This window comes from Sceloporus occidentalis, unplaced genomic scaffold (assembly GCF_023333645.1).
Source record: "Sceloporus occidentalis isolate IW3139 unplaced genomic scaffold, rSceOcc1.0.p SCAF_3, whole genome shotgun sequence".
NCBI classification, from domain to species: Eukaryota; Metazoa; Chordata; class Lepidosauria; order Squamata; family Phrynosomatidae; genus Sceloporus; species Sceloporus occidentalis.
The window spans coordinates 206640432-207217147 of record NW_028316983.1 but is presented as its reverse complement, the minus strand read 5'-3'; the positions used below and the strand labels follow the sequence as shown (position 1 = coordinate 207217147).

The 576716-nt window shown below is 40.9% G+C and overlaps 5 protein-coding genes across 14 annotated transcripts; 4 read left to right on the top strand and 1 right to left on the bottom strand.

The window, feature by feature from the left end:
- Nucleotides 1-156659: 156659 nt before the first annotated feature.
- On the bottom strand, nt 156660-169025 carry XKR9 (XK related 9). 3 transcript variants are annotated; one of them, XM_089518900.1, is made up of 5 exons: nt 168763-169025; nt 168450-168532; nt 166427-166931; nt 158687-158910; nt 156660-157288 (listed from the first exon to the last, which is right to left on the bottom strand). In XM_089518900.1, exons 3-5 carry the CDS (start codon nt 166711-166713, stop codon nt 156660-156662), a joined length of 1140 nt encoding a protein of 379 aa, XP_089375026.1. In that variant the 5' UTR covers nt 166714-166931; nt 168450-168532; nt 168763-169025. The 3 variants fall into 3 exon arrangements, with proteins under 3 accessions (XP_089375026.1, XP_089375027.1, XP_089375028.1); XM_089518901.1 differs by lacking the exons at nt 166427-166931; nt 168450-168532; XM_089518902.1 differs by lacking the exons at nt 166427-166931; nt 168450-168532; nt 168763-169025 and adding an exon at nt 162909-163001.
- A 4002-nt stretch (nt 169026-173027) lies between these two features.
- Nucleotides 173028-188523, top strand: LACTB2 (lactamase beta 2). The gene is made up of 7 exons (XM_089517441.1): nt 173028-173387; nt 175621-175784; nt 177966-178092; nt 180084-180262; nt 181958-182106; nt 185068-185149; nt 188262-188523. The coding sequence occupies exons 1-7, from the start codon at nt 173266-173268 to the stop codon at nt 188303-188305; spliced, it is 867 nt and encodes a 288-aa protein (XP_089373567.1). The 5' UTR covers nt 173028-173265; the 3' UTR covers nt 188306-188523.
- A 2566-nt stretch (nt 188524-191089) lies between these two features.
- On the top strand, nt 191090-212642 carry TRAM1 (translocation associated membrane protein 1). Its single transcript, XM_089517439.1, has 11 exons — nt 191090-191351; nt 197741-197804; nt 199652-199776; nt 199944-200060; nt 202749-202807; nt 203135-203219; nt 205127-205197; nt 208891-208995; nt 209720-209863; nt 210675-210832; nt 212443-212642. The coding sequence occupies exons 1-11, from the start codon at nt 191229-191231 to the stop codon at nt 212514-212516; spliced, it is 1125 nt and encodes a 374-aa protein (XP_089373565.1). The 5' UTR covers nt 191090-191228; the 3' UTR covers nt 212517-212642.
- Nucleotides 212643-283304: 70662 nt separating this feature from the next.
- NCOA2 (nuclear receptor coactivator 2) lies at nt 283305-479541 on the top strand. Of its 8 annotated transcripts, XM_089517433.1 has the most exons (24): nt 283305-283455; nt 295950-296026; nt 329048-329190; nt 391420-391524; nt 398108-398280; nt 430808-430911; nt 434414-434591; nt 437140-437328; nt 439854-439955; nt 440050-440190; nt 443132-443279; nt 446761-448027; nt 452851-453061; nt 454560-454766; nt 455389-455604; nt 456406-456535; nt 459297-459462; nt 463961-464242; nt 469110-469199; nt 471680-471908; nt 473118-473295; nt 474583-474781; nt 475427-475516; nt 475970-479541. In XM_089517433.1, the coding sequence occupies exons 4-24, from the start codon at nt 391439-391441 to the stop codon at nt 475979-475981; spliced, it is 4398 nt and encodes a 1465-aa protein (XP_089373559.1). In that variant the 5' UTR covers nt 283305-283455; nt 295950-296026; nt 329048-329190; nt 391420-391438; the 3' UTR covers nt 475982-479541. The 8 variants fall into 8 exon arrangements, with proteins under 8 accessions (XP_089373559.1, XP_089373563.1, XP_089373561.1 ...); XM_089517437.1 differs by lacking the exon at nt 329048-329190 and having other exon boundaries at nt 463964-464242; nt 469110-469187; XM_089517435.1 differs by lacking the exon at nt 329048-329190 and having other exon boundaries at nt 463964-464242.
- A 19756-nt stretch (nt 479542-499297) lies between these two features.
- Nucleotides 499298-511515, top strand: LOC149317404 (PR domain zinc finger protein 14-like). Its single transcript, XM_089518375.1, has 7 exons — nt 499298-499784; nt 503613-503666; nt 503788-503945; nt 505257-505527; nt 507645-507847; nt 510787-510888; nt 511273-511515. The coding sequence occupies exons 1-7, from the start codon at nt 499298-499300 to the stop codon at nt 511513-511515; spliced, it is 1518 nt and encodes a 505-aa protein (XP_089374501.1).
- The last annotated feature ends 65201 nt before the right edge of the window (nt 511516-576716 follow it).

Genomic DNA, 576716 nt, shown 5'->3' with positions numbered 1-576716 from the left:
TGGGGTAAGCAAAAAACCCTTGGAAGGGGAGAAAATTCCTACCCAGTCCCAAAGCAACCAGAAGAAATCTCACACTTCTGTAGAGGCAGGAGGGTGGGATAGTGTTCCAAGAGAGGGAGAGCGCAGAGCGTGTAGGCCTTAAATAGGCTAAGCACCTTCCCCACAACTCTCCAAATGTGGTGCCAGCATGCCATGTTTCTTTTTAAACTGCTGGTCTCTCCACGATCCAGGGGTGGGGGTGGGGGCATTCTGTGCAGCAGGGGATAACATAATCTGCTCAAATGTGCTTTGGGTTGGACTGCTAGGTGGCAAGGATTCTTTCCCTAATTATAAAATAGGCTTCCCCCATTGGACAGAATACTGGAGCATTAAGAATTTTACAGTTTTTCACCAGTATTCAAATGTATTCTGGAGAATTTTTCAGTGTCAAAATATACATCTGGGGTTTTTTTTGTTGTTGTTGTTGTTTTTGTTTGGTTTTTTTTTTTTTTTTTGCTTATTGTTTTTGTTTTGCATAAAAATGTTTTGCTTATTGTTTTATGTTTTGCATAAAATGCAAAAAAATGTGTTTTGTTTTTTTTTCAAGAGTGGTTTGAGATGCTCAAAATGGTCAGCATGGTGTATGAGTTTGAGTATCGAACTATGAAAAACCACTTGGTGATGCTGGGCAAGTGACATACTCTCAGCCTCAGAAGAAGACAGAGGCAAACCCCCTCTGAACAATTCTTGCCCAGAAAACCTCATGATAGGTTCTAAGGCTGGCACAAGTCAGAAATAATTTGAAGGTACATAACAACACTGTGCATTAACATTTGTTTTTTTCTCCTGCAGTGAAGCAAAAACTACAGTGTTGGTTGGCGATTTGCATCCCTAATAAGCAGCACGCTTATTTAAACACTGTGTGACATATTTCCCATTAAACATGCCTTAAATTGTGTGGCTAATATGGAGGCCTCTACTGAACACCACAATTGTAAACTATTTATTTATATATTATTTAGTTAGTAACTTATAAATCACTGTGAAACAAAACAAAACAAAAAAAAAACCTGTTTCAAAGTAACCATCAGATAAATAGACAGACCAGAGCTTGGAAAGTGGCTTTCCCAAAAGGCTGTTAGTTATGTTTTAAATGAACTCCCCTTAACTTTTAGTTATCTGTACAAAAAAAAAAAAAAACAAACCACCATCTGAATGCTATACAGTGCCTGTAATCCAAAACACACTTGCCTCCTGACTGCCTTAAAATCACACCAACACCCATAACAGAGCACAAGGCTGAAGCATGAGGCACAGGACATGCCAAAATATGAACCGTGTAACATTCCTTTCCACCATTTAGTGGGGCTCTGCTTCTATAATGAGAAAAGTCACTAAAACATTACGTTGCACTGTGAAAGGTATGTAGTTTAAGGTTTTTAGGTTTCAAAACATAATGTAATAATGCATTTAAAACATCATTGTTGGGAAAACAAATCTGGTGCAACTAGGTATTTGGAATGTGTTACTTTTAAATTCTGAGCTAGGCATAGATAAATTTGTTGATAATTGTTATTAGCTGATTTTGACTTAGAGCAGCCCTGTAAATGAGAAATGTTCAAGAAAGCCTGTCAGCAGCAGCCCTGCTCAGGTCTTGCAAACTCTGGGGCTGCAGCTTCCTTGATTGAGTCTATCTACCTGTAATGCAGTCTTCCTCTTTTCCTACTGCCTTCTACATTACCAGGCATTATTGTTTTTTCTAATGAGTAATTAATCAAATTAAACACTTAAGTCAACAAACAGAAAGAAGCACAACCATAAGAGCAATTACAGAGGGAGGAAATAATAATGTAAATGGAGTCTGAAAGAAGGCAGTCATTCAACAGCATCCATTAATTTTTAAGCACAAAAGCCTGAGAGTTTTTAAAATCTATCTAAAATGGGAAAGATATCAGTATACATTCCAGGTATGGATAAGTGTTGTGGAGGAGAGCCTTCTCTCACTATCTCCTCTCTGGTGAAGCCACACTCCAAGCTGATGGGATACTCAGAGAAGGGCTTCAGCTGGCAACCTGACCTTGGAAGTGGTATGTTAAAAGAAACAATCCTACTTGCTGCCTTAAAAAAGAAAAGCAACAAGTACTAATTTCTTAAATGATATTTTAAAATTCAGCCATATAACGATGCTTTTAAGATTCAAAGTATTCTATAGTGTTACCATATTACCTGACATGTTCTTTGGAATCATTTGGGGGATTTGCAACAATGTTGTGTATTTTTAGTTGAGTTTCCTAAAAAGAAAAATATCATATTACTAATGAATAATGTATCATGTTTTTTAAAAATTAAAACAATATCGATGAGTAACTTTTCTAAAAATTAAAACTTACAAATTTGTTTTTAAAAAATAATATTTCCAAGCTCTGGATCCAGCACTGTAATTAACATAACACACTGACACTAACTCATACAACAAGTTGGATTTTATTTTTCCTTAGTTCCTCCCTTCCTTTGCCTTCTGGGTGTAGAGATATCTAATTCCATGGTTCTCTGAAGCAGAGCTGACCCAATATATTTTGCAGCCAAGTTATTTTGTGATCTGTGCAAAAAATCCTACAAGCACCTCTCCCTTTGAGTAAAAATACATTATTATCATTATCATTATAAGTATTATTATTATTGAAAGAATTTAATAATTTCTTTGTTATATCATTTTTATTGTTTGTTCATGAAAAATAAAGAGGGGGAAATTGTTATTATTATGCATTTTCCCAAAATTGGGACACACAGTGGCTTTCAAATTAAAAGAAGAATACAATTAAAAACATGCAAAAGTGAACATTAAAATAGAATTAATATAGTATTAAAACACATTACTCATTAAAAGTTGTGTAAATAATTATTTATAATGCATTTGTGCCAATCTGATGCTATGACAATTGTTTGAGAAGGTTAATGTTGTTTTGCTGGTTGACTAAATCCCACCATTCCACTTAGACAGTAGCTAGGACTGGAATGATCATATAAAAGCATATCATTATTGCCAAGGAAGACACCAAAATGCACATTTAGTGTTAAATACAACTCAACATATGGCTTTGGGATTGTTGTTTTTAAGCTCAATGTGTATTGCTTCAGTCTGTACAAGGAAGAAATCAGATTAACTACTTCTTCACCCAAAACCTCTGCCTGCATGAAAATGAGGACTGTGAATGGATGAAATTTAGCCTAGGCCTCTCTCAGATATACAGTTTTCTGTGTCCTGGGTGTGTGTTATATACAAGTGTTCAACCATGCTAACTCCTACTAGAATTATGACGTACCTCTGGATAGGAATGGATGGAGAGAGAAAGAGGGAGAGAGAGAGAGAGAACTTACTATTTGGATAAACTTTAGCCACCATTAGCTGTACACCTGAAAGTTCCTTTGTGGCATCTGTGTATCTGAGGTTGGATCATCACAGACACTGAGCCAATATCAGGCAGATGACTGCAAAAGTCTCCTTCTAGGGCACATGTGAGCTTGCAAGCCAAGAGTCAGGCAGATGACTTCAGCATAGGACTAAGAAAGTCCATTGTGACATCTGGGGCGAGGGAGGGGGGAATGAGGGCAGTGCAGCTGGAGATTTGGAGAACAGGAAGGGATTTTTTTTAATGAGGCCAGAGAATAAAATAAAAGGGAGGTAAAATATGCAGGATCATCAGCAATGAGGTTCCACAGCACTTTTAGAAAACTAAGCTGCTCCACATCAGTCAATATGGAATTACGCCATATTCATATAGTAGTTCTTGAACCTAAGAGCCAGCATGGTGTAGTGGTTTGATGTTGGATTATGACACTGGAGACCAGGATTTGAATCCCAACAATGTTTTCAAGCTTTAATTTGATTTAGCTGAAAAGTGTCCGGAAAGTCAGTTTGAACCTAATGGCGCCCATAGAACTGGAGAGATTTGGGGGGAATGAACCTCCATTTCTACTGGACCTGAGAATGAAGACTATTGGCAGTATTCAGAAATGTTGTTTATAGAACTGGCCACAGAGAGAGGGGAAACAATTCCAAAAGAAAGAAAGTATGCAGGCCAAGGTTGGCAGCTCTGGGCAAACATAAAGCAACCTGTGCTCCTTCATAGTCATGTTTTTCTCCTTTGAGCATAGTTTGAAGGAGAGCCAATGATGCTTGGCATAGACACCTTTCTCTTCACACTTGTCTGGAGAGGCTGATAGGCAGCTCAGTGCATCACAGAGTTTATTAGTGGCATGCTGTGGAGCTGATGGACTTTCAGCTATGTGGTTTCACCTGTTGTTCTGGCTTGCAAAGCTCATATGTAAGAGCAGCAGGGATGTGACAGCTCTGAGGAAGCACCAGCAGCTGCAAACTAGCTAAGAATGAAGGGGCAGATTCCTTTCCCTCCAACCAACTCCACCCCCCAGTCTCCCTAGCAATCTCTGGCACAGAGCCTACATTACAAGGCTGTGCAGTGGAGCCAAGTGGTTGACCTCACACCTATTTCTGTTCATCAGTTTCCCTTTATTTTCCAGTTTCTCATGCGACTGTTAGTTTTGAGGGAGAGACACGGGTTATGTGGTTTCATTAGTTGCATAACAGGGAGATATTCAATAAGATAAGCTTTTGTCATCACTGTATCTCCACAACTGGTATAGGAGAGAAGGCTTCCTGACACACTTTTAAATAATAAAATATGGAACAAATGGATACTGGGGTGATTCTGCGAAACTCTACTTTGTGAAGTCGAAGGCTTTCATGGCCGGCATCCATAGTTTTTTGTGGGTTTTTTGGGCTATGTGGCCATGTTCTAGCAGAGTTTCTTCCTGACGTTTCACCATGCCCATAGCCACAGATGCTGGCAAAATGTCAGGAAGAAACTCTGCTAGAACATGGCCACATGGCCCAAAAAACCCACAAAAAACTAAACTCTACTTTATTGGACTAAAGCATTCTAGAATCCATAGCTAGTGGCCCTTGCTTGCTGGGAAATTATGGGCCACCAGGGTTCCTTTCTTAATAAGCCCTTGGTCTAATCCAAGGTCGTTCCTCTTATCTTTTTACATTTCCCCTCTTTCTTTCTTTTTTCTCCCACAATGTGGGTGTGGCTGGAAGGTTGTTTACATTGAATTCTGCATGTGTAGTAGCCCTAGCAAAATGGAACAATTGATTTTAACAAGATCCAAATCCCTATGGGGAAAACTTCTCAGAAGTCAAATGTTGTGTTCTTCACATGGGTGTGTGTAGCCTGTCAAATCATGGCAACCCCATGACTTTCAAAGAGTTTTCTTATGCACCTCTATTCAGAAGTGGCTTTGCCAGTTCTTTTCTCTGAAATGCCACCTATAGGACCTGGCCATCTCCCTTCCAAGTGCTAAGCAGAGCTTTTTTAAATTAGAAGATGTCATAAGGGTGAAGCAGTCTCTTTACTCCAAGTTTTCCAGCTCCTTCCACACTCCTCAGATTCGGGAGACAGGGTCACTTTTGCATTAGACAATTATAGTGCTATGTTCTACTCTAACTGCCATGGCAACATCTTATGGAAACCTGTGGTTTGTAGTTTGACGAGGCACTAGAGTTCTCTGCCTGAGAATTCCTAAACTACAAATCCCAGGATTCCATTGGTTGTCACCATGGTGGTTAAAGGGAAATCAGTGAGAAATAGCTGTGTAGTGTGAAGGGGCCCAGAGTGTGGAACCTTGTTGATGACTTATGCTGGCAGAAGTCTCATTTATGTTGGTGTTAAGTCCTATTTTTTTACTGAGCTGTAATGGAAATTGGGGAACAGCAGCAAAAGTTATCTCCATCAGGAAATAAAGCTGCCTTGATGTTTCCTGTCCAGCTCAGGGGACAGCAGAGAATCTTTATCTCATTGTCAAGACAAGTTTCATTGCTGTCCCACCTGTTGTCCCTCTCCCTCAGCCCCTTTTTCTCTGCCTTCATGTGAGCTCCTCTGTCACCACCTCCTCTTGTAGCAGTGTCGTTACATTAGCTAATGGAATCTTGGCCTTTGGTACACATATTTTACATCAGCAAAGGAACACATGAGAACCAGCATAGTGTAGTGATTTGCATGTGGACAAGGATTCTGGGGAATAGTTTCGACTTTCCACTCAGCCACAGAAACCAATTGGGTGAGTTTGGGTAAGTCACATTCTCTCATTCTCAGAAGAAAGGAAAGGCAAACCCCCTCTAAACAAATCTTGCTGAGAAAACCCCATGATAGATTCACCTTAGGGTCACAATAAGTAAGAAATTACTTGAAGGCATACAACAATAAACAAACACATATATTTCATTGACCATTTATAGACTCTGAGAGTATGCCAAAGAGGTGTATAGAAATAAAGAAAAACTGTCAATCAATCAATACTGTGGGTTTTTGTGGAGTTTTGGGGGGCTATGAGGCCATGAGAAGTTATTCCTGACTTTTCACCAGCAGCTGTGGCTGGCATCTTCAGAGAATGCTGGCATGGAAGAGATTGGGGTATATATACTGTGTGATCCTTGGTTGAGAGGAAGCGATTTGCATGTTAATCTGTGTAATGTTCTGCTGCTGAATGGCAAGGCCTTGCGGTGTCTATTTAATTAGTGATCTATTGTCTGCTGGAAAACCCCTGACCCTGGGTGGTTTTCATTTGCATTTGTAGGATCTTGGTTTGGGGTTTCTTTCAGGACTGGTAGCCAAACTTTGCTGCTTTATAAACGGGCCCTATTGGGCACCGTCCTGACGCGCCTTGCCCCTCGCATGTAACGAGGGTGTCAAAATGGTGGCATCCTATACAGATGGGCACTGCCATTTTGACGTGACGGACGCTTAGTGTCTGCACATTGCGACACAGTTGTGATGCCGCAAGCGTGCCATAGATGCCTTGTGGCGTCATAACTGCGTCGCAAGAAGTAGCCGCTTTTTGCGGGTTCTTTTTGCTGCACAGAGGAGCCGCGCAGTTTGTCTGCTGCGGCTCCTCCACGCAGCAAACAAGGGCGGCGGCAGACCGCCCTTTGGGGCGGTCTGTAACGCACCTTTGTTTAAGGGTTTCTTCTTTCCTGTTAAAGTTGTCCAGGTGTTTATGGATTTCAGTGGCTTCCCTGTGTCAATACTGTCCTTTGTGAGAATACCTTCCGTATGGCTTCTATCATGTCACAGGAAAGCAAATTTGGATTTAATGTAATCTGACTGGAGCTGTTAGCCAAGAGAATGGGCTTCTCTCCCAAGAAGCCAACAGAGGGCTTCTCTCCCAGGAAGAATATTGTATAAAGGCTGAGCCTAATGTGTCTCACTCCATGACTAGATGTAGAGCATTTGTTCCAAATATTGCTTGCCTTTCCCCTCTCCATTCCTTCTTCTTTTGTGTCTGTTACACAATACGTCTGTGGGAAAGGCCTATCAACTTTTAATGCCAATTAAGTTCTTCAACATTGTTGGCAGTTTATGAATAAATAAAAATTATGGTAATAATAGTAGTAGTAGTATTGATATCATCACCTTCTAAAAGTTGGTGAATTTTCTGCTAAGTGGACAGTCATCTAAGTTTTTAAAAACTGTGAGAGTATATAATCTGTTTAAAAGTTCTTTCTATTAAAATTTTACTATGATATTTAGTATTATTATCAGTGCATTGATAAGTCTGTAATTCTCTTCATACTTTCTTGTGAGTAAGCCCCAATGAATCCAATGTGACTTACTTCCAAATAAACATCCACAGAATTGTACTGTAAATCTAATAATACCAGCATTTATGCTTTATCTAGATCTAATAAATCTAACCACTATTTATGACCCTTTTATCATCATCTGGCAGCAAAACTGTCCCACCCCAGTACAAATTCAAAGCAGCCAGTGCAAGCAATATGTTCCCCATGCCATAGCCACACTATATTTTCCTATGCAAATCCCTATAGTCTATATACAAATGAAGACATAAACCAACATGTCTCCTATGAAAAACGACGTTTGCTTGAATGGCTAAAATATATGGTTCAGTGCTGCTGTGTCAAAGCATGAAAAATATTTCTATGAGCCATTTCCTTGAAAATAGCAAAAGTATTTTCAATACAAATTAGGACAATTCACCATCCATAAACATCATTTGCTTCTTTGACACTATAATCCTAATCCCATTATTACTGAGATAATTGCTTCAGTATCAGTGGATCTTAATTCCACTTCAGTGTCCCAACTCAGCAACAGCATTCCCCATTTGGAAACAGTTATCTGTGGGACAATCTGCTGTAGTAGGAGCATAAAAAGCCTACAGCATGGATGCATTACCAGCAAGTGGCTTCCATGTATGCTACTATCCGCCTGTCAAAAGGAAGGATGGGGAGGGAGAGATTACTCAGATTCTGTCTCTACAAGGTATCTCTCTATTTTACATGAGAGAACTTTATCTTTGTATTGCTTAATTTTTTTTTAACCTGTGTTCATAGCCTTAGGGGCCCAGGTAGGCTGGAAGGCAATATATAAACACTTTAAATGAATAAAGTTTGCTTTTGAGATGGTATATTAGTATACTACTATTATTGCCATAATTTCTCAGACATTAACTAGGATTGTTTTAGTAAATGGGAGTTAAATAAACACTTGTATTTTATTTAATTTCTTTATTCATTTCATTTCTTGAAATATTGCAAATATAACCAACTTTCACAGAATCAAAAAACATAGTTGGAAGAGACCACAAGGGCCATCCAGTGCAACTCCCTGCCTTGCAGGAAGACACAGTCAATACACTCCCAACAGAGGGTCATCCAGTCTTTGTTTAAAAACCTCTTTATTACTGATTTTTAATTCATGCACCTTCTTTTAACCCATGTGTGAGCTACTTTGGTCTCTTTTAAGAAAGGTGAGATGATAGATGATAGATAGATAGATAGATAGATAGATAGATAGATAGATAGATAGATAGATTAAATAGAATAAAAAAAAGTAAAGCTGACATGACCTCAGTTTTGTTTTTTTGGGTTTTTTTTTTTTTTTTTTTTTTTTTTTTTTTTTTTTTTGAAAGGAATTATAGTTAGGACATTCCATTTTTCTGGAATGTCAAGTTAAAGACAAAATTTTACAAAGCTCCATACAGGTTTAAGCTTACTGGGAACGCCAATCAAGAAAGTAGTCTGAATTACTGTAAACTTAAATCTAGTTAAGGAAGCATTTCACTAACCAAGTCTTAATCTTAAGGGTGCTAAAAGTACTCTCTGAACAACACATTTACAGAACTGAGTCAGCAAACACATTACGCTACTGTGGTTTGACTTAAATAGATACAGTCCTTTTGGCAACAGTGAGGCTCTCCTGGCTCTCATTCATAAACCCCACCTTTACTTGCTTGTTGTGTCCAGCCAGAATTACATAACATATAATAATGCCAGGTTAAGACAGTTTAGAGGTAACTAATTATTTCAAAGAGATGTCAGTCATCTTTTCAGGGCCTATTAATAAGGAAGTTCCAAGTCAATGTATTATACAGGATTTTTAGATAATTACATACAGATCGGGTACTTCTGGGAATCACATGATGATTGTTATGCAAAGAATGTTTTATGAAACAAAAGATGAGGATTGTAAGGCCCTCCTAATGTTGCTGAATTGCTTTACATATAGATGAGGGAAGTGATGATAAATTGTAACTCTAAAGTGAGAGCTGCTTGCAAGGGTTTGGTTCAAACCTTGTTCAAATGATAAGGTGTCATTATTTTGAGGAGGGATGAAATGGCAAGATATACTTTGTATTCTTTTTTAAAAGGTTGGGTTGCATTGCAGGTGCCATTAAAGAGAACACAGAAAGGCATCAGGATGGAAAATTCTGTTTGATCACCCTACTGTGACAATCTCACTATAGGATTGTGGCAATTTCATCTCAGATTTGCCACATTCTTTCGAAGATGACCAAGTGTAAGCTTTGGTTATGTTGAATAAATAATTTATGTTTATTAAATACTATTTAATGTGTATGGATCTTCTCTTTTATTTTAATAGCTATAAACCAATTAGTCATAATAAATACACTCAATACATCTGTCTCTCTGTCTTCATCCAAATGTCATTCCATCATTTTTACCAGACTTCCCAAGCTCAATTTCGATCCATCAATAACCATCCATAAATAAATTCACATTATTCAACATCTGTCAATCTAGCTTCATACACTCTTCTCAGCCTTATTGTTGTTGTTAGTTCCTATCAAGCTGACATCAATTTATGGTGACCCTATGAAAGAGAGAGCTGGTGTGGTGCAGTGGTTTCAGCATTTGACCATGACTCTGGAGACCAGAGTTCAAATCTCCATTCAGCCATGGAAACCCATTGGGTGACCTTGGGCAAACCACACTCTTTTTCTGTCTCAGGGGAAGGTAAAGACAAACCCCCTCTGAACAAATGTTGACAAGAAAATCCTGTGATAGGTTCACCTTAGGGTTACTGTAAACTGGAAATGACTTGAAGGCACACAACAACAATGAGAAATCTCCAAGATCTCTCAACAGCTCTGCTCAGGTCTTGCAAATTCAGGACATTGGCCTCCTTCACTGAATCTATCTGCCTGTAATGCAGTTTTCCTCTTTCACTACTGCCTTCTACCTTACCAAGCATTATTGTTCTTTTGTAAGCCAGATAGAGGTAAAATGGATTATTAAATCATGCTATAAGTTCCTTTTTCAAAATATGAACAGGTCAGAAATATCTATTTAGTAAAATGTCTTGGAAGAAATAACTATAGAAGACCAAAAAAATGTGCAGACTTGGAACCGAAGCACCCTGTATAAAGAAATGGTAGTGTAGTACTTTTGGCAGAAGAACAGTGTGTGAGGTCTTCTGGCACTTGCTAATCAAGGCTAGTTATGGGTAGATCACAGATCAGCTTGATTGCTTCCTGAGAAAAATAAAAAGGTTAAAAAAACCCACCAGAGAATACATTTGCATTAATATGTATTATACTCAGTGCCAAGAAGTTGTTCTTGCAGTAAGACAATCGCAAAGTGGAAAAAAGAGGTGATTCTTTTGGTAAAATTGAGAAATATTACATGCAGGGTGGCCAGATGTCATAACCGCAAAAGAGGACAAGGCACTGCAAAATGTAGGACATTTAAGAAAAACGTAGAGCATTGCAAAATACAAGTTAAAAACACTAGCATAAATGTAAATTCATGCTTCTTAGACTTGTTCAAAGTGAAATTCCTCCGGAAAAGAAGGCTGAATTGTAGGATGTGGCCTGGAGGAGGAGGACATGTGGTCACCCTGCTAGCATGTAGCTTAATACTGAATACAAATAAGGTCATGAGAAAAAAAAAAACAGTATATTGCTGCTTTCTCCCAAACTCAGCGCCCTACAGAGTGTGACACTATGGCTCCCATCATCCCTAGTCAGTGTGGGCAACAGATTGTCTGTGAAAGATGAGGATTTTACATGAAGGGCACTAAGGCGGCCAAGACTGGTTGATTGCAAACCTGATGAGAGGCCAAAGTACCTAAGAATTTGAGTAATAAAGGCCCTCATAAAGATTTCATCATATGTTAGGCAGGCTGGAGGGAAGAAAACCACAAGGAAATAAAAACAAACACATGTACATCATTGCTCATATCTTTACCTCCCCTTTCTCTTTCATACCTTTCTATTCCAGGGAAATAGTAGGGCTAAAGATACAGTGCTGTGAGGGTAAAGTTGGTTCCTTCCTGGATCCAGTTTCTTAAGTCATCACAGAGGTACAAAAACAAGCAACTTGAATGAAGAATGTATAGTTGGAAACCTCCCACAAATAAGTTTTGGAATACAGGTACTGCCAACCAAAAAATTGGGGCTCAGCCAAAACAAAACAAAGAATATTTCTTTTGCATGTTTATTCTGAAAAAGGCTTCCATGTGTTAATCAAGCAATCATTTGTAAACATGTACCAATACCACTCGTACAGCACACCCCATTTTTAATCAGTTTTCCCATTTAATAGACATGCTAGGATTTTTAAAATGGTTGTCTTTGCTGTTGTAGTTGTTAGCATGGATGCTTATGTCGTTTCCCTCTTCCGGACTCCCTCTGCGCTTAGCTACAATCTTCTAATAGCTGGGAGAAAATAGTTTTGCCAACATGGATCTATTTTATTATCCTCTGTCTGAATCTGAATATTTGGTGAATGAAAAATAAAGACCCATTAGCTTTACAAAAGGCCACCTCCTGGAAGAGATGGCTAGAACTGTTTGTTGTCATGGAGCAATACAGCTGCCTGCATGTTTGGATCCTCTTTTGGCATATGGCTATGGAAACTTTCATGATGACTGTCTACTCTTCTGAATTTTTTACCATACTACTGACTTGTATATATGCATGCACACATGCAATTTTTATGCAGATCTGCACCTTCTTTCGATATCTTTTTGGTGATGCATAAGTGGCTGTCTCAGAGCCAGCATGATGTTGTGGTCTGAGCCTTAGACCTTTATCACACTCATTTTTCGGAGTATTAAGGGCACTGGAAGAGGACTCTCATGTGCACGTGCGACAGGCCAGAAACAGATTTTACCACATGTCAAAGTGTCCCCCCAAAGGCCCCATTCCATTCCGTTGCGCCTAGCCATCCTCCTTCAGTGCTGACAGGCACCATTTTGCTCAGTCGGAAGATTTCCGACCAGAACATTTCACATGCCTCAGCACTGAAGGAGGACAGCTAGGCAGAATGGAACAGAACGGGGCCTTTTGGGGGACACTTTGACATGCGGTAAAATCCGTTTCTGGCCTGTTGCACACGCACATGAGTGTCCTCTTCCAGTGCTCTTAACGCTCCAAAAAATGAGTGCGATAAAGTTCTAAGTCTACGATTCTGAACACCAGGATTCAAATACCCGCTCAGCCCTGGAAATAGTGGCATCACTGGGGTTGGTGTCACCCAGTGCAGTAACTCATGATGTAACTCCCATGGATTGCCTGGAACTCTTATGGACTGTCTGGGATGGAGGTGCAGATACAAAGAAAAGTCTCACCCTGGAGAACCTAGTATTCTGCCACTGCCATCCCATTCAGCTGAGAGAGCAAAAACAGAACACACCCTCTGAGCAAGGAGAGATTTTTAATTATAAAAGATCACCCTCAAGAAAAGAGAATGTCACAGCAAACAGTACCCCCCCCCAGCAGTGGCATCACTAGAGGTGTGCAGGCGGTGTGTACTGCACCAGGTGACACCCCAGAAGAGGGGTGACACCCAGCCAAGCACACACATCTTGCTGTGCACCACTTTTCTTGAGAGTAAAATGGCATGCAGCAGGGAGGGAGAGTGTCCAGAGAACTCTCCCTGCTTGCTGCATGCCATTTCATTCTCAAGTAAACTGGCATGTGGCAGGGAGGGCGAATGCTCTGGGCAACCTCCCTGCCTGTAACGTGCCATTTTACTCCCAAGTAAACCAGTGCACAGTAGAGAGGGAGGGTGTTCCCTTCTTGCTGCGTGCCAGGTTACTCAGGAGTAAAATGGTGCACAGCCGCAAGGTGAGGGATGTGCACTTTTTGGTCTGCCCTTGCAAGTCCTCCCCTCCACACCAGGTGACACCCAATGCAGGAATGCCACTGCCTCTCAGGGGACAACAGCAGAATCAAACAGATTGGGAGGGGAGGCTGTGGGAGGAGAGTGGCACCAAGGATGTAGCCAATGGGGGGGGTTCTTGGGGTCCGGACCCCCCCTTCCATTAGAAAAATGAATGGTGTGTGCTGCTGCGCCGCTGCACCCAAGCCCCATTATAATGGTGGCACTTAGCCTGGACCCCCCCTTCCTAAAATCCTAGCTACGTCCCTGGTGGCACACCAAGAAAAGTCTCCTCTTTATTTCTCGGAGAGGGGCCTTGGGACACCTCACTGCTGCCTGTGTCCACCCCCCGAGGGTATCACTCAGTGTGGTCCATACCTCCTGCATTCCCTAGTGATGCCCCTGCATTGAAACCCACTGAGTGGCCTTGAGCAAGTCATATGCTCTCAATAAGAGGATGGCAAAAGCAAACCCCCTCTGAACAAATCTTAGCAAGAAAATGTTAAGGAAAATGCAACATGGGATATACAGTGAAAGAAATAAAACATGTATGTGAAAGTCACAATGACTAAGCAAGAGCAATTAAGAAGCCACACAGGTGAAAAAGCTAATGTAATTTAGAAGACTTGAATGTCAAGGACAGAATTATAGAATGTACAATTGAAAACACCTGAGATTCATTAAGTGTACAAGGTGAAATAATGAAATTCTTAAGTATGGGTTGAACTATGAGAACCAATCAAAATGAATGTACACGCCCACTGGGTGGAAACTGACTAGTGGGTGGTGATTAACAATGGCTATAATAGTTGCTATGTTTGCCAATGTATTTTGTGGGTAGTTTGGAGATATAGTTGGAGTATTGGAGATTGTGATTTATAGGGCATATAGTATTTTGTATATAGTAGAATAGAGTAGATCTTTTATATAAGACTACTGTGTTGTCTGGTGTCTTGAGTGAAGATACAAGAGCCAGCAGAATCCTGGAGAAGTTTAGAGACATCTCAGGAAGAAGAGTGAGAAGGCTTGGAGAGTTTGTCAGGGTCTTCAGCCTATTCTCTGAAACTGTGCTGCTTAAGAAGAAAAGCATTAACCACTGACCAAAGCTGGTCAGCACCGCTGCATAACAAGGTGGTGAGTTAGAGCCAGAGGTGAAGAGCTACAACTCCCATCATCCCTGACAGAAAATGCTATGAAAAGTTTGCCTTAGGGTCACCATAAGTCAGTACATACTTGAAGGCACACAACAACAAGCCATGGGGGCATATGGGCTTTGGAAAAACTTGTGATCGTTAGAAACAAGGCTGCATGAGACTACCTGAGCCAGCATGGTGTAGTGGTTTTAGTATTGAACTAGAGACAGCCACTTATGCATCTTGAGGGGGAGAGAGGCAGGACAGCAACAACAGGCCTCACCTGGGAAGACAAAGAGCCCTCCTTCCGACCACCATCTTGAGGGAAGAGAGGCAGGCCAGCAACAACAAGCCTCGCCTGAAAGAAAAAGAGCCCTCCTTCCAACCACCATCTTGAGAGGGAGAGAGGCCTATGTGAGAGAGCAGATCAACTGGACTTTCTCCCTTCCCTACTGTCATTCCCTTCTCCTTTTGACCATCCATTAAGAACTCAAGCCCTTCCTCCAGTCCATCTGCCTTGGTCCAGGTCTTGGAGGTAGAGAAGAACTGCTGGACCTGATCCCCTTCCCCACCACCTCTCCCTTCTCCTTTTGTGTCATGTCTTTTTAGATTGTAAGCCTGCGGGCAGGGAACAGTCTAACCAAAAGATTCTATGTACAGCGCTGTGTAAATTTACAGCGCTTTATAAATAAAGGTTAATAATAATAATAATAATAATAATAATAATAATAATAATAATAGGGGGCCCGGTACAGATTATAAGAAAGGGGCAGCCAGAGGCTGTCCCTTTCTCCTCTAGATCATTGCCACAGCAACCACATGGCCATGACCACAATCTGCTGCAAAAAGAAGCTCCGAAATGGAGCACCTTCCCGCAATGCCGCCAAGGTGCCATTTGCTCCCTGGGGCAACTCAGTGACGTGTCTTGTGTGCCATGCCATTTGGACGTGTCGCACAAGACACATCATTGGTATGAGCGCTTTCTAAACACGTGCACACCAAAATGGAGGCGCCCATACGTACTAGGGTTTGGGAGCGTGTGGTTGCTGCGCACTCCCAAACCCTAGTATTGGCAGCACCACGCCGCCTTTGGCCCATTTGTACTGGGCCTAAGACTCCTGGAGAGTCTTGTTTGGGCAAATCACTCTCTCTCTCGGCCTTAAAGGAAGGCAATAGCAAACCTCTTTGGAATCAATCTTGCCAAGAAAACTTTATGATAAGTTAACCATAAGTCAAAGCTGACATGAAAACTAACAAGGCTACCTGCATTGTCCCGTTCACAGAAGTGGAAATAAAATGCTTCTGTTAAATACAAATGTATGGCATACCTTAGCCTCTTTAAAATACTTAAGGACACAATATATTTCGCCATACCATCCTTGCCTCTTTCTGGTCTGGCTGTGCAACATTTGGTTGCTTATAGGGAAATGAATGAACTTTCTGTCTTTAATATGGATGTTTGAGGGAGTGGTAATGTGGACTGTTGTTTTTTTTTTTAAATTGCACTTACTGACCTAGATTCCTGTTGCGTATCTGAAGCATCATGTGTGCACATGCCTAATCAATTTGGTTAAGACTTTACATCATGCTGTTTCATCACTCACTTAAACTCAGTGAATTATTTCCCAGCCAGATTTAATTTTCAGATGTATGCAGCCATCCATTTGATGTCACTACAAAGGAAACATTTGTCTTTCATCCATCTTTTCTTGCCATACATAGAAAAATGATTTAAAACCCCTCTTTTGTTATATTAATTATTTTGAGAATAATTTGGATAAGGCCTTCAAACTCCCAAGGTTATGCCAGCATGGAATAATCAGTTACTCAAAGCTGCATCTGTATGAACAAAATTGTCTTTTATGCTACTGTACTACTAAAGGCTGTCTCTGTCACTTGGGACACACTTTGTTTGTCTAATTTCAACTTCTGAGGCACCTTTCTGGGTGCCAATATCTTTCTCAAAGCTTCTTCTCTGGACTACTCACACACACATGATTTGTAGGGCAATTTGAGTTTCAGCCTTTGTATAGGAAACAAAAATATTTAAATATAAAAGCCAAGCCTGTTAGGGTCTAGCTTTAAATCAGCAGAAAACATGTCCCTGTTTAATTATACTTCCCTAAGAACTGAGACTGACTCAAAAACAACATGAGTAGCTTGTCTTTTAAACAAAAGTATACTAATGGCTTTAATCTAACTACGGCGGGTTACAGACCGGCCGTTTGGGGCGGCCTGCACCTGCCCCTTTGCCCGCTGTATCGGGGCCTCAGCTGCCAGACCAGCAGCCTCTGAGCCCCCGATCCACTGCTTTGCAGGCCACGGGGAAGCGGCAAAAGGCCGCTTCCCCACGGCCTGGAAAGGGGTGTCCTTGGGGCTTCAAGCCCCAAGGACACCCGGCGACAGCGGGGAGGGGGAGAAAGGGGCCACTTGGTGACGCAAACCCCAGAAGGAGCTCCGTTTTGGAGCTCCTTCTTGCACCGCGGAAAGGATGCTCAAGGCACCCTCCCGTGGCGCAAAGACGTCACGTCCGCACTGCCTTGTTTGGAAGCGGCGCGGTCGTGACGTCATAATGGCGGCGGCCGTATGGAACGGCCGCCGCCATTTTGTATGGACTGGGTCCGTACTAGGGTTAGGGGCATCAGGAAGTGACGCCCCTTTCTAACCCTAATACAGACCCAGTCCGTATTTTCAGGCCCATCTGTAACAGGCCATAAAGGCTATATCCTGATACAACTAGTGAATAGTTTACATTAAGAAGGAATATTTATCTCACCATCTTTCCAAAGAAATTGATGGAAAATGAAGATGGAGGACCCAACAAGGCAGGAGATAATCTGTGAAAGTGTGAGTACTTGCCAAAATAGGGAGTGACCTAAGTCACATGGTGAGTTTGAATGAGAGGAGGGAGAGAGAGGGTTTGCATGCAGGAAAAAACTATATATATATAAGGAGGTAGAAAGAGAATACAAAAACCTTCCAACACCACCTTTTTCCCCACAATTGGGATATACACAATCAACTAAAACCTGCAGTGCACAGTAGGGAGGCCAGATGAGCATCTCTATCCAAAGAGGGAGACATGTGGATGGCTGGAGCTTAAATCCCTTTTGTTCATCTATCATTACCCCACATCCTAGCAACACTGCCCCATGATGCACTACTTCTCCTGGCCCCATTTCTTACAGGCCAGTAAATGTGTCCCTTCCCTGCAGCCATAGTGGCTGATCCAAGTATGGGGATGGATTAGCTCCACAACAGTTTGGAAATAGTTTTTTATGGATTTTTCAGGCTATGTGGCCATGTTCTAGAAAAGTTTATTCCTGACGTCAGGAATAAACTCTTCTAGAACATGGCCACATAGCCCAAAAAACCCCACAAAAAACTATGGATGATGGCCTAGGAAGCCTTCAGCTTCACAGAGTTTGGAAACTCACTTTGAAGAAGAGTCAGTATTTAGACTATCCTAACTAAGATAAATCTGTTCAGTCAATGGAACCTGTAGACATAAATTACTTACCACTCAACAAGAGATTTCAGTGAATCTATTTCAGTTAGAAACACCAACAGGAGGATTGGGAATAATTTAGCCATCCAGATATATTGGGCTGCCGTTCCTGCTATTTCTTATCACTGCAATGCTGACTAGGGTTGTTGGGATATGCATTCCAAAAACATGTGGTGGGCCATATGATTTCCACCTGTAACATGCTGAGGCCATCCATAACTGAGTAGTGGCAGGTTGATGCTCTGAAGATATACCATTATATTAATTTATTCTTATTAAAAATAAATTTCTAAGCTCTATATAATACTGTTGTGTGGTCACCATCTAGAACAAGAACAGGGGAAATGAAAAAAAGGTAAAAATGTGTTCACAAAACTGATCATTCTTGCAGGTCTTTATTTTACATCTACTGTATTCCACCCTCGATTTACCTTTTTGGCAATCATAACCATAGGGGCACTTTAGAACATCTGCAGGCAATTTTTATAGGCACTAGTGATTCATAAACTTTGATTTCAAAGACATTTCCTACAACTGCTTGAGCTCTCTGGGACCACATGAGTTTCCCCACAAAAATCTTTGGTTTGTTTCCAGAGTTTATTTCATGATTTCTGTTGTCTCAGGGATAAAGTGGTTTTGTTACAGCTCAATCATTGTGAGCTATTAAATCAAGCAAGCAGCTCAAACAATTCCCTAGTTTGGACAGTCTTCTTAAGCTTCTCCACACACACACACACACACACCTCCTTCATGAGTCCTTTTGAAACAGATGCTACATACTTTTGGGGTCCATTTTGGCTTGATTTTAGATTCAGGCTGTACATTACTATTACAGCATTTCATTCATGACATCTACTGAGCGGAGGTAGGTAGGAGGTAACTGATAATGCAGAGCAACATCGTCTCAATTTCCTTTCCTCTGAATCAAAACTGGTGTCCATCCCAACCCATTTCCAGATGCTAATGCTAAAGTACATTACTTTTCCCAGCTTAACACCTCATTTGTTCCTGTGTAACCATTACACCATCAAGTCCTATTGCTTTGCTGCATCCACCTTAACCCAATGGATTATATTACAATTTCTAGTGGATGGAACATCATACAAGATTCAGAGCCACAATATTCAGGGATATAGCTGGCTACTCTACATCTTTAACTGTCTCCATGTGTTCACTGCCCACACTTTGAGTTGTCTGTCTTGTCAACTGCAATCCTATGCACAGTCAACTGGGAGTAAGTAAAGAAGGGACTAACTTCTGAGTAAATGTGCATAGAATCAAATAAATGCCTTGAGAGAGTTTAACAGAAGAGATAGGTTATCTGAAACTTGGTAGCCATTGCAGCATAAAAAGGAGGAAGGGAGAGGGAGAAACAAAAAGAATATGGCAGCACCTTTAAAACAAATTGTTTTTCTATTTTAGCATGACCTTTCGTGGATATAAACCCACTTTTCAGAAACAGTACAGGCTAATATTAAAGCCATAGGTTATAAAGCAAACTTGTACAGTTGTGCGATTGGGATAGAATGTAATAGGATCCAGAAACATGCAAATCATGTCCCTTGTCCTAAATTTTCAAAGGGCTGGTTGAAGTGATAGACATTTTTCAGATTTTGCAGTGGTCAGTTAGTGTTGGTGTGTGAAAGCAATAAATCTGCTCACCAGAAGAGAATTTCCCTGGGTTCAAATTTCTCTGGGAAAATTATTTTTGTTATATGTACAGAAGTGAGACTTTTGAATTAATATATTGAGCACCATATACATAGGTAGCCATTGACAACTTATGCTAACTAAGTTTGACATCTGTCCTCCAATAACTCATTCAAACATATGAAAATATATATTGAATTAAATTCTGATTTTTCTCTGTCTTATTTCTAAAATATCTGTGCTGTCAATAGTACCACAGTTTATTGTTTTACATCAGTTAGTTGGTGTACATTATTGTTTATGTGCTTGGTCGTGTTTTATAAAGTTACAAAACTACAAAAAAAAAATCCCCACATTTTCAAAGAAGAAAAATGCATCATCTTGTAATATAGTGGTGGGATTCTTGTAGCACTCCAGATGTTGTTAGACTGCAAGCCTGAGAAACATGAGCCAGCATAGCCAGTGGTGGGGTATGCTGGGAGTTGTAGATATACTCCAACAATATATGAAGGAAAGCACAATTCTAATTCCTGCTGTACCATATTAAATGCTTTATAAAGGCATACAAAGACAGTAGTTGGAACATGTAAACAGATGCAGAGGCAGTAAGTTGACTTACTGAGTCAAACTAATACTCAGCACTGAGCCCAGTAATGTCTCTTTTGACTGACAGTATTTCTCCAGGATGAGAAGACTTTCCAGCCTTATTTTCTGAGATCATGTAAACAGGAGTGTCAATACCAGGGACTGAACCTTTAGTATGCCAAGCATGTTAAAACTGGTTACATCAGGCTTGTACACAGTCATATGCAGAATCATGTATACACCAGACAAAAGCTCTTCTTCATAACCATTTGATGAAAGGTTAGTGCTCTCTCTGTTTTCAAGCACATTTCACATTTTAATGCTAAAATATTTATTCTACCAAAACCACAAATATGAAGATATATTCTATATATTGAATTTCCAGGTCTATGAAGGATGAGATTAATCTCTGGCATCCTTGACAGAGGGGCGGTACAGACGGACACTTTGTGGCAGCCTGACCGCAAACTAGGGATTCAGTAGGGCGGAATATTCACATGGTCCCAAACTCTACTGTACACCGCCGGTGCTATCTTGACATGCCCCGTTTACATGGAGTGTCATAATGCCATACCACACCAGTTATGGTGCCTCTTCTGCGGTGCAAAAAGAAGCCCGTACGCAGGCATGTGGCTGTTGCGGCCTGCTTCAGTGGCAGAAAGGGGCGGCATCTCACCATCCCTTCTTGCCCATCTGTCGAGCCCCAGAGTCAACATTTCTGGCCAGATCTACTACTTGAGCATTTTAAATAGTGTGGGTTGACGTTTGCAGTCCCTCGGTCTTATGAAGCTCGCAGTCCCTATTAAAAATGGCTTAGAGCAGCAGCAGAGGTGGCACTAAATAATCCATTGATAATCTAATCCACTAAAGGCAAGCCCGTGAATGTGAAGAGCCAACTGATTTAGGTCCCTATAACATTAATGCTTGCAGTGTATAGAAGTACACTATCTATCTATCTATCTATCTATCTATCTATTCTTTCATGTAGAAGAAATACAGTCTGATCATACCATACACAAGCGAAGATTTACCACAATGGATACCATACTATTCTATCTGAGATCAAAAAAAGAAAAATATCTGCACCACATAAGAATGTAAGTAGCACCTCCTGCTAAATTATTAGCACATATGGCTGTTGCTTTTTTGACATATGTCTGCACCTACGTCTACAACTGGAATAAGCAATGAGGGCGAACCAAAGTTCTTCCTGGCTTCTAGAACAAACAAACAAAAAAGGACAAGTTTTTTGTTCAATAGCAGGGATGAACATTTGGTTAGTGACTGTATAGTGAGGGATCCATGGATTACATATGAATTATAGGTCTATGCCAGCTGCAACAAGAGTTAAGCATTGCTTGTTGAGTTGTTGGTGGAGAAAGATAAGAGGAATTCCAAGATCAAGCATACTAAAAAGATGGGATTTAAAACCGGACCTCAAGAATGTGACTAAGTGGTCTGGGACTAATTGATGTATTCATAATTCATACCCAGTTGAGTGTGGTTAAGGGTTCAGTAACACACACTAGTAAAGAGGACCTGCAACCTTAGCTGGAAGGAATTCGGAACATGCCTTGGTGAAATATATGCTTTGTCAGCAACAGTTATAAAGTGAATTACTGGACTTTAGGGAATTAAACCACAATGGAAACCATTTGCAGAAGGTAACAGTTTCTTAGGTAGAAGAAGACACAGAAGCATAACAATAGTTCAATGCCAGTGTTAATTTTTCTTTGACTTACAAGACAGGCAAATTTCAGTTCTATGGTAGGTTGATGGCACCCACTGCATCATCATCATCATCACCATCAGAGCTAGAAATTTCCATCATGTCATTGCTGTAATAGGAAATTGCCCAGGTAATTAGTTCTGTGTTTCTGGAGACAAGAACAAAATTAAAATATTATAAATTCAAGGAAGATTCCGGATGAACCCATATATTACATTACTTTTCATACATAGAACTAACATTGAATGGAGCAAGGTATTGGTCCCATGTGTGCACACATGCATGCACACATTGTGAACATGGATCCCTTGGGCTACATCACAAGCTCAACTTGTAGAGGATACAGGCTCTACACTTACAATCCTCAAACAAGTCCCAGAATCCCCCTGTCAGCATGCCACTGACCATGCTGGTTAGGAGTTCCTGGGAATGGTAGTTCAACAAGCTCTCTGAAAAAGGAACATTGCACTAAGGGCAGAACAATGCTACTAAATCATTGTTTGACCTTCATTCCAGAAATATAGAAGAAGAGTAAAAATGTGGAGCAGTGGGAGAAAGGAAATTGTAGAATATATCATAGAATCATAGCTTTGGAAGGGAACACAGAGACTTTCTAAATCAACCACTGCTCATAAGCAAACTCAGAATGCAGTTATGGCACCCTTGACAAATGGGCATTCCATTTCAAATACAGTATCTCCAGCAAAGCAAAGTCCATCCCCTTCAAATCTTCCAGTACAGTCTGTTCTGCTCCTGAATAACTCTCCCTCTTAGTAGCAGAAAGAGTCAGCAGTTGTCCCAAAAGAGTGTGTTGTGTGCTCACCCTTCAAGTCATCTGTTGATTTATAGTGACCTTATGAATTTCATAGGATTTGATTAGGCAAGAAATATTCTGGGGTATTTTTGCTAGTTCCTTCATCTGAAATATAGCCTACAGCACCTGGTATTTGTTGGTGGTCTCCCATCCAAGTACTAATCAGGGCTGACCCTGCTTACCTTCCATGACCAGACAGGATCTGGTGCCTTTAGGCTCAAAATACTAGCAAATTGTTATTTGTCCATTGCATTATTGTTGTATTTTTATTGCCAGCGAGAAAAGGTGCTTGAGGGATTTTCTGCCTCAGGTGTCAAACAACTAGAACACCTTTGCTTGACTTGAATGGATGAAGGGGGGTTGAATACTATTTGCAGCTCTGTCTCAACAAAATATCTTGAAAAGCCCTGGGGAACAAAGTGTTACATTTGAGAAAACAAAAACTAAACTGACATGACTGGAAGTCAAAACTAATATGATGAGGAGAAACATTGGCCTGTTACAGACAGGCCAAAATAAAGCTGCTTCGAGTCACTTTGGAGGTATGGTATTTCAATGATGCATGCATCCTAAGAGTCCAAAAGCCGCACCAAAGCCACGCTCCAGTCCTAAGGATTGGAGTGCAGCTTTGGTGTAGCTTCCAGACTCTTAGAATTCATGCATCATTGAAATACCATACCTCCAAAGTGACTCGAAGCAGCTTTATTTTGGCCTGTCTGTAACAGACCATTGTGTTCATTCATTTATTGCCTTTTTATATTAACCACAACCAAATTTTCTTCTAAAACAATAAAATTAAAAATGCTTCTAAATCAATAAAATACAATATCAAAGCAACATCAAACAAGTAACAAGCAAAAACACATATAGAGTTCAAAATCAAATTAGCAAAAGATGAGCAGAAGACAGAATAAACCCAAACTAAAACCAGAGAGTGTCAAATATCTAAAACACACACTAGAACATATGTGGGGAAAGAATAAAAAATTAAAAGAAGTTTACCTGTTTCTGAAAAGACAGCAACAAAGACACCAGGTAAGTGGCAACAGAATTCCACCTTTAGGATGTCACCATCAAAAAGGCCCTTGCCCTAATGGCCCACCCACTTTATCTCATTGTGTGGAAAAACTTGAGTAAGGCGCTCAGATGAAAATCTTGATAACTGGGCAGGCAAATATGTAAGGAGGTACTACTTTAAGAAACCTGGTCTCAAACTATTTAAGGCATTAAGGGTTAAATCATCATTTTGAATTGTTCTTCCTCATCTGTCATCTTGAACTGCTAGTTACCCACTTGCAAGAAGTGAGGCTCTATGAAATTATAGGTTAGAAGATGTGACTTTGGCTCCTTCTCTACTATTCTTCTCTACTATTTCTTGTACAACAACTGTGGAAAAAGGGCACCCCTGAGGCTGCTATTTTTCTAATCCTGATTCCTCCCAAACTCCCCTTTTTTGGCACTCCTCCTTGTTCCTTGAATGATTATTCACCTTGTAGATAAGTGATAGGCTTTTCCACCTACGTGTGGGGAATTTAAGAGATAATGGAGGATTATTATTATTAATATAGTTTATTTTATAGCGCTGTAAATGTACACAGTGCAGTACATACAAATGATCAAATAAATAAAAATGAAACCTGCCAATCGTATACAATCTACAAAATACTTATAAAACAATAGGTAATAATATAAAATAGAATTAGTTAAAATAAGCAGGCAAACAAACCAACCGACGGGTTCTGGCAAAATATATATATATGGAAATAACAGCACCCTGGAGCAAAAAAACAATATAGTATCTTAAAGGGTATAAATACCCCATTGAAAAATCTATAAATGCTAAGGGTGAATATTTATATTTATATTATTTTTTCCCAGAACCCTTAGGTTGGTTTGGTTGGTTTTTATCTTGGGTTTTTTTGGTTATAGGGACTTTGGTTGGTTTAAAATAAGCAGGCAACAGTTAAAAACAACAACATCAACTGTCCAATCAAAAATCAGATAGATAATCACACAATGCCTGGGAACGCTTCCCTGAACAGGATAGTCTTCAACTCAGATTTAAAAGTGGTCAAAGAAGTGATGACCCTTTTATATTCTTGATTTTACTTGGTTTTGTGCAGTTTAAATAAAGTTAATAATAATAATAATGACCCATGTTCGTGGGGAAAGAAGGTTCCAGGAGTGAGGAGCAGCAAGTGAGAAGGGACGAGGCAGTGGAGATCTTAGGCTGGGACAGCAGACCTTCACTACTGAAATGGAGGGTAAGAATGGGAGTGTACAGAGAAAGAAGTTCAGATAAATAAAGAGGGGCCAGCCCATGCAGGGCTTTAAAGGTCAACAACAGAAGCTTATACTGAATATGGAAGGGAAAGGGGAGCCAGTGAAGGGATGATGATAATAAAGGAGAAATATGGTTGAAGTGGTGAGTGGATGTAATGATGCGTGCTGCTTGAATGCTGAATGGAAATTAGAGGATGAAGATGAGAGAGAGGAAGAAGCGTTATAAAATTACAAAGCAGAAGTTGAGCAACAACCAGTCCCACCCATCTACCCCACACACCCCACACAGAGGCCTCAATCCAACAGCCACTCAGCATAGCATAAATATCTGCATATGAGCCTACACCACACTGCACAATGCAAAAGCACTCTAGTATCTTCCAGCTCAGCATACCACATTTTCACATAACGTCACACTCCATCATCCATTCTCTGCTTAAGTAAGGACAATTTAGACATCAAGAAATTCTTTCTAAGAGCCTTATTATTTGATATGCTGGGTGCCATTGTTTGACTTTGGACACTTGCACTTTGCAGTTGCTCCTCTTGTCATAGGAAAGTGGATCCAAATGAGAAACATTTGTTGTTTCATCTCAGGGGTGATGTAAAAGTTTACAGTGATCAATGTGAATTTAGTCATGCAGTTGCTACCTGTTCAAAAATGGTGCTGCTGATTTTTTTCTCCTTTACATTTACATTTCTGTCTGTAATGTCTTACTGATAACTTTGATGCAGGGATGCTAGTACCTTCTCTCCCCGCCCCCCGCCCCCCACTCCTGCCCCCAGCATGAAATGTTACTTCCACAGATGGATTGTGATAAACCAAAGAGATCCAGTTAGGAACTGAAGCTACAGAAATATGAGCTCTTTTGAAAAAGAGGGAACCAATCTCTGGCACACAGTAAGTGAAAAAGAATTTCCATTCGAAGAGCAAGGGATGAGGTGTCAGGCTACACACACACAATTTTGTGTTTCTCTGTAGAACGCTTATTCTATGATCAGACAAAATAGCAAAACTGTTACAGCTGTTATAAAAGGGAAGAGAGAAGTCAAATTAGTGAATCAAACAGAATTCCAGAACATCAACAAGGCCTTTATAACATCTAATTGTTGTCCTCCCTGTGTTTTTCAACAAGCTTTTGTATTTTGGATTAAAATCCTCACTATCCCAACAAAGATGAAATGATGAAACATCTTGGGAGATGATGTGCAAAATATCTGGAGAGCATCAGGTTGGAGGAAATTGTTGACGTATAAGAACAGTGGGAAGCAAATGCTGGCAGGAAAGTGTTGAGCCCTCCAGACAGCCGGGCAAACAGCTATGCCATACCTGAAACAGAAATGGAAGGTACCATATTTCAGCAGCAGCCACTGTTAAGAGACAATACTGAGGCCCCTGGGCACCTTGTACAGGGTCTTGCATGGCTGTTGGGAGTGTGAGAAAAGGAAGTGACACACTTTCTTGCTCACATGGACCTGTTACAGACTGCCAAAATAAAGCTGCTTCAGGTTTCTTTGGAGGTATGCTATTTAAATGATGCATGGGTCCTAAGAGTCCGGAGGTCGCGCCAAAGCCTCACTCCATTCCTAAGCACTGAGTGCAGCTTTGGTGCAGCTTCCGGATTCTTAGGATGCATGCATCATTTAAACAGCATACTTCCAAAGAGACCCGAAGCAGCTTTATTTTGGCAGTCTGTAACAGGCCCTAGTTCCACCATGTTAGCAGTTTCTGGGTGCTCCAGGTGTCTGCGTCATCTAAACACCACACCCCTGGAGCAGCCAGAAGCTGCCCCCATCTCCCTGTCTGTTTCAGGCCTAAATAGGCAATGATGGATCTTTTTTACATTTTAAAGGAACTTGTGTAGCTTTAATATGAGTGAGTAGAGGGTTCTGAAACAATCCTTTTGTTTTCATTTCAGGAATTTAATTGTGCAACCACATGGTAAACTTTATTTTGTTTTGTTTTCTATTGTTTCTTAGTAAAAACATACAACAGTGAAATAGTACTGGTATTCTCAGAACTGTCTCAGTTAAGAATTCCAGTTGCAGAATAATATCTGCAATACTAAATACATTATATGAATATATGCATATATTAATAAAAACAATTTTAAAAATCCCTACCCAAAACCAAGAGTTTTTAGAATGGCATCTTTCAGTCTGCTTTGGTCTTACCTTACATTTCACAGTTGTTTCCGTGTAAATATGTATTATAGCCTCCTCCAATTTGTTTTGGACTACTGCTCCCACTAGTCCCAACCTACAAAACAAATGCTCAAGAATTATGAGGACTTAGTCCAATAGGTAGTTACAGTGTACACCTAAATGAGGGGGGGTCTTCTCAGTTTGTGCCAAAAAGACTAAATATGTGGGCATCAGTCAGACAGTGTCACTAGCAAGAAATTGTTCCAAGGAGAGTTCAGAGGCAGTGCTAGAATGGACAAATAGAAAGATCTGGGAGAGCTCCAAGCAGAACCAGCAAAGTTCAAGGTGGGGTACCCTGGCTGGAGTAGCCAGTGGCATCCTAGTCCAAGGTTTTACCCAGAGGGGGCGGGGCTTCAGGGGTGGGTGGAGTTCCAGGGGGCAGGGCTAAAGGGGTGCACCCTCTCCCTTTCTTGGCTGGTGTCACTTTATTCATGAGTAAAGCAGTGCCAGGCAGAGAGGTGGGGTGCACTGGATACGCAGGATGATGGACCAAAATCAACTGGAGTTGCTCTGATTGTGCTGCACAGCTGTTTGCCTCTGTGTTAGCCAAAGATGAGGCCTGGATGTATCCACTTTCCTGTCTGAGGGAGGTACAACACTGCCATGCAACTCACTCCATTCAGCTGATGAAGAGCTCTTACCTTATTGGTCTCATAATTCATCTCCCTTTGGTACATGGATAAGCTGCAATACCTCCCGTGACCATTATGAGGGTGACAGTACACAGAGGGTAGATCCAACTGCTAACTCAGAATGTAAGCTTTCTAGGTGGCATTGACACTCATTTTTTTGTCCTGAGGAGATGTGGATCGCCATACTGATGCATACCGGGATTGTTGTTTCCATTATGTTTTGGGTTTGCAAATCTCTCTGAGTCATTTTAACCCTTGTGTTATTCACACAAACCATTGTTTTGGGATAAAATGGAGCCTTCTCCATTCCCTTGAATGACATACAGCAACCCAGATTGATTTGGAAGAATATTCAGACTGCTGCAGATGCAGATCGATGCAGATCTTTCAGGAAAACTTGAGGGGGAAACAGGCATCGAATATCCCAGTTTAAATAGGGGGTTTTTTTTAGTCCCCCGCCCCCAAAGTGCACAGAGTGCATTTGGGATGAGTGTGAACACCAAGAAAATAACCCAGATTCATTCTGGATTATTTCTGTAGTGTGATTACAAGATTTCTTGTAATCTACCACTGTTTAATATATTAAACTTTAGTGCTCACTTCCTGAATCTCATGGTATTTTAGATATGCAAAAGCTATAGATTATGCTGACTGGGATGAGCAGGAAGTATGTGCAAAAAATGCTCAAGACTGACTGCAAATGTTCCCATAAACCTGGTCTCAATACATCTCCTTTGATCTGCACTGAAAAAGGAATATTTACACTTGATCATTTATGTGTTTAAGAAGAAGTGTAATGCCACTGATTTCAGCAGGATTTATTCTCAAGTAAGCATGCATTGGTTTGCTCTCTTCAGCAAGCTTTTCCATCTGTGCCGATGAAGCCCACTTGAGTTCATATTTAAAACAAACAAATTGTGTCAAATTATTCCCAGAGTCTGTTCCAGCAATGTGTCTCGATGCAGAAGTGTGATTTAAGGCCAGAATCTCAGAGCTGTCATTCTTCAGCAACACAGTGTTTTGTGTAAAGAACAATACTACACTGGCAAAGAAACACAGCCTTCACATAACAAGTCTCTTGTGTTTCCTGTATTTACGACAGACTGTCACATTTTACCTGAAGTTGGCAGTCCCAAAGTGAAAGAGACTAGAAACAAAGAGACAAAAAGGTTAGTCACTCTCTCTCCCCCTCCACCCTACCTTTTAAAAAAAAGAGGGGGGAAGGGAGCACTGTAATCATTACTTTCATACAAACTACCTTTCAAGTCTCATGGAGAGCTCAAGGGATGGTGTGATTTTAAACATCAGACATCTTTCCACTTGTCTTCATTTTCAATGACAGCAGCAGTGTCTAATGGTGTGAAATTTCTGGCACTTAGAATACTTTGATATGTACTTTCCCAGGCTTCAAAAGAACAGGGAGACAATGGCGGCATGACTTCAGGGGGAGCAGTGCTAGCCAAGAGCTTGAGGTAGCTCATCTTCTTTCTGTGTCTTTGGCAGGAGTTGAAATGTTTTGCAAGGTGAAAGAGATGTATAAGGGAGAAAGAGACTTGTTAGTGGTTTCTGAGGCTGCAGGTTTGGTGCCTCCGGCAACTTTCTGGTCTCCACAAGTTTGCTGTTATTGCTATGGGTAAATCAGAGGGCAGACCTTCATCAAAGACTGAAGACTTATGTTAAACTATAAAAGGCGCAGAAAGAAGCAAGTAATTAAACAGATCCTTTTAAAGCTACCTGGATTTCTTGGAGACTACAGTCAATAGTTTAAGGAAAAGGGTGTTGTTCTCTGAAGGATAATAATGTCTAGGGTGATGTTTACATGTGTAGTATATCCTGGGCAATTTATTCATTGATTTTGGTCAACTAATGTTTCATTTTCCCAAATTTAGTAACTGTGGCATTATCATGACCAAGTCAGGAGCTGCCTCCTGATGAAACCAGGCACAAAGAAGTTCTTTTCACATGAATAGCACTTGCAGTGTCATCCTCACAAATCAGTTCAATTGGTCTATATGGGATTTGATATCCAGATGAAAACTCATAGTGTTGCAATCTTAAACACACAGTCGGAGGTAGTAGTCTGGAGGAAGTCTAAACTTCTCAGGATTGAGTCCAAAATGTGGCATGGTGTTTTTAATCTGACTCCACAGACAGAATTGTTTTGTACACATGAGCCAAATGAATTGCTCTAATCATGATCAGGAATGCATTTTTCTTCATACATAAGTGGCTTGAGATTCAAAGTGTCATAATGATTGCAGGCTTTCCTTTCCCCTGAAATGTACTACTTTCTTCTCTCACTTCAGCTAAATGTTTATGCTGTGTTCCCTTTTTGAGCAGAGTTTTAACTGGGACATACACTTTAATGGGGATGACATGGATTGTTATAGAGACCTAGAAGAGGTTGGCTTGGACTATATGGTGTTTAATGTGTGATATGTGATTTATGAATACAGTGCACTCAGTGCCCATAACCATATATGTGCAAAGACAGCAGATCTGTATTCTAGCATTCCTGTAAAGACTTGAGAATGATGCCCATGAAGATGAAGATAAAGATTATCTTTATTTACATCCTGCCCAATATGATTTTTAATCATATTGAAAACAAAATCCAGATTGTAGTTGCCTAGAGTTACACATTTGTAACTGATTCATATTCATGATTCCTACATATTCAACAGTGTATAGAATACATAAGGATCATAAAAGTACCCCAATCCTGACTTACTGGTCTGCAGCCACTGCAAGTGATGGAGTTAAACAATACATATTATTATTATTATTAAGATGATTCCATTTTATTCTTACAATGAAAACATGTGAAGTAAATTGGGCTGAGAAAGTGTGGTTGGTTCAAATCATCCAATCTGCTTCATGGGGAAATCCTATCAAGGACCTCTCCAAAAGACAAGTTCTTTCATTTCTTGAAGTCTCTATTACACTAAGATTGCTAATTAAATAGGCACACATACCCTCCCACATATCTTCCTCCCACCTTGAGGCCTTGCCCTTTAACAACAGACCAACACACAGATTAACATGTAAATTACTTCTTCTCAACCAAGGGTCACACAAGTATATATTTCCCACATACCGTACTTCCATGCCATCACCCTCTGAAGATGCCAGCCACAGATGCTGGCAAAATGTCAGGAATAAATTCTTCCAGAATGTGGACACATGGCCTGGAAAACCCACAGAAAACTATGCACACCAGCCATGAAAGTCTTCGACTTCACATTACTGAAGATGATTTTTCAAGGACCTCCTAAATCTTAGAGGCAGCATTGATTGGAATCCAAATTTCTATGGTCTAGGAATTTTCTGTCTACTGCTACATACCACAATAAGAATTATACCTAAGATACAAGTGTCAAAATTGTGGCTTCATTGTGACTCCAGTCAGAGTTTGAAAGGGTTACTCTTGTGGATCACCATTCCAAGAATCTTCCAGCCAGCATGACCAATGGCTCCAATGAAAGTTGTAAACCACAAATTTAACTTTTCCAAGCTTTTTCTCCAGTCAGTTTAGTCATAATTTGATGACACCTGCAAAATGGTACCATATTCTGGGCAAGTCATTACCAGAGCAGTATTGATAAAAACTGGAGGAGGTTCAGAGAACATCAACCAAAATAATCATAGCCCTGGTGGAATTGATTTATGATTGTAGATGAAAGGCTGTGTCTCTAAACCAATAGGAGGTAAATTATGCTAGGATATATAATTTTTCCTTGGCAAAGTGACAGCTGACAGTATTAAAGCCTGTGAGGCTAACTGCATTTTCTCATGAGTAGGTCCCTGTGATGACACTGGCTTTTTAATTAATGTGTTTGAGACTGATGCTAAACTCTACACTAAAAAGAAAAAGAAGATAGCATTTTATTACATTTAACTTGCACTAGATTCAAGAAAGCACAGAAATGGGGGGACAAGAAAAGATGATGTGGGTACAGATACAGAGACAGGCTTATCGATATTTATGAAAATTTGCAATGTATTTTGAACCCTTTATTGAATTTAGAACAGCAGTCTTCCAGATGTTGTTGAACTACAACTTCTACCATTCTTCTCTATTAGCTATGCTGTCTAGGCCTGTTGAGAGCTGTAGTTTATCAGCATCTGGAGATATACATTCTCTAGTTCTCATCTAAGGTTGCCAGGTAAGATATGGGATATACTCTTCTCCACCTGCCCACTCTCTATAAGGGAGGCAATAGCTAATTTAGGGAAGAGACATCTGTGGCTGAAAGCTGGGGTTGAGAAGGTGCAGAAGGACAGGTACCTCCCTGCTGCTTGATGAGGTTTTATGATACATCCTCCTGCTTCCTGATCTATTAAGGACAAAAATTACAGGAGCTTCATCTCATATCCAAGCTAGTAACCTTATTTCCATCCCCGATGAACAGCAACCCTTCTCAACCTCATCCTCTTGAAATAAGTTTCTTTTTCCATAATTACCAGCCAACAATGGACATCATGACTGGGCACCAAGGTAGGTGAAGGTTGGCTAATACTGTAATCAGATTTAATTACACAGAATTATACAGATATGGAGAATTAGCAAAACTGAACAATATTGCATATCCTATTTCATTCTTATATGATTTTTTCCCTGTGACACAGGTCTCATCTCCACTGCAGAAATAATGGAGTTTATAGTGCTTTAACTGCCACAGCTCAGTGCTATGGAATACTGGGATCTGCAGTTTGCTGAAGCATCAGAGCTTTCTGACAGAGAATGCTGAATAGGTCACAAAACTACAAACCCCAGAATTCCATAGCACTGAGCCATGGCAATTAAATCAGTGTCAAACTGCATGATTTCTGCAGTGCAGATTAGACCATAAAGAGAAAATTAGACTAAAATGAAATACGAAATGCAACACAAGAGTTTAGAAGCAAGCAATTACTTAAAGCTAGTTCCCCTTTTCATAGAATCATAGATGTTTATCACACTATACTCTTAAAGTGCTACTATTCCACTTTGACTGCTCTAGCTGCCTCCTGTTGCATTCTGGTATTGGCAGTTTTAAGGAGGGGTATTTAGAATTCTCAGGCAGAGAACTTCTCTGCCTGAGAATTCTAAATACCCCTCCTTAAAACTGCAAATCCCACAATGCAACAGGAGGCAGCTAGAGGAGTCAAAGTGGAATAGTAGCACTTTAAGAGTATAGTGTGATAAACATCACAGAGTTGGAACAGACCGCAAGGGCCATTCAGTCGAACCCCCTGCCATGCAGGAAATCTAAATCAAAGCATACCCAACAGAAATAGCTTGCGCTCAACAGGAAGGAGAGAAGAGGAGAAGAGAGGGCAAAGTCCTGCCCTTCCTAAACTAAGTACCGTCACCCCTCCTAATGCGCAGATCTAGGATCTGTGGTCTTGAATAATCATGGAGGGGCAACCTCCATTGTTTCCAATGGAGCATGCCCCTGGGGCACACACCTCAATTTCTCAAAACGTATTACTTTAAACTAATTAAAACACAGGACTTATTTTGTCCTTTTAAAAATCTTTCTCCTTGTATGGGACTCTGAATCCCATTCAGGCTGAAACCTTATTTCCAACTGCACCCCTGGCATTTCCATCTACACTCTTGGCAGTTCTAAGACACACTCCCTAGGGTCAGTGGACCTCTCTTGTTCCTTTAAAATCTTTCTACCTAACATGGGAGTCTGAATCCCATTAAGGTACATATCTATTTATAACTGCACTCCTGGCAGTTCTAACTGTTCTCCTAGCATTTCTTAACCCACTCATACCCCATCAATGGCTCCTCTTCCTTTTTATAGCCGCTTGTCAGGCAGTCCACCACCTTTTTCCCAGCATGACTCCGAATGGCTGTTCTGATCATTTCATTTTCCCAGTGTCTCTTCACAGTATGAAAATACAAATACTGTTTATTTACATTATAATTTGGAAACAGCAACTAGTGATCTTGCTGTTGAAAAGGGGGAAGAATGAGCTACAAGAAAATGAATCTCTGAAATGATTGATCAAGCAATATCAAAATTTTCTCCTGAAATGCATACTTTAAAGCAGGGGTAGGCAACCTTATTGAGCCGGGGGCCGGGTTGCTGTCCCTCAGACAACTGGGGGGGCCGAAGCCAAAAAATAAATAATTAAATAATTTTTTTAAAAAATTAAATATATAAATAAACCAGGACAAATGTACGACAAAATTTTCAAATGGAAGACACTTTTTTAAAAAAAAATGGAGGACACGTGAAAAAATTTGCTGATTTTTTTAAAAATGTTAATATAAATGCATGTTTCTGAGGCTTCTATAGACAATTGCCCCCCAAAGGCCCCAGCGGCAATCAGCAGCAGGACCCGGCTGGGGCCGGTCCCAAGACCTCATCGGGCCGCATCCAGCCCACGGGCCGCAGGTTGCCTACCCCTGCTTTAAAGGGTCTGATCCCTGAAACTAAAGTTCATTCCTACCCTACACTCTTCCCACATTAATCTTCCCTTTTATTTAACCTATCCTTCATGTCAAATGATTCACTGGTGAACACTCTTTGTATGTATAGTTTACATTGAAGAGAGAAAGGTCCCTCTGAATTCTCTGTTCTGATTAAGACCACTGAAATGGTGAATGAATGACACACAGCAGCTTTGATAGCTGCAATTGGATTTATACATTGTAAACATTTTAAAATTATTAGCAGTCTTCTGGTACCTTCCTCAGTCTGGACAACTGGTATGTCTCCTTTCTTTCTCTTGCTAACTTAACATGTGATACTACAACATTCTTCCCTCCCCCAATTTCTTTTAAGTTTGAGTTTGACATCTTGCAGAAACATTTATACCTCTTGCATTTCCTACCCATTTCAAAGCTGTGGTTTCAGTTTCTCCTGTTTTTTATTGATGGACCTGTCATTAGTACATAAAAGATGTGATGACAAATAGATGCCTATGGTAGTATAACCTAAGAGGTGACTATGACTTGGTCTATTTCATGTTCTCATTGCTTTTCTTTGTGTGTTAATAAAATCAAAGTGACTGCTTTCCTAGTCATCTTTTCACATCATAGTACACCCAACTCAGCATTACTTTTTTTTAATTGCCTCATTTTAACACTTTTTATTCATTTCTTACTTTTTTATTATAAACAATAAATAGAATTATAAACAATAAATAATAATATTATAAATAAGAAATAAATTTTAATAAACGATGTGTGTGGGAATTGTCATTTAAGTCTGTAGAAACACATCTTACCTATAACAGGTATCACACCATTGCTGTGATATTTTTCTATCTGCATTACTAAAATTCATTAACATACAAAAATAGACTGAAAGGCTTTTCCCATACCATTCCATTGCATAAATTTATTTGCCCAGAAAATGATTTACATCTGCAAAAGTTTAAATCAAATGTTTGAAAACTGCAGAATCATGGAACTGTGAAAAACTTATGACACAATCCTATGTGTATCAGCTCAGCAGAGAGTCTCCTTCTGAGTTCAGTGCAGACTATACCCATGTAAGTGCTTATAAAATGGCAGGATATTTAGGAATAAATTTTCGTTTTGAACTCATTGGGATTTATCTCTGTGTAGTCATACATAGGATTGCAACCTTAGAACCCTATCTTGTTTAGAGGCTGGATTATGTAAATCTTCAGATGTTGGGCTGCAAAACACAGCAACTCTAGAAAGCATAGCCAATGGTGAAGAATACTGGTGATGCTGGGAGCTGCTCCTGAACAACATATGGAATGCTACCTAACACCCACTTTGATCTAATCTAATGTCTGTCACACAAGATAAATCTGTCTGCATGCACAAGGCATGTAACATGCTATGGTATAAATGCAATTGCTTTCCCCTTTGAATGAATTTTGCTGAATATTAAGTCAATAAGGCAGCACTTTGGAAAATTCCACTGATACCATAGCTGGAACTAGTGATTGGATTTGTACCTCAGATCAGTTAAGGCAATCCAGACTGGAGCATGACAGAGTTAAAGAACATGTGCATGGTGAACCCTGCAGAGGAGCCAAACTATATGAGGAAAGCAAAATAACAGTGGTAGAAACAGAAACTTCCCAAGGCCAGCAGCTAAGCTGAACTAGGATCATGGGAGATTTCTTCCCAATTCCAAATTCAGAGCCTCTGTGTTAGCAGTAAGGAGATGTCTACTGTGTTGCAAGACCATGTATCCTATTGGCAAGCTAGATGTCAGTATTCTCTATAACAGTACTGAATGCTCTGTGACAGGAAGTATAAGAACATAACTAAGGTACAATGAGAGACTCGGGAAACAAAGAGAAGCTGGGAGCTGGGCCATGTTCATGCTTCATTTAGGCTATTGACAGGCTCCTTCCCAAATGCCTACCCAATGGTTTGTACCACAGTTCCCCATTTCCATCCTAAATTTAAGAACAAATATTTGGCTGACTAATGTGAGGGGGTGTAAAACACAGTACAGTGCTTTGGAACTTGAAATATGGTATGTATGCTCAAGACATCTAGGATTGGAACTAACATTAGGCAAAGTGAGGCAGCAGATGTTAACGGGCTGCATTGCCATTCTCTGGGCTGTTCCTCCTGAATTTCTAGGCTTTTCCCTTTCTTGAAGAATAGAATTGTACATGCTGCATAAGCTTTCTTGAGTCCCCTAAACTAGCCTCCTACTTCAGAAGCAGTGGTGTATACTTTTCTCAGGATACTGCCTTATCAAGACCAGTGGTTCATCTAGTTCAATATTATTAACCCTGTCAGTGGTTTCATGGCAACATTCCTTTTCTAACCATTCCTGAAGATCCCTTGTACATAGCCAGGTGTGCCCTCCATCCAATGACTAACCAAGCTCAGTTGACAATCTGATGAGATCTGATGTGTCCATGATGGTATGACATTGAAGAAATATTATTCAAGTGTCCATCCAGCTGGCTTCTGAATGTGGAATGAGTATCAGGCAGGAAATGTCTTGGGTTGGCCCAAGTATACCATTCCTTATTCCAAATTCTTACTTTAACTAGATTCCTTCACCAGTTCAGATTAAGTTTCCGTTCAGAGGAAATCTGCTCCCTTGAGATGATTCAGGGATGCTAGAGGGAGCAATAATTCCATGATGATTTTGCATTTGAAATAAAAGATTAAGTTCAGTTCTCAGTTCAAGGTGGCAGATGAGGGAGAAATACATAAAGTTATAACACAGTGTTAAACCATCCTTTATTATAGAATCATAGAGTCTTAGATGTAAAAAGGATCACAAGTGTCAGCTAGTCTAATGCCCTGCCCTGGGGCACTCCTGTGAGATCGTAAGCCACCTCCATTCAAAGCCCTTTAAAAAAGGAGAGATCACACACACACACACACACTCTCCAAGGCAGTCTGTTTTATTCTCCAATAGTTTTCAGTCAAGAGGTTCTTTTGAATGTTTAGGTGGAACCCATTTTCTTATCATTTGAATCCATTGGTTCATGTTCTGTTCCCTAAAGCAGCCTTGATCCACTGAAGATTTTCAACCTGGCAAAATCGTGGGTAACTCATCCCTGAAACATCCCTCAAATGTGGAGGAAGCGTGCCTGTATGAATGCCTGGCACACCCTCAATTGTCATGGAATCATTGCTCCCTCTAGTGTCCCTGAATCAGCTCAAAGGGAGCAGATTTCCTCCGAACGCAAAGTTTCCGTTCAGAGGAAATCTGCTCCCCTTGAGATGATTCAGGGATGCTAGAGGGAGCGATGATTCCATGACAATTGAGGAAGTGCGCCAGACGTTCATACACATGCACTTCCTCCACATATGAGGGACATTTCAGGGATGAGTTACCAGTGATGCTGCCAGGTTTGAAAATCTCCATCTTCTACATGATATCCTTTCACATGTTTAAAGATGGTTATGATATTGCCTCTTAATCTTATCTCACTAATAAAAACATACCCTGCTCCTTAAGCCATTCCTCATTGGGCTTGATATCCAGCCCTTTTACCATCTTGGTCATCCTCCTCTGGACATAGTCAATCTTGCCAATATTCTTCTTAAACTGTTGTTCTCTGGAATCTGATTAAAGCAGAAGAGAGTGATACTATTGCTCCCCTCAGTCTGAACACTATACTTCTGTTGATGCAGCCTAGAACTGCAGTGACTTTTTTGGCCATCACATCACACTGCTGGTTCTCATTTAGCTTTATTTTTCCCATATATTATTGTTAATCAGGGTGTAAGCCATCCTTATTTCTGCAAGTCATTTTCCTTGCTTAAATATAGTACCTCACATTTATCTCCTAATTTGCTGTCATTTACAAAGTTGATAAACATGCCTTCTATTCCATCATCCAAGTCATTTATAAAGATGTTTATAACACAGAGTCCAGGACAGAACCTGTGGTACTCTACTAGATACTTCTCTCCAGGTGCAGGAGTATCTATTGCTGGGCACTATTTATAAATAGCGTGAATATTTGAAACCCAGAATGTTATTCTATGCCCCATACTTTGATTCTGATAGACCAAAAGAATTTTTACATTGCTGAATCTCCACTTTCCTGTCTCTGTAAGCTTTTCTCCAGTTCACATATAAAACAAGTTTCAGACTTGTTTAACTACCATGGTAGACTTGTTTAACTACCATGGTAGCCTGTAAAGGAACCTTGGGAATTGCATTTCTGTTAATGAAATAGACTTCTAATAAGGACCTTCATAAAAATTACAATTCCTAACATTCCTTAATGGAAGTCATGATTTTTAAGTTTATCTTTATCTGTGTAGATGTATATTTTGAATAAAAGAATATGGAACACTTGCTTTTTACCTTAAACTTCCACAATCCCCCAGACAGCATGGTCAATGGTCATTATGACCGGGAGTTTTAGTAACTTTTCTGAGAGCTAGTAAATATACAATTGACTTTGTGATGGATTGAGCATATTAAATACATTTCCAGAAACTACAAAAGAGAGTTTTTCTTACTCTCCCTCCATCACCCTTTCAGCAAACATATAAGGTTTTGACTATCTGTTAAATTATGGTTAAGAACACTATGAAGTTATAAAGGTGAATTTTTTATTTGCTTCCCATGTGGGGGTAAGTGCTGGGTGGGGAGACATACTAAGATATATATTTTTATAGATCCTACAGTGACACAGCAACTGGACCATATGGCATCATTATTCAGCCGACACAAATTTGACACTTGAACAATTTATTATATTTTGCTTTGCTTCTGGTGCCTGAATGGCTTTGTAACTGTCTCTTCATAAGGCCTATCACAGATGTTGATGTATTTTCCCTCCTTTGCAGTCCAGGTTTTACTGTGGAAACTGATACAACTTCACTATAGAATTTCTAGATGAATTATTCACGCCTTGCATGCTTTCTGCACACCAAGGCTTAGAAGAAATCTATCCTATTCAATAAATGGTTCCTTTAATCCTCTTGAACAACAGAATCTCTTCATATTTTTTAGCCATTTTCCATTGTCACCTTTGTGATCTTTAAGTTTTAGGCAACATATTTACATACAATAACTACTCAACATTACTCCCCACAAATTTTTGCCTTAAAGCACTCCAAAAAGAGTGTTGAAACCGATACTGCCAAGGGACAATAAATACTCCAGATGGGCCAAATTCTCCTCCTTTTGATTTGAGCTTGCTGTTGTAATTCAAAATCCAGCAGGCCATGGTTGATTTATAAGGTAATTCCTGAAATATCTCAATTGATGTTTTGGATAAACGTGCTGCCCTTAATTCCAGTACCATGTGTGCACATGAATTCTTAATTGAAAAGGAACTTTTGGTCTTGACAGAGGAATCAGGTGAACATATTACTGCTCCCTATGGACAGTAGGTTAGAGGAGAGAGATAAATAAAATGAATTATGTTGCATATTCCTGGAATACCTAGGGAAATAATGATACACAAGTTTGATGATGCTGGCTATGATACATAAGTCTTAAAGCCACAAATTCATAGCTCTCAAATAGTGCTGATGCAAGGGCCTTGGAAAGGTCCTGGGATTGTATCAGTGTTTTAGAATGTGCAATGATCAAATTTGGCTCCACGGTGATATTGTCAAAAATGATGGGATTGTGGCCTTCCTCCATCAAAATTGTGCATCATATTCATCCCAGTCCTTGCAAGGAGCTGTTTTCTATTCATTATCTCCAGCTTGGGGTAGTCAGGACCTCAGGATCTGAATCCTCTTGGTGTCCTCACTAGAGTAGAATTATCAAATCAGTAGGATTTAAACAAGACTGGATTCACCATTTAACAATGGACTACTAATAGGATTCAAAATATTGTCTAATGACAATGTCCCAAATGGCATTGTCCCAAAGAACCTTTGCCCTGTCCTCAATCATCTTCAGTCACTGTGTGTCATCATAAATTGGAAAGTCACCATTTGCCTCTTTCTATCCCAACTGGGAGGCATTTGCAAAACCTGCCTGGATTGCTATTTCCTACCTCCCCTTCCCCATGCCCTGAATCTGGGAAAGCTACATTTTGGAACTACAATTTCCAGGATCCCACAGCAAAAATAGGCATTCTGGACACTAAATAGTTCCCAAACATGACCTTTCTAACTTCTTTCCATGCCTAACGATATGATGAATCATGTATACAAATGAATACTGCACATGGGATATTTCCCAATCTGATCCAGCAGCTAGTATTTGCAAGTGATATTTGCTACCAATAAAGGTTAATTGTATGAAAGCAATTAGCATCCTCATTTTTAAATGTGTAAAATTATTATGCTATGTATTATGCTATGTATTATGCTATGTACTTTGGATTTTGTACTCTGTATTCTTTATTTTTTATTTTTTGTACAATTATTTTATTGTTATTTTATCACTGTGATGTATTTGATGGTGTATTTTGTATTGATGATTCCTTTGTTTTGTAATCCGCCTTGATTCCGCAAGGAAAAGGCGGAATATAAATTAATATTATTATTATTATTATTATTATTATTATTATTATCATCCTGCCCTTGTGAGGCCTCTGAAGAGGACTCCAATGCACAGAGCAGAAGAAATAACTTCACACATACACACAGTGAAAATCATCTCCTCTAAACTGCTATTAGCCTATTGGTGCCAACAATTCTCTGACAGCAGGAAGGCAAAGGAGAAGAAAAGCACATCCTTCCAGGGTGATATACATCCAACTCTCTTCACATCTTCTGCCGAACAAACAAGAACTTCAGTGTGGATCCAGCAGGTGCATTCATACTGCCCCTATCTTTGTTCTGTATGTTAATGGAACGTAGGTGTCAAAGGAGCTTCTGGTTTTTCCCATTCAATTTCTTGCAGCCAAGTTCTGTCTCCCCCGCCCAAGACAATTTGGCCCAGTATTTGTCTGTGACTCCTACTCCTATCTCACTCCTGTAGGTGATCTGCCCACTTAGGAAACATCCATAGCCATTTGAGGGTTTAAGATTTCTCTCTGGTATGATTTTTTTTCCAGTCTTTACACTGTGAGAGGGGGGTGTTTTGCTCACCTTATGCAGCTTAGTGATGTTCATTCTCAGTCATGACCATGGATAGCCAGAGGCTTTCATGTCAGTGGTATGGTCAATTCACACCGGGTTTTATGCCAGACATTAAACGAGCTTTCCAAGTACTGTGTCTGATTCTGAAAATAAGTTCAGTATCACGGACAGCAACTTTAAGCCCAGAGATGATTTACCATATCATAAACAATGAAGGATCCAGCCATCCCTGGTAGGGCGCCTACTATGGGGCATGATCTCCCTGTTGAAATTAGGCAGGTTCTCAATACTGCTGCTTCCACTGTCAACAAATTGCTTTCTGTTGCATTTTCCAGCTTGTTTTCCTGGTTATTAACATTGCTAACATAGGCCTGTTACAGACTGCCAAAATAAAGCTGCTTCGGGTCTCTTTGGAGGTATGCTATTTAAATGATGCATGGGTCCTAAGAGTCCGGAGGTCGCGCCAAAGCCACACTCCATTCCTAAGCACTGGAGTGCAGCTTTGGTGCAGCTTCCAGATTCTTGGGATGCATGCATCATTTAAACAGTATACCGCCAAAGAGACCCGAAGCAGCTTTATTTTGGCAGTCTGTAACAGGCCATAGTTTTTAATAAATTGTTATTCATCCGTTTGTCTTTGGTTTTATTAATTTATTATTTTAGCATTTGATTTTACTGTATCTAATTTTATTTTAAACTGCTTTGTGATCTTCTTTAATGATAGGTGGTTTATTATGTTCTTAAATAGGCTTCATAAATAAATAAGGAATGAAGGTTATTTTGTCAAATCCCTAACTTCTATCAACTGACAATTTAGGCAAAAACATAATGGTAGACTATGCCAAGTAACCAGAATTAATTAATTAATTAATTAATAATGATGATGATGACGATGACGACTGCACTCATCCTTCCACATTTGCAGCTTTGAGTTTTGTGGATTTGATCATTCAGGGATTTTATTAATATGTTTTCTCTAGGAATATGTAGGTATTCCAGTGCAACTCTGGTCAACTTTAACCAAAAGTCACACTGTAGGACCTAGAGATTCCTAGACAAAACACTCCACTAAACATTTGTAGCTCCTCCAGCGAAATTATATGGTCAATGTCTAGTAGATGCTGACCACAGAGTTGAACTGGAGAACCTAGAGATTCCTAGAGAAGTGTTCTCTCAGGTAAAAACATAGGATTTTTGGTTTGTTAGTTAGTTAGTTAGTTAGTTAGTTAGTTAGTTAGTTTGTTATTTGCATTTTTTCCACATTCACAGAGGTCCTGTGCCCCTAACCCCAGCAGATGTGGAGGGAAGAGTGTATATTCTACTTTTTCCCCAGTCTGAATCAAGGTAGCTTACAAAATTTAAAACAGATATAGCTTTTTAAAAATCATGATGCAAAAGTTTAAAAAAATTAATTAAACTATCATTAAAATTGAGGACAGTTAAAACAAATGATTAAAATGAACACAACTACAACAGCACATGAAAAGCCCTTTCTCCATAGCAAACAGTCCAAAATGGTCTGTGCTTGCTTATGAAACGACAGCGTGGAGGGCATCAGTTTAATCTCACTAGGGAGGGAGTTCCAGAATCTGGGAGCAGCCGCCTAGAAGGCCCTCTTTCATGTTCTCACCAGAAGTATATCTGAGGGTGGTAGGACAGAGAGAAGGGCTGAGCATTTTCCTGAATTCTTAACATAATTCTGCCTGTCTGAGTCTTTATATTTTACCTGGCTCTAGTTGGTGGATCTCAAGGCTCTATGGGGGTGTGGAACAAAGTAGATCCCAGAAGCCCCAAGAGTCTGCTTACAAAAATTGTTCCTTGTTTTTTTTTTTTGTTTGTTTGTTTTTTGTTTTGTTTTGTTTTTTTTTGTTTTTTTGGTTAGGTGGCATTGTCTGCATAGCATTAAATCTTATATTTGAATTCCAAGAACCTCCCTGCTCCCAACCACTGCTGCTATGTTCAATAAATATGTGAGAAGGGTGAAATCAGTGAAGATATGGGATAGAGCAAGAATTAGATCAACATCCATCAAGTAACCACATAACTAAATCTTCAGATGTTAACATTGGGTTTACATTCATATCTTGGAATGCTTTCCTTTTCTTTCCTTTTCTAATGAGGTTCCACATGTTACAATTCCAACCTTCCACCCACACACTAATATTCAAATATGGTATTCACAGACTACGTGGCCTTTCCCCAAGTACTACATTAGCTTGAGACCAGAGTTTCCATGTATTATTAATAATAGTAAGGGTGTCCTGAGAAAGTTTCCCAAACAGCACATGAAACTCAGATATACATGTCATGTCTTACAATCAAAAGTCTTTTGTTCTTTAAATGTGAGCCAAGCCAGCAGTTTTTTAAAACTTATTTTGATAATATTTTAAAATGTTTGTTTTTCCATATTCATTCATCCAGATACAGACAGCCGGGAGGGGGGGGAGGAGAAATCATATACTGTGGGGTGATCCAAAGTAACTAAGTTCAAGAAAATGTTTTTCACTGTCTCTACTGAGTTGTTGAGATTAAATGTTCCAGGAGCTGAGAAACAACACTGTCTTTTAAGTGGCAAAAGAACTAGAACAGTAACTTTAAAACAAACAGGACCTCTCACTCACATATTTGCTCCTAAAGTTTTACTATGTGGTTTTCTAATTACAAAATATGTTTTATGTTTTGATTAAACTTGTGAACACAACTGAAGTTCCTTCTGCTTTCTGATTCATTTTTAAAATGCAGGCTATTTTCAGACATTTAAATTAGCTACTTCTCCCACTTGATCTCAGAGTTGTTTCACCCATCTTTACATGAACAAGATTCATACATGATTATGTGATAATGTACTACATATAAATTTAGAACTTGAATCTCATCTCATATCACATCACTTCAAAGTACAAATTTGACTGTAGCCAAATTTACACATCCAGCTGTCATTCATCAAATACAGTTTATGATTGCCAAAAATTAAACACTGTCCAAGTACCTGTGACCAGACCTAAAGAGTGGTTGCTGATTATAAGAATGGATGCCCTTGATTTTGCTAGAATTGGCCACGTGATGAAATACAGTCACTCAACTATAATAGTGGTTTGGCCAGAATCCTAGTGGTGTCTTACCCATGTATAATTTTCCTATAGAAACAGTGTGATATTTTTCTCTGATGTGGAACATCCACATTCAGTTCAAGGTAGCAGAAATAAGTTACAGATGTGTATGCATGTGCAGATGTACATGGATCATAGAATCATGGAACTGGAAGAGGCCACAAGGGCCATTCAATCCAAACCCCTGTCATGCAGGAAGATATAATCAAAGCACATTTGGTTCCACACGTGGCTGTGCATTCAGTTCCATAACATTTCTATTCAACTGAAAGGTTTTGTAGTATAATCAATATGTAACTTTGCATGTAGAGCAAAATCCCATGCATGATCTTTGCCATTTCTTTTAAGAAAATAACTGCAAGCTGCAATTCTATACAACAGTAATGGAGCTAATTCTCACTAAAATCAATTGGATTTACAGTTTTGAAGGGGGTGAATAGTGGCCCAGCAACTCTGGCCCCTTCCATTCTTCTATCTTCTTATCAACCTGGATGATCAAAAGCATCTGCCTACATAAGAAAAAGGTTGCATATGCTTTTCCCTTTGGGAATATGCGTCACCATATGTTCTAAGTGCAGGGTTCAGAATGAAAGAGTAAGCCACAATGCATGTATTCCAGTGGGCCTTTTTTCCAAGCCTTACTGCTTTAGTTTGGAAAACCTAAAGAAAACCCACAATCACTGTCTCTCATGAATATATATATATATATATGGCAGGGTGCTATACATATATGGTTTTATATGAGTCCTGTGCAAGCCCAGAGAAAACAAAGAGACTGAAACAAAACAAGGTCTTGCTCTTGTTTAAGTAAGGTAGAGCAGCAGAATGGGGAGAAATCAAAATGCTGTATATAGCTGTGATAAACATCAGCAGTCAAATGGCTGGATGGATCTCCCTGTATTAGAGACACAGTGTAATAGTAAGTCACATTTGGCAAATGCTGAGTTAACACATCATAAAAATCCAAAACCTTGAATGTGCACTCTGCCCTTCAGTGTGTGCATTTGGCGAGCATGCAGGGGAAGCTTGTAACGGGCCACTTAGTAAATGTTTTCTACCTAAAAGCTTGTTCAGAAAATGAAACCACACATCTTAAACTATAACCCAAGAGGGGCAGAGCTGGGCAGTTGTTGCTTTTAAAAAACCCAAATATTTCTTTGGAAATGAAATAAAGAAATAGCCATTGGGATTTGCATATTCAGACCTATTCCTGCTGCCGTCAGTCTTTCTGCCTCAGAGCTTTTTTGAAAACTGGAAGAGTGGGAAAGTGACTTTTTTTAGTTTACAGTGGCCACACTGGCTGAGGGATTCTTAGAGTGGCAATCCAAAACAACACCTTTTTAATGAGGGCTTGTTTTCACTTGCCAGGAAGCATTGGATTTCCTCCAGAACATTCTGGCCCCAGCCATGTTATCAACTCTAGTCACCTTGTTCTTCAGAGTGACTCGTGCCTGCAGTAGTGCTGCCAAGTGGTTTGCAAGGAACAAGAGTGAAGGCCAATGCCTTTGTCACTGCAAAGACACCTGAAAATTCACAGCAAAAGGTGTGTTATTTAAATGCGGCTTAAGGGATGAATCAGTGCAAATGTTATGAAGAAGTTCACACCAGATTCGGAGTTTTGGCCCTCTGTCATGTAAACAGGACTCAGTGAGCCTGGGGGGAAATCAGGGTAATTTGTCCAGGGAAACAAGTCCTGAGACAAGTATATTGAGGCTGATCTAAATACTTACTGATTTATCTGTGAGTCTGTACATTCATGAGAACAGAGGAAGAGCCATATTGAGATAATAATAATAATAATAAAAGCTTTATTTCTAGCCCGCCTTTCCAGAGTTCAAGGCGGGTTACAGTGGTGAATTTTACAATCCAACAACACACAAATTACAATAAAATTAATGACAAAATCACAAATACACAGTATAAAAATGACTATAACAATAACAATTCCAAGCTAGCCGGATGTAATATCAATATAACAACAGTTAAAACAACGGTGAGGGGGAGAGGAATCATAACAGGGCTATTGGGGGTATGCCTGTTGGAAAAGATGTGTTTTCAGCCTTCTTTTAAATTGGTCTAGGGAGTGGGTCGAGCGGAGCTCATCGGGGAGCGAGTTCCAGAGCTTAGGGGCCGAGGTGGAGAAGGCCCTTTGTGTAGTGATGGCTCGTCTCGCATCTGGAACTCTTAGAAGATGTCTTCCACCCGATCTGAGAGTGCGGGGCGGATTATATGGAGAGAGGCGGTCCTCTAAGTACCCTGGGCCCAAGCCATTTAGGGCTTTATAGGTAACAACCAACACCTTGTATTGGTTGTTGGAAGCGAATAGGCAGCCAGTGTAGATCTTTGAGTACCGGTGTTATATGGCTGGCCCTGGAAGATCCAGTGACCAGTCTTGCTGCCATATTCTGAACCAATTGCAGCTTCCGGGTTTGGTACAAGGGTTGCCCCATGTAAAGCGCATTACAAAAATCCAAACGAGAGGTTACCAGAGCATGTACCACTGTTTCAAGGTCCCCCCGGCCCAGGAAGGGTTGCAGCCGGCGTATCAACCGAAGCTGATAACAGGCGCTCCTGACCGTTGCATCCACCTGAGATGTAAGGTGGAGCGACGAGTCCAGGAGCACCCTCAGACTGCGAACTGAGTCCTTCAGGGGAAGCGTAATCCCGTCTAGGACAGGTGGACAAATCTCCAAACCCGGACCCGGGGAACCTATCACAAGTACTTCCGTTTTCTCTGGATTCAGTCTGAGTCTGTTTTCCCTCATCCAGCCCATTACTAACTCCAGACAGGCATCTAGAGGAGAGATGCCATCCCTGGTCACTGCATCAGTCGGAGACACAGAGAAATATATTTGAGTGTCATCAGCATATTGATAACACCACGCCCCGTGTCTCCGGATGATCTCTCCCAGCGGTTTCATGTAAATGTTGAATAGCATGGGAGACAGAATGGCTCCTTGAGGGACACCAGATGTAAGTGCCCAGCTGCACCATCTGGAATCTACTCGAGAGGTAGGAACGGAACCACTGGAGCGCAGTGCCCCCGATTCCTAACTCTCTCAGGCGATCCAGAAGGATACCATGGTCGATGGTATTGAAAGCCGCTGAGATGTCCAAGAGCACAAACAGGGACACGCTACCCCTGTCCATGCCCAGACAAAGATCATCGACCAAGTCGACCATGGCAGTCTCAACCCCATAGCCTGCCCGGAACCCAGTTTGAAATGGGTCTAGATAATCAGTATCGTCCAAGATCGATTGAAGCTGGAGTGCAACCGCCCTCTCGATCACCTTCCCCAGAAATGGCAATAGCGAGACAGGCCGGTAATTATTATGCATCAGGGGGTCAAGGGAGGGCTTTTTGATAAGCGGTTTCACAATGGCCAGTTTTAAGCTGGTTGGAAATTGCCCATCCCTGAGTGATGTATTGATAATTTGGTGTAACAAGGTGGTTACACCCACACACCCCTGAGCCGCTAGCCATGAGGGACAGGGATCAAGAGAGCAAGTTGTCTTCCTAACACTTCTAAGGATCTTGTCCACATCCTCAGTACTTACAGACTCAAAATGATCCAGTATAATTGAGTCCACGGAAGCTCTGGAGGCCTCTACTCTGGTTTCTGTCCCAATAATGGCGTCGAGATCAGCTCTTATCCGAGAGGTTTTATCTGCGAAGAAGTTGTTAAATCGGTCACAGCAGGCCTTGGATGGTTCCAAAATAGGGTTCAGAGAGGAGGGAAGCTGTGTGAGCTCCCTCACTACTCTGAACAGCTCTGCTGGACGTGACTCCACGGACGTGATACGCACAGCATAGAACGAGTTCTTTGCTGTGTCTATCGCCACTCCATAGTCCTTCAAAAGAGAGGCCAGGAGTGCCTTGTCGGCTAAGTGCTGGTGTCTCCGCCATTTGCGCTCTAGTCGTCGCAGGACCCGCTTCCTTGCCCAGAGATCTTCCGTGTACCAGGGCTGTTTTTTGGAAGCAGGCCTGAGAGGACGCTTGGGAGCGATACTGTGTATAGCCCTGGAGAGATCGGTGTCCCAGATGGTAGTCAGGGCATCAACAGAATCGTCGTCACATCCAACCATATACCCCTCTAGGGCTTCTTGGAACCTTTTGGGTTCCATCAGCCTTCGAGGGTGGACCATTCTAATAGGTCTGCCACCCCCAGGAGGGATCTGGGTAGATGCCTTAATTTTAGCCTCCACCAGGAAATGGTCCGTCCATGACAGGGCGGAAATATTTGTTACTTCCGCCCACGGACTTTCCATGTCCGTACAGAAGACCATATTGAGTGTATTACCAGCAGAATGTGTCAGACCCATGACCAATTGAGACAGGCCCATGGCAGTCATGGAATCCATGAACTCCCGAGCCGCACCAGATGGAGTATGGCTGGCCATGAAGGGGATGTTGAGGTCCCCCAGGACAAGAAGCCTGGGGGACTCCAACAACAGATCCGAGACCAGCTGTGTCAGCTCGGCCAGGGAGTCTGTTAGCGCATGGGGTGGCCGGTAGACCAACAGAATCCCCAAACTGTCTCTGGCCTTCAGGGTCAGGTAAATACACTTGATAAAAGAGGTTTGTTGGACATGGTTCCTGGTTAAAGGAAGAGTGTTCTTATGAATCAAGGCAACTCCTCCCCCCCCCCCGCCCACCTAACCTGGACTGGTCCTTAACTGAGAACCCGGTAGGGAGGGCCTGTGCCCACACAGCTTCACCTCCAGGCCCAAGCCAGGTCTCAGTAATGCAAGCCAGGTCGCAGTTCTTATCCTCTAACAGATCGTGTATAATGTGGGACTTGTTCTTCACAGACCTGGCATTGCACAGAAGCAGAGACAGGGTACGGTTGGATTGACCCTCAGGCCTCTCTGGTTAGGAAGGTGGAAGGAAGGTGAGATAGATACTACACATCGATCTCGTCTTCCCCTGTAACGCTTCTCCACTTTCCTACCGCCATACCTCCCCCTGCCCCACACTACTCCAATAGGGGCCCCGCTCGTACCCACCATCACCTCCTCCCCAACCATAACATGCCCCCTATCCATAACCAATGGCTTATCTAGTCCAGCATTTTGTTCCTACAGTAGCCAACCAAATGGCAAAACAAGGATAAATACACCATCCTGTTAATGTCCAGACAGGTCCTTTATCATGAGGGAGAAGTAGTTAACTGTGTTCATGGAGTAGAAAGAATCCAGTTGGAGTCACACCAATGAAGCAACATGTCAAGAAAATCATCAATTGTTAGGTGATGACCTCTGTCATCTCCAGTCTCACTATATATCCTATCCTTAAATTGGAGGCTAGCATCTCCTTAAAAGGGGGGGGGGGAGCTTGTGGCCCTTCAGTAGTAGCTGAATTACAGCTGTTATCATGGCTGACAACTGGCTAAACTGACTACAACTGATGAAAGGTGAAGACTAACAACTGGAAAGACATAGTCTCCGCACCTCTGGTCTTTAGTATGAATTATATCTGATATTCTAATTGTACTAACAAATGTGGTGACTATCAGGAAACACTTTATATATCATATTGTGGCTTAGTAGACATGATTAGAACTGCAGACATGTGTAGGAAGAGCCCTAATCTCCATAAGCATATAAACAAGTTAAGTTTAAACCACTGCTGAATATCCCTTGATGTCTGGTAGTTTTTTGGATTAAGCCCCACAAAAAGCAGATATTTTAAATAATTTATATTTCATCATAATTTCCCACTTCCTATTACTGTTTAGGTTTTTCCCTGAACAACTTTAAAGAATGTCCAAAGAATCTTGGCAAATTCTTCTCCCTCCTCCACAAAGTGGAGAATTTCAAAAACAAGTACAATTTTCATATAGAAAGCCTTTGTTTATAGAATATATACGGTTTTCACCTTAATTTATTATGGTATACACTTAATTCATTATGGTATCATTTATTTTCCAGATTTTAAGTGGAAGGACTATGACTTCTAAGCTGAAGTACTGGAAAATGTTTATTTTTTTTAAAAAAAAATGAGTGTTAGAGAAACTCTGAGGAGAAAATTCCCAATGGATGAGAAACCTTGTAGTTCAGGACTTAGGGGCTGTACAGCCCCCTGCCCCCTTTTAGTGCCAGATTAGGACCACAGAAGCCGCAGCCTAATCTTGCCTTCCCATGACACAAAAAGAAGCCCCAAAAAGCAGCTCCTTTCTGCGCCATGGAAAGAACTCCATAGCCTCCAGCATTGCAGCTTTTTGGTGCACCTTTGGCACTGTGTCATCTAGATGCAGCACCAGAGGAGGGCTGTGATGCCGCCTGTCATGTGGTCATGTGGATGCCACTCTCCGACTCTGCCCCCAGGCCAGCCTTAATGGCCGGTCCATACACCCTCTTACTGCAGTAAAAAAAAGTGCATGTGGTGGGGTGTGGTGCTCATAAAACAGCATTTTCTGTACAGAAAATGATATTTCTATGTAGAAAATAACATTTCTAAGCAGAATGTTTTTCTGTGCAGAAATATTTTCTCTTGCAGAAAATTTGTTTTCTGCACAATATTAATGATGAACACAAAATAATCACTGAAAACACATTGAGGAATACTGGTAATGGCAATTCAATCACATCTGGTGGTCTGCATGATTTTTATAATTTACATACAGTAATCATTTTCATTTACATAAAACCCAGCATTAATAAATGGGTATGATATTCTGTAAACATATGGTTGAGAGGCAGTGCTGAGAACTGCAGAGTAGGCACAAGTCACAGCAACTGTTGTATATCAGGCATGAATTTGCTACAAGGAGCCTCTGCCTTATCTAAGGGGTGTGTGTGTGTGGCTGGTTGGCTGGCTGGCTCGATATATGAGCAAAAGATGGCTGAGATGTGCCAGCTTCCCACAGTGCTCTAACCTGGCACCCGATACAACTGACGAAAGTTATTGCTATGGCAAGGAACCACATCCTCTTGGAGAGAAAAAAAAAGCACTGGGTAAGGAGGGAATACAGCAGGTCTTAGACACAATGAGAGCCAGCACCATTGGGAGAGTCACACACTACTACTTCCTCATTATTGGACTGGTGCTGGCACTGGCACTGCTGCTGTTGTAGCCACAGCTCCTTCTGTGAAGAGCAGCTGCAGGGGCAGCAGAGGGTGGCAGAGCCCACGGCACCAGCCAAACCTAGTTCCCTTCTTCTCAGCTTCTGCGTGTCCTCAGTGACAATGCAGCCCCTTATTGCCTGTGCCCAGGGTGAACCATTCCCATGGCCCAGCCTTTGAAACACCACTATTTATTCCAGGATATGTATCAGTCCTCCAGCAGTGTTCTCATTACTGCTCCCATGACTTCACATTGCAAGCAGTAGTGATTGCAAGACCAGTATACGTCTTACGATTTGTACACCAGGAGCTATGCTTTTAGCTTATGACTAAAATATATCTAGTTTAGGCAGTCCTCTTCTTCAGTATACAGTCCCCCCCCCCCCACATTTGTGGCTTTGACATTTGCAGATTTGATTATTCACAGATTTGAGTCATACATTCTCCCTAGAAATCTCTAGATCCTCCAGCACAACTTCTGCCAGAAAGCACACTGAAAGATCTAGCAATTACCAAAGAGAATTTGTAAGTCCTCCAGCACAATTCTATGGTCAACTTCGGGCAGATATTAACTACAGAGTTGCCCTGGAGGACCTAGAGATTCCTAGAGAAGTGTTCTTATTTGCAGTTTTTCCACTTTCACGGGGGTCCTGTGCCCCAAACCCCAGTGAATGTGGAAGGATCACTGTATTATCTGAATCACATATAGAGGGACGTATTGATTGTTTTCATATCAGTGCTACACACACACACACACACACACACACACTTGAGAATAATCAGGGGACATGGCTTCACAAATTTACTTTTACTCATTTACTTCAGAAGAGAATTTGAACTCCAAATCTTTTTCAAATATTTTGACATGCTGCCCCATCCAGGAATTGGATGTGTTGGATTCCAATTTCTATTGTCCATGGCCAAAGGGCTGGGGATAATGGAGGTTATAGTCAACATATTCACAGGGGACTGGTCTGGACAAGGACTCCTTACTAGTTCCTGGTGGATTTTTGCTACATGCTTTACAGCAAGAATCATTTTTCCTTGTAAACGCAGTTATTTCAAACTTGTATTTGTGACCTTTTATTCCAAAGAATACATTGGCGAATCACAGCAACTACTACCAGTCCACAGGCAATGTCATCAGTGATGAAAAAAACCTTCCCTGACACATAAGATGCTTTCCAGGAACATGTCTACAAAGTCTTGGAAGGCCTGGTTATACAATTACAAGATATATAACTGCTAGTTGAAAGGGCCTCAATAAACGATTGGAGGTTTTTCTTAATTGAAATATACTACTGGGGTATGATAACCAGAACAGCATTTTGTCCTAAAAGAAGACCTGTGCTTAATATCAAACTGTATTTGGCAGGGAGTCTAGGATTTACAAATCTCCGGTGCCATGCCTGTTTAAACAGCCATTTGTTTAGGGACAATTTGAAGGCCATGATTGAGGAAGCAAAAGTGGCTCCAGATGTTTTGTTCACTCCCATCCAGGTGTGGATGGCTTGGTCTGTCTTGCTGTGAAGGTTTTCCTCTACCTCAGAAATCAGCACCTGGACAAGATTACATGTGGAAGGTTAAATTTGCTACAAAGAATGCTGATTTCTGTCTGATCCTTTAATTGCATGAGGACACATCACTTAATGCTGGTCTGAAAAGAACACCTTGTTTTGGCCTTTTGGTGTTGTGTTTATCCACTAGAAATGATCACAAAGTGAAGGATTCTGAAGCCAATCAGCTAAGAAATGAACACTGAAGCACACGAAGAGGCATCTAGGAAACAGTTTGCTCTTGGCCCGGGGAGCGTTGTGTGTGGAAGTTCTTCTGGCTAACTTGTTAAAAGAAAAATTCTTCCAGTAAAAATACAGACTTTTGTATTTTTGATCTTGTAAACAGATGGCTGCATGTGACCAAAAGTAGTTTTTATTCAGAAGTTGGCAGGTATTACTTTAACAGAAAATTCCTGTCTACAAAGGCAACCTTTAAAAGAAAAAAGAACACACACACACACACAGAGACACACTCATAACACATGCATACAAAGAAGATTAAAAGATGGTTGCACAATAGCCTTACAAGTAATGATGCCGTATTAAAGTGCCTTTAAAGCAGAAGTGCTTTGAAAATGGACTGTTAGTTTTATAGAAGTGTGTATCAAAATCTTACTTGAAGCCTTTATACAACATGTTGGCAGAATTAGAACCAGAACCATAAGAAGACATGGATAGCTATAGATATAGATAATGGTTTGGACCAAACTTAGTCAGAGGAGACCAATTGCAATCAATTATAACTGAATAACTTAATTCCCATTGGTTTTGATGGGTCTACTTTTAGTACGAATTAATTTGGTTGTGATCCAAAGTCTTTATTTGAAAAAACCTAATCATAAAATTGTAGTGCCCTTTTTTCACATACATTTCTTTTGCCTAACTTGATTGCAATAACTAATATATTACAAAATTAGAGAATGACATCCAGTATAGTGTAGTTTGGGCACTAGACTACAACTCTGGGAACCAGGGTTCAACTCCCTGCTCAGCTATGGAACACAATGGGTTATAGCCACAGAGAAAAGCAAAGGCAACCCTCTTCTAAAGAAATCTTGCCAAGAAAACCAGATGGTAGTTTCACCTTAGAGTCACCATGAGTCAGTAGCATCTTGAAGGCACATAACAACAAGCAAACAAATAATAATAATGTTGAATGAGAGACACACACACATCCAAGGTCTCTCAACAACTCTGCAAAGATCTTGCAAATTCAGGACCGTGGTTTCCTTGACAGTTTATCCACCTGTAGTGCAGTCTTCCACTTTCCCTACTGCCTTCTACCTCCTCTGAGCAAATTTGGTCAAGAAACCCAGATTACCTTAGGGTCACCATAAGTCAGAAACAACTTGAAAAAACATGACAATAAATTAGATAATGATGATAACTTAATGAAACACCACTCCTTTAGACAACATAGCATTGTACTTTTAAGTTACTTCTATTATTATGGGAATAGCTGCAATAAATGGTGAAGAAGATGATTATGATAATGATGATGATGATGGCTCTGACACATTTAAGCAGGCTATATCTCCCAGAATCCCCCAGCTATGCTGGCTCATGCTGTATTATGAGTACTAAAGTTTCAAGGTCTATGGGTAGACAATATATGTCATACCCCAGGCTGGTACAAAATTAAAATTGCTTTAAATTTAAAATTACTTTGAAAAACAGGGAAGCCGGAGAGTATAGTAGTTACAATAACTACTGTGGTAACTACTCTGAGAGGTCTTAGAAGTATAACTTACCATGCTAGCTGTGGCTGAGAGCTCCAGTTCAAAAATAATGTTTCCAAGTTCTGAGTTCAAATGCTGGCTCACACTATACCTCCTTGTTGCTGCTGCTGCTTCATGGTGTATTATAACTACTGGTGCAATGAGATTTATGGGTTGAGAATGTGTTTTACACCTCAGACCAATTATGGCATTCAGATGTTTTAGAAATAATTTTAAATGTACTTTTTAAAATCAGGGTTTTTTTAAAACTAGAAGCTAAGTAATTACTTCTAAAAATTACAGCTATTATGACGACTGCTTTGGCTAACCTTGGAGCTATAACTACAATAATGTTTAGACATTACTTTGCAAGATCTTTTGTTGCTTTGTGTTCTTCATTGTGATTAAAAACCACCTATATTGTCTAGCATATGTACATCTCATGTACATCTCATGCAAATCTGTGTTGTCCTTTTGGCAAAGTGTTTAAAAAAAACCTAGCCACCATAGATCAAGGTAGCACAAGCCTGGTGTATGTTTCACTTTGGGAAGGAATCTTCCCAAAGTGAATCTTAATATTGCAATGTTGTAAGGTAAGGGGTTATTACAATTTAGGTTTAAAGTTGGTCTTTAAAGTACTGCTACATTCCTTTGTTTCCTCCCCTCCATTACTCCTTTTTACGCTGCAAGAGATTAACATGGCTACTGTTTTTGAAAACTATTAGAATTTCAGTGTGGAAATGCCACTTCTACCCCTACCCTAGATGCAAGTGGAGGACTTGTGCTCAGAAATATGAGAAATAGCAGGGGATCTCTCAAGAGAATGAATCAAATTAGTAAAGCAAAAGCTGAACAACAACCAGTCTCACAACCACACAGAGGTTCTAGCACAGAAAAAGAGGTAAGCTTGGTGTCCATAACCAAATGCATATCTAACTGAGGTGAGAGAAGGAAGAGAAGATGGGCTTCAAGCTAGAGAAGTGAAAGAGTGAATGTAGTAAAATCAAACAAGAATTCTGCAAACTGGTAATATAGGCATGTAAAGCCTGCTAACTATCAGCATCTGAGGAAGTACAGTTGACCCTCTGTTTTTGTGGGGGATCCATTGCGGACTCCCCCTCCCACATGCAAAAACAGAGACTCACATGTATTCAAGCCCCATAGGCTTGAATGGGGCCCCATTGAGGATAACAGAGGTCGCCCCTCCATCCACATCAAGAATGCGGATTCTAAGTCCATGAGAAAGGGGGGGGCAACTGTAGACCAAGGTCTAATCTGCACAACAGAAATAATGCAGTTTGATACCACTTTAACTGCCATGGCTCAATCCTATGGAATTCTTAAATATGTAGTCCTGTGAGATATTTAGTCTTCTCTGTCAGAGAGCTCTGATGCAACCAAATCCTAGAATTCCATAGCATTGAGCCATGGCAATTAAAGTGGTGTCAAACTACATACTTTCTGCAGTGCAGATCCAAGGCTACAAAATCTTTTTTTTAATGGAATTAAACTAGTACAGTATTAAAATATATCACTCATTAAAAGAATACAATATAATTTAAATGTTAAATCTTCTTTAGAACAGTACCTAATAAAACTATATACAGACCCTTAAAAACCTTTAATTCCACCATAGAGCATTAAGAGCCCAACCTCAACCATCTGTAAAGACCTGGTAGCATAAAAATATTTTGCAGCCTGTTAATTAACTGGATGGTAGTTAGCATGTAGTAAAAGTTGTGACAACCAGTTCATACCAACAAGATACACCTTTAAGTTGCAACATGAGTGTCTTCTTGAGCTTGCTTCAAAAGTGGTGCTGTTTTAATACATTCTAAAACAAAACATGACAACAAACAGTACACCAAATCAACAATAAATACAGGTAATAACCCAGGTAAGGCCCTGAAAGTTATAGATAAAAGGTGTGTTCAGGAATCCTGAAAGACATCTTTTCATAAAAATTTAGCTAAAATTGTGGGATGTCTAGAGACTAATCTTGCTGGATGTATTCAATAAATGAGTGCCAAATCCTATGAAAGGTCAATCCAGAATGTAAGCCTCTCGCTCTGTTGTTAATATCTGCCATTTTCTCCATTAACCACAAGTCCCAGAGTCTAGTCCACCATCCTGCAATATTCAACTTTCCAGTTTTCAAGTTCCTGGCTATCCTAAGCCTGGCAACAGCCAGAAGCAAACTAATAAGTTCTTTATGCTGCAGGCCTTTGTTTTCATTCATAAAAATGGAGAACAGGAGCAGGAGTGGGGATAATTGTAGACTTTGTTTAGTGATCTTGGAGATCAGTTGTAAAATTGCTGTCCAATACTCATGCACTAAGGGACAATCCAGCCCCATATGTACAAAGGTTCCCCTACCTTCACAATCCCTCCCACATTTTGGATTAGCATTGGTAGACATATGAGCCAATTTGACTGGGGTGAGGTACCATTGATGGACCAACTTGGTAGTATTCTCTTTAATGACAATGGACCTAGTTTTAAATGGTAAATGAGTCCATATATTTTCCCAGGTCTTACTATCAATTGAAAGGGAAAGTTCTGCTTCTCATCCTGCCTTATGAAGGGTTGGGTTCCCAAATGTTTCTTCTAGCAGACAATTATATATGCATGCTATTTGGCCTTTAGAATATATAGCCGGAGAGACGCACATTCCCGGGGTCAATCTTATACTACAACTTCTTTCACACAGTCTTAATGGTGCGACAAGATCCATTTACATACCGACTAATATGGCTGTGTCTCTGAATTCTGCCAGCATGAATTTCAGAGTGAGATGAGCTGAGGCAGAAATGTGGCTTTTTAAGGTGAGCACTAGGAGAGGATGCTAATTTTTGGTGGGGGCTTCTTCTCGGAAATTTTAATCTGATACATCTGTATTTAGTTGAACTGGAAATACTGTAACCCATCCCAAGCTTTCAGAGCAAGGCAGTTTTTATTTTTTTCAAAAAAACTAAATAAAGACATTAAAAGCAAAGAGGCTTGCATACCTTCTGGTAAAGGTAACCTCAGATTTGCTACTATTCTATTTTTGCAGTGAGGGAACACTGTGTTTTTACTCTGTTCCTTTGTTGTTTCTATTTTTAAGGCTGGTAGTCATAATCATGCATAGAATATCCCCCCCCCCCACCACCACCACCACCACCACCACCACACACACACACAAGAATAGTGTATTTTAAATATTTGTATTCATTGCAGACAGGGAGTCTGTGGAATCAGTGTTTCAGCCAATTAAGCTTTAATCAGGACAGAATGTTAAAATATACTAATTGCTACTAACCCACTGGCATGTTCTGTCTTCCTTGGTAGGTCACTGTGTGTGCCTTCTTTACACACTGACTACAACTCCATATTGTGAAGCAGAACAAACAAGTTCCTGCCTCTTAACAGCACAGATTCTGGGACAGTAAATATAAACACTGGTTCTTACAAGACTACCTTCTGTAGATATGTGAAGTCATCATTCAAACTGACATTTACAACTCAAACTTATAATGTATATATCAACTCAGAACTAAATCTCATTACATTCAGTGTGGTATACCTGATCCACAGCACCTCAGAAACTCTTTGGTTGAGGTGCTGCCAGTATGGAACAATAGATTTTTGGGTTGCTGTGATGATAAAGTAGAGAAAAAGAGAGCCATGTACACAGCCTTTAGCACATTTGAGGAATAGTGGATACTATAATATGTGTATTAATACATTATTAATCTACCATATTTTAAAATGTAGTGCAGCTCCTTCTATACCTGTTTCCCATATGGGATTTGTAGGGAAAGGGGAAGATTACTTAATGCACATGACTTCCTACAACCACCATGTCACTGAGGTTTAGGAAGATCTAAGCCATCATCCCAATATCATGTCCCATTAAGAAGGAGAAGCCACTCCCCCACTTTGCCTCTTTGAGATGGGCAGGTGCCAAACCTTATCCCCTGACTTTTCAAAGGAAGAAACCTCACTTATTCCTCCTTCCTCTCCCTGTTCCCAACTGGGTTGGGTAAGAAGGACCAGCCTCAGCATGTCTCAACTGCACCCACTCACGCCAACCCACCCAGCATTCAAAAATCACCCCTTTAGACCACCCCCATAGTATGGATACCTTATACTATGATCCTTAGTCTGGAAAAAAAAGTCATAACATTTCTGGAAGGGTGTGGTAATCACTTGCTGATTTCTGCCTTCCAAAATGCCTATTAGCGTAAAGTTTTTATTAGGCCAACCAAAAAGCATACAAAAATATGGCAACTTTTAAAAGATTTCCAGATAGCTCTGTCAGGCAAGATGCAAGGTAGCTGCATAATGTCTGGCAGACTTTTGTGAAGGGCTACTTTATAGCAGCATCTAGATGAACCCTAGTTATGTCATTCTTTGCAGCAATCTTAGCGTGTAGACAGTTTTGGATTTTTGGAACATTGTGGATTTTGGAATTCCAGATAAGGGAGACTCATCGTGTATAATCCACAAAAAGTTGCAATATATCTTGCCCTACTAGAAATGACTCTGTTACCATGTAACCTGTGTGTCTGTTGGTCACTATATTTCCTGGTGCTCTTAACTGTTAATGAACACTTTTCAGGCTCCAGATGAACCATAAGGTTTTTTAAAATGGACTTAGACTGGACAGTACTTCAAAAGGGGGACATCTTTCAACAGAAGACTGTCTTCTGACAACTCTTCAAACATAGGACATATCCCTGATAACATTAAGTATATGATCATCCTAGACATATGATTATAATAAATGTGTAAATCAGCTCCCATAAATTTTCATCGTACATCTCTATCTGGGATGGTAATTCTTCTTCACCACCTGTATAACTTCAGAAGAGAAAGGAATGAGAGAAGAAAGGGGACACCTGCCTAGTCAGACAAATCAACTTTGGTGATCCATGAGGCGACAGATGTTGTCAACAGATCATGTCACATCCTAGGTTTTCATATATTTTAATCCATCTTCATACAGTGGATGTCTTCCTCTTGAGGAATCTTCTGGCATAATAGTTTTACTGAGGACAAGTTGCATATGAAATCTCTGGTGGTACGCAGCTAAGCTTTTGAAGAAGAGTAATACTGTGAGTGACTGTTCTAACCATGGGTAGTTTTTCAAGCAGACTGATGAAAATGATTAAAGCAAGACTGAGATTAATGGGTAGAAGCCTTTTTGGTTACCCTTGTTGATGTTTTGTCTGTAGCCACCCTTGATAAATGAATGCTCTTGAATGAAAAATAGTATTTAGTTTTTCTGAAGTATTTCACTAGCTTCTGAGAAGTTCTGGTTTGATGCTTCAGCTGTACACCAGGTGTTTTCAGTCACTGAGCAGAAGAAATACAGAAATGTCTTTTCCCTCTAGAGAGCTGTTGAGTAGTAGAGGCATATTGATATGATTGGTGTCTGTTGGAAAGCCTTATCCATCAGACTGGCAAGAGAGCATCCCTTGTCATTCTAATGTGTACAGAAGAATATAGTTTTGAAGGGTCAGAATTTCTGGTGAAAATTATTAGTTCAAGAATTTTTTTTCTCTTTTAGTGATATGGTAAACAAGTAACAAATATCAAGTAACAAAACAATCATCTCGCTAAATTGGAGTATTCTGAGACTGCAGCTCTGTAATACTTCTAAAGCCCAGTTAGGCTCTTGTTTTCAGGCTGAAAGAAAGAGAGGGAAGGAGGAGCAGTATTCACCATTCTTTTCCTCTTATTTTTCTTAGTCACCACCCCCCAATTGCAATAAAATGTGTAAGCTGCAATATAATAATGTAATAAATAAACAGCTGTCTGGGGAAAACACTTATACCATCTACTGGACTTGTCTAAAGATCAAAGTAGACCATAAGGGGAAATGCATATTGCTCACAATTAATCTGTTTTTCCTTCCATGACAGGAACTTAACAAATAATGTAACTTGCCCATCAGACTTGAAAATTACACTCATGTTTACTGTCCAATGAACAGTCACAAAGCAAAACACACTGAATACAAGATATGTAGGTGAGGAAGACCAACACTTGGGGAAGCACCTCAGGCAAAAAAAAAAAAGGCCATAATAAACATATTAAGGTGTGGTACAGCCCGCCCAAAAAGGGCGGCCTGCCGGCACCTGTTTTTCTGTCATAGGGAAGCCTCAGCGGCCAAACGGCAAGGTTTCCCGCTGGCGGAAAAAGAATCCACAAAAATTAGGTTGTTTTCATGCCGCAGCAGCGGCGTAACAAGTGAGCCACTGACGCACTCCTTATGTAAGTGCTGTGTGGTGTCTGCATGTAAACAGGGTGCTGCCATTGTTATGCCCTCGTCACGTGCGAGGGTTGCAGGACGTATGGATGCTCCACCCCCCAGGCAACCCTCGCATGTGACGAGGGCGCCGCAAAGGGAGGTATGTACCGACCCTACGTTTGTCCCCTAATGTTCTCCCATGTTGGGAGCATGGGGGAGAATAATATTTATTCATAGTACCAGCAGGAGTGAATACTCCAATCACTTACTCTATGGTTCCAATTGCCACTCCTCTCTCTTTTCCTTTTCTTCCATGTTGAAGTTCTGATATCAAAAAGTCAGCAACTAAGAAAAGATTTGCGGTGGAGAAGAGGGATCTAGAATGGGATTCTTCACCACCACCATCATATGGAACTCTTGTCTCTCACCTCAGGAGATTTCCAATCCTATTAACCCAAAGAAACCCAAAGGATTATAACTGTTTTGTTAATATAATTTGGAGATGACAGTGACCAATCTATCCCATTTGATAATTTTGCTAATTATAAAGATTCATTGCTCTCCTCAGCACTGAAATTATATGTAAATTTTTGATAGCATTGTGAACAGCATGAGTCAGTGTAGTTTTAGCAGCTGCAATGATTCTTGTTTCCTGAAGTTTGGAGAGACAAAGCTGTTTTTCAATTTTATATTTCAATTTTTAAAAAAAAACAGTAAGTGAGTTTCTTTAGTTGTACATCTTGGCGGGTTACAAACCGCCACTTATGATGCGCTCCGTGCGTGCTAGGGTTAGGAAGGGGCGTGTTAGGGTTAGGAAGAGTCACCCCTTCCGGTTGGCCCAGGCACCAACATGCGCGGAGCACGTCGTAAATGGTGGCGCCCATCCGCATGGGCGCCGCCATTTTGACGTCTTGGATGCATAGCATCCAGACGTGTCATGGCGGAAGTGACACCGCGAGGGCGCGCTTCACCCCTCGCAGCGCCACTTCCGCGTTTTGAAAAGGAACGCCATTTCAGCGCTCCTTTTTCGCTGCACCGGGAAGCCTCGCGGTCTGGCCACTGGGGCTTCCCTCTGCAGTGAATGGCAATGGCGGGAAAACGGCCACTTGAGGGCGGTCTGTAACCTGCCCTTGTTTCCTTTTCTCCAGTTAATTTGTCCTATAAAAGTAATTGAGTGAAATCTGGAAAGGAAACGCTCCAAAATATGAATCTTTCATTTGGACTGGAAAGGCCATCATTTTTCATGGAAGAGTTACTTTTTTGAACTACATAGTGGCTGACAGATTCTGGAAGTTATAGGTCAAAAATGTTACCTTCCCAAACTTTTAGTAATGAGCTGTTTTGTATACAGAAGACCCTAGGTTCAAAGCCTGACATCACTAGCATTAGAAGGATATGGCAGCAGGTTAAAAAATTGCCTTCATAACCAGAAAAAATAATGGCATCTATTGATTACCTCTATCAGAGAATCTGGACAGCTATCACCAACCAAGAGCAATATAGAAAAAATAGATGTGTTAGTCTGTGTAAGTATACAGAGTGATTTTACAGCACCTTTGAGACCAAGAGACAAAAGTTTGTAGCATAAGCTTTCATCAACTCAATGAGGCACCTGTGGATAGAAACGTATACTAATGAATGGATGTGGGGAGTGTGAATAGTAATAGAAATACAAAATATGTTGGTATAGTGATGGTGTGAAAAGTTCAGTTTCATTAATAGTTGTAAACAGTAATTAGGAGACAAAGGTGCAAACCAAGTTGACTCCACATATAAATAGTGGAGGACATTTTTGCTCTGGTGTGTTGATATGGGCTCAGGAACAGGAAAGAAATGCAATACAGTGAGCACAAGAACCTGCTAGAGGCTGGGATATCAACTGAGGTGGTACTATATGTAGTATGCAGGGAAATCGTTGTCTCTATTAAAACCATTGTTAATGGCCTGAAGTTTGTGGATATATACTAGTTCAGCTGTTTCTCTTTCCAATCTCCCTTCAAAGACTATTTTGTTCAAGGATTACCATTTGGAGGTCTGAAATGAAATGTTCAAGAAGATCAAAGTGTTCTAAAGCCAATTTTTGGATTTTCTAATTTCTGGTTTATGTCCATTTATCCTTGGTTGTGGAGGCTATCCTATGCGTAACACAGAGCTAGACTGATAAATATCTAGGTAGGGGCTCAGGCAGTTTTCTGTAAATTAAGCAATCTGAGGCTTCCACCACTTGATTGCTAGAAAGATCATGATACAGGTTTCAGCTCCTTTATGAAACTAAGTGTACCTTCAGAATATCCTGTTTAGAGGAACATGTCAGGGGATTTACTTGTTTTACATCTTTTTAGTGATGATTCCTCTTTGGCAACTAGATGTTTAGTGCAATGTTGTGATTCCAGAACACCCCAGAACTTGAAAAGAGTTACTTTACAGGAGTATAACACACTGAATCCATAGCTGCAAAGCGTGATGGTCAATAAATCTGCTCCTACAGGGATGGTAAATCCACTCTTGATTTTACATGATGCCTCCCACAACTGTTCTGAGTTGTACTGAAACTCTCTCAGTGTGGAACTCCTCTTGGGATAAGGTTCACCACTGGTAAAGCACCTGCAACTCAGAGCAGCTGCAGAAGTAGTGGTAATGGAATTAAGAGTGGATTCACACTTGTGGACATCCATTAGCCACCCATGCTGCAAAGGGTAGCAAATACATTTATTTATACTGTGCTCTTACTACCAGAGAGTGATCCTATTGGAATTTCTGCTTCACAAGCCAGGAAGTCTTGGCCAGCTTCAGGTCATATGGTGATGATTCATTTGGTGTTTCACCTTAGGAGATGGCCCAAGATCACATTAAATTCTGTGACCAAGTGAAGAGGTGAACTTTGGTTTCCCCATTCCAAGTTTAACAGGGTTCTCTCAGATAAGTTGTAACTGTAAAATTAGTTTGAAGGCTGAAACATAGTAGAAGAAAATCTAGTGGGAGGTGGGGGAGAGGTTGAAACTAGTGAAAATAAAAAATGCAACAATTCATGTGAACAATTGGCATGATTAGACTGTAAATTAGAGTAATCAGCATACTAAGTATAAACTGCATATTGTTCAGAATATGGCAACCGTAACTGAGGTATATCTGTAGTGATTCTGGTACAAATAGCTAGTCCCAGTTAAAATACACTTGAATTAACTGCTGAACATCCAATCAACTTTTAAATAAATCCCATTTATTCAGTCACTCAACTTTAGCTGGGACTAGCAATTTGATTTATGCCACTGAGTGATGAGTCTAGAAATTGTAGTGCAAAATAATCAATTTTCCAAGCCTTTTGTGTGTGTGTGTGTGTGTGAGAGAGAGAGAGAGAGAGAGAGAGAATCTATAACTAAGCACAGCATCTTTATTCACTTTTTCTTTTTCTAAAAAGCATGTTGCTACATAAATTGCATTTTATACATGGAAGCCAGATTGCATTCTAGGAAGACCATGTTTGATGGAGGGCTTTGATCATGCTGATCAAACCCAGACCACCTATCAGGCTTCTTTAGTGCCACTATCCTTCATGTACATTCTCAATATTTTTGTCATAATAGCTACCAGTCATTCAGTTTTGGGGGAAAATATGAGAATTGTAGCAATTAAAGATAAGCTAGAATCCTGATCACATTCTTTATTTGGAAAGTTGCTTGTGTGCACATGGGTACATACATGCACCCATGTCTATGTGGGGGGGGCGTGTTTGTGGATATATGTATAGACAGGACTTTGAGGAGGATTTCGTCAAGACTTTACTTAAATTCTAATTCAAATTATGATAGTTTGCAGGCTAACAGATCTCATATACCATGCAAATTGGAAAGGACATATGTTACTGATTGGTTTAGACCTGTGTTTCTCAAACTTGAACATGAAAACCAAGAAGGTAAAAAGGCATATGATTCCACCAAAAGAGGAATCCACCAAAATTGAAAAATTATAATGATAGATCAGATTGTAGCTCTTGAGAAAAAGCACCTGTGTTTTTGCATTTCAGAATTATACTTTAACTGCCATGGCAATGTCCTATGGAATCCTGTAGTTTGAAGTTTGATGAGGCACTACAGCTCTCTGGCTGAGAATTCTATATACTTCTCCGTAAAATGTAAGTCCCAGGATTCCATAGGATGGAACCAGGGCAGTTAAATGGAACCAGAATCCTATATTTGTATAGTGTGAAAGGAGCCCTAGCCTGTATTGTCCTGTTTGACTTACACTACAGTACTAGGCTCTACATTTTTGTAGTCTCCTAGATCTTTTTTCTTCTTGGTAGGGTCATCTTCCAGACAACAGGCAGACCCTTACTTCTTCAAATATCCTGTACTGTAAATCTAGACATGATGTCTCTCCCTAAAGGAGGAATCATAGGAACCACAACTGATTCTCATGTGAAGAAAACCAGCTCCCCTTTCAAAGGTGAACTGAAGAAAAAGCTACAAAGGGCTGGTTAAACGCATGATATCACCTAAGGCAATGACATTATATCTCCTCCATTCTATATGCAGGTAGGCTGGAAACTAAACTTGAGATCAGTTGGATGCTTCAGTGGAGGTGAGGCACAATGTCTGCACACACAGTTCTGTGCTAAAATGCTATCCTATAATATAGAGAAGCCAAGATCACATTACATATTTACTCAAAAGTCATTTTTGTTCACTGCTGTCTTTCACTTTCTAGGAGTGTCCCTTTCATTAGTAGCTTCATTCTCACCTCTTCTTTTATACCAGCTAATGTGTTGCTTCTGATTCACTTGTTCTGGATGCAGAACTCCTAAATTATTCTTAATCTGATGGCTCCTGAGAATGGTAAAGGGGGACCTCAATTCCTCATTTCCTCTTTTCTGTCAGAACATTATATTGAACAACTGCACTCTTAAAAATGAAAATAAAATGTACTGATGAGCAATAGCTCTGGTTATAAAGATGACATTGGTAACAGAAGTCACAATTTTTTGGTCTAAATCTGATAGGCACTCTAGTGGAGCAGAAGTCTGTAACCAGGGAGAACAGATGCTTATTCTCTATCACCACTTTTTCCTTAGCTGTGCAACAGCAATCAGGGAATTCCTCGTCGCAGTTCTATTCCCCCAACATATTTAGCTACAGTGCTGTGCCTAGGTGCACTGCAGCCAGAGATTACATCAGTATATCTCTAGATGAGGATCTCTGTTGTTGGAGGCATGAAGACCCTAGTCTACGTAATGAGTAAAATAATAAGTAAACATTATTTGTTACATGGGGAAAATGATATACTTTTGCAAGAACATTGTTATGCCTTGTTACCACCACAAACACCTACTCACACATAAAAATTCATTACAAGTAGTGTTGTACTATGTATTACTTCCTACTTCTGACAGCTGGTCCAGAGTGTCATAGCTACCTAGACTATTGACAGGGCCTATTATTGCCATTGCCAACTTGTCTGTTTCAAGCACAATTCAAAGTGTTACTTATGATTTATAAAGCCCAGTATGATTGGCCAAGCTATTCAAAAGATGCATTGTCCCACACAAAGCTATCTTTATGTTAATAGGGGAAGGCCTTTTGCTCAAATCCACCTTCATGAGAGGCAGAGAGGTAGGTACCCACTGTCTACTCTCAGACTTTGGGACTCCCTGCAGAGGAAGCTTAGGCTGGGTTTCTCGTTGTTCTTCACAAGTTGGCAAAGACATTTTCATTCAGGAAAGCCTTTGGCTTGAGAACTACTGAAGGGAGTGCTTGGGTTCTAGCTCTATGGCGGGTTACACACCGCCATTAAAGTACGGAGTCAGTCCGTACTAGGGTTAGGAAGGTGCAGTGCTTCTGCACCCCCCTAACCCTAGTATGGACTGAGTCCGTACAAAATGGCGGCTCCCGTTCCACAAGGGGGCCGCCATGATGATGTCACGACCACGCCGCCTCTATACGGGGCGGCGCGGACGTGACGTCGTCGGTCAGCGCCAGGGCGCTTAGTGCGCCCTTTCCGCGGACCAGGAAGGAGCTCCGTTTCGGAGCTCCTTCCTGGTTTGCGGCGCCGCTTTGCCTCGCTGGGCGCAGCCTTCAGACGGCTGCACCCAGTGAAGCAAGGGAGAAAGGGGTCAAGTGGCCCCTTTCTCCTTCTCCCCACCGCCGCGGGGTGTCCTTGGGGCTTGAAGCCCCAAGGACACTCCTTTTCAGGCTGCAAGGAAGCGGCGTTTTGCCGCTTCCCCGCAGCCTGAAAAGCGGCGGATCAGGGCCTCAGCGACTGCTGTTCTGGCAGCTGAGGCCCCAATACACCAGGGAAAGGGGCGGGTACAGCCCGCCCCAAATGGGCGGTCTGTAACCCGCCTATGTTTCTTATCGGGTTTTCACTTTGCTTTAAAATGGCTTTTATTTCATATTTTAAATCCATATTTTTTTAAAAAAATCTACATTTCAGTGTTGTTAACTACTCTGAGTACCTTCTTTCGTGGCTAACAAGACATCCACCAAGTAGATGCAATGGTTTGAGGGCTGGACTAGGACTCTGGGGAACTACGAGTCCCTGATCAGGCATTGAAACCATTGGGTGATCTTGGGCAAGTATCTCAACTTTAGAGAAAGGTAATGGTAAACCACCTCTCAATAAATTTTGCCCAGAAAGCCATGTAAGAAAATTATCACACAGTGGAATTGACCCGAAATCAAATAACTGCAATAGCAAGACATTAATTATTTAACTGTAAGTAATTAGTGCAACTAATTCATTGCAAATCTGAGAAAGGAAGTGCTAGATATAGCAGTATAGATAATTCAGCCATGAAACCTACTGGGTGACCTTTGGTAAGTCACATTCTCTCAGCCTCAGGGGAAAGCAATGACAGACAAATCCTGCCAAGAAAATCCCAGGATAGGTTTGTCTTAAGGTACCGGAAGTTGGAAATGACTTAAATGCACACAGCAACAGCAACAACAACACAACAACAAATAGTCCTGGTATTTCAGCTCAATTATTCTTTCCATCTACTCCCTCTCATTAAACTTCTCTGACAGCTACAGATCTTGAATTTCAGCCCCTCTGTTAAGATCAAGAATCTGCATACTTTCTGAAACTGTCTGTCTTACTTAAAGAAAGTGTTGAGGGTGAGGGAAGAGGTAGTTATCTGTACTAAACAGAGGCAGAATGATGGTGAGATCAAGACTGATGTTCATTTTTGTAAAGATATTGTGTGGAACTAACAGTTCTGATACAACAATAAATATGAAAAGAAAGGGAGACATAATTCAAACGATCTGTGTGGCTGATAACTGCTTTACTGAGAATGGCAGTCTAATAATAACCATATATCACACAGCCACAAGCTAAAGGTTTTTCATAGTACAGATCAAAAATGCGCCTTCAGGCAACTTCACATCTCTTAATACTGTTAGTACAATAGTACAGTCACTTGCGGGATGTTGATGTTAGACTTCCTGGCAACGCTGAATGGATTTGTTTAATCACTAGTGCTTATATATTTAGTTTCAGCTCACTTCTTACTCCCTTTCTTCAGTTCCAGTCACCACCATCATCTTCACATTAGAGGTTGTGTAATATAGAGGCCAAGAAATCAAGCTGAGAGGCTGTTCAGTTCCCTGAACAACAAACCTGCTAGCAACCTATTATTTCCCAGTTACTGTTTGCAGAATAGATACAGGACTGTTATTATGAGACAATAAATGTATGTGAAGCACCTTAGATGCTGGAGCTAGAACTAGCATATAAAGTAAATGAGATGGCAGGTAGGGGTACTCTCCCAAGGTCTCTTCTGTTCATGTGAAGGAGGGGAAGCACTTCTAAATCTTTATACTAGGTACCAAGCAAGGACTGCCCAGGACATCTTACTGCCTTAAGCAGAACAACAATTGATAGTCCTGCTGTTAAAGTCATTGTCCGTAGGACCAAATCAACCATGTTATTTTGGCACTTGAGGTTGAAAATCACACACTCTTTGACTCTCTCACACACGCCCCTCTTTATCCTTCCCTGGCAATAAACATACAACAACAACAACCATCACCATCTTCTGCTTCTTCATGTCACCAAAAACCTGTTTCTGAAGCATCCAGTGTGTGTGAAATATTTACTCTTTTAGACTAGAGTTCCCAGAATCCCTCCACCAAGGCCATGCCAGATGACTAAGGAATTCTGGGAACTGTCATACAGAAGAGTAACATTTCCAAGTTCTAAACAGAGGGATCTTGTAGCACCTTGAGACTAGTCTCAAAAGTGCTACAAGATTCCTTTGCATACTGATATTACGGATTAACATGGCTATGAACTTTATTGCACACCTTTTTTTCCCCCATTATGGGAACTGGAAGGGGACTCTCGGGGCCGTGCATGACCTGCAAAAAACAGATTTTATCGCCCAGCGAATCATCCTCAAAAGGGCCCCATTCTGTCCCTTGGCACCAAGCCATCCCCGTTCAGTGCTGAGGGGCGTTAAATGTTCTGGTCAGAAATCTTCCAACTGAGGAAAATGGCGCCCCTCAGCACTGAATGGGGACAGCTTGGTGCTGGGGGATGGAACGGGGCCCTTTTGAGGATGATTCACTGTGCAATAAAATCCGTTTTTTGCAGGTCACACACGGCCCTGAGAGTCCCCTTCCAGTTCCCATAATGGGGGGGGGGGGGGGAGGGGGAAGTGTGTGGTAAAGTTCTATGTCTAAGATCTGGACATTCACCTCACACTATCTAATGGCACAACTGGCCCTGATACCAGAGAAATTTGATACAGCTTGAGAAAATCCTCATTTTACTTTTGACTTTCCTGGAAACTTTTACTTCCATCCCAAAGCCTCTGCATAGTACGTATGGCCCATTACAAACGGGCCATTTTGTGCATGCGGAGCACGCACTAGGGTTAGAAAGGGGCGGTGCTTCCGCACCCCCCTAACCATAGTGAGTGCTCCACACGCACAAAATGGCGGCAGCCATCACGACCGCGCCACCTCTATACGGGGCGGCACGGAAGTGACGTCCTCGCTCCACGCCAGGGCACTTAGTGCGCCCTTAGCGCGGAGCAGGAAGGAGCTCCGTTTCGGAGCTCCTTCCTGGTTTGGTCCGCTGGGCGCAGCCTTCACACGGCTGCGCCCAGTGGACCAAAGGAGAAAGGGGCCAAGCGGCCCCTTTCTCCTCCTCTCTGCCGCTGCGGGGTGTCCTTGGGGGCTTGAAGCCCCAGGGACACCCCTTTTCAGGCTGTGGGGAAGCGGCGTTTTGCCGCTTCCCCGCAGCCTGAAAAGCGGCGGATCGGGGCCTCAGGGGCTGCCGTTCTGGCCGCTGAGGCCCCGATACACTGGAGAAAGGGGCGGGTACAGCCCGCCCCAAATGGGCGGTCTGTAACCCGCCTATGATTCTAAAACCTTATTCAGTCATTTATTGTCTCATGCAGTCCAGCCCATAAGAACACAACATACTATGAGAATCCTGCTGGGTCAGACCCAAGGCCTGTTTGCTAGTCCAGCATTCTGGCTCCCACACGACCAAGGCCAACCAGGATATGTACACAGCATCTATTCCTCTGCTTGCATTCTCCAGCAAGTGATATTCAGATCAGAACAGAACCCGGAAAACTAACTGTTATGGACTTACAGTTCCTAGAACCTCCTGGGCAGCATGGTATTCTTGGAATTATAGTCCAAAAAAGTAACTGATTTGAAGGCACACTACATATGATACCATTGTGACCAGTAGTCATGAATAAACCTGCAGAGGGAGGACAAATAGGGGAGAATGAAGACATGCCTGTTGGTCCTGAGCCTTCTGTCATGTCCCTGTTTCCTCACCTTGCCACATGCATGTAGTGGAGGTCTGCAGGATACATCCTGGTCTGCGGGATACATCCTCTCAAGTGGACTAAGAGGGGCTCATTCCATAATTTGAACCCTGGTGGTACAGAAGTCTTCATCATGTGGAAAGACACTGTAAGTACAGTATAGAATATTCTGCAGATATTTTCTACCATTATGGGGTGAGGGAGCCATGCAATACAACCATGACGGAGAGCCCATCCCTGCTTGTCTGTTCATTGTGCAACTAAAAGAATTAATAACCGGGACTACCCAGAGTTCAGAAATAGGACAGAACTCTTTGCAATACCTTGTGACCATTAAGTGTGTGTGTGAATGGATGTACTATTGGCTAAATTCTTTCTTTCTCTCCCCACTCCATTGTATGGTTACAGCCATATTTAAGAACTAATTTCTTTTTAGGCAAAGTTTGAAGACCTGAGCATTTTTTTTGTCAGGATATTTCTGAACTATATCTGCACAAAGAACACTGGGTTTTGAAGTTCCATGGAGGGAAACTTCCAACAAGCAGTCCTCAATATTCTCACCAAATGCCATTTGGAGAAAACAATGCCTATTAAACTAGTGTGTGTTTACATGCCCACACATTAGTGTTAATGGGGTCAAAAAATTAAAATGTCTGTGCAAATGTGGTCTGGATGTAACTTACACACCTGCCTTACCTATTACCATGTAATGCTCTCATCCTGTTCATCCAAGGCTCCACGATATACTAATTCCCTCCCCCCCCCCCCAAATCTTTCTTTTATTTTTCTAAACCTCAGGTTGTGCATCAGGATTGAATTAGAGGGTTAAGTACATTAAGTACTGCTGTTTAGTGTGCATAATTCATTCCGAATGCGTAGAATTCGTGTTTTCTTTTGGCTGCAAAATTTGGCATGTACTACAGAAAACTGGACCCTAGCTGTTGAAATACCTCAAACCTCATGAACCAAGCCTGCAAATTAGGGTGGCCACCCATTCATAATTTGTAATGATTGTTCATATTGGAGCTTGTCCACATTTGAGGTGGGGTAAAGCAGAACATGATGTCTGTGTTTTGTTCTCCTGATGTGTGAACTGCCTATAATTGGCCAAATTATAAGATGTAAAAAAAAATTACTGCTAGAGATTTGTGAATGATACATGGAAAGAATTCGGACTGTGCAGCTCCTACAGATGAACAAAATGGTTTTATTTATGTTCTTTACTGGTATTCCTCAAAGTGACTGGCATAACCATAGGCCCACCTACCACTGGGACCCAGTGACAATCCAGGGAGCATCCTGACTTCTCCTCTTCACTATTGCTGCCTGTTCACCTGCCGTCTATAAGTATGTAAGCAATGAGAAAAGTATGTCCTCCAACTACCCCAAATTGACAGAGACAGTCCCAATTAATTCTTTGGTCCCACTTTTTCAGCTGCTTTAAAAACATCCCAGTTTCTCTCTCTCTCTCTCTCTCTCTCTCTCTTTGTCCTCAGCTTACTTCAAATGCTGCCAACTGAATTCAAAGTACAAAGTAGTTTGCACCCAATTAACTCAGTAGGAGGGAGAAGATAAGAGAGGAGGGAGTAGTATCTTGCCATTCTCAGGAGACTCAGTCAAAAGCAAACTGCTACAGCCTCTCCACACTTGGCCACATGTGTCCCAGTCTTCATCTGTGAACTGTTGGAGGGTATGGAAAAGTGAAGAAAGGAAGGGGGGAGTAGTAACATCCATGTGGTTTATCCCTGTGGCATCACTTCAAAGGTTCAAAGTGTGCAGACCACACCAGGTGACACCCAGTTGGCCGGGCCCTCCTTCCCCTTCAGTGCAGGTGACATGCACACTTGCTGGCTGCTCTTTCTCCAGGCATGTACTCCCTTCCTGCACTGGGTGACACCATAGTTTGTAATGCACTGGTTTATTTCTCTCTGCTTCTGGGAGGTCATCAAGGCCAGCATGAACTTCTCCCTCTGAGAGGGCATCAGGATTCTGGTTAGCCAACTGCCAAATGGCTCCCATCCAAGCTGAGAGTCCCGCAATAAGAGTCCCTTATACCTGCTCCTGTGCATCACCCTTGTAACCTGATTGTTCTGGTTCTCATGCTCTGCACAAACAAGGGTAATGAGGTGAAGGAAGACAAGTATATTCCATTACCTATGGCGTATTACAGAGCGCCTAAAAGTGGCGGTCTGCCGGCGCCACCGGTTGCTACGTCCGAGAACTGCAGCGGCCAAACCACGCGATTCCCAGGCGCAGCCAAAAAGAAGCGCCAAAATGGCGCTTCTTTTTGTGTCCCAGAAGTGGCGCTGCAAGGCGCTAGTCACGCACTTGCAGTCTCACTTCCGCCGCATGACGTCTGGACGCTATGCATCCGCGACGTCAACATGGCGCCCCCGTGTGGAACAGGCACCACCATTTTGTGCGTGCTCCGCGCGTACTAGAGTTAGGGGCATCAGGCAGTGATGCCCCTTCCTAACCCTAGTACGTGTGGAGTGCGTACTTTATGCCCGTCTGGAACGGGCCTCTGTCTTCATGGTGCCTGGCAAATACAGCTGTGACTTCCTGGGTCCTTGTCCCTAAGCCTCGCATTTTTGTGGATTGTCTCCAGTTTTGGGAGGCTCAAGCTCTGCAAAAGAGGAAAGGACTCTGTGCAAATCTCCAGCTCAGTGAGTGCAGCAGCAGCAGCTTGACTGACTAGTTGCTATAACTTGCAAAGGCTGTCTACGGAGGTCTATGTATTTATTTATTTTGGGCCTGAACAGATAGGCCAAAATAAAGCTGCTCCAGGTCACTCTGGAGATATGCTGTTTAAATGATGCATGCATCCTAAGAGGCTGGAAGCCATGCCAAAGCCTTGCTCGAGACCTAAGGACTGGAGTGCAACTTTGATGCAGCTTCTGGCCTCTTGAGATGTCTGCATACCCCCAAAGTGACCCAAAGCAGCTTTATTTTGACATGTCGGTTCAGGCCCCTAGTTAGCTTTCTCCCCAGTCCTTCTGGCACTAGGGCTCACCTCCTTTCTGTTCTGCATTCACCTTCTGACTAGAAGCAAGCTGGCAAGGGGCTACCCCTAGGTTTCAAGTTTTGGCCTGAAAATCTCAGTTCCTGGGATGATCCTGAACTGATAACTCTATAGGAAAATGAACTGATGTTAGTAATATTGAGAAAGGAAGGTAGGATTGAGAGACGGGAACAGTGAGGCAGTCCCAACTCCCACCCAAAGTCTTCCAAAACCTGGAAGTGTTCCCAGTTTTTTGACCTAGAAGCAGTGGCAAGAAAAAAAAATATAGACATTCAGCAGCAGCAGTTGTGCAGATAAGAAGTAGAGATGAACTCAGGAGAGACATCTTAGATAGTGACTCCCTAGAACTTGAAACTGACATATGTGCTCAGAATTACTTCTCTGTCAACAACCAGTGTAGCCCAATTTAGACCCATTACAAACGGGCCTTTGCAGGGCCCCGTCACGTGCTAGGGGTTGGCCAAGGACCTAGCCTCACCCCTAGCACGTGACGGGGGCATAAAAATGGCGGCACCCTATACACACAGGCGCCGCCATTTTTATGTGCCAGATGCATAGTGTCCACACGTTGCACCCCAAATATGATGGCGCGAGTGTGCGAGTAGCGCCTCATGGCATCCCATCCAGGGTGCAAGAAGAAGCGCCGTTTTGGGGGTTCTTTTTGCTCCGCAAGGGAGCCACGCGGTTTGGCTGCTGCGGCTCCCTTGTGGAATCACCAGAAGCGGCGCAAGACCGCCCGTTTTGGGCGGTCTGTAACACGCCTTTCTTTGTGCCTCTAAAGTGGCTATCCTAATGGGTACCTATCCCAGCTTTCTGCTTTTCCTTTTTTTAAAACAATGCACCCGTTAAATTAAATATGGATATAGCTAGTCACCCAGTCACCCTCAACCTGTTGATTTGATAAGCGAAGTATTTACAGCCTCCCACTAGAGTTCTCTGCAGATTTATGTTAGCAGTAGTCCTGCAGGTGAAAATGGAAACCACATTTGAAGAAAGAAGGCTTTGGGGAGGGATTGGGCCATGGGGACAACAGCAAACTGGCAACATGGATGACAATAAAGAGCAGAACAGAAACACATTCAACCCTGAAAGATTTGTAAAGTGACACAGAAACAGCAGGCAGACTTAGTTTATCATCTGGTCTGGAGATCTTAAGCAGGAGACATCTGCATTCAGCTTTCTCCTTTAAATCCTTTTCCACAGAAGCAAAACATAACACACGGAATGAACAAAGTGCTGGCAACTGATTAACATCTGTTGGTTTGATTAAGATCATATAGATGGTGGATTTTCAGGATCCAATAATTCTCTGACTTTTCTTTGCAACAAAGAAAGACTTTGTGTAGCAGGGCTTGCCCTGCCTGTAAAGACTCATATGCTTTGCATTCGCCTTTCACACCTGGAGCAGGGGGAAGCTAGGCTGCCCCAATTGCTAGTGTAAATTCCCTTTTATGTTAAACCAATAAAATATATTAACAGACATTCCAGCTACTGTCGTTATTGCATAATAATGGAGTAGAAATTGTAGGCCAGCAAGCTACAGATTATGGGAGACTTCAATGTAGCACTGCTTTAATTGTGAGCTGGGGAGAAGCAACGAGGACTTTTCTTGTGGCTGAGGAGGGATGTTATCTTATTTTATTGAACATCATGTGACTAATCCTCTTCTTGAAGAACGAATCATGGAATCTTGAAATACTGTTATAGTAAAATGAAAGAGCAAAACAGCATTATGTTTTCTCATTGTTACAGCTGTACTTAGAATAAATTATGGCCTAAATCAAAATGTTTGTCCACCCGGAGTAAGACCATTAAATCAATGAAACTTACTTAAGTGTTCACTAACCAAGTTCTCATTGATTCATACACTAGGTAGAATTAACAATTAGATTTAGGCCCTTGTATGTTAAAAGCCCATTATAGATCCTCTTTACACAGCATATCATTGAACTGTGGAACTTACTGCCACAAGATGTGGTGATGGTCACCAATTTTAATAGTTTTAGAAAGGAATTAGAAAAAAAATATATGGAAGGTTAATTATGGATACTAGTCCAGCATGGCCAGGATCCAGCTGTGAGAATATGCTCAGGCAACTCCTGGTTACATGAGCAATTGCAACTTTAAAGACTGCACAAGAAGTTATTCAATATCTCTTGGTGCAAATAATTATTTATTTGAATGGCACAATGGGCCAGCTTACATGCCATTCAGGTGCTCACCCTTATTAGTTGAGCTAAAACAAGAGAGAAAACATGAGAATGAGAAAAGGGAAGAGAACTAGAAAGAAAGAAAAGAAGCAGACAGAGCAGCAGGGAATAAAAATGTGTTAGAGCAGAAAATACTTACGGTGGAACAAGCTTATATTATGACAGTCCTTTAACAGACCGCTCCTTTTAACAGATCCTTCCTGCTTCTTCCTCAGTCTCATATTCTTTGTAATTATGCCAGCAGGGCTTTTCACTCTACCAGCATTACATTAGATCTCAGTCTATGTCATTTAATAATTGTTGCTAGAGAAGAAGAGAGTGTGGTGTAATGGTTTGAGTGATGGGCTATGTTTCTGGAGACCAAGGTTTAATCACCACTCAGCCATGGAAACCCACTGGATGGCCATAGGCAAGTTAAACTGTCTCAGTCTCAGAGGAAGGCAAAAGCCAACCCCCTCTGAAGAAATCTTGCCAAGTAAAGCCCATGATAATATCATCATAAATTGTAGAGATGGGGTCACCTTAAATCAGAAATAAATTTAAGGAACACACAACAAGAGACGAAGAACAGGAAGATGCTGTTTCATTTATGTCCTGCTAGTAGCCTTCCTTTAGGCATCTGACAGGCCATTGTAGCTGAACTAGCTAAACTTCAAATAGCTAAATCTTTGATCTGATTCAACATGGTTTTTATTATGCACTGTCATTTTTTAAATCTATATGACACATGGGCATTCCCCCCCCCCCCATCCAACAGATTTCAAGGCAATAAACAGAAAATATATTCTAAAGCATTTTAAAAAATGAAACTGAAGCATTAACAATAAAATTAGGACATAACCATACCACAGCTTGTGACATTCCTCAAATTAAGATGTCTGGGAAAGTTAATGTGTCTTAAGTTGGTACTGAAGACAGTATAATAGAGACTACCAAATGCTACCACCACTCTTCAAAACAGCCATTTAAGAATCAAGGCAACACCACCAAAAATCCCTCTGCCTTTTTTTGTTTGTTTGTTCCATGTTTAAATAGAAAGTGGTCACTAAACATATGGGAAAAGAGACTCTTTCAGGTATTTCCCAAATGACAATTTGGGAAGAATTAGTTTTTAAAAGATAACAGCCCTGCACTTCCTTTGGTGGCTTTCGATAGCCAGCAAATTATCTGGAACTCAGGATTTTATCAAATGTGGGTTTTTAACCACAATTTTAGGATCTTTGGCAATACCTATTGCATGATGTCACCTCCAAACCATTGTTGCTGTGCTTCTGAAGTGTTGCTAGAGTGCATATTTTCATTGACCGGGAAAACCTGTCAATAAGTAGCTAATTGCATTACCATGTCATTACTCCCAGGTGCAATAAGTGACAGCTTGTGTGAGTCCCAATATTGAGCAGTCAAGTGGTGTCAGTCTCCTCCTTTCCCTCTCTTCCCCTCACCTTCACTATTCCCAATCAGCCTGTTTTCCTTTCTTTCTTTTTTTCTTTTTCTTTTACTGAGTCATATTGCCATAATTCTAGAATTGTATTACAAATTAAAAATGTAATAAACTAAAAAAGCATGCTGGGTAGGGCATAGGGAAGGAAGGTGAGGTTAAGGAAAGATGTGGAAGAGAGAGAGCAGGACTGTCAATGGCACAAAAAGCCCCCACCTCAGTAAAGATGAGAGGTGTGAAAATAAAAGCTCCATAACCAGTATGTTTCTGTTCTTTTTAAATAGTATAATTGTGGCAAGACTGAGATTTGTGTGATAAAGTCCTCAAATAATTGCTTCATTTCTTTTAATTGCAGACATTTTGCAAGGGGAATGTGAATGCTAATTGACAACTCCATGGACATGGAAACATTTGATTGGGAAAAAAAATAGGTGACAACACGTTTCAATTTGTTTGTTTGTTTTACTACAAAGCAAGCAATGTGCAAATCAATTTAAAAAAAAAAAAGTAGGAGTGATTTTTGTCTCCAATAACACATTGTCAGGCTCCACCGTTCTTCTTATGACCTATAGTGGTTTCTGCCAGATGGTACTGTTCAAACACAATTGGACACAGTCTTTATAGTAATTGCACAGCCTGATTATTCCTAATATTTTTTTATTCTGAAGGGTTTCCTTTCGTTGTTGTTTCAGACTTCTAAATTCAAATGACATCTGTTTTGTACAACAACATATCACTCTCAAAGAGAGCCAAGACAGTCTATGAAAGACACTGTATATCTACAAAATATTCAAGGATAGCATTGACATGTTTTACCTCAACACCAGCTACAGTTTTCCTGATGCAAAAGCATGAAAATGTCTTGAGAAATTCAGTGTCCCCTGGCTTCACAAAGGATGGAAATATCATGGATTTGAAAGGAAGTACTGCATACTTTTGTGCTGCAAACGGATGTTAAATTTCCTGTACTTTGAGAATTTCCTAGTTGCCATATGGCCAGAAGAAGGAGGTGCCAGGCTGCAAGAAATACCTCTCCATACCATCTGCACTAAGAACAAAACCAGCAAAATACAGGCGTATAACTAACATCCTCTTTTTTTTTCTCCTGTATGGTTTTTAACATCTTGCATGGTGAAGAAGGCAGTGGAGCTTCAAAATCTTGCAACATGTATATTGTACATTTTGGTTGGCCCAATAAAGATACCACTGTCTGGCGGACTTTTTTATGTTATTGTATATCTACAATTATTGTTCTAAATTTTGTTCCAATCCAGAGCAGTAGGTTGAGACCCAAAGAGGACATTCATGTGTGAATCAAGAGACCCACAAGAGTACCCATCCTTGAACAGACAAGGCTCTCCTCAGTTTCAAAACTAGGGCGGGTTACAAACCGCCATTTTGTACGTATTCACTACGTATTAGGGTTAGGAAGCCACTGCCATATTGACGTAGCGGACGCTGTGCGTCCGCACGTCGCGCAGCGCTTATGACGTCACGAGTGCACCATTGGCGCCTCGCGGCGTCATAACTGCGCCCCAGGAAGAAGCTCCATTTTGGAGCTTCTTTTTTGCTCCACGTGGGAGTCGCATGGTTTGGCTGCTGCAGCTCCCTCATGGAGCAAACAGCAGCGCCGGCAGACCACCACAAAGCGGTGGTCTGTAATGCACCTAGCTTACCTGTTTAGCACTAAAACTGGCCAAGAAAAATCTACAGAGAAAAATCCAGATTAAGCTCCATTCCTTACTTCAGATATGGGGGACATATTTTCTGCCCCAGAACAAATGACAGCTTGTGGCTCCCATGCCACTAGGGTGATGAAGACATTCCAGGTTTGGACTACTATTAAAGGAGCTATCCAAGATCCTGGAGTAATTTAGGAAGATGGAGAGATTGGAGAACAGCTTATGAATGGTTGCATCCTTTAGTTCCTTTTTAAAAGTTTGATTTGTTCATTTTTTAAAAAATCATCTCTATGTTGTTCTAAACATTTTTAACCCATTGTGCATCACCTTGAGAGCCTTTTGACATTACTTATATAGCCTAGAAGCTGCATAGCTGAGAGGGTGCATCTGTTTATATGCACTCCTTACACCTAGTCAAAACTGGTCAGAATTGCTTCATTTATGAAAAACAAGAGTACCTAAGTAAGGATGAAGTGGCTCTTGGACTCTGGAACATGTCTAGAGGAGAGGTGTTCAGAATGTCAGGAAGGTAAACACTTCTCCTCTGAACATGTTCCAGGGTCCAAGAGCCACTTCATTCATTCTTACTTACAGTTATCATCTGTGAAATACTAGAGAATATGGACCCATTGGCCTATTTAGCTCAGTATCATCAACTATATTGCTAAGAGTTGTCAACTGAGAGTGGTTTCCTGGAGTTTTAGGTAGGAATCTTTCCTAGCCCTACCTAGAGATCCCTGGTATTATCAGGCCTGCCCCTGCTTAACTTCTGAAATCAAGCTAGATTGGATGAATTTGGAAGGTCTGGAGGGTATACTAATTGCATACACATACACTAGAAGTTCTAAGGGCTATTCTAATTCATGTAAAGCCAAGTGCTTTTGCCAATGTCATCATATTACATGTTCAGTTGTACAGAAGAGAGGGCAAAAAGGCATGGTGTGCAGGCTGTTCCTTGTTTTTTGTTTCTTGTGCTGCCCTTGGGCCACCTTGAGAGCTTGTGTCTGAAGTGATATTTGAACTGAAAACTTCTGATCTCTCTGCATAGCATTACATTTGTAGCCTCTATACTACACCCACTCGCTAATTTTCCCAAGTACAACTAGAACTGCTAGTAATCTTAAACAGACACAAAATCAGAGGTATCTAGGCCACCATTAGCAAAAATGGGGAAAAAAATAAACCTGGAGTCCTGATGGTAGCACTTATTTCTGTAATATAAACAGCGATGGGAAGTACTGCTTGGCAGAAAAATGGGAAAGTATTTATTTCTTCATGTATTTTATATGTATATTGCTATCATTTTGTAGAATGCACGCCATAGGCAGGTTTCTTTTTGTCTATTTTATTGATTGTAGGTACAGCGCTATGTAAATCTACAGTACTATATAAAGTATAATATAAAAGTATAATAATATTTATGTATTTATTTATTTATTTATTTATTTATTTATTTATTATCCCACCTTTCTCCAATATGAAATCCAAAGTGAGTTACAATATAGTAATAGCAATAGCAAATACATTTCTATACCACTTATCAGTGAACTAGCACTCTCTAAGTGGTTTACAATGTGTAAGCCAATATATGATTTAAATTTTAAAAAAATTGAAACTAAATCTAGTACAAAGAGTATCAGCATGGTGTGATGGTCTGAGTGTTGGATTAGGACTCTGGTAGACCAAGGTTCAAATCCCTGCTTGGGAATGGAAAACCACTGGATGACTTTGGTCAAGGTACACTCTCTCAGCCTCAGAAGAAGACAATGGTAAATCCCCTCTGCACAAATTTTGCCAACAAAGTCCCATGATAGGGTCACCTTGAGGTCAACATAAGTCAGAAAAGACTTGAAAGCACCCAACAATAGTACAAATGTTTAAAAAACATTAAGTAGACCATCATTTTTTTAAAAAAAAAGCATAAAGCAATTTAAAATGGATATAAAAAGATAAAATTATGGTGCAGTATTCCCCATTAAAAGACCCTTCTGTCACAACAAGTAAAAGACCAAAGGCTTGCTTAAATGAAAACATCTTTACCTTCCAGCAAAAAGGCATTAGAGGAAGATTAGCTGGTTTCCCAAGAGGAGTATAGGTGTACCTTTTGTGTACCTTAGCAAAAATAAATGTTTGAAAAGAAGCTGTTCAAAAGCCATGTCAAATGCACAACTGCAATGCACAACACTACTATCTGCATAACTCTGCTTCTGCCACTGTCAGCAGAAGAGGGAAATTATCACATGAGGCAAGAAAGAGGGAATTAAAGCAAAATAGACTTGTATATGGCAGTTGTGGCTGAGCTGTAGTTAGTCCTCCATCCATGACTATGATGCACCTTTTCATTGACGGGTTTTCCCCATCAATTGCAGCCAATATCACTGCTGTAGCATTAGTTTTGTGTGTAATAATATCTGGGCTTCAGTCTTGGCACTGGGCAGTCACATGGTGTCAGTTTCCTCCTCTCCCTTACACCATCCTGCTGTTCCCAAACCACCTATTTACTTCATTTTTCAAAACTTGTTTTTCTTCCCCCCAGCACATTGCCATAATGCCTAAATTGTGTAAAAAAAAGAGGAAAAATTAAAATTTTAAAAATGAAAGGCATGCTGGTAAAGCAATAGAGTAGGGAAGTAGCGTTAAAGAGCATGCTGGGAAAGAGAATCCCAAATTGTCAATGGCTGCTACAGTTATTGCAGACACGTGTGATAGGGACTGCTCCCAATCCGGTATGTATGTGTTTTCTTTCATTAACACAATCATGGAGAGAATGGGGGCTTGTGGGATAATCTCCAATATGTGTTGCCCCATGGGGAATAATTCACCTAGCATTAGTATTGAATTGACAGGGTTCAAGTCATGGCATGGCTTCATAGTACCACCATCTAAATAGACAGATGCTAGAACCAAAGGCTACTCCTTCCCTTTTTCCCCCCTATTTTTTCCTATGATTCCCAAAGTCCTCTCATGCAGCAGATCCAAAGCTCTGACTAGAAAAGTTTTATTGCCCTAGTGGAAGGAATTCCTAATAAGGAGCATATGATTAGAGTTTTGTTTTGTTTTGTTTTTAAAACGAATGTAGTGAACCAAATTCCACACCATACAGAAGCAGGTTACTCTCCTGTGCAGATAAAGCTTTGGTCTAGAAGGAACAAACAAGACCTCAACTGAGCTCTCTCTAGACTTTTAGAGAATGAAAATGGAGAATTTAACAAGGGTACTGTTGAAAACAAACCATCAGGCACTGATGAAGCTGACAAGGTAAAGTAAGGGTCATCTCCAATTCAATCTGCATCACTTTAAACACTTTCCAAGGCAACCATGGTATTGAGCCAGAAAATTGCCTGAGCAAAGGGCTTAGTATGTGAACAATTTGAGGGTAATCAACACAGCCCTTCCCAATGCCACAAGCTAAAAGTCAGAGTTAGTAAAAGTTACTTTTGTGGACTTTGGCTCCCAGAATTCTTCAGCCAGCATGGTTAGTGGCCATTCTGGCTGGTGGAATATCAGAAATGTAGGGCAAAAATATAACTTTTCCAAAATCTGAGCAAAATCCTCAAAACTACTTTGTGCACAGTACAGATACTGTCAAATCATAGAACTTGGTAAGACAGGTTTAGCTAAGAAATCTCCCAAATGGGAAAAATGTGTCCTGATGTAGCGGTATTTTCTACTGTAATCACTGCTGCTTCTTTTTTATTCTGTCCATTTTTGCTAATGAAACAATGTTTGGAGCTATTTCCCCTCCATTTCCAAAGTATTTTGCTTCTCCCCAAAAGGTGTGTGTGTTTGTGATGTGGCCTGTGCTAGTAGTGGGTTTGCATAGCTCCCTTCCCCATTCGGTTCCCAGATGTGTTTCATATCTGCAATGCCCCGTTGTAATCAGGAAGAATATTATCTTCTTATGAAATTGTCCTTCAGTTGCCAAATTTCTACTGCTGCAATAACTTCAAACTTCATTTCAGTATTTAGACATACAGTTTAGGCATCCAAAGAAAAGGAGCAAGCAATGTGGCTAAGGGAAGAATACAGGAAATGTGCAGGTTCTAGGTAGGAATGATTTTCAATGTCTCATTCTCAGCAGTACAAAAAAATTTGAAGATATGATGGGAGGAGGAGGGGGGCTGGGAGACTTACATCTTCACATGTGGACTTATGATTGCAGAAAATACAGCTGAGCAGTTTCACAACATCTGTGTTCAGCAAGGGGGTACATAGGTGAGCCAACAAAGTCGTCATGTATCAGGACTAATGCGCAATGGGACCTGATGCACATAAGAGCAATACACATCAGAATCAATGCACAATGGGACCCAAGACATAACAGGACCCAAGCATAATTATTATTATTATTATTAACCTTTATTTATGAAGCGCTGTAAATTTACACAGCGCTGTACATGCAATCTTTTTAGTTAGATGGATCCCTGCCCTCGGGCAATGGCACCGTACAGACGGGCCCTACAGGGCGCCGTCGTTATGTGTGAGGGGCAGTGCTTCCAGACGCGACTCGCCCCTCACACATGACGAGGGTGTCAAAATGGCAGCACTCTGTACATACGGGCACCGCCATTTTGACGTGATGGACGCCTAGCGTCTGCACGTCCCGACGTCATTGTGACACAGAAAGAATCCGCTTTTTGTGGGTTCTTTTTGCTGCGAGAGGGAGCCGCATGGTTTGTCCGCTGCAGCTCCCTTGCGCAGCAAACCTAAGTGGTCTGTATCCCGCCAATGTCTCATTATGCATTTTCACAGTTCACCAATATGGTTCCTTAATGCTTCTGCTATGTACCTAAATATGTCTAAAGTTATGCAACAGAGTTTGTGATAGAGAATTTCAGGCAATAATTTGCCCCCAATTAAAATCATGTTCTTATTAAATCCAGATCCCGTTCCTAAATCCTATAGCCATGGATGGTTTAGACAATATATGAAGACATGTTGCCACTTAACTATCTAGTGGGAGCTAGAATGAAAGATATTTCAAAGAAATTTAGGGTACAAATTGATTCCTGAATTCCTAGCTCTGGTTCATTGTGATCACTGCTCAAAGGACTCCATAGGGGTGGTTAGAGACTCAAGGATGGAAATTGAAAGTCCACAGTGGTATGTTCCATAATGAAGAAGTTTGCAATATATTAAAAAGTTTATAACTTCAGTATATGAAGTGTTAGATTCAAGATTGAACTCATGGGTATTTTGGCAGATACTCAGTTCAACAAAGTTACTGTGCAGACAAACTATAAGTTTGAGTCCATATACTTACATTACACCTATCTAGACTTCCACTAAGAATTTACACAGCATTTTATCTCAGTTATTGCAGTGTATGAATGGGCTGTAAAATTTCCAACAAATATTTATGTTTAACAAAGTGTCCAGTGGTGCACATAAATTGGGTTGAAAGGTAGGAATACAGAATAGTCAATCTAGATCCCATATACAAGGCATCTTGAAATGTCCCTTTGGTCTGCCCATGATTTGATTTGGCTGTGATTCAGACTAAAGTCCCAGTCTGCTCTATTAAACTAAAATATAAATTAAAATATATGTTCCTGAGGGCATGTATATATTTATGCACAGCACATAAAACCATGTAACATGAATGCACACACTTGAAATTACATGTGTATGGAGACTCAAAGCTGCAGCCATATATCCACTTACCAGGAAGTAAGCCACATTCAACTTTTATTGGATTACTTCAGAGTAGGTGTACCAAGGATTGTACTGAAATTCTCTTTGTATGATATATTTATTATCATCCTTCCAAATATGCCTGCAGGGAGGAGAGGCAAAAAAGTTGGACTTATGCTGAAAAAAAGGTTGGAAAATATAGCTATTACATTTTAATGCAATCACAGAAAAAAATTACTTGAATATGTATCTTGTTTTTTTATAATAATATAATAGTTGTTGCTATAGACAATCAAACCTCAAATTATGATGACAAGGTTTTCTTGGAAAGTTTATTCAGAGGAAGTTTGTCATTGTCTTCCTTTAAGGCTAAGAGAATATACCTTGTCCAAGGTCCACCCAATGGGTTTCCATAGCTGCATGGGGAGGGGGATTTGGTGCAGTTAATGCAGTTTGACACCGCTTTTACCAAAGCTCTCTGACAAAGAAGACTAAATATCTCACAGACAACAAATCCCAGAATTTCATAGCATTTAGCTATGATAATTAATGATACAGCCTTTGAATCTTAGTGCCATCACTCAAACCACCAGATCACACTGGCTGTTATAATATAATATTTCCCGTTGACAAGGTTGTCAAGTCATGTCCAACCATGGGGGCACTGCTCATCTCCATCACTAAGCCGAAGAGCCAGCATTGTCAGACACTGCCCTGTGATCATGTGGCCAGCATGATGCACAGAATGCTGTTTACCTTCCCACCGCAGTGGCACCTATGTATCTACTTGCATTTGCATGCTTTCAAACTGCTAGTTTGGCAGAAGCTGGGACTAGTGATGGGAGCTCACTCCATCATGCAGCATAGTATAATATACATCCATTAATATTTTTCTGACAAAAGTTACACTAAGGCTGGAGTCAAGCTGGTGCCTTTCACTGGCACAATGATCTATCAATAAAGCCTAAGATACCAATACCAGGAAAGATTCTGGAGCAGATCATTAAAAAGAGAGTCTGTAAACATCTAGAAAGCAATGCCACAATCACAAAAAGTCAACACGGGTTTCAGAGAAAGAAGTCATGCCAGACAAATCTAATCTCTTTCTTTGATAAAGTTACCAGCTTGTTAGATGAAGGGAATGCTGTGGATATAATATATCTTGATTTCAGTAAGGCCTTTGACAAAGTTCCCCATGACATTCTTGCAAACAAGTTTGTAAAATGTGGGCTAGACAAGGCAACTGTTATATGGATTTGTGGTTGGTTGACCGGACGAACCCAAAGGGTGCTCAACAAGCTCCTTTTCATCCTGGAGAAAAGTGACCAGTGGGGTCCCACAGGGCTCTGTCCTGGGGTCAGTACTGTTCAACATCTTTATCAATGACTTGGATGACAGAATTGGGGGCATACTTATCAAATTTGCAGATGACACCAAATTAGGAGGAATAGCTAATACTCCAGAGGACAGGATCAAAATTCAAAATGACCTGAATAGACTAGAAAGCTGGGCCACAGCTAACAAAATGAAATTCAACACAGAGAAATGTAAGGTACTGCACTTAGGGCAGAAAAATAAAATGCGCAGATGGGGGACACCTGGCTGAAAGAGACTATATGTGAAAGGGATCTAGGAGTCCAAGTAGACCACAAGTTGGACATGAGTCAACAGTGCGATGCGGCAGCTAAAAAGGCCAATGCAATTTTAGGCTGCATCAATAAAAGTATAGTGTCTAGATCAAGAGAAGTAATAGTGCCACTCTATTCTGTTCTGGTCAGGCCCCACCTGGAATATTGTGTCCAGTTCTGGGCACCACAATTCAAAAATGGCATTGAGAAACTGGAGCATGTCCAAAGGAGGGTGACTAAAATGGTGAAAGGTCTGGAAACCATGCCCTATGAGGAACGACTGACAGTAAGGGCTGTTCGACAGTGGAACACACTTCCTCGGAGTGTAGTGGAGTCTCCCTCCTTGGAGGTCTTCAAACGGAGGCTGGATGGCCATCTGTCGGGGATTAGGGATGTAAAGAATATTCTCCAAAATTCGAAAATTAGTAGAAATATGTCTAATTTGAAAATTTTGAAAGCATTTTATAGAGAAGAAATTCTGATCACTTCTCGATCATGAGTAAGAATTTTGATTTTTAATCATTTCCAAATGAAGTGAAGAGACTAAACTTTCAGCTGACAATGGCCGGGATTTGGGCTATTTTGCGTAAGAAAAGCTACCATATCCATGAATGAGAGAGTGTGACTTACCCAATGTCACCCTGTGGATTTACATGGCTGAGCTGGGATCAGGACTCTAGCCTCCCAGTTCACCATAGAAATTCACTGGCTGACCTTGGGCAATTGACATGCTCTCGGCTTCAACTCCAACTCCTAGGTATTCCTTCATGGTAGAAGATGGGGGTGGTTGGATGACCCCATGGAATCCCTTCAAATGCTAGGTTTTATCCATCATGGCTCAATTCCTGGCATGCACCCCACCCTGCCCCTTCTTCTCTTTTGTGAGGGTCACATTCTCTCAGCCTCAAAGGCAGGGCATGACCAACTCTCTCTCTCTGTACCTCTCCCATGGTGATGCTAAGGTCATGCAATAATAATAATAATAATAATAATAATTGGCAAGGAGAGTGCAGAATATCCATGAATGAGAGAGTGTGACTTACCCAATGTCACCCTGTGGATTTACATGGCTGAGCTGGGATTAGAACTCTAGCCTCCCAATTCACCATAGTAATTCACTGGCTGACCTTGGGCAAGTCACTTGCTCTCAGCTTCAACTCCAACTCCTAGGTATTCCTTCATGGTAGGTTTTATCTGTGGCAGAATTCATGCCATCGCACCCCACTCCGCTCCTTCTTGAGGATTCCTGCTTGGCATTGCCACTTGGCACCCCACCCCTCCCCTTCTCATCTGTGAGGGTCACACTGTCTCAGCTTCAGGGGCATCCCATGGCAAAACTCCTCTTTATGCCAAGAAAACCCTCGGTTTGTCCCATCTTCCAGTGCCATCCTGATGTTGAACAGGGGTCAGACTACATGTCCTCTAGGATCCCATGTTTTCCTATATATTACTTCATAGCAGAAGGGGATTGGACTGGATGGTCCTGGAGAGTCCCCTCAACTCTACCATTTCTTGTTGGGGCTTCAATCACAGTTTATTTGTTGAGACTGGGCTTTTTTTCCCCTTTTGTGTGTGTGCCTGCAGGTTTTTTTAAGCATGGGAATGTTCTTTAAACATCTGCCAAACTTCCTTTTGACATGGTAATTGAGTTTGAAATGCAAAGTAATTAGCGTAATTATTTGACTTGTCTTTTATTGTCATTCGAGAAATCTGTGAAAAATATTTCGCTAGCTGCTGAAAGGGAGAGAAGAAATCACCTTTTGAAAGGGGGATTTGTGGAACAAATATTTATTTTAAAAATTCTCATCAAGTTCTCAATGAACGAGAAGAAAAACATGGGTTTCTCAAATCACTATTGGGGATGCTTTGACTTGGATTTCCTGCATGGCAGGGGGTTGGACTGGATGGCCCTTGCAGTCTCTTCCAACTCTATGATTCTATGATTCTATACTTTCTAAAATGTTGTATAATGATATAGTTCATCCCTGTCACCAGAGAAAAGTGACCTGCCAGCTTTGGAGTAGTTGGCAAACCAGCAAAGTTACTTCCTCTCCTGAGAGAGACGGCTTTCACTGCCCTTTCGCTGCAGCCATTTTACTCCTGCCACTGTACAGTACCATATACAATACTGTCAATTATATCTATGCCAGCCAACAGGATTACAACCTAAGGCAGAAATCTTATGCAGACTTACTTGGGAGTGAATCCTAATGGATTTATTGGATCAACTTCCATTGAGCCTGAATCTGATGGGCAACAATCCGCTATTCACATATTTGAGAATAGCTAGGAAATTAAAATTTGAGAATATATTGGGATGAATACATAGCATTTCAAATAAACATATAATATTATATTGCCAGGCTCAATAAAATGTGCTTTTATTTCAGATCATTATGAACAGCACTGGTCTTACATCAGTATGGTGTAGTGCTTTGTGCACTGGACTATGACTTTGGAGACCAGGATTCGAATCTTGGCTAAGGCATGTAAACCCACTGGATGACCTTGAGAATACAATGGCAACCCTTCTCAACCCTTTAGATCAGCCATAACTATATCCCTCAGTTGATGTATATAAACGTTTAGCAAAGTGAGGCACACTAATTCAAGGGCCCATCCTCCTGGGATCACATGCCTACTTTTTTGCAGCAGGTTTTATAGCACATACCTTCTAACTAGGTATTTTGCTGAGGATGGCTTCTCTCTAGATTCTCTAGATAAATCATGCCAAGAAACCCCTGTGATAGGTTTGCCTTGGGCTCCTCATAAGCTGGAAACTATGTGAAGGCAGACAATAATAAAAAAAAAATACTCAAACAATTCAGCTGTAAATGGTATTTGAAACTAAAAGCTGAAAACAAGCACAGACCATCATTTGTCAAATCAGTCTTTTAAAAGCTGCTGTACTATTCAGAGGAAAAGGCAATTTAAAAATTAGTAATCAGCCATTCACACCCACAGAAAACTGATTAATCCTGAACAAGATTTTCAGTCCTAACAATTTTGATGGGCAGTAGCTCTCCAAAGCCTTAAATGAAGGTGTTTGCCAGTGGAGATGTCAAAGTCCATTTTGAATTGGAGACGCCTGGTAATGAACATCAAAAGGATGCAGAAAGTCTTATTTTGATAAATGATGGCCAAAAACTGCAAAATGAGGCCAAAATCCTTCCCTAATCCTAAATACAAATATCATGCTCAGCTCTCTAAGTACTGCTCTTTATATTGCAAGCCATGCATGAGGGAGGTATTAACATGCTGGGATAAAGTCAAAGTTTATAGACGTACTCCCCACCAAAAAATAAAAATAAAAAAAAATTGAAAAGAAAAGCTGATAGGGTAGTATTTGAAAAGCCAACAATTCATTGAGTTTCTCCTTGCTGGGCTCAAGAGAATGGAATGCTGACAAATGGCTGAGAAAAAAAAATGGAAGGTATGGAGTAATGGTAGTATGGATTGTCCTGGAAGAAGACATGGCTGGCTGATTAGCTGTCTGGAACTCTAGGAACACTGCAGTACTTCATTGTAGGCTCCATATGTTCTCCTTCAAGCAATTTCATAATTTCTGTATCTCACCCTTTCAGAAAAGTAGCAATACATTTTGCCTGAAATTTCTGCTGCAGTATTATTTTACCTTCTGTAATAAGGTGATACTTCCAAAATTCTGCAACCAAGACACCTGAAATTTGTTATGAGTAACAATGGGACTCTAGAATTATTTTGTATTTAATTACATTAATTAATTTTCATTTAATTAGTTAAGTTTGCCATATATACTTGACTAGACATTGACCTCATGCCTAAGTTGAGGGCACATTTTAGGGCAAAAATTATGGATTTTGATATGATCCGTGGATAAATCAAGGGTAAAACATAGGGATCTAAATTTAATAAAGGATGGCAGAAAGGAAACAATGCCAAAGAACTTGCAATATTCCGTAAGGTATAACTAAAGCCAGGATGGATGAGAAAAGAGAAGTGAGTCACTGCTTCCAGAAGTGGCGTCACTAACGGATGCGATGGTGTTGTCCACACTGTGTGACACCCCCAAAAGGAGGGGTAACACCCAGTCAGACCCTCCCCACATCCTCCCCTCCATGCCATCCCTATGTGTATTCCCACCCCCTGCACTGTCCACACACTCTCCTGCATGTGTTCCCACCCCATGTGCCATCTCTGCATTCCCCCTATACATGGTCTCCCAACATACCATCCCCACGCTTCCTCATGTATTCTCTCACTCACCCTATGTCATCCCACTCTCCCCATGCATGTGCCCACCCTCTGTGCCATCCCCATGCTCCCTGCAGTTCTCCCACCCCTGTGCTCCCTGCTCATGCTCCTCTTACCCCTCACACTTTCCCAGTGCTCCCCTCACACACTGTCCCACCCCCCCCCCATGTGCCATCCTGTCCTTTTCCACATCAGGAAAAGGGTGGATTGCCACGGGGGGAGGGAGTGCACATCAGTCCCGGAAGCCCTGTCCTGTGGAAGCCCCACCCCCTGCAGTGGATAACACCTGGTGCAGGGATGCCTCTGGCTTCCAGGACAGATTGTGGTTTTGCCTTTCACCAGGGAATGGCTCCTTTTAAAAAATAAAAGTACAGTACTTATATTGACTCATAGGTAAGCCGACTCAGGTTTCTTGGGCCAATTTTTTGACAAAATCTTCTAAATTTATACATGAGTATATACTGTACTTTAGCTTAGTTTGATTTAGTTTAGTTGATAGATTGCAATACTGCCTTCAGACATTAGGTGACAGATTTCCCTATCCTTGTGGGGGATGGAAGAACTAAAAGATTTCTAAGCCTGAAAAAGCTGGCTAATACTGCTAGTTTATAATAATGGAGACTGGCTTCTCTTTGGCATGATGTAGAGCAGAATATTTCAGCATTCCCTTTCAAGATGTCATAGATATAGGATATGTGCTCTATCTTTTGGGAAAGCCTCTCTCCTAGCTTAGTGTGCACCAGAAATGTTAGATCACGGCTCCTTGGCCACATTTTGTATTGGCTGGTGCTGATGTAGTTCACAATGCCTGAAAAGCACCATATTGGGCAATGCTGTTTTAGATCAGCCATAACTATATCCCTCAGTTGATATATATAAACGTTTAGCAAAGTGAGGCACACTAATTCAAGGGCTCATCCTCTTGGGATCACATGCCTACTTTTTTGCAGAAGGTTTTATAGCACATACCCTCTAACTAGGCATTTTGCTGAGGATGGCTTCTCTCTAGATTTTGCACAGTAGCTTCAAAGCACAAAGTTCAGTAGAAAGTTCATTACCTGGCTCAGGATGAGTAGAAAGAGTGAAAAGGTAACCCACACTGTTGAATCTTGTATTTCAACATTAACCAACATATTTTTAAATATATATATATATATTTAAAAGAAAAGAGAAAGCAGGAAAGGCTGAGAAATGGGGGGAGCCTCAAAGAAAATTTAAAAAGAGAGAGAAAATTGATGCAGCCTGAGGCTGGATTCCTTCTTTCAAGAGAAGACATTAAAAAGAAACCTCGACAAAGTCTTCAGCTATCAGGTTAGGGATATAAAATTCATCTGTGCTGCTTTTGATGTGGAGGCTTGACATGCATTTTGGAATCGGGTCTAATTTAATAATGGAGATTGTCTTCATGATTCACATGCTGCCACTACCACCATGCCTGCCTCCTCGCCCTCTCATGTCGAGCCTTGTCAATGCAAAAGAGGATAGGGCCTGTACTGTATGTCAGCTCATCAGCTATTGACAGTGGAAAAGGCTGATTAAAAGCCTCTGGGGCTTGCTATGTTGCTGATCTCACAGAGTGCTCATAAACTTATGCATCTTTGGAAAACTATCATGTGTTTTTAACTTCCTGAAGAATTCTTGTAAAATATAACTTAACCACATTACCCTTTGTCCTGTGCTTTTATTCCACTAATGGACAAATTGGGAGGAGGCTGAGAACAAATGTGCTATTAATTACCCAGATGGCTTTTTAATAGAACCTTGGATTATTGCTCAGCCACGAAACATTGTCCAGAAATTTCTTAATAATGCCGGTGAGTGCTGCATTCTTTCCAAGAGAATAAAGCTGCCATTGACCAAGAGGGCTAGGCTATGTCAGGTTAGTTTAAGAGATAGCAGACAAAGAGCAAGTATTGTATAGGTGGAATGACAAGCCATATCCTAGCTGTCCAGCTTCTCCTGCAATGACAGATTTTCTAATTCACTGCAGATTCTCAGAAAAGTGGGTGGTCAGCTCTAGGGAAAACTAACAGTGCTTCTATTGATAGTGGGTGGGAGAGACATAATTTTGAATTAACCTGGATTGATTTAATGCAGCACAAAGTCTTAGTATAAGGATAAAATTAGTATTAATGCATTAAACGTTAGGTCAGAATGTTAAGTCTCATTGTTGAAAGACCTACACACTCTAAGTCAAAGCTTAATGCAAGCAGGTAATTTACATTAAATTAATTACTGGTGCATTTGTAATTCCAAAGAAAACAAAACAAAATCTACTTTTTTAACTGTAAAGTAATATAGTAGTTGGATAAAGAAATACTAACAAAATGTGAGTAGAGGAGTTTCAGTGTCTTTCATTGTGCTTATTTAGGGTTGTTATTTTTGTAGACTTCTCATCATGATGGCTAAGACTCATCAGTTGGTTTTTTTCTCCCCAATTTTCCTGCAACATTCCACCCAGGAAGGAAGTTGCCATATTTTCCAGATAGGCTACCTTACTATTCATGAATTATAAAGTCTATGAAAAAGCATCATTGTCACTGTATTGTGTATTCAAATCATGATGATGCATTTTATTTTATTTTATTTCATTTCATTGAAATAAATAAATAAATAAATAAATAAATAAATAAATAAATAAATGGTTATGTCAGCACCCCTGAGCCTGCATAACCAATTAGGAAACCGTTCCAGCTGTTCCACCCTGGCTATAGGGAATTTATTTGGTATCTATGCTGATGCCAGGCAACCTTTTGTTCACTGAGACATTATAGTGAATCTCCTGTCCTTATCTCTGTATTCTGATTTTAACTGAACTTGTACTTCTTTCTTTTTTAAAAAAATGTTGAATTATTATGAACTACCCTTTGACAAAGTGTAGTTCTAAAATGAAATAAAATAAAATAGCGCATACTCCAGTGTTTCATTGCAGGTTGGAAGTTTTATTCTGTTCTCTAGCTATGTTTTTGCAATAAACTGAAGTAAGGGATTCATATTACAATGTAATAATTCTTTCCTAGAATCATAGCATCATAGAATCATAGAGTTGGAAGAGACCACAAGGGTCATCCAGTCCAACCCCCCTGCCATGCAGGAACTCTCAATCAAAACATCCCCAACAGATGGCCATCCAGCCTCTGCTTAAAGACCTCCAAGGAAGGAGACTCCACCACTCTCCAAGGGAGTGTGTTCCATTGTTGAACAGCCCTTACTGTCAGGAAGTTCCTCCTAATGTTCAGGTGGAATCTCTTTTCCTGTAGCTTGCTTCCATTGTTCTGGGTCCTGTTCTCTGGAGCAGCAGAAAATAAGCTTGCTCTCTCCTGAATATGAAATCCCTTCAAATATTTAAACAGGGCTATCATATCACCTCTTAACCTTCTCTTCTCTAGACTAAACATCCCCAGCTCCCTTAGTCGTTCCTCATAGGGCATGGTTTCCAGGCTCTTCACCATTTTAGTTGCCCTCCTTTGGACACGTTCCAGTTTTTCAACATCCTTTTTGAATTGTGGTGCCCAGAATTGGACACAATATTACAGGTGGGGTCTGACCAAAGCAGAATAGAGTGACACTATTACTTCCCTTGATCTAGACACTATACTTTTATTGATGCAGCCTAAAATTGCATTGACCTTTTTAGCTGCCGCATCACACTGTTGACTCATGTTCAACTTGTGGTCTACTTGGACTCCTAGAAAAAATGTTAGTTATTTCATTGTAAGAAAGGGAGAAGGTCAGTGCTTACTTATTGTTCTTAGAAGTAACTTTCCAAGCTCTTTTCCAGATGTTTAACTGCAGCCTCCATCCTTCTGCACCATTACCTATGCTACTTCAAACTGATGGGACTTACATTATCCTACCACCCCACATTTTCCCTCCATCCTTGGACTGGTGAGATACGAATAATCATTTGATTTTGGGATGTCTTTCCAGAGACCATAGATTTACTTCATAAGTAAAAATCAATTGACACTTGCAACAAGCCATGGACCATGCTATCCTTAGGAAGGTGGAAATTATACAGCTTGTGAGCACAAGATCAGGGAATTCTAGGAAACAGAAATGCTTTTGATACCACATGCAGAGTAGCATAATAGACAATTAATTAATTAATTAATTAATTACTCAGGAAGGAATAAATAACATTTTAAAAAAATAACAGCCATTAGAAATACATTATATTCCTCCACTATGAAGGCAAAAAGCAATGTATCAGATTAATTTAGAGAAAGTCTCAGTTGTTTCCATGTTTTCTGCTACTTTCTAAATAAATAAATATATTATTATTATTATTATTATTATTATTATTATTATTTGTATCCTGCCTCTCCCTGTATTGGATTGAGGCGGGTAACAACAAACCAAAACAATAAAATCAAACATGACTATCAATCTCCCTCCCACCATAAAATACCATTAAAAACAATTCCCAGTAAAATGGTTAATAAAATAAAACGAGATCAAAGTCCAGTGGGTACCGCTAAACAAATGAAGAGGAAATTCTGAGGAGATCAGTTTGGGGAAGGCTTGCCAGATGAGATCCATTTTTATTGCCTTCTTAATAGCCTCCAAAGATGTTATATGGTGGATCTCATCTGGCAGGTCATTCCAGATTTTTGGAGCGGCAACAGAGAACGTCCTCTGGGAAGTCATCTTCAGTCTAGTTCTCTCTAACTGCAGTAGGTTCTTCGAAGAGGACCTGACAGTGCAGGAAGGATTGGATGGGAGGAGGTATTCCCTCAGGTAAGCTGGGCCCAAGCCAAGTAGGGCTTTGTAGGTAATAACCAACACCTTATACTGTGCCCAGAAGCTAATGGGCAGCCAGTGTAGGGGTTTTAAGATAGGTATAATAGAATCAAATTTGGAACTCCCTATCACCAATCTGGCTGCCATATTTTGGACCAATTGCAGCTTCCGAACATGGCATAAGGGTTGCCCCATGTAGAGCGATTGCAGAAATCGAGATAAGAAGTTACCAGTGAATGTACAACCGTTTCTAGGTTTTCCCATTCCAAGAAGGGTCGTAGATGGTGAATCAGTCGAAGCTGATAACGAGCGCTCCTGGCTGTCGCATCTACCTGAGATGACAGCTGAAGCAACAAATCCAGGAGCATCCCCAAGCTCCGAACACAGTCCTTTAGGGGAAGTGTGACCGCATCCAGAACTGGAGAGCTTATCACCATACCCGGATTGGTATTGCCTATAGCGAGTACCTCCGTTTTATTTGGATTCAATTTAAGTCTATTTTCCCTCATCCAATCCATTATAGACTTCTAGAGAATATTTCCTGAGATGTAGATGAAAGATCTTTTAATCATGTGATGTCTAAGAAGAATGCTAAAACATACCTGAAAACAGAGATAGGTGCTAACATTAAAAGCAATTAAGTTATCAATTAATTTTGAAATGTTCTGATGTAAAAGAACAACTTAATAAAATTTATTTTTACATAATTGAGTTAAGTTAAAATTTCAGCATTAACTTAATTCCATAATTAAGTTATTAATTCAGTATAAGACACTAAAAAGTCAACAAATTTTATATTTCCCTATTGCTTCTTCATGCAACATGCTTTTCTCTTGTTTTTTTGCAAAACTGCGTCTTAACTTTTGTTGTACTTGAGAAGTCTTCAAGAGTCATTCCTGTGACATGAATTGTGATAAGTGTTTGCAATTTCAGTAATTAATCCTCCCCATGCCCACCCTATTTCTAAATATAATAAAGGATCCATATTACTGAAACTAGACATTTATTTATCTATAAAACCTGGAAGACTTCAGAATGTTGTAGAAACACTTGAAATCCAGTTGTGTTCCTTAGCCCCTAGGTCATCCCAAGCACCGGGTGGGTGCCCGGTTTGGATAATCTGACTACATCGGGTGGTTTGATTGCACAGATTCTGACCTTATGCTTTGTGCCAACCCTACCAATTGTTTGCAAATAAAGTTGTGGCCTTACTTCCAACATGTTGTACTGTGGTTATTTGACAGCAACATCTGAGGCAACAGGGTATTTAGTTAAGGTTAAAATTCTGTTCAGTTTACATTAAGGTTAAAATTCTGTTCAGTTTTTAAAAAAGTGTTCATATGAAAAAGAGTATGATAACAGAATTATGGATGGCATTTTTCTTTTTCTTTTTGATAAGGCTTTTAGTGAAGGTAGTTTACCATAAACAAAATATTTTTTTCTCCTTCTGACATGATTTAAATTTTGAAAAGCTTATGAAAAATAAACTGAATTCTTTAAAACTAGCTAGCTTTCTTATAGGGATGTCATTCTTCACTAAGATTTTTCTGGAAGGAAGCAATGAGTAAATTTAGCAATTTTCCTCCTGTTGCAAGAAAGAGTTTGAAAACCATGCCATTTTTGAAACCTGTTCACAACCCAAATGATTATTCTATTCAAAATTCTCATGTGTTTGTTTTGGACAGATAACAGCATTTTCTGTGCAGCAAACAGCTTTTTCTGAGTAGGAAATTATATTTCTGTGTAGAAATATTTTCTGTGGAGAAAATGACATTTTCTGCACAAAGCAACCATGCACAAAATTTGCACAGAATAAGTCACAAACTGAGAAGATTCTTTTCAGTCTAGGCTTTTCCTCATCATGCTTTTATGACACTAAAAAAAAAACCCTAGCTATTGACTATTTTCTGATTTTTTAAAAAATATTCTTTCCATCCCTACTTCAGTTTGTCTGAAAGTCTTCAATATCAGAAGTTGTTTCAGATATTTGCAGGGCATTTGCAGTAAGGTTTCTATTGATCCACAGTAATCCAGTTTGGCATCTTACCTGAACATACATGCACAGTCCATATATTACTATTCTCAAGGGATGGGTAAACATATCTGAACAAGAGAAAAGCTGCAGATATTTTGATCTGAAAGTCATATAGGGAATACAAACAACTGCAAGGCTTGTGGTAATGTTAAGTGGTCTGAATGACACATTTTTAACAAGTATATTTTTCTCAGATAACCTAGAATCAGAAGGATTCTCAAATATAATCCAGTCCAACTGCCAGCCAATTCATGAAATCCCCTGTATAGAATCACAGAACTGGATGAGAGCTCAAAGATCATCAAGTTCCGGGATAAGCAACATTGAGGCTCATGGACCAGAGGCAGTCTATACATATGTTTGTGGGCTTTGGGCTCCTACATTTTCTGCAGGGGGAAAAAAGAAGTAAATAAAAGAGCTGATCAGAGCTTTGAAACTGACCTGGAGGCAATTAAACAACAATAAATTTGGGAAGAAAATGTTTAAGCTTATTTCTTCACCTTAGAGAAAATCAGAGTCCCTGCACTACAATTTTGCTTGAAAAATCCTTCCCTCCTTCCCCATGAACCCAAATGAAATCTATTTTCATGCCAAATAAGATGTCCCCTTGTGAGAATATCTTTGTGTTGAGTGAAGATGGAAGTTTGAAGACAGATGCATGTGAACGGGATTGTGCGTGCAGCATAAGTCTGCCTACTTATGGAGTGAAAAGTTTATTCTTGGACTACGTCTTCCAAAATCTCATGATGAGTGGGTAATTCTGAGAACTGTAGTCCCGAAGGTAACTTTCTGAAGCTCTGCTTGACTTTGGCCTCTTTGTCACTAGCATACAACACATGGAAATTTGCCTAGAAGGGGATTTGATGTTTCAGTATAAACAAAGTCTCCCAGCCCTGCTGTTTAGGAAGTAGTCTCAATTCAACAATTGCCCAACATACCTTTAACTCACTAGCTGTAAGCACAGTGGTGTCAATCACAGCTGGATCCATAATGTGAAAGTAAGCCCACATGCATGCTAAACTAGAATACTGTTGTCTTAAATGTAATGAAGTTGCATTCTATAAAACAGCTGCTTTTCAGTAGCCTATTTCCATACAAATACTTTTTAAAAGAATGAAACCAGAAGCTGAAGTGTTTAAGAGCAATAAATTGTAAACAATATTTGGCCTTAATCTAAAGTAGACCCCAAAATGAATGGCAACACGGTAAAACAACACTTAGAGAAATTATGTAACTTTTGCTGACTCAATGGAATATACATAGGAGTCTGCTTATTAATTCCCATTTGTTTCAATGACTCTACTCTGTTTGGGACTAACAACTGGAAATAAACCAAAATAAAATTACAATTTTACTATGAACTATATTTTTGCCTTTGTTGGTTAAAAAAGGGGGAAATTGAAATTAATCACTGCTTAAATGTATTTGACAGCCTGAGTTCACCTGGAATACTTGGCTCACCTTAAAGTCAATGAAACATCCATCATTTTAAAATTTTCATCCTTTAATCTAAACAAGTCATACATTGGACTGTTAACTAATTGACTGCCTTGTTTCCCAACACTAATACACATTCATTGCTTAAAATTAAAACACAGTATTTCACAAGTTACCTTGAGTATGTTTATGGAAGGGCTCTCTTAAATCTGTGAGGTAGAATAATGATGTAATTGTTTGGGAATGATGCTTAATACTTCACCTAAATAAAGTCATGGAGAAAGGTTTTCTTCAATAGTGCCATCAGACATCTGCTCTTATTATTTCATTGTTTCTCCATTCAGTTATCTCAAGGTGGCTTACAAACATTAAAACAAACTGAAAACACTTACAAAAATATAGGTAACCCAAAGAGATTTCTTAAGAGGTGGTAAGAGATCTGTTTTTAGTTTGTACACACAAAACAATGCAGCTAATTTGTTAAACTTGTTAAAATCTCACACCCTTTCTTGTTCAAGCCATGTAGGGCTGATTCTCATTGGCCTTTATGCCAGATTACCAATCAAATCCAAGGAATGGCGTTCCTATTGGAAACCGAATTAACTCTAGAACAGTTCTAGAGTAACCCGCAATCGTTCCCACTTAAAATCGAATCGTAAAGCGGGTTTTTATTTGATCCGTGTTATTGTCATTTAACGCGGGTTAAAAAAATTGAAGGGTCGAAACTACATTTTTTCCTTGATTCGGGACAGGAATCGGAGTATGTAAATAGGAACGATCTTACTCTGAAATCGGGTTAACTGGATGGGAGGAGCGGAGCGCGATGGGCTGGCCTGGGGTGTCACCCTCTTTGGTCTCTTTCTGCATCGCCAGCACCATTTTCTTCCATTCGCATAGACTTCCCCCCCAGTGGATTGCAACCTCCCCTCTGTTTGAGGAGAACCACTGAACACCATTTGTAACAGAGAAAGGCTGGATGCACAGCGATCTGGGGGGAAATAGAGCCTTTCCTTCTCTCTTTCCCAAACGGAATCTGGGGAGACATAGGAAACCCTGGATATGTTTGTGTGTGTGTGTATTCCAATTTATCTCTATCCCTGGAGACTTCTGCCCTCTCCTCTTTTGTATTGTGTCCGCCTTTCTATCCTGGACGTCTCTTGCTCTTGCTTTATTCGGCTTTCACTCTCTCCTCTCTCTTAGGTCTGCAGCCTCTTGCCTCTGGGATCATTCCCTTTCCCCCTTTTTTGTGTCTCTATCCAACTTAAACCCACTGCCTTCTCCTCCTTGATCCGATTTGGCAAACACACACACTTTCCCATAGGCTCTTTCCAGAAGAACTATGGGCTGGCTCCCAAGACAGCCCTGGGTGCAATCTTCCCCAAAGATTCTCTCCCCATGGGGCGGCCAAAGCAAATCTGGGGAACCGAGGCTCTTTCCAGAGGAACTATGGGATGGCTCCCAAGACAGCCCTGGGTGCAATCTTCCCCAAAGATTCTCTCCCCATGGGGCGGCCAAAGTGAATCTGGGGAACCGAGGCTCTTTCCAGAGGAACTATGGGATGGTTGTGTTTGTTGTGTTTGTGAGACATTTATCCTCCACTGCCAGAGAGTGCTGGTGCCATAATAAACTACCATTCCCAGAATTCCCTAGCACTGAGTTATGGCAGTTAATATGGGGAGACACAGAAGAGGACGAATAAGCACCTCCTGATTGGCTCTTTTTTAAAAAACCACCGCAAAATTTATAATGAATTAAAAATGGCCAGGTAGTGGGAATGCAGGTACAGGCTACATCGGTGTATGTTACTCCAAATTAATGTGACGTCATGATGATGTCGCTTTGATTGACAGCCGTAAAAGGCGAGTGCAAACAAAATAAAGCTAAAACCGATTCATTCTTGAATAGGAACGAAAGCGGATCATTTACAGCGATTCAGTTGGTACATGAGAACGAAGAAAAAAAAGCGATTTGGAACGCGGGATAACACCTGTGTTATTTTGAATCGGATTTAACAGAACCGGTGTATTTTAAATCGTTGTAAATCGTAAGTGAGAACAACCCCGTAGTTACTTATATTTTTGTCCATTCAGATGATATACATCTGCAACTTTTGTTTCAAATCTATCTACTGTACTGCTGTACTGATGACTTCAAGAGCTGCCAAGTTGAACCAGAAGCCTTCTGAGTACAACTTGAATTGTAAAAACTGTGAAAAATGCAAAAATATATGTGTACATTACATAGTTTTAGCAGTTTGATATCACTGCAACCTATAGGTTTTGATACAACAGAACACTTGGATTCACTAGTGTGGCAAGATGCATAGAGCTGTGCTTTAGAGAGCTCTACTTCTGTACAGCACCAGCCCTAGTGCCTTGTGGGGTTGAAATTTGCCCTGCCACGCTGGGTTCTGATGGTAAACCTTCTTAACAGAAACCAGCATAATAGCACTATTCAGCATTCGTGGTTTAGATCTTTGATATCTGATACAATCTTCTGCCTGTATGTGCCCTTTCTTCTGAAGCTCAGAAGAAAGTTGCTAGAAATAAGTATTTTTGTGCTGCCCCCCTATTTTGGAATGCCCTTCCCATTGGCATTCACCTGGTACCAATGTCTCCTTCTATTGTTAGGTTCAGACTTCTTTGTTTTTCCATGCTGTGTAATCCCTCTAACAGCTTGAACTCCTGTTTTATTCCTTCTTTGTCTTTATCTTCTCTCATGTGGATAGATAGATAGATAGATAGATAGATAGATAGATAGATAGATAGAGTTGGTTCTCCGTATTCACAGATGCTTTATTCACTGATTGAAAATATTTTAAAAATATATAAATTACAAGAAGCAAAGTTTGATTTTGCCTTTTTATATAAGGGATACCATTTTACGATCTATTGTATTTAATGAGACTTGAACATCCACAAATTTTGGTATCCACAAGGGATTCTGGAACCAAACCCACTGTAGTTCTTTAGCATTTTATCATGCATTGCTGATTTTATAATTGTTTTTGTATTTTTACTGTATTGTTTTTTGTGATGTGTTTCTAGAGTTTTATCATTTTATTGGATTATTATCCAGTTTTAAAATTGCCTAGAAAACCTGTTTTATGAGCATCATATGAAGAAATGAACATATATTCACTATATATACCAAAAATGAAGTCCATAGGTGAGGGACAAAAATATTTCCCACTAGCTACCAGTTCAGAAGATTCAGTATTAAGCTAGGCTGCTGCTGCACTGCAAAATTAATGCAGTTTGATACTGCTTTAACTGTCATGGCTCCATCCTATGGAATAATGGAATCTCTAGTTTATTTTGACACCAAAGCACTCTGTTAGAAGAGGCTAAATGTTTTTTTTTTAAAAAAAACTAATAATCCCAGAATTCCATAGCATTGATCCATGGCAGTTAAAGGGGTGTCAAACTACAATAATTCTACAGTGTAGATGCAGCCCTAGACTCCTCATGAAGGAGTATTGTTATCAGTCAAAGTTTACACCTGTTATTTGAATCTTATTCTAGGTAGGATGAAAGAGTAGTATCACAGATTCATATCCTCCACCCTTAGTGTGTTAAACGCAGAACAGAAGGGAGGGAGTCCCTCCATCTTCCACCATAGCTTTGTGTCATTAACATTCCAAGAAGGATTTTGTTTATTCAGTTTGCCTTATTCAGGTCTTCAACTTTTGGCACCAGGCAATATTCTTTAGACTAAACCATGTGTTTCTCCCTTTGGGCCAGTGATCATATTTAACAATGTGAGATGGGGTATCACTTACTTGTAAAACACAGATTTATTATTTTTTTCACACTTACGTAACAGCCCTATTCAGCATGATATAGATGAGGCAAGGGAAGGAAGCAGAGCTTGCCTTGAGGAAATACACTCTTGTGATCAGAATGCTCTTTCAGATACTGTTTCAAATGTGTCTCAAACATGGGCAGGGGCTTCCAGCATGTTCTGTGGAGATGACTGGCTTTCATCGAAAAGTATTGTTGTTTAAATGTCTAATATAATTGTGACATATAGTACTAAACAGTCTTTGCATAGTTTGAAAAGGTGATTTTTGGACTACAACTCCCAAAATCCTCTGACTGTGTTCACTGGGGAATTCTCAGACTTGTCCAAAAAAAGGAGAGCCCCTTCCCACACAAGCTCTGATCTTTCTCATCCCCCATATATCCACCTGCTGTCTTGATTTGACAGGGTAAGTCCCAAAAGTAGTCCTCTTCCAACCCACTTTTTAAACTGCTTTTAAAATGTCCCAGTTTCTCTCTCTTTTGTACATTTTCCCCTTTGTTCACAGCTTACTCCAATTGCTACAAACTGAGGTCAAAAGTGCAAAAGGAGTTTGCACTCAGTTAACTCAACAGGTGAGGGGAGGAGAAGAAGGGGGAATATTGAATTAATGAATAGATTATTTAGGCCACAGACCAGAATATGGCAGAATCTTGCTCTTCCCAGTAGGCTCAAGTGAAAACAAATTGCTGCAGCTTATATATTCTTCCTCATTAATTCCTCTTGCCATCTTGACCATGCTCTGCTACTGACTGACCACATGTGTCTCAGTTTTCATTTGTGAAATATTGGACGGTATAGTCCTGTTTTGTTGTACTGAACTCATTCATACAATACAGGTTTTTTTCCTCCATATCAGCAGTTCCAGCCATCTGCAGTTACATACTCATTTGGGACAAATGCAGTGTGAAGGTGTTCACTCCCAGGTTCCCATGAGTAGCACACTTTCTATTCCTGAAAAGACACTGCTTTTTGACAAAGAGGTGTTATTGTGTGTTTGTCTTTGTTACCTTGCTGAGGAATCAATCATTTAACAGCCTCCAGGTCCATGTGACTCAGAGCAATGTCCACCAAGCCCAGTGCTACCTATTCTCAAGGGTTCCCCAGGACCAAAGGGAGACTTATTTTACAGCTCTGCTCTCTAGAGATGCCAAGGATTACACCTGAAAAGAAATTTCTCCATAAACATGACTGAACTAGAAAGATACGGTCTCTTTCTAGACAGTCCTTTCACATATGAATCATCTTAATCAGTTGAGATCTCCAGTCATAAAATGTTCCAGAGTGCAAGTTTACATCACACTTTAATAGAAAGTTTCTACTATACCCAAAACAACCCAGGGTAAAAGCAAAAAAAACTTGGTAAAAATTGTCCCCATATTCCCACCCTCCCATATACAGGAAAGTGTGTGGGACATTCTAGATTGAAGATATTTAGGAAAACATGAGATGCAGTCCTTGTTGTGCTCAAAAACAAGGTTGAGGTCCAAGCTGTATTCCCCTTAATCTATAATTCCACCACCATCTCAAAAAGGTCAGTGTTATTTCAATAATTTATTTTTTAAAACAAAATATTAATATTCTTAATATATATAATACATATCATATTTCTATATATGAATATATTCCTACATACTATTACATTCTATTACATTTTAACAAGTTATTTTATATTTCCTCTCAGTGCCCCCCTTCCCCAGAGCCATTTCCATCGTTATATTCCATCCAGAATTTCAGTTCATATTGTGGAGGTAATCTTCCATCTTCTTTTCTCAATAAATTCTTTCCAAATCCCCTCAAAATCGTTTCTTTTCCATAGTCCTTTTTTTACTTTCAGTTTACATGTCAATTTATCATTAATTGCTAATTCCCATACCTCTTTATACCAGTCCTCCACTTCTACTTTTATTTTCATTTTCCAACATCTTGCTATTATTAATGTCGTTGCTGTAAGCAATCTTCTTACCAAATCTTTTTCTTTTTTTCCCCATTTCTCTAAGTTATATAATGATAACAAAACTATACTCGGTCTTCTATCTATATTTATATTCATAACATTTTTTATTTCTAATATCACTTTTTCCCAAAAATTTTGTACATATTTACATTGCCACTACATATGCTTGTATGACCCTACAGATATGCCATTGGCAATAATCTTTGAAAACTCCTGGAGAACAGGAGTAGTCCCAGCAGACTGGAGGAGGGCAAACGCTGTCCCCATCTTCAAAAAGGGGAAAAAAGAGGATCCCAACAATTATCATCCAGTTAGTCTGACATCAGTACCAGGAAATATTCCAGAGCAGATCATTAAGCAGAGAGTCTGTGAACATCTAGAAGGCAATGCCATAATCACAAAAAGTCAACACGGGTTTCAGAGAAAGAAGTCATGCCAGACAAATCTAATCTCTTTCTTTGATAAAATTACTAGCTTGGTAGATGAAGGGAATGCTGTGGATATAGTATGTCTTGATTTCAGTAAGGCCTTTGACAAAGTTTCCCATGACATTCTTGCAAATAAGCTTGTAAAATGTGGGCTAGACAAGGCAACTGTTACATGGATTTGTAATTGGTTGACTGGCCAAACCCAAAGGGTGCTCAACAATGGCTCCTTTTCATCCTGGAGAGAGGTGACCAGTGGGGTCCCACAGGGCTCAGTCCTGGGCCCAGTGCTATTCAACATCTTTATCAATGACCTGGATGACAGAATTGGGAGCATACTTGTCAAATTTGCAGATGACACCAAATTAGGGGGAATAGCTAATACCCCAGAGGACAGGATCAAGATTCAAAATGACCTGAATAGACTAGAAAGCTGGGCCAAAGCTAACAAAATGAAATTCAACACAGAGAAATGTAAGGTACTGCACTTAGGGTGGAAAAATAAAATGCACAGATATAGGATGGGGGACACCTGGCTGAATGAGACTATATGTGAAAGGGATCTAGGAGTCCAAGTAGACCACAAGTTGAACATGAGTCAACAATGCGATGCGGCGGCTAAAAAGGCCAATGCAATTTTAGGCTGCATCAATAAAAGTATAGTGTCTAGATCAAGAGAAGTAATAGTGCCACTCTATTCTGTTCTGGTCAGGCCCCACCTGGAATATTGTGTCCAGTTCTGGGCACCACAATTCAAAAGGGACATTGAGAAACTGGAGCATGTCCAAAGGAGGGCGACTAAAATGGTGAAGGGTCTGGAAACCATGTCCTATGAGGAACGACTTAGGGAGCTGAGGATGTTTAGCCTGGAGAAAAGAAGATTAAGAGGTGATATGATAGCCCTGTTTAAATATTTGAAAGGGTGTCACATCGAGGAGGGAACAAGCTTGTTTTCTGCTGCTCCAGAGAACAGGTAGAGGAAGGAATTCAGGACTAGAATATTCCAGGGGCACCATGGAATATTCCAGCAAGTAAAGACAAGCCCCTAAACAGTTAATCTCAAATCTTAAACCCATTGAATCAACAAGAATTTGGAAAAATCAACAGTTATGTAAACTCTGTTGATGCAGTGCCTGTTCCCTAACTGGGTCTAACCATTAGATTTAGATGAAATTATTTTATAGTGAAGAAATCATTTTAGATTTTTAATTAAGAAGCATATTGCAGAATTTTAATTCACACAGCTGCAGTACTGCCCTCTAGGTGAACATAACTGCCTTCCAGAAGGCTTCTATAGGATACAGACCACAATCTATTTTAGATTTATTCTGTTCAGGGCTGTGGAACTTCCTTATAAAAAGTGTCTCTGTGGAATAACCAACAACAACAACAACAAAACCCACCACCCACAGTTATTTGGGATGACTGCACTTGCTCAGCCTTTTGCACTATATTCATTATTATTGAAACTATACTTTTTTGTAGGATTTTCTCAGTTTAAAGTCTAAATATTTAATTTTTCACATATGATATTTTGATAACACTTGTGGGTTGTTGTTTTTTGACAGGATAATTAAATAAAAGGTATATGCTGCCTGTGAATATAAGTGACTCAGTTGTGTCTATCTGCAATGTTGATGCTTTTTGGAGAGAAACACGAGATTGTTTTTCCGTTCCCCCATCTCCCTTGAAGGCAGTGACAGAAAGCAAGTTAAATGATGGATGTCCACTTTAAAGTACTCAGTATATAGGGTTTCGTCTCAGGCTCATACCTTGACTCTCTGTGAACCCAAAGCAAATGCTAGGAAATCAAGCAGAAAATGAACCTTTAAAAGAACACAGGAGGGTTCCATAAAAATGAAAGAGGCAATATATTTTGAACTATCCTTTTAAAAAAAAAATTGAAGCAGGGCTGAAACTAAAGGTTCTGATTCTATGTGACATGGGCGAGATCTGTGTTTGGCCAACTTTCTTTTTCTCCCCAAAGCAGCTGCAGAGCCAGAGTGAGTTGGGTAAGGACCACGGCACATATAATAGAGGAGAGGTTAACACTTTCTCCTTGCCCACTTCCCCAATTAAGTCAGCATTCCAGAAATCCAATTAGCCACAGGAGAGGAAACATACACTAGTTATCTTCTCCTTGTGATATGGTCCAGATGTAAATCATATTAGAAGTGAAAAGCATTAGTGCATGTAAAACATAACCAGGGAATGGGCATGATAGGCAGACAGAAAACTAGGTGGACTTAAGTATCTTGTCTGCTCCTGCTTTTTCTAGGTGACTAGTGGCTTTTTCAGATTGCATTACTTCTTCCTTCTTCAAGGAAACCAGTTACCAGTTACTGTTTCCATTTGTAAGAGGAATGTAGCTACATACAGATGCTCTTCATAATGCCTGTCCACATGCTGCCTTGCATACAAGCCAGCTTTAGGAGCTTCTGTAACCACATCTAGAGCTTCTTCTCCTTTGCTAACCCTGAAACAATAAATGTAAGTTTTTCCTTTTTAGCTTGCTGCAAGCCTCCAGAATAATTCCTTCTGTTTGATATGCCATAATTGCAACACTTCTCCATGATACTCTACTGTCATAAATACTATAGAAAAACTATAGAGATATAGAGCCTGAACAGACAGGCCAAAATAAAGCTGCTTCAGGTCACTTTAGAGGTATGCTGTTTAAATGATGCATGCATCTAAGAGTCCGGAAACTGCGCCAAAGCCATGCTCCAGTCCTAAGGACTGGAGTACAGCTTTGGCACAGCTTCTGGCCTTTTAAGATGCATGTGTCATTTAAACAGTATATCTCCAAAGTGAATCAAAGCAGCTTTATTTTAGCCTATCTATTTGGGCCCATAGCCTGTGCTTGGGACCTGCACTCCTGTGCACTTGTGCACCAGCGCAACTCCATCAGCACCAGAGCAGTGTTCCTTTAAGAGGGGAGGCATCGGTGGGAGCGGCGCCTCATAAGCTGGCCTGCCAGCTCTCAGAGAGGACTCTGTGCTTGGGACCTGCACTCCTGTGCACTTGTGCACCAGTGCAACTCCATCAGTGTCCCTTGTAGTAGTGCACCAGAACAACATTATAATTGTGCAGTGGTATAATTGTGCTGGGTTGATTGATACAGGGCAAGCATAAGATAGCGGGAGGAATGAGCCTGCTACAGCTTTTCTTCCATGTTCTAATCCTGTCGCTATTAAACAGAAAGATGTCATATTGTGATAATGATCTTGTAGGGGAGGTGGGGTGTCATGATAATTTGGCTTTAGTTTACGGAGCTCCAATCGAGGTAGTGTGGGGCAAGGGGAGATATAGTGGTAGGAGGGTGGAATTACAACATAAGGGAAGGCAGGTTCGATACTTAACACCTATCCTCCCTTCCATCCACCCTGCTAACCCAAAAGAACCGAGGGTCAATCCAACCATACCACAGACCTTGTCTCTGCTCCTGTGCAACGCCAGGTCAATCAAGAACAAGACCCACATTATCCAAGATCTCTTGGAAGATAAGAACTGTGACCTGGCTTGCATTACAGAGACCTGGCTGGGGGCCGAGAGTAATGCGGTGTGGGTACAGGCTCTCCCAGCCGGGTACACTGTTAAGGAGCAGACCAGGGCATGTGGGGGGGGGGGAGGTGTTGCCATTGTCCATAAAAACACGCTTACCTTAACCAGGAACCCCATCCAGAAAACGGACTTCATTGAGTGTATTTACCTGACCCTGAAGGCTAAGGACAATTTGGGGATTTTGTTGGTCTATCGTCCACCCCGTGGGCTAACAGACTCCCTAGCCGAGCTAACACAGATGGTCTCGGAACTGGTGTTGGAGTCTCCCAGACTTCTTGTTCTGAGGGACCTCAACATCCCTTTCGAGGCCAGCTCACAAGATCTGACAGGTGCAGCGCGGAAGTTCATGGGTTCCATGATGGCCATGGGCCTGTCCCAGTTAGTCTCGGGTCCAACGCATTGCGCAGGTAATACACTCGATGTTGTCTTTAGTACAGATTGGGATAGTCCGTGGGCAGAGGTATGTAGTACCTCTGCTCTATCATGGACGGACCATTTCCTGGTCGAGGTCCGACTTAAGGCAACTACCCAAATCCCCCCCGGGGGTGGAGAACCTATTAGGATGGTTCACCCTCGAAAGCTTATGGAACCCAAAAGGTTCCAAGAAGCCTTAGAGGGGTTTGTGGTTGGATCTGGCGGCGATTCTGTTGATGCCCTGACCAACATCAGGGATAACGAGCTCTCCAGGGCTATACACAGTATTGCTCCTAAGCGACCTTTCCGGCCCGCTTCGAATAAAAAACCATGGTACACAGATCTCCGGGAAATAAAGCGGGCCGTGCAACGACTAGAGCACAGTTGGAGGAGACATCAGCGTTTGTCTGACAAGACACTCCATCAGGCTCTTTTGAAGTCTTATGGAGTGGCAATAGGTGCAGCAAAGAATTCTTTCTATGCTGCGCGTATTGCGTCTGCAGAGTCACGTCCAGGAGATCTGTTCAGGGTGGTCAGGGAGCTGACTCAGCTTCCCCCCACTCTGAACCCTATTTTAGAACCAACTAAGGCCTGCTCTGACTATTTTAACAACTTCTTCGCAGATAAAATCTCTCATATAAGGGCTGATCTCGATGCTGGTATTTCATCAGAAATAACAAGAGAGGTGTCCAGAGCTTCTGTGGACTCTGTTATACTGGATCACTTTGAGTTTGTACATACCGATGAAGTGGACAAGATTCTTGGAAGTGTTAGGAAGACGACATGCTCTCTCGATCCCTGTCCTTCTTGGCTGACTGCCCAGGGTGAGAATGCTGTAACATTGTTGTTACAATGTATAATCAATGCATCCTTCAGGGAGGGAAAATTTCCATCAAGTTTAAAGCTAGCAACAGTTAAACCATTGCTAAAAAAAACCTCCCTAGACCCCCTGGTAAGGAATAACTACAGACCAGTCTCATTGTTGCCATTTCTGGGTAAGGTGATCGAGAGAGCGGTCGCCTTCCAACTCCAAGCAGTCTTGGATGAAACCGATTCTCTGGACCCATTTCAAACTGGCTTCAGAGCAGGATATGGAGTTGAGACTGCCATGGTCACCTTAGTCGATGATCTCCGTCTTGGCATCGACAGGGGAAGTGTGACCTGGTTGGTGCTTTTGGACAGCTCAGTGGCTTTCAATACCATAGACCATGGTATCGTACAGCGCTGTGTAAATTTACAGCGCTTTATAAATAAAGTTTACTAATAATAATAATAATAATAATAATAATAATAATAATAATAAGCTCCTTGCTGTGTCTCTACTCCTTGGCAAACATACATTTGCTTCTGCCTAATGTGTGAAATCGCCTCTGTTACGTTAACCAATTGCTATGCAATTTTGCAAATTTGCAAGTAGTTTATTATCTTGTGCAATCTTCTGGACTGCAGCCATGAACTACCTCACAATCTGTCCTGCTGTGTGGAGAAGACCAAAGAGCAGAGCCAAACTCCTGTCCAGAGACAGCCACACAATCCCAGAGAATGAGAATGAGAAACTGAGGACTGAACCAGGAGTGTACTTATGCAGTGTCAGTCACATCTGTAGTTACAAACACAACTTTATATGTACAGAACAAGCTGATATTTTGCTTAGGAAAAAAATTCTCACTAAAGAAAGCAGCAGCAAAGCCAGGTTTTTTGTCTCTCTGCAGCTAGGAAATACCTGGCCAACATGCTCTTAGCATCCTTTCTTTTTTGGTTTCCCTTCCCTCTCTCTGCCCCCTCCCCACCCCCTGTCTGGGGGACATATTTTTGTAATTGCTTGTCCTCAGGTACAAAGATGCTTGCAGGAAGTCATTAATCTTTCACGAGCCTGTTCTGCCATTTCTTAATTCCAAACAATAAAAAAAGCACTGAGGGGCACGCATACTCATGTCAATGGTACGCTTCAAGGGAAAGGAAGTTTTAGGGCAAGAAAAATCTGATCAAACGATAGGGAAGAGATAATGAAATGGTTTTTATCAAAGAGGGTAAAGTAACAATGGAAAAAGGAAATGAAAGGGAATAGAGAAAAGACACCTTGGATTTGTTCTTTTTTTTTTAATGTTAAAATTCAAATCCAGATCCAAAAACATAAGAAACATAAAGTGTGGAGGGGAGTTAGAAACATAAAGTGGGGGGGGGGAGTTGCACCAGTATTTTGCTCTGTACTCTCTTACACATGCAGTCTCTCTCTCTCTCACACACACACACACACACACACACACAGTCGGAGAACCTTACCCCTTAGATTTTTAAAAGGCCCTTGTTTGCTGTAGTAAGCAGGTGTGACAGCACTAAAGGGAGAGAAGATATCCAGCTGGAGTTGCCTATCAGCCAGCTGCTCATGGTAGCCTGCTCAGAGAAGTACCACCTGTTACTAAACTCCGAGGCGAAGGAGAAAGAACAATAGGCACATCACAAAACCCAGCTCACTCTTTTGCTGTCATTAATGCTTTGGAGCCTGTGAGCTCAAAATCCAACATCAGTTTCAAAAGAACAAGTTCATGCAGTTTGCCTGATCTGAAGGGAGAACAAAGATCTAGAGGAACAATCCAACCTCTCATGGTTACAGGGCTTTATGGTGAGCAAAGATTAGGACCAGTAAAGGAATCAGAAGGAGGGGAGAAATAAATACATATGTGTCATGTCCCTTCATATACAGTATGACATAGTAAGTCAAATCTGATGTGGACAACTTTCAATGCCATCAGTGATTACATCCCTCTGAAGTGAATGTTGGAAGTTGGGTCTGGGCATGACTTTTTTGTGGTGATTCCAACAGTTTTCATAATGATGTGGTGGTAAATTTATCCTTAGCCCTGTGTCATCATGGCTTTGGAGCCATGCAAGCTTCCATCTCACCCTTCATTCTTTTTAACATGAGTTGTATCATTCAGGGGAGTTGGGGGACATTGTCGTCAGAGTGTGGTTAAATGACACATAGTTCTGTGTTTTCTCTTTAGAGCCAAGTGAAGTTGTAGGGATGAATGAAACAGTGCTAGTCTACATTTATATACAGGCTGAGAGCTAACAGGCCCAAAACTCAATCCAAAACAAGATGATAGCACTGTTAGTGGGTAAATCTTGAGAGTGGGTGGGGCATATTCTATTGAAAATAAAGTACAACCTACAACCACATGTACAAAGACCTATGTACCCATGGGGTCAAAAGCAGCAGAGACAAGACAGCTAGAATTGTATCCTCGTATAGTCAAAAGCACACTAAGAATCATCTAGTCCAACCTAACCCACCCCCAGCAAAATCTACAGTGAATGCATGCCTAACATCTGTCTTAAAATCTCCAGCAAAGTAGAGTTATCTACATTCTGAAATAATTTGTTCCACTGTCAAACAGTTCTTACGGTCAGGAAATTTTTCCTATTGTTTATCCAGAAATCTCCTTTTTTGTAATTTGCATCAATTTAATCCCACCCTCTGGAGCAGCAGAAAACAGGGTTGCTCCATCTTCCATGTGAAAGCCCTTCTTACACTTGAGGAATGTAACTGTGTTTAATGTAATCACCAGGGGGCTGTCCCTTGTAACACCACCCTTGTAATATCACCCAGGCCTGCCTCCTGTGGGTCACAGATTTTGGCCTTGAAATCTCAGGACCTGAGCTGGTCTTAACTTGGCAACCCCAACCAATGGAGCTTTTTGTTCCTCCAGCATTAACATTGGCTTTCAGCCCAGCCTTATGTTGAACCTTATTTGTGTTCACTGTCTACCATTTTGTTTCCAGGTCCAATTCAAATGGCTGGATATTTGTTTCTCTGCCGTTAAAAATTCTGCACAGCTTGGGACTTTGGGGGCTGATGCAATGTTTCCTCTTATATGTACCTCTCTGAAACTCTTGTCCTAGGAAGGTTAGGCTGCCTCTTTCCTTGGCTCCTTCCAGAGGCGAGTGAAGATTCTTTTTTGTTTATTTCAACAGGACTTTGGGAAATGACTGCTCATGGGGGAAAGGTTTTTTAAAATAATGTGCTGTATTGTCTGGTTTTGTGGCTATGTTTCAAAACAGGTTTTCATTCTATCAATAGTTTCATTATGCTTGAGACCCTGCATCAGAAGATTATGTATATCATGTGATTAATTCTCTGGGGTTATATCTCCAATGCCACCCAAAAAAGCCCATCTTGTAAGTATTGCAGCCCCTCCCAACACAGCCATTTCTGTGTTGAGAGGAGTGAGAGAATCAGTAGGGGAAAGTCTTGTTATTTCCCTGTGGCTGGATGCACTGTTGTGGGTATCTGCCGATACCTCTGGGAGTCATTGCAAGCTGCGTTCGGATGACATCCTTGCAACCAGTTACTACAAAATAGCTGGACACATCCCCACAGATACTTCTGTACTCTTACAAAATGGAATGGCCATGTTGGAGTGCCTACTTTCACAGTGGTTTTAGGGCGGACTTTGATCATTGTGTGGTTGGAACAAAATTCTGGCTTTCACAACAACTCAAAAAGTGGGTTGTGATGACATATGTCTGACAGACCTCATCATAATTCAGTAACAAGATGGCAACCAATGTTTTATATTTTATATGTTTTAGTGAAATGAACTTTTATCAATACCTGTTTTAAATTTTGTAAGTCACCTTCTGTTCCAGGGCTGGCTGAAAGACAGGTCAACAACACTAATGATCATTATTCTACATCAGCTACTTTGTAAAATATACTTAACTTAGTAACCTCTACTGGCCCAGTCCACTAGTCCCAAACTCAATGGAAACATCATTCACAAATTCTCCAGTCATCAACAGAATGGGCTTCTTTCTCCCCATTTAACTGGTGCCTGGTAAAATAAGTTGGGAGGAAAGATGAGTTATAGTTGTGGCAGTAGTGTCACAATTGTGACTAGGTAGTTCTTGTGAATATGGAACCGTTATAAACATTAAATCTAGGTAACTGTTCTGTATTCAAAATCATTACTTGGCCACATTACTTGGCCACAATTTTGACACCACTGCTTCCACCCCAACCTACTTTACTAGGAATCAGCTACATGGGTAAAAGAAGATCCTTTCTCCTGACAATGAGAGCATGGGCAAATGGCATTCCCATTAAGTTGCAGGCAGGAGTTGGGCCAGAAAAGGTTACCTAAAGCGCTTTACAGAGCGCCCAAAAACGGCTCTCTTTCGGCGCCGTTGGTTGCTGCGTCCAGGAACCACAGCAGACAAACCGTGCGATTCCCAGACGCAGCAAGAAAAAGCTGCAAAATGCAGCTTCTTCTTGCGGCGTGGAAATGGCACCGCAAGTGCGCAATTGCGCACTCATGGCGTCACTTCTGCTATGTGATGTGTGGGCGTTAGGCATCCGTGACGTCAAGATGGCGGCACCCGTGTTGAACGGGCACCGCCATTTTGTACGCACTGAGCACGTACTAGGGTTAGGGGCATCTGGAAAGGATGCCCCTTTCTAACCCTAGTTCGTGCGTGGCAGGTACTTTTCACCCGTGAGGAACGGGCCTAAGTTAAGTATATTTAACTAAGTAGCTGATGTAGAATGCTGGCTAAGAATAAGAATATACATACTCTTCTTTAAAATTCCTTACAGCAAAGCTGGATGAAGTGTGTCCCTGGTTGGGTTTGCTTCCAAGACTACCCATTTTTCCACGAGCAGTGATATGCCTTTACTGAAGGTTACAGGGACCTTCAGTATGGGTTGAGTGGATTTCTCATTTCTATTTTGTTGTTGTTGTTGTCTGGCATTTTTGGCAGTTTGTGCACAGAGAAAGAACATAGGTTCCCAAACCTACCCAAGTTTCTCAGCCCAGCCTACAGAAACTCTTTCTTGAGGTCTCTCTCAATCTGAGGTTTGGAGAGAGAGCTTTTTCATTATCGACAGCAGAAATGTATCTAGGTGAGTGGGGAGAACAGACAATAAAGCCTTTGTTCCCTAAATAAGAATTTTGCCTCCACAATTAACTTTTTCCCCAGTCCCAAATTTCTGGCATTGTACAGAATGCCAGAAACTTACAGTCATTCACTTCTAGAACTCTTACATTTGCAGTGTGTTGCATTCCCTTGGCAATTCTTCCTGCACCTTTTCTTTGGGTTTCTAAATATTCAATTGCTGTTTTAAATTACTGTGATACTAGAAAGTTGGAGACTAAAAGAAAATTTCATGGAAGGGGCAGAATTTTTATTTGGAAAAGGCAGTGCCTCATTTTGTCCACCTTTACATCCCTAAGTGACCGCCTTCGCAGTGTGATAACACTCTCTTCTGGGAAACTCACTTATGTATCTTTTCATACTAAATTAAAACTATTCTATCAGATATTTTAAGCATGTGAGTATTGTGATATTAAGGACTTTATTTTTGTCCTTGTGGTGCAGTTTCTAGCTTTTGTGTCTGATGGTGCTTTTAGCCTTTGCTCTCTGTACTATATTTTTCCTTGTTTTGTTAGTATGTGAAATATTCTTGCTGTGCTGAATTTTACTGTTTTAGTGTATTTCAGTGTATATTTATAGTTTGAATATTGGAATTGTATGATGCTTACTACAGTCCATTTTACAATAATAAATATTTTATTATTGCAAACAGTTATTAGTATCTTTTTTGAAAACTACATCCATTTGCTGATGCAGATGGTTCATTAAGAGGCTATTATGTCACATTTTAAAAATAATGACATCCATGAACAGGAGCAACCTGCCAAGATCTACAAAAGAAGAACCTGTAAAATTCATTCATTTAGGGGAAGATGAGAGAGAGAAACAGAACCTGGAAAGAAAAGCAATTTTCTGGAGTTTGGTGCAGAGTGGGAGAAGTTCTCATAGAGTGTAAGCTGGAATACTTGGAATACTCAGCTTTTCTGTACTTGTGATAAAAGGTGCCTTGGCACATCAAGAGATCCCACTGAAAAAAATGTTGTAATATTTTGCTATGAGATTTTGTGCTGTGAGATTATACATAACTTGTGGCTTTTGAGAGGGCAGTATTTGAGCAAAACAAATCTTTGTTTTGCACAAACACCAACATGTCACACAAAATCAAAATTTTCACAGAAACATGTATTTTTAAAAAATGTTATGCAAAGTTTTTGTCAGTGCAAAAGTTTTCTACAGAAAAATCCCAAATGATTTTTTTAAAAAGCAAAATCTTTTATAATTTCACCCAGCAGAGAGAAAACTGTAGGAATTGTCTTTGTGAGAGGGTCTGAAATAAATGAAGATTTACATACTTAGGCTGGTGGTAGAAGGCATTAGGCATTTGGGGATTGGGGACTGTCATTATGCTGATGACACTCAGCTTTATTTCTCTTTGTCATTAAAGTTTCCTGGAGCTGTAGAGATGCTGGAGCAGTACCTGGATGGTGTAATGGGCTGGATGAGAGTGAATAAATTCAAGTTGGATCCTAATAAGATGGAAGCTCTGTGGACTGGAGGTTCTCAAGTCTGGGAATTAGGTAGGTTTACTTACCCTTAATGGGGTAGCACTCCCCTGAAGGAGCATTGTTGGACTGCTACAAAACAATGAATTAATTTGTCAAATAAAGTCATATTTTATAATGCAGTAAGATTAGAGACTGGAAAAGCAGCCATACTGGCCGAAAGTTTTGAGAGCTATTGTCCAAAAATGTAACTTTTCCATGCTCTGATTGAGAAACTGGGCAGTTAGTCCTTTTCTCGTGGCTTACAATTTTTTTCTTGCTGTTACAGAAGCTAAGATTTCACTCAGTATGACACAAGTCAGTTATGTCCAAACAGACTGTCTTTTTGTGTTTTGTAGAAGTCATCAGAACTTCCTTAAAATAGCAATGTCTGCCAAGAGCTATCCAGCTTTGAACACAGTTTTGGCTTTCTTGAGAGTTACTGGCATGCTTTAAATCTTGTATCTGAAACAGGCCTGGCTCTGATTGGAGGGGTGGGAAAGGACACAATAAACCCATACTCTAATAAAAAGAAACAAATAAGGTCTACAGTTTTACACACACCTATTTGGTAATCAGTCCAACTGAATGACTTTCACATACATATGCATAGAGCTACTACACACACACACACACACACACACACACTGTTAAAATCATGTGTTGTTTATTAGCAACAACCCATAAAACAAAATAAATGGTTTTATTCTATACATGCATGCAACCTGATCTAAATCTTGTCTGAATTCATTGTCTTCATATTGAAATATATAGCCAGAGAAACACAGCACAAAATACACTAGCTGCTGAAATGTGAGTGAGTTGTACCCAGTAGCATTATTGTGGATGGGACGTAGGAGGAGGAGGAGGAGGCCACTGTTGCAAAGGAGAAGGGCGAGTATGCCTATCCAGGCTTCACTGTGGCAGTGACCCCTTTCCCAAGAGAACGCTGCCCCGGCAGCAAAGGACAATGGGCATACCCTTTTGCCTCCATCTGCATCCCCATTAGACCCCCCTGGAAGCCTGCCCCCCAATCACACACACACCAGGTGACATCTAGGTTGGAATGCTACTGGGCACTAGTGGATTATGTCCATCCAGCCCTGGGGTCCAAAATATTTCAACATCCCACTGTCTCTACAGTCGTGCAAACTTTCAGTCACTTTCAGTGACTTTTTATAGTTTGATCCTACCAAGAGGGGAGGGAGCATAGCTCTTGCATAACCTATTCCATAATCCCATGTGTTAATGGCTGCATAAGCTGTTTTCACAGGCCATTTCACAAACTGTTCCAGATGTAAGTGCACTAGTGTGCAAGTCATTATGACTTCATTACGCTAGCTGTCAATTAATGCTAGTTGTTCCAACAACAGTTCACAAGGGCTAACAGAACAGTGCTAGTCTTGTACCTTTTCTGCTTGCACACTATTGGATACAACGCAATAACCCACCCCCTCCCACTCTGAAAAAGTGGAGCCCTCGCCTCACATAAACTTGGAAAATGGAATAAAGAAAGTCAAAAGTAAACTACAAGACTTCACACTGGCAGAAAGTCAAACTAGATTGTTACTATATCCAAAGATGGACATGTTTTCCTCACCTACATGTCTTCCAGTTAGCATGCTTTGTTTTATGACTGGTCATTAAAGGGTAAACATGAATATAATTTGTAAATCTGAATACTGAGACACATCTCTTTGAGGAAATCCCACTGTTGGAAGTAGAGCACATCTTTCTTATTTTATGAATAAGAAGAAAAGACGACATGGGTTGGAATCCTCTTGGTGACTAATGCATATGTTCCCTTGGATAGATGGTTGGGCATTTTTGTCCAATGTATGAGGACCAAATTCAGTTCAAGGTTATGGAAGAAGAGTTGTGCATGCAGTGCCATTGTGCATGGATGTGAATGCATATTATGCATAAATGTATATGGATGCACATTGATGAACACTGCAAATGGATATATCCCTTTTATCATAGAATCATAGAATCATAGAATTGGAAGAGACTGCAAGGGTCATCCAGTCCAACCCCCTGCCATGCAGGAAATCTAAATCAAAGCATCCCCGACAGATGGCCATCCAGCCTCTGTTTAAAGACCTCTAAGGAAGGAGACTCTACTACACTCCGAGGGAGTGTGTTCCACTGTTGAAGATTCTGCATTTAATTGCCATTCAACACAAAGCTTGTGTAGCAGAATTAATGCATGGTGCAACATGCAGAGATTTATGAACATCCATTGTACAGTCAGCCCTCGCCTTATGCGGGGATCCGTTCTGGATACCTCTGCGTAAGGCTAATTCCGCCTATGCTCAAGCCCCATTGGAAACAATGGGGCTTGTGCACGGCGGCACGGCAGTGCAGCGGAGAGCAACGGGCGCACGCACCCATTCAATTGAATGGGACATGCCGACCCTTCTGCCCCGTGCGTGCGCTGCAGCTTGAGTGCATAAGCTCAAGTATGCATAAAGCGTGCCCGCGTATGATGCGGGCACGCTGTATAATGAAACATGGGATTTGTGTGCCTATTGTCTGATGGCTCAGAGACAGAGGAGGGAATTTCAACAGCTACAAAGTACAGTTCTTCTAAACAGCTTTTAAACATGCCAGATGTCCTTATCTCCTTTTACTTGGCCACCCTATTTTGATCTGGCTATTTAGGCTCGGTACAGACAGGCCTATGGGGTGCCCTCGTCACATGCTAGGGGTTGGCCGATGGCGCTCCACCCCACACTTTCCTCAACCCTAGCACGTGACGAGGGCATCAAAATGGCAGTGTCCTGTACAGATGGGTGCCGCCATTTTGATGTGATGGATGCTTAGCATCTGCACGTCACGGCACCATAATGACATTGCGAGTGCACCATTGGCGCATTGCGGCATCATTATGGCACCGCAAAAAGAACCTGCTTTTTGCGGGTTCTTTTTGCTGCGTGAGGAAGCCCCGCGGTTTGTCCGCTGCAGCTTCCTTGCGCAGCAAAACAAGGCGCCAGCAGACCGCCCTTTTTGGGTGGTCTGTACCGGACCTTAAAGACCATTTTGGAGTCAGAGAGTTTTGAAATGCTTAGCAGCTGTCCATTGAAAATACTGGAATATTACTAGCCAAATAAGTTTCCCTTTCTGCAGCATTCAAATTAGTAAGAAAAGAGCTGTTTACTTTTATTTGACTAATAAAAAGTCAAAAAGTTTAAAAGTTTGTTATCCCCATATTCAAATTCCACTTAAGTCTGAACTGGCTTGGATTATACTCATCCCCATGGAGTGCAAGGGCAGCAGAGAGGAGAAAAATCCACCCTGTCTTCTCCAAGATGGGATCCAGTCTGAGATGATGATTTGAGTTTTGCTTGCTGGTTCCAATTAGATAATGTACATTCAGAGGGATTACAAGCAAGAACTGAAATCCCAGGAAGAGTCCCATTTATTTTCTTTTTCCTGGTATCCGCCTGCAAGGCCTCCCCATAAGGAAGCACATGAGGCAAAGTACTCTCATACATCCAAGATCCTCTATTAAAGAGGGTTTTGTGATCTTAAGTAAAGATGTTGTTCTGGCACATCATGATAGGGAAAGGTGAAATGTGTCCAGCACAAGCCAGGGTAATCCATTCCAGACATACGTGTAATGGGGGGAGGGAACAGGTGCAAACAATTGAGCCAGCTGTCAGTAAGCTCTAGTGATTGCTTTTGATAGCTTAATCGTTAGTTGATCCATGTGCAACACTGGCAACATCACTGTCATAGTTGACTGCCTCCTACACATCTGCAACCTTTTCTAGGTGCTTCTTGATAGGTGTAGGAGTCCACAAAGTCCTGACATCATGGAAAGTTCAATTAGGCATGATTGCTGCCATTTCTGTTTTCCTGCTATGAAACACCGAAAGCTGACAAATGTCAATAACTGCTAATAACTCACTAGCCACTACTGTTTGCCACCTGCCATGCAAGCCATCTATGCACTCCAGTAAACGTCCATTGTAACTAGGAAGCTTGAGAATCCCTCTGTTGATAAAAAAAATCATTGTCCTATTTAACCATTTACCATTCATGATTTCAGTGTGAACGTGTCTTTTGCTGTTAGAAAGGTCAACCTGCTTCATTCACTGAATTTGAAGTGGTCTCACACGACATTTTTCTCCACTCATAATCTACTATACTACTGCTTCTTCCATCATTTTTCCCTTCTTGCAGAAAACCTGTAAGGAGAAAGAGAGACTTGGATGATGGAATAGAGGGTATGCTTATGAAATTTGGAGATGACAGCAAATTAAGAGAGTAGTTAATACCTCAGAAGACAGGGTCAGAATTCAAAATTACCGTAACAGATTAGAGAGTTGGGCCAAAACTAACAAAATTAATTTCAGCAGGGAGAAATGCAAGGTCCTACACTGAGACAGAAAAAATGGAAGGCTCAGGTACAGGATGAGTGACACCTGGCTTGGCAACAGTACATGGGAAACGGATCTAGGAATCTTAGTAGACCACAGACTGAAGATGAGTCAACAGTGTGATGCAGCAGCTAAAAAAGCCAATATGATCTCAGGATGCATCAGTTGGAGTATCATCTTTAGACCAAAGGAAGGATAGTAGCAATCTATTCTGCCTTGGTCAGACAAGAGCAATATTGACAAGATGGAGCATGTCCAGAAGAGAGTAACCAAAATGGTAAAAGGTCTGGAAACTATGCCTTGTGAGGAGTGACTTAGGGAGCTAGGTATGTTTAGCCTGGAGAAGGTAAAGAGGTGATATGATAGCCTTGTTTAAATATTTGAAGGGGTGTCATATTGAGGACGGAGCAAGCTTCTTTTATGCTGCTCCTTTGACTAGGACACAGAACAATGAATTCAAACTGGAGGGAAAGAGATTTCAATTAAAAATAGGAAGAATGTCTTGGTGATAAGAGCTGTTCAGCAGGGAATATACTTCCTTGGAGTGTAATGGAGTTTCCTTTTTGGAGGTTTGGAAACAGAGGCTGGAGGGCCATGTCAGGAATGCTTTAATTGCATCTTCCTGCATGGCAGCAAGTTGGATTGGATGGCTCTTGTGGGCTCTTCCAACACTATGGTTCTATGATTCTATGACTATTTGCACCATGTCTTCTAATTACTTGAGGGAGAAATCTTATCTCTGGAAACACACTTTATCGAGATCATAATATCAGTTCACGAAGAGGTTGTTTTCCTTAAGCAATAAAGTCCACCAAAGCCAAGTTGTGCTGTTGTTAGTAGTCACTTTCTTCTGTCAGCTGAAGGCCAATAGATGGAAACTGTTACACAACCTCCACACCCCAGGAGAGCCAAGTAGCTTTTGGTATTATTGAGTCTAAAGTGTAAAGATGACACAATATTCAGGTACAGAATGCAACCTTTTCTAATCATTCTGGTTTTTATTACACTTGGATGATACCTCGATGAAAATTTTGCAAGATAGTTCAAATTGTTTCAGAGGCCAGATCTATGTCAAAAACATCCACTTGAAATATGTGCTAAATATATTTATGTATTTACAGTACTTTCATTAAGCATTCCAAAGTTTGCCCTATACAGTCAAGCATTCCACCTAAGAAAATGCTCACATGACCTACTACATCTTCTGATGTTAAGAAAGCCTTTTATTAAATAAGGAGCTATACTATAAAAGTAAAGCATATAGTGGAAAGTGACAACTGAAACTCTGCCGTAAGAACTCAGCAAGATGATAATGCCCACTTGAACTATATGCTCTAATTGTTATCTGCAGCTTAATGGGGGGGGGGGGGGGGGGGAGGGGGGATAGTAGTTTCCCAGATCCTGAAAAATATTTTTTCTACATATATTTTGGTTTTCAAACCCTTTTTTTCAGAATCAAGCACGAAATCATTTAGCAAATCAAGTAATAGTCATCAGGAGAGTCATTTGTCTGTTCATGTCTGTATGTGGTTTTCTGGTTTTATTGTTATGTGTCTTCAAGTAGGTTCATACTTGACTTTTATCTTTCCATATCATGGGGAGTTTCTTGACAAAATTTATTCAGATTTGGTTTGCCATTGCCTTGCTCTCATTTGCTTCATATACTAAAGATGGAAATGATTTTTATTATTATTCATTACCAAACTGAAAATGGGGTTCCCAACAGATGGGAAACACCATCAGGAAGAATAATAACAGTGAGGATCTTATGCAATTTTCTCCTGGCGTTCAAATATTCTGAAGTATCACAGAGGAATAATTCTGCATAGAAAAGTATGTGGAGATTTTTTGCCCCCAACAAATTGTGCATGAAAACCTGGCCATGCTGTTTCCTCTGTTTTCTGAGCAGAAAGCACTGTTTTCCATTCAGAAAACTATTTTTTGTGCAGAAAACAAGTTTTTTTACCCCCAAAAAAACCCATATGTTTTTCTATGCAGAATAATTGATCCACAGCACTTTAGGATACTTGGATATGGGGAGAATACTGCAAAGAAATAGTTGTTTTCTCCCACAGCATAGAGAAAACTACTGTACTTATTTGTTCCTACATACAAGGTCAAAACTGTAGGGGATTCACATCCCTACCACACACCCAAACATGAATGCATATTGACACACAATCATCTTTCACAAGTGTAATACCATGCATGGAGGATGCTGCTTGGTCTTCACAGCAGAGTTTGGAAAAAATTATGGTGGGAACTACAAAAAGTGGCCATTCTGGAAGGGTTATTGATGAAGTCATCGCCCAAAAAGGCAGCATTTCCCAGATCAGCTATTGACCATCCAGTAACAGCCTGTTTGAGACCTAATGCTATGCCGTTCCTTCTTAGAATGATTTCCATTAGTGGTCATTCTCTCTAGTCATTATGTGATCCAAATATACTTTAAAACCCTCCCCTCTTGGTACTCTTATCTTTATTCCTTTATTTTGTGCCTAGAAGCTATTCTGGTAGAGGCCCGCCTATTCTATTCAATTTTGTTTTTAATAGTCTTCTGTGGCTTTCAAAATGCTTGATAACAATGATAAATAATATTATGAAATAATAAATGCCACATTGGTTTTTTGTAGCAAAACAACAAAGTGTCATGTGGCATCTTTAAGACTAACAAATTTATTATTGCCTAAAAAATGTTATATTATGTTTCCTTTCTTTTCCACTTGGAGTATGCAGCAGTTCTTGTGATAATCTGTTTACTTCTACATTCAGAAGCATTTCCACGCAGTAGCAGCTGCCCTGCTGGAGAAATCATGGATTCAGTTAAATTCTGCCCAAGCATCTAGAGGCCTTTAGGCATGTGCTATAAATTTAAAGTTCTAATTATAGCCATGAGCAGCAGGAATTACAGTCATGAAAAGCAGGAACAAATGGGAGAATTGCTCACCAACTGAAAGAGATCAATTTTGCCTTCCCCTCCCCTCAGGCATATCCTCTCTTGAGGGTCTCTTGACGGGTACATCTACCACCCCCTAACAAAATGAACCCTCCTGCCGTCTCCCAGTGACTCAACTTATAACCCTTCTTAACCTGAGAAGGGGAAGGCCTTTGATACATAACATCTATTTGCCACAGTTATCTATCTTGTGAAAAAAGTAAATACAAAAATGACATCAAGAAGCCCCTACCCTTCTCTGGTTATAATTATTCACAGTAGAGGCTATGTTCTCTATCACAGATGTAAAAAAACAACAACAGACATTTAGACTGATAGGGGAAGGCAGTCTAAACTGGATTGTTTCTGATTCAGCAGTCTTGAGTTTGTTAGACAAGTTCGATGTCAGCTTTACTTAAACTTTTATGATCCAAAATGGTTATAGTCTGGCTAGGCCAATGTTGGGTGGGGGAGAAGCAATGTGGTTTCCAGAGACCATGAAGGTTAATCTAAATTATCCTGGAGATTAGCTCTGAGACAGTGCACGGTTCCACAAACATCACTGCTGGTGTCCTGAGTAGTGATCTGATATGCTTTGCTTTTGTTAGCATTTGCAGGGAGACTAATCCCAGAAAACTGGGGTGAGGTGAAGACATCATTTTATAGGTGGAGTTGTCAGTCTCCCATGGTGAGTTATGGGGCTCAACTGACAGTGGAACAGTAGCATGCAAGTTACAGGTCAAGCTGCTTTAAATGGGATCTCTCCCCCCACCCCGACTGCCCAGTCTGAAATGCAAAGTCTCAAAACTGCAGCTTCTAAAAGATAAAGCAATAGGAATTCACTTTCTGAAAATTATAGCTCTTCCTCTTTTCATTGATTATCATAATGATTATTCCACTAGCCTGAAATGAATTGACAGACAAGAAACATTCATGATACGGAAAAAAGAAAATAGGTGTTGCAAAGTGGCATTCAGGATTTCCAACCTCTCTCTTCAATAAACACTTTTAAAACAGAGAAGAAATCTGCATGACAGTTCTCACTCAGACAAAACAAGTTATTAATCTTCATGAATATGAATTGCATGAGTTAAATCTCCTAGTCTAATCAACAATAATTTGGGACTGTATCCAGTGCTGTATCAAGTGCATATTTGCTTGCTCATCTCTGCTCTCTGCTGCAACATCTCTGTCAAGCACCCTGAAAACTTGTTCCAGAAGCCTGAAAACCCTCCAGAGTATGTTTTTGATACTAAAGAGCACTGTTAGAGTTAGCAAGTGTTGCATGCTTATAATCACTAATAACTAGTCTGAATGTTTGCAGATTTCCTTTTTGTTTACTTTTCCACATCCACTTTCTTGCTGTATCACTCTAACCTGCAGGCATTTTCTTCCCTTTCTCTCTCTCTCTCTCCTGCATTAGGCCATGTATTTGATTATGCACAAGTTATTGTAAGTAAAGCTATTTGTCTATGTTTTAAAAAGAAGACTAAGCTTATTTCTCTCTCTGTTGCACCCTGTGAATGAGTGGGTATGGGACTGATTGTTGTTCAGCTTATATTCTGTTGTCTTGACTACTCTGCTTGAGAGATCCACTGCTATTTTTGACATTTTCCATCAAAATCCCAATGCTTGTGAATATCCCAAACCATTATGCACATTACATTGGATTTAGGTCTTAGATTTATTATTATTATTATTATTATTATTATTATTAGTGCTTTCTGAGAAAACTGCCAAGGTATACATTCATTCAGAAAAAAAGGAGGGAATGGCTCTGGTCAAAAGTGTCTATTCCATTGCACATGTGGCACTCCTAAGCAGACCTTCCCATTCACGTCAAAGGAAGGTGCTATCCCACAGAGACCTGGTGTAGGCACGCCATTCCTCACTCTATTACAGTGAATGAGTGAGAATATGGGAATGAGAGACATAAAGGGGATTCTTGCCAGTATTAGAGAAGAGTAGAAATTTTAGAAAGTCTTCAGTGGAAATTCCAGCCTTTTGGTTTAGAGATTCTGGAAGCCACAATTTCTTGCTCCAGCCCTCAAAGCTACTTTTCCCCTAATGCTTCAGTCAATCTTACTCTTTTTGTAATGGCACTCTGTGCCAAAAAACAACCAAAACAAAAAACAAAAAAAAGCCAAGTTCTTGCAAAATAGCAATAGCAATACCAGCTTCATTTATATACCACTTCATACCACACTGAGCAGCCTCTAAGCAGTTTACAACTGTAAGCTAATTGGCCCCATCAAGCTGGGTACTCATTTTAGTGACCTTACAAGGGTGCCAGGCTGAGTCGACCCTGAGTCCCTAGCTGGGACTGAACTCACAACCTTGTGGTTTATGAGTGAGGGGCTGCAGTACTGGCATTTAACCACTGCACCACCAGGGCTCCTTGCAAAATGAAATGAACTGAGATGGTTGTGATATGTAAGTAAATTTATGGCTTTGTATGGTTATACAAAGCCCTATTCTGCTGCATTATTGTGACATGTAGATAAGAGGTTTCTGAAGATTACACCAGTGGAGCACAAGGTCAGGGATGTCCTTCCAACCTGGTAAGGGTTTGAGTATGGTCTCTAAGGCAGACAGTGTGTTGCCATCCAGTGACCACTTTAGATAAATATAGGATGCCTTAACATCAGAAGGCTGGTGACCAGGTTACAAATTGTCTATAGAGACTCTTGAGATTCTTGTGGCCTATGTTCCTTGGGGGCCTGTCTGCATCAGTGAAATCACCAGTTCTTGGGAGATGGTATTTGTTCACCTCCTTAATGCATGCTAATCACAGAATTTGTAACCTCAAATATATAAAGGAGTCATGCCTCATCTGTTATTATGGGACTTGTTTTATAATCTGAATGAGCCGGTTTTGTCTGTACTGTTATGCTTTAACTCTGAATGAGCTTCCTTGGAAAGACTTGAGCCCTGAAAGGGAGTATAGGAATACCAGTAATGAGAAAATAAATATTGAGCTTTCAGGCAGGGACTGACAACAAATTTATTATTATTATTATTATTATTATTATTATTATTATTATTTTATGTTTCCCTGCCTCTCCCAGTAGATTGGAGTGGGGTTACAGACTAAGTAAAATCACAAGGTATGTATCTAAAAATTCAATTAAAACCGCTAAAAATGATTAAAAAATCAATTCATTCATATCATATCAGGGGGGTATGCTCGACCAAAAAGCTCAGTTTCAACTGCTTTTCTAAATGTTTCTAATGAGGCCATCAGACGGATCTCCTCAGGAAGGCTGTTCCATAGTCTCAGAGCCATTGTTGAGAATGCTCTTTGGGAAGTGATAGCATATTTGGAGGTTGCTATTTCCAATAAGTTCTTACCCAATGTTCTAAGAGTGCGGGGCAGATTGTATAGGGAGATGCAGTCTCGTAAGTAACTCAGGCCCAAGCCATGTAGGGCGTTATAGGTAATAATAACCAACACCTTGTACTGTGCCTGGAAGCAAATAGGGAGCCAGTGAAGATCTTTTAGAATAGGTGTAATATGGTCAAACCTGGATGAGCCGGTGACCAATCTGGCTGCCATATTTTGTACTAACTGAAGCTTCTGAGCTTGGTATAAGGGTAGCCCCATGTAAAGCGATTACAGTAAATTGCTGCTGGTGCTTTCTGCCCTCAGGTGTCTCTCTCTCCACACTCCCATAGCCTAGGTTGCACATTTCTCTCTTGTCTCCAGCAGCAGCTGGTGACTTTCGTGGCAGTAAGCTGCTGAATCTGCTCCAGCTTTAGTACAAAAGTCAAAGGAGCTTTCCAATGTGCTGAAACCTATCCTCTTGGAAAGCTCATGTTATATCTACACAGGATCCCCTGTTCCAATGACAAAGAAGCCACCAGCAGCCACTCTTGAGGCTATTCACTGAACACCATCATAATCTGTTGCTGAGTACAGGGAGGCATCACCCTTACTGGTAAGTGTCATAAGAAATCAATGTTCTGGCTTTGTTACTTCACGAGTGCAGAGATTCTGCGCTGTTGAGCAACACACAACATGGGTGTAGGCCATATTATCATTGACCTGTTCTTGTTGCTGCTACCCACTCTGTGGGACAGTACCAAGATAATAAAGGAGCCCTGGTGGCGCAGTGGTTAAATGCCTGTACTGCAGCCATTCACTCAAAACCACAAGGTTGCGAGTTCAAGACCAGCAAAAGGGCCCAAGCTCGACTCAGGCTTGCATCCTTCCGAGGTCGCTAAAATGAGTACCCAGACTGTTGGGGGCAAATTAGCTTACTTGCTAATTAGCTTACTTGCTGTTCACCGCTATGATCTTTGGAATAGCGGTATATAAATAAAACAAATTAATTATTATTAATAGCTGTGCTTCCTCCTCCGCTGCCTTGTGATGCCCTGCAGCAAAGTCTTTGGCTCCCTGTCCCACATCCCAAAACCCAAACAAGATATGACATTACCAGCATCTTGGCTTCTATAATTTGTATAGTCAGTTATTTACATAAATTCCACTTCCTCTTCAATGAGTTCAAGATGCATACATGGGTTTTTCTCCCTTCTTACAGACAGACAGACTGTTCAATGGTAACTGAGTTTGCATAACCCTTTGGGAGCAGGTCTTCCAGATCCTAGTCCACCATCATAGTCCACTAAACCACTTTGTCCTTTGTGCACTTTTTCCCCTGTGCAAAGAGCAGGAAGGGAGGAGAGCTGCAAATTATCAGGATCACAGCAGATGGAGAAGGGAATTTTGTCCTTTCATCTTCTGCTGCAGCCATAATGAAATGCATCCTTTGATGCTATTTGAAGTGCACATACTATTTGAAATACATATGTATGGTAATATTTGAAGCATAGTATGAGAAAGAATTCTGAAGAAACTTGTTGCAAATAACTGATTAATTGTAAAATGTTAATTGTCCAATTTATTTTTCCACTAAGGAAATCAAGGGCATGGAAAATATGGCCTGAGAGGTGCATAGGGACACAGAGGTCTCTTTCACAGACCCACATGCCCTCTGACAACCACCTCAAGTTCTCACATCTTCCAAAAATATTTGGAAAGAAATTCCTTCACTAAACAGTCAAAAATTGCCAGTTACTAATTGAAACCCTCTAGCACCAAATCCTCTGAAGTTATGACTGGAGGTAGACTGGGCAGAATTTTCAGCTTGTTTTGGAGGGAGGGGAGGGGAGGTGGTGTGGCATGCCATATATACAGGAAGAGAATTGGCTGCTACAGACAATTATTGTATATCCTCCAATTGTCCAAATGTAGCAAGGACACTCCCAATTCATCATCTGTCATCCCACTTTTTCAGCTGCTTTAAATATGTCCCACTTTTTCATTCCTCCTCCCACTTTCCCCATTTACACTTGCCTTACTTCCACTGCTGCAAACTCAGTTCAAAGTACAAAAGTAGTTTCCACTCAATTAATCATGGGGACAAAAAAGGAAGATGCAGATACTTATGTTTCCTTGTAGATTCAGGCAAAAACAAATTGCTTTAGCTCAGTGGTTCTCAAACAGTGGGGCAGGATCCCTGGGGGAGAGCGTAAGAATTACACAGGAAGGAGTGCGAGACTTGGAGGCCCTGACCCCAGCTCCTCCTCTTTCCAAACTTGTTTGTGTAAAATTTACACGTGCTGGGTTAAATAATGCATTTACTTAAATAAAACATTTCTAATTTGAACAGTGTTGTTTTCTTATAAAATGTGAAAATATTATTATACAGTGGACCTTTGTTATATGCTGGGGTTTGGTTCCAAGATCCCCTGTAGATAACAAAATCCGTGGATGCTCAAGTCCCATTAAAAATAATGACATAACAAAATGATGTCCCTTATGAAAAATGAAAAAATCAAGGTTTGATACTTGAAATTTATCCTTTTTTTGAATATTTTCAAACTATGGATGCTTAATCCGTGTATTAAAAAAATCAGTGTATAAGAAGGGCTGACTGTACATGAACACATAAATGAAAATATGCACACTAAATAAACAAAATATTTTTATTCATATACTACATTGAGGGGGGGCACGACTCTGCATGGCAGTGTAAAGGGGGATCCCAAGGATTAAAAGTTTGAGTTCCACTCCCTTAGCTTCTCCTATCTTGTGTGTTCCTCCTCATTCATAACTTTTGCCTTGACCACAGCCTGATGCTCTTTGGCCACTTGTCCCAGTTTTCATCTGTGAAATATTGGATGATATGTCATTGTTGCTGTTGCTGTCATAGTCACTATCATCATTGTGCCTTCAAATCCTTTCTGACTTATGGCAATCCTAAGACAAGATTCATTTAATAGTGGTTTGGCTTTGTCTTCCTCTGAGGCTAAGAGAGTATGACTTGCCCAAGATCACCCATGTCTGAGTGGGAGTTTGAACCCTCCCTATAGTCCAGCATTCAAACCACTACATCACAGTTTCCCACTTCTGAACTGAGGAAGAACTAAATAACTGTAACTTTTCAGTTACTCTGATTGATTGATTTTTATTTATTTATTTATTTTTATTTATTTTTAGTGTGGTTTCACAAATGAGGAATGTCACTTGGTCCAGGTATTGGTTCATGATTGCCTTCTGCTGTTTCCTTGTGATCTGTTTTAGGTGTGATCTATTGTAGTGACAATGAAGTAGACAAAAGGCACATGGACAACAGGCTAGCAGCTTGTAGTATTCAGATGTGAACTGAAAGTAACGATTTCAGTACCTGATTGAGATAAGGAAACATAACGTTTCAAACTCATGGTCTGTTTTAGGCCCAGGGGAGGCCTTTTCAAAACCATGAGCTAAAACACATTTTAATTGCAACTGTAATTTAAGTAACAACTTTTTTGACCTTGGAACAATACCTGTAACTACTTACTTTTTAAAAGTACCTTCCCCAGCTGTTGTACAAGGAGATTCAAAACAAGATAAGAAAGCATTATGAAGCCAGATGCTGCAATCTTGAGTTTTATGTTTCTTTTGCCTTTGGGGGGTTGCTTGTTGTGGTTGCTTTATTATGATTTTTATTCTTAAAAATACATTTTGTGAAACGTACTTGTCCCATAAAAGCAGAGGTGACAACTGCCCAGGGTCTAGGACCACACACATCCTCACCAGAAGCAGGTGAGCTCCCTGTCAAGCTTCCACCTGCACTCTAAGGGACATGTGGGACGATTTCACCATATTATTGGCCTTCTGGCTTGTTTTAAGGTTTGTTTGAACCAGGAAGTAAACCAGAAATCACCTATGCTTTACCTCATGGTTATGAAAAAGTCTCCCCTGGACCTAAAACAGACATTGGGGATTATAAGATGAGGGACGACCCATCCCTGTCCCTTCATGTTCATGTCCTTCCTGAACGATCATGGGAAGTACTTTCAGACAGGATTCACATCCAGGAAGCACTAATGACAGTGAATGACAACTGCCCAGTGATCACATGAAAGACTTCCAGATTAAGTCACACAGATCCTGTAATCATCCCACCATTAACCTGTCATGAAAGCAACATTGACCAGCATTTTGCATTAACAGCCGTATTAATGCAATACCAATTTAATGACAGGTTAATGGTGGGATCAGCACTACGATTTGAAAGTCCTTCATGCAATCACAGTCACTGATGGGTTAAGGATGAGATAAGAATGGGGGAACGATCCCATCCCTATGCCACCCCATGAGAAAATCTCCCATGAGTTTAAAACATATCAAAATTACCTTCTATGTCCATTAAAAGCCATAGGGAGCATTTTAATATTAATAATAATAATATTTATTATTTATAAACCGCTTTTCCAAAATTTGATCAAAGTGGTGTACAACACAAAACAAAAATGTGAGAAAATAAAACAAATCAATAACACATATCATCAATTAAAATTATATAAAAAAGTTTACAAATATTAAAACCCAGAAAAACAAACTAGCCGGATCACCCAATTGCATATCAAGGGGAGAACAGAATGAAATCAAGACACATGGGGGAAAGCTTGTCGAAAAAGAAAGGTCTTAAGATTCTTCTTAAACATGTTTTTTATATATATATATAGATCTTGTAGATGTAGATCTTGTAAAATAGGTGTTATATGGCTAGTCCTGGGGCATCCAGTAACCAACCTTGCTGCCATATTCTGTACTAACTGAAGCTTCCGGGTTTGGTACAAGGGTTGCCCCATGTAGAGCGCATTACAGAAATCCAACCAAGAGGTTACCAGAGCATGTACAACCGTTTCAAGGTCCCTCCGGCCCAGGTAGGGTCGCAGCTGGCATATCAGCCGAAGCTGGTAACAGGCGCCTCTAACCGTTGCATCCACCTGAGATGTCAGGCGGAGATACGAGTCCAGAAGCACCGCGAGACTGCGAACTGAGTACTTCAGGGGAAGCATGACTCCATTCAGGACAGGTGGACAAATTTCCTTCCCCGGGCCAGGGGAACCAATCACGAGTACTTCCGTTTTCTCTGGATTCAGACTGAGTCTGTTTTCCCCCCCCCTTTTGAGGGGGGGAGGGTTAAAAAAAACCAGAAATGGGATAAATACCCCTGGAGACCTAATGAAAAGGCCTTGAGGGAATGCAGTTTCACCACCCTCACACTAAATGAAGTGCAGAATATAAACATTTAAAAATAAATAAAAGCAAAAGCAGTGAAATATGACAGAAAGTGTGTGCTCTTGGTATTTTGTCTTATTCTTGGTGTCCAGGTTGTGTCCCACTTATGATGACCCTAAAATGAACTTACCATGGGTTTTTCTTGGCAAAATTTGTTCAGAGGGAATTTCCCTTTACCTTTGTCTTTCTCTGAGGCTGAGAGCGTGGGACTTGCACAAAGGCACCAAGTGGGGCTCCATGGCTGGGCAGGGATTTCAACCCTGGTCTCCAGGCTCCTAGGCCAGCATCCAAACCCACAACATCATGCTGGCTCTCTAAGTTACATACACTTAAAATGGAAATCCACTGCTCTGAGCCAAGTTTAAAATGCTGCATGTGGTGATTTGGAGATTTGAATATCTGTGCTTGAACCAGGAATGCCTGTGAGCAGTAATTCTATCACAATAGTCTTTGATTCATGCTTCTTCAACAACATCAGACTGGTTCCAAGTCACACAGATTGCAAGTGTATATAAAATGTTATATTTCATGTGCATGGGTTACATAGTCATCATCCCTTTATTTGGGGAGGAAAATAATGGTCTTATCAATTCTTCCATGGTGAGGAAATGTGGTATACAGACTATACAAGTTAAGGTATTGCTACTGGTAGATGTGGTGTGATTTCAGATGTTCCAACTGCAGGAGCATAAAAATTATTTCACTGTGGAATTTGCCCTGTGGTTTGTATTCTTGCCATTTCAACCTCTACTTCAACACTATCTGTATTTGGTTAGAAATCAACCCCACATCTCCACCCCCAGCCTGTTGCAATGTTGATGACCCTCCTTTGAAGCGGTAGTTATTTATAGCCAAGTAGGTGAAACATGGGTCTGATCCACTCTATTAATTTTCTTATGTTTGTTAACTGTTCCCTAAATACTGGAAAACAAACCTCATTCACAGAATTATTGTCTATAACATGGTTCATTTGATGTGGTGTGTGCTTGTCCATTTGTTTTATTTGGATACTTAAAGATCAAAAGGCACCTTATCCCATCAGTGATGAAGCTTTATGAACTTAGCTTCTTATAATAATAAATACTTTGTTAAAAGCATCACGTAGTGCTGGCTATCTGCTTTTTCAAATTTAAGTGAACGGTGGCTACGATGAACAATAAAACCAGGTTTTTCAAAACAAAACAAAACATCAGGGTAAATGCAACCTGTCTTGTCAAGGTCATTGTAGAATGCACTAAACAATATAACCCATTGCTAAAAGCTGACACGGTTTGTTCAAGCTTGGTATAGTATAAAAGAAAGCTAGGAATGTTCAGAGCTATGTTTGACCTTTAGGATGGCATCCTGCGTGGATATAAAATGCTGAGTTAGAAAACTGTCAGATAAAATATAGAGATGAGATAATAGTCGAAGAGATAATGTTAAATGGGTTCCCAGTATGCTAAAACGATCAGGTTTCTTTGAAATGGCATGTGACCTCACTGGGGTATCAGTTTCTTTTGTGCACAGAGTGTTTGTTTTTGGGCATAAAATGCATGCAGACGTAGTGCCATCTTCTGGCAACCCCTTGAAGGACAGGAGCCTGGCAGACTGTTTTGAGACTGGGTGGTGGCTTTGTTTTGCCCAAGTTTATTTCAAAGGGATAGTCCTGTTAATCTGTTTATGATATTTTTAAGACTAGCTGGTGTGTTTTATCATTTCATTTACATAGAAGGTCTCCCCCCCCCCCTTTTCTTTTCTTTTTTTTCCTTTTCTTTTCTTTTTTACAATGGAATCTGACTTATCACATCTTGTTTGTTCTTTAGGTGAAATATGCAATGCCAGGTGTAATAGTTTATGGACTGCACTCCAGAAGACAGAAGGCAAAAGAAGGTCAATCCTGTCTGGAGAATTGGTGCTTTGATGTTACAGTTTACCTTTACATAGATAGCTATCGAAGTTGGAAATCAACAATTAAGTCAAACATATCTGTGGTCCTGATAGCCAACCACAAAAAGAGGCAAGCTAGCTTTATCACCACCTCCATCCTTACTTCATTGGATTCAACAGTCCCTCACAAATGTTTCTCCAATAGTTTTAAGACCATACTAATCCAGGTGGAATGAAGAGGCAGTTTGCAGGAAAAAAAGAGGCCATGATCTCTTTCCCCCTAACTTATTGAAGGTTTGTCCATCCAGTATTCTCTCCAAGCCCTACCTTCTTACCACAGCACCATACTCTCCAGCTGTCTGAGTATGGCAGGGACAATCCCAATTAATCCTCTGTTGTCTCACTTTTTAATCTACTTTTTAAATGTGCCAGTTTCTCTCTCCACCTCCCACTTTCCATCTTTGTTCTCAGCCTACTTCAGTTGCTGCAAACTGAGTTCAAAATTCATAAGTACAATATAGCTTAAAATCATAAATGCATAGCATTTTTTGCTATTCAACATTAACCAGGTACCAACTGCAGTGAATGTTCTGGAAAGCTCTAATTGGGATTCATGAATAATCTTCATATGAAAGGTCTCTGCACTGCTAAAGTTAATCATCTAAGAAGATCATATGGGGAGATAAGGGGCAATAAATAGCCTGGTATTCTGTGTCCCATTGAAGCATTAATCAGTTCAAACCTGACTCTGCTTAGCTTCCAAAACCAGACAAAAATAAATGTGTTCAGGATGGTATAGTAGCACAGGTGGCATCATTGCTAAACACACAACTTTGTTGAAGACTTTCCTCAGGGACAGAATATCCAACTAGACTGAAGTAGAAAGGGTGTAAGAGCCTGGGCAAACAATAGGATCCTTCCCTTCCCCAGGACTCCCTCAAACATCTCTACGGGAAATGTGGGGCTGTTGGGTCATGGAGGAAGGTAGAATTGCTAATTATCATCCTACCAGAAGGAAAACTAAACAATATTAGCCAATATCCTTCATTGTCAGAGGTAGCTACGACTACAGAGCTCCATTGTTGCAGCTACTTCTCCTGATGCCATCCCACAAAAAAACTAACTTTTAAGCCAGGCAGTACCTCAAAGAAGGGTCTCCAAGGTGCAACAGATTCAGGCACTAGGAAATGACAACTCCATGCTGTCCCAGTTGTGGGGCACAATGAAACAGGCAATAGCAGAGACCTCATCAAGGTCCTGTTGCCGCTGTGTCTCAACATGCTCTACAACTAGATGGGTGTCATCCTTTCCCAGTAGCCCAATCTGAAGCCCTTTGGTTGGGATACTGCCTAGCTGTGGAGTCCCATTGGTCATTAACAACCATAAACCAGAATCCCAAGAGTTATGGGGTCATAAGTCCAGCTTATGATGTGATAAATATTGAACAAAAAAACAGCCAAATTTTTTCTTTCTCATGCACACTACACAGTTATCAACAATTATTCAGCTTTAATGTAATGAGAACATCCTATGAAATTGTGAAGTTAGTTGTTTAAGGAAATTTAGGAATCTCAGCCAGAGAGGTCAAGTACCTCCTCAAACTACAATCCCCAGGATTCCATAGGATGAAACCACGGCAGTTAAAGGGGAAACATAGTGCTATAACTGTGTAGTATAAAATGGCCACTCACCTCTCTCTCTCTTTTGGCAGAATGATGAAAAGTGAGAAAATACTTGAATTTATCATAGCGTGTGATTTTCATCACCCACGTATCTTGCATTGAATGTGCTTTGTTTTATGACTGGTCACCAGAAGGTAAACACAGATTTAAGTTGCAGTTCTGGTTGCTGAGGCATAAGTGTCTGAAGAAATGTCATTGGGGAAAGGAAATCTATGGAAGGAGGTTGACCATAATACACATTTCCCTTGATGCTGTGATTCTTCTAATTCTTCCATGTAAGCTAGATCTCATTGAGTTCTTCCAGTTCTCTAGCAGAGGAGAAGGATGGTACTGCCAGGCCCTACTCTCTTTTTTTGGCTGACTTTTAAGGATTCCCTGCATGTTCATAAATTCTGGTTAATGGTTTCCAAATTCTTCCATGACACCCAATTCCACATATCCTGGGGAAAACCCATGTGGCCATATATCATATCAACCACATAACTGTTGGTGCAAAATAAGAGGGGCCCTTACCTGACTGCCCTCTTTCATTCTTTCCATTAAAACTACAATGACTATGGATTTACTACATCACCAGTAAAATTCACTTTGTTTTCAGGGACAGACATCTTAAGAATGGAACCACAATGACAGGGGGGAACCACTCTTGGTCATGATTTATGTAACATTTTGCTGGTCTCATCACATACAGGCGGTTGGCAGTGAAATAAAAATCCTAACCACAGAACATTTGAATCTAGCCAGAGCTGGATTGTAGCTCTCCGGGAAATAAATTCTCTGGGTTTATTTTTGTTTTTTGTTTTCTTCCTGAAAACTGCCTTAAGTCAGAATTTCCCTTTATCACTGTAGTACTCAAGATAATTTTTCGCAGACTCAGGAACATCTTAACTATGTAGTAGTCTCTCCGTCCAACCACCCACAGTGATGCCTACATGCCCTCCTATGCACTTTGGGGAAACTTTATCTTTATTGTTTAGAGCATACGTATAAACTGTGGATAGAAAAACAACATATACCCCCAAATGCTGAGATTTTTACATCAAGGGGGAAAATATTCTTCTTGTTGGCATCATACCAACCAACTTAGCTGCAGAAAATGATGTAAAGCTGGTGATTAAAATAACATCAGGTCTCTGGAACAGTGTGGGCAACTTGTGTGCCATGGACACATGGAGACCCCTTGCTTCTACATGTCTCAGGTTTGTCCTGAGCCCCAATAAAGTGTTGTTTGGGACATTCCTTTCCTGAAAGTCTCGGCCATGTGGTGATTCCCCCTTATATATGTGATTATTCTGCCCACTGTTATTGGTTTTTAATAGTTATGTAATTTTAATCTTACATTGTTTAATCTCTTTTTAAGGGGGGTATTTTGTATATATGGATGTACTATTTTAATTGTTGCAAGCCACTTTGATTGTTCTAACAAAATGTGGAGTATAAATAAAAGTATTATTATTATTATTATTATTATTATTATTATTATTATGTTTGATGTTGCTCAAAACATTCTCCCCAAGTGCTCTCAATACTCCCAAACCTGCACCTCCAAAACTGGAACCAGTTATCACTGGTATCTGAATCAAATGGATACATGATAGCATGTCTTTAAATGGGCTTTAAAGACATATTTGTGTAGAATTGTCTTTTCTGTTAAGAAATGATCGTGCTATTGGTTTGTTTTGGTGCCCATATAATTTAATTTTTCCCTTAATTGTATGACTATTCCTTTGAGTCTTATGTTCTTGTTATTAATTATGCTGGTTTCATCACTATTTTGTAGTTAAGTCCACCATAAAATATGAGAAAACTCCTTGGTCCCATCATTATTTTAACTGTGCGTAGAATGTTGTATTTTATAGACATCTTGGGGTCATTCACACTTACTTTTTTGAACGATGAGATTCGTATCTCCATTCTGATCCAGAACCAATTCAGAATTGGTTCAGTGTTCCCACTACATTTACAGTGATCATATCTCTCTGTGCCATTTTAATCATGTTGCCATTCACATTTGCCACCGTATCAATTTAGAATGGAGGCACCTCCATTTCCAGGAACGATGTAGTGCGATCCTAACAGATTCGGTTTTTGGTAGTGTACTTACACTACGGAAGATGCGGACCATTGCAGTTCTTAAAAAAAGAACCACTAACTGGTCCAGTGCCAAATGCAGTGGTTTAAGTGTGCTTTTCAGGTACCCCCACCCCCCAGAAAACTGCATTGATTGTGGTCAGGGTGAGTGTGAACATCATGGAAATAAACCATTATATATTCTGTAATATGAATCACCCCCTTGTGAGGGTTTGAATCTACAAGGTGACCTAAAAATATCTTGAATAAATGCATACTCTACATTAAAGCACAACAGGATAAAGAACAGGTAGGTATTCACTTGAGTACAGTACTAACTTAGATGAGTCATAGTCAAAGGACTCATTCAGAGATCTTTTTTTAGCAGAACAATGTGAATAACCTCACTCACACATTCTGGGTTTATAATTCACACCATGGAATTGCATCTCTCTGCAAACTATATCTCTCTGCACCTCTACGCATGTGTTACTCACACATGCAGGCACTCTTCCCTTGTCCCTGCACTCACCAGCACCCCTCAGCTGGGCAAGGGCTCCTTCTCTAACCACTCAAGGGGTCAGCATCCATTTTTCTCTCCCTCCTCCTCTGTCTTTTCCTCTTTTGTCCCCTCCTGGTTTCAGTGGTGACTGTTCCACTAGGGAAGGTATGGTGCTTTCTCAATCACTTCTGCGCAAGGATCACATCGCCCCCATCCTGCATCACAGAGTTGGGTCGTGAAAATGATGCTCCTGCTCCCCTTGGTGTGCAATGTTAGGCACTCTTTCTCTCAAAGCCCCTCCATGTTCTGGTTCACCTCTGTCAATAGTCAGGTGAGAGAGGGGGGCTGAAGTGGTCCTGAGGATGATGGGGATGGTTATTTTCTGGAAGTAATGGGAGGACAGAAGTGAAGGGGAACCCAGGGCATTCCAGGGGCTGTTGATGATGCAAATGTATTTGAAACACATTCAAGGCATGCAGAGTTTAATCCCAAATTATCCTGGGCCTATTCACATTGATTATTGACACTGCCAATGGTGCAATTTTAAAAAAACCAGAAAACCCCCGATATCAATTATCCCAGGGAAGGCCAGTTTTTTGACAGCTCCCCCCCCCCCCAAACTTAATTGCGTGCATTCGGAATGCATGTGAACAACAGAGAGTTGACCCAGATTCTTCCTGGATTATTTTCACCATCTGAATAGGCCCTAAAATGCATCTTATGTTCCCGAACTGCTTTTTTCCCATCTTGAGGAGGGGTATCTATTTACTCTGCCCTGTCCTGCAAGGCTCCTGTTTTTCAATATGTGCTGAGCTGGTATGAACTGAGCCAAAAGCTGGGTTGGGTGGGTGCTTGTTCGCAAGCAAAAACATACCATTGCCACCGCCACCAGAAAAATATGAAAATGACCAAATTTAGCAACTAGTGTCTGCATGTTCAGGTGTCCCAAAACACCCAAGATTAGGGCTTTCAACGTGTAGGTTCATAGCTACATTTTGCTACTCAAGCCTTACTCCATTTCCTCTCAGGGAACTCATTCATCATTGATGCTGACATCTTTCTGGCCCTTACTGCAGCTGCCAGAGAGTTTTTGTCATTTTGTAATAAATCTTGTAGAAGTGCATACATGCTTTGAGCAATGAAGAGGCTTCACTGTTTTAAAATAAGTAGCTGTGAGTGCCAAAGTGACATGCAGAACTATAATGGGGGGTGGGTAGGTTATAAGATGGAGAGAAAGACTATGGATAGTTTCCAAGTTCCACGTAAGGACGGGTGCTTATTTTTTCCACTTAAGGAACACAGATCCCAAAGTTTTCCTTCCCCTTTTGAGCTCCTATACAGCTGCTACTAAAGGACGTGGTTTTTTTTAAAAAAGATTATCCCAAGTATTTGAATTCCATTTTGTCTGACTTTCCTCACCATCTTATATACATTGAAGAGTTTATTAATTCACATTTGGAGTATCTCCTCTTTTTGCCAATAAAATTTTACAAGCAACTCTTGAGAAACAAACAGTTCTATTTATGGGCTTTTTTTTTTTTTTTTTTTTTAAACCTTTTGAAATAAATATTCCATCAAAGAGACTTTTATGTTTCACAGTGGCAAGTCTCAAATGACTTGCCTGATATCATGTTCAAAACTTGTGGCATGGTCCATTTTTACAGTAGATTTAGTCTTATCACAGTTACTAATCAGATTAGTACTGCTTTCATGTTTGACAAACTTTTAAAAGTTGGGTGTTTTTAAGGAAGTTAGATATACAGTAACTGCTAAGAAACCTGTGGTGCTGAGCTTTGGTTTTTCTAAATGACATGTTTTGTTAACTCTTTTGTCTCTGAAATCAACTTGTTAAAAACAGTTGGTTAGGTAATGTTGATAGGCAGAACCTCTGCAAAGAATAAGAGGTCTCTCACCCATCTAGGCCTGGTCCTATCCTTAAGCAGGGCAAGGCAGTTGCCTCAGCAGCTTTTGGATAATATAAAAGAATAACAAATTGTTAATAATTTAATTGATTATTTCACTGCCAAGAATAGAGAGATGTGCTTTTGAAATTTTGTGCCAAAATAATGAGTGGTTTGAATACTATGTGCCTGGATTTGGTTAAATAGTACGAAGCTTCTACTGCTCTGCCTCATGCAGCAAAATGTCTTGGATCAGATCGTACTACCATCATACCATATATTCTAACAGAAAACCTGAGGTAAGGTATGATAAAATATGATTGATTGACCCTCATGAAGAAAGCTACAGTGATGAGCTTGCAAAACCTAAGCAGGGCTGTTGAGAACAGAATTGCTTGGAGGTCTCTGAAAAGGACAGGCTGCATGCTTGCAACTATAGTGCTTCAAGGTGTCATCTGTGAACTCATAGTCATAACCAACACATTAAACTGTGCCCAGAAATGCACTGGCAGCCAGTGAAGCTGTTGCAACAAGGAAGTTGTGTGCTCCTTATAGCCAGTTTTAGGGCCGGTACACACATCTAGGAAGCGGCATCCTAGTGGTAATAGTAGGGCTCGGGAGCGTGCACCAACCGCACACTCCCGAGCCCTATGATATGTGGGCGCCGCCATGATTGCGTGGCCCTGCCCACACGGGGGAGATGTGGGAGCCTGAGCACCCCAACTGCTCTGGGCAGAAGAGCTGTCATAGGGCTGCATCGCAGCCTTTATGACGGCGCAAAAAAGGAGCCGCATGCCTGTGCAGCAGCATGCGGATTCTGCAGCACAGACGCAGGGCAAAGATGAGTGGCACAGAGCTGTCCATCTGTACTGCCCCTCAGTTAGCAATCTGGCTGCAACTCTTTGGACCAGATGAAGTTGGCAAACACTGTTCAAAGGCAGTGCCACAAACAGAGCATGTTACAATAATCCAAATGAGATATAACTAAAGGTGTACATCACCAAGGACAGATTTGATGTCTCTACGAACAGGTGCAGCTGGTGCACAAGCCTTAATTGTGCACAGGCATTCCTGGCCACCACTGAGAACTGAGCTTCTAGGCTCTGGGCTGAATCCAGTACACATAAGCTGTGAATCTGCATCTTCACAGGGAGTGTAACCCAGTCCAGCATAGGCTATTCCCCGGTGTGCCTTTCAACTGACCAGGAACATGTCTGTCTTGTCTTGATTAAGGGTGCATACAGACTAATTGAAGACTCCCGTATTTTTTTCCTGTATTATCTGATTTCATACTCAACTAAAATAAACCAATCTGGGAGATGATATAAAAAGTATCTGTATCATGAGCTGACAGAAAATACTCTGTGATAAATGTAATGTGTATGGATCCTCAGAGAGTGGTGGAGTCTCTTTCCTTGCTGTTGCCTTCCTCTGAGGCTGAGGAAGTTTGTCTTGCCTGTGGTCACCCATGCTGAGGTGCATTCGTCCGCAGTGTGCTAGTTCAGCACTCAAACCACTACACTATGTTGGCCTATATATTTCCTAAATTAATTTTAATTGGGAAATCAGAATGATAGAGGAAAAGAAAGGAAATGCAACAAATGAATGGAGCTGTTTTACTAATCTCTTTTGGACTTCTTAATTTTGCCACCTGACATGTTGTCCTTGGCATTCTTCCCTGCAGTGTAGGAGAGTCCTCTCTAACCAGGTTCACTTCAGATGTTTCAGCCTGCAATTGCCTTGCCTTGGTTTTCCATGGCTGAGCAGGGATGTGAGCCTTGGTCTCCAGAATCATACTACACCATGCTAGCTGTCTTTGCAATACTTCTTATATCACCCTTCTGGCAGGGAGGGAGGGAGAGAGGGAGATTAGACAAACAGTGTCCCATCTGTTCAAATAGGAAGGCCAACCCTGGTGAAAGGTGCCAGGTTTAGTGGGACTGTACAGAGAGAGTCTGAGAGGTACTGGCTCTACTCATAGCCCAGCAGCAGCCTTTTGGGTCCTGCCCCCAAAAGGCCAAACGGACGCTGCCAGTACTGTGTGTTGTTCCCGCTGCGGCTCCTTTGGGACTTGGTTTGTTTGACCCTGCGCAGCCCAGAGGACGTCGCCGGCCCGGACCATCTCAGCACCATGGGAAGCCCAGGAACAGCTGGGGGAAGGCGAGGAGGGGTGTGCCGGTGGGAGCGGCACATCATAAAGCCGGCTCGCCAGTGCCCTCTTCGTCCCGCCCCCCAACAAAGGCCAAGCAGACGCTGCCAGTGCTGTGTGTTGCTGCCGTTGCGGCTCCTTTGGGACTTGGTTTGTTCTGACCCTGCGCAGCTGTGCAGCCCAGAGGACGTCGCTGGCCCGGACCATCTCAGTGCCGCTGCTGCAGATCTGCGCAGCTGCGTAGTAAGGGTGGGGGGTTGTGGCTCTTGTCAGCTGAGTTCCATCTACAGGGGAATGATGTTATTTTTTGTCTCCCTCTGTCTTGGGGTTTTGTCTGTGTTAGTGGGGTTGAAAGTAGATATGGGATGTGGAAAGCTTGGTGTGGTGGTGGATGATTATGATAATGCTATGGGAGCTCCTATTGAAGTTGTGTGGGGCAAGGGGAGGTATGGCGGTAGGAGAGTGGAGGTACAACGGAAAGGAAGGCGAGATCAATGCGTAATATCTATCTCACCTTCCATCCACTCTCCTAACCAAAGAGATCTGAGGGTCAGTCCAACCGTACCACAAACCCTGTCTCTGCTTCTGTGCAATGCCAGGTCCATAAAGAACAAGACCCACATAATTTATGATCTCCTAGAGCAGTGATGGTGAACCTTTTACGGACTGAGTGCCGAAACTGCAACCCAGACCTCACTTATTTATTGCAAAGTACAACGTCACTCTGGCTTTCTAGTAAGAAACTCTGGCAAACTCTGTGCTAGGGAGACAGCATGTGTGCCCACAGAGAGGGCTCTGAGTGCCACCTCTGGCACGTGTGCCATAGGTTCGCCATCACTGTCCTAGAGGATAAGAACTGTGACCTGGCTTGTATCACTGAGACCTGGCTGGGGCCTGAGAGTGAAGCAGTGTGGGCACAGGCCCTTCCAGCCGGGTACTCAGTCAAGGACCAGATCAGGTTAGGTGGGCAGGGGGGCGGTGTGGCCTTGATCCATAAGAACATCTTATCCTTAACCAGGAAACAGTTCCAGAAAACGGACTTCATTGAGTGTTTTTACCTGACCCTGAAGGCCAGAGACAGCCTGGGGATTCTGTTGGTCTACCGGCCACCCCGTGCGCTAACAGACTCCCTGGCCGAGCTGACACAACTGGTCTCAGAGCTGGTGTTGGAGTCCCCGAGGCTTCTTGTCCTGGGGGACCTCAACATCCCCTCCGAGGCCAGTCATGTTCCAACAGGTGCGGCTCGGGAGTTCATGGCTACCATGACTGCCATGGGCCTGTCTCAACTGGTCTCGGGGCCCACCCATTGTGCTGGTAATACCCTCAATGTCGTCTTCAGTAAGGACATGGATACTCCGTGGGCAGAGGTATCTAATATCTCTGCCCTGTCATGGATGGACCATTTCCTGGTTGAGGTTCGACTCAAGGCTTCTACCTATTGTCCTCCCAGGGGTGGAGGACCTATTAGGCTGGTCCACCCTCAAAGGCTGATGGAACCCAAAAGGTTCCAAGAAGCCCTAGAGGGGTATATGGTTGGAACTGACGGCGACTCTGTTGATGCCCTGACTAACATCTGGGATACTGATCTCTCCAGGGCTATACACAGTATCGCTCCCAATCATCCTTTCCGGCCTGCTTCCAAAAAACAACCCTGGTATACGGAAGATCTCAGGGAAAGGAAGTGGGCTATGCAACGACTAAGCGCAACTGGCAAAGACATCAGCACTTAGCCGACAAGGCACTCCTAGAGTCTCTTTTAAAGGCCTACAGAGTGGCAATAAGTGCAGCTAAACATTCATTTTATGCTGCACGTATTGCGTCTGCGGGGTCGCATCCGGCAGAACTGTTCAGGGTAGTGAGGGAGCTAACTCATCTGCCCCCACCCCTGAACCCTATTTTAGAGCCAACAAAAGCCTGCTGTGACAAATTTAACAACTTCTTCGTGGATAAAATCTCTCAGATAAGGGCTGATCTCGACACCAGTGTTTATTCAGAACCAAGAAGAGAGGTGTCCAGAGCTTCCGTGGACTCTGTTAAACTGGATCATTTTGAGTTTGTTAGTACCGAGGAAGTGGACAAGATCCATGGAAGCATTAGGAAGACGACATGCTCTCTTGATCCCTGCCCCTCATGGCTAGCAGCTCGGGGGGGGGGGGGGGGGTCTGCGGTGACAACCTTGTTGCACCGCATAATTAATACATCTCTAAGAGAGGGACAGTTTCCATCTTCACTGAAATTAGCAGTTGTAAAACCTCTGCTGAAAAAACCCTCCTTAGACCCCCGATTCATAATAACTATCGGCCTGTATCACTGCTGCCTTTTTTGGGGAAGGTGATCGAGAGAGCGGTTGCCTTCCAACTCCAGGCACTCTTGGATGAAACGAATTTTCTAGACCCATTTCAAACTGGCTTCCGGGCGGGCTATGGAGTTGAGACTGCCATGGTTGCCTTAGTCGATGATCTCCTTCTGGGCATGGACAGGGGAAGCGTGTCCCTGTTAGTGCTTTTGGACATCTCAGCAGCTTTCGATACCACTGACCATGGTATCCTTCTGGAACGCCTGAGGGAGTTAGACATCGGGGGCACTGCGCTCCAGTGGTTCTGTTCCTACCTCTCGGGCAGATTCCAGATGGTGCAGCTGGGGGATGTTTGCTCCGACAAGAGGGTGCTTACATCTGGTGTCCCTCAAGGAGCTATTCTGTCCCCCATGCTAGTCAACATTTACATGAAACCTCTGGGAGAGATCATCCAGAGTCACGGGGCACGGTGTTATCAGTACGCTGATGACACCCAAATATACTTCTCTGTGTCTCCAACTGATGCAGTGACTAGGGATGGCATCTCTCCTCTAAATGCCTGCTTGGAGTCGGTAATGGGCTGGATGAGGGGAAACAAACTCAGCCTGAATCCAGAGAAAACGGAAGTAATGGTGATAGGTTCATCAGGTCTGGGTAGTGGAATTTGTCCACCTGTCCTGAAAGGGGTCACGCTCCCCCTGAAGGACTCAGTTCGCAGTCTGAGGGTGCTTCTGGACTCGTCGCTCCAATTGACATCTCAACTGGATGCGACGGTCAGAAGCGCTTGTTATCAGCTTCGGCTGATACGCCAGCTGCGACCCTACCTGGATCGAAGGGACCTTGAAACTGTAGTACACGCTCTGGTAACCTCTCGATTGGATTTCTGTAATGCGCTCTACATGGGGCAACCCTTGTACCAAACCCGGAAGCTGCAGATAGTGCAAAACATGGCAGCGAGATTGGTCGCTGGTGGTTCCAGGTCAGACCATATAACACCTATTTTGAAAAATCTCCATTGGCTGCCTATTTGCTTCCGGGCACAATACAAGGTGTTGGCTTTTACCTATAAAGCCCTAAATGGCTTGGGTCCAGGGTACTTGGAGGACCGCCTCTCCCCATATAATCCACCCCGCACACTCAGGTCTGCAGGGAAAAACTTGCTGGAGGTCCCAACTGCGCGTTATGTGAGGACCTCGCAACGGGCCTTTTCAATCTCGGCCCCGAGAATATGGAATAATCTCCCTGATGAGCTCCGCTCCACCACATCTTTGGACTTGTTTAAGAAGAATCTCAAGACCTTCTTCTTTTCCCAAGCTTTCCCCCCATGAGATGTGACTTTGGTTTTCCCCCTCTATTTGGTAACGACTCTGGCTATGTTTTTCTGGATTCCCCTACTCAGCTACTCGAGTATTAGTTTTATATGCTGTTTTATATTTTGTTTTATCTGCTTTATTGATTATTGTAATTTTATCTGGATTTGTATGCCGCTTTGATCTGAATTGGAAAAGCGGGATAGAAATAAACTTTTATTTATTTATTATTATAGTCACTTTGGGAAGGAGAAGAATGGACATTGCAAGATGTGAAGTGAGGATTTAAGAGAGCTGTCTCCACTGACCCAACTTCTGGCACATGCTTCCCCCCAAATGGTTTATAGCAAACTAGAGAGGAAAGCGCTTCACAGATGTAACTGGAAGGGATCAGAAATTACTTTTGTTTGCCAGCTGTCACCAAGGCAACTGTGCTTTACAATCCACAATGGGCTTCTTCCCATAAGTGCAGACAAGTGGCCCATCTCAATTTGGGGCAGGGGATAAGTTAGACATTGAACATCAATTGCTTGCAAGCCAGTTACACAGAAATTAAAAGCAACACCAGCATGAACAAAGCCATGTTTCTTCTCATCCCCTTCTTTTTAACAAGGGGAAAGAAGAAACATGGTTTTGTTCATATTGGTTCCTACTTCTTTTTAACGAGTAACTTGTACAACAACTCCAGACATGCAAAATTCTGTTTGTTTGATTTCCACAGCCCATGTCAATAAAGTTCCATTCATGTGTGTGTGTGTGTGTGTGTATGGACTCAAAGGTAACTACACCAGTCTGTCTTAACAAAACTATACACCCATACACTCATACACAAAGCTGGATTCTTGGGCCACAAGAAATATGATATGAGACATCTATGCTACAACTTTTTTGTAGAAAAGGATTAAAACAGCTGGGGGGGGGGGCCTCTGGTTTAATTGCAGTGGTGCATTCACCTTCCCATTGCACTGTTTACCTGATATTATCCCTCAGCATTGAAATTATAATGAACCCTATATATAATGGCAAGGATTGTGACAGAAGTCAGCTAGCTAGGTATTCCCCAGAAACTTAACTACAACTTTGATTGGGTCATGTATTTCAGGGTGGGCAACTCCCTGGTTTCAGGGAGAAGCACTGAGCCCCTTTCAACACATCAGAGACTGCCATTGTAGTTCCCACTGAAATATGACAGCAACTGTGATGGCTTTCTATGGTACAGGAAGGAACAGCCCTAAACTTAACTGTGAGCTCTTTTTTTTTTTTTTTTTTAGACTGTGCTAAGGAGGAAATGGCAGTGTGGTGCCTGTCTTCTATGATTCCACGTGGTTCTTGCAGGTTCACCATTGGATATTATCATATGGGGCAAAACTGGAAGTTTAAAGTGGGGCCAATGCAGGGTCATCAAGGGCTTAGGGATAAATTTGCAGCTGCTTATCATATGACATTGCATGCAATCAGAAGAGAATCCAGGGAGAATGTGAGGTCAATCAGGAAATAAGTACGGTAAATTTGTAAAACTACCAGATTTACATTTCCATTTTGCTTGCAAATTGACTCCTCTCACGTAATGGCTGCTGTGTGAAATGCAAGGCTTCAGATGTGTCCAGTTTCCTGATTTCCCAAGGTGCCTCGCTGTCCCTGGGAGAGAGTGCTTAAAGGTATATACACACACTTCCCTTGCCAAGCTTCTCTCCTCCTCTTTGCTGGCTCTAATGAAGGGAAGAGCTCGTGGGAGAAGGCAGAGAGAAAGCGTTTTGCAAGGCTTCCTGGACAGGAGGGAGAAATGGAAGACATGTCTTGGAGAAGGAGTGCATGGAAACAGGCAAGTTTATGAACCCACCCACCCCCTCTCTCGTGTGTGTGTCTTTGTGTGTGGTTTTAGGAGCTTGCAAAGGGCAGCCTCATTCTGCCTTTCTCTGAAACACCTTTTGGGGTTTCTGTGGCAGAGGACCCCCCATAGCCCCTCCCTGGAGCATGTGTGTGCACTTGTGGAAATGACACTTTGGAGCATGCTCAGAGAAGATATTTCTAAGCATGCAATGAGGATTTGTCTCCTTTTGATAGCCAAATCCACAATGGACCCACTTTAATGTGCTTTTAACCCCTTGTTGTGCTCTGTGTGTGATAACCAATAGCAAATGGACTTGTTTTTCTGGGATGCCACCACTTTAACCATTTTTGGGATGGAAGTACATAGGACCGACGTATGATAAAGTCCACTGTGGCATGAAACCTGGCCAGTTAGGATTAGCTGGGTTGGCCAGGGTGGTGGAATCTCCTAGACAGGCCAGATGTTCTCAATGAGTTTCACTAGAGGAGCATGAAACTATTCCTCTGGCACTTAGCCTACATTCAGGTACTGGCTCTTCCCACATGTCACACAGCAGTTAATTGTGTTTTGCTTCAACTGTGAATTATATGCCTGTAACTTTCGTAGTTCTGAATGAGAACAGATCCAACAAAGTGGATGATAGTAGAGTCTCTCTATTTTCTGGACATCTTCAAAAAGAGGGTAGATAGCTACCTGCTGGAGATGCTCTAGCTGGAGTTCCTACATTTTGGGGGGGCTTGGTCTATGGGGACCTTTCCAACTCTGATTTCATGAGTCTACGAGCCTGTCTTAAAGAACCTTGGAGCGGAGGCAACTTGGACAAGTATGCCCAGCTTGGAGCAGGGCGCCTTGCTTCACTGCTTGGTGGTATGGGAACACAGTGGCTTTCATCCATATGGAATCCTATTTTTGTTGCTCCATGTTGCTTCTAGCAGGCAGGCAGGTTCATGGGTCAGCATAGACAGGCCAGGAGATGTGGGTCAAACCTCTATAGAGTTTTAACCAATAGAGTTGCTGCTTGTTATTTTACAGCATACTGATGTGTGAATAAGTGAGTGATGCCCCATTCCCTTTTTATCTACCCACTGTTCTGCAAGCTGCCTGAGGAAAAATCTTCATGCAGCTACAATGGCTTGCAAGTCATGTACGTTCTGATATATTACATGTAAGAGGTTGGTTTTGTTCCTTATAACACATGTTTACTAATATTGTTGTACCAGAGTATTCAGTCAGGTTGTGCATCTCCAGCTCCAGGTAAGTGATATGTCCCTTGTAATGCCTTCCCTGCACTGGGACACTACATAGCAGCCCTTAGGCTAAGATCTCATGAAGCATAAGAGAGAGAGAGAGGGCTTTTTCAGGTGGAAATGAGGAAGGCTCATTTCTTTGGGGAGGCAGAAAACCTAGAATCAAAATGAAGACACTTTTCGATAAGACCACTAGAGGAGGTCTGTCATTACCTAATTTCAGTTTATATTATGATACTGTTTGCCTTGAATGGTTATGGAACTGGTTTAATTTGAAAGATCAACAAAATTTAGTATTAGAAGGTTATGGCCTGTGCTTTGGCTGGCATGCCTGTCTGTTCTATGGAAAACACCAGGTAAACAAAGTTTTTTTGAACCATTTCATAAGGAGATCGCTCTTCAAAGTTTGGCAAAAAATATAAAGCTAGTATATGCCCTCAGATTCCATTATGGGCTTCTACAAATGAAGCATTGTTCAAAGGTTCCAAATTACCGAATGGGTGCTGGTTAGCTTATAAAGACTTAACAGTAAAAGACACAACTACCTCTAAGCTTAGATTTGTAACGCAAACAGAGATGGAGGACCAGGGAAATTATATGGGCTGGTTTCTTTACAGGCAATTTCTGAATAGATATAACTATGATAATAAAGACCCAGGCATTGGTCTCAGTAATACAGAATTTCACAAACTATTACAATCCAGGAAAAATTATACAATTTCAAACCTTTACAATATCCTTTTAAAATGGGATACAGAACAAGAAGTGGTTAAGTGGACTCAAGATCTAGGCCAAAGCATCCCTCTGGACCAATGGAAGAAAAATTGGACCACGAGGTATAACTATACAATTTGTTCTGATCCTAAGGAAAATCTCTTTAAGATGCAGACAAGATGGCATTTAACTCCTGCCAGAATTGGGATAATCTACAAAACTCCTAATAATAAATGTTGGAAATGTGGGACTTCGATTGTCTCTTATATCCATCTCTGGTGGAATTGTAAGGTCTCAGAAAAATATTGGTTGAAGATCCATGAAACAATGAAGGAAATTTTGAAATCCAATTTAAATTTTGATCCTAAGTTTTTTTTTACTGAGCATGATCTTAGAAAAAAATAATGGAAAATTATATTATATGTCTACAACAGTTCGATTAGTATTTGTGAAGTATTGGAAAAGGAAAGAACCTCTGGATTTCCAGAACCACTTAGAATCCAACACTACGGACTGCCCAATTAGCCAGGCAGGCCTGTCTTGCATGAGCCAGGTGCTGAAAAATTCCTTGAACATAAGAAAAGTTTTGCTGAATCAGAGCAAATGCCTATATAGTCAAGCATTCTGATTCCACAGTGACCAACCTAATGCCTCTGGAAAGCCCACAAAAAAGGCTTATGTGAAATAGTATCCTTTTCTCCATGCTTCCCAGCACTTTTTATTCAGAGGCATGCCACTTCTGATCTTGGATATAATATATAGCCATCATGACTAGTAGCCACTGATAGCCTTATCCTCCACAAATTGTCTAATCCCTTTTAAAGCATGTTGGCAGCCATCACCGCATATTGTGATAGTGAATTCCATACTTTAGCTATGCACTTTGAAGAACAAAGATTTATCTGTTCAGAAACTTCTTTTATCTGTACTGAAACTGCCATTATTCGAATTGTTGGATAACTTTGGCTTCTATTATCACATGATAGATAGCAAACCCTCTTCCCATCCACTTTTTCATACCATACCTACTAATATACTCTTCTGTCATATCCTCCTTTATTGGCCTTTTGAGTAGTGTATTGCACAGGCTTCTATTTTAGGTATCATGGTGAAAGCAGAAAAATGGGAAGTGAGTACAGCATCTGATGGGATCACTATATATTTGATGATTCTGTCTGAGGTGGTATACAGAAAACATGAGTAACCTTTTATCACATCATTATCAGAAATAATCACATATAATTATCAGAATAGTGATAATTATAACAAAGGCCCACAAACTCATTTAAAGTAATTTTCCACTGACATCAGTGAGATTTACCTCCAATGTGTGCATATCTACAAGCCCCTGTGGTGACATGGTTTGAGTATTGGGCTCTGGAGACCAGGATTCAAATCCCCACTCATCCATGGAAATCCACTGGATGACCTTGGGCAAGTCACACTCTCTCAGCCTCAGAGGAAAGCAATGACAAACCCTGTCTGAAGAAAGTTTGTCACGAAAAACCTGTGATAGGTTTAGGGGCACCATAAGTCAGAAACTACTTGAAGGCACACCACCACAACAACAACATAGGTCTAAGATTGTCCTCAAAAGTACACAGCTCAAGGAATGACTTAAACACACAACAGTGAATATATATTCCCTAGTTTCTGATATTTGTTTGAAAGGATTTCAAGGTAAACTGAGTTTTAAAATAAATACTCTTTCTTAAATATTTCTGTAGATGTTACTAAATGGATTCTATGTTAAGTGAAAAACCTTATTCAGGAAAAACGCAGTAGATGTGAAGTGTTACCACTGTATACTTTCCAATTTTAGCTGTCTATTGTATCTGCAGATTTGAAAAGGCTAACACAATGTTCTACATATCATTCAGGGAACTGTTTTTCACACAATATGCCCTAGCTGACTGTTATGTCCAGTGTTATATAACTGTACAAGTAAGGATGAAAGCAAGGTCAGTTCTACTGGCAATTTAGGTAAACATTCATGTTGTAGAAAGGACAGCAGATTATTCTTAATAACGTAGTTTTCTGAATAAATAATAATTCCCTTTCAATCTAGATTTATACTGGTCTGAGATAATGAAATATCACTTCCTGGAGTCCTATATTACAATTCCACACCAAGGTAATAAATATCTCTCTGTATCTAAACAGCAATAGAAATAGGTGGAGAAAAACTTAATATAATCTTCAGCTGCACCATGCTGCCATTTTCCTTTTCTGTCTGTTGATTTGATCTTTAGGTTTATTACAGTGGTGGATATGTGCAAAGTGTAATAAAATACAAATGCTAATTAGAAGCTCTGTTTACAAATGAAATACTTTCTGTACATACAGAGAGAGAGAGATGTAAATCTTTATTTTATCCCCACATCCAGGGATGAATAATTATGGTAGTGATCTCCATGCTGTGGGAGAAAATGAACATTCTTCCATGGCTTTCTCCCCATATTTGAACATCCAGGAGACCTGTAGCGTGCAAACTGGTGAAGGCTCCTAAACCTTTAATAGTTGTGAAGAAGATGGAATGTCAGCCACCAAGTAACAAACATATACTGTCCCAATTTGGCAGGCCAGCCCTGATTAACCCTCTGCCATTCCACTTTTATAGATGCTTTTAAAATGCCCCAGTCCTGCTCTCCTCTTCCCACTTTCTCCCTTGGTTCTTAGCTTATTTCAGCTGCTGCTAACAAGTTCCAAATGCAAAAGTAGACTGTATTCAACTCAGCAAAGGAGAAAAGAGAAGGTGGTGTGGAGCCTTGTCATTCCTTGTAGGCTCAGGCAAAATCAAACTGTATATGTAGCCTCTCGTAACTAGTGTGTTGTTCTTTCCAATGAGATCATTAAGAACTTTAGACATCTTGACCACACTCTGATGTTATTGGCCACATGTGACCCAGTTTTCACTTGTGAGATGCTGAAGGGTATGCAGAAAGCACCTGCTGAAATTCCCTCTTCTATAAAACCATTAAAGGTAAAGAACCCTCCCCAGTTATCAATGGTGGCAGTTAAGAAGGATTTATTTGCTGCCACCATCTCCATAGTATACACTTTCCAATGAGATCTAGCCCATGTTAGGTGGGACTCACTCCAAGTCTTCTGTTGTTGTCATTCTACTCCCCATCCCATTTGTTTCATCACCACCTGCTCCCTCATAAACCAGGGTGCTCACTTGTCTCCACTGTGGGAGGGGATGCTTAGGAGTAATCATGGCCATTTCCCTGTAACAATGATTATCCAAGGCTTTGACAGGATCACCTGCCAAGGCAACAGGAAACTTCAGAAGAACCATCAGGAATCCATCCGGACCTATAAGCTTCTTGGGACAGATCATCTTAATCACCAACATTCCACCCTGCACTAGATCCAGAGTGTATCTTGCAGCAGCTAGTGGCACCAGATGCTAATTGGGACAGACCCATGGTCATCACAGATGATATGAAGTCCTGAGCTGCTCCACATCTATGTGGAGAGCAGTCTCTACATAAATGTTGAAGTTCCTCAGTACAATTAGCCAAGGGGACTCCAACACCAAAGCTGAGACCAACTCAGTCAGCTCAGGAAGGCAGACTGTTGAGCAGTGGAGTGGGCAGCACACCAACAGAATCCCTATTCTGTCCTGGCCATCCACCTTTAAGTAGATGCACTTGTATGCAGAAAACTGTGAGTCAAGGAGGCAGAATCCTGATAGATCACTGCAATTCTGCCTCCCCACCCCCCACCCCCAGTCTTGCCTGCTGCCCCATGGAAAAGCCAGGTGGAAAAAGCTGGGAGAGATTCTCTCTCTCTCTCTCTCTCTCACACACACACACACACACACAGAGAGAGAGAGAGAGAGAGCTTTGTCTAGCCAGGTCTCTGTAATACAAGCCAGGTTGACACGTTTGTTCAGGATCAAGTGCTGAATCAAAATTGTTTTTCCATTTACTGATCTGACATTAAGCAGCAGCATATTTTGCCTGGGGAGCCTGTTGCCAAGACTCCCCAGGCTGTTTGAGGAGGGGGACAGTTTAGGGTCAACCAGCACTCTCTGGTTCTCCCCTCTTCTCTGTTGATAACTCTGTCTCCCCACATCATATCTTTATCTATTAGTGCTCCAATCCTCCTCCCAAGTTCTCTGCAAACTCCATGCTTACTGCCACAAGCAGGGCAGCTAAAGGCACTCCCCAGCAAAGTAATTGGCCCTTGCCCTCCCACCAAAGGGACAATCCCACTGGTGGCAACCCCTCTACGCAGTCAGCCCCTTATATCCCTTTCAAGCAGGGCAGCAGGTGATGCTCACAAGCAGCTGTTTCAGTCCTGGGAAAACTTGGAGCCTGCCTCTATATGTATCTAGATCAGTGATAGCAAACCTTTTAGAGACCAAGCGCCCAAACTCAAAGGTGTTCGCACACCAGAGGGACAGGACATCTGAGGGGTGGGACATCCACTTAAGCTCAGTACTTAAAGTGAAATTTTCTTCCACTTAATCACGTTTGCTTTTTACTGCATCTTATCCTCACTTTCTGTGTCATGCCTAATTGCCTACAAATTACTTAGTAAATAATTTGTACCGAATAGTGGATTTCCATTTTCATGCCAAAAGAAGTAATGAAGAAGGAGAAGGCTGTGCACTTGGATTTACCATCCAAGTCTTATGGAGTAGAAAAGATATACATACAGCATTCATAACAAGCAAACAGCAGAACTCAACACTCCAAAGGTTCAAAGTGAACTTTAGTCCTGAAGTGATCACCCTTTAGTACTTAGTCTTCATAAATTTCCCCCCATTTATGGAGTGTTTTTGATGGCGGACAATTCTTTGCTGAAAGTTAAGTGCTCTTTTATATGAACATATAAAGCAGGCTTTTGGTTTGAATGAGTACATTATTTTGACAAATGTTTATTGGAAAGCCAATTACAGCTTCATAAATCAGGGCTCTCCGTGCCACATCGGGTAAGCTCACCAGTGCCACCAGATGTCACAGCTGAGAGCAGGAGGGTAATTAAAATAATTTGGTGGAATCCTGTCCCTCATCCACAGCACTGACAGTAGTCAAAACAGGAAGAAATTGTTTATTATCTTTCATTTAACTTATTAAAATACTTGTTGCAAGATGTCATGGCCATCCTGGAGTGGGGAGAAAAATAACATTTGCTTTCAATTTGCAGTCAGATTAAAATGACAAGGTCAAGTACAATCCACAGGCTGAATGGCAGCTGAATTTTAAGTGCTGCCCCCCCCCCCCCCCCGCAAAAAAAAAAAACCGGTGGAAGGGTTAGTACATGTACAATAGACTGAAATCTTAGATATTTCTATCATTTTATTTTTGAGATGACCGGTTGTTATATGAAATAAAACAATTAATAATATGTACATCTTCCCAGCAGACAATGGATAATTAATTAAATAGACACCCTGAGGCCTTGCCCTTCAACAACAGACCAACACACAGATTCACATGTAAATCACTTCCTCTCAACCAAGGGTAACACAGTATATATACACCATTCTTTTCCATGCCAGCATTCTCTGAAGATGCCAGCTACAGATGCTGGTGAAACTTCAGGAATAAACTCTTCCAGAACACAGCCACATAGCCCAAAAACCCCACAAAAAAAAAAGATGTACATCTCCTTGTTACTGCATGACCTCTGATATATGAAGGCTCATATAGAATTTTCAAGGGACACTAGAAGGACACTATACAGCTGTAGCCTTAGGGATTGTTCTTCTAGGAAATGCCATCCTTATTTTTCTTACATTGATTCTGAAGTTTCCCATTCTTGTTTCTTACAAAGGAGCCCTCCTGTGGTGAAATCAAAGCATAACATGAAAGAAGGGCTGTCCTGCAAGATAGAAGACTGAAGCTGCATCCACACAGCAGAAATAATCCGTTTTGACACCACTTCAGAGATTAGTACATTGGCTTTTATTCCCATGCTGGGCACGGTATGTAAATGCACAGGAATGGATTCTATTGCACAGCTCTGTCCCCGGGCAGTATTCATCCCATACCCGACCTTGGCTTCTCCCGGACCTTTTAAAGAATCCTGTTCTTTAAAAGGTCCGAAGAAGCCCGAGTCAAGTATGGGATCAGTGCCCAGGAATGGAGCTGTGTGATAGAATCCATCCTTGTGTGATTACATCCCACTCCTAGTGTGGGAATAAAAACTGGTGCACTAATCTCCTTCAACTGTCATGGCTCCATTCTATCGAATTCTGGAAATTGTCATTTGTTGTGGCACCAGAGCACCTGGGCATAAAATGGTCTGGGGGGCAAAAGGATAGCAAAATGCCCCCATTTGCAAAACAGATTGATCCCTTGGTCCTAAAATAGTCTGGGGGCCATGTGTGGCCCGCAGTACACTTTGCAAATTCCCACTCTAAAGTAAGCAGAGGGAGCTGATGTGGATTGTGGTCCTGATTTGGAAACAATGGGGCTTTGCATTTTGCTATTAAATGTATCCAGTTAGCATCTGTCTATTTTAGAAATAAATACCACTATAGATAGTAAATGACAATCCCATGATGTCTTGTTTTGCTTTGTTGTTGTCTTTAATATGGAAAGAAAATTAAAGCAACAACAGTTTGTTTCATGAGATTTATTGCATCAGGAATCCCCTTATTCTGCAGTTTTCATTCCTTTCATTTTGTGGTCCATCAACTACATCTTGTGTATAATAAATACTAGGATGAAAAATTGCATAATAAACAATAAGAAAAATAATACCTAATACTAGGGTGAGGGCCACTGCAGTGATCACAAATGACAAGTGTAATTTCCCATTAAAAGTTGATTTCCAGAACAAGCTTGCACTCAATATAGATAAGGTTATAAGTATTCGAATGACATAATAGACAGACATTGGAATTTTTGTCTTTTCTCCCTTAATATTAAAAAAGGTAAAAATAAGAATAATTCCCACAATAATCCTGTAGATGATTTCTGCTGTTCTGGATTTACAAAAGGTAGTGTGTTGCTTATGTACCCAAATTATACTCCCAAACCAGAGAAACACAAGGAGAACGATGGAAATTTTGATGCTCAGTATTGCTACCAACACAATGCTAAGTATCCAAGAAGTTAAAGTCAACAGCTTATAAAAAAAATACATCAATTTGGAAGATGTTCTGACAAATTTATTTTTATCCAGCAAGGATTTTCGTAAAGCAATCTGATAATCCACAGTTGCACAAGAAATGCTGATGGAAGAGACAGTGATGGAAACATCTAAAGAAAAGAGAGGGAAATGTTAGCACTATTAGAAAAATTGTTGAAGATTTGTATATCAACTGTACTTCACCTACAAAAAAAGGTGTGATAGGCAAATTTACTGTAAACAGCACTATTCCATAGATACGTGGCATTGTATTGGAAACTGGGCTACCCAGCTGTGCTATTAATCCAGTCTGTTCTTTGCAATAGAGTTATGTTAGGCATCCAAAATAAAATGAAGATACAAATGATTATTCTATGGGAATATATTCTACAGGTAGATGATTTCATTAGTGCTGTATGGAACTACTAACTGTTTGATTGTTACAAAGTACAATGGGCCCTTGATATCCGCTGAGGTCTGGTTCCAGGATCCCCATGGATACCAAAATTCATGGATGCCCAAGTCCTATTATATACGAAGGCATAGTAAAATGATGTCCCTTATATAAAATGGTAAATCAAGATTTTCTTTTTGGAATTTATATACTTTTAATATATTTTCAAGCCATGGATGCTTGAATCCATGGATGAAAAAAGTGTGTGAATATGGAGTGCCGACTGTAATGAAACATTTTAGAGCTATGTACTCTAGTTTACGTCTTCACCTCCTGAAACATATTCCCCACTCCCTGCCCTCTTAATGTTTTCTAGGTTCCATGTGCCATGCAGACAAAAAAATTCCAGCTGTTCAGCCCCACCAAATCCCTTGCCTCACAGGACCTTGGAGGGAACTGCTGCTTAGCAACTGGGAACTGCCAGCAAGCAGAGGATGCTTCCATTACAGGCTGACCCCTTTCCATCTGCTCTCAGCTCTCTGTGCCTCAAGAGGATTTTGGTGGGAGCTGCTGCCTGATACAACACCAGAGAAGAACAAGCACAAGGGCAGAAAATGCTCTCTGGATAATCCTTGTTCCATATGGGCAGCATGTGATCTCTGTTCCTATACTAGATTTTAATGTCATTTCTCACTCATCTATCCACAATGGGTAAGACACTTTGAAAGGCTCCAGCAGCTATACAATAGCATCTTAGCATTCAAAGTAAATAGATAAACTCACATAAATAAATATTTTGTTCAGAATGGTGCAGCTAGGTTACTAATTGCACCTGGCCATTCTGAACACGCATCACGCCAGGATGGGCCTTCTTACGAATGGGTGTGCATTTTTGGAATTCATTCCATTAAAAACTCACCTTGGAACATGCATTACTATCATTCTGATGCCAGGCAAAGACCTGGAAAAGAAATTCTCAGGCTTTATGTAGGATTCTTTTGATGTTATAATTTATTTTATTTTCCATTTTATCATGTTTTTGTAAAGCACTGGAAGCATTGCTGCAGGGCAGTATTCCAGTTTTCACACACACACACACACACACACACACCTTTTGATTATAAATCAGACTTACACTGACTGAAGATACGATTGTCGGATGCCATAAGGATATAGATCTGAAGAATAAGTTGGGGTGTGCTTTCCAGGTATGTCTTAAATAGCCGAAGCATACTGATATCTGCCATTGCATCAATGGCTCTTTTATGAAGGAGGCTGGTAGGAACATCAATTGACATGTCTCTTGAACTCTTTGGTTTAAATGCAGCCTGATAGCCATGTTTTAGTGCAAACCAATACCTACAAGGAAATCACATTGAATCATACATTGTGATTTAGATTAAATCTCAAAACAAATATATATAACAAGTTCCACTTTTTAAAATGAAAAGCAGCCATGGCAGACAACAACATTTGGAGGGGTACTGTCTGGTGAAACAGGCATGGTTCCCCCACTCTGTCACTTTATCTAAACAACCTCATTGGCCAGTAGGCAGGTCAACAACAACATTCCCTGTTAGTATACCCTAAGGCTTGGGATTTTAAGATATTGTGTAATGGGAGAATAATCAGGCAATGTTGTAATCATTTTGGCTATTTATTTATATAAATCAATCATTAATATAGTTTTCCATTTCTCTTGAGTAGGACCATTATCTCACATAGATTTTACGTGGTCTGGATACATTCTTGTGCATAGACATTTCAGAGTCTAAGTTTACTTCATTTATAAGGAACTTTGTTTAGACTTACAAAGAGCATAATACTCACAGTACCTGAATGATTGTAAGGAATGTGATCTTACCGCATATAATGCACACATAGGCATAATAGAACTCAAATTATTATATAGGCTTTACAGCATCTAATATACTGTATTGTGTACTGTATCTTCTTCTTGTGTGCCTTCAAGACATTTTTGACTTATGGTGACCCTAAGGCAAACAATCAAGGGGTTTTCTTGGCAACATTTGTTCAGAAGGCATTTGTCTTTGCCTTCCTCTGAGGCTGAGATTTGTGTGAGGTCACCCAGTGAGTTTTCATGACTGAGCAGGGATTCAAACCCTGGTCTCCAGAGCATTTCCAATGCTCAAACCACTTCACCACACTAGCTCTTGTTATCTATCTTATCATATATGAAATATATAGCCAAGTCAATGTAGACAGCACACATTGCAGAAGTGGATGTTTACTTATGCAGCATTGGATAGAATCAAACGTTTCATTTAATATTGAAAAAATCTGAGGTAATTTAAAATAACAACAACGATGCAAAAAAAATCACTTAGTCTTAGAATCATTCTTAAAGTCTACACACATCCAGCCAATAACAGTAATTGTATCTGCTGGGGGGGGGGGGGTCTGCATAGCACAGCAAACACCCAGTAGTATAAATTCTGCAACAACTCCAGTTGTTGGCAATAGCAGACTGAACTGATCTGATTAAGTGTGGAGAGTTTTACATCTGCTGTAGTCAGTGCAGAAAACACTTGTAATACAAGGTGCTTGAGAGATGTTTGTTTTGAAAATATGCCTTCTCATTCTATGTAGTGCATTGTATTCAAATGTGTTAAAATGTTTAATAGGCTGCCATATGGTTTAAATAATGTTTTGTTTTAAATAGATTATATTTGTATGATGCAAAATAAATAAATAGTGCAGAGTCATTGTAGTTTAAAATTTGCATTATAATTTTCAGCACACATGAATTTCTAGTGAAGAAATAAATTTCATTATTAGAACAGAGGAGAGTATAAAATTATTGGAAATATATTAAAGTGGTGAAGTGGTTGAGCATTGGACTATGGCTGGAGATCAGGGTTTGATTTCTTACTGGGCCATGGGTGACTTTGGGAAAGTCACATCCTCTCAGCCCCTGAAAACCCAATGACAGGGTTGCCATAAGTCAAAAATTATTTGAAAGCAAACAACAACAACAACAACAACATTTCCTACAGCTTTATATTTTCACCCATCTCCATTCTTCCAAATGTGTCTTTAAGGCTGCAGTCTAAAAATATGCATGATTCAGCTCTGATTCCAGTTCATTACTTTAGAAAGCAGCCTGTTTCATCCCAGAATGATTCTAAGCCAAGGTCTCCTCCTTCTACCCATCCTGGGCATTTTCACAGAAACAAAACTTTAAAAATGCATTTTTGCCTATACCTGTCTGAAATTCAAATCTTACACAAAGTTTTTGGGTTCAACTTTTGGTAGCTTTGGAACAAAGTCCATTCCATTATAGGAATACTGGTCCAAAATAGCCTGGTCTGGCTAGGACAGTGGGCAACATCTAAACCAGTCCACAGCTCTAAAACTGCCATTCTCTGTCCATTTGCTGTTCAGTTCAATGGGACCTCCTTCTAAGTAGACAGACATGAATCAGATTGGACTATTACACTGCTAAATAAATTCACAAAAATTAAATCTAAACAAAATATCTCCAAAAGTATTTCATATTATCTTTTCGTTCTTTTTTTCCCTGTACTTTTGCTTCTTAGAACATTCTCTCTCTTCTTGTGGGAGAGAAAAAAAATATTCTCACTGTGAAATCACAGCATATTTGCTCTGGCAAGGGATTAGACCTAAAAGGCAAGATTTCTGAACTTCATGAGTAAAAGAGCTATATCATTTCAATAGAATATTAACCCAAGACCCAAGTTCACTGTTTGGACATCATTCCTGACACATAAAACTTGCTCCAGAGCCATATTATGAACATATGCAAAGATTAATCCATTAGCTCTGTGAACATGAAATGTTTCACAGAAAAGAAAATGCAAACAGGCACTGAGTGGAAAAGGGAAGAATATTCTTCTTAAAGCATTCTTTATAAACCTCAGTATTCTGCTGTTTCTCAAGATGACAGGGCACTCACTCACTCCTCTTCAATTTGTTATTTATAAAAGGTCTGCTTACAAGAACACATCCCAAGAAATACAGATCCCCCCTCCCATTTTGTGGGAACTTCTGAATGATGTTTTGATGTTCACATGACAGCAGTTTTGTGGTGAGCTCCAATATGCACTGCAGATGCTTCTGCTATTACTCTGGCCATTAGGGTAAGTTTACGCAGAGATATATTTCCATGGAACAGTGATGGTGGGCTCCATGTCTCTGGTTCACTTTATAATGATGTAGTCGAGCACTTGATGGTGCAAGCATATTCATATCTGCTCAGAAGTAAGTCCCACTGGCCTACTGAGGCTTACTCCCAGGTAAAGATATATAGCTTTGCAAACTAAAAATATTGGTGAGGCTGAAAGTGTGTGACTTGTCCAAAGTCACATAATGGGTTTCATGGCCAAGTGAGGAATCAAACCCTGGTCTCCAGAGCTGTAGTCCAACACTTAAACCACTGTGCCATATTGGCTCTTACCCATAAAGTACTGTCATATATATTTTCAGTGTGTTAGAGGTAGCATCTTTAGAATGCCACTAGCTGCTAGCGTGTATTTCTGTCTAAGAGCGTTCCAGCAAATACCAGAATAGTTGAAGTCACCCATCACTACTACCTCTCTCCTTTCTGAGTGTGTAGTCATCTGTTCTAGAAAGGCATCATCCAATTCTTTTGACTTGGGGGTCTGTAGTAGACTCCCACAACAACATCCCTGTTATTTCCCTCCCCTTTCATTTTTATCCAGATGCTCTCCACCTGACTTCCAGAATATAAGTCCTGGAACTCTTCACAGGTGTAAACATCCCTGACATATAGTGCTATTCCTCCTCCTTTGTTCGTGATGTAAGTGATGCGCAGCGTATAGACATTGCTGTGCGCCACTTACATCATGAGTGCACCAATGCCGCACTCAGGACATCCACACAATGTCCGAAGAAGAACCCAGTTTTTCTGGGTTCTTTTTGGGGTGGAGGGTCGCTGCGCAATTTGGCTTCTGTGGCATCCCTTCAGAGGAAAACCAGCCGCCTCCAGCCCACCCTTTCGGGGCAGTTTGTTTTGTGCCTAAAAGACCTAGAGATGAGCCCTGGTCCTTTAAGAGGGTTTGCAGTACATACAGAAACCATACACTTAACAACTTCCAATTTAATATGTAAATATAAGAAATTAAATATTTAGAAAGAACTATGCTTTACTGTTGTGCTGGCACATACTTATCTCTCTGAATTCCCAACAGCCAGCAGCATTCTCAGCAATGGAGAACACAAAACATCTGGTTCTTGCATCCCAGACCTAGGCAAATGTGTAGTCCAGTATTTTTTAGGAAACTTGTTGGAATAAATTATTACTATTACTACTAATTACTATTACTAAATAAACTATTACTCACTCACTCACTCACCCCTCTCTCTCATACACACACACCAATCCTGTTGTTCTCCAAGTTGTGTGTAAGACCAAATGGGCTGCATTACATACTAGTGCCAGGTTTACAGCTGACAAACTTGACAAGGTTTTAGATGGCCTTTGGACTTCTGGCACATTTTCTCACTAGGTAAGGGGCTGACTGCAAATCACTTTACGTAAGGAGAAACTGTGTGGTTGCATTTGGCCTGCACTAAATCCACGGTGATTCAAAAATAATGATGCAAAACAAAATAAGAACAGTTTTATTTTTGCACATTCTTTTTTAATTACCCTGTACATTTGCTTTTGAGCCTTGTATTAACAAGGTCTGAACTCAACCACTCAAATAACACCATTGTAGTGTTCCTAGAGACACATGTGCATATTATAAGACTTATTTATTAAACAGATGTTAAACATACAGTTAAAGATTACTTGATTACAGAAGCTTGTGGTTACTGAATTCGAAAGCTTAGTTGTCCAAATTGCTACAGTGTTGTTATTTCCTTAGTTCTCAAAACTGTCTTCTCACAGTCCTGGCTGTCCTGATTGACTAAAAATAGAAACTCCTTTCCTTTGTTTCATCTGTCCCTTCACTCTTGATTATCTCTTCTCTAACTAATTCCAGTTCCTATGCATGACTTCTATCTCTCACTGACTCTCTCACTGAGTCTACATAACGTCTGTTTCTGACTCCTATTTCTCACTACCTGTCATACTACCAGCTTTTTAAAAATTGATTCAAACACCCATCTCATCCTCAGTCACCTCCACCTTTCCATGCTCTCTCCTCCTCCCAACAGATTCTTTACATTATTACATATATTATACATCACATGCATAACCATACTTATAGGGTTGCCAGATCTCAGGACCTGGCCCAGCAATTCCAATTTTCATTAGTCATCTTCAGGCAGCAGGTGAAGGTACAAATTCTCCAGTTTTGAGAGAGGAAAGGGTTATGTGCAATCTTCAACTCAGGTAGGACTGCTGCATCTTACTACAACTAGAAAGGCTTGATTGATCCATTGCTGCAACCTCCTTCCCCAGGGAAATCTACATATTTACTTATTCAATTTCCTCCTTCCCTCTCAATCATTGTGGTGCCAAGGCTCATTCTCCACTCTGCTCTGGATCCACTCTACGGCTAGGAGCCAGTAGGCTACATTAAAGGTTCATTACCACATCTCTCTAATTCTCTAGAGAGAACCTGGAAGCAGTCCCTTTAGTTAAGATTTCTATCTTAATTTACAAATAGACAAATATGTTCTCTCTGTGTCTCTTTTTGTGGGTTTTTGAATAACAAGCTGTGAGCAACTGTGGCTGGCACTTAATTCATAACACTTAATGACATCACCAGGGACTGTCACTTGGTCTCAGGTTTTGGTCTGGAAAACTCAGGGCCTATGAAGATTCTGAACTGGAAGCCTTAACGTTGTGTTTGTTGTTAACTGTAGGTTTACATAGCTGAACGGGGATTCGAACCCTGTTCTCGAAAGTCATAGTCTGATGCGCAAACCACTATACCATACTGGTTTGGCAACCCTAATACTTTATATTAATTTCTGTAATAAATACAGCATTTTTTCAAGAAGTCCAGAATATCAGTTACCCCTCCAGATTTGGTATAATTTGATTTTTTTTATAAGCATGCCTTCTACTCCATCATTCAGGTTGTTATAAAAATGTTGAACAATAGCAGCCCCAGGACAAATCTCTGTGTGCCCCCCACCCACCCACCCTATCTCTTTCCCTGGCCGGAAGCACTCTTTGAGTTCAGTCTGTTGATGAGCAAAACTATCATATGGAATCTTGTCAAAAGTCTTATTCAAATCAAGACATACTACATCTACAGCATTCCCCTGATGTACTATGCCTGTAACACTGTCAAAAAAGAAAACATAAATGAAGATAAACTGGTCTGACTTATTTTTAAAATTTTAAAGAGCATATTGACGCTTAATAATTACAGCATTCCTTTCTAAGTGATCATGGACTGATTAATGATCTGTTCCAAAATCTTTCCTGGTATTAATATCAGGTTCACAGGTCAGTAGTTACCTGGATCCTCTATTTTTCCCTTTCGAAGATGGGAACAGCTTCTACCTCCTCCAGTCTGCTCAGGTCTCTCCTGTTCTCCATGAATTCCCAAATATTACTGACAGAGTCCCCGAGATTACAGCTGCATGCTCTTGAATTATGGTTAACCATTTCAGGTTATTTTCCTTGAGAGAAAAGACTCTTTTTGTACCAGTTTCAACCCCCCAAAAAAGCAAAAAACCTGGCACTAAAACAATCCCAGATACCATAAAATGGCTTGAAAATGCTTTTCATCCTCTCCCTTTTGGAGGTGCATTTGGCCAGTTTTCAAGGAAGACATTTGGCCTTTAAAATAACAGGGTGGGGGTAACCCCCTAAGATCCAGGGGAGCTGGTGCAATCTTCCAACTATTGGATCTTGCCCCTGAGCATACTTACTGGGGAGGTAAATCCCACTGAATTCACAGGTACAGGAATGCATTGTGTATATATATCTGAAATTCTAAACTTATACTCCATGCATCTGATGAAGTGAATTATAACACGGAGAGTTCAAATGTCTCCAACTCATATTTTTCTTCTTCCAAACTTGGATGCCTTCATAGTAAATAGGGGCCAGGTACACACCGCCAGGAAGCAGTGTCCTGGCGGCGATAGTAGGGCTTGGGAGTGCGCACCAACCACAAGCTCCCAAGCACTATGATGTGTGGGCGGCACCATTATTGAGCAGCACCACCCACACGGGGGGCATATAGATGATGTGTGGGCGTCTGAGTGCCCACGCGTCCTTTAGAGGAAGCGGTGCATAGGGCTGCGTTGCAACCCTTACAACACTGCACAAAAAAAACCGCTCTAGGCAGCTTCTTTTTTTGCTGCGCAGCGTTTCCCCATAGTTTGGTTGCTGCGGCAAGGCTTTGCAACAAAGAGGGACGGCGTTTCAATGCCAGTGTGTAATGTATCTAAGATTTCAGTTATTTTCACTTTTTAAAGACTAAGTTCATCACATTTTTATAAATAAATAAATAAATCTTATTATGAATCGATCTGTATAATGGTTGATTATCTCACTTCTGTAGATCTGGGATAAATGCAGGTTTCATTGGTATTAGATATCATTTCTAGGTTTTCTAAAACCTCTGTCCTTCTGCTCAACTTTCATTTGTTTGTCTCACTCCAACTCCTACCCTACCTTCTAGGGCATTAGATCTTTTCTTGGCTTGTTCCCATCTCTGGCCACTACACTCTTCTTCTCTAGATCCTTGGTTCTTCTTCCTGTTCTTCCTGGCTCATTGCTTTCTAGCTAACCTGCCAATAGCAGCCAGAGACCTCTTCTACTTGCCTTGTCCCTATGCCAATAGGCATCATCAACCAATCACACTTCAAAACTTTACAATCACCACCATTAACCATGAAAAATCATTTAGTGCATCAGTTCACATATAGATTCTGCGTTCTGTATTCCAAATCTGCTTACCTTGTAAGTATACCACCATGTACAAAATGTAGTAGAAATAAAATCCAATTCAATTTCTTGTCATTGTCTTCTTTAAACCAAGTATAACTGAAAAATTGGACAACTATTGAGGAAAGAAATCCTGTGGCCAGTACTAAGGCACACCATAAATACTGTCCCTCACACCAGTATGTTTTTGCAATCCAAAGATCTGCTCCAACATCAGCTACGTAAACCACAGTCCCAAAAACCATCATAGCAAAATCTCGCTTAGTAAATCTCATTGTCTTGCTTTCATCATTGACCATTTCATTTCAAGCAAAAAGTTTTCTTTTAAAATCCCATTTCTCAGTATAGTTCTTCCCTGTGAAGCAGGAACTCTGGAATTAGAATCCAAATCCAATCTAAAACACAGTTGTTTATTATGCATGTCGAGTCACTGCTAACAAGTCATTTGAGCAAGTATCCATATATATATGTGTGTATATTGAAAAGTGTTGAAAAGGTTAGTTCTTCCTGGTGAGTCCTGAAAAAAAATGTAATTAAGTACTTTAGATGAGCATTACACCACTTATTTGCAACATAAATAAAGAAATATGTATCACTGCTATGTATGTTTACTTGTTCATTGATGGGTTTTTTCCAATCTTACTCTACACAGCATTGCAGCTTTAATCTATGAACTGGCTATATTGATCAGTTGAAAATCTTTTAAATGGAATAACAAGGCATTCCAGATATTTGCTACAGTATATGGTATACACAAACACCATTGAAAAACAATGCTTTCAGCCATATTCAAAAGTATTCTATAGTTCATTGTGTAGACCTATGCACATTTACTGGAAAGCAAATCCTAGGAGTTTATCACACTGGGGCTGATTTTGACATTAAAGAGAGATTAAAGAACATTTAAAGCATCCCGCAAATGAAGCAGAAATGTCGAGTAACTGCACAAATGATTCACACAAATTTGCACAAATAAAGTGATATCGGAAATGCATTGTTGCTGAAACTCCAAAAGTAAAAAGATGTCCATTAATGCTTCTTTGTGACCACTTTAATGGCAGATTTTGTGCGACGTCATGTGAAATCGTTACACATAATTACATAATTTTTCTAGGATGTTCATGGTATAGACTCCCTATCTCCTTCCTGTGATAAACTCCCTAGTGTGTTCAGTGGAGCTTATTCTTAGTTTAATGAGATGAAGTGGCAGGCTTTATGTTGTATAAAATTCTAATAGATAAACGCTAGCCTTACTATTATCATAATGAAGTAATTGCTTCAGACAGAAGATGCTGAGGAGTAGCAGACATTTCCAGGACTTCTGCTCTGTTAGAGTGCTGTGTAGGCCCCACAATCTGTCCTAGATCTAGCCTGCTGCCGCTCAGGTGTGTTGGAGAATAAAGTGCATGGAATGAGGATGGACCATGAGGTTCCATTTTGTTTTCTGCCTCAAGCACTAAATTGTTCTTGGGCTGACAAGTACAGACTTTTGTGTTAGCAACTCTTTGAATCTATCAGGATTAAAGACCTTCCAAAGAGATCTTCCCACTTCTGTCAGCCCTCTTTTCTGACACTTTCATGTGTTGTACAACTATGTTCTAAAACAGTACTACTCAAAATGGTTGACCACGGACTGATGCCATCAGTTGCCAGTCCCTGAAGAGTCTCCAGGGAAAAAAGAAATAACAGTAGCCAGTGGGCACAAATATGTTTCCAGTCCCTGGCACATTGGGGGCAGGGATTCCTGATCCTCCACATCATGTAGCTTAAGAAGCACGTTTTAAAACATAGGATAAAAGAACCTCATAACAGTCTCTCTGCCATTGTGTATGTGCATGTTGTTAATGTAGTTAAGTCAGATAGAAAGTGTGAAACAGTCATTTTGCAACTAGATTTGTTTTGTTTTATTTATTTATATTCCACATAAATATTACAGAAATGTGGGCGATGAAGCCAATGTTTTGGAAAAGCCTTTATAGAGGATTTAAAAGCTCATATCTACAATAATCTCTTTAATAGCACAAGGAGTACTTACTGTGAACCAACACAAAGAAGTATATTCTCTACTACTCCATACAGGAAAGCAACTTTCTTCTGAGATCTGCGGAAACATACTTGCTAAACAAGATGACAAAGAAGCACAGCTATTATATAGTACCACATAGTTTAATTAATCATGATGTATCTATTCCAAAATCTGCAGTAATACTTTTCTTTCCCCTCTGTTAAACCCACTGAGTTCATGGGGAGGAAACCCACATTTCCAATAAACCTGTAGGTCAAGACTGTAAATCTAAAACAATCCTTAAATCATATAAGTAGCACCAGCACTTTCATTTATAAAATACCTTAAAACTTGTGAGTTCCGTAAAAATGCAAACCAAAAATCCATAATCAAAGAGGTCCTGAAAGTCAGGGTTTCGCTCAGCTGTAATGTAATCTTCTGTAATCAACAAACAGGAAAGTTAGAGGGTGTGGGACAAAAGTAAACTGAAACTCTTGTCTCCTGTGGAGCACGTGATCTGATTTATACCTTTGAGCTGTGACGTTGTTTTGCCTGAATCACCTATTCATTTTTTTGCATGATCTGATTTGATTTTAATTTCAATTATCGATGATTTCAAAATCCTTGTTATTGTAATGCCTTTACTGTGTGTATATGTACCCTCAAGTTCCTTTTGATTTAAGACAATCCCATCAATTTCTTAGGATTTTTATAGGCAAAGAATACCCTGGGTGGTTTTGCCAGTTCCTTTCTCTGAAATGTAAAGTACCTGATATTTGCTGGCTGTCTCCCATCCAAGTACTAACCAGAGACAATCCAAAAGGACACAAAAATGTGTTCAGAGTTTCAAGACCTGTGATAACATTCTTCAGCTGTCATTAGAACAGCTAAATCTGAGCTTCCATAACATTAGATGTTGGGAAGTATGAAACTGGTAATGTATTTAAGGCCTGCATAAAGCCTTTGATTGCATAGATCATGAAATGCTATGGAACACTCTTAAAGACATGGGAGTGCCAACACATCTTATAATATTGATGAGGAATCTGTACTCAGGACAAGTGGCAGCGATTAGAACAGAACACAGAGAAACAGAATGGTTCCCAATTGGCAAAGAGGTCAGACAAGGATGCATCCTCTCACCTATCTTTTCAACTTGTATGCAAAACATATTATACAAAAAGCAGGCGTAGATACAGAAGGGGTGAAAATAGGAGGATGGAACATCAGCAATCTAAGATATGCAGATGACACCATACTATTAGCAGAAAACATTGGAGACCTAGAGCAACTACTGAGAAACGTCAAGAAAGTGCAAAGGCAGGCTTGCTGATGAACATAAAGAAAACAAAAATAATGGCCACGAAGGATCTTCACATGTTCGGTCTAGACAACGAGGAAATAGAAATAGTAAAAGAGTTCCTATACCTAGTATCAAACATAGATCAGAACGGAGACTGCAGTCAAGAAATTAGAAGAAAAAACTGGCCCCATACAGACAGGCCAAAATAAAGCTGCTTTGGGTCACTTTGCTGTTTAAATGATGCATGCGTCCTAAGAGTCTGGAAGAGTTTGGCATGGCTTCCGGACACTTAGGACATATGCATCATTTCAATAGCATGCCTCCAAAGTGACCCAAAGCAGCTTTATTTTGGCCTGTCTGTACGGGGCCCTAAGAATGGGGAAGGAAGCAATGAAAGAACTAGAAAAGGTCCTAAAGAGCAAAGATATACGACTAAGCACGAAAGTCAGAGTCGTATATGCAATTGTATTCCCCATTACCATGTATGGATGCGAGATCTGGACAATTAAGAAAATGGACAAAAAGAAAATAAATTAATTTGAGATGTGATGCTGGAGAAGAATGCTGAGGATACCATGGAACAAAAAAAGAACAATGGGTCATAGAGCAGATCAAGCCTGAAATTTCCCTGGAGGCAAAGATAACTAAACTGAGGCTGTCGTACTTTGGTCACATCATGAGAAGACACCTCTCATTAGAAAGACAATAATGTTGGGAAAAGTAGAAGGATTTAGGAAGAGAGGAAGACCACATGTTAGATGGACGGACTCAATTAAGGAGGTCATGGGTATGAATCTGCAGAAACTAGGAAGAGTAGTGGAGGAAAGGGGGTCTTGGAGATGTTTCATCCAGGGGGTTGCTATAAATCGAGATCGATTCGAGGGTGGTTAACAACAACAACATTTGGTTTGTTAGTTACATATATATCTTGCCTTTCTTCCACAGACTTTAAGACACAGGCTATATAGTCCTCCTTTCCATTTCTATTTTCACAATAGGCATATTAGCACAGGGTGACCACATGTTATAACCACAAAGGAGGACAAGTCATCACAAACAGTATATCCTCATTTTGGTGACAGTCGTGGGATAGTTAGAAACTGCTCCCACCATACTTCTAAGGCTGCATCCTTAGAAAAAAGAAAAGAATGTAATCTCAACCCCAAATGACCACTATTGAGTTTACACACACACACACACACACACACGGATTATGACTCCTAGTATCCCCCCAACCATTTTGGCAATGCTGGTTTGGAGATTCTATGAACTGTACTCCAAAAAAAGTAACTTTATGAAAAAGTTTAAGCTTCAGAAATATATCAGGGAGTAGATTACTGTTTGCTGTGCGGGAGAGTCAACACCTCTTAAAAGAAGTGGATGCAATCAGCTGTAAAGTTGAGGATACTTCAGGCACCTTGATCTCATTGAGAGTCAAGAAAACTCATAATTGTATATGTAAATAGGCTCAGCAGGCTGCACCCTCTATTTGTAAATGTCAACTGCATCTGGTGTTTTGAGCTACAAAGTATGCATCAATTTGGTTCTGATGAAATATTTGGAAAACATCTGCAGAGGTTGCTACTGCCATCTAAAGACCAACTATGTTTTCACAGATTTTACAAATGGTTATTTCAAGGTACAGTGGGCCCTTGTTATCTGCTGGGGTTTGGTTCCAGGACCACCATGGATACCAAAATCTGTGGATGCTCAAGTCCCATTAAATACTATGGCTAGGAAAATGGTGTCCCTTCTATAAAATAGCAAAATCAAGGTTTGCTATTTGGAATTTATATCTTTTTGGAATATTTGCAAGCCTTGGAGGTTCGAATCTGTAGATATGGAGGGCTGACTGTATATAAAAGCCTGGTTGAGCCAGTGTGGCCTAGTGGGTTGAGTGCTGGACTGTAAAACTGGAGACCAGGGTTCGATTCCTGTTCGGTCATGGAACCCCACTGGGTGACCTTGGGCAAGTCACACACTCTCAGCCTCAAGGGAAAGCAATGGCAACCCTCTTCTGAACAAAACTTGCCAAGAAAACGTTAGAGTTGCCATAAGTCGGAAATGACTTGAAGACCCACAACAGAGAGAGAGATGCACTCATAGCAGAACTTTGAACTTTGGTGAATATAGCTCCCAGAATCCCCCAGCCAGTAATGCCTAAGAGCCAAGTTGGCTAGGGGAATTCTGGGAGCTGGAGTATGACAAAAAAATTAATTTCTCCAACCTCTGGGCCCAGTGTCAAGTGTCAATATTTTTGGTGCTTGCTTATTGCTCTAGTGGACAAACCTTTCATTGAAATAAAGCCGAGGCTGCATCTGCAGTGAAGAAATAAAGCAACGAAGCAATTAAACTGTTGTGGCTCAGTGCTATGGAATGATGGGTTTTGTAGTGTGTTGTGGCACTAGAGCTCTCTGACAGAGAAGGCTACATAACTCACAAAACTACAAATCCCAGGAGTCCATAGCATTGAGCCAGGGCAGTTTAAGCAGTTTCAGACTGGATTATTTCTGTAGTGTGTTTTGGACTTGAGCTGTGTTTACACTTGAGAACTAGAACTAATTCCTCAGGTGCAAAACACACTGCAGAAATAACCCAGTTTGAGACCGCTTTAACTGCTCTGGCTCAGTGCTAGGGAATCCTGGGAACATATAGCCTTCTCTGCCAGACAGCTTTGGAGCCCCAATAATCTACAGTTCCCAGGATTCCGTAGCACTGAGCCAGGGCAGTTAAAGCGGTCTCGGATTGGATTATTTCTGCAGTGTGTTTTGGACCTCAGTGATTGTAGCTGCTTGTACACTGCAGAAATAATGCAGTTCAAAACCATGGCTCAGTGCTAAGGAATCCTGGGATTTGTAGTTTGCTGTGGCACCAGAGCTCCCTGACAGAGAAAGCCAAATGTCTCAGAAGACTACAAATCCCAGGATTCCATAGCATGGAGCCGTAGCGGTTATTCCTACAGCGTGGATGCACCTTGAGATTGTAGAGCGCCACACTACACTCTTATAGTGCTGCTATTCCACTTTAACTGCTCTGGCTGCCTCCTGTTGCGTTCTGGGCTTTGTAGTCCAGCGAGGCCTAAGAGCTCTTTGGCTGACGATTCTAAATGCCCGTCCTTAAACTTCAAATCCCAGCATGCAACAGGAGGCAGCCAGAGCAGTTAAAAATGGAATAGCAGCACTATAAGAGTGTAGTAGTGCGGTATATAATCTTATGACAGTGAGGAGGCGGGGCCTGAGTTTCCTCAGAGGCCCAACTTGTAAACAAGGTGAAAGGCGAGGAACGCCTCCAATGAGCAAAGCCCTATAGACGGGTATAGACTGACGTACAGTCGCCAACTTCCGGGCCGCCTTTGGAGAAACGCTCCGTTGCTTTTTGTGGGGGGGAACCCTGCATTTTGCTTTCTCCCATTATCGCCTGAGGGGGAAAGCGCGCGCGAAGGAAGCTCCGGAGGAGGGGTTCTCTTCAGTTTCGTAGCTCTATGCGGCGGCCATTTTGTCCTGCTCCTCCTCCTCCTCCTCCTTTGGAGCAGAGGCGAGGAAGATGCTGTCGGTGCTGCCGCAAGTGGAGCGGCTGTCGGCGAGGGTGGTGCGGGTGCTGGGCTGCAACCCGGGGCCCATGACCCTCCAGGGGACCAACACCTACTTGGTGGGGACCGGGCCCAGGTATGGGGGGAAGAAAGGAGCCCAGGAAGAAGGCTGCGTCCGCACTGCGGATCTAACCCGGGTTGAAAGCGCTTTAACTGCCACGGCTCCACCTGGCGCCGTGGCAGTTAAAGCGCTTTCAACCCGGGTTAGATTCGCAGTGCGGGCGCAGCCAGAGCTTCCTTCCCTCCCTTCCACCTTCCTCGCCCCTTGCTGCCACACTGCAGGAATAACCCACTTTGAGACCGCTTTAACTGCCCTGGCTCAGTGCTAGGGAATCCTGGGAGCTGTAGTCTTGTGTGTGAGACCCTGAGCCTTCTCTGTCAGAGAGAGCTCTGGTGCCACAATAAACTGCACATTCCCAGGATTCCCCAGCACTGAGCCAGGGCAGTCAAAGCGGTCTCAAACTGGATTATTTCCTCAGTGTGTGTGTGTGTGTTTTGGATCTCAGTGCTAAGGAATTTGGACTTTGACTCTGGAGACCAGGGTTCAAATCCTGACTTGGCCATAGAAACGCGCTGGAAGACCTTGGGCAAGTCACACTCTCGGCTTTGGGGGATCTATAGAAAGAGAACTGAGAGAGAGAGACTTGTCCCAAAATCATCGGAGTTTTATGGCTGGGTTGAGAATCGAACCCTGATCTTCAGAGTCATAGTCCAACTCTTAAACCACTACTCTCCCCTTACAACGCTTATAAGGCCCCTGCTTTCCTCCCTACATACACTTGTCCCTCCATATTCACTAGAGTTAGGGGCACAAGACCTCCATGAATATGGAAAAACCACAAATAACAAAAACACCATGTTTTTACCTGAGAGGACACCTGTCCAGGGATCTCTAGGTCCTCCAGTGCAACTCTGTGGTCAACGTCCGACAGACACTGACCATAAAACTGCGCTGGAGGAGCTACTAATTCCTAGTAGAATATTCTCTAGGAATCTCTAGGTCTTTCAGTGCAACTTTTAGTTAAAGTTGACCATAGAGTTGCACTGGAGAGGCTAGATATTCCTAGAGAAAACACATTAATCAAATCCATGAATAATCAAAGCCACAAATGTGGAGGAATGAGTGTGTTTTTTATTTACAGACATACAGTGGGTCCTTCATATCTGCTGAGGTTTGGTTCCAGGACCCCCATGGCTACCAAAATCCGTGGATGCTCAAGTCCCGCTAAATAAAAATGGCCCAAATTATTATTTGTATTCTGTTCTCTGGTTCACATGACTGTGTACTGTATATACTCATGTATAAGACTAGAAATTTTAGTCAAAAAAATCGACCCCAAAATCCTGAGCCGGCTTATCCATGGGTCAATGTAAATACTGTAATTCTTATTTAAAAAGGAACCATGCCCTGGTGAAAAGCAAGAGCATAATCTATCATGGAAGCATTGATCCCCCTCTATTCTCCCATCCATCCAGCCTTTAGTATGAGCACAAACAGCTGTACCTGCTAAAGTTTTGCAAGTTGTTTGGCATGTTTTACCCTTGACTTATCCACGGGTCATAGCAAAATCCATAATTTTGGCCCCCAAACCTACCCTTGACTTATACATGAGGTTGACTTATAGTCAAGTATATACGGTAGTCCTAATTCTTAATTCTTGTGCTGTAATATACACATGGGGGAACTTTGGCTCTCCAGGTGTTTCACAACCTATACAATTCCTTACTATTAGTCTTGCTAGGTGAACCTGATGGGAGTTGTAAGCCAAATCATCTAGAAAGCTGAAGGTTCCCATCCTGTGTTCAATGAGTCCTTTCTCTGAGGTACATTATATACAGTCAGCCCTCCATATCCATGGATTTTTTTATCCACAGATTCAAACATCCACGGTTTGAAAATATTTTAAAAATGTATAAATTCCAAAAAGCAAACCTTCATTTTGCCATTTTATATAAGGGACGTCATTTAACTATGCCATTGTATTTAATGGGACTTGAGCATCCAAGGATTTTGTTGTCCAAGGGGGAGTCCTGGAAACAAATCCTAGCAGATACCAAGGGCCCACTGTATATGTCATGATATCAAATAGATATTAAAAGAGGAGAGTAAATAAAATGCGGTGCACGTGATGTGGCTTTTAATACAACTCTCCTTGTATAGAGAGATTATGATATTCTGGAAATGTATTCCTTGTCATGTGAGGCTTTAACTCCAAAGACTGAAGGTCGTTTTTAGTGTGTGTGTTTTTTTAACTAACGGTACCTTGACTTTTGTAGTTATGCATGGGGTTGTGTTGTCTTTATTATAGGAGGATACTTATTGATACAGGAGAACCCTCTGTCCCTGAATATATTAGCTGTTTGAAGCAAACTCTTAATGAATTCAGCATCTCGATCCAGGAAATTTTGGTAACTCATTGGCACCACGATCACACTGGAGGCATACCTGATATTTGTAAAAACTTTCCCACTAGTAAGTATTCATTATCTTTTTAAAATTTGTAATATCTGTACATTGTCTTTTTAGATTATTTATCAAGAAACCGTTTGGTGCTACATTAATTTAATCAGAAAGTGTTTTGACAATCTTGCATAGCAGAAAAGTACAGAAGGAATACTATTTAAACTGTTGGCCGTACTATGCCCAACATATGCTGGCACAGTCTTTAATTCTGGCAACCACCTTTAAATAGAGCTTGTCTTCTGCTCCAGAAGCCAACCTTGCATACAGCTGAACAAAAATAAAACCAAGCAGTTATAGCGGAGATAGGAGTTGGCAAGGACAGATATTTTTGGTTAGCAGGGACAATGGCCTCACTTCCCTGCCTGTTTAGCTGCAATCCTTGCAGTTGTTGAAGAAAAATGGAGTTTCCCATCAAGTATATCTTCTTGATCTACGAATCTTTTGATGCCTTGGTCTTCAGGGAAGAGTTAAAACATTGGGCTTACAAAAAGAACTAGAGCTGATATACCTGAAAAACTTCTAGAACTGGTTTGTCGATATAGATCAACACAGCTATCCACATTTTTAGCCTCTCCTTGGAGGGATGTCTGTGGGGATTTGCCACAATGAGGGCATAAAATTTGCCATTGCAACACTGTCAGCAAGGTAAAATCTCCAAGTAGTATGGGACCAGTTGATGTGTTGTACTTTTTTATACAGGTATCCCTTGGCTGCATCCACACTGCAGAAATATGCGAGTTTGGCACCACTTTAACTGCCTGGCTCAATGCTATGGAATTCTAGGAATGGTATTTCTCCAGAGTGAGAATAATTAAATAATTATTTCTACTTTTAATTAAATAATTATTTCTACTTATTCAAACTGAGCGTTACTACTTTAACAGAAAATTTGGTACTCCTGGGAGAAATAACATGGAAAGAATAGAGATAGCCTCATAAACCAGTTCAACACAGAAAGCATTTTGAAACTTATAAAGGCCACACAAAGTCTTCTTCCTAAATGCATCCATGGATGACTTCTTCATTCACCAGCCTCCACTTTTCTTACAATTTCCATTTTGGTGACCAGACATCTAAATCAATGCTATTTTGACATGTGGATGGTTGCTGATGAAGCAGGCTTTTCTTCTCCTTCCTTTCATCTCTGATTTCATCTCTCCAGCCCTCCTTTACCACTCTCCTAATACCAATGCTGCTTAAAAAGAAGCTTCCATTTAAGCAGATGGCGAGGAAGGAAAGTAAGGCTGGACAGGCATAAAAGAATTTGTAAAAAGAAGAATCCTTGTCAGAGGCATACAATATGCCTGCATATTGTTATTATGAATTAATGATGCTTAAATATGAAAGCTTGTTTAATTGTGTTTTAACTATTTTTAATCAGGTTTTTAGCTTTATCTTGTTTTAACCTTGCTGTAAGCTGCAAGGTCCCATATGAAGAGAAAGGCATCATATAGATAAATAAATAACTTCTGTCTTTGTGCACCTGCTGTCAAGTGAAAAGATCTAAACATTTTTCTTTGTGACCCTAGCAACTTTTGTTTTACAAAAAAAAGAAAAAACCCAAAATCGTGTGGCTATGTACATACCACTGAGCCCCTGAAACAGTGATTCATTTTGTTTCTGTCTGACTTATAAACAGATGTACACTAGATCTGTATTTTACGCCAGACATTTTTGTTGCTGTTTGAGAGTCATGAATAAAAAGTGACATATTTAAGCAAAAGCAAAATTTAAACATATGTAAACAAGAGACAAATGAAGAAAAATACATGTACATATATAGCTAAAACAACTAAAACTAATACATTATAGAAAAAACACTGAACACTTACTGAGGCACAAAAGGGCTCTGCCCCCCACCCCCGCCGGCAATCCAGGCTATAATGAAGGGGGGGGAAGCAATAAGACAAAATATTATTCTACCATTACATTTCCAATTAGATAATCATACTACTAAAATTACTAGTAGCTATAGGCAGAAATTAGTGCACTGTAAGATTTCTTATTTCTCATAAAGCCCATAAATCATTTTCAGACTTTTAAAAAAATCTTCAGTTGAGTTGTCCTTTAAAACCCACATCAGTTTGGCAACTTGGGCTAACTCAGGAGCCTTAACTATTTATTCTTCCACAATTGGTGCTTCAGTCCATTTCCAAATTTGTGAAATGTATTCTTCATTTTTACTACTAGCTTCTGAGTACTGCATCCGTAAACTTCCACGTAACCCCCATTGTGAAGAAGTAATAGGAGAAGGAAAGCAAAAATATGCATACCTGAGGGATGGAGATATCTTAAAGACAGAGGGAGCAACCCTCAGGTAAATGTTCATTTTTGCATGTATGCTACTGTATCTAGGTTTTCTTTCTCAACTGCATGATTTTTAACATTAGCTTTTTTGTATTTTATTCTTATAAAACTATATGAGATCATGCATTAATTTGAAACTACCAGAGCTCAGGGAGTTGAGAGCTCTTGATGATATGTTGTCTTTATGCTGCCCAGTTCACACAAGTTAGAGTGGACAGAAAGTATGGACAGAATTGTTTTTCATTTTGTATCTGTGTCTTTCTGTTACCTTCTACCACACATTTTTAGACTCTGGAGTGTTTTTTCACAGCTGAGGCTGGTGTGTCCTCATCGGCTATTTCTTAAAACACCAGGCCATAGTAATCTATTCTTTTATGGCTTAGTTATATCTTGTTTCTGTTACCATAATGTACTCTGCATTCAACTGCCTTCTGAAACTATCACCTAGCCGAGAAGGTAGCCTCACTGCTATCCAGGAGTAGCGATAGACAGAGCTTGGAAAAGTTACCATGTGGGCATATTCATTGGGGATTGTCATTTTTAAAAAGTAACATTTCCAGGTTCTGGTTTTAAAGGAGTATTTACAAAACCTTTATTGGCTCTTAATATGTTGTCTGACCACACTTCAAAGTTAGGACCTTTTAAAGCCCTAAATAGCTTAATGTAGAGAGATCTTGTAGAACCTTAGAGACTAACTGAAATAAAGAAGTTGGCAGCATGAGCTTTCATAGACTAAAGTCTGCTTCCTTAGATGCAGGCTTCCTCAGAAGTACTCTTTAGTCTACAAAAGCTCGTGTTGCCGACTTCTTTCTTGCAGTTAGTCTCAAAGGTGCTACACGATCTCTCTACATGCTGATTCTACAGACTAACATGGCTATATCTTTGAATTCTTTTTTTTATTTATATACCGCTATTCCAAAGATCATAGCAGTGAACAGCAACTAAGCTAATTAGCAAGTAAGCTAATTTGCCCCCAACAGTCTGGGTACTCATTTTAGCGACCTCGGAAGGATGCAAGCCTGAGTCGAGCTTGGGCCCTTTTGCTGGTCTTGAACTCGCAACCTTGTGGTTTTGAGTGAATGGCTGCAGTACAGGCATTTAACCACTGCGCCACCAGGGCTAAATGGCTTAAAATCCCCTTGCCTGAAGGAGCACTTCCTCCCATACATCTCTGAAACGGTAACAGTAATGGGTTAAACAAATCTCCTTGGAAAAGTTCTAAAGGTCCTCAGATCTTTTGAAGACCCTCTTTGGTTTTGCCAGCATCAGAAATGCATTTGACAAAGATGAAAGAGAATCTTCTTGGTAGCTACACCAGGCCTTTAGAACTTTTCCAAGGAGATTTGTTTAACCCATCACTGTTACCCTTTCAGAGATGCATGATTACTCTCTTAGGGGCAAAACAGATGGTCAAAAAGAGCTGGCTTCCTGGCGGACTAGGGGCGTGGTGTTCAGATAGCAGCACACCCTGACTCTGCCAGGAAGCCACACGGCCAACCACACGTACAGCAGATACACAGTGTTTTGATGGTGCAGCGTTTACACATGCTGCACCAAAGAAACCCTGAAAAAACACTGCGACAAAGGCGCCCCTTCCCTGGCGCAAAAAGGAGCTGCTTTATGCCCCTCCTTTTTGCACTGGGAAAAGGCTGGGTTGGGGGCATGGCATGCGGTTGCCACAGCCTCAACCTGGCAAGCGAAGGGGCGGCCAGAAGCCACTTCTTCGGGGTGGTCTGTTTCGCCCCTTACTCAGACAGACTTTTGGCTTACTGATTTTATCTGTGCTGTGGATTTTTTAAAAATCTACTAAAAATAATTTTAATTCATATAGTTACCAGCTCTTAATGGTCAAAAATAGAGTCCAGTTAATGTTTTATGCTTTAACAATATTGTTATAGCTTTTGCTAGCTCCCTCATGCTTTACTGTAGAAGAGTAGTATTAGGTAGAAAGTGTAATGAAAAAATAAAGTTTCTCCTTCTTTGCCTTTTTTTCTTCTTCAGAGTTTTATATACACCTGGGCATACAGATGATCACATGGTTTTACATCTCCTAGAAGAAAATGCAATATTTTCTGGTGACTGTATTTTAGGGGAAGGAACAGCAGTGTTTGAAGACCTTTATGATTACATGAAATCATTGGAAAAGCTACTGGAAATGAAAGCTGATTTAATATATCCTGGTTAGTGGTACCTTTGACTTGAATAACTGCCACATTAGTTCTCATCCTCCCCATTACAACTTTCACTGCCAGAACTGCTGTTCAAAATCCTTTATATCTTGCTGTGCATATCTAGAGCCTGGTGATCCCTCTGTAAATCATTGTCCTTTCATGGCAGGGGTAGGAGAGGGCTCCTGTGTATCTGAATCTTGCTTACAAGATGCTTTTGTGATATTTTCTTATTCATAGCAGGCTTCAGCCTAGACTTGCACTGCATTTTATTTTATTTTATTTTATTTTATTTAAAAGAGCCTTGAGTAGAGTTGGGATGCACCCTTGATAAATAGTTTGGGGGGAAAATTACTTGTTTGGACTACAACTCTCAGAGTTCTCCAGCAGAGGAATTCTGTAAGATTGGGGGGGGGGGGGGAGATATCTTTCCAAGCTCTGTTCATTGATGGGCCCTTTGTTCTACTCCAAATTATTAAATACCCTAATATCTATAGCAAATCATTAAGCAGATATTTGAAAGGGATTGGTAAAAAGGCATGGAATTTTAGTCATTTCTCTGTGCATTCTTACTGAATGCAACAGACCAGCTTGGATTGTTCTGATAACTTTTTGAAGACTTTGTGAACAAATGCCTTGAAAAGTATTCCTCCATTAGATTCTCTTTAATACATGTGTAGTAATTTATTTGGGATGACAGAAATCCATGCTGGATGTGTCTAAGGCCCAGTACAGACAGGCCAAAATAAAGCTGCTTCAAGTCACTTTGGAGGTATGCTGTTTAAAGGATGCATGCATCCTAAGAGTCCGGAAGCTGTGCCAAAGCCACACTCCAGTCCTAAGGACTAGAGCGCAGCTTTGGCGCAGCTTTTGGACTTTTAGGATGCATGCATCCTTTAAACACCATACCTCCAAAGTGACTAAAAGCAGCTTTATTTTGGCCTGTCTGTATGGGCCCTAAGTCTGCTCAACCTTTCCTCCCAGACTGTTGTGAAGACAAAAATGGCATGATGCTGGCAAGTAATTTTTGATAGGTTCAGTGGATGAAGGGACAAACCTTACACAGTAATATGCAAAATCCTTGAAAGCAGGGACAGTTTTGCATGGAGGTGAAGTGAGTAACTCTCTTTATACTGGTGATTTACCTACTGACTCAAGTTCTAGACTGACACACTTCCCAGGTTCTGATTCTCCACTCTATCCTTCTAAACAAGGAAATTGTAATATGGAGAGTGAAGCATTCAGTTCATCCATATCCCTCTAATGCATACTTCGCAAAGCCACTTTTCATTGAAAACAAAAAGTTGTTGCAGCTCCTTTACATTTACTTGTGTCTAGTGTAGTTTCCTCTTAAAATACACCAGCTGATGTAGGCTGTATTTCAGAGGAAGGCAACAACACAATATCTCTGAGTATTCATAAGAAATTCTTATGAAATTCATGGGGCTGCCATAAACCTGAAGGCTTTGTATGTACTAATAGTGACCACTAAGTTGTGAAACTTCTTTTTCCCACTAGAGGGCTTCCAATTCTGCACAACAAATGTATTTCTGTCCAGAGCTTAATGCTCAACAGCAATACACAACAGAAGGTATAAAATTAAGATGATTACTAACATCCTGATAAACAACATCAGTGTTTGGAACCACCACATCTTCTTTTCACCTGGTATCTTTATTGTATAAACAACATTTTTCCCCATTATAGGACACGGTCCAGTAATAAAAGAAGCGAGAACCAAAATACAAGAATACATTTCTCACAGAAATGCACGCGAACAGCAAATCCTAAGTGTCTTAAAAGAGAATACTGGAAAATCTCTCACTGCAGGGGAACTTGTAAAAATTGTATATAAGGTAACTAACATCTGGTTTTGAATTTAAGAATGCATCTTCAGTAGAAGCAGTGGCAATACAATTAATGGTTTACAACAAACAGAGTTTCTGTGGCAGGAAATGTGGTGTATGATGTGTGTTTTCACTAGAGCAAAGCACACCACCAGTTCTTCATCATCCCAATTGTTTTGCTATGGTGGGATTTAAGGGTCTCACTAGGTCTTTGCAGAGTCAAAATTTTTAGAGAAAAATCTTAAAGTAAAAGTAAACTTTTAACTAAGTTTTTTTAAACTACATGGGACAAAACTCAAAGCTTACAGAAGCTTCAGACATGCAAAATGTCTTTTAATTGGGGTGTGTTGTATTTTTCTCATTTTAACAGCCTTTTAAAACAGTTTTGATTGTTTAAATACTATTTGTGAGAGAGTTTTACTTTTGTATTATCCATTGTTTTAATTGTACTTTGTTTTAATTCATATTGCAATTCACTGTGGGTCCCATATTGAGAGAAAGGCAGGATAATGGATGGATGGATGGACCACTCAGATACATGGAGTGCATAGTAATAAAATATATATTAAATAATAAAATATGTATTTAATAGTCGAGTTTAACAGAAGAGTTATATAAAAGAGATGACAACATGAAGGATACATGGAACAAAGAGCCATATGAAGGTGAACCCCAAATTCTAAAAAGCGAGGTGGAATCTGCAATAAGCGAAATGGCAAAAAAACCAAATCACTAGGAACAGGTAATATTCCATTTGAACTGCTGCAGTCCACATTGACAGTCAACTCTAGTGCTAACCGGAAAACAAAATGATGGCCAACAGATTGGAAGTAATCCATATACATCCCCATCCACAAAAAAGGAAATAAAAAAGACTGCAGCAACTATAGGACCGTAGCACTTATTTCCCATGCAAGCAAATTTTTGCTCAATATTCTGCAACACAGACTTCAACCGTACATGGAGAGAGAAATCCCAGAGGTCCAAGCAGGGTTCAGGAAAGGAAGAGGCACTAGGGACCACATTGCAATCATATAATGGATAATGGAGCACACCAGAGAATTCCATAATAAAATCAGCATGTGCTTTACAGACTATGGGGTGAAACAAATCACCCCAAAGGGGCAGCTTGAAGCCTCACCTGACAAATCCGGATTGGGGCCACAGACCAAGGCCCCAATCTGCCTTTTTGCTAGCCCAAAAAGAATTGGCAAACAGTCATTCATTTTTGCTCCTGCTTTTTGGTCCTGCTGCAACCGGAAGCGTGCTTTAAGACGCTCTGGCGGTGTGCAGTGTCTAAATGCCAAGCCGCCGGAGCACCCGGAAGCCAGCCCATATGTAGGCAGACAGGCATCTAATGGGAGTTCATCATATGTACACCACGTTCCCAAGCTGGCTGGAAGCCGGCTTTTTATGCTGGTTTGTTCCACCCTATAATAAAGCCTTTGATTGCATAGATCATGAAAAGCTATGGAATGGCCTTAAAGACATTGGAGTGCCAACACATCTGATAGTCCTGATAAGGAATCTGTACTCGGGACAAGAGGCTACTGTCAGAACAGAACACGGAGAAGCAGAATGGTTCCCAGTATGCAAAGGGGACAGACAAAGCTGTGTCCTTTTGCTCTATCTGTTCAACTTGTATGCAGAACATATTATAAGAAAAACAAACCTAGACATAGAAGAAGAAGAAGTGAAAATAGGAGGAAGGAATATCAACAGTCTAAGATACGCAAATGATACCATAGTACTAACAGAAAACCTCACAGAACACCTACTAAGGAAGATCAAGGAAGAAAGTAGGCAGGCCTACTGGTGAACATAAAGACAACAAAAATAATGACCACGGAGAATCTACACAAATTTAACCTAGACAATGAGGAAACAGAAATAGTAAAAGAATTCTCATACCTGGGATCAAATATTGATAAGAACAGGGATTTTAGCCAGGAAATCAGAAGAAGATTAAGAATTGGGAGAGCAGTTGTGAAAGAACTAGAAAAGATCCTAAAATGCAAAGATAGACAACTGAGCACAAAAGTTAGCATCTTACAAGCCATCGTATTCCCTATTACTATGGATGGATGTGGGAACTGGATAGTTAAGAAACAAGATGGGAAGAAAATCAATTTATTTGAGATGGGGTGCTGGAGAAGAGTGCTGAGGATCCTGTGGACAGCCAAAAGGACAAAAAAAATAGGTCGTAGAGCAGATCAAGCTGGAAAGCTCCCTGGAATCCAAGATGACAAAACTGAGGCAGTCATACCTTGGACACATCATGAGAAGGGAGGACTCATTGGAAAAAACAATAATGCTAGGAAAGTTGGAGGGAAGTATAAAGAGAGGAAGGCCACATGCTACAAAGATGGACTCTATTAAGGTTACGGGTATGCGTTTGCAGGAATTAAACAGAGCAGTGAAGGACAGAGGGTCTTGAAAATGTCTCATGCATAGGGTCGCTATGGGTCGAGATCGACTTGAGGGCAGTTAACAACAACAAATTTAATAGTAGGGCATTACAAAGTGAGTAATACATAATACCAATAACTAGCATAATTAAATTAGGGATTTGCCCTAGTTTCCCTGCAGCACTAACTGCTTCTGAAGCTAGGAGGCGTCTTTAAACAGCAATTCATAATTCTGCTTAGATATCAATTGTTCAGAGAGAAAGTGTCAAAGATTTCACTGGACTAACATACTGTGTGAGCCTAAGTAGATCGTTTTGTTCCTGCTAATGCATATAGGAATAGGTACTGCAGTAAAATGTCACTTTTGAAGCCAGAGAGTTGAAAATCCCCAAGAGTGCTTTAATTTGTTCTGACTAAAGTATTCTTCTTTTTCTTGGCATTACTATAGTTGTGTAACATTTTTAATGTGCTAATTGATATTATATTAATGTAATGGCTTGTACATACAAAATGTTGACATTCAAAATACATAATATGTCTATTTTGATTTCCTTAAATATAGGACACACCTGAACATTTACATAAAGTTGCAGAAATAAATCTAACACATCACTTGAAGAAACTAGAAAAGGAAGGGAAAGTGTGTAAGTAGCTTTGACCTTAACAATTGCATTCTAAAAGTGTGTGTGTATAGATGTTGATCCAGATGTTGATTCAGAGAGTAAGTCATACACTCCTTCTCACAGACGGGGTAGCAACAGAAATGTGGTTTTGTGTTCACAGGTAGCCACTTAAATTTCAGAGAATCGTGGCTTATTGTAGCCAAATCTGGCTTTTCCTTTAGTCCAGATAAACAAAAAGTATAGTCAACAAAAATGGAATTCTAGGCTTTTTACAAGCCAGGATAGCAAAAAGTACATTTTTAATTAATTTACAGCAATTGGATTGTTAGCAAACAGAAGCAAGAATAATGTCTTAAATTCTACATAAAATGCTGTACTGGTACTGCAATGCTAGTATCAGGAATGGAGAGTTCTCCTCCCTCTCCCCTGTGGTCCTTAGTCCCACTAAAAAGCGAGCTTGAAAAGGATCCCGGCCTTCCAGGACATTTTGGGGGCTGTATGGGAAGGTTGTAGTGGGAAGGAAAAAAATACCCTACTAATTCTGACAGAACCAGTTTTATCAGCAGATATTTATTTTTATTTTTAAAAAGGTATGTGATAGGGTTACCTTAGGATCACTACAAATCAGAAGTGACGTGAAGATACACAACAATAAATAGTATTTATAGCTTGCATTTATAGCTTGCCCGGTTATCACAGTATCTCAGGACAGCCTACAGATAAAACCAGTACAAGCAAATTAAAAAACTTTTAAAAATACAAATAATTTAATAGACCAAGGGGCTGTGCAAACAGTTTCTTGGGGTGTATGGGAGGGTTGCAATGGGAAGACAAAAAAATGCCCTACTAATTCTGATAGAACCTGACTTACTGTTTTATCAGCAGGTATTTGTTTTTATTTTTAAAAAGGTATGTGATAGGGTTACCTAGGATCACCAGAAGTTAGAAATGACTTGAAGACACACAACAACAATAAACAGTATTTATAGCTTGCCTAGTTATCACAGTATCTCAGGACAGCATACAAGTGAAATCAGTACAAGCAAATTAAAATGACGTTTAAAAATACAAATAATTTAAATAGAGCAATGGGCTGTGCAAACCGCTCCTGAAGGGGCAGCCTGCTGCTGCCTTCATCTTTCCCAGATCAGGGCCACAGCAATTGCATGCCACAGTCCCAATCTGGCCTTTCCAGGGTGCAAAAAGAAGCTGAAAAACACGGCTTCTTTTTGTGCTCTGGAAAGGGTGTAATAGCCACAACTTTAAGGTGCTCTTTTGGCACTGCATCATGTAAATGCAGCACCAGAGGAGCGCCATGATGCCATGCACTCTGTGGAGCAGTGCGTGGTGTCATGCCGCCATGGGGGCATCGGGACATGCATCGTATGGATGCCACACCCTGACTTCGCCCCCAGGCCGGCCTTAATCGCCAGTCTGCACAGCCCCCAAAACATATTAAACAAGTTGACAGGTTAAAATCAAATTAAACTGTTTAGAACCATGGGCATAAACATTTTTGAATAAATCTGGCCCTAAAGGCTCTAGTTAACAACTATATTTTTACTCAGGTGAAACCTGTGTTGGCACTAGTCAAGCCTCTACAGCAGGGGTAGGCAATCTTTTTGAGCCGGGGGCCGGGTTGCTGTCCCTCAGACAACTGGGGGGCCGAAGCCAAAAAATAAATAATTAAATAATTTTTTAAAAAATCAAATATATAAATAAACCAGGACAAATGTAGGACAAAATTTTCAAATGGAAGACACTTTTTTAAAAACAATGGAGGACACGCGAAAAAAATTGCTGATTTTTTAAAAAATGTTAATATAAATGTATGTTTCTGAGGCTTCTATAGCCAATTGCCCCCCAAAGGCCCCGGCGGCAATCGGTGGCAGGACCGGGCTGGGGCCGGTCCCAAGTTCTCGCCGGGCCGCAGGTTGCCTACCCCTGCTCTACAGGGAGGGCGTTCCACAACTGCAGTGCCACCTCTGACAAGGCCTTCTCCTACATACTCACAGTGTATTAATCTCATTGGTGGATACAGAGGAGGGCCCCTCCAGCAGACCTCAATTCTTGGGCAGTCACTCATAGAAACAAATACTCTTGTTTAACAACTCCCAAAGATGGGAAGAACCATGTAAGAGTACAAAGCTACATGCACAGTAAGTCAGGATTCTCCTGAAATTTCATTTTGAGCAAATATAGCCATGTGTAGGCTATATGCTTAAGGAACCTGTATTGGACATTAATAATGCAATCTTGTCTACTAAAAAATAAACCCCTTTTATTTTATTAGGGCTTTCTCCCAGGTAAATGGATAAAGGATTGCAACCAAATTGGCAGGACAAGTCCAAGTGCCATGCCATTTATGCATGATAGCATGCATGGTTATCACTAGTTTAAATCTGTTTTAATGTACACTTTTTTGTATGGTTTTAACTGTATTGCTTTTTAAAATTGTAAGTCACCTTGAATCCCAATTCTGAGGAAAGGCAGGGTACAAATAAATATCATCATCATCATCAATGTATTAAACCTGTGAAACTAAAAGGTATACTTTGAGAGAAAGAAACAGTCTCTACCCCATTTCTTCTTTAACCACAGGACACTGCAGCCAGGAGTTGGTCCCTACCTACAAGATATACATACATTTTCAAATATTCAGTGGGTTCCTTGATACAGCTACAAAATTTTAAGCTTTTTGAAGTGGCACCCTGATCTTAGTTTTAAATCAATGGCAGTTTTCACAAAAATATTCTTCCACACTTTAGCATCTATTCAGGAATAATCTTTTTGCTTAAATAGGTAAGCACAATCTTCATAACAGAAAAATTATCACAGAGTAAACAGGAGAAAGGACTAAAATTACCAGACAAAATTTGATCACTTTGAGGGGTTATTTCCAATTAAATGAGTATAAAATGCAGTCTCAATCACATATATTATACTATATTAATAACATAGAATTATAGGATTATAGAAAATACCTGAGTTATGAATATTAGGCTTCATGTCATTAAAAAAGAAATTTAAATAAAGATCACTTGTCAAAATAGCATTTCTCTCAAAAGCAAATGGATGTTAAATATTTTCACATACTTGCTTGTTTAGTCGTCTTTTTCTTCTTCTGTTACAGCATATGAAAATTCTCCCAACTTCAGGTGGAAAAGCAGTTTATAATTATGACTGTAAGCGAAGTGTGATGTTGGCATTTATATTATTCTTTATCTTTTGTGAAATTAAAACCAATGAAATTGTGTAATGTCAAGACTGTAATTTTTAATGGAAAAGATGCTTGAATATTCCAGTATAGTCTTCCAAAAGAGCAATTCTATCAAATCCAACAAAGTCATTCTGCCCTCCATCAGAATTGATCAAATAAAGCGTTTAGATATGAACTATTGTGTGTGCTCTTTTTTTCAAGTAGCTGCATTCCATGGGTAATCATAAACAGAAAAATCATCTATCCAAGTGCTTTATTAACCTAATTATAGGTAACCAGTAATATTTCTTTCTCACATATAGAAAACACCTACATTTTCATGAGTCAGATGGCTTAATAAGATCATGGTTAGGGAAGTACTACTTAATATACTTAAGGGAATTGATAATCTAGAGGATTCCGATGAACACATTTAAACCATGTGCTAATCCATGAGGCATCAGCTACTAGTTCTCAGCAAGTTTTTCAGGAAAGAAAGAAATAGTTGTACGTAACAGGCAGAAATGTGGTACCAAACCCTGGCACACTGCGGAATGCTAGTCCCATACATTAAATAGTTTGAGATAACCTTAAACCATCTTTGCTTAAACCATACAAAAGAAAAACTAACTGATAAAAATAAATTAAATGATATATTAAAGGCACTTTAGCCCTGAACAAGCTAAAGATCTAGGGACTATACAGATTACCCCTTTCCTGGCCAGATCAAGTCCGAGGCAACCTCATGCCGCGGCCCTGATCTGGCCTCTGGAGGGCACAGAAAAGAGTCGCAAAAAGCAGTTCCTTTTTGCGCCCTCTAAAAGGCGCCATAGCCACAGCGATGCAGCAGCGGAGGTGCGTCATGATTCCATGTACCGTCTAGAGCAGCGCACCGCACCTCACCAGGGCACCCTGGGGGAAATGGAGTCAGGCATGTGCCATCAAGACACTGCACCCCACCTCTGACCCCAGGCTGGTACAAAGTGCCAGTTTGTACAGGGCCCTAGCTACCTAAATGAATTCAAATTGCTGGAGGACCTAGAGATTCCTAGAGAGAACATATTAATCAAAACCGCAAATAATCACATCCACAAAAGTCAAAGCCACAAATGTGGAGGGACAACTATATGTTGACTGACATATTGCTGCTGATGTCTGAGGAAAGGGTTTATTACAACCCTTTTATCATTACAACCATGTGTACAGTCCTTAAATGTTGTGGTTGAAGGTATCATTTTTTACAAAAAGAAACCAAAAAAGAGGGGTTTCTGCCCTCTACATCAGCACTGCAGAAATAATCCAGGTTGACACCACTTTAACTGCCATGGCTCAATGCTATGGGATTTTGGGGTTTGTAGTTTTGTGGGATATTTAACCATCTCTGTCAAAAAGCTCTGGTGTCACAATAAACTACAGTTCCAAGGATTCCATATCACTGAACAGTTAAAGTGGTACTAACCTGGATTATTTCTGCAGTGTGAATGCAATCATAATCTGGATTGGGAGGGACCAAACTGGCGACACCTGAGAAAGTTTAAGCAGTGAATACAAGAAACTAGTGTGACCACATAAGCAAGCAGCGAGCAAAGTGTAACCAACCAGCAAGTGCTAGGTGGTAAGTTAGAGCTGGAAACCAATTGAATTCTTATGTGTTGGCAGCAAGGCCTAAAAGGTTGCTGCAAAATGTTTGTTTTACATAGCATTGCCAAACACTCCTTTCTGCACAGAGAATGGATGTTTTGTTTTTATCTTCCTAACCTGTGTGTGCATTGCTTATGAGCGCACTGGGCACAGATCCATTGGCACTTTGCTGATAACGCTGCCTTAGATTATTTCAGCAATGTTAGTTCAATAAGAACTTGATAGTAAGAACAAATCAAATCCTTCCCTGGTGGGCTAATTTCAAAGGCCTGCCTATTCTACTCAGGAGGTCACTTTGGTTGATTGTCCTCCAAGTAATATTAATACTTAGCAGATACGGAGAGTAAGCCAACATGGTGTAGTGGTTTGAGAGCTGGACTAGGTCTTTGGGTCAGTTTGGGGAAATCATATGCTCTCAGCCTCAGGGATGATAATAGCGAACCTCCTCTGAACGTATCTGGCCAAGAAAACCCCATGATAAGTTTGCCTTAGGGTCGGAAACGATTTGAAGACGCACAATACACAGAGCGACAGTATCTGTCTATGGCTTCTTCATTTCTATGTAAAACTACTGGGAGATGTCAACTGGAGGTTCAGGTGAAGTAATCACCTGTATGGAGGTGATACCGGCTTTCCCAGGGTTGGAAACCTGGGTGCCTTCCAATGTTACAGACTACAGATCCTGCAGTTATTATCAACTACTGGGCATGTCGACTGGGGGCTTCTGGGAGCTGAAGACCAAAATTAGAGGGCCAAATATTTTCTGCTCTTGCCTCAGAGGCACTTCTGCAACAGTGTGATAAACTCCACAATCTAATAATAATAATAATAATAATAATAATAATAATAATAATAATGGACTAATAATAATAAGGGTGGTGAGGAGGAGGAGGAGGAGGAGGAGGAGAGTGATAAACTGCTCCTCATCTCCACGCTTCTCTTGGCCAAAGAAGGCTCTCCCTTCCTCCCTTTCGGACTCTTGGTCCTCCCGCCCGAGAGGTGGCGCTGCAGGGAGTGTGAGCGGGGTTTTCCTCCCGGAAGTGAGCGAGCCCCGTCTCTATGGTCGTAAGAGCGCGACGACGAGGGAGGCTGGCTGGGGGCTAGAGCGTCAGAAGGCGGGGGAGGAGCCCAAGCGAGGCGGAGGCAGCAGGGGCAGCTCCGTGGGCAGAGAGAGCCGGTCCGTGGCGAAGAAGGAGGCGGTTGTCGTCGTCGGCGGAGGAGGAGGAGGAGTGGAAGGAGCGTGCGGGCGCCTCCGCCGCCATGGCCGTCCGCAAGAAGAGCAACAAGAGCCCCCCGGTGCTGAGCCACGAGTTCGTGGTGCAGAACCACGCGGACATCGTCTCCTGCATGGCCATGGTCTTCCTCCTGGGGCTCATGTTCGAGGTGAGGCCAGGCGAGCAGGAGGAGGAGACGGCGACGTGTCTCTGCCTCTTGGGGGAGGGAGTGTTACTGTCTGTTTCTGAGCTGGGAGGGGGGGGGTTGTTGGGTTTGTTGTGTTTTAGGGAAGTGTGTGTGTGTTGGGGATGTTGGTGTGCTTGTGCGTGTGTGTTGTGGGGTGTGTGGCTGTGCTTGGGGGTCTTAGAGTGTCTGTGTACTTGTGTTGGGGTTATTGGGTGTGTGTGTGTGTGTGTGTTAGACGTGTTGGGGGAATTGAGGGATCTGAGTGTGTGTGTGTGTGTTGGGGTTACTGGGGTGTGTTTGTGTGTGGGTGGGTGTGTGGATGGGTGGGTGACTGTTGGGTTATTGTGGGGTATAGGGGTGTTTGTGTGCCTGTGTGTTGGTGTATGGTTGTGGCTGTTGGGGGGTATGGGTGAGTGTGTGTGCTTGTGTGTTTAGATGTGTGTGTGGTAGGGGGTGTTGGGGGTGTGGTTGTGTGTGTTGAGGTGGCTGTGTGTGTATGTACTGGGCATATTGGAGTGTATAGTTGTGGGCGTTGGGAGCATTGAGATGTCTGTGTGTATTGGGGGTGTTGAGGTGCTTGTGTGGGTGTGATGGGTGTTGGGGGATACGGTTGTGGTTGGGGTGTGTATGTGTGTGTGTTTCGCTAGGGATGTGTGGCCCTGCTTCAGGGTGACCATATGTCTTAACAGCAAAGGAGAACAGGGCACCACAGAATGGGGGAGACTGGAGAAAAATGGAGGACAAGACCCAATAAAAGCTAAAAACACTCAGGAAATGTACATTCCTGATTCTTAGTTCTGCACGAAATGGAGGACAGTTTGAAATTCCTCCTGGACGGGAGGTTGAAATGGGGGACGTGTCCTGGAAAAGGAGGACGCCTGGTCCGTCTGCCCTGCTTTTGGTCCTGGCCTCCCGAGTCAAAGAGGGGATGGGGAGCAGATGATTTCCTAGAAGCCAGATGTGGCAGCCAAGCTGCTAGTCCCTGGGGTGGCCCAGAGAGGAATGCCTGCTTCATTCCCTTTCTTCACAGGGTGACCCAATGTGTCCTCTAACTGCCAAAAGGAGGACATTCCAGGGGGAAATAAAGGAGGAGGTGACCAGAGAAATGCTCAAAACACTCATGGAAATATAAATCCATGCTTCTTAGTCAGGCTCAAAATGGAGGACATTTTGGAATTCCTCCTGGACAGAAGGCTGCAGTGGAGGATAGCTCCTGGAGAAATGAGGATGTCCACTCACCCACTCACCCTCACCAGAGAGGATGAGAGACAGCCTTCAGTTCAAATCCAGCCTGGCTCTCTGAGCACATTGAAGAGATGCACAATCCTTTTGCCTTCCTTCAAAACTCCTGGGCAGATTTTGGGGCACTGGGGGGGGGGGAAGAGGTTTAGGTGCCTGCGGGCAAATGGGTTTGTAGTAGATGGTAGGGATGCATTAGAAAACCCTTCCAAGGAGCCAGGATAGGAGAGGGTGCCAGCCTTGTGGGGCTTCTGCCTGAGGAGCACCTGGCACCAAAGGGCTGGGGCAGGTGCCACCCATCCTTTCCGCCTGCCTGGCTCTCTCTTGTTCCTCCATGTGTTGGGCCTGAGCTCCCTCCTCGCTTCTCCCCAACCTGTAGGCTTGGTGCCAGGGAGCCCCACAGCTACCCTGGGCAAGAAGGGTGATCTCCTGGCCCCCAGGGTGACCAGACCATTCTCCTTTTCCAGGACTTGTCCTCCATTTCAACTATCTGTCCAGGAGGCATTCCAAAAGGTCCTCTGTTTTGAGCCTAAGAAGCATGAAACTCAAAATGGAGGATCTTTTGAGCCTAAGAAGCCTAAGCGTGGCATAGTGGTTTCTCACACACTCAGCCTCAGGGGAAGGACATGGTAAACTGCCTCTGAACACCTTTGGCCAAGAAAACCCCATGATAGGTTCACCTTAGGATCGCCATAACTCGGAAATGACTTGAAGGCACACAATGACAACAAAAGAAGCATGAATTTCCATTTGGATGAGTGTTTCTGAGCTTTTCTTGGGGGTAACGTCCTCCACTTTTTTTCTGGAATGCCTCTACATTTTGCAAGGCCTTGGCCTCCTTTGCGGTGTAGTTGTTGGATTAAGAAGACTCTGGAGAGCAGGGTTCAAATCCCTGGTCAGCCATTTAAACTCACCGGGTAAGATGGCAATCACACTCTCTCAGCCTCAGAGGATGGCAGTGGCAAACCCCCTCTGGAGAAATTTGCCAAGAACACCTCATGATAGGCTTGCCTTAGGGGTAGCCATTAGTCAGAAATGACTTGAAGGCACACAACACACACTATAATCAGGACCAATAGGTTTCTGTGGCAAAGCAGGGATTTGAAACCTGGGATATTGGTTTGAGTGGTGAACTTTGACTCTGGAGCACCAGGATTCGAATCCCAGCGCAGCCCTGGAAAAACCCACCTTGGGCCAGTCACACTCTCTCAGCCATAGGGGAAGGCCAGGGCAAACCTCCTTGGAACCAATCTTGCCAAGAGAAAAAAAACCAGGATTGCCTTTGCTGTAAGTCTGAAACAACTGCAAGGCATACAAAACAATATACACACAAGACCCAGGTCCTGGCTTAGCTTGCAAAGCTGGCACTGGGAAGGGCTGGCTTCGGAGGAAGCAGGCATGAGATTGATTTCCTGCCATCCATAGAAATGGGAATTATGATGGCATGGACCATCCAAAGGCCTGTGATACATCTTGACACTTGAGGATCTTTTCTAGTTCCTTCCTAGCTGCCCTTCCAAGAGTTTTTCAATGTGAAGGCATGTTGATGTGTAAAGAGTTTCTATAATAGTCAACTTCATTGTCTTGTAATGTTGTGCTGGTCTATGATTGTGATAAAGATCCTGTTCTGTTCTTATCTTTTAATGCTGTTTAATATGTGTTTTGAACTGGGGTTTTAAAATCATATTTAATTGTGTCTTAAGTTTAGTATTTGAATTTTTGTTTTTAAAAAACTGCATTGTATTTAAGGTGTCTACGCTGCCTTGAGTCCTTTACTGGGAGAAAGGCAGGGTGTAGATAAAATGATATAAAATAAATGAGATTGCAGAGGAGAGGAGAGGGCTGCCTCTGCCCACTGCAATCTTGATGAGGAAGACTTCCCCCCCTTTCCCCCAAGGACCTCCAATGTGCCAGCTGGCTCCAGTGTGTATGTGTGTGTGTGGTGGGTGGTGTTGTGTGTGTGGAGTTCCTGGTCTGGGCTGAAGGTTACGTGGCACTCAGAGTGTGAGCATTGTGGGGAAGGCGGGAAGCTTTGGCTGCCTCTCCCCTTTGAGGGGGTGGGGAGAGGTTTTTTTGGTGGGGGGGAAGCTGGCTGGTTCTGGGTTTGCCAGCACAGGAGAAAGAGGAGGAGGAAGAAGAGAGGACGCCCTGTCCTTTGTGTGCCAGGAGCAGGACTACAAGCCCCATGGGGCGCTGCGGCAAGCCAGCCCCTCCTTCCCAGGGAAGGTGAAGTGGACGGTGACGTGTACCTAGGAGAGCCCTTCAAAGATTGAGGTTGCAGCAATGTCTTCTTGTTGTTTTGCAAATGGGAGCATTGCCCCCACCCCACCCCCAGGTTTCTTGTCACACCCCTCGCAGTTTGGAAGCACCTTGTCTCCCAAGGGAGATGTCCACCCCTTTTCCAGAACTTGTCCTACATTTCAACCTTCTGTCCAGGAGGAATTCCCAAATGTCCTCCCTTTTGGGTAAGACTAAAAAGCATGGATTGACATTGATATGAGTGGGTTTTAGCTTTTCTTTGGTCAAGTCCTCCCATTGTTTCTTGAATATCCTACATTTTGCTGCACCTGGTTGTCCTCCTTTGTGATTATGATATCTAGTCACCTTGTTCTTTTCCAGGACATGTCCTACATTTCAACCTTCTGTCCAAGAAGAATTTCCAAATGTCTTCCCTTTTGAGCATGTCTAAGATGCATGTAGTTTTTCGTTGGACAGGTCCTCCATTTTTCTCACATGTCTTACATTTTGGAGTCCCCTGCCCTCCTCTGCAGTGAGGATATCTACTCACCTTTTCCTGGGGATTAGGGTCAGGCTGCTTGCAGCAATTCCCCCCCTCCCCCCAAATGGGAGCAGCATGCCCAGGTTTCTTATCATGCCTCTCTCAGTTTGAAGACACTTCATCTTCCAAAGAAGGCATGATCACTATAGTTTGAGTAGACTCCAGATATACAAGGACAAGTGAGCCCCTGTCCCTGTGTGTGTGTTGTGTGCCTTCAAATCGTTTCTGCCTTAAAAGGACTCTAAGGCAAACCTATCATGGTGTTTTCTTGGCAAGGTTTGTTCAGAGGGGGTTTTCCATTGTCATCCTCTGAGGCTGAGAGAGTGTGACTTGCTCAAGGCCACCCAGTGGGTTTCCATGGCCAAGCAGCAATTCAAACCCTGGTCTCCAGAGTCATAGTCCAACATTCAAACCACTACACTGCACTAGCTCCCTTTTACTCTACTACCCTGCAAAACAGAAATGCTGCAAAAGAAATCCAGGGGCACATCTTCATCATACTTCCTTCCATCTCTCGATCTGCACACAGAGAGCATTCCTCCTTTCCTCTATCAAAACCCCTATCATGCAGTTTTCTTGGCAAGTTTTGTTCAGAGGAGGTTTAGCATTACCTTCCTCTGATGGTGAAAAGTGTGTGACTGTCCCAAGGGTTCCCAGTGGGTTTCATGGCCGAGCAAGAAATCGAACCTGGTCTCCAAAGCCATAGTCCATTCAGATCACTGTGCCGCTCTGGCCCCTTTGCCTCTGCACATTTTTCCAGTGGGAGGCAATGTGGCTAAAGAGGCACATAGATGACTTCAGGATTTCATCCTTCATGTGCTCCAGAGCAAGTTGCAATGGACTGCTTGACAGTAAAGGCTTTGAACAGCATTATCTTAAGACCCAGATGAACTTCATTCTGTAAGTGACAAGCCCTTCTGGTTACATTTTTAGGAAAGTATCTGAAGTTTTCCAAAAACCTTCCTTTCTTGATAATTTGCATATGCAATATGCAGATTTCATTTACATGCTATTAATTTAGTTGGTGACTTAGGTTGTGTCCCTCATTTTTCTGTAAAGCAAGAGGTTGTAGAGATTTAAGTCCCATATGGGCCTGCCCACAAGTGAGAATGTTATAGTGCTGTTGGTTTTTTTTAGCATGTAGATGATCAACAGTAGGTATATATAGATAAAGAAGATAGTAATCAAATGTCTGGATGTGTTTTTTTTGTTTTTGTTTTTTGTTTGTTTGTTTGTTTGTTTTTTGCAGCGTTGAGCTACTGTGTGCATTGTGGGGGTAATAATGAATTATGATACAAAAGGGTCTTTTTGCACCTTTGGGATCAACTGAGAGAAAGAAGTTTGTAGCATAAGGTTTCATAGTTGCATTTGATAAAGCAGACCCAGGCTATGAAAACCTATGGGCCTGAACAGACAAGCCAAAATAAAGCTGCTTCAGGTCAGTTTGGAGGTATGCCGTTTAAATGATGTATGCGTCCTAAGAGGCTGGAAGCCATACCAAAATCACTGGAGGACTGGAGCGTAGCTTTGGTGCAGCTTCTGGCATTTTAAGATGTGTGTGTCATTTAAACAGCATAACTCCAAAGTGACCTGAAGCAGCTTTATTTTGGCCTGTCTGTTTGGGCGCTTATATTTTAAACTTCTCTCTGTTAGTCTCAAAGATCCCTTTACAAACTGATACAGACTAACATGGCTATGTCTTTGAAAGAATTATTGTCCTGTTACAGACAGCCAAAATAAAGCTGCTTCGAGTCACAGTGGAGGTATGGTGTTTCAATGATGCATGCGTCCTAAGAGTCCAGAAGTCGCACCAAAGCCACGCTCAAGACTGGATCATGGCTTTGGTGTGGCTTCTGGACTCTTAGGATGGTGCATCATTGAAACACCATACCTCCACTGTGACTCGAAGCAGCTTTATTTTGGCTGTCTGTAACAGGCCATAGAAATAACCTGTCTTTTGTGATCTTGTACTGTACCTTCAGCCCAGCTGAATATCTTTCACATTCTTATTAAATACTGTTCTTTCGCTTAGAGCATGACTGAGCAACATGCAGTTTTCTAGATGTTGTTGGGTTTGATCTCCCATCTTACTTAACAATTGATCATGCTGATTATGGTTGATAGGAGTTGCTGTTCAGAAACAGCTAGAGGCCACATTTCCTCTACCCCAGAATTTTAGCATAAGACCATATTCCTTTGCTTCTGTAATTTACAGCACAGTCTTGGTGTGTACATTCAGTCAGAAATCCTGTTGATTTTAATGGCTTTTGTTAAAAAATTAAGCATGCCTAAGATTTCAGCCTTGGTGTGTTCTTTCTAGAGCAGATTTAATTGAGATTTTCATTTGTTTCAGGTTACAGCAAAAGCAGCTGTTGTCTTTGTAACACTTCAGTATAATGTCACCATTCCTGCCACAGGTAAAGCTTTAACGGCTCTTTAGGCACCTCAGTAAAAGAAAGGTTGTTCTTGGTAGAGAAAAATCTTAGAAACACAAACTTTGTTTTTGTTCTCCGTTCCCAACATGCATCAGTATTTCATTCTTTCCTTCCTGACTTGCAGCTAGCTACTGTGCTGTTTTCTCCGATCCAGCAACATATGGCTTGCATTTGTCTGGCAAACAAAAGCCCTGTACAGACAGGCTCTTTGCAGCATCATGGCGACGTGCTAGGGTTTCCTCGGGGTGGCGCATGCACACACCCCACAACCCTAGCACGCCGCCATGACGCCACAGCTGTGCAGCACTGTCCAGACAGCGCACACAGCTATGACGTCACTGCTGTGCGATGTTTAGGTGGAGCCGCGCGGCAGCGACATACTCACACCACTGTCAGCTGTTTACGACGGCACAAAAAGGAACCACTTTTCAGCACTCCTTTTTTCGCTCAACCGTGCTGCGCAATTTGGTTGCTGCGGCACGGCTACGTAAAAAAAGAGGCGGCTAATGACTGCCTCTTTCTGGCGGTCTGTACCCCGCCAAAAATTACAAACCATGATTTTATATTGGTTGCAAAGTTTGGTTTGCCAAGCAAGTATAAAATATTGTTTGCTCATTCAGAAACTCATCAACTACTACAAACAAGAGTAGAAAGCACTGTGAGCAGGAGAGAAAGTATGCAATTCCCAGATCCTACAAAACTTGTTTATGTACTAACAGACCATGGTTTGGCACCATGTTGTTCACTGCCTGCAGTGAACATGAATTACTTCTGGGAGGGGAAAATTATTTGCTGTGCTCTCAAAAGTAATCAGATTTTGAATCTGATTACTGAAAATACAAACCTAAACTGAATTGTTAATCCCAAATAGAGGAGAGTCATGTTAGTTTGGTAAATTAGCACTTACCTAAAAGCAAGCAATTAGTATTCTTTCTAATTTGGTGAATGTTACAAAAGCAAACTTTGATACTTCATTTTGGAGTAATAATTAGATTTAGGTCAAGTTTCTTGGTACATTCAGGTGCTGCAAGGGATTGTTGGTTAGACCTCATCTTCCTGGAAGATGGCCTAGGAGAAGCGGGTTAGGGAGTTGAGTATGTTTATCTTGGAGAAGAAGTGACATGATAGCCACTTTTAAACATTTGAAGGAATGTCATATTAAGGATGGGGCAAGCTAATTTTATGCTACTCCAGAGACCAGGACATTGTGCAATAAATTAAAACTACAGGAAAAGGGATTCTACTAAAGCTGCCTTGGATCAAATTAAGGGAAGAAGGACAGGGTATAAAATAACATTTAAAACATTAGGGAGAAGTTACTGATGTAAGAGCTGTTCGACAGTGGAATATGCTGCCTCAGAGTGTGGTGGAGTTTCCTTTGGAATTTTTTTAAACACAGGCTGGATGGTGATCTGCCAGAAGTGCTTTGATTGTGTATTCCTGCATGGCAGGAAGTTGGATTGGATGGCCTTCGAGGTCTATTCAAACTCAAGGATTCTTTGATTCCTAGCTGTGTCCCAGCTAGGACTGGGATAAGGAATATTTGCCGGGGGGGGGGGGGGGTGGTGGCTGGGTGTTGTTGAAAAATTCCCATTATCTCTAGCCAATATAAGCCAATAGTAACACATGCTAGAAATTACAGTGTACCACTTTCTAGAGGGCCACATATTTAGCATCACTTGAGCTCACAGTATAGAAGTAAACAGTAAGTTTGTTTTTGTAACATTCACCAAACTAGAAAGAATACTAATTGCTTGCTTTTCTGTTTCAAATTTAGGGACGGGTTTCAACTGCCATATTTTGAATATTCCTGTTTTTTTCTTTCCCAGAAACACAGTCTCCTATGGAAACAATTACATTGTATCACTATGGTATCAAAGACCTGGCTACCGTTTTCTTCTACATGCTGGTGGCAATAATCATACATGCTATTATTCAAGAGTATGTGCTAGATGTAAGTATTGTTTGCAAGGACAATGTCAAGTGCTGCTGCAGGGAGACTTAATTGATTGTATGTGTACATTTTGTAGACTTGATTTTTAGATTTTACCTTGACATGACAAATAACTCCTTATCAATGCTGTTGTGCAGATCAATAACACAAATTACTTTTTCCTTTAGAAAATTAACAGGCGAATGCACTTTTCCAAGACAAAGCACAGTAAGTTCAATGAATCTGGACAACTCAGTGCATTCTACCTTTTCTCCTGTGTTTGGGGTACAAGCATTCTTGTTTCTGTGAGTATCTCACTTTATGTATTTGGGGCAGAGGGGAGGAAGAATGATTTCAAATGCTGAACTGCTTGATCAGGATTACGATATATAATCAACTATAAATCGACCTCATGTATAAGTTGAAGTCAGGTTTGGGGGCCAAAATTAGGATTTTGCCATGACACATGGATAGGTCAAGGACAAAATTTGGAGGCTTCTTCAGTGGGTGTATGTGTCCGTATGGCAAGAGGGACTCTCATTGAGCTTTTCTTCATCATTTCGTTTCAGCCAGAGGCAGACTCTTAGACAAACAGCAATATCAGTCAATCCAGGACTCTTTCTGCTTGGCTCTTTCTTGCTAAACACCCCTCCAAACAGTATGGGGAAATCTGAAAGAGCTACTGTCATGTTTCCATAGTGGCCCGTAAATAAATCAACCTGGGATTTTGGGGTCAATTTTTGGGCATACATTTTTAGACTTAGAGACACGTATATACAGTAATTTTGCTACAATTTTACATTGGATTAAAACAGTGAACCACTATTCTTAAGCTGCTTTCAACAGCAAATGTTTTCTAGAGTAGTGCATTTTAGGGATAGCAATCTTGTTGACTTGGATCTCAACTAAGGAGGTCACACCACTGAAATGTGACTTCGCACGTTGATTTCAGTGGGACCTGTGCAAACAGCTACGATTGCAATCATGTAAACATTTACCTGAGAGTAAGTCCCACTGAATATCTGTATAAGATTTCAGGACATTACTAGATGGAAGCCAGTGCATGCTTGCCCCTTTGGACAAATCTGTGGTTTCTATTTCCTTCATCTTCTTACAGGAACAGAGTAAATGGCATAGTTATTGCATTCAGACTGAGCTTTTGTGGGCTGGATCAGAGAGCATTGCTGATCTTTTCTTGTTAACATCCAATTGTGCAAGGATATGCAAGGTCACAACTCTTAACAACTCACAGCAAATAGCAGAACCTTTTTGCTTTTGTTTTGGGGAGAGAAAGGGAAATAATGTTCTAGCAGTAGCTGACCTTCCAATGTTTCATTAATAGGCAGAGCATGGAAACATTATTTTTTGTAGGCTACAATTCCTGGGAACCCCTAAAACCAGAATGGCTACTGGCCATCCAAAGTGAAAGATTTGTGTAGGGCTGGTAGAGCCTCCACCAACAGTTGCAATCTATCTTTAATACAGTTAGTTAATTTGATTAATTTGGGGAAATACTCAGCTTGGCTATGCAAGAGGAGGTAACAGCAGTGTTCAGGATCCAACATCAACTGTACCAGTACTCATTATGGAGATGCAGGCAAGGAGAACTATATATCCATTTATTCAGAAAAATAGAAAGTAACACTCATTCAAACTATAAAACTCATTCATATGTACATCACATAGAATTAACTGAAATACAGAAATGTGAACAGGTATAGCAGAGACTGAGGGTTGAATGAAGCAGTAGATACCTGTTCCTGAAGACAAAGGGCCACAAAAAGCTGGGCAATATGGAAGACTGCAGGTTTCAGAAAAAGAAGAGATCAAAGGACTCACACTGAGGTCTGAGGGCAACAGCTACCATGCATGCAGGGAGGGCCAACTTCCAAACACCATCTGGCTGTGGTGCCTGCTGTAACTGTCACTGCAGCAAAAAGGTTTCATTTTGAGGGTAATATTTATGCCCATTAAGCCAAGCCAAGTTACAAATTTCCAAAAGAAACCAAAAGCTTGATTATTCTTCAAAGTAAAAAGTTTCTTTTAATAGCCAGCAGATGAGAGGGATTTATTGCTATCGATGATGTTTCATGAACTTTACAACACCGAGACAAGATCTAGAGGGTCTCCAGGAAGATGTGACAGGAAGAGAGTGTTTAGGGAAACACAAGAGTTGAAAGGGGGTGAGGATGCTTCTCTATGGTAAACTTCTCCATCTCCCACCTTTTCATACAGCCATGGCAATGTGCCATCATGCTTCATATCCCAGTACTATGAATGTCATTGCAAACCGCATCCACTTATGCTACTCCATTTGATATTCCATATCTGAATTGATGGATATATCAGGGGATGTTCGGATACTTACACTATAATTCAAAAAACTAACACTTCAAGCTTTGTAAATTGGTCCTGATTCTGTATTCTAATTTTGGTTACTGCACACGTTGGTCTGTGCTGTGAGGATAAAAAAAAAACATCCTCAAATGCCAAGAACATTCAGAAAAGATCAAATTTTTGTGCACTCAGAGAAATTTTATACAGCCCCTTCTGGGCAAAGCCTGTGTGTGAAAGAAGCTGTGTGGTTGAGGTTGGGAAGAGCTTGGAATGATTACCTCAAAAGTAATGACATTGTAAGGAATCATGTGTCCCAAGTTGTTTCAGATTTGTCTAGAACTGGACTGATCTTCATTCAGCTATACTAAATGCAAGTATCCCTTCACTGGCCTTGCCTTCTGGAAACATTTGGTATCACATTTTCTGAGGTGAAGTGTAGGGGTTGGGGTTGCTACCGTACTTATCCAGAGTTAGTCTTAGCTAGAGCTTGGAAAAAATCATTTTGAATATACAACACCCGAGTCCCACAGCCAGCATCACCAGTCGCCATACTGGCTGGGAGATTCTGGCAATCTGTAGCCCAAAAAAGGAACTTAGTTCTGATTGGCCTGAGTTTTTGTGCCTACTTAAAAATTCTGAACCCTCCTCATTTTCAGGAGAATTACATATCTGATCCAACATCACTCTGGCGAGACTACCCACATACAGCAATGATGTAAGTATAGTTTATTACATTCATAAGGTGGAATGTGTGTCCATTACTTCTTTTGCTTTAAATCAATTAATAACATGCTGCAAGTATTACAATTACCCCATAAATATCTGCTGTAGAAGCCTGTTCAGGTCTTCTAATGCAAATTCCAGAGATGCCATTTCAGGTAGTAGCGTGTGATTGGTAACTTCAATCGTAAATTAGTTTTTTTGCTAGTCGTGCAAGAAAATACGTTCATTGTGAGTCCATGTACCATTAAATTTGAACAGGATGTTTTTTCAAGTGGTATTTCAATATGTTTGATTTTTTTTTCCTTGCTGTATTATGCAGGTTTCAAATGAAGTTTTTTTACATCTCTCAGCTAGCTTACTGGTTCCATGCCTTTCCAGAACTCTATTTCCAGAAGACAAAAAAAGTAAGGCTACTTTAATGTTGTAGTCAGAAGCCTACTAAAAAGGGGAGCAGGGTTATTTAATTAGTCAAAAAGTAGGAGCATGGTGTTATGTTTATTTAATGCATTGTTGGTTTTTAAGAAATAAAATTTATTAATTAAAAAAAAAGTAGGAGCAGAATTTAAGCTCTTCAGAAAACAAACTGTTTGTGGCTGTGCTTTGAGCATACCCAATTTGCATAGATTGGAAAGTTATTTCATGTTCCTTAAGTGTTGCCTCATTCTGTCATTAATGTTGAATGTTAATTTTTTCATCTTGCCTGTAATGTTACCAGTGATTTCTGACACTTTGTATATGGTCTTTAGAACATCAAGGAGGACTTTTGTGAGCTACCTCTTTGAGATATCTTCCTCTTGTTTCCATGAAAGTGCATGTTGTGATCAACTGTTGTTCACAACTATTTAGGCTACAGTCCTGTACTGTACTCACAATAACCTCACTTCAGTCATTTTTGCTTCTAGTAAGAGTTCAAACCTGATTTACCTTTAGACACATTTAAATGTCTTTTTGGTGGTTCAAAGAATTCACATAAATCTCTTCCAGATCCATGTTTCAAATGAGATTTTTTTTCTTCCTGTCTGTTTTCTTCATCTTACAGCTCTCCTAACCACACAGAGAACTTTTAAATACCATGGCATTAGTGGTCCTTACTTGGTGTTCAAGGATACATGTGTATGATATAGGGTGGTACAGAAATATTGTAATAAATAATAATTGCTTCACATAGTGCTATTGCTATTTAGCATTGTATTCAACAAACCATTTCTGATAATAGCTTTCTGTAAGAATAACTTGATTAAGAAAATATATATCATGACACAGTTTTCTGTACTGAAAGAGGAGCTGGTTGTGGGGATATAGAGGTTAATGTAAAACTAAATGAAATGATGTTGCAAATCTGTCATCTCTAGTTTCTGATGATGTCAATACAAAATGGAACTGAGATGCAAACATTGATTAATTTCTGCATTACAATCTGCCACATTAGCACAGAAATTTTTGGATAGCTCAGCATTTACTATGTTAAATGCAGCGAAAGCTTTCTCTTTACCCACTAACACAAATCAATTTTTTACTTGACTGAACATGCCTGGCTTGAATTATAACATGGGTAATTTGGACACTATGTCCTTTAAAATGACAGGTCAGCAAACAGCAAAGAAACTCTTGTATTATGACACAAATATCTGTATGTCTTTACACCATTTGACCATGAGTGGTGTTGTATCCAGTTAAGAGGTTGAGCAATAGTAATACCTAATTGTGTATTACATTCCAAAGTTCTAGACTGCTATAATTTGGAACTTGGCACAGGGAATTGGGACAGTGAATTATGGAAATCCTGCTGTTTTGAAATTCTCTCTTGAAATAATTAAATTTCTTGTTCACATGTCTTTTTAAGTGTACATTAAATAAAAGTAACATACATTGTTTTCAATCCTCACTATCTTTTAAGGCAGGGATAGGAAAACAGGGCTATGTAGATTAAATCCCAACAACTCCAGCCAACATGACCATTTCTCAGAATGATATGTCTCATGGTCCATCATCTGCATTTTCTTTATCTCCTGTTCTACTATTTGTCATATGCCTTATCCACACTGCAGAAATAATCTGGGTGCCACAACCAACTATAATTCCCAGAATTCTATAGCATTAAGCCATGACAGTTAAAGTTGTGCCAAACCAAATTATTTCTGCTGAGTGGATGGAGCCATAGAGAGGTGTTGATAGGACAGCTGCTCAGTCCCAAAATCTACAATGGGCTAACAAATTTAAAATTGTGCAAGGTAAGTAGGGATAGGGGAATAACAAGCAACTCTTGACAAGTCCTGACAGTTGACTGATTGTGTTGTAACTTTTTCCATAGGAAGACATTCCTCGCCAGCTTGTCTACATTGGGCTTTATCTTTTTCATATCACTGGAGCTTATCTGTTAAAGTAAGTGACAGACATATTTTCCTGCCCTCCTGAAGCTTCCATAGAGGTCTAGGGCTAACTGTCAGATGGTAGAAGTGCTGCACATGCAGAAGTCTACTTGTACATGGGAAATTTCTCCTTCTCTGCAGACTCTCCACATCTGAACAGATTTTAAGTTGATGCAGAGGGAAAGAAAATTTTCTCATTATAGACACCATTCTGTCAGTTGCAAGTTGAAAAATTTCATTTAATTTCACTCATGAGAAATAAATAAGTAAATATAAATGCAACAGTAAAATGCAGTGTTTCAAATAATGCATTGCAATGTATGTTGCATTTTCCTCTGAAAAATAGATATAGAAGTCCACCTAGGTATTTGGACTTCAAGAGGACAGCTTCTTGGGCTTCAGAAGGACAACACTGCATCTTGAAAATGAATGCAGTTTCATATTTGAACATGACCTGTAGAATTTGTCTCAAATGTATGTCATCTTAATATCCGAGATGATAATCACATTGCAAAATATTTCTCATTTCTCTCTACTTTTGAAAACAGATGCAAGCAAGGGCCAAGGGGGTGTTTGATCTGCAAATAAGGAACTACAGTCTGCCCTTCCTTTATGCAGGGGATCCGTTCTGGACCACCACCACCACCCCACGTAAAGGGAACGCCACGTATTCTCGAGCCCCATTTAAGTGGATGGGGCTCGTGCACATGGCAACGCGCACACACCAGGGATGCACCATTACCCCTTATGGGGTGCACTGCCCCTTTCCCCAGCACGGCTTTCATTGTATGCTGAAAGCCACCTATGATGCGGGCACACTGTATAAGTATTCATTTCATGTTTCATTGAATCCCATTTCATGAATCCCAATGGTAACCTACTGGGTGACACTGGGCAAGTCACATTCTCTTAGCCTAAGGTGAAGGCAATGGCAAACTCCCCTCTGTAGAAATCCTGACAAGAAACTTGCCACATGAATAGGCTTTTCTTAAGGGGCAGGGAGAGGAGTGATCATGTACGCCCCACACATTCCCTGGTGAGATAGCAGGCTGTGGGGAGCCTGCTATCCCACCAGTAAAGGAGAAGTGATCGTGTTGTCCCCCCCCCCCCCATGCATGCCTTCCCCGGTGGGCTAGCAGGCTATGATAAGCTAGCTATCATACTGGAGGAGGAGCAATCATGCGTGCCTTACCAGGTGGGACAGCAGGCTATCCCACCAGGGAAGGAGAGAAGGAGTGATCACACCTTCCCTGGTGGGATAGAAGGCTGTAGGGAGCTGGTGCAATGTTGTGCACACTCCTGGCCACTCCCTCCCTCCTAGGCTTTTCCCCCCAAGGGATAAGCCCAGAAGGGAGGGGAAGAGGTGCACGTGCACAGTGGCAGCAGTGATGAACTTGCAAATAACACTGTGAGTGCCAAAGCTGTGAATGTTGAGGGCTGACTGTAATTTGAATAGGTTAAAATAGATTTAAAACACGCTGAAAAGCTAAAAGTACAGCACACATTAATAACCCATCTGCCATGACCAATTAACATACAAAGACCTCGCTAAATAAAAAGGTCACATACAATCAATTCAGAGTTTTACCTCTGTGCCAACTTAAGGAAAGTCAGCATAGCATTCCCAAAAGATTGTTATAACCTACTTTTCTCTCAAAAGACCACCATCACTGTCACATTTAGTGGTCACCTGAGAGATCCCTGTAAAGAAGACTGCTTCCAATCTGGAATTCTCTTCCAAGACAAAATAAGGTGCCTTCTTCTGTTAACATTTTGCCCACTGGAAAATACTATTGTGGTCAGGCCTGCTTTTGAAAACAGCATGGCTGTTGAGAGAAGAGCTCTTAACAGATTGGAGTGGTTAACTTGTATTTTTAAAATGTGCTAAAACTATAATTTGTTTAATTGTGTCTCAACATTATAACCGGCTTTTATCAGTTGTTATTTGTACCTGTTCTAATCTCCTTGAGTTGCAATTCAGGGCATGATACAATTGAAATAAATTGCCAAATGCCTGCCTCAAGAAAAAGACCTTGTCTAGCTACAGTAGGACCCCAGGGAAGTGGTCAGTCTAGCATTCTGAAACAAAGACTTTCACAGCTTGGGAGCAGCTGCTGAATAGGTCTTTGAAGGGGGGGGGGGTGCTACTGCCCTAGTTGGTAGCTACCTTTTCTTTCACGAAGAGGTAAAAGGAGAAGTGGCATAAAAAGTAAAGGGAAGGGTGGCATGCCATTACTTCCTGTCCCTCCAGAGGCTTTTGCCCACTCATTTTCACATTGGACATGCTCACTGCTGTACTTCCTGTCCAGAACTAGAGAAGCTTAAAAAAAATGAGAGGAAGGTTAGAGACAGACTTTGGACCGGCATTTGGAATGTAAACAAGACATTAAATGTCTTACTGTATTGCACTGTGAATTTCAAAGCCAAGTAACTTTGCAGTCCATCCATTAGTTTGCTAATAGTTGATCAGAATGCAGCCCCAAGGATTTTGCCACCATGCCTCACATCATCTTTCCTTTTTTAAGACAAACATATAAATTACTGGCATGCTGTTGGTCAGCCCCAACTCGAGGAGACCCAGTCAATCAATTGTTGAATGATGAGTCAAAACTATGGGAATCCAGAGGTGTTATTTGAAAAAGTAACAACCATTTTCTGCCCCTTGCTCTCCCCCATGGCTCCAGAGTATCCAGTTCTTCCCTCCCTCTGACCTTCTTATTTCTCTATTCTGGTCTCTTCCTCCTTCCCTTCGCCACTCCTGGCACCCCTTTTAACCTTCCCACCCCCAAAGGCTTTGATCAGTATTAATAACTAGTTCTGGCATACCAGCTGAATGATTCTACTGGGTAAATCCCATTAGTTCAATGGATCTACTCAAGTCAGGACTACAATAGGATTTAGACCAAACGTCATTTTGATTTCTGTCCATCTTTTGTGTCAGGGCCTCAGAATGCTTAGCAATCAGTTTAAAAATGAAAAACTGGGCATTAAAAGCAAAAGTAAACAAAAGGTACTGTTGCTGAGGAAAGCAGAACAAGAAGTTACTATCAAACTCTACAATTGAGCCATACCTTCACTATTTGGCCAAAGACCTCTCTCAGCTAGCTGTTCCACAACGCTGGTACCACAGCTGAGGGCATTTGTCCTGCAGGCCAGTGAGCTTCATTAATCTGGGAAACCACAAGAACTTCCTGATTCAATCCAGTTATCATTATGTCTGTGGGGCCTATGAATTCCTAGGAGCTGAGTACAGTACATTTTATTTTTCTGGTCCTTCTTAAAAGCAGACATGGGAGTGAGCTGTGTTCACATTTCAGAAGTAGGATTGACTCTTCAATAACTGTGGCTGCATCCGCACTATAGAAATAATCTAGGTTGATACCACTTTAGCTGCCACGGCTCAGTACTGTAGAATTCTGGGAATTGTAGTTTGTTGTGGTACTGGAGCTCTCTGGCAGAGAACACTAAATGTCTCACAAAACTACAGTTCCTAAAATTCCTTAAAACATTGAGCCATGGCAATTAAAGTGATGTCAAACTAGATTATTTCTGCATTGTGGATGCAGCCTATATCAAATTTTATTCAAAATATCACCATATGTATGCAATCTTATTTTACAGAGACTGCCAGATGAATACATTTAACTAAAGGCCTTGCAATGTTCCACTAATCAGCAACTTAATATGGTTTCCTTTGTTTTTATAGTTTGACCCATCTTGGACTTGTTCTTCTGGTTTTACATTACTTTGTGGAATTTCTGTTCCACATCTCCAGACTCTTTTACTTCAGTGATGAGAAATATCAGAAAGGGTAAGTAGTTTAGCACAGCAACAGCTGGTGACTCCTATGTCGGTGTGGGAATGAATCCACACCAGGTCTTAGCCCAAACATTAAACAACTTATACATGGTGCTGAATAGGTCCAGTATTCGTAAATGTTCAGACCCAAACCCAGAGTGGATTCAGCATTGTCATTAACATCAGAACCAACATAGGGGAAAGGGGGAGAAAGAGTGCTTATGTTGGGACCCATTCAGAAATTGCTACTTGCTTTTGTATAAATTAAAAGAACATCTTTGATGGAATAGCAGTAGGTAGTACTCTAGGTTCTCTGTATAAGATAAATACTTGTTTGCAAACATAGGATTTTATCTGGTTACTTCAGATCAGTAAATTAACTATACCCTACCTTACTCTCTCCCAGATTTGCTTCCTCCCTTGCCTAGGTCCCCAGACTCGCTTGGCCTTTACTTGCTATCTTCTGCTGTATGCCTTCTAACACATCATTCCCCAAGCTCCTGTCTTCCAGATGTGTTGGACTACAGCTCTAAGTATTCTAGAGCCCTCTGTACAGGCTGGAAAGTCTCAGAGTTGTAATGCAACACATCAAAGGGAACTGGCCTTGGTATGAAATAACTCTAAAACTTGACTCGCATTCACGTGTAAAATGGTAGCTCTAGGAAGTACAATTAATAGGAGGCATTATGATAAAATTAGCAGATTGTAAATGTTAACCTTTCATCTTGTCCTTTTAGGTTTTCAGTCTGGGCTGTGCTTTTTGTTTTGGGAAGACTCCTGACCTTGATTCTTTCTGTACTTACTGTTGGATTTGGCCTTGCTAGAGCAGAGAATCAAACATTGGATTTTAGTACTGGAAACTTCAATGTGCTACCAATCAGGTATAATACAGATGCACTTTCAAGTAGGATACATGATTAATCATGATAACAAAATAGCAACTCCAAATTCAGAGCAGAGCTGAATATGGGCATGCTGGCTGGGGGATTCTGGAAGCTGTAGTTCAAAAAGTATAACTTACGCAATGTGTATTATATGATTGCTTTGTATATAGACACACAGTGTTTGTCACTGTGGTATGCCGTGATTGATATTGGACTGCAAACCGTGTAATGAGAAATGCCTCTCAGAATATAAGATAATAGTGTATTCTCCTAGTTAAATGATTAGATTATCTTTCTCTTGGAAGATCACAGATGGGTTATTGCATAGAGATGGAGAATGTGTATGTGGCATATTCAAGCCTGCTCGTGTGTTCTTACTGTATTATTGCATATGAATAAATAAAGTTGCTTTATTCTGAGTCAGACCATTAGTCCATCTAATTCTAGCCCAGTAGTATCAGCTCTGACTTGCAGTGGCTACAATTATAAGCAGAATTCTTCCAGGCTCTACTTGGATACACTGGTGTCTCTCCCATCCAGCTACCAACCAGACTCAACTTTTGCTTAACTGCCAGAATCAGATGAGACTGGATGTGTTAAGGGCGATACAGTACATATATTATGTTCCCATAACTTAGCTGAACTATCATTAAACATAATCTCTTTGGGCTTCTGATGCATCTGTCACAAAGCAGTTAGAAACTTATCAATTGATTTTCAGGAAACATTTTCCCAATGCGAACATTTTGTCTAGAGCTTGTCATGCATGAATCTTGGGTAACCCTAATAGTCTGTCTCCTATTTGTAGAATCAGCGTTTTGGCATCCATCTGTTTAACACAAGCCTTTATGATGTGGAAGTTCATTAATTTCCAACTGAGAAGGTGGAGAGAACATTCTTCACCTCCCCAACCAGTGAAAAGGAAGTTTGTAACAGCTAAAGGCAAGCCCTCCAGAAAAGAAAGAGGTTTGTTGTTAATTTTTTAAAAATGTTCTATGCCTTTTGCAGGGGGAAAAGGAAATGTGGTTGTGTTTCTCACCACACATCAATATGTGTATATCATTCTTGGTCTATCTAAATTGATAGACAGCAGGCTGTTTTGCTACAATGAAGTGTCTGGAATGTGTTTGTGTATTTTATATGACAACTGTCTCACATTTTAACCACACTGTCCAAGCTATTGCTAACACTGGTAAAATGCATTTTCTCCATTAAAAATACATGCACTTCAGGAATTAAAACCTTGAAAGAAATGTACCCACAAGGAAAGAGTTTGGATTGCAAAAGGAAAAAGAGAAGGAAGCAGTTGGAAACATGGAACTATGAAAAGAAGGAAAGCTATACACGAGCAAACTTATTACAGTAACAAAGAACATATGAAGTGAAGGGACATCCCTGAGCGTTACAGAAGTGTTTTTTCTACTTGCTGAAGGACTGCAAACCATGTTGATTTCCACTAAAGAAGCAGCCAGTGCTACAGCAAAGGCAAAACAGCTATCTAGAGTCTTAGTCAGTACAAAGCAGGTACAGATAGCAGAACTCTTAGCTAATAAAGCAGGAGGTTTTCTGATATTCCGTAACTGACACAAGTTCTGTAATACTGAATTTTTCATTATTTATTCTTCTTATTTTTTTGGTTGTACTAAAAAAAAATCCCAGTACAAATCTGTTACTTGGAAATTTGATGTCTTGCATTGCAAGGTCTTTAAAATTCTGAGCAATTTTAGACCGAAATGACTGCAAGCTGACTTGGCTATTACTGATCTGGATGGATTAGTTCATTTGCTCTGGCAGCTGTTCATACATGCTGCATACACACATGTTCTCACATGCACATATTCTTTCCTAGCCTTATTGTATGCCTTCAAGACTTATTTCTGACTCATGGTGACCCTATCATGGAGTTTTCTTAGCCAGGTTTGTTCAGAAGGGTTTGCCGTTGCCTTCCTCTGAGACAGAGAAGATGATTTGTGCAGAATCACCCAGTGGGATATGCATGGATGACCAGGAATTCAAACTGTGGTCTCCCATTGATAGTCAGACTCTCAGACCACTACACCATGTTGATTGGTACCAGCTTGAAACATTTTCCCCCTCTGGCATTCTTATGAATTTATAGCTCTTTTGAACACTGCTCTTTCACTTTGCTGTTTAATTAATAAAGTGAATATATTCTATTAATGTGCATTTTTGGTGAGGATTTAGATTATATTATAAAGAAGAGTGGTTACCTTCTATCCTAAATAAAATATATGGCTGTAGCAAGTATATATACACTTATACATACTTGGTAACCCAGATTTTTTTTCTTTTTTCTTTTTTAACTAATTGCCAAAGCATAGAACAGTTATTTTTTGGACCACAACTCCTGGAATCCCTAACTATCTTGGAGGCCTCTGGGTATTGTAGTCTATAAAGTATCTTCTCCATTTTTTGCAAGGATGCTGCTGTATCCTTAAATTTGACTTCCTGCTAAATTAATTCTAAAGGAATGTGTGTCAAAAAGGTTGTTAAGTGTTCATGTGTTCTAGGTTTGGTACCTAAAGGAAAAATTAACTATGTTTTCTTATTTTTAGAAAATGGAATAAATGGAACAGTAACCTCAAATGGAGCAGACTCACCTCGCAACAGAAAAGAAAAATCCTCCTAAAACAGAACTTTCTTAAGTTAATTGACTAATATCCCCAAAGAGAACTGCTTTTTACTTTGGAAAGTCCTTCAGCACCAGAGTTCCTATTGTTAACAAAAAAATAAAATAAAAATAATGCTGTTTTGATTATTGCCACCATACCGCTTTCTTTAACTTTTAAAAATGTTTTAACTGAAAAGAGAGTCACATTATTTTTTTAATATCTTTGAGAATGTTTTGAGAATTAATTGGATTCCACTTGCCAAAATCAGTGATATGGTCTGCCATTCTTTCCAGCTTTATAGTGGTGAATATAGTTCATTCCAAAAAGGTGTTACAATGTTCCTTTGTTTTAAAGGAGATCTCAAAGCTGAAGTTTAAACATGTAACACCATAACTTTTTTTATATAGATATTCTCTAACACTTAGGTGTATATTTTCATTTTACAGTTCACAACAGAATTTGTAAACCAACCAAATATTCATTATTTTGTAGATGGTATCTACAGTGATTTAAAAAATCCCTTATTAAAACACAGTTGGACTGATTAAAATGTTAGAGTTTGTATATTATCATATATAGTCTGAGTTTTGTTTGATTCAGCATGTATGTTGTGGGGCATCTTGTCTTGATAACCACTGCCAAAACATGGGTAGTGCATATGTATATGTATTATGGAATGGATCCAGACTTGCTATTCTAGATGGGTTCCTCTTGTTCATGGAAGTAACTTGGGTCCAGTGGAGATAGCTACTGCTGCTGGGATATGGGAGGTGAGGAGGGGATGCTATTATGATGGTGATAACATTGATTGCCTTTTATTCTCTAGTACTATTTCTGGAGATGTGGTGGCTTAGTGGTTAAGATGGTAATTCAGACTATTGGAAGATCAATAAGCTGGCAGTTCAAAGTCTGACGCCTCTCACTAGTCTCAGCTTCTGCCAACCTAGCAATTTGAAAGCATGCAAATGCAAGTAGATAGGTACCACTTCAATGGGGAGGTAACAGCATTTGGTGCAGTCGTGCTGCCCACATGACCACTGGATTTGTCTTTGGACAACACTGGCTCTTCAGCTTAGTAACAGAGATGAGCACCGCCCCCTACAGCTGGTTAAGACTAGACATTCAAGTCAGGGGACTACCTTTACTATTTTCTATGCTGGTTTTTTTGTAGGGTCCCTCATCCCTCCAAAGCACATTGTATGAGGCTGCAAAAGGAAGACAAAATTGGCAAAAATCATAGCTCCTGCCCTTTCCACCGAAACAGCCTGGCAAATCAGTATCTAGCCATAAAACACTAATCTTGATTGATTTTGAAAGTTAGGCCTGGTTAGAACTTGGATGGGAGACACCAGAGAGTACCAGGATCTCTAGGTTAGACTAGGAACCAATTCTTCCTCTAAAGCCCTGTTAGTCAGAGATGACAGCACTTGGCTAGACAGCCCAAAGGTCTGACTCAGCACAAGATAGCTTTCTTTGTTTTGAATCCTTATTCAGTTACAGGTACAGGAATACAGGTAAGAGGTTGAGTGCTGCAAACCCAAGGCCTAAATTCACTTCTCCCAGTTCTGAATGGGGATACCTGAATAGATTAAGATCAGAAATCCTGATAGAAGAGAGTCCATATGGATGCTTTTACTTGCATTTAAGTGTTTTCAAAAAATCCCTAGTCAAGATGAGGATGTGCCTTACCTGATTCTTACTATAAGGGTGTAGATAAGTGTTTAGATTTATCATGTCTGTGAAGTGGGTAAGTTTAATATTGAAATCCATGATCGAGTTATCAGTGGATTGGTCTCCAGTTTAATAAAGTCATATCTGAAATAAAACATTGGAGGAGGACTTGAAGGGACTTCTCAGCCAATTCTTAGATTAATCCTCTTACTGGAGGCTGGTTGCAAAAGCTGTCCATATCTACCTCCATTTAGCTATATCTTTATTCCAAGAATGGGGAACTTGTGGTCTTCCAGATACTGCAGAGCTACAACTACCATCGTGCCTGACCATTGGTTATACTGGCTTGAAGTGTGATGAGAGTGGAAATGCAACATTTGAAGGGCTGAAGGTGTCCCAGCACTGGCTTACTAATATGTACAGGGTTCATAGGCAGAACAGATGATGCCTATTCTTTTATATTATTTAAAACATATTTTATGTGTTGTAGCTACCTTGGGTCAGGATCCTTAGAACCATCCCTCAGTTCTGATCTTTGAAAGGAAGCCAGTCCCTTATCCTTCACCACAGCTTGGACTTCACTAAAAATAACAGTCTATGGCACGAATGTTTGGGTCATATGACAGTCAACATACAATTGTAATTAAAGCAAATTAATCCTAAAAAAATGTTGTCAGCTGGTTTATGTTACACTTGGAGAACATCCACTATTTTTAAGAAATCAAACAGTGCTGATTCTTCCTTTCTTTGCTACCTTGCTTGTAGATCATGAAAATTGCTATAAGTTATGTAAATGGATGGTAATCAACACTCCTGTATCAGGATCAAAACCTTTTCTGGGACATCCTTCTTTCCAAACATCTGGTATTTTCCATGAACACTAACTTCTCCAGCAACCACCCCATAAAAGTGGACTATAAAAATGCTGTCCTGGAGCATGTGGCCCTAGGGCTGGTTTTGTAGCCAAGACTCCCCCAGATCATTCTGTTGTTTTTTTAAAAAGCAATGCCTCTCGGTAGCTTCCAAGAATGGCAGGTCACTATTTCATATTATTATTATTATTATTATTAACCTTTATTTATAAAGCGCTGTAAATTTACACAGCGCTGTACATACAATCTTTTTAATTAGACGGTTCCCTGCCCTCAGGCTTACAATCTAAAAAGACATGACATAAAAGGAGAAGGGAAAGGTGGTGGGGCTAGTAGGCTAATACATATAAAGTACATAGCAATACAGGAAATGGTTCGATTCCATTCCCCTCCCTACACCTTTTAACATTAAAAAAAAACATTTTCCAAAATCTGAAGTGGACATACATTATCCCCCATGTTTTGATGGTATGTACATCTCCAAACAGTCCAAGAGGCAGAAAATTTGGTCTGGCAAAGTTGTCAAAAACAGCCATAGAATCTGTGACACAGATGTACCATGCCTGGCTCCCTTTTGGTAAATGTGTTATTCAGAGAGTACTTTTTACACCCTCAAGATTAGGACTTGATTTGTGAAATGCTTCCTAGATTTAAGCTTACAGTAATTCAGACTGCTTTTTTGATTGGTGTTCCCAGTAAGCTTAAATCTGTATGGAGCTTTGTCTTTAACTTGACATTCCAATAAAATGGAATATCCTAACTAATTCCTTTCCAAAAAAAACAAAATTGAGGTCATGTCAGCTTTATTTTTACTTTTATTCTATTTATTTATTTAATGTCTCACCTTTCTTAAAAGAGAAGCAAAATAGCTCACACATGGGATAAAAGAGGGTGCATGAATTAAAAATAAGTAATAAAGAGGTTTTTAAACAAAGGCTGGATGACCATCTGTTGGGAATGTACTGATTGTGTCTTCCTGCATGGCAGGGAATTGGACTGGATGGCCCTTGTGATCTCCTCCAACTCTGTTTCTATGATCCTGTGAAAGTTCAAACAAATACCATGCTAAATCATCAATACTTTAAAATGATACAAAATCATTTAAAATCATAACGATTAGAACAATGCAGGATACACACCTGAAAGAGAAACTTAGGCGCTTTACAGAGCGCCCAAAAAGGGCGCTCTGCTGGTGCCCGTGTTTGCTGTTCCCCGGCGCAGCAAAAATAACCCGCAAAAAGCGGGTTCTTTTGCGGCGTAGTTATGACGCCGCAAGACACCAATGGCACACTTGCGGTGTCATTTCTGTGCCGCGATGTGCGGATGCTAAGCGTCCAATACGTCAAAATGGTGGTGCCCATGTAGAATGGGTGCTGCCATTTTGTATGTGCTTGGCACGTACTAGGGTTAGGGGCATCCGGAAAGGATGCCCCTTCCTAACCCTAATACGTGCTGAGCACATACTTTTTGGCAGTGTGTAACCTGCCTATGTTACTTGTTAAGATCAACAAATCAATATGTGATCCAAAGGGTAGCAGAGTTTGTTGCAAAGTCTGCCAGGTGTAGAGAAAAGTTCGTGGAGACCATCTTAACTAACAGAAACCTGAGGATATGAGTGTATAAAATGCTTTTTGTTATACAACCAATGGTTAATAAGCTCTCTTTCTTTGTTACTACAATGTGATCTGTTTTATAATGTAAGACATGTATCTTAAGCTTAGGTATGTATTTTATTTAGTTAGTTAATTTTAATGTGATTCTATAAATGTAATTGTATGAAAGCTTGGATGTTTTGTTTGCAATGGTCTTTGGAACAAACAATAAACTCTCTATATCCAAAGAGGAATACAAACCCCATTAAAGAGGTTTTCACACAGCCACTAAGTCACCAGGTTATGATTCTGGAAAGAATTTTCAAGATATATAAGAAATAGGTTTGTGTTAAACTATTGTATGTTTTGAAATATAAGCTCCTAGTTCCTTAAAAGTGTACCTCCATCCTGTTTTGTTTAGGATTGGGACACCTTAGCATGATCAGCAGCACTTGCTTTCCATCAGTTTAGTGTTAACAAGTCCAATTTTGTAACTTCTCACATGATCTGGTGGCAGGTGCTTATCTGCCAAGGGGCCAGAAGTGGTATTAACATCAACAGTTGTCACTTCCTTTTTTCTGATGGGTGAAGAGCTGCAGACTTTAGCTATGTCCTAGAATGCCTTGTGTCTTCAGGGAAACTCTTATCTCAGGCAAGTAATATAAAAAGAACATGGTCTGATTGTAGGCTTCAAAAAGGGCTAAAAGAGAGATTGGAACTTTCCCTTGAGATGCTGTTCCTCACTTCTTCTGTCACTTTATGTTGTGAGAGCTTCAAATATTTGCGTGCAAATGAGCACTGACATATGTTTGGTGTGCGATGAACAAAAAGGACAGCATTGGGAATGCACATTTCAGTGCTGGAGATGGATTTGCTCTTGGTTATATGTTAGCATCTACCAGATGAAAAGGAGCCACAGGTAGTCAAATTTGGATAGTCTAAAACGCTGAAGGTATCCCCCATCCACCCAGTACACACACTGAGAAGTTAGATCTTGTAGGAAAATACAGAAGAAATTTGGGGCCCTTGGCCACCTTTTTGTATGTGTCTGCGGCTTGACTGCTAATTTTCTCTGGAAAATGAAAGAAGAGTAAGATTTAAAAAACCAGGAATGAATAGCAGAAACAGGTGGCCAGGGTATCCTGGTGCCCTGTGTCTTTGCTTGTGATACTTTCTGGTCAGAACATGGCTACACATAATGAGATGAAGGCACTGCATAACCAGAATCTTATACTCTAAACAGAAATATCTACACCAGGTACAAAGAATATGTAACCTTCCGGGGGATGTTGAATTGCAATTCCCAACAGGCCTAACTTCCATGGCTGGCTGTGTTATAGTGATGTTCAGCAAACATTACCTCTCTGAAGAGATTTGAACTTGGCTATGTTGCATGCATCCATGCACTCTCATCCTTATGATACATAGCTAGCTGAAAATAGAGAGGATGCATCTGCAAAGCGGACAGACAACAGTTGAGCACACTGAGAATAAGTCAGCTGAAAAGTTGGTTGTTTTGAAAAGTGGCTGAGGAAACATCAATGCTATTACAATTTTTTGTCTTTCCTGTGTGCTCAGCCATCAGCATTTCTGCATTCCTTTCAAAAATCTGTGTGCTTTAGGTTACAATGAATGAGTGTTTCCACTCATTTTAGCACATTGTCAGTAGTTAAAGGCACCAGGCCTGGTTAATACTTGGATGGGAGACCACTACCAAATACTAGGTGCTGTAGGCTATATTTCAGAGGAAGGAACGGGCAAAGAAAACCCTATGAAATTCATGGGGTCACCATAAACTGACAGATGACGTGAAGGCACATACACACACATCCCAAAACACAGGATCTCATTTTTTTACTTATTGCTAAAAATGACCTGCCCCTTTCACACAATGGAAATCTACTTCAGTAACAGCAGCTGAAGGTCTGACAAGATTTTGGGTCTTACAAGTGGCAAAAGAATGTAATAAAGAAACTAAATACATTGAAAGCTCAGCTCCTTAGTTATGAACTCATAATGAACATAGCAAAGAATAGACCAATGATATCATAAACATACCAACCAGTGGGATATATGTTCCATGTCTCAAGTTTAGCAAGGAAACTTTAAATCAACAACCAGATCTAATTTCAAAATACTTCTTCAGGCAGGCAGGCCAGAGACCAACATTCATCTCCCCAGCAGCTTGCTGGGCAAAGATGGAGGGAAAGAAAAAAAATGATCTTGTCCTCTTTTGGTTCTGATTTCATCCAAGAATGTGACAATATCCTAAAATTACACACAAAGGCCTGTGGTTCTTGAACGTAGAATGGTCCTCCTCTCCTAGTTTAAAGTAGATCTCAGTAATAATAAATAACTACAACAACCTTTTTTGTAGGCAAAATGCAACCTTGAAGATGTTGTTGAATTGGAGTTTCCACTATTCCTCACCATTGGGAATGCTGGCTACAGCTAGTGCAGATTGCCATTCAAAAAGTATCTGAAAAGCTGCATAGTTACCATCCCTTCTCTATGGAGTATTTAACTGAAGAAATGATGGAACTAACATTGAAGTCAAAGTTAAAAGAAATCCCCACTGGGCACTGGAATTCATAATTCCCAAGTGCATCTCTCTTTAGTTCACTTTACTCTGCTTAATTTACATTTTACCCAGCTATTACATTAATTTAGCATATTTAGCATTTCTTTTAGGAACTTTTGACCATGTTTTGTGACAATTTCCTTGTCTGATTTATAAAGATTTTTATTCTGCTACTTCTCATGTTTTAGGCAAGTACCCCTAACATGAAAATTATACACACACACACCAGTTGTTTTTTTAAAAAAATAGAAGTATCTTTTGGTAATGGAAGATAAGAATCACAGGAAAACAGACGTCAGAATCTTCTCTGAAGTTGCCAACCACAGATGGCGGCAAAACATCAGGAATAAACTCTTCTAGAACATGGCCACATAGCCCGAAAAACCCACAAAAAACTATGGACACCGGCCATGAAAGCCTTCAACTTCACACAGAAGTCAGAATCCGTTGTAACACAGTTACAATTGCTACATAAAATCTGTGACATTTATCAATATGTTAATAAATGTTCATCTATGAGCACAGAGTTATCTGTGGCTGATGGATATTTGGTAATAAGTTTGCATATTTTAGAAAGTTGAAACGAGAGTAATAAAATATTTTATGTTTTGTAAATTTATAAATAACATTTTCCATATGAAATTTTGTTCCATTTTGGACCATTTTGTTTTGTTTATCTGAATAAGTAAGTGCCTTAGAGCCAGAATAATATAGTGTTTTGAGTGTTGGACTAGGACTCTGAGAGACAAGGTTCTTACTCAACCATAGCGGAGTACAGACCGCCCAAAAAAGGCGGCCTGCCGGCACCTGGTTTTCCACCAGAGGGAAGCCTCACCCGCCAAATGGCGAGGCTTCCTGCCGGCAGAAAAAGAACCAGCAAAAAGCGAGTTCATTCTATGCTGCGGTGCCGGCATAATGAGTGTGCCACAGTGCGCCACTGGTGAACTCATGACGCAAGTGCCACATGGCACCATGCAGATGCCGTGCAGTGCTTGCATAAAAATGGCGGCGCCCATGTAAACAGGGCGCCGCCACCCACCAGACAACCTCGCATGTGACGAGGGCGCTTTAAAGGCTCATCTGTACTGGGCCTGCATGAAAACTTATTGGGTGGCCTTGGGCAAGTGTAACCAGATGGGGAAGTGTGGGAGGGTTGCTGGCAGAGAAGAGGAGGAGTCAGGAGGAGAAGAGAGATTGGAGACATCAGGAGAAGCAGCTAGAAGATGAGAGTCAGCTGGGAGCGAGGAGCATGGCGGTGAGAATATAAGGAGACAAGGACAGGTGGCCGGGAGAAGGCGTGGCGGAAGATGAGGAAGCGGAGAAGTGGACGTGAAAGGGACAGAGCAGGTTACCCAAAGCCTGAGAAGGGAGGACTGGCCCACTCCCCTACAACATGGACGAAGAAGGCTTTCTGCCGGACACCGTGATACAGCTGCTTGGGATGAGGACTTGGGGGTCAAAAAAGAGAGTTGGTATCCCTTTCTGACAAGAGAAAATCCAGAGAATCTTGAGGGCACCTGGTGGGACGAGAAGGGGCAGTGCTGGGAGTATGGGCCCCGTCCCAAGGGGGCAGAGAAGGCCGAGCTGGAAACCAGCGAGAAGGAGTGGTGAAGAGTGTGAAGCCTGTGAGGTGGATGAGAGAGGAAAGTGAAGAAACTTTCCCTCTCCTCAGGTGGACGGTGTTGGTGAGAAGTTAATTTCCCATTGTTGTCTTGGACACTGTTGCACTTTATTAAAAAGTTCCTTGCACTGCAACACATGTGTGAGGCGTTTGGTGTAACACACATGGAGGCGAAGAGTTCTGGCGGAGCTCCGGGAGTGCAAACCCCACCCACAGCAAGGCACACTCTCTCAGCCATAGAGGAAGGCAATGGCAAAACTCCTCTGCAGAAATCTTGCCAAGAAAATCTTATGGTAAGGTTGTCATAAATTGCAGGTGACCTGAAAGCACAAAAACAACAAATATTTCTAAGGTTTTATTTTTTAAAAAAAGGTGTCACTTTCTTTTCTTTCAGCTCCAAACTATTCCAGAATTTCCGGGCAGCAGCTAGAAATAAATGTTTGTCCTGATTACAGTACAGATATTACCATACAGTGGGGTGGGAATCACATGGTGCTCCACTGGCTAGGCTGGCTAGGGCTGTTTAGAATAGCAGTACAAAAACATCTGGAGGGCTATATGATTTCCAACCCTGCTGTGAGGACTCCATAAGCTGACAAGTCTTAATAGGAAGAGGGCTAAGTTAACTGAATTTATGTTGACCATCTTATGCCTGAGAATGTAATTCAATGAGCATATTTGAACAAGAGCAAGAACAAGAAATTGCAGGATCTCAAAGGCTGCAAAGCAATTGTTTTAAGAGTGGTTCCTTCAAGTGAATACAAACCTTTCTGCAGTTCAAGTATTTGACTTCATACCATATATGCCACTCTTTGCTGATGCAGCTGTTTGCCCCTCCAGCCATTATCTGATATGATCACAATAAGATGGCCATAAAACCATTACAGCATTAATCACCTCCAAGACTGAAAACCAGTGTTGGCTTTCACTTCCTAATAGGTGATCATCTTATCCTTTATTCAGGGCCTTTATCTCTCTTTTTTTATAGAGGCCCACAAGAGAGCACTACTTTAATCTAGAGATGTCTTCAATCTCTCTCTCTCTCTACAGGCTCCTTCCCGTCGGACTTCAAACATGCTCTCATTTCTGCAATTCTGAAAAAACCTTCTCTTGACCCCTCCTCTTTGTCTAGCTATCGTCTGATTTCTCTTCTCCCCTTTCTTTCTAAGATTTTGGAACGGGTTGTTTATTCGCGCTGTCTTGAGTTTCTTGAAGCCAACTCCATCCTTGATCCCTTCCAGTCTGGTTTCCGCCCAAGGCATTCTACAGAGACAGCTCTCACTAAGATTTCGAATGACCTTTTACGGGCCAAGGCTAATGGTCTTTACTCTGTTCTCATCCTTCTCGATTTGTCTGCAGCCTTTGACACCGTTGATCACTGTCTCCTAATTGACATACTCTCTGACCTTGGGTTCTCAGATTCTGTTCTCGACTGGTTTAGATCTTACTTGTCTGGCAGATCTTTCGCAGTGGTTGCAGGCGGTCAGACTTCTTCTCCTGTTCCCTTATCTGTTGGAGTTCCCCAGGGCTCTGTTCTGGGTCCCCTTCTGTTTTCTCTCTACACACTATCCTTAGGTAAACTCATTAGCTCTTTTGGTTTTTCCTACCATCTCTATGTCGATGACACCCAGTTATATCTTTCCACCCCTGACCTTTCTCCAATGCTTGAACAGCAAGTCTCGTCTTGCCTCACAGCCGTCTCACAGTGGATGCGCCATCGGCGTTTGAAGCTCAACATGTCCAAGATGGAGCTTCTTGTCTTTCCTCCTAAGCCCACCCTTCAACACTCCTTTTCTGTCTCTGTGGACAACATTTCTATTCAACCAGTCCAGCAAGCCCGCAGTCTTGGTTTTATCTTTGACTCTTCTCTGTCGTGTATCCCTCAGATCCAGACCACAGCCAAGGCTTGTAGATTCTTTTTGTACAATATTGCCAAAATCCGACCATATCTCTCCGCCTCTACTGCCAAGATCCTGGTCCATGCCCTAGTGATCTCACGACTTGATTACTGTAATGTCCTCCTGGCTGGGCTTCCTCTTTCTCAGCTCCGTCCTTTAATTTCTGTCCAGCATTCAGCTGCACACATTATCACTTCCACCCACCTCTCTGACCACATCTCTCCTGTGTTGGCATCCCTTCACTGGCTCCCCCTCCCTTTCCACATTCAGTACAAGCTCCTGCTGTCGACGTGTAAAGCCCTCCATGGGCTGGCCCCCCTTACTTATCAGACCTTATTTCTCCTCACCTTCCCATTAGGGCCCTCCGTTCTGGTAGTCAAGGTCTGCTGTCACAGCCCAGGATTTCCTCTGCCCCATCCCGGATTCACCCCTTTTCACTCGCTGCCCCTCACTCCTGGAACCTTCTTCCCCCGCGAGCAAGAGCCATCACTTCTTTAACCAGCTTCAAAACGGAGTTGAAGACCATTCTGTTCAGGGCAGCGTTCCCAGGCATTGCATAATTGTCACTTGCTATTTGATGTTCTTTTCTTCCCTGTTTTATTGAATCATTTCCTGTATTGCTATGTATTTTATATGTATTATCCTACTAGAGATGCCCCCTCCCCACCCCCCACTCCCTTTGTGTCATGTCTTTTTAGATTGTAAGCCTGAGGGCAGGGATCCGTCCAATTAAAAAGATTGTATGTACAGCGCTGTGTAAATTTACAGCGCTTTATAAATAAAGGATAATAATAATAATAATAATAATAATAATAATAATAATAATAATAATAATGTCTAAATGCATCCAATGAAAAAACAGGCACAAGCAAGACAATATGGATGTGCTGTGCTGGTGTGTGCACATGGCTGCGCCACCATTAAAACCAATAGAACTTGAGGTTCTGTAGTTTTTACATCCTCCAGAGGGCCCAAAATGGAACCTTCATGGATACAAAGGACCAACTGTCCAAGCATACTTATTCTTATGTTTCTGTTCCTTTGAGACTGACCCTACCCTACACAGATTTACTAAGGGATAAGAAGACAATGGAAAACTTTTTCTAAAAATGTTTCCAAGCAAATCCCATGATAGGTTTGCTTTAGGGTCACCACAAGTCAGAAACTACTTGAAGGTACACAACACACACACACACACATATAACACTGAAAATCCTGGGGCTTGCTTCTCACTAAATGCATCAACTTACACTAGAAAATGCATACACACCTCATTAGCATGTGGCTAATTTCCTATATTCTTTAGAGCAAGACCTAAGGTAAACTTGGTCTGCCAGAAACTTTGGATAACTCCCATGATGCCTTAGCATTGGCCATGCTCAGCTGACTGATAGGAGTCATAGTCTTCAACACATGGATGGCCAAATGTGCCACGTCCTGCTTCAGATGATCATTTGTGGGAAACGTGAAAGTATGAATTTTGTAAAGAATTACCTAAAGTTTGATTATAGTGTTGAAATAACTATGTGCCTTGGGAGAAATAAGTTTGGTTCTAAAGTGCAACCACTGCAGTGTGTGAACCAGGGTTGGACAACTGTTAAGATTGCACAGGCCATTTTTTCCTTCCTGTGCCCACCTGGCACATTTCAACACATCTGAAGTGACATGATGTCACTTCTGGCTATCATTATGGCTGATTTTAGCCGATCTCTCTCTCTCTTTTATGTAATTTTAGAAGAAGATTTGGGGGTGATTTGGGGACAAAAATCAGCCTATTTTTTTAAATTGAGGGGAAGTTCTAGTGGGTATGAGGGGCTTCTGGGATGTCCTGCAGGCCACACCTAGGGGTCATAAGAGCCATAAGTGGCTCATGTGCTACACCATACTTACCCATAATGTAAACAATGGCATAACAGTATAAGGTGTTGGTTATTACCTATAAAGCCCTATATGGCCTGGGTCCAGCTTACCTGAGGGAACGCCTCCTCCCATATAATCGTCCCGCACTCTCAGATCCTCAGGGAAGAATCTACTACAGTCAGAGAGAACTAGACTGGTAACTACTTCCCAGAGGACGTTTTCTGTTGCTGCTCCAAAAATCTGGAATGATCTGCCAGACGAGATCCACTAACTAAAATCTTTGGAGGCCTTTAAGAAGGCAATAAAAATGGATCTCTTCTGGTGGGCCTTCCCAAATTGATCCCCTAATCTAACTCTCCACTTGCTTAAATTGTTCTCTTTGGACTGATTCATTCTTGACTGATTTTATTGCCCTTTGTTTGGGAATTGCTTTTAATGTTAATTTTAGCGGGGAGGGAGTGGGAATTTGGAGTCTAGTGTACTTTTATCTACCATTTCTGTGCCTTTGATTTTATTGTTCTCTCTTTTTATATGCTGTTACCCGCCTTGATCCAACACAGAGAGAGGTGGGTTATTATTATTATTATTATTATTATTATTATTATTATTATTATTTATGTTGTGATACTGTCAAGAGCCAAGAACATTAGGAGCCCCATCACATTTGATGCACGTGCATAGTAAGGATGCAAACCATAACACTGGGACTTGCCCAACTACCACCAATCTTTGAGGAATTTCTCTTGCCAACATTGTCTTTTTTCTTGGTGGCACAAACCTGTGTACTTGATATTTGATGGCAAAGGTATTCCAATCTGCTAATAAACATAGTGAGAGGACCTTTCCCATGTAAGTATCAAACAATGCTTTGTGCTGTTGCTACAAATATCTCTGAGAGTGGAGTATGAAGGTACAATTATTTTAAGAAGAGACCACACTGGTTCCATGTTCTTTAAAGTATCAAACTCATTTTAAAAATAAAGAAAGTAAAACTACAGGGATATATGAGTGGATGGGTGAGTGATAGAGGGGATGAACACCACTGCCCATATCTACCATTGGCATGTGCCTCCCCACATACCAGTAACATGGTTTCACACAGGAGCTTTTTGTAGTCCTACCTGGCAACACCAGACACTGAATGTGAGACTGTCTGCTCATGAAGTGTATGTTCTCTGAGTGAGTCACAGGCATTTATCAACAACTGTTGACAATGTCCAGAATATGTGTTCGAATATTATCCTGAAAGTTCTTATGAAACTTTCAATGGTGTTACAGTTCTGATTTTTTAGAATACTGTCTACTTGACACCTCTGTGGGCTGGTCATGCTCCCCACTTCCCTGACAAGAGGACTTTATTTAATGGGTTCAGACAAAATTGTCCTCTGTTATGAAGGTGTCCTCTGAAGGGCTGTCCTACCCAAACTCCATTTCAAGATAAATGGACCTTGAAGCTCCTCATTCATACTGAGCATCTGCAAAACTGATAAGCACATAGTTCAGGTGGCTAGAGTCTTCCCTGTTTCAATCATAATAGTTAATTCTATATTTATATCTATACATAGACCCTGGAATACATAAATGTTCTGTAAATCTGTATTTCTTGTCATCTTTTTAGTAGGACATTTCCTCTCTTTTGGAAAGACATCGTTCATCAGCAAGATTAAAGTCTGCCTGAAGTAATCAAGAAGGTTTGTTTGAACAGATATGGCTTCCAAAGAGGGTTCTTCCCTCTGACGATTAAGGATAGAAGAATATTGTTTAATTTCTTTTTTCAGCTAGATACCAGTCCAACACTGACCTTTCTCTTGCCTTTTTGGTTTGGTACAGACAGCTATCCTATTCCAACTTCTCATCTTCTATTTTGTAGCCTAAATCCAATTGTTAGTCAAGGTTATTGTTAAGCCAACTTTTATGTAAATCCCATTGATTCAACAGGTCTGTCCTAGTTAAATCTAACAATTAAATTTAACTCTATTCTAAAATTCTAGTTCTAATTCAGCGTATGTTTTTATGAAAAGTAAATTAACCAAATAAAATATTTAGTCATATCATAGTAAAATATTAACAATTCCAGATTTAAACCGAGCAGTATTGGGAACATCTAAAATGCAATATGCACTTGGAAAACATTAGTTTAGTTTTATTTTGGATGACATCAGGGATGTAGCTAGGATTTTAGGAAGGGGGGGGTCCAGACTAAGTGCCACCATTATAATGGGGCTTGAGTGCGGTTACGTCCCTGATGACATTTTGCATAATCTGCCAGCTAGTATGGCTACTGGCTGTGCTTCTATAGCCATTGGCCATGCTGGTGGTGAGACTGGGGTAGTTGTAATCTAAAAAGTAATTTTTTTCAAGCTCTGAGTAGTCCAAGCCATGGTTAAACTAGAGTCCAATGTAACAACCAAATGTACATTGAAGAATTTATGTTTCTCAAGGGAAGAGAGAGGATGAACCTGTGACTAATTCTTGATTGCTTAACCATAGTCAACTGATAGTGCTGCGTTCACCAGTGATCTCTAGGTTGACCTGGAAAAAGATGTTATTACAAACTTGTAGGCCTCTAATGAGAATGAAGAAAATATTAAAATGACATATTGCTATGTCCATTAAAAGTGCTATCTATGTGATAATAATTAGATTGAGCTACCCTTATATAACATTGTTCTATTGTCAATGTCTGTAACATATTTTATGGCATACTGACATGTTGTTCTTGTATTGGCTAGTTGAAATCACCTATAATTATTATCTGTTTTGCTGTGTGCCTTCAAGTTGTTTCTGAGTTATGGTGATCCTAAGGTGAATCTATCATGTGGTTTTCATGACAAGATTTGTTTAGAGTGGGTTGGCCTTTGCCTTCCTCTGAGGCTAAAAGAGTGTTACTTGCCCAAGGTCAGCCTTTGGGTTTCCATGCCTGATCAGAGTCATGGTCCAACATTGCACCATGTTGGCATATCCCTACTATTTCACTAAGCACCAGCACTGTCTTATTCCATTTTATGGCTCTGTGTGGAGGAACCTATCTGGTTCACATCAGTAGCTGTTTTCATTTACTAGGTGGTACCAAAAGGTCAATCTACCCCCTAGAAGAACGAGGGAAGGGGACTGCAGAAAATGCAGGGCACAAAGATTACCAGATTTCAGCCCAGCAAAAAGTAATGCTTATTTACATATATTTATGAAATGGTCCTCTGATTCTGAATAATAAACAGAGGTTCAAGAACGATGTGGCTCATTTGAAAGCTGTGTACATACACTATAGTATAAATGAACATCAAGCTGGATGTACTTTGCCAGAATTATAAGATATGCTACAAGATTTTTAGAAAGGAGAGGGGCATATCAGGATGTGCCCACTATCAATTGCAGTATGATTATGTAGGGTCCAAAACACACTGCAGAAATAATCCCATTTGAGACCTCTTTAACTGCCCTGGCTCAGTGCTAGGGAACTCTCTGAACTATAGTTTTGTGAGACATTTAGACTTCTCTGTCAGAGAGCTCTGGAGCCACAACAAACTACAGTTCCAAGGATTCCCTATAACAGAGCCAGGGCTGTTAAAGTGATCTCAAATTGGGTTATTTCTGAGTTGTTCCTTACTTGGTTCTATGTAGATTTTTACAGTTGCATGTGTAAGCACTAGGGGGGGCAGGAGTTTAGTTCCAGGGGAATTGTAAGAGATGTGGTTAGTTAGTAGCATAAAGAAGTGTTTTAAGTTTTCATTTTAGGGGTAAAAGTACGTTCCTCTTTAGGATAGATCCTCCCCTCTCTGTGATACATACAACATGAGGTTCATACAGTTATACATGGTGTGAAAAAAGTGGACAAAGATATTATCTTGTTGCTGAATATTAGAATTCAGCATCATCCAGTGAGATTGATTAGTAGACTATTAGTAGATTATTCAGGACAGACAGTCAAATAAGTTCTTCATGCAGTGGACAATTAATGTTTAGAATTTACTGGCTGTTTGGTATATTAAAGTCTGCCAGTGGCTAAACAAAATCCACGTACAGAAGCAATATACAATACTGAAGAATACCAGCTGCTGGAGTGAAGTACAGCAGCAATAGCAGAACTTTTGCCTAAAAGCACTTTTTGTTGGCTTTGAATCTGTGGCAAAAAGGATGCTGGACTAGATAGTCCTTTATTCTGATCTGGGAAGGGTCTTCTATAGGGCAATTGCTCACACAGAATGCAGCAAGCATGGGAAATATGGGGCCCTCCATATGTTGAACTACTGTCTTTATCATTCATGACCATTGGCTATGTTGACAGCAGCTGGAGTCTGAAGGGTCACATTTTCTTAATCCTTGGAGTAGAAGGATATGAAATTATTATGCTGTCCATAAAGCAAATCAGCCACAATTGAGAACATGGATTGCAAAGGTAGCGGAACACTAAATCCTGATTTTTTACTTCATAATAGTAATTGGGTAGAGAAGCAACAGGAAAGAATAGCTAGAGGAATAGCCAATGATAGCCTATTGCAGTAAAGGTCAAAGTCCTTTGGAAACATGAAAACTAATTACTTTCCTGTTAACTGTATTTATACTCCACTGTTTCCTTAAACCAGGCTTCAAGGTTGCTTACAAATTAAAATACATTATACTTAAAAATACAAAAATATGTATATTCTAAAATATCTACTTAAAAATACAAAAGATCAACAGGAAAATGCTATAAAACCATTCACAAAATTTAGAAACAATTTAAAACATACAACTGAAAATGACAAAAAGTAGTTTAAAACAGTACAGTTAAAACAGCATAACCCCTCATATTTATTGAGGTATGGGTTTTATGAACTAGAAATAGGAGCACTTTGTCAAATGTATAATATAAATATATGAGAGGACAGAAAAATGGGGGGGGGGGGGTTTAATGTGAGGCTAAAGGATCCGCAATGCAAAGAACAGCAGAAGGTAAGTTAGTTGAAGGGCAATGCTAAAATATCTGAACATTACATAGGATAGTGTGTTTCCATAAATAAATGTCACAGCAATAACATTTAACAACTTTCATACTGTGGAAAAGAGATGAAATTTACATCATTGTTGCTGCTGCTGTTGTTGATATGTAGAACTCCTCTAAACTGTCAATAGATTTTGTTTGCATCCTCTACCTGTAAAATATAATTGGTCAATCTTCAACAGAAATTCAGGCACAGATTACATGGTGAAAGAGCTGAACAAGATTTCGTCAAGAGATGGAGACAAAGGCTTTTCATTATTATTATTATTATTATTAAACTTTATTTCTATAGCGCTGTAATTATACACAGCGCTGTACAAAGTCGGTAAAATTAGGAGTAAATAAAAGCCTGCCCAAGGCGTACACTAAGATAATAACAATTAAATAGAGGAATAGATAAAATTACCATGTAGGAAAAAGAAAGACAAATTAAAAACATCAAATATAAAACAAATCACATCACATCAATTATTATCAGACAGCCAGATGACAATCACAAATTCCCTGAGAACGCTTCCCTAAACAATATGGTTTTCAGCTCAGCCTTAAAGCTGGTTAGGGAAGTGATGAGCCGTGCATGCAGAGGACGAAGGTTCCAGGAATGAGGGGCAGCAAGAGAGAAGGGACGGATCCGGGACGGGGCAGAGAAAATCCTGGGTTGAGAGAGGAGACTTTGGCTACCAGAGCGGAGAGTGCGAGTAGGGATGTAGGGAGAGAGAAGATCGGTTAAATAAAGAGGGGCCAGCCCATGCAGGGCTTTAAAGGTGAGTAGCAGAAGTTTGTACCTGATGCGGAAAGGAAAAGGGAGCCAGTGAAGGGAGGACAACAGAGGGGAGACATGATCATAACGGCGAGCGAGTGAAATAATGCGTGCAGCTGAATGCTGAACAGAAATTAATGGGCGGAGGTGAGAGAGAGGAAGCCCTGCCAAGAGGAGGTTACAGTAGTCTAGTCGTGAGACCACTAGGGCATGGACCAGTGTTTTTGTGGTAGAAGCTGAGAGGTATGGATGGATTTTGGCGATATTATAGAGAAAAAATCTACAGACTTTGGCTGTAGTCTGGATCTGGGGGATAAATGACAAAGAGGAGTCAAAGATGAAACCAAGACAACGGGCTTCCTGGACCGGCTGGATAGAGATGTTATTGACAGAGATAGACAAGGAATTTTCATCACACTACAAGTACAGTGGGCCTTTGTTATCCGCTGGAGTTTAATTCCAGGACCCCTGTGGGTAACAAAATCCATGGATACTCAAATCTCATTAAATACAATGGCACAGTAAAATGGTTTCCCTTATATAAAATGGAAAATCAGGGTTTGCTATTTGGAATTTATGCTTTTTTGGACTATTTTCAAGCCATGGATGCTTGAATCCATGGATTAAAAAAATCTGTGGATAAGGAGGGCTGACTGTATTAATCAGCTCACATAAGCAAGAATGCCCATGTTATTATCCAGTTATTGTTAAATTTCTAGTAAGGTACAATATTGATATTTTTTTATATTTCAATTCCTTCTGACCCAACTGATCACATTTACCCACTAAAGACTTATGAATCATTTGCCAACAGAAACAACACTATGAAGTCATAAGTGTTTTTGCCAAAGAAAATGTGTTAATCATTAAGAAGCCACAAGACTTTTCTTATTCTAGCTTCCAATTAGTGCAGCCATGACCCCAGTATCAGCAAGAAGTCACTGATAATGAATTAGCAGAGCAAAACAAATGACATAAATAAGTATTTGAAGAAGGACAATTACTTTCTGTAGTGAGCTATCTACACCCATGATTGGTTGAATCCATTTTTCAAATTTGCTAAGGAGTTCTAGCACACTGGCTGTAGTCTGGAATTTTCCTCTGAAGCCTTCTTTTTCAAGGTGGAAATTGCGGGTTTAAGGTCTGTTACAGAATGACCTGTAAAAATCAGATAGCTGATGTTGGTTTTGGTAGGTCTGTTCATTGACTTTCATGTGCAAAGATATTATTTGGTCAATAAACATGGCGGAAGGACATTGGTGGCAGTTGATGGCATATGTCACGTTAGATGATGTATAGATATAAGGCTGTTTCACAGCAGAATGCATGCTTTACATGTAAAAGATCTAATCCCAGTTTTTCCCCCAGCTGTCTCCAAAGGGTATCATCATCATCATTACTGTTGTTGTTATGATTATTTCCTTGCTTCTTCCCAAGGCTTGAGGCAGGGTAGAGCATGTTAAAATACACAAAACAATTGAAAACATATAAAACCAACAGTTAAAATACAACATTATAAAACTCTTAAAATATATTCATAAGAACACACTCTTTAGTATATACAAAGTAAAAAAGTAATGGATAGGCCTGCCAGATGAAATGTCTCTAATACTGTTTTAAATGCAATTAGCATTTTCAGCTGTTGTATCTCTTCTAGCAGGTCATTCCACATACTGGGAGGAGCAGACGAAAAGGTCCTCTGGGAAACTGTTGCCAGTTTAGTCCTGGTCTATTGGAGCAAAAAATTTCCCAGAGGACTTGAGTGTATAGGAGAAGGTGATCCTGTAGGTAACCTGGACTCAATCCATATAGTTTTTTAAGAGTAATAATCAACACTTTGTATTTGCCTGGAAACTGACCGCCAGTAGAGTGGTTTTAAGATAGGTGTAGGCCCCATTTATACTGGGAAGATTCAGTCCCCCCCCCCCCCCCCGAATGCTTCTGGAAGCAAGTGCTCACTACCTCAATCAGGGTATTTTAACCCTGAATGCCCTCTAAGCTCCTGCAGAGAAACCGGTTTAAAATGAAGGCGCCTTTGAAATAAATCAAATTCAGTTCCGCGTTCATCATAGGTGACATTTTCCTGCATCCATTAGGCAATCGGAAGTGTGTTTCCCCCTTCCTTTTTTTTTTAAACCAGGCGCCAGTATGCACATATTTTGTCAAATTTAAAAACCTCCTGTGTGTGTTGTAGGGATTTGGGTCACTGCAGGTTATGGATCTTCCCTTGGCCCCGTTTTCAACCCCAAAATGCAATCTAATGCCATCTCTGCATCCTGCATCCTCCCTTCTTGCCACCCCAGAGTGCCTCATACACATGTAATAATAATAATAATAATAATAATAATAATAATAATAAATTCCTCACCTTGGAATGCCAGAAAAGGATGCCATGCATTCTTTGCTTTCCCTCAGCTACCCCCGAATTCCTTACAGACAGTAGCAAAAGCATTCTGTATCAATTTGCCAAATTGGAAAGAGAAACATTTGTAACATTCTCATTGTGGCATTTGCATAGAAAAAAAGCCTTTTGCAAAGTGCCTTGCTGCTGGAGGCAAGGAAATGAAAGGGAAAGTGAATAGGCAGGCAGGCACATTCTATCTATATATCTATCTACCTGTAACAAAAAACATGTGCATAGTCTGTCAAAAATAATTTTAAAAAAATAAAAAAAGAGAGAGAAAGCTGCCTGGTGCGAGAGGTAAGCTTGTTCTGTTCTGTGCCCTCCCTCTGACCTAATTCCCTCCCCTGAACTTGACCCTTCATCCTGCTCCTTCCTTCTCCTCCTCCTGCTCCGGTACAGATTGGCCTCCATGGCCCCCTTCTTCCCCCCTGGCTCCTTCATCCTCCTCCTTCTCCTCCATCAGCCACCCTTTCTCCAGTTCCGCCCTCTGCCCTGACTGCCCTTTGCATCCCCCATCAGTCACCCCGATTGCCCTTTGCATCCTGTCACCCCAATTGCCCTTTTTTGCATCCTTCCTCTGGCTCCCTCCTCCTCTTCCTCCTTCGCCCTGATGAAGGGGAAGGAATGTTTTGCCGACTGCCCTCCCTCTGACCTAAATCCCTCCCCTGAACATGCCCCGATCATGATCGGGGGCAAGTTCATATTTGCCGAACCTGTTTTTTTTCAAAAGATACAGCTTTTACCCTAATTCCAAATGATCCACGCTAAGGGGTGTTGGTCCGGAAATGGTTGTTGTAGCCTCGGGTTCACCTGTGGGAGATTCGGGGCGAATATGAACTTCACGTGCATAATTCGGTTCCTGATCTGGGGTAAAAGGTAGTTTGAATGGCCCCGGAATGTGATCCCTCCTGGATGTACCCTGCCCCAAATCAGTCTGGCTGCCATATTCTGAACTAGTTTGAGTCTCTGGATTTGGGACAAAGGTAGCCCAATATAGAGTGCACTGCAGAAGTCCAGCCTTTCCAGAAAGTATACTACCATCTTTAGGTCCTCCAGTTCTAAGAAGGGCCACAGTTGGTGTATCAACCGAAGCTGATAAAGGTCCTCCTGAATGTTGCATCTATCTGAGCTGAAGTTTGGAGAAATTGATCCAGAAGCACTCCCAAATGCGAACACAGTCTTTCAGGGGGAGTGTGACCCCATCTAGAACTGGTTGACACACCTACAGCGCCACATTAGGACTTTGAAAGTAAGTACCTCTCTCTTTGCTGGATTCAGTTTCAATTTGTTTTTCTTTGTCCAACCCTTCATCACTCCTAAGTGTTCAGTCAAAGGAAACACATTATTCTCAGCTAAAGCTGATTTATCCAATGTGCACTATTCATATTCAGTTCAAAGTAATGGAAGTGAAACTGCACATTTGGAAACACTGCAAATGTGAATTCACATTCTAGGGTGACATGTATCTATATTCCTTTGCAGAAATTGACAGCACTATTCAGTTGGTTGTGCATTGAGCTGTGAATTCAGTGATGTATTGGGTTGCACATCTGATTGCATGACCAATGTACATTCAAAATAAGGGTTGCATAACATGATACACAAATCTGCACGTGCAAAGATTTATGCAACACAGGTCCAGCATAGCATTTTGATTTGTTTACGTAGACAGATGAGAACAGAGTTTGGGAAGGTTACTTTTGGACTACAATTAATTAGCTGTGATTCAAAAATCTGGAGCCCTTTTAAAATTTCTTTGCATGAGAGTAAGGAGTTCATCACATTACCTTTGCCCCAGCCATAGATGCAGGATGTAACTTTAAAAGGTGAATCATATTACATTTCCCCATCACTGGGCAGTACACAGCCCACATGCAACCTGGGCTTCTCCAGGCTTCTTCCATATCTTTTCAAGAACAGGTTTTTCCCATTCTTGAAAAGCCATGGAAGAAGCCTGGGTTGCATATGGGCTACGTACTGCCCCATGACAGGGAAATATGATAAGATCCGCCTTCTTAAAGTAATATTCCACATCTATTGCCAGAGCAAATGCAATGCAATAAACTCCTAAGAGGCTCATTGTCATGGGTGTGAGGGAGATTTAGTCAGTCTCCATGTAAGTCCACACCACAATCTGTATGTGTTATGGGTAGAATCACATAAAGCTGTAGTTGTGCATGTATTTTTATCTGTGTGAATCCATGTTGTATAATAATAATAATAATAAATAAAAATTTTATTTCTATACCGCCCTTCTATATAATCAGGGCGGTGTACAACATCATAAAAACATCAGTATGTGTGTGATTTAATCACAGTGATGGTGCTAGGTGATTTTAGACCCTGGCTGTAGTAGCCTTATGGTGACCTACTCTTTAGATGTTTTTGTTGGTAATGGAAGACATGGGCCCAAACTCATGGAAGCAAAGACCACAGCTAGTTAACATGAATTTGGGATTTCCTATCTCTTTTTAGCTCAAGTATATTATAGAGCTAAACTAATCTTAGTGCAGAGGATGAAGGAAATAGAAATGAAATCTCAGATATCTGAGATTAAGACTTTTCAGTCAAATAGTTTAATGACTCTTTTATTCCTCCATATTTGTAACTTCCAAAGTACTCAGTAAATTTGCCAAATATCATGATGAGAATAATGTTTCCTTAGGCAAGATTAAATGTTCTCCCTTTGGCAGATAGGGAGGCTCAGCAAAAGGGGACACCTAAGCAGGATAGAGTATGCAGTTGCAATTCTTTATCTGTCAAAGATGTTTCTCATGTGTTCCTCTTTTGTTCACCTGGGCGGGCTACAGACTGCCGCTTTGCGGCGGTCTGCCGCCACCGCTGCTTGCTCCGTGCGGGAGCCGCAGCAGTCACACCGCGCGGCTCCCGCGCGGAGCAAAAAAGGAGCCCCAAAATGGAGCTCCTTCTTGCGGTGCCTCTGTGACGTCGCGAGGCGCCGCTGGCGCATTCGCAACGTCATAGGCGCCGCGACATGTCTGGACGCTATGCGTCCGATACGTAAAGATGCCAGCGCCCGTATGAACAGGGCGCCGCCATCTTGTACGTATTCTATACGTACTAGGGTTAGGGGGGTGCGGAAGCACTGCCCCTTCCTAACCCTAGTACGTATAGAATACGTACTAAATGGCGGTGTGTAACCCGCCCTAGTGATCTTAGAAATAAATACATTTACCCACTGTTAAAATTAATGAAGGAAAGATCACATTCTGTGAAAGTTAGTTTTCTGCTGTCAGTCTAATGCTGATACATATGTACCTTTCAGAACATCTTAATTGCTTGTCAATACTTTGCAGCTGCATAATGCAAGACTTAAAGGTGGTATAGAAAATTATCTAAAATCTGATAGTAGGTGGGAAGAGTTTTAGTGTTTTAAATTCTATAATGCTGTAATGAATTATTTTTCCATTTTTAACTGTGTATAATGGCAAATTGTTAGAGTACAATAAACTTCTGTTCTTTAGATGGCCATCTGTACTATTTCACGTATGGAGCACACAATACTTCTCTCCAACCCCTGCCATTCTATGCTTTGCCATCTGCCATTCCATGTTTTTACTTTCCTGATACACTAGGGGGAAAAAAGCCAGACATGAAAAGAAAAACAGTTTGATATCCCTGGTTTTGAAACAAAATACTCTGAGCATGTGCTCACTAAACTCACTTAAGTCATGGCACAGTCACAGCTGCAAGCATGGCAGGGAATTTGCTTTTGCCACTCTGACACTAAACCCATTTACAAGGGAATAATGGCAATTTTGCCACAGAAAAGAAGGCTACTTTTACTTTTCAGTAAAAGATATAAAATTAGCATTTACAATAATATATATATGCCTGCCTGTTGGCTGTCTGATTATAAAATATGAGTTTCTTTTAATAAAAAGGAACATTGAGTTCAAAGGGAAAAAGGTAGTTTGCACTCAAATTAACTCAGTGGGGGATGATGAAAGGAGAACATGGGATCTTGTCCTTCCTGGTAGGCTCAGGCAAAAGCAAACCTCTCCCAGCTTGTGTGGTCTTCCTCATTAACAACTGTAGTCAATTTAACCACACTTTGATGTTGTTTGGCCACACATCTATTTTCATTTGTGAAATAATACAGGGTATGAAACAGTATCAACCTTGGTGAGATCCTGGCATGGCCACACTGGTTCAGTTGCTGGCATTGGGCCTGTTTGCCGCTGCCTATCACCCGCTGTTCCCTACACAATCATTTCTGGTGCTACTAGGCTGCAGCATTAGTATGGAGATTATCAAATGAAGCTGATTATTTTGGCTGATCCAGTCTGCAGCGTCTCTCATTTTCCTTGATTCGTGTTTGAACACTGTGTTTGATGGGCCCTATGTCGATTTGTCTGCAGCTGCATGGTATGTGGTAAACTCCTGTGGCTGTGAGAGGACCTGTCCTGTCCTTCACTGAGTGCAGAATTTGCTGGATTTTCTTGGTTGGTATGTACAGGAAGGACATAACCTTCCTGTAATGGTCACAACAAGATCAGGAATTGTATGGCCCTCCATATATTGTTGAATTGCAGCTTCCAGCATCTCTCACCATTATCCATTCTGGTAGGATTTGCAGTCTAACATTATCTGGAGAGCTACACGGTTCTCACAGTTGCCGTACTGCAAAGTTTATAACATCTGACACAGCTTAATTATTTAAGCCATCTCTTGTAATCTTATAAATTAGCTCACTGTTTTGGGGATGATAAGCTCCATTTCCTTCTGTCTGTGGTAGGCTACACCAATGAAGTCAGATAACTACTCAGATCAGAAGTGGGAAAGTGTGGCCTTTCAGACTTTTTTGGATTGCAACTCCCATGAACTGTTACCACTGGCTAAGCCGATTAGGGCTGGTGGGAGTTGTAGGCCAGAGAGATCTGAAGGGCCACATGCTTCCACCTTTGATATAAAGGTTGGGGGATATAGAGAGATACTTTTGTGTTAGAACACTATATCCTGCAAAGATAAGGTCAAAGGTACAGATCTCTGGTATCTCCAAGTTTTTTTGAAAGGGGGGGATTCTTTTTACGTGGTTGGAAGGACCTGGAGAACTGCTCCTGTCATAGAAGATAATACTAGACTAACAAAGAACAAAAGAAGCTACATTAATCATTGGCCTATCTGGTACAACACAGCCTATATGCTGACCATCAGCAACTTTAACAATTTCAGATGGAAGGTGGCATGCCATGGGAGGCCTTCTAAAGAGCTTCAAGATGTAAAGCACTGAACAATGCACAGGCAAACTGACATGCCATCAGTTTTCTATATTCCCATGGAAAGCCCATTCATGAGACATGAAATTTAAGAACTAACTCCAATTTGCCATCTCATAGACTGTTTGTGGGAACTTAAGGAGAGAGCCAATTGCAGATAGACCATAGCTGTTCAGAGTACAAATGGCAGTTCACACAATGGAATTATCCTCTGTGCTACAGAAGGGGAATGTGTGGCTATCCAGATGTTGCTGGATTGCATAATCTCACCTCCCAGTCCTCATCTTTCGCTATGCTGTTTGAGGCTTATGGGATTAGCAGTCAAGCAACATCTGGAAGGCTGCATTTTGTCCACTCCCTTCTGTATAGAAAACTAGGGGGAACCTTAAACTAGAAAAATCTGTGTAGAGATTTCTCCAGGTTAGAATATTTATCCCTGATGTTCAATCTTTATATTAAGTCTAATACAGACAGGTCTTTTAATAGAACTTGTGGGTTGCTTTTTCTTCTTTTCCTGAGCAGCTTTCCCCTGTCTTCACAAGACAGTGGACACCACTGTTTCTGTTGTCACTTTTGTGTTTCTGCCTTGCATCACCTGCCCAATATGCTTCAAGCAGGTATTCTCTCCTTACTGTATTTTGCAAAGAGCCATTTGTATGTTGCCTAGTTATTTTTTTTAAAGAGAACTCCTTTTAAAACCCTTCAAAACTGCTTCAGGAAAGTAGTGAGGGGCAGGGTTCATCTTGTCACGAGTGCCAGCCAATCCGTGCTCTACACAACCAGCTCTGGCTGCTTTAAACTAGAAGGACTGGTTTTGCCTGAGTTCAGCTCTAGAGAGGAATAGATCTGAATGATAAGAATGTGATGAATTTACTTCCCGAGTGTAGCAGGTAATCCTTTTATACGCTTCCGGGTGAACATCTAAGTTTTTCTGCACAGAGGTGCTATTTTGGTGTCATCTCAAGGAGATTTTCAGTTGCAATTGCATAACTGATGCGTACCACCTGTAACAAAATGGGCTTTTGTTGTTTACAGTTGTATTTCTTGATTATTAATGGATGCATACTTGTTTGATGTTGTGAGATAACTTGTTGTCATCTGAAGACTGACACTGGAATGAGACACACACACACACACACATGATCCTGCATTCAGCAAAGGAAACCTCTTTTAGAATATTGGGTAGGGAGAACCAGTTGCAGTGTTGTGGCTTGAGCGTGGACTACGACTCTGGATATCAGAATTCGATTCTTGCTGAAGCACAAAAACCCACTTGGTGACCTTGGGCAAGTCACATTCTCTCAACCTCAGAGGGTGGCAATGGCAACCCCCCTCTGAAGAATCTTGCCAAGAAAACCTTATGATAGGGTCACCATAAGTAAAAAATGATGTGTGGGCACACAACAAAGAACCAGTTACTGACACTCTGAAGAGACAATTGGGATGTGACAGCTGACAACTGAGGTTGATTATAAGAGAGAAAATGAGGAAGAAAGATGGATAACAAGTTCTTTAGACAGAAAGGTATTCCAGGTTTAAAAAAAGTTATAGACTGCTACCATGTCAGTACTTAATATAAATGAAAAACTGCTATAACTGAACATTTTCAAGAAGATACAGGGAGATAAGGTACTGTAATGGTGTGAGTGTTGGACAATGGAGGCTGTATATATCACTACACTGGGTCAATCATCATCTCTCAGTTTACCCATCTAGTGTTGTGGTGATGATTAAAATTGGGAGGGAGACCCATACCCTCCAGGTTTTCTCAGGCGAAACTATGGGCCTGAACAGACAGGCCAAAATAAAGCTGCTTCGAGTCTCTTTGGAGGTGTGCTGTTTAAATGACACACACATCTTAAGAGGCCAAAAGTTACACCAAAGCTGTGCTCCAGTCCTTAGGACTGGAGTGTGGCTTTGGCGTGACTTCTGGCCTCTTAGGGCACATACATTATTTAAAAAGCATAGCTCCAAAGAGACCAGAAGCAACTTTGTTAAGGCCCTGAGATACCGATTGCAAGTAACATTTGAGAATTGTCAAGATGGCAAAAGTTATAAATCAAGAAGAGCAAAGAAACTAGGGGACGTTACAGCAGTTTGCCTTTGCCTGAATCTACAGGGGAGAACAAGATTCTTCCTGCTCCTCTCCTGTCCCCCTCCCCAAGTTAGTTGAATGAAAACTACTTTTGCATTTTGAACTCAGTTTGGGCCAATGGAAGTAAGCTAACGACAAAGGGGGAAAGCAAGAGGAAGAGAGATGGATACGTTTTAAGAGCAGCTGGAAAAGTGTGATGACAGAGGATTAAGCAGGACTGTCCCTGCCAAATCAAGATGGCACATCTGGAAACCAAGTATCTGAGCTTCTTGGTGGAGTGGAGGGATATAAATGTAACAAGGAATAAGAAAAATATCTGGTTTAATCCAAAACTCTTGTTGCTAAAATAGATTTTGCATTTGGAATTTTTGATTTGAATTTACTCACATTCTTAGGAATAAATTGCTTTTTTCCCAACAATCTGAATTGATAATATTTATATCTCTCAACCCTAGTAACCTGTATGCAAAAGATGACAGAAACCAAGGTATGCTGTAACAAAGTAATTCTATAGTCTCAGAATTAAACAGGAAAAACCGAGAGGACAGCACCAAAACGTAAGATAGTAGAGGTCAGTGAAGCAAACCACTAAGTAGGACCTTCTGAAAAGGCAAAATGGAAAGTAATTGGCTGTTATCTATTCCATCTCATCACCTTAACTGTATTTTGTGAGGACTAGACCCACATGATCTTCAAGGGCTTATCATTTTTGCAATTCAATTATTATTTGTGCTGGTCATAAATTCTGAGATTGCCATTATGCTTGTGTTCTGTGATACTGTGGATAACAATACCATTGATAAGAGGCTGTGGCCAGCTTCTTATTTCAGTGGTAGGAATTAGAGGTCAACAACCTCTAGCTGCTCTGGCTATTAGTGATTGTGGCTAGGGCTGATGGTAATTGCAATCCAAATCTAGACGGCCAGAAGTTCTCCACTTATGTCCTATTTTGTTTTTATGCTCTGCTGAAAGAATTCGATTCTATGAGGTGGGACTGGGGAAAGAGAAGAAAGGCAAAAATGGATACATTTGTTAGTTTTTTAATTTGGGGCGTTTCAGTGAAGGCTGACTAGATATAGAAAATGCTCTTTATCAGGAAATACTATGCTTGGTTTCCCTTGATGTTTCAACCAACTTAATTACCATTTTGCACTTCTAAGAACAATAAGATCCTCCAGAGAAGAGTACAGGACTTCCAGTTAACTGTTCTGGAGAAGACAACAAAGGAGTTTTTAGGGATTTTAAATAACATCTATTAACAGATAACACAGATTGAAGCAGTGCAAGCAAATAGGGACAGAAAGTAAGTAGCTCTAGCTCTGAAAAATAGCACCTGAGGCCTGTCAGCAACTCCCCAAACCTGTAGTTCTATCCTAGCTTTCTTTGTACATCCACTTTTTCCTCCAGACTAAAGTCCAAGTTAGTATTTTGCAGTTCTCACATTAGCAGATGAGCATGATGTCCCAAGTTACCTTTTCAGATGAAAGGCAACTTTAATAGCTGGTTTAATTACCTACTGAACTTCTCCCACTGAAATCAATTAGTCATGGATGAACTCTCCTTCACTTGATTTGAAATCATCTTTGTGTTTACAGGCTGCCTCTGGCAAGCATTCAGAAAAGCCTTGCCTGTTTCCCCAGATTCTCAAAATATTTGTCTCATATCACCTTATCATATCCCTCCCCTCAAAAAAAAAAAAAAAAAAAAAAAAAAAAAAAAAAACCCACATACACCTCAGAAATAGGTTTGAGCACTGGACTATAACTCTGGAGCCCCAGGAATCAAATCCAGGCTCAGCCATGAGAACCCATTGGGTGACCTTGGACAAGTCACACACTCTCCCAGTCTCAGAGGCAAACACACACATACCCCAAACAAATCTTGCCAAGGAAAACCTCCTAAGGTTAACCTTAGGATTGTCATAAGTCAGAAATGACTTGAAGGCATACAACATCATAACCGGTAATAGCTGAGATCTTTGTGAAACTGTAACTGCTCCCTCTTCCAAAGCAAGCATGGTCAAGAGTGGGAGATGGATTTTAAATTATAGGCCCGATACATATGGGCCCTTTGCAATGCCCTCATCACATGCTAGGGTTGCCTGGGGGCAGAGCGCCCACACGCCCTGCAACTCTAGCAACTCTAGCACATGATGAGGGCGTAACAATGGCGGTGCCCTGTATACATGGGTGCCACCATTGTTACATAAGCACTGCGCGGTGTCCGCACTGGTTAGGCCACCTCCACGGCTTTAGAAGAACCCGCTTTTTGTGGGTTCTTTTTCTGCCAGGGGAAGCGGTGCAGTTTGGTGGCTGTGGCTTCCCTCCAATGGAAAAACAGGTGCCAGGAGTCCTCCCTTTTTGGGAGATCTGTCCCGCACCATAAAGAGGTTAAGAAATGCGTATGGAAAAAAAAAGAAATTTTTATTTTACTACACTGATTGTGGATCACAATTTAGAGCAATCCACAAGAGGTTTATAAAAAACTGAGGGTGGGCAACTGTGGAAAGCTATGGAGGCACATTAGTCCCCCAGGAGACTTTGGGGCTTGCACACTGTACCACACCCCAACTGCAGATAACAAACAACAACAACAACTGTCTAGTCCCTTATTTTTAAAGACCTTTTTTAACAACAAGAAGTGAGCAGAAGTCACTGCCAGATCACTTTCTGTTTCCAAAAAGGCCTCTCCTGTGCCAGAGTGCATTGGGACGCATTTTTTGGCAAAAACTGTGACCCTTGGGTAACACAAAAACAGCCCTGAGGCTCCATGCAACCCACAAGCCATAGTTTACTGATACTGGATGAATCATAGAATCATAGAATCATAGAATCGTAGAGTTGGAAGAGACCACTAGGGCCATCCAGTCCAACCCCCTGCCATGCAGGAAATCCAAATCAAAGCATCCCTGACAGATGGCCATCCAGCCTCTGTTTAAAGACCTCCAAAGAAGGAGACTCTATCACCTTCCGAGGAAGTGCATTCCACTGTCGAACAGCCCTTACTGTCAGGAAGTTCCTCCTAATGTTCAGGTGGAATCTCTTTTCCTGTAGCTTGCATCCATTGTTCCGGGTCCTGTTCTCTGGAGCAGCAGAAAACAAGCTTGCTCCCTCCTCAATATGACATCCTTTCAAATATTTAAACAGGGCTATCATATCACCTCTTAACCTTCTTTTCTCCAGGCTAAACATCCCCAGCTCCCTAAGTCGTTCCTCATAGGGCATGGTTTCCAGACCCTTTACCATTTTTGTCGCCCTCCTTTGGACACGCTCCAGTTTCTCAATGTCCTTTCTGAATTGTGGCGCCCAGAACTGGACACAATATTCTAGGTGGGGCCTGACCAAAGCAGAATACAGTGGCACTATTACTTCTCTTGATCTAGACACTATACTTCTATTGATGCAGCCTAAAATAGCATTGGCCTTTTTAGCTGCCGCATCACACTGTTCACTCATGTTCAACTTGTGGTCTACTTGGACTCCTAGATCCCTTTCACACGTAGTTTCATTCAGCCAGGTGTCACCCATCCTATATCTGTGCATTTTATTTTTCCGCCCTAAGTGCAATACCTTGCACTTCTCTGTGTTGAATTTCATTTTGTTAGCTTTGGCCCAGCTTTCTAGTCTATTCAGGTCATTTTGAATCTTGATCCTGTCCTCTGGGGTATTAGCTATTCCTACTAATTTGGTGTCATCTGCAAATTTGATAAGTATGCTCCCAATTCTGTCATCCAGGTCATTGATAAAGATGTTGAATAGCACTGGGCCCAGGACAGAGCCCTGTGGGACCCCACTGGTCACTTCTCTCCAGGATGAAAAGGAGCCATTGTTGAGCACCCTTTGGGTTCGGCCGGTCAACCAATTACAGATCCATTTAACAGTTCCTTTGTCTTGCCCACATTTTACAAGCTTGTTGGCAAGAATGTCATGGGAAACCTTGTCAAAGGCCTTACTGAAATCAAGATATACTATATCCACAGCATTCCCTTCATCTACCAAGCTGGTAATTTTGTCAAAGAAAGAGATTAGATTTGTCTGGCATGACTTGTTACTCTGAAACCCATGTTGACTTTTTGTGATTATGGCATTGCCTTCTAGATCAGGGGTCGGCAACCTCCGGCCCGCGGGCCGGATGCGGCCCGCGGAGGCCTGGCGGCCGGCCCCTGCCTCCCGTTGCTGCCGCCGCCGCCGCCGCCCGTCGCGCCGTTTCACCGCTCTGGGCGCCGCCATTTTGGGCAGCAAAATGGCGGCGAAGTCTCGCGCGACCTCCCTCGAGGTCGCGCGAGACTTCGCGGCCATTTTAGGTGAAAAAATGGCGGTGCCCAGAGCGGCCTCTGGGGCTATGGGCGCCGCCATTTTTTCACCCAAAATGGCGGTGCCCAGAGCGGCGAAAAGCTGCGATGGGCAGCCGCGGCGGCGGCAGGCCTTTGAGAGGCCCGCTACCGTCTCTGGGGCCCTCCAGCAGGGCTCCGAAGGCTGCAGTGGGCCTCTGTGAGGCCCGCTGCCGTGCTTGGGGCCCTCCAGGAGGGCTCCGAGGGTGGCAGGGGCCTCTGGGGTGCCTGCTGCCGTCCCTGGGGCCCTCCAGGAGGGCTCCGAGGGCAGCAGGGGGCCTCTGGGGGGCCCGCTGCCGTCCCTGGGGCCCTCCAGGAGGGCTCCGAGGGTGGCAGGGGGACTCTGGGGGGCCCGCTGCCGTCCCTGGGGCACTCCAGGAGGGCTCCGAGGGCGGCAGGGGGCCTGCTGCCGTCCCTGGGGCCCTCCAGGAGGGCTCCAAGGGCGGCAGGGGGGCTCTGGGGGGCCCTTTGCCATCCCTGGGGCCCTCCAGGAGGGCTCCGAGGGTGGCAGGGGGCCTCTGGGTGGCCCGCTGCCGTCCCTGGGGCCCTCCAGGAGGGCTCCGAGGGCGGCAGGGGGCCTGCTGCCGTCCCTGGGGCCCTCCAGGAGGGCTCCGAGTGTGGCAAGGGGCCTCTGGGGGGCCCTTTGCCGTCCCTGGGGCCCTCCAGGAGGGCTCCGAGGGCGGCAGGGGGCCTCTGGGGGGCCCTTTGCCATCCCTGGGGCCCTCCAGGAGGGCTCCGAGGGCGGCAGGGGGCCTGCTGCTGTCCCTGGGGCCCTCCAGGAGGGCTCCGAGGGCCGCAGGGGGCCTCTGGGGGACCCTTTTCCGTCCCTGGGGCCCTCCAGGAGGGCTCCGAGGGCAGCAGGGGGCCTCTGGGGGACCCTTTGCCATCCTTGGGGCCCTCCAGGAGGGCTCCGAGGGCGGCAGGGGGCCTGCTGCTGTCCCTGGGGCCCTCCAGGAGGGCTCCGAGGGCGGCAGGGGGCCTGCTGCTGTCCCTGGGGCCCTCCAGGAGGGCTCTGAGGGCAGCAGGGGGCCTCTGGGGGGCCCGCTGCCGTCCCTGGGGCCCTCCAGGAGGGCTCTGAGGGCGGCAGGGGGTCTCTGGGTGACCCTTTGCAATCCCTGGGGCCCTCCAGGAGGGCTCCGAGGGCAGCAGGGGGCCTCTTGGGGGCCCGCTGCCATCCCTGGGGCCCTCCAGGAGGGCTCCGAGGGCGGCAGGGGGCCTCTGGGAGACCCTTTGCCGTCCTTGGGGCCCTCCAGGAGGGCTCCGAGGGCGGCAGGGGGCCTCTGGGGGGCCTGCTGCCGTCCCTGGGGCCCTCCAGGAGGGCTCCGAGGGCGGCAGGGGGCCTCTGGGGGACCCTTTGCCGTCCCTGGGGCCCTCCAGGAGGGCTCCGAGGGCGGCAGGGGGCCTCTGTGGGGCCTGCTGCCGTCCCTGGGGCCCTCCAGGAGGGCTCCGAGGGCGGCAGGGGGCCTCTGGGAGGCCCTTTGCCATCCCTGGGGCCCTCCAGTAGGGCTCCGAGGGTGGCAGGGGGCCTCTGGGGGGCCCTTTGCCATCCCTGGGGCCCTCCAGGAGGGCTCCGAGGGACGGCAGGGGGCCTCTGGGAGGCCCGGTGCTGTCGCTGGCCTCCCCTCCAGCGCTGGTGGCCCCCACCAGCTTTTTTGCCGGTCTCTGACGGGGCCTGGGGCCCCGTCAGGGGCCAGCAAAGGTGGGGAGGCCTGGCCCCCGGAGGGTGGAAGCTCCGCCCCCCGGCACGCAGCCCCGCCCCGGAGGGTGGAAGCTCCACCCCCAGCACACGGCCCCGCCCCGGAGGGTGGAAGCTCCACCCCCCGCACGTGGCCCCGCCCCGGAGGGTTGAAGCTCCACCCCCGGCTTCGGCCCCCCAGTCGCCTGAGGGACACCAACCCGGCCCCCGGCTCAAAAAGGTTGCCTACCCCTGTTCTAGATGTTCACAGACTCTCTGTTTAATGATCTGCTCCAGAATCTTTCCTAGAACTGATGTCAGACTAACTGGACGATAATTGTTGGGATCCTCTTTTTTCCCCTTTTTGAAGATGGGGACAACGTTTGCCCTCCTCCAGTCTGCTGGGATCTCTCCTGTTCTCCAGGAGTTTTCAAATATGATTGCCAATGGCTCCGATATTACTTTTGCCAGTTCTTTTAATACCCTTGGATGGAGTTCATCTGGTCCCGGAGACTTAAATTCATTTAGATTAGCAAGGTGTTCCTCTACTATCTCTTTACTTATTCTGTGCTGAAATTCCCCTATTCTGTCCTCTGCTCCATTATCCTCAGGTTGAGCACCCTTTGCCTTTTCTGAGAAGACTGAGGCAAAGAAGGTGTTGAGTAATTCTGCCTTTTCTCTATCTCCTGTTAGCATTTTGCCATCTTTTCCACGCAGTGGCCCTACCGTTTCCTTCTTCTTCCTCTTGCTGCGGACATATCCAAAAAAGCCCTTTTTATTGTTCTTAACCTCTCTAGCAAGCCTGAGCAATTAACAGCTGTTACCATTCCAAACATATGCTGTTTTCATGTCTTTGTCATCATTTTAACAGGAGGTGAGAATCTTGTGCCCCTCCAGTTCTAGTTGGATTGTGACTCCTAGCATTCTTTCTCTGAGACTGCCAGCTAGGGCTGCTGGGACTTGCACTCCAACTTCTAGAAGTCCACATGATTCTTATCCCTGTCTTGACAGACAGCTTTGCCAGGTCTTCATGCCACCCTTCAAAATGTGTGCTTGAACTAGTAAAGAAATCTACAGCCCAGACTGATCCATTGTGGGAAAATGGAGTTACAGTGTTAACATGTGTGGACTTAAGACATCATCACATGAGTCCTGTTCTCACTGAGAACAATGCTAGTAAGGGTATCCAGATACATATCAGTTTGGAAACATTCCTTCTCACATGTCTTTGCAATAGAGCAACTGGGGCCTCATGGACTCTTCCGCACTCTTCCCTGACCCCTCCTCCCTGCCTATGTGCTACTGAGCATGGCCTTCAAGGTTGTTAGGTTACTTAAAAATATATAATTAATATTTAATACAAGTTTATAGATATGCTAATATAATTTTTTAAGTAGAAAGAAAATAAAAGTAAGATTAAAAGTGGGAATTTAAAAGGGGGACCAAGGAAGAGGAGGAAACAAAATGTGACTGTCCAGTACCAGAACTATTGCATGAAGAGCTTATCACATCTGAGGACTAAATGAGACAGCAACATGTTTGGGGGCTTATTGATGGGTATCCCCATTAATGACAACATGTGCTGTAACAGCCCTTGTTGGGAAAGGTAGCAAACATTGTGCAATAAGTATAACCAAAAGGGGTATTTTAAAACTTAAATGGTGGTTTAAAAGACATGAGTGATAAGTCCATAAGCATAATAAAGAAATTATCATGAAACTCATTCCACACACACACACACACACACACACACACACACACACACGTACACATACCTGCATGCCAAAGGACATGTTTTAATAACATCCTAATACATTACATACTAGATGTTATATACTTCAGATCCAGAAGAATAACTAGCTAGCACCCCTCACCTGAGGATGTCCTAAGTGTCTCTTTGGAGAGAATTATTTATTTTTCTAAAATGTAAGTCCTATTGATTATCACTATATATCACAGATTCTGTTGCCAATTCAAACTGTGATAAGTCACTATGACATGATATCACTGTTTCTGCAGCTCCAAGAAGGAGCCTAAATGGTAATCAGGCCAGGAATGACTAACTATCCTTGATCCAAGGGCCACTCATGCCCCTTGCTAGACCTGGGAGGATTCTACCTCCCTCGACCCTGATTTTTTTTAAAAATTATTTTTTATTTGAAAAGGCCCTCTGTGCCCCTCCTTGGGACTGTGGAGGGAGTGATTTGCTATGCTTTAGGGCTTCTGCTGTGTGAGCCCTGGTGGCACAGTGGTTAAATGCCTGTACTGCAGCCACTCACTCAAAACCATAAGGTTTCAAGTTCAATACCAGCGAACGGGCTCAAGCTTGACTCAGGCTTGCATCCTTCCTAGGTCGCTAAAATGAGTATCCAGCTTGTTGGGGGCAATTAGCTTACAGTTGTAAACCGCTTAGACACTGTTAGCTCAGTATGAAGCGGTATATAAATGAAGTTGTTTGTTTCTTTCTTTCTCTGTCCTGTTTTGGCCCAGAAGAAACTTCCTCAACCAGGAAGTGACCAGAGGTCATTTCCTATCTGCAAAAAGAATCCATTTTAGCCTAAACTAAGCTTGGAGACCCAAAAACATAGTAAAATTGCCCCCATAGCACCCAGAAAACACAAGTAGGGTTGCCATACTTCTCTACTAAAAACAGGGACAAAATGTAAGACAAAATTTAGACCAAAATATAGGACAATTGTAGGATAAAATTTAGCCCAAAATGTAGGACATTTAAGGTCCTTCATTTTTCTTAAATGTCCTACATTTTGGGCTACATTTTATCCTACAATTGTCCTATATTTTGGTCTAAATTTTGTCCTACATTTTGTCCTGGTTTTTAGTAGAGAATTATGGCAACCCTAAACACAAGGGACCATTTTAAGCCCCCATTAATTAATTTTCTTAATAACAAGGGAGAGTTATGAGAAAGGATTGGGGCTGCTGTTTGACCTTGAGAACTGGATACAACCCATGGGACTCATTTTGCCCAACCTTGAATTAAGCAATAGCAGTTCAACTAAGACAACCAACTGTATTTGTCAAGCAGTCATTCCTGATCCAATGAACCATGCTGGACAGCTGGGATAATACCTTATGGAAAGAAAGAGGTGAAGGAAGAGCATCCCCCAGTAGGAACTAGTGAATAGTGTGAAAGACCAAGGAAACAAACATAGATCAGAACATTTCTAGAAAAAGTCTAAATACATTTTGTAACTGTTGCAAAACTCAAAAAACTAATCTGGTCATTTCATGTTGAGGTGAGGAAAATTATTAACATGTGGAGTTGCCATCATGTTAATCATTGATGATAAAATTAGAAGCCATAGGATTAGCGGGGGGGGCGGGGTGGGTGGGGATGGCATACCATGTTTTTACTGATATCATTGTATATAAGTGGTACAAATTTGTTGTTGTCTTCTTCCAAAATGCCCTTTGGGAAGTTTACATTGCTTTTTCCCAACCCATAATTTCCACATGTGTACAGTACTCAATTGCTGGAAGGAACTAGTACTGGTTGTAATACGACTGGAAGCTACCTTGGTTCCCATTCTGGGAGAAAGGCAGCATAGAAATAAAGTAAGCAAGTAAATAAATAAATAATACAGCAGATCTGAACAGTGCTAGGTAAGGGAACAATGTTCTTAAAACATGCTATTTAACAGCTTGGGCAGACAAGTTTTGCCAATGATCTGTTGCATCCCTTCTTCATTTTTTTTCTCAATCCCACCCATCTTTGCCAACATATATATGGTCCACTCACCCTCCAAACTCCATGGGCTGCTTGAGAGAGAATGGCACAAAACTCAAAAACTCTGTGAAAACACCTCTGAAAATATCTTAAAATGACCTTTGAACATACCTTTAAAATGCATTGCTTGTTACACAAAAACAGCTAGTGTGGATACATACCACTTGCCATGTTAACATTTACCATGTAACTCTGCCATGTCCTTGTTGCCACTACAAACTAATTGTCTCAGATAACTACTTTATTTTAAGTTATTTCTTCCAATCTCTGAAGTCAAGGGTGGGGAGAACTAAGAGGGGAGTCCCCTGGCTTGTCATGCATGCCAACACTGTAAGCATTGGGTGTGAGCTATGCTAATCCAAATATGTTACTATTGTATACCTGCTTTTGTAGAAATTCCTGTATTCCCTCTTAGAAACTTGATCTGCCTCACGACTGAGGCCCTTCCTTATTACTCAGCCGTGTGTACCCAGTCATAACTCCTTGCATAGACAACTCCCATGTGTCAGAAACCAAGCACCCAGAGTTTGCATTATACAACAGTTTCAGTGCAGCTTTATGCTCTTTTCAGGTGACGTCTCCCTACCCACCCCAAGCTCACATTCTGCATTTTGATGTGCCCTTATTAATGTCTCTTAAGTCCTCATCTGAGTCAGTGAACAAAAGCTTCATTTGTGTGGAGTATTTACTTAAACTTTTCAGCTTGTCATACCTATCATTTCCAACCCTGTTATGCAATGTTGTATCCTACAAGTAAATGTAACCAACATGCAGCTTCTTTTGTTACAGAAGAGGGAAACAACCTGGTCTTGTTATTATGGCTTCAAAAAGATTGTATTCAGAACTTGGGAATGTTGTTTTTTTGGACTACATCTCCCAGAATGCCCCAGCATAGTCAATGGATTACATGCATGTTTTGAGTGTTGTTGTTAAAAATAAAGTATACCCCCCCTCCCTAAATTTTGATCATACCCAGAGTTCTTTGTGGTAATTTTGTTGTGAAGAAAAGGTGCCCTGAGTCACATTCAATGGAATGGTTATGATTTATGTTCAACAAGCCTTTAATGTGTTTTAATCCCCTTTCTATTGTCAGGGAGGACTAGTTTTCTCTCCGATATGGTTACTAGGCTCATGTTTCTTTGTAATTGGAAGCAATTTAGAGAAACAGCCTTGTTAGGAAAAGCAGGGGGGAGGAACATCAGATAGTAGCATTGTTAAAACTGTCTGGCACAGTGGGAGGAAAGTGCCAGCAGACAGTGGATAAAGAGAAGTTTTTCTATCTCACAGAACATTTGCAATATCCCAGTGAAACTGATTTCTCAGACTTTCTTGGTGGCTGTGCCTAGGCTTCAAAAGGAGGCTAAACTGTCCTCTCCCTCTTCTGTACCTACTCTTCTAGCTGTTTAAGACCTTATCTTCAGGCCAGTTTGGGGCAATTGGCTGGTTGTTAAGGAAAGAGATTTAAAAGGTAGATGCCACACTTTTAAAAACGACCAAAATCCTTCGACCACTGAGGCTGCATCTACACTGCAGAAATAATCCAGTTTGGTACCACTTTAATTGCCATTGCTCAATGCTATGGAATTCTGCAAACTGTAGTTTGTTGTGACACCAGAACTTTAAATGTGGATTGTTTTAATATGTGTTTATCTTGTCCTTTTAAATTGTATGCATTTTAATTGTTGTGTTTTGGCTGATATGGTGGGGAGAGGCAGGTAAGGAAGAAGAAGTTAAAGTGGTGTCAAACCAGATTATTTCTGCCGTGAGGATGCAGCCCATGACCACAATATATTATTGCTAAGAGAGGGCACGAAACCTGGGGGTCAGGATGTTGCCTTCCTGCCCTGTCTGTGGGCTTCCTGGATTTGCAGCTGTGTAAAAGAAGAGGCAGGAGTTGATGTATCTTTCTTCTGATCCAACAAGGCTACTTTAACTGAGTGAAGTGATGGGAAAGTCTTACTGATGTTAATGATAAATGTCTAATTCTAGCAAGTTAAGTAAATTCAGGGAGTGGGGGGAAATGAGTGCTTTCCCCACCACCACCACAAGAAATCTGCCTCCCATGTAATTTTTCTGCAATCCTCAGTTTTGTAGTATGGTAAAGAGTGAGACACAGAAAATTATTCATAGCTAGAACTCTGATATTTCTTGAGTTCACATTTCCTTGGTAATTGTATCCCTCCCTTTGCTTTGGATGCCTAAATTCTATTTGTAAATACTCAACTGAAATATAAAATTACTGTAACGCTAGATATATGAGGACTGAAAGAAAAATTCATTGCAGGCAGAATTATTATTTGAAGGCAGTGCCCTAATTTTGTCTCCATCCCAATAGCTATACCTCTCAAATTCCTATTCATGCAAAACCAACGCAGTGCTTTTTGTGTACAAAGCAATATAAAATAAGGATGGATCAAAGTAAGGGTGGACTTTCCTTATACTTTTTCTACTATGTTGTTGTTGTGTGCCCCTAGTCATTTTGGACATGGCAACCCTAAAATGAACCTATCATAGAATTCTCTTGGCAAAGTTTCATTCAGAACAAGTTTGCCATTGCCATCCTCTCTACTATTGTGTGTGTTCTGTGGAAGAAGGAAGTTGTGTGTCTTCAGGTTGTTTTTTACTTATAACAATCCTAAGGTGAACCTATCATGGGGTTTTCTTGGCAAGATTTGTCCTGCGGAGGTTTGCCATTGCCTTCCCCTGAGACTGAGAGCATGTGACTTGTCCAGGGTCACCCAGTGGATTTCATGGCCGAGGTGGAAATCGAACTCTGGTCTCCAGAGTCATAGTCCAGTGCTCAAACCACTACACCATGCTGGCTCCTACTATTACCAAGCAGTTAATTCAGTGGAATGCTACTACACTATGATCAACAGCGCAGTTTCACAGGATGCCTCCAGTTTAGAAAGAGCTGAGGTGACAGAGCCAGGGATGATACTTTGTGCACACACACTCTGATAAGGAAGAATACTGTTCACTGTTCTGTGGGAGTGCTTTGACTGTGTGTTCCTGTATGGCAGGGAGTTGGACTGGATGGCCCTTTGGGATCTCTTCCAGCTCTATGGTTCCATAATTCTATGGACACAGTATTCCAGGTGAGATCTGACCAAAGCAGAAGAGAGTTCATGGCCGAGGTACTATTACTTCACTTTTCCACATTTGACATTTTGTAATATACATGGGCTTTACACTGGTAATATCAAACACATGGGCTTTGCGTCTCCTTTGCCATGGTCACTTTAGTCAATGATCTCCGTCTGGGCAGGGGAAATGTGATCTTGTTGGTGCTTTTGAACATCTCAGCTGCCTTTGATACCATCAACCATGGTATCCTTCTGGAACGCCTGAGAGAGTTGGGAATGGAGGGCACTGCATTGCACTGGTTCTGGTCCTATCTCTCAGGCAGATTCCAGATGGTGATGCTTGGAGACAGTTGTTTGGCCAAGAGCAAGCTTAAATCAGGCGTCCCTCAAGGCACTATTTTGTTCCCAATGCTATTTAACCTTTACATGAAGCTGCTGGGTGAGATCAACCAGAGACATGGGGCAGGGTGTTATCAGTATGCTGATGACACCTAAATATGTTTGTCTGTGTCTTGGACTGCTTCAGTGACTAAGGAAGGCATCTCTCCTCTGAATGAATGTTTTAAGTCGGTAATGGACTGGATGAGGGAAAACAAACTCAAGTGGAATCCTAGTAAGACAGAGATACTTGCCATAGGGAACCTGAATCTGGGTTTGGAGATATGTCAACCGGTCCTGGACGGGGTCACACTTCCCCTAAAGGACTGTGTTCACAGCTTGGGGGTGCTCCTGGACTTGTCGCTTCAGTTATCATCTCAAATTGATGCAACATCCAGGAGTGCCTGTTATCAGCTTCGGCTGATATGCCAGCTGAGACTCTACCTGGAGCCGGGCAACCTTGAAATGGTGGTACACGCACTGGTAACCACTCGTCTCAGTTTCTGCAATGCGCTCTACATGGGACTACCTTTGTGCCAAGTTCAGAAGCTTCAACTGGTACAAAACATGGCAGCCAAGTTGGTCGCTGGTAAATCCAGGTCAGACCATATAACACCTATCTTAAAAGCTCTCCACTAGCTGCCAATTAGCTTCCGGGCATGGTACAAGGTGTTGGTTATTACCTTTAAAAGCCCTACATGGCTTGGGTCCAGGTTACTTGTGAGAGCGCCTCTTCCCATACAACCCACCCCTCACTCTCAGGTCCTCTGGGAAGAACCTTCTGCAGCCAAAGAAGACCATGTTGACCACAATTTCCCAGAGTACCTTTTCATCAGCTGCTCCAAAACTGTGGAATGACCTGCTGGAGGAGATCCATCAGATTAGTACCCTTGATGCCTTCAAGAAGGCACTCGAGATGAATCTCTTCTGGCAGGCCTTCCCTGATTGACCTCCAAAAGTAGACTGCCCCTCTACCCATAGCCATCTTATCATCCACCTATCCTTTTAACTTTTTAGTCAATTTTTACTTGTAATTGTATTTTGAATGTTTTTTATAATTTACAATCTGAGGATTATTTTATCTTGGTAATGGGTTGGAGATTGTGGGGTTTTATGATTTATTGTATTTGTAATTGTATATCTTTTATTTTTTGGAACCCACCTCGATCTGAAGGGAGAGGCGGGCTAAAAATATATTATTATTATTATTATTATTATTATTATTATTATTATTTGCATGGGAGAGATTGCAATAATAACAGTGTTGTGCAAGGAAGTATCTCCCTACCTTACTGTGCAATGTTGTCACCTGTGGTACACAAAAACAGCAAAGAGGCTTCCAGGTGCAGCTTCATTATCCTGGCCACTAACCAGGTGCTGGCTTGTACCCTAGTGAGTTCCAGATGCCCTCAATCAAAGAAGGAACCATCGGCAGAGAGGAGAGTCTGGTGCTTCTCTGCCAGGTGTGCAGGAGAATGCTCAGTTACAGCTCTGTACCTGATCAGTGGCTGGGAGAACGAAGCTCCACTTGGAAACTTCCTAGCTGCTCTTGTGCACAAGGAATGAAGTAGAGATAAGGAAGCCATATCTACTCTCTTTATTGATGGTGTAAATATGCTGAAACTTGGTATTTCTGCCGAACAGGCTTAAAACATGGAGAAAGTACTACTGTCACTGACATGCTATAGATCAGCTTTCTCCAACTGGATGCTCATTTGATGGGTTAGACTATAATGTTTATCATCCTCATCCAGCATGACTAATGGCTATGTTGGCAAAGAATGATGGGGATTCTATTTCAACTAATATGGGGGGTGCCTGATTGAGGATGGCTGCTAGAAATTACATTTCTGCTACCAGCTGAATCAAACTACTGGCATAGCACAACACATAGTATAATATTATGCTGCCACAAGGGGTATTATATCTGACTATGAGCACACTGGGTCTTGGGCTAGAATTGTAAGACATTTGCCTTTAATGTTGTGAAGTTTGTAAGCACTTCATATGTAAAATCAGTCACTATAGACACTGGATCTTAATTTTACCAATGTCACATAATTATTGAAGAAACCTTGCTGCTTATGAGTCATGAAAGAGACTTCCAAAAGCAAGGTTTGCAAGTGAAAAACCTCAGCTTCTTACCTGAGATCATCACCAAAGCTGCAATGGAGTATTAGGTCAGAAAGCAGCAGGTATTGTGTTTCCTTTTGCTGTACCCTGCAATATCTTGGCCGTACTGCTTCCTACTTTCCTAGATTCCAGATTGGACTATTGTTACACACTGTTTGTGAGGCTGCCCTTGAAAAGCATCAAGTATAAAATGCTACTGCCACACTTCTTCTCTGGATGCTTAAAAGATATCATTTCAATATTGTATGACCTTCATTTGTTATACTTGTTTCTGTTCTTTACTGAAGGTGCTGATTCTTACCTTTGTCAGCTCTCTTCCATACTGAAGAAATAAAGCAGTCATGACCCCATCCTGCAGAATCCTGGGATTTGTGGTTTGGTGAGGTATTCAACCTGATCTGTTACAGACAGCTCTAGTGCCTCACCAGACTACAAATCCCAGGATTCTGGAGAATAGACTCACGGCAGTTAAAGTGGTGTCAAACTCCTTTATTTTGGTAGTGTGGCTACACTTAGTATCCCTATCTCTCATAACCATTTTCACACTATTGCTGAAGACTTCATCATCACCATCATGGTAACATGGCCCAATAACCCTCTCCAGCCTCAACAAGTAAATTAAAACCAGTAGGAACTGCTGGGATGATGTTATGGTATCACATATGCAGTGTACCGTGGACCCTTGTTATACGCTGTGGTTTGGTTCCAAGATCCCCCGTGGATAACAACATTCATGGATGCTCAAGTCCCATTAAATATAATGACAAAGCAAAATGGCGTTCTTTATAAAAAACGGAAAATCAAGGTTTAAATTTATACTTTTTTTGAACATTTTCAAACCATGGATGCTTGAATCCCTGTATAAAAATTCTGTGTATAAGAAGGGTATTTCCAAACCTCCCATATGAAAGGCACAAGCAAAAGCCCAGAAATACACAACCTCTTCCACAAGTGGTGCCCAGCCCCACAATCAGGGGGCTTATGGTACTCTAATAGGCTCTTAGAAACAACTCTCTGCAAGCAGATGGGCAAGAACTATTAGTGAGAGAAATTACAACTATTACCTTTCCTCCTGCTGCTGCTTGATCAGATTGAGACTGGGCTTGTCCTACCTTTATACAGGCCATTATAGAATCATAGAATCAAAAAGCTGGAAGAGACAGCAACTGCCTTATACTGTAGATTGGAAATAGAAAAGTAGACTGTCATCATTACCACCTCCAAAAATAGTGTTCTATTTTAATGACCTATTTTTATTCTAGTTGATCTTACATAAACCACTTGGGGAGCTTTCGTGGCTGAAAAACAGATAAAATGCCTGTAATAAATGACTAATAGTAAAAATAACAATAACAAATAATCTAGTGGCACCTGAAAGACTAACGACCAGCATTGGCTCAGATTTCAATAAGGTAATGGATATGATTCAGTCCAAATTCCAAAGGAACCATTTAGTCTTAGTGTGGAGCCTTAGCTCCAAAATAGATTCAGCACTTTGGACAGCTTCTTTAAAGTCTGGGCTAAAATTCAAAGTGGATTCACTGCCCCACTGACATTGGAACCACCAGCCACCACTATGTAACAAATCTTGTTTGACATAAGCTTTCATTGACTGAGTTCACTTCCAGTGGCATCACTAGAGTTGGCATCATCTGGTACAGTAACTCATGGTGTCACTCCCCACCTTGGACCTCCTCCCCTACCACATGATACAGAATCCTTAGGAATGTTTTTTATACTATTATTACTTATAAGTTGTAATTTCTATATATCACTGAATGTCATGGTAACAGTTGTGACATGAACAACTAGCAAAATTAAAATTATACCTTCAAATTACAATATCACACACAAAGCAGAAATGTATTTACATGTACATACTTTCATGTGGTTAAAATGGAAAATTGGCAAAATATGATGTTTTAAAAGAAAAAAAAATGCCTCTCCTTTCTCCTCCCACTCATGCCACTCATCCCATCTCTTCAGTGTTCTGATGAAGTACACTACTGTCCACAGAAGCTTATGCTAAGTAAAACATATTAGTCTTTTAGATACCACTAGACTTTTTGCCTGTGACAGACTGATAGAGCTGCCTTGAAATTAACTGTAGTAGTAATAGTAGATAAAGTACTAATAACAACAATAGCAAAATAACAACAGAATGCAACAGTGGGTGAAAGCCAAGGCTTTTCAATGCTATATTTCTATACTGTTTGCCAGATTTCACTTTATCATTCTCTGCTGGTCCTGCTTGATGCCTTATTAATGGTTACTATAACAGGATAGTATTATTAAATATGAGATGGTCTGATATATTATTGCCTAGAGAGTAACACATGCATCCTCAAATAACTGTTTGAATAAGTTTATTTATCATTTAATTTTTCAAAAATTACACATTGTTTGACCACAGCTTTTTTCATGTGTATGGAGAACCCCAAATTATGAGTCTCACCAAGGTATAAAGGAATTATGCAGATCATGCTAATAACATATAAGGCACATGATACCCTTGAATGTGTGTCAATGTGAGACTAACATGGTGTTTGCAAAGGAGGTCTGAATAATGCACACAACAAAAGCATATTTACAGGAGACAGTATTGTGAATCATTTGGTGAGAAAGGACAGGAGACATTGGGAGAAAAAAGGGTTTTAGTCCTGTAGTGGAAAAATTCAACACTGTTAGAGGAGATGAAAGGGTTCTTGCTGACAATAATAACTTAGGATGCCAACAGAAGAGGTAATGGCACTACAAGTCTCTTGCTCTACAAAGCAATGCTAAAATTCAGGAATGAAGAACATTTGACCTCTAGATATTGTGTTGCGACTGCTATCATACCTCATCATCTGCTCTGTCAGCTAGAGATTGTGGAATCCAAATCAACAACATCTAGTCAGCCATGTTTCCCAGCCATGTTCTACCTAGATAGTTACGTTATAAATTTGAATACACTGTTTTAAAAAAAATCTCACTCACTTCAAATTGGCGATGATCAGGACACATGACATTCTGATCAATTTGCAGTGGGCTTGGAGCTTTGAGACACCCAAAGGTTCTAATCCACAGGAAATTGTATGGAAAGTCCATACAAAATTGATTTTGTATGGACTTTCTAAGAAAATTTGGATGAGTGGATGTGCGACTGATGGATTTGCACTGGTGGTGGAGGGAGGAACTTGTGGTAAGTGGAGAAGGATGAATTGTTTTAAAGACTATAAACAGTTTAATCCTTTTTTAATGTTATCTTTTTGTATGTTTTAATTGTATTGTTCTTTTAAATTGTGAGCCACTTTCAGTCCCAATTTTTTGGGGGAAAGCAGGGGGAAAGTACAAATAAAAACAGTAGTACTAGTAATTGTCATCACCTTTCAGGATTCACTGGACTAACAAGATAGTCCAAAAACCTAGTACTCCATCCCTCTGGTTTAGTACTACAGCTTGAAACGCAACATGGAGGAAACTACCATCTGGAAAAGCCCTTTAAAATCCAACAAAATAACTACAGTGTGGAAAGGGACTGAGGTGAAGCATAAATGGACTATATTTCATTTTCCTTTAATAAAAAAAAATCTCAGTTTTTCCACCACTAACTGTATAATCAATTTGCTCTCCTGCTGGCTTGCTAACTTGCTGTTGGCTCAGCTTCAATAATATCTAGCCTGTAATGAAGGAAATGGGAGGCTATAATCACACGGAGGAAAATAAGCAATTGTGCTGTAACGTGTGCTTTGCTGTGTAGAATTTCAGTGCTTTTTTCTATTTAAAAGCTCAATATGTCTTCCCAATTCCCAGTCTATTTTGTTAGAAGAAGAACCAGTAGAAAGCAGTGCTCTCTTCAGGCCTCATTAATCATATTGCTATGATTGGCTGACACTAAATACTTAAATCCAGATCTCAGTTTTCTGCAGCCATAAACCTACCAGAGCTTTTCTTCCCCTTCCTCTTGAACTTTTATCATTAAATTGTTTCAGAATCAAACTGAAGATGCATGAGTAATGTCACATCATTTTCTTCCATGGTGTAAAATTGCTAGTCAAAGTATATTTTAAATTATCCTACTTGAAGTCTTGGAGAGATTACAGAGAAAATAATATGCCATAATAACTGCTGAGTTTGTTTTTCCTTGCCTTCAGCATGACTAGAAATTATACCCTCCATTATGGGTGTGTGCACTCACTTTACTTATAATTCCACATTTTTTCCAACACCTTGGATATACTGGAGACTAGTTAAACATATAAGATAAACAAAGATTATCTTTACTCACAGTGTTGCCAGACAAAAACCTCTTCTTAGCAAGCTCTCCCCACCCCTTCATTTCTATTTCTGGCTTTCTTTAAATTGTACAATTTTAGAAACATACACTATGCCTGGTAGAACTTTATGTAAAAAATAGATGGGATTTCTGCTATAAAATTAAATATGCTATACACTTGTTTGTCATGTGTGCTGTCTGATTTCAAAAGTGAGCGGAGACACAATCTATTTTTGTTTGTTTGTTTGTGGGGCTGTTGGTGATCTGGTATTCTACAACATTTTGCTGGTCATAAAGAGCAAACCACAGAGTACAGGAGCCTGAACTTAATAGTTTTAAATTTTTTTGTTGGTTTATTTTTATGTTAAATAGAGTTGCTGTCACAATCACAAGGAAATAAGTAACCACTAATGCATATAATTTAACTTCCTCTCTTTGAACAAATTTTGCGTAAAGATATATAGATAAATTGATAGATGTATAGTGAGTGTTCAGAAAAATTCAGTTGTGTTGTTCTAATCAGAGCTTGGAGAAGCTGCTTTTTAAACTACTACTCCCAAAATCCCCCATTCAAATCAGAGTACATCCATGTTAAGATGAGGGCCATGGAAAAGTTCTCTTCTGTGGCATTTTAGAGGCCTTCCATACTGTCAAGAAACACCAGTGGCATCCACACCCCTCTGCAATGTGGATTTAGCAAAGGCTTTTTGTTTTGGAAATGAGATCTACTATAAAATGTGGATAGGCTTTCATATCCAAATTGCAAAACAGATGGGAATCCAAGTTTTTAAACCATTAGAAGATAAAAGTGGAGAGAGTGAACAAGATCTGAAAAGTTGAATTAAGCCCAGTGGTGCAGAGCTCACAGTCGAAGCCTCAGGACTTTGGGATTATTATATTGTTACATATTCTGCCATGCCTCCTGGACTCTCTGTTCCCTCTCAGTTTAACAACAGTCCCAAGAAGCTGGAAGGGATTTTCCCAGCAATAATGTACTGAGCTTCCCAGAAATAATGTAGTGAGCTATTTCTTTTGTAATTCACGTTTTTGGGGGGCAGGGAGGGTGAGTTGGTTTTGAGTGGGCAAGACACATTAGCTTTACAGAAGACTTCCAGTATACTGATGACAGCTCTACTTTTCCTTATTGTCAGAATCAGCAAGAGTTGTGCAGGTTCAGGAGCAGTGCCTAGGTGGTGTAATGGACCTGCGGAGGGCTAATAAATTGAAGTGGAATCATGATAAAATGGAGGCCCTGTAGATTAGTGGTTCTTGAATCTAGGAACTGGGTATGTTACTTGCCCTGGGTGAAGTTGAACTCCCCCCCGAGAGAGCTGGTAAGAAGCTGTTGCAAGTACTCTTAGATCCCTCTTTGTCACTGGGGACCTAAATGGACTCCATGGCCTCGAATGCTTGGGACAGCTTTGATTTTCTGCCAGCAACATATTTTCCTGGACAGGAATACTTATCCATAGTAGTCCATAGCAATAGCAATAGCAAGCACATTTCTATACCGCTTATCAGTGCACTTAAGCACTCCCTAAGCAGTTTACAAAGTGTAAGCTAATTGCCCCCAACAATCTGGGTACTCATTTTAGCGACCTTGGAAGGATGCAAACCTGAGTCGAGCTTGAGCCCTTTTTCTGGTATTGAACTCGCAACCTTATGGTTTGTGAGTGAGTGGCTGCAGTACAGGCATTTAACCATTGCACCACCAGGGCTCTGCACTGGTGCCTTCCCAGTTAGACTACTGCAATGTACTTTATGTGTGGCTACCCTTGAAGACAACTCAGCAGCTGCAGCTTGTGCAAAATGTAGCAGCAAGACTGCTGACTGGAACATTTACAGTATTTATTCATTCATTCATTCATTTATGTCCTGCATTTCTCAATGATAAGACTCAAAACAGCTTTCAGTTCATTAAAAACAGTACAGATTAACAAAAATATACCAATTCATCAGTTATAAAGTGTCAATACAAAAGGTTTTTTAAAAGTTAAAAACAACATCACATAAAAACCATATGACACCAGTTTTAAAGGGTTTACACAAGCTGTCAGTATGTTCCAGGTCTGAATTCAAGGTGTAGGGAATAACATTTAAATCTCTAACTGGTTTGGGACGCAATACCTAAAGGAGCACCTCTCCATACTTACACCTGCCCAAGAAATGAGATCTGCTAGTATGACTCTCCTCTGTGTCTCTTTAGTCAGGGCAATACAGAGTGAGACGACACAGGAGAGAGCCTTCTCTTCTGTGCCCCCCCCCCCGCCCAGTTATGGAGTACCCTGTCCTTGTAGACCTGATTGTAGCTAACTTAGCCATCTCTCAGGCACCAAGTGAAGACATTGCTGTTCACTAAAGCTTTTTACATAAATACTTACATGTACATCGCTTTAATTCAATTTAAACTAATTTAACAAGTATTAATCTGTTTTCTAACTCATTAAATTGCTAATATGTCTTTAGCCTCTAAAAATAATTTTATTTTTACAGTTTGAATTACCTCATATATTCAACTGTAAATCAAACTCATGGTAAGACAAGGGCAGGTTTTGGGGTCAGAAATTATAGAATTTAGCATGACCTGTGGATAAGTTGAGGGTAAAACTTGAGTTGAGGGTAAAAAGTTGAGGGATAAAAGTTGAGGGATAAAATAAGCTGAGGGTAAAAGTTGAGGAATGCGATGGCTCAAGTGGTTAAGACACTGACTTTGTTGATTGCAAGATCAGCAGCTTGGCAGTTCGAGGCCCGGGTGCCAAATGATGGGGTGAGCTCTCAACGCCAGCTTCTGCCAACCTAGCAGTTCAAAAGCATGCAAAGGCAAGTAGATAAATAGGTACCATTTCGGTGGGAAGATAAACAGTGTTCTGTACAATCATTCTGGCCACATGATCACAGAGTAGTCCTCAGACAATGCTAGCTCTTCGGCTTAGTAACAGAGATGAGCACCGCCCCCTATGGTCAGACACAACTTGACAACCTTGTCAACGGGGAATACCTTTACCTTTAAAACTTTGAGGCTCAGCACAGGGCTTCTTGGATCCATGATGTCTCTTTGGCATTTAAGGGGTGAATGTTTGCCAATCCCCCTCCTCTGCTACCTGGCCTTCTCCTCGGGAGAAAGACAGGCAGTGGAGGAGCCTTGAAGAGTAAGCATTTAACCATACTTCTCTTCCACTGCCAGGTCCTCTCCTTGGGCCTAGAAACATTGTCATATTGACCCATATACAGTCCACCCTTGCCATACATGGGAGATCTATTCCAGAACACACACACACACACACACACACACACACACACTGGATAAGGCAAAAAATGCAGGACAACAAGTCTATTCTATGGGGGCTTTCCATCCACGTGACCTTAAGTCCGCATATAGCAAACCAGTTTATGGCGCAAGCATGCTGTATGAGTTGAGCCAGGTTTTTGTGGTCAATTTTTTGGCATACATTTTTCTACTTATACACAAGTATATATGGTAACCAATTTGATTTTATTCTATGTCACCCTGAGATCTATGGACAGAAGGTGTGATGCAAATATTTTAATTAATAAATAAAATAGTTAACTGAATATTTGTTTGTTTTACTTTTCAAGAGTATATGCTGCCTAATAACATAAAAGTCTCTGGACAGCTCACAATAAATAAATTCAAAAATAATTTGTGAACAAAAGAAACCATAGACCCATAATACAAAAAGCACCAGCCACAAGAAAACAAAACTCACAGCGGTCCTCATGTTAAAATATACATTTAAAATGAAACCCTCAGGCAGTTACCACACTGCAGAATTAATGACATATGATACTGCTTTAGCTGTCAAGGCTCTACCCTATGGAATCCTGGGTGTTTTTGTAGTTTGTAGTGACACCAGAGTTCTCTGATGGAGAAGGTGAAATATCTCATAAAAGTACAAAACTACATTGAGCCACGGCAGTTGAAGCATGTCAAACTACATTAATTATGCAGAGTAGATGCCTTTTAGACTATAGGAGCTAGTTAAAAGGCCTGGGTTTCTTCAACTCAGGGGTAGGCAACCTTTTTGAGCCGGGGGCCGGGTTGCTGTCCCTCAGACAACTGGGGGGCCGAAGCCAAAAAATAAATAATTAAAAAATTAAAAAAAAAACATTATATAAATAAATAAACCGGGACAAATGTGGGACAAAATTTTCAACTGGAGGACACTTTTTTTAAAAAAAATGGAGGACATGCAAAAAAATTTGCTGATTTTTTAAAAAATGTTAATATAAATGCATGTTTTGGAGGCTTCTATAGACAATTGCCCCCCCTGCCTGCCGCTTGCCCGCCTCCTCCTGATAGGCCAAAGGCCCCACGCGAGAGGCCAAAGGCTCTGGCGGCAATCAGCGGCAGGACCGGGCGGGGGCCGGTCCCAAGGCCTTGCCGGGCCGCATCCGGACCGCGGGCCGCAGGTTGCCTACCCCTGATTCAACTGATACAAAGCTCCGGCAAGTCTCTCTGGAAAGTTTATTTCAAAACTGAGGTTTCTCTGCTGTAAAGGCTAAATGTTTACTTGTATAAAAACAGAAGGAGGAGTTTACCTGTTTTTAATCTGGATGATTTTCTTTCTTTTTCAGACATCTACAAGATTTAGGAAACCTGGAGGTCTGAATCATTCAAGTATTTGCTTTTCAAAGACAAATGTTTTGCAGTCTCACCTGAATTAAAATTAAGAGATTCTAAACACAATCTGTTTGTTGTTAGATTAGTTTTCAGACGGTCACTCCCTACTCCATGGTGATAGAAAAGAAGCACAAAAGATGTCAGGAAAAGACATGTAGAGCCACTTTTTGTCTTTCTTCTCTGTCGCTTTACTTTAAAGTCTATGCAGCACTGGAGTTAAGTTCATTTGTAGCCATTCAGTTATTTGAGAAATACACATGCAAAATGCTTTTTCTAAGAAACAGTAAAATCCTGTATATGTCTTTCTCAGAAGTAAATTTGATTCTGTTCAATAGGGTTTCATTGGGTGACTGGATGGAGTCCAAATTAGAATTCAATTCGGAAGAAGTAAAACCGTTTTTTTAGTGGTGCGATAAGCTCCTGTTTGTGTTCACCCTAAAGGCTGGATGGATGTGAGAATAAAAGGGATTGGAGTTTCTTTTAGGTGTTCCAAGGAGTGATTAGGCTCTCACCTTTAACCATAGGATGTTTCCTTTTTTGAGAAGAGTTAATGTACAGACACATAGATAAGTCAATCCAGTATTTTTTGGCTCACTTTTTGATTAAAATTTCTAGACGTATACATGAGTATATGCAGTAAATCTGATTCAATTCACTAGGGTTTATTTCCAAGCCATGGCATGGCTTTTCTGGAAAAAAAACCCTCAAATGTTATAAATAATGTTATTTGATTGACATCTTCTATTCAAACATAGAGATGTCCCTGTGTTCACTACCAACAATTGCACAATGGTAGGAAAAATCTTGTTTACATTAACAGATTTCTGAGTGTAGGCAGCCTACAAAACAGATACACAGACCAGCTGGTGTGACAATATTAAACTGCTAAGCTTAACATATAATTTTCTTTTGGTTAAAAATGAAATTATGGCATGAATATAAGGGATTTTTTTTAGCATGTGTGTGTGTGCTGTAGAGGGATGTGGAAAAAATTTAACAGAAAAAAACTAGCATTGGTTTTGGACATTTTCCCACCTCCACATCTTTGCTTCCTGGTAAATTGTTATTATATTGTTTCTGCTTTCTTTTTTTAATTATTCCTAATTTTTAGTGCCATAGCACAGGTCTTTATCACACTGAGGTTTATGCAGCTCAGATCCAGGGTTAGGGTTGCCATTAGTCAGGGCCTCCAAACCGGGACAAATGTAGGACAAAATTTTCAAATGTAGGACCTATTTTTTTGGGTCCTACATTTGAAAAAGAGCCTCGCTGAGGGGAGGATTCCTTCTCCGCTTGGGCTCCGTTCACGAAGCCCAAGCGGAGAAGGAATCTTCCCCCAGGGAGGCATTCTTTTCCCCTTGGACTCCGTTTTTGCCAACGGAGCCCAAGGGGAAAAGAATCCCTCCGCTCAGCGAGGATTCCTTCTCCGCTTGGGCTCCGTTCACGGAGCCCAAGCGGAGAAGGAATCCGCTCCCTTTCCCGGCCTCTGTGGAGGCTTGGCCTTCACAGAGGCCGGGAAAGAGGGAGGAGAGCGCCCGCGACGATCGCGGCGATCGCGGGCGGCCCCCTCCCTTTCCCGGCCTCTATGGAGGCTTGGCCTTCACAGAGGCCGGGAAAGAAGGAGGAGAGCGCCCGCGATCACCGCGATCGCGGGCGGCCCCCTCCCTTTCCCGGCCTCTGTGAAGGCCAAGCCTCCACAGAGGCCGGGAAAGAGCCAGGAGCGCGCCTACGATCGCCGCGATCGCCGCGATCGCGGGCAGCCCCCCTCCCCTTCCCGGCCTCTGTGGAGGCTTGGCCTTCACAGAGGCCTGGAAAGAGGGAGGAGAGCCAGGCCACCTCCCTTGGCGCCAGAGGCCAAGCAGGGAAGGGGCCTCGCTCATGCGAGGCTCCTTTCCCTGCCTGGCGTCCATCGCAGGGGGGGTGTCCCGGGGGCGGGGCCAAACCGGGGCGGGACCGTGCGGACCCGCCCCAAACCGGGAAAGTCCCGCCCCCAGGCGGGATATGGCATCCCTATCCAGGGTGACTCCTGGTTCAGCAATGCGAATTCACGTCGTAACGCGAATGTTTTATCACACCTGGTTGCCCTTCCGTTGCCCTTCCAAATCGAGGGGGAATCGAATCCAAGGCAAGTCACATGATGCGGATTCATGTAAAGCGGAGTGAGTGCACATTGTATTACCACACTGGTGCATACCATGCAGATTCAACTTGATTCAAATTGGGACCCTTGCGCATGCTCAGTGGGGCTCTGAAGCCATCCTGAATCTTTGCACTTCTGGGGTGAAGAAGGGAGCCTGGTTCCACTTTCACGTGAATGCTAGCCTCATGTGAATGACAGCTTCACCTTGCTTCCTCCCGTCTATTTTCGCATCCCAGGCAGCCAAATTCAAAAGGAGTCCTCTGTGTCAGAGCCTCCATCTATTTCAGCCTCATCTACATCTATTCTCCGGTCATTCTCCTCATCTATTTCAGCCACATCTATATCTATCCTCCGTGTCAGAGCCCGAATCCATTTATTATTATTATTAAGGAATTATTATTATTATTATTATTATTCACTGTAAAATAATCAGTGTAGAAGCTGCTGGTTTACTTGGAAGTAAATCCTTTGGGTCTAAAGGAGACCCATTTTGGAGGACTGCAGAAATGATCAAGTTTCCCTTATTCTCCATGCTCCATAAAATACCACCTCCCTGAATCCAATCCACTCTCCTTCCCATTGTAATAGTTGCCTTCTCTTAGGTTGCATCCGCACTGGGGAAACAACCTGGTTTAACTCCACTTTAACTGTCCTGGCTCAGTGCTATGGAATTCTGGGAACTGTAATGTCATGAGACATTGAGCCTTCTTTGCCAGAGAGCTCTGGTGCCTCAGCAAACTAATAACTTATTATTATTATTATTATTATTATTATTAAAAAACTTTTGGGTTTTTTAAAAATTATAATTATTATAATTATTCTCCATGCTCTCTTTCCCTTTGTAACAGTTGCCTGAAGTCTCAGTCTCAGAGGCTGAGAGAGGGACTACTGTCTAGAAAAAATTAAAACAATAAAGTGAAGACAGTTCTTTCCTTTGATGTAATCTTCTGACACACAAATTTTGTTTGATTTCTAACCAACTACACATGCTACCAGTGTCTGGTCTCAGTGTTTTTGGTTTTAAAAAATCTCACACACCAGCGTTCTCATTAGTGTATTGCCTTGCTACAGTGGTTACAACACTGTTCTTCATTTCTTAATGGAATTTTAAAAGAACTCATGCCATATGGCAACTTCACAATCAATTAGTTTGGTCATCTTTAAAGATAGTATCTTGTTTTTCCACAGAGAAATTCCTGTGTCCATCTACCAGTGATTTTACAAAAGAGAAATCTTGTTTACATTAATACAGACTACAATCCAGAGACACAGATTAGCTGGTGTGACAATATTAAGATGCTAGCCCATATATCCTTTTCTTTTTGGTTGGAAATGGAATTATGGCTTGAATACATAGGATTTCTTATCCATGTAATTTAATGTCAGGAACTATTAAAATAAACTATAAACTCAATTTCCATCTTGTCCTAGAGAGGAAATGAAAATAGGTCCAAATGCTGTGTAGATTGCAGGTTAGCATTTAAAATGAAAGCCATGAGTTTACTGAAATAGCACCCAGGCCCAAAATCTTATGTGCTATTCTCTGTTGTTACACCAAATATAACTATCTTCCTGCTTATTTTTATACATAACTGTTAAGTTCCTGAGCCATCCAATTTAAACACAAGTTTGACTTACTTTACACAAAAGCTTGAAGACAGGCTCAGTATGAATGTCACACTGATATAAAGTCCTGGATTTAGCCCACATAGTCAATATAACTAAGATCCAGAAGGAATATAGTATATCTTATATTCTAAAAATAAGAAGAAGAAGAAGAAGAAGAAGAAGAAGAAGAAGAAGAAGAAGAAGAAGAAGTATCCGATTAATAAAATTGATATTTTATTTTAGAATATTTTTTTTAAAGCAGACACTTCATTTCCGAAGGGGCTCTACAGAAGGGCAGCGGAATGACACCCCCTTTTGCCCCAGATTGGGGTGTGACAACCACACTTTGCAGCCTCCACATGGAGCAAAAAGAAGCTACAAAAAGTGGGGGGTTTTTTGCTCCCTGGAAAAGGCATCATAGGCACAGCAGTGCACCATAATGACATCCCTTCCTCACTACACCGTTTAGGCACTGTGTCAGAAGTGCATCATCATGGCGTGTACCATGTAGATCGGTACACACCACAATGGCGCCCTGCCACCAGTGGTAGGGCTTGGAGCATGTGAATTCTCAGCCCTTACCCAGCACACAGGCCTGCACAAACTGACAGTCTGCATAACCCAATAGTTTACCTTCCTTGTGAATTTATTATCTATTATTCTTTTACTTTACAGCATTTTTATCCTACTCCTTTGTGAAGAAGAAGAAGAAGAAGAAAGTAGAAGGTAGAGGAGGATGAAGAAAACAGCAAGTAGTGTTTAACCAGGGCTTCTGGAATTGCTTCTTGCCTTATTGAATTCTATTGCAGCCTAGAAATGGTGGTGGTGACAATACAGGTAAGGGGCTTCAGAAGGGTTGAATTAGGATTGGCTTTTGGAGGCAAGGTTTGAGTTTCCTCTTAAACACTGAATTTCTAAGAAGCTGAAAGGTGCATACATTTCATTGTGATTCACTATGGTAATATCTCACTCTTAGGCTTCATTTCTGCAGGAGTAACCAACTTCTGCAGTGAGAGAGAGTGCATTGTCCCTGAACCTACTGGGGCCTTGTTACAAACCCCCTACAAGAGCCAGTGTGGTGTAGTAGTTTGAGTGTTTGCCTAGGACTCTAGAGACCAGGATTCAACTCCCAATGTGGCCATGAAATCCATTGGGTGACCTTGGGCAAGTCACATGCTCTAAGCTTCAAGGGAAGCACGGACACAGCCTTAACCCTCCTACTCAGAAAACAGACTTCTTATTTATGAATATCTGGAAAATTCAACAACAAAAGAAGATGAAATTGTTACTGTTAGACTATTTTTGTTGTACCGGAATTGGGTACATATCTGAGTACTGTGAGTAGCCATCATGAGTAAAAGAAGTAATCATTAATAAGTCAAAGTTCTCTCCAATGGTATACAATATGTGCAATAATATAGCCACTGAATTTTATGGCAAATTACACCCTGTTCAATATGTAGAGGCATTTTAATGTGGTGGAAAACACATACTGCATTAAAATAAATAAAAAGTTACATTTGGATTCTATATCCACCTCACCCTTCCCAAATGTGAACCAATTAGGACTTGAGATCAAACTGAACAGATTTTATATCACTTCTAATGGGGAAACATCCAATTTTGTATTCTTGGCCTGTAGCTGCAGAAGGATGAATCTTATAATTAGTCTTACAACCTACAGGTTAATGCAATTGCTTCTGCCAAACTCCTTCTAAATTCTCACTCAATATGGTTAAAAGCTGCAGTCCTGAAGAACAGTGAGCACACCCTCAGCAATTTTTCTTCCTTGTAAATTAAGAATTCTAGCAAAACAAAATATTCCTTGCTTTTTGTGGATATTTTAGCTGGTTTTAACAAAAAGTATGATGCCATTCTGTATTCACACTCTACCTCCTCCAATTGACTCCTATGGGGAGAGGGGAAGAGAGAGAATCTTTCCAACTAACAATTCAATGTCCTGTACTTGCATGGTCAGAAGCAATGATGTTTTATTGAGTTAAATGCAGCTAAAACCCTATGAAATTCATGGGGACACCCTAAGTTGATAGGAGACTTTAAGTCACATATAAATACATAACTTCCAGGCAATTTGATTGCAACACTAGTAGTGTTACATTTCTGAGGGAGGGAGATTGAACATAGTGATGTTTTATGAATGTATGCTTCTATTGTAGCAGACAGTGGTTAAATTATTTCCTTCCAAGCTCCTTGCCAAAAATTCTTTTTTAAGGGCCAGTAGTCACCATTTTTGTGATGTATACATGGCATCTGAAAGAGTGAGCTATCAATGGCTATTAGCTATGCAAACTAAATTGAACCTTCATGTTCAGGGGCAGTATATCTCTGAAGAAGAAAGGCTGGAGGCATAGTACAGACTAATGTGGTTGCCTCAGCGCTATTGGAAACCAAATGTTGTATTAAATGACCCTTGTCTGGTGCTGCAAGGCTATCTTCTTATTATTAATATGGTTCTATGTTTTGACATTCAAACAATGAGATACCAATTTTTTTTTAAATGTGGTAGATATAAATGCTATGCTTTAAGTTTAGCAATATAAAGCAACAGCAACAAATCATTAGTCCTTGATGTTCTATTATATTCTGCATTGTATGTATTTAAGTGTTTTAATTGTTTTACATTTTTAAAATAGTATTTAATTGATGGTACTATGTAATGTTTTTTAAAACTTTTGTAATTCATACCGTATTAACTGCTCTGTTTTAACTTATGCTGTAAGCCACTTTGAATCCCATTCAAAAGAAAAGTGAGATAGCTAATCAATTGATTAATTAAAAATACTTGCCATATCACCCAGCAGGAGACTACTGACACTCAGGGGTCTCCATGTTAGTAGAATCAGTCTGAATTTTACTCTGAAATATACAAGAGCAATCCAAAATGCAGACCATCCCAGAAATAGGGGCAGCACCTTGGATAGCACCTTTAAATTTCAGCTTAAAACCCAGAATGGATTCACCACCTCACTGACATGGAAGGCACTAGCTGCCACTGCCAATATACAAACAACTTTTCAAACTACAGATTGCAGTCTTATACCCACTTACCTGCATGTAAGCCCCATTAAACTCACTGTGACTTTCCACTGAGCAGACATGTATAAGATTACATTTCAGAAGCAGAGTGCCAAAGAAAACTGCTTTTCCAGAAACAAATCCAAAGTGCATTTGGATCATCACAAGAACAGGGTTGAGGAAACTGTGGTCCTCCAGACACTGTTGGAGTCTCATCAGCCACATCCAACATAACCAATAGTTAGGGATTATGTATTACTTCATAGTAAGGGGATGGATGGATGGACATACCTTGTGCTCTTTTCCAATTCTATAATTCTATGACAATGACATTATAACCAGAAACATCAGCAACGGGCTTTCCTCCTATGACAGAGAATAACAGAGTCCTTAGATGCTGTTGCTTTGCAGTTCCCATCTTTCCTGAAGAATCCTTTGGATTCTGGCCTTTGCTCTTCCTACATTCAATTCGTTTCCTCTACTATTGTTGACATTTGTTGCCTCTTAAATCTTTTATTTTTGTATCTGTAGTAGGCAATGGCTTTGTAAGTATAAGAGTTATATTAGCCTTAGAACTTCCTATTGCTTCAAAAGTTTCTGAGAATAATAATGTTTGGCAAGGCAGGACAGTATCAGAAGAATCTGGCAATTTAACCTGTAGTTCTTTCATCCATAGTTCTTTTATCTTATCTGTGTTCTGACTTGTCTCAAATTGGGATCTATACCAAGCAGAAACAATAAGGTAGAACCCCTCTATCTACATAAAGTACAAGGTTGAACATATATACTACTGGTAATTAAGAAGCCTTAAGAGACTAGTGAGATAATTAGAGTATACTCCAAAGTAGAAAATAACCAATTTAAATATAAAATACTGTTCCACAGGATCAAACGCTTAGTCTACAAGCCAAAAATAAAATGTAGGTAGGCTGCTCTTTCAACAGTAATGGCCATCATTCCGTGGTTCCGCTCCTACCTCTCTGGGAGGTCCCAGATGGTGCAGCTGGGAGACGTGTGCTCCAGCGAGCGGGCCCTTAAAACCGGGGTCCCTCAAGGAGCCATTCTGTCTCCCATGCTATTTAACATTTACATGAAACCGCTGGGAGAGATCATCCGGAGACATGGGGCGCGGGGTTATCAGTATGCTGATGACACCCAAATTATTTTCTCTATATCTCCGACTGATGCAGTGACCAGGGATGGCGTCTCTCCTCTCGTGGCCTGTCTAGAGTCAGTAATGGGCTGGATGAGGGAAAACCGACTCAAACTTAATCCAGAGAAAACGGAGGTACTGGTGATAGGTTCCCCTGGTCCAGGAATGGTGGTGGTTCCACCTGTCCTGAACGGGGTCACGCTCCCCGTGAAGGACTCCGTGCGCAGTCTGGGGGTGCTTCTTGACTCGTCCCTTCACCTGACTGCTCAGGTGAATGCGACGGTCAGGAGTACCTGTTATCAGCTTCGGCTGATTCGCCAGCTGCGCCCATACCTGGCCCAGAGGGACCTTGAAACCATCGTACATGCTCTGGTAACTTCGAGATTGGATTTCTGCAATGTACTCTACATGGGGCAACCCTTATACCAAACTCGGAAGCTGCAAATGGTGCAGAACATGGCAGCGCGGCTGGTCACTGGTGTCCCCAGGACCAGCCATATAACACCTGTGCTTAAAGATCTCCATTGGCTGCCCATCCGCTTCCGAGCTCAATATAAGGCGTTGGTTATTACCTATAAAGCCCTAAATGGCTTGGGCCCAGGTTTTCTGAAGGACCGCCTCTCCCCGTACATTCCGCCTCGCACCCTCAGAACATCTGGGCAGCAACTCCTGAAGGTGCCTGGGGCCAGGTTGGCTGTTACTGCCAGAAGATCCTTTTCCACAGCTGCCCCAGCCCTTTGGAATACGCTGCCCATGGAGCTCCGCTCATCTACCACCCTGGCCCAATTCAGGAAGGGTCTTAAAACCTTCCTATTTAATCAGGCATTCCCCGACTAAATATCCTACGGGCCTCCCTCCTCTCTCGTGGCCGAGAGGTTGGGCTAAGGGGCTTTTTATTGTTTTTAAGGATTGTTATTATGTTTATGGTCTTGGCTGTTTTTAACTTTGTATGATGTTTGCACTTTGCTGCTCTTGTAAGCCGCCCTGATCGTTTGGAAGGGCGGGGTATAAATAAAAATTTTATTATTATTATTATTTATTTATCATTCTCCAATCTTTATAACCAGTCCTAGATCTTGTCACTTCTGTTTTCACCTGAAACAACAATTATGAACATACTCATTTAATCAATAGGATTCAGATAGGGTAAATGTATGCAAACTTTCAACCTTTATCTAAGGTAGAAGTTCCTAACCTTAGACCCTTAGATTATGTTGGCCTGCAGCTCCCATCATCCCTGATCATAATGCCATGCTCTTTGGGGGCTTTGGGAGTTACAGGCCAACAACTCAAGTCTGGGAACCAGTGGTTGAAAGCAGTGTTTCCCAACTTTTCATCCTCCAGATGTTTTGGACTTCAACTCTCAGAAATCTCAGCAGACATTACTAAATATCAGGGATTCTGTTAGAAATCCAAAACATCTGAAGAACCAAAGGCCAAGAATCATTGATCTAAGTTACTGCTGTACTTTATATCTGGGTAGTAAATTCAATAGCTAGTTAACCATTGGACACTATTTAGTAGATACTCTTTAGAGTAGTATTTGAAATATCAGGTCTAATTCAATTAAGTGATATTAAAATGCAAACTCAATAAAAGGAATCAATATGCTTTATCTCAGCATTAATCAGACAGAATCAATGACTGATGAAAGAAAACGTATATTCAACATTTGGAAATACATTTGGAGATTACTCCTTACCTTTTTCAGAAGGCAACTCATTTATTTAAATTGTTAACCTGTTTTAAAGCTTAAGAGGTAGGTACTGTTAGGTAATATTGCAAGAAAGGGATGGAAGAGAGGATTTATGCCAGAGGTGGGTGACTTTATAGTGTCAGTGGGGCACATTGGTCCCATGCAGTCCTTTGGAACCAGGGTTGTATCTGTGGGGGTGGGTGAGTGGTGAGGGCACTGCCTCCAGAAATAAAAATTCTGTCCTCCCATGAAATTTTACTGTAGAAGCACAGAAGTAACATAAACTTAATTTGAAATAGAGTTTAGGCAAATAGATGGGAGGCAAAGTTACAAAATGAATGTGAACACAGCAAATGTTATGAGCCGTTTGTTGTTGTGTGCCTTCAAGTCACTTCTGACTTATGGTGACCCTAAGGTGACCCTACAATGGGGTTTTCTTGACAAGAGTTGTTCAGAGGAATTTTACCATTGCTTTTTTTAACCCTGTGGCTAAGAGCATGCAACTTGCCCAAGTTCACCCAGTGGGTTTCATGGCTGAGCAGGAATTGAACCCTAGTCTCCAGAGTCATATACACAAATCACCATGCTATATTGGCTCTTATGTTAACCCTAAGGTGAACATATCATGGGGTTTTCTTGGCAATATTTCTTTCAGATGTTTGCCCTCGCTTTCCCCTGAGGCTGAGAGCATGTGACCTGCCCAGGGTCACCCAGGAGGTTTCAAGGCTGAGTGGGAATAGAACCTTTGTCTCCAGAGTTGCAGTCCAACACACAAACTACTATGCTACACTGGCTCCCATGTTAAGAGTTGTAAATGTGAACAATTTCCAGCTGGAAGGCTAGAAATATGGGGACTGAAGAAAAAATAATTTGGGAGGACAGAATTGGAGGGTACAAAGCCAAAGTGCTAGGTGGTCCTGGTGGTGCAGTGGTTAAATGCCTGTACTGCAGCCACTCACTCAAAACCACAAGGTTGTGAGTTCAATACCAGTGAAAGAGCTCAAGCTTGACTCAGGCTTGCATCCTTACGAGGTGGCTAAAATGAGTACTGAGATTGTTGGGAGCAAATTAGCTTACAGTTGTAAACCGCTTAGACACTGCTTAGGCAGTATGAAGCGGTATATAAATGAAGCTTGTTTGATTGTTTGTTTGTCCTTGATGTGCCCTGGTCCTAAACCAATTATGGCTTTAGAGGTTATAACCAACACTTTGAATTGAACTTGAACATAAATATGGATTTGCACTGATCTTTGGGCACAATACAGTCAAATACTGTTAATGCTGAGAAATTAATCATGTACCTACAAGTTCCCATCTTATGTTCATAGACTTATTTAGCAGATTTCACTTACAGTAATGTGGTCAAATCCCCATACATTTCATGGAAGAGCAGTTATGAACCCACGTCTCCAGTCTAATCTGTCGTTTGCATACACCATTCTGGCACGGGATTTAAATGAACGTGATTTAGACAAAGGATATGCATATGTAGCAGAGACTATGCAGCCAGAACTTTGCTGCCTGATTTTACTGCAGTAGTGGCACTTTTAAAAATGCACAGCTGCTTTTTAAAATGCATAGCAGCTTGTCTCTTTGAAGTAGCAACTGCTGCAAAGAAACTTGGAATGATCATGCTTCCTTAAAACATCTTGCTTTATTTCCATTTCTTTAGGATATGTGCATAGGACTGTGACTATTATGTGAAATACATTAAATAGCTTGACTCAGTGCATATTTGAGTTGATAACCTATAACAGGAAGCAGTAGAACATCCTGTTTCTGAAGAAACAAAACAATTTTGCAGGGTTTCAAATAGCCCTTTCAAATATTCAGATTTAACTTAACCTGAATAAGTTCAGGTAAAGTATATGAACATAAGAATTATGTATGAAAGTATTTGCAACTAAGGGAAAATCATCTTGGCAAATGAAAGTTATTCTACATTAGAATATGTCTTACAGGCAATATATAACAAATACAATTGTAAAGAAACCATCTAGAATTAGTAAGCTTAAATGTTTGAGTAGAGGGGATCAGTTAAGGGTACCAAAAGTGATCAAATTTAAATGGAGCAAAGTATTTCTTGCTTCAGAAAATTGTATGGAATTCATGGTTCGTCAGAAGTCAACAGGCAACTTGAAGGCACATACAAATGCACAGTGTGCTTAAAATGGTTTTTTCCCTGATCCTGAATGGTGATCCTGGAAGAACAGAGTATCTTATGTGATATGTTCTCTGGCTGCTGCCAGGTGGCATTCTAAACACTTCTGTGGTCAGTATAATTTTAATTTTAATAACATCTCACTAAAACAAGAGTGGGAATACTGTAGCCTAGTTCTAGATATTGTTGGATTGCAACAAGTGCATACTTGGAAAAGAAAAATAGAAGATGGTGATGAGGGAATGCTCTACTTGGAGGTAATTATTAGCTAGCAGCCTAACATATGCATTCCTTTTGGGAGGGACGATAATTCTGGGGGTCATTGCCATTATGATTCAAATCAAATTATGAACCGGATTATATGTCCGTCATTCCACTTGAAGTCGGTTTCAATCTGATTAGCATCTGACTGAGTTCCTTAAAAGTGGAGTAAATGCAAAAAAAACCCACCAAAAACAAACAAACAAACCCAAAAACCCACACTCTTATTTGGCAATACTTTTCAAGAGGTTCTTTTGAGAAGAACCAAATCACAAGCATGCTCAACAAGTGGGAACGACCTTCGGATCACAATCGCATCTCACTGGAGAGGAAGGAGTATGACAGAGGAGTTGGCAGGGGGTGTCACCGATACAGCCTTCGGCTACTTGAAATATGCTAATTTTTGAGCGGTGCCCTTTGTCTACCTGCATGTGTGGTGGCTTTTTAATATTCCATCTTTACACTGATCAATTCCTACTGAATCTGGCCATGATCCTTTCTCCACTGTAAGAGATTTTTTCCCCTTTGCTTTTCTTTTGGAAGGAATCTGGTGTCTGTGGGAGGGAGATCTGATGTGTTTTTGTTTTTTAATTTAGTGAATCAGTAATGTGATCTCCCATCATCTCATTGAGGCACCTAATCAAGCAAGGGTTTCCCACCTAATCGAGCAAGGGCTTTCCTAAAACAACCCTTGCTGGCAGACCACAAAGCTAAAAAGTGATCAGAAACAGGGTAAGTATTTGGGGAGGGGGGCACCACAAAGGATCCTCTAGCGTCACTGAAATTAGGCATGGCTATGTCACTGAAATGACACCTGGCCATGTCATAATTGATGCGACAATGCGATTAGCTTGATCGGCATTTTAAAAAACAGAATGGATTGAGCGGCACAAATTCTAATGGGGATGATAATCGTATCTTGAAAAACCTTGAAATCAATGAGGATTAAAAAGATCACTCATTGATCTGATGCAAAAGCAAATTGCAAACCAGGTTAAATAGTAAGTGGGAATGAGGCCCTGCAAGACTTGGTTGCAGAGTCCCACTTGCAAAAAGGTAACATCTGGATAGAAGGTATCCGCTCGCCGCTTTAACCATGTTTCACCTCTTTTATCCTCCCTTCATTGGCTCCCCTTCCCCTTCCGCATCCGGTACAAGCTTTTATTATTGACTTTCAAAGCCCTCCATGGATTGGCCCCTCCTTACTTATCTGACCTTCTTTCTCCTTACATTCCTACTCGCACCCTCTGCTTTTGTAGTCAAGGTCTCCTGTCACAGTGTAGGACTACCACTGCCCCCTCCCGAATTCATCCCTTCTCGCTTGCTGCCCCTTACTCCTGGAACCTTCTTCCCCCACATGCACACCTCATCACTTCTCTACCCAGTTTCAAAACTGAGTTAAAGACTATATTGTTTAGAGAAGCATTCCCAGAGGCTAGCCCCTCTCTGACCCAGGAAGCCTCCTTTTAACCGTTAATTAAGAAGCCAAGCACTTCCTCCAGTCCATCTGCCTTGGTCCAGGCCTCAGAGGTGGAGAACTGCTGGACCTGATCCCATTCCCCACCACCACTCCCTTCTCCTTTTGTGTTGTGTCTTCTTAGATTGTAAGCCTGAGGGCAGGGAACCGTCTAACTAAAAGATTGTATGTACAGCGCTGTGTAAATTTACAGCGCTTTATAAATAAAGGTTAATAATAATAATAAGAAGAAGAAGAAGAAATATTGTCCCTCTAGGAATGCTGCTCTGTGGATGCTTATTGGGAGCAAGCCCAGCTGAGTGGGATTTACTTGCATGAAAAAATATGCATGAATTCCAGTACATCTAAAATGCCTTCTGCAGTAAAATTACTTAACCTTGTTATACTGACAGTGGCCATTACATAATGTTGTTAGTGTGTAGTTTTAGTGGCCATGAAATCCAATGGATGACCTTGGGCAAGTCACACTCTCTCAGCCTCAGGGAATTACAATGGCAAACCTCTTCTGAACAACTTGCCAAGAAAACCCTGTGATAGGTTCTCCATAGGGTTGTTATAAATTGGGAATGACTGGAAGGCATACAACAACAACAACAACAACAACAACAACCACTCACCAGGTGCTTCATTGATTGGTGGATGCTGACTTTCACAATGCTTTAAAACTTCAGTTTACAGGAGCATGGACCTTGGCAATCTGTTTCCTAAATGACCAGAGCCCATAATGTGGATACATACAATCCCATTATAAGATGCCACTGACAATGAGTCTTGTTTGGCTAGTGGAAAAACCTGAGCTTAGCTGAAGGGCAACCACTAGTATTTTCATTAAGTCCACTCAGACTGTGGCATCCCTTCCTAAGAAAGCTCACCTGGCACCTTTCTTTCAGAATGGGAGGCAAAGGAGTTTATCAGACAAGGGAAACTGGAAATATAATCCAATGGCAATCCGAATGCAATCATGGGGTTTCACGTTATTGCGTGATAGACTACCATACGCAATTTTGGGCAATGGCAAGCTAATTTCAGGCAAGGGGAAGTCAGTTCGAATGCAATTCGAATTCACATAAATTCACTGAACCAGCGAATTCATGTGAATGCGTTCTGGCTCCACTTTCTTTTCATTTGAAATTAAGAGAAATTTCTCCCGTGTGATAAACTCCAAAGACTTTCTTCCTTTGTCAAGCTTTTAAAACTCTTAAGTTGCACGCTGTTTTATGTCTTGTTTGTAATGCTTGGTTTCCATTGCCATTTCATTTTGTATTACTGATTACACTGCTTTGTATTGTCCTGGAAACTGCTCAGGTGGAAGTACAGTTGGCCCTCCACATTTGTGGCTTTGACTTTTGTGGATTTTATTATTTACGGATTTAATATGTTCTCTCTAGGAATCTCTAGGTCCTCTAGCACAACTCTGCTAAAAGTTGATCATAGAGTTGTGCTGGAGAATCTAGAAATTCCTAGAGAAAACATTTCTCTAGGGCATTTGTAGATCCTCTAGCATGACTCTATAATCATCTTCTGGTAGATGTTGACCATAGAGTTGCACTGGAGGACTTGGAGATTCCTACAGAGGTGTTCTCTTAGGTAAAAAGAATAGTGTTTTTTTATTTGGGTTTCCCCCCACATTCACGAAGGTCCTTCATCCCTAACACCAGCAAATGTGGAGGGACGATTGTTGTTAGCTGACTTCAAGTTCACTTCAATCCATGGCAAGCCTATGAATGAGAGATCTCCAAGTCACCCTATCCTCAGCTGCCCATGGCTGTGCCTTCTCTGATTGAATCTATCCATCTGGTGTATATGGTTTTCCTCTTTTCCTATTGTCCACAGCATTACCAAGCATTATTATCTTTTGTTAGTGAGTCCTTTCTTCTCATGATACAGCCAAAATACGTTAACCTCACTTCAGTCATCTTTGCTTCTAGGCATAGTTCAGGCCTGATTTGCTCTAGTACCCATCCACTGGTCTTTTTAGCAGTCCATGGTAATCGTGCAGTGTACACATGTATTAAACCAATGGAAAATATAATCCCTCATATGACTATATGACTGCACTTAATTCCAATTTTTGTGCTGAATATCACAACCATATTAATCTTAGTAACTGAGAATTAGCTTGCTGTAGTCCAAAAAGTTTTCTCCCAAGCTCTACTGCAGAGTCATTATACAGTCTTCAAAATCATTGCTTTGAAAAGGAATACAATGTATGCATATTACCCCTTCAGAGTGAACCTATTGTGTAATCTGCAATCTGATTCCCTTCTACAATGTAATTGTTTTTAAGAGATTAAAAAAACCCTAGCCAATGTACAATATCTTATCTCATCCTAAGCTTAAAATTTAGGTTTATAAGGTTTGTGTAGAGTTTTAAACACATTTTACATTTTAAAGATGGCTGTTTTAACTTTTAAAATGGTTTAATTGTTTTTTTAATCTTATATTTATAATTTTACTGCTTTTGTATTTTTTTTAATTGAATTGTTTTAAACTTGCTGTTCGCTGCCTTGAGTCCCTATAATGGGAGAAAGGCGGAATATAAGATGATGATAATAATAATAATCTCTTTTAAATTTCTAGTTATTAGGCTTTTTACTATGAGTCGAAATGTTTATGCAGCCTTTCCTCAGCACATATAGCAGATTGTTTTTCGATGCACACATTCCCTCGATACCTCTCTGTTCTGTGTGGCTTAAACCTTAACAAATCAAGGAAATCTATCAAGGTGAACAGAAACTCTTGGTCCAAAGAGAACAAACAGGGGAAATATGCCTATAAGACGTTGCAGGTTGTGTAGTATTTGAACATGAACCTTGCAAGGAACTTCTAGATGCCCAAGAAGCCGGCAACAAATTAATAAACCACTGTCAGCATCAGAAATAATGATGTGAAAATCTCTGTGTCAGAAGTAATGATTGCTTTCTGCATGTCAAAATTCACAGATAGGTATTTTCAGATCCTGTGATAAAGATTTCTCAGTTTTGTATGATTAATATTCTTTTTTTTTACTGTTGAGCTTCCACACCTTTATCTGCACCACTCTCATGTTTCATGTATCTGAAGTATGTGTGTATATCATTGAAAAAGCAACACCACCACAGACACATATGTCGCTGCAGTGCTGTGATCCACCAACACGCATGCTTTGTCGCATTGTTTTCTTTTGTCGTCCCTCGACCCTCTCTTTGTTAATGATACAATAGCATCCCTTTCCAGTCCTTCCCCTCTCAGCCACCAGAGAGGGTTAGGTGGGAAAGCGGCCCTTTCTATGTGTATTTATGTTGCCCTTCTCTCCAGCCTGGGCTGCAGTTTATTTATCTGCTGCCCCTGCAGGGCCAAAAGAGAGCAGCCTTTGAGGGGGAAGGAAAGTTCAGGGTGACCCAGAGGTCCTCCTTTTCCAGGACATGTCCTCCACTTCAACCTTCTGCCCAGGAGGAATGTCCAAGAGGTCCTCCATTTTGAGCAAGACTAAGAAGCAAGAATATATATATTCTATGAGCTTTTATTCGGTTATGTAATCTTAGTAACTGACAACCAGCTTGCGGTAGTCCAAAAACATTAAAATAATAATAATTTTACAATCCCAAGTTCTGCTGCAGAGTCAATGAAAAACATAGTCAGTATATCTTGCCCTTTTGCCCTTCTGACTTTTGTTCCAATAATTGTACTGTTCTGATCATACTATTATCTCAGTATTTATATTTTTCATTATATTTTATACTGGTCAATGACCGAATAAGCTATTGATTGATTGATAGTCAGTATATGCACAATACTTCTCCAGAGTGAAACTATAGTGTGTTATCTACAATCATTTCGTCTTGAAGGCCCCTTTTTTGTAGGGAACACATTTTGTGGGGAATAACATCTGTTTGAAGACATTTTGTGGGGAATAACGTTTGTTTTGAAGACATTTTATGTAGAATAACATAATGCAGTACAGCTTGGGAATTTTTATTTTATTTTATTGGACTACAACAAGCTGATTGTCAGTTACTAAGGTTACATGACCAAACAAAGGCTCAAACACTCATTAGAAACACACACACACCATATATATATGAGAGAGCGATTGAGAGAGAGAGAGAGAGAGAGAGAGTATAGATATACATATAAATGGAGGATGTGTCTTGCTTCTTAGTCCTGCTCAAAATGGAGGACCTCTTGGACGGAAGGGTGAAATAGAGGACATGTCCTGGAAAATACATTTGAAGACATTTTGGAGTTTATCACACAAGAGGAATTTTTCTTAATTTTGAATGAAAGGAAAGTGGGGCCAGAATGCATTCACGTGAATTCACTAGTTCAGCGAACTTACGTGAATTCGAATTGCGTTCGAACTGACTTCCCATTGCCCAAAAATAGCTTGCCATTGCCCATAATTGCGTGTAATCACCTCTCACGCAATAACGTGAAACCCCATGGTTGCGTTCAGACTGACTTCCCATTGCCCGAAATTGCGTGTGATCACCTCTCATGCAATAACGTTAACCTCCATGATTGTGTTCGGATTGCCATTGGATTATACTTCCAATTTCCCTTGTCTGATAACGTCCTTTGCAGACATTTTGTGTGGAATATAGTTTGTTTGAAGACATTTGGAGGACATTTTGCTGGGAATAACGTTTGTTTGAAAACATTCTGTGAAGACTAACATTTGAAGACATTTTGTTGGGAATCACATTGGAAGACATTCTGAGGAGAAACGTTTGAAGACATTTTGTGAGAAATAACATTTTCTTGAAGATTCTGTGAGGAATAAAATTTGAAGATACTCTGTGAGGAGTAACACTTGAAGCCATTTTGTTGGCAATAACATTTGAAAGACATTATGTGAAGATTATAACATTTGAAAGACGTTCTGTGAGGAATATGACATTTTAACACTTTTGGGGGGTGGGGGCAGGAGAATACATTTTCTCAAAGCCATTGTGGTGGGGACTGACATCATTTGGAGACATTCTGTGAGGAGTAACGTTTGAAGACATTCTGTGAGGAGTCACATTTGAAGCCATTTTGTTGGGAATAACATTTGAAAGACACTCTGTGAAGAATATAACATTTGAAAGACATGTTGGTGTTGGTGTGGAATAAAATTTCCTTGAAGACAAGGGTTTTGGGGTGCCTTGTGCTCCTTTGTGGTGAGGAAGAAGGGGCCACCCTGAGAAAGTGTGGCGAGTGGGCCAGGAACTTTCTTCCCAGCCTTGAGCTGGTGTGGACGCCTGCCTGACTCCTTCTCTCTCTATGTGCGTGTGTGTGATTGTGTGTCTGTTGTGTGTCTGTTTCTCTCTCTCTCTCTCTCTCTCTCTCTCTCTGTGGAGTCGCCACTGAGAGGCCACTTTTTGCGCCTGGCGACGGCAGGGAGTGGCGGCGGCGTTGGTGCTCTGAGTAGCTTTGCGGCTGCGAGGAGGAGGAAAGGAGGAGGAGGAGGAGGAGGAGGGCGAGCTGTGGGAGGGTCTCCATTGAAATAAACAAGCAGCCAGTGATTAAAACGGGAACATGGCGGCCGCGGAAGAAGACTCAGCCGCTCCTCCAGCTTCCTCTTCTTCTTACAAAGCGGAGAAGGTCAGCGCTGGAGCCCGAGACAGGAGCACTGACCTCGGTAAAAGGAGGGACGCCTTTTGTGGGTCAACATCTGCAGGGCAGAGCAGGGGGAGGCTGGGGTTGGTGGCTGGGTGGGCGACCGAGGGGGTCCCTCCCCACTCGCCTCTTGTATAATAATGATTATAATAATAATGATGATATAACCCCGGGTTTTGTGTGTCTGCAGCGCTGCTGCTGCTGCTTTCTTGGAGCCATATGTGTCTGTGTGTATGTATTTGCAATTTTGCGAGGAGACTTGTGTGTCTTTCCAGATTTGCTCCCCTTTTACCCCCCCCCTTACAATCTCTTTACTAGACGAGTGACCAGACACGTCCTCCTTTTCCAGGACCCGTCCTCCATTTCCACCTCCTCTCCAGGAGGGATTCCATTTTGAGCCTGGATTTATATTTCTAGGAGTGTTTTTAGCATTTTTATTTACTCACGTCCTCCATTTCCCCTCTTCCTCCCCCCTTGCTCTGGAAATGTCCTCCATTTTGTGGAGCTTCGCAACGAGGACAGGGGTGACCAGGCACGTCCTCCTCTTGCAGGACCCGTCCTCCATTGCCACCTCCTCTCCAAGAGATATTCCGAAAAGCTGCTCCACTTTGAGCCCAAGAAGCATGGATTTGTATTTCTGTATGAGTGGTTTTTTCTTTTAGTATTTTTATTTAGTCTTGCCCTCCATTTTCCTCCCTTCTGGAAATGTCCTCCATTTTCTGGAGCTTTGCAGTGAGGACAGAGTGACCTCTTGCAGGACCTGTCCTCCATTTCCACAACTTCTCCAAGAGATATTCCAAAAGGTCCTTCATTTTGAGCCTGACTAAGAAATCATGGCGTTGTATTTGTAGGAGTGTGTTTCTTTTAGCAATTTATTTAGTCGTGTCCTCCATTTTCCCTCCCCCCCTTTGGAAATGTCCTCCATTTTGTGGAGATTTGCAGTGAGGACAGGGTGACCTTTTTCAGGACCCGTCCTCCATTTCCACCTCCTCTCCCAGAGATATCCAACAAACGCCCTCCATTTTGAGCCTAAGAAGCATGGAAGACATGTCCTGGAAAAGGAGGACGTCTGATCACCCTGACTTTTCCTCTGTCTCCCCTCCTTTTTAGGAGCAGCATTTTATGTAATGTCCTCCTTGGTCACCCTTTCGAGTGGGCGTGGGGTGGCCCCTGGGAGGGGAAGTAAAAGGGTGGGTTTGCAAAGAAAATCTATCTCAAGTTATACATATACATACATACCATATATATATATATATATATATATATATATATATATATATGAAGGCGTGGTGAGAGTGTAGCAGTCTAAACAGAAAAGAGAAAGAAAAGGGGGGGGGGGGGAGAGGGAGAATTCAGGGTGACCAGACGTCCTCCTTTTCCAGGACATGTCCTCCATATCTGTCCAGGAGGCATTCCAGAAGGTCTTCCATTTTGAGCCTGACTAAGAAGAATGGATGTTTTGAGCTTTTATTTGGCCATGTCCTTCATTCCCCCCCCCCTTGCAGTGTCTTGTCCTCCTGAGTGTGGAGGACATCTAGGGTAGGGAAGAGGTTATTAATGGAGGAGGAAGGAGGAGGGTTTCTGAGAGGAAAGGGTTTCAGGGGTGACAGTGAAGGTCGGGGTGGCAGAGAGCGAGAGGACGCCCTTTCTTTCTTTCTTTCTTTCTTTCTTTTCTTCCTTCCTTGTTGAGGTGGCTTTTTGGGGGGCTTTTGTGTGGTGACACCCCCACACATCCTCAAAGGGAATGGCTGCCTCTTTCCTGTCAGGATGATGACCAGATGTCCTCCTCACACACACACACCCCAAGGAGGACAAGCCGCTTCAAAATGGAGGACGTTGCCAGGAAATAATGGAGTTCCTGACTAGATGAAATCCCAACAGACTCATCCGCACCGTGGAAACAATCCCTTTAACTGCCAGGGTTCAGTGCTGTGGGATCCTTGGAACTGTAGTTTATGGTGGCACTCTTCTCTGTGATGTCTCCCAAAACTACAGTTCCCAGGGTTCCACAGCATTGACAGTTTAAACTGGTGTCACACTGGGGTCCAAAACACACTGCAGAAATAATCCAGTTTGAGACTAGCTTTAACTTTCCTGGCTCAATTGCTAGGGAATGTTGGGAGTTGTAGTTCTGTGAGACATTTAGCCTTCTCTGTCAGAGAGAGAGAGAGAGAGAGTTCTAGTGTCACAACAAACTACACTGAGCCAGGCCAGTTAAAGCAATCTCAAACTGAAATAATAATAACAATAATAATAATAATAATAATAATAATAATAATAATTTGAGGGCTCTCTGAGAGAGAAGGCTGTGAATGTCTCATCACAAAGCTCCAGTTCCCAGAAATTCACTAGCAATTGAGCCAGGGGCAAGTTAAAGCAGTCTCAAAACAGGATTATTCCTGCAGTGTAGATGCAAGGTGGGGGGGGACAACACCCCCCCCCCGTCTTTGCATGCCACCACCCGGGTTTTGGGTCCTTGTGTGTGTGTTTGTGTGTGCATGTGTTTTAACTTCTCCAACTTTGGGCGCCCCTCGGCGTCTCCCCTCGGCGACCCCCGGCGAGGCCCTCCCTTCTGGGTGCATTGGCGCTGCTGCTGCTGCTGCTGCTGCCGCCTCCTTTGCGGGGGAAGGGAGCCGAGGAGGAGGAGGAGGCAGGCGCCTGGGTGCCCTGGAGGGGGGCAGCGCGACTGCCGGCGCCGTCGCTTCCAGGGGGAGGGGGCGGCCTAGGCAGGAGCAGGCGCTTTTCCCCCCGCCTCAGTCCTGGATCGCTTCCATTGAGCCCCTGCCTGCAGCGGCGGGGAAGGGAACAGCTCCACTTCTTCTTGTCTCCTTTTTTTTGTTTAGCGTGGAGTAGAGGAGAGAGAGGGCCTGTTTGTATTCTCCCTTCCTCCTCCTCCTCCTCCTCCTCCATTGTACAACGGGGTGTGTGTGTGTGTGTGTGTGTGTGTGTGTGTGTGTGTATTCTCCTCCCCCTTCCCCTCTGTGGCAGGGAGGGTGTGTGTGTGTCTCTCTCTAATCCCCTCTCCACCTGCTCCCTGCCCTACCGATGTGGAGGGGGATGGGGGAGTGTGTGCCTCTGTTGGACTGTCAAATGGTAGCACCACACGCCTCCTCTTCTTCCATCTTTTCTTTCCCTTCCTTCCTTCCTTCCTTCCTTCTTCCTCTTCTCTCCTCCTCCCTTTTCCTCCTCCTTCTTCCTCCTCCTCTTCTTCTTCCCCCTTCTCCTGCCTCCTCTTCATCTTCCCCCTCTCTCATCTTCCTCTTTCTATTCTTATGCCTCCTCCCTCTTTCCCCTCTTCTTCTTCCTCCTCCTCTTTCTATTCTTATGCCTTCTTCTCCTCCTCTTCGTCTTCCTCCTCCTCCTCCTCTCTCCTCTTCTTATGCCTCCTTCCCTTCTTCGTCCTCCTCCTCCTTCTCTCTCCTCCTCTCTCCTCTTCTTATACCTCCTTCCCTTCTTCGTCCTCCTCCTCCTTCTCTCTCCTCCTCATCCTCTTTCTATTCTTATGCCTCCTCCTCCTCCTCTCCTTTTTCTCCTTCTCCTCCTCCTCCTCCTGGCTTCCCTTTCCAGAGAAAGCTGCCTGGGATGTTAAGTGGCGGCGCTGGCGGCGCTTGGAGTGCGGGAGAGGCCCCTGTGATTTCATCTTGCGGAGTGATGGCGTTTCCTCCCTTTTTATTTTCTTATTATAAGCAGAAGCTCTGCTGTTTGCCTGCTCCTGCCCACAATATGATAGTTGCAAAGGTAGCTAGGGTTATTGGTTGTCCTGGCAACTTTGACTTTGTTGTTCATGTAATATGTATTTTGATCTACATGCTACCCATCATTCCATATTGCTCTGGGATCTATGCAGTTGATTCTGATGGATGAAAAGTGTGTGAAAGAGGCATGGGTATGGATGTTGAATAGTAATGAGGAAGGAAAGGTAACCTGATATCTCTCCAGTTAATCAAGTCACTGGTTCATCAGTAAAAAAAAATCAAAATTAAAATTGACAGCCAGTTCTCTTTCTTGAGAAACACATTGGTCCGCTCTGAAACCAATTTGGAGGATATCCCTTTTGGAAAAATCCAACTAAATTAGCTTTGTGAAAAGTTATTGTTGGCTAAAATGCCCTTTAAGATGCACATCTAACCCGCAAGACACAGATGTTCAGCTGTGATAGGAAATAGCTGCAACTATAGAAGTCATAGTAGAGCCAGCGTGGTGTAGTGGTTTGAACATTGGACTGTGACTGAGCACCAAAATTCAAATCTCCACTCACCCTTGGAAACCCACTGGGTGATCTTAGGTAAGTGACACTCTCTCAGCCTCAAGGCAGCATTGGCACACTCTCAGCCTCAGGAAGGCATCCCTCTGAATAGTCGGAAAGGCACACAGCAACAACAGTAACACACTGTAGTAGTCATAGAAGGCCGTGCAAAGTATAACTAGATATTCAACATCTTCCAACTTCAGTTTCTTATGGGGAAACTATGGGCCCGTACAGACAGGCCAAAATAAAGCTGCTTCAGGTTACTTTGGAGGTATGGTGTTTCAATGACATACGCATCTTAAGAGGCCAGAAGCAGCACCAAAGCTGTGCTCCAGGCCTTAGGACTAGAGGGTGGCTGTGGCATGGCTTCTGGCCTCTTAGGATGCATGCAGCATTTAAACAGCATACTCCAAAGTGACCTGAAGCAGCTTTATTTTGGCCTCTCTGTATGGGGCCTATGACAATTAAATTTGACAGTTAAACATCTTATACACTTTTCTGTCTTTATAAAACCACATCTTTTAGTAATCTGGGTTTTGTTTTCAGTGTTTTATTAAACACTTTATTAAAAGGTGGTATTGTTATAACAAACATGCCTTTAGAGGCTCAAATGCAATATGAAAAGGTAAATACTATTTATATTTGCTTTATACACTATAATCTTTCTTGTTTGCCACACAAGGCAACACATCAGGTCTGGCCAGTGACAAGATCCCATCCCAACATGAGAGTGAGTTGGACAGAATAACCAGTTCTTAATTTCTTGTTGCATCTGTTATGACATACTGTGTTTAATACAGTATCAAAATTTGCAGTATAATTGAGGAAATCTTGTCCACTGAGACTACCAAAAATGTACACTTGGCTGCCAAGTTTTGATTTCATTGTTCAACTAATTTTGTTTTCATAAGAAATGACAAAGTAATGAATACAAAGTAATGAATACAAAGGCTTTAAAGTGGAAACGTTATGGTGCTATGAGACCTTTTGTTGATGAAATAAACTACTATACCAATACAGTGACTTATGTGATCTTTATAGATTTAGGCTCTCCTTGGTGCTGTTATGACATTTCATATGTACGATTGTGCCATATGGCAAGGATAGGATTCTTTGTGCCTACCTGATTTGAGTGACTGTAGTTGGGATTCTTGGGCTACTGCTGTATTATTACTTGGTTTTAAAAGTGTGACTCTAGCCTTAAATGGCTGAACGAAAACTAATAATGAAGTTCAGTTCTTTTATTCCAAATTGTGTAAATGCAGTGGCTGGATTTGTATATACTATTAAATTAGATTCTGGTTTGTTGCTCTGTATCAATCCACACCCCCAGACAAACCATTGTTTGTTAGCCAGCCACAAATCACAATTAGAGGCCAAGATTAAATCATGGCTTGTCGTTGCATGAAGACTCAGAACTGTAGTTTGTCCATGTCTTGTTTTCTCAGTTGCTCATCCTGAAACAGGAACTAAGGGCTGGGAAAGAAACAACTCAGAAATAGGGGAAATGAAGTAGGTGTGTTTGGTCATTTGCATGACAATTAATGGCAAAGTAAGAAACCATAGCTAACATAAACCATGCCTTAGGTCCAAAACACACTACAGAAATAAACCAGTTTGAGACCCTGGCTCAGTGCTAAGGAGTCCTGGGAATTATAGTTTATTGTGGCACCAGAGCTCTCTGAGAGAGAAGGCTAAATGTCTCACAAAACTGCAGTTCCCAGAATTCCTAAGCATTAAGCCAGGGGAGTTAAAGCAGTCTCAAACTGGATTATGTCTGCAATGTGTTTTGGACCGAAGTGAGACTTGTAAATGCAGTCAGTGTTTCTTCGTCCTTCCACACTTGTTAATTTACTTAACATTGCTAGGTTGATTGTGTTGTCACCTTTTAACAAAATTGTCATTAAGCATCGTGCTTATTTAGCATAACCTACCATTTCCTTACCACTCTGACCCATATTTTGTCACTTTTCTTTCTGCTTACATGCATACATGTGAATATGTACTTGCCAACTAAACATACAACTTTGTGTGACTGGAATCCAGTCCGTGAAGGACTGTGGAAACTTTCCTAATTTTTAAGGTGCTACAAGAGTCATTATTTGGTGCAAAATAGATTAATACTGCTTCCCCTGTGGAGGTTACTACTCTCTGAACTTTTTTTTTTTTAAAAAAAGAAAATAGTTATCTCCGACCATAACAATATAACGTGCCCCATGGGTTCAGGCAGACTTTGAATTTAAATTGCAGAATTTCAGGCCCATAAATATTTTTGTAAAGCATTCATATATATTATATATTTTTTAAAAAAGATGATTTGCTCTTCTAGATACTTCACTTAAAAGTTTAGATATTACATGAATGGTCATCATTTTTCTCTGTTGTGATGTTCCTGTTAACACACTTTATAAATTACTTTAATCAGTACTCATTCATTTTAAATTTTGATACAGTTTATGTTGTGCGCTTTCAGATCATTTCTGAATCACAACAACCCTGAGGTGAACCTGTCACAGGGCTTTCGTAGCGTAAACAACAGGGAATTTGCCTTTCTTTGAGGCTGAGAGAGTGTGATTTGCCCAAAGTCACTCAGTGGGTTTCTTTGGCTTAGCGGGGATTCAAAACCTGGTGTCCAGAGTGATAATCCAACACTCAAATCACTACACCACGCTGGCTCAAGACTTCATTATGCCTGAAAGTCAAGAATGCTAAACATGCTTTTTATCATGGGATAACAATGGGTCCAGTTAAAGGCCAGCATGCTGTCATGATTTGAGCATTGGACTAGGAGACTGAGAGACCAGGGTTCGGATCCTGGCTCAGCCATGGAAACCCACTGGGTGACTTGGGGCAAGTCACACTCTCTCAGACCCAGAGGATGGCAATGACAAACCCCCTTGAAGAAACTTGACAAGAAAACTCTATGATAGTGGTCATAAACTGGAAATGAGTAAAAGGCACACAACGAGAACAACAACAATAATTATCGGTGCAACATATTGAGCTGGAAACCATTTGTTAATAAAACTATCTGATAAGCATGCTAAACTGAATTAGTACAATAGCTTTCAAATATCTTATTTTGTACACTTTTATAAATGGTATATTAATTGTGTGAGATTTTCTATTAGCATATTAAATTTTCAACTGTCTTGAGTTGGGTATTACAACAGTTTCACCTATTTTAAAAAGTACAGGTTGGAAAATGAAGAAGCCATTAAGAAAGACAGCAGCTTCTACAGTTCCAACTGTCTTTTTTTCTCTCTTTTTGTTAATAATGTCACTGATGTGTTGGTGTAAGGTGAGGTTTTTTTGCCAAAATGAAACTCATACAAAGAGAATACATAACTTAGAGATTTTGAAAATGGGAGCTGTAACAAGTCTGCAAGGAAAACAGGAGAATTCTACAATTGCTTCTAAACAATAGGCTAGGTGCTGAATAAACTGGCCTTACAGTCTTCAAGATCCTGGCAACTTAGCATAGCAAGCAACCTAAAATTGAATTGTATATTTGGCAGGTTCTCTGTGTCCTTTTCTTTGTTCTTGCTTATGGTAAAGGGAGATACTAGTAATACCAGATAAACTGACTTCATGGTGTTTCTTCTTGAGCAACAAAACCTAGATTTGTTTTTTTACAGGTCAAATATTTTTTAACTAGATTTGATATGTATTAAAGAATCAAATATCACTTATTTAATTTTCTGTGTATGTATTCACACATGTGTGCACACATACATTAAAAACCTCCCTTATCTGATCCATACCAGATTATTTTATAATAGATTATTAGAATTGTAGTATCTCATTTTTCATATACCAGTATTTTAAAAAAGGGGGAAAAACTTCTATGGTTCATTTATTTAATGGAAATGCTATTTGACCATTTTGGATTATGGCAAATATTTTAGTGTGGCTAGTAATATGTTGGGAATAGGAAGAAATCTCTTTGAATATACAGAGATTTCCAGAAAGATGTGCATCATCAGCTGTGGTTCAATTGTGTGCATACAGAATTGAGCTAGCATTCTTCTTGAGGATTTTTAGCTTATAGAGCTTTTTAAATGTAAGGGTTGTAAAGTAATAATAATTACAGAGTGACTATTAATTTGTACAGTTTCAAGTTTTTTAAAAATTTGTCATCTCCCCCCAATTTTTCAAAAGAAAATAGTTTATAATTATTGTTGTTACATTAATAATAAAACATTGAGAACCAGTGTGGCGTAGTGACTTGAGCACTGAAGTAAGACTAGCGATCAGGGTTAAATTCCCATGAAACTCATTGGTGACCTTGGGCAAGTTACACACTCTCAGCCACAGGGGAATGCAATGGCAAACCTCTGAACACAGCTTGTCAAGGAAACCCTATGGTAGGTTTGCCTTAGGGTCACCATAAGTCAGAAATGATTTGAAGGCACACACACAACAACAAAAAATATAACAACAAATACAACTAATAAAATGAGTACAATTTTACTTCTGTTGAAGTCTGTAAAATGTTAGTTAATTTGAATTTCAGGGCAGTTGTTTTAAGATATTTTTCCCCTCCCACTTTTGATCATTATCGGATACAATCCATCCCCTATTGGCTCTTTAGTGGGGTTCATACAAGAAACTTTTATCACTTTTTTTCAGAGGAAGGCACAGAATGAGCTGTGGTCTAAAAATACTAAAGAGAAAACTTTTTGTGTACCAAGCTGGATATGAAGGAGGATGTGCACCTGTACAGTAGTGATATTGTGTAAGGCTGCTTCCTGCTGAAACCATTGTTGATTATTTGGTGGCAGTTGATGTTGTCTTGGCCATATGCTTGGGGACTGTCTCACAAGGTATCAGTTTTGTCAAACATCCTTGTAGGGTAGAAATTCAAGAAGAAAAAAGTTCTCAAGTCCTTCAAAATCAAGATGACTTGAAGTATTTCTGCACTGTGTAGGATGTAGCCACACCTAGCATTTCTTACTTTTGTTGCAGAGTATAAGTATGCGACAACTTGTATAGTTTCAGTCTGATTTCTGCAGAAGGAAAAAAAAGAGTCCACATTTGTTCCTGGATCTGTATCCCATGTATGAAAGCAGGGACAAAGACATTTAATGCTTTTATTGCTGAGTCCACTGGCATCAAGTATTTCTTTGGAAATGCAACTATATTTTTATTAACTGATGCATTGTTTTAAAATAAAGTCAGTTCTTGTTAGTTTGTCACATTTAACCTGTTGTTTATTATGTGTGTTTTAAATGCTTTAAGTAAATTGGAATGTATCATATTCTTATTTTTTTAAACTATGTTTTACTGTATTTTAAACTGTTGTAGTTTATAAAAATTATAAAAATATAATTTTTATTTTAACATTTTTAAAAACCTCTGTATCAAATGGATTTCAGCTATAACTGCCTTGAATACCATGTGAGGAGAAAGGCAGTAAACAAATTAATTAAATAAATATATTTCTTGAAGGATCTATAGATACATTTCCCCATTAGTAACTGTATTAAGATACAAGGAAAGAGCACTCTTTGGATATTATAAATTAAGCAGATCTATATAAGTTGACACATGGGAATAATCATTGCTGTGAAATCCAAAGTCTTAGACTAGCATCATGCTAGCAGTAGAAGCTTTTCTCCCTCCTTCCTTCTGGAGCTTTGGCACTATTCCAAAACTTGTTCTGGAGCAGTTCATAATTCACCAGAATTGTTATTTTTAAAACACATGGATTAGTTTTGACTTGAGTATACCCATTAAATCAGTGGGATTTACCTACATGTTGACTTTCCATTCAACAATTAATTGACTGATCTTTAGTTGGGGCTAACTAATAGGATGCCAACCACAAATAGCCTCCTCCCAGTTCCACTTGATAGAACTACTTCTGGCAATGTAAGTGCAACTTTGGATCCTGAAAAATGGCATAGATTTAGTATTTTTTTAAAATGGAAAATGACAGTATTTGCAAAGTTTGCAATCTCTGTGTTGTTGTTTTTTTCCTGGAGTTGCCCTACATTCTTCGTATTCTTGGTTTGATAGCACAATTGAAAACATTGAATTTAAAAAAAAATATTGATCAGGATATATATATGCTAACAACATATAGTAATCATGTAACATTTTTCTGTTCTTGGTTCCTCATCCATCTGCTGTGTTCACAATCCCAGTAACAGTTTATTTTCAACTGAATTATGTAGTATATAGTAAAACAGTAATAAAATGTGAAGAATAAAAACAATTACCGGTACCTTTTAGGCAGTTAGAATGATAGCACAGTGTTTAATAATATCCAGTCCCCCCTCAAAGAATACAGCATTTATATCAGCTAATGATCCATGGCAGGACATTCTAGAGTTAAGGCGTCATCACTGGGAAGGTCTCCTCCTATTCCAGACTTAGGGATGTACCATGGAAAAAGGCTCCTGTAACTCAGTGTAACATGATTGAGGCTTTGATTCAGTTTATAGATAACCAAATGATTTATAAACATGTTTGTATCTGGATTATTTAATATTAATCCAATGGATTAATATTTACATTAAAAACCCAATTGAAATAAAACAGTGGACCTGGAGACAACACAGTAACACATCATCTATTGCATTCCTCCTTGTTTGAGAACTTTGTGTACATTAGAGTCTTAAGAGTTCTGGATCAAGATATTTATCATTTTCAAAATAAGTACATTTTGTTTTGTTGAGTCACTGATGTTCTGAGCAAAGAGAAGGCTGCTATCCTATGTGCACTTACTCATTTCAGTAGAATTTGTATCGGTGTAAACATGTATGACAGTTGGTGGCATCTAGTCATTTATTTGCAGTATTCAGATGTTCTGTCATTTATTAGTCTAGTATTGCAGAAAGCTTGCTGAAAGCCATTTCAGGGAGTTTGGATACGAAGGTGCCCTTCTGTGTGCAAAAGTCAACTTCTGCTCTCAACAAGGCAGTTCTGTGTCTCATGATAGAGCAAGATTGGGTAACTATGCTGAGGGCAGGGGCCAGTGTTCACTTCTGGAGTCCCTTGTAGACTACACCAGCGTGTCACAGGGCACAGGAGGTGATGTCCTGTAATTTCCAGTGACCATGTTCAGCTGGTTTTCAGCCTTAGAAAGGGTTTATGGGAGAAGGAGTTGGGGAGGGGGCAAATTACCATTCTTCATTTAGTTTTAGTCATTTGTGGAATAAAACCACCAGGGAAAAACAAAATTTTAAAAAAATTAAAATACAGCCAGTTTATAAGTTTTGACAGGACTTCATAGACTTTTGTCTTAGTACACTTTAAAGCAGCCTTGTAACTAAGTTATTGTTTCTATTTCATTATTGTTGTTGTGTGCCTTCAAGTCACTTTTGACTTATGGCAGCCCTAAGGAGATTCTGTCAAGGGTTTTCTTGGTATGATTTTTATAGAAGAGGTTTGCCATTGTCTTCCTCTGCGGATGAGAGAGTGTCTTGCCCGAGACTACCAAGGGTAGGGATTCATAACCATGAATCTATGGCCAGAGTAGGGATTCATAACCATATTTCCTGGGATCTTTCCTGTTCTAGCACTTAAACCACTATACCACGATGAGTTTCATTTCCATGTTATTAGAGGGAAAATGTGGCTAAGAGAATGGCCTAAAAAAGGCCACCTTCTCAGTTTGTACCTGGGCAAAGGTTCAGATTTCAGCTCATTGTTTAGGAAGTTGAACAGTTTTTTAAGCTAACTTTAAAAAATTAACTATTATCTGCAATTTTCACTATCCACAGTATGTTTGGATACAGTGGTTTTATTGTAACAATAAAATTATTTAGAAATGTTTCAAGGTAAAACATCGGGGCCAAATATTTAGAAGTAAGGGATGCGGTGGCTCAAGTGGTTAAGATGCTGACTCTGTTGATTGCAAGATCAGCAGGTTGGCAGTTTGAGGCCCAGGTGCCGCATGATGGGGTGAGCTCCTATCACTAGTCCCAGCTTCTGCCAACCTAGCACTTCAAAAACATACAAATACAAGTAAATAAATAAGTACCACTTTGGTGGGAAGGTAAACAGTGTTCTGTGCAGTCATGCTGGCCACATTATCACAGCGTAATCTCTGACAACACTGACTTGACAACCTTGTCAATGGGTAATAATAATAATAATAATGATAATAATAATAATAATTTGTGTTGCTCATACCTTTACCTTTACCCTTATTCAGTAGTACTTGGAAGTGTCAAATATTTAAATGTTACTTCCTCAGTATAAATTACATCATTAATTGTAATGTGGGAGAATATTTATTTTTGTTTTGTTTTCAGCAGGCTTGAAATGTTTCTGAATACTGAAGCTTTCAAAAATACAACCTGTAGTACTGATTTGCCTGCCTCACTGCATGTTGGTAAGTTATCTCTGTTTAATATAACTATATTGTATGAAAGTTGTTATTTTATCATATTATATGCTGCTCAGAAAATAAGTTCTTGTTCAGTTATAGTGATTTCCTTTCCAGACCTCCAATTCTATAGAAATTTAGGCCTAGTATATCTGCTATAGTAAGATAATTTGTCTAAAATATGTTCATTTGGGCCACATAGAGCAGCATCACTGAGTTAAAAATTGGACATCTGTTAACCTACAGGGCTATATAAATAAAGCAGAATAATAATAATAATAATAATAATAATAATAATAAACCACAGCCATGTCTGTCTGGGGTTATAGAGAACATATTTCAAGTTCATACTTATTTGATAGATCTAGATGTAAATCCAAATCATGATTTGATGCTACTTGAAAAATCTTGTGGCTGCAAGGGAAGGCTGAGGGATAAGACACACGCGCGCGCGCACACACAGAGGAGAGTGCATGAGGAGACTCAAACGGGGAGCTGTTTAACGATCCCTGGCTATGAAGGAAGGGTGGGCACTTCTTTTAGGAACTATGTAAGCCATATTAACATATTGCTCTGTATATAAGTCAATGAATGATTTTGGAGTCCATTTTGGGGCAGAAACTTCTTGACTTATAGTTGGGTATATACAGTACACAATAACATGTGCTTTAAAGACAGAATAATGAGGGACAGTTGTGAAACTCATGGATTTCTGTTTGGCTGTGTGTTCTTGTGTAGGGACCCGAAAGAAAATAATTTACTTGAAAACAAGGACTCTAACCCAGTAATTAGATTTGGTGAGTGGTTAGCGAAGTAATCAGAAGGTTCCAGGTCAATGTTGGGGGAGGGAGCATGAGGGGGAAAATAATCATCATTTGTGTTGCAGATATTGTTGCTATGGTTGCAATAGTGCATAATCTGTTGTATCATCCATTTCTTTCAATTCACAAATTTAAACTTGATTTTTGTATGTAATTTAAAATGTTTTTTTAAAAAAACTGGAGAAGAGTTGGCTTTTGAGTTGGTAAAAGCCATTTGATTTCTTCTTTGAGTCTGAAGTTGCCTCAGGTTTACACTTTAATTGAATTTAGGATAATGTCTGTTGCAAAAGTAAGTAAAAATATGTAAAATTTGTCATTTAGAGTTAGTGTGAAATTTGGATTTAAATCTGTACTGGATTTAAGGAATTGAAAGCTATCAACATCTAATAAACTGGATGTGGCTGACTCTTAAAGAGAAAATAACTTTTTAAGGATAGCTGGGTTATGGGTTTATGAAATATTTTTGTCTAACTTTTGCTGAGAAAAGTTAATGAATAGTTGCATGGTTGAAAATAATGATTAGATATAGTAGTGCATATAGAACAAGAATAAAAATGCTCAAGTGGGAGAGGAAAAATGCTTGGAAGAATTATGAGACATTTCTGTCAAGGACAAGTATAAAACCTGCATGTATCTAATGAGGCATAATCTTTGTGGTGCAGCATCAGGGCCTTTTTAAGATAATGAAAGCAGAATGTTCACCAAAAACCCCATTCATGCAGTCATTGTGGTTTTACTAATCAACTGCTGGACTTGGAAAATCCATGTTCATGTCCTGATTGTGTCGAGAGGTCCAGCAGGTGACTTTGGACCTTTCTAACCTTTTGCACTGGGCTGTTGTGTGATTAAAATGGAGATGAGGAGGAGAAATGTGTAAGGTTACTTACTACTGAGGGTGCCAATAACAACACAGGCCCATAGGATCAATGGTGACAAACTCCATGCCATTCTCTTTAAATCCACAGTCAGTTCTGGAAACTAAATATAATATATATAAATATTATATAAATATAAAATTAAATAGCAGTAACAGAGCTAATAGTTTTTTGTGGTTTTTTCGGGCTATGTGGCCATATTCTAGAAGAGTTTATTACTGCTGTTTTGACAGCATCTGTGGTTGGCATCTTCAGATGCCAGCCACAGATGCTGGCAAAACATCAGGAATAAACTCTTCTAGAACACGGCCACATAGCCCGAAAAAACCACAAAAAAACGATGGATGCCAGCCCCGAAAGCCTTCAACTTCACAGAGCTTATTAAATTTGAATTATTATTATTAGGTGAAATTAATACATTTCTCACTCTGTATTATATTAATATTAACTTTTCAGTATTAGAAACAGTGGAGGCAAGAGCAAAAGCAGTTGTGTGTGGCTCTTATGTAAGGAGTTAAATATATTAGTTCATGTTTCTTCTCTTATTGCAAGAGGTATGTTCTTTTTTTTCTAATTTAAAACCTGGAATTGGGCAAGGTGCAGATCCAAGTGTACAAAGATGAAACTTAATTACCTACATAAATTTAGCTATCATCAGTATAGTATCCTGTACACTTTCCTATATAGGCTTATATCCCTGTCTACTCCGATGAGGGTTTTTCTTTCCCTTCCAGTATGTTACACTGCTTGAAAACCTGCTCCAGATGGTTTCCCAGCAGTCTGGAGCAATTTTTGAGGGCCCATATGAGCTATGGTGTGTTGTCTCCTTCTGCTGATGAAAGTAGTTCCATTAAGAGAATGACAGTGTTGGAAACCATCCAGAGTCTTAATTTTCATGCTTCAGCTCTACAGACAAAACCTGTACAATTTATTAAATGAAATAATGATATTATGTCATACTTCTAAAGCAGATAGATAATTTTATGTTAAACATTCTTTATTAAAGAACTGAGGTTTGTCTGGGGAAGAATTTTAGGAAAGTAAGGACATCAGAGCCAGCATAGTGTAGTGGTTTGAGCATAGGATTATGACTCTAGACCCTAGGGTGACTTTGGACAAGTCACACACACTCAACCTCAGAAGAAGCCAAAGGTAACCCCCCTCTGAACAAATCTTGCCAAGAAAACCCTGTGATAGCTTCATCCTAGGCTCACCATAAGTCAGAAACTACTTGAAGGTACACAGCAATAACAAGGATATTGAAAAAGCCTAAGTCCTTTTGTTGCCCCCAGCTAGAATAGACCCATTGAATGAATACTTGTCTCACTGATTCCTTTGGTCTATTTTAGTTGGGATTAAGAACATGAGCAGGGTCAGCCCTGGTTAGTACTTGGATGAAAACCGCCAATGAATACCAGGTGCTATAGGCTATATTTCAGAGGATGGAACTGGAAAACCACCTCTAAGATAACCCTATGAAATTCACGGGATTGTCACAAATCAGCAATTAACTTGAAGGTGTGTACACACTCAACAACATGATGGACACAATTTTTTATCTTTTTCTTTTCTTGTCTTTTGATATTCCATTTCAAATATGTTATGAATGGGTTTAGATGAAACAGGATGTTATTACAGTACAGGATAGTTACTTTCAAATAACTTTCATTAAGTGCCATGAGAAATATTTTCTTTATTCCTTAAATCATAGCCATAATATGTAGCGAGGGGGTGTATTTCATCTGGATATGAGAGTTGTCCCCTTCATTGTGGAAAATCAATAAATAAGTTTTAAATTTAGATTGATACTGATACATCGGTGTAATTCAGCCTGAAAGTGCTATTGGGGTCAAGAGCAGGCAACTGAGCACTTACATCTTCAGAAATGTCTTGATGCATTTATGAAGGCAGATATTCCTCCCAGCATTTGCTCTTCTAAACCTTACTAAGTGAGCATGGTGAAAGATCTGCCCAAGTGAGTGTTTGATAGTAAATAGTTCTAATTAAATACAAAGCCTGACAATGACACTGATTCTTGGATGAAGGCCAATAGATTTGTCTTGTCTTTCAGAAAATTTAATTTCCTGGTTCTCTTTATCTACCAGCTTGTTAAAAGATCTAGGAACACTTCTGTATGATGATACTGCTGACTTTGCTGTTTCTTCATGTTTCTTCTAGGGAGTCCTTGTAGAAACAACCTTTTGTTTTAAATTCTTAGCATAAATATATGCATAGGTTTATTTCCTTGGTACTCTGTTATTTGGAGTGATATTCTATGGGTTTGTTAAGTCAAACTTGAGATCTCTTCAGGATAACTAATTGGGAGGCTCTGCTTAGAGATCAGCAATTAACTGATTGTATAATATCTTCAAATAATGTATGTTGTAAGTATTTGCTTTTGGTTATTGAGACTTGGAATGTACCTGTAACATTTCTTTGTGGCTGGAACCTCATTTTCTACAACTGTAGCTTAGGGGTGATGATAGAGTTTCATCCAAGCTAGCATGTCAAGGAAGCATTAACTATGGCACAGAAGTAAATGAAATTTTTTACTGTCAAGACTTCTCTCGCATACTTGAACTAGCACTTGGCTAGTTTAGGGGTTACTTTGACTATTCTTGGTAACCCCTAAACTGTGTTGGTAATAGTTTCAACTTCTAATTAGGGAAATACATCTTGGCATACCTCTGGTAAAGTTAGCGCAAATAACATCTTTGAAGAGCAGATGTTTTGTGTGTGTGTGTGTGTGTGTGTGTGTGTGTATACCTTCAAGTTGCCTGTCAACTTATGGCAACCCCATGAAATTTGTAGGGTTTTCTTAGGCTAGGAATACCCAGAGGTAGTTTTGCCAGTTCCTTCCTCTGAAATACAGCCTACATCACCTGGTATGTGTTGACATTCTCCCATCCAAGTACTAATCAGAGCTGACCCTGCTTAACTTCCAAGATCAGCTGGGATCTGGTGCCTTCAGGATATTTAGACCAAACATTTAGTATTACTCTTGAATTAACTGATGAACTTCTTTCACCACTCCTGACAGCCCTCTTAATACTTTGTTAACAAAGATCTTTGGAGATCAGCTCCATAATAATGCTGAGAATGGCATGTTAAAAGCCTTCAGGCAGTTGCAGCATTTTCTTCTGGTAGCAGAACTCCATTATATGAGGATCTAATTTTTTTTTGTCCTGTCAAACTTCATGAATGAATGGAGGGCTGTCTTTGTTTCTACAATCATTTAAATAGTATGCCATTAACTGCTTCTCTCAAGTACACTTCCTCAGAAGGAAGGGTGGGAAAAATGTACCTTCATTTCAGGAGTGAGCAACACTTGGCCCCATTGGATTAATTTTACAGCTTCCACCATTCTCCATCTTCCCTTCTGCAGCCTTTGCTTTAGTGCTGCCAAATTTCAGTGGCAAAACAGTGGGAAAATATTGCAGCTTTATTAAAAAACAAAGCAAGTCAGAAGAGCACACCTTATTTTAAAGCAGAATCATGTTTCCAGAAGCTTCCTAAAAGCATGGCTGCTGTAAAACAAAATGTGCTTTTGTGAAGTCAAAGGCTTTCCTGGCCAGCATCCATAGTTTTTTGTGGGTTTTTCGGGCTATGTGGCCATGTTCTAGAAGATTTTCTTCCTGACGTTTCACCAGCATCTGTGGCTGGCATCTTCAGAGAATGCTTGCCTGGAAAAAAGTGGGTATATATATACTATGTGAGCAAGCATTCTCTGAAGATGCCAGCCACAGATGCTGGTGAAACGTCAGGAAGAAAATCTTCTAGAACATGGCCACATAGCCTGAAAAGCCCACAAAAACCTAAAAATGTGCTTTTCCCATATGCCTTTTTTTCTAAAGAATTTTCTCAGGAAAATGCAAATTTTCTCTCCTTTTTGCTACTGAAGTTTACTGTAAGGTGTGGAACCTCTAAGTTCAGTGAATGTAATCTTTTATATTGCTTCAATTCCATAGAGCTGTATTTCCTGTGCACATTTGATTAATGAATTGCTTTCAGCTCCAGACTGGATGTTGCCTTTCTTATTGCTCAGGCAAGTTTATGTAAAAGGCACAGCAGCATACCTTTCGAATCCTAAGGTGTTATGGCACACTGTCGGAGAAGAACCAGTACAATGAATGAATGTCAACAACTTGTGTACTACCTTGCCTTCCCCCCCAAGCACTTAGGGTGAGAAAGTGCATAATGGTCTAGAGTAGGGTGTCACCTAGTGTGGTCTGCACTCTCTGCATCTCCCTAATGACACCCCTGCTCAGTTCTGTGGAATTCTGGGATTTGTAGTTTCATGAGATATTTGGCCCTCTCTGTCAGAGAGTTCTGGTGCCACAACAGACTACAAATCCCAAGATTCTACAGGATGGAGCCATGACAGTTAAAGCATTAATTCTGCAGTGTGACAGCTGCCATGGTCTCGCTTGGGTTGTGTGGAGAGGGAAAATATTTTTTTCTTAAAGCAGACATAGGTAGGCAGGTTCGTTCGATTTCATAGAATCATAGAATCGTAGAGTTGGAAGAGACTACAAGGGCCATCCAGTCCAACCCCCCTGCCATGCAGGAAATCTAAATCAAAGCATCCCCAACAGATGGCCATCCAGCCTCTGTTTAAAGAAGGAGACTCCACTACACTCTAAGGGAGTGTGTTCCACTGTGAAACAGCCCTTACTGTCAGGAAGTTCCTCCAAATGTTGAGGTGAAATCTCATTTCCTGCAGCTTGGATCCACTGTTCCTGGTCCTGTTCTCTGGAGCAGCAGAAAACAAGCTTGCTCCCTCCTCAATATGACATCCTTCAAATATTTAAACAGGGCTATCATATCACCTCTTAACCTTCTTTTCTCCAGGCTAAACATCCCCAGCTCCCTAAAGCGTTCCTCATAGGGCATGGTTTCCAGACCCTTCACCATTTTAGTTGCCCTCCTTTGGACATGCTCCAGTTTCTTAACATCCTTTTTAAATTGTGGTGCCCAGGACTGGACACAGTATTCCAGGTGGGTCCTGACCAAAACGGAATAGAGTGGCACTATTACTTCCCTTCATCTAGACACTATACTTGTAGATCACTTTTTCTCTTTTCACATTTCTTTTTGCTAATGTATGATACTGGTGTATTTATGTAATAATATCTAATTTTTAAAAGCAGCATAGAACTCTCTTAACTTGAAAGGGACAAATACTTGAAGAGTTGTGGATGAGGAATGTCCCTACTTCACAGAACAATTGTAGTCCATGAGTTCCGTTTCTTTCACATTTTAATCTCTTGTCCTTTGTAGATTTCAGAGTGAGTACCCTAACAGAAAACAGTGCAATTATAACTCTGCTGTAGAGTTTAGGAGTAAGCAAAAGCCTCTTGTGCTAGCTGAGATATACCAGCAGAACAGACCCCAAAAAGGTGTGGAGTAGCAGAGGGATGAAGAAGGAGCCCTGGTGTGTCTGATACAAACCTCTTTCAGTCAAGGGACACATCTACTGTGTTAGTACAGAGTTAACCAGTGCCTGGATAGGCCTAAACCATTTCAAACATCCTTAGGTTAAGAGGAGATTAGATTTAACACAGCTTCAGGTAACCTAGTGTTGGCTGACTCAGCTATTTTTCTGAGTCAGGATTATATCCATTAATAAAACTAGGAATGGGAAGGGTAGCTATGAAAAATCTAGACAAAATCTTAAAGTGTAAAGATATATAACTGAACTCTAAAATCAGAATTGTCCAAGCGAGTGTACTCCCAGTTAGTATGTATGGATGTAAGAGCTGGACAGTGAAGAAACCAGATAGGAAGATGTGGACCTGGAAAAGAGTGCTGAGGAAAGCCAAAAGGACAGACAAATGGATTTTAGAACAAATCAAGCCAGAGCTGTCCCTGGAAGCCAAGATGGCTAAACTGAGGTTGTTCTTTGGACATGTAATTGGAAAAACCAATAATGCTGGGAAAGGTGGAGGGCAGCAGAAAGAGAGGAAGACTGCATGCAAGATGGCTAGACTCAATCCAGGAGGTCACAGACATGAACTTACAAAATGTGAGCAGAAAGGTTGACAATAAGGGGTCATGGAAACGTCCCATTCACCAAGAGCTGGATTTGACTCAAAAGTAGCTAACCACAAACAAATTTAATAATTGTACTCTAAAGGCACCCAGTCCTGTCTGAGCTTTGAGGCTAATTCCTCCCAGTTGTAGGCTATATTTCAGAGGAAGGAATTTGCAGAACTACGTTTGGATATTGCTTGCCTCTAGAAAACCCCATGAAATTCACGGGGTTGCCATAAGTCAACAGGTGATTTGAAAGCACATAAACACACACAGTATACTTAAGAAAGGTGAAATAAATGCAATGTACTGCACATGCCTTAATTAAAAGTATAATTGAGTCTTCAAAGTTCATAGAGCAAAAGTAAAATGTATTGTACTTACAGAATTTAACAATGATGTTGCCTGTCTGCTTTTAAGTTTCATAATGATTTTATTAATGAATATTTCCCTGTTAAATTTGTATTCTTGATTATTTCCTGTGTAAGTATATTGCTGTGGCAGTGAGGAGAAAGTGGCTTATTGTTGAATGTAAATGTTCCCTGCCCCTTCCCACAAAAAGAGAAAAACAGAGTGTGTTCTTCAAACCTTTCTTTGGGCCCCCTTTTTTCTCTCATTTGGTAAAAAACAAACTTCCTGTTTGCACTACAGAACAGATGGAAGTCTAAAATGCAGTGTCAGGAAACCTTTTTAAAATGTCCATAGCATTCCTAACAGAATAGCTCATTTTGCATGCGCTGAATTTATAGAGGAGCCATAGAGGAAATTTAATAGTTTTTGCCTATTATTGGAAAGAAGAGGAGCAGGCTACTCCATATGGCTGGCATCTTGGGAAAAATAAAGTGAAAATGTGACCCTCTGTGAAGTTACGCTTGCATAAGTGGTACTACACACGAATAAGTACTGTGCTCTTCCTTGCAAAAGCTGTCAGATGTTCAGGCTAAACCTTTCAGAATAAAATTTTTGGAGAAGATATTTTGCAATTTCTCCTCCCTCCCCCACCCCTGTAATTAAAGAAAACTATATCTTTGATCACTGTGATACCAAATAAAATAAAATGAAATATTTTATGTGCTAGGCCCGTGCTGCCTCCATCTAGATGAGTGTCGCAAATGGGTGTTTTGTCAGTCTTCTCCAGTTTGATGGATCAAATTGTTCATACGCTACATGTTTTCAGTTTTCCTAATTTTAGTTCAGTAGATGCTATGAGTATAAAGTAGTGGTCCCCAAACTGTGCTCTTTAAGGAATTTTAGACTTCAGCTCCCAGAATCCCAGACTATTGGCCAACATGGCTGAGGCTTCTGAGAGCCGAAGTCCAAAATCTCTTAAAGGGCACAATTTGGGGACCACTGGATTAAAGTGATTGTTACATTGAATAAATTTTGAATTTGAATCATGCACTGGCACAAGAATGGAGTACAAAGGATATGAGAGCCAGCATGGTGTTGTGGTTAGAGTGTTGGACTATGATTCTGGAGACCAGGGTTCAAATCCCCACTTAAGCATAAAACCCATTGGATTACCATGAGCAAGTCATACTCTCTGAACCTCAGAGGATGGGAGTGGCAACACCCCTCTGAAGAAAGTTGCCAAGAAAACCCTATGATAGTTTTGCCATAGGGTTGCCATAAATAAAAAAAACATGACTTGGAGACACACAACAACAACAGAGGAGTAATAACAAGCCATGACTTGAAACAATGTCCATCTTAACTTGTAAAGGCTAGTAAATAGAACTGTGGTCCAATAAAATTGTAATGCTTTCTTTCAAGAAGAAAAATTGCCAGACAATCTAAATAGTTACCTGGTAGTAGTTGAAAGAATCTGATATAGCTAATCTGTGTTTGGCAAAGTCATATTGAATCTTTGGAGATCTCCAAGTAACCCAAGGATTGTCCAGGAGTTCACTTTGGCTGATATTGTCTTTGCTTGTGGTCTTGGTAACAGTCTGGGTGAAACAGAATTTGAAAGTTAGGAGTCAAATGGAAAACAGTCAAAATGACTGTCAAATACAGTTGTTTAAGCATAATTGAAATGTGATCCCAATTCCTGGTTCCATTAAGAAGTCTAGCAGCTGAACTTTGAACTAACTATAGTTTCTGGACAGTCTTCAAAGGCACCTCTCTGTGTTATAACAATCTAATCCAGATATTACCAGAGCATAATAATTACCTTGTGAAACACTGTTCACTGTGCATGTCAGTTCTAGAACTGTATTATTTTGTGCTTTACACCCCCCAAAAAACCCCACCAAGATTCTGTGTCAGTAACATCGAACTCTGCAAGTTTTATAACATTAGTCTCTAATGAATTAATCTGTATTTGCTCATTATTGGATAATAAACACACACACACAGCAGTATGCAGGGCATTTGAAGTATCACCAGTGGAAATCATGGTAAATGTTCCCTCTGTGCTCTCTTCACCACCAGCGAGAGTATATAGTTAATGCAAAATATAATAGGGACAAGAAATTTGTTTTAAAAATTAATACTTTGAGCAAGTAATGGTCCTTCTCTGAAGACTGAAAAAGCAACCAAGTATTAAGAAGAGATAGATATAATTAGTCCTAAAATTCTGGAATTAGTTTAAAGCTAATGGTACAATGTGTTATTCATTTTGAGAATATTAGAAATGAGTAGTATGTAGTGTGTTACTTGTACTGAAGTATGGTACTTCAATGTTTAGTTACTTTTTTCAGTAACAAGTTGGAATGTGTTACTTTTTTTGCCAGTAACTACCAAGACTGTAGTCCACTGCTTTTCATTGTAACATTATGATAAAATACATTGAGTATATCTTATCCCTTGAGTATCCTTTAACCTATTTACAGATCCTTGCGTTTCTCTCCAACCTCACTGGGAGGAATTAATACAGTACAATTGACCCTCCACATTTGTAATTTTGACTTCGTGGATGTAGTTATTTTTGGTTTTGATTAATGTGTTCTCTCTTGAAATTTCTAGGTCCTCCAGCGTTGTGCTGGTGAACCTAGAAGTTCTTGGAGAAAACACTTCCCTAGGCATTTGTAGGCATCTAGCGGATGTTAACCATAGAGTTACACTGAAGGACTTGGGGACTCCTAGAGAGGTGGTATCTCAGTTAAAAAGAATAGTATTTTTTATTTGTGGTTTTTCCACATCCATGGGTGTCCTTCATGCCTAACCCCAGGCAGTGTGGAGGGACCACTGTACAGATCTCCAGGGAGTCCTGGATATTCAACTTGTACTGGGTTTCTGCCTGTATTACTGTCTGTGTTCTGACTCAGTCTGAGCAATGTAAGAAGAGGAAGAAGTGATGTGCAGCTAGCAAGGAACAGAGGAACTGGAAACCAGGAGGAAGCCAGGAGGATAAAAAGGAGGACCTGCACTAGTGACTGGAATTAGTTGGAATTAGAAACAAACTAAACAAAAACTTTCAAAAGGCTAACTTGGCTTTTTTTATTCTGCCCAAATGAATGAATTTGATACTCTTGCCATGTAAAGACAGATTTGTTCCAGGGCAGACAGACAGGAAAAAGCAGCTCGATCCTGGGTTTTCAGAAAATGGGCCAAAACCCTGCTGTCCACATGGCTTTCTCCCAAGATGAGCCGAACACCCACAGGCTGTCTGCACCATGCAGCAGTTTGGGGGGGGGTTGTCCCCTCCCCATGATACATATGCACCATTGCACAAACACGTCGTCTGTGACCTCTAATTACCTCAATTTTCCCACCCAGATGCCATTCTATTGGATGGCCTGCCAGCATGGTGTTGTGGTTTGAGCATTGGACTATGATTCTGTAGGTAAAGGTAAAGGTTCCCTGTTGACAAGGTTGTCAGGTCGTGTCGGACCATAGGGGGCAGTGCTCATCTCCGTTACTAAGCCAGAGAGCAAGCGGTGTCAGAGATTACTCTGTGATCACGTGGCCAGCATGGTTGCACAGATCACTGTTTACCTTCCCGCCGGAGTGGTACCTATTTATCTACTTGCATTTGCATGTTTTCGAAAAGCTAGTTTGGCAGAAGCTGGGACTAGTGATGGGAGCTCTTTCGTGTCATGTTTTACAGTCCAGTAGTTCTTTCTCCCCTTCTGTTCAGACCTTTTAGAACACCTTCAGTTACTGTAACGCCTGTGTGCGTCTTATGTTCCCTGTTATGGTTTTAAAACCCTCTCTGTCTAATATTAATGGTTCCCATCATGCAGCACCTGGACCTCAAACTGCCAACCTGCTGGTCTTGCAATCAACAGTCAGCATCTTAACCATTTGATTCACTGCCACTTGAACCACTGCCATTCTGGAGACCAGGGTTCAAGTCCCCACTTAAACATAAAACTCACTGGATTACCTTGGGCAAGTCATACTCTCGCAGCCTCAGAGGATGGCAATGACCACACATTCACATGTACGACACACCACCTGTATAGTGCACCAGTGTGCCCAGTGATACATTGGCAAAGCACAATCATGGAGCCCCTCTATACATGCGCCCTTCACCCCATGCTCCCCTGTTGGACTGTCTGGTTTGAGTACATTGTAATTACGACCATTGCATTATTGGTGACCTGCCCTGGTTGATGTATTTTCATGTTTTTGCTTTGCTGCATTCCCATAATGGTGCTGGGCTGTTATATGCTGGTGTAATGGTGTGCATTTTCCATTTTAAATTGGAATTTCACAGCTTTTTTTTTTTTTTTTGCTCCATTTTTTAATCCCGGAGTGCTGCTTTGTTTTGTTTTCCACCTGGTTTTACCTCATCTGCCATCTAAACAGGCAGATGTCAAAGCAGTTAGAAGCTGCTTTATTTGGTCAGTGTGGACAACCCCTTAGTGTGAGTAAATGATGTCTTGCCAGTCAGGCTTCTCCTAAATCCTTATCATTTGCACCTGAAAGGTGGTGGAACTGAAAGAAAGTGTTCACCTGCAGATTTTAGAGCTTGCCCTGGTTTATAGTTTTAGGAATAAGCCCTATTAAACTTAATAGTATTGCTTTGGAGTAGCAATAGCAATAGCAAGTACATTTCTATACCGCTTATCAGTGTACTTAAGCACTCCCCAAGCGGTTTACAAAGTGTAAGCTAATTGCCCCCAACAATCTGGGTACTCATTTTAGCAACTTCCTCGGAAGGATGCAAGCCTGAGTCGAGCTTGAGCCCTTTTGCTGGTATTGAACTCACAACCTTATGGTTTGTGAGTGAGTGGCTGCAGTACAGGCATTTAACCACTGCACCATCAGGGCTCTTATAGACATATAAAAACTTGCACCAGTTTAAAACAGCAACATAAATTTATGTCTAAAGATACAGGGAGTCTACAAAATTGTGACTAAGAATGGGTGGAGTCTTTCATGGTCACTTTGGGTTTCAGGACTCAGTCCAAACTATATCGACTTACCCAGGAATAAACCCGATTGAGCTCAGGAAAAACATTGATAGGATCATTGAAAAATAACCCCTTCATAAGTATGAAACATGTGACAGGGATCCATGGCCAAGAATGAACAAAAGGGAAGGATGAGCAGTCACAAGGTTTTGCTGTTGTTATTGTTGAGAATTCCAAGCTTCCTTTACTTTTTTAAAAAAATCTGAAAGTGTTAGAAGATTTGCACTGGCGATCTTTTCCACTTGTGCCAAAAAATGCTACTGAGATGAGGACAAAGTGGAACATCTTTCCCCCCGCCACACACCAAGCAGTACAAATAAAAGAACAATTTCCTTGTAGTTAGAATACAGTGTGTTTTGAAGAAGTCTATGCAATGGCATCCTACTTTTTTGTGTGCAGGGATATTTTACAGTGATGGAAAATATTTCAGTGCTATAGTCTAGGAAAAAGTTTACCATTGGATGATGCGGTGCTGTCCATGTCTGCTCAAAAGTAGGTAAGGTGACCCTCCTTATCCATGGATTTCTTATCCATGGATTCAAGCATCCACGGCTTGAAAATATTTTAAAAATATATATGTTATAATAAGTAAACCTTCATTGTGCCAAGGGACATTGGGACAAGGAATGTGATAGTAGTTTAACAGTACTCTGAATCTTTGATGGTGTTTGCATTGATGGGAAAACCTGGCTTACCACCACGGCATCTGCATTCGCAGGGAGGATGAACTGTTTGCACAGCCGGTACCCACAACAGGCTGATACTGCCAGCACTGTCCACACACTTTTTAGGAGACCCCTCGCCCTCTTTTTCCACATCTCATGGGAGCATTGGCCATCCTATTGACCATCAGTGCCCACCTACCCACCAGCACTCCTCACCCTCTACTTGACTTCAGTTAGAGATGTGCTTATGTAAGAGATGAGGGGACATATTTGTTGATAACAGCAACAGCAGCAGCTTACACTGAGAGCAGTCAACTGCTAACGAAAAATGGGAGGAGATGATTATGGCTTGAGTTCTTCCTTTGGCATTGCTGGTACTGTAATTGTAAAGGAATTGGCTGTTGCAATAGTAGTTGCTGAGTCAGAAGGGGGAAGCAACTACTGGTTAAAATGGCGACCAGCAGGAAACAAAGCTATCATTTTGATTTTATATATATACAGTATATAGCTAGATCTTGCATATACAGTACTAGTCAAGCTTGGTGAGTTGGTTTGTATAGCTCAAAACTACTTAAAGTGCCTGATGTTTCCAGAATGCTTGATTATGGGCGAAACAAACCATTAGTGATAACTGTTGATGATGTTTTATATTAACAAATATAGAACATACGATGTGGAGCTAATATTAAAAACTAGTTGGCACTATACATTCTTTGGTATCCACTGGGGTTTGGGTGTAGGACCCCCCCCCCCACAGATACCAGAATCTGTGGATGTCCAAGTCCTTTGTTATAGAGTGGTGTAGTAAAATGGTGTCCTTTATATAAAATGGCAGAATCAAGGTTTGCTTTTTTGATTCTCTCTTTAAAAATATTTTCTAGCTGTGGATGGTTGAATCCATAGATGCCGAATCTGTCGATGTAGAAGGCCATCTCACTATGAAAGCCGATGTGTCGTAGTGGTTTGTGCTTTGGACTATGGTCTGGAGGGCAGAGATTGAATCCCACTGGTTGACCTTGGGCAAGTCATAGTCTCTCAACCTCAGGATAGCAATGGCAAACATCCTCTGAGGAAACTTGCCAAGATAACCCTGTGAGAGGTTAACCTTAGGGTCTCAATAAGTTGGAAGTGACAACATCTGACTATGATCAGGGCGAGGGCCTCTTCAGTAGTCATGCCAGGACTCTGGAACTTGCTCCTAAGGGATCTTTGTTTTCTCTTCTCATTTATGGTATTTCAGAGAATTGCAGATCTGTGATAGAAGGTAGTTTAGTTTGTAAAGCAGTCTGAAATCATTCTGTGTTGCCAGTCTGAGGTGCTAATCATTGTTATGTTTTCAGTTGTTTTATTTGATTGTTAATAGTGATCTTCAGGGGGTTATATTAAGGTGGTTAAAGCCCTGCAGCTGTCCTTGAAAAAGGCTACTTTTGTTTACATGTATGACATAGCGAATAAATAAGTATACAATGGCCAATAGCACAAAAACATTCACTTGCAAATTTAGGAAGACTAACAGATTTCCTAAAGAACTATTTTATGAGTGATGACAAAGAAAATAAATAAATAAAAAAGTGCAATGACTAGTGACACAAAAGCTGGTTCTCAGTTATAGAGAGACTAACAGAATGATGCCATACAGTTTTACACAGTTACTTCTGCAACATACAAGATTTTGTTCATAATGGTAATACTGGGAAATTAAGGAAATAAATAAGAAATGAAAATAATCAGTCCATTCTTTGGTTTTTCCTTTCTGTAGTGGCACCTCTGGCCAGTGAGAGGCTTGGAGCAAATCCAACCCTGGTGATGTTGTAAGACACTTTGGACTGTTTCTGTAGGAACAGCCATACAAATATATAGTCACTTTCTTACAACAAAACCTGAAGTTGGACATATGTTTAAACTTCAGAAACGGCTTTAAATAAAAATATTCATTTTGGTGCAATGCACTGATTTAGCCAACAATAAAATGAATGATATTGATGCACCAGATTCTAATCTGTAGCTTATTTTCATTCCTGCATATAGCTATAGCTGCATCCTGTAAATTGAAGCCAATAATCTAAAAACAACATTTTCCCCCCAAGTAAGTCATTGATGTCAAGGACTCATTCAGGTAAATGTATTTTATATTTAGTCATAATATATTCTGATGTAATCCAGCAATTCAATTCCATTAAGTGTAAAAAGTGAAAAGGCACCTCTTATAATATAACTCAGTCAAAATGGCTAGAATCAATAGTCTGCCCAATTCTGCAGTCTGTGCTCTGTTTAATGTGAAATTGAAGGCTTTCTTGGCTGGAATCCGTAGTGTTTTCGGGCTATGTGGGCATGTTCTGGAAGAGTTTATTCCTGATGTTTCACCAGTGTCAGGTGAAATAATCAGGAATAAATTCTTCCAGAACACAGTCACATAGCCCAGAAACACCACAAAAAACTATGTGCTCTGTCTGTCTTCTACAATGGATCTTTGAATTTGAGTAGTTTTGTAAAATAATAATTTCATAAATTATTAGATATGAGATTAAACAACTGCCATAAGAATGATATAAGAAATAAATTGTATAACCATACACATATTCCTTGCACTTTATAAAATAATGATTTTTAGTTTGCTGCTTGCATGAATGTTTTGTTCAGGGGTATATAAAGAGAATGAGCCAGCATAGACTAGTGCATTGAGTATTTAACTGTGACTCTGGAGATCACGTTTCAAAACCCTGCTTAGCCATGGAAACCCACTGGGTGACCATGGGCAAGTCATACTCTCACAGCCTCAGAGGAAGGCAAAGGCAAACCTCTGAACAAATCTTGTTGAGAAAACCCTCTTTAGGCTGGCCATAAGGGGGAAACAACTTGAAGGTGCACAACAACAACAATATAAGAGGAAGACAAAGTCCATATACCATAGCCAAACAAAATTATTCATTGATGATGAAAACCAAGTATGACAATCAAAGGAACCCTCAGCAGATTGGTGGGACAATTGAGACAAGTCTGCAGCAGTCAAAATGTATGTTGTGTGAATTAGTGTGTGGGTAGGAAAGTAGGTATGTGTTTTTACTTGAGGTTTTTATTTTTCAAAGTTTCCTTTCCATTGTCTCTGTCTCCTGTGTTCGTTCACTTCTGCATACATGAACACACAAAGACACACACACTTAGTCTTGTAAAATGTTCTTTTAGAATCTGAATAGTTAAACCAATGTTTTGTCGCTTTGGCTCCATTTATATCTTGGCATTTTTATATGGTATTACAGCACGCCCGCGCCATACGCGGGCGTGTCATACGCGGCCTTGAGCATACGCGCTCAAGCCGCGGGGCGCGCCATACACGGCCTTGAGCATACACGCTCAAGCCGCAGGGCGCGCGCAGGGCGGCACGTCCCATTCAATTGAATGGGTGCGCGCGCCTGTTGCGCCCCGCGCGCTCCTGTGCCGCTGCGCACGAGCCCCATTGTTTCCAATGGGGCTCGAGCATAGGCGGAATTCGCCTTACGCGGCAGGATCCGGAACGGATCCCCCACGTAAGGCAAGGACGGACTGTACTAGTCCCCTTTGGACAGAGGTGTAAAGTTGTCCAGGCTTGAGGCTGAAGGGGTATATTGAATACTCTGCCATTTACTTTTAAATATGCCAGGTTGAGCAACTGATGAAATGTGATCCCTTTGTTTCTTTGGTATGCTGCGGCAAGGAAGAAAGCCTAGTGAGCAGGTAATGTATAGTGGAAGATAATTTCCCACTTATTTTAAGGTTTGCTTGTTAAATTTAGGATGAACCTTGTAATGATTCTGAACTTCTGATCATTCTTCCAAAGCTCATAGTTTAGGCAGCTAAGATCGAAAATATGGATTAATTGCTACTTTATCCTGATTCATTCCTCTCTTTTGTGATATGTTAACTGCTGAGACTCCAGCTCTGTGCCTGCCCTGCAGAGTATTGAAAAAAGGCTTTGATGGGAATATATTTTGCTTGAAATCCTACTGGCTCTTTCCAACAACAACACAGAAAAGTTTTTAAATGTTACCACCTGTGATCAAATTTAGTAATATAGCAGAAGAAAAGCTCAAAAGCTTTCTCTAGTAACAATATTTTTCAAACATAATTTGCATATTGAAGCTTTCCTGTTTGTAAGATTTATGGCATATGACAACTCTACTGTAATATCTGGCCCTAGCAATAACTCTGCTTAAATACAAATGAATGAATTCAGGATCAAACTTGGCCAGTCCAGAGCTGTGGAGTGGTTTGTTTGTTTTGGCATTTTCATAGGAATGTACCAAATGTGGAATAAAAAGAGGAAGATGAAATAATATAGGGTTTTTTCTGTTAAAATAACAAGAAGTTTCATAGCACTTTTAAGAAATTTGCATATGGAATACATTTTTGTGGTCTTTATCAGATGCATTTGTTAGACTTTAAGGTGCTACTGGAACCTTTGTTTTTGCTGCAGCAAGCTTATGTGGCTAACCCTGTGGAGAAAAGGTTAAAATCATCTTATTAAATAATAGTTGCCCTGTTGCACTGGGAGGAGAATGGAAACATGTATATACTGTATGGATAAGCAATGATGTAGTGTGCTCAAATAATCCATATTTAGTTTTAATTCAGATGGATGTTTATTTGTGCTTTGAAGAATAAGATACAATTCAGTTGTGCGGAAAAGTATAATTTCAGAGAGAAAGAGGGAGGGCGGAAGATCTTTGCTAGCTCAGTTTTTAAAATTTAACCAGTGCTAGTCCTTTTTGAATATTTATTACATTCCTCCTTGTTTTTTAAAACCACCGCTTAAGGAAACAAGTCAGCTGTACTTCATCAGTCCTTCCTAGTCATGTCAGAGACTTTACAGACCTATTAACAAAACTGGTTTTTGAAACTCTATTCTTGGATTCATGCACTGTGTAAGAGGTGTCAGGAGTTGATTGTAGACCTGTCAAGGCTGTCAGGTAGAGTAATTTAATTACTAACTGCAACAATAGTGGCAGGTCTGATTGCTCACAAAATCAGCTTCCATAACATACTGCATCTTTTTCTAAAATGCTGTTGGTCTGTCCTAGCTTAAAATAACACATGTTAATCTAATGTGTATGATATATACAGTACATCAATGTGCATGACAACGTTTTATGATGCATAAGAAAATTAATTCCTAAATTTGAACTGTTCCATCAGGAAATAAAGCTTCTCTGCTGCTCCTTTGAGTAGTTGCTTTTTCATTGTACCATTACCAAGTATTCTGTTTTAAAAGCTATTGGGAATGATATCTAAGGCAACCTTCCCTGGAAGAGTTAAGCTGCAACTTCAGTTGTCTCCAGCCGCCAAGACCTGCTGGCTGGAGTGGTGGGAATTGTAGTCCACTCTGCTCTGAGTGTTTTGTGACATGTTTTCTCCTATTTTATGTCAAGTCTTTATCAGGGTGAGTTTTATGTGATTGCATGTGAGGCATATTGCTTGCCCATGCAGGTACAGTGCTCAGGACCCGTCTGCACTGGCCAGGTTACTTCAGGGGCAGCCCCAAGTTTCTTGGTGTTGGAGCTGCCCCAACCTTCCCCTGTTGCCTTAGCCCTCTGTTTTGATGCCAGGCAGCTGTTCTCACAGGCATCCTGCTGTTGTAAGAATGAGGCACCCAGCCTTTCACATAGCTGGGCACCAAAATCTGACCTCAGAGCAAAATGACTCATGGTGCTGGCATCCACACCAAGCAGCACAGTGGATGCCCATGTGAACAGCTGCCCAACACCAAAATGGAGGGATCTGGATTTTCCTGGAAGATCCAGAGCAACTGGTGATTTTAAAAATCTTTGTTAATGTGTTGTACCCCAGTCATCTAGACTGTTCACATTAGATTCGGGGATTGACCCCTGCATCATCCAGTCTTCCTACTGTGATGACATAGGGGAAAGCCAGTTTATTTAGCCCATACAGACAGGCCCTTTATCATAGAGAGATTTCCATGAGGCTTAAGAGAGAGGTGTTTTCTTCTATCATAGGCAAGTAAGTAGTGCTACACATGGAATAACTGGTTTGTGCATGGTTTTCATATTCCTGTTTAGTCCTCTTAACATCAGTGTGTACAAACAGGATCCTGGACTGTCCTGCTGTAATCCATGTACGTAAGGTCATGTTTCAAAATGTGTTGTTAAAGCTGTGGAGATTCCTCTGCATATGAGTGCTCTGCTTATGGAGGCAAGTGTTCTGCTTGGAATTTAAGGAACAAAGCTCTGTTGAATAACAGCATACTGTTCCTGCACTATCCAACTCCAGACAGATTCAGAAATAACTTACTCAAAGATCAGTAAATATTGGCGGGTCTTGGTGGCCAGCCTGAAGGTAGTTGCCTGGACATGCACCAAGATGCAGGGTCTTGTCCCTGCTTTTGTGTAGTAAATTTGAATCACATTATGAGGTCAGGGGACAAACCAAAGCACATCTGCCATTCCCACATTAGAGAGTTAGTGTAGGGTAGAGTAGGCAAGTGGGTTTTGTTTCCTCCTGTGTCTAATTAGATAGTTGGAGCTCTAACCTGATGAGTATAAAGTCATGCCATTGTACCTATGCCATCCCCATTCCCTACTCAGTGAGAGATGGTGAAGGCATGTGGGATTTTCTTTATACAGTCTGCCCTTGGCTTACGTATGCTGAAAGCTGCGTATAGTACACCCACATACAACATGGGTGCACTGTGTTCTGCACTCTGGTGAGGGTGTGTGTGAGAATGTTAAACATTGACCATATTGATACATGTAAATATCTTATTTTCTGTGCCTAATTTTATATACATTCTTAATAACACTTGAAGGAAGGGTTGGATTCCTAATTTGAAAGTGTTTTTCATCTTTATGTTGTAAATCAATTTCCTTCCATGCATTTCATGAATTCCAATGCAATGTTATTTTGTATTATTAGTCCATGATTATTTTGGTGGGACATGTGTGACATCTCCTTTTGAGATAAATGGAAGTTGTGTAAAAACACTGAAGACTTAGTTCTTGGAGCTTGTCCCTGTGTAGTTAAGACAAGTGGCTTGGTATATAGTGATTAGAACTGTCTGTGACTGTTCTGTAAACTTGTTACAGCAGGACCTAGCCTCTGGCTGTATTGTGGATGAGAATTAATCTGCACATGGAAATATTAGTCGATTATTGTACAAAGAGTTTGCTTGTGTCAGTGTTTGAATCCATTGTTGTACTAGCTGGCTGCAGTGTCCCAAAATGTAGTCTGGAAAGCGTCCTAGCCATCTAAACCATATTCTGCGATTGTAGGAAGAAGAAGAAGGGGCTGTCATTCCTCCTGGATCTGTTGGCTGAAGCACTTCCGTCAGAGGAATGGAAGCATTGGATCTCACCTAGTGTGTATTGTAATCACTTACACTTTTGGCCAGCAAGAATATTAATCAGATTCATAAGCATTTGTAAAGGGGAAAATTAAGATGCTAAGAAAATTGATGAATTTAAATGTAACCAGTAACATGATTTAGCAGCCATCTTTATCAGAACATGAGAAGATCTCAAATGATCTCTTGCGGGCCAAGGCAAACGGCCTCTACTCTATTCTCATTCTTCTAGATTTGTCTGCAGCCTTTGACACTGTTGATCACTGTCTCCTGGTTGATTTACTTTCTGACCTTGGGTTCGCTGACTCTGCTCTCGACTGGTTTAAATCTTACTTGTCAGATAGATCTTTTGCAGTGGTCATGGGTGGTCAGACTTCATCCTCTGTTCCGCTATCTGTTGGAGTTCCTCAGGGCTCTGTCTTGGGTCCCCTTCTGTTCTCTCTATACACACTGTCTCTAGGTAAACTCATCAGTTCTTTTGGTTTCTCCTATCATCTGTATGCCGACGACATTCAGCTGTATCTCTCCACCCCTGACCTTTCGACGGGGCTTGAACAGCAAGTTTCTTCTTGTCTGACTGCCATCTCTCAGTGGATGCGGCTTCGGCGCTTGAAGCTCAACATGTCTAAGACTGAGCTTCTCGTCTTTCCATCTAAACCCACCCTTCATTATTCCTTTTCTGTTTCTGTCGACGACACTTCTATTCAACCGGTTCATCAAGCCCGCAGTCTTGGCTTCATTTTTGACTCTTCTCTGTCATTTATTCCCCAGATCCAGGCCACCGCCAAGACCTGTAGATTCTTTCTCCACAACATTGCCAAGATCCGTCCATTCCTCTCAATCTCTACTGCCAAGACTCTGGTCCATGCCCTAGTGGTTTCGCGACTAGATTATTGTAACCTCCTTCTAACAGGGCTTCCTCTTTCACACCTCCATCCTTTAATCTCTGTCCAGTATTCAGCTGCCCGTATTGTCACATCCACTCGCCGCTTTGACCATGTTTCTCCTCTTTTATCCTCCCTTCATTGGCTCCCCTTCCCCTTCCGCATCCGGTACAAGCTTTTGTTACTGACTTTCAAAGCCCTCCATGGGTTGGCCCCTCCTTACTTATCTGACCTTCTTTCTCCTTACATTCCTACTCGCACCCTCTGCTCTGGTAGTCAGGGTCTCCTGTCACAGTGTAGGACTACCACTGCCCCCTCCCGAATTCGTCCCTTCTCGCTTGCTGCCCCTTAGTCCTGGAACCTTCTTCCCCCACATGCACACCTCATCACTTCTCTACCCAGTTTCAAAACTGAATTAAAGACTATATTGCTTAGAGAAGCATTCCCAGAGGTGAGCCCCTCTCTGACCCAGGAAGCCTCCTTCTAACCATCCATCAAGAAGCCAAGCCCTTCCTCCGGTCCATCTGCCTTGGTCCAGGCCTCGGAGGTGGAGAAGATCTGCTGGACCTGATCCTATTCCCCACCACCACTCCCTTCTCCTTTTGTGTCGTGTCTTTTAGATTGTAAGCCTGAGGGCAGGGAACCGTCTGACTAAAAAATGTATGTACAGCGCTGTGTAAACTTACAGCACTTTATAAATAAAGGTTAATAATAATAAGTATAAACCTGGGTGTGCTTCATACTTAGCATTTGACTTCAAATGTTGGATTGGTAGTTTATGTAAAAATGTTTGAGATAATATAATACATCTGGCCCTTCATATCTATAGGGTTCTGTTCCAGACCTCCCCCCCCCACACACACACACACATGGATGCCAAAAACTGCAGGACCTCAAGTCTCATTGGTTTAAATGGCAGTGCACCATGCACATGGCTGCAGTGGTGCAGTTGTGTGAATAGATTGCCATTGGGGTGAATGGGATGGGGCCACTCACAGATGGTCCAATTCACAAAAGGCAAGGCCGTGCTTGAGGCGGACTGACTATATTTAACTGTGAAAGATTTAATTCATACCTCAGCAATTTTCCATGTAATGATTTCTCTGTCTTCATCAGTTTCAACCAGTTCTTAAAATGTGAATTGTGCACAGGTAGGGGTTTAACTACCCTAAAGTCATCAAATCCCATATTATCTTGGAAGCTAAGTAGGGTCATCCGTTGGATGGAGAAGTGCCAACAAATACCAGGTAGTGAACACTATATTACACAGGCAGGATCTAGCGAAGAACCTCTGAGTATTCCTTGCTTAAGAAAAACCTATGCCATAAGTTGATAGGCAACTTGAAGGCATGCACATATGTGCGTGCGTGCGCGCGCGCGCACACACACACACACACACACACACACACACACACTGTATTTGGTAAGAGTCTCTGTACACAAAAAATGTCTGATGTTACACACTGAGAGTTTTTTCCTTTTAAATCTGCTTACTGTTTTGTACGGATGATCAAACCTATACAGTATGTATTAACCATGTAATTGTCAAAATATGCATATAATCTTCTTAGTTTTTAAAAATAATCTACAGCAAATTCTCCCAATTAAAAAAAAATTATAACTTCCTCCAAATTGCATATAGTGTGCAATTTCTGTGTGGTTATTTTGTGGCACTAGTTTAAATGGTAACTGTTTAATAAACATCTCAACTTGCCTAACATTGGTTCAATTAATGACCTTTGAACTGCATTGCTTGTAGTTTTCAAAACTGGAATTATTTTGTTTGCTCATATTAATCATTAATGAAACCCCTTGCAGCTCCTAAAAAGCTCTAGGAGTTTACATTAGTTTTTAAGAGCTAAAGCCTCTCTCAGTAATTAGCTTCCTAAGCCAATTAGAAGATTCATTTTGCACTCACTCAAAGCCAGTTCATAGTTTGTTTAGCTTTAGTATTTAACGCTTCAATTTACACTTAAGCAATTCATTTTTACCTTGTGCAAATATCCTCTTTTTAAATCAAATCAGATGTTGTTTCTTTCTTGAAGAATTCTACTTCACTTACTGTAAAATAGAAAGAAATACACTTTCATGAAAAGCAGATTGCATTGCAGTTCTTTCCCCCATTATTTGTGTCCATAGGTTCTCAAACTTCAGGTTGTTGAAGTTTCTCACTATCAATAATAGAATCACTTTGCAGAGCTAAGCAGTTCTATGACTTGCTTACTTATTAAAGTGCCAGATCAGTGACTCCCATTAAATGACTGTTCATCAATAACTGTCCATTGAATGCATGTTGCATTCAATATTAATATTATTTCATCTTTAACATAATAAATAAATAAATAAATAAATAAATAAATAAATAAATTTTATTTGTATTTTCCCACCTCTCCCTGCAATCGAGGCGGGATCACAGCATAAAAAAGCATACACATTACAACATATTCAATAAAATCACAATATCGCTACAATTGCTAAAAACTAGCTTGTCTATTTTCTGTGTTATAGTCGAGTGGGGTTCTTTCAGGGTTGTCATAATAGGTCAGGTGGGTAGGCCCGCCAGAAGAGATCCGTCTTACGTGCCCTCTTGAAAGCTTCAAAGGATCTCTTCTGGTAGATTGTTCCACAATTTGGTGGCCGCAACCTTAAATGCCTTGTGGGAAGTGGTTGTTAGTCTTGCTTTTGGATAGTCGAGTAAATTCTTCCCTGATGTTCTTAGTGTGCAGAGTTGATTGTGTAGGGAGAGGGGTTCCCTCAAGTAACTCGGGCCCAAGCCATGTAGGGATTTAAAGGTGATAACTAACACTTTGTATTGCGCCCGGAAGCTGATTGGCAGCCAGTGTAGAGATTTTAACACTGGTGTGATATGGTCCGATCTAGGTGTTCCTGTGACCAAGCTGGCTGCTGCATTCTAGATCAATTGAAGCTTCCGAACTTGGTACAAAGGTAGCCCCATGTAGAGCACATTACAGAAATCTAAATGAGAGGTTACCAGTGAATGTACCACTGTTTCAAGGTCCCCCTGGGCCAGGTAGGGGCGCAGTTGGCGTATCAACTGAAGTTGGTACCACACACTCTTGGCCACCGCCTCAACTTGAGATGTCAGCTGTAGAGATGGGTCCAGGAGGACACCCAAACTGCAAACCTCGTCCTTTAGGGGAAGTGTGGCCCTGTCCAGGAGTGGTTGGCAAATCTCCATTCCCGGACCAGGGGTTCCCATCGCAAGTACCTCCATTTTCTCTGTATTCAACCTGAGTTTGTTTTTCCTCATCCAGCCCATTACTGACTCTAGGCAGGCATTCAGAGGGGAGACGCAATCCTTGGTCACTGCAACAGTTGAGGACATAGAGAAGTAGATTTGGGTGTAATCAGCATACTGATAGCACTGCGCCCCATGTCTCTGGATGATCTCTCCCAGCGGCTTCATGTAAATATTAAATGCATGGGGGGCAGAATGGTACGTTGAGGGATACCAGATGTCACCTCCCTCTTATGGGAGCAGCTGTCCCCCAGCATCACCATCTGGAATCTACCTGAGAGATAGGAATGGAGCCATTGGAGTGCAATGCCCCCGATACCTAACTCTCTCAGGCATTCCAAAAGGATACTGGGGTCAATGGTATTGAATGCTGCTGAGATGTCCAAGAGCACCAACAGGGTCACACTTCCCCTGTCGGTGCCCAGACAGAGATCATCAACCAAGGTGACCATGGCAGTCTCGACTCCATATCCCAACCTAAAGCCAGTTTGAAATAGGTCCAGATAATCAGTTTCATCCAAGACAGCTTAAAGTTGGAGAGCAACTGCCTTCTCAATCACCTCGCCCAAGAATGGTAGTAAAGAGACTGACCTGTAATTATTTCTTATCAGGGGATCTAGGGAGGGTTTCAGCTTGGATGGAAATTTCCTCTCCCTGAGGGACGCATTAATTATGGATTGAAGTAAAGTTGTTACTGCATCCCCTCCCTGCACAGTCAGCCAAGATGGGCAAGGACCGAGAGGGCATGTTGTCCTCCTAACACTTCCAAGAAGCTTGTCCACTTCATCGGTATTTACAAACTTGAAGTGATCCAGTCTAACATAGTCCGCGGAGTCACTGGACATCTCTCTTATAGTCTTTGTTTTAATGCTGGCCATAGATTACAAGGAACAGCATTCTGAAGTATAAGATCCAAAATCCACAAACAAAAAGGGTAGGTACACTCACCCAGGATAGAAACAGCATAATATCTCAAAAGAAGTTACTTTTTCTGTTGCTAATGGAGGTGAAATTTCATTGCCTGGATTGTACAACTCTTTCTGTACCAGAGCGCACGTGGTATCCCTCCCAAACATTTCAACTGAGAGCAACCTAAACAACATCTTGACACAATGTGACTCATCATTATTTTTCTTCTTCTCCTCCTATATTGTATATAACACTTTTGCCTGATGAAGAAGTCAGTGGTGTTTCAAAAGCTTGCCTGATGCATTCTGTGCATTTTTTTTGATGGCCCAATAGAGGTATTACTGTTTTGTGGATTTTGGATGTTATTATATTTTGCTGTATGGCAAATGCAGCTACCCCTAGATATGTTTTCTGAATTATAAAAGATGCTGAACTGATAAAAATCATATAGAGAAAAGTTTATGGTGGTGGTACAGTGGTCAATTGCCGATACTGCAGCCAAAATGTTGTGTTTGTTCGTGCAGGGCTCCAGGTTAACTTAGCCTTCCATCCTTTCGTAGGTTGGTAAAATGAGTACCCAGCTTGGTGGATGCAATTGGATAACACATTGTAAATTGTGTTTAGCACTATAAAGTGGTATAGAAATGTAAATGCTAAGTTCTACACAGGAATGATTTTAGAAGACCACAGCTTTGTTTTCCCTTTCCCCCCTTGTATTTGTGTACTCCTGAGCCCATTTCATGAAGTCTGTGTGTACGCAGGATTCAGGGGAAATGCTGGCAAGTAGCTCCAGTATGTCATGTGGAAATTTGTCTGCATATCTGTATTCCTTGACTGAATAGAAGGGACAAATTAAAATAAGAAACAGGTGCAGGCTTCCTGTTTACCACATTGGGGTGCACACTGACTGCATACTCACCCATGGAAGAGAATATGTAGAAAAGAGTCTCCTAATGTCACAATGGAGACTCATGTGCTCTATGAGATGTTGATGTGCCACTACTCCCATCAGCTCTAGCTTTTGACCAGGCTGACAGAGATGTATAGAAAATGGAGCCCAACAATACATGGAAGGCCACATGTTCTTCAGGCCCTGTGTGTCTGTGCTTTCAAGTTTCCTGTTGACTTACCGTGATCCCATGAATTTCATAGGGTTTTCTTATGCAAGACCCCATGAATTTCATAGGGTTTTCTTATGCTGAAATTATTGCAGCACATAGTATGTGTTGGTGGTCTCCCATCCAAGTACTCACTACGGTGGACTTTGTTTAGCTTCCAATATCAGACAGAATCTGGTGGCTTCAGGGTATTTAGGCCCCTAGAAGTAGATTCCCCAGCCTCAACATAATGGATATTCACAGTCTTGTATTTTGTCTCATGACAATTTCTCCATGAAATGCAAGCAGACTTTTTAGGTCTTTTCCCATTTGGCCTGGCATAGGCCTAGCATAACATGTATAAGGACAAATGTTTGGCCATCACAAATAAATTTCATGTATTAATTCTACATTCTGTATCAAACAGAAGAAATCCTAATTTGTCCTGTAAACCTTTAAACATATAGACTGTTTTTTTTCTTTGATCTTCAAAACAATACAACATGACTTTGCCAGAGATACAGCAATAAAAGACATTGGAACTGCTTCAGCTTCACTTTGGTACAGGACACAATGTCTGTGTGTATGTACCTTCAAGCCACCTGTCAGCTAGTGGCAACCCCATGAATTTCATAGGATTTTCATGGGCAATGAATACTAAGAGGTTATTTTGGCAGTACTTTCCTCTGAAATATAGCCTAGAGCATCTGGTATGCTTTGAGGGTCTGACTAACCAGGGCTGACCCTCTTTACCTATAAAGCCCTAAATGACTTGGGCCCAGGGTACTTGGAGGACCGCCTCTCCCCATATAATCCGCCCTGCACTCTCCGATCGGCCGGGAAGCAATTGTTGAGGGTTCCTGATACGCAGTACAGTGGACCCTTGTTATACGCTGGGGTTTGGTTCCAAGATCTCCCGTGTATAACAAAATCCGTGTATGCTCAAGTCTCATTACATATAATGACATAGCAAAATGGTGTCCCTTATAAAAATGGAAAATCAAGGTAAATTTATACTTTTTTGGAACATTTTCAAACCGTGTATGCTTAAATCCGTGTATAAAAAATCAGCTTATAAGAAGGGCCGACTGTACACCGTGACTGCACAGAGGGCGTTTTCCAACTCGGCCCCACAGCTTTGGAACTCTCTTCCCAGGGAGCTCCGCTCGGTTACCTCCCTTGACCTGTTCAGGAAGAAGCTGAAGACCTTCCTCTTCCAACAGGCTTTCCCCCAGACACTGTGATTTCTGCTCTCTCCCCGTTACAGTAGCATTTTAAGCTAGTTATTGTTGTGGTTTTTAACCTTGTAATTTTTATCTTGTTTTTAATACTCTGATGTATTGTCATGGATTTTTTATGTGGATGCTGTTTGTAAATTAGTACATTGTGTAGTACCTTTGTTGTAACCCGCTTTGATCTCTTTGGAAAAGCGGGCTATAAATAAACAGTATTATTATTATTATTATTATCTTTAACCTCCAAGATTACACAGCATCTGGTGCCTTTAGGGTATTTACACAAGATGGCTTTAAATACTGTTTTATTCCAAAATGAGACTACAAAAGGGCTGGACTCAACCCCTGGGCCTGATGTATCTCACCCCCGACACAGATGATAGTGTGTAGCCTATTCCTTGGCCCCATTCAGACAAGCCAAAATAAAGCTGCTTCAGGTCACTTTGGAGGTATGCTCTTTCAATGATGAATGTGTACTAAGAGTCCAGAAGCTGCGCCAAGGCTGGGCTCTAGTCCTTAGGACTGGAACATGGCTTTGGTGCGGCTTCCAGACTCTTGGGACGCATGCATGTTTTATTCCTAATTTTGGTGCTGCTCAGACAGGCGCTATAGTGCGCCGTCATCACGTGCGAGGGGGAGGTGCTTCCAGACGCCCCTCTCACGTGATGAGGACGTCAAAATGGTGGCACCCTGTACAGATGAGTGCCACCATTTTGATGTGACGGATGCTTAGTGTCCACACGACGTGGCGCCATTATGACGCTGCAAGTTCACCATTGGTGCACTGCGGTGTCATAATCACACTGCAAGAAGAACCCACTTTTTGTGGGTTATTTTTGCTGTGCGGGGATGCCGCGCAGTTTGTCCACTGCAGCTTCCTCATGCCGCAAAACAAGGTGCGGGCAGACCGCCCTTTTTGGGTGGTCTGTACCCCACCATAGAAAGTAATAATGATGCTATTATTAGTCTGATCAGTTGTCGGTTAATATCATTAGATCTCAACTTGATAGGCATTATTAGAAATTTAAAATTTCTGATAACTCTGAAACTGCAGGGAAGAAAAGGGGGAAGGGTGGTTGAAAACCATGTATGTTGTAAGAGTAAGGGCTTTTACCCTCTTGTAGTGTGATGGTGAGGAGACTAAAAGTTTCCATTTCTATTTTTGGTTAATTGAAGCTTCCAGTATTGGGTGAATATATACAAGCTATGACTTAACTATGGTTATTGAAAACAAGTCAGTTTCAAACCACAGTTTATGAAGGTGGCTTCTTTTCACTAAATTAAGATACTGTATATACTCAGTTATAAATCGACTTCATGTATAAGCTGAGGGCAGGTTTTGGGGCCAAAATTATGGATTTTGATATGGCCCATGCATAAGTCGAGGGTAAAACTTAGGGGCATGTAACAAAGGGTTTAAAGCAAAGGAAAACAATGTCAAAGAACTTACAAAATTCCAGCAGGTATAACTGTATGTGCTCACGTTAAAGATTGAATGGATGAGAGAGCAGAGAAAAATCAGTGCTTCCAGGACAGATTACACTCTTGCCTTTTACCAGGGGATGGTTCCTTTTTTCGTCTAATTATAAAGATTGTATGTACTGTACAGCGCTGTGTAAATTTACAGCGCTTTATAAATAAAGGTTAATAATAATAATAATAATAAGAAGAATTAAAGTAGAGTACTTACATTGTACAGTACTCACATTGACTCAGGTTTTTGACTAAAATTTCTAGGCTTGTACATGAGTAAATACAGTATGCTAAACTGCAGCAAACTAAAGTGGAAACAAGCTTCCAGTCTCATCCGACCACATGTAGAGGAGAGGGGGATCATGCAGTCCCAAGGAAAATCTAGGTTTGTTCTTTTAACAATAAATCATGGTTCAGCTTTTCACCAGTAAACATTCATGTGTTCTTTAGCCAATGCTTAGTGTTAAAGTGGTAAGAAGAGGCTAGAGTAGGGGTAGTGGTGCAGGTGTGCTTCCCCAGTTGCTGAATTGCAATTCCTAGCAGCCCTAGCTAGTATGGCCAATGGTGAGTGAATACTGCAGCAGTATGGATATAGCCTCACAGTTCTCACTCCTGTTCTAGAGTGACAGTACTGTCAGGCAGTACTCCCCAATTCTTTTTTCCCATTGCTGTCAAGCTGACAGTGGTTGGGAGCCAGGCCAAAAGCCTTTGCACATAGTTTGGACACAAACTGCTTGATCCAAGTTCTCCTTTTCACATGACTGAGGCTTTAAAGGAGCTTATTCAGGCAAGCCACTACAGGAATGTAGCATGAACTGCAACTAATCTGCTCCTTTTAGTTTTATTCATGACCATTTTGTGAATTTTATGGATGCTGGGGAAAAAGAACAGTTAAGCATGTGCTTTCTGCAGAGGTAGTCTACTAAAAACTTCAGTTAGGATTTTGGATTTAAAAACTGTACATAAAGCTACCAGTGATCTTCCTTTCAAGGGACTGATCATAATCAGGAACATCTGATGCTGTGGCAGTGCTGAGGCCTGATCTCTAAATAGTATTAATCAGATGCAAGTTGGCTTTCTGAAGAGTTAAAAAAACAAGCTAGCCTTTTTTAAAATAACATTTTACAGTTTTATCTCCCTAATCATATATGTTGTACCATTGATACTTTAATTGTTTTAGTCTTTCTGTAAACTGCCCTGCAAATATACTCCCTTCAGTTATAACAAGAATTTAGAATAAATAAAAATAAAAATGAATCACAAGGAACAGAAACTTATAATGCTGGTGGGCTTATGGTGTAGCCTTATATGTATTTACTTGGAAATGTAAATTATTGAACACAGACATGTAGACTTGTGTAGGACTGTGTTGTCATTGTTTTACTGAACTTATCAAAGAGCATGATATCTGCATGTAGTCTGCTCACAGTAACAGCTAATATGTTCTTTCTGCTGAAATGGTACTTCAGATAATTCAAGATATTTGCTGAGTCATTAAAAATACAAATAACTCTTGCCTTCTTTCCTTACATCCTTGCCTTCTTCAAAGGAGCTCAAGAGATTATACATGGTGGTTATCTTATTTTATCCTTATGTAATGATCCCGTGCCATATGCGAGCTTGTTATAGGTGGCTTCTAGCTTACGCGGAAGCTGCCGGGAGGTTGGGAAAATGGTGCATGTGCCCGTGGCAGGCGCGCACGGCCACGCATCATGCACGAGCCCCATTGTATGTAATGGTGCTTGAGAATACGCACTTTTTGCCTTATGCAGAGCGGGGTCCGGAATGGCTCCCCCGCATAAGGCAAGGGCAGACTGTAACAGTTGGTTGTCATTGTTTAGGCTGATGTAGAGTGATTGGTTCACTTTCGTTGGGGAATATCTTGGCTCACATAGGCGGGTTACAGACCGCCATTAGGGACATCCTGAGGACGTTCCAGTTTGAAAAAGGGGCGTCTCTTCCAGACGCCCTTAACCCTATCACGGACAGAGTCCGTGACAAATGGCGGCGTCCTCTTCCGGGGCCCAGGAAGGAGCGCGATTTCCGCGCTCCTTCCTCGGAGCGTCCAGGAGCCGCGCGGTTTGGCCGCTGTGGCTCCCAGACACTGCAAGCGGAGGCGAAGCCAGACCGCCGCAATCCGGCGGTCTGTAACGCGCCACAGGATGCAGACTGAGGCCCAAAACAGATGGCCAAATGATCCATCTTGAGGCTGCGTTCAGAGTGTGGCATTTAGACAAGACATGCCCCGAACACAGCCTGAAACCACCCCAAACAGGAAGAACCAGCTTGAAAAAGAGTGGGGGGAATCACTTCTTTTCAAAAGCTGTTTTAAAACACCGGCAAAGATCCAAATTGGGGCCATGGGCGTGTGGTTGCCAGGGTGAGTGGCACTGGGGCGGCCCCAGTCCACCCTTTTGGAGCAATCTGTTTTGACCCTGAGTCTTTAATCTGGATTCCCAGCTCTTCACTATGTTAGTATGCAAAGAATAAAAGTATTTCCATATTTGTAATGTGCATACATTTTGTAGTACACTTAATAGAAACATTATTTTACACTATGTGTAGGAGCACATATCTGTCAGCAAAATTTTCTCTGGATTCCTCCACTCCTTTGCCCTGTTTGTCTCAAGACCTGTGGTTAGGATCAGTAAAAATGCTAGAAGGATGAAACCAGATTGCACTGAGATCAGAAGAAGTGTATTTCCTGCACTTATTACCCCTTGTTCTTTAAGCTGCAAAGAATGGTCCTCCTGGACCTAGAAGTTAAACAGATCATGGAGAAAAGAGAGGGGGAAGAGCCCTTGGGAAAGAGCAACCCAAGTCATTTTACTTTGGCTGGGTTGTTGGCTCTCTTGTAACCAATTTCTTAATTAAAACACTCATTTTCTTAGACTCAAAAAAAAAAAAAAGGAAAAGAACAGCCCAAATCATGTGTCAGGATAGTTGCTTTCTTTCAGCTTAAATCTCAAGCCTTGGCTTACTTGCTTACTTTGGTGCTACCAGTCTTCCCTGGAAGCATGTGATTGCAACCCTTGGTCCCTATTACCTTTATGGTAAATTTGTTTCTATCTGTGGCCCTGCAGATGATGTTGAATTATGACACCTGGACGCCACGTGATTTCCACCCCAGATTTCAGGAGAGAAAGGCTATATAGTACTGTGATTTTCCAGAATTTTCCCTGAAAAGGTATATATCATCAGTAGCAATCCAGTGTAATGTCAACATGTGAGTAATCAATTTTCCTAATATAGGGTATGAAAAAATATGGTGTGGTATTAAAGCTAGCTAAAGAGTGAAGCTGTATTAGACTCAGGTTGACAAAGAAGTGTGTGTATTAAAACTTCCATTCTTTATTTCTTTTTATGAGGATATTCATGAAACAAAATGAATGGGAAGTTGTGACAGTCTCTATTGTAATGTTTACCCTTTCTGACCTTCCCATTGCTGATAAAGTGAATGACACTGAATAGAAACAGTTTCTTGTAAAGTGCTGATAAGGGACCAGCACTGCGTTTTTGTTATATGTTTTTGGGATACATGGCAAAATGATTACATTCCCAGGACTTAGAGGGCTGTTCTTGAGCAGTTAATTCTCTCAGATTTTTAAAATAAATAAATAAAAAATAGAACACTTGGGAGAAAGCAGAGATATCTTAAATGTCAAGCCTGTTTGGGGGAGTGCATAACAGTGATTTCATAGATACAACAGTTTTAGAATTGGCCATATTTGTTGTTTAATCTGATGTGTGTAGTGATACTCTTGAGCTGATTCAGTCTCACGTACTTACCTTTCTCAACATAAAAGAAGAAAACAGCTGACTCACTTCTTCTCTATTTCTTTTATTTTTTAAAGCCAACTACTTATATTTAAATAATATAAAACAGTTTAAGAACATAGTTGGTTATGCTCTGTGAGTCTTTATTTTTAAGGAGAACAAATTTTTACATGAGGGGTTCACAGCCCAAATTAAAACTGGAAGAATAATCTTGACCTTATTGTTAGTGATTCTCTGAGATATTTTGTTTGCTCTTTGCTTACCAGTTCTAGAGTTGTAACAATGATTATCTCTGTACGGTTGATCTTATTTTCTTTTTATTGGTACCCTTAAATTTCATGAACATTTTGATATGAACTAATCAAGTGAACAATTTTCATTTTTTTCCTGTTACCTTACAGAAATAAGTTGGTCATATTTTGACAAAGCTCAAGGCATCATATACTGTATGTAGGAACTATTCCATTTTATCTTTGTGTAACAATACTGTGAAGAAGATGAGGCAAAGAGACTATGCCTCTACCATCTTGTTAGCTTCAAGGATGAATGAGGATTTGACACCTCCCCACTTTTCTAAAATAAGAAATATCTCATGTGGTGAAAAATACAGTCAGCAATCCCCCCTCCCCATAATCAACATATTTGTAGTGTCTCTACGGCTGAATTTGTGTGTTTAAACTAAGCATAGCAAAGCTCATTGTCATACCCATTTCCCCCAGTATTTTCTACTCATAGTGTGATGAGACATGATTATGTTGCCTATATGGTTAGGACTTGCTGCCAAATGTGGGCGAGGCCATCCAAGATTATTACGTTTTTTAAAAAGCTGCTGCACTGTGATTTTTACAACTAGTTAGTCTGCTTTGGCAAATGCTGAGTTTGATTTTAAATACCACACTAATGTTTAGTTCGCTCAAGGATGTCTCTATTTATTTGTGTTTCATACATTTCTCTGACCTAAAGCAATGCTATTTGTGTAGAATCAGAATCATCCTCATGTTTGTTACAACTTGGGCAGCAGATATTTTGATATTTTGCTGCCTCATACACCTATGAAAGTTCCCATAGTCAAACCTAGATTTAGAAACCCACTCATCCCCACCACCCCAGCAATACACTCTGGCTATTGAAAATGGTGAAAATAAATTATGATGATGACAACGACGACAATAATGATTTTCTTATCTTCCTCTCCATATTGATTGGGGTAGGGAACCAGATTAAATACAACAACAGATGAATTCAAAATACTAATTAAAAAAACACATGCATATGTGTACAGTGCGCCCGCGCCATACGCGGACTTGAGCGTACGCGCTCAAGCCGCGGCACGCGCGCAGGGCGGAAGGGGCGGCGCGTCCCATTCAATTGAATGGGCGCGCGCCCATTGCGTCCTGTGCATGCCTGCGCCGCCACGCACGAGCCCCATTGTTTCCAATGGGGCTCGAGCATAGGCGGAATTCGCCTTACGCGGAGGGATCTGGAACGGATCCCTCGCGTAAGGCGAGGACGGACTGTATGTGTATTTATATGTACAGTGTAGATCTAGTGTTAAATTCAGGCCCATTAATTATCTGACATGGGTCCTTATCCCTATCTGAAATTAAACTAAATAATATTTAACTTGTATTTGCTTAGATTTATTCTACATTCTTCATTTTCCTGTTTTCAGATCCGTTGAACAAGCTGAGCTGTATGTAGTCTGTGCTGTTCACTGATGTGTTTGACACTATTGAAAGTGTCCCATTCTTTGGGCATTTTCTAGGTGATTATTTTGAAAGTGTTCACTTCTAATGGGAATATTGCCCTAACTCTGAATGGAGTTCATTTATCTGAAGTCACATCATTGTGCACCCAGAGGTGATTGTTACAAAGATTGATGGCATTGTATCAATCCCTTTATTAGCCTGTGTGTCCTCAGCAGGCTGAGCTTACTTGTGTAATGGAAAAAAGTTATTATGGGCCCAAACAGACAGGCCAAAATAAAGCTCCTTCAGGTCACTTTGGAGGTATGCTGTTTAAATTATGCATGCATCCTAAGAGGCCAGAAGCTGTCTTAAGTGCCTTCTTAAAAGCGTCCAAGGTGGTAACAAGATGGATTTCTTATGTTAGGCCGTTCCACAATTTGGGAGCAGCGGCGGTAAAAGCTCTGTGGGAAATCGTTGTTAGTTTAACCATTTGATATTCTAATATGTTATTATTATTATTATTAATCTTTATTTATATAGCGCTGTAAATTTACACAGCGCTGTACATACAATCTTCTTCCCAGATGTTCTGAGTGTGCGGGGCGGATTATGTAGGGAGAGGCGTTCCTCAAGTAACTAAGGCCCAAGCCATGTAGGGCTTTATTGGTAATAACCAACACCTTGTACTGTGCCCAGAAGCTAACTGGCAGCCAGTGAAGAGATTTTAACACAGGTGTTATGTGGTCAAACCTTGATGTACCAGTGACCACTCTGGCTGCCGCATTTTGAACCAAGGGCAGCCCCATATAGAGCGCATTACAGAAATCTAAATGAGAGATTACCAGTGTGTGTACCACTGCTTCAAGGTCCTTTTGGTCCAGGTATGGTCACAGTTGGCATATCAACCGAAGTTGATACCAAGCACTCCTGGCCGTCACATCTATTTGAGATGACAGCTGTAGAGATGAATCCAGGAGCACTCCCAAACTTTCAGGGAAGTGTGACCCTATCTAAGACTGGTTGACAAATCTCCTTCCCCGGACTTGGGGTTCCTATCGCGAGTACCTCCGTTTTCTCTGGATTCAACTTGAGTTTATTTTCCCTCATCCAGCCCATTACTGACCCAAGGCAGGCATCCAGAGTAGAGGTGCCATCCTTAGTCACTGCAACAGTCAGAGACATAGATAAATAAATTTGGGTGTCATCAGCGTACTGATAACACCAAGCCTCATGTCTCTGGATAATCTCTCCCAGCGGCTTCATGTAAATGTTAAATAGCATGGGGGACAGAATGGCGTCCTGAGGGACACCAGATGTCAGCTCTCTTTTAGAAGAGCAGCTGTCCCTCAGCATCAGAGGTAGGAATGGAGTCACTGGAGTGCAGTGCCTCGCAGTGGTCAATGGTATCGAAGGCCACTGAAAAAATCTCCATGACAGCATTAGATATTTCATGTCCAATACCATCTCCTGGGATCAAAGTTACTGTCTGAACAGAAGTACCAAAACTTCTGATCACCTGTTTTTGGCTTTTGAAACCCCCTAGTAAACGAAATGCTGGAAGCTGCGCTGGAAGGAAGGGAGGCGTGCACCAGAAGAAAACAATGGTGCACGCTCCCATGGCATGCACTATGTGCACCGCCGTGGGCACGAGCCCATTCATTTGAATGGGGCTTGAGCAGCTGTGTTTTTTCCAATTACACGGGGGCTCCAGAACGGATCCCCCACATAAGCAAAGGGATGACTGTACTTCCCCTGTCGATGCCCAGACAGCAATCATTGACTAAGGCGACCAGATAAGGGAGACTCATCCTGTACCTTGGGTTATATATGACCCAAAAGTTGTGAAAGAACATTTTGTAGCCTTACTATGTGTGTGAAGCAGGGAGAAGTATATTGTTTATTTGTTAGTTTACATTCCACTTATTTCTCAACTGTGGGACTAAAGATGCCTTTCAAAAATTAAAACAAATGCTGACATCAGTAAAAGCATACATATTTAAAATATAAAAGTAATTAAACTGTCATTACAATATAAAAATAATTTTAAAACATATCTATTAAAACAAGGTCCCCCATGATATTCTTGCAAAAAAACTAGCAATAAATCTTGCTTGTAAAATGTGGGCTAAACAATGCAGCTGTTAGGTGGATTTGTAATTGGTTGACCAACCGAACACAAAAGATGCTTACCAATGGCTCCTTTTCATCCAGGAGAGAAGCAACTAGTGGGATGCCACAGGGTTCTGTCCTGGGTTCAGTGTTATTCAACAACTTCCTCGGTGACTTGGATGATGGAAGAAAAGGCATGCTTTTCTTTTGCAGATGACACCAAATTAGGAGGGATAGCTATTACCTCAGAGGACAGGATCAGATTTCAAAATCTTAAGACATTACCTTAAGGCCTTAAAACATTACAAACCTGGGCAAAAACTAACAAAATGAATTTCAACAGGAAGAAAATGAAATGCAGATATATGATGGATGATACCTGGCACTACACATGAAAAGGATCTAGGTGTCTTTGTAGACCACAGGTGAACATAAGTTAGCAGTGTAATGTAACAACTGAAAAAAGCCAATATGATTCTAGGCTGCATCAATAGGAGTACAGTGGACCCTTGATTTACACAGGAGATTTACGCATTGCCATAACGTCAAGTCCACATATGGCAAGCTTGTATATGGTGTGGGCGCGGTGTGTAGTGTCTATATAAGAGAAAGTAATGGTATCATAGGTGGGTTACAGACCGCCATTTTGGACGTCTTCAGGACGTCCCAGTTTGAAAAAGGGGCATCTCTTCTAGACGCCCCTACTCCTATTACGGACAGAGTCCATAACAAATGGCGGCAGCTGTTCCACACGGCCGCCGCCATTTTGACGTAGTGGACGCTGTGCATCCGCACGTCGCGCGGTGGAAGTGATGACGCGAGTGCGCGACTAGCGCCTCGCAGCGTCTCTTCCAGGCCTCAAGAAGGAGCGTGATTTTTGCGCTCCTTGGCAGCGTCTGGGAACCACGCCGTTTGGCTGCTGCGGTTCCCGGACGCTGCAACCGGCCGCTTCTCTGTGGTCTGTAACGCACCATATTATTTTTCTTTGGCCATACCTCACCTGAAATCTTGTGTCCAGTTTTGAGCACCACAGTTCAAAAAGGATATTGAGAAGCTGGAACATGTCTAGAGGAGGGCGACCAAAATGGTGAAAGGTCTGGAAACCATGCCCTGTGAGGATCTGGGCATGTTTAGCCTGCAGAAGAGAAGATTAAGAGATGACATGATAGCCATGTTTAAATATTTGAAAGGAAGTCATATTGAAGATGGAGGAAGCTTGTTTTCTGCTACTTCAGAGACTAAGACATGGAACAATGGATTCAAACTGCAGGAAAAGAGCTTCCACCTAAACATTAGGAAGAACTTCCTGATACTAAGAGTTGTTTGACAGTGGAATATGCTGCCTGGGAGTGTGGTGGAGTCTCCTTCTTGGATGTTTTTAAACAGAGGAGGAATGGCCATGTGTTGGGAGTGCCTTAATTTTGTATTCCTCCATGGCAGGGTATTGGACTGGATAGCCCTTGCTTTATGATTCTAAAACCAAGAAATAAGGAGAGGACAAGCCATTATTTGAAGTTGCTTCGTCATAAACTAACAGTTCGCAAAAGCCTGTCAAAATAATAAAATCATCATCAACCATTGGAGTGACACCATGGAGGGAGCTAGTCTACCCTCTAGGAAGAAAGTTCTGTCACCAATAAGGCATTGAACATAATGGGACAGAGATGATGACCTCTCCTAAAAGTCTCATATGAGCAGGCATATTTCTACAAGAAAATGGAGCGGTTGCAAGAAGGAAATTTTGTGTTTCCTGTAACCATTCCTCTTAATGTGTTTGCAGTGTTTTTAGACCAGCTGAAGTTTCTAAAAACTCTTTAGAGGCTGACTAGGTAGAACACATTACATTAATTTAAAGAGGATGTAGGCTAGGCAGATGTAGCCACAACTACTGTCTGTAGGAACAGGTGTGGTGACGAACAAGCTTTAATTGTGCAAATGAACTCCTCGCTACTGCAAAAATTTGAGCTTCCAGGCTGAAGGCAGGAGTATACCCAAGCTACAAATCTGTACTTGTAGGTTTATCATGGCATCATCCAGCATAGGATGAACCCTTATTTCCTGGTCTGCTTTTCATCTGAACATGAATACCTTTTTCTTGTATGGATTAAGCCTCTATTTGTTTGCCCTCCTCTAGTCTATTATTAATGACAGGTAGAGATTTAGAACTGAAACAGCTCCTTTGGAGTCCCATACCAGCAAAATGGCCAGGAAAGATACCAGTCAGTAGTCTGAGAAATCCAGCATTCCAATTGGGATATGCTCCCCCTGCTCAGTTCCCTGTATAGGTTAGCCACCAAGTTGGTCCATCCCATAACCATACCTGAAGTCAAGATGATATGGCTGTAGATAATCCAGTTAATCTACTAACCTCTGAAACTGGGATGTTACCACATGCACCAATATCTTATGCAGGAACGGAATATTGGAAACTGATAGTGATGCAATATAGAGGATTCAAAGAGCACTTTTCCAATATAATTATTTTATCTGCCTGCTTTAGGCATGTTCCCCCTCTTTGGTGTAGCAAGGCACAGACCACTCCCTAACAATCAATCCCGTGGTATTTTTAATAAACCACCTAAATCAGAGATCTATCATACATGCAGTAGCTTTCCAAGCAACCTGCTGCACACATTTTCTGGTTATATAAATGGAAAGGTATCGTTTATCTCTGGACAAGCAGGGACAAAGTTAATATCCAATGCGTCTGCATCAACTATAGTATCTAGGTCAGATACAATAGGTCAAACTGAATCCAAGCAATTTTATCTCTAAAGTGCTGAGTAGATTGGGAAAATTGTTCACAGTGAGCTGTGAGATGACTTGATTTTCCTCTTGTGACCAATATGTGTATATGTTTATGCAGCTCTTAATGTTGTTATGCATCTAGAGTAGCCATCATTTTCACTGATAACACAATCAATTGAAATGTATGTAGGTTGCACAATAATAGATTCCCTCAGTTATTAATGTTATGTAATGCCCACGTCTTCTGGGCCAGGTCCTTTTGATTCCATTAGTAGGAAAATATAATTCCTAATAGGAATCTGAGTGGAGATTCTGTGGGCTTCCTAATTTCTAATTTCTTAAATTCATAGTCATGCTCTGGTAATATGACTTGTCAATAGAATTCAAATTAATACTGTTTAGGAATTTATTTATGCTGCATCCCTATTCTCCAGTTGCAAAATGTGTCCTAGTTTCAGGGTAGAATCTCTAGTCTGTAATTGTTACTGTTTGCTACTTTGGGTGGGGTGATGGAAATATTAGTGTACAGAATCTTGTTGGACGGCATTCTCTGGTCCTAGAGAAAGATTCACTCAGTCATTTTCTCCGACTTGCACTTTTGCTTTGAGTTTTTCCTGTGTCCTAGTTTTGATTAACAATTTGCTCTGAATTCTTTAATATCCCTTTAAGCCCCATTCACTCATTATATAAATGTGCTGATCCAACTTTAAAGACTACTAGCACCACTCCCTCTGTCTCCAGTTCCATCAATCTCTTAAGATGGAGAGCATGGACAGTCTTCTGGCTGTCACAAACCCCCTGAAACAGATTCCCTGATCACATGGATAGTGTCTGTGCATAGCAGAAGCTCCTCCTGTTCAGGCATGTCTCTCTGAACTGGGTCAGGAGGAAGATGACTGTGTCTTTACTATTTTTAAAATAAATTACGCCACATGGAAAGGTGTTCTTCTCTTGTGTAAAGACAATAGATCTCTCTGTTCCTTATAAGGTTTATGCACATGTATAGAAAGTAGATGGGGAAACACTTTCAAATTATTTTACAGTGGTAGTATGAACCTGCACAATCTGCAGGAGAAGACTTTTTCTCGGTCCCATCAAGATCACAGGTTTGCTGAGAGAGAGCCTTCTTGGTGGCTGCTCCCACCCTCTGAAATGCCATTTCTCAGGAGGCTAGGCTGGTCCCCTCCCTGCTGGTCTGTCACTGCTAAATAAAAATATTTTTATGCTGGCAGGCTTTCTGTAAATAATTCATAGCAGCATAGTTTTATGGAGCAGGTGGGTTTTTAGTCTGTTTTTAACTTGTGTATTTTATGTGATTTTATATTATATTTTATATTGTGTATATTTTTGTGATTTTATATATAGATGTTTTAATTGTTTTATATTTTATAACAATTTTAAAGATTTTATTTGTGAGCCGCATTGGGTCCCTCCAGGGAGAAAGGTGGAATATGAAATAAATAAATAAATAAATAAATAAATAAATAAATAAATAAATAAATTTCAGACCTTTATTTAGAAATACAGATATTTCTGAAAGGGTGGAATAATAATTGTGGAACTGTTTATTTGTTTTTGAGTAAGCAAGTATAATTGGAATGTTTTGGGATTTATTCTCAGTTAATTTTTTACAGTAAATGTTTCTCAAGATCCCTGTTTTTGTGGTGTGCCTTCAAGTCATTTATGACTCATGGCTACACCATTAACCTATCATGGTGTTTTCTTGGCAAGATTTTTTCAAAGGATGGTTTCTTTGCCTTCTGAGAGTATTTGACTTGTCCAAGGTCACCTACTGGGTTTCCATGGCCAAGTGGGGATTTGAAACCTGGTCTCCAGAGTCGTAATCCAGTGCTCAAAGCACTACAACACACTGGCTCTCAGTAGCCTAATCATTTAAATGGAAAATGTAACAATACCAGAAATGCAACTTGCATTATTACATTGGTTTACACTCACTCTGTGCTTCCTGACAAACAGGTTTTGCAATCAAGGTACAAAGCATTTTGTGTTAGCTGTTCAGGCATCACCAAATATAATGCAGCTATACATAATACGTGTTCTCTACAGCTAACTTTTCTTATTTCTTGTAAACATTTCTAACTCTGAAAACAGTTCAGTTTTTCAATATCGATTCACAAAGTGATAGAAGATGCAACTGCAGTCAGCTCTGTTGCTTTTTTGAGTGCCATGACTGTGGATCATAAGTGAAGTAATGAAACTTACACTTACTTGTTTGAAACAAGAATACAAGAAGCCCAAGCTTCTGATATAGTTATCTACACATTGCCTTTAAACTAGTAGCATCCCAAGGTACAATTTAATCAGGAAACATAAACCATTGGCTTCTTGTTGTTCAACTTTGCATTGTTACAGGTTGTGATTTTTTTTTTTTAGGTCTGGTTGTTGATTCTTTTGTACAGTTCTGTCTGTAAATTGATGAAATAAATAGACTTAATGCAAATGTGTGGCTCTTAACAGATTTCAGATTATTGCTGCATACTCTTCCCACACAAAGTTATTGGTTTCAAAACTATTGCAGAACAGGTTTTAGCACCTAGTGTTCTGGTTTTACTATCCTTAACAGAAATTCAACAGAATATGCTAAATCAAATGTTATTGTGGTTCGTTCTCCCCTCCCCACCCAGTCTTGTACTAAATGAAAGTAGTTTTGACAGTATAATAAACAATTTAGTTTGACTATAATCATGACCGTAGGACATCTGGCTCTATTTCCTATTACATGCTTTTTTGAGTGAGGATTTTCAGCACTTTTTGCCATCAAAATGGAAAAACTGAAAGTCAGACGATTGGATGTACTCTCAAAGATGACATGCAAGCTGCATGTTGAAGACCCTCTACAGTTTCCGCTTTTTATTCAAGCCAAACAATTACAGCCTTCTTATTATTAACCTTTATTTATAAAGCGCTGTAAATTTACATAGCGCTGTACATACAACCTTTTAGTTAGATGGTTTATTTTCAAGTAATTTACTTTAAACTATTATGTAGTTTGGATTTATTTTGCTTTTTAAACAAACTGGCCATTAATTTTCACAAACTGTAACTCTTGTAAAGATCATAATTACTTTAAAAGGTTGTTTCTAAATTTGTCAATCTGATAGACATCAGTTTTCAATGTAATAAAATGTTAGTATGTGATTATGTGCATTTGGTAGTCTAAACTAGAATAAAGCAACTGAAGGGTGAAACAGACTGGCATGAAAAGCCAGCTTCCAGCCAGCTTGAGGGCAGGGCATACAGATGCCACATGGTGTACAGATATCACAAGATGCCAGAAGCTCAGACATGGGCTGGCTTCCGGGAACTCCAGCGGTGTGGCATTTACACACCACTTGCCTTCAGAGTAGCATGAAGCCACCCATGGGCAGCACCAGGCAGGGAAAGCTGCCTTTTTGCTGGCCCAAAAAGGAGCAGCTCTTCGCTGCTCCTTTTTTGGCTGGCTGCAAGGCTGATTGGGCTGCAGCATGTGTTTGCCACGGCCCCAATCTGTCTTCGGAAGGAGCAGCTTGAAGTCACCCCTTCAAGGCTGTCTGTTTTGGCTCTGAATCAGTGAAATTTACACAAGTGTTGGCTTATCATTCAGCACTTGATCTAAAAGGTCTGTTTTGGCTGGAATTGCTTATCCATTTCTACATCCTTTACAGAAGGAAAGAAGGGAAAGGAATGGTCAAACATTTGGGCTTATTGAGGCATTGGTCATTGTTAATGGCTAAAGCATGCTATCAGATTCTCAGGTTATTAGGTGCTGCTACTTTTTTATTTTTCACCAGAAACTGGTGAACTGTAATAGCACGGAATATTTGCCCTACTTTAGTAGGTAGTGTACAATAATTTAGTATGTGGCTATTATATATTTCATTATTAAATTGCAACCAAATCATGCTAATGTACAGTTTGACCTGAATTATGAACTCTAGTTTTCTGTTAGCTCCACTGATTGCAAGCAGGTTCATCACATGCCTGGAAAGTGTTGACAATATTTTTACTTTGAGCAGTTTTTCTGGTCTGAGTGCACAGAGCATGATGATGGAGCTATGAGAGATATTGTGATTTCTACAAAGAAAGATATACAACTGGGGGAGGAAAAAAACTGAATTATGAATGAATCTGTTTGATACTGCACTTTCAGTATTCTTAGACAGCATAATGAAATCAGGAAGATTCTTAAAAGTCTGAATCCATGAGCTTATGCGATACTTGCTGCATTTTGTTTCCCATATGACATGTTCTGTTTTAATATTAAACGTTTTTGATTGTAGTATAAAGTTATTTTTTCTGTAAATGTCATTCAGGTAATAACTCACTGGCAATACTGAAATATAAAATATGTTAATACAGTGTATATTTCAATATCTGCAAGGGTATCTGCAAGGGTTTGGTTCCAGGAACCGCCACAGATCTTTTAAAAAAGGATGCTCAAGTCACAATTTAAATTTACCTGCAATTGATGGCAGTCCATCTGAGAAGCAGTCTCAGGGCAGGAATGGAGGCTGGGGTGGGAAGACCCAGGCACCAGGCACACATTCTTCCTGTTTTCTGCTCCAATTTGGCTCCTCACAGTTTCATATGAACTGCAAATTTAATAAGGATTGCTTCCACTCCATCATCTACATTATAAAAAAAAATATTGATGGAAGTTTAAAAATTTAAACTTAAACAAGTTTAAATATAAGATTAACAAAGAATTATTTTATCACACCCCCCCCCCCAATAATTTTGTGACTTTTCAGGTACTCACATTTAGACTAGCTATATACTGTGAAACATGGGATTCAAAATATTACCTGGAAACAGGAGGAATATTAAGTATGGCAGCATCCAATTTAAACAAGTTTCCTTACTCCCAGACATACAGTTTTAACTTGCTTCAAATGATTAGCAAAGCAAAGCAACTGTGGAAACACTGGCTTCTAGCCAATTACAGTAGGGAGGTTCAGAGAAGAAAGGTTTCCTTTTTGCTCCTCCTCCCTGTGATTGCCCCCAAACCTCTCTAGATTGTTGAGGCTGATGAAATAGGGAGAATTACAGAAAAGTAGGCCAGCACCTGATACAAATCTGTATGACAGGGTAATGTCTGAGATTAACTATTAAGAGATTCTAGATCTGTTTAACTTGTACTAGCTTCCAGGGTATTTCCCAGGGACAGTTCATGGTTCTGTCCTAAACAAATTGGGAACAGAGTATTTGAAAGACTGTTTGTTCCACATAAATCAGCCTGCTCACTATAGTCATCACCTGAAGTCTTCATCCACATTTTGCCTTTAGAGATGAATTTGACTGGAATGTTAGGCAGGACCTACGTAGTTTCTGGAAGCGCTCAGGTTATAGAATTTAGTTCTTGTTGTGTAAGGTGTTTATACAAAAGGTGAAGACATTGTTTTGCTAAACATAGGTCCAAAACACACTGCAGAAACAATCCAGTTTGAGACCGCTTTAACTGCCCTGTCTTAATGCTAGGGAATTATAGGAACTGTAGTTTTATGAGACATTTAGCCTTCTCTATCAGAGAGCTCTGGTGTCACAATAAACTAAAATTCCCAGGATTCCCTAGCACTGACCTAGGGCAATTAAAGCGTTCTCGAACTGGATTATTTCTGCAGTGCGTTCTGAACCATAGTTTGCCCTTATCTGTTCTGTTACTGAGATGTTTTAATGGTCTCTGTTGCGGGAATGTTTTATGCTATAAAAGAAAGTTTGTGTGTGCATATGTGCATACTTTTTTATGTAAGCTTCCTTAGGATCACATATGAGGAAGGAAAAGTAGTATGTATGTGTATAAGCAGATAAATAGATGTTTACTAAAAGTATGCTTTAGCAGGCCTGTGACTAACATCAACATTTTTTTCCTCCTGTATTATTTTAAACACTTTTTCCTGATGAAGAAGCCAGTGGAGTTTTGAAGTTTGTGACATAAATTTTATACATTTGGTTTGCTCAATATAGATATCACTGTTTTGTATATTTTGGATGTTATTGTACTTTGCTCAAATTTATACTCAACCTGTTGTCCATACACTGACTGAATGAGTGTGGCTTTCCTCAATGATAATTTTTCCTGGGCTTATCAGGTTATAAAGCTACTCTGCCAGTACTTGAAAGGTTTTCTGAGGCTGGACTTATTCAGCTTTTCCCACATCAATTACTATTATTATTATTTACAATGTAAAAACAATACAAAAGTTATAAGTGTGTGTTTGTGTGTGCGCGCGCGCGCGTGCGTGCATTTAAAAACGATTAAACAGTTTCAGAGGTTAAAATAGTTATGAATTAAAATATAACATGTTAAAAATACAAACCTTAAAACTTTAAAAAATGCACAACATTTAACTCCCAGCCCTTAGCAGCTTGCAAAGGCCTGTCAGCATAAGAACATCTTTACCTGCTGCTGAAAGAATAGCAGGGATGGAGCCATCCTGGCCTCTCTAGGGAGGGAGTTTTAAAGATTAGGCGCAGCCACTCTCTCTTGTTCCCACCAAACAAGGCTGAAAAGGTGGTGAGATAGAGAGAAGGGCCTCTACAGATGAACTCAACACCCTTGTGGACTCCTAAAGAGCAATATGGTCCTTCAGATAACCTGGACCCAAGCCAGGTTGAATCAGTGCAGCCTTTCCTTCTACTTGCCATAGAAGACAAAAGGGAGCAAAAATCCTTGTGCACAATAAGAGCTGGAAGAATCTCCAGTTGTCACATCAGAGTCTGTTATATCAAGGCATGTCACCACGCCCCTGGATATCTTCTCACCTTCTGCAGTTTAGGTGTCAAAGGATTGTGGATCTGATCCAGTACATCAGACTGATATAGATGCACTTAACATAGGTGAATCATAACTGTGTATTCTTACCATGTATTACCTTGATGTATACTTTGTAATCTTTATTTATTGTTGTGCTCTCATGTTTTATAATGTTTCATTTATTGAACATCTCCCTAGGCACTTGGTAGAGAAAGGTGCAATTCATAAATATCTTAACTAAAATAATTAATAAATAAACTGTTCTATGGAAAATAGCTCACAAATTTACCATGAAAATAAATTTACAGGATCATAGGAGTTAGCCTAGTAGTTTATTGTCTCAATTATTACTTGCAAAGATAATGCATATAGTTGCTTCCGGCTAATCATCATGAATAATATATCTACACCACTGAATATTATCCTATATATTTATTACCCCTTATGACATTTGATCTAGACTGTGTATGCTTTTTTAAAGAAATAATATGCAGTCCATTTGTTTACTTTGCTTCTTATTACTTCATTATATCAATGAAACCTATTCCACTTTTTTCCTGACACATTTTCTTCCTCTTTGGTTGGAGATCTGCTGATGTCAAAAGAAGGTGTTCCTGGCTCAAACTGGGAAAGGGAATTGTAAAGCAAGCTCTTATACCCAAATTCAAATTTTCTTACATGATATTTTGTCTTTTAAATCTCTCTAGAACTACTCCCATGGTTATGGTTAGGAGATGAAAGATTTATTAACCTTTATACTTTAGGGTAATTATTAGGGTTTACCCATGGATGCAACATTTAGTCTATTGCTTACATTAAAAAGAACCCTTTTTGATCACATAAAAAGTGTCTCGTTATTAATTAGACTGCACATATTAAAAGAAATTTAAAAACCTGTTTTTACAACAAGTACTCACAGGAAAATATAGGCAGCTTTCACCATATTAAGAAAGACATTCCTTTCTCTCTCATGTGCAAGAGAAGATGTCTGTTTTAAGATGGTACCTGTTTTGACATGTATCTGAAAGGGTCTCCCCACAATGATTCTTCATGTTCATATGGAAATTTAATCTAGTAATTGGTCAGTTGATTAGAAAAATCTTTGTAGTTTGATTCTGATTAGTCCATACCATAAAAATCAGCAACCAGGTTTATTGCCAAATTCTTCCCTTGAGGCTGACAAATGAAACTGTACTACTATGTCTTTGCATTGCCCAGGATAGCAATAATCTAATGCAGACTTTTCGATCCTGGGCAGTGCAAAGAAACACAGTAATATGATTTCAATTGTTTCTCCATTGCAAAAGGCAGCATCTGAAATCAGAGCTGCAAGATAAATAGTTATCAGACCCAGCAGTCTATATCTGTTCCATAGGTGGTGGGCTAAGTGCACCCCATTGATCACATTAAGCCATGCCCTTTTTTTCTGGACCCGTGGTACTTCACCACAAAATATATGGGAAAAGAGACACTGAAATTCAGTGCAAGTTCAGTTAATGTAATGGTAGCAGCAAATAGATCAAAGGTGAAAGGAGATATATCATGAGGTTTTTTTGGCAAGATTTGTTCAGAGGTGGTTTCCCATTGCCTTCCCTGAGGCTGAGAGAATGTGACTTGTGCAAGGTCACCTAGTAGGTTTCATGGCCAAGCTGAGAATCAAACTCTGGTCTCCAGAGTGATAATCCAGGCTGCATTCACATTGCAGAAATAATCCAGGATGACACCACTAACTGCCATGGCTCAATGCTATGGAATCCTGGGAATTGTAGTTTTGTGAGATGTTTAGCCTTCCCTGTCAGAGAGCTCTGGTGCCAAAACAAACTACAATTCCCAGAATTGTATAGCATTGAGCCATGGCAATTAAAGTGATGTCAAACTGGATTATTTCTGCGTTGTGGATGCAGCCTAGCACTCAAACTGCTACACCTCTCTATTTTATTTGTCTAGTTTTGTAGGTTTTTTGTTTCTCTTCCTTGACCTTCCTGATACTTGTCATAAAACCAGGTCTTTGTGTTTAACTTTGTTGAGGATACTCTTGACAGAGACCTTCAGGTTTCTGAAATTTCAGACTGGACACTGCTGGTAACATAGAAGTTTATCGCACCGGGGTTAAACTGTTCCCCAGTGCTTTGTAACGTGCCCGTGCATAAGCGCGCACGGAACGTGACAGGAACGTGATGGGGCCAAGAACCCCATTTTACTGCACACTGTAATGCCGCCTTTGCCGCCGGGTGTTCCAATCGCGTTCCCGTTGAGTTCCAGAGGGCACCATTTCTGAGAACTGTTTTAAAGCATTCTCAGAAATGGCGTCCCCTGGAACTCAAAGGGAACGCAATTGGAACGTCCGGCGGCAAAGGCAGCGTTCTACTGTGCAGTAAAATGGGGTTCTTGGCCCCATCGCGTTCTCGTCACGTTCCATGCGTGCCTGCACGCGGGCACGTTAGAACGCACTGGGGAACGTTTTAACCCATGTGCGATAAACTACATAGATTCAGTCAGATTCACTTTCATTTTAAAATCCAAATAAGTTTTTACAAATTAACAAAAATTGATTAGAACCAGTTTTTAACTATGGTTGTGGTGATGAATTTTTGAGGAATTAATTTTTAAAGTTCATGGTGGCTATGAATTAACATATGGGGAACTGACAGATAAAACAGCAGTGAAAGACACACCAAAATAAAAAGATAAAGCTGAGTAGAACAAACCAAAAGGTTAGGGGGGGAAACAAGGTAAATTAAAAATAAAAGTGAGTTTTTAACTATTTTACCTAGATTAATCTTTTCCTCCCTAATATTTTCTGTATAACCTGCATCCGTTTAGGCCCTTCCACTTTTAAGTGTGTAGCCCTTGACCAGTTAGCTACTGTAAAAAATGGTCAATCGTGCAAAAATTGTTTATCCCTTATCTGTTCCATTGTCTTGTTTATCTCAGTGGACAGCCAGCAATACATTCCATCAGTACATTGCCTTGTGATGAAATTCCACATCTTGTCATATGTAATCTAGAACAGAATACTCTTCTCTTCCAGTGGAAAAATGTAATGAAGCTAAGATGTAAGCAAGGGATAGCAATTGTGTGCACTTCTAAATACAGCAGCCCTAGCCAGTATAGTCAGTGGTAAGGAATCTAGGAGTAGCAATTCAGTAATATCTAGCAAGCCATGCAATTCCTACCTTAGTTTAGGAGTATGGCAGAATTTTGTATTTCATGTAACATTTTGTTTGTTCCTCAGGCTCCTAAGCAGGATGTAGTCAAGAGTTGTCTTCGATCTGATAAATCAAAGATTAATCATTTGTTCATAGTCTCCATTTGCAAGAGCCCTCAAATTGTGGGATTACAATTATGTTGAGTTGATATGTACGTAAAAATAAATCTTTCAGGTCACAATATGTCTTCTAAACTCTTATGTTAACCCATCTTATTAAAACTTATTGTTACCTGCTTAGTTTTAGACTTGCTTTTGTGTATTTGCGTTATGTTCTTCTTGCATTCTGCTGCTTACATACCTGATTTTCCCATCCCTCCTACTTCCTCCTCCACCTCACCTTATTATGCCTTGCAGTGCCTATCTCACTTGCTTCCTGCACTCCACTATGCATTCTACTTGCTCACTCTCCTTTATTGTTCTTTCCTTCACCTTATCTTGCATCCTCAGTGCAGCTCTTAGTTTCTTCTTGCACACTGCCCCTTGCATTGCTGGCTCTCGCATCTAGTTCCTCCCCAACTTCGTGCAAGCTCTTGCAAAATGCACCTTGCTTGCTTCTTGTGTGCTGTTGCTCACATAACCACCTCTCCCATCACTCCTACTTTCTCCCTCACTTCAGTGTACACCTTCATGGGGAGCTCTTGATATTCTTTGCAGTCTGCTGCTCATAGAGATTGCTATCAGTTACCTCATGCCAGAAACTCTTGGGCAGACTTCTTGTAGAAAAATTTGACGAAGAGCTATTCTGTATTTTGTCCCATTTCATGACTTCTACACCAAATGATGGTTCAAATGGGCACGAAGTGGCTTGCCTAGAATCCAAGTCAAACCCTAGAGATATAGCAACCTTACCTTATTTAATATGCATATGCATATTTAATATGCATATGAATAGATGGTATATGAGCAGTTAAATGTTCAGAGGTACTATAAATAGCACATACACCAACTCTACAGCCAAAAATTGTAATCACATTGTTTTGGCTGCAGACCCTGTTGTGAATCAATCTGATTTTTTCAGTTTTAAATGAGTTTGAGATAATAATATTGTGAATACTATATATAGGTTGTTGTAGTCAGTGTATAAAAGGCTAAATAAAGTACTTGACTAAATTAATTATATTTGGCAGACATTTGGCCAGTTAAAGTCTTCATGTATTTGTTAGGCTCTTTCTACATAAGAGAGAGAATTTTGTGAACATTTTTTTTCACTTAGACATTTTTAATTGCTACCTTACAAAAAAATTAAAGGAAGTTTACACATTGTTAATTACCTTGACATGTCAGGATATACAGTTTCTTCTGTCAATGACTAAGCTAGATTCAACCTCTAGCCCCTTTTTTCTTGTAATTAAATTTTTCAGATGTTGATAAAAGGCGGTTTGGGTGTAAAGTATATTAACTGCGTAATAAACTCTGTGGTTTAAAGATTTTTTTTCTTGCTTTTTTTCTAGTGAAAGACATACTATGAATAGGTTTCATTTCTGATACTAAAGGAATTTTTAAAAATAAAGCAGTTCATGCTGAAGCCTGTATTGAGCTTAGTTTAATACCTGTAAACATTTCTCCAGAGACAAATCAGTGCATTTTGGCCATGTCTGTACCTGTTGCAGAGATATGCTCTGAACAGCTTTCGGCACTTGCTTCAGAGTTTGTCACAGGAACATTAAGAATACAGTCCCAAAATAAGTTGCATTCTTTTGCCCAGTTCAGATCTATGGAAGTGTGCCATAGTATGAAGGTTAGGCTGAATATTACTGACAAACGTCTACAAAAGTATTTTAAGTAGACCTAAAATTCTTTTAATACTTCACTTTGACTTTGTGGGAAAACCCAACCTTTTTTCGAGGTGAGGAAGATTAGAAATTATCTGGAGCATTAATGACAGATTTACAGATATTTTGCAAGTAGAATTTAGTGAAACTTTCCAAGTGCTTTTCTTTTCATATGCCAGTTCGCCCCATGTTTGCTCTGAATGTAAGTTTGGCTGTCTGATGAAAGTGAATTTCCCATGTCATATTTTTTTTCAGATTTTCAAATAAAAATTATGCTGATATGTTTCTATATTTCTTTCCATGCTATCTGTCACTGTCTGCTGCTAGTGAAACCATAACATTTAGACTGAGTCAGGTTTATAGGGTTATATTGGCTTCATTTTGTCCGAACTGGATAATACAGTCAGCCCTCCGTATCCACGATTCTATTATCCACAGATATTATCCACAGCTTGAAAACACACACACCACATGCACACACTCCAAAGAGCAAAACTTGATTTTATATGACACCATTTTACAGTCCACTTTCCATATCTGCAGACTTGCCATCTGTGGATTTGAGCATCTGCGGGTGGCAAGCCTGCATGGGGGAGGCGGAGGAGGAGGGAGGTGGAAGAGGAAAATTGAAAGAGGAGGGAGGAAGGATGAAGAAAAAGGATGAAGGTTGAAGGATGAAGAGGAGGAAGGAGGATGGTGGTGGTGGCAGAGGAAAGAGGAGGGGGAGGGAGAAGGAGGGAGGCAATGGATGAGCGAAGAGGAAGAGGAAGAAGGTCTTTGTAGCCTGCCACAGCAAGAGCGGCAAGGCGAGCTTCGGGGGTGGCAGAGTAGCAAAGTTCCATTGTCCCAAGGGTGGTGTGGCTGTGTGGCCGCGCCAACATGAGAACAACAGGATTTGAACATCTGTGGATTTTGATATCTGCGTGGGGATCTGGAGCAAATCCCCCATGGATACTGAGGGCCCACTGTACTATGTCATTATATTTAATGGGACTTGAGCATCCATGGATTTTGGTATCTGTGGGGGGTCCTGAAAACAAATCTCAGTGGATACCAAGGGTCCACAGTACTAATTTTGTGGAATTACTTTTCAGGTTGTTTTATATTCTGCATGGTTCTCCCCCCCTCCCCATTTATAAAGTAGCTGAAGGCCTGTCACACTTCCCTGTGCCAGTTCTTCAAATGCTTTCCCGTTATTCTACTGGGATTGCAAAACTATATCCATCTCATTCTCTACTCCCAGAGACAACCAGCCTGTCTAGCAATAGATCCAAGTGATACCTTTCCTCAGAGTCTAATGCTTCTTCTCCTTTCTCTCTCACTGAATTTGCCTGAGGAACACCCACCCACCCAAACAGATTTTGAAATGTGGTATTCTTAATATGCTACATTTTTATTTTTTTTTAGAAAATCGGTTTTGGTTCTTGTCCAGTGCTTAGCCATTTTTCTTTGGGCTTCAGCAAACAAACTGAAGCTGACTCAAGGCAAAACAGAAGTGATACTGGCTGAGAATGTCGACTCCAGAAGTAGACAATCAGCTGGTGATTGCTGAGGTAAACCCAATGTTGGTCTAGCAAATGTATAGCCTGTGTATGTGTTTGGACCTTGGCCTCCTTCTGAAAGCACAGATAATAACAGTAACCAGGCTTGCATTTTATCTTTTCCCTCACGTAAAACAATTGTGGCCTTATCTGAAGAGAAGGGATTCAGTGTCACTCATCTGTGGTTTTGACATTATGTTGCTGACTATTGCAGTACTATATGTCACCCAGAGAAACTGCTTGTGCTGAGCAGGTAAAAGAGTACACACCTATGTGAGGCTTTTTTAAAAAGAAAAATCTGTTAGTTTAAAATGCTCTAGTCTATTTCCTTCTGCTACAAACTCTCCAGAGTACTTGAGGATTTTCCTGGAAAAGCACTTAAATCATATGGATGTTTAGCATAATAATATGCATGATAATATTATAACATATTCTGTTAGCAAAGATATATTCATGGCTGCAACTAGAAATCCCCCTCATCCATATTTGGTTGATTTATAGGAGGATTGTATGCATATTGGCTCAGAAGTAAGCCTACTAATTTCATTTGTATGTACAATTGGCACTGTGTATTCATGGATTCTACATCTGTGGCTTGAAAATATCCCCCACCCCACCCCCCCAAAAAATCCAAAAAGCAAACCTTGATTTTGCCCATTTTTATATAAGAGGCATCATTTTTCAATTCTATTGTATTGTAAATTGAATATCCACAGATTTTGGTATCCATGGGGTTCCTGGAACCAAACTCCAAAGGACACCAAGTACTCACTGTAGTCCCTGGTAAGACAGAATCGGACTGAAATCTTACAAAGCAGTTTTAATCATATTTACTGGGTAAATGTTGGACACAGGAGAGTTCATTCTGAGTAAACATTAGCATTATTATGTGTTGTATAATCTTGCATTATATCCATTTAACCTTGGGTCTCCAGATGCTTTGGACTTAAACTTCCAGCTTTTCTGACTATTCGCTTTTGGAAGGTGAAGTACATAAGATCTGGATGACTAAAGATAAAGAACTACTGTATTGGCTACAGTGAGAAAGAGAGAGTGAGAAACTGAAAGAGAGGAGGAAATGCATACTGACCTTGAGGATAATGTTTCACTTAATGATCCAAGTGCCTAGCATTGTATGAACAACAATAAACACACTTGCCCCTTCATAAGGTTGCCTTACAAACAAGTGTGCCTTAAAGTTGTTTCTGAATTATGGCGACCCTAAGGTGACCCTATCATGGGGCTTTCTTAGAGAAATATTTGTTCATATGAGGTTTGTCATTGCCTTCCCTGGAAGCTGAGAGGTGTGACTTACCTAGGTTCACCCAGTGGGTTTCATGGCTGAACTGGGAATCAAACCCTGGTCTCCAGAGATTTGGTCCATCACTCAAACCACTATGCCACACAGATTTTGCAGGGTTGCCTTAGGGTTACCATAAGTTGGAAATTACTTGAAGGCACACAACACTAACAGCACGGTCATCATAATTTGGAAATTACCTGAAGGCTCACAACACCAACAAGGATTACAAAGGAATTTATTACATCTAATCCCACACCAGATAATATACAAAGAAACCACAATAAAATCAATAAGGGGCAAGAACTAAAAAGAATCATAGCACCTTTTTCACTCTTCCAAAAAATATACAGGCCAGTGGAGGGATGAGGGAAGAACAACCTTTCAGGCCTACAGGACTTGACATTGTATAAGGATCATGGCTGCTCTGTGGCTAAGCAAACAAATCCCTTCCTTTCCTTTCCCTGACTCACTTTTTCTTCCTTTTGATTCTTCAGTAACTCTCTGTGGCCACAACAGGGTGTTGGCAGGGGACCTTCCATGGATTGGGATTTGCCAGGGCAGCAATGACATTGGCAGTAAGAAGGAACATGCTGGCTGCAGACTGAGCAAGGCAGCAGTGCCCAGAAGAGAGAATGCTTTGAGCTTTAAATTGTGACTGCAGCACAGGATGAAATGTTTCTGGGGTTAGATGAAAGGGTGAGGAAGAGTTAGGAAAAAGTGGGAGGTTTGAAAGGGGGGAAGCCAGAAAGTGGGGAGGAGGCTCAGGCAGGAAGGAAAAGGAAGAAGAGGAATGTGACAGTGGGCCAGGTGATGAAGGCTATGACGGTCATGGTGGCAACAGTAGTGGCAGGAAGCCATGGACAACCAAAGGTGGTTGACAGTCTGGCAGCAAGCAGCAGGAATCTGGAGGGGGCAATGAAACAGCAATGAAGATAAGCTAATGATGCCGGAGATGACCCACTTGCAATTGCAGGACGCAAGCCAGCCTTGCCCCTCTTGACTTGAGCTAGTGAGGCAGGAGAAGTGGGGTAGCTGCAGAAGTGGAGGGAAGCAGATCTGAGCCACCAGGAGCTTGTGTCCCACCAGTCTTATGGTGCCTGCTAGGGAGGAGGAAGGCAAATTCCTAGGAAGCTGAAAGAGCAGCCAATCCTGGGCATGGGATGAGGAAGGAGAATTCTTTTGATGGAGAAGTACAACTGGAACCTTTCAGAGAGAACTAACTACAGTAGGGCAGCAAAGGGCAGAAGCATAGGCAATATGAGAGAAGGACAAGGATCTTTAATAGGCCGTCAACCTGACAGTCAGAGGACCTATCTGGTAAAGTAACCAAGCCAGGGACATTGGATTATTTATTTTATTTTCAATCTACTACCAACAAATAGAATCAATTACTTACCGAAGAGAGGCTGGGGTTGGGGGTCAGTGGGGGGAGACCTGCATCCCAGAACAGGTGAAGTAACCAACTGTAGAGTCTGCACATGAAGCATTTGGAATAGGAAGAGAAGAGAACTTGTGGGGTATCTTCTTGTATCTGAACAGACCTAATGTTGTGTTTTCAGCTTCAATAAACCCAGGAAACACATACCAGTTGTCAGCCTTATGGATGCAGGTGCTGGCACAGCACACTCTGGAGTGTGGTTAGGCCTGTTACACTCCCCTGTACCTGTTCTTCAAATGCTTTCCAGTTATTCTACTGGGATTGCAAAACTTTATCCATCTCATTCTCTACTCCCAGAGACAACCAGCCTGTCTAGTAATAGATCCATGTGATACCTTTCCTCAGAATCTAATCCTTCTTCTTCTTTCTCTCTCACTGAATTTGCCAGAGGAACACCCACCCAAACAAATTAAAATGTTCCAAAAATAATTTGTTAAAGTATAGGATGAAATTCATTGCTATTTAGGAAATATAGTGAATTAAGTCATAGAATCATAGCATCATAGAGTTGCATGTCAGGAGACAGATTTAATGTGTTAAATTGGCTAGTTATTTCCAAGCCATAGTAAGATTACATGTCTAGATCAAAAGAAATAATAGTGCCAATATTCTTTTCCTCCTTTTTTGGGGGGGTTTGGTTTTGGTTTCATATCAGTTAATCTCAGTGAAAGTTAGTGTTAATGTACAATTAGTGAAACCCTGTTGGCTAAAGAAGCAGTAGTGGTAATGTTTGGAGATATGACCACTTAGAGATAAAAGGATTTTAACCATAACCAGTTGTGAAAGTAATGGTAAAGTTAGTTTGGAGGCATTTTAGATACAGTAAGTGTCATATGCTCCTGTGTCTAGTGATAGAAAGAGAAGTGTACAAGATATTTCTTGGTGCTCATGTCTAGTGAGAAGAGAAGTGGAAAAATATACTAGCGATATCTTGGTGCTTATGTTTGTGTTTACATTTGCCCTTGATGCTGGTATCACATCTTTGCACACTCTAGCCATGTGATTATCAAAGTCTTAGCTTTTTTAAGAAGTGCTCTGTTAGTTGCACGTGAATATTTTAGTCATTAGGTGAATTCAGATGTTTGACAGCTTTATACATTCTGTGAGGAATTTTTTTTGATGAAAATTATTTTTTTCTGACTGAAAGATCGGACTTACACAAAGAAATACTAGTTGATTTAATTTACAGTTGGACTCTCAAGAATGTGTTTGCATGATACCATTCAAAAAGAATAAAATTGCTCGGTTACTGACATTTTTACAACTGCATTAATTTCAATAATCTCTTAGTATAATCCTTATTCATTTCAGTAAGGCTTGTTCTGCTGAAACACTATAGGATAATAGAAGACTGAGGAGGATAATAGTATAGCAGTAGTATAAATATATCTATATATAAATGTTTGTATTGTTTTTTCTAGATTCCTCTGTTCTTGCACAAAATATTGGTAGCACTACCCATAGCATACCTGGTTATTGTGCTGAAGATTTTAAAATGTATTTTCTTATTTTTAAAAACCTCTATTTTTTCCCCTCCAACATCGCAAATGGGGTGCACTTTTTGGTTTTCATATTTACCATTGAATGTCCTGGTGGTGCAGATAGGTTTTTATGGAGATATATAATATTCCAATATAATGATTTAATAGATTCTAATCATCTAAGTTAATACATCATGACATCACTTTTAAAGGCTGCTAAATTAAAACATTATTTACAGAGAAAGAGTTTCCAACTAACACTTTAATGTATTTTGAACTAAAAATGAGTCACACTTAGATTCTAAAGGCTTGAAAAGATACATTTTCAGAAAAGCACTCCTTTGCTCTCTTGTTGAATGTAATCACATACCAGTATTTGTTTTTCTGTCAAATTGTTTCTGTAGAAAATTTTTGAAGCATCTCAGCTCTGCAGTCAACTTCCACTCCCCTAGGTAGAGCTCCAGTATAACAGTTACTATTTAATTTATTATCTTAATGATATCAGTGGCAAACAAATATTACAGGTTGTGTTTAGGGTTGCCATAGTGCCGGACCTCGAAACCGGGAAAAATGTAGGACAAAATTTTCAAATGTAGGACACACAAAAAGTGTGTCCTACATTTGAAAATTCTGTCCTACATTTTACCGCGATCGCAGCGGAGGCCAAGCGGCAAGGGAAAGCCTCCACTTAAGGAGGCTTTCCCTCCCCGCCTGGGTCCCGCCACGATCGGAGGCCAGGATCGGGGCCTCGCCTCGTTCCTGGGACCCTCAGGGACCATGAAGGAGGGGAGGAGGCCTGCGGCGATCGTCGCGGCCTCTCCTCCTTCCTGGCCCCGGCTGGGACCATGAAGGAGGGGAGGAGGCCTGCGGCGATCGTCGCGGCCTCTCCTCCTTCCTGGCCCCGGCTGGGACCATGAAGGAGGGGACGAGGCCGGCGGCGATCGCCGCGGCCTCTCCTCCTTCCTGGCCCCGGCTGGGACCATGAAGGAGGGGACGAGGCCGGCGGCGATCGCCGCGGCCTCTCCTCCTTCCTGGCCCCGGCTGGGACCATGAAGGAGGGGACGAGGCCGGCGGCGATCGCCGCGGCCTCTCCTCCTTCCTGGCCCCGGCTGGGACCATGAAGGAGGGGACGAGGCCGGCGGCGATCGCCGCGGCCTCTCCTCCTTCCTGGCCCCGGCTGGGACCATGAAGGAGGGGAGGAGGCCGGCGGCGATCGCCGCGGCCTCTCCTCCTTCCTGGCCCCGGCTGGGACCATGAAGGAGGGGAGGAGGCCGGCGGCGATCGCCGCGGCCTCTCCTCCTTCCTGGCCCCGGCTGGGACCATGAAGGAGGGGAGGAGGCCGGCGGCGATCGCCCCGGCCTCGCCCCAGGCCTCAGAAAGGCCTTGGAGCCGCCGCGGCAGCGGAGGTAGCCGCGGTGGGCGGGGCCGTCCCGGTTTGGGCGCCAAACCGGACCGGGACCAGGATGGCACCGCCCAAACCGGGATTGTCCCGCCGGGGGGCGGGATATGGCAACCCTAGTTGTGTTGGAAGAAGATAAATCCATTGATAGAACAAAAAAAAAGTATACAACAAAAGCAGTAAAATCTGAAACAGTACATGGTAGAGAAGCATAAAAAAAACAATAACTGGAGACAAAACTCACTGTTAATCAGTGAGATCTTTGGAAACAAGAGTTAACCAGAGGAGACACCTGGCTGGCCTCCTTGGGAAACATATGCCATAATGATTCACCACCACCAAGAAGGAACAGTGAGGAAAAAGTGGGATCTTGGGTCTGTTTGCTTATCTGTCCCAGTGAGTATGGGTGGAAGAGGTCTTCCAAAAATTATCTCATCTTCTGGATGGGCACATATGAAGACAGGATGTCAATTTATAGTATATAACTGTATACAACATTTAATTCTGATAGTCTTTTGCCAGTGCTTTTGTTTTAAAAGCTGATGTCAGCTTCTTGTTGTGTGCCTTCAGGTTGTTTCTGACTCATGGCAACAATAAACTGTACCTATCTTGGGATTTTCTAAGGCTGAGAATATGTGACCTGCTCAAGGTCAACCAGTCAGTTTCCATTGCTGAGCAGGGATTCAGACTATGTTCTCCACAGTCTTGACCCAATGCTCAAACGGCAACAGTACGTCAAATTATTTAGCACAATCTAGGTTGCATTTGCACTGCAGAAATAATGCAGTTTGACACCGTTTTTAACCGCTATGGCTCAGTGCTATGGAATTCTGGAATTAGTACTTTTGTGAGACATTTAGCCTCTGTCAGATAGTTCTGATGCCACAACAAACTACAAATCCCAGTATTCCACAGCACGGAGCCATGGCAATTAAAGTTTTGTCAAATTGCATTATGGTAACCTAAGGTTAATTATATCTTGTCTATGCAGAATGTGATTCCCTTAAATTACAAATCTACTAATCAGGATAGGTGCTTGCAGCCACTGGAAAGTAACAAGTTAAAAATCATCATGATATTTCCTACCTCAGCTACCTATAGGATATGTGTTGTAACGTGAGTTGGATGTCAGGCGTGAATAAATGCACAACTCAGTTGTGGAATCCAGACCATGTGTGTGATTTAAAATTGGGAGTAGCTGTTTGTAAGGGGGGGAGCATATAACCATGGGCTATATATGTTTCACCTAAATTTTTAAGACACTTGTATTGTTTGCATGTCTGTTACACAGGCACTAACTTGTTAACTACTGTTTTATACAAGTACTTTATGGAGCAGCACATGAGCTAGGAATATTTAAGTGTTGAAATGACACCATGGAGTCCTACATATGTAAATGTTTTTAAAAGCTTCCATGAGGCCACCATTAAGTTTTAAACTGGCATTCGGTGTGACAGTTCAAGATATGTTGCTGTGTTGCTTGCAAATATGGATGAATGGATATCCTTCCTTTTCATTTCAGTACAAACTCTCAAGGCAGCTAAATACATCTATATTTTTTAGAATCCCATTACTGTTTTCATAACTAATCTAAAAGTCATATCATAGGATAAGGTGGTCAATATGGCATTCTAGCACCCTTATGGTTTTTATATTGTGGTAATTCCCATATGTCATATTTTATTATCTTTTCTCATTCTTAAATATCAGTGTTGTTATTACTGTAGATAAGCCACTCCATTGTTCTTTCTTATGATTCCTGAGGTTTTTATTTTCCTTAAAACAGGGGTAGGCAACCCTTTTGAGCCAGGGGCCGGGTTGCTGTCCCTCAGACAACTGGGGGGCCGAAGCCAAAAAATAAATAATTAAATATTTTTTTTTTAAAAAAAATTAAATAAATAAATAAATAAACCGGGACAAATGTAGGACAAAATTTTCAAATGGAGGGCACTTTTTAAATAAAAAATAGAGGACACACGAAAAAATTTGCTGATTTTTTAAAAAATGTTAAGATAAATGCATGTTTCTGAGGCTTCTATAGACAATTGCCCCACCATGCCCCTCGCGTGAGACGCCAAAGGCCCCGGCGGCAATCGCTGGCAGGACCGGGCTGGGGCCGGTTTCAAGGCCTTGCTGTGCCGCATCCGGCCCGCGGGCCGCAGGTTGCCTACCCCTGCCTTAAAACAATTTTTGTAAATCCTGCTTTTGCACTGCTGTGTATAGTACAATAAGAAGCATGACGAGATTTGTTGGAATTCCATCAATTTGTCTCCTCTTGTATACATTTCTTTCATCTGTTGCCAGTACTGCTGACTCTACAGCCCAGGCTTCTATATTTGGAATAGTTTGCTTTTCTAATTATAGAGAATCAAGTTTTATTTTCATTTTTGTTTGGGCTTTTCCTTATTTCTTCAAAGGGTGCCCCATAGATTGTTCCATGCAGCTTTGAAAGTGTCTTCATAGTACCACATAATACTATGCATAGGACATTAATTTGAGATCTACTCAAATAACTATCTCAGTTCAAATTACTATAATATTTTATTGTAGAGAACTGTCTAATTATTATTCTGTCTAGTTATTATTTGAATATTATATTATTGTGCTGTAATTGGGGGGTATATTTTTGTATTTTTCTGTTGCCTTTACTTGTAATTTGTCTTGATTCCGCAAGAAAAAGGTGGAATATAAATAAATCATATTATTATTATTATTATTATTATTATTATTATTATTATTATGGGGCAACAGTACAAAGTTGAAGGGATCAAATGTATCATCTTACTATTTAAGTCTACATTTTTCACATATTTAGATGAGTAATAAATTCACAAGCTTTTTTGTTCAGTGTGTGTGTGTGTGTGTGTGTGAAATCTTCTGTCCTACCCTTCCATGATTTGATGTCCCATACAGATTTTGCTGTAGATCCCATGCCATTTTCTATTTGATAAATGAACTGATTAGCATTTCTTCATTCCATCAACATTTGATGTGTTTTCTGTAAACATATCAAATCTGCTCACATTACCCTGCCCCAAATACTTCTAGTAAATTTCTGGTCTTTGAGGCTTATCTGGACCAAATTTTTGGCTTGGAGACTTTTTTAGGGTGTAAATGTAGCAATTAATGTTTATATTTTCACCTCTGCAACAATATCCCAACTGTTATACAGTTTAACCAGTGTATATGTTTGTTTCCTATTTTGATTTCGGAATTATTCCAGAAGGTCATATATATCCAGGCAAACAGTTAAACACTTGGTAGTGTTCTTTCTTGTCCCAGCTGCCTTGTGGTGCTATAATTTTATCCTCTTTAAATAGACAAACTTTCTATGCAGCCATTGCAACTGGAAAATGAAATGTGGCTTTGACTTAATAAAGCACAACTTTGTTAAGACAAATGCAGTCACATAGATCCTAGGCATTCTGCCTTATGTGAGCCTGCTTAACCTTATTTAAGGTGGTAAAGGAAGCACATATAAGACTTCTCTGATTTAGATACTATTGGTAATGCAAATCTATTCATGGTGAGTTCCGAATACTCCTTACTAATGAGGCATGTATGAATTTGAAGACTGGCAGCATTCTAAACTGGTGGTTTTAAAAATTATGATCCTAAGACCATTACATAGGTAAGTAATGGTGAGTAGCATGTCTTCCAGAAGATTGGCAAATACTGAATCAACTTTTTAGGTTTTAGGTCCTTGTACACTTCACTGCATAAAATACAAAAGAAATATTTTTAAATAACAAGTACTTACTGTTTTCGTAAATTTGTGCAGGCTCTGTGTCAGTCATTTGTCAGTGAGGTTGCTAAAACTAGGGCCATCCATGCCACAGCAAAAGTACATTACAATTTGTTGTAAAAATTATGTCTCTACATATAATCTATGTTGTGTCACTTGTGGTATAATATCTATCTTAAAAGTCTGGAAAAACCTGGGGAAGACTCATTCCTATGCAAGATCTGTACCTTGCAGTCTGATCCATTGCTATTTACAATCTAGAGTTATCTTTTCATCTTTCTCATTTTGTTGTGAAAACAGTGTGGCTAGAAACACAGTATTGCTCTTCCTTAAGTAAGCTGTCCGAAAAATCTCACAGGCTGAGACAAGTGTCCATATAGACTGCCTTTCTCAGATATGACTTGAAGGCACACAACAGGAACAAATGTAGTACAGTGCGCCCGTGCCATAAGTGGGCACACTATATGTGGCTTTCAGCTTATGTTGAAGCCATGCGACAAAAGAATGAGTGGCACATGTGCACCGCAAGCACTATTATATTAAATGGGGCTCGAGCATACTCTCTTTTTGCCTTACGCCGGGGGGGGGGGGGAGTCCACAATGGATCCCCTGCGTAAGATAAGGGCCCAGTGTACTTATGTTTCTGGGAATGAAAGAAATCTGTGGAGATCCACAACTACCAATCATTTCTATATGTCAGTAGTCAGTAATTGCTAATCCTAAACAGAATAAACTAATTGAATCAGTGAAATTTACATTAGTGTTGATTTTCCATGTTTGCATTGATTCAATAATCTTTTTTATTTGGGACTAGCAAATTAATTTAGGATGTACTCTGTAAATGATACGACTGTCTATGCATCTTAACCCAGTTTCTAAAATCATAGTATTCTTGCAGATAAAAAGAATCAACTGAAGATAGAGCTGAACTTGAATCTGATTACTCCTAACAATGGATACTTCCTCTGTTTTGCAGAAAACATCTTGTCATTACTGGAGTATTGCAACACCATACACTATTATTACCCACTGAAAACATAGTAAATAGAACTTCTGAACTTAAAGGAAAACAAATAACAAAGTCCATTGGACGTGTCTGTGCAAAATTTTGTTAACTGCTTAGTTGCTTTCAAATATATGGTAAAGAATGGTGAAGGAAGTTTATAATGTTAAGACGTGCTTAGACCTAATTTTATTTTAATATGATATCGGGCAACCAAATACAGTGTTTTGTAGAACATTTCACTAAACATAGAGGGGCTTTTTTTTTAAATAACAGGATTCATAAAAATTTATTGTAAAGGAAACATTTTTGTCCTTAAACAGGCTATTATCATATGTTGCTCACAATACAATAATATGCATATTTACTAGAAAGGCAGTCTGAAATAAAGGAGGCATTTCTAAAAATTTTGGGTATCAGTTTTCAGCTTTCATATCTTCTGATTTTAACCATGCAGTTAAAAAATAATGTCCATTCCATTGTGGATTATTTGGAAGTAGACAGCCCTATATCTGGGTTTTTAGAGGACCAAGGAGCATTCAGCAGCTTGCTTAATCAGGGAATTAAATGTTCACTGCATAAAATTCACTTGAAGAATAGACATCTGAAGGGGAGATGCTTATGGCTGAACCATTGACAAATACTAACCACTGTTCTGGTGGTGACCTTGAATATGGCATTTATCTGGGCAGTCTCTGAGGTATCCAAATCCTTGACAGCCTATTACATGCCAGCAGTGGAGTTCCACTGTGCCTAGGGTTGCCATAATTGTGCGCCACAGTAATTTAATCCCAGTCTGTATGAATATCTTGGATATCAACAATCTTCATTAGCTGGCTTAGTTTTTTTAAAAACTTTTCCACTTCCTCTTGATGATGTCCTAAGGGGCTTTTATTGTTGAAATACATCATGTGGGCAATTCTATTGCAACTTTTACAGAATGTAGAGGAGTATGTGTTAATATTTTTAAAAAGCTTAGTAGTGTAACTCTATTAGATTAATATCTGTATTAGACCAAATAAGAAAGAATTGCATTCAAGCTTTTGAGATATCCAGATTTCTTCATCAGAATGTGAAAAATAAACCAGATTTAAAAGCACTGTACCCACATTGTGTCTTTACTGGTCACACGCTGGTAGTGGCAATGGTCTGCGCACCATGCCACATGCACAAACCCCATTGTTTTCAATGGGGCTCGAGCATTCATGGTATTTCCCTAATGCTGGGGGATCCAGAACGGATCCCTCTGCATAAGGGAAGGGCCTACTGTATTATGGTGCAGCAGGAATAGCTACTGTGTGTGCGAAGAACAAAGGAGATTTAGGAGTTTCTGTCATTGTGTACTATTATCAGCTGTTCAATGCTAGGACAAGTTCTTGGTACCATAGGTATTATATAATGGAGTAATACCCTATTGTACAGTATGCACATTTTTAATATATACAACGTTTTCTTGATGTTTGCCTGCAATGTGAGCTGAAATGAGAGACTATGACTGCTGAATCTCTCCAAAGGCAAATAGGAGGGAGATATAGACTACAGGAACAGCACTTTATGGTTTATGTGTTGCTGACGTAGGGCTCAACATTCTAAATAATGTATTTTACAGATATGTGTCATGGAAGAAAAGTCTAAGACCAGATGTTCCACTATGGTATCAAAAATGCTTGTAATCACACCTCAAGAATGCAGTAATTACTGTGTTCAGGCCTGTTGTTATGGCCTCATTATTGTGTTACGTCTTGTCTTGAGGCCTTTACGTTAGGAAATGAGTTTAATGCTGTGAAAAGGAAGGGAATTTTACTGGCTCATGGATCATTCCTTATTGCAGGTGTGGGTAGGGTTGCCATAAGCCAGGACCTCCAAACCGGGACAAATGTAGGACAAATATAGGACAACAACTTCAAATGTAGGACACGATTTTATAAAAATGGAGGACACGTGAAAAAATTGATGATTTTTAAAAAATGTTAATCTAAATGCATGTTTCTAAGGCATGATCAAAATGGAGGACATTTTGGCATTATTCCTAGACAAAAAAATAAAAATCAAGACAGGGGTGTATATATTTAAAAATAAAAATAATGAAAAAATAAATAAAAATCAAGACGGGGGTGTATATATTTAATAATAAAAATAATGAGAAAAAAGCAATAATAAAAATTAATAAAATAAAACCAAGAAATAATAAAAAATTAATAAAATAAAACCATGAAATAATAAAAAATTAATAAAATAAAAACCATGAAATAATAAAAATTACTAAAATAAAACCAAGAAATAATAAAAATTAATAAAATAAAACCAAGAAATTAAAAATTAATAAAATAAAAACACAAAATAATAAAAAATTAATAAAATAAAATAAAATAAGTATTTTATATTTTTAAAAAAATAATTTAAAAAACCAAAAAAAAAAAAAAAAAAAAACCAAGGCAGACCTAATGGCCACTGACTCAGCTTTCATCCTCCTCCTCCTCCTCCGCCCCTATTTTGCCCTTCAAGGAACCCTTCCTCCGACTCCTTCCTCCTCCTCCTGCTCCCCCCTCCATCTGCTCCACCTCCTCCTTTTTATCAGGCTGGCGCTGGCGCGCGCAGAGGGAAACAGAGTAGGTGCACGCGCGCAGTGAGAAGCAAGGCAGGCGCGCACGCGCGGGTGGAGGGAAGCGGGGCAGGCGCGCACGGAAGGAAGGAAGTGGGGCAGGCCTGCGCGCTGCCGCTGGCCCCTGCTGAGGCCCGGGCAGTGTGCGCCGAGGAGCCCGTCCCCTTTGGCCAGCCGGCCATTGGCTGGCTGGCCAAAGCAGGGGACGAGCTCCTGCTTGAGAGCCCCCTGCGCGCGCGGGCAGGAAAGCCCTGGCCTTGGCGCAGGAGGCGCGGGGGCGGCGGGGGCGGCGGTGCGACTGCTGCTGAGGAGGAGGAGGAAGGCGGAGCTGGAGGAGGAGGTGGGTTGGCACTGCCCATGGTCCCCCACCACTCCAGGAAGAGCAGGAGGAGGTGGGTTGGCGCTGTGGCCGGCCGCATTAGCAGCAGCGGCAATGGCCGCAGGAGCGGGCCCCAAACTGGGACCAAGGCATGGCTGAGGGCCAAACCGTTCCGTGACCGGGAGGGGCCCCCGAAAGCGGGTTTTTCCCGGCGGCCACCGGGTTATGGCATCCCTAGGTGTGGGTAGTGTGTGGTTCTCCACAGTGCTTTGGAGGGCCACATGGTCCCCATTCCTGCTCAGATGAACTCTGAATGATTCTGGGTCCACTCAGTGCAGTTATGACAACATTAATCATTCTGTGAAAAGTATCAATCACACTTAGTAACTGGCTCACCAGACACATTCCACTGCCTTTTGTCATTGATGTATGCCTTTAAGCCATGTCCAACTTAAGGAGACCCTAAGGTGACCCTATCATAGGGTTTTCTTGGCAAGATTTGTTCAGAGTGTGGTTGCCTTTGCCTTTTTAAAAAAAAAACTTAGAGAGTATGACTTACCCAAGGACACACAGTGGGTTTCCATGGCTGAAGGGGGATTTGAAACCTGGTAGCTTGAGCATAGTCCAGTGCTCAAACCACTACATCACACAGACTCTTCCACTCTTTGAACAACAAAAAGATATTGAGACTATATCTCACAGGCCCAATGTAGATGTTACTCTGTTGAATTTGATTGCTTTGACTGTATATTACTGTATGGCATGGGGTTTGACTAGATGCCTTTGTGGTTTCTTCCAGCTCTATTATTGTATGATTCTCTTAATAGAATTATATGTGTGGTGCGGTGTTATTTGTTTCATCTTCCCTTGTTAACTGTGTTATGTTTTTGTCTTTATCAGAAACACTTTTGAGTAGGTGGTACTGTATTTAAAATGTTGAGTGAAGTCATGTAGTTAGATATCTTCACTACAAGCTTCCTAAAATGATTGTCCTGTATTAATAGCAGTGGGCCTTTTGAACATAATGCTGCTTGGTATTCTGTAATGAACCTAGGAGGAGCTTCAGATTCAGTTGGTGTCTTCACTTTCCTCTGTACATACACAGAGAATTCCAGACTTGCCACAAGCAAAGTTAGGTGGGAGATGGAAAAAGGCAATACACAAGGCTGAGATTGCTCAGGTTGGAGATATAATGACAACAGTATTATAACTGAACGGGCTCAGTGTTTTTCTTGACCACAGTTTCTGCGTGTGGTCCCATGTTCCCTGTTATTGATTGTTCATTGAAAGGCTAAATGAGGCATGACTAGAAGTCTATTTGGGGCCTCTAGCCATGCCACAGCTTCACCAAAGATTGATACTGGGTAGTTATTCCTCTTGCATCTCCTCACTCATTTCCCCTTCTCCTCTTTACTGCTGTTCCTATCAGCTGTGCATTGTGAATGCTATTTATTTTCAGTTCTGTTGGCATTTAGTCATACTAGTACCTCTTATCAAGACTCTTTATTTACATTATTTCTGCTCCCTTTATTTTTTTTTTCCTTTTTACTGCTATAGTGCTATATTGCAATGTCTTAGATCTACATCCACTGTGAACTTGACATCTGTCTGCAGTTTGGTACCACTGTCTAGCCAGCATGCATTCATTTTCGTACATGCTCCTTTAATTTTTACTTCCCAAGTGGGTTACTTTGCATTTGTCCTTGTGGAAGCTCATTTTATTTTTCACTGCCTTTCTGTTCTTGAATATTAGATCTGCCTCAGCGGTGCTCACTATTCATTCTATGTTCATATCATCTGCAAATTTAATCAGTGTACTTGCCACCCTTTCCTCTGGATAGGAAATAAATATGGGAGGGGGGTCTGAAAAGCAAGTGGCTTGCATAAATAAAATAAATGTGACAGTTAATATTGCTACTCAACCCATCCGTCAGTCTTCTGTGCTTCAGGATTGCAAGGGTATCACAGTTAATAACCCCCTCCTATTTAATATAATAGGTACTGTAATATTAAAATATAACAGAGAGTAAATAATATTACATTTTAATTTCTTCAAGGCATGTGGTATTTTACTTTCATTTTTATGATGTGTTCCTGCATTATTATTATTATTATTATTAAAATTGTCCTCAAGGAGACATTCTAAACCAGATCTTCAAACAACTATAATATTTTCACACTTGTTTCTGGTACCTAGCAATTTAGAATATTTTTTCTTTTTGTGATGAGCTTGGTGCCTTTGATGCAATACCTGCAAATTAAAACTTTTTTCCACAACTTGCCATAGAATTGTGAAACACAGTAGATAAGACACCGAAGTAGAGACTGATGTCTCTTCTTTTAATCTCATCTTTTCCATAGACTCACCTCATGGATTTAAAGAAGGCACAATCTATCAGCCTTCACATCCCACCCCATCTGCAGTATAGGGATAATAATGCTGTTCTATCCAAAAGGGATTTTGGGGAATTTAACAGATTATGCATATCCAATAGCTTGACCACTTAAGTATTTTAAATCTATATGACTGTTAAATTTTAAAATAATATCTAAACAGCTTAATCAGTACTATTTCTGTTGTTGTTAACCACCCTCGCATTGATTTTGACCCATGGTGACCCTGCTGATAAGACATCTCCAAGACTGTCCGCCACTGCTCAGCTCAGCTCTTGCAAACTCATACTCGTGATCTCTTTAATAGAGTTCATCCATCTTGCATGCAGCCTTCCTCTCTTTCTACTTCCCTCTACCTTTCCTAGCATTACTGTTTTTTTCCAGTGATTCATGCCTTCTCATGATGTGTCCAAAGTACTACAACCTGAGTTTTGTCATCTTGGCTTCAAGGGAGGTTTCTGGCTTGATCTGCTCCAGGACCCATTTATTTGTCTTTTTGGCTGTCCATTGAATCCTTAGCGCTCTTCTCCAACACCACATTTCGAATGTTGATTTTCCTCCTATTCTCCTTCTTAACTGTCCAGCTCTAACATTCATACATGGCAATAGGGAATACAATGGCTTGTACGATTCTAACTTTTGTGCTCAGTTGTATATCTTTGCATTTTAGAATCTTTTCTAGTTTTTTCATAGCTGCCCTTCCCATTCTTAATCTTCTTCTGATTTCCTGGATGCAGTCCCTGTTCCTATCAATGTTTGTCCATTTATCAAATGGCAGAAGTTGTGTTTTCTCTTCAAGAACACTGCAGAGCTGTTGTATAGTTTTTTGGAGGTGTTGCCCTACAGAAGTTTTATTCCACTTCCTGGCACACATATATCAAATCTTATTTTTCTAAAGGGCATGACAGTATGACATTCAAATTTCAACTGAAATTTCCGACTTATGGCGACCCTAAGGTGACGCTATCTTGGCAAGATTTCTTCAGAGGGGGTTTGCCATTGCCATCCTCTGAGGCTGAGAGAATGTGACTTGCCCAAGGCTCAACCTAATGTCAAATGAAATATTTCTCACCAAGGGAACAATCCAATGTCCTTAGATAGAATATATTTGTATTCATGGAGAAAATTGCATAACTTCTGAAGTCACAATGAAACGTCCACCCATAGAGCTAGTCTAAATGAATATTGCCTCATTGCTTGCAGCAGAAATTAAGTATGTGTGCATGTTGTTGTTGTTGTTGTTGTTGTTGTTATTATTATTATTGTGTGTCTTCAAGTCATTTCTGACTTATGGTCACCCTAAGGTGAACCTATCATAGGGTTTTCTTGGCAAGTTTCTTCAAGGGGGAGGGGGGGCTTGCCATTCCATCATCTGAGGATGAGAGAGTGGCCCTTAACTAAGGTTGCCTAGTGGGTTCCATGGCCCAGTGGGGATTTGAACCCTGGTCTCCAGAGTCATAGTCCATCACTCAAATCACTATGCCATGCCCGCTCCCCATGTATGCATTTATTTATTTATTTATTGAGTAGAAAGAACCCTAATGGAAGACAGGAGAAAGGAAGCTGCTTCCAACCAACTGACCATTACAATGGAAGCTAGTGGATAAAACTATAAATAGTGTATTGTATTTACTGGATGTGGAAAGGGAGTAAATTTACCAAGGAACATTACAAAGAAAAAAGATGAAACCAACTTTAATTTGAGGCTGAAAACCTGGACTACAGACACCAAAAAATCACTTATATCTGCTAAATATCATGCATAGTATGTATTTCATTCTATATTAATTGCTTATAGCCAGGGTATATACAATATTGAGAAGACAGAGCATTGAAATAATTTCATTTATGTTGTTTTCCTTTGTTGATAGTGTTGGTACTTTACTCTGCAAAATGTTTAAGTGGGTTTTTAGGATAGATGCCCTCCTTAATAGCAGTAGAGAAAGGGGGAGGAAAGTCTATTATCATAACGCTGTGCTAATGTAGGTTCTGAGTCATGTGACTGCAGAAAAGGCTATTATCTCAATGAAAAGGAAACTGCTTTTTAGAGCAGCAGTAGAACAGAAGCAGGAGGAATTTTCGAGGGCTCCACCATGCTGGATTCTCTATTTGATCATCAGCTAGAAAAGGATTAGTTGTGGCTAGTTTATCAGCTGTCATTAGAAGCAGATGAGAGAGGAGATAAGCTGCTATGTGCGCACATCCTCACTCAGCATGTGTTTTAGTTTACATCAAGACAATGTTGCTTTAAGTTAATGCAGGGCAGATATTCTAATATGTTTTCTGCTCATTGCTACTTTAATAAAACAGTGAGCATGCAGGGTGTGGATTTTATTTATACTTCAAGCTGAAGATAAAAGAAAAAACAGATGGGATTTCACATTGAACTGCAGTCTGTGGAAGATTACAAGGTGTGTTTTCTGAGGTGTAATGACTTCATATTTAGTATATTCATTGTTTTTCGCTGTGATGTAGAAGATGCAGAGCATGACAATTGAGTAACAGCATTCCTTAGCATATAGAGCACGGGTTTCTGTGTGTATACTTCAGTTATTTTTTTTCCTTCTGTTTTGAAACTGACTACTGATAACCTTGCAGTTGCCTTGTTAACAATTGAACTGGAAGCTAAATGAATTCATTCATAGTAGGTAGTAGAAAATGTCAAAGATAAGCATTTTTTTGAAGACCAGTAACATAATCTAAGCATTGTTGATATGATAAGTTTTATTTTTCTGGAGAAAAAGAGCTCAAGGATATACATTCTTGCATTACTATAATTACAGTGTAAAATATGGTTTTTGTTTTTGCTTTAAATGGCTAATTCCTATGTATAAATGCAAGGAAAAATGAATGTGCATACCCTTTTTTATGTTTGCTGGCCCAGGGCTTAAAATAGGTCAAATACTGTAGTAGTAAACACAATTGCATGTAATAACTTCATTTTCTAATCCTTAGAGCATCCATCTTTGTGGTTGTGTATGCACAAGGGCACTCATTTCAACTTCATCCTGTGTATTTGTTTGATGTTGTACATTCTGATTCATTTATCTGTGTTAGAAATTCTTACCTTCCTCTTAACCTTGAAGGGAGAAACACATAGGGATCTTAGCTTGATAGATATTGATAGGCTCTCCATGCTATTTATTCTACAGTATCTTTAACTGTAAAAATACTATTCTTAGGCTATAGTTCTGTGCACCATTATATGTTAAGCACCATTGAATTCAGTGGGACTTACTTTTGAGTAGCCTATCTGTAAGCCTTTATTCATCACAGCAAATATTCAAGGGTGGGCGTTGTCAAGTTACTGCTGTGCCATGCTTACACTGTTTTAATTTTTTTTCCTATGAAGAATAGTCCTCCGCACAACATTATACTCATGAATGATTTATATTTTCAGAGGCACCTAAGCCTAACTTTTGCAGCCTTCCCCTTCCCCCATTGAAGTTAAGGCCTCAGACAAAACCATTACTGTAGTGCAAATAAGCACTTTGTCGGTTATCCTGGATATATTATATTGAGAAGTTGGTGGTAGCTACTCTAATGCTTAACATCTTTTTAATTATTCATTAGCATACAGGCAGAAAATGCTCTTACTTATGTTAAGACTTCAGTGAAGGTGAGATGTATATGAGGAAGGTTCTTTCTGAGAGAGTGAAGGAATGATAAAAGGAGTAGTATAATATATTAGAAGATAACTTGAATTGGCAGAAGACTGGTTTTAGCTGCATGACCACTAGACCTGGGCTAGAAAACAAACAAATAACCAAAATAATTTCATCGTTTATATTGCAGACTATCTAATGTAGCTTCAGTGTTCCTTTTTAGTACTTTTGGTAGATGTTAGTATTAAATTGCATCTAATTAGTCGATCAAGAGTTCCCATGGAGATAGTGTTGTTTACCCGTGGTCCATAGACCCCCTAAGGGTTTCAGAGGATCTCAACACAAATGTTTTTTATTCCATTCCCCCCCCCCCCTTTACTTTATGGTTAACTCTTTTTCCTAGAAAGGTGGTCCATATCTGTCATTAGACGCTCAAAGGAATCTGTAATTCCCAAAAGGTTTAAGAACCACTGCCTGTGAGAGGAAAAAGAGAAAGGATATTTTATTAGTTTTTAATACACTATGGTCCCAGAATTCATGGCTCGTGTTGCATCGTTGTTGTTGTTGTTGTGTGCCTTCAAGTCATTTCCAACTTATGGTGACCCTATCATGTGGTTTTCTGGGGCTGAGAGTCTGTGATCCAGTGGGTTTCGATGGCTGACCAGTGAGTAAAACCATGACCTCCAAAGTTGTAGTCTATCCCTCAAACCACTACATCACACTGATTCCTTTAACTTTTGCATCTTTAACTACAAATACATTTATAGAATTTGTTCAGTTTATCTGAACAAAAAGACAAATTTTTCCAGATATTGTGGTGGTAAGAATACAAGGGCTGTACAGAGAACAACTTGGTGCTTGTTGTGCGTTTCCTGTAATAGATCCTTAGCAAATCAATTTTCTTGCACCTATAACAGATGTACATGAAAACTATTGCTATTAATATACTCATATTTATTTGAATTTTATTTTAGCACAACAATTCTAATTATCTAGTTGGAATATTTTCTTAATATGAGTGTGTGTGAGCAGAGAAAGGTGGCCAATAAATGAAATAAATAAATGTAAATTTGTGACAAATCATGCACACATGCAGCTCTTTGCATCAGAAATGATAGTACTAGGTTTAGTCCCTTTTCTTCCTTTGTTCACTTTGAATGGCCTTTCAACATACTGGCCGTACACAGGAAACCCATGCATATTTTCCCAAGGACTATGGCGGGATACAAACCGCCATATAGTACGTCTTCTATAGGTACTAGGGTTAGGAAGGGGCGGTGCTTCCGCACCCCCCTAACCCTAGTACGTATAGAATACGTACAACATGGCGGTGCCCCTTCCACATGGGGGCCGCCATGTTTACGTACTGGACGCATAGCGTCCAGACGTGTCGCGGCGCCTATGACGTCGTGAATGCGCCAACGGCGCCTCGTGACATCATAAAGGCGCCGCAAAAAGAAGCTCCGCGCGGGAGCCGCGCTGTTTGGCTGCTGTGGCTCCCTCGCGGAGCAAATGGCGCCGGCGGGAGATATCCCGCCTATAGTTGATATTGTAGGATTTTAGTATTATATGAGCTGGATAAATAATTGCAAGGTAAAAATGGGCTTGGATAAGTGTATAGGTGTGAGTAGGCAGGATTCCTGTTCTCTGCAATAGCAACTGTGTGCTGAAGGCGAAAAAAAAAGAAAGGGCTGCATTTAGTCCTATGGCTCTTCATTCTGGAAACAGCTTGCACCCAGTGAGGTTCAGCTCTGTTATAAGCATGCAAAACGTATAATTCAGATGGCTAATTAGAAAAAAGTCTTGATTCAACCCTTTCTTAGGTTAATGTTGTAAGGATTATTATTCTTTAAGTTGTAACAAATTAAGTTCTTCCTCAGTGTTTCTTCTGTTGGTGGTACTATACCCAAATCAATACCATTCCCTAAATCCCCTAATCAACTCTCCAGATTGCTCAAACAACAGAAATTTGCCAGTTTTAACTTCCTCCTGCAGAGCTCAGCACCACCTCTCCCACCTGGATTATTGTGTCCAGTTCTGGACACCACAATTTAAAAAGGATGTTGAGAAACAAGTGTGTCCAAAGGAGGGCAACTAAAATGGTGAAGATCTGGAAACCATGCCCTATGAGGAATGACTTAGGGAGCTGGGGATGTTTAGCCTGGAGAAGAGAAGGTTAAGAGGTGATATGATAGCCCTGTTTAAATACTTGAAGAGATGTCATATTGAGGAGGGAGCAAGCTTGTTTTCTGCTGCTCCAGAGACTAGGACCTGGAACAATGGATGCAAGCTACAGGAAAAGGGATTCCACCTCAACATTAGGAAGAACTTCCTGACAGTAAGGGCTGTTTGACAGTGGAACACACTCTCTCGGAGTGAAGCGGAGTCTCCTTCCTTAGAGGTTTTTAAACAGAGGCTGGATGGCCATCTGTCGAGTATGCTTTGATTGAGATTTCCTACATGGCAGGGGGTTGGACTGGATGGCCATTGTGGTCTCTTCCAACTCTATGATTCTATCTTTCTGCTAAATATGTAGAGGGATGGTGAATAGATAAAAATTGCATCCTTCATTCCATCAGCAGAACATCTCCGCTAATTTAGAAGGCTCAAGTGTATGAAAGGCGCCCTCTTTATATGAGAAACAATGGCTGAATCAAACCCTGTGTCAGAAATTTAATGTTGCCTGTTATCCTGACTCATGTCCTGGGTTTTTGTTTTTATTTTATTTTGTTTTGTTTTGTTTTACTTCTACTCTTCTCCAAAGTAAGGCTTCAAGTGTTTCACTAAGACAGTTCTTTGTATATATGTCTGTGACTCATGAGGTTTCATTTAAGTTTCATTTCAAACTTGGGAACTGATTTTCACAGACAGAATATATGTGGTATTTGTGAATTGCACCTTTTGCATGAAAATTGCATATCAGCAGAAAGTGAGGGGGGAAATCCCCAATTATGGGTATGTTGCAAGTAAATGTAGCTTTTTATAAATGGCCCTATTTATGCGTATGTGTATGCGTGTGTCATGTGTATAGTACAAAACTATCCTGATGTACACACACACACACACACACACACACACACACACCTTAGTTGTGTAGTTTTCATGTGACATTGGTTTTTACTCCTGACCTCCGAAAAGACAATCTGTTCTCTATCAACCACTTACAAATATGGTTGTATAAGACCTTACTGTACAGCATGGGTTTCAGGCCAGAATCTTGTTGGTGCTTTATTCTGGCTTAATGATTTGTTAAGACACTTTTTTTGGAGTGATATGTAGTGGTGGTGGCAGGTGGACAACAGTGAAAGCTTTCTCTGTCATCAGAAAAAGATGTCCTGCAATGCTATTCAGCATCTACAAGAAGCCGCAGGGAAAGATCCAGAGGCATGGGGTGGGATGCTATCAGTATGCTGATGACACCCAAATAAATTTCTCCCTGCCTTCAGAAACAGCCTCAGCAAAGGATAGTGTGCCTCCTCAGAAAGACTGTCTTTGAATTCTATTGCCTGGAAGATGTAATGGGCTGGATGGAAAAAAACAAATTGAAACGGAATCTAAGACCAAGGTTCTTAAAATCGAGGGTCCTAATCTGGGGCTAGAGATGTGCCAACTAGTTTTGCATGGGGTCACACTCCCCCTGAAAGTCTAAATTCTAAATTTGGGGGTGCTGCTAGATCTGTCCCTCCAAATGTCAGCTCAGATAGATGCAACAGTCAGGAGTTACTGTTAGCAACTTCATTTGATATGCCACCTGCAGTCCTTCCTAGAATCAGAGTACCTATAGATGGTAGTGTATGTGCTGGTAACCTCAAGACTAGACTTCTGCAATGTGTTGCAGCCAGACCGATTATCCAGGAGTGATTATATTACACCACTCTTAAAAGCACTCCATTGGCTGCCAGTTAATTTCTGGGCAAAGTACAAAGTGTTGATTATTACTTATAAAGCCCTATATGGTTTGAGTCCAGATTATTTAGAGGATCTCTTTCTCCCATGCAATTCACCTTGAACACTCAGGTCCTCTGGGAAATATTTGCTCCAACCAGCCAGGACTACACTGCCAACAATTTTCCAAAGGACTTTTTCTTCTGCTGCTCCCAGACTGTGGAATGACCTGCCAGAAGACATACGACAGTGAAAAACACTGACAGTGTATATGAACCCTTAAGAGTGTATTTTAATTATTTTATAGTGTTGGATTTTAACTGTGGGTTTATGTGTTTTTAATTGTGTTTTGTATTTTAACATGTGCTCTGCTTCGAGTCTTGAGGAGAGATGGGAAAGAAATAACAACAACAACAACAGGCTTCTGAGGCTGTGTGTACATTGCAGAAATAATCCAGTTTGACACTGCTTTAACTGTCATGGCTAAGTGCTACAGAATTATGGGAATTGTAGTTTGTTGTGGCACCAGATCTTTCTGACAGAGAAGGCTAAATGTCTCATAAAGCTACAATTCCCAGAATTCCATAGCATTGAGTTATGACAGTTAAAGTGGTGTCAAACTGAATTATTTCTGCAGTCTGGATGCAGCCTAGGCATCTGGAACCAGGAAGCTGGCATTCACTTCTAACAGAGATGGCTTTTGCTGGTGTCTCATCTGCCCTCCTCCTCAAATAAGAATTGGAAGCTAGATTGTGGGCAACAGGATGATGGTGGTGGAATGAGCTAATAAATTTGCAAAGTTGTGTTTCAGCACCTGCTGAATGGCTGATGTAGTTCTCTGACTTTGTCCACTTGTTATACTGTGTCCACTTATTAAACTGTTTGGATATAAAATATATTCCTAGCTTTAAAAATATTGTTTGCATTTTTACTTTTCAAGACTTTTGACTTGTTTTGTTCATTATGCCTATTAGAAACTTCCATCATAAAGTTTTAAATTTATGAAATACAAGTAAGGAATATGTAGAAAACTGGTGTGTATAAGGGAAGAAGCAAATTAATACCACCAAATAAATGGTTCATTTTGAGGAACTCATGCTGCCATAAGATTGTTTCACCATATGTTGTATTTGCAAATTGGCCCACAAATATTATGCTATGTTTCAACTTACTTTCAGTAGCAGTGGTTTCTGTATTTGTTATGCACCTTGTTTTTGGACAGTGTGTGTAGTGGAGCAAGTAGAGTGCAAAGTAGGCATTGAGTACTGTATTTCATACAGTGGTTTGTTTAGTATTCCATGTATTTTCTGATTGGAATACCTTTAAAGGTTAGGAAAAGCAGGAAGCAGCAATCAGGCAGCACATGGATGATACCATCAGAAATACAGGCCTACAGAAGAAGCTTGTGGGTTTAAGATTAAAAGTATGTGTACATAGACAAAGCACATGCCAAGGACAACCTCTGGGTATTTATTTAGAGGATATTGGGTAATGATAATGGGGTCAAGGTATGTGGTTGGGGCTAGGAAAGAGCTCTACGGGATGAAAGAACAATCTCACTGTGATTAGGATCTTGATTGGTCTGTAGAAGGATTCCTAGAATTCTGAAGACAGAATGGGATTGATTGATTTCTTCTAGGAACATGTTTCATGGTAGAAGAAGCCATAGCCCACATTGCAAATCATGACATTTTGAAGACTTGGAGCAGCTTCTTGAAGAATATTTATAAACATTTTCTGTACTTCCAAAGTGCATGCTTTTTTAGGGTTCTTAAAACAATATTACATTAACACTGGTAAAATATTAGAGAAAATGGGGAACTATTGTAGGAACAAAATATAGGAAAATTTGCTTTTTTCTTTAAAAATAACTACTGTCCCCGAAAGGTGTTGATTCTGAATTTATGGCTTCTGGTATTTGTGATTTCAAAATACTTTCTCCCACTGTTGCTAGTTGGATAAAACCCTAATTCTCAGAGAGGTATCAAGCCTTTGCCCAGGCTGCACAATATCAGATTGCACATGGAAGCTCACAAGGGAGAATACCAAACTTTTCTAAGTATCATGCAAAAAGCATCTAGCCTAATATTTTGGCTGGCATACTTTTTTTTCATCTTATCAGCTCCATCATGTATCATATAAGCTCCACTCCAGATAAATACGTTTACATCCACATTGAGAGCTAACAAAGAAGGAAGATCAACTGGAGTTAATCATGTGGAAAAATCACCTGTATCCAAGTCTTCAATGATATGTGCATATGCAGGCTCTGATAGAAGAAAAACTATACCAGTGGCAGGCATGCCTATGGTGTCCATGGAGGTAACACTGCTAGAAACCAATTGAGTGCCACAATATACCCACAGCTTTCCCACCTACACAAACATTCAATGAGGATCTATTATCCACAGCATGTGCATGTATGCACACATGTACCAATCTCATCATTTTCACATTCTGCTAACGTGCAGACAGTGAGGCTGAGATAGAACCAACAGCTGAGATGCCCCTGTGACTTATTCTGGTAAGGCAGCCATACACAACCCTTGACTACCACTGTTTTGGAATCCATGGAGGCTATTTTTTTTTACCATCACTAAAATCTCAAAGATTATTTTTCTCAGAAATCTACTCTTGTAAATTCAAACAACCTAGTGCAGATCAATCCTGTCCCTCCCATATAAAAACTTGCCTCCATGTATCTGAGGAAAGCTTATGTTACAAGGTCTTTCACACAGTCTCAAAGCTACTACAAAATTTCTTTGCATACTGACTACTTCTGCCGCTGCCCCCTCCCCCATGTCACCGGGGAAGAAGCTCCCCAGAGCTGCGGAGGACTGTCTTGCCGCTGCGGCGGCGTTTATCCCAGGGGGGAGGGGTCAGTGAGAGAGGCCCCTCCTGAAAAGCCGGCTCCCCGGCCTCCTGAGGGACGCTGCCACACCCCCCACGCCACCGGGGAAGGAGCTGGGAGAGCTGGTGGAGGGACTACTTCTGCCGCTGGCCCCCCCCCCATGTCACCGGGGAAGAAGCTCCCCAGAGCTGCGGAGGACTGTCTTGCCACTGCGGCGGCGTTTTTCCCAGGGGGGGTCAGTGAGAGAGGCCCCTCCTGAAAAGCCGGCTCCCCGGCCTCCTGAGGGACGCTGCCACACCCCCCACGCTACCGGGTGGAACTTTTTTTTTCCCTTTTTCTTTTTCCTGCTATTTGCATGGGGGTGTTTTCATGTATTCTTAATTGTTTTATAGCATATGATGTTTGTACAGGGGGGTTGTATTTTGTGATCTATGATATTTTAACTGTTGTATTATTGTTGTAATTTGTGATCTGTGATGTTTTAACTGTTGTATTATTGTTGTTCACCGCTATGATCCTTGGAATAGCGGTATATAAATAAACCTTATTATTATTATTATACCAGACTAACATAGCTATATCTCCATACTCTAGAAACTCAGCAGTTATATTCCCATATCCCTCAATGAAGAGGGACAGCCCTGTGAGGAGCCAAACTGGGTCTGCTAGAAAAGGGTAGTGAGAAGAAGAGCAAATGAGGAGAGAAGGCAAATCATACAGGACACAACATTGTCCGAACGTTAAAAAAAAAAAAAAACTCTACTTAGTCCAAGCATGCTCATGCCAAGTGCATGCATGTACCTGGCACCAATCATATACAAGCCCCATTGCCAAAGAATGTAGAGAACAGTACTTTTGAGGCCAAACAGAGGAAATGTACATACTTAAGGAAGTGTCTGTAGTTATGCTGGTGAATGCAGTGGCCACATGTAGTGGCCCTGATATGGATGATTCTGCTCCAGATGGATGGCTTTTCCATCCCAATGAGGAGGAGGAGAACCTTCAGGGACAAAATTCCTGGGAAGGTTTGTGCTTGTGATTTTGCAGTTTCAGAGTACTTTGGTCCATGGTGTCATTCAGGAGCACAGGGATTTGAATGGGCTGCCACCATTCTGTGCAGAGCTATAGGCCAAGCACACTAATCCTTGTGCTATGTGCTCACATCCTATGACCTACAGACTTACTACTCTGTCCCTACAGTACGGCCCTTTGTCCCACTCAGTACCTACCCTACAAAGTACCTCTTCTTTGCATGTATCTGTTTAAGATAATGGTGCGAGTGTGCCAGGCTCCCACTGTGTTGTGAAAGAAAAGGGAAGGTGTGTCAGGCCTCTCCTCTTCTCTTCCCATGAGTGGCTGCATGACTTTGAAGTTCTGTTTCTCTGAGGCACAAATGGAAATTGCTGGCTAACCAGCACCTTTAGCTGTTTGGTGGAATGTGTAGTAATAGGCTATGGAGAGTTGAGCAACAACATTTTGACACTTTCTGAGGCTGTTGAAAGAAAAAGTGATTTTGTCAGATTGGAGTTCAACAGACTCAGGGGTTGTGCACACAGCCCCGAAGGGGGGGGGGGGGCAAACATCCCTGTTACAGACAGATCAAGGCCACAGCAACTACACACCATGGCCCCGATCTGGCCTTTGCAGGGCGCAAAAAGGAGCCGCAAAAAGCGGTTCCTTTTTGCACCCTGCAAAGGCTGTGATAGTCTCATTGCCATGCCGTGTCGTACGTATTGTTATTACTATTATACTTTATTTATATAGCACTGTAGATATGTATGTATGCAGCACTGGTGGAGCGCTATGATGCCACATGCTGTGTGGTGTCACGCCACCCTGGGGGCAGAGTTGGGGCATGCATTGTGTTGATGCTATCTCCAACTTGGCCCCCAAGCTGGCCCAAACTGCTGGTCTGCACAGCTCCTCAGTGTACACGGGCCAAGGGAATAAGAGTGATTTCATTGGTTAGCCATGTGCCAGCCTATTCTCCCCATCCCATCTCCAAGAGGCTTGGTTCTGTTCCCCACTTTATCCATATTTTAGGTGTGAAATGGGACTCAGCTGTGCATATTAATGCCGATCTTGATTACTGATGGGTGAAAAATATGTTGGAGCCATGCATTTTGGGTAACATGGAGTATCTGTGTGAATAATTGATGTACAGTATTCCAGATAGAAGTGGTAAATTTCTGTGTACGATGACATGTCATTGCTTAGTCCCCCCCTCCTCTCCAGTTTCTTAAAGCATTCTAGCATATTTTTATCATTTGTAAAATCAGAATAATAATAATTAATAATAATTTGTTTTATTTATATACCGCTATTCCAAAGATCATAGCGGTGAACAGCAAGTAAGCTAATTAGCAAGTAAGCTAATTTGCCCCCAACAGTCTGGGTACTCATTTTAGCGACCTCGGAAGGATGCAAGCCTGAGTCGAGCTTGGGCCCTTTTGCTGGTCTTGAACTCGCAACCTTGTGGTTTTGAGTGAATGGCTGCAGTACAGGCATTTAACCACTGCGCCACAAGGGCTCACTGAACACTGAAATTTAAAATATAGGTTTGTCCTAAATTTTTAAAAATCCAGGTTCTGATAGTGAAAGTACACTATGTAGACTATCAAGATGATTTAAAATCTCTGACTCTTTGGCCTTACCTAGTATTCAAATGATGGTGTGTATTCCTCTTTTTACTTGAAAATCTGACATTAGATGCTGAATCAGCTTTCCTTTAAATGATGATGTGATCCAAAAATAAGATTTATAACTGTGTGAAAACCTAAATATATGCACCACCATGCAAGGTTTGTAAGCTTTCAATTTTCTCTATGTTACCTGAATTCACAAATATGTTTATAATGAGACAGGAGGCCAAAGCTCATTGGTTGTACTTTTGGCACTGGCTGTAAAAGGTGATGCCTTGTATTCAGTCTGTTATGCAGTACCTTAAAATTCATATTTGGAATTTATTGTGGCACAGATTGATTCATTTTTAAACATTGGATGCACATTTATAATTAACTGTTACATTACTATGCAAGTAAAAATCATTCTTTCTTAACATATGTGAAATCCAACTTCTACTTTGTAGATCATGCAGCATAGTTTGTGCTAATTCAGGGCTGAGCAGGTTATTTCTGTGGTGTGTATATTATGCAGTTGTGTTTCTCAAAGTATGGAAGATCTGGTCGCCATCTTTTGCATTGCTCTATAAATGTGTCATCTAAGAAGAAATTCATGTTTGATATATTGGCTTGAGCAGCGTAGGCCAATGACCTCTTCTTATCATTTATTTTGTCAAATTTGCCAAGCAGTTAGTAAGATAGAATGAATGCATTGTGCTTGCCTGCAGAATAAATTCAAGATGTCATATTTTGAAGTTTCAGAAGACTTTTGAATGAAATGTCGTAAATTATAAATTAAAACAATTTAGTCTTTGTATTGGATTTCCAGAGTATACTTTTCAGCAAGTTGATGTTCTGCTTCTTGCATGTAACATTTTATATAGTCAGGTTTACTGTTTCCATTGCATAATTAATTTATCCTTCCTTTGGCTGTTCTATATTTTCATGCATCATCTGAGGTACAAAGTAGGGATGAAGAGCTGAGTTATGTTGTAAACTGACAGAATAGGATATTCCAGTAACTGATTGGAAAAATATTTCAGTATTGAGTGATATTGGAATTTGATGTCCATTAACAAGGTAATTATAATTGCAATTTTGCAGCATATTGCATTTAGTCTCACTTTGATGCTCTGCTGTGCAGTAAAAGCTATATTAAGTAACTTGTAACACAAGTTATCAGCATTTAAATTCCTTATTCTTCCCTCCCCAGTTTGGAATTAGAGGAAAGATACTTTATTGTAGCAAGTCTTCAAACTTTATGTATGAGTATATTGAGAATATTTGTAATAAGATTGGAAAAGAATCTCTATTAATACTTACCTTTGTAAGTACTCCTTGATTTTCAGCAGAATGTGTGCTGTAATTCTGCTGTAATTTTATTGTCACTATTAATAATGAAGATTTAAAATATATTTTCGATAAATACCAATAGAAAAAAGTTGTGTATATAGATATGTGGCTAACAAGTCAGAATGGGTGAAGACAAAATCACAATTCTTACACATTACTCAAAGAATGCATTTTTCCTGTTCTGATGCTGAAACCTTCTCTTGCTATTTTGGGGCTTATTAGACAGGCTTATTGGAGGTGGCTGACGTAGTCTAATATGTAAGCAGCTCAGTGAATAGCTATATTAAGAACCTTAGTGTACAGCAATATAGAAACTAGAAGCCATTTTGTGCTGTTGATGTCAGATTAGCTAATTTCCCTCCTAGTTGTAGTAGATATAGCTTAAAACGGCAAAATAATACTTCGATTTGCCAGAGCTGATGTTCTTGGCATGTGAAATGAAACCTTACAACTAAAAGACAGAGATGTGCTTTTAAGTACAGTATCAGTAATCCTGATCATGAATCTTAGCCATGTGTCTGATAGTTACAATATATGATGAAGACCTCCTGCTGCCTATTTGCAGTCTAATGTGTTTTTTTCTTCTCAGTGGCTTTTGTGTTTGCTTAAAAATTCATGAGCATTATTGCTTTTTAGTTAGACAATAGATGACATGTTCAGTTTACTAATACATTGTTTTAATACTATTTTATATGGAAAGCATTATAGAAGTACACTAAGGCCCAAAACACACTGCAGAAATAATCCAGTTTGAGACCATTTTAACTGCCCTGGCTCAATGCTAGGAAATTCTGGGGACTGTAGTTGTGTGAGACATTTATCCTTCTCTATCAGAGAGCTCTGGTGCCACAATAAATTATAGTTCCCAAGCATGTTGCACCACAAAGATCTTTTGGAAAGAAAGAGACAGAAACTAAGAAAAAGGAAGAATAAGGAAGGCAGAGGGCTGGTACAGACCGGCACAATACACTGGCTTCCTGGGGGCATGGCCTATGGAAGCCGCACACCCTGAAGCCAAGTCATGCCACATGCCCGACCAGACAGTGGGTAGCATCTTAGTGCTCCAGCAGCGCTCTAGTGGTGCAGCATTCATACGCCACAGGAGCACCAAAAAAGCACTGCTGAGGTAGAAAAGCCACCTTTTTTTCTGGTGCAAAAAGGGGTAGCGTTTTGCTGCCTCTTTTTGTGCCGGAAAAAAGCCCGGAATGGGGCTGCAGCATGTGGTTGCCAAGGCACCCACCTGGCTCTTTCAGAAGCCGTGTCACGCCACCTCTTTAGGCCAATCTGTTTTGGCCCAGAGTTAGTTTTACATAAAATATTTAAAATAATGTTCAGTTTTAAACAGTGAGTAGGGCCCATTCTGTTAAATGCTGTTTTTCTATCTGAAAATACTTAATTTTACATTTTCTTAAAACTGAAACCAGTCTTTCTCACGGCATAACTAGTGAAGTAGGCTGCTGATGAGGGGAAAAGGCAGCAAGGTGACACTGCAACAGAAATAAATAAGTCTAACAGTTATATGGAAGCTAAATTAGTATGGAGTTACAGATTTTGATAAATCAATTTTGGGTTTTTTCCTTTAATTTTTTTTCTCTATAAGGATATTCTCTGGCCTATAACAAAGATTTAAAAACCAACCAAATGTTAAAATACAATAAAACAGAATGCATTTAAAATTCATTAACACCTAAGGCATAACTGAAATTTAAATCAAGAGAAAAATAAAAAGAACTTTACCTGACAGCAAAATGACATCAGGATAGGGGACATGTGAGCCTCTGTTCCAAGGTAATTTCAAAATAATTCTGACTTTGGTTAATATGGAACACAAGCACACATTGCTGTTTTTAAAATAAGCTTTATTGGTGATAATGGCTGCAGCAGGTGGTCTGTAGCAGAGACGCATTGCAGTCCACTGATGAAATCCAGTATCCATTCACAGCCAGTGGTAGAAATGGTCCCCAAACAATTGTCTCATGGCAGGCACTCCAATTCCATTTGGTTATCTAAACAGGATCTCTGGGCTAGGGTGCAAGCCCCCACTCACTGGTGTGGCCGATGAGAGATGGCTTTCTGAGAGATAGTACAGAAGTGGAGGCGATTAAAATGGCCAGATGTGAACCATCTCCCCTCCCAATAGCTGTGAAAACTGTGCATGCAAGTGGTAACAAGGGGAAGTTTATTACTTCAGCCATTCCCATTGTTTGGTTCTCATCCTTCAACTATCAAGCTGAAGCACAATGTATGCAACAAAGCCTTCTAAAGACAAATTAACTCTTTCTGTGCCACTGGTCATCTGTTAACAGTTAAGGTTTTAAGGCAAGGACTCTAAAACCCATCTGTCTAGTAGCAGAGGGAAGCCAAATTCATTACTGTCCCTTGAGACCTGTGCTCCAAGGAGCCCTTAGGGCTCTGCGTGCGCTTCCCAGGAGCTCTGCAGCCGCTCCAGGAAAAGGAAGGAAATAAAAATTGAATGAAATTAAAGAATAAGAAACAAACAAAAAGTAACACTACTCCTAAACTTGTAAGCCATAGGGTAGGCCTCCTAGGGGCTCTGCCATAGAAATTGATTCTGAAAGGTTGGGAACCCCTGCTCTAGACCATAGACAAGATGGCACCAATAAAAAGGCTTTGTCTCCTTTAGCTATTACACATCGTTTGGTACAGGACTCTTGGAAACAGGACCTCAAGAGATCTTTAATGTCCAAGTTGGTGCATATGGAAACAGGCGATCTTTTGGCTACTCTTGTCCCAAGTTGAGGAGTACTTTAAAAGTTCAAAGCAATACTTTGATTTGAGCCTAGTAGCGAATCAGCAGTAAATCTGGCAAAAGCATGAATGTGGTATGTTCATGCTCTTCATCCCTGATAGCAATATTGCAATGTGCTCTGAACTAACTGACATTACTAGACTATCATCATATGTTGCAGTACTTCACATGAGAGGTTACTTACCAAAACAAAGTCTGGTTCATGTCTAGATGAAATTTAGCAGGTTCTACATTCTTCAGGCAATCTCTTTTGTTATGTTAATGTTATTTAGGTACTATACTTCTCCCCCAGCACAAGGCCTCTGTGAGTGGTTGGACTGAGTAATAACATTAACACCATCTAGATTTAGTACTTTAGAATTACATATGACAAATATATACGTAGGCATAGCATTCTGTACCAATATGCATATACTCTATAAAATTTATATCACTTTGATTATAAGATCCAACCAAGAGCTTCATCTGCCCAGAACTACTATTTTGTTGAATCCGAACTCTGCCTTCAATATTCAACTTCTGCTGCTGCTGCTTCTTCTTCTTCTTTTTACTTTCAGTTAGGAAACAGTAGGCTGTGTGTACTTATAAATGCATCTGTAGACACAGGCTGTTAGCAGTGAACCTTTATTTTCATTCTATGAATAGTGATGATTGTGTAGAGTAGAGGTTTTGAGTAGTTACAGATGTTGCAATAACAGTTATGGTTTTTTGAAATTCATAGACTGTTCTTTATAAAATGTTAAATATTCATCTTGGGATATGAAGGGGAAATGCTAGTAGCTTTGGTAATGGGTGTTGTGTTTGTACTGGCACGATTATATCTCAAATTGAACAATGCATCTGAACTTGCATACGTTTCCTGTTAAAATAGATGATAGAAAGGTATTGGTTATGTTGCGTGTAATTTGCACAAGTCTGATCCAGAAGAAAGAGTATTTGATAGATATCAGCTTCTTACTTTCTGTGCAACTTTCTTAAGTGTGTAAATCTACAGCGCTATATAAATAAACTATAATAATAATAATAATAATAATAATAATAATAATAATACTGTGTGACATTTCAGGATTTCCTTTGATTAACTGCTGTTTTCCACTTAACTTTAACACATTAATTTGGTTTTGTTTGTTTGTTTATGTTTCGCCTACTCAACAGATACTAGTTATCCCCCTGCTGCTGTTTGTGAAAAAGGGCAGTTGAGGGCAGAACTAGAGTTACATTTAATTTGTGGCTGTATCAGTTTCTTGTCACCTCCTCCTTTCTGTTCTGATAATGCCTAGTAAATGAAACATGTGACATGATATTATTGAGCCAAGAACCTTCCCCCCCTCCAAGTTTGTTGGATATTTGCAGAGGTGAAGAAATTCTCAGCAGAATGAAATTATGTGCTACATTCTCTTTTACTTTCTTTTCTAGAAGAAAAGGAGGAAATTAAAGCTATTATTTTCAGTATCAGCCATGCAACCTCCATAATCCAATTCTGGTTTGAGAATATTCACATAAAAATATTTGTGACTGATTTTAAAAACCATGGGTGCCTTCAATACACATAGGAAATAATAATTTCTTACTAGACTAACAAGTTTTATTTGGCATTTGCTTTCATGAACTCTCGCCCGCTTCATCAGATACATCAGATGAAAGTTTATGCCGAGTAAAATTTGTTAATCTTCAGGGTGTTACAAGATTCTGTTGTTTTTTGCTGTAATAGGCTAACATAGCTGCTTTCTGGAAACTTCTTCCTAGGCAAATTTGTTACTGTATTTTTTCCCCCTGTACCTTGGTTTGTTCTGAAAATGCAGTATCACAAATGGCGCACGCACAGACAGTTGACCCAGGCCAGTTACAATGAGCCTATAACTTCCCTATTAGAACATCTACTGTACATTCTATTTCAGGGCTCAATTCAGATTTCTAATTATGATCTATGAAGCCATACATGGCTAGTATCCAAGCTGTTTAAAAGACCATGTTCTCCAATACAAGCCTGGCCAACTTTTGAGATCCTTCTTCTTGCCATGCCACCTTCAATATAGCACCTTCAGTATAACCCAGTGAGCCCCAGTATCCACCACAACTCTCAGTAGAATGAAATCAAATGGATTACTGTATGAAGTCTTGGGCATGGCCTCTTAGTTTTCCTTCCATGTGCCCTGTTCATTCCATTCATAAACCCTTGTGTCTTACTTTTAAGTAGTGCAGCAGAACACTACTCTTTCAAGAGTAACACATGGGCCCCCTTTTTGATATTGGCCATTATACTGTTGCTCTTTCTAAATGCTTAAATATGCAGTTGTCTGACCATTACGGTAACATCATCAAGAGTGATTAATTGATTAAAAGACAAGGGCTGTTATAACAAGCATTCCACAGTAAAGATAAAAACATGTTAGGATACTGCTAGATGAAAAATCATTCCACCTTTAAAATATACTAGCTTCTGGAAAGATTGGGTCTATCTTTGTTTGAACCTCAGCTGATACAAGAGGGATGAAAAGACCAAGATTTGGCTTCATAGCTTTGATCTTTATGTACTTTCCCCAAACAATGTCTTGTTTTTTCATTTGTTCACCCTCATATATGCTAGATTAATTGCTTTTCAGTATACCCCAGTGAGCCCCAGTGTGCACCACAGCTCTCAGTAGAATGAAATCAAATGGATTACTAGCATTTCCTATGGGCATGCATAATTTTACTGGCCTGATTAGGTAGTGAAGTTTCTTGGATCAAGAAGTAATGAATTTAATGAATGTAATCTAGTTACTGAAAATTAAGATTAATTCCTTGTTATATCTGATTTTTAGTTTATTTATTTTTAATTGGCCTTGGACAGGCAAATAACATTATGGAAAACATGACTACATTTCCCAAGCATTGGATATAATAGAATTTCTTACAGGTGTAAATGCAATATAGAAAGTGATTGTGTATCAGGATTGTGGTAGCAGCTATTCTGTATCTGTTGGTACCCCAGAAAGTTAGATATCTGGTGCATACCTAAAAATTAGGTAATACCCTGTAGCGTCCATTACCTGTAGATTGGATATGGATATGAATGGGATATAGTGCTGTTATCTTTGAATTGTGACATAAGAAAGTCCCATGAACAAAGATTTATTGTATCAGCTCTGAATGGAAAACTAGGCAACTAAAAGTCTGAGAACTGCAAATGCTACTGAGCTGTTGATGTTTAATACACACTTGTAGTAGAATACATCATGTGTACCATTGATCGTTTTTATTATTATTTTTCTGGGTGCATTCTTTTCAGTAATTTCTTTCCTTACGTTTTAAAATTTTCTTTACTTAAAAAAATAAGTCTATTTGATATTGTCATTGCTTGTATTCCATACTCAGGTTTGAGCTTCTCTTCTCCAAGTGTTCTTTTAGAGAATGTGAATCAGGGTATGCTGTCACAGCAAAAGAAGGAAGTATTTGTTATGATGACAAGAAAGAGAGAATGGAAAGAGGCTTCTGGTTAAGCCCTTTTACCCAACATTTGGTAGAAAATAGATTGTTCTCAGAAACAGTAATTGCTTCCTGGGAATTTACTCATAGGGTGTGTATGTAAAGTACGTATGCACACACGTGCTGTAGTTCCTATTTCAGTTTGGAAAAAGAGACTAAAATAGATGAAATGCTTACTTCGGGTTCAAAATGGAGGAAGATATATGTGATCTCACAAAAATACTGCTATATTTTATTTATTTATTTATTGCCTCCCCCCCCCCCCAAAAAAAAATAATTGGGATTCAAAACAGCTCACAATTTAAAAAAGCAATACTGTATAATCAAAAACATACAAAAAGAGAGTATTAAAAGAGAATTAAACTATTTGCAGCATTAAAACCAGTCACACTACAATAAAAGAATAAAATACAGTTAAAAATATCCTTAAATCTCTTAAAAACAGTTCACTTAAACAGTACAGCGCCCCCAAACTGTTCTTTAAAAAATTCTATTTAAAAGGCTGTCTGAATAAAAATGGTTTAGCCCGATACAGGAAGAACAACAAAGAGGGAGCCATTCCAAAGTCCAGGGACAGCCACTGAGAAGGCCATCATGTTTACGGTGTTAGTGGAACGGAGCTCCTGATGATCTCAGAACCCAGGTTGGCTCATATTGGACCTGAGCCATTTAGTTTCCTGAAGTACTATTCTGTGATGTGTCTGTTCATAATCTTCTGCTATGCTATATTCCAGACATATGCATTAGACATTCTATATGCCATTAAATCATGCCATTATAATACTTGTAAGCTAATAATTATCACTGGCAGGTTTTTATTGGATAAGCTGCAGATGCCAAGTGTATGTATTGAGTATAATGGACATGGTGTACTTGCAGAAAATCAAATTCCTCCAGCAAAAACTGCTATAGTTGATTCTTATTTGCCATCAATTTGGCTTTGTCCGATGCAATCCTATGAGATCTCCAAGAGCCCCAGTTACTAACAGTCGTGCTTACATCTTGCAAACTCAGTGGCATGACTTCTTTAATCCATCTGTAGGGTGATCGTCCTCTTTTCATACAGCCTTCAATTTTGTTAAACATTTTCAGTTTTTCTAATGTGTTATGTCATCTCGTGAATGTCCAATGTAGAATAGCCTTAATGTCATAATTTTGGCTTTAGTGAATGTTTAAACATGCTTTGCTCTTGGAGCCACTTATTTGTCTTTTTGGCAGTCCTTGGCATCCAAAGATGTGTACTGTACTGCCACATTTCAGATGAGTTGACATTTTTCCCCCAACTTTCTTCACTGTCAAGCTTTTGCAGCCATACATAGAAAGTGAAAATACTGTGGAATGGATTATTCTTCCAGTACAGGAAATAATACTAGCTGTGTATAACTTTTGGAGTGTTCAGAATATTTTTCAGTATTCAACTTCATTTACATTGTGGCAGTAACTCTTACAACAGCCTACTCAGATATATAGAGAGATTCAGGGAGAAGGGTTTGCTCAAACTCCATAGTGGATTCATGATAGACTGTTACTTCCATATTTCTGAGTGAACATGTGTAGGATTACACCATACACATTTTGCCCCATAGACATTTTGAATAAAAGGACTTCACATAATTGTTGTATTAGCAAGATGTTGATGAAACATTTTATAATGTTTTTGTTGTTGGTTAATGATGTTGACATAATGTTGGAATATCAGCGTTAAATTTTAACGCATTCTATAAATTTTTCTGTATATTAACATATAGTTTAATATATACTTTCATAAAGCTGTTTTATGTTACAAGCAAGCTTGAGCTTCTGTATGTGTAGAATAGGATAGAAATCCTAGAAGAAAGGAATAAACTACCTCTTCTTGTGTCTTATGTCTGCTCAGTTTCTGGCTGTGTTATCCCTGATGACGTGAAGCACATAACCTTCCCCATCTTGAACTTCCCACCCCAGATTTGCAACAACAAAAAATGATAGTGGCTGTGTGTAGATAGTTCCTAACAAACATTTGATTTTCCAATATTTATTACAGTTTTATACCAAGATCTTTGGGGGGGGGGGTTGGTTTATATTTAATTTGTGGCTTTTGATATATTTTTGTGGATTGTTTGTTTTTGTGCTGTTACTCCTCTCATTTAAATAGTCATTGAAGCATGATATAGAGCTGGATAAAATGACAATGACGTTGTGACCTTGGGGGCTTGTGGTAAACTTGTTCTCAGAATTAATAGTCAAAGTAGCAATTTCAAAGAAGCATTTGAAGCTTAGCATTTTTAATATTTTTCAAAGACATTGTACAGTAACAATATTCTTATTGAAAGTGCAAATCTTTAAACAATTTCTAACATATAATATTTCACAAACCACTTTCCTGGTTTCTTTTTCCTCTTTTTTATTTTTCTTTCTTTCTTTTTGGTGTCTCCCCCCCCCTAATCACTCATATTAAGTATATCTGTCTTCTTTGTCCATACTATAATGTTGCATAGAAACATTCTTGGTAGTTGGACCCCAAGTGAAGAACATTATTCCACTGTAAACTTTTCATAGTTAAAGGTTTAAAGATGGCTAAGATTGTCTGTAAGATAATGGCTAGAAGTATGGTGTATTTATTTTTTTATTTCATTTGTTTATTCTGTTCGCCAAGTTTAGTGTAACTATGTACCTCAAACTCTAAAGGACATGTGAGTGAAATGACTACCTTATAGAGGTAACTGATAGCTTCAGTTCTTATAGGATAACTAGGGATGTAAAGAATGGCTGGAATTCTCTATCACAGTCTGTGTTACTTAACTTTTTGCATACTTAGCTATGTAGAGGAGGCACTTAGAAACCCTGTTAGTGACTTGAGAAGATGTGTAACAGGACACGTTGGTGTCCCAATGCACAGTGGTCTTGTTGTACATTAGTTCCATTGTGTATCAGTTACGTTATGAAACTGCACAATTTTATTTCCTGGAAATGTAAGTTCACTCATAAAGGCACAAGTCACCAACTGGATTCTTCCTAATATTCTCTAATAAATGCCTGTACTGCAGCCTCTCACTCAAAACCATAAAGTTGCGAGTTCAAGACCAGAAAAAAGGGGCTCCAGCTCGACTCAGGCTTGCATCCTTCGGAGGTGGCTAAAATGAGTACCCAGATTGTTGGGGGCAAATTAGCTTACAGTTGTAAACCGCTTAGACACTGCTTAGGTGGTATGAAGCGGTATATAAATGAAGCTTGTTTGTATGTTTTATAAGAAAACAATGAGAAATTTTGTAGGAGAGATAGTCATTCACCATAAGATTTTCAGATTTGGAGATTTTTTTGCAAAAATTATATTGGAATCAAAAACACTGATTTTGGACAAGCATAACATTTATTAAAATGCCTGAAATAAAGATGTGTGTGTATGTGTACACATATACATATACATGTACACATGCACACACCATTCAGAAATGCAAAAGAAACTTCACCCAATTTTTTGGGGGGGGGAGGGGGACTTTGGAAATTCTTAATTCTTGTGTACAAAAAAAAATTAAGTGAAAATTTACATTTACATGATTACACCTTCACTAGTGTAGTTTTTATCTTGTAATGAACAGATCTGTGAATTTTATATCCTTCTCTCCTCCACATTGATTTATTGATAATGTTTTAGTTTTACAACAACCATATGATGTAGATTTGGCTGAAAGAGGATGACATTTTGAAGGTAACCTACCCAGAAGATACTAGGTCTGGCCTGGTTAGTTGATGGAAATAATGCTGTCAAGGAATACAAGGGGCTGTGGGCTATATTTCAGAAGAAGGAAATGGCAAACAACCTCTTGAGCATTTTTTGCCAAAGAATTTCTCTGTTAAATTGATAAGGTCTCAATAAGCCCACAGGTGATTTGAAGACACATACCGACATCCACTAACTAATAAATTAGCAGAAGATAGAAAGCTGTTATGTATATTCTCATATTACACAATATCTGTTTTAACAGTGCTAACTGATTAATTAAATCCTTTCCCATATCTATGGGCCGGAGTAGACAGGCAGGAAAATGTGGCTCAATCCTGCATTTTTTGAAAGCAGGTCAAAACCCTGCTGTCCACATGACTTCTTCCCAAGGTGGGGCGAACAGCCACAGGCTGTCCACACCGCACTGTGCAGCGGGAAGCCACACCATAAGATTTTTATTTTCTTGTTGCCTGCCCACTATGCATGTGCACTATTGTACAAACACACCGCCACCAACCTCCAATTACTTCTCTCTTCCCGTCTAGATGCCATTCCATTGGATATCAGCCTGTATGACTGGCCACATAATCGTATGTGTAATCCACCACCTGTATGGTGCATCAATGTGGCAATTGATTTAACAAAATTATTCTTAATTGCTGGTATGTAGGAGGATCCTTTGTTTGAAGACAACCATGGAAGGGGAGATACCTGGAAGCTACAATTAGGAGCTGTTAATACTATATTTGTTTTCCCCTTCCACTATTTATTATTATCAAGTTAAAAGAAGGGACACTAGAGGGAAGGGTTGAGCCTTTCTTCTTCCACTATTTATTCCGGTTTTCCATGTATCCCACCCAATATTTTTCATCTTGGAGGCACAAATATGCACGCAACACATTGGTATGGTTTGCCCCTCCAAACAAAACAGCTTCAGAGGAAACAGATTTGGGATAGGTTTAAACACTCCATTTCACAGTGCCATGACTCTTCCCAGATCCTTCTCCCAGTCTGCTTCAGTGGAAAATTCTAATCATTACTGTGTTGCATGTCTAATAACGGCAAAAAAATCACAGCTTGGTTGTGTACACTAGCCACAAGTGTCTTTCATGCTTTTGTCAGTGACAGATTGCATATTTATTTATTTATTTATTAAAAGGAAAAAAACTGGTGTTCTAGAACATGTCTTGAGTTTGGTTCTTCTAACAAATGTAGGTAAATACTTCTTTTAAAAGTAATTAATGCTCAGTCAGCTCCAAACTTATATTTATATTTAAATATAATTTTGGAGGGGAAGAATTAAGTAGCCACTAAACTATGATATGTGTCATATGTATTTCACTAGCTTTTAATAACACGACTTGTAGACTGTATTTTAAAAATAAAACTTCTCCTTTCCTTTCTGAAAAAAAATGTCATTAACATCAAGTTTATTGTTCTATAGGAGTCTATAAACATTTGACCTAATAGAAAATAAATGGCAGACTCCAATAGGTGGTAGGTCTTTGTGCCATGTTTGAAATTATGCTATTTTCCCCCCTAAATATCGAATGTATTCTGAAAGGAAAATGAAACAGGGACACAACATTTAGAAATTTATAAAGGGAGTATGTAACTGTATTGTGATAAAGAATTAAATTATTCTGCAAAGTTCAGAGGGAAGTTACAACTAGAGAAGGAAATTGCCAAACTGTGTTAGTTTACTCTGCCATACAGTATATACTGGATATTCCATCCTTCACTTGCATAAAGGTCTATTAACAGTCACGTTAGCAATGTGGATTCATTAGTATATGTATGGCATTGTCATAAAGAAGTAAAAGGAAATGCAGTATGCTTCTTCTAAGATCCATAAACAAACAAATGTCTTGAAGAAATACATCATTAACATTGCATTATTTCTCCTCTCTTTCAGTTGCTGATATGTGTTTAAAATGAGTGGGATTGGTGATAATTCCTCTGACCCAGCCAGGGCAGAGTCAAGAAAACGCAAGGAATGTCCTGATCAACTTGGACCCAGGTTTGTTAGAATGTTCATAGAACCTTTAGAAGCTGAAGAATTTTGTAAGGACTTACTGGTGATCAAATGTGTATAGTTGAGTGCATATATTCACTTTGCCTCACTGTTATTTAAGCTGCCACTGCAGATGCACACTGCCAGACAGTTAATTAATTTTGTTGCATCCACAAATCATTCCTTCCACAGTAATATGTGTTTCTGTGAAAGGGAAAAGTCTTTACCTAAACCTATTACTATTGAAAGACAGTATAGTGTAGTGGTTTGCGCATTGGACTAGGACTCTTGGGCCCAGGTGTCTAATCCCTGCTTGGCCGTGTAAACCCACTGGGTAACCTTGGGCAAGTCACACTCTCTCAGCCTCAGAAGATGGCAATGGCAACCCTCCTCTGAAGAAACATTCCATGAAAACTCCATGATAGGGTCACACTGCGGCCACCATAAATTGGAAATGACTTCAAGACACACTAGTACTACTACTACTACTTTTACAATGAGTTAAATTTTAAGTCAAAGAGCACAGTGCACAGCCTTTCATTTTCTAAAACTGTGGGTTCATCTTCAGATGTTTTTTCATTGAATATATCTGTGACCCATTCATCTCTTTTATATAGTTCTTCAGCACATTGCTTTCCTTGACATTTATTTGTTTCTAATCATGTAATGCAGGGGTAGGCAACCTGCGGCCTGCGGGCCGGATCTGGCCCGCCAAGGCCTTCGCAGCGGCCCCCGAGCAGTCCTGCCGCCGATTGCCGCCGATTTCGCCCCGCTCTGGGCGCCATTTTGTTTTTCAAAATGGCGGCCGAAGTCTCGCGTGACCTCAGAATGTCAAAGGTCACACGAGATTTCGGTCGCCATTTTGAAAAACAAAATGGCGCCGCCCATGTAGGAGGCCTGGTGCAGCCCCAGGAGCACTCCAACAGGGCTCCAGGGGCTGCAGTAGGCCTGCAGCAGGCTCCACCTCGCTCTTCGCCCTCCTCCTCCTCCTCCCTAAGAGCAGGGAAAGGAGGAGGAGGAAGCAGAAGGAGTGCAGACCCAGGGAGAAAGGGAGCCAGAGCGGCAGCTGCAGCCACAGCAAGGCCAGAGGTCGGTTCATTGGGGGAGGGGGTTAGCTGGGTGTTCTTTCTGCAAACTTCCCTCTCAGCACCCTGTGGCTTTTCTGGGTTGAAACTGTGTGCATGCTTGATGCAGTTTATTTTCAGTTGCATTGTAGTAATTTCCTTGCTTGTAACTTTATTATTAGTATTATTTATTATTATTACTGCTTGCCCTGGGTGTTCTTTGTGCAAAATCCCCTCTCAATGAGAAAGAGCAAGAGGAGGAGGAGGAGGAGTGTGACTTTCCAAAGTGCATTTCTGTGTATTTTTGGTGCATTTATTGCTGAAAGGTCTGCTGTAACAATGATAGTAGTGGAGGTGGTGATGATGATGATGATGCTTTGGTGGAAGCTCCGCCCCTTAGGGTGGAAGCTCCACCCCTGGCATGTGGCTCCGCCCCTGGAGAGTGGAAGCTCCACCCCCAGCATGCGGCTCCGCCCCTGGAGGGTGGAAGCTCCACCCCTGGCATGTGGCTCCGCCCCTGGAGGGTGGAAGCCCCACCCCCGGCATGCGGCTCCACCCCCGGAGGGTGAAGCTCCACCCCCCAGCTTCGGCCCCCCAGTTGTCTGAGGGACAGCAACCTGGCCCCCGGCTCAAAAAGGTTGCCTACCCCTGATGTAATGTGTTCCCTTGCTGGTTATATAGCATCCCTACTTTGGTTTACAATTCCTTTTGATTTTTTAGATTTCGTTTTATTCTTTTATTTCTCTACACTGATTATTATAGTAGTTACCTTTCATCCAGTACACAAGTCATGGAACAATTGAATTCAAGATTTAGACCCTGTCCCTTTCTTCTTTTGCTTCTCACCTGTACTTAACTGTTTGAAGAGATTAATCTGTCATCCTGCAAGGTTCTCTTTCTTTTTTGCTAGAGATAGTATTTTAAGTTTATTTTAATTTTATTTTAACTTCTCCCCATTCTTCACTCACAGTGTCTTTGGCTTCAGTCCAGAGTTTTCTGGTTCCTGATCAGTTAGGCTAAATCAGAGTAAATTTATTTTTCACATACTCTTTTAATTCCACAGGGATGTTCTTCAGGTCATATTTTGGCATGTTGATTGATTTCTGTTCATCTTTAGCTTTACTGGTTTTTTTAATATTAGCCATCCATTATTTGTGACACAGTTGGCTCCTGGTCTTGTTTTTGTAGAGAGAATAGAGTGGTATCATCTTCTGGTACCAGTTATGTAATCTGTTTGATTTCTAGAGTGGTCATCAGGTGATGTCCATATATACAGTTGTCACTTTGGTTCCCTGAACAATCTCTTCACATTCTTTTTTTTTAAAAAAGAACTATTGATGTCACAACACTCAGTAAGTTTGCTCTGTGTTTTGATCCTAGGCCAAATTCTCTTGCAGTGTTTGGTTCTCCCCTGTTTCCTACATTTGCATTCCAATCACTTATGAACATGTCCTGTTTGGATATGTGATCAATTTCCTCCTGGACAGAATCTTTCAATGTCATCTTCTTCTGCCTCTGTTGTTGGAGCATAAACTTGGATTATGCTTATACTGATGGATATTCCATGGAATCCTATATTATTCAGTTATATTTTACACTACAGTGGAACCTCGCCATACGCGGGGGATCCGTTCCGGATCCCGCCGCATATGGCGATTTCCGCCTATGCTCGAGCCCCATTGTAAACAATGGGGCTCGTGCACGGTGGTGTGGAGGTGCGCGGGGCGCAACGGGCGCGCGCGGGGCACAACGGGCGCACGCGCCCATTCAACTGAATGGGACGCGCCACCCCTTCCACCCCGCGCACACTGCGGCTTAAGCGCGTATGCTCAAGGCCGCGTATGGCGCGCCCGCCTATGGCAAGGTTCCACTGTATATCCCCTGACTGCCGATGCTGCACCTCTCCTGTCTATTACTCACTATGACACCATGTTCATTCTTAGATTTTAATTTTCTGAGTAGAACACTGTAATTATTTGACTTACAATGCCCCATCCTGATGTTAGCTCACTCACCCCAAGTATTGAAACATTTATACATTCCATTCCTTGTTTTAAAGTGTCTTAGCTTCCTGCTTGTGCAGCTTGAGACTTTTCCTTTCACCCCTGAGTATGTCAGCAGCTGAACATCCTTTGGGCTTGACTTCAGTGGCATCGTTAGCTACAGTAGTACTTGTCCTTGTCCTTTGCTCTTCCCCAATGGCTGCTTGAGTGCCTTGCAACCTAGGAATCTCTTCTTCTGACACTGGCTCCTGCATCATATTAATGGCTGTTGACCGCAAATGTTTCTTTCTTTCCTGGAATCTCACTACAGACAGGCAACCAATAACTGATGGTCCAGTTATTGGACCACCCCATTAAGTAGCACTGATTTAGAGGGCTTGCTAATCTCATTCTTAAAAATTAGGCTGCATCTGCACTGCAGAAATAATTTGTTTGATGACACTTTAACTGCCACGGCTCAATGCTATCTGTAGTTTTGTGAGATATTTTGCCTTCTCTGTCAAAGAGCTCCAGTGCCACAACAAAGTGGAAATCTCACAGTTCCATAGCATTGAGCCATATCTGTTAAAACACTGTCTAACTGCTTTATTTCTGCAGCGCAGCCTTGTCTAGACAATTGGTAGAATGTACACAAGTGCAACCAGTAAAATATATGGTTGTCTCCTATATCAATAGTGGAAAGTAGAATTAACTGGAATAACCCTCTTTCACACAGAGTGGATTCAGGAGAGTGTTGTTGTTGTTGTTGTTGTTGTTGTTGTTTTTAACACTCTTAGCCAAGAAAATAGCACTCTATATAGTGATCTGGTGGCTTGGATAGGTCTCTAAAACAAAGAAAGAGTGTGTGTTTCCACAAAAGTCAGATAACACTTTATCAGGGTGACTAGATGTCCTCACAAAGGAGGACAAGGCACTGTAAAATATAGGTCATTCAAGAGAAATGTAGGAGATTCCAAAATAAAATCTAAAAACACAAAGATAAATGTAAATTCATGCTTCTTAATCATGCTCAAGATGGAGGACATTTTGAAATTCCTCCTGGACAGATGGTTAAAATGGAGGGCATGTCCTGAAAAAGGAGGATGTTTGGTCACCCTGCACTTGTTTGAAAAATAAAATCTATGATGGGGTGGATAGTATTTGGCCTTCCAAATGTTTTGACCTTTTCCTTCCTATCAGCCCTTGCTGGCATGGCCAATGATAGAGTAGCAGTGGTTGGCAAAATCAATCAACCAATCAGTCTGGAAGGCCAGCTTCCCCTCTCCTTGATGAATTGTCCCTTCTTATGTAATATTCTCTCTTGAGAACTACAAATCCCAGAGTTCCTGTAGATTTTGCTGACATTTCCTGTTCACAGAGCAACCAGGATGTGGGCTGGAAACAAGAGGAAGAAACATTTGAATCTCAAGGGTGCATGAGCTAAAAAAGTATTTGTCAGTTGCATGTAATTTCTGTTCATGCCATTCATGTAATTATGTGTGCCTATAAATAGAGAGAAGGCAACTAGAAGTGTACAGAGATATAAATAAAGGAAACTAAAAGACATCTATCAGTCTTCCAAAACATACATGGGATTATGAAGTTACCATACAAATATGTACCTATATATTTTGGGTCCAGGCTGTCTGAAAAGCCATGTTGCTTCTTATAAGCAATCCCTAGACTTTGAGACCTATGGAAGAGATCAATCTCTTGGGCTCAAAGAACTGTTTGGCCCAAATGTAGCAGAGGGCTTTCTTGGTGCCTGTTCCCATATTACAGAACACCCTTCAATGTGAATTTTGGCACGGTACAGACCTCCCAAAAAGGGAGGCCTGCAGGTGCCTTCCCCCCCCCTGCAAGGAAGCTGCAGCCACCAAATTGTGGGGCTTCCCTGTGGAGAAAAAAGAACCCACGAAAAGCAGGTTCTTTTTGCACCCTCATTGTGACACCCGAGTGAGCCAGTGGCGCACTTGTGATGTCACAAGTGTGGCGCGACATACGGACACTATGCGTCGTCATGTAATAATGGTGGCACCTGTATACACGGGGTGCCACCATTGTTATGGTGCCACACCATACTAGGGTTAGGGACCTGCACCTGTATACATGGGGCGCCACCATTGTTACGGCACCGCACTATACTAGGGTTAGGGATGTGCGGTTGCCGCTCACTCCCTTAACCCTAGTACGCCGCCAGCATGGCACATTTGGTGCATTTGTACCACTCCTTAGTTAGCCATTTGGTTGTTCTTCGGCTGGCAAGAAAGGCTTTGTATTCAGGCATGCCTTCAGCAATTGACATCCTATGCAGAAATTTTAGGATAGATGTGCTGAACTTTAACAATATTTGAGTATTTATTTATTTATTTACATGTATTTGGAGTATTTATACCTGCTTTTCAGGCACAGAGCCTCTCAGAGCCGCTTATAAATTGCTAATTTGACAGGTTTACAATCTAAACATGACAGGACACACAAGGAAAAGGAAATGGCAGTGGGGAAGAGGAGTAAGTGCAGTAGCAATTGGGCTTTCCCATGAATGTGTGTTCTCTATTGGAAACACATGATCCATCAATTTGTGTTCTCTGTTGGGTTTTTATTAACCAAAAACTTGGAACTTTTACACGTACTGTAATTGGAAGGGAGCTTTTTCCTTTCAACAAGACAACTAGAAGATTGATAATTAAAGGTAGAAGGGGAAAAGAGAGGAGGGAAGAGTTCTTAAATAAGATTCTGCTCCCAGCAAAGTTTCATGCCCTGGACTTGTGCTAGTGACCAAGACCTGCTGCTTCTCTGTGCTCTAATACGTGGTCCTCATTCTGGCATAGGATTTGAAATCTACTTTGGTCTCTTGTATACTAGTACCCTGAGAGAAAGATAAGAGACTAAAAGAATGACGAATAAATTATTTGTCACATTCTAAACTGTAGATGGAGCTATGTTGAAAATGTTGGAATGGAGAATGGGAGACTGACACAGAGATGACACAAATTGAAAAATTACTGAGTCTAATAGTATCCATCCAAAAGTTCCTAAAATTTGAAAAATGCTGATGTTCTAATAAAAGAATGTATTATACATATTTTATACAGTGAGCTCTCTATTCCAATGGACTAGCCGTCTGCAGATTCCCCTGCCCCATGTTAGGAAATGGTGGTGTGCTTGGGCTTGAGCTCCCACAGTTTTTCTCATTCACAGAGGGGCTTTGAGCCAAACCCCATAGACGGGAAGGGCTTTCTATAGCTATTATTAAAATGGTTTTAATTGGTATTGTAATACTAAAGGTAATGCCAAGTTGTGTCTGACTGTAGGGTAGGAGATGGTGATCATCTCTGTTACTAAGCCAAAGGCCCAGCATTGTCAAGGACAACACTGTATTGTGTTTAATTAGAAGTTTAATAAAGTCTACTGGAAGATGGCTTGCAGCATCACCTTGGGAGAAAGGCAGAATATAAAGTAAATAAATATACAAGCAAGCAAATTATAATTTCCATTTTGACTGTTAGTCTGTAAAATTTTCATTTTTTTAATTTCTTGCAGTCCTAAAAGAAGCACTGAAAAACGTAATCGTGAACAAGAGAATAAATACATAGAAGAGCTTGCTGAGCTGATTTTTGCTAATTTTAATGACATTGACAACTTTAACTTCAAACCTGACAAATGTGCAATTTTGAAAGAAACTGTGAAGCAGATTCGTCAAATAAAAGAACAAGGTAAAGAAAATGCTTTTAAAAAATTCTCTCCTATTATCCCTGCCACCATTTCAAATGAACTTGAGATGGCAGCTTCAATCATTTTGGTGTTTCGTACTTGAAATTGTTGACAGTATAATTTGCTTAAAACATAGGATTTTTAATTTTTAGCGTACTGTGTCAGAAATGTTGATCAAAAATAATAAAATGTTTGCAAAGGAAGGGTGACAGTATATATATATATTCAATTAAATGGAATCAAAGTTCCAAATAATATTAGAACATGGGTAAGCAACTTTGAATGAGAGCCAAATCTTCATACTCAGCACCTGCAGGCCATACCAGGCCTCCCCCCCAAAAAATGAAAACCTGGAAGTGACAGTTGGGAGGAGTGGGGCTTGGAGATTTAACTTTTACCTGCCAACGCCTAAGAATGGGGAGAAAACCTTTCATGTTTTCTTTAAAATGTGTCTTGGAGGGCACACAAATGAATACTGGTTGAGCCTCCCTTATCCAAAATGCTTGGGACCAAAAGTATTTTCGATTTTAGATTCTGGAATACTTGTATTTGCATATACCTGTACATACACAGTGAGATATCTTGACAGTGAAACCCAAGTCTAAACACAGAATTCATATATGTTTCATACATACAGTGGACCCTTGTTATACGCTGGGGTTTGGTTCCAAGATCCCCCGTGTATAACAAAATCCTTGTATGCTCAAGTCCCATTAAGTATAATGACATAGCAAAATGGTGTCCCTTATAAAAATGGAAAATCAAGGTAAATTTATACTTTTTTTGGAATATTTTCAAACCGTGTATGCTTGAATCCGTGTATAAAAAATCTGTGTATAAGAAGGGCCGACTGTATACCCCTCATATACATAGCCCAAAGGATAAGAACCAGTGTGGTATACTGGTTTAAGAGTTTGACTTTGACTCTGGAAAGTAGGGTTCAATTCCCTGTTTGGCCATGAAACCCACTGGATGACCTTGAGCAAGTCACGTACTCTCAGCCTGATGATGGCAATGGCAAACTGCCTCTGAAGAAACATGCCAAGAAAACTCAATTATAGGTTTGTTTTAGGGTTGCCATAACTCAAAAATGACTTAAAGGCACACAACAACACATAGCCCAAAGCTAATTTTTTTGCAATATTTTAAAATTATTTTGTGCATGAAACTTAAGTTTATGTATAATCAGAAGGCAATGAAAAAAGTATTGGCTTTTGGAATGTTTCAGAATTCTAGATAAGGGAAACCCAACTTGTACAGGGAAAGATTAGAAATGTTGGCAGTTCATGTCTATTTACAATTCAGAATATAAATGTATAGATATTTAACTAAAATGTCCCTTAGTAGTACAGTTGGCCCTCAGTATCCACATCTGATCTGTTCCAGCCCCCCCCCCCCCGCACATACCAAAATATGCAGATGCTCAAGTCTCATTGTCCCCAGTGGCGGCATGTATAATCACACCATGGCCACACCACCATTAAGGACAAGAGGACTTCTTACTTGGTTCTCCGATGACAACTCGGAAGGCCACAGAATTCACTGTGTCAGAACAAAAAATGTGAACTCTCGGCCCACTATGGTTGCCAGGGAGATGCCCGCCGGGTTGCCTCCATGCCTACCTCTCCCACATTCTTGTCAGCCACTGGTCAGGGAAGCCATCAATCACCCAGTCCTTGGCTGGCCCAACTCCCCAGGTGATTGACGACTCCCTCCGACCAGTAGTTCACGAGAATATGGGAAAGGTGGGCGCAGAGGGAGCCCAGTAGGCATCTCCCTGGAAACTGTGGCAGGCCCAGAGGTCACCATTTTTGTTCTGGCAGAGTGAATTATGTGGCCTTGCGAGCCCTTGGCAGGGAGGCAAGTCAGAAGTCCTCTTGTCCCTAATCGTGGCACAGCTGCATAGCCATGCTGCCATTGGAACCAACGAGATCTTGCCATCTGCGGATGCTTGAATTCGCAGATGCCAAGTCTGTGGGTACCGAGGGCCAATTATACAGTAGGCCCTCCTTATCCACAGATTCTTTATCCACAAATGCATAGAATCATAGAATCGTACAGTTGGAAGAGACCACAAGGGCCATCCAGTCCAACTCCCTGCCATGCAGGAACAGTCAATCAAAGCATCCCCGACAGATGGCCATTCAGCCTCTGTTTAAAGACCTCCAAGGAAGGAGACTCCACTACACTCTGAGGGAGTGTATTCCACTGTCAGGAAGTTCCCCCTAATGTTGAGGTGGAATCTCTTCCTGTAGCTTGCATCCATTGTTCCTGGTCCTGTTCTCTGAAGCAGCAGAAAACAAGCTTGCTCCCTCCTCAATATGACATCCCTTCAAATATTTAAACAGGGCTATCATATCACCGCTTAACCTTCTCTTCTCCAGGCTAAACATACCCAGCCCCCTAAGGCGTTCCTCATAGGGCACGGTTTCCAGACCTTTCACCATTTTGGTTGCCCTCCTTTGGACAATCTCCAGTTTCTAAACATCCTTTTTGAATTGTAGTGCCCAGAACTGGACACAGTATTCCAGGAGGGGCCTGACCAAAGCAGAATAGTGTGGCACTATTACTTCCCTTGATCTATCCTTTGGGCTATGTATATGAGGGGTATACGTATGAAACATATATGAATTGCATTGGCCTTCTTAGCTGCCTCATCACACTGTTCACTCATGTTCAACTTGTGGTCTGCTTGGACTCCTAGATCCCTTTCACATGTAGTCTCCTTAAGCCAGGTGTCCCCCATCCTATATCTATGCATTTCGTTTTTCTGCCCTAAGTGCCCTACATTTTTCTGTGTTCAATATCATTTGGTTAGCTTTGGCCCAGCTTTCCAGTTTATTCAGGTCATTTTGAATTTTGGTCCTGTCCCCTGGGGTGTTAGCTACTCCTCCTAATTTGTTTTTTTTTTTTTTTTTTTTTTTTTTTTAAGAAATTTTATTGAAGATTGTAACATTTAAACAATTAACATACATTTAACATCCCATGACATATATAAAATAAACACCACACAGAATACCCATAACCTAAAAGGAAAAAAAGAAAGAAAGAAAAAAAAAAAAAAAAAAAACTATAGAAAGAAAAAAGAGGAGAGAAGAGAAAGAAAAAAAAAAAAAAAAAGAACTACCCTCCTATCACATCTCATTCATTCCTGACATTTAAAACATTACGTAATTAGACTACACATAATTAAGACAATCCTTCCAATCCCTGCATTTGAGTATCGTGATTAATAATTTCTTTTGTGATCCAAAATCTTCATAGTTCTATTTCATCGTTTTGCTACTTTATCTATAAAGTCTATTTCTAAAGTACTCTAAGTTCAGTTTTTATTATCTTAGCTATCTTGTCCGATATTGATATATACATCTTTAAATTCCATATAGTTATACCATTGTTATTGTATCTTAATCTATATCAGTTTTCAAGTTATTCTTTAAATCCTTCTATAAAGAGTTCTTTTCTCCCTTGTTGTAAAAAGATCATCACTTCTTTCCAGTCCTCATAGAATCTTTCTGTGTCTTCGTCGTTAAGTAGTCTTGTTAGTTTGTCCATCTCCGCTAATTCAAAAATTTTTACAATCCATTCTTCTAAAGTTGGTATATCTTGATCTTTCCAATTGCGTGCCAATATGATTCTTGCTGCAGTAATCAAATAAAAAATTATTTTACCATGTTTTTTTTCTACTGTTTTTTCCAAAATGTTTAACAGGTATAATTCAGGAACAAATTTGAGGTTTATTTTCAATATATTACAGATTGTTTTGTGAATTAACTGCCAATATTTTTTAATTTTGGAACAGGTCCACCAACTATGAAAAAAAGTGCCTTTATCTTTTTGACATTTCCAACAGCTATTATTCGATCCATATATTTTAGCCAGTTTTTCCGGTGTTATATACCATCTGTAGAACATCTTGTAGTAATTTTCTTTTAAGTTTTGACTTCTTGTATATTTTAATCTTCTGTTCCAGGTAAACTCCCATTGTTCCAAATCGATATTATGACCTATGTTTTGAGCCCATATTATCATATTACTTTTAATTGTTTCCTTTTCTAATTCAATCTTCAATAAAAATTTATATATCCTTGATAACAACCCTTTGTTTTTAGATTTTAAAATATTCTCAAGTTCCGAATCTTCTATAATTGTTGAATTGTTTTTTGTGTCCGCTTTAAATTTTTCTTTTAATTGTAATCTTAAGTACCAATGCACTTTATACTCTTGATTGTATAATTCTTCGTCCGTTTTAAATCTATAATTATTTAATTCTTTTGTTAATAAATCCCTATATCTTAACCAATTTTCTACTACCCCTTTTTCCCTCCAGAGAAACGCTTCTTGTGGTGAAGTATCCATTGTGATTTTCTCACCAAGTTTCTTTCTAACTTTTTTCCAAATCCATAACAATGGTTTCCTGATGCAATGGTTGTTAAATTCTCTATCAATTTCCGCTTTGTTATAATACAAATAAGCATGCCAACCAAAACTCAAGTTATCTCCTTCCAATTTTAGTAATTTTCGTTCTTTTAATTCTAGCCAATTTTTCACCCATGTTAGACAAGCAGCTTGGTAATAGACTTTTAGGTCAGGAACTGCCAAACCTCCTCTTTCTCTGGCATCTTGAAGAGTTTTCATTCTAACTCTGGGTTTTTTCCCTAACCAAATAAATTTCGTCAAATCCCTCTGCCAATTCTGGATTGATTTTTCTTTTATTATAATCGGTAATGTTTGGAATAGGAATAATATTTTTGGTAGAATATTCATTTTTATACATGCTATTCTTCCTAATAATGAAAGTTTTAAAGATTTCCAATTATCAATATCTTTTTTTATTTGTTTCCAAAGTTTGGAATAATTATTTTTAAACAGATCTATATTATTTATAGTAATTTCTATTCCCAGATATCTAACTTTTTTTGTTATATTATAACCAGAAATTTCCGTCATCTCTTTTTCTACAGTCTTATTTAAATTCTTCGTCAATATATTAGTCTTGCTTTTATTTATTTTGAGTCCAAATATCATTTCAAATTCTTTTAGTTCGTTTATTAGAGGCCTAATGCTTGTTGCAGGATTTTCCAAAAAGATAGCTAAATCGTCTGCAAAGGCCGATGATTTAAACTCAATCCCTTTACTATTGACTCCTCTGATTTCCTTATTCTGATCTAATTTTCTAATTAATATTTCCATGACCATAATGAATAGTAAAGGAGATAGGGGACATCCCTGTCTTGTGCCTTGTTTGATTTTTACTACTTTAGTTTTTTCTCTGTTTATAATCAAGTAAGCTTCTTGTTCTTTATAAATTGCCTTTATCCAATTCAAAAATTTGTTTTGGATTCCTACCTTTTTTAAAATTTCGAATATTATATTCCAATTGACTTTGTCAAATGCTTTTTCCATATCAATTAGAATAATAGCCAATTCTCTGTCTTTTTTGTCTTTAAATAGTTCGATAATATCTACCATAGTTCTTATATTTTTCTTCAAATATCTTTGGGGCAGAAATCCATTTTGCTCCTCTCCAATCCATTCTTTAATAACTTGCTTTAGTCTGTTTGCTAAAATGGCCGTAAAAATTTTGTAATCAGTGTTTAATAAAGAAATTGGTCTGTAATTTTTAATTTCTTGTGGGTCTTTTCCAGGTTTTAGAATTAAAGTAATATTGGCTTCTTTCCAGGTATTTGGGAATTTATTGACTGAGATATTATTTAACATCTTCTGTAAGGGGGTAACTAATTGATCTGCTAACTTTTTATAGTATAATGTTGTGAAGCCATCGGGGCCTGGGGCTTTCCCTGTTTTTAAATCTTTTATCACTTGATAGATTTCCTCTTTAGTTATTGGTTTCTCCAAATTATCAATTTGTTGTTCTGTTATTAATGGTACAGATATATTATCTAAATATGTTCTAATTTGTTGTGTATCTATATTCTGTTCATCATATAATTTTTTGTAATAATTGTGGAATATATCCATAATTTTTTCTTGATCGGTCACCTCTTCTTCTCCTAGTTTAATTTTTGTTATATAATTTTTCTCCTTTTCTTTTTTTAGTCTATATGCTAACCATCTACCCGATTTATTTGCATTTTCAAAGTAGTATTGTTTTGAGAATTTCATTTTTTTTCCCACTTCCTCAATTAAACACATTGATATTTGATTCTGAAGTATTTTAATTTCATTCTCTATTTCTCTGTCACCTGGGTTATCTTTAAGATCTTCCTCTTTCTTTTTAATTTCCGCACTGATTTTATTAATTTTTTGGTCCCTTTTCTTCCTTTTCCATGTGTGTTCCTGTATAAAAAAACCCCTCATGACCGATTTACCTGCATCCCAAACAATGTCTTCTTCCGTTCCTTTTCCAGAGTTATCTCTAAAGTAATTTTCTAGAGTTTTTCTAGCTAATTCCAACGTATCGGGTTTTTTTAATAGATTATCGTCTAATCTCCATGAAAAGGTTCTCCCTCTAGTTTTGATTTCCATCACTATTGGATTATGATCAGACATAATTCTCGCCAATGTTTCAATACTTTCAATATTTTTCACCCAATTTTTAGTTATAAAAAACATATCCAGTCTAGAGAATGAATTATGTCTGTGTGAATAAAATGTAAATTCTTTTTTATCACCATATTTATATCTCCATGCCTCGATTAGACCTAGATTTTCAATCAATTTATTAAATTTATTGGGGAGTTTACCTTGGACATTTTTTATTGTTTTTTTGGATTTTCTATCTAAAATTGGGTTCATAACTCCGTTCCAATCCCCCATCATGATAATATCTTCATAATTTAAATCTAATATTTCATTCATGAGTTTTTGGTAGAATTCATTTTTTTTATTCAATGGGCCATAAACTCCAATTATCAATATTTTTTGGTTATCTATTCTCACTTCTATTCCAACATAATTGCCTTCATTGTCATTTATGATTTCTACAGATGGTATATTTGATTTTACATACATTACCACCCCCTTTTTCTTTGATTCATTAGCCGAAACGTATTCTTTCCCCAGGCTCCTATTTTTCAACAGATGTGTTTCAGATTTTCTGATATGAGATTCCTGGAGGCATATTATATCCCAATTTTTCTTTTTTAGGAATTGAAAGGTTTTTTTACGCTTTTTAGAGAGGTTCAATCCCTTGATGTTCCATGATAGTATTTTAAAATTCATTTTATCCCTCCAGGAATCCGCTTATCTATAATACTTATCTTAAGTCTCGTTTGGTACTTCTCCTTCCTCTTCGCTCTCCTCAGGTGTTCCTGAATTGTCTTTCTGGTCTTTTAGATTGTCTTTTTCTTCTTCTTCTTCTGAATGTTGGCTCAGGATGTCCGTTTCCTCCGGTGTTTGATTCTTCTTCAAAACTCTTAAAAATTCTCTAGCTTTGCTCAATGTATTAATTCTCAGTCTCTTTTTCTTGTAGGTGAATGATACCCCTTCAGGTATTTCCCATCTGTAGGGGATATTATGTCGCTTTAGGGATGCTGTTAGTAATTTGTAGTCCGCTCTCCTTCTCAATATTCTCGCGGGAATATCTTTCAAAATCATCAGTTCCTCTTTATCTACAACAAGTCTTTTTTCGTAGCTTTTTTCTAAAATCAATTCTTTAGTTCTTGTCCTTATAAAATAAATTGAAATGTCTCTAGGTAAGTTTCTTTCTCTCGCGGTCCTTGAGTTAATCCTGAATGCCTTGTCCACGTCTTTAATTAAGTCCGAACATGGGATTCCCACAAAATCAGCCAAAATTGGAACTATATATTCGTAAAGATTTTCGTTTTGTAATTCTCTTAGGCCTCTGATCTTTAGACAACGTTCTCTAGTTTTCAAATCAGCAATAGCTTTTAAGTCTTTTTCTTTTTCTTGTTCTAATGACAATTGTAGTGTTTTGTCTTCCAACTCCTTTGTTCTAACTTCCAATATCTCCACCTTGGTATCTGTTGTCTTCAAGTCCTTTGTCACTTTTTCAATAGATTGTTTTAGACCCTTGATCTCTGTCTTGAATTCTCGTTTTAAATCAGTCTTCATATCCCTCATTTCCTGTCTCATGTTTTGCATTTCCAGGCCCAGTTTTTTGATTTCCTCCAGGATTGTTGATTGTTCAGTTTGTTTAGTGTTAAGTTCCAATGAAGGTCTTCTGTTCTGAATACTGGTCTGTGAAGTAGTAAACTTCCTAAGTGACATTGCCATCTTCTCTTCTTTGTGTTTTGCTTTATGTTATTATGTAATTTATGCTTGTTTTTTCCTCTGAGATAGTTTCAACACAATCACTATTTTGTTGTTATTTTGTCTCTTTGAGGTATTGTTTTATTCACATACGCTTCTTTCTTTTCCTTCTAATATTATTTTTGTAATGTTTTCCCTTGTTGAATTAGCACCTTCTTACCACCAGATGTCCTAGTTTGCCCAGTTAACAAAATCTATTTTTAAATGTTCTTCTTTTCCACCAGATGTCGCTGTGATCCCGGTTTCTGAATCAAGTCTTTTATTTATTTTAAGTGACCTTGGGTTCCGTAATGTTTTGGCTAGTTGCTTTTTCTTATCTTTAAAACTAAAAAGTTCACAGCAGTAGTCCAGCTTATAAGTTTTTATGTTGCTTTATGTTAAGTATTCTGGCCAGTTTTTGAAATTCAAGCCTTGAAAATATTCACATATAAATCCAAAGATCTGTCCCAAATAATTGTTACAGTTTAAATATAGCTATCAGTAAATATTAGTTTTCCCACTTAGATTTTAAAACACAATAGGCAAGAATTTCTTTATTTCATTTTCTTGACTTCACTTGGTGTTATTTAATCAGAGTTGAGCTACTCTTCTCCCTCCCCCTTTTTTTTTTTTTCTTCTCTCTCACTGTCCTTCTTTTGAAGTTGATAGTTTTAAGCTTTGTTATTATTTTTATAGATATATATATATATATTTATTTTAAGAGAGGGAAAACCAATTATACAGTTTCTTCCCTTTCCACAGAGTATGTTTGCTCTCCTCTCTTTACTTTAGCTGCTTATACAAGATATAGGAAAGAGTTCTTGTTATTAAGTTTCATTTAGTTAATATTGTTGCAACTTGTTTCCTTCTCTGCACTTCACCGCTCTTAGTTCTTAGAGTACTTAGTTCTCAAGATACAATGTACTTTGTTTTAGTAGCTTATTCTGTTGGACTTTCTTTGATTTACCCCTGGATGCAAGGATTTTTTTTGTTTGTTTGTTTGTTAGCTTACACAGTCTGTTGTAAAGTTGGTGGTGGTTTTTCGCCGGTCGCTTTACACGGCTTCCATCCGCGCGGTTCCTTTTGACTCTGTCTCCTTCTCCTTCCCCTCGCCGCGGCGAGACGGGTACCTCCGTCTCCGTCTCCACACCGCCGATTTGGGGGGGTTTCAGGAGCTCTCCGTGAGCCAGGTTACCCCTCCTTTTCAAAGGATAGGGAATCCCCCTAATTTTCTTGTGGATTTTTAAGTTTTTAGAACGTCAGATTTAGGGGGAAGCCCCGCGCGGAGATCTCGCCTTTGGGAGTCTCCTAAAGGCGATCCGCCATTGCCACCGTCCCAACCCGGAAGAATCCATGATAGTATGGATTAGGAGTAGTATACTCCTCCTAATTTGGTGTCGTCTGCAAATTTGATGAGTATGCCCCTAATTCTGTCATCCAAGTCATTGATAAAGATGTTGAATAGCACTGGGCCCAGGACAGAGCCCTGTAGGACCCCACTGGTCACTTCTCTCCAGGATGAAAAGGAGCCATTGCTGAACACCCTTTGGGTTTGGCCAGTCAACCAATTACAAATCCATGTAACAGTTACATTATCTAGCCCACATTTTACAAGCTTGTTTGCAAGAATGTCATGGGGAACCTTGTCAAAGGCCTTACTGAAATCAAGATAATTGATTGCTGCAGCAGAAAGGCGGAGTATAAGAATAAAGTTTATTTATTTATTTAAGATATTCTATATCCACAGCATTCCCTTCATCTACCAAGCTGGTAATTTTATCAAAAAAAGAGATCAGATTTGTGTGGCATGACTTGTTTCTCTGATACCCATGTTGACTTTTTGTGATTATAGCATTGCCTTCTAGATGTTCACAAACTCTATTTAATGATCTTGGGACAATGTTTGCCCCCCTCCATTCTGCTGAAACTTCTCCTGTTCTCCAGGAGTTCTCAAAGATTATTTCCAATGGCTCTGAGATTGCATTTGCCAGTTCTTTTAATACTTTTAGTTGTCCTGGAGACTTATATTCATTTAGATTAACCAGGTATTCCTGTACTATATCTCTTTACTTATTCTGTGATGAAATTTCCCTATTCTGTACTTGGCTCCATTATCATTAGGTTGAGCATCCTTTGCCTTTTCTGAGAATACTGAGGCAAAGATGTTGAGTAATTCTGCCTTTTCTCTGTCCTCTGTTAGCATTTTGCTATACTCTCCACACAATGGCCCTACCATTTCCTTATTCTTCCATTTGCTGCGGACATATCCAAAAAAGTCCTTTTTGTTGTTCTTAACCTCTCTAGCAAGCCTGAGTTCATTCTGTGCTTTAGCTTTTCTGGCTTTACCCCTTCACTGGACTTTGACTCGGACCGTCTTTGACTTCTCTCTGGTTCTGATTTGGACTCAACGATGTCTCCGGCACTGTTTAAAAAATGCTACGTCAAGGATCCCCACTCCTCCTGCCTCCTATGCCTCGGGGACACCTATAACTTCAAGGCTTGCCCCCTGTGCAAGTCCCTGACCCTGCAGGCCAGGAAAAACCCTGATTCCCGCCTGATCACCGCCATCTACCAAGAGGTGCTCAAGCCTCAGCAGTCCACTCACCCTGCTTCGGCACTGGCGACTTCGGAGGCAACACCAGCGGCCACTGGTTCAGTGGCCCAGAGCTCCACAACTGAGCCAAGTGCCACTGTGACCCAGAGCTCCATGACCGAGCCTAGTGCCACTGCCAAGAAGGCCTCCGAGGGTCACGAGCCCAAGGGATCGAGCTCGAAGCCGAAGTCCTCAAAAAAGGATAAGGCTAAGTCCAAGGACTCGAGCTCGAAGAAGATCTCGGTTCAGGAGGCGAGCTCCCAAGAAGATTCCAGCTCTAAGTCCTCCAAGAAGAGACACAGGCCCTCCGACACGGGAGATGGCTCTCCCCTGGCATCAGCCAAGAAGTCCAAGCTTTCGGCTCTGAGTGAGGCTTCTGTGCAGCCGCCTTCTCACATGAAAGCTCACTCCAAGTCCTCCGATGGTTCATCCCATAAGAAGACTCATCGGGTTTCCTCAGACACTCCTCGACCTCCCAAGAAACTGGCATCTCCCTCGGTGCCGACTCGAGTCGAACCAGCTTCCTCCATCCTTGGCTCTCCCAGGACCGTCTTGGTACCAGCTTCGGTTCCGGCCTCTACCCTACCTGCAACACTGGCCTATCACCACTCTGATGATGATGACGGCTCCGCCTCTCGGTCACTTCATCGTTGCTCCCCGACGCCCGTTCCTCAGGTCCAGATACACCAAGCCCAGGTCCATCACCAGGACGATTTGGACTACTATCATGACAACAAGACGGAGAGATACTTTGTCGCTGTCAGCCGAGATGTGGCTCACAGCCGCTTAGCATCCAGGTTTGCTGTTCCACCACTGCCCCCAAGGTCTCCAAACCAAGACGATCCACTGGATCACCAGGGCGCAGAAACACTCCTCCACTGATGCGTGTGGCTACCACTCCACCAATGGGTAGGGCACCCGCTCTGACCTCTAGACCTCTTCCTCCCATACTGGCACCAGCTTGTCACTCGACAGCTCAAATAGCATTGACACCGACTCCGGTTCCGAGGCTGAAGGTTCTCATGTTTCTCAGGTGGATTTGTGTTTCTCTGACGAGGTGGCCCCTCAATCCCCTCAGGAACTCTACCAACCCGGTTCGTCATCACCAACCGATGATGTGCGCACCTTTTCAGACCATGTGATCAAGATGGCTAACACCTTGGAATTGCAGCTCTCTCATGTCAAGGATGAGGCCAAGGACACTATCGAGAGGAGAATCCATATCAAGGTACCAACACCTCCCTCCATTCCTCTCTTGCCATCCCTGGAGAACATTGCAAAGTGCTCATGGGATGCACCAGCTTCCTTGTCTGTGTCCTCATGGAAAATTGAGTCCTTATATAGGATCTCACCCTCTCAGTGCTCTTGGCTCTCTTCCCATCCTAAGCAAAATTTGGCGATCGTTGAGGGGTCACAACACTCGATGTTGATGTCGCCGGCCAACCATGAGGCCAAAAAAGTGGACAGCCTGGCCAAGAAGGCCTATTCTGCTTCGGTACTGGGCTTGAAGGTGGCAAAACAACGCTTGCATGAGCACCTACGTCCAGTGCCTAATGCAGAAAATATTGCCGATCATCCTGGATGTTCCTGAGGAGTCCCAGCGCATACTCACCGAAATTAGGGATGAAGCCCACTCCATTGGTGGATGGCTCATCACTTCTGCCCGCCACTCCACAGACTGTTCGGCAAGGTCTATGGCAGCTTCAGTTGCCCTTAGGAGGCATGCCTGGCTCCATGCGTCGGACCTGAATCCTAGTGCCAAATCAACCATTGAAGACATGACCTTTGACGATTCCGGCTTGTTCAATAAGGAGACGGATGAACGTCTCAATTACAAGTACTGGATGAAGGCAGCGGCTAGGAAGCACGGTATGTCCACTCCTTCCCAGACCCCCTTCAAGAAGTGCCACCGGCAATGGCAGGGCCAAGGCCAGCAGTCTTTCCAACCAGATCGCCCATACCAATAGCAGGAGCACCAGAGACAGCGCTACCCTTCCCAATCTTCCTCTTCTTCTGGCTGGCGCCAGGCCCCTCCTTGGTACCGAAAGAATCACCGTCAAGATACCGACCAGAGAAAGAAGAGGTCCTGAAGGGTTCCTGCGTGCTCCGTCCTCCCGCCCCCTCCTTCCTGGACAGACTGAGGCCGTTCTATGACACTTGGGCCTCGGTCACTTCCGACTCATGGGTCTTAGACATTGTCTGTAGGGGATACGCCCTTGAGTTCGAAGAGCTCCTTCCAACAGGAGCTGTTGTTTTCACCACCCCCTCAGACACCCTTCTCAACGAAGTAGGCACTGTTTTGCCTAAGGGCGCTATCTCGCCCATTGACTCTGATGAAGCCCCTTGATGTTTTTTCTCCATATATTTTACGGTGCCCAGATCAGATGGTGACATAAGGCCGATCCTAGACTTAAGGTCCCTTAATGCCTTCTTGTCATACCGTTGGTTCCGTATGGTAACCCTTGCTTCTATTCTACCATTATTACATCAAGGACTGTGGTTCGCGACCATTGACTTGAAGGACGCTTATTTTCACGTGGCGATTCGAGAAATTCACCGGAGGTTTCTGGCCTTCGCCGTTGGGCCCGACATGTACCACTACAATGTCCTTCTCTTCGGCCTCTCTACAGCTCCAAGGGTCTTCACCAAGGGCGTGGCTCCGGTCGTGACATACCTCCACCAGCATGGTTCCAGGGTCTTCCCCTACCTGGACGACTGGCTCCTCGCAGCCCCTTCCGTGGAAGAGCTCCAAAGAGATGTCAAGTTTACTTTGTCGCTCCTGTCGTCCCTCGGGCTGGTGGTCAGTCTGGAGAAGTTGCACCTTACTCCATCCAGACAGATCAAATTCATAGGCACCATCCTCGACTCCGAAGATTGTGTCGCCTATCTCCCTCGGGACCATTTCCTCGCTCTCTGCTGTTCCATCAGGAACTGCTTAGCACACAGACGAGTGAGGGCCAGGGATGTCCAGGTGGCCCTAGGACTTATGGCTTCAATGACGTTTGTGACCCCCATGGTCAAGGCTTCGTTTCCGACCCTTCCAGTCGTGGTTCCTGTCGGTGTTCAACGCCATGGAGGACCAGCCCTCCAAGTGGCTCACCATCCCGAGGCCCGTCGCCCTCTCCCTCCAGTGATGGCTCGACTCCCACAATGTCTACGTTGGCATGCCTTTTTCGTTGCCTCGGCCCGAGGTGACGCTAACCACGGACGCTTCCATGAAGGGTTGGGGTGCCCACTTGTCGGGACTCCTGGTCAGGGACAGGTGGTCCCCAGACGAACAATCTCTCCACATCAATGCCCTCGAGATGCTAGCGGTGGAGAAGGCCTTGAGAGTGTTTGAGACCAGCCTCTGAGACAAGGTAGTCCAGCTGTTGACAGACAACACCACTGTCACGTACTACCTAAAAAAGCAGGGGGGCACCAGATCTCGAACCTTACTGAACATCACGCTCCAAATCTGGGACTGGTGCATCCCAAGAAGGATTCTCCTCCAAGCAATCCACTTGCCAAGGGAGGAGAACGAGTTGGCCGACTGGCTCAGCAGGTCTTCCACTGTCTGCCACGAGTGGACGCTCCATCCCTAGATGGTCAGCAACCTCTTCAGTCGGTGGGGAACTCCCTGGATCAACCTCTTCGCGACCACTCGCAACAGCCACTGTCCCCAGTTCTGCTCTCAGACGCGCAACGAAAACTCCTTTGGAGATGCATTCAGCTTTGCTTGGTCAGGAGATATGCTCTACACCTTCCCTCTGTTCCCACTGATCACCAGGGTGGTGCCCAAGATGACAGCGGACTGCTCGAATGCCATCCTCATCATTCCTTGGTGGCCGAGGCAACCGTGGTTCCCGTCCCTTCTTCACCTCTCCAAGAGGGACTTCCTCTGGCTCGAGCTCTGTCACGACCTCCTCACTCTCCAGAACAGTCAGGTTCGGCACTTGGACATCGAGAACTTGCCGTTGGTGGCGTGGAGGCTCCGTCCCTAGCCTCACTACCTCCCTCGGTACGGACGGTGATTTTGGCCGCCCAGAAACCAGCTACCCAGAAATCCTACGCTTCCAAGTGGAAGAGGTTTCTTTTGTTCCTCTCTGAGAGAGGCCTTTCTCCAGCCCAGGTGACGACTCCGGTGGTGCTGGAGTTCCTGATGGTACTTTTGGATTCGGGGCTGTGCCTCACATCCATTAAGTGCTACCTTTCTGCCATCTGTTCCCATTTCCAGTTTGATGGCAAACCTTCTTTTTTAGGGACCATCTTGTGAAGAGTTTCCTGAAAGGTTGTTGCAACCTTCACCCTACAGTCTCGGTACCGGCACCAGCACCGGCTTGGAGCTTGGACGCTGTGCTGTCCACTTTTCAATCCAAGCCCTTTGAACCCATGGCCACAACGGACTTGAGACTATTGACTTGGAAGACTGTTTTCCTTTTGGCCATTACCTCTGCCCGCCATGCGGGCGAATTCTGTGCCCTGTGGAAGGACCAGGTCTTCCTTAGATTTCATAAGGATAAGGTTGTCCTCCACACCGACATTACCTTCCTGCCTAAGGTGGTGTCTGCCTTTCACATGTGTCAAGACATTGTTCTACCTACCCTGGCTTCAAACCCAACCACTGAGATCGAACGCAGTTTGCACACCTTGGACGTTCGGAGGGCTTTGGCCTTCTATTTGGACAGAACTGTGGGATCGAGCCATTCCGAGAGACTTTTCCAATGCTACTCGGAACCGAAAAAAGGGCTGCCTGTGACTGCGCAGAGGCTTTCCAAATGGGTGGCTGGTACCATCCACCTCTGCTATGAACTGCTGGGCAGACCTCTCCTGGCCAGAGTTCGGTCCCATGCAACTAGGGCAGTAGCAGCATCCTCCGCATTCTTCATTGGGGTCCCTTTGGAGGATGTCTGTAAAGCTGCTATTTGGTCCCAGCCCTTGACTTTCATTAAATATTACAGGCTGGACACCAGGGCCAGCCTTTGGAAGGGCAATGTTGGTTTCAGGGTTACATTGATTGCACTACATTCTATTTGTTACATGTTTGAAATGAATGTGCTGGTACTATATTCTACTGATTTACATTGCTGAAATAAATGTCTTTGGCCAAATTGGCTTGGTTTACATCATTCATATGGTTTACATAGGTCTGGCATGACCTAATGTATTGTTCTTTACTTATGTCCTCAAACACAGATTTAAGTACTGTTTATTGAAGTACTAAATAACGGGTTTCCTTAACCTAATGTGTTATTGATGTACCTTGTGTCTTGCACTTGTTGAGTGCTATTTATTGAGGTACCAAAGAATGACTGACACAGTTTTTGGTTCAAACAATTTATTGTGATTAATAAATACACTTTTATTTGAACCTTGCTTGGGTTTCATGACACTCCCTCTGCTGCTGACCTAAGCTTGTCAATCTCAACCCATTTGTGATTCGCAGAGACCACGAAGGAGGACAGGTTGCTTACCTGTAACAGTATTTCTTCGAGTGGTCATCTGTGAATACATACAAATCCCGCCCGTCCTCCCCTCAGTGTCCTGCTCTTCATTGGCTCATTCTTATGTCATTTGCGTGGCATCAATTGCGGAACTGTGGAAAGAGCAGGAATGCAAGGGGCTTATAAGGGAATGGGTGGAGCTACCGCCAAAAAGTTGCAAAGTTAACTTTACCCAGTGATTCTAGATGTTTTCCGAGCAGCACTGCGCAGGCGCAGTATAACCCATTTGTATGTATTCGCAGATGATCACTCGAAGAAATACTGTTACAGTTAAGCAACCTGCCCTTCTAGGTGTAATACTATTCTACTATTATGGTGTCTAGGATGGAAATTTTGTTAGAAGTAGTTGTCTAATCTAGTGTATTGCACCCATTAATTGTTATGTTGGGCATTTAGCATAGTTTGAAGAATACAGCATGATGTTGATTAAATATTTTGTTTTAATATAATGGCACTTCTCATATAACGGTTCCCTCTGAAAAAGGGAAGAATGAGAGACCTATTCCACAAGATCCGGAAAATCAAAGGAAATTTCACACAAAAGACCAGGACACTCTATGATAATAAAAATAACATAATTCAAGACCAAGAAGGAATAAAAAGACAGTGGATGCAGTACAGTCGCCCCTCCATTTTCACAGAGTTTGTATTCGCGTCCTTTGCCTGTTCGCGGGCAGCAGATGGAGGGAGACAAAATGGGGTGTGCACCACCATTCAAGCCAATGGGACTTGAATACCAGCTATTTTCTGTTTTTGCAAGGGAGGGGTTGTGGTCCAGAATGGAGGAGCTACTGTACACAGAAGAGTTAAATAAAAGAGATGATAAAATGAATGACATGTGGAATGAAGAGCCATATGAAGCTGAACCCCAAATTCTGAAAACTGAGGTGGAAGCTGCAATAAAGGAAATAGCAAAAAACAAATCACCAGGTACAGACGATATTCCAGTGAAACTGCTGCAGTCCACACTGACAGAGTCAACTACAGTGTTAACTTACATATGTCAACAGATATGGAAAACAAAATGATGGCCAACAGATTGGAAACAAGCAATATACATCCCCATCCACAAAAAAGGAGACACAAAAAACTGCAGCAACTATAGGACTATAGTACTCATCTCCAACACAAGCAAAATTATGCTCACAATTCTGCAACATAGACTCCAACAGTACATGGAGAGAGAAATCCCAGAGGTCCACGTGGGGTTCAGAAAAGGAAGAGGCTTTAGGGACCACATTGCAAACATACGATGGCTAAAGGAGCACAGGCGGGAATTCCAAAAGAAAATCAGCATGTGTTTCATAGACTATAGCAAAGCCTTTGATTGCATAGATCATGAAGGCTATCAAACGCTCTTAAAGACATGGGAGTGCTAACACATCTAATAGTCCTGATGAGGAATCTGGACTCAGGTCAAGAGGCTACTGTCAGAACAGAACACAGAGAAACAAAATGGTTCCCAATTGGCAAAGGGGTCAGACAGGGCTCATTTTATCACCCTACCTGTTCAACATATGTTTTAAAAAAGCAGGATTGTACATAGAAGAAGGAGCAGGAAGGGATATCAGGAGAAGGAATATCAACAATCTAAGATATACAGATGACAACATAATATTAGCAGAAAACCTCCCAGAACTACTATTAAGGAAGATCAAGGAAGAAAGTGCAAAAGCAGGCTTACTGTGAACATAAAGAGAGAAAAAAATAATGACCATGAAGGATGTAGCAATGATTCCCTCTAGGGGAATTTTTAATTAGCTCAGTTAACTATTAGGTTCTGCTACAAGAGAAAAGAGATCAAAGGAATAATGCAGAGGCAGAATTCTCTAAATGAAGTGTTTCTTTTATTAAGGGGGGAAATCACACAACAATCCACGTTCACTCACACATACATACAAGGACTAGGGAAATCAGGAGTTAGCTTTGGAATAGTTGGAGGCTAAACTAATGACGATACTTACACAAGACAAGGCTTGAGTCTGGGTCCAATTGTGATGGGGATGGTGTGGGATATGGCCATTCTGGTGAGCTGAGGTGAAACAGACGTATCAGGACTGATCAGAGTTCACAGTGACAGAGTGTTCCCGAGCCTTCCAACTAGCCTGCTAACAAAGGATTTTGGAGATCTTTTATAGACCAAAACTAGCCTGAAGGCAAAGGTGTTTGTCCTGCATCAAAGGAAATCAAATCTACATTGTAAAGGATTGCTTGGTCTGGCAATGCCCAGGGTGAGAATGGAGTTGTAAATCAGCCTTATTGGACTTGTCCGGCAGAACATCATGACTAAATCACCTATCTTCCTACTTCAGAGGTGTTAAAATTTCTCATTTGCAACTCCCAAACTATTCTGTTTAATGTGCTTATGGGGTAGTATGGACATGACCATTTGCCTCAGAGATCATGGCTGCCCAGAATGCAGAGTTCGTTTGGGGCCATAGGAAGAATGCACACACACCAAAATTCAGATGATTTCAGCTTTGGGTAACAAGAATCTACAACCTAGACAATGAAGAAATAGAAATAGTAAAAGAATTCACATACCTGGGTTCAAACATTGATAGAAACAGGGACTACAGCCAGTAAATCAGAAGAAGGTTAAGTATGGGGAGGGTGGCTATGAAAAAACTGGAAAATATGCTAAAATGCAAAGATATACATCTGAGCACAAAAGTTAGAATCATACAAGCCATTGTATTTCCTATTACCATGTATGAATGTGAGAGCTGGACAGTTAAGAAACAAGGTGGGAAGAAAATCAAATGCATTTCAGATGTGGTGCTAGAGAAGAGTGCTGAGGATCCTGTGTGGCCAAAAAGACAAACAAATGGGTTCTATAGTAGATCAAGCCAGAAATCTCCCTGGAAGCCAAGATGACAAATCTTAGGCTGTCATACTTCAGACACAACATGAGAAGACATGGCTCACTGGAAAAAACAGCGGAGGGAAAGGTGGAGGGAAGTAAAAAGAGAGGAAGGCCGCATGCTAGATGGATGAACTCTATTAAGGAGGTCACAGGTATGAATGTACAGGAACTAAGCAGAGTAGTGGAAGACAAGGGGTCTTGGAGATATCCACAGGGTTGCCATGAGTCATGATCGACTCGAGGCCAGTTTACAACAACAAAACCTTTGATATTGCAGCTGTAACTACAGCACCTAATTCTTGCCTGGAGTACAGTGGACTCTTGTTATACGCTGGGGTTTGGTTCCAAGAACCCCCGAGGATAAGAAAATCCGTGTATGCTCATGTCCCATTAAATATAATGACATAGCAAAATGGTGTCCCTTATAAAAAATGGAAAATCAAGATTTGATATTTGAAATTTATACCTTTTTTTGAACATTTTTAACCATGGATGCTTGAATCCATGTATAAAAAATCTGTGTATAAGAAGGGCCAACTGTATTGGCTTTGAGGTATCTACATTAATTTCCTCTTGATTTATACATTGAAATATGTATACATTGCGCTTTATGCTTCCTTTATTTGCCACTGTGGCTATCCTGACTTTGAAATGTCACACACTACATTGCTTTCCTGATAATTCAACAACTGCTGATGGGAATCATTGATCAGCATGTTAGACATGCAGCAGTGCGCTACCTGGTTATCAAGATGGTGATGAACAATCTAGCTCTTAATGCTCATATTACAGGTATGTACTTACAGTTTAAAAATTGTTTTTTGTATTGAGTACTGAATTCTTTTAACCATTGTGTTAATGATATATATGAATTTGATAAACATAAAGTGAACAGTAATTGCACAACTCTTATTTGTCCAAATGTGCACTTTCTTTCTGAGATACCTCACTTAGTTGTTCTTCCAGTACTACAGATGCTGAAGCGGGGTGGTTGTCAATTATCCATTCCTGCTGCATAGAACCTGTTTGAGAAAATGTTGGCTTTATATTGCAATATATATAAGGGTGCCACAGAGAAAACTAGAGGTTGCAATGCAGTAACATCACAAGATTCAAGCAACATTTTTCATTCAACGCAACCCACTCAGCATATTGCACATCAACCCATTGCATATCAATTTGCTTAATCAGTTCTTACAGGAGAATTTCCATGACACTCAAGAATGAACTACCTAATGGTTACCTCAGCCCATTTTTTGTTTTACTTGTGTCATATCATATGCCTTAATATTCTGTGTCCTGGCTGGGCCTTGGAAAAACAAGAAATTTCCATTAGTTATATGAAGTTTATGATGATGATCTAAGAAAGTAGTCAGGTGTCTTTGATGCTAATATAAACATTATAAACACATTTATTCTCCCTCCCCAAGAGCAACATAATGTGCAGAATGCTGGGTGTGCACGTTATCTGTGTTGTCACTAAATGAAAAGGTCAACCACACCAAACTCCACTCCCATAATTCTGAAATATATAATTGTATTAGTATCTTCTCTTAGGGGTATATTAATGCTGCTACTTGTGTAATGTAGGAAAGGTTTATGTCTTCTTTCAAAGGAAGAGACTGGAATTCAAAGAACCCAAAATGACTTAGCAGTACTGGACTTTCCTGGAACTAGACATGTGAGCCCTTCCTATTTAAAGACACCTAGTGACTTTCAGGAGCATAGGCTTGATCAAGCAGAATCCAGAGTGTGTTTGCTCTGAAATGAGTCCCATTGAATTCAATAGAGCTTACTCGCAAGCAAGGGTGCTTAGGATTGATTTGCTAAAATTTAATGCATAAAGTTATTCTCGTGTTACTAAGCCTACTGTTTCTAAGAGAGAATTTAGATCCACTTTATTATACTATACTTAATTAAATGCTCAGTGTGTCCCTATAAAAGTTATGCAAATTGTTTTCATGCATACAGAATCTTTAAGGATTTCAGTGATGGAACAAATGTGTAGCAATCTTTTAAAAATGTCTGAATTCCTGTTTCACATATATAGTATAGGTTTGTGGTTTTGATTTCTAATTTCTTTTTAAAGTTCTGAATTATATATTTCAGCAAAAACTGCAGGTAATGCAGCACTTGATCTAGTTGTATATTTTACAAAATAGCTGTTTCTATTTAGATTCTATCAGTAGCTGACAGAAGAGATTTAAAAGCATTGAGGATCTACAGTTGTCAAAAGTTTTGAGTTAAATATCCAGTTGGATTGACAAGTTCCCTTGTCTTGATAATTACTCATTTGAAAAACGTAGCTCTGTTCTGGCCCTGGTAAATGAAATGTCGTTTGTTTATAGAGCTAGCACAGTAAGTGTGAAATTGTGTGTGGTTTTGCTAATGTTCGTGCAGTTGCATAACATAAAGACTGTTGTGTTGGTTACTTGAGTAGTGTTTATGATTTTTTTAAAATGTTCACTGGAAGAGAGTTTAGCAAAAAGTGTGATCTTAGTTCCACTTTTGAAGGGCTTGTTAACTCAAAATGTTTTAAAGGTCATGTGAAACAGAAAAGTAACCAGTGTTGATGAAATATTAGTTTGTGATGTCGCAATGGATAGATACACCTACAAAGCTGCAATATTTAATTTGATTTAACGTGTGAGAATGCAGCACACTAAACAGTTTGTAGTATGTCCATATGATTAAAAGGTTATGACATCAGTTTTTACTTTTGCAAATGAAATCCATAAGAGAAATATGTTGGAGGGGAGCATACTCCCTTTAGTCATCAGCAATGCATTCCTCTCAAACAGCTGTGAAATTGCAAATAGTCATGTGCTGCAGCGCAGTCTTTTACTGTACATCACAGGTCACCAACCGATTTTTAATAGAGGCCATTTTTAAAACTTATTAGGTCAAAGGTTCCAAGAATAAGGAGACATTTCTTTCACATGAGCAGCAACAAAAATCTTGGCATTGTGTTGCGATTTGTGTTTCCAGTTCTTGCTTTAACAAAACATATGTAACCTTCCCGATTTCTTAACTATTATCAAAAGATCATGAATGTGCCATTGCCATACATTCTCTTACTCCTCCTCACATCTCACAATCTCTTTTCATTGTTTGATTTAATTATGATATATTGCATCTTCATTGATGCACTCAGCATATTTTGCCGTAACAAAAATTTGCAAAACTGCATCTCAGTGTAAAAGGGAAATCTAGTCGACATTAAGCAAAGGTGTCACTAAAATGGATGATTCACTGTACTAAAATTAAAGCAATTCCCCTTTTCACTGTTCAGTTCATAGTAAACCATAGTTTGCTAGTAGACACAGCTGGGCAAATTCATGATTTCCAACATAAGTTGGGGATTGAAGCAAGAGTAGAAGATGGAGTATTTGAATCCAAGGCTGAGTGCTAAAAACCAGACCATAGTTTGACTTTTATATCTAAACGACGCCTAGGTATAAAATAACATCCCTGCTTAGAAATCTGTTTCTTTCAAGCACAACCATGTCACTTTTCTTTAGTGGTTTCAGTTTCCTCCTGAGTCCATTCTTTGCCTTTAGTTGTTCTTTACAAGTTGTGTGCCATAAGGATTTGCATAAGCATGTGCATTCATTATAGTTCTGGAGTAGTACTATGGCATCTGTACTTAAATTTGTGGACCACAATTGGAAAATAGCAATAATAATAGCAACTAGTGTTATTATTATTACAACCACTACTACTATTACTACTTATATGCCTTTCTCTATGGATTGAGGCAGTTGAACAGCAACAGATTTATATACAACATCACTTAAAAACACACAACATTAATTTAAAATAACAAATAAGATATATATATATATATATATATATATATATATATATATATATATTAAAACAATCAATTCATATTTAAAACTTATAATTTAACAATCTTTAGGACGGTCCTCCAGGGTGATTCTATAGTCAATGTTCATGAGATGTTTTACTGCAGGACCTAAAGTAGGCATTTGTAGATCCTCTAGTACAATTCTGTGGTGAACGTCCGGCAGTTGTTGACCATAGAGTTGCACCGGAGCACCCAAAGATTCCTTGAGAGGTGTTCTCCCAGGTTAAAAAAATACTATTTTTTAATTTGCCACTTTCATGGGAGTCCTGAACTCGTGTCCTCAGCGAATGTTGAAGGGCTCACTGTGTTGTCATGTTAACATATTCATGCTTAATTCCTAGATATCAGGGCTGAGGCCTCAGCAGAAGCAGATTTTTATCAAATTGACCCCTTCACTCTTACAAATCATTAAGCATTCGTTGTTTTGTTAGTTACTAGCATATAGCAGTTGTACAGTGATGATTCAATTTGTTGGATTCACAAATGCCATATTGCTCTAAATGAGCTATATAAACAGGTATATACGTCCCTTATGTCTTGAAAATCACTTTTCTGACATCAGCTGAAGTGGGTGGAACATTTGAAAAATAGCTACCATGTTGCCTTGGGCTTGAAAATTTGTAAGATCCAAGCAAAGCAACAGATGCTCCCTACACAGGGTCTTCAAATACGGTTGTGCTTTCCTTAAATGCAGAAGCCCCCGGTCTCATATGAGCAATGGCAGGAGCAGAGGGAGATAAAAATGTAACAGGAGGAAGAGAACTAAAAGAAGAGGCTCTGGGCAAGCTCCGCAATATGTTCCTTAGTCTATATTTACAATTTTGGTTTGGATTGTTGCCTTTGTTTCACAATTAGGTTTAAGCAGTAGAAGAGTTTTCAGTATCTGTCAGTGCTTCCCTGTCATACAGGCAGTTCTGCATTTGGAAGTCAGTGTCTGTGAAGTCTTCTTTTCATTACCCAATAAAACATGCCATGTACTTTGTTCAGTCTGACTCCCTTCATATTAGTTTCTCTTGGCTCTGCTGCATACACTAGGAGTTTGTTTTCCCTTTGTTCTTAAGCTTCTGTGCTGTTTGTAAAATGAATATCCACTCTTTGCTCATCTTCCTTTGTATCTCATGTATTTTTGCCCATGGCTCATAATACGCTCTAACATTAATTTATACGTACATCTCCTCTTCATACTTAGTTGTAGCAATCATAACAATAGTTCTGTCTTTGTCTACAGATATAAAGTACATCTGAGGAAGTAGGCTCAAGTCTACAAAACTCATGCTACCAACTTTTTTCAATAAGTTTCAAAGGTGCTGCAAGAACCATTTATATACTGCTTTCCCACGGCTAACATGGCTGTGTCTTTGAATTCTACAGATTTAATAATTATACTGTCAACTTTGGCCAAACGTATCTAGTACCTGTTTTCTTTTATTTTAAAATCATCTACAGTTTGGGGGTGTTTTTTATGTAGTGTGTAAATTCCATTCATATCAACTGTTCAGAAATCTAGTTTTACAACACTTTGAGAAATGAATTTAGATTAGATGAAAAGGGAGAATGAGAAACGTGTTCCTCATTTCTAGTCTTTTTAAAGTGATCTCCTATATTCTTGGTGATCTGACTGGGCAAAGCATATATTTTTGGACCCATTTCTTAGTTGCTGAACAAGCCGAACATTTTGGTGTGATTTGAGGTGTTTTTGATTTTTGTTCTGATTTTAAAAAAATAATCTGTCATGAATCATAAAACAAATAATACATTGGAAGCAATTCACACATATTTTCATTCAGTTTATAATTATTTTCATTCTTGGAAGAAAAAGAAAAGCATGTCACACCATAGAACTTTCTGCTTGAATTGGAAGAGTGACTGAAGTAGAATCATAATGTTGTCTTGACTCAAACAGAGAAAAATACTATGTTTCAGGGTATGCTGGAGAAAGGAGAATACAAAAGGAAGGAAGGAAGGGTGCTAAAGAACATATATATTCTTTAGGGGTTGAATCTTATGATTGTGATTTAATGCAGATATAAAATTTGTTTTTTGTTACTTGTGATTTACAAATCTGGATCCTAATGACTTGCACACCAGGCATTCACTCCTCCTTATGCATTTCTTATGCATTTCCTCTCTCTTTCCAGCTCAGATTAATCTGTTTCTGAACTAATTTTCATTACCAGTGATAAAACTGAAACTAAGTCTGCTTTCTGTGTTCAGCTGTCAAATGAATAGAGATAAAGAAAGGGAAGCCTAGCTCTGTGATACTGTTAGTACTTTGGGATTGGCTAATATGGCTGTCATTCTTCATGGTTTATGGGAAGCTTTCATTTGCTGACAAGAGGAGTGTGTGCTAGCAAGGGAGTGGAGCAGATCTTCACTCTTAAGGCTGATCTCAGTGAGTAAACAAGCTGGCAAACAGTGCAGCTGTGCTTTTTAAATATGCACTGCAGGAGATTTTGGTTTGCTGATGATATATCGTGCATTAATGTTGAAAAGATAAATACATTTGGAGAGTGCAGGAAGGGCCTTGTGTTTTTATGTTGGCAGAATGCTTCCTAATGAATAAGAATGTGGTGCTGGCTTCATAGAGCCATATGGCAGCTTTTCTAATTTTAGTTCAGTGCAGATGCATAATTCTCCCTTGTTTTACCTCCCAAAACCTTTCTGTGGTGATATCTATTATTTCTGTAATATTTTAGTTTTTAGCAATAAATGTGCCAATTGCTGTAATAGCCCTTTTACTTGGCAAAGATATTCTGTAAAATATAGCTGAAACTACCCTTTATCGGTCTTGGTTTTACCAAATAAAAAGTATATGTGGCTTGGGATAGCATGATATTCCTGCAGAGCCTTAAAATTGGAATAATAATCTAATAATTTTATATCCTCTTCTGAAAAATGTTCAAATTCTTGTGAAAATGACTGACACTTTCCTGTTGCTTGAAATACTAGGATAAAACTGCTGGAGGCTTTCAGGATTTCAGAGGTTTGAGGTTAAAAGCTTCTATGTTGTAAATAACAACGTTTTAAAAAGAAAGCACCAAATGTTAACAAAGAGTAAGAATAACTAAATACTTGGTGACCTCAACCCACTAACTTATCTATCTAGAACATACTGCCTTGTGAAGTTCTGTTTATTTCTGAAATCCCCATTTGCTTTACCACCCGTAAATTTGAAGTTGTGCTATTACAGTGCTGCCATTTTGTGTTTGTCCTTGAAATATGGAATGTTATATAACAGAAGTCTTGTTTTAAGAAAACACAAATAATTCCAGAGATGATAACTACTGGAATGCCACAACTCATATATTGCTGTAAATTATACACACAAACTCTTGTTTGTATTCATGGCTACTAATCTCAGACTCAAACTATAGATTATTTGAAAGATGTAGGTAGCAGCTGACTCTTTATACTCCAAAATAAGTGCATGGGGTATAGTTTAAGCCTTTGCCACCCACCGTAACCTTTATCCAGGCTGTTTTGCCAATAATGGTCTATTAAAATAGCACTTTTATAGCAACAGAGAATAAAGACTTGATTAATCTAGATTTGGATTTGGGAGGAGGGGTATAGAAAGTATTAAAGTCCATTAGAGCCACAGCTGATATATAAGCACACCTATATCGTTTAGATACTGTGTACTTTGATCCTCAGTGAAGTTGCCACCACTTTCTTTTTCCAACTAAGCTGGAAGTAGTTACTGGATATACACACAGTAACAGGAACAAGCGAGCTAGGTTTGTGTTTACTTTTCTTATTTAATTTGGATGTCCTCCAAGCCATATTATTTATCTGTTCCCTGAGTCTTTATCCTCAACAATAACATATTAAGTAGTGAAATACTTCTGGGCGTGTCAGAGGTTCCTAATAAACTAGGAGCAAACCAGAGAAATTGTAATGTGTAATACAGTAGCCACTTTAGTCTTGTGCAACAGAAACAGCACACTCTGGGCACTATAAAGACAATGCCTAGGTTTGATTTCATCACACTAGCATGTAAAAATTGACAAAAATTTGTATCCTTCTCTCCAATATGTTTGTTTTATATTTTGATTATGGTGAAATTTTTATGGGTTTACTGGTGTCTTTTAATTTGATTTTTACTTCTTTTTTCAATGATGTTTGTTACCCACATTGAATGCCATTTTAAAGTTTTTTGAAAAGTATAACAAATATATTGTAAAGAGTTTACTATATATGGACCTGGCATGATAGAAAATATATACTGTGCATTTCCCATTGACAGTAATGAGAATTTGCTGCTTTGTGTTCTGAATGCTAGTATAGAAGCTAAAATAATTGTTAAAGTTGTCTAGCCAACAGATTTAAAAAGTCATAGAGCAGGGCATTTACTTGTGTTGGATGGGAACTCCATGTGTCTAAGGGCAGGGCTGGCACTCCAAAAACTGCCTGAACACACCCATTAACACCCATTAACCTACCCCAAAACAGCAAAAAGTGGGAGAATATTGTTTCAGTAATCACTCAAAATGTCCATTACAGGCCCGTCAGGACATCCCATTTCTGCCCTTTGGGAATTGGAAAAACCAAAAATGGCCACCAATCCCTGGACCTTCCCCATTCCTCTCATAGAGTTTCCAGATTTTATGTATATGTTTGGAAACACAGAAGGAAGTTAGTTACGGAACATATTATAAGTTTGTACATACATTTCCTTTACTTTACTTTTGTACATGCCTTATTTTTCTGAAACTAATTTTAATTTCTTTCACATATTTCTGGTGTTATGATGACCTTAATTTAACAAAGAATTTAGATTGGATTTAAAAAACAGAATATTAGGGGAGGGATTCTGGCTTAGATTTTAAAAGCTAGTAGACAGGCTTAACACTTAATGTTAGTTTGAAATTGTGTTACCACTTTCCACATAAGCCTTTTTCTCCTTTTATATAATGGTAATTTGTAAAACTTATTATAGATATTTGTAAAATTGAGAACTGTGTACATTTTCTACCATCCTTTCGATCAAGTCTACATGCCTGTGTTATAGGCTGCATCTGTACTGTAGAAATAATGCAGTTTGACACAGCCTTAACTGCCATGGCTCAATGTATGGATTTCTGGGATTTGTAGTTTGTTGTGGCACCAGAGTTGTCTGACAGAGAGGGCAAACTATCTCACAAAACTACAAATACCAGAATCCTATAGCGTTAAACCATGGCAGTTAAAATGGTATCAGACTGCATTATTTCTGCAGTGCAGATGTAGCCATACAAACTAGATAAAGTCTGGAAACTATAAAGTTTAGAAATGGCTCCTAGTTTCTAGTGCAATAAATCTAGATTGTACTTATTCTACCCATTGATTGCTCAAATGTGATGGTATAGTAAAGGTGATATAGTAAAGGTCATAGTCCTTATGAGCTAGAGTTTTGGTTTCATGATGAATGTTTTACATTTCATAAACTGCAGCTGTGTTGTGCAAGTACAAGTTGAAGTATGCAGTCATCAACAGCTTGGGGCTTCTGGTTGTCCACAGACGTAGGAAGTGTAAATTGATGCAAATAAAACAACAAGTTTTGATTTCTCAGTTATTCTTAAAATGATGTGTGGATCTCACATTTATTTTAAGCAGTAGTAGTTTGCTTTGTATAGATAGAACTTGTTTTTAAGCTTCTTTATTTAGACCTTATCAAAATAGCTCCTTCGAATTTCAGCAGTACACCATATTTTAGCACTTACAACTATATTTTATTCACCTCTTTTAAAGTATAATAGCAAATGCAAGATTTTGAGTATAAAGGTACATGGGATTTATACAAGAAAGCAACCTGCTTTTTCTGTGGCCTGCAGCTTTCTGCCCATGTTGTGGCTTTGCTCAACTGCATAAGAGAGGGGCCAGGGCACAGATATCACCATCTGTACAATCCAGTGTGCAATACCAGTGCAGCATCCTCCGATACTGACTGTGAATTTTGGAAGCCAAAAATTCCCTTCAATATTTACCTCTGTGGTTTTACTTTTATCTAGATTCATGATAATATACAGTAATGTGGTTGAGAATTCACGTCGTTCTAGCATATATATAAAGTCAGTTTTCAGTGGGAATCCACTCCTCTTGACGACTTGGGTATGTAGCTCAAGTTGCTGATGGATCTGGTATTCCTAGATACCTAGGTCACAATGATTGTTGGCTGAGTGCTTTCAGAATATCAAAGTGTTGGACAAAGTAAGACACAAAGACAATATGATTTCAGTTCATTTTTATTATGGTCATAGACCAGCACAAAGACAATATGATTAATTGGAACCAAGTCCACTGGCTCTTATTTGTTTGTTGTCTGCTTGTTCTCTTTTTATGTATTGCATTGATATCTTAAGTTTACCCTAGTTTTAGCTTTCTCCCATATGGATCTGTCTGTATTCAAATTTATCTTACTCTAGTTCTTACACTACAATAGGTTGTTATCCAGTGTGTGGATTTCCAGCTACACAGGGACAGGCTCCTAACATTATAGGGCTGAGTAGCTTTTGACCTAAACCTCTTCCCACCCTCTTAACATGCACAGTCAGCATACCTACGTTGCAGGCCTTGTTGAAGCTATCATTGCTAACTCCTGTCAGTATATCACAAATCAGTACAGAGCCGAAGAAGAAAGTGTACCTTTTGTCAGCATACTTCTCTGAAGTCCATTATTATGGAAACTTTCAGAGTACAGTGCGCCCTTGCCTTATGCGGGGGATCCGTTAAGGACACACACACACCCTGCGTAAGGCAAATAGTGCGTATGCTCCAGCCCCATTGAAAATAATGGGGCTCGTGCATGTTGCGTGGCCGCCATTGTTATTTCTGTTGCATATGAAGCAGGGGTACTGTATATGGCAGGAGCCCTTTGAGATCTTTTTTTTTTGATGGTATAGACATTTCAGATATAAAAACTGGGGGTGCCTGAACCATCTTTGGAAAGTAAGGACAATAGTGAGGGGGGGAGTGGGCATTAGAACCCAGAATCAGAAAGCATACCAACAGAGATCACGATGATATCAAGTAGCACTCTGCTACTTTTTCTTGCTTGCATGCATAGTTACATTGTTCTAAACAACATTCTCAAACTTCCTCTGAGAGGACACCCTTTGGATGGTTGAAATACTATTCCAGCTAAAGTAGAAAATCTTACAGTTTCTCATGATACTGGCTTTACTTTTCTCAGGTGTTAATCAAGACCCTGTTTGTTAGTACTCCTTTCTGTTCCATCCATCAACAGATCAATTTCAGAGCTATATTAACATATAGCATATTACCAGTGACACTTGGTGATACTGGCGCGGGACAGACCATCCAAGGGTCTCCTGGCACCTAGTTTTGGTCTGCGGGGAAGCTGCAGCCTCCAGACCGCGGGACTTCCCCGCAGACTAAAAAGAACCTGCAAAAAGCAGGTTCTTCCTGCAACACCATTATGACGTCGCAGTGCGCCAATGACACACTCGCGACGTCATAATTGCGCCATGACTTGCGGACACTATGCGTCTGGAACGTAACAATGGCGGTGCACATCTGTACAGGGTGCCGTCATTTTGACGCCCTCGTCACATGCGAGGGGGTTCTAGAAGTGCCGCCTTTCGCACGTGACGAGGGCATCCTATCCCGTCCGTCTGGATCGGGCCATTGAGAAGTGCAATTCTGTACTCTCTGTTTGCCCTGAATATGAAAATTGTTGTCAAAATGAGAAATAATAATACCAACTGCATATTATTTATTCCCAAGGCAATCACGATTGATCATCCTTCTGCTACAGGGCTTTCCACAGGCTTCCCAGTCTACCAGACCTTCTCACTCAGGCAGTAGGCACATTTCATCACCCAGACTTTGACATTCTTTGTCAAATAGCATGGAGACTGCACCTCTCCCTGTTTTCAGGATTGTTTGAGTGCTAGAACCCCATAAGCACACAATTCATTGATATGAGGAATCAATCAGCTTTTTCATTGTTTATCAGCTGATTGCTGACATGTTTTGCCTTTATCCTCCACTTCCACCTTGATCATTGTGAATAGGATGGTTGCAGCTCACCAAGAAGACTTTTCAGCTTTTAACTATTTGTGACTGATGTGGTAGCTATTTATTTCAGCAGGAAGAGAAAGTGAACTGATGTGCCTTGCTGGATCCTGTTCTTCATTTCTGCAAATGAGAGTTATTCTAGTTATATGTACATATATTTTAATTTAGTGGAATATCCACTAGGCAAGTTGAGTTTCTTCTGATCCTTGTTGTGTGTTTATCAATAATAAACTGAAATCTAAAAGCATAAGATCTGAACTCTCAGTTTTAAATTCTGGCAATAAGTGAACATTTATTACATTAATCTTGGTTAACATCTAAGCCAGCATGATTAAATGATTAACGCTGGGTGGGTGGGGATTTTAGTGCAGGAGGGGAGTGCAAAGAAGAAAATCCTGAAGTTTACTACTGATACTTCACGATGTTTACAGAACTATTTAAAATATTTTAAGCTGCCTTCAGCAAATGAAATCTTCTCAAGGCAGCTTCCAAGATAAAAATGTACATAACAGTGCATCTCAAATAATAAAAACATACAATCCAAACCCAGAAATATGCAGATGCAGCTAAAAATTATGAGCAGTCCCATAAAATACATCTCATAAAAAAGCACCAAAAACAACTGGAGGTATATCTACATGGGCTAAATAAACCAGTTTTCTCAGCCTTCACTATGGCCCATCTACATGAGGCAGGGCCAAATCTCCGGTTTGAGAGCATCTTCATGAACTGTCCTCATGAGAGAGGGCTAGTTCCACAATGAACCAGCCCTATCCTTGCTTAAATTGGTTTGTAAAAATTCGCCCTTTGCTCTGGATTTTGAAGGAAATTCTAGAATACTCTAGCAATGCTGAGGTCCTGGTTACACATGTGTCTAGCATTGCTGGTGGTGGTGCAAGGTTGCTCCCTCTGAGGTCACAGTGAGACATCCAGCAATATGATCAATACTACATGCCTCATATCTGGCCTCAAAGGGAGCAATTCATGGCAGTGCCAGGTGGCACAATGGGCGCATATATTGACAGCCACTTGTCAATATATGTGCAGATTAACAGCCACCTGTCAGAGTGCAGATTAACGGGGGGGATTCTGGAGCAGCTCCAGGACAACAATATTTCAGGAGCAGCCTGGAGTATTCCGACCAGTGTAGACAAGCCCTGGGTCTTTTTTTATAGGCCTATAATGATGGGGTCTGTAGGTGTCAGCTAGTAATATGTTTCACAGGCATGAAGCTGCTGCAGAAAAGGCCCTCTCACTTGTGTCTGCCAGCCTCCTGGTTATCAAAGGTGGATACATTAAAAATATTTTGTTGCAGGCAATAACTGGGACTGTTAAATCTGAGTAGATGTGATGCTGATTACTCAGCTTGTCATGCTTGTTGCTATAAGTAGTTATATGTTTAATATTCATAACTATAAACAGCTCTGCTATGTTCATTACTTCATATTTGTGCATGTTTTCCCCTTTCCCTTTTTATGTGCAGAAAAAGCAGCAGCAGCCAATGAAGATGAAGTGCAGAAAGCTGATGTGTCATCTACAGGTCAGAGTGTCATTGATAAGGATGCACTTGGACCAATGATGCTTGAGGTTAGTTTTAGAAAGCTTTATGTTTATAATTGTTTACTCTGTTCTGATAAACAGTAACAACACAGCTTTGAATTTCCTATAACGTCCAGAGAGTAACCATATTGCTCTGTCCAAGCAAAAACAACCTTGTGACAACTTAAAGACTACTTTGTGGCAGAATTGGGGACTGTTTGTTACACTAAAATGAAGATACAGCAAAATGCAAATGTAAACCACCCAGGGTCAGGGGTTTTCCCAGCAGACAATGATCACTAACTAAACAGACACTAATCCTCTTTGCATATCCTCCCACCCTTAGGCCTTCCCACTCAGCAACAGAAGAATACACAGATTAACATGGAAATCACTCTTCCCTACCCAGGGTCACAAAGTGTGTGTGTGTGTGCACGCACTCTCTCGCGCGCACACACACACACACCACTCTCTTCCATGCCAGCATTCTCTGAAGATCCCAGCTACAGATGCTGGCGAAATGTCAGGAATAAATTCTTCTAGAACATGGTCACGTAGCTTGAAAAACCCACAAAAAACTATGAATGCTGGCCATGAAAGCCTTTGACTTCACAAACACATATTTATATCCCACTTTTCTCATAGACAATTCAGTTAAAGGCAGAAAGTTAAAACAGCCTGAAATACATTTAAAATATTACTAAAAAAGATAAAAGCAAAGCACGCTCATTAAAAGACCTGTTTGCCTCATGAGCAAAGAGCCAAAGACTTATCTAAATAAAAAGCTCTTTGCCTGCTAATGGAAACAGAGCAAAAAATGGGCCAACCAAACCTCCTATGGGAGGGAGTTCACAGGAGCAGCTGCTGAGAATACGTACTTTCTTCTGTATCCACACCAAACATGCCAGTGGTTGTGGTAGGACCAAGAGAAAATGCTCCCCAAAGTTCATAAAAATCAAAATGTTGACTTGCATTATTTTCTCCACCATTTTGTGATTGAGATGCCAGCTGTTTCATAGACGAGGTCTAGTGGTAAGCAGAAAACACTTCACTTTAGCTCCTAAGGAAAGACAGTGCTAAAGACACATAGGCCTAAAACACACAGGCAAAATGATGTGTCTTCAGGCCACATTGAGTGTATGGTGTTTAGATGACACACAACCTGAAGGTGGCCGGAAGCCTTGCCAATGCTATTCCATCCCAGAAGAGCCAGGCCTTAGAGCGATTATGCTCCTTCCAGCGGCCTGGTTCAGAACTGCGGTGCTGGCCCAGATTGGGACCAGGCATGTGCAGTCGTCGGAATCTCAGTGCAGACAGCACCGAAGCTGCAAGGCTGCTCCATCTGGGCTGTCTGTTTAGCCCCACAGTCACTCAGGACAATGAAATTATTATTATTGTTGTTGTTGTTGTTCATTCATATAGTGTCATAAATTTGCATGGCACTTTACAGGCATTATCAAAACAGGCATTATAACCTGCCAAAGGTGTATAATCTAAAAGTCATAAAATATAGACTATAGAAAATTAAGCAGTTAAAATACAAACTGTAAAAACAGCTAATACATATACTCAAATATAAAATTATAAATCTTGTTCAAATGATTGCACAGAAGTAAAAAAAATCAAATCAAGGCTGTGGGTAACAGGGCAGGACATAATAAAACATAGGAAAAATAGTTTCTATTTCATGTTTGTATTATTTTAAATAATTATCCATTACATTTTTGCAAATGGGCCACTTAAATAAATCTTTTTTGTTAGAGCCCCTTCTTGTGTGGAGGTGGAGTTCATTTTGATGCTATTAATTTCTCTTCTCCATTGCAAAAAGAGATAGCTGCTCAAAGAAAACTTTGGAAAAGTCTTTGGAAAAGTATAAAGTTTTAGCATAACTGTCATAGAGCAGCAGTATGGTTATTCAGAAAGAAAAGAGAAAAGAAAAGACAGGAATTTATATTCCTTCTAATAGGCATTTATTTCATGTGGGCAAATGTTTTGAGGTAAGGGGAAATATTTTCATATTATCCTGCCATGATGTATTCCATCATGTATTCCGTTATTCATCCACAGTCTGCAACGTAATCCATTTTTGTAGGTTAAAAAGTTTAAAAAAATCATATTAACACAACATCAACCCTTTTCCAGTTACATACAGTTTGAAGGAAGATGTGCTGTAGTACCTGGGATAAATCCTGGATTTCTTCATTGTTTTCTGTGGGGAGTGAGACCAGTTAATTGCTTCCAACACTTACATACAGACATACCTAGAGACTCTGAGAAGAGAAAAGCAATATAATTATCAATTTATGGCTATGTGTCTGTCTATACTATGATAATTTATGTACAAATAACATATATCTTCCTGTGCCATGTCAAATTAGTTCAGTCTTTCAAGTGCTTAATGCCATCATGCTTATGCCAGAAACACATTCCCCCCTTGCTAATTCCAGTTGTTAATGCATCTTTTTTGTCTGTGTATAATTATCAAATTATATAATATTTTCATAAAAACAAGCTTAAGCACCTTTATCTACCAGTTGAGGCCTGAACGTGCCCTGTTCTCTTTGCTGGGCCTCATAATGCATTCTGATAAATATCAACTAAGAAGCCCTAAGATGTAAATCCCGTTGAGTTCAGTGGGACTAACTCTCATGTCATAATAGAGTGGCTAGTGTGTTCTCTGCTTTCAGATATTCCTTAGTTGATTAAGTTTTTTATTATTTTTTCCATAAAATTTAAAAACAAACACAAATTTACAAGAATTATATACAGTACTTAGAATACTTACAATACATTACACTACATACATTAATTCACAAAACAAGACAAAACCTAACAAAATATAGTTACCTTGCTAGACTCTTCATTTCTCCTGTTACTTTGTTTTCTTATCTTTAGGATTCTCTGTTATCTGTTTTGTGTGTGTGTGTGTGTGTGTGTGTGTGTGTGTGTATATATATATATATAGAGAGAGAGAGAGAGAGAGAGAGAGTATAGTTCATTTTCTTTTTACTAATTCCTTTATATTGTTATATCTTTATACATATGGTTTAATATATTTCATTCTAAACCAGTTACAAAGTCTATGCCCCATTGTTTTCTCAAATAAACAATCAAGGGTTCCAGTCCTTCTTAAATCTGCTTAAAACTGATTTATTTTTAAATATTCCAAGTACTCTCATATATAAATATATTTTGAATTCATTCATGAGCTTGTTATTTTTTGTTTACTAATAATACTGAACAGGGAAGTTCTGAATTATTCCTGGGCATTTGTGCTCAGTCATGCTTGCATCAGTACAGCAGGTGTTGCTAAGCAACACAACCACTTTTTTATATGAAAACTTCTAATGAACATGAACTGTTTCCTCCCCTCCCCACTCCATGCTACTTGAATGCTTCACATGATGATTAACAAGTAACAGTTATTTTTCTCTCTGGTGTGATTCAGTTTTGATCAGTCTTAGGAAATGATAATAGCATAGCTAGGTGCTTTTATCTGGATGTATGGCCTCAATAATGGACTAAAATGTGTTGTTTTCTGTACTTCCAGGCCCTTGATGGGTTCTTCTTCGTAGTGAATCTGGAAGGTAATGTGGTGTTTGTGTCGGAGAATGTGACACAGTACTTAAGGTACAACCAAGAAGAGCTGATGAACACAAGTGTATATAGCATCCTGCATGTAGGGGACCACAATGAATTTGTCAGAAACCTGCTGCCCAAATCTTTAGGTATCCTGCTTCCAAAGCACAAAATGCATTATGATAAGTTGTATTTATTTTAAACATTGGTGTTGTAATTCCTGGAGTTTATTGCCATTTAATATCATTATATAGAATTTAAGAGCTGTTTCTCTTCTTGTGTCTAAATCAGTTTCTCAAATCATTTCCTACATTAGCTACTTTCGTTTTGAATCTTACTCATAACTTCGTATAACATTTGGCAGATGTATAGTTCGCATTGTTATCAGCTCAACAGACTGAATCCTCTTGAGCTATTTCCTATTTTAAAACTAATTAAGTGATGCTAAGTGGGGATTATGTCTAGAATTTTATTATTGAATATTGCCATGCTATTGAAAATACAACTGAAGTATATATATTCCTCATTGCAAAAAGTAGATCATAGAATCATATAAGCTTACCGCACAGGTCCTCCTGGGTCCATTCTGAGAACGGAACGGAAGGAGCAGGAAAGAGTGGGGGATGGATTTTACCACACATACCAGTCCCTCATTCGTTCCGTTCCCCCTCTCTTCCGTTCTCAATCCGTTCCAGAGGGGGCAATTTTTGAGAACTGTTCAGAACAGTTCTCAAAAAGTGTTCCCTCTGGAACAGAATGGGAACAGAAGAGAGGGGAAACGGAACGAGTGAGGGACTGGAGTGTGCGGTAAAATCCGTCCCCCACTCATTCCGTTTCCTGCCGGGCCGTTCTGAGAACATCCCAGAAGACCTGTGCGGTAAGCTCCATAGAGTTGGAAGAGACCACAAGCGTCATCCAGTCCAACCCCCTGCCATGCAGAAATTCTCAATCAAAGCATCCCCGACATCCAGCCTCTATTTAAAAACCTCCAAAGAAGGAGAATCCTAAACAGAGCTATCATAACACCTCTTAACCATCTCTTCTACAGGCTAAACATACCCAGCTCCCTAAGTCTTCCTCATAGGGCATGGTTTCCAGACCCTTCACCATTTTGGTTGTCCTCCTCTGGACATGCTCTAGGTTGTCAACATCCTTTTTTGAATTGTAGTGCCCAGAATTGGACACAGTATTCCAGGGGAGGCCTGACCAATCAGAATAGAGTGGCACTATTACTTCCATTGTTTAGACACTGTACTTCTATTGATGCAGCCTAAAGTTGCATTGGCCTTTTCAGCTGCTGCATCATACTGTTGACTCATGTTCAACTTGTGGTCTACTAGGACGTCTATATCCCTTTCACAAGTAGTCTTTTTAAGGCAGGTGTCCCCCATTCTATATCTGTGCATTTTATTTTTTCTGCCTAAGTGCAGTACCTTACATTTCTCTCTGTTGAGGTTCATTTTGTTAGTTTTGGCCCGGCTTTCTAACCTGTTCAAGTCATTTTGAATTTTGATCCTCTCCTCTTGGGTATTAGCTACTCCTAATTTAGTGTCATCTGCAAATTTGATAAGCATGCCCTCTATTCTTTCGTCCAAGTTGTTGTTAAAGATGTGTTGACCTACATAAACTTCATAGGGTTTTCTTTGGCAAGAAATATACAGAGGTGGTTTTGCCAGTTCTTTTCTATGAAATATAGCCTATAGCACCTGGTATTCATTGGTGGTCTTGAACTAAGGCGGGTTACAAACCAGCATAAAGGTACGCGCGGAGCGTGTACTAGGGTTAGGGAGGTGCGGTGCTTCCGCACCTCCCTAACCCTAATACGCGCTCTGCGCATAAAAAATGACGGCGGCTGTTCTAGACGGCCGCCGTCATGAGGACGTCACGGCCGCGCCACCTCTACACGGGGCGGCGCGGACGTGACATCCTCACTCCACGCCAGGGCGCCTAGGGCGCCCTTTCCGCGGACCAAGAAGGAGCTCCGTTTCGGAGCTCCTTCCTGGTTTGCGGTGGCGCTTTGCTTCGCTGGGCGCAGCCTTCAGACGGCCCCTTTGTCCTTCTCCCCGCCGCCGCGGGGTGTCCTTGGGGCTTGAAGCCCCAGGGAAACCCCTTTTCAGGCTGTGGGGAAGCGACGTTTTGCTGCTTCCCCGCAGCCTGAAAAGCGGCGGATCGGGGCCTCAGTGGCTGCCGTTCTGGCAGCTGAGGCCCTGATACACTGGGGAAAGGGGCGGGTGCAGCCCGCCCCAAATGGGCGGTCTATAACCCGCCTTATGTACTAACCAGCTGATCCTGCTTAGCTTCACAGGATATGGTGCCTTTAGGGTATTTAGGCAGATATTTTATACTGTCATAATATACTGCTCACTTAATTAATGTACTTTGAAGAAACATGGTGTCTAGGAATAGTTTTTATCAACCTAAAAGCTGTTTCACAATATACAATTTTCCCACAAGATAATGTTGATAGGTTAAAAATGTATAATAGTTTTTAAGTATTGCTTGAGTGTTTGGCAAGCACATATGTCAAGGTGCTGTACAACAGAAACTTTATTTGGAGCATAGCTCAATTGTCAGAGTGACATTTTCATTTTCATCTTTTCTCTCCAATATCTAAATCATCTTTAAGATTTTAGATATGGTGAATTAGAACATCTTGACTGGCACCTAACAATTGTGTATGATCTTTGCTTTATTTAGTGAATGGGGGACCTTGGTCTGGTGAAGCTCCTAGGCGTAACAGCCATACCTTTAATTGTCGGATGTTGGTAAAACCTTTAACTGATTCTGAAGAAGAAGGCCATGATAACCAGGAAGCACATCAGAAATATGAAACTATGCAGTGCTTTGCTGTTTCTCAACCAAAGTCCATCAAGGAAGATGGTGAAGGTAAACAGATCATATGTTGTGTGTGTGTGGTTTTTTGTTTGTTTGTTTGTTTCGTGGTCAGTCTTTCCCTAAATTAAATAGACCCGATCTCTCTCCATTTAAATTAATGCTGCTTTGTCTATCAACCCTGTCAGGGTTAGTAGCATTCACTAGTTATAAGAATGGCTGACTTATCTGAACACATATCTAGCTTAAAGAAATTGTGATCCTCCATATATTTTTAAACTCCAGTTTCCCTCAGCCCCAACTTGCTTAGCCATTTATATGTGTCTTTCCTATCCATACTTAGTAATTTCTCAGTCCCCAGTTAATATAGTAGTTAAAGTAGATTTCCTTGGAAGAAGAAAAGTAGTGGCGAACCTATGGCATGTGTGCCAGAGATGACACGCGAAGCCATTTTTGAGGACATGAAGAGAACATATCTGTTCCTCCTCTTCTCAGCTGTCTCTGGCCTTCAGCTATCTCCAGAGTGGCAGCTAAAGGTCCAGGAGGGTGGAGGAAAAAGACCAGGTACCGTTCTTCCCAGCCATCCCATGCCTTCAGTTTTCTCCGGAGAAGTCCCACCCCTGGAAGGCAGATGTCCCCCCCCCTTGACATCACCCCCCTCCCCGAAAGCTCCATGCCCCCGGCACCGGGTGACACCCAGTGTAGGAATACCTTTGAGCTTAGGCACTTAGCCTCTAAAAGGTTCACTATCACTGGCTTATAATTTGCTTATCCGAAGTGGCTATTGGAACTTAGCTAATGCGTCAAAAACACTTTGATATGACCCTTAACTAATTTGCATGGACGGCCTATTTATTGTCACTGAGATGTACTCCAAAATATGCATGCTTGAAATCAGTGGCATTCCGCACTGGGGTGTAACCTGGGGCAGGGCTTCAGGGGTGGGGCTTGGGGCATAGACAAAAGAGGCCCCTCCCTCCCTGCGCTGCTTTACTTTAGAGTAAAACTGCATGGGGCAGGGAGAGAGGGGGCCTGGGCCCCCCCATCCCAGCTCCTTGCGGCTTTAAAGTAAAGCTACACTGGGCAGGGGGTGGGTGGGCACCAGCCCTTTTTCTTCCCTTTCCTGCCAGGCTTGACAGTCAAGCCTGGTAGGGAAGGAATGGGGAAACTGGCCCTTTCCCCTCCCTGCCACACACCATAAGTTGTGGAAGGGAAGTGGGAGACGCTCACCAGGTGTCATGCCCCTTCGGTGGTGTCACTCAGTGAGGCCCGCAATCCCCTAGTGACACTACTGGCTGAGACTGATATACAATCAGCCCTCTGTAGCCATGGAGTCAACCATCCACGGCTTGAAAATATTTAAAATATATATAAATTCCAAAAATCAAACCTTGATTTTGGCATTTTGTATAAGAGTAATTTTACTATCCATTGTATTTAAAGGGACTTGAACATCCATGGATTTTGGTATCCACAGGGGTTCCTGGAAACAAATCTCAACAAACTGTAAATTGGTCAAGGTGTGATGCAGTGAAAACATACACAGTTTTTGCCCACTGACCTTTCTGTGGCAATCCTGGACAAGCTTCTTTTAATTTTCAGAAATTATGCCCTACTACCTGCTAAACTGCTTACTGTTTTCTTTTGGCTGATCTTAAAATATGAGATTCCTCAAGTTTATATATATTCATAATGATATTCAGACATGGCATGTATTTTGAGTGAAATACATAATCTGCACTATTCCAGACGTATGCTGTATACAGGTAGGAGAAAGAGAAAATGCAGTTGTAGTTTTTAGTCATGTTCAAAACTGTTGATTCTAAACTACATGTAAATGTAGCATTCTTTTGTTTTAAGTGTAAAAAAATTAGGTCAGAAAGCTTTCACTATCTAGTTGAAGTAGTAGCTGAAGAGACCAAGAGCTTGAATGAGTTCTGCTTCTGTATATACGGTATCATTCTATACCTACCTCTGATCTACTTAGAAGTCTGTTTGACTTGAGGGCACCTGCCAAACAGTAGCCGCTTAGGAGTCAATATTGTAGAGCAGTTCAAAAGATAACTTGAGGTTTGTTTGTTAAAAAACTTGGCATTACAGATGTGCCAAGGCTATTTAGAATCTAGAGGGGTGTTAGAAGAACATGAAAAATTTTTGCTCTTCCTCACCAAAAGGATGATGCAGCATGAACAAGGGAGTAAGAGTCTTTCATCTGAGATGCACAAGAGCAGTTATTGTGTGTGGGGGGGGGTTAATATTATTCATATGTTGGAATGACTGAAGTCTTAGAGATTAAAGAAAAGGGGTTTAAAAATAATGCCTATAGTTGTCAGTACACTTGGATAATTTTAGACTCTGGACTTACTGGTCTTTTGGAGGATCCTCTTCCTGGATTTAATAGATTTATGCAGGTCCCCCCCTTCGGTGACATTCTGTCAGATTCCACCAGATTTTTCCCTAGTTCCAATAATGAGGATAGTATTATTAAAACAGCAAGACTAGGCTTTTAAAAACACACACATAAATTTATGGTTTGTCCAAACCTTTCTCCAGTTAAAAATAATTTTGTTCCCTTTAAGATTTGCAGTCTTGCTTGATTTGTGTGGCAAGAAGAGTTCCAATGAAGGAAAGGCCACTTTTGCCGTCATCAGAGACATTTAGCACTCGTCAGGATTTGCAAGGTAGTATTAGGACAAATGTCAAATCTTTATTATTGTTCTTTAAAAACAAAATAATTGTAGTTGTGTGTTATAATAATGGCTTTAATAAATTCAGGCAAGATAACGTCACTGGACACTAGTACCATGCGAGCAGCTATGAAGCCTGGTTGGGAAGATGTAGTAAGAAGGTGCATTCAGAGATTCTATGCGCAGCATGAAGGAGATTTGTCTTTTGCCAGGAGACATCATCAGGAGGGTAAGGATCCTCTATACATCTTTAACTTCAAATGGAATGTTTACAGTAGAGAGGAAAAAAGAAATCCTTGACAGATCATAATTCAAATATTTTGAAGCTCCAATACAAATATGGAAAACTAAATATTGCAGTGCCTTCCCCATTCACTGTGCTATACACACAAACACACACACTTACCTGCCTGTTTACCACAATTCCATGTTTGTATAGCATTGTAGTATACTTTTGGTCTTTATTTATTTATATCACTATTTGAATGAATGAATGAATGAGATTTTATTTATATAACGCCCTTCCTTCGATCATGGCGGTTTACAAGATACTAATACAATACAATACAGTACGAAACAAATTACAAATAGAAATTAAAACAGCAAAAATCCCCCATATTAAAACCGTACAATACAATACATCATTAAAAATCCATCATTCATTCCTGATAATTAAAACCAGTTAAAATCAATAAAACAATCTAATAATACAACACGCAATACACAGGAGAAGATGACAGTCAGGACATGTGGGGGAAGGCTTGGCGAAATAGGTAAGTCTTGAGGTTTTTCTTAAATGACTCCAGGGAGGGGGCCGAGCGGAGCTCATCAGGGAGAGAGTTCCAAGACTGCGGGGCCACAGCACAGAAAGTCCTTTGCGCAGTCGCTACGTATCTCATCTTGGGAACTCTCAAAAGTTTTTTCCCACCTGACCTAAGAGTGTGGGGCAGATTATAAGGGTAGAGGCGGTCCTCCAAGTACTCTGGGCCCAAGCCATTTATATTCCACTTCTTCAGAAAGGTGTAAAGATGGCTTACAAATTTGTTTGATTTTATTTATACTTTACACATCATTCTTCGAATGTAATCAGGATGCGAGTAATAAATATAACAAAACTTGACATAGCATAGCATTAAAAGGAGTATAAATTACAATAGGATAGTTTGCCCAATTTAGATATAATTCAGCAAATTAAAAAAAAAATACACTATTTCATTTAATATTAAACTTGCAGGAATTAGGATAGTCCCAAGGTCCACTCATTTGTAAGATTGTGATAGAAGATTGTGTTGAGTGTTAAGTCATGTGTTAGTGCAAGAGTGTCTTTTTTTTCCTTTTAACAAATACATTCAACTTGAACATTAAGGCCTGAAATTGTAGCTAGCACACTGAACTCTACAAGTGTAGTGCTTTCCAAACTTTTCCTTCCCTATTGTTAGGCCATCTGGCATACAATCAGTGCTAAAAAAATTCAGAGGGAAATCAGCAATTGTATTTGGCACACCACAGATTCACTGCTGATGAAAAAAAGATGCAAAGCACAAGGGGCACGTTTATAGAATCTCTTTGGACTGGACGTATGAACTAAAGGTTGTTTTACTTTTTTAACCATCTTTGCTACCGTAGACTACATACTTCAACGAATTATGGACAAAATCCAGCATGCTGGAGCACCATCTTATCAGAACTTCCATTCCACTTTCCCATGCAGCCTGAAAAGTTGTTCAAGAACCAGAGTTTCTTCCAGTTCTCCTAGGCATGTTTTTGTGGTGTATGCAGGGCTTCAATGAAATTGGAAAGTCACTGGCTTCCACTGTTCCAGCAGGAAACATCCAGTGCTGCATCCAGCATATATGTTCTAATTTTATCAACAAAAGATGGGAGAGGCATATTTCTGCTTTTGGATATAGTATCTACATAAAATTGGTGTGAACTCCAGTACTTTTGACCTCTCCATGTTTTCTTAAACCAAGCGTGGGCAACTATGGCAAATCCAGAATTCTGTTTCCTTACTCTGCTTTTCTCTAGAGCCTGCAAAGATTGCCAGAAATGCCCAGGAGCAAAAATAAAACAATGGAAGTGACTAGAACCCCAAATCTAATTTTGAAAATTTTTTAACATGCTAAACAATGCAGAGTGGGGCCAAAATATATAAAAAGAGTTGTTTGTGACTCATTGAAATTTCTGTGAATGGCAATTGGCACACATTATTTCTGGCCAGAGAAAAAGTTGGTGCAGGGAATCTGTGATGTCAAGTCCCTTAAGAATTGGAGGGGGCACATTTTTGTTGTTGTGTGGCTTCACAATATTTCTAACTTTGTGTGACTCCAAGGCAACTCTACCATGGAATTTCTTTGGCTACCTCTCTGATTTCTTCAGAGGATATTTGTCTTTTCCTTCCTCTAAGATAGAGAGAATGTGACTTACCCAAGATCACCCAGTAGATTTTCATGGCTGAGCATAGAATCAAACCCTGATTCCCCAGAGCACTAGTCCAACACTACGTTATGCTGGCTTTTCTAGGGGGACATATTGCCCTAATACCATGGTTTTCCCACTCCTGTATTAAACTTAGTACTGAAGCATTAGATCCCATGCTTTGGACACTGGTGAAAGTAGAGAAGGTAACAGATGAAAAGCAATTAGTTTGGGGTCAGTGCCAGAAAACAAATTCATCATTCAAAGGTCTGCTTGTAGTTAGAAGCTTCATTCGTGCAAGCATCCTTCACTGGTTTGTCTAAAAGAGAATAAGTGGAGTACTTTGTAGAAAATGTAAGAAAGCTCATAGCAGCTTCAATCCCTTGCTAGTTAGTTTTAATTTTGAGTCCCTGTTTTGTGTGTTGGGGTGGATGGAAATCATTCCTGTTTCAAATTATCCAGAAAGACTGTCAGAAGACAATTCATGGGTAATTGCATATTTTTTCTAATATTGGCACCATCTCCAACTTGCTTTCAGTTAATACTTTACTGCACTTGCACTTTGATCTGAAACAGCAAAACATTAGCTCTTCTTTTAACACACACCCTTGCTGATTTTGCAGAAGATTCTCAGATGCTTATTGCAATCTAAAGAAGGCAGTGTTAATGGACAGAGTCCACATTTTCATGTGAACAATCTCCAGCAGTGTGGGTGTCTCATTTCTTGTTTTCTTGTTTTTGCTTGCTTGCAGTGCTGAGGCAAGGACTGGCATTCAGTCCTGTCTATCGATTTTCTTTGTCTGATGGCACTATTGTTGCTGCCCAAACGAAGAGCAAGCTCATCCGTTCTCCAACTACTAGTGAACCTCAGCTTGTAATATCCTTGCATATGCTTCACAGGTAATTTATAAAAATGTTTTCTAATTAAAATCTTCAGATCCACTTTCCTGTAACATCTGCAACAAGAGTACATAATCTGCACTTATCTTGAATTCTTTATACTCTGATAAACTTTTTAGCTGTGTTGGCTTGTTATGAAATGAACTATAGGTTTTATTTTCAGTGTTTCTGTTTTCTAAAAGAACACTCCTGTCTGAGCCCTAAACACTTGTTTGAAAGCAAATCCAATTCATTTGAGTTGAATTTCCAAACAAATGCATTTAGAACTGCAGTTAAAGATATAGCCTGCTGTTTAAAGGCTACTGTTTTTACTTTGAGATCTGCATCTATTGTGACCATATATATGTAATTTTAATATGTATAAGATAAAAAAGTATCCCATGCAGCTCCTTTAGTGTATTCTGACCATCTCTCACGTGCAGTCTCAGAAATAATGACTGCAACAGCTGCTCCCGCAATCCAAAACCCATTCCTGAAATGTAGGCTGGGGAGGGGGGCAGTCTGCAATGGAAAACCCTTACACAGTTTGCTTAGATAAATTAATGGTGCTATTTAACAAAATAAACTTTGTACGGAATTAAGAGAGCAAACTTGATAATACCAGCTGTTTCCCAAAATGTGAATATTCTTTGTAGTTCCAGAAGACAGCATCCTAAACAGTGAAAATACTTTCAAAAGAGAAAAATTATTATGGTATATGGAAAAAATGGAGAAAACAATAGAGAATGAAGTTAGGTTTAAATAATTTGTTTCTCTAGAATTTGCCATTCCATAATTAAAACTAAAACTTTTGTGTCATGTTATTAACATAATAACTGTATATGTTATTGAATAGCAATTGTATATTTGTGTCAGTGTTGATTTATGAATAGGTTTTAATGAGCATTGTTTCATTGTTTATCCATTATCTGTGGTTTAATGCAAAAACCCCAAACAAACCCAGAACTAAAACAGTGATAGCTTACTTTCACTGTATACCCATCTAACTAAAATTCCTCTTTCACCATTCAGAGCTCTTTCTGTTGGAATTAAGAGGCCTTTTTTATATTTAATGGGAGAATGCTGACACAATGAGTTAAACAAGAAAGGCCAGCTTACAAATCATAATTTGCAAGAAGCAATATTAATTAAGATAAATATTGGGGGCGGGGGCTTGTGCATGTTTTATATAGTTTCCCATTTCACTTTACTCATGTCTTTCAAATAAGAATTGACTGGACAGTTTCTTTTTCTCCTCAGCTTTTCTTCTAGTTCTCATGCCACCAGCAGGGCAAAGTTTAAATGTTTCAGCTGCAGAATTTAGAGTGCAAACACTGCAAAGGAATGTCTTAACCAGTGCCAAAAATTGTATTAATGTAGTTCATAGATCACTTTTTCTCCAGTATGCAATTTTGCAAACTTTAATTTCTGTGGAAACTTTTTGGAGCGGTGGAACAATTGATAGGACCCATATTTACGGCTTTGTTACAGATGTTTGCAATGTAACAAAAACCTTGTATACTTAAGAAAATCTGCATCAAGAACTAAATTTGGGTATTCTTCAAAGAGGTTTCTTTCAGAAATCTTCCATCACAAATGTGTTTTTCTTGTAGAGATATTACTTCCCCTCTCAAACACCAATAGCATGTTCCTGAAAGTGTGATTCTTCTCCAGATAGCACTACTGTATGCAATGGGGTTCCCTAATATCATAGGCATCTATTAACTGTTGTTGTTTTTTTATACATGGTGATTTTAAAGTCTGTACAGGGAAGCACTTTTCAGAGGAATTCAGTCCAGGAAAAGATGGAAAGGAGTCCTACCCTGACATTTTTACCATGTTCCTGTATATCTCAAGGCAAAATTTATTTGTCCAGGATCCTCTGCACAAGATTTAAATCATCACCAAACAGCAGACTTGTTTCAACTAAAAGGTCTCTTTGGTAGAAAGTGAGAGAACATCGTCTTATATAGACTGATTAGCTGCATAAAATATGAATCTCAAAAAATCTCGCTATCAGAAGCCGCTAGAATAGCCTGAGTTCTTTACACAGCAGAATCCTCGGAAGCATTAAGCTATATCTGTTCATGCTGCAACACCAGTTTCACCAGCATTTTAAACAAAGTTATAGGGAAGAAGATAAATAGCAGTACAGTGCTACCTCGGGTTACGAAATTAATTCGTTCCGCGGCGCCGTTCGTAACCCGATACATTTCGCAACCCGAAAAGGCGCTGGAAAGCCGCTAGCCGCGCTTCGGATTTGAATTTCGCGCCGAAATGAATTTCGTAACCCGAAAAATCTTTCGTAACCCGGAACAGTTTTTTCCAATGTAACTTTTTCGTACCCCGGAAATTTCGTAACGCGATCAATTCGTATCCCGGGGTACCACTGTATAACTATCTTCCTGCAAATTTGTTAACTTTTCCCTTCCCCTGTTGCATACGATATGGAATATCATGCTGTTATTTGTGAGATTATTCCACAAACAAAAAATGTATTTGAAGTACACTAGCCATCTAAAGAAGCCTGTCTCTTACAGTTCCCCCCATCCTTGTCGCTAGCATACATGTTTCAGCTTGTGTGCACACAAAATCCTTCTCTAAGTAGGCCGATCACATTTTGAACTTGTTTACAGCAGTCATTTTGGCTCCTGCAGTTAGAGCAGTGTTGTAATTTTTTTGGCTGTTCTCCCAAACATTTAGCATTATACACTTAGGTTTTTGCTATAAATTTTTATCAAATACTAGAGCAGTTCCAGAGTTGTTAAAAAATATGTTTCTGTGTAATCAAAACATCAGCAAACAGCCAAAAGTGAGGATTTGTCTTATTCTCTCTCACTTTTAAAATAGTGCAAAAAGAATAATGTAATTCATTATGGGATGTTATATAGAGAATATATATATTCAGATAGCTAACTAGAACTGTCTGTCTTGTGCAGTGGTCCCCAAATGGTTTCCCTAGATGCTGTTGTACATCAGCTTCAAAAAGCCTCTGCTTACATGACTTACAGTCAAGGATCTTAGGAATTGTAGTTCAGCAACATATGAGGAAATCCAGCCTTGGGAACCACTGGTGTTATGTATGGAACTTTGTAATAGTAAGTTTAAGCTAGAAATATAGTAGACATGTATCTAGTAATATGGTGTCCATTTTCTCCTGTGTAATAATATGGGTTCCTCGGAAAAGTCCTATGTTTGTCACAATAGTCAGTGATGGATTGTGAGGTCATTTGCTGAGGCTGATGTTTACTACTTTATGGAGGGGAACAACATTACATTTATGAGGTGGTATAGTGCTTTTTTTCCTTATTTATGAACAAGATAAATATCATGCTAGAACCAAAGCTTAGAAATACTTTGGGGAAAAGCAAATACAAAGCAGCACAGGTCATCCTTGTACAGTAGGATTGTGAAAAATCTCCCTTCTTTATTATAAATTCATGTTTTAGGGTCAACTTATATTTTTATCTAACATTTTAATTTTAGATTTTTAATGTTGCAGGGAACAAAATGTCTGTGGAATGAACCAGGATTTAACTGGACAAGCAATGGGAAAGCCATTGAACCCTATTAGCTCCAGCAGCCCTGCCCATCAGACCATGTGCAGTGGGAATCCAGGTCAGGATATGACCATCAGTAGCAATATGAATTTTGCCATAAATGGCCCAAAGGAACAAATGGGCATGCCAGCGAGCAGGTTTGGTGGTTCAGGCGGGATGAACCATGTGTCAAGTATACAAGCATCCACTCCTCAGGGTAGTAACTATGCACTAAAAATGAATAGTCCCTCTCAAAACAGCCCTGGAATGACACCAGGTCAGCCAAACTCTATGCTTTCCCCAAGGCATCGTGTGAGTCCTGGAGTGGCAGGCAGTCCTCGGATCCCACCCAATCAGTTTTCCCCAGCAGGAAGCTTGCATTCCCCTGTTGGTGTTTGCAGCAGCACAGGAAATAGCCATAGTTATACCAACAGTTCCCTCAATGCACTTCAGGCTCTCAGTGAAGGGCATGGAGTTTCTCTAGGTTCATCATTGGCTTCACCTGATGTAAAAATGGGTAATTTACAAAATTCCCCTGTAAACATGAATCCTCCCCAGCTAAGCAAAATGGGAAGCCTGGACTCTAAAGATGGCTTTGGACTTCATGGGGAGCAATCAGAAGGTACAACTGGACAAGCAGAGAACATCTGCCATTCAGGAGAACAGAAAGAAAGCAACGACAACATGCCCCAGGTTGTTGGTGGTGACAGGTCTGATGGACAGAACAGACTGCATGATGGCAAAAGTCAGACAAAGCTCTTACAGTTGCTGACCACCAAATCTGATCAGATGGAGCCCTCACCTTTGTCTAATACTATGGGAGATGCTAACAAGGACTCCATGGGAGGTTTATCTGGTTCTGGTTCAGCACATGGAACCTCACTCAAGGAGAAGCATAAAATTTTGCACAGGCTTTTGCAGGACAGCAGTTCTCCTGTAGACTTAGCTAAGCTCACAGCAGAGGCCACAGGCAAAGAACTTAGCCAGGAGACCAGTAGCACAGCTCCTGGTTCAGAGGTGACTGTTAAACAGGAACCCGTGAGTCCTAAGAAGAAAGAAAATGCACTACTTCGCTACTTGCTAGATAAAGATGATACTAAAGATATTGGTTTACCAGACATTACCCCCAAACTGGAGCGGTCGGACAGTAAGACAGACCCTTCCAGTAGCACAAAGCCAGTAGCTATGAAGACAGAAAAAGAAGAAATGAGGTTTGAGCCGAATGAACAGGTAAAACATATCTTTTTATTCTCATTTAGCAAATGTATTATGTCAAATGTATGTTTAAACAATTCCTTTTGGGGGATCTCTGACATCTCCTCTTGCATGTTTTTGTGGGACATTGAAGTATTACATTTGATTTTTTATGTGATCGAGTTTGCTCATCTTGTGCTTCCAAAATCTGCTTAGCTGAAAGTTGTGATCTATTATTTGCTAATCAGTTACATTCTGGTTCTTGGTATTGTTAGTTTTATAGAAACTGCCTAGATTAATCAAATTCAGCATTGAACATTGATTTATTTTAAGAATTTGGAAAGGCAAGTTAGAAAGTGAATTGATGGTAAGTAATCAGGAGAAGGAGCTGCTATGTCAAAGAAGGATCTCAGTGAGCATGTCAAGGGTACAAAAGTGCCCTAAAACTATGTGCAGTAAACCACAAAGGCTCAATCTAGAGTGAGAAAGTGAAAGAATCTTGGTTGATAACATAATCATATTTCCCACAGGAAGTTGAAGCTAAATATAGATCAAAGCTTAAAGCCATTTAACATATTTCTAGAACAGATCTAAATTCTAAATTGTTTTTCTTTTGTCTGAGTTTTCTTCCTCGTCCTCTTCTTCTTTCTATAACAAAAGCTGTAATGTTCTTGCAACACCCCCGAAGTAAGATTTTTTAAGCTTTCCTTCTCAAGTGATGTTTGTTTAAACTAATTGCTAATTTCATTGTGTAGTCTTCATTGCAAATATAGCAATGCCTGGATGTAGTAAATATTTTATAAAGATGCGTTTGATGGGGAAAGGTGTAACATTTCCTTTCAAGTTTAACTTTTTCTGAATAGGATGTGCTTTGAAGCATACCACAGTACCAAAATAGCATTATTCCAGGTAGCATATTTAAAATCATCTTCCTAACTGACAGACCTGATTCTCTGTTCTTTTAGAAATGTCTTCTGTGGCTAAAAATTACATAATTTCTAAACAACTTTTGCAATATCTTTGACAACTACTTTTTAAATTTTGTTCATAGGTACCTTCAAACAGTACTTATTCTAACATATGTATGCAGTCAGCTTTTGTTCAGAGACACATGACTCAAGATACTGTTAAACTTGAGTTCCCATCAGTACCAGTTACAATGACCAGTAGCCCACATTTTCCCCAGCCCGAGGCCTCAAGCCAGCATATACAGCCAGTTATTAAAAACATCTTCCTTCTGAGGGTTCCTAAAGGCCTACCCAAACAAAAAAATCTCCCTATCACCAGAAGGACACTTCAATGGATGCCAGTCTAGGCTTTCTAGGAAGGATGCTCCAGAGCCTTGGATTAGTCAATGAGAAGGCCCTCTCCCATGTTCCCCCCATATATGATGGGACACAGAGAAAGAATTCTGAAGATTTCTCAATTTTGGACAGTTTCACATGGGAGAGTACAACCATTCAGATAGCTTGAGCCATATAGGTCTTCATAGATTTTAACCAGTATTATACCTGGAAACAGACTGGTAACTGGTAGAACTGTTACAATAAGAGAGCTATATGTTCCCTTTAACTACCCTTAGGCAGTAATCTGGTTACAGCTCTTTCAACAGGCTAAAATGTTTAAACATGCTTCAAAGGCAGGCCAACACAGAGCACATTACAATAATCAAAACAAGATGTAACTAAGGGCATGTGTCACTTTAGCCAGATCAGACAGCTTAAGAGACAGACACAAGTGGCATGCAAGCCTTAACTATGCAAATGGAGCTGCAGAAACCTGAGTTTCCATGTTCAGGTGTAAATTCAGTTGCAAATCTGTGTCTTTTAGGGGAGTGTAACCCCATGGTAGGAGTTGTTGTCTAATAACAATTGAAGGTCTGCATGTTTAGCCTGGCTTTGGCAGTAATATTGCTCTTCCTGTCTAAGGACTTCTTTCCCCTTTACCTTAAAGGTGGTCCAGTGTGTTGGTCAGAAAGTTTCAACATTGTCTTTCTTTTGACTTTAAAAGTTCCTGTGAAATTATAAATGAATTCTGTGTTTGTCCAGGAGGGGCAAATCATGTAAAATTGCTGTCCCTAGATCATGTAAAACTGTTGTCCCTGAGCTTTGTTGGTGTTGTGCCCCTTTCCTTCCATAGTTATTGATAGTTTTTCTTGTCTGCATCATGATAGACTCTCACCTTTAAACATTCTTAAAAAAAAGAAAGAAACTTAAATGCTTAAATAAAAACACTAGTGATCAACTATTGTAGGGAAGTTGTGAGAAGATCTCATGAAAAAAATCAACAGTGTAAAACAGTCTCTTATTGTCATCCTTACACAAGACTATAAAACACTTGAACCAGGTGGAAAATAGTCTTATTTGAAACACAAAAGGTAAGTGAGGCCAGCCTCCTCTGACCCCCTGTAACTAGAACACTGTATGAGTGTAAAAAAAGGAGCGTGCTGGTGAAAGTTCATTTGCTGTTTCCACATAAATTGGTGTAAAACATTTTTAAGGCTAGAGCTGTCCAAGAATAAACCTTGCTGAGAAAGAACTGTTGTGGCCTGCTGCAGTTGAGTCTTTTTTCATTAGCCAGGCTAGTAGATGGAACTGTAAAAATGGCAGCCTGTGTCAAATTCACTGCATAATATTGAAACACATACTCTATTCTGTACCTTCTTTGTCTGTTGGGGTAAAGAAATGCAAAAATATATGAATTTCTTGTGAGTAATGGTGTCAGGGAACATTACAAGACTGCTGTTTTCAATGTAGCCCCTTACCAAAACACCACCAGTTTACATGAAACTCACGATGGTAAAAGCTCTAATAGTCAGCAAAAGGCTCCATAATGAATGTACGTGTGATGTAAGTGTAGAAGAATATAGGTGTGATTCAGTATATGAAAGTGCAAAGTGTTACACATTTGTAGCAGAACTTCTAGCTTTACATTTATGTTTACTAGATGTTTCAGTTTTCTGGAACTATCTAAAAAGATCATGGAGCCCACTGTATAAAACTCACTGAAAAAAAGATCGATATGTTGTAGCAGTTGTTAGTCTCCATATGCTTCAGAAAGCTGAATATTTGCACCAGTTGGAATAAGAATTTCTGCTCTTTAATTAGCTGGGGTTTTGTTTTTCATGCTTGCACACAACAATCTGTTCTGAAAGTTTACTAGTCAAAGGCCACCAGAAGAACATCAGAAGCAGACTATTCTTATTATACTGAATCAGACCATTGGTCTAGCTGCGCTAGTGAAGTCTGCTGTAATTATAACAGCTTGTGACCATTCAGGCAGTACTCTTCCCTGGTGCTGTCACCTGAGAGGCTATGAACAGAATGTATTCAGAACTGAGCCTCAGAGGATCTCATTCCTATCCAGTAAAATTCTGTGGCTGGTATGGAAGGAGGCAAGGAGCCAGGAGCAATTAACATTTCTTAATACCCAATTTATTCCTGTTTGTTTATCTATAGTATATAGTAGTTATATTTACACTATAGTCTAAATTATATTTTAGAAGTGTGATAGGTATTGTTTAAACTTATTCTTAAAATATTTTGCTAATTTTATGTAACAGCATGCAAACACAAATAATGAGAAATTGAAAAAGATGCATTTGAATAAAATACATGATAGTACATAGACAAAAATTAGTAACATAATGGGCTCCACTAATCTCAGCAGCTAATGCATAATTATCTATATTGAGAAAAGAAAAGTTTTATGATGTCAGACATAAGTTTATTGCTTAATGCAAAGAAAAAAATAAATTTCACAGTAATCTTAACATTATTTTGTCTACTGAACTATTCCAAAAAGAAATGAAGGCCCCAGTTTTAGTTCTGCAAATCACAATTATTACTTTACTCATCCTTACCTACACTTTCTGAAGCCAATTATTTTCTTCAGAAAGCTGTCTTTATTTGCTTCCTTTTTTCTATTAACAATCAACCCTAAATAATAGTCGTAATTATTAAACTGATTTTTTTAATTTGACTTCTTGTGTAGAATTGGTAGTGAAAAATAAATTCACTTAATAATACAACCAGTTCCATTGGGGGTGGAGAACGCTGTTGCATCTTTAACAAATCTGAAAAAGTCAACACTCTAGACAGAACACCTCCAACGTTTCATTATACAAAGGCCATCATCTTGACCCTTACCAGAAAATACTGTTTTACTGTAATTTGAATGTTAGTAAATTTTTGTGCTCATCAAACCAGTAGTTTCATGTAAACTGGGGAATTTTCTATTTCTTCAAGCTAAAATTCTGGCTGCATTGGTACTTTCTCACTACAGGGAGATAATCTCCATGCATTTCTTTTTTCTTTTAAAAGAAATCATTGTTTTTATGTGTTCTGTACTTTTCTTCCATTGAAAAGCTGAGCCAGGATGTAAAGCATTTTAGCCATGTGGAAGTAACTATTCTATAGAAGGTTTTTAGCCCTGTCATAAACAAGCAGAATTAGAATGAAGACAGAGTCTTGATTTCTACTGAACAAAGCTTCTTTGTTTCATGGAAATCTGCATCCTCTGCAGCCTTTGGTGCTATCTCTGTGCCAATTCTTGGCTGGGCTGTGGTAAAAGAATATTACTAATTTGCTTTTAAGAGGGAGCTTTAATTGGTCTGCTTTGTACTTCCAGAAGCACAGTAACAGGAAAGCTTTGGGTACACATGCAACTAGTGTTTCTTCTCTGTCAAATCACAGCAATATTTTCTTTATAGGAGTGGATACCAATCACTCCCAAGTAATGGAAGATGTACTGGGTGCTACAAGTCCTCATTCTGTTTCCTGTTACTTAGATTATCACAGTTAGAGAGCTTGTTCTCAGTATGAAAACGCATGCTTTCTTTTCTTCCCCTTTCATTAAAGCCTGGCAGTGAGCTAGATAACTTGGAAGAGATTCTAGATGATCTACAAAACAGCCAGTTGTCTCAGCTTTTCCCAGATTCCCGACCAGTTGCTTCAGCAGGATCGGTTGATAAGCAAGCTATCATCAATGACCTCATGCAGATCACAGGTGAAAACAGCCCTGGCACACCTGTTGGAGCCCCCAAACCCACAATGAGGATGTCGCAAAGCAGTGAGTCTGAGCTATTGTCCCATCATGAACACAACAAAATTAGCTTGAAAGAAAAAATGTAGCCTTTGCCTTTGAGTCTTCCATATTTTTGTGTAATTTAGAAATCTGCAGTGCTCACACAGCACCATCTGCTGTTCTAAATTTTAAGAATAGTGTTTTCATATCAGATATTGTATAGCCTCAAACCAAGATACTGCACTACTATGGAACTCGGTTAATTTAAAAGTCAGATTTTGTGTTAATAAAACTTAACCTTGTTTCCATCAATCAAGGATAAGTTTTCAACATGTTGTTGATATTAGATATTACACAGTTACACCAAATTAAAAATGAACAATTTACTGTATATACTCATGTATAAGTCTAGAAATTTTAGTCAAAAATTGACCCCAAAAAACCTGAGTCGACTTATCCATGGGTCAATGTAAATACTGTAGTTTATCTCTTATATAAAGGGAACCATCCCTTCATGAAAGACAAAAATGTAATCTGTCTTGAAAGCCCTGACGCCCCTCTGTTCTCTCATTCATCCAGTCTTTAATGTGAGCACAAACAGTTATGCCTGGTAGAATTTTGTTAAGTTCTTTGGCATCATTTTCCTTTGCTTCATCCTATAGATCCTTTGTCACATGCCTCTAAATTTTACTGTCAACTTATACATGGGTCATGTCAAAATCCATCCTTTTAGCCCCCAAAACCTGCCTTCAACTTATACATGAAGTTGACTTATAGTCAAATATATACAATAAAATGAAACACAGAAATTTCAGTTCAGAAGGCAGTACTCTTTAGAAGGATACATGACTTTGGCTATGACCTAAGTTCTTATGTAGCACTTGAGGCTGAAGAGTAGGTGCTTTCTGGAGTCACACCACTGGGGAAGTACATTGGAATCAGAAAAGAAGGCCACTTCTCTGATCTGAAGTGAAAACTTTCACACATCTTTAGTCACTTAAATCAGGACTGAGAAAACTTTTTTTTTCCCAATTAGAGCTGCATGCAGTCCCAGGTGGCAAGTTGAGGGCACACATGTTTGCACAGATTTATGAACATGCATGCAAACATATAGTTACCCTCTCTACAGTCTCTACCCACCACCCATCCATTCTCTTCTTGATCACATATTTTGTCTGTCTCTCTCTCACCAGGGACGTAGCCAAGGGGGGGGGTTCTTGGGCTCCAGACCCCCCCTTTCATTAGAAAAATGAATGGTGTGTGCTGCTGCGCCGCCGCACCCAAGCCCCATTATAATGGTGGCACTTAGTCTGGACCCCCCCCCCCTTCTAAAATCCTAGCTACGTCCCTGCTCTCTCACACACACATTCAAGAACATAAGCAATATTACAGTGTTATGAAATGTGATCAGAATTATAGTTGCTATCATTGCTGTTGTTTTAAAACCATTAGATTGTACTTTTATTTATATGATGTAATTGTCAAGTCTCTTAAATATTTTTCTCTCCCATCCTCTTCCCCAACCCTATTTCTACTTATTTAGCTTTTACCAATACAAGGCAAGCACAGTTGGGAAGGATGTTACCAAACCAGAATTTGCAACTTGATATCACATTGCAGAACACATCAGGTGCTGGAACTTTTACACCCATAAGAAACAACAGTCCATATTCAGTGATACCTCAGCCTGGAATGATGGGCAGTCAAGGAATGATAGGAAATCAAGGAAACCTAGGGAACAATAGCCCAGGTATAGAGAACTAGAACAGTGCTTTCTTTTACAATGCTTCATGTGACTTCATGTACTATGACTTGATTCTGGTTTTGTTATAGCTAAAAATAAGTTTGCTTTCAAATCTGTGGGATTTATTTCTGAGTAGGCCTTCTAAGTATTACACTGAAGGTTCCCTCCAAAGAATAAAAATCCTTCAAAAGTCTTGTAAATTCAATCTGATTATGGAAGTCTCTGGAAAATGCAGCTATCTGCCACTGGATTAATATCTGAGAAAATGTATTTCTTTACCAACATAAATATTTCTCACACATTGCACATATCATACCAGTCACCTGTGCAGGATTAAGTAATGACCTCTGTCTGCTCTTAGACTTTCTCAAGTGCATAATTGTTTTATATAAAATTGATTTACCTATAATCTGAAGAGAATATTAGAGAAAATGGAAGGAGATACTGCATCAGAAATACCATTTAATTTAATACTGTACTTTAAAAAAACAATTCACTAAATTTTGCTGAAGAAAATAGTTCTCCTTGATTGTTTTCCTTTCTTACAATTTTATTGTTATGAGTTCTCCATCAAACCTCAGACTTAATGCTCTGCTGAAGATACAGTTTTTTATCTTTGTTTTCATAGGAATGATTGGTGGTAATCCTCCTCGGCCTAATATGCCATCAGGAGACTGGGGGTCCCAAGGTGCTGCTGTGAGGGTGACTTGTGCTGCGACAACAAGTGCCATGAACAGGCCAATACAAGGGGGTATGATACGTAACCCAACATCCAGCCTTCCTTTGAGACCTAACAGTCAACCTGGTCCAAGGCAGATGCTTCAGTCTCAAGTTATGAATATGGGTAAGTTGAAGTCTAATTGTAGTATGTGCTGCTTTTATTGAGTTTTACACAGTGGCAGTTGGAAGGTAATGACATCTGGGTGTAATTAGATGCAGATACAGCCATTCAGAAAGTAAGACTTTGACAATGCAACAGATAAGATTAGTCCTAGAAATGTACTTTGTGTGGAGGCAGATATGTGTTTCCTTTAGTAGATGTACAGTTAATTGGTCCAAATGGCAACAGTGGACTCTAACTAGTCATACCCATATGTGGAGATATTCATTTATATTAGAAATAAGTGTAAATACCAGTTGGCATCCTGGTCATGATTTTGAGTGGAGTAAGCCTGACTCACACCATTGTAGTTCATTGCTACAGTTGTTGTACAAGTAAAGTCCTCTGAAAACCTACCTTTTAAGCAGTTCACCTCCCATGCCAAAATAGACCTTTCTGTGTTGCTGGAGAGTAGAGCAGAGACATCAGGAGAGACATGTTCAACTCTTCCAGTTGCTGGGCATGCTGTAATGTGCAAAAGCCTGTCATAGTGCATCCACCTACTGGAAAAGAGCTGGACATGGACATTCATGCCCCTATTTTCTACACAACATGAAAATGGCTGTGTTGGGGTGGGGGCTGCACAGCTATAAAGGTAGCTCTTTTGGTGGCAGCATCACGAGATAGTCTCCGTAGCTACATCTCCTGATGCAGGATCTCAGCCAGGTGTTTAAGCAAAGGGCATTGTAGCAAACACATTGTCCACCTGAAAATAGTGTCATTGATTCCATTTTAATTTTATTTGCATTTCTTTTCCTCCCACAGGGGCTTCTGAGCTAGAGATGAATATGGGAGGTCCCCAGTATACCCAGTCACAGGCCCCTCCCAATCAGACTGCTCCATGGCCAGAAAGTATCTTGCCCATCGATCAAGCATCCTTTAGCAATCAGAACCGGTAAGTTGTTCACATTCAGTTGTGAGTGTATCTTTGGAAATCATTCATTCATTCTGTCTGTGCATTATATCCCAGTAGACTTTCTCCTCTGTACAGTTTCACAACTATGGCGTCTGTTGAATAGATACATTTAAGTCTTAAGACTTATTAAAATGGGTTTACTGGAAAAATGTAGGTGTAAGCCCTCTCACCTGAACACGTGTGTTTGGTGGTGGGGAATTGTATATTTAGAATAATCTAGATTAGTGCCTCTCAAACTATCTGATGTAGGGGACCAGCAGTTTTTCCCCCGTGTGCTAGGGGACAATGCCATATTTGTACCCTATGCTACAGTTGTTTTTTCCTGAAAATGCCACAGGAGGCAGTGACAGTTAGCTTGTGAATGGCACTAGTACACTTTGAGTACCACTGCTCTCTAGACTAATGTAATTGGTACAGTTGCACTGTTCTTGAACATGCCCTTCATAGGCTGTATTATATGATTTTTTTTCTCGTATGTAAGTGCAAGTTTACTAGAAATTTTAATGGTGATAAAAATATTCTACTTGTCATTTTGTGTTTGGCTCAAACAAATGGATGAAATATTTATTTTAATATAAATAAGAGAGCTAGAACTTTTATGGCATTGATACTCAACCACCAACCTGATGGAAACCTGTTCCCCTTCCCAAGATGCCTTTTATGTTAACCAGAACCAAGCTCCAGTTGGTTTCCCAATCTCCTGAGGCGTGCAGAAAGTGGGGGATTATCTCCTTCCTGGTTCACTGACAGGAAGAGCTCCAAGAGTGGAGCCTCCTTTTTTGGATTCTGGACATAATACTTAATAGTTTAATATATCTCAATCGTGTAATATTGAGGATGGTCTACACCGTTAACATTCTTATAAATGTTAAGTTTGAAAAGCAATTTGATATAAAAAGGAACACAGAAAATGAATAAAGCTTATATTTTAATACTGAAAGGATAAACACATATTTCTGTAAAATACGAAGTCTTAGAATTTACCTTTAAAAATTAAGGTCTGGAATCCTGTATCAGCAAGTACTTAACTAAGTACTTAACTAATTCTTCCTAGTCTTATCCTGCCCCCATTCAGCAGAATGGACTTCCTTTTCCTCATGCAGCCTACACCAGAACAGTATGTTGGAGGATGAGTTACAATTGTGGCAATAGTGTCAAAATAGTGACTCAATAGTGACAGTGAATACAAAGCAGTTATGGTTAGGTAACCATTTTATATTCAGGCCAGGAGAAGTTACTTTGTTAAGTACTTAGGTGTAGGTTGATATAGGATTCCTGCCATCATTTCTAAAACTGCAAAATAACATGAATAACTTGTGCTCATTATGTCTAAATTGTTGGGAGCAATGTGTTAAAGTAAGTTGGTTGAAATTTTGTTCACATTATTGCCCTTGTGTCCAATAATATTTTACCATGTTTTTTTAATATTTTCTTAGTCATAATATGTATATACTCAAATCATTCCTTGGCATAATTAACTAGTGGCCACATGTTTACTGAGAACTTGTATAGCCTTTGTTCTTTTATATTGTTACTCATACTACATTCTGTTTTAATGTTTATTTTTTGAGTTTGAGTTGATTTGGGACCTTATGTTTGGCCTAAAGGCAAGATAGAAATGGTTTTCTAAATAAATAAACAAACTAGTAAAAAGGAACCAGAAGCACTTTACTTGCATTACTCTTTGCTGGAAAGGTCTAAAGAAGATTGCTTCATTGTGGCCTAATGGCTGTTTTACTTGACCTATTTAAGATCAAGCGGGATGAACAAATGACTAAATGTCTTTACTGATTTATATCAATAAAGCTTCAGCTTTAAAGCTTCTGCTGATCTCAGTCATTTCAATCCTGTCACAAGGAGAGAAATAGTCTCTCTGGCTGCTTCTCAGCCCTGTATTGTTTGTAAACTTAGAGTCTGTGCTGTGATCTTTTATAAATCTTCTCAGGGTACTGACAGCACTGATTTTGCGTACTCCTAACAGGCACTTAGCTTTATCATAAGAGATATTTTTTAAAAAATCAGTGTGATTTATTGACATAAATATGCAGAGGAAGTTCCTGTTAGCAACTGTTGTCATGTGGTATTTAGTTTTGACCTGCTTTTATTTTGGAATAAAGGACTGCAAGCTGAGGATCATCCTTTTCATGTACAGAAACTGTGTCATACATAGGAAGATAGAGATTAATATTGTGTCATACATGGGTCCAGAGAGAGGAATACAATGAAATGGAGTCAGTCTGATTTTATTTAAATTAGGCTGCTGAATGTTACACCTATGTCTTACTTAAATGTGAGGCTATCCATCTAGGAACAATCTTGTTAAAATGATTTTTAAAAATATATTATTTCAGTCGTGCCTTACTACTCAACGAAACTTGTTCAAAACGATGCTACAAACCCAGCATTAACTTTAAAATCTAAATTTAAATTAAATTTAAAATTAACAATTAACCATACATAAAAATAACAAGCAGAACAATCTAAGTGAAAGCTCTGATGTATGCTGGAGGTTCTGCGATACTAATTACTACTGAACATAGTATGAAAATGCAATCTGCATCAGAAAAATGAGAGTGAGAGATGTTCACCTCTCTTCTGCCTAACACTTTTATCATTCTACCTTCAAGCATTCTAAATTTATTTGCTCTAGAATGAATATATACATACCTGTGTGTGTGGGTATATGTAGGAGTCAGCTGAGTCAGGCTGAGTTTCAATTGCTATCTATTTTTCTATGTAGGCAACCATTTGGGACCTCTCCAGATGACTTGCTATGCCAGCATCCTGCATCGGAATCTCCAAGTGATGAGGGAGCCCTTCTTGACCAGCTTTATATGGCACTAAGAAATTTTGATGGTCTTGAAGAAATTGACAGAGCTCTTGGGATACCAGAACTAGTCAGCCAGGTAAATTTGCTACTAAATGTTTTGACTGTTTTTAAGACTTTTTGAAAATATCTCTGGTAAAGTATTTCAGTAGTGTGTATCATAGTGGACAGAAGGGTTCAGCAACATTTTTGTGAGTTTTCCCTATCAGCAAAACAGTCTGAAGTATTATATAAAGTTTTGTCATATGACTTTAAATGCTTTATGATTTGAGGAACAAGCTACCTTTTATTTAGGACATCCATATTAAGTTTCCCAATGATTACATTTTTATTTAAAAGTAACTGGAGGATAGAATAGTATCCAAATCTTTCTTCTATCTATCTATCTATCTATCTATCTATCTATCTATCTATCTATCTATCTCCTTTCTTGCATGCAACTCCCAAGGCAGCTTACAACATTGGTTAAAACAGAATACAGTGGACTGTTGGTACCGCCCATGGAAACCAAATCCATGGATGCTAAAGTCCCATTATATACAGTGGCATTAGTAAAGTGGTGTTCCATAGATAAAATGGCAAAATCAAGATTTGCTTTTGGTTTTTATATATTTCAAGCCATGTATGGTTGAATCTGTGAATAATGAATCCATGGAGTTAAAACAATACAGCTAAAATCAGTCATAACATTAAATAATAATTATCATATTAGAATAGCACCGAGTTAAAAATTGGTTTACAGGTTTTAAAACATAACAAATGGGGATGGGTAATAGAGGATTCACATCCCCATTAAAAACCCATCCACAGCATCCAGTTAGCAAATGAAGCAAATATAAGGCCTTTGCCTGTCCATGGAAAGGGAACAAAAAGAGGCCAACTTTATCCTCCTACAGTCTAGAAGGAGTCACCAAAACAGTTCTCTCCTTTGTCTTCACTAAATATTGCTCTGAAGGTGGTGAAGTCAAAAGAAAGCCTTCCTCAAAAAAAAATCTCAGGATTCAGCAAAGTTCATATAGAAAGATAAGGTCTTTCAGATAATCTGGATCCACATCTAAGCAAAACAACACTGCTGCATGTTACCCATTTTCCCCACTCAAAATTCTCACTTCCCCAAAAGACTGGTATTAACTCTCTGGTGGAGGTATAAAAATTATAGATGTAATGGGTATCCACCATTGTAACAGGACTTTTTTGCCACCTTCACCTCATCAGCTATCTGTGGCCAAAATCAGCTTTGCAGATTTTGAAGAAATTGCACCCTCAGCTCAATTCTATAGAAGCAGCTCTACTGGTCATATTTTGTTTATTTGTTTGTTAAACATTTGTATCTTGCCCTGTATTATGAGATCTCTGGGCAGCATACAAGTGAAATCAATTTAAGGAGATTAAAACAAATTAAACAATAAAAAAACAACTTAAACAGATCAGAAGTATATTAAATAATTTAGCATGTTTCAACCAGGCTTAAAAGGTTGAAACGCTTTAAAAACCATAAACAGTGGATCTGCTGCATTGCCAGGCTATTGATCCACAGATGTGACCACTTGTGGATTGCCACACCCCATTATTATTATTATTATTATTATTATTATTATTATTATTATTATTATTATTATTATTACCATCATTGTCATTGTTTATTTGTATAGTGTCATAAATTTTATATGGCCCTTTGCAGATACAGTCAATTCAAAACATTAAATCCTGCCAGAGACATACAATCTATATTCAATGGGGGCTTGTGATGCAGACACACTGATACGGATGCAGATTCATCACCATCTATTGAATAATATGGGCTGTGACCATCTATGCTTTTTCCCATTCACGGGAGAGGGGGAACTGAACCCCCACAAACGGGAAGGGTCCACTGTACACAGACATTTTGAAGTAACTCATCTGGACCATACAGGCTTTAGGAAATAGTCCTGTTTTTACTTTGCATCAAAATGAAGCTGGTGTTGGCAGCAATTAGGCCTCCAAGAAGAGGGTATTCCACAGTTGGTGTGCCACAACCAAGAAGGCCTTTTCATGTCATCCCACAGCATATTACTCCCACTAGTGGGACATGAGGAAAGGCCCAAAGCAGACATCAGTCTTTAGGCAAAGTCCCAAGCCATCCCAGTGTCATAACCAGCATCTTGAATTCAGACTAGAAAGATAGCAGAAACCAGTACAAAGCCTTTAAGACTGGTGTTACATTATGTCTGTATATTGTTACAGTCCACAGTTTAGCTGCTACGTTTTGCACTAATCACAACTTTCACGTCACATTTAAGAGCAGCTCCACGTAGGGATATTACAGCAATCAGGAGGTTACCAGTGCATTAGCTAGGTTATCCCACTCAAGAAGGTCATAGATGCAGGACTTGTCAAAGCTTACCCAAAGCAGTTAGGACCACAGCCCACCAGTAACAAAGATGAATCCAGAAATGTTCCTAAGTTACACACCTGTTCCTTCAAGGGGAGCATATCCTTGTCTAGGACAAAGTTATTTACAAATTCCAAAACCCACCAGTCCACAGTCTTCACCTTAAATCAGGATTCACCTTCTGTTTAGTGGCCCCTCATACACCCCAGTTGAGTGCCCAGGCAATGGTCCAGCAGCTATACAGCCCCAACTAACACTCATGGTAAGGAGAAATATACCTGAGAATTCTGATGGCACCCAATCTCCAAACACCCATGGATTACATCAAGCAACTTTATATAGTCGTTAAATAGTATTGGGGATGGTATGGAGCCCAGCAACACCCCATTGCTAAATAGTCATGGAGCCATACCCCAGTGCCATCCTCTGGATTTTGCCCCGTTGATATGAGCAGAACCACTGTGACCTGGTGCCTCCTATTCCCATCCTGAAAAATCAGTACAAGATACCATGGATCAATGGTATCAAAAGCTGCTGAGAGCACCAGAAAGATCAACAGTCTACCACTCCCCTGTGTTTCCCCCAAGTAGATTGTTGTTACAGCAAAATTTGAAGTTGTCCACGCACTACAGTCTTAAGTATCTTGCCCAGAAAGGGGATTTAACAGTAGGACAATAATTCTTGAATATCCTAGGTCCATGGAGGCCCTCTTCAGGAGAGGGGGTGCTATAGCCTCTTTCAAGAAAGTAGGCACTTCCCACAGACAGAATGAGGAATTTTGCAAACCCCTGAAGCCCATCCCTTTCCTGCTCTGCTAGAACCTAGTGGTCAAGCTTACATGCAAAGAGACAGACTGATTTAAGCATCTTGCCCACATATTCAGGCCACAACAACTCGAACTGATCCCCTTAAAACCTGATCAGTTTGTGCAGCAAACACTTCTCCAAACTCTGGTAAGTGTGGCTTCAGGTTCTGAGCAAATACAAACAACTTTTTATTAAGTGTGTGACAGGTTTTTCACAGTAGGTAGGCAGGAGTTCCATTCCTGATCTTTCTCAGATCAATCCAAACAAGCTCCTCAATACAGAATAATGCTGCTAGGCAACATATTGAGTATGACAAGCTAGAGGCATAATAGGATTTTTGCCAACCTCACTGCTGCATCATACTGTATATACTCATGTATAAGTGTAGAAATTATAGTCAAAAAATTGACCCCCAAAAACCTGGGTCAGCTTATCCACGAGTCAATGAACCATCCCCTAGGGAAAGAAAAGAGTGTAGTCTGTCCTGGAAGCACTGACCCCTCTCCCTCCCATCCCTCCAGTCATTAAGATGAGCACAAACAATTATTCTTGCTGGAATTTTGTAAGTTCTTTGGCATTACTTTCCTTTGCTTCATCCTTTAGATCCTTTGTTACATGCCCTAAATTTTACCCCCAAACTTATCCACAGGTCATATCAAAATCCATAACTCTGGCTACAAAACCTGCCCTCAGCTATATAGAGTCTGTGCTTACCTTGCTGGTGGTAGCCGTTGCATCAGCAGAATGACAGCATTAAATCTTACTCAAAGATTTATGTGTTTATCTACTAACAGAACCAATAGCTATGTTAATTGTAGATGTGAAATGGCATTGTGGGAATTGTGTGCACTATCTCTAAGCCCTGCCACTGATCAATTTTGGGGCCCTCTGCACCTGCTTTGAAGTAAAAATCAAAACATATTGAGTCTAATTATTTGTCTTCTATAGTCATTTGGCTCTGCAGAAATCGTAGCCAAGATCAAAGATCTGACAAAAGTAAGATGGGGAGTGGCTAGTTCAGACAAAAGTAATAGGTGATTTCCTGTGATAGGAATATCTGGCTCTGCTCTTTTGCTCTTCCACAGCTGAGGAATCTTTAAATTCAGAGTTTAAACAATCCACAGTCTGTGATGTTTGAACTCAAGAACTGTGGTTTGTCTAAACTATGGTTGATTAGAACAGGCTAGAATCAAACTGTATTTTCTTCTGATTTCCATAAGCTACAAAAGAGATGGGAGGGAAGGTGCGTAAGTCCTACATCACAGCTCATTCACATAATGTTTTCCTCTTGTGCACAGTACAACTGTGTATATCAAATAGTTGTTTTAGTCTTTGCACATAGTAATTCTAAATGTTCAGTCTTCTATATTAACATATATGTTTTTTGTCTTTTTCAGCAGAGCCAAGCTGTAGATCCAGAGCCATTCGCAAGTCAGGAATCAAACATTATCCTGGAACAAAAGGCACCTGTTTTCACACAGCAGTATGCATCTCAGGCTCAAATGGCCCAAGGCAATTACCCACCAATTCAGGATCCAAACTTTCATCCAATGGCTCAGAGACCAGGTTACGCAGCACTGCGTATGCAGCCCAGGCCTGGTTTGAGGCCTGCGGGTATAGTGCAGAACCAGCCAAATCAACTGAGACTACAACTGCAGCATAGACTTCAAGCACAGCAGGTAGTCCATATGCTTTCACCATCACACAGTGGTAGAGATGTACATAGGCTCTGTATATATTCAATTTCACATTGAAATAAAGAGCAGTATGAGACAAGATACTAACTTTGTTGTCTTGATAGTACAGTACAGCTGTATCCAGGTCTTTTACACTTGTTTGAAGGTGCAATGATAGCTATTTTGGTCACATAAGCCACAATGTAGGTCACACATTTCTTTTGCTTTTTTTCAAATAGCCCACCGTATTCCTGTGCATATCTCTGAGTTCTGGCCAAATATTAAATTGAGAGAAATGTATATTTCTTGTTGTGTGTCTTCAGGTTGTTTCTGACTTATTGTGAACCAAAGGTGAACCTATTATGGGGTTTCTTGACAAGATTTGATCAGAATAGATTTGCCATTGCCTTCCCCTGGGGCTGAGAGCATGTGACTTGCCCAAGGTCACCTAGTGGGGTTCATGGCCATCTAGGAATTGAACCGTGATCTCCAGAGTTGTAGTTCAACACTCAAAACACTAAGCCTTGCTGGCATACTGTATATATCTAATGTATATAAATGTATATAGAGCTGAAAAAGAAAAAAAAAACCTTCCACCCTCAAGTTAGCAAAACCTATTTTTGGGCCCGGTATTTACAGAAGGGATTCTAGGGTTCGGGAGCATATAGTGTCCGCTTGCTCCCGAACCCTAGTCTGTATAGACACCATCATCATGGTGGCCTCCTGTCTACACGGGGTCCCATCATGATGATACAAGCACAGTGCAGCGTTCGCACGGTGCGCACTCACATCATCAATGTGCGCCAGAGCACCAATGGTGCCTTGGCAGCATCGCTAAAAGGAGCTGCATTTTGGGGGGTGGATCACTGTTGCAACCATGTGGTTGCTGCGGCAACGATCCGGGGCAGACAGGGGCAGCATCTCTATCTCTTCCTGCCCATCTGTACCAGGCCATAGTTTCATGGTTGTTCTTTAGGTTTGCTACATGTTTGCCATTGAGAGCCATTGGAGGAGTTATGGGAATCATCTCCTGCTTTCTTATTTTGTTTACATCAATATTTTGTACTTCTCCCAAATAAAATACTAATACAGGTTGAGTCTCCCTTATCCAAAATGCTTAGGACCGAAAGTGTTATGGAGTTCTGGATGGAAAGCCTCCCAACGACCCAGGCATACATTTTTCCAGAGGACTACCTCTCAATAGATCTTTCAGAAGCTTACTTCACATCCTTATCTATCCTTCCTCTCACATGTACCTTCATTTTTGTCATCTCAGTGTAGATACCGAAAAGCACAGGGCCCAAAATTGTTCCCTGCCCCTCCCACGACTAAAATTGCCATGGGGCAGAGAAAGCAACCCTCAGTGCCACTTTTTAGAACTAACCCTACAGGCAGGAGCAGATCCACTGCACCTACTTCAGCCTCAGACAGCCAATCCAAGACACAGTGGTTATTGGTATCAAAAGCAGCTGAGAAATTAAGAAGGAGCAACAGGTTGGCAGTCCCCCATATAATCTAATAAAGGTCATCCATCATAGTAACCAAGGACAATTCCATCCCCTAAGCCAGGGGTAGGCAACCTTATTGAGCCGGGGGCCGGGTTGCTGTCCCTCAGACAACTGGGGGGCCGAAGCCAAAAAATAAATAATTAAATAATTTTTTTAAAAAATTAAATATATAAATAAACCAGGACAAATGTAGGACAAAATTTTCAAATGGAAGACACTTTTTTTTAAAAAATGGAGGACACGTGAAAAAATTTGCTGATTTTTAAAAAAATGTTAATATAAATGCATGTTTCTGAGGCTTCTATAGACAATTGCCCCCCAAAGGCCCCGGCGGCAATTGGCGGCAGGACCAGGCTGGGGCCGGTCCCAAGGCCTCGTCGGGCCGCATCCAGCCCGTGGGCCGCAGGTTGCCTACCCCTGCCCTAAGCAATCCTCAACTCAGAGTTAAATGGGACATTGTGGCCCCCTGGCTGTTTTTGCCAGGTGCAGGCAGCTTGACTCCCTTGGACTGCCTTTTTTCTGGCATAAAAGGGTGAATTCCCCATCCTGCCTTTTAAATAGGTTACAGGTCCTTCTGCATTGTTTGGCCCCCCCCCAAAAAAAAATAATTAAGCCACCCCTAGCTTTGTTTTGTTCATTTTTTGGCTTCAAGAGCCACAGGGGAGGGAAATTGGAACATTAATTATGTTTGTAACTATGCCTTGTTCCAATTCATAGACACTACTATAAAGATTTGTACTTGGTACACATATAAGACATACATTTCACATAATGGCAAAGCATGATGTGACATTATGTGAAACATTATGTAGAAATGTTAACCTTGAACACTCCAACATGCCCTTTAATAGGTGGAGGACCTATTAAAATGGTCCGCCTTCAAAGGCTGATGGAACCAAGAAGGTTCCAAGAAGCCTTAGAGGGAGCTGAGGTTGGGAACTATGGCGATTCTGTCGAAACCCTGGTCAATACTTGGAACAACAGTCTGACCGGGGCAATAGACACCGTCGCTCCCGAGCGTCCTTTCCAGCCCGCTCCGAATAGAAAATCCTGGTATACAGAAGATCTCCAGCAGATGAAGTGGGCTGCACAATGACTAGAGCGCTGCTGGCGGAAACACCAGTGCATATCTGATAAGACACTCCATGAGACGATGTTGCGTTCTTATTGAGTGACAATCGATGCAGCAGAAAATTCGTTCTATGCTGCACGGATTGCATCGGCGGAGTCCTGTCCAGCAGAGCTGTTCAGGGTGGTTAAGGAGTTAACTACCTTCCACCCAGAACCCTTTACTAGAACCCACTACAGCCTGCTGTGACACTTTTAATGATTCCTTCGCTGATCAAATCTCTCAAATAAGGGCTGATCTTGACACTGGCGTTTTGGCAGAATCAATAAGGGAGATATCCAGTGACTCTGTAAACAAAATTAAACTGGATCACCTTGAGTTTGTAAATACAGATGACATGGACAAGCTCCTTGGAAGCGTAAGGAATACGACTTACCCCCTCGATCCTTGCCCTTCTTGGTTGACCGTTTAGGGAGGTGATGCATAAAAACATCTTTACAGCTTATAATAAATGCATCCTTTCAGGAGGGAATATTTCCATCTACATTGAAACAAGCGATGGTGAAACCACTCTTAAAGAAACCCTCCCTAGACCCCCGATCAGAAATAACTACAGACCGGTCTCTTTATTACCATTCTTGGGCAAAGTGATCGAGACATCTCAGCGGCCTTCAATACCATAGACCATGGTATCCTTCTGGAACGCCTGAGAGAGTTAGGTATCAGGGGCACTGCGCTCCAGTGGTTCCGTTCTTACCTCTCGGGTAGATTCCAGATGGTGAGGCTGGGGGACAGCTGCTCTCGCAAAAAAGAGCTGACATCTGGCGTCCTTTAGGGCGCCATGCTGTTTAACATTTACATGAAGCCGCTGGGTGAGATCATCCGGAGACATGGGGCGCGGTATTATCAGTACGCTGATGACACCCAGATCTATCTCTCTATGTCTCCGATTGACACAGTGACTGAGGATGGCATCTCTCCTCTGGATGCCTGCCTAGGGTCAGTAATGGTCTGGATGAGGGAAAACAAACTCAGATTGAATCCAGAGAAAACAGAAATGCTCGTGATAGGTACCCCAAGCCCAGGCAGGGAAATTTGCCACCCAGTCCTGGACGGGGTCACACTTCCCCTAAAGGACAAAGTTTGCAGTTTGGGAGTACTGGATTCATCTCTACAGTTATCATCTCAAGTAGATGCAATGGCCAGGAGTGCTTGGTACCAGCTTTGGCTGATACGCCAACTGTGTCCCTACCTGGACCGAAAGGACCTTGAAACTGTGGTACATGCACTGGTAATCTCTCGTTTAGACTTCTGCAGTGTGCTCTACAGGGGGCTACCTCTGTACCAAGTTCGGAAGCTTCAACTAGTCCAAAACGCAGCAGTCAGATTGGTCACCAGAACTTCCAGGTCATACCACATAACACCTGTATTAAAATCTCTACACTGGCTACCAATTAGCTTCCAGGCGCAGTATAAAGTGTTGGTTATCACCTTTAAAGCCCTATATGGCTTGGGCCCGAGTTACTTGAGGGAACGCCTCTCCCGGTACAATCCGCCCCACACTCTCAGAACAACTGGGAAGAATCTACTAGCTCATACGAAAGTCAGACTAGTAATGACTTCCCAAAGAGCATACACAGCTATGACTCCCACACTCTGGAACAATCTTCTGGAAGAGATCAGACTGATCCCAACTTTAGATGCCTTCAAGAAGGCACTAAAAACACATCCCTTCTGGCAAGCATACCCCCTTGATCTTCTATAAGATCTGAAGAAAACTTCACCTCAGGAAAAATTAAGATAATTTTATCGCAGGATGTGTTGTGATTTTAATATTGTACTATCATATTTTGATATTATATGGTTTTTAATTGTTTTTAAATTGTAATGTTAGATATTTTGTTGTCCAAAATACTGTTGTAATCCCACTTTGATCTGTCGGGAGAGGCAGGAAAATAGAAATAAAACTTATTATTATTATTATTTTATGTACAGATTCTCTCCATATTTCTTTTATCATAGCAAAATTTGGTTTGCTGTTACGTCCAGAGTTGTTAACTGCAAGTCCTTACTAAAGTTCATTGTCACAGAGGAAGGTATGGGGAGGAGAGAACATATAAGCCTAAAATGTAGTCAAATAGCGCCAGTCCTTGGTTGGGTCTTACATCTGAACTGATCCATTCTCAGGTCTCCTTAGGATCAATGTATAACCAGAACTTGTGGTTGAAGCAGAATTCTTTCAGCTGTGGCTTGTTCTGAATTTTGTTTTCCTCTTTTTTCCTACTTGTCCTAGAACCGCCAGCCACTGATAAATCAGATCAGCAATGTCTCTAATATGAATCTGTCTCTGAGACCTGGAGTACCTACACAGGTGAGGGATCAGGTACTGAATATTATTCTGTTCTATATAGCTAATGGTCTGCATTTAAAACCTCTGCAACTACAGCATGCTGTTCCAGCTTTATCCAAAGGTGCTAATTCCAGTTCTGCATAATCTCTTCATATTGTTTGTGGGATAGGAATCTGAAAGACTACCATACTTCATGCTCTATCAAAAGGTGTAGGTTGCTGTGATTAGAGTATATTTATTTCTTTAAACCTTGCTTTCTCCTCAAAGATTTAACTCAAAAGCAGCTTACAAAATAAAAAATGATCAAGTGAAAATACGCATAGAGAAAAAGATACAAAAATTGATTTTGATTGAATGGCAAATAATTTGAAACATTAATTAAGGCAAAAGATTTTTGCTTTCAAAAAATACACCATGCTAACAAAAGCCTTTTCCTTGTGAAACGGTTTCCAAAAGCCTGTTGGAATAAAAAGCTTTCATGTCCTGACAGAAGCACACTGAGGAAGGAGCCAATCTAACCTTGTTAGGGAGTTAGTTCTATAGTCTGGGAACAACACCGAGAAGGACCTCCCTCATATTCCCACCAGATATATCTATGGATTTGGCACACGTGTAGGGTCTCTGTTGAGTATTTCAGATATGGTAGGCTAATATGGGAAGATAAAGTTAGCCTAGTCCCAAGCCATATAGTATTTCACAGGTCATAGCCAGCCCTTTGAATTGTTCCCGGAAATAGCCTGGTAATCAGTGAAACCATTGTGATAAAGGAGACATGTACTCCCTGTAATTTGCCCATTTACATTCTGGCTGAAGCTTCTTTTTTTATTATTAAAGGAATGGTTTAGGTCAATTCCATGAGAGTCAAGAGAGAAAGAGATAAGAGTAAGGAGCAACTGTGTTAAATGTCCTAGCCATTTCTTTATTCCAGAGATCAACCAGGGCTTTCACCAAGTAGTCTGCTGGGCAAACTATGTAGGTGACTAATGATCATCTACAGCTGTCAGGGAACTATCCAGATCCATTAAGCTTTCTTGGATTTTACAAAGTGACTGGGGTTATAGTAGTTCTGAGCCAAGTGAAACTAAACCTTTTCACCTAATGATCCATGAGAATGTCATTGTGGGAGGTTTCTTCAGACAGAAAACAAGGTCCAGAATTACATGGAGAAAATGAAATCCTGAGCAACTCCTGATAAGGCAGGCTCAGCATGGATATTGAAGTTCTGCAGCACAACAATCTGAGGTGACTCCCAACACCAACACCCAAGACCACCGCAGCTGTCTTTGGAAGGGAGACAGTTTTGAACATCCCATTTCTCTCCCAGCCATTTACTTTCAAAGACACTCAAACCTAGACAGATCAGAGTGATGGACTGATGAGAGACTGCTGCAGTTCCATCTCCTCAACCTGCAGGTTTCACTTACTGCTTTACAGAGAAATCTCACAGGGAAAGCTGTGAGAGATTAACAGACACAAAAGTTGCTCAAACAGGTCTCTGTGATACAAGCTAATTCAGAATGCTTACACAGGATCAAGTAGTTGTTTTATCATTTACTAGCAGGATTTTCAACCCATGGGGGTTGTCAACAAGGCTTTCCAGGCTATTTGAACCAGGGGACAATGAACTTCCTATTGTAAGCACTCTTCCAAGATAACACATTACCCTCTGTTCATACCCTATATTTATGTCTCCTTCTGCCCTGTTCAACTGGCAGTAGCTGTTCCCTGGTTTCCATTTCATACACACACACACACACACACACGTTTTGAAAACACATTCTTCTTGTTATCAGCAAGCAATACCATATTCTTAACTGTTAGAAAGCTAAAAGGCTGTTCCCATTTTGTGGTTGTTTTAATAACAACATGGTTTTCTGAAACTCTCAAAATATGTTTTGTGGAATCTCAAACATAGGTCAAAATTCTCCCTGGGAGAGCTTTAAATCTCCATTCCAGGAGCTCTCACTTGTGTATCAGGGAGGTAACAACCCCTGTAAACAGCTGAGAATACCACTATACCTGGACATACCTCCATATTGACACATCTCAATTTTTAACCAACAGGTTTTAGCGTGTGAGACAACAAAATGCAAATAGATCTTGCTTACTGTTTCAGTATCTCTTTAAGGGGTACTTTTGAGTGTTTTTCTCAAATCCATGTAGCTTGTTAGTTCAGTTTACAAATGTTAGAACTGCAAATTATAGTTCAGGCCCACTTTGAAGAATGACCTTTTTCCACTAATTCCTACTAGTTGCCTGCGGTGATGTACTACCGTGAGTATTTTTTTTCTCATTCCTCACCCCAAATTGAGTGACTATAGCTCAGTGGTACAGCTCAATGGTAGCATTGCACTTTGAAGGTCCCAGGTGTAATCCTGGGCCTCACTAATTAAAACGACATCATCAAGTAGCAAATGATGGCAAAGATCTGCACCAACACCCCTTAGCAAGTAAGGCTCCTGAAAATGCCTTGCTGGTTCTATGTGGTGATACCATTTCTGTTTTTCCTGCAGGGACCTATCAATTCACAGATGCTAGCCCAGAGGCAGAGGGAGATATTAAACCAACACCTGAGGCATAGACAGATGCAACAACAAGTACAACAGCGAACTCTGATGATGCGAGGGCAGAGTATGAATATGACACCAAGTATGGTGGCCTCTGGTGGCATACCAGCAACAATGAGCAACCCACGGATTCCCCAGGCAAACACCCAGCAGTTTCCATTTCCTCCAAATTATGGTATTAGACTTATTTCAACTTCTTTCATCAGTCTCCACTCTAACATTCTTCACTTCTGGATCATAGTTTCTCTCTTCCAACTCCCTGTGGAGCTTCCACATAAGCCTAGTTAAAGTGGAAATGGTGAAATTTTTTAGAAGGAGGGCATTATGTTCTTGTCAGGAATCAGTCTTTCAAGGTTATGGAAATAATACAAATGGTATAGTTTAACTAAGTCAAGATGAAAATAAAACATGGTTAGGAACATTGGGCCCAAACAGACAGGCCAAAATAAAGCTACTTCAGGTCACTTTGGAGGTATGCTGTTTAAAAGATGCATGCGTCCTAAGAGGCCGAAAGCTGTGCCAAAGCCACGGTCCAGTCCTAAGAATTGGAGTGCAGCTTTGGCACAGCTTTTGGCCTCTAAAGATGTGCATTTCATTTAAACAGCCTACTTCCAAAGTGACCCGAAGCAGCTTTATTTTGGCCTGTCTGTTCAGGCCCGTTATCTCTTTTCTTCAGCAACCTCAAAAAAGGCCTTTATAATGAAGTCTTCATCATGTACTTTTTTAGCGTTTTGATTTAAGTTCTAAACATATTTCAGTCAGCAAGCAGCCCTAAATATACTGTAAGTAGTTCTTTGGTTCCTCTGTATTTGTGGATTTGTTTAGCTTGTTTCTCTGATAAAATTAATAAGATCCTACCTTTGTTGTTTATATTTTAAACCAGTAATGCTAAAGTCTTGTTTTCATCAAATTGTCATCTTCACATCTGTGAACAAAGAGAGTACTCAGATATTACTCAGCTTATATTTGGGTTTTGGCATATAGAGTAGTCTCAGCTCTCTTAAAAGAGTGTCTTTTTACAACCCATCTTTCCACTGGGTTTTCTGGGACTGAAATGGTGTGACTCGCCCAGTGTCACCCAGAGGGTTTCCATGGTCAAGCATCTTCCCAATTACAGTCCCATAAGTGTTTCCAGAAAATGTTAGCAAATGATGTTGACAAACATGAGAGGCAGGGATAGAATAGGAACAGAGGGGTCTTATCTATGGCTGGGGAATGAACATAGGGAAGAATTGTTGTTAGTTTTGTTTACGTCTTAATTCAGTAAGTTCTCTTCCAATAGATTTCAGTGCTGTGTTACTAGCAATGGTCATTTCAGGCTCTTATTCTGTGCTATCTGAAGTGTCATGTAAAGAATGATCAAAACACCTGTTCTATTTCCTAGGAATAAATCAGCAGCCTGATCCAGGCTTTACCGGGGCTACCACTCCTCAGAGTCCTCTGATGTCACCCAGAATGGCACATACCCAGAGTCCTATGATACAGCAGTCTCAGGCCAATCCTGCCTATCAGTCCTCTACAGAGATGAATGGATGGGCACAAGGGAATATGGGTGGAAACAGGTAGGTCCTCAGGATTCAAAAGGCATTGTGGCTTGTCTGTGACTTGCAGCATGTCAGTATTGATGGTTGTCACATAACCCATTTGTGCACTTATTCAGCAATCATCATTTATGATTCTTATTTTCCTATGCCCATTAAGAAAAAAATATAACATTTGAACATGGCCATCCACATAACACATAACCAGAATCATAGCTGAAATCAAAAGAGGAGGGAGAAAGAAATCTTAATGTAAAATATATCTGCATGAGGAGGCATTCCATATCAATTGTAACTTGTTTCATGGAGTATTGTTTTTTTTTTTTCTTTCATGGATGAATTTATGCAGATTTTTTTTTAAATAGAGAAATCACTTTGCCAGATGGCAAGGACCTGTCAAGTTTCTGTAATTGTACTGAGCCAGATAAAGCACCAGATAATAAGCTGTTAATTTTCCATTTAAAGTAATTTTGTGATTGTGTGGAAGTGATTTTAAAACAGCACAAAATCAGACTTCCTTAGTTTGTAAGAACATTTGTTCTATATAGTTCCCTTTTTACTATAAGAACATCCAGAATAAAATATATGCAGTGTTTATTTACAAGCCATGTTCTAAAAAATAAAAAATGAATTGTCACAATGCAATCCTGTAGAGTTGTACACAGAAGCAACTCTTGGGGCTTATTCTCAGGCAAGTCTGGATAAGTTCACATCCTAAGTTTTGAAAGAAGTTTCATTTGTTTTATATTTTATCTTCATCAAAGGATGTTTTTCCATTTATTTTAAAGAGAATTACTTGATGAAAATATTTAATCTTAACATGACTGTCCTTTTAGTATATCTGTCTTGTTGTGGAGCATGTGCATATACTGTTGTCCACAACAAGACAGATATTCTGAAAGGACAGTCTTGTTAAGATTAAATATTTTATTGATTCTCTGAAATTGATATGTCAGTCTAACAGACGGCCCTAAGGGTAGCTCACAATATTTTAATTTGCCCTTTCATCTTGGTGAGGAAATGTAAGTGGATGAAACAGTGAATATTCTTCTCCAAAATACTAGTCTCTTCGATATATGCATTTTATATCCAATTTAGGCAAATTACGGTATGATACAGATACTTACAAACTTAATCTCATGAATTACAAAAGCTGTGCCTGTCAGACTCCATATTGAAAACAATTGACATGTACACTGACAGACCCATCAACTGCTTTTTTAAAGTGTTAAAAAATATGTGAAGCCTGGGTGACTTTTAATTTGCACCTTTTGATTCTGACATGCTGATGTGTACTTCATCCTGTAGCATGTTTTCACAACAATCTCCACCACACTTTGGTCAGCAAGCCAACACCAGCATGTACAATAACAACATGAACATCAATGTATCCATGGTGACCAACACAAGCAGTATGAACAACATGAACCAGATGACAGGGCAGATCAGCATGACCTCAGCAACCTCTGTGCCTACATCAGGGTTGTCCTCCATGGGTCCTGAGCAGGTGAGAACTCTCAGCCTGGAGTATTTCAGAAAATAGAAATTCTTCTCATGTTGTGGATAAAACAGCTTTAATATTGTGGATAAACTATAACTAAGGCTGTATGAATGTTTCTAAGATGTTTTGAAAAGGTAAATAAGGATCTTTAGGGTTAGAAATGTATGTTCCATCCATATATGTGTGGCTTTACATCGCCAAATACTTATCAGAATGAGACTGCTAAACTGTTGAATGTCAACAGAATTGCCTGATAGCCATCTAAGCTACCAAACAGGAAATAAGCATTCCCTGTTTCTAAGAGGAAAACCTGTACTAGTGCCATGCTTTTAAAATTAAATTCAGGTTAAGACTGAAAAAACACAATTTTTAGCCTTAAGGCATCCTCTAAGACAGTATATGTATATATGTGTGTGCAGGCACATACACATATATCAGCAAGTTTCTAAATATGCATAAGCATAACACTGAACAGAAAGAAGTTGGTTGGAGCACATGCATGACACTTCATATAAAATGCACCTCCTTATTCAGATTGCTTTCTTTTTTACAAGAAAAGCCTGTATGTATTTGCATGTTGCACTATGGTCAGTTAAAAGTCAGCTTCTGTTTCCTTGGTTAACCTACAAATTAGTCTTCACCCTGCCTTAGGTTAATGATCCTGCTATGAGAGGAGGCACTCTTTTTCCAAACCAGCTACCTGGAATGGATATGATAAAGCAGGAGGGAGATGCATCACGGGTAAGTAATCATTAACATTCCAGTCTTGAATTTGTTACAGACACAAATACAGTTCCATTGGAATGCAAAGTACAGGAATAGATAAACTTCCAAGCAATATGACTCGTTCCAGATGGACTTGTAAAAGCTTTGACTGGGAAACCATCCTTAGGACCTTCTCTTTTAGCCCATGTATATTATGAAAATCATGAGTTTAACACCAGCTCAGCAAACAGAAGTGTCCCAAAGCATATAAGTACTATTCAGACAACCTATATAGAATAGATTATTCCATGTAAAATTTGTTTTGTTAGCAAGTTAGATACAGTTGTATTTTACTACATTTTTATCATTATTATTTTACTGTTTATGGAAGTTGGGGGGCAGATGTTCTAATTTTAAAATAATAGAAGATTCTTTCAATGTGCATGGGTAATTTCTGTTAATGCATTTTTATTATTTTTGCTCTTACAGAAATATTGCTGATGCTGAAGATTGCTTGTATCTTCAACTGATTGGGCTTTCCTGCCCAAACTACTTACCAGTGTGAAGAGCTGCATCTGTTTGGTTTTGTCCCAGTTGTTCTGCCAGCCAGTTCTGGAAAAAGTAGAAATAAGTGCTGCAAACAGAACAATGCCACTCTAAGTGGAATCGAAACCGTTGGAGGTGGAAGAGCAGCCTCTTCTTTGACAGCCTGAAGCTAGCGTACAGACAGTTGCTCAGTCTGTTCACTGCATTCACCTTAGTGCAACTTAGATCTCTCCTGCAAAGTAAATGTTGATAGCCAGTTTTCATAAACCATGTCAGATTGAATGTATTTAAATGTATGTATTTAAGGAAAACCAACCATGCTCTCATTCTTTTCTATTTTTAGTTTTAGATCTTGATATCTTCCTTTGTTTTCCTTAGCTACACGGTCTGGTGCAAAGGATTCAGTTCCACCTGGAAATCTGTGGTTTCATACTGTGGCCTTCACTTGGAAGGTACAGAGTAGGCTGGATGATGACTGCCCGGGTGATAGATAACAAAATACAAACAATGGTCATCTAACTAATTGGTTTGAGGAAATTGTGTCTAGTGACTAGGTAAACCATGCTAGAAAACAAAAACAGTTTTACATAGGTTTACATTTGTAAACAGGCTAAAATACCCTGTGAGAGGGCTGTTTATAAAGCTTTTGGATTACTTTGAATAAAATCATTAGACATATACAATTTAAGTTTCCATTTTAATTCATTTCAGCATCCTGAGGGTTAACTAAAATTAGCATTCCTTTTCTCCTGCCTTTAGTTGCCATTTCTCTTTTCCTACAGGATAGAGAAATGTGTAACCCCCATATAGCTATAGGCCTAATACTTGATCTCTAAGTCACAGGTAACAATTTATTGCTGAATATCTATTTCAAAAAAAGGTGCATCTATTCGTGATAGTGGCAGGATTGAGGCAAAATGTCAATGTTAAAGGCATCTCATTTAAATGATACATTTTCCATTTTCTCCCATCTCCACAACTGGGGAAAACAATGACTTAAGCGATAGCAGATATCACTACAGAGTTAACCATCATGTGTTATAATTATTTTGAAGCAGTGTGGACTATGAAGAAGTTTTGTAAGGTACATAAAAACAGTTTCTATGTAAACAAGCAATAATTTAAGTTGAAGACTTTAGTGTTTAAACTGTATAATTTTGTGAGGTATACATGTTGTGGAGTTGATTTCCAAATGAGGTACTTCAGTATTAAATTAGCTATCTTCATAGCCGTGCGTGTCTCCTGGGGGAAAAGTGTTTTGTAAAGGATCACAATGCCTTGATTAGACCTAATTTGTAGGCTTGAGACTCTTCATTTTCTAAACTTTGCGATTCTGCTCATAAGTCATTTATCTAAACTTATATTATATGCAGCCACTGTAGGAGCCAATTCTTGACTTTTTTGTATGTTTATATTCTTTCTTAATAATCTTAGAGAAACTGTTGTTCAGCAGAAACTGCTTATAGTGGTTTTACTCTTTCCGGCTGTGGTTTGAGTAATCTTTTAGTATACAAGCTGACATCAGTTTCTCAGGACTTGAAATATCAGGAAACTGATTGTTTTTCAACCTCCTGTTTCTCTCTTCCCCACAAGCCACACACTTTCGTACCTGGATTCAAATTTTGGATGTTACTTAAAATGCAATGCATTTTATATTATCTCAGTCATCATTCATGTCTTTGGGAGTGGAAAAGGTTTCTTGCCCTGAAATCTAGTTTGAGATGAAGATTGAAATATACAAAGAATCTGATTTTCCTAGAATGCTGAAAAGAATGTGTTAAGGAGTATATAGAATGCATTTCAAACCATTTATTTCCTGTTGAGTAGATCTCCTTTAACACTAGGGGAAACTGCATTTCTCAGCAGTCACCACTTTTGTAGATTAAACAGAGACATCGCTATTTAAACAACTGAGCCATCTGGTGGACATCAAAATTCAGTGTCAGCCTTGAGCTCCATGGTAGTAATAAAATGAAATAATGTATACATTAACCTAAATATGGAGGAATTACAGTTCCTTACATTGGTTGATATTAAAATGAGTTTGCCTTGAAAAATAGTTCAATTATTAGATCTCAGACCTGTTTTTAATAGGCCAATGAGCAAGTAAGTAATTCTAAATGGGACCCAGTTCAAATTATATCTACATCATTCTCAGATTCTTCAGTTGAGCTTGGAATGGAGTGATGGTCTCCATCTTGAATTTTTTTACTTTCACCTAAGTAAATGGATTTAGGCATTTAATCATGCTAGAGACAAAGTAAATAATGCCAATGTCTTTTTTTAAAAAAAAATCAGTATTTTTTATTCAGTACACAATAAAGTTGCTGGGTTTTCTATTGGAAAATAATCAGTGTTTCCTCAGATTGACACTTAAATGTGAAAGAAATTGTATTTCGTATTAAGTCAGAAAAATATACATAGGTAAACAACTCCACAAAACAAAGCTCAATTCAACCAAGTTCAGGTAAAGTTATGAAATAATGAAATAATTGATCTTTTTCCAGCATTTTAAATAGTGACACCAACTTTTAAGATATTGCCTCCACCTGTCTTTCTATTGGCTATACTAACTGAAAGCAATGTTTCTGTCATTTATACAATGCATTTTTAATCTGTAGTCAAAAAAGAAAATGGAGCTCATACAGGCTTAACACAACGGTGGTTCAGCTCTACTTGCAAAACCCAAAGATACACAATCAGTTTTGAAATGCAACTTAAGCCATTAATTGTTGGTGTGAATTTAAAGTTTTCTAGTATTTGTACGGTAGTATTGCTGCCTAAGAGCAAAAGCATTCTCTGCACAAGAAAATTACTGTAGTGGCTTTGATTTTTAATTAGAATTTTCTCCCTGGTGTTTCTTTGTAGACTAAAACAAAATCTTTTCAGTTTCTTACTACAGGTAAAGCTATGTGCAAGAACCTCAAAATGCTAAAATCTAGCATAATGCCTTAGATCTGTTTTTAAGTCTTGTATATTCCTACATAGCTGTCTGATGTATTATATTTGTATAGTGAATTGTGTACAATTTTTGAATAAGCGCATCATCACTTAGCTTTCAGTCATTGAACAGAGTTGATGGACACATTTCTTCAAACATTGACTCGTTTATTTTGTTTTTCTTTTTGCCATTTGTGGGTTTTATTTGTACAGTTCCTCATGAAGTTACATCTGAGATGTGTATGAGTGTGTGTATATGAAAAGATTATACGAGGGTAAAACTAAGCAATATATAAACTATGGTTCTTCAGGAGAAAGCTTACAGTGTTTTCAGGTTGTGATTTATTTTCAAGACTGAGTTGACTCTGAACATCACTTTGTTCACCTGCATTGATGTTTGTATTTCTAGTGTGAGCAGTTTATGCAAAGGTAGATATATTCAGAGAAATTTTAAATACATTTATGCAAGTTAATATTGCTTTGCTGATGCTGTTTGCTTATTTGATGTTAAATAATGCTATTGTAAATAAAGAATTCTGTTATTGCATCATTTAATAAATTTTAATGCCTTCGGGTTTTACATGGCTTTAGACATAGCAGCTTTTCTTCTATTGTGCCGTTTTGCATTTGTGTGGACAGCTTTGCCAAAAGAGGAAGAGTACTTCTGTTTGGCAGATTGCTATGGAAAAGCTAGGTTGAACCCCATCCACAACTTGTTTTTATTGACCCCCAATTTTACTTTACTTGTTCTAAAACTGGAATATTTGGGTAATGTGTTCTTGATCTGAGCCAAATACAAAGACTCATATACCAAAGTTACTGCACAGGGTAATGTGTGCAATCTGGGCAAAGAGTTCCTTTAAAAAAAAACAGACAGGAAAGGAGATACGGAATAACTTTGCCTGATGCTCCAGCATTTTCCCATTAAACTGTGTTTAAGCTTCCATAGAATAAGATTACAGTTCTCTCTAATGTAAATTAGTTACAAGAAATACCAAGAAAAGAGCAGCACCAAAGCCAGTAGCCATTTCCACATGATATTTATACAGTTGGGAGGTCAGTAGAAGTACTTCTATGCTATTAGAATAGTTTGTAAACATGTGTTTATGGAATTGAAATCCAAATCTTTAAGATCCAAGTATAAAAGCCCTTGATAGGTCAACGGTAGACACAGTATGACCAGATATTGTTGAACTATAATTTCTAGCAACCTGACGTAGCATAGCCAAAGAGGAAAGAGCTGCCAAGAACTGGGTTTAGAGACTGGAAATTTCCTGGATTCCTCAAGATCTCTTGAGGGACACAGTCACTCAATGAGCTCCTCTTCAGCCACCTGCATCCTTCACTCCTTAACACAGACAGACACACAGAGTTCACATGTCCCTCAGCAGCCAATCCACACCAGCCAAGAGATTTTTGAGAGCTGCTTTTGGAGAAATGGGACTTTATTATATTTATTTACCATATTTGTATCCCATATCACAAGATTATTAAGCTACTACTCCTCCCTCTGGGGGTGGAGGACCAATTAGGATGGTCCGCCCTTGAAGGCTGATGGAACCCATTAGGTTCCAAGAAGCCCTAGGGGATTCTATAGTAGGCAGTCCCAGCGACTCTATCGACGTTCTGGTTAATTTGTGGAATAAAATCACCAGAGCTATAGACATGATTGCTCCCAAGCGTCCTTTCCAGCCCGCTAAAAACCGTAACCCTTGGTACACTGAAGACCTTAAATGAAGTGGGTTGGACAACGACTAGAGAAGCGTTGGCTGAAATCTCAACTCATATCTGATACTTTACTGGACTTTTCTTAGGTCCTATCAAGTGGCGATAGATGCAGCCAAGAAATCTTTCTACTCTGCATCTATCGCGTCTGTGAAATCTTGTCCAGTTGAGCTGTTCAGGGTGGTAAGGAGTTTAACACAACTGCTTCCCACCCAGAACCCTCTATTAGATTCAACCATAGCTTGCTGTGATGCTTTTAATGATTATTTCACAGATAAAATCTCTCGGATAAGAGCTGATTTGGATGCCAACTTTAAGACAGAAGCAATAAGAGAGGAATCCAATGCCTCCGCCATTACTGTTAGACTGGATCAATTTGAGTTGGTAAGTACTGAGGATGTGGACAAACTCCTTAGAGGTCTGAAAAAAGCGACTTGCCCTCTCGACCCTTGCCCATCCTGGCTGGCTGTCCAGGGGGGTGATACAGTCAATCTGATGCTGAAAAATATAATCAATGCATCCTTCAGGGAGGGTACCCTGCCTTCTTGTCTTAAGGAGGCAGTGGTCAGACCACTCTTTAAAGCCCTTCCTGGACCCCCTGGATAGAAATAACTATAGGCCAGTCTTGTTGTTGCCATTCTTGAGTAAGGTGATCGAGAGGGCGGTCGCCAATCAACTACAGGCAGTCTTGGATGAAGCCGATTAGCTGGACCCATTTCAAACCGGATTCAGGGTGGGATACGGAGTTGAGACGGCCATGGTCGCCTTAGTCAGTGATCTCTGTCTGGGCATTTGCAGGGAAAGTGTGACCCTGCTGGTGCTCTTAAATCTCTCAGCGGCCTTCAATACTGTCGACCATGGAATCCTTCTAGAATGCCTGAGAGAGTTGGGTATCGGAGGCACTATTCTGCAGTGGTTCCGGTCCTACCTCTCAGGCAGATTCCAGATGGTGGTACTGGGAGACAATTGCTCTTCTAAAAGAGAGCTAAAATTTGGTGTCCCTCAGGGCGCCATATTGTCTCCCATGCTGTTTAACATTTACATGAAGCCGTTGGGCGAAATCATCCGGAGACATGGGACAGGGTGTTATCAGTACACTGATGACACCCAAATATATTTCTCTATGTCTCAGACTGATGCAGTGACTAAGGATGGCATCTCTCCTCTGAATGCCTGTCTTGGGGCGGTAATGGACTGGATGAGGGAAAACTGACTCAAGCTGAATCCAGGTAAGACAGAGGTACTTGTTATAGGAAACCCAAGCCCAGGTTTGGAATTATGTCAGCCAGTTCTGGATGGGGTCACACTTCCCCTGAAAGACTCTGTCTGCAGTTCCTTGACTCGTCGCTTCACCTGACAGCTCAGGTGGATGCGACAGTCAGGAGCACTTGTTATCACCTTTGGCTGATACACCAGCTGCACCTCTTCCTGGAACCGGGAGATCTTGAAACAGTAGTACATGCGCTGGTCACCTCTCGACTGGACTGCTGTAATGTGCTCTACATGGGGCTACCCTCATGCCAAGTTCAGAAACTTAAACTTGTACAAAATATGGCAGCCAGGCTAATTACAGGTTCTCGTCACAATCATCACATAACACCAGTTTTGAAATCCCTTCACTGGCTGCCAATTAGTTTCCGGGCAAGGTACAAGGTGTTGGTGATTACCTTTAAAGCCCTACGTGGCTTGGGTCCAGAATATTTAAGGGAACACCTTCTTCTGTACTGTCCGTCCCACACTCTAAGGTCCTCGAGGAAGACTATTTCAGCCAATAAAATCTAGGCTAACTTCAGTCACCCAGAGGGCCTTTTCCATCACAGCTCCGAAGCTATGGAATGACCTGCCGAAGGAGATCCACGACATTTCTACTCTTACAGCCTTTAAGAAGACTCTTAAAATGGATCTCTTCCGGCAGGCCTTCCCTACCTAGTTCCACTCCCCATTTACTTTGACTTATGTCACTCTGTCCACCAATTCTTCTCTTAAATTTAATGAGAAGAATTAAATTTAAATTAATTAAAATAAAATCCTTGCCTCAAGAAGAGCCCTCCCTCCATCCCGTCATCATCATACCTGGGAGGGGGTGAAAAAGAGAGGCCCGATTTCCATCAGGCCTAACTGTGAATGTACTCACTTCGCTCTCTTTAATTTAATTGTATTTTATTTATTTTTTGTATTTTATGGTATTGTATTCTCTATATTTTTATTGCTGCAACCTGCCCGGATTCCTTGTGATTGGGTGGGCTGTAAATAAATTATTATCATCATCATCATCATCATCATCATATAATTGTATAATGTGAAATAATGCCACTCTGGGTGGCTTACAATAAAATCAAGTGGACAACTAATTGTGAGAGCTGTTGAAGTGACAATTTTGTTACCTGTGGTCATGACAGATATGCCTATGTGAGCCATGGGGTGAGATGGTAAGACTGGGAGAGCTGTTTGCCCTGGCCACAGGGGTGAAAACTGCTGTTCTCCTCTCCTTCTAGGCATCTGTGGCCACAATGAACTGATCACTTCCCATTCTCACCTCGCAGCCATCACCATCATCACAGGCCTTGTGTTTTACCTGTGGTTTCTTAAAATGATATTCATCTGCCTGTCCCTCTCGTTCCTGTCTTTCCTCTCACTGGCACTACCTTGTCCTTTTGCACAATCCTGGTTTTTTTTTACTTGGGTCCCAGTCCTTCTCTACCTTGCATAAAGGCAGAGCAGAAGTCAGTGTACCTCCAGATCCTGTGCTGCAAAACTGGTGGCATTCCTGTTCCCATCAGACCTAGGGCCCTTTCACATTATACAATTATAGCTCTGTGCTTCTGCTGTTGCTGCCATGGCAATTGTCTATGAAATCCTAGGGTTTGCAGTTTGAGACATTTCAGCTCTTGGGTTGAGAATTCTAAATACCAGTCCCTAAACCAGATCCCAGAATTCCACAGGATGTTGTCACGGTGGTTAAAGAGTCATAGGGCTATAATTGTGTGATGTGAAAGGGTCCCTAGTCAACAAGTTTGTGAACATCTTGAATGCTGGAATTTCCCCACTCTGTGTTGTTAGCAACATTCCTTTAAGATGGGTATAAATATTTTGTATGGCTCAAGTGACTGATATTGTGAAGTCACAGCACATGAAATGATGCAAAGGCTTACAATAGGAATTGCATCATGTTAAGTAGTACCAAATTAATATGTGCTATATAACTGCACTAAGACCCAATGCATGAGTGGATTGGAAAGGAGTGGAAAGGTTGGTGTGATGGTTGAAGAGTATTGATGGTTTGTTTGAGTAAAGCAGAAGTAAGTTGATAGTCAAGAGGAGTGTTTGTAAATATCTTGTATATATTGCAACTACTGGAAATAGCCTTCAAGAACCTCTCAAGCAGGATAGAAGAGAGACTTTGTTATACTAATCACAACCAGTGTACAAGTTACTTTCTTACAGCCAGAGTGGGAAACTGCAGAGGAGGTGGAAGCCATCTTACCCATGGGCCACATAGGCATACCTGTCATGATCAAAGGTGACACAATTGTCACTTCTAAGAATCAGCTGAAAAATGAATAATTTCCATAGCATTGAGAGGTAGCAAAATGTTTGTAGGACCATATGGGCAAGGGAGTTTTTGTGGTATTTTGAGCGATTTTAGCTTGGGGGAGTTGACCTTTAAAAGGGGTTAGGGGCCTGGGGCTTCAGTGGTCTCCAAATGGGTTCAGAGCTATAAAATGGGCATCTGGGTACATACAGTCTATAGGGTACATTTTTCATACCTGTCTTAAGACATAAGTGTACTGAAATGTATTGAACAATAAATGAGAAGATAGATCAGGACTGGATGACAAACCTCTTATTTGCAAGTGTTTCATGTTCCCCATAGTTTGTTTAAAATGCAATAAAACTGCATGGCTGCTTTTTAAATTGGCCAAGTGGCTCTTCAACAAAAAGAAGCCTCAGGATGCTGTTGACCAGTATACTTAGTTCTCTATTTAACTCTCTGTCTACCTGCTTTGAAGCTGCCAACAATGACAAAAAAACAACATCAGTGTTCTACCACCCTAAAAGAAATTCCCACCTGCTAAGGGCATGAGAGAAAATCCTACTGAGCTTCAGTAATCCCACAGTGCTATATTTGGAGGAGGCGAAAACTGCATAGCAAAACACTGGTAAGGAGTGGAGTTTAGAAACATTACCTTTTTTGGACTACAACTCCAAGAATCCTCTAGCCACTATCGTCAAAGTTAGTCTCCCACCCAGGTAATGTCCAAAGGCTATAGAAGGGAAGTGGTGCCTTGCCTTTTAAACACCTGTGTGATAGGCCACAAACAGAAACAAGTATCTTGATGAAAATAAAATGGATGAACAAGATATATTTGGATTGCAATTCCCATAGAACCTCACCATTGGCTATGATGGCCAGGGCTGCTGAGACTTAGCCAAAAACATCTGGCAGGCCACAATTGCCCACCACTGTTGAGCAAGCGAAACATGAAAAATAATACAATGCTCTCTTTTATTTCAAGGCTTACTTCCTAAACCTGGTTTCCCTCATGATGTACTGAAGTACATCTGCCATCATGCTTAGACAGCACAGCTATTGTAGCCAAACCTAGTAGGGAGGACACAAGGTTGGGGAAGGCTGATTTCATCCTCTCTGAGTCAGCCACATCAGCAGAAGATTGTGATGGTGGAGTAGCCTCACTAGCAATGTCAAAGATATGACTTGGGTCTAGGCTATTTGAAGGACTGTATCGCCCTTTACGAGCCTACTAGAGTATTGAGATATCCAGAGAGGCCCTTCTTTCTGTCCCACCACCTGCTCAGGCTCATTTGGTGGGAAAAAGAGAGAGGGCCTTCTCGGTGGCTGCTCCCAGGCTCTAGAACTTCCTCCCTAGAGAGGCCAGAATGGCCTCATCTCTGCTCTCCTTTCAGCAGCAGGTAAAGACATTCTTGCCTTGTCAGGCCTTTTTAAGCTGGCAAGGATAAGTTTAAATGCTGTTCAATTTAAATTTTAAGGTTTGTGTTTTTAACACATCACATTAAAATTTTTTAATTATTTTTTTAATTTTATATTTATACATGTTAATGTTTTTGTACTGTTCATAAATTGTATTGTTTTAAATTTGCTGTTTGCCGCCTTCAGTCCCTATATTGGGGGGAAAGTGGGCTATAGGATGATGATGATGATGACAATGACGACGACGATGACAGAGGCAGGGAACCAGAGTTGTCAAAGAAGGGTCAGAAAGGGGGGCTAAAGAAATGGCATGGCCAGGTTTGGCTGGTCAAAATTTTAATAGGCCATGCTTGGAATGGAAGCATGGAATGGATAGGTATAAAGCAGAGAGTTCTTTAACTGCTGATCTCCCTAAGAAGTGTAAAGGAACTTTCTCAGATGATGTAATTAGTATGGTACCACATAATCAGGAAGGCATTTGAATACAAGATTCCTGTAGTCCTTAAGAGTGTGCAACTTTTCAGGTATGGCTATAGCAAAAGACAGCATAGTGACTAGTAATCCCCATGTAATTATACCACTGCAATGAATTAACCTGCAATGAATACAGCAATCCAGGGCCCCATCCTTATGCTCAAAATAGGTTTGCTAGCTTGGATAGGCAGCATGAGAGTTGAGAGCCAGTGTGTCATACTGGTTTGAGCCTTGGACTAGGACTCTGGAGTCCAGGGTTTGAATCCTGGTTCTGCCATGTTAATCCACTGACTTGGGCAAGTCACACCCTCTCACCTGCAGAGGATGACAATGGCAAACCCCCTCTGAAGAAATTTTCCAAGAAAACACCATGATAGGGTTGCCCTAAGATTGTCAAAAATTTTAAATGACTTGAAGGCACACAACAATAAGAAGCTTGGATACCTCTTTTAAATTTTACATTAAAACTTGGATTGCTGTGCTACTGACTTAAAAGTCACCATCTGCTACAGAGACCTGTTATACGTCAATGAGCTTCCAACCACACAGTAGTCAGATATTACCACCTTTATCCTATTACCTGGATCTAAGTATCTTGGCTACCTCTCTTTCAGCAGCAAACCATGGTACACAATGCACTAGACCCAGGGAAGACTAGGGAGCCACATTAGCACCCCAAGAGAACTTGGGAGGGCCATACCTCCCATTATACCCATTCCCAAATGCTCTCTAGGGGACATGGAGGCATTCACACCATGTTTGAGGGCATGTAGAGGGCACTTTGAATCATTTTGAGGCAAAAGCCTTTTTTAAAAAAAATGTAAAGATTTTTTTTCTGGGCTCCAAATGTGATGGAAATGCCCTTCATAGAAATGCCCTAGAGTATGGACCAAAAAATGGAGGGAATGGGGAAACAATTTCCAGGAAGGCACAAAATGGCCCTGTGTGCTGCATGTGACCGAAAGGCTGCTTTTGGCTCCCTTCCCTGAACTAGATGCTCCCAAGAGTACAAAGTACAAACAGGGGCATAAAGGCTGAGCTTCTTGGTAACATGAAGAAGCTGCCTTGAATCCCCTCTTTTGACATAGATGGAATATAAATTCAATAAAATTAAATGAAATAAAATGGACCTTGAGAATCCTTTCACGAGCAATTGGCATCAGTTTCCCAAATTTAAATTAAAAAATACTCCATCATGTCATTCATAACTGGCTATGTAGCTTCATTTGTACCACCACCAAATCACCAGCACCTGGCCTTCCCCACCAGGAAATGTGTTGGAAGCATGTGAGCAAACTGGAGACTTAAGAGGCTGACTTGGGCTACAAAATGAACCTTCCAGGAACAACCCCATCTGGAACTCTATGTGAAAAGCAAATTTCTCTGCTTCTTAGGTTACCACTGAGCACATTTTCCAACTTTAGTAACACAAGAGAAATCATACTATTGCGCTTTCCCTCAGTTCCTGAAGATCAAAACTTTTTGCTCATCGTGAAATCCTGTTCATTGGAGCTCACCTGCCCTGTTAACAGCATCAGGTTACAAACTTAAACAGATTTACTATGACCCATGGTGAACCTAGAGCAGATTTTCTTGGCAAAAAAAGGTTTGCTCTTGCTTCCCTCTGAGGCTGAGAGAGTGTGACTTTGCCCAAGGCTATTCAGCATGTTTTTATGGCCAAGCAGGGATTCAAACCCTGTTTTCCAGAGCTATAGTCCACTTAGGGAAACATTTTTCTCAGAGAAATGACTATGTCCCAGTATACCCAGTTGGCTGTTGAAAAGGTTGAGTGGGATTGAGAGGAGGGGCACTCCCTGGTTGCTTTGGGGATTTGTAGTCAGGGTGACCACATGCCATAACCACAAAGGAGGGCAAGGCACTGCAAAATGTAGGGCATTTAAGAAAAACGTAGGACATTACAAAATGAAAGCTCAAAACAATAGTACAAATATAAATTCGCTCTTCTCAGTCATGCTCCAAATGGAGGTCATTTTAGAATTTCTCCTGGACAGAAGATTGAAATGGAGGTCATGTCCTGGAAAAGGAGGATGATCACCTTACTTGTAATCCAAAATGAATGTTTCCCTGGCTCTGAGTAGTTATAAGACCTCAAGCAGGGTCTCTTTCAAGCTGCTACACAGTCAATAACACTTTGATACCATTCCAGCAACCTTGGCTTTTTTCATGTTCCATCCTGAGATGTGTAGTTTCATGAGAAATCTAGTCTACCAGAGAGCTCTAATGCCTCATTAACTACAAGCCCCAAGACTTCCTAGAATGCAGCCATGGGTATTAAGACCATAGCCAAGGATTATAACTGGAAAAGAGTTGCATCCATTATTATTATTATCATCATCACCACCATCATCTATTTCTTTACATAGCACCATCCATGTACATGGTGCTTTACAACAGAATAAAGCATTTAGGACCACTTCAATAATATTAAATATCAAAATGCAATACTAAAATGCAATGCTAAAAATACAATAGTCAAATACAGTAATAAAATGCATGCAAAAAGCAGAAGAATCAGCAGCTACACAAAGAAACACAAAATATAGAATAATACAGATAATTAATTATAGCAATAGCAACAAAATTAAAAAGAAACATGCAACCCTGGAGGGAACTTTAAGGAAACAGGGGTCCCCTAGAGGGCATTTTTGGATCATTTTGAGCCAAAAACCTTTTTGTTTTAAAACAAAATTGTAAAGATTTGTTCTGACTCCTGGGATCCAAATGTGATGAAAATGCCCTTCATACCCTTCTAGAGGTCATTTTGGACCAAAGAATTAATATACGTTAAAATAAATGGGGGAAAACATACCTGGGGAGGCCCAAAATGGAGCTGGGTGCTCCTGGCTAATTGTTGGGGTCAACTTCCATCAGCTAACACGACTCGACAGGTTCCTCCAGAGTTTACACAAGGTCTGCTGCTGAACACGTGTCACACTAAGAAAAGGAATCAAGGGGAGGGAAAGGTTGTGTGAACTGAATCTTCTCGCCAGAGGGTCCACCAAACACAGTCAAGCAAGGAAGCAAAGACACCACATCTCCAGGAAAGCCTTTTTGCCTTCCCAAGGCTGGAGTTTTCTCTTGGATGTGTCTCAATGGGTTTCTTTCAGAGCAGAAGAGCTCAAAGGCACCTGTTGCATCTCTTTGGCACAAATTTTCCGCCAAGTGCAAAACCCAACCTGGGGCTAAGGGCTTGGGCGATGGAGGAGGAGGGTGATTTTGGAAGATGGAGCTGGGAGGATAACAAGGCACACCTGCTGGAAGTCCTCCTTCTACCCAACTGTTAAAGGTAGAATTCCAAAGCACAGGCACAGATGAAAGTACAAAGGCAGGTCTGATGCTGAACATAAAGAAAACAAAAATAATGACCACAGAAAAAATACACAAATTCAATCTAGACAATGAGGAAATTGAAATAGTTAAAGAATTCTCATATCTAGAATCAAACATCGACCAGAATGGAGACTGCAGTCAAGAAATAAGAAGAAGACTAGGAATGGGAAGGGCAGCTATGAAAGAACTGGAAAAGATACTGAAGAGCAAAGACATACAACTGAGCACTAAAGTCAGAATCATCCAGGCCATTGTGTTTCCAATTTCCATGTACTGATGCAAGAGCTGGACAGTGAAGAAAGCAGACAGAAAGAAAATCAACTCATTTGAAATGTGGTGCTGGTGAAAAGTACTTAGGATACCTTGGACAGCCAAGAAGACAAACAAATGGGTTCTTGAACAGATCAGATCAGGGCTCTCCTTAGAAGCAAAGATGATCAAGTTGAGACTATCATACTTTGGCCACATAATGAGAAGGCACAGATCACTAGAAAAAACAATAATGTTAGGAAAGGTGGAGGGTACAAGAAAGAGAGGAAGACCACAAACCAGATGTATAGACTCAATCAGGGGGGTTGTGGACAAGGACTTGCAGGATCTGGGCAAAGCAGTGCAAGTCAGGGATTCTCGGAGATGTCTCATCCATGAGGTCATCATGAATTGGAACCGACTCAAGGGTAGCTAACAACAACAAAGCCTGGAAAATCAGTATCCCAAGGGATCTTGTAGCGCTTTTAAGACTAAATAACTGAAAGAGAGAAACTGGGAGCATGAACTTTGGTAGACTCTGAGCCTTCTTTCTCAGATGCGTTTGGTGGAATGGGGCGTCCAGCAGGGACGTAGCTGGGGGGGGGGGTTCTTGAGGTCCGGACCCCCCCTTCCATTAGAAAAATGAATGGTGTGTGCTGCTACACCGCCGCACCCAAGCCCCATTATAATGGTGGCACTTAGTCTGGACCCCCCCTTCCTAAAATCCTAGCTATGTCCCTGCGTCCAGGGACAGACCTTTCAAAGCCACTCAGTCTTTCCAATTGTTGGACTTTTCTTTTTTGAGATTAATTAGAAAACTCAGGAAATAGGAGAGATTGCTTAATCTCAACAGCAAAGCAAACACATTAGAATATAGGTGAACAGGAAACAAGGCTCACTTTCTCTCCCAGCTCCATCGGTCTCCCAGTTAAGACAGAGTCTCTAGTTAGTGTGAAAAAAAGCAAGTTTACCTATAAAAATCATGTGTTAGACACAGGTCTAACTTCATGGTGCAAAGAAAGGGAGGTAGAAAAAATTTTACTGGCTGGATCAGGGCCACGGTAACCTCATGTCATAGCCCTGATCTGGTCTATGGAGAGCGCAAAAAGGAGCTGCAAAAACCAGCTCCCTTTTGTGCTCTCCAAGGGGTGCTGTAGCTGTGTTGGTGCAGCATTATGATGCCCCTTCAGTGCTGCATTAAGTGGATGCAGTGCCAGAGGTGTGTCCTGGTGGCATATGCTGTGTGGACTGGCACATGCCAAAACGGTGCCCTGGGGGCTGGGTTAGGGCATCCAATGTGAGGACAGTGGCCTGGCTCTGTGGGTCATAGTAAACCTGTTTAGATTAACAACCTGATGCTGTATCAAGGCAGCCAGGGACTATGCAGTAAGGCCCACTGAATAGAATTGCATAATGAGCTGAAAAGGATTTGATCTTTGGGACCTGCAGGAAATCGTAATGGTAGCCTTTCACTTCTGTTACTAAATATGGAAAATGTGCTCAATGTTAACCCAAGAAGCAGAGAAATTTGCTTTTCAGGTAGAGCTCCAGACTGGTTTTTTTCCTGGAATCATAGAGTTGGAAGAGACCACAAGGGCCATCCAATCCAATCCCCTGCCATGCAGGAACTCTCAATCAAAGCATCCCCAACAGATGGCCATCCAGCCTCTGTTTAAAGACTTCCAAGGAAGGAGACTCCACTACACTCCGAGGGAGTGTATTCCACTGTCAGGAAGTTCCTCCTAATGTTAAGGTGGAATCTCTTTTCCTGTAGCTTGCATCCATTGTTCCATGTTCTAGTCTCTGGAGCAGCAGAAAACAAGCTAGCTCCATCCTCAATGTGACACCTTTTCAAATACTTAAACAGGGCTATTGTATCACCCCTCAACCTTTTCTTTTCCAGGCTAAACATACCCAGCTCCCTAAGTCTTTCCTCATGAGGCATGGCCAGTGTTGCAGCCCCACTCAGCCTCTGGAGCCCCATCCAAAAGCAGAACTGGCCCTGGATTTCCCCTGTCACCAAATGCAGTGGAGGAAAGAGGCTCATGACTAGCAAAACTCAGGCTCCCAGCTTCTTTCTTTCAGTTGGTTTCAGGCTCCCAGCTTCTTTCTTTCAGTTGGTTTCAAAGATGTGACAAGATCCACAAAGGAGGACAAGGCACTGCAAAACGTAGGACATGGCAAGAAAACTGTAGGCCATTACCAAATGAAAGCTCAAACACCCCTAGAAATATAGATCCATGCTTCTGAGGCAGGCTCAGAATGGCAGACCTTTTGGAATTTCTCCTGGACAGATGTCAGAAATGTAGGGTGTGGTCACCCTGCCCTTGTTAAAGGTCCAGAAACCCAAGGGGTGGTTTTCACACGGCAAACCCAGCAGTATCTCTTCCTCCCTGAAACGAAACAGATGTTCTTTGACTTACAGGTTCAGAAGGGTGTCTTAGGGTCACCATAAATTGGAAATGACTTGAAAGCACACAACAATATATGACTTGAGTGCCCCTGGAATAATCTGGCAAAATTGGACCACCAAGAGTTCTCTGCAGTTGCACATTCTCTGGAATTCTACCTAATGATCCAGCAGTAAGGCTGCTGCCACATGGCTGAAATAAAGCAGTTTAATACCAGTTTAATTGCCATGATGCAATGCTATGGATTTGTAGCTTTGTGCCTTCCCTGTCAGAGAACTCTGGTGCCCCACCAAGCTATACATTCCAGAATTATATAATTTTTTTGCAGAGATTTATTTATTTATTTTGCAGTGTGGCAGCATAAATACTGAGTGCATCTGTTTCTACTGCATTGAGCGTTGGAGGAATGGATAATGAAGGTTGCCTTCTTCCTGTGGCATCTTATTATCCTGTGCTCACTTAACTGGAAGGAATCCAGGTGGAGCTCATTGTGTTTGCATCAATCCTTTTGGCAAAGGAGAGAGGGCCAGGTTGATACCGTTTGAAAGTGGGTTGGTAGAAGGGTGTGTGCACAATTAAATACTATGTGTGTGTGTATCACATATATATATATATATGCACACACACACTCAGATCATTCATATATATATATATATATATGTATATATATATAAATTTGTACATATATATGCATGCACAAATTAATTATATGTGTATATGTGTATGTGTGTGTGTATATATATATATAAACATTATTATATATGTAAAAAGGTGTGTGCCTGTGTGTGTGTGTATATATATATACACACACACATATATACAAATATATAAAGGTAGGTGTGTGTGTGTGTTTGTGCACAATTTAATTATAATTAGATATTTATATGAAGGGCCCAATAATGACGCCAGGAGAAAAGCGGCCCTATACTTGCCCTCCTCCTCCATTGTTGTGATGAAAGGCGGTCTTGAAAAACTGGGGCGAAACCTTAACCTGGTTTTCTATTCTGCTGCACGAAAACGCCAGGGCCCTCCTGGGATGATGCCTTCAAGGTCCATATCACACTTTGTTCTTGTCTCAGCTTTCCTGGGCGACGCTTTCTTCCCCTCCGAGGCCTTTTGCTGCTGCTGCTGCTGCTGCTGCTGCCCTTCAAGAAACCCTGAAGCCATTTCTTTAAAAGTGGTGGTAACCTTTATAAAGTGCCACTAGATTTCTGTGTCATTTTTGTGGCAGAGATGTCCACAGCCATCTCTCTCCAGATCTTTTGAACCCCTCGAAGTGGAGGTGCATACAGTAGTGCCACCATTATTATTATTATTATTATTATTATTATTATTATTATTTGTATCCCCAAGATTGGGACCCAAAGCCTTTGGGTCTGGCAGGTGGAAAGTGGTTGTGTGCCTCCAAGTCCTTTTTACTAATGGCGGTGAGTTATCATAGGGGTTTCTTGGCATCCTCTGAGGCTGAGAGAGTGTGACTTGCCTATTATTATTATTATTATTATTATTTCCATAGCTGATCCTGGATTCGAAGCCTGGTCTCCCAGGGTCCTAGTCCAAAACTCAAACCACGCTGGCTCTCTACAAATGTTTGACTATGGATTGAATAAATGCACAAGTGTCTAAAAGAAAAAAGATCCAAATTGCATTGAATGGGAATGGTCCCCAGAGAAATACATGGAGAAAGGTGTGGAATCATCCAAGAAGGAAGGAAGGAGTCCTAATAATAATAATAATAGTAATAATAATAATGGCGATGGGGGAGAAAGAGAGACCTCCCCTTCCCGCCCTCGGAACTGACCTCTTTCCTTTCCTTTCTCTGAAAACAAGGCAAGGGACCATTTTTCTCGCATTGACCAATTTTGTGTGAAAACCACTCGTTTTTGGCAACGAAAGGAAAGGACTCGCCGAAGCAGCCCCTTCTTCTACTCTGATTCCCCATTTCGGAACATCTACATTGAAATGGACCCAAAGACCCTGATTTGGGCTTCTTCACCCTTTCCTTTCCTTCCCTTTCCTTCTTTTAGTGGACCACTCTTTCCTATTCATTTGAAAGTTAGAAATTACAGTTTGAATGTACTCCAGAAACTCGTGCTTTCATTCCTAAACGGATTTTAGGGATAAGGAATAATATCTTCTTCGGACTCTCCTCTCTCATACTCTATCTGTCTCCTAAAAATGCCACTCTGAGCATTGGACTATTATGGCTCTGGAGACCCGGGTTCAAATCCTTGCTCAGCCACCGGAACCCAGTGGGTGGCCTTGGGCAAGTCACGCTCTCTCAAAACAAACAAGAAGAAAAGCAAACAAACAAAACCCCTTTGAATCAGCCTTGCCTTTTGTTGTTGTTGTTGTGCGTCTTCCGAGTAGTTTCCGATTTACGGCGACCCTAAGGCGAGTTTATCACGGGGTTGGCCAGATTTGTTCACAGGAGGATTGCCATTGCCTTCCCCTGAGGCTGAGAAAATGTGACTTGCCCCAGGTCACCCAGTTGGGTTCCATCATGGCCAATCTCAAAACTGAACCCTGGTCTCCACAGAGTTGTAGTCCGACACCACAAACTACTACGCCACACCGGCTCTATCAGTCTTGCCTTAGGGTTGCCATAAGTCGGAAAGGACTTGAAGGCACACCACCACCACAACAACAACAACAACAACAGTGCAACACCAAGAGCCCAGAGTCTTGTGGCACCTCAAAATCTGACAGGTCTCCTGCCTGAGCTTTTGTGGAATAAAAAGACCCTTTAAGCAAGGGCTAATGGAAGGCGCTGATCCAGAACACAACACACAATGCCCCCACAGCGCTACACAATGAGGTGACAAAGTGGCCCTTGCTCAAAGGGCGCCTGATAAGGTCCTGGCCCCGGAGAAAAGCCACTCAACACGTCTCTCCAGCGATAAGGAGCTTCATCCTGATCCAATCCCAGGACTTCCCACAGTTTGCGAAGCGGTTTACGGCCAGAGAAGTGCGAAAAAGGAAGGAAAGCTCTTAGGTCCAAAACACACTGCAGAAGTAATCCAGTGTGAGACCGCATTTACTGCCCTGGCTCAAGGCTATGGGATTCTGGGAGTTGGAGTTTGTTGTGGGTCCAGAGTGGAGCTGAGCCCCACAACGAACTCCCAGAATCCCATAGCCTTGAGCCAGGGCAGTAAATGCGGTCTCACACTGGATTACTTCTGCAGTGTGGATGCAGCCTTAGATTCAAAGAAAGATGGCCACCCAGCCCCTGTTCAAAAGCCTCCCAAGAAGGAGACTCCACCACTCTCCCAGGGAGTGACCTCCATTGTGGAACGGCTCTTACTTATTTCATTTCATTTCATTTTATATTACATTTCTATGCCACCTTTCTCCCAGAAAGGGACCCAAGGCGGCTCACAAGATTTAAAAAAAAACATTTTAAAAGACATTATAATACATTTAAAAAAACAATTAAAATCATCTAGATAAAATTAACACAAAAACATACCACAGTGAAAAGCATCATTAAAACACCCCATATAAAACCCCGCCTATTTGATTTTAAACATAAGGGCTCTATAGGATGCTAATACAGAGAGAGAGAGAAGGTGGCAGTGTCAGCTGTCACAGACCCCAGTCTCCTTCCTCCAGATGCATTTGGGGGAATGGGAAGCCCAGGGACAGACCTTGAGATGCCAGAGGGAAGCAGCCGGAGCTGAGGAGAAGAGATGGTCCTGTGAAAGGGTAATAGGCTTCATCCGTGAAAGCCAGATATGGTTTTGGGGGGGTCTGGGGTGCCGGGATTTGAGGCTGGGGCGAGGGGGCAAAAAGAATATGGCAGTACATAGCGAAACCATACTTACCCATAGGGAGCCATTGGAGAATGCTTAACCGTAGGACTTTATTGTTAAGGGGAGATGCAGCTCCCCATGGAAAAATCACACATGCCCATAGAGAAACCATACTTCCCTATGTTTCCCTATGGGCAAGTATCCACCAATTTTTCCCTATGGACAAGTATCCTCCCATGTTTCTCTATATGCAAGTATTTTCCTATGTATCCTAATATGCTCCAGTGTTTCCCTATGGCCAAGCATTCCCATACGTTTCCCTATGGGGAAGTATTTTCATAGGTTTCCCTATGGGCAAGTATCTCCCAATCTTTCTCTACAGACAAGTATTCTCCTATCTATCCTAGTATTCTCCAGTGTTTCTCTATGGGCAAGTCTTGTCCAACGTTTCCCCAAGGTGAGTATTCCCTTCTCTATGGGCAGGTATTCTCCTATGTATCCTGGTATTCTCCAGTCTTTCTCTATGGGCAAGTATTCTCCGAAATGTTTCCCTATGGCCAAATATTCCCTTCTCTCTCTTATGCATCCTAGTATTCTCCAATGTTTCCCTGTGGCCAAGTATTCCTTTCCCTATGGGCATAGGATTCTCCAGTGGTTCCTTAGGGGCAAGTGCTGTCATTTGTTTGAGTACCATCCCGGGGCTGAGAAGGCCTCCCCTTCCCCAGAGCCATCAAGGGAGCTGGGGTTTGGCCAATCGCTTGAAAGTAAATGGTGGGCAGGAGAGACTTTACACACAAACACACACACAGCTTTGGCCCCATCTGCGCGCCAGACACGTGTGGCTGCTGCCTCCTTGGAAGTGGTCGCTTCCATAGGGAAACCTTGGAGAATACGTTGCCCATAGAGAGAAGAAGCAGCAGCGCGGCGATCCTTAGCCCAGAGCGACTGGGAGCAACTCTGGAGGAAGAGTGAGTAGTACCTCTTTTGGGAGAAGCATCTTAGAGGAGAAGCGGGGGCTCCTGCCCAACTCTTTCTCCCCCGTTTTAGGTGGATTGAGCCCCCGGGGATCTCTTTAAACTGGGGAAGGAGGTGGGGGTCTTCAGGCGAGCCCCAAAGAGTGAGGAGAAGGCAGAAAGAGGAGGAGGAGGAGATCCAAGTCCCTGTTGGCACCAGATCTAGGAGGGTTTAGGTGGGATCCACTACATTATTTGGCCAGATTGGGTTGCTCTGGAAGGGTCTTTCCATTGGCCTGAACCCTGAAGTGCCAAGGAAATTTCGGGGGAAGTTGCCAGCCCCTTTCCCCTGACTCCAAGGGGTTTCCCTTCTTTTCTGGGAGGGTTCTGGAACTGTAGCTCAGAAAGGACCTTTTCCCTGCTCTCCTTCTAAGGAACCAGAGCAGATGTGTCTTTCGTTCCCCTCTCCTTGGGGCTGGGAAGAAAAGCAGATTCCGGAGGGGCAAAGAGAGCCTTCCGCTGCTTTTCTTCTAGCGCCCAGAGAGCAGGAATAACAGCCCCCCTCCTTTTCCCTATCCACTTTTGACCTTCTTAGCAGCAGCCCTGGGAGCCTTGCGTCCACTGGGTTGAACCCTGGTCTCCAGAGCCAGAAACATTTTCCCAGCTGGGCGCATTAACGACACGGGCTACAAGGCTGCACCCACACTAAGAAATAACCCGGCTTGGCACCGCTTTAACTCGTCTGGCTCAAGGCTATGGAATTCTGGGAGTTGGAGTTTGTTCTAGGGCCCAGAGCGGAGTTTTAGGCGCTAGCTTTAAAGTAGGTTTCTCACAGAAATACACTGCAGAAATAATCCAGTATCAGACCGCTTTAACTGCCCTGGCTCAAGGCCAAGGAGTACTGGGGACTGTAGCTTTGCGAGACACTTAGCCTTCTTTGCCACAATAAACTACAATTCCCAGGATTCCCTAGCACTGAGCCAGGGCAGTTAAAGCGGTCTCAAACTGGATTATTTCTGCAGTGTGTTTGGGACAGGAGGCTCCGGTCTTTATTGAAAGGCTTAGCACGGAATTCAGTCCCGCTGAGCCACGCGGGGATTCTTTGGCTGCGCCCACGTTGCTGAAATAATCCACTTTGACACCGCTTCGCAACAAAACTACAGTTCCCAGAATTCCATAGCATTGAGCCGTGGCAGTTCAAACTATATCAAAGCGAGTTATTTCTGCAGTGTGGATGCAGCCCTTTTTGTGTAGAAGAATTTGCAACAGGTGCGTGTCTTTTAAGAACCAGCCTCAGGTGCCTTCGGGAGAAGCAGGAGGAGGACTCCCAGAAAACGAGGAGAGAGGGAGCGGAATGCGCAGGCTGCATCCGCACAGCAGAAACAATTCGGTTCGACACCACTTTGAACTGCCAAGGCTCAATTCTAGGAGATTCTGGCAAGTGTCGTTTGTTCATGGGTCTGGGAATTGCAGTTCCTGCGGCAACACAAACGACATTTCCCAGAGTTATACAGCATTGAGCCAGGGCAGCTAAAGTGGGGTCGAAGCGGATGATTTCTGCAGTGCGGATGCATTATTATTTATTAACCTTTATTTATTAAGCGCTGTAGATTTACCTAATCCGCTTTGTACTTACATTCAGTCCCACATTTAAAAAATAAAGTTTTGTGAGGGAGGGTTATTGTTTTAGGCTACAGGAGGTTTACCTCACGTTTCCAAGTTGGAACCCCATCTTTCTCGCCATATATATATATATATATATATATGGTGTCAAACTGGATTAATTTTGGAGGGTGTGTTGTTGTTGTTGTTGTGGCAGCAGGAGCTTTCCTAGTCTTCCGTCTGCTTCCTCTCCAAATGCATCTGAGGAAAGAGACTGAAGCCTAGGAAAGCCCCTGCTGCCAACTTCTTTCTTCCAATGAGTCTCAGAGGAGCCACAGGGTCTTTCTTCTCATTCCACAGACTAAACGCACTGCAGAAATAACCCACTTTGAGAGCGCCTGAGCTGCCCTGGCGGAATGCGAGGGAATGCGAGGGAAACGGACGTTTTGTGAGGCATCGAGCCTTTTCTGTCAGAGAGAGAGAGAGAGAGCGCTCTGGGGCCACAATAAACTACAAATCCCCAGGGTTTCCTAGCATTGAGCCAGGGCAGTCAAAGCGGTCTCAAACTGGATTATTTCCGCAGTGTGTTTTGTGGACTTTTAACCCGGCTGTCTTTGAATTTGTAGGAGTTGTGGTTTGGGGCGGCACCAAGAGAGAGAAGAGTCGAAATGCCTCAGGATCCCTGGCACTGAGCCAGGGGCAGATAAAGCGGTCTCAGAGCGGGCTATTTCCGCCGTGTGTTTGGGGAGGGCCGACCCCTCCTCCTCCTCCCTCCCTCCCTTCCTGGCGGGGAAGGGGCTCACCTGTCCTCCTTCTTCTTGTCTCCCTCATGCAGGTCCCGCGCCTTTTCGCGCAGCAGCCCCATGGCTTCTTCTAGAGGGCCAGCTCTGGCGGGGAGCCCCCCGAGTGGCAAGGCCCCCGAAGTCGGCGGGGAGTCCTTGCTTTTCCTGCTCCGGGGGGGGCCTTCCTTCGGCCCTGGGCCCCCCCTCCCTCTTCCTCCCCCTCCTCCCCCCGGCTTCCTGGAAGCAGCCCTTCCTCCTGCTGCTGCTGCCCCCGGCCCCTTCCTCCAGCCCCCCGGGGGCCCCTGCGCCTTCCCCTTCGCCGCCTCTTTCGGGCTGCCCCCGGCGCCCCCTCCTCCTCCTCCTCTGCCCCGGCCCCTGGCCCTCTTCCCGGCCCAGGCTCCCAAGGCCAGGGCCTCCCTTTCTCCTCCTCCTCGACGCCGGGGCCCCGACAGACTAGCCTCCCCGAAGAAGAGCAGAGCAGCCCCGGGACCCTCGCCCCCGGCCCAGCCCCGCTTCCGCTTCAGCGCCCAGGAGCTCCACGCCGTCCTCTACGGGCCCCTCAGCCCAGGTAAGCAGCAGCAGCAGCAGCAGCAGCAGGAGGGCCAGCCAGGGCCCTGGGGACCAGTCCCCCTCCCGGGATCCCAGAGCCCTGAGCCAGAAAAGCAACAGCCCTGCTCTAGGGTTGTGGTTTGGGTTTGTGCCGGTAGCGCTCTCTCTCCTTTCTTTCTTTCTTTCTTTCTTTCTTTTGCGTTGTAGTTTACTGTTGAATTTTGGGGATTACTGGTCTAGGTTTTTTGTTTATATTCTTCAAGAAGTCCTAAATGTTTTATTCCGTTGTAACGCGCCCTGGACGTGGACGGCGCTGGGGATGATGATGATGATGATGATAAGGATGGATGGCGCTCTATAAACAAACGATGATGATGGTCATGATGATAAGAATAATTAAGAATAATTAAGAATAAGGATGGATGGCGCTATCTAGATGATGATGATGATGATGATGATGATAAGGGCGAGGGGGGTCCCCGGGACATGGCCCAGGTTCAGCCATGTGTTGCGTTTTTAGTATTGTCTTCTAGTATTGCATTGTAGTTTTGCATTTTAATATTCGATGTTGCTGAAGCAGTCCTAAATGTTTTATCCCGTGTTAAAGCGCCACGCATATGCGCATAGTGCTATACAAACAAATTTGCCAAGAAAGCCCCTTGATAGGTTTTCCCGAGGGCTGCCATAAGAGGGAAAGGACTTGAAGGCACATAACAATAATATAAACAAACAAACAACAACGATAAGGCGAGTGGCTCGCTGGGGACATGCGCTACGTTCAGGGTTGAAGGGCTTCGGGGTTGTTGTTGTTGTTGTTGTTGTTGTTGTGTGCCTTCAAGCCCTTTCTCACTGATGGGGTTTTCTTGGCAAGTTTCTTGAGAGATGGCCTGCCATTGCCATCCTCTGCAGCTGAGAGAGTGTGACTTGCCTAAGGTTACCCACTGGGTTTCCGTGGTTGAGCCAGGATTCGAAGCCTGGTCTCCAGAGTCATTTGGCCAAGGCTTAAACAACTGCTCCAAGCACTCAAGCTTTCTCTAAAGTCAAGGGGAGGGAAATCCCCGCAAGTTAGGTCCAAAAGGCACTGCAGAAAACCGCCTTAACCGCCCTGGCTCAATGCTAGGCATTAGGCAATCCTGGGAAGTGTAGTTTTGTGAGACATTGAGTCTCCTTTGGCAGAGAGCTCTGGTGACACAATAAACTACAATCCCCAAGATTCCTTAGCACTGAGCCAGCGCAGTTAAAGCGGTCTCAAACTGGATTATTTCTGAGGTGTGTTCTGGACCTGACCAGACGCCTTCTTTTTCCAAGACCTGTCCTCCCTTGCCACCTTCTGTTCAGGAGGAATGTCAAAAAAAGTCCTCCATTTTGAGCAGGACTAAGAAGTACGGCTTTATAGGAGTGTTTTCCGCTTTTCTTTTCTGGATCGTCTGACATTTTTGGCGGTGCCTTGTCCTCCTTTGCAGAGGGCATCCTGTCCTGTGATGAGTTCAGGAGCCAGTCCCCTCCTGAGCTTGAACCGACTTCCTTCCTCTCCAATTTGGGGAGCATCGGCTGGAGCTTCTTTGGGGGAATCTGGCGCTAATCCCAGCCACTTTACTTTGGGATTAAGCCCCTTCCGAAGCAAAGAGATTCACTTCCATAGAAAAGAGTTTTAGGAAATTGTCACCAAGCAAATGGCTCAGAGGACTTGGGGTATCTATATCTATACTTGGAATTTTACTGTCTTGATTCTCCAGACCAATTCATGGATTGAACTAGCCACACTTTTTTCTTTCAAGGATTTATATCCCGCCTTCCTCCCACAATGGGATTCAAGGTGGGTTACAACAAAGTTTGCATGGTTGGGTGGGATCGCACCACAAACATTTTGTAGTTGAAATTCTGGCTGCATGCACACTGGAGAAATAATCCGTTTTGATACTGCTTTAACTTTTGGGAATAGTAGTTCGTTGCTCTGATTCTGCAACAAACAACCATTCCCAGAATTCCATAGCATTGAGCGATGGCAGTTAAAGCAGTATCAAAAAACGGATTATTTCTCCAGTGTGGATGCAGCTTTTGTTCGGAAGGCAGCTAGCTGGGAAGTATTTGACTGATACTATGAAATCCTCCTGATTTTCAGGTGTGGATATAATTCTATATCCCCTCTTCTGCCCTGTTTTGTTTTCTTAGACCAAGTAGATGCTAAAATTCTCTTTCCAATTTACTAAACTGGTAACTACTGAGATTATTCATCTGCTTAATTTCGTACAAATAATCCACAACAATTCAGGATGGCTAAAGTGACTCCCGGATAAATACAATAAGCCCCCAGAGTTAGACAGAACACTTTGCAGAATATTCTGGAAGGGATGGTTATTATTAAATGGTCTAAAAAGAAGAAAGACTGGGTAGTTCAATCCATGAATTAGTCAGAAGAATCAATACTGTAATTACAGGTAAATTTAATATGCACTTTTTGCCTGAAGTCTTCTGTGCAACTGGCTTGATGACAAGTTCATAAGACTATTTTATTTGAGTTGCTTAGCTGAAAAGAAGCCACTGAGTTTATTCACTTGTTCCAAAAATATTTTGACTGTGGAATTAGCAGTTTCAATGAAAACCTTAAAGGGGAATCCTAAACAAGGCTGCTCTGAGGTCATCCTACTAAATTTAATGGGATTTACTCCCAGGTAACTGGGTATAAGATTGCAGTTAAGACATTTGAGGCAAAGAGAGATAGAGAGGAATGTCCAGAAATTTGGAAACTGGTTCAGTTTGAAGGGTGTCAGGATTCTTTCCCCGTTATTTCCTCCATATAACTGAAGAATCATAGGTCCAAAACACACAGCAGAAATAATCCAGTTTGAGAAAGCTTTAACTGCCTTGGCTCAATGCTGGGGGATTTTGGGAACTGTAGTTTTCTGAGACATTTAGCCTTTGCTGTCAGAGAGCTCTCGTGCCATAATAAACTACAATTCCCAGGATTCGCTAGCACTGAGCCAGGGCAGTTAAAGTGGTGTCAAACTGGATTGTTTCTGCAGCGTGTTTTGGACCATGGTTCTGTTCTTCTCTTCCTATTTGTAGAGTTGTTTCCAGCCTTGTGTTATCTAGACTACATTATTACAGCAGACTGACAGCACTTTAATTGCTAGGGCAGCCAGGGATTTGTAGTTTGATGTGAATTTGGGATTCTCTAGTACACTCCTTTCACTAGGATTCTCTGTCAGAGATTTTGAAGTGTCCCTCATCAAATTGCAAATCCCATAATTTCATACATTTTACAGTTTGCTTTGGGTTGGTAGATCCCATGTCCTGGGAATAATAAAATCTGGATGTGGGAGATTATTCAGATTAATTACTCCTGTGTACAAAAACCTGAGTTTGGATGCTCTCCCTTATTTTGTAGTTTAGGCTTCATTCCTATCGTATTCAGTTGGGAGTAGTCCCTTCTGAGCTCAATGGGATGCAGTTCTGAGCCAGAGTGACCAGGTGTCCTCCTAACCACAAAGGAGGATGAGGCACCATTAAATGTAGAACATTAAAAAAAATTGGAACATTTCCAAATAAAAGCTTAAAACACTCGTAGAAATGTAAATTCATGCTTCTTGGTCAGGCTCTAAATGGAAGACATTTTGGAATTCCTTCTGGACAGGAGAAATGGAAGATAGGTTCTGGAATGGAAAGAGGACTGGCCACGCTGGTCATACTCAAAATGGAGGGCATTTTGGAATTCCTCTAGGACAGGAGGCTGAGATGGAGGATAGGTCCTGGAAAAGGAGGTGGTCTGGTCATCCTTTTCTGAGCAGACACACAATCTCTCTCCTTTGGCTAAACAGAGTCACTTCCTTCACCTCTCCTTTAGGAGCTGTTGAGGCCCAGCCTCCACTGCTAGACAGATCAGCTTTGCAACTTCCTGAAGGTATCTAAATGATTTTTCTCTGTGAGGGGGGGGGGGGTGGAGGGTGGGAATCCAAGGGTAAGGGGGGATTTTATTGATCCTAATCCAAATTCCTCCCACTGAATCTCTTTCCTGGCTACAGGGCTGACCATATTGCAACGGGTGTCCCTAGATGGGCCACAATTGGGGGTCTTTTGCACCCAGACCATCTCCAAGGCAATCCGCTTCGGCCCTTTCCAGGGCAAAATAGTCAACACCAGTGAGATCAAGACCTACGATGACAATTCCTTGATGTGGGAGGTAATCTCAACTCCCATCTTCTACCATGGACAAGAAAGGGGTGAGGGCTGAATCAGAAAGATATCAGTGTGTATGCTGGCTGGAGATTCAGGGAGATCGAGTTTCAAGAAGTTTCTTTGGAAAGTTCTGATGTACTAAGGATTGCAGCCTTCTACTTGATTAGAAGATCTGTAGCTAATCTGACTACTGTGTCACTGCCCCACCTGCCCCAACACGGGACAAAGTCCTTTTTATGTCGGAATACGCGAAGACCACCAAGCCCCCTCCCCCCGGAGGTTGTTGGGACAGAAAAGATGGGCTTGAAGGTGGGATTTCCTGGCTGGCAGCAATTCCATAGCTGCTAAATCCTTGTTGTTTGCCTTCAAGTCCTTTTTAACTTATGGAGACCCTAAGGTGAACCTATCATGGGGTTATCTTGGCAAGATTTGTTCAGAGAAGATTTGTCATTGCCATACTCTGAGGCTGAGAGAGTGTGACTTGCCCATGGACACCCAGTGGGTTTCCATGGCCAAGCCTGGTTTCAATACCTGGTCTCCCAGTGTCCTAGTCTAATCCTCTACATCATGGAAATCCACTGGGTGACCTTGGGCAAATCACTATCACAGCCTCACAGGATGCCTATGGCAAACCTCTGAAGGAACTTGCAAAGAAAACCCTATGATAGGTTTGTCAAGAGTCACTTGAAGGCACATAACAGTAACAAACAAACAAACAAACAAACAAGGTTCATTTATATACTGCTTCATATCGCCTAAGCAGTATCTAAGCAGTTTACAACTGTAAGCTAATTTGCCCCCAACAATCTGGGTACTCATTTTAGCGACCTCAGAAGGATGAAAACCTAAGTTGAGCTTGAGCCTTTTTGCTGGTCTTGAACTTGCAACCTTATGATTTTGAGTGAGTGGCTGCAGTACAGGCATTTAACCACTGCGCCACCAGGGCTCCTGAATTTATATTTATATGAGTGCTTCTAGCTTTTGTTTGGTCAGGTCCTCCATTTTCTTTCAATGTTTTCAAGGATTTTTCCGTGCCTTGTCCTCTTTTACGGTTAGGACATCTGGCCGCCCTGCATAACACAGGTGGAGGAGACAAAACAGGTCCACAGTGCAATCCTATGCAGCTTCAGTGGTCTCAGAAAGTAAGCTTGCTCCCAACAATCTGTGCCTGAGGTGGCAGCAATGTAGACTTTCTCCTGTGGGCTGGGGGCAGCAAGGAAGATGTGGATGAGTGGTACCCTCCTGGAGGGCTTATATCCTTATAAGATCTGTGCCCATGTTCCTTGTATTGTGTCACCCTCCCCTCCACCTGCAGATTTTTGAGGATGGTCACTTGAGTCACTTCATTGATGGCAAAGGCTCCTCGGGCAACTGGATGGCTTTGGTGAACTGTGCCCGTTTCCCTGAGGAGCAGAACTTGATTGCTGTCCAGTGCCACAGCGAGATCTACTATGAGAGCTGCAAAGAGATCCTGCCAGGTCAAGAGTTGCTGGTCTGGTATGGTGATGGCTATCTGCAGTTCCTGGGCATCCCAATCAGCCTGAAAGGGACAGTGGAAGCGAAGCATGTCCAGCAGCACAGCGAAGGTCAGTTTGCAACTTCCCAGTGTGTTGGAGGGGAGAGGGGGCAGTGATGTTCCTTTGAGAGAGCTCTGGTGTGGTGGACAAATTGGTTGCAAGTCCCATAATCTACCAGGATTTGTAATCTAGAAAAAATTGTCACAGTTTTGGAATAAATACATTCCATTGGAACAATGAAAGTTGTTCTTTGGACAGTCTGGGTCTCAAATGCCCTGTAAGGACACCCTTCTGCCTGTTTGAAAGATGACTGGAAAAGACCCCCCAGGTGCCTTAAATCTTGTAGCCTGGTTCAGCAGTTTGAGACTAACTGAAAGACAGATGCTGGTAGCACAAGCCTTCCTAGACTTGAGCCTAGTTTCCTCAGATGCATCTGATGAAGTAGCTCAAGTCTAGGAAAGTGCATGCTACCAACATCTGTCTTTCAGTTAATTTGTTTTTTTTTTTTTTTATTAAAAAAGATCCCTTTGCATACTGATTTTCCAGATTAACCCAGCTGTATCTTTGGTCTTTTTGTAGTTCCAATAACAGTAATCATAAACCCACCATGCTTTCTTTTTCTTAATCCAATGACCCAAATTTAAAATGTGACACACTCCACCTAGAACTTCCTTTATGGGCTTGTTTCCCCATATCTCCTTTAAGATCTTGCAGATAGTCAGTAAATCCTCCTACTTAAAGATACAATAGCTAAGAAAGAGGAAAGTAATTAACAAAATCTGCTTTACAACCAGGAAAAAGAGTTTCTCTGGGGAACGGAAGGCAAAAAGGAATGAGAATGATTTACATTGCACATAACCTCTATTAAACTTGTTTTGTATTGTAATGGTTTCTTTGCACAAAATTCATAAAGGTATGTTCCATTGGCTTTCATGAGGTGGCTGCAATTAACCACATCCTCATTCCTCTCTAAAATAAGCTTTTTTGGATGTTTAAAATGGGGAATGGATATCCAACGATATTTTGTAATTTTTAATAATTGTTGTATCATGGTAACCCTAACACCTTCTAGCAAGAATCTGCAGGGAGCTCTATGTAGTCTGGAGATGCTCACTCAGAATTAAGATCCCACTATCTTCACTGGGCTGTTGTTGTGTGATTTTGGAGATTATCACACCGTCTTTCCTTCTGCGCTAGATGTGGGATGTAAACTTAAAAGGGGGGGAATTTATAGCATATCCCCATGCCCAGGCAGTAGGCATCCTGTACCTGATCTGGGCTTGTCCCACACCTTTTAAAGATTATTGGATTTTCCCATTCTTTAAAAGGTGTGGGAGAAGCCTAGATCAGGTACAGGATGCACAGGGGTGTGCAATAAAACCTGTTTAGCGTGAGAGGAAAGGTGATGCAATAATCTCCTTTAAGTTGTTTCTGATTTATGGTGGCTGTAGGTGAATCTATCAGAGGGTTTTCTTGTAAGATTTGTTCAGAGGGGAGTTGTTATTGGCTTCTTCTTGAGAGAGTGAGACTTGCTAAAGATCACCCAGTGGGTTTTCATGGCTGAGGAAGGAATTTGAGTCCTGGTCTCCAGAGTCATAGTCCAGTGATCAAACCACTACATCACACCGACTCCCATACTTCCAACAGACTATACTCCCTAGTAAATGTTTAGGACTGGAACCTAATTTGTTTAATTAGCAGTTCACCCAGCCTCATTTGCTGTGGAGCTTAATGAATGGAGAAAGCACTTCCATGTTGTCTCTTTCATTTGTGTAATACTTAGATTAATATTCTTGACAGGTGAAATATAATCATATACTAAGAGTGGTGAATGAATGGTATAAATAATATTGGAAATTTCAGGAAGATAAGAAAAATAACTTGCAGTTAATATTTTGAGAGCAGCTCAGCTCAGAACTTAGATTTCTTCTGCCTATTTTGATTTTACTCTTACTATTTTGTTATTGTATTTAAAAAAAGAAGTTAAATACCTCCTTCCCTTTGTTGCCTTTCTTCCCTTTTGTTGCCTTTCATGATGAAATATGATTTAACACGTCATTTTGACATGGAAGCAAGGCTAACTGAGTTCAATGGAGTTTACTTCCAGGTAGGCTTGCAGCCTTCTAAAATGAGTTGTTTGCTCTGAACAATCCTGACAATGGCTCTTACTGTTCCCACTCTTGCAGAGTCTGTGGAGGGCTATAAGTGTGAACGGTGTGGGAAAGTGTTTGCCTACAAATACTACCGGGATAAACATCTGAAGTACACACGATGTGTGGATCAAGGGGACAGGAAATTCCCATGCCATCTTTGCAGCCGATCTTTTGAAAAAAGGGACCGCCTAAGGATCCACGTTCTCCATGTTCATGAGAAACACAGGCCACATAAAGTAAGGCCAGCCATAGTATGTCTTCTATCCTAGCATGTAGCTCATACTTTTTAGCATTTAAGAGGTTGCCAACTGGGTACAATGGCTTTCCTCTGGACCCAAAGACAGTCTTACAGCATGCTGCCCATTGCTGCAGCTAATCTACCAACCAGCCACTTGCCTTCTTGAAGATTTCTAGGCTTTCTCTAAGAATTTTTAAGGTTGGGATTCTTTACTCCTTGATGTGCAGATGTTAATAATTCCCTTGTTTGTGTTGTTTATGTTTATTCACTGATGTTTTATTGGAGGACATGTTCATCCTCAACTCTAAAGCACACTTGTCTGGGAGTAGATTGTATCAAAATCAGTGGGATTTGTTTCCAGGCATGTAGCAATGCCCCCAATGCGCCCCTAACAGTGAAACCAGGGCGAGCCTCCATTTGTTTGAATCAATGCTCTAAAAATAGTGATAACTATTTAATGGGAATTAGTGCAATAACCTGACATGTGTTGGGTTTGTAGTTACTAGTAATGGATTGCATGACACTTATGGAATCTAAGATTATAAATAGAAGAATTATGTAGCATTTAAATGAACAGTTTGTCCTTCCCCCTTTAGATTTGATAAGTCTACTGTACTGCCAGTTTCAGTAGTCTCTTTTAATAACTGAGGCTGGATTGGATAAAAAAGAGATTACCACAAGGTGGCATATTTTAAATACCAGCGCCTTGTTTTAATGGCTTCAGAATTCTTGTAGGTGAGGATTTCACATTTCATACTATGGAGACTGATCCTGTTCCTTTTCACTCAACAAGTCACATTGCTAAATGTGACTTACTGCCATGTGTTTATGTGTACATAACAGTCTCAAAATAAATCCTATCAGAACATGGAGAATTACTTTTGAGTATTTCTGCATACAATGACTTTGGGGTGAAACACACTGCCCCATTGTGCTACCTTCTGGGTCACTTGGGAGTGCAACATTTACATGCTGCACACTCCAAAGCCGCCTGGCCATTTATATGTGGGTGGCTTCATGACACTCTGGCGGTGTGGCATTTATACACTGCATGCCACTGGAGCGTCATGAACCGGGCTTCTGGCTGTGTTGTGGGCATGGGCGAAAAAGCTGGCTTTTTGACACTCCTTTTTGGGCAGCTTCAAGTCAGACTGTGGCCAAAGTGTATGGATGCCGCAGCCCCAATCTGGCTTCGGAAGGGCTGGTCTATTTTGCAGTATTCTTAGCTTTCTAGATCATGTACTTTCCACCTCTGAGGTGTCTCTTGTCTTGCTTGATATCCCAGGGAATAAGAATACTTGATACTGTGTAAAATTATCCAGCTCACATTCAGAGTAATAATTTATGATCTAAAATTTGTTGTCAGTAGTTAAATGCAGGATAATTGGCTAATACAAAAACAGAATCTGCCCATTTTGTTTTTCAAAAAATAAATTATAGCAGGAAAGGAAGCTGAATATATATATTTATTGCTAAAAGTTGGCATAGGAATGATTGGAGAGGTGAAACTGTTGCTGCTTGAAAGGGATAGACTAGTTCAATAGCTGTAGGAAGAAGCGGAAGTATTATCTTGAACATAAGAAATTAATGAGGGAAATCCCTACAAGTTTCATTATATTATACTACAGTACACATTTGCTAAACTGGCTTATTTGAAAATGATTATAAATTTTTATTTGTAACTTTTATAACAAAATAGCGACATGATACACAGATATCTAGTGATATGCAAGTATAAAAAGATTGCAATATTTCATATTTTGTGTTCTTTTTTGTAGGCAAGAAAAGTAGTGAACTTAACAGCAACAATTTAATTCTTCTAGTCATTTGTAACCTCATTGTATTGACATACAGCCTAAGCCTGTGAGCAAGTGAAGTGGACACATAGAATTAGTGTAAATTTATTAAACCAGTATGAATTCCGATATATTCAGTAGGTGTGTTATATTCCGCAACAGATCTTTTCCCATTCATTTTTAGCTATTCTTTTAACTAGCACCATCTTTTTCTTCCCCATGTGAAGGGCTGTAGCTCTCTGAACCCAGAAGATCCTAGTATAACCAGATAGGGTTGGAGTACCTTTGCCCCAAACTCAAAGAGCTGCTGTCAGTTTCAAAAATGTTCCACTAGATCTGTGAGGTGCCTTGTGTCCCTTTCTGGGAAAGGGGCACCATATACATTAAATAACTAAGTGGGCCTATAGTCTGACCAATATAAGGCAGCTTCCTAGTTCTGATCTTATACAAGTTTATTTCCATGCAGTTGCCTCATTTCTTGTCAGGCTCTTACAGATAAGCAGGATAGAAGAGAAAGAGATTTCACCTTGCCAAGGTTGAAGTATCACAGTATCTCCTCTTTGAGTTGCTGTATATTGTTAATAATTAAGCCTCTTATTCCAGAAGATAGGCAGAGGTAAAATAGCTAGCAATCAACATCTGTATCAATGCATATAGGTATGAATATTTTGAAATTACACAGACCTTTCTTAGTTGGCATAAATAAGACAATAGCTCTGTGACAGATGTTAGTTTGGGGTGTCATGTTCCTGGTTTCCACTGTAGGGCCCAGCATCCATACATTTTCAGAGGGGATATGGACTATCCAGACAGAGGTTGCACAGCACTGATGGGGGCTGCTGATGCTATATATGTGTGTGTGTGTGTGTGTGTGTGTGTGTATTTGCAGAGTGCTTCATATTGATCTGTTTCATCTGTAGAGAATGAAATCTTGCCTACTACTATGTCCAAGAGAAATTGTTCTGTATCCTACAAAAAATTGCTCAGAGATTTCTTCATCTTCCATGTCTCCTGTATGCAGTACTACCTAAATATAAATATCCATAGGTTCATTAAATGTTCATCCCAAACACAGCTAGAAATTTCTGTATATGCTGCTACAGCTATATAATTATTACATTTTTTTTCTCTTTCATTTCAGTGTGGTATATGTGGTAAAAGTTTCTCGCAGTCCTCCAGCCTAAACAAGCACATGAGGGTACACTCTGGTGAAAGGCCTTATAAATGTGTCTACTGCAACAAGGTGACCATAATATTACCTTGCTATTTTGGGGGGAAATTTCAGCTCATTGTAGAATGCTATGCTCTTGTGCTCTGTTTATTTCCCCATGTCCAGTTTTTAGAATAAGTTATGTTCTTATCTTTATGAGTACCTCAGTTATCTGTTAACTTAAGCTCTGGGTGGTGTTGAATCTGATCAAATCAGCAGTGTGAAGAGATTATCATGTTATTCCAATCAAATTTGAAAACCCATCATTTTTCTTGCAAAGCAGGCTAACTTACTATTAACTTGTAAGTAATCCCTTCTATACCTATAGGGTGGGTTTTTTTGTTTTTAATCACTTTGATTTAACTGCTTTCTTATTCTTCTCCCCCCCTCCGTTCTTTCTCCACTCATTCCCAAAAGGCATTTACTGCTTCCAGCATCCTGCGCACACATATTCGCCAGCATTCGGGAGAGAAACCCTTTAAATGCAAACATTGTGGCAAGGCATTTGCTTCACATGCTGCTCATGACAGTCATGTACGGCGCACACACAGTGGGAAAGAAAAAGCTCGCACCTGTACAGTGTGTGGTAAAAAATTCTTGGAACCAGATGAATTCCGTTTCCATTCAAAGTTTCATGCAGCAATTCAGACAGCAAACTAACAGTTGGAGCTTTACTATTATGGTCTTCTCTTCCTCTGGTATTATAATTAGATGTGTGTTTTGTGCTATCTGCTTAATGGCCTTGAGACTCTCAAGACATGATGTTCACTTCTTAGTAAAACCAAATCAGAAAAGGACTGTCTAATTCTATGCCATTTTTCTGTGTCGTGCCTGTTTCAGATTCAGTCAAGTGATTATAAGTGCATTTTCATTGTTGTGGTCATCACCGCCCCCTTTCAATACCTTTTTAGATTCAACAGCAAGTTCTACCACTTCCCAGCTCATTAGTGGATCATTGGATCATTTCACTTGGCTCCTTGTTGCTCACAATGCTGATACCAAAGAGAATGAATTATTAACTGAAGCTGTTATGAAAACAGGAAAAGATTGTAAAGTGTTTAATAGTTTCAGTCAGTTGGAACCAGACTGTTCATATGAATTAAATTCTGCTCATGGGATGCTCCTGCTTGCGGGTGGGTTGGTGGTGGCTTTTGTTAATCCCTCCTTCCTTTGATCTTCCTGCAAATGCTCCACAGTGGATAGTGGGTCAGCCTTTCTGAGCAACATGTAATGGCATGTGGGCCACAGCCAGAGAAAGGAGAAATCTGAGAAAATCAACCTGAACACTACCACCAGTGGCAGTCTCTGCTGGATCATGATCTCTTTTGGGAGGAGATGCAACCTTTTTATAAGAGATGAGTTGAACTGGTCTCAGCAGTTTTAAATTTTATTCTCATTGTTATGCTGCTTTGACATGAATGCATAGCTTATGCACATGCATTTTTAGCTGGTCTTTACAAAAAAAAAACCCCTTTGTCCTATGTTGTTCTGCTGCTTTGAGTGAACTCAGGCTACACCACTACCTCAGTGTTTTTATGTAGCTAACATGAGAGCAACTGTAGAAGAAACTTGCAAGTAGAAAACAAGTCTTTCTTTTAGCATTGCCCTTTTCAAGTTCTGAAACTGCCTTTTAAATTATGCTGAATTGAGAAAAGAGTTTCAGCTTACAATGGATGCAGCTTTTGAGAGAGCAGCTCACAAAATAACCGGTGTACATGCTTATTCCCTTTTACCTTGCTTTATGTCTTTTACTGATTGCATTCCTATGGACAATAAACTTATATCTGATTTTATTGTAGGATTCCTGTCATGATCTGGAACTTTTTTAAAAAAAATAATTTACGTATATGGCACAGATGTTGATTCACAGACAGATCCCTGCCAAAAGAATAATATATGGCTAAAACTTTGGGTTCAGATCTCTGCTTGGCCATGGTAATCCACTGGGCAACCTTGGGCAAGTCAAGTACTCTCAGCTTCAGATGAAGGCAAGGGCAAACCCCCTCTGAACAAATTATTCAAAAAACAAAACTAAAAAACCAACCACTGATGAAGTTGTCATAAGTAAGAAATGACTACAAGGCACTCAACAGAGAATACCCAATTTAATTACATAGGCATTATTATTTTGAGTATGGACAACTCTATGATTCTATACTATGGCCTCTTATTGAAACAGCTTTTTAATTGTGTTCTACTCTGAATGGTTTTACAATGCAATTCAAATGCTTTCCGAGTTGCTCAGACAACTTGAAAAAACAAATGTCACAAAAGTAAAGGGAAACAGATTGCAAGACAATTGCTGGATTGGAATCAGGACATAAACACATTTTATTATTGGATTTTGAATAAAAGGACATATTTACATCTACCCCAATTAGAACTTAGTGTCTGTCTATCTATTTCTCTAGTTATCTACCTGAAGGCTACTACAATTAATCTGAGTTATAGGAACAGTGAATTGATTTCACTGCTTTGCATTATCTCCCTAAGTGTTTTCAGTGTTAAATGGAGAGTGATCTAAATGGCATCTCAGATTCTTTGTTGTGCTTTAAACAGAAGGGCATGAATTCCTCCTGAAATGTGAATGACAATAGAAGAGCTAAAACAGTAATATGGCCCTAAAAACCCAGGCTGGCAACTGAAACAAAACAAAAGATACTCCAGTGACATCTGCTGCCTTTTGGTTGAATGTCCAGTAGCATGTCACCAGATGTTCAGATGTTTTCTTTCCTCTTGCAAGTTGCAACCCTCATGCCAGCTCTTCCTCTACTGTACTTAACAGAGTGAGGTAGGTAAGAAGAAGAGAAAGGAGAAGAGTTGCTCCTCCCCATGGAATTGAAAAAGGCTGCCAAGAGATTAGTGAGCTACAGATAATGCACAAAGCAAATATTGATTAAACCAAACTGTTCATTAAACAAGGAAAATCATTCTTTCTAGTGTGCCTGCCATCTCTGGTGCTGGAGAGATCAGCAATCTCAGACTGTAGATTCTTAAGGACTGATTTGCACATAGAGTAGTTCTCCTTTTCCAAACAGAGAAAGATTAATTTTTAGTGGTGGGACAATGATACTGAGGCAGGTTCAGTCTCTTGCAGGTGCATGGCTGATGGAAAATAGTTACCTAAATAGGTAGGCAGGATTGCCATATTCTGTGTAGTCCACCGAATTCCTACTGGATAGGAAGTCTATAGAGTGTAGTCCTCTGTCATTGGCTGCATATGATTTCTCCAACTATATAGAATCATAGAGTTGAAAGCGATCTCAAGGGCCTTCACATCCAACCCCCTGCCCTACATAGAAGTGGCTCCCACATGAGAGAATCACACATTTAGAGCATTATTGGAATGCCAGTGGTTAATGCAATTAGGTTTTCATTTGTGCAGAACCTGATATAAAAAATCTGGATTTGGGATCTGTCATTGCCATGGATTGATTACTTGGCCCAACATCTCTCTCATTCTCAGTTCCCAAATGGAAAGTAGAGTAAATAAATACTAGAGTTTGGAGAAGTTACTTTTTTAAAAATCCTGACATTTCCCAATCATGTTTTCTGGAAAGCTGTAGTCCAAACAGTCAGTTTTTGAAAGTATGGTTAACAGTAGATGGCTTATCTCACAAACCTGTGAACTGGGAAAACAAGTAATAAATACAAATAAAAAGTGCTATGTAAAGGAGATAGCAAATAAAATGTACAGATAAGCAATAGGCAGAAGGGATAATCTCAGAATATCTGTAGGATTACAGCTCGAGCTCAAGTTATGTAACAAGATACTTTCCCAAAGAATTTGCCTAGCTTCTTCCTTCAGTTTATTCTCACCCCAGCAGAGAAACGGGTGGATACATCTTAAAGTCCCAGTTGCAGGCTCTTTGGACAGAAGGCTATTTCTGATTGTGATGAGAAGCAAAATACAGTAGTTTTGCATGTGGTCTGAAGGGTGTCTGGCCTCTGTGCTGTCTCTCCTACCCCAGGGCCAGCTAGAGAATACTGACATTCCCTTGAGGAGCTTCACTTTTCAACGTGTTTGACCCACAGACTCTCTCTAAGTGGCTACCTGTCAGTTTCCATTTCAGCCCTACCTTACTGTTTACATGAGTGCTGACCACTGACTGACATATTACCTGCATCGATTCTCTAATAGCTGTCAAGGTGGAAAGAAAGACTATTCAAAGACAAGGCTCAGGGCTCTTAGCTGAGCAGGATCATAAACACCCCCCATTAAAGGTTTCATTCAATAACAATCTTTACTAAAGTAAATGGACATCAGTGGGCTCCCCAGCAAGCTGCCTAATGCAAAGGCCATTATAAAACAGGGAAGCACTGTGAGAGGAAGGTTATGGCAGCAGTATCAGTTACAGCAATGTTTTCAAGGGATTCCTTTAATGATAAGCACTTTTTAAAATAAGCCCAAGAACATAAAAAAGGAACTCAACCTCTTAGAATTGCTTAGAATTAGTCTGTTAGACCTAAGGGATCATATCAGCCAAGATGATGATGATGACGAATAACAGAAACAGAAGCAAGTATTTGGGGATAACAGGGAATCAATTGTTAAGAGAGCCAGCATAGTATAGTGGTTGGACTATGACTCTGGAGATGAGGGATCAAATCCTCACTCAGATATGGAAACCCACAATTCAGAAGAAAGTAATGGCAAATGCCCTCTCAACAAAGCATGCCAAGAAAACCCAGTGACAGTATCTCAGTAGGGTCATCATGTATTGGGTATGACATAAATTTACAACAATCATTTGTTTACTTTTGGTAAATACTAATGTTATACTCATGCCACAAATGTGGGTCCCCTTTTATGAACTAGGCAAACACTGGGTGGTAGTGTTCAAGTTGCGTCTAACCTAAGGTGAACCTAAGGTTTTCTTGGCAAGATTTGCTCAGACGGGGTTTGCCTTCGCCTTCCTCTGAAGCTAAGTGTGTGACTTGCCCAAGGTCACCCAGTGGGTTTCCATGGCTAAGCAGGGATACACACCCTGGTTTCTAAGTCCTAGTCCAACATTCAAACCATTATGGCTCGTTATAATAAAATAATATTCTCTCATGAAATGTTTGGAAGCAGTGCTAGAAATATGATTTTTTTTAAAAAATGAGAAACCCATTTTTTAGAACATTGCCAATATTAATGGTATATAGGACATTCCAAAGGCCCTCAGGTAGATTGGCAGTTCCATAGAAAGAGAAATATCTACCTTGGAGGAGTTCAGAGTCTCCCTCCTACCTGCTAAGCCAATCCCTGTAGTGGGTCTTTTCTGATGCCAGAAAAGTGAGGGGGAAGAAGTGTGTCAGCTTTCAAATGAATAATAAGCAACCCTACCCAGAGCGCCAAGGGCAGCACCATCTCACTTCCTCATCACAGGCAAAGGGGATGGCCTATTTCTGGAGCTGCTGCTATTTCCTTACAGGATAAAGCTCTGTGTAAAGCCTGCTTGGCAATTCACCAGTTCTGCAGAAACAACAGGCGCCTGGACTCCACATGTCCAGGCACTCATTTCTGTCCTCTGTAGAAGCCTTAATGTGCCAGGCAGACTTTACATGGATCCATAGCAACTGTCATCATCCAGCCTGGAGGGGAGTGAAAAAGCAGGCCCATCTCCAGAAAGGCTAGCCTCAAGAAGAAGAGTTTTTATTTTTATTTTTATGTATTTTATATTTATGTATTTTTATTGCTGTAGCCTGACCGGATTCCTTGTGATTGGATGGGCTATAAATAAATCATTTATCATCATCATCATCATCATCATCATCATCATCATCATCATCATCATCATCATCTCCTGGCACAAGGAAGTGGCAAAAGTGGTGGTTCCAAAAACAGGCCATCATCTTTGTCAGCCCTGTTCATCATCGCAAAGGGGGATGGTATAGCTCTTGGAGCGTGGACAACTGGATTGGACTGAATCGAACCCAATCCAGCTGTCCACATGCCAGAAGAACCCAAGGGCATTCCGGGGTTTCTGGGAAACACCAGGGTTTCCCCTAACTTTATTTAGTTTGAAACAGAGTCAAGTTAAGGGCAAAAAACAAAACAAAAACATGAATCCTCCCTGAAAGTAAGTGTATGTCATCAGGACTTCCAGCACTGGCTTTGGGGTGAGTACGGTATTTTTCACTAGTGTAGACAAGTCCTCAATCTCTGGTACAGCAGAAAACAATTTTCTTCCATATGAGATCTCTTCAGATATTAAAAGATGGCTGTCATATCACCTCTCTTTCTTCTCCAAACCAAGCACACAGAGCTCATTGGGCATTTGGATATTTGCTATTATCTTACACCTGATACTCTCCCACTACACTCCAACTTCTCCCACTGGATTCTAGGGGTGAAGGAAAAGGACAATAATGGGTGTGTGAAAGATAAAGTAAAGTTTCCTGGTTTAGATTGGACTGTTATTTTTATTGTCATTAAAAACATTTCTCTATGCACAACAGAAGCTAAAATAATAGCATAAGAGTCTTGCTCTCGTTTTTAGTGTGTGTGCACACATATTTTCTAAATGAGAATTAAAAGTCAATTACAATCTAGGCTCCCTGATTCCACAGTCGGTATTTGTTGTTGACTGGGAAACAGGTGCTTTAGTGCCCCCAACTTTATTTCTCTACATGGCTTCAAAGGATGTGGAGCAGATGACTTTACAACAATGGCAGATGGTGGGCATGCTTCTTCTGGGATTGCTGGTTAAGGCAGTGTTTTCTTCTTGATCCCTGAGGAGCTGTGGCTTATAAAGGCTTCTCCTAAAAAAAAAAAAAAGGGGGGGGGGAGCCTCCATCGCAGTCTTGGTGAGATAATTCTCCATGCTGTAGTGGAAGAGTGAAATGATGGGTTTCTCCAAATAGCTGTATTCCTATGTTATAAGCTGTCTTGTAGGAGTGAAGTGAAATAATTGTCAGTCTATCCTGAAGGCTCATTAATGCATTAGTTTAGCATATTAGTATCGATTACACAGAGACTTTTCAGCGATAGTTTCAGAGATTTCTACAAGGATCAAGACAAAGGTCAGCTGGTGAATATTTCTAAACTGGAGGTCAAAGGTGAATGTATGCAGTCATTAAAAACAAATCACAGTAGATTAAATGCTTTGTTTAATTGGGGGAGGGTTTTACAGCAATTCTGCCAAAAAGCTTATGATGTGATTGGCTCATCACTTGTCCAATAACAAGGCCAGTCAGACATTCTTTACTCTTCTTTGATCAGTCCTCTCAAGAATGCTTCTTTATAGGCAGTTCACTAGTAGCCATAACCCTTAAGTGTTGACTGCTTGCATATGAATTCCCACAGACATTTAAGCAATCTCTAAAGCTACTACTGTAAATGTGGGCCAAGTCACATACCATGGGGGCTCCATGAATTTCATAGGGTTGTCTTAGGCAAAGACTACTCAGAGGTGGTTTTACCAGTTTTTTTCCTCTGAAATATAACCTACAGCACTTGGTATGTATTGGTGATCTCCCATCCAAGTACTAAACAGGGCTGACCCTGCTTAACCTCCAAGATCAGACAGGATCTGATACCTTCAGGGTATTTTGGTGGCACTACTACTGTTTGTGTTTGCTTTTAACTGCCCTTGCCTCATGGCAACCCTGGAAATGAGACATCTCCAAGCCCCTCTATTCTCCACTGCTCTGCTTAAGTTTTGTAGATTCATGCCTGTGGTCTCCCTGATTGAGTCTATCCATCTGGTGTGTGGTCTCCCTCTCTTTCTACTGCCCTGGGCAGGAGATGGAGAGACTCAATTAGGGAGATCACCTTTCATAGCATTATTGTCTTTCCTAATGAGTCATGGCTTCTCATGATGGGGCCAAAGTATGACAGACTTCATTTGATCATCTTGGCTTCCGGAGAAATTTCTGGCTTTATCTGCTGAAGAAGCTATCTGTTTGTCTTTTTGGCTCTCCATGGTATCCACAACACTCTTCTACAACACCACATCTCAAATGAGTTGATTTTCCTCTTACTCACTTTCTTCATTGCCCAGCTCTCGCATCCATACATAGTGATGGGTAATACAATGTATTCCACTCCTATTACTGTAAAACAATCTGCTATCACACATTAACTGCTCCTACCTCTTCAATGATACTGTGAAACTGCTCAGATGTTTACATAATGGAATATTTTTTGCAGTATTAAGGTCTGATAATAAAATGACACTTATAATAATAAAGAGCAAAGAAAATGAGAGAGAAACTCTTGAAGCCTTACTTTTCATTTTGAGATAAACCAACAAAACAACAGAAAACCAAAAGAAAAAAAAGTAAGAAATAAAACAGGGCAAAACAAAAACACCACTTAACATGATTAAATTGCATTGACTTGAGCAGGAGAACCCTGAATACATTTCATGCTCTTCTATTGGAATTGCCTGGTCATAATAATCCTTACCTGGCTGCATTATGACCTAAGTACAGGAAATAAAATGGGCAGAGGATTAATTAAGACTATCCTTGCCAAATTGAGATAGTTGGATGGTATGGGAAACCTATAAGCCTATAAGCCAAGGAGCCAACTTGGTGGAGTGGTTTGAGTGCTGGACTAGGGAGATCAGAATTCAAATCTCAGTTTGGCCATGGAAACCCACTGGGTAAATCTTAGGCAAATCATGCACTATCAGCCTCAGAAGGAGACAAGGAGAAATCCCCCTGTGAAGAAATTTTGTAAAGAAAACCTTGTGACAGAGTCAATGAAATTCAGAAATGACTTGGAGGCACACAACAAATATTGCTTTCCTGAAAATCCTAAAAATTTCCTCCCTCCAAATCTTTGTGTATTCTTCACACATTTTCACAGAGGATGTAAGTGGTGCTGGGGATATTAAAGCCACCTTTAGCTTTCCCTGTTTCTTCTATGTGTCTTGATAGATCTACTGTCATCTGGGAGCTCCATTTGGTTGTTAAGTCCTTATGGCAGACATGGGAATCATGTGGCCTTCCAGATTTTTTGGACTGCAGTTCCCATAAGTCATAACCAGGATAGCTCATAGTGAGACATGCTGAAGGTTACAGTCCAATAACATCTGGCAAATAGCATAATTCCTGCTCCTGCTTTACAGTGAAAAGGCTGCAGTTTTTAGGTGTGTGGAAAACAGTACCAGCTATTGACACCTTTTCTTTTGCTCATAGATTTTCAGATTGACAACCCAAGGGCTTTATACTTTGAATCCAGCTGCTTTAAAGTTAATTTGATGTATCCCAAAAGCCTTGTGTGTAAGGAAGGTGCCTTGCACGCATTGCATGCACTGAACAAAAGACCCCCAAAAATTAATATTCCAAACTAGAAGACCTTTTTGTTTAAATGATAACGTTGGATATGAAAAGGCATTTTCCTGTCCTTTAGCAAAAGACAAATGTGGGAAAACATCAGACTGCCATGGCATAGTAGTGGCTATGAAACCCACTAGGTGATCTTGGGCAAGTCACATGTTTTCAGCCTCAGGGAAAGGCAATAGCAACCTCCTCTGAACAAGAAAACCCCATGAAAGGTTCACCTTAGGGTCACTGTAAGTCAGAAATGACTTGAAGGCAGTAAGTCAGAAATGACTTGAAGGCACACACATCTTCTAAAATCAAAAAGTATTGACCATGAGGACTGTTAAATAGTCATTGTTCAAATAAAACTTTGTCATGTAAACTTCTGATAATGTTGTAGAATAATCTCACATCAATAAAAGCAAATAAAAATAAAAATAAACTTTCTTGGCTTTTAGCAATATGATTGGCACAGTTAAGACAAACAAGCCTTTTTTCTTTAACTGTGTGGCAACAGTTCAGAATAGATGTTGGCATGCTGAAATCTCATTGATTTTGGTGGGATTCAAGTGTGTGTAATGGTATTGGATCATGGCCATTTTTAGAAAGTACCTTTTCCTTCCTTTAGATGCTTTTTGCCTCTTGCTGATGCATGTTTTTGCTTTCACTGCCTTGGATTGCAGCATTCTGGCATTGCTACAAGATTTCTGGTAAGGAAATTGTTGCTATGCCAGTATTAACTCCAAAATATTAATAAAGCATCAATCAAATTGAAAACTTTGTGAATGTCTATGTATTTATTGTTGGAGAATGGGATAGACTAGAGTTTCATTTTCTGGGACAGCCAGGCAGGAACAGGAATATAACATTAGGCCAAACTCCAATGGACACTGTAGGGTAATAGGAGCCTATGCATATCGGATATAGTCTGATGTTGCTCAAAGAGAACGATAGCAAAGGTCTGGCAAGAGCGAGTCCATCTGAGAGTGTTCAACTGATTGATGATAGGGCTGATAAAATGTAGCTTATCAATAAATGTCACTTGGAATTAACAAAGCTGATAGGAGTGTAGCCAGAAGGATGATTCATTTATCTTTGAGCTAGCTTGCTTTTCAGCTAGGCTTTATTGCCCACACTAATAAGGTGTTGGGCCTTTTTCTTGATAGATGCCTGGAATCAGAGGCAATAGATTTACAAGATAATCATGACAATGACAGTGATAATGGTTGGCTCCCCAGCTTGCCCCATGATAAGTTTGTCTGAAAAGGAGTTCAGGCTAAATGCTACCACTTCCCTCCCTTCCTGCTGAGAGATTGTCTCCATCCTTCAGGAGTTTAACTTTCTTAAGAGTCAGACCACTTAGATCCTGATTCATTCAACCTAAAAATAATTGACATGTAAAGTCACCAACATTCTTTTCTAGCTCCTCTTCAGTACAATAGATGCCTATTCTCAGATTCTCAAAGTGTAGCCAGCTAATCGCTCAGATTCATAAACCCTAAATGGTCTCTCCTCCAAATCTCTGTAGGGATTCCCCAAGGGTTCATTTGGCAGGCATAGTCCTACTCTTGAGTAAGACATGTCACTGCCCTGGCAACTAAATGTGCAATGGGACCACTGGCCTGCCAAGGCATCTGTTATCTAAGATGAAAACTGAAGGGGTTAGAATGTCACATTTCTTCAGAATTTTATTTCTTCTTTCTCTCTCTTATTTAAGGAAAAGTGAATTCTCATGAGCCTTCCCTGGTGATAAAGTTTATGCAAACACATTTGAGTGTGTTGCACTTAATAAAATGTGGGACAGTCCTTCATCTTGGGTGGTGGTGATAGGCTTACTTTTATGGTTCTCCATGCTGACAGTATGGAAGAACCAATGTACACATTTATTTTATTTATTATTTATTTATGGTATTTAGACCCTGCTCTTTATCCCTAAAGGCTCCCAGAGCAGCTTATACATAATTATTCAGACGGTTCTGAACTTTTAAAACTTTGTCTGGTAGTGTTTTCCAGATGTAAGTAAGTCATAACATGACATGATCCAATGGAAGCCATAATTTGCTGATGTCCCTGGTATATATATATATATATATATATATATATGGAAAACCGAGGGCAAAAAATCCCTCATAATCCATTGTCCCCAAAATATCTATTACAAGCATCCATATTTATCTGTGATGTAGTTTGAGTGTTGCATGATGACCCTGGAGACCAGGGTTCAAAACCCTGTTCAGCCATGGAAATCTACTAGATTTTACCTTGGGCAAATCATGCTCCCTTAGTCTCAGATGAGGGCAAAGACCATCCCCCTCTGATCAAATTCTGCCAAGAAAACCCTGTGATAGGGTTGCCCTAAGTCAGAAATGACTTGAAGGGACACCACAAAAAACAACACCTTCAGTGTTGTAATTTTCACAGCCTATTCTTAATTCTTTTTTTGAAAAGAAATCTGTGGCTTTTCACAAATTTTGCAGTTTGTGTCTCAGGGCCTGAACAGACAGGCCAAAATAAAGCTGCTTCAGGTAACTTTGGAGGTATGCTGTTTAAATGACACATACATCTTAAGAGGCCAGAAGCTGTGCCAAAGCTGTGCTCCAGTCCTTAGGACTGTAGTATGGCTTTGGCATGGCTTCCAGCCTCTTAGGACACATGCAGCATTTCCACTTCCACTTTCACTTTTACAAAAAAGTATGACTAAACATTTCTTACTTTCTATGAGGCCATAGTGCAGCAAAAAAGTTAAGTAAAGAAAAAAGATACAGCTAGGTCTCATTTGGGTGCTACCAAAAATTGCTAGTCCTTTAGTAAATCTTGACAACTTTTTCTATCTTGCGTCTTGCCTGATGAAGAGCTCCAGAGGTCTCAAAAGCATGCTCCATTTTTATACCGTTTTGGTTGACCTGATAAAAATACTACACTAAGAAGCTTTTTGAAAGGCAAAAATTAGTAAGCCATTATGCAACTATACCAGAAATTTCACAATACCCCGCCAGTATAAATCACAGCATGAATGTCCCTCAGAAAATGGTGGAAGATTAGAAGGATGGCTAATAAATGATGGACTGCAGCTGAGACATACAGATGATGGTTCTTCTCATCCAGAACAGTAAGGAACAGGGAGAAGGAGGAGGAAGAAGTAGGGTTTCTTACTTTAAGAAGTTAGAGAATGAGGTTTTGATTCCCCCTCCTCAGTCTTGTGAAATTTGCAGTGAAGAGATATTTGGGGAAGTGGCTTTCTCTTTCTAATTAGGAAAGTGAATTGGAATGCACTTTTGGCTCTTCTTAAACATTCATGCCATTGTGGTTGTAGGAGAGTCTGTGTGTGAAGTGATCTTCCTATTGCCCTCCCTGTGCCCTACCAGAAACAAGGATCTAAAGATTTATATTATATTGTAATTAATAATTAATATGTATATTAATTGATTATGCCCCCATTCCTCCAGTATGCCTAAGAGTGTGTACATGGGTCCCCTTCCATCCACTTTATAACTACATCTTCCTTGTGAGGTAGCAAGTCAACCAAGCTGACCTTTAAAAGGGAATTAATGGAGGACTGTGTGAAAATGTGTCACCTGACATAGTTACCCAGGAGAACCACTTAGGGTAGGGATGAGACATGAACATAAAAGAAAACAGAAAGGAATCTGAGCAATGTGCACCCACACATATGATCTAGGATTTGAGTTCATTTGTTGTGGGATGTCATTTGCCATCAAACTGACTTTGACTTAGAGCAACATCATCAGTGAGAGACTTCCAAGAACCCAGGTCATCAGTTTCCCCACTCAAGTCTTGCAAGCTCAGGGCTGTGGCTTCCAATATTAAATCAATCCACTAGTAATGCAAGTCTTCATCTTTTCTTACTGTCTTTCTCTCTACTGAGCATTATTGTCTTTTCCAATGTGTCACATCCTCTCAGGATACACCCAAAGTATGATAGCCTCAGTATAGTTATCTTAGCTTCAAATGAGAATTCAGACATGATTTGCTGTAGAGCCCATTCGATTGTCTTTTAAATGGCCAGTTTCTTATACTCAATTCTAATTCACTTTTGCACTTTCTTCCTTAGGTCATTCCAAGTTTTTGCTATTTTCACCAGGCAATATGGTGTAATCTGCATATTTTAAAGGATAGAAATTCCTTCCTTCAATTTTCATACCTGCTTCCTCTGATTTTAATCTTGTTTTGTGTAAGATATGTTCTGCATGTAAATTAAACAGATAGGGTGATAAAATGTAGCTTTGTACGACTTCCTTTTTTCTCTTTCTCTACATTGTGTCCTGATAGTGGCTTATTGTGCAGAGCACAAGTTATGCATAGGACAATCAGATGTTGTGGCACACCTTTTTCTTTTAGATGAAACCATAATTTCTCATGATCTTCACCATCAAAGGCTTTGCTATAATCTATAAAGCACAGGTTGATTTTCTTCTAAAATTCTTCTGTGGTTTCCTTTATCCAGGGTATACTTGCAATATGCTTTCTAGTGCCTCTTCCTTTTTTTATGTTCTCTTTCTTGAGGTTTGGAATGATACTATTTTCAGTTTGTGGGCCCTTGTTTTGTTTTCAATATTTGCTGGCAGATTTTTGTTAGAATTTGAATGGATTCCATCTATAATGCTTGAAACAGGAATAGAATGAACTCATTTGAAATGTGGTGCTGGAGATATCTGTGGATATCATGCACTGCCCAAATGACCAAATATCTCACTGGAAAAGACGATAGTGCTCAGTAAAGTGGAAGACAGCATGAAAAGAGGAAGACTGCATTACAGATGGATTGATTCAGCATAGGAAGCCATGGTTCTGGCTTTGCAAGATCTGAGCAAGGGTTTTGATGACTGGGAGCCATGGAAGTCTCTTATTCATAGGGATGCCAGAAATCAGTGCTGATCTAAAGGCAAATAATAACAGCCACAATAACAACAATTACTTTTGGTTCCGTATTTCAACTGAGTGGAGCTCCACTCATGAGACACTTCTTATTGAAGGAGGTGGGAGGAAGACCATTTTGAAATATTTATTCTCCCTCAGCTTCCCATTGTACCTTTGCATAGCTGCTCTGGGACAAGGGGCCTTTCAAAACAGTGTGATTGGTGGCAGAGAGTAGGGGGAACAAATTTCCTGTCTCTTCTATTCCTCATTGGATCCTCTATTGAATGGAAGGAACCTTTCTATTGGCAGAAGGGTGCCTCTGGACTCAGACATGTTGCTGCTGCTGCTACTGTATTTGTTACCACCACCATTTTTCCACCTGAATACATTTTAATCTTGTTGTCATCTTTATTTGTGTTGGTGGGTCTCAATGCCCTTTCTGACTATTACTGGACCTTAATGAGATGCATGCAAAGCTATTTTATTGCTGACTTGAAATCCTCAGTCAATGGGCATCTCTCTTAGAATGTGTCTCAGTGTTAGTTTCCAAGAATATATATGTCCTTGGCCACTTTTCATCAATAACCTGGTGCAAGACTCCTTCTGCATTTTCCTACAATGTCTGTGAGAAAGGAAAAAAACCAAAGAGAAGAGATGGGAAGAACATTTGCTGTTCTCCATCCTGAATGCTTCTTACAAGAAATTGATTTCTTGATTTTGTTAATGCCTTTTAGCATAAATGCCCCCATTAAATTTCTGATTTGAAAAAAGTAACAACAAATCTGATTGACATCTGTAAGTATGTCTGTGTGCTGTATCTGTGCCTTTTCCATCTATGATATTGAACATGCGTCACTTTAAGAGGAATGACCTTGAGTTGTCATTGTTTTAGAAAACTCACACTGGTTAGGATGCTTCCATTAATGTCCTCAAGTGAAAGCTATAGCCAGGTCCCCATGGGGTGTGTGCGGGATAAAGGAATTTTACTGTTCTCTGGACACTAAAATCCATTTGTTAAAACATATGCTAAGTGTGATCGGGGACAGCTTGCAGTTATTCAATTCCTTGGTGGGATGAAAGAGTCTGTAAGAAAGCCTGGTTGTTTTTATTTTTATATCTCTGTTTCTCTGGTGTTCAGTATTTTAGGGGGACCCTCTTTACAGAAATGATTAAACTGATAGTACAGAAATACACCATGAATGGGGAGACTCAGCATTCCTGTCTGAAAATCAGTCAGGGAAGAATCTGTTAGTAAAGCAGCTTTCTCTAGTGTTTCCTAGATATATGGTACTGCAACTCTCATCATTCCCAACTATCATGGATTCAATTTTTTCCTGATGTTCTTACTTCTCTTTCTTCCTGGATAGATATTTTAGGAGAAAGTGTGCATGTGGGGTGTGTATGTGGATCCAATTTACTATGCATTGTAATTTATGAGATTGTAAAAAAATCAACAATCCTGTTACAGCTTGATTTAGGTTGTATGAAAGCCTTTGTTCATTTTCTTGGGAATAACCTCTGTTGAAGTCAATACGACTTACATTTGAACAGACACACATAGGATTATATTGGTAGGCCTTATAACATGGATGGAGGAACTATAGCCACCAGATGTTTTTGGACTGCAATGAGGAAAACATAACTATTAGTAGTCTCTGTTGTCGTGTTTTAATAGAGTAGAAATAAGAACCGATAACATAGAGAGTACAAATTTTGATAATTTTGAGATTTGGACAAACAAGCATTTGAACAGAAAATTGTGAAGGAAGTTAACAAAAATGTTGTGCAGGTGGTTTGAATGTTGGATGAGAAATCTGAGAGACAGGGTGGGTTTAAATACTTGTTTAACCATGGAAACCCACTGGGTGATCCTGGACAAATCATACTCTCTCAGCCTCAGAGGAAGGCAAAGGCAACTCCCTGAACAAATCTTACTAAGAAAACTCCATGATAGATTTGCCTTAGGGTCACCATAAGTGGAAATGTCTTGAAGGCACACAATGAAAAGAAGTTCACAAAACAAAATTGTGAAGAAAAACTTAAAATGGCAATATATATTTTCAATAACAGATTGTTTATTAATTCATTTTAAACCATTGTATGTAACAAGGCAGTGCAGTGATATCATTAAAGGAGAACAAAATATCATATAGACACTAAAATCATGTTATTTTAATATGAACAGAGAAGGATCCCATTAAGCCTGAAGCCCTTTTTACTCCCACAGCCATTTTACAAATGTTAGAGCCCACTGGAGCCAGGGTGGCATAGTTGTTTGAAGGTTGGACTATGACTCTGGAAACCAGAGTTGAAATCCCCACTTGGCCATGTAATCCCACTGGATGGCCTTGGGCAAACCACACTCTCTCAGCCTCAGAGGATGGCAGTGGCAAACCACCTCTGAAGAAACCTGCCAGGAAAACCCCACTATAGGTTGGCCTTAAGATTTTCATGAGTCAGAAACAGCTTGAAGGCACAAAACAACTACAATGACCACTGAAAGCCCCTTTCATTTGAAAAAAGTATCAAAATTATCATGCCTGTAGGCTACTGAATATTTTAATCAGAGATGGCAAAACATTTCTGCCAACTCATATATATGTTCATATATAATAGCTTTGGAATTTCCAGTGAAAGGTCTTGTGGAGCATGAGATAGTCAGAATAATGACTCACATAAAACTTAACATGTATTGTGTTTCTTATTGTGAAATAAGAGCTATTTTAAAACAAGGGTTTATGTAGTTTTACATATACCTACATAATTTCTTTCTTTCTTTCTTTTGCAGTTCCAAAAAGTACTGTACATTCGCCTTTCTTTTATCCCACTCAGTGAGTGTTTAACATGCCACCACAATAGTAATTATGGCTTAATTCCACACACTTAGAAGGTATTTACAACTGTAAATGTCAAGTGGAAACATAACCTGGCATCTTCCCATTGAAGCAGAAATGTGAATGAGTTAGGAAAGATAAAAGAAAATACTTCTCCATATGGCCAATACATGAACTAAAATATTCTTGTAGTGTGAAAGGTACCCACACATGTTGCTGTTATCTTTATTGGGGAAATGATTGGGTGCAAAACAGTCATATTGGCAGGTGTCTGTTCCAGCAAATAGATAAATCTGGGTCTCAAGGCTTACCTCTATGCCACTAATAACCATCTAGTCCTAGGGCAAAGTTTAGAAACTGCCTTGGAGGATTCAAGGAGTTACAGTTTAAAAAGTAACTTTTCAAAGCTCTACCTCAAGACTGCTGTGAAGCTGAAAGGATAGGATGCAGCACCATAGCTTATTATTGTTGTATGTCTTCAAGTCATTTCTGACTTATGGTGAGCCTAGGCGAACTTATCACAGGGTTTTCTGGGGCTGAGAGTGTGTGACTCACCCAAGGTCACACACTGGGTTTCCATGGTCAAGCTGGGAATCAAACCCTGATCTCCAAACCATCTCAAACCACTACACCATGCTGGTTCTTATATCCACATTATCTTAAAACAGATCTCTTAAGGGCATATTAACATTTGAACACCACTGCCCTGCACCAGGAATTATTGTCATGATAGCTTCAGCATCAATGTCTGTACTTAAGGAAAAATAGAATATGAACCTGCTGCTACCTGTAGGCTTGTAAATTAACACTTACTTCAAGGGACTCAGTGGGTCTACTTCCATTGTGACTAACAACTGGACTTACACCACTGTTCAAATTGAGAAGTAGAAAGATAATATAACCCCCAAAACTCTATTACAATCAACAACAGATAGAAACCTGTGAAACATTTGGAGCTGATTTGAGAAATTTTACATCCCAATTAATAAGTAGCCTTTATTTCTCAGACTTGGCATAGACCATCCCCAGACCATCTCTGCCATGTTGCAGATCTGCTCTGTTTGTTTCTGTTCCTTAGGGTTGCCATAAGTTGGGGAAAAAGGTACACAAAAACAAATAAGCTGTAGAAACGAATCCCCTGCCCCACTTTTCTATGTCAATTGCCATTAATCTGGTCCAGCCTCCAGATAAGACCATGACGCTGATTCTACAATAAAGGTAGTTTGTTGTTGTCGTGTGCCTTCAAGACGTTTTTAACTCATGGTGACCCTAAGGCAATCCTATATTGGGATTTTTATAGCAAGTCTCTTCAGAGGGTGTTTGCCATTCTCTGAGGCTGAGAGTGTGTGACTTGTCCAAGGTCACTCAGTGCGTTTACATGGCTGAGCTGGATTTTCAACCCTGGTCTCCAGAATCATAGTCTAATGTCAAAACACTACACCACACTAGCTCATGTAATAGTAGTATCTACTGAAAATCACAAGTATTCTAATACAATTTTCTAATGAAACTATTCTGTCTACAGCTTGCATACAGCTGATGGGATTTAATTGCTAATGTGTGTTCTCAGAAATGTCAATATGAGGGGAAAAACTATCTTCCTTCCTTCCACAGGTCTTCTACTATATATACACATATAGACACACCCACTTGGATGGACATTACAATATTATTCTATATTTCTAAATATTTCTGCCAGGAACAGATAATTAAAAGTAAGTAAGAAAACAACATTAGAAGCTCCATATACTGAAATAAAAGTACTATCCTTAGTTTGCCCTTGTACTGTTAAGCATCAGTGCTTTATTGATTGAAATTAGGAAGTTAATAAGCTTCAGGCTAATTAATCAGATGGGTAGGGACTGGAACTGCACTGCAAGGTTTAATCAAGTCATCAAAACTCTCAAACCATGGAGAAGGTAATTAAAAAAAGAAGAGATCCAGTTATATAGTAACAGGAGCCTAGGAAAGGAAAGGAACAAGATAGAGAACCCCATTTTCTTTTGTACCTTTTTCTGATATAAATCAGCCCAGTGACCAAGGTACTGTTTTCAGCTTCCTATCAGAGAATGATTTTGGACAAATGTATAAATCAGTCCACAGGAGTCATTTAGTCCACCTTGTCGAATTGACAATGAAGTTATGTTTATTTGAAATAGATTTATTTTGGTGTTATTGGGGCCTTCAGCAGAAACTACTTCTGCCTGTTTATCCCAAGGTGATTTGATTTACTGATGTGGGGCTTACAAACCTAATCGAGAAACTTTATTTGTTAAGACAACAGATCGATGAGGGCATTGGCAAAAGGTTATGGTTTCTTGTGAGACTTAAGTTAAGAAATTAAATATAAAATAGGAAGTTAAATGTGATGTTTCTGCTCTCATTTCATCGCACTGAAGCCATCAGGAATCTTTTATGGTTTTATTAGAAGACATGTTTATAGTCCCTGGTGGACTATATGGTCCTAAACAGATCACTATATTGCAATATCAATTTCAGAGGTGTGCATTATGTGATCCAAGTCAGGGGTGGCAGAGAGTTAAAGCCCCCTATCTTCATGATCTAGGTTTTACTTAAGAGTAAAACACAAAAAACAAAAAGCTAGCAGCTAGCTACATTTTTAAAGTAATTATTTGTTCTAGTCCAAAGTGTGGTGATGTGGTGAAGTAACAAATGCCTGACTGACAGACTACAAATGGGCTCATATTTTGTATATTCTTTTTATGCAGAAGATTTACTTCACAGAGAAAATTATATATATGAATCCCCTCTTGCAGTTTCAAATGTTATGGTCCAGGCACAGGCTTACTAACCCAGAGACAAGTATTATTTATTGATAATAAATAAATTGGAGTAAAAATACTCTAAACTATTATTTATTTCTTTAGAATATTTATACCCCACTCTTCAACCAAAAAGGGGCTCTCAGAGCAGGTTACAAATTGTTAATGTAACAGTTCCCTGCCTTGAGGTTTACAATCTAAACAAGACATGACACAAAGGAAAAAGGAATAGCAGATGGAGAGGGCATTAGGTCCAGCAGAGGCTGCATGTACGGTACAGAATTAATGCAGTTTGACACTGCTTTAACTGATATTGCCCAATGCTATGGAATTTTAGCATTTGTAGTTTTGGAAGATATTTAGACTTCTCTGCCAGAGAGCTATGGAGCCAAAACAATCTACAAATCCCACGATTCCATAAGATGGAGCCATGACAGTTAAAGCTGTGTCAAACTGCATTAATTGTGCAGTGTGCATACAGCAGTCAGATGCTGCCTACTCTGCTCTCCTTTGAGGCCACAGCAAGTGGCAGTTGGGATGGAAGGAGACAACTGAGGCTGCTGTCATGCAGGAAGTACAATCAATTTTAATACCAAATCTTGGCATCCCCTGGGCTTATACACATTAATACTCGTAATGTGTAAAGTATGAAACTAATCCCTGCAATCTGCTTCATAAGGTATGGCCTGTTGTTCTCCACTTGCAGGTGGGTTGCTACTGATGTTGTTCTCTTAGACTTATCAGCTTGCTTCCATCTTGTCTCCCCACATGAGCATAAGTCTCTTTTCTCCCTGCTGTAAATCTAAACTAGCAAGGTCTAGCAAGATCACTCAAAATGCCATTGCAGTTTCCTATTGAGACCCTGAATTGAAATGAACATAGAGGGAGAAGTGTTCTACCTTCTGAAACTTGGCTGGGGACCTTTGTCTTGCAAATTTTTGTTTCTGAATTAATTCAAGGCAACACTGTATGACTGCTCAGTTGCCTATGGAGAGGCATGCCCATGGCTCCTCCTTTTGTTGAGCATGTCAAACAGGTCCCGTTCAAAACAACTTGCTCCCTGAGATGAAGAACAAAATGACACACTCCTCATTCTAGTTAGAAAAAAGCTTATCAGACTGGCACTTCTCTTTAACTTCAGCTCTGGTGATACAAGGTTAGATGTTGTTTTCCACTGCATTTGAGACCAGTTTATGAAGTACAATGCAACAACTTCCAGGCATTTGACTGGCTACCTTAATCTACTATCTCAATTGGTCATTTCACTCTGTCTATTGATAGGGTTGAGATAGCATGAGAAAGCCATCTTTATTTATTTTTTATTCACCTGGAAATTTCAGGACCACCTCATTCTTCTATAGTTTTATAAAGAATGTTATACTGTAAAAAGTTAATTCAGGGATGGACATCTGTTAAGGGGACATATCACATCATAGGGAACTTGAAGAGTTCACTGCCTGCCCACCTCCAAAATTCTGCCCTAAATGAACCACAATACCTTCTCAGGGAATTGGGGAACAATGTTGCCCTCTTTTGGACCATTTTAGCCACAGGTAAATCTTTTCCAAAAAGGAAGTGACTGCTTGTTCTTGGAAACACAGCCACAGGGTTGGCAAAACAAGTTGATATTCCTTCCTGGGCTCTGTGAGGTCCTGAGGGGCTACAAAAAGGGTCACACTCCCCCTCTAAATCTAACTGGTTTTACAACCTGAATCCAAGATGCCAGTAAGACTCCACAAGTACACAGAGTCAGGGCTTGTCTACACTAGCAGGAAACCATGTGCTCACCAGTAGCTAAAGTGCAGTTCCTGGTGCACAGCAACTCCCATAAGGCCATATGCATTGTGGCAAGACTGGAGTCTGAGAAACCCAGAAGAAAAGGGTGGTTCTACGATGATCATGCCTCCTATAACACTGAATATTTCCAGCCATACAACTGTATCCTCGCTGCAGAGCTGGATTTTCTAGGCGAATGTGGGGTAAAAGGCAATTAATTTTTTCTCCAGATTTTCAGAGAAAAGCCCTGCATTTCCTGTGAATCCTGAGGAACGTTGTGTGCCCCCAGTGCAGCCACAATGGGGTGAGTTCAGGGTTTCTTGCTGGTATAGACAAACCCTAAGTCAGTCAGAGAATGTATTTTCAAGTGCAGGCATTTTGCCAGAATAGCTTTTTAAAATCCCAGTTCAGTGCCTGTTCTTCCACCTCGATGCTAAGATAGATATTTGTTCTTACACGACCCAAGTTGGCTTTGATTTAGGGATTTTTTGCCAAGATTTATTTGGATGAGATTTGCTGTTGTCTTCCTCTGAGAGAATGTGACTTGCCTACAGTCACTCCTTAACTGTACATGTCTGAGCAGGAATTTGAATTCTGGAGTCTTAGTCCAACATCCAAACCACTATAGCATACTGGCTGTCTTAAGATAGCTACCTATGCAGAAAATAGATGGTAGAAGAGACCTCAGATTTGCATAAAAAGTGCATATGCTCATTTATAAAATAAAACATGTAAATTTATATATATATGTAAATTTAGAGATTATTGCTACAACTCAAAGGTGAATGACATATAGCTTCCAATAGTAAGCAAGATTGTGACCAGGAGACCTATGTACTTCCTCAGTCTTTTGTCCAGAGGCTGTTGAGCAATTTCAAGGTTGTTGCTCTTCCTATAGTTGATCAACCAATCCCCAGAAAATGCTTTGGAAAATCTATTGCCAGTACTGTATTGAAATGTTATAAGCAGGAACTCATACTAGAACAGTTTTAAACAAAATACATGAGTGGGTATCAACTTTAAAAATGTCATTGAAGGTCATTTTCAAGGACTTGTGTCACCTTTTTTATGCATTTCGCTACCTTCAGGTAAGCTGTAGTAGTTCTGAAACCAACAAACTGTTTAGGAAATACAGTAGATCCTCCTCGTCCACATTTCAGTTCTGGTCCTCCCTGCAAGTGGCAAAAAAGCAGATGTTATGCTCCATATTATTCAGTGGTGCCAATGTACATGCAGACATGTCTGTGTCTATTGAATAATGTGGGGTGTGGCAATCTGTGGGTAGTCAAAGTCAGTCACCAACCTTGTGATAGGAGGGTCTACTGTATTAAACACCTCAGCAGAACTTGGAAAAGTTACTTTTTTTGGATTATATCTCCTGGCACAGTCCCAAAGCACATTCAACGACCCATGTTACAATCATCATGAACTTTACATGGAAGTATAAAATCTGTCATGGTTTTTAATGTGGAGGTCAAATTTGGCAAACAGAGTTCAATGGAAGGGTGGTTGAGGTAGGGAAGTCATGCACTGACCGCACTTCAATGTGGTTGGAAGTCTGAATGGCCAAAGAATTCAAAGTGCAATCCACTGCATCACTCACGTCCTCCAGATCTGGGAGTCATCAATACTGTCATTGTGAACTGCATTAATGTTTTCTACAAATGATATAATTAGTCAGATGAGGACAGGTGCTTCTAATTAAAGCAAGAGATGACTGTTTTGTGTTTATCAGTCAATAAAGATGTAAAGGCAGAGCCTATAAATCATGAAAGTAATCACCATCAGTGTCTGACATGTGCAATATGTTTTTCTAAGTGATACATTAGCATTTGAAAGAATCTGACATGTTTTATAGATAATGATGGGTTTATCACAGAGATCATGGATAATTACTGCAGTGCTGCTTCCTCAGTCAGGTATGGTATATTGGCTTGATTCAGGAAAGTGAAATCTCAAAGAGATAGTAGACCCCATTCCTTCTCACACCAGATCTGCCCCATACCTATTACTAAGGAGGGTGCACCCTGTCCACATTTGAAGATTATGAGCTTCATGTGTTATTGCAGGGATAGGAATTGTGTGGCCTTCCAGATGTTGGTGAACTGCAGTTCTCACCATTAGCTATGCTGGATGGGTTTCTTGGAAGTTAAGCTCAGCAATATCTGGAAGACTACACAAATCCTATCCCTGTTACTACTTTGGCCCATATTTTAATGGGAGTGTAGAACAATAAGTATCCTGCATTTCATTAATTTTCTATTCTGATTTGATTCAATTTCTACTCTGACACGCAGACATGCAGATGTATAAGCAGATAGTGGACACATATTTTGGACTAAATCCTATTGTTAGTACAAACTAGAATAGAGCCCTTGAAGCAACTGAATTTACCTATGTGTTGACTAACCATTTCAGAATCGCTATTTGTGGGTCTTTCGAGCTATGTGGCCATGTTCTAGAAGAGGTTATTCCTGAAATTTTGCCAGCATCTGTGGCTGGCATCTTCAGAGAGGTGCCAGCCAAAGTTGCTGGCGAAACGTCAGGAATAAACTCTTCTAGAACATGGCCACAAAGCCCAAAAAACCCACAAAAAGCTATGGGTGCCAGCCATGAAAGCCTTCAACTTCACGTTCAAGAATTGATTAATTATAAGATCACAGACTCATGGAATTTTAGAGTTGGACCACAAGGACCATCTAGTTGAACCCCTTTCCATGTAATAATAATAATAATAATAATAATAATAATAATAATAATAATAATTTATTTCTAGCCCGCCCAATCACGAAGAATCCAGGCAGGTTACAACAGTAAAATACATCAAATTACAATAGAGTTTAAAAAAATCAAACCCTAGACCTACCCCCCAATTCCCAGTACTAAAACAGAATTAAACAGTAATACAAAATTACAGCACTCTTAAAAAATATCCATCCAACCTCTGTTTAAAGGCCTCCAAATATGGAGAGCCCATCACCCTCTGAAGCAGTCTTTTCCACAGTTTAATAGCTTTTGCAATAAAAAAAAGTTCTTCCTAATGTTTAGGTGGAACTGCAATCCACTGGTTCATGTTCTAGTCCTCAGAGAAGCAGCAAATAGCTGGTTCTATCTTCTACATGACATCCTTTAGCTAACAATCAAGTCAACTCTCAACCATCTCTTCTCCTAACTAAACATACCCAGCTCACTAAGCCATTCCTCATAGGTCTTGGTTTCCAGACCTCTGATGATCTTGATCACTTTTCTCTGGACACATTCCAGCTTTTCTATATCCTTCTCAAATTCTAGTATCCAGAACTGGACACATTATTCCAGATGAGGTCTGACCAAAGCAAAATAGAGTAGAACTACTACTTCCCTTGATCTGTACTCTATATTCCTGTCGATGCAATCCAGAATTGCATTGGCTATTTAGCTGCCACATCACACTATTGACGCGTATTTAGCTTGTGGTCTTGTGGTCTTCCTCATCAGCTAACATCCTGTATCCTGTTGCCAAATCATATCTTCTCAATGCGTGAGAAGGGTACTTGCCACATGGAGCAGACTGAAGAGCAGCTAATCCAGTCTGAAGTGAAGGGAGGAAAACACACACAAACACAATAGAAACCAAGTCTTGGGCGGGTTACAGACTGCCCATTTGGGGCGGGCTGTACCCACCCCTTTCCCCGGTGTATCGGGGCCTCAGCGGTCAGAACGGCAGCCGCTGAGGCCCCGATCCGCTGCTTTTCAGGCTGCGGGGAAGCGGCAAAACGCCGCTTCCCCGCAGCCTGAAAAGGGGTGTCCCTGGGGCTTCAAGCACCAAGGACACCCCGCAGCGGCGGGGAGGAGGAGAAAGGGGCCGCTTGGCCCCTTTCTCCTTTGGTCCGCTGGGCGCAGCTGTGTGAAGGCTGCGCCCAGCGGACCAAACCAGGAAGGAGCTCCGAAACGGAGCTCCTTCCTGCTCCGTGCTAAGGGCGCACTAGGTGCCCTGGCGCGGAGCGAGGACGTCACTTCCGCGCTGCCCTGTATAGAGGCGGCGCGGTCGTGACGTCCTCATGGCGGCTGCCGTGTGGAACGGCTGCTGCCATTTTGTGCATATGGAGCGCGCACTAGGGTTAGGGGGGTGAGGAAGCACCGCCCCTTTCTAACCCTAGTGCGCGCTCCGCACGCACAAAACGGCCCATTTGTAATGGGCCTTGGCATTGTTAAAGAGGATGAGTAATTTTAAAAATGGAAAGAACCAATAGTAAGGAAACTCTCTTGAGTGTCTGCGGAGGGAAAAGGGGCAGAGAGAGCTAAAAAAAATGATGGAGCATTGATCTGTTCCAAGGCAAACACGTGACTGGGCCCAGTCCATGTCCCTTGGTCCAGGCCTCGGAGGTAGAGAGGAACTGCTGGACCTCTTACCCTTTCCCTCCACCACTCCCTTCTCCTTCTGTGTCATGTCTTTTTAGATAGTAAGCCCGAGGGCAGGGAACCGTCTAACTAAAAAGATTGTATGTACAGCGCTGTGTAAATTTACAGCGCTTCATAAATAAAGGTTAATAATAATAATAATAATAATACTGAGATGCCTATTATTATTATTATTATTATTAACCTTTATTTATAAAGCACTGTAAATTTACACAGCGCTGTACATACAATCTTTTAGTTAGACGGTTCCCTGCCCGCAGGCTTACAATCTAAAAAGACATGACACAAAAGGAGAAGGGAGAGGTGGTGGGGAAGGGGATCAGGTCCAGCAGTTCTTCTCTATCTCCGAGGCCTGGACTAAGGCAGATGAAATGGAGGAAGGGCTTGGGTTCTTAATGGATGGTCAAAAGGAGAAGGGAATGACAGTAGGGAAGGGGGAAAGTCCAGTTCATCTGCTCTCTCACATAGGCCTCTCTCCCCCTCAAGATGGTGGTCAGAAGGAGGGCTCTTTGTCTTTCTAGATCTTTTTCAAGCAATGTGTTGCCTATCCTACATTTGTGCATTTCATTTTTCCTGTCTAGATGTACATTTATCCCTGTTGGAATTAAATGTGTTAGCTTTGCCCCAATTCTCCAATCTATCAAGGTCATTTTGAATTCTACTCCTGTTCTCTGAGTTATTAGCTGCCCCCCCCCCCTAATTTAGTATAATCTGCAAATTTGATAGGTATGCTTTCCATTCCATCATCTAAGAAATTTATAAAGATGTTAAACTACATTCAGCTCAGGACAGAACCCAACTTGTCACTTCTCTCCAGGATGGAGAACAACCACTGATGAGCACTTTCTGTTTTCCGCTCTCAGCCAATTAGAAATTTACTTAAATATAACACTGCCTACCCTATAGTTCACAGCATGCCTGCAAGAATGTCAGGGGGGACCTTGTCAAAATCCTTACTAAAATCAAGATATGCTACATCCACAGCACTCCCTTGCTCTACCAAGCTTGCAACTCTACCAAAAATAGAACAGTTAATGAGCTAATGAGCTGTTCTAGAAACTTTACTGGTATCAGCATCAAGCTAACTGGTCAGTCGTTGCTTAATCCTCTTCCCTCCCCCTTTTCAACATGAGGACAACATTTACTCTCCTCCAATCTGCTAAAGTTCTCCTGTTCCCTTAAAATTCTCAAAGTTTATTGACGGTGGCTCTGAGATTTCATCTGCAAGTTTATTTAGTACTCTTGGATGCAGCTCATTTAGCTCTGGAGACTTGAATTCATTTAGAGAAGCTAAGTATTCCTTTACTACCTCCTTACCTATTCTGGACTGTAGTCCTCTCTTACTGCATGGTTTATTCCATTTTCACTACTTATGTTTTCCTTTTGGGAGAATTACTGAGGCAAATATGGTATTAAGCAGGTCAGCCTTCTCTCTGTCCCATTAGCAATTCACCTTCTTCTCTATGTGGCAGCCCCATCATTTCCTTTTTCTTCCTCTTCCTCTGAATTGAAGTTCATCATGTTTCTTCCCTGTTCTCTGTACATTAGTGTAGAGACCCCTAAGACACCTGGCCATTCTCCCCAGCTGATTCCACCTTGGTTTTTTTTCCTGTCCACTGCTGGGTTCTTGTCCTATTGGCCCAATCTCCCCTGCATCATTAAAGCCATTTCCCTCAGTATTTTGTGTCCCCTTGCTCTTCAGAACATCATTGGCCTCCCCATGTACCTTGGTTGAAAGCCCTCCTGGTCAGATTTGCAAGAATCCTACTTTCCAAATGCTGCAACACATCTCCTGCCAGAAATCCCCCTTCATGAAAGCATAGACCATGGTCCAAAGGCCTAATCTTTCTCAATGGCACCATCTGTGGAGAAAGTTGTTCACTTCTTGCATTTTTCTCCCTTTTCGTGGTCTCTCTTTCAACAGTGATAAAATAAAAACCTCTGCCCCCCACATCCCTTAGTTTCCTCTCTAGAGCTTCATAATCTCTTGCAATATATTGGAGGCTATGGAGATTATCGCACTGCGTTCTGAGACCGTTCTCATCACGTGATGAGAACGGAACGCATTTGAGTATACCGCACGTATGTGTTCCAATCGGGTTCTCAGAACGCTTAAATGTGTTCCAAATGTGTTCCAGGAGGGTACAGATATGAATGTGTTCCCAGAGAGCTGAAACGTGATGAGAACGTTTCAACAGAGGTGTGTGCGATATTCTTATCTGTTCTCAAATCCGTTCTCTCATTCCTCCGTCTCCTGATTGGCTGAAAGAATGACAGGCAGGGAGGGAGGCAGGCAGGCGAGCGACTGCAGTGAGGGAAGGTGTGTGTGTGTGAGGGGGGAAAGAAGGAGGGAGGGAAGGGAGGAAAGTTGGGACAAGTGAGAGAAGAGGAAAGAAGGGAAAGAGAGAGAAAGAGAGAGGGAAACAGGGGGGCCAGAGCAGAGAGCAAGAGGGAGAGGGTCTGGCTGCTTCTGCGGGGGCCTCTAGTGTCATGTCCAGCGGGGCTCCTGTGCTGGCAGCCTGCAGGAGGCAAGGATGGCAAGGATGCCCAGGACCTTCTCCTTCCCTCCAGGAAGGAACCCACAAAAGCTCCTCTGTTTGGAGCAACACACAAAAGCAAGCAAACAACTCCCAGAATTCCATAGCAAAGAGCCAGACAAGAATTAAAGCGGGGAGGGAAGCTCACAGGCCCCACCTGGAATATTGTGTCCAGTTCTGGGCACCACAATTCAAAAAGGAGCGTGTCCAAAGGAGGGCGACTAAAATGGTGAAAGGTCTGGAAACCATGCCCTACAAGGAACGACTTAAGGAGCTGGGGATGTTTAGCCTGGAGAAGAGAAGATTAAGAGGTGATATGATAGCCCTGTTTAAATATTTGAAGGGATGTCACATTGATGAGGGAGCAAGCTTGTTTTCTGCTGCTCCAGAGACTAGGACCCGGAGCAATGGATGCAAGCTCCAGGAAAAGAGATCCCACTTCAATATTAGGAGGAACTTCCTGAGAGTAAGGGCTGTTCGACAGTGCAACACACTCTTTCCTCAGAGTGTAGTGGAGTCTCCTTCCTTGGAGGTCTTTAAGCAGAGGCTGGATGGCCATCTGTTGGGGATGCTTTGATTGTGATTTCCTGCATGGCAGAATGGGGTTGGACTGGATGGCCCTTGTGGTCTCTTCCAACTCTATGATTCTATGATTCTATGAAGGCACACATTACATGCGCACACACACAGGAGGCAAAAGGCTGACAAGCAGCCAAAATGGGGAATTGGGATGACAGCAGAGGACTCTTCTTTTCTAACCGGTTTAAAGAACTGCTATGGCTGCCGGGGCTCTGCCCTTGGCCCAGTCCCCTCCCTGGCAACTTGCTTTTCTTCGGCTTGAAGAGACCTGCATGGAGCTCCTCCTTCTTCCCAGCCTTGCAAAGGAGGTTTGGGATGTAACTTGCAAGGCTCATCTCTCCTCATTTCTCTTTCTCCCTGCCTTCCTCCCGATCCCTCCTTCTTCCCTCCCTTCCCTCCCTCCTCCTTTCCCCCCTCTCTCTCTCACACCCCCCCTTCCCTCACTGCAGTCGCTCGCCTGCTTGCTTTCCTGCCTCCCTGCCTGTCATTCTTTCAGCCAATCAGAAGACGGAGGCGGCCTTGGTGGAATATGTTCTCGGAACGGTTTCAGGAATCGCTGTGCGGTAAAATGCAGTTCTGATCACGTTCTGATCACGTTCTAGTTTACTAATGCAGTAATATCTGTTCCAGGAACGTTCTCATCACGTGATGATAGGAACATTCTCAGAACGCAGTGCGATAATCTCCTATATCTTGCTGTATCATTAGTTCCATTGTGGATCAGATGGAATGGGTAATTGTTGGTAACTTGATGAGTCTTGTTGTCCTCTCTGTTATTTCATGTATCTTTGCACCTGGAGATGACATATTTCTCAAGACATCCATCAAGCCCATACAGTACTAGAACTGAATGGGATTATTCTAATTGAGATTTACCAACAGGATTACAGCCTTTTAAGTGTTATAATATAGCTAAACCAAAGGAGTAGTGTCCAAAAGATCTCAGAACATGCGTGTGTATCAGATTGTTTCCGTATTTATTTATTGTTAGAATAACTCCATCTATTTCAATGGGTCTACTATAAATATAGTTTATTTGGCCTTAGCCAAGTGTATTTCCAATAGGAGAGGTTTCTTCTTGTCAACAAGAAGTTAAAAGGAGACGATTGTTCTTTTTTTTAAAATCAATAACACATGTCCAAAAGAAAGTGAGTATCCTGGTTCAATCTGAAAACAAAGTGCTAATTACCATCCAAGGAAGTATCATGGCATTTATTTCTTTAGAGACAGGAATAATACATCTGAGACCAAAACAGCTAATAAGTCTCTTTGGTTATTATTGAAGGGTAAATTATCTTTGGTGCAGAAGAACTGAGGCCATTGTGACGAGAACTCAACCATATTGAAACGGTACAATTAGCAAAACTATGCTTCCTGTATTTAGTCCAGCCAAGGCTCAAAAGAAATAGGACATGAGAGGGAGAGAAGATGGTGAGTGTGCACTACAGAGGGAAGCTGACCAAGGATGGAAAAGATGAATGATCACAGCTGAGAGAATAAAAGACTGCAGAATGGCAGTGCAAGGAGAATGGTAAAGGATTAATTAGTCCATGTAGCTCAGTAGTACCTAATCTTGTCTTCACTATCATACCAATACAAAGTGTTGACTACAATGCCCATCATCTCAATTAGCATTTCCTGCTGCTTGGGATTGATATAAATTGTGGTTAACACATCTGAAAGGTGCCAGAATGATGTAGACACGCCTTCAATGAGTAGTTCTCATGAGTTTGAGCCAGAGTCCTACCTGGAGACGTCAGGAATCACACCTGGGATCTTTTGCTTGCATATCATATGTTCTGTCATCGAGTTTTGGTCCTTCTTACATTTGTCCTCTATTTTCCCACAATTCTGTGGAATGTCTCAGTTATGTTTAACCAGAACTATTGTATCAATCATCTTAAGTTTATTGTACTTTTCTTTATTGTACAAAGTTTTGAGATGCATTTCTCAAGAATTATCATAGTAACCAGGTTCCAAAGCAACCTTAAAGAGCCATGTAAATCAAAGCACCCCAACAGTTGTCTATCCAGCCTCTGTTTAAAAACCTCCAAAGAAGGAGACTCCACCACATTCTGAGGGAGTGTGTTCTTTGTCAAACAGCTCTTATTATCATGAAGTTCTTCCTAATGTTGAGGTGGAATTCCAATACTTCAGGGACTAGGCGAGAGTGGGAAGGAGTGGGGATGTTGCATGGGGTGCACTATCCCATTCATTCCCCTCCAAACTACAATGACTGAATTGCTTCCATGGCCTCACTGTCTCCACCCTTAACAGCAATAGCTCTTAGGACTTGAGAGCTGTGGGAAGAATAGAATTTTGGACACTGTATGAAGGGCTACAGCATAGCACCTTGCACTCTATCCAAAACCAGACATACGCCATACTTATACCTGCATATGTCACTTATGCTTGTACATGCTTGTTTATGTCTGGCCATTGTCTCATGGATAAGATTAAAAAAGGAAGTAACGTCAAAGACATCCTGCTTTCTTTGCTCATAGCACTGAAGAAAAAGTGAAGAGGCTGTGTGTATCAAAAGGTTCATTCATATTTCAGCTTATTAAACTGAGTTATGACTTGAGGCCATCGACAACACTGGGATACAGAACAATTAGTGGTGGTGAAAAAGGCTATAATCTAGCCACCCTTAATTCTATTTAGCTCCCTTGGACATCCACTGGAGAACTAAACTTGTGTGTGTCTCTTTCACATTGAAATATTGCATCAGTAGGCATACATATTGCTTTCATTTTTTGCGGGTGTATCTGTACAAGCTACATGTGAAAGCTGTTTTGATGTGCAGTGATTGATGGCACACAATTTATGATAAGATAGCACAAAGGCCATTGGTGCATTTTTTTACCTTGCATTTTCTTAGACATGGTGATATATAATTAACTGTTATCAAGCAGGTATTTCAGCCAATCAGTAAGACACATTTATTATATGGTGGTTATTCTTAAAGCAAATCCTTTGCCCTCTGGAATTGATGCTTATTAACCTTGGTCTAATTGTGCTCTTGAGCTGTCATTCATGTATAATTTATTGTCATAGCCTCTAACCCAGCTCTCTATCCATTTCAAGGAAACAAGGCCACCTTTCAAAATAATGTCTGGTTTAAAGATGTTGAAACCTTTCAAATACAAAAGGTCAGGGGATGCATCAGTCCTTTGAACTCTTTTATGAGGAGGTCAACTTCCAGTATGGTGGTTGGGGGGGAATTATTGAGGAGCAGTGTGACAGACCCTTGGATGCTGCTTCAATCCTCCCACCTCTCTGCTGCACGTGACTCTAGTTGTGTATGTGTGTAAAACAACAACAAGATACAGATACAGTCTTTGCCAAACTCTAGTCCTCCAGGTGTTTTGGACTTCAGGTCCTAGAAGCATCAGCCATCTTGGCCAATGGTTTGGGATTCTGGGAGCCAGGTCAAAAAGATCTGGAAAGCCAACATTTGGGAATTATATTATAGGATATCTCCATTAGTATCACAGCCACATTTCCCCAGCTAGTCAAGGAAGCTCTCTCACAACTCACCAGGCAAGGAACAGATCTGCCACTGAACCTGGACTCAAGCTGAGGAGCTGCTTCACAGACAAGTTGTGCTAGCACTAATCTGGAAGAGACTAGTGCATTTTACAGTTACCTTGATCATCCCGACCATTTTTTGGAACTGTTACAGCCAGGACCTGGAGTACAGCTAGGCCTTGCCTGCTCTTCTCCAATAAACCTAATGTATGAATCAAATGACTCTGTTTCCTAACTAAACCTCAGCTTTCCAGATACCAGGCTGGAGCTTGTGCTGGATTCACTGGTGCTCAAGTACTGGCTGTTAGTGCATGCAAACTACTATTCATATCACTTCTTTATTCAGGCTTATATTCAGGTTGATTAATCCTCCTATTAGTCTAAAATTTCATATCATTTGGGTGGATATCATATGAAGCTGACTTTTGTTTGCATGTTTAGTATAAATACCTTAAAATAAATTTGAAGTGGAATCACAACTTATAAAATGAAGAAACTCTGACCAAAAAGTACAGGTGTTTCAATCTCCCTTGCCTCCCATGATTGGTTTGTAATATCAAGAACCAAAGGTGGTAAGATCATGTATGTTGAAGGAAATGGATCAGGAAGTACCAGCAGAGAACTGAAAACAAGGACAATATGAGATAAGAATGGCTTGATTTTTATCCCTACTGCAAGAATACTAGTAGAATTTAGAGCAATTTCACCTAACTCAGCTAAAGATGTTCTAGATTACAAGTCCAGTTATTTCAAACCATTAGTCATACGGTATGGGTCTGCTTCTTTTCACACAGGAAACGTGTTAATGGCTTTAAATTAAAGAAATGTGATGCAGTATAAGAGGTAATCTTACTGATCAAAATGTTCAATGCGAGGAGTATTTTACTACCTGGTAGTTATCAGTTGAGCCAAAGCAAGGAAACAAATAGATCAATTAGTCATTGATCCATTTGGTCCTATTGGGAGCTCTTTGGGAAGCAAGTACCTAAATGATCCAATACTTCAAGGGAACTCGACTTTGCTGACATTATGAGAGCTAATAAAGCTCATTATCTTCTAGCGTTTTGAATTTCCTTCTGGCTTCAAGAAGGGTGTTAATTTACCATTGTAGACTTCTTCTAATTAACTAACTTTTATTGTAGTCTATATTTATTGTCTAAATGCAAACCAAAGTTAGAAACAGGAAATAATAAAGACAAACATATCTCATTTGCTTATAAAACCAATTATTTAAGTACTAAAGGAAGTCTGAGTTATTCAAAGGTACTGAGGAATATTTATCCACTGCAAGATAGCACTTCACAATTGCTGAATCTATTAAAATAATAGGAAGTTTAATTTATTTTATCCATTTGGTTTCCCTTATTATTTAACCATTTAAATTCCTTCTAGTTCTTCATCTCAGTAATAATCCTTAAAATAAATTAAATGGTAAAGTAGTAAAATCTGAAGTACCTGCAAAACGTGTTGGTGGCTGTGTTGTTCTAAAAGTGTTTGCCTTTCAACAAACTAGGGCCCTTTCACATTACACACTTATAGCACTATGATTCTACCTTAGCTGCTAAGGTAACTTCCTATGGAATCCTGAGATTTGCAGTTTAGAGAGAGGCATTTGGAATTCTCAGCCTGAGAAAGCTCTAGTGCCTCACCAAACTACTATTCCAGGATTCATACCATAGAGGCTGTTGCCATGACAGTAAAAGCAAATCACAGTGTTAGAATTGCACAGTGTGAAAGGGCTCTAGGAACACGTTTGTTTTTTGGTGGTGTAAAAACACCATCAAATACTTTGTATTACAGCGGGGAAAGATTGTTACAATCTACTTACCCTGTAGTTTACTGTGTGGATTGAAGCTATGCTCAGGCTGTGGCCACACTGCAGAAATAAAGCAGTTTGACACCACGTTAACTGTCATTACTCAATACTACGTAATTCTAGGATTTGTAGTTTTGTGAAATATTTAGGCCTGTTACAGACTGCCAAAATAAAGCTGCTTCGGGTCTCTTTGGAGGTATGCTGTTTAAATGATGCATGCACCCTAAGAATCCAGAAGCTGCACCAAAGCTGCACTGCAGTGCTTAGGAATGGAGTGTGGCTTTGGCGCGACCTCTGGACTCTTAGGACCCATGCATCATTTAAATAGCATACCTCCAAAGAGACCCGAAGCAGCTTTATTTTGACAGTCTGTAACAGGCCTTAGTCTTTCCTGTCAGAGAGTTGTGGTACTTCAGCAAACTACAAATACCAAAATGCCATAGCATTGAGCCACGGAAGTTAAAGTATTGTGAAACTGCACTGTAGCAGCAGCCTTAGAAAGGAGTTCCAGGGGATGGCACATGATGACATCTTCCTTGATCATCAAAATGCCCTGAGCCTTTGCAAGCCCTGGCCCCACAGCTAACTACTAAAATTTAGACTATCACAATGACTATTTACTACTATATTTGCAGCCAAACTATAAAGGTCATTCAGTATTTTGTAGAAATGTCCAGCTTTTACTGATATTGAGAGGATGGGAACTTTCTCAAAATTATTTTTAATGTTGCAAATTGTAAAAGTCAGCCTACATATGCTGAACATTATCAAACAGCTGAGATCCCGAGGAGTAAACTGGTAAAAATCAAGAAGGATGGTGATGTCAAATGCAGCACATAAGAAAAATTATAGGATACTGTCTTCAAGGAGCATGATTTGGGGGTTGTAGCTTTTCTATCCCTATCATGTAATGCAGCTGCAAAAGAGAAACCTTCTTTGTACCACAGATAATTATACTCTAGCAGCACCAGTTGTTGTGGATGTATTTAGCATAATGTCTGATTCAATCAGTCTTGGGATGCTTCTAGATTGACAGTTTCCAAAGTTGCCCATCAGATGACATTCTGCAGCTCATCAGCCTTTCTCTCCTTAATGGGCTTTCTATGGGAATAAAAATGCAAAAACAATAGTGAGAGAATGGAAGACAATAGAGACAAGATCTTCCATAAATTCCCAGGAAAGAGGCAGGACAATTGCTCAACAAACACATCTTCTGGAAGCGCTTTTTGGCAAGAAATAAAGATGCAGTAATACAAAAGATAACAATATTTTTCAAGCATGTGAGCACGTGGAAGAGTTTTTTTAAAAATTAAGGAAAAATCAAGGAAAGAAGTGGAAGAACTACTTCTGAATATTCCTTGCTTAAGAAATCCATGGAGTCACCATAAGTTGACAAGTGATTTGAAAGTACCTGCACACACAAGTTATTTCATAGACTAAGCATTTTACAATATAATTCTTAATGGGATGGAGCTAAATGGCAGATCGTCCAGTACTTCCAAAAGACCCTGCTGGTTTACGCTGTCTAGGAAGGGAGAGATGTGTGGACTTTCTAGCCTGGTAGATCTTCCCCATTGGGAAATAATAACTCCAGGCTGGGATACCAGTGAGGACTGATCCAGCTCTTTTGGGGGGGGGGGGGGGGAAATGGAAGAGCTTTGTACCTGTGACATTGATAATCACCTTTGGCCCTTCAATGTCTCCTTTTTGGCCTACCACTGGTGAGACACAGCCAACAGGAGGTTTACACCATTCAGTGGGTAGAATAGAGAGTGGGCAGGCAGATCGCCTCAAATGTACCCTCATCCTCTTTTGCATACCACAGAATGGTTTTAAGCATTTTGGCTGTTTCATCCAACACCTGCTCAGGTTCTTTCTGAGTGATCTCACATTACAGCTAAACAATTCTCCAGAGAATAGGACCCAGAACAATGGATACAAGCTACAGGGAAAGAGATTCTACCTAAAAATTAGGAGGAACGTCCTGACAGTAAGAGTTTTTCAACAGTGGAACACACTGCCTTAGAGAGTAGTGGAGTGTTCTTCTTTGGAGGTCTTTAAACAGAGTCTGGATGGCCATCTGTTGGGGGTGTGCTTTGATTGTGAGTTCCTGCATGGCAGGGGGGTTGGACTGGATGGCCCTTGTGGTCTCTTCCGTCTCTATGATTGTACATCACTGGGAAATGTAGCACTAGGATCACATGCCCCTTCTGAGTTGGTGGGCCCCTGTGCAATCTATTCCTTGTGTAAACCCCTCTTCCCTCCAATGGGAAGAATGGTCTTCAGGCTGTCAAGTTTAATTAAGATAATTATCAAGTTTAATGTCAAATGTAATTATGATAATTAATTAAGATAATTATAAAATAATTAAGATCTCCCCCTCGCTAAAACATATCTCACTGCAAATATTAAAAAAAAATCTGGATGGACACAATATGGTATGACAAAATATGAAGCCTATTAGTAAACTCAGCAGTCCAGTCTATGGGCTAGATTTGTAGATAGCATAATAGCATCAATGACCATCAACAAAATTAGGATAGATTTTCATTAGCCAAAGACTTAAATATGTCCTCTTAACTCACAGCCAAACATTAGGACTATTGCACACCATTGTATATATGTTGTAGTACACCTAAAAATATGTATAGCTTAACAAACATTAGACTTAAATATACAAATGTATCCCTTATGCTCTTCTTCTGAACAAATTTACCTGGATGTAAGCTTAATTTAAATCAATAAGACATTCTTCCATGAAAATGTGCTCAGTAGTGGGGTATAAGTCATTCTGTTAACTGGATGAGTGGTCTTCATTTGTTCTTTGGGAAATGTCTCCTGAGACCAAGCCTCTGGTGTGACCTACATTACCATTAATAAATCTAGTCCTCAGAGTGTACTGCCTATTATCACACAGAAAGTGAAAATAAGATCAAAGTATAAGCTGCAATCCTAAACATACCTAAACAACAATCTCACCCATCCAGTGGGGATTTACTGGTAGACCCCTGTGTACTTTGTGGTAGGTTAATATGGATTTCTGGGTCCCCACAGCTTAACAACAACAAGAACTTTGATGTCTTTAATCCCGCACCCCAACAAATAGATGTTGAAAAAAACAAGAGTTGATTGTTGCCTTAATTTTGTTTTGGTTTGGATCACAATTCATGGACTCAATGTGTGAACAGGCACTTTGTTCCTGAATAATAATTGGTCAATTAAACCACTGTTTTGGAACTGGTACCTACCAGTGGGTCTCAGGGTTGTGGTAAGAAAAGCAAATAGGTCTCACAGATCTGAAGTCTGTCTACCACAACGCAGTCCTAGGAGTAAGTCCCATTGAGATTTACCTCTGAGTAAACATCTACAGGATCCAATTGTTACTTTAGTGTGAAACAATTGACTATTCTTTGTGCAAAGGTTTTCTTTCACATAAACATGCATATGGTTATACTTGTGTAGTACAATCCTAAACATCCCACCCTAACCATTCAAGAGTGTGAATATAAATTTGCAAACTGGAATAACACTTCATATTCATGAATGTTTATGCCATAATAATGTTTTCTAGTTTGTAAGGGCCTGTTTTACACCTAAAGAGAGTTACTAAAAAATAACGCCCATGGCTTTCAGTGATACTTACTTTCACATAGGTGTTGGAGCCATGTGGCACAATGGTTTGAATGTTGGACTAGGACTCCAGAAGACCAGGGCTATAATTCCTGCTCAGCTGTGGAGACCCACTGGATGATCTTGAGTAAGTGACATTTTCTCAACCTCAGAGGAAAGCAATGAAAAACATCATCTGAATATATATTATCAAGAAAACCATATGATAGGGTCACCATTGGTTGAATTCAAGTGGAAGGCACATAACAACAACAGATGTGTCTAGGACTATGGTCTTAGTACCGTATGTCAATCAAACAAGTTGCCACCCAGGTCAGTTTTTCTTTAATGGTAGTTGTTACTCAGAGCTTTAAGACACTCCTCACTTGGGCTTTAATTGATCTGAGCAGCTTGCAGTCACTGCAATTAGATTTAACCCCTAAAGGTTTTTATTGCAGCAAAATGGTCTTCATGCCTATTAGATCTTTGGAACAAAACACTGCAAATGAAGCCCACTGTCTTTAGCCTGCTGAGCTATTGTCTGGTTCCAAGTATATCCTGTTTCTAGGTATGTCATCTTTGATGGATCTATGCACATATTGTCTTAAAAGCCTCTATCAGTCCTTTTGTTAGGCAAATGCAAGAAGCTAAAAGAAGTTGGTAATACACAATGCCACCTATTTACAATATTTTAAAAAGCCATTTGAATGCTGGATTAACACAAAATACTGAAGGGTTAAAAAACAAACCTAAATCACTCTTCATTTTGAATCTTCCTTATGCTTACTTTACTATGCATTTTGCTATGTTTTTTCCTCTTTTCATTTTTAGAAACCCTTTACTGGCTGTTTTTTTATTGCCCAATTCTTATATTATTGCGGGAGCCATTGTGGTGTAGTGGTTTGAGTACTGGACTATGACCGTGGAGATTCATGGAAACCTACTGCATGACCTTAGGCAAGTCACCCTCAGCATCAAAGGTAACCTCCCCCACCAAACAAATCTTGCCAAGAAAAACCCATGATAGGGTCAACTTAACATTGCCATAAGTTGGAAACAACTTGAAGGCACACACCAACAACAATCATATTATTAATTCATTTTTTGTCCTACTCTTATTACAAAGGATAATGTACATATTCGTTTTAGTCTCACGAAAGGCTTGTAAAATAGTGTACATTTCATGTTATCTAATAAGCTTTGAGCAGACAGCGGTCACACTATTATGTCGTATAGTAGTGACTTTGGACCTAGGGTCCTTTGACATGGCAGGTTACCAGGAGAGACTGGCTGACACCAATGTGCTCATACCTAGTGGTATGTGGAAATGGAAATCATGTCATAAAGATCTCATGACAAAATGCAGAATTTTTTTTTGAAGTCCAGTGCAAGCTTGTAACATGGACCCCTGCCCACCCACATACTGACACTCTACATACCACTATACGTACAATCTAATTTGCCACAATATAATAAATAGACAGACTGACCGACCGACCGACCGACCAACAGTGATTTTAAAGCTGACTTTAGCATTGTGTAGTTTCACACCTACTACTGTAAATAATGGTAACATCAACTTTAAACCTGGGAGCCAGCGTGGTACTGTATAGTGGTTTGAGCATTGGACTATGACTCTGGAGACCAGGGTCTGAATCCTTGCTCAGCCATGGAAACCCACTGGGTGATCATGTGTAAATTACTTTTTCTCTGCCTCAGAAGAAGGCAAAGGCAACCCTGCTCTGAACAAATCTCGCCAAGAAAACCCAGTGATTGATTTGCCTAATGTCATAATTTGGAAAAGACTTGAAGGCACACAACAACAAGAAATCTCATACCCTCTAATTGTCCCTATTTCTCAGGGGCAGTCTCTACTAATCTTCTGTTCTCCTATTTCTTCAGCTGTTAAAATGTCATAGTTTTGATTTCCTTTTCCCACTTTCCCTCTTTGTCTTCAAGTCACTGCATTTGCAGCAGAGTTCAGATTGCAAAAGTAGTCTGCATTCGATTAACTCAGCAGCGAGAGAGAAAGGGGGGAAATCCTGCTTTCTTTGTAGACTCAGGCAAAAGCAAACAGCTGTACTCTCCTAAGCTGTGTGTTCTTCCTCATTAATAACTTTTGTCATCTTGATCACACTCTGATGTTGCCTGGCTACACAAATCCTGGTTTTCAACTGTGAAATTTTGAAGGATAAGTAGCCTCCATTTCTGGGGGGGAGGGGAATCCCTTTATTAATTTTTTAAATAATCACACCCATCCTGAATGATATACAAGTTTGCTTACTATTTTGTCACTCTTTAGTCATTACTAAAAGGTTTATCCTGTCTTGAAATTATTATTATTATTATTATTATTATTCTAGTTTATTTCTATAGCACTGTAAATGTACACATTTTTTATTGGACTGATGTGGCTGCAGACATTAGGTCAGTTCATTTTAATTAATTTTTAAATATTATTTTTTTGGTCTTTCTCATACAAAATTATGAATTAGAAACCCACTCCCATGCATTTCTTTTTCTTGAACAGACATTCAGTAGACATAATGGCTTTGTATAAGCTTGCAAAAATGTCTTTCAGCTTTTGCCATAGTCACCGTCACAGAGAGAAAAGAGATTCTCTCCTTTATTAGTATAGAGACATTGATTCTTGTACTTTCCTTCCAACAGACTTGCTTTGAAAGCTGAAGATCAAATTCCTCCATGGTTTTCTGCCAGGAATGCCAGCTGTTCTTATTTATTTCAATACAAATTGGTAAATAAATATGCTACTTATTTCCTCCAAAATAAACAGAGTTCCCTAATTCTGCTGAGAACAATATACAGACCTAGAAAGAGTTGTGTAGTGTGAGGAGAAAGTACACTGCTGTGTAGCAGAACTGTTGGACATTAGGGATCATGCTGGCCAAAATAGGAACCTTAAGGGCCACTCCTGCTGCCTAATACCACTGTAGTAAGTTGGGAGGCAATTTGACCATGATTTTATACTCCTCTTCTTTAGCTATAGATCTAGGAACATAAAACCTAGACATCTGAAATACCTCGTTGCAGCCTTCTTTGCCTGCCTCTCTACAAGGCTGTCTGCATAGACCAAAGACCCATGTCCCTCCTGGTCTTGTCCTATTTTGATAATCATAGAATCATATAATAATAGACTTGGAAGAGACCACAAGGGCCATCCAGTCCAACCCCCTGCCATGCAGGAAATCCAAATCAAAGCATCCCCGACAGATGGCCATCCAGCCTCTGTTTAAACACCTCCAAGGAAGGAAATTCCACTACACTCCGAGGGAGTGTGTGCCACTGTCGGACAGACCTTACTGTCAGGAAGTTCTTCCTAATGTTGAGGTGGAATCTCTTTTGCTGTAGCTTGCATCCTTGTCTCTGGAGCAGCAGAAAATAAGCTTGCTCCCTCCTCAATATGACATCCCTTCAGATATTTAAACACATTAGCCACATGTCAGGATTTGGCAGACTGGATGTCGATCCAATGGATCTGACCTGATCTCATGTCAAATGGGCCTTATAGTGGGTCAAAGTGACCCACTGTTTGCCATGAAACTCTGTGGCAAACCCCGGCAGAACTGAGGGCCCTGCATGTCCCATACCTGACTCCTCCGTTGCCACTAGTGAGGAGACCTCTGTTATCACATCTAATGTGGAAACAGGGTGCCTGGCCACATTGGTGCGGCCAGGCACCCTCTTTTCACATCAAACATGGCCTTCTCACTAGTGGGAATGTAAAAGTAAGATAAGGGGTGTGCGGTGGTAGCAGGTCCGTGGTGTGGGGATGGGCAAACACGGAGACCTTGGCTGGGACCAGGGCCAGGATAGCCTGTGCTATCTGGCCAGTTTACTCAGAACTGCAGTGCTCCAGAGGGATGAGGAAACCAGCCACATTAATGTAGTCAGAGTTTAGAAAAGTTACTTTTTAATGACCTTCCAGAATTTCCCAATGGCTAGAACTGGCATGCCACACTGGGTTGTCACCCAGTGCAGGAGATGGGGTGGGGCTTCAGAAGGCAGGGCCAAAAGGGCATGCCCTCATCTCCCTGCCTGGCGCAGTTTTACATGTGTGTAAAGCCGCACTGGGTAGGAAGGAAGGGGTGTCAAGGGCCTCTCTGTTCCTGCTGCATGCCATGTCCCAAGGCAAGGGTGTGTGTGTGTGTGTGGGGGGGGACTAAGCCAGGTATCACCCAGTGTGGTCTGCACCTTTGCATCCCTCGCACCCCCCTAGTGATGCCACTGGAGAGGACTCTAACTTTTCAGAGGCCTGAACATAAAATATCTTTTTGCCCTGTTTGTCTATGCCACAAGACACACGTACACACAATGCTCATACATGCCGGGGGGGGGGGGGGAGTAGCCAATATGCTCACATTTGGAGCATTAACAGAACTCAGGCATTATTTGTAGGCCTAATGCTGAGGTAGGAGATTCATTAAAAATTGGCTGAAATGGGGCTCCAATGTGGAAAAGCTGAATATTAATTTAGAATTGAAATTTCCAAATTTTTTAAAAAATCAACTGCAATATCAACTGTCTGGATTACAAAAACTTCTTCCAGCTGTTCAAACGATGTACACAGGACAGAGTCATAGTACCTGGTTCTGTGATATACATGTAAAAGCCTATATGTCTAAGCAATTCCCCCACAACGAGAAACACACACAACATGTAGATACACTGCAGTCATAGGATGGGATGATGAGATGATGATCATAATCATGATTTCCAGGGGAAAGCTATGTTAGTCTGTTGCAGCACGAACAACTCTTGTACCACCATAATGACTAGCATATTTATTTGGCACAAAGCTTTCAGGGATTCAATCCACAAAAGCCTCTGCCAAATAAAACTTGTTAGTTCTTAAAGTGCAAGAAGACTTTTCTTCTTGTTGATAATAGGCTTGCCATATCCCGCCTGGGGGCGGGTCCACACGGTCCCGCCCCGGTTTGGCCCCGCCCCCGGGATTACCCCCAGCAAGGCCCTGGAGGCGGCTCCGTGATCGCGGCATCCTCCAAGGCCTCGCTGGGGCTTGGGTAGGGTTGCCATAATTGTCCACTTTTACCAGGGACAAAATGTGGAACAAATTCAAGACCAAACTGTAGGACAACTGCAGGACAAAACTCAGCCCAAAATGTAGGACATTGAAGAAAAATGGTGGACCTTAAATGTCCTACATTTTGAGCTGAGTTTTGTCCTGCAGTTGCCCTACAGTTTGGTCTTGAATTTGTCCTACATTTTGTCCCTGGTAAAAGTGGACAATTATGGCAGCCCTACTTGGGAGACACTGTCTCCCAGGCCCCAGCGAGGCCCTGGAAGCGGCTCCGCAATCGCGGGGTCCTCCAAGGCCTCCCTGGGGCTTGGGAGATGCTGTCTCCCAGGCCCCAGGGAGGCCTTGGACAAGGTTTTAAAATGTAGGACCTTTTTTTTTAATTTCCTGGCTAGGAAATGGGAAAAAGTCCTACATTTTAACACCCTGTCCTACATTTTCCCGGTTTGGAGGTCCTCGGGAATGGCAACCCTAGTTGATAATGATGTAAGCTAGATTCTTCCTTCTGGCAAGGGTTCCTTCCATCTGCAGAAAGCTTCCTACCCAGTGGAACATTTCCACTGACAGAATGGGGAAGGAGGCAATTATTGATTCTTCATCTGTGAAACCAGGTCCCTTTCAGGCTACTCAGTTTGATACCATTTTACCTGTCATGGTGGCATCCTACAGAATCCTGGGATTTGTAGTTTACTGAGGCATTGGATCTTTCTGACAGAATTCTAAATACACCAGAGAACTACATATCCCAGGATGCCACAGGCTACAGCCATGACTGTTAAAGTGGTATCAAAGTGAGATATGTGTGTAGTGTGAAAGTCTGCCTTCCTTCAAAAAATTCTCATCTAGAGGCCCAGGGGATCTTCTGGAACTGGGGTGGGGAAGTTGCAGTTCATAAGTTTCACCCCCAGGTTGATACCCTCCAACTATCTGAATTCAGCAGGGACAGTAAAAATTAACTTTATTATTTATTTATATAGCGCTGTAGATTTGCACTTTCTATCATTCCAGTTTTTCAGCTGCTTTTAAAATATCCCAGTTTCTCTGTCCTTGCTCCACTTTCCCCCTTTGTCCTCACCCTACTTCATTTAAGAGCAGAAAAGTATTTTGTACTCAGCTAACCAGAGGGAGAGGAGAGGAGAGGAGAGAGCAGAGCCTTTCCTTTCCTGATATGCTCAGGCAAAAGCAAACTGCTGAAGCCTTGACTAAGGAGTTTTTCCACACTGCTAAAAAATGCGACTTATCTTGCCTGGTTTGAATCCACTCCCTGGATGCAGCTGGATATTATTGCTTGCATTTTGCCGCCAATGCTGCCACCCACCTAAAACCCAGCTACAAACCGCGCTCAGCTGGCCAATTTGCAAAGTCAGGAGCTCCCAGGCTTTGCAAATTGGCCAGCTGAGTTTGGAATCTAGGCAGGTTTTAGGCGAGAGGCAGCATCAGTGGCAAAAGGCAAGCAATAATGTCTGGCTGCATCCCTGAAGAGGATTCAAACCGGGAAAGGTAAGTCACATTTCTTAGCTGTGCAAAAAACTCCTAAGTTGTGTGTCCTTCCTCATTAATAACCTTTGCCATCTTCACAACACTCTGATGTTGCTTAACCACATGTGTCCTGATTTTCAACTGTGAAATGCTGGATGGTGTACAGACTTGTTCTGCTTCCCCAAAGTCTGACACCCACCATTTTGGGGATACATTTAGAGCAAAACAATGCTCCTAAACAGACTAGTAAATAATGGTCCTGCCTATGTCCTGGAGAAGTGGATTCCATTAATACAAGCTCCCCAGACCTCCAAAAAGTAAAATGGATGTACAAATCAGAAGTAACCTTTGCTTTCATTTTTGCTGGAAAGTTGTTGAAAAATGGGGTGATGTGTCCTGCCATAGGGGCCTGTGTAGAAAAACTTCTTCCTAACAAAATTTGGTAGCCATGTTCGAGAACAGTTGGGAGATGGTACTGGAAGCTACAAAGGAAGGTGAAATTACTTGATTCCCTTTATCTGCTTATAGGAGTGTTTTATGTGAAATTCTGCTCAGGCGATAGGAAAGAAGCTGGATCCAAGTTAATACATCCAAGTAAGATGGATGGTGGTAGTGTACATTTGGCATGTTTTCAACTTGAAATTTTATTTAATAAAATCTCATGTTTAATACTTCCCATGACATAAGGCATCAGATCCTGTCTGATCTTGGAAGCTAAAGAGGGTTGGCCTTGGTTAGTACTTGGATGGAAGAACGCCAATGAATACCAGGTGCTGTAGACTATATTTCAGAGGAAAGAACTGACAAAGCCACCTCTGAGCATTCCTTGCCTAAGAATGGATGCCTGGATGACAGAATTGGGAGCATACTTATCAAATTTGCAGATGACACCAAATTAGGAGGAATAGCTAATACTCCAGAGGACAGGATCAACATTCAAAATGATCTGAATAGACTAGAAAGCTGGGCCAAAGCTAACAAAATGAAATTCAACACAGAGAAATGTAAGGTACTGCACTTAGGGCAGAAAAATGAAATGCACAGATATAGGATGGGAGACACATTACTGAATGAAAGTACATGTGAAAGAGATCTAGGAGTCCAAGTAGACGATAAGTTGAACATGAGTCAACAGTGAGATGCGGCAGCTAAAAAGGCCAATGCAATTTTAGGCTACATCAATAGAAGTATAGTGTCTAGATCAAGGGAAGTAATAGTGCCACTATATTCTGCTCTGGTCAGGCCCCACCTGGAATATTGTGTCCAGTTCTGGGCGCCACAATTCAAAAAGGACATTGAGAAACTGGAGCGTGTCCAAAGGAGGGCGACAAAAATGGTGAAGGGTCTGGAAACCTTGCCCTATGAGGAACGACTCAGGGAGCTGGGGATGTTTAGCCTGGAGAAGAGAAGGTTAAGAGGTGATATGATAGCCCTGTTTAAATATGTGAAAGGATGTCATATTGAGGAGGGAGCAAGCTTGTTTTTTGCTGCTCCAGAGAACAGGACCCGGAACAATGGATGCAAGCTACAGGAAAAGAGATTCCACCTCAACATTAGGAAGAACTTCCTGACAGTAAGGGCTGTTTGACAGTGGAACACACTCCCTCGGAGTGTAGTGGAGTCTCCTTCCTTGGAGGTCTTTAAACAGAGGCTGGATGGCCATCTGTTGGGGATGCTTTGATTTGGATTTCCTGCATGGCAGGGGGTTGGACTGGATGGCCCATGCTGTCTCCTCCAACTCTATGATTCTATGAAAACCCAATAATAATAATAATAATAATAATAATAATAATAATAATAATAATAATTATTATTATTATTATTTATATCCTGCGGCTTACAAGTGGACCTATGGAATTAATGAAGTTGCTATAAGTCCATAGGTAACTTGAAGGCACATACACACACATGACATGTTCTCAACACAGTTAAGCAGTTTTAAATCCCCATTAATTTTAGATTTAGCATGTTCTTGTTTCTCCCACTGGAATCTACAGGATCCAGAAGTGCTTCTGTCTGGGTGAATCGCACACACAAAACAATTCACAACTACTTTGACTTTTTAAATTACTGGCTCTGGGAGGAAACCAGCTGAAGATGTTAAATGACCCTCCAGCCTTCACTGAGAAACATTATCTATTCAATTAATGGGCCATAAAATGATCTGGATAAAAATCAACACAAGGTGCCATCAGAAACTCACTCAGAGAAAACTAATACTGGTTTCATAAACTTCATGGACTTAAAAGGTTTTAGGAAATTGAGAAGTTTCCTTGTATTAGATTCTGAATAACACTTTAGGAAACTAGAAACCCCAAAAGGATTCTTATTGGTCATATGGAGAGTAACATGCATGTATATGTGCTCTCTTTCTCTCTCTCGCTCTCTCTCTCTCTCACACACACACACTCTCACACTCACACTCACACACAGAGGGAACAAAAGAGCTTGGTTTTCCTGAAGTCCTGAATTATGACATTTTTAACAGAAATGATGAAGATTAAAAAAAGAAGAAGGACCCCCCCCCCCCCCAAAAAAAAAAATTAGGCTTCTCTTCACAAATTTTCTTCTTTTTTAAAATTAACATAACTAAAATGAAGACTATATTCTCTCATAACACACTCATGCCAACAAAGGTAAGACAAATGTAAAGTTTTTAGACACATAGTCCTCATTCCCATTATGATTTAAAGCAATTTGCTGATCGGACCCACTTGAAACTGGGTCTGAACTGACTGCGCTTGATTTGAACCACTGCGAAGCAAGGCATATGCAGAAAAATTGCTTTACCTTAAGATGGATTGGTCTTTTTTGGGGCAAAGAAGAGATTTAGAAGCTTGTTCTGGATCTGACTCGCATCCTGCCAAAGTTATGCTCATCACTGGAAGCTGGTGTCAGTTGCTTTAGGAAAGTTGCCTCTCCACCACCCTCCTCCAAATGCTCATACCCCCGGCCACATCTGCAGCCGCCTCGGCCATGGGGCAGAATAAGCTCATGAGCTCTGCCAAGGTCTTCACCGACCAGAGCAGGAAGGGCGGCTGAGGCAAGGGACCCTCCTTCCTTCTCTTGGGGGTTCAGCCAGTGCCCAGTGGATAGTCCCAGGAGCCTCTCTGTTGACCTTGGCCTGGGCTGAGTGCCACTTCCCTCCCTTCCTCCCTCCTTCCTTCCCTCCTTTCCAGCACGACTGGTTCTGTCTCTGCCTTCATCTCAGCGCCTTTGGGTTCTGGCCATGTGGGATAAGGGCTCCAGAGGGTGCCGGGGGGTTGCCTTCTCTCTCTATCCCGGCCTCCCCCCATCTCCTCTGAGGAGTACTGGTCCGGGAGGGCTGGAGGAACCCCACACAGCCTTCTGGGACAGAGCCCGGCAGAGGATTTCCACCAGGAGCCTTTTTGCCCATTCCTTGCCCCCTCCCAGGCTCTGTCTCCTGAAGCCCCTCTTTTTTGATGGCACTTGGAGTTCAACCACATCTGGAGGGGTTCTGCAGGATCTACAAGCCCAGCAAATCTGGTGCCCCATGAGCCGTGGCGCAAAGGAACTAGTAGGAATTACAGTGTCTACTGTCAAAATTTGCTTCCATAGTGGGAACTAAGCATCAGCTTCGATCAATTCAGCCACCCAGTGTCAACACGATTTGCAAACCGGTTTAAATGTAAGTGGAATGACCCCTATAAATGTTGTCAAAATGAGCACAGAGATTATTTTCGACTGTTGCTTTTTTGCCAAAGTCAAACCTGTCATGTCATACTGATGGTACAGGTGTGCCCTCTGCAGGACAAGAGTAAAAAAAGATTTATGAAAGGAAAACAGTTTACAGAAATGAACTTAAAATGAGATACCACTAAAATGACTAAATTGTCTTGCCTCAATTTGATATTTTAGTGATACTTTAAAATGCATCTTTAGACTGCAAATTATTTCACTGCTTCACATTTTAATTTTTTTAAACTGATTGTATTGTTTTCCTTAGAGAGGTGTGACACAAATATTTTAAATAATGAATGAGCCAGCATGACATAGTGGCTTGGACATTGGACTATGACTCTGGAGACCATGGTTTGAATCCCTGCTTGGCCATGGAAACCCACTGGGTGACCTTGTGCAAGTCACACCCTCTCAGCCTCAGAGGATGGCAAAGGCAAACCTCTGAAGAAACTTGTCAAGAAAACCCTGTGATTGCTTTGCCTTAGGGTTGCCATAAGTCGGAAATGATTTGAACACACACATTACACACAAGTAATGAATAAAGGAAGAACAAATAAACAGATAACTAGTGACTGGGATGTGGATAATTAATTCTGCTCATTCTCTCCACTGAAATGTCATCTGTCTTCATATAATCAGTATGGTGTAGTGATTTGAGTGTTGGACTGGGACTCTGGGAGACCAGAGTTCAATCCCTGCTCCACTATGGAAGCCCACTGGGTGACCTTGGGCAGGTCGCATGCTCTCAGCTTCAGAGGAAGGCAAAGGCAACCTCCTTTGAACAAATCTTTCCAAGAAAACCCCATAACAGATTCATGTTAGAGTTGCCATAAGTTGGAAATGACTTGAAGTCACACAACAAGAGTGGGCAATCTCTTTATTCCTGAAGCAGTAATAGGCCTGACCAAAACTTGGAAACATTCCATGGCCATGCTAGCTGGCGATTCTGGGGAGCTGTAGTCCAATAAAGAAACCTACACCAGCTTTGGGCATTGCAAAAGGTAAAAATGGACACAGTCAGCTCTGGTGTCCTCTTTGCGCCCTCGTTCCAACTTATGCAACTCTAAGGTGAATCTATTACAGGGTTTTCTTGGCAAGTTTCTTCAGTGGAGGTTTGTCCCCTATTCTCAGATGTATGTACATACATACATACAGCCCATTTTCTTTCACACAAATAATTTGTACAAACACAATGAAGGACAGACACACATCCACGCTTTTCTCCTCCCCTCTCCCTCATCTCAGCTTGTATGGATGAACAGGTTTAAAACTTTGACTACTCATTATGTACTCTGCCCAACACAACTACCAAGCTGATTGGTGTTTTTTTCATCAGCAAATGACTGAATGGTGTCTGTCATACCCTCCAACTTTGCTAGTTTGGCTAGGACAGCTTTAATTAATCTGGTGTCATCCCACTTTCTCACCTGTTCAGCCACTTTTAGATTGTCTCAGGTTTGTTTTTTGTGCTCCTCCCACTTTCCTCCTTTGTCTTCAGTTTACTTCAGCTCCTGAAAAAAATGAATTCCAAGTGCCAGAGTACAGTCAGCTCTATATCCCTGGATTTTTTTTTTTTGTCCACAGATTCAAGCATCCACAGCTTGAAAATATTTTTAAAATATACAAATTCCAAATAGAAAACTTTGATTTTGGCATTATATCGAAGGGAAACCATTTCACTATGTCATTTTATTTAATGGGACTTGAGTATCCATGGACTTTGGTATCCATGAGGGTTCTGGAACCTAACAGATACCAAGAACCCACTGTAGTTTACCCTTTGTGAACTTGATATGGGGTGTGTATGTGTGTGTGTGTGAGAGAGAGAGAGGTTGTGGACCTTTGTCCTTTGCAGGAGGCTCAGACAAAAACAAACACTTACAGCCTCTTCTAGCTTATGTGTTCTTCATCTTTTGCCATCTTGACCACACTGATCTTGCTTGGCCATGTGTGTCCCAATTTTTATCTGCGAAATGTTGTAGGATAGAAGCATCAATTGCTTATGGATTCTTGTGTTGCTGCCCTAATTAGTAAAAGAATACTTAATTCCAGGCCCTGGGGAAAGTAACGTGGCTAATTATACCTTGAATTGGGTGGATGGAAATGCCATTTCCTGCTCTACCTCAAGTAGTAAAAGGATTTGGGCCAGGCCTGGCTACATGGAAATTTTCAGTAACACGGTTCAGTACAGCCTGGGGCCAATTTAAGGGCTTGGGAGAATGGAGCGTCCGCATGTTCCTGAGCCCTACCTTGTGCCACAGGTGCCATCTTGATGTGCTGTCGTTTACATGGCCTGTGTGTCAATGAAGTGGCTTGTGCGCCACATCCAAATGGTGTGGTGCATGAGAGACGCCACAGTGCCGCTCCAGGGTGCTAATGGCACCTTGGCAATGGCAGAAAAGAGAGCGTTTCACAGCTCCTTTTTCTGAGTGCATTGTTGCCACGATGTGTGGTCACCAGGCAACGATGCGGGAGATAAATGAGGTGGCCTCTGCCTGGTCTCAGCATGCATTTAAATAACAAGCTGTGAACAACTGTGGTTGGTTCTACCTAGGTCTCAGGTTTTGGCCTGGAAACCTCAAGGCAAGGAACAATCATGAACTGGCAGCCTCAACTGTCTTTAGGCTTTCATAAGCAGAACTGAGCCACAGCCATGAAGATGACTTCATTCCATCTTAACTACTACAGCCCTGTCTGGCAAATCTGGGCATAATTTTGTCCTTTCCGAGATACAGCTAATTGGCAAATGGTATAAGTGTGGGTTTTTTAGTGAAGGGGAAAACATTAAGAAAACCGTTCACTAGAGTGTATCTGATCATCAAACTATTTGATGTTGTGTATATTGTATTCTAAAAATTGGTTATTGTCTGTGTGGAGAAATTGTGCAAATACGTACAAGAAATGTGACATTCAGGGGACTGTTTTGGAATTTTGACCTCATCTGCAAACTGATTCTTCACCAGAGCTGTAAGCAACATGGTGACATTGCCCTCTTCTGGACAAATGGTCAAATGACTTGCATAGCTCAGAAAAGCACAATCTACTTCTGTAGAGCTAGAAAAAATGACTTTTTAGGACTTTAACTTCAAATATCTCTCAGTAGCCATGATTTAAGGAGTGTTCTGCAAATTGTGAGCCAAGACATCATTCCTGTGAGCCTCACCTCTCTGTCTTATTTTCAAAAATCAATGGATAATGGTATTTAAATTGTTTGTTGGATGTTGTGTGCTTTCAGGTCATTTCCAATTTATGGCACCCTAAGATGAGCCTATCATGGGGTTTGCTTTGCAAGATTTGTTGGGAGGAAGTTGCTATTGTTTTTCTCTGAGGCTGAGAGAATGTGATTTGCCCATGGTCATCTGGTGGGTTTCTATAACCAAGCGGGATTTGGACATTGGTCTCCTTGCCCCCGACAATCAGCGATGTGTCGAGCAGTCATGGCCATAAAAACCTACTGGATCACCTTGGGCAAGTCACAATCTCTCAGCCTCAGAGGAAGACAAGGACAAGCCCACTTTAAGCAAATCTTGTCAAGAAAATCCCATGATAGATATACCTTAAGGTTACTGTAAATTGGAAACCACTCTGATGATCTGCCAGCTTGTGTGTCTCTGATTGCAGGAGAGAATCTATAATCTTTGTCCCCAAGCTTGTTTAGAAATGATCTCATTTTCTCCCAAAGGAGTTGGTTGTAGGCCCCCATGTAAGTCAAGTAGCTAGAGATCTTGGAGATGAGACCAGCTAAAGAGTAGAATTTCATCTCCATAGCATCAAGTTTCTTGCCTTGCTTTCTGCATGTATAGAATGCAGATGGTGTGAAGCTTTTGATTCAGCACCCTCGACAATGAACAATGATGGAATTAGGTTTCAGATGCTAGGGGAGGAATGGCTGAATCACTTGTAGAGAGTCTCTAACATGGTGGAAGTGGATGGAATGGACGACGGTATCAATCAAGAATTCTGTGTGACTTGTATGAGGTATGGAAGCTTTGGTAAAGCTGCAGGAGAGGTTGCCTGCTATTACATCCACTGGAAAACCAGAACCTCTTTCAGAGTGAGTTGATCATGGACCTTAATGTTGAGAACTTGGCCATGCAGAGTAACTGATTGACAAACACCTTGATGTCATTAATTGGGCAGGAAGGGTCTATGGTCCCTAACTCAGTTGGATGTGATTTTCTAGTAGGTATGACCACAGAATCAGAGTTGGATCCAGACCCAGAAGTTCCATACATCATAGAAAAAGAGGTGATCTGGCTAGCAAGGGCAACAGTGAAAGTAGTAGGAGAAGAATTTTCCTTTGTACCAGATGTGTATCCTGGGCTTGAGCTGGCTGAAACATGGCCTGATTACTTTTAGCAGGATGTCAGTCAACTGATGCTCAAACTTGTTAAATGGAGGCTGGGCCAATAGAGTGCATGTGGTTTGAATGACATCTCCTGCATCTTGAGGGCTGTGTCAAGTAAGACTCATTCCTATAGTGGCAAGTATAACATCCAGAATGGCTGTCACCTGTGGAAGAGTTGACCTCAGAATATCAAGAGTGCCAAGAAGGGGATCTGTATCTGTAGTAGCCATTGCATTGTAGGCTATGGACAGCCCATGGATGGGACTAATGCTGTTGTCTACTCCAGTAATATACCTATATGAAGAAGCTGAATCAGTGTCTGAACTGGAATAAGAGCATGACCTGGAATGGTACTGATATCAGTGTCAACGTGGAGATGGAATTGCTGGAAGAGGTTGTTTCAAACTGAGACTTATGCCAGAGAAGGAGAAACTGTAATTAATTCTAACGACAGAAGACTCCTGTATTTGTCCCTCTGAAATATGGTCATTTGACCTTCTGTCTTGGATGGGGCTGGCCTCTGTCACCAAAGTACACTCTTTCAGGGAAGCCAGCAAAAGAGACACCACAGCCTCATGAAAAACTATCTCTGAAACAACTCCCTGAAGGGAAGTAGCTAGCCATAGCTTCAGCAGAATAAAAAGAAAAGGGTCATTGTGAAGACTGTTCCTTCAATTTCTTCTTATGCTTTTCAGCCTTGAGAGTCACACCAGGGGCTAATGGATGATTACACAACTTGTTTCCAGTATCATCTCTGTCCTTCTTAATGGGCTTACAGGGGGGCTCTACCAATGTACTTGTAGTTTTTCATTTAGAGGAACTCACTTTTGTTGAGACTGAGGTCACCTTTTTCATATTCAACTTTGATACAAAGCCAAGAAGTGATAGTGAATGCCTGCTTTGACTCTAGAAGTCCAATGTTGATGACAATGCCCAGGGCTGTGGGAGGTGGGCTACCACCAAAACTCTTAAAAATGCTTTTAAAAGCTCCAAGAGGCACTACACTGGCACAAGATAACCTATTTGTGTGAGTCACAGAGACCATGAAGAAAATCCTAGAGATTTGTAGAGAGAACATATTAATTACATCCATGAATAATCAAATATGCAAAAGTCAAAACTGCAGATTTGGAGGGCCAACTGTACACACACACACACACACACTTGTTGCATGTACATACCATTCTGAAGACCTTTACTTTTTTATTTTGGTCAGGATATATGCCTTCCCGCTCTGTGTAATTCTTTTAACAAACTTTGGCCTCATTTAGAGTACAATTCTATAACAAGATGATTGCTATATTTAGTTGAGCTTGTATCTATCATGGGAGAATATGCTTTAATCATTAAAGTGTAACAACATTCTGCATCTCCATTTCTTACATAACCTTCCATAAATAGAAATTGTGAAACTATCCTGTCTAGCAACATGTACAAAGATTGCTATACAGAAGATCTGATTCTGCAAGATTAGACTACTACCAAAACACATGGATTCTGAATGCATAAGAAAATGATATACCAAACTCTGGGATAAAGATCTGATTAGAATAGTCTATTGAAGCGAATGGACTTTCTTAACCAAAAATAACAAATCCACTTGATTTCAATCAATTTAGGACTAACATATGACTAACTCAATTTAGGACTAACATTTTGCCTGTCCCCATCACCACCACTACCACCACCACCCTGATCAATTAACAGAATCATATACCATAACAATGACATGTCACATACCAATTTAACAAGTTCAGTTTTTCAAAAACAAAAACAATTTTTTTTGTTTTAGCACGCATTAGAACAAATACAACTGTCAGGTGATTTCATTGTGCCAAAAATTCTGGGATTATAGTATTCTTCAGACATTCTTGTACAAAAAAAATAACCAATACAGTACACGATAAATAGCCAATTCTATTAGGATCCAGAGTTGCATTTTTTACAATGGTTAATGACATTGTTCCTCCTATGTTGGGTTAAAATTGGAAGCACACATCTCTGTTATAATAAACAAATACATATGTGATTTTTCATATGGCAACTCCCAGACCAATTGAAAGATATTTGCCTTGCAATTATAGGATATGCCAGTAAATATGGCTTTCCAGCCCCTACTTTACACAGGTAGACAGGGAAGTGTACAGAGTTCTGGGACTGAAGCAGGGTTTCCTGGGCAACAGTGATAGCTCTGGGAGCTCCCTGTGCTTAGTCACCTTCAGCCCTCAGTCAATTACAGCTGTGAAAGGGAAATACCAAGGCTGCATTTTCTGGCCAATGTCTCACATTGCATCCCCTGCCAGCACCGTCCCCTGTCATCCACACTCTGCCCCTAGATGTTTTCACCATGTATACTCCCTTTGTCATTTAAAACCAAGATCAGGTTCAGTAGTGTAGTGATAAGAAGAAAACCAGGAATGGGAAGGGTAGCCATGAAAGAGCTACAGAAGATCCTAAAGAGTAAAGATATACAACTGAGCACTAAAAATTGTCCAAGCCATGGTATTCCCCATCACTATGTGTGGATGTGAGAGCTGGACAGTGAAAAAAGCAGATAAAAAGAAAACCATTTAAGCTGTGGTGCTGGAGAAGAGTGCTGAGGATACTATGGACAGACAAAAAGACAAGCAAATTGGCCCTTTGAACAGATCAAGTCTGAAATACCCTAGTAGCCAAGATGATTAAATTGAGGCTATTGTACTTTGCTCATATCATGAGAGGGCATGACTCATTAGAAAAGACAATAACGCTACAGGAGGTGGAAGGTAACAGAAAGCTAGGGAGACTGTGCCCTAGATGGCTAGACACCATTAGGGAGGACATAGGCTTAAGCCTTCAGGACTTGACTAGAGCAGTGGAGAACAGGGGGACTTGGACATGTCTCATCCACAGAGTTGCCATGAGTCAAGATTGACTCAAGGGCAGTTAACAACACAACAGCAACAATGTAGTGACATCAATCTAGAAGTACAGGCCCTTGCCACAGAAGTATCCAAAGCCATGCCTTACAGAGGAGTCCCCAAATGTTGGCATCTGTGTTCACACATGCACCAATTTCAGCAGTTGCGGGCCAGAATCCTGATCCTTTTGGGGCCCTAGGCTAACATAAAAATAGTTATACACACAGTTGCACTTTCTCAGAAGCTGTGTTAAGTGCCATCTCTAGTGCAGCTAATTCTTCCGTAAGCACACACAGACCCAGCCTTTTTCTCACTTTTGACTTGGTGGGTGGATTGCTATGCAACTGTTGTACAATGGGTGAGTTCAAGGCTGTGGTATTCATTCTACAACTGGTTGTGCAACTGTGGAATCTAACTTAATTATGGTTGTGTGTGTGTGTGTGTGTATTTGAGTATTTGAGCTGTTCTAAAAGTGTACAGCAGGGATGGGCATGAGCCAAGGGTCAGTGGACCAATTTCAGCAATGCTAGATGCTCTATAAGTTGCTGTGTTGCACCTAGTGGTAACTGAAACGTACTTCCTGTTATTGTTGTACTTGGAAAAGTTACTTTCCCCCTTCTTGTCTGGATGTTTCAGGGTGACTGCTCCTGAAAAACAGCCTATAAAGCACAAGTCATGTGGCCCTGAGATGTTTTTTCTCTAAAAATCCTGGTAATTTGACTGGAACCCCCCTCCCCCCCACACACTATTTTGCGGTGTATACTAGGAAGGGATCCTGGGATATCAAGGGCCATAGAGGAGCCCTCCAAGGGTCACATGCAATTCACAGGATACACATTTCCCATTCCCAGTATACAGTGTCTTGTCGTATGTCTCCAGTAAGAGCAAGTGTTATAACACGAATGGGTCTTTCCTGTCTGTATTGCCATCTTATAACAGTTGCATAATAACAGGTACAGTTAAGAATAATCTTCTGTTGAATGGAAAATCCATTTTCTTTCCAGTTACTGTGATGACTCCCAGTACAGCAATATACTCCCTTGGGAAAATGTCACACATGTACTGGTAAAGGGTGGGGTCAGAGTCAATGCTTCTCTAAGGGGTTATTCAGATGATGAAAATAATTTGGGTGGAATCTTTGTTGTTCAGATGTATATTAAATGCATCCAATTAAGTTTTTTGGGGGGTGGGCTGCCAAAAATGTCTCAGCATGCCTTGAACATGTTTCAAATGCATTCACATTTGCAACTCCATTTTTATTTGCGTGCTGGTACATGGGAAGAACAGAACTCGCAGAGATGCACATAGATGTGATTGCATAATGTGAACAACAAATCTGGAATGTGTGAATGAGATTATTCACATTGTTACATTAAAAAAACCTCTGTGTCTGAATGACCCTTAAGAGGGATAGACCAGAGAACACATCCAGTATGGTAAATTCACCTTTCAAGGCCCACCAACACAGCTCATGCAGCTAAGTGCAGTTTAGAAAACATTATTTTTCTACAGCAAAGAATGGCTTTAAAAAAATGTGAAAGTGCTTCTTAACTTTCTTGTCTCTAGGCAGTCAAGCACTCTGCAAGCACAGAATGAGGGAGTCATCATTTGTGCTCTAGGTAGTTAAATGGCTGACATTTGCAAATGTCTTTACAAAGATCTTTGATTAGTCATGCAACTTGACCACAGAGAGAGGAGTAGAGTGAAGCCAGGCAAATAATTTGCCCATCAGATGTCCCTCCTTCGCTTTCTAAGTACCCTAGGTCAGTTGCATTGACTGCAGGCCTTCTGGCTAGATGAAAATACATGAGTGCTTTAATGGGATCCTGCTACTTTGCACTGCTTTTATTTTTTTAAGAGTCATCATTGTTTTTGCCACTCAGCAAAAACAGAATAAAATGCACATCATGGCTTCTTGAAATAGAGCAGAAAATCTGTCTTCTCTAGCCTCTCCCATGAATATGTAGAAGGGACCCCAGTGTTACCAGTTATAAGAGTTATAAAATTAGACACTTACATTCAGAATGAATATAACTAATATAAAAGTTGCAACTTTGGTGCTGTACAGACAGGCCCTACAGGGCGCCATCGTTACGTGCGAGGGGTAGCGCTTCCAGACGTGACTCGCCCCTCGCACGTGATGAGGGCATCAAAATGGCGGCACCCTGTACATACGGGCACCGCCATTTTGACGTGATAGCGTCCGCACATCCCAGCGTCATTATGATGCCGCTATTGCGCCATTGGCACACTGTGGCGTCACAACCGCGCTGCAGAAAGAACCCGCAAAAAGCTGTGTGAGGGAGCCACCCGGTTTGTCCATTGTGGCTCCCTCGCACAGCAAACCAGGGTGGTGGGAGACCGCCCTTTTTGGTCAGTCTGTATCCTGCCTATATCACAAAAGGAGTGATGTTATCCATTGTTAAGTTACAAATTTAGGCCCAGGACAAACGGGTCAAAAGCGGGTTATGGAGTGCACAGCATCCATCTGGAACCCTAGCACATGATGGCAGGAGCATCATGGTGGTGTCCCGTCCACACGGGCACTGTCATGACGACATAAGCAACGCGCACCATACAGATGTTGCTGTGTGTTGCTTACGCCAGGAGTGCACCAATGGTGGACTCCTGACACCCATGCAGTGTAACGTTTCCCCACCATCTCACAATTCTTTCCTTCTTTGTGACCCAACACCCCTGTGGGTTTTTAAAGGTCAGTAGCGTGGATGGATGTTAAATCACAGGCCAAGTGGATAGTTAAACAAGAATAAAAGTTTATTTTAACACAGAAAAGGCAAAGGTAACTTTGACATGAAGTTGTTACTATGTCTTCTTCTGTTACATATATATATATAAGTCTGGTTTTAACTTTCTAATAATAACTCAGCCGCACAGGCTATACTATCATTCAAGAAATTATGTAACCCAAACCCCTCTTTCTGAGTCTGGCTACAATGAGTCTCTCCTCTCTAGACTCTCCAGAACTAATACTGTCCCTCTCTGGACCTAACAGACCCTTCCTTGGTCTATTATCAAAATACTGTTCCCTCAGTCTCTAATCCTAACTATGGCCCGTTACAGACCGCCCAAAAGGGGCGGTCTCAGGCCGCTGCTGGTTGCAGCGTGGAGGAGCCACAGCAGCCAAACCGCGCAACTCCTCCGCGCTGCAAAAAAGGAGCGCGAAAATCGCGCTCCTTCCGGCAACCCGGAAGAGACATCGCAAGTGCCAAAGTGCGCACTCGCGACGTCTCTTCTGGGTTTGGATGTACGAACGCAGAGCGTCCGCTACGTCAAGATGGCGGCGCCCATCTGTATAGGGCGCCGCTATCTTGACGTATCGGTTACGCGTGAGGGGCAAGGCGCATCTGGAAGCGCCACCCCTCGCGCGTAATCGTGGCACGAGGACAGCGCCTCTTAGGCCCGTCTGTAACGCGCCTATCTTCCCCACTGAACTCAACCCAACTGCCAAGCGCAATCTTTAAACTCCTCAGCCAGCCAGTGGATCTCTGGCTTCTGATTGGCTGGTTTGTAAGTCAGTTCGTGTCAGAAAAAGAACCGTTTTCTTTTTGGGGTGGAGAGACATCACACAGTTTGGCTGCTGCGGTGTCCCTCTGGGGAAAAACTGGACACCTCCAGCCTGCCCTGATGAGGAGGTATGTACCAGGCCTTAGTGTCATGTAGGCCCCATACAGATGGGCCAAAATAAAGCTGCTTCAGGTCACTTTGGAGGTATGTTGTTTAAATGATGCATGTGTCCTAAGAGGCCAGAAGCTATGCCAAAGTCATGCTCTAGTCCTAAGGACAAAGCAATTTTATTTTGGCCTGTCTCTATGGGGCCGTAGTTACACCTTAGGTTTTTTTGGGGGTGTGGGGGAGGCTTCATTATGGTAACATGTATCTTAATTACATCCTGTTTGGATTACTGTAATGCACTCTATGTGAGGCCACCTTTGGAAACTGTTCTGACACTTCACTGGGTCCAAAACGCTGTAACCAGACCGCTGAGTGGGGCTGGTAATAGAGAGCATATAAGTCCTTTGTTCAAATGGCTCCAATGGCTACTGGTCCATTTCTGGGGAAAGTTGTAACTCTTTCTGGAATTTAGCATTTGAGCTTCTACATCCAGTCCAAGAATTATTATTTTTGGTTATTAAATAGTTATTAAACAATGGACTCTGGACCAGAGCAGACAACTAAAGGCCAGCCTCGATTAGTGATTCTCAGTCTTTTAGCTTCCAAATGTTTTAGGACTTCAGCTCCCAGAATCCTTGACAGTTGTCTAGGCTGACTGGGGTTTCTGTCATTGGACATCTGGAAGCTGAAGTCCAAAACATCCAGAGGCCCACAGATTGAGAACTACTTGGTTCTCACTGAGAATTCTTGGACTGGATGTAGAAGTTCAAATGCTAAGTTCCAGAAAGAGTTTGAAAAAATTAAACTTAACATTGTACTAAACATAAGTCACCTGTTGACTTATGGTGACCACATGCATTTCATAGGGTTTTCTTAGGCAAAGAATACTCACAGGTGTTTACCAGTTCCTTCCCCTGAAATATAGTCTGGTATTTGTTGCTGGTCTCCCATCCAAGTATTAAGCAGGTTTGTGTTCCCCCAAAAGGAGGGGGGACTTGGGGTCCTCACGAACAGTAACAGCATTTCCCTGATATTTGGGGGAATTTATTAGCTCAAGAGACCTGTGAGAGGTTGGGTAACTTTAAGGGATATTTTACACCTATGTATACCAGTACTAATTGCAGAGATACTCTAGTTTTGATGAACAAAAATACAGTCGGCCCTCCTTATACGCGGATTTGCCATCCAATGGCGGTGCGCGTACACGCGCGCCGCCATTGGGGACAATTTCCTTCTCCCTCCCTCCCTTCCCTCACTTCTCTCCTCGCCTCCCTCCCTTCCCTTCCCCTTACTTACCTTCTCGGCGCAGCAGCTTGGCCTCCGCCGCTGCCGCTGCAGGGGAAGCCGGGTGGCAGCGGCGGCGGCGAAGGCCAAGCCTTGGCTTCCTTGCCGCCGCCGTGCAAGGGCGCGATGGCGGTGCTGGAGGCCTCTTGGCCCCCAACAGCACTGCCACTTGGCCTTTGCCACAGCGGCGGCGAGGGAGGAGGGCTGCCGCGCCGGAGGCCTTTAAGGCCTCCCGCGCCAGCATCCGGCCTCCTCCAGGCCGCCGCCGCTGCGGAAGGGGTGGGTGTCGGTGCTGGAGGCCAAGAGGCCCCAGAACCGATACCTGGCCCTTCCGTGGCCGGGGAGGCCTGGAGGAGGCCGGGTGTGGGTGCTGGAGGCCTCGCAGGCCTCCGGCGCTGCTGCCTTTTTTGGGCGCGGAGGTGAGGAAGAGGAGGAGCGGAGGGCAGCAGCAGCAGAGGCCTGCGAGGCCTCCAGCACCCACACCTGGCCTCCTCCAGGCCTCCGCGGCCACGGAAAGGCCAGGTATCGGTGCTGGGGCCTCTTGGCCTCCAGCACTGACACCCGCCCCTTCCGCAGCGGCGGCGGCCTGGAGGAGGCCGGATGCCGGCGCGAGAGGCCTTAAAGGCCTCCGGCGCGGCAGCCCTTCTCCCTCGCCGCCTCTGTAGCAAAGGCCCAGTGGCGGTGCTGTTGGGGGCTAAGAGGGCTCCAGCACCGCTATCGTGCCCTTGCACGGCGGCGGCAAGGAAGCCGAGGCTTGGCCTCCCCCTCCGCCGCTGCCACCCGGCTTCCCCCGCAGCGGCGGCGGCGGTGGCGGAGGCCAAGCCGCTGCGCCGAGAAGGTAAGTAAGGGGAAGGGAAGGGAGAGAGGCAGGGAGGGAAGGGAGGAGGGAAGCGAGGAAGGGGAGGGAGAAGGAACTTTTGTCCCAATGGCAGCGCGCTTGCACGAGCGCCGCCATTGGGACAAATGGGACTTGAGCATACGCAGATTTTGTTATACGCGGGGGTCCGGAATGGATCCCCCGCGTATAACAAGGACCCACTGTAGTTTTATTTAGGAATGTGCAAAGGTGCACACAAACACACAAAACCAATGCAGCTTGGCTCCACCATGTGGAGCTAACATAAAGAAAGGTGTGAAATGCTGGAGAGCAAGATATCAGGAGTTAAAAGAGGTGATAATTATAGTCCTGAAGAGCACTGAATTGGACATGTGTGGGGCTGATATTTATAACTGATTTCTAATCTTGAGGGGTGTTTGCTCCTATCATGCAGTGTAACAAAGACCTGATGTTCTCCCCTGGGAATCAACAATGGGATTCGGAAACAATTGATGGTTTTAACTTTGGAGTATTTATTTATTCATTTCATTATTATTATTATTATTATTATTAACTTTTATTTATGAAGCGCTGTAAATTTACACAGCGCTGTACATACAATCTTTATGCTACCTTTCTCCCAGAAAGTGACCCAAGGCAGCACACAAGATAAAACATCAATTGAATTTGAAAGTGAGGCCAAGGCACAAGCAACAAAACATTGATTGGATCGGAAACAACCCCTGGGTGGATGAATAGGCACACAGCCCAGGGTAAGAAGGAATATGATCTTTAATTTTTTTGGTGATGGAACTCAGGCCTGTTACAGACTGCCAAAATAAAGCTGCTTCGGGTCTCTTTGGAGGTATTCTATTTAAATGATGCATGCATCCTAAGAATCCAGAAGCTGCACCAAAGCTGCACTCCAGTGCTTAGGAATGGAGTGTGGCTTTGGCGCGACCTCTGGACTCTTAGGACCCATGCATCATTTAAATAGCATACCTCCAAAGAGACCCGAAGCAGCTTTATTTTGGCAGTCTGTAACAGGCCTCAGTCTCTACTGTGAGAGGATATGCACAGAAGCTGGGGGACCAGCAAACCCATTTAACCTTTATTTACTTATATCTAGATCCTCTACATGTCTTTGGGTCAGTGTGCCTTTCTTATGAGAAACTTCCTTGTGTTCCAAGTGACTCTTAAAATCATGCCTGGCTTTTGGTATCAAAATATGAAAATGTGGCCCAAGACAGACGGGCCAAAAGTGGAGTGCCACCACCAATACTAAGATTCCTGAGCGTGCAGCAACCGCAAGCTCCAGAACCCTAGCACGTCATGGCGGCGGCCTAATGGCAGCCTTCTGTCCACATGGAGGCTGCCATCTTGACGTAAGCAATGCACAGCGTATAGATGTCGCTGTGCATCACTTACGTCATGAGTGCGCCAATGGCGCATTTGTGATGTGCACGCGTTCTTTTTGGAATGGAGGGACGCCGGACAGTTTGGCTGCTGCAGCGTCCCTCTGCAGGCAAACAGGCTGCCGCCAGCCAGATTCTTATTTGACTGCCATGATGGCTCACTTTACCATTACACCAATGCTTGTAAGCAACTTTGGCATCATTCCAGTTCCTCTATTCTTCAAGCACATATTGTTGGTCTTTGGATGGCGGTGTTAATACTGTTTCATTATTATTATTATTATTTATTATCTTAGTTGTTATAGTTGTCCACTATTTCTCTGGTTTTATTCTCAGGCAGATAATTGGCAGACAGCTGATATATTATTATGTTAAATGAAATTAAGATAAAATTAATATAGTCAGACCTTTGTATCCATGAGGGATTTGTTTTGGAACCCCCCCCCCCCCCGTGGATATAAAAAAAATATGGGACCTCAAGTCCCGTTTCCCTAATGGCAGTGTGACATGCACACTGCACACACTGCCATCGGGGACAACAGGAGTTGCTAGCCATGGATGTTCAAATCCGTGGTTGGCAAGCCTACAGATGGCAAAGTCCCACTGTACTAGACAGTTCTTTCACATTTCCTGCTCCCAGATGCATGGCTCTCAGTGCTATCAATATCAAAAGATATTGGGTAGGCATTCTGTCTTTCCTACCTTAACAAACAAGGCTTATGGTAAGAATGATGGTGGCTAATGGACAAATAAAAGATGAATTTGCAAGTTAAAATGCTAGGAATGAACTTTAAGCAAAGTTAATTTCAGAATAAAAGTAGCACTCTGAAGCACGTTCTTCTATTTTATTTTTAGTGTAAAAAGCCCTCTATGAGACAGAAGGAGAGACTTTTTTTGGTGGCAAGCAATGGGATGAAATCGATAGTGACATATGCAAGAAGGAGAAACTGAGGCTGAGACGCATGGGAGGAAAGGAAACGGAGCATGACAGAGACACAAGTCTGGAGAAAGGAAACACCTGGAGGCACACATCCCTCCCAGCATAGAGAAACAGACATTCATGCTGAAGGGGAAAAACACCTTAATGCTGACCAAGAAACATACAATCACACAGGAGAGAAAACGGTGTTCTGCGTGAAGATACTGCCAGGTATCTTACAAGACTTCCAAAGTCCTGAGAGTACTTGGTGAGGCTTTTATTGTGCAAATGCTCTGCCATGTTCTCAGTAATTTAATGGGGATCCATACATCATACTTCATTTGTACTCACCAGTGATTTCCCATGGTTTCTTCTATCTCACGGAAAATTTTTATCATAGAAAAATTATTAAGAAGAAAAAGAAGGAATCCCTTTACAAACAATCTAAGGAAATATCACACACATTAAGTGGAGGGTAAATCAAAGAGAGAGGGCCACATTCATGCAAATGTAATTTGGGTTGCAGTGTTAGTCCATTGCTCCTAACAGCAACAAAGATCTTTATGGCATCTTACTAACTCATGTATGTGGTGTAAGCAGGTGATGTATTTCCAGAGGAGCTAACTATTCAGTGATGGTTTCTTAATCTAGAATGTTCTTAATAGGATGTATTTTATGGACTGTTGGCTGTCACTAATTGACCCATATAATGGCCTTTTAACAACTTTAAAAAAATCAAACAGGAAATTAGAATAATACTTTCTTATCTGATGTATGGGTTGCTCATTTGTTTTGCTTTGCCTTCCTTGTGAATGTCTGCACAAGTGAAAAATGAATCCTAATATGACCCCATTAACCAGCATTCTTTAACCTAGTGCCCTCCAGTTTTCATGGACTACAACTGTCCAAATCCCCCAGCCAGCTATATCAGACCAAGCTATTGTATTGTATCTGGATGTCTTGGGACTGTAGGAGTAGTAGTCCCAAGATCTTGAAGACATCAGGTTGGGGAAGATCCCATGGGTAAATGTTTTGATGGTCTCCTGAGGTGAAAATGATGAGTGATAAACTAATGAAATAAAATATGTACTCTAAGCATTAATATTACTCAGCCCACTGTTTGTCCATCCTCGCATAAAAATATTTAAAAGACACATGATGCCTCAAGCAATTCTAGCATTAGAGAAGACTTATGAATTCCTATCCTATTCACTCTGTTAGTCATTCCGCTGATGGCTGAATTTTTATAAAGGGCTCAGTGAGAACAAATTTACAAAACGAGGTCATGTATCGAAGGGATAAAATATAACCACTCTCTTCTGCATTCTAATACATGCACAAGCTGCTAACCAATTAATCCTTTATCCTTATTCCTGCTTCTTCAGATTTGCCTTTTAGAGCATGTGCAGCAAAGCAAGAGTCAACTATAGAATTTTTGCAATAAACATTTAGTGAAATTGCTACTGGAGATGCAAAGGCATCTCTGTATTATTGCCAATTTACAGAATAAACTCTGACTTGTAAGTGGAGAGAACAGGAGAAATGAAATGCATTATTTGTGCCTAAAACTGTGCAATCTGAGGAAGAAAATGATCCTCTTGCTACATTTTTGTGAATGCCATCAAGAAATTCCTTCTGAATCAATTGCTTTGAGTGCCCTAGACAGGTACAGATATGTGTACAGATAAGTAGAGTGGACCCTTGCTATCTGTTGGAGTTTGTTTCCAAGACCCCCATGGATACTAAAATCCATGGTTGCTCAAGTCCCATTAAATACAATGGAATAGTAAAATGGTATCCCTTATATCAAATTTATACAAAACCAAGGTTTTGTGAATGCTTAAATCCATGGATAAAGAATCCGTGGATATGGAAGGCCGGCTGTATATGTATAGAATCTCTATTTTCAGGAAGTCAGGACACTTCTGTGAAACACACTTAAGGCAGCTAGGTGTTATCAATGGTTGGATTCAGAAACTGGTGAAATCTTCCACAGTTTAAAACAGCAGCCCTTTGTTTGAACAATGCCTCCCACAACCTCCCTCCGAACTGCTGTAAATACTAAACCCTCTGGGATTTCTCACCTCTCTGAGAGGTGGACAGAAGGATTTTGAATATTTTGCAGAAGTGCAGCAAATATTTATTATGGCTGAGATACCTGTGTAGCATCACCAGGCATAGCTCCACATCCTCTCTCTCTCTCCTTGTCCACAACCTACCTCTATTATGCCCACACCCCACAGCCAAATGGATGCATGAAGATGATGCCATTCTCCTGGGCTTCCAGAAGACCCCTATGATATCGA

Bases quoted from the DNA above. Each gene is read 5' to 3' on its own strand.
- LOC149317404 (XM_089518375.1), top strand. From the start codon at position 499,298: ATGGCTTCTTCTAGAGGGCCAGCTCTGGCGGGGAGCCCCCCGAGTGGC. The intron at 503,667-503,787 runs GTATCTAAATGA...TCCTGGCTACAG, and splicing joins AGCTTTGCAACTTCCTGAAG to GGCTGACCATATTGCAACGG. The intron at 503,946-505,256 runs GTAATCTCAACT...CTCCACCTGCAG, and splicing joins ACAATTCCTTGATGTGGGAG to ATTTTTGAGGATGGTCACTT.
- TRAM1 (XM_089517439.1), top strand. From the start codon at position 191,229: ATGGCCGTCCGCAAGAAGAGCAACAAGAGCCCCCCGGTGCTGAGCCAC. The intron at 205,198-208,890 runs GTAAGTGACAGA...TTGTTTTTATAG, and splicing joins ACTGGAGCTTATCTGTTAAA to TTTGACCCATCTTGGACTTG. The intron at 210,833-212,442 runs GTTTGTTGTTAA...TCTTATTTTTAG, and splicing joins GCCCTCCAGAAAAGAAAGAG to AAAATGGAATAAATGGAACA.
- XKR9 (XM_089518900.1), bottom strand. From the start codon at position 166,713: ATGGTCAATGATGAAAGCAAGACAATGAGATTTACTAAGCGAGATTTT. The intron at 158,911-166,426 runs GTAAGCAGATTT...ATTTCCTTGTAG, and splicing joins CATGGTGGTATACTTACAAG to GTATTGGTTTGCACTAAAAC. The intron at 157,289-158,686 runs GTAAGTCTGATT...TCTTTTCTTTAG, and splicing joins CAATCGTATCTTCAGTCAGT to ATGTTTCCATCACTGTCTCT.
- NCOA2 (XM_089517431.1), top strand. From the start codon at position 391,439: ATGAGTGGGATTGGTGATAATTCCTCTGACCCAGCCAGGGCAGAGTCA. The intron at 437,329-439,853 runs GTAAACAGATCA...GTTCCCTTTAAG, and splicing joins CATCAAGGAAGATGGTGAAG to ATTTGCAGTCTTGCTTGATT. The intron at 453,062-454,559 runs GTGAGTCTGAGC...CTACTTATTTAG, and splicing joins AATGAGGATGTCGCAAAGCA to CTTTTACCAATACAAGGCAA.
- LACTB2 (XM_089517441.1), top strand. From the start codon at position 173,266: ATGCTGTCGGTGCTGCCGCAAGTGGAGCGGCTGTCGGCGAGGGTGGTG. The intron at 173,388-175,620 runs GTATGGGGGGAA...TCTTTATTATAG, and splicing joins TTGGTGGGGACCGGGCCCAG to GAGGATACTTATTGATACAG. The intron at 185,150-188,261 runs GTAAGTAGCTTT...CTTCTGTTACAG, and splicing joins AGAAAAGGAAGGGAAAGTGT to CATATGAAAATTCTCCCAAC.